Below are 484,046 nucleotides of genomic sequence, written 5' to 3' on the forward strand. Positions count from 1 at the left end.
GTGTTTCTCAAACTTTAACGGGTAAGAATTCTGTCAAAATGCAGAATCTGATACAGTAAGTCTGGGATGGGGCCTCTCCAACAGTCATGATCTCCTAAGTGATGCTGCATTTTGAGTGTCAAGGTTCTTGAATGCTGTTAAAAATGCAGATTCCTAGGCCGGGTGTGGTGGCTCATGCCTGTAATCCCAGTACTTTGGGAGGCTGAGGCGGCCGGATCACCTGAGGTCAGGAGTTTGAGACCAGCCTGGCCAACATGGCGAAACACTGTCTCTACGAAAAATACAAAAAATTACCCGGATGTGGTGGCTGGTGCCTGTAGTCCAAGCTACTTGGGAGGCTGAGGCAGGAGAATTGCTTGAACCCAGGAGGCAAAGGTTGCAGTGAGCCGAGATCATGCCATTGCACTCCAGCCTGGGCGACAGAGTGAGACTCCATCTCAAAAAAAAAAACAAAAACAAAAACAAAAAACAAAAAAACCCCCGCAGATTCCTGGATCACACATTCACAGATTTTTATTCTGAAGATCTACCTACATTAGGGTCCTGAATTCCATAATTTCTACAAGGTCCTCAGTGCTTCCCAAGTTGGTGATCCATGGACCATCCTTTGAGAAAAACTCTTTCAGACTAGTCTTGAAGTCTGATGTCAGGAGTTTGTGATTTGTCATTGTTTTTCATGGATTAAGCATGAAGTCTGGGACATAAAATGCATTTAAAAAACTGCTTTTGGCCTGGCACAGTGGCTTACGCCTGAAATTCCAGCACTTTGGGAGGCCAAGGCAGGCGGATCCCTTGAGGACAGGAGTTCAAGACCAGCCTGGCCAACATGACAAAACTCTGTCTCTACTAAAAAATACAAAAATTAGCCGGGTGTCATGGCACACATCTGTAATCCCAGCTACTCGGAGGCTGAGGCAGAGAATCACTTGAACCTGGGAGGCGGAGGCTGCAGTGAGCTGAGATCATGCCACTGCACTCCAGCCTGGGAGATAGAGCAAGACTCCATCTCAAAAAAAAAAAAAAAACAAAAAAAGCTGTGTTTGCAAAATGACTGATTTTATTCACTCTCACTAATACAGATCCTCAGCACCAGAATTAAGGGGATGATCCCAGAAAAAGGCTGAAAGATTTAGGGCTGAGAATAATCTCAGCTAGGCAGCCACTGGCTCATGGACCTCTGTATGTCAGCTAGGAGCTCTATATGTCAGCTAGGCCTCTGTATGTCAGCTAGGAACATTTTGCCTCTCTAAATGTAAAATATTTAAGTTCATATCTCCATTCAAAAGGTTGTCTGCTAAAAGCAGCTCCATCATCTTCTTTTGCCTTTTTTTTCTTTTTTTGAGATGGAGTCTGGCTCTGTTGCCCAGGCTGGAGTACAGTGGCGCAATCTCGGCTCACTGCAACCTCCGCCTCCTGGGTTCAAGTGATTCTCCTGCCTCAGCCTCCTGAGTAGCTGGGACTACAAGCATTTGCCACCACACCCAGCTAATTTTTGTATTTTTAGTAGAGACGGGGTTTCACTATGTTGGCCAGGATGGTCTCCATCTCTTGACCTTGTGATCTGCCCGCCTTGGTCTCCCATAGTGCTGGAATTACAGGCGTGAGCCACCGCACCCGGCCTTCTTTTGTCTTTTAGAGCAATTTTGGATTCACAGGAAAATTGAGCAGAAAGTACAGACTTCCCATATATCCCCTGCTCCTCAAACCCACAACCTCTCCCACTATCAATCCTGCACCACAGTGGTACACTTATTACAATCAATGAAACTGCACTGACAGACACATCATTACCACCCATGTAATGTAAAGTTCATAGTTTACATTAGGGGAACCATTTTTTTGACTTCTTTATACCCTAACATTCAGGAAGGCCTCTCTTTCCATTATCGGAATGATTTTTAACACAGAATGGAGCGTCATGCTGTAGCTCAGTAATTAAGGTTTGCTGGGGGCAGTGGCTCACACCTGTAATCCCAACACTTTGGGAGACCAAGGCAGGAGGATCACTTGAGCCCAGGAATTAGAGACCAGCCTGAGCAACATAGCGAGACTCCATCTCTACAAAAAATAACAAATTAAAAAATTAGCCAGGTGTGGTGGCACAAGATTCCAGCTACTCAGGAGGCTGATGCAGGAGGATCACTTGAGCCCAGGAGTTGGACACTGCAGTGAGCTATGATCATACCACTGCACTCCAGCCTGAGCAACAGATTGAGATCTTGTCAAACAAACAAAACAAACAAACAAAAAACCCTAAAACTAGAATGAAACAAAACCTAGAAGACGATCTAGTCCAATTGTTAATCCCCAGCTGCTTTCTTACTCCAGCCTGAGCAACAGAGTGAGATCCTGTCTTAAAAAACAAAAACAAAAAAACACCCAAAACTAGAATGAAATGAAACCTAGAAGATTATCTAGTCCAATTATTAATCCACAGCCACTTTCTTACTCCAATACTTTTTTGTTTGTTTGTTTTTTTAGACGGAGTCTAGCCCTGTTGCCCAGGCTAGAGTGCATTCAGTGGCGTGATCTCAGCTCACTGCAACCTCTGCCTCCTGGGTTCAAGCTATTCTCCTGCTTCAGCTTCCCGAGTAGCTGGGATTACAGGCGCCTGCCACCATGCCCAGCTAATTTTTTGTATTTTTAGTAGAGACAGGGTTTCACCGTGTTGGCCAGGCTGGTCTCGAACTCCTGACCTCATGATCTGCCCCCCACTCTGCTTCCCAAAGTGCTGGGATTACAAGCGTGAGCCACCACGCCCGGCCTCCAATACTTTTAACGGCCTCCTATTGCCAGAAGGAGTTCAGACTTCATGGCTTGACCTTGAGGCTCTCTACATTATTGGCTCCCTCCTACATGTGGGGACATCTCTGTTTTTCTGCACTCAGCATTCCTACTTCCTTTGGGAACTTCCCCTACCTGTAAGACACAGGGTAAGTATGTGATCAATGCTAAGCCAGTTCTACTATTCACAGTACCCTAGTCTCTTGGCTATAGCAGTTGAGCCAGGGTGGGCATGTGACCCACCCAATCAGAGTCCTTCCCTGGAATTTTTATCTCTGAAGCTGTGGAAGGAGCCTTGCCTATTGGGATACAGGACTGGAAGGATGTGAATTGGAGGCCCCTGATGGCCATCTTTCCCACCATGTGAGAATGCCTGTCTGCAGAACAAGGGAAGGAGGGTGACAGGAGAGAGGAGAGTAACACCAAGGGAGGGATGAAGATTTTGTGTGAGGGGAGTTGGAAGGTGTGGTGGGAGAGTAAGAGCAAATGACCTTGCTTGAGTCCCAGGATCTCCTCAGGCTTGGAGCTTAACCTCACCTCCTAGACCCTATAGTTCTATTATCAATTAATCCCATGTTATCTCAAGGGAGTTTGTGTTGGTTTCTGACATTTACAACTGCAAGTGTCTTGACTGACACTTCACCTTTCCAGACTTATCTCCCACATACCCCTTTCTTCCCATTTTATAGTTCAGACACCTATTTTTTCCCAAAATCAAAGGTCTTTTATTGCATCATTTAAATATCACAAATAGGTCTTAGGAGTCTTCCAGCATCTTGTTTCTGTAGCTGGACAACTCTTAGATCTTCAGCCTGCTGAACTGTTCCTTTTTCAGAGACATAGGTACCATCCAAAATTTTTCTGATATCCTTGTTTTTAACTGTTGTGGCTTGCTGAATCGAAGCAGCTGAATTTGAAACAAGCTGAATGTTGTTTCCTTCAAGGATTAATTCATCTTTCTGGGCTTGAGATACCAAACAAGCAACACCTGACCTCCTCCAAACCCTGGGGATGTATTTTTCACCGAAGAAATTTCAGATTTCAATAAGAGACCCATTCTCCTGGATAACAACGTTGACGGGGAAGTGAGCAGACACAGACCTCATCTTGTAACAGAAGCCCAGTGTAACATCCTTGATCATGTTCTGTGTGTGACTATAAATAGTCTGAACGGTAGCCAGTTCCTTTTTGTTACCTCACTATTTGTCAACCCGGAGCCTCTTTCTTCCTAAGAAGGCTGAGTTCTACATTGATGTGACTGAAGTCCCTCCACAGGCCTCCTCTGGGGCCCTTCACGATAACTGTGCGTCCCTTCAGAGTGATGTCGACATTTTCTGGAATGTCAACAGTCTGGTTGCTGAGAATGGTCTTCATTCTTGCAGTAGATGTGGCAACAACAACAAGAAAGCCTGTTTTTTTTTTTTTAACCCACTCCTGGAAACTCTTCTTTTCCAACTTTAGGTTCCCCATTTTTAATTAATTAATTGATTTTTTTCCCAGCTTTATTGAGGTTAATTGACAAATACAAAATTTCCCCCATCATATCCCCTTCAGCATCCCTGGCAGGGCAGGCACCCTATCTTGTTCATCTTTGCATTTTCCTCCACAAGTATTATGGTACTTAGAAAATGATCTCAAAAAATGTTAAACATCATATGAGGAAGTGCCATTACTATATACTTTCATTAAGTATTTTCCTTTTAGCCTTCATTTACTAAAGTAATGCTCAAACCAGGATTCAAAAAAACAATGCTGTCTTCCAAGAAACAAAACAAAAACCTCATCAAAAGTGTTTTAAACTTAATCAGAACATTTTTAGTGCTATTTATAGCTTAAAATTTGCAAGCCAAGTATACCTCACCCATCTCCCAAAATAAGCCCAAGTAAAAATGATTAGGATATTTATTAAGACCAACATAGTGTAATTACTGTTCTTTGTCTCTTTAGGTAAATTAAAAGCATAGGGGATGTCAAATATTGAAGTCACAAATAGAGTTATTCCTTGAAAGTATAAATGAACCTGCTGTTCAGCTGGAAGGCACCCACAAGGACATACCTGCTGTTAAAATATTGAAACAGTTCCATATGGGTTGGTAACTAGCTTCAGTCTCTAAGCACTCTAAGTATCTTAAGGTCTCTTTACAAGAAACCTCCCACATCCTAAGATCCAGCACACAAAAGATTAATATCTGACCCTATTTTGCTGAAATGGTGGGTATTTCAGCCCATCTTTCATTAATGTAAGAGCAAAATGGCCCTGCTCTTACATTAGGGCCAAGATTCTTTTTTTTGGGTGGGGGGGAACGGAGTCTCACTCCGTTGCCCAGGCTGGATGCAGTGGCGCAATCTCGGCTCACTGCAACCTCCACCTCCTGGGTTCAAGCGATTCTCCTGCCTCAGCCTCCCAAATAGCTGGGATTAAAGGTGCATACCACCACACCCAGCTCATTTTTGTATTTTTAGTAGAGACGGGGTTTCACTGTGTTGGCCAGGCTGGTCTTGAACTCCTGACCTCAGGGGATCCACCTGCCTCAGCCTCCCAAAGTGCTGGGATTACAGGCGTGAACCACTGTGCGTGGCCTAGGATTCTTTTTGATTAGTTGATGGCCAGGCCATATATGTCTTTAACTCTTTTGACTATCACTTCTACAAATAAGTTAACAGAAAAAAAGCGAAAAGCCATTAGCAAAGCTAACTATTCAATGATTTCCCACCCCACCACCAACTACCAAGGCTTTTTAAACTAGAAAGATCAAGAATAAGTGATAGAATTTACAGAAGACGTTAATAGAGCAATTTGAATGTGGTCATTCAACAAGCATTTACTGGCTGGGTGCAGTGGCTCATGCCTGTAATCCCAGCACTTTGGGAGACTGAGGTGGGCAGATCACGAGGTCAAGAGATCGAGATCATCCTGGCCAACATAGTGGAACCCCATCTCTACTAAAAATACAAAAATTAGCTGGGCGTGGTGGCGCGCACCTGTAGTCCCAGCTGCTCAGGAGGCTGAGGCAGAAGAATCACTTAAACCTGGGAGGCAGGGGTTGCAGTGAGCTGAGATCATGCCACTGCACTCCAGCCTGGCAACAGAGTGAGACTCCATCTGGAAAACAAAACAAAACAAAACAGAAAAAACAAGCATTTACTAAGGAATTCACTGTCCTCTAGGTATGAGGTTCATTGACTCTTGGTGGCTTGTATAATGGTCAGTACTATCCAGAGGCCTCCATTAACAGCTTAAAGATGAGTGAAACTGCCTTTGTGGTTTCAATTATGACAGTAAAAGAAATCTGACATAGTTGACTCCATCCTGCTTCTGACCTTCAAACTATCTTTGGTCATTTCTGGCCATAGGCCAAGATAACCTTGGGAGGGATTTTGTTTATAGTTTAACTTGAAAGCAAGCATGATAATAGTCCCTCCCTAAAACTAGCCCCCTCCTTGCTCAGGGACAGAAACCCGCCTTTGTAAGACTAATGAAAGACCACAGAATAGGATTATGGAAGGGGCTTGAACTCTGGTAAAATGTAGATGTAGTTTCTATAATCCTTTACTGCCAGGAGTAATGTGGCCAGGAGGCCACAAGATCTGTGACTTCCCCACTTGCTCCTATAGATAACACCACTGTTGTAGAAACGAATACTGGGTTTGTAGTTGTTTCAGACTGACCTCACCTGGATTTGTGACTCATAACTCAACTGGTCATATGGCCCCACCTAGAGGCGCACTGAGTGCACCAGGAGCTTTTTCCACACGTTGATGATTTCATCCCCAACCAATCAGCAGCATCCATTCCCTAGCCTCCTGTCCACTAAATTGTCCATAAAAACCTTAGTCTTCCAGCCTTTGGGGAGATTGATTGGAGTGATAACTCCAGTTCCTCTGCATGAGTCAGCCTCATGTCAATTAAACTCTTTCCCTACTGCAATGCCACAGTCTTAGTATATTGATTTTATCTGTGCAGTGGGCAGGAAGAAGCCATTGGGTGATTACAAGAGAATCGTCCAGAAAGTTAAAATATTATAAAAGAAAAACTGTCTCAGTCTTGATGTGGCTTCAGCATAGTTTTTATGTAGAACCAAGAACAGTGGTGTGCTGGTAAACTGACTCTGAAAAAGTAAAAGTTCTGATTTGTTAGAGTTTGCCGATTTTCACAATATAAAAATCCCTACCATGCCTAATTTCAAGCTCTGGATGTATCATCACAGAACACAGAATTGGAAATGCACATATTAAAGCCTTAAGAATCAGTAGAAGCTGGCTCCAGCACACCACTGACCCAGATGGCCAGGATTTTATATTCCCACATCCCTTAGTCATTGGATATGGGCCACTCTAGGGCAAGGTGGCTCTATGAACTTGAGACAGTCCCTAAGAAGAATGGCCACTGATGGTAATCTGCTGACAGCACTCCCGGAAGCTGGAGCAACAAGTCCTTTTTTGATGGGGGATCTGGGCAGTACATCACAGAGTCCACCGTACTTGTTATGGGAAACCAGTCATCTGCCTACTCAACTGTCAATCTAGTCACTTTTCACCTAAAAATGTTTTTCAACCTGGAACATATACTCTGAGACCTTTCACTTTTAGATGGTAGAGCTAATAGATACAAATTTGGAAAGATTTCCAGCAGTCCCAAACAGTAAACATCCAGGGAGGGATGAAGGCAAAGGAACGTCCAGAAGTCCAGAAAATCAGATGGAGCTGCTCAGATAGGCTTCTATAAAGAGGGAGGGTTTGAGCTTGACCTAAAGGATAAGTAGAGGTAGAAAAGCAGAGGAGATTGAATAGAAGCAGCATTGCACTGTGGTTAGAATCTTGTCTCTACCGCTTTTTAATTTTCAGGGATTGCACAAACTACTTTACTTCTCTGTGCCTCAGTTTATCCATAGGTAAAATGGGGATGATGATGACATAATAATAGTAATAATATTATCTACCTCAAAGTGTTGTTGAAATGAGTTAATTCACATTGAGATTTTTTTTTTTTTTTTTTTTTTTTGAGACCGGGTCTCGTTCTGTAACCCAGGTTGGAGTGCAGTGGCGTGATCTCGGCTTACTGCAACCTCCGCCTCCCAGGTTTAAGTGATTCTCCTGCCTCAGCCTCCTGAGTAGCTGGGATTACAGGCACCCACCACCATGCCCGGCTAATTTTTTGTATTTTTAGTAGAGATGGAGTTTCACCATGTTGGCCAGGCTGGTCTCGAATTTGTGACCTCAAGTGATCCGCCCACCTCAGCCTCCCAAAGTGTTGGGACTACAGGTGAGAGCCACCGCAACCAGCCCATATTGAGAGTTAATAACAGTGCTTAGTAATATTTGGCCTCTGACAAACAATCTGTTATTTCATGCAGCAAAATGGAGATATCATATTGCAGAGTAGTGCAAAAAATAAAAATAACAAAAAAGAATATACTGAACTTTAATCAGAAATGATGACCTATTTTCCCTTCTTACAAAATGTCCTACCAAGAGTGAATCTTTGGGTTGAACTTCCCTGGTAGCAGGGCATGGTGGCTCACACCTGTAATCCCAGCACTTAGGATGGCAGAGGCAGGAGGATAGCTTGAGTCTCAGAGTTTGAGATCTACCTGGGAAACATAGTGAGACCCCATTCTCCACAAAAAAATAAAAAAGGAAAAACAAAACAAACAAAAAAACCAAGTTGAACTGCCCTGGCAGCCAGAGTATAACAAAACTTTGACGTGTGCTCAAAACTAAACTGCCAGGAAAAATTCAAAGAGCGAAGTTTCACCTTGCCAGAACAGGTCCTTAATGGCAGGCACACCCCTGATAGTTACAAGGATTGGGGGAAGAAAACAAATGGGTGCCCTCAGATTCCCAGCCTAGGCCCTGTCCTGCACCACAAGGACCCACATGTGTATGCATACACCTCAGCGGCCATGTCCTAACTTCACCGACTGCTTCCCCAGATGAAGTCACTCCTCAGGCCTATGACGACATACTGACAGCTGGGTCAGCTCCCAGGATGACAAACCCTGGGAAAAAGGCCCATGCAGCCCGGAGGCAGGCTCTCAACTTTCAGGGCAGGGAATTCTGAAGCCCCATGTACCTGATCTAGAAGGAGGGGCCTCCAGGTTGCTACCTTCTAGGCCAAAGAGGCCAGAGGGGAGCCAGAGAACAGCTGATTGCCCAGGACTGATGGCAGTGCATGGAGGGTCTACTGGGGATCAACCCTTTTAATGCAATATTTTATCTTTTATATATGTGGGATTTTGATAAGGTACTTATGTCATAAGAGAGGCTTTGTTATACTAGAAAAAGCACTGGATTGAGAATCAGGACATTTGTGACTGGGTACGGTGGCTCATGCCTATAATCTCAACACTTTGGGAGGCCAAGCTAGGAGGATTGCTGAGGCCAGGAGTTCAAGACTGGCCTAGGCAATATAGCAAGACCCCATCTCTTTTTTTTTTTTTTTTTTTTTTTTGAGACCAAGTCTCACTCTGTTGTCCAGGCTGGAGTGCAGTGGTGTGATCTCTGCTCATTGCAACTTCCGCCTCCCGAATTCAAGTGATTCTCCTGCCTCAGCCTCTGGAGTAGATGGGATTACAGGCATATGCCACCAAGCCCAACTAATTTTTTGTATTTTTAGGAGAGACAGGGTTTCACCATGTTGGCCAGGTTGGTCTCGAGCTCCTGACCTCAAGTGATCCACCTGCCTCGGCCTCCCAAAGTGCTGGGATTACAGGCATGAACCACCCCGCCTGGCCCAGCAAGACCCCCATCTCTAAATAAAACATAAATAAATAAAAGAATCAGGACATCTGAATTAGAATCCTAGCCACAAAGTGTAGGATTAGGAATTATATTTACTACTCTTCACAATACCAAGCACAATGATGGTCTATAGGAAGATCTAATGAGCAATTTATATTTGTAATGTTGAAGACAATCAGGATTCAGAATTATACTTGGGTTTCAACAGTGATTTTTAAGGATTTGTTGTTATTTTGTTTTTTTGTTTTTCAGATAAAGGAATACTAGACATCAAAATGTTTATTAGGTGATGGACATATAGTCATCCTTCCAGTTTAAGATCTAAGAGCAATACTCAAACAGAAATCAAATAAATGTCTATGACAATTAAGGCAAACATACTCATTTGTCTACAAGCAAAGAGCATTTTGGAAAGAACACTCCCTTGTTCAAATTTTGGTGAACTGGTTGTGGAGACAAAAGTGACTCCATCTTGGATGCTAATCTGCCATGTTGACTTCTGATTAACCCCAGTCTGGGGAATGCCTCTAAGATTTCTATTTTTATCTATGTATACTGTCTGTAAATCCTGTTCTTAGGCCAAGACACCCTTGATGTTATCAAATCCTGCCCTTAGGCTATGACACACATAGCATTCTTCCCTTTTCCTGAGAGGTGGACTTCAATTGTCCTTATACATTCCTTCTAAAGCACATATACCCTTTCTCTGTGGTATATATCTGGGAGAAAACTGTGGAAATCTACCTGTCTGGCAGCTGCCCAAGACCATCCTTTTGTCCATAAGTTCCCCAGTAAATAACCCTCTACTGACAAACTGGATTTGTCTGCCTTGTTCTTTGGTTTCTTGGTTCCTTCTGCATTTGGGGGTTGGTTTGCGTATATGGCCCTTTCATGAAGCACACATCATGTCTTTTGTTTTTTTATTTTTAAGATACCAGGTCTTGCTCTGTTGCCCAGACTTGAGTGCAGTGGCGCAATCATAGCTCACTGCAGCCTTGAACTCCCACCTCAGCCTCCTGAATAGCTGGGACTACAGGATCAGGCCACTACACCTGGCTAATTTAAATTTGTCTTTCTCTTTTTTTACAAAGATAGGACGTTGCCCAGGCTAGTCTAAAACTCCTGGCCTTAAGTGACCCTCTTGCGTTAGCCTCCCAAAATGTTGGTACTATAGGCACGAGACACTGCACCTGGCCTGTTTTTTTGTTTTTTGTTTTTTTTTTATATCTTACCTAAGGTCCACTCCTATCTCTAACAGCCCCATCTCTTTTCTTTTCTTATGTGATCTAAAAATCTTCCCCCAACACTACACTGAGACCCAAATGAGCTTTTTTTTTTTTTTTGAGATGGAGTTTCACTCTTGTTGCTCAGGCCAAGATCATGCCACTGCACTCCAGCCTGGGTGACAGAGTGAGACCCTGTCTCAACAACAACAACAACAACTGCAGATCAAAGTTAAAGAAAGTAAGAACTAAATGGAGCATCTTTTTAGTTTTACCAAGTAGACTATTTCTTTGTCTAGGATGTCTTTCTAGAACCCAGAAACAGAAAATGGCTCTTTTATCCTGTTGGCTTCAATATAATCATTCTTCCTAGGAGGCATATGATGTGGGTGATGGGTGGGTATGTGGTGGGGAGAGGCCCTGTGATACTTAATGAGCTGCAAATAACTCACTCCCATGTATTTGTGTGAGTGGAGTCACCCTACCTACTTATGCTAGCCTGTTTTCACACTCAGTTGATTCAAAAACTGTTGAATCAGACCACTCTGGAGCTTCTGAAAAAGTCCTCCAGACAACGGTGGGCAAGAGCAGGTTGCAACCAGGTTCCATTTACGGCAGTGTTTCTGAATGTTGTTTTGTACATTTTTATTACAAAACAGTTCACGATCGAACTTATTCACACTTTCATGTTGGAGCACTCGATCCTTCCTAAATAAATTAATGTTGCCCCGTTTCCACATTCTGTGTCTGGGATATAACTTGTCTTCAAATATAAGTAAGCATTCTCATTATCAGAAAAAAGAGTTGCAAGGCATCAGGAGAGAGAGCCACAGAGGAAAATATTCCAAAGATCTTGGCATTCTTCCTATAACTTTTGTACCCTCAATCTTTTTCTTCCACATTTATGAAGCTTTTAAAACATTTTCCACCCTGAATGGCACACATTTACTGGGGTGACTTTACATTGTTTGCATTATTGTGGTTCTGGGACGTGAAGTTCTTAGAGGACAGGGGCATGTTTAGAATCACATCCTACAGAGAAGTGTTTAGTAAGTAGGAATGAGAAACATCGTCCGCAAGCATTTAAGGGAGTCTGTTTCCATTTTCAGTAAGGGCAGGTTGTCACTCAACAGGCAGATGACCCAATAGACACAGTGGTATGTTTGGTTCCTGGGAGGGATGGATGTGTAGAGAAAGGGAGGAAAAGAGGAAGAAAGCAACATTAAGCCTGATCCCTGCCATAAGCTGAGCTCCTCACCACACGCACATGCACGCACAGACACATACACACACACACACTCGCTCCTTGGCACGCAGACACACACAGAGCTTTGCTATTCTTCGGCTAATGGGATTGGCACCGCTTAAAGCAGACTGCTAGGTCATTGTCTGTGACCACAGCAAGAGAAACATTATTTAAAGACCATTCAGACCCTAAAAGAAGCGGCTGAGCAGAGTAATTATCGGAGACTCTCCATTAACTAGGGCATCTTTGCTCTTTGTCTGGGTTGGTTTAACAAGGCCCGCTAATGGGACTGTACAGGAGGGGTACACTAATGGTTCTAAAAAAGCCTCTTTTGGCCCCTTTATTACTGGGGACTGTCTTTAGAGATGCTGACAGTAAAGCAAGAAGTTACCATATTACAAAATGACCTTCCCAAAAATTTGATTTGGACCCTTGCAGCTTAGGACTCAGGTTTCCAAAATTAGAAAACATCTTTGTCTTCTCCACTTTTTAAAACTCTAAGTTGGTTCCCCGCTGCCCCCTGCCAACCCCCCGCTCCCCCGCCACTGTTCCTCTTACCTTACTTGGCCCTTTGGTTTCTTGGGAACTTGTCATTGGAAACAGCAGCACTCAGTGGTGATAAAGCAGAATGGCACTCCTGAGGAATTTCTCCTTGAGCTGGCTTCTCTACTCACTCTCCAGGACTCCACTTCTCTAGAAAAACTGCCTGTCCCATTATCACTTTTAAAATATGAAGCTAGAAGTCAATCACATGCTTACAAACCTAATACGGCCACCTAAATTAAAACTACTGTTCCATAATCAGTTAGCTTTATAACAAAGGCTTCAAATGCTTAGCTCTCCTAGAAGCTTGCATCACATACAGGGAACTCTTCTGTGCAGAGCTGTCTACCTCTCTTCATTTCCCCTCTCCCAACCCTAGACCAAGCTTCCATCTTCTCTCCTCTGGGTGACTGCAATTGTCCTGCAATCACCTCCTAGCAGCACTATTGGCCCTTTCAATCCATTAACTCTGCAACAGCCAACAGCCAGAGTAGCTCTTTCAAAACAGAAACCTGCTTAAGCATTTCAGTAGCTTCCTATTGCTCATAAGAATTCTTACTGTGATTTAAGAGACCCAGACATGGTCTGGTCCTTTTTTCCTCCCTAGCAACATCTTGTACCATGCTCCCCCTAGCGTCTGCTTCAGCCACTGCAGCCTTCTTCAATGCCATGAGCAATTCATGCTCATTCCTGCCACAGGGCCTTTGCATATCATTCTGTCTAGAACACTCTTTACCCGAGTAGTTTCCACTCATCCTTCAGCTCTCAGCTCAGTAGTCAGCCCTTCAGGAAAGTTGTCCCTTAGTGCCCCTTCTAGGTTGACGACGTCTATATCATGCAATTATAGCACCATATGCTCCTCTTCACAGCATTTACAGTAAACGTTTATACTTATCAGAATGCTTTTATGTTAATAATTACCTTGCTGTGAAACTGTAAGCTTCATGAGAATAACCACATGTTCCATAAGCAATAATTCTGCCTATTTTTGTTGTACCATCCTGTCCTCAGTGCCCAGTACAATGTTTGTGACCTGAGTGCTTAATAAATCTTTGTTGCATTGTGTATAGTGATTCAAAATACTGTACCCCGGCTCCTCCATGCCTGTTCGCAATTTTTTTTTTTTTTTAGATGGAGTCTTGCTCTGTCGCTCAAGTGATTCTCCTGCCTCAGCCTCCTGGGTAGCTGGGACTACAGGCACGTGCCACCACGCCTGGCTATTTTTTTTTCATTTTTTTTTTTTTTAGTAGAAATGGGGTTTCACCGTGTTAGCCAGGATGGCCTCAATCTCCTGACCTCATGATCTGCCCGCCTCAGTCTCCCAAAGTGTTGGGATTACAGGCGTGAGCCACTGCGCCTGGCCGCCTGTTTGCAATTTATCAACCAAAGTTTATTCCCTGAGAGGTTCCTATGTCCGGTATATTTGGGAACTACCTATATTCCATATTTTCTCAGATCAGCGTAAGGGGCCAGGTCTCTTTTCCTATGGGATTAAAGACTAATTTTCTAGTTTTAGGGGCAGAACTAGAAGCACATTCTCATTCCCCCTCTGAGAGCATCTTTACACAATAACAGACTCACAAGGCACAAGTAGACATACACAAGCTTTAGCGATGCCTCCTGTCTTCTCAAGACCCTGTGGGAAAGAGAACAGAGGGTCTATCCAAAGAAGAAGTTGAAGAATTAGAGTGTCTCAGCACTCCAGATATGCCAGCACAGAAATAGGTGGGTGGAATTGTTCCAATTATTTATGATCCCCAAGAAAACTGGGGACTTTCTCTACTGTTTAGAGAAGGAAGCATGGGCTTCAGTAGATGCAGAGTAACAGCATGGATTGGGTGTGTATTCTGTTGCCTTTAGCTGCCCTGGAGAGAAGGCCATCAGGCCATATACAGCCAGCTGAATGTACCATGACTCATACTGAATGGGATCAGGCATTCAGTGGGCTGACTGAAGCCGTGTATCCTATCACTCCTTTTAAAAATATAAAGCTATAAGCCCACAAGTTTGAGACCAGCCTGGGCAACATAGTGAGACCTCATCTCTACCAAAAACTTAAAAATTAGCGAGACGTGGTAGTGCACACCTGTATTCTCAGCTACTTGGGAGGCTGAGGTGGGAGGATTGTTTGAGCCCAGAAGGTCGAGGCTGCAAAGAACTGTGATTGCACCACTGCACTCCAGCCTGGGCAACAGGGTGAGACCCTGTCAAAAAAAAAAAAAAAAAGCTAGAAATTGATTGCATACGTGTATTTTATACTTAGTATGGCCACCTAGACCCAGACTGCTGTCTTATAATCAAGTTGCATCACTCAGCCTCAGGATTGCACCAATTTAGGGACAGTCTGGAGACCAAAGAAAAAGTCTTATTATAAAATTGTGTTTTCAGAAAATCTGAGGCCCATAGAGAATTGTCCTCCCAAGACAGGTGAACATAAAGCCACATGGTCACACCTCATGGGTTCCAGATGCATTCAAGTTCAGAGCCAGTGCCAGGAAATTTTCTAGAGCTGGTACTACTGGAAGAGACTGCTGCAAACACATAATCTTTACTGCATCTAAATTATGGAGAAAATGTGCAAACCTCCAAGCCTCAATTAACACGTATCCTATGGGCATCTCTTGGCACTCTTGTACTGCACAGGATAGAGGAGTGTGAAACAAGATTCCTGCCCTAATGAAAGAGATATGTGTTTCATAGAAACACATATCTAATGAACACAGTCTAATGTGTTCTAACACAGTCTAATGAAAGAGATATGTGTTTCATAGAATGAACAAAGCAACAGAATATACGTTCTAAATTATTGAGTTCTGGACCAGTGTCTCTAGAAGTGTGATCCACAACCTGCATGCGGCATCAACATCATTTGGGAATATTGTTTGAAATGCAAATGATTGTTTGAAATGCAAATGTTGGGTCACCCTATTGAATCAGAAGTTCTGGGGGTGGGGAAACAGGAGCATTAACAATCTCTCCAGGGGATTCCTATACACACTAAAGTTTGAAAGGCATTATAAAAATTGAGAAAAGAAGTGGTCGGAGTGGAATGAGAGCTGAAGGAAAAGTTTTTATACATATTTTCCATTTTAAAAAATAGAGATAAGGTCTCGCTATGTTGTCCAGGCTGGCCTTGAACTCCTGGTCTCAAGCAGTCGTCCCACCTCAGCCTCCCAAAGTGCTGAGATTACAGATGTGAGCCACCGTGTCTGGCCTCCCAGAATTATTAAAGCCAGTGGTAGACCAAGGGTAGGGCAGTGGGAACAATAATAAAATCAACTGAAAGTTGGGCCGTGCTGATCACCATGTGCCAGCAAACGTAAACAAGGTCAATGACAAAATATTCCTCCCTGAAAAAAATATTTGGCGTAAATCTGAACAATTGCTGAGGTTACTGAGTTTTAATAATGTGCATGTAAACTTCAACTTAGCACATTTTATTACTCATCCTTCAGCAAACCCAGTGTTCTACATGGAAGTAAATTACAAGAATTTCCAGTTATACATTCAGTTTCCAACACACGGGACTCAGCGATGCTGGCTCCTTATTTATTTATTTATTTATTTATTTATTTATTTATTTATTTATTTATTTATTTATTTTGAGACAGAGTCTTGCTGTCGCCCAGGCTGGAGTGCAGTGGTACAATCTCCGCTCACTGCAAGCTCCGCCTCCCAGGTTCACGCCATTCTCCTGCCTCAGCCTTCCGAGTTGCTGGGACTACAGGCGCCCGCCACTACGCCCGGCTAATTTTTTGTATTTTTAGTAGAGACGGGGTTTCACGGTGTTAGCCAGGATGGTCTCCTGACCTCGTGATCCGCCCGCCTTGGCCTCTCAAAGTGCAGGGATTACAGGCGTGAGCCACTGCGCCCGGCCTGCAGGCTCCTTTAAAAGTACCTTTATAATGGACCAGATGGTTCCAGCTCACTTTGGGGGCCTAGTTGTGATTTCAATCCTAGTGAAATGCCTGTGTTTAAACAGTAGATTTGAAATAATAGTGATTACAAAGAGAAAAAATAAGAATATGAGTTAACTTTAGTTCTGTCCTTTGTGACCTTTTGGGCTATTGATATTTGTAATATGAAACAGTGAAACAATGCAGACTACAAAGTGAATGTATTTGATTGGCAAAAATTTGATTACAAATTTTCATTTTTACGTGAAATATTGTACTGAATTTGAATAAAATCTTTACAATTGGAATTTATTCTTGTTTTTAACATGTTGGTCTTTCATAATTATTATCAAACTGTAATGCTATTATTCATTGCTGCAACCAACCAGTATGTAGGCACAAAGTTACAAGATTTTCCTTTTATGAGAAACAAAAACAAAATACGTCATTGTTATTAAAAAGCATTAATCCATATTTTCCTTTTTTGTAATGTAATAATTTTTACTAGAACAAAGTTTAATAAAATATTTTCACTTTCTGCTTTTCTTTTCTGAAAGATAAACTATTATTATTGTTGTTTTACTTAATGATTTTGTTTCTGAAATTGAGTTTGTTGTATAGAGAATAGGAATCTGCTGTGCCACTGGTTAAAACTATCTCCTTTTTTTTTTCCCTTTTTTTTGAGACAGAGTCTAGCTCTGTCATCTGAGCTGGAGTGCAGTGGCATGTTCTTGGCTCACCTCCCCAGCTCAAGTGATCCTCCCACCTCAGCCTCCCGAGTAGCTGGAGCTACAGATGCACGTCACCATGCTTAGTTAATTTTTGTATTAAAACTATCTCAATTTTAGTTGATAAGTACTGATCACCATGACTTACCAGTTTATTAGTTTGTTAGAGTCCATCTCATGTAATTTTTAATGAAGAGTACAGAGGTGGCTTCTTTCCAAGTGCTTTTGAATTGGAGGAGTCTTTATATTGCCTTTTCCTGAATAAAAATGTGGCTGAGTATTATTTCAACCTCATTTCTCAGCACTCTGTAAACATTGTTTCATTGCGTTCAGGTATTTCATGTGACACAAAAAGAGAAACTTGTGACAATATTAATTTTTTTCTTTGTTTTGGGATTTAATTTTTATAATGAGAAAATATGGTAGCTTTTTTTTTCTTAATTCTGTGGTTCAAAAATTTTGTTCAAATATGTCTAGGTGTACGTTTTTCTTGATTTTTTTTTTTTTTTTTGAGACAGGGTCTCACTCTATCACCTAGGGTGGAGTGCAATGGCATGTTCGTAGCTCACTGCAGCCTCGAATTCCAGGGCTTAAGCAATCCTCCCACCTCAGCCTCTGGAGTAGGATCTATAAGCATATGCCACCACACCTGGCTAATTTCCTTTATTTTTATTTTTATTTTTTTTTTTTGAGACGGAGTCTCGCTCTGTCGCCCAGGCTGGAGTGCAGTGGCAGGATCTCGGCTCACTGCAAGCTCCGCCTCCCGGGTTCACGCCATTCTCCTGCCTCAGCCTCCCAAGTAGCTGGGACTACAGGCGCCCGCCACTACGCCCGGCTAATTTTTTGTATTTTTAGTAGAGACGGGGTTTCACCGTTTTAGCCGGGATGGTCTCGATCTCCTGACCTCGTGATCCGCCCGCCTCGGCCTCCCAAAGTGCTGGGATTACAGGCGTGAGCCACCGCGCCCGGCCATTTCCTTTATTTTTTTGTAGAGATGAGGTCTCACTGTGTTGCCCAGTCTGGTTTTGAAGTCCTGAGATTTATTTCATCTGGAACATGTATTAGCACTTTTGATCTAGTTAAACAACTTCACTCATTCATTCATACGCATTCATTTTCTTATATCAGACTTCTATTTTACAGTGGTTCTGACTTATTTTTTTCCTAACTCAACTGAAGCACACAATACAGCCCAATTAGCAGACACTAATTACTGCAATTTAAAAGTACGCCAGCCCATTGGGGCCATTCTCATCATGTGCCCACCCAGGCTGTTATCACACTCTCTCATCTCCACCCTCCAGTGGAGAATCACTCTCCTCTCATATCCCTGGTGAGTGTGTCTTTCCACTGATTCTGAGTTCTTAAGAAATGTCAGTTGACTCTGTTTTTCGCTCTTTAGCCTTCATTTCTACCATCTTATCTTTATCATTCATTGTCCTTTTTTTCCCTGTATTTTGGGAAAGTTATTTAACTTGTCCTTGTCACTACAGCATCAGTTTTGCTACGCTTCCAACATTGTGGTGTTTTGTTTTGTTTTTGAGTCGGAGTCCCACTGTGTTGCCCAGGCTGGAGTGCAATGGCATGATCTTCGGCTCACTGCAACCTCCACCTCCCGGGTTCAAGCAATTCTCCTGCCTCAGCCTCCTGAATAGCTGGGATTACAGGTGTCCACCACTATGTCCGGCTAATTTTTGTATTTTTAGTAGAGACGGGGTTTCACCATATTGGCCAGGCTGGTCTCTTGGCCAGGCTGGTCTCGAACTCCTGACCTCATGATCCGCCAGCCTCAGCCTCCCAAAGTACTAGGATTATAGGAGTGAGCCACTGTGCCTGGCCTGTTTTTTTTTTTTTTTTTAATTCCAGCACACAAGAATTTCCTTGCAATCTTTCTTCATTACATCATTCTTCCTTTAATAAAAATCTTGTTGTGGCCAGGCATGATGGCTCATGCCTGTACCCAGCATTTTGGAAGGCCGAAGTGGGAAGATCGTTTGAGCTCAGGAGTTCCAGACCAGCCTGAGCAACAGAGTGAGACCCTATTTCTAAATAAAATAAAATAAAATAAGATAAAATATTAGCTGGGTGTGGTGGCTCATGCCTATAGTCCCAGCTACTTGAGAGGCTGAGAAGGGAGTAACGCTTGAGCCCAGGAGTTTGAGGCTGCAGTGAGCCATGATCGTGACGCTGCACTCTGTCTCAAAAAAAAAAAAAAAAAAAAAAAAGATTGTCTATGGTATGGTCTGAATGCTTGCATTCCCCAAAAATTTATATGTTGAAATCCTAACCCTCAAGGTGAAGGTATTAGGAGGTAAAAGGCCTTTGGGAGGTGATTAGGTCATGGGATGGAGTCTTCATGCATTGGATTAGTGTCTTAATAAAAGAGGCCTGAGAGAGGCCCTTCCCTCTGGCTTCTTCAGCCACGTGAGATTACAGTGAGAAGACGGCTGTCTAAAGGGAAGCAAGCAGGCCTTCACCAGACACCGAATCTGCCAGTGCCTTGATCTTGGACTTCCAAGCCTAGAGAACAATCAGAAATAAATTTCTGTTCTTTAAAAGCCACCCAGTCCATGGTGCTTTGTTAGAGTAGCCTCAACAGATGAATACATTGCATTTTTCATTTCATCCTTATGTCTTGATTTTATTCCTTTCTTTTAATAACTCCTGGCCCTTCCCTTAAAAAAAAAATAATCCTTCTTATACCTTTGGAGACTTCCAGTTCCCTGAAGTTTCCTTCTGTATTCTACAGTAGATCAATTCCTGGGGCAAGCTCTACCCTGGAACCTTCTGGAAGTTGTTTCCTTTTTCCTATTCTGCAAGTGTCTCCAAGGCTGCAGTGTTTTGCCCTCTTTACTCATCCTTGAATAAGGTAAGCTACGTCTAGACTGAAGGTTTATTATCAAACAAGCTCTTGAATCCATTCTCTGTCAAGTGGAATAATGCTGGAGCCCTCTTCTCAGACACATCCGGAGAAGAGGTCACCTCTGTAGCTGTCAGGTCAGTTTCCAGGTTTCAGTCAGCTTTCCCCTACCTGCTCTCTGGCAGCAGATTTCACTGGTGCTCACTCCTCGATTATGCCTTGACCTAGCCCCTCCCTTTCTTCCCCTCAGAGCTAACACTATGCCAGTGTTTGTCATAATCCTCTCTTTGCTTTTATTTCCTTTCTTTCTCCCTTCCCTCCCCTCCCCTCCCCTCCCATCCCGTTCCCTTCCCTGCCCTGCCCTGCCCTGCCCTGCCCTGCCCTGCCCTTCTTTCTTCTTTTTTTTTCTTTTTGAAACAGAGTTTCATTCTTGTTGCCCAGGCTGGAGTGCAGTGGTACATCTTGGCTCACTGCAACCTCCGCCTCCCCGGTTCAAGCGATTCTCTTGCCTCAGCCTCCCGAGTAGCTGGAACTACACGTGTGCACCACCACGCCCGGCTAATTTTGTATTTTTAGTAGAGACAGGGTTTTACCATGTTGGCCAGGCTGGTCTCCTGACCTCAGGTGATCCGCCTGCCTCGGCCTCCCAAAGTGCTGGGAATACAGGCTTGAGCCACGGCGCCTGGCCTCTTTGCTTTTATTTCTATAGTTGTATCATTTATACAGCTATAGTTGTATAGTTGTATCACATCACTTAGGATGTGATAAGCATCCCTAAATAATGTAATTAGTATTTCAAGAAATTTGAATGCAAGTTTATATTTTGCTTTTTTTCTTCTTATTATTATTGTTATTTTTCTCATCATTCCTATTCAAGGAAGTTTTTATCTTGGGAGGACTTGCTTCTTTCAATTTAATGTGCCAATGCCCTGCAGTCCAACAGGAAAACTCCTGCAGTTGAAGAAATTGAGTTCGTTACTCATTATAGTGAGGGGGAAGCACAGCATGGGGAAGGAGGGGGCATCTCAGTAAGAGAGTGTCAGGATATCTCAGTAAGAGGGTGTCAGGACATCCTAGTAAGAGGGTGTCAGGACTCATTGTAGGATTTGGGCTTCTGTTAGGTAATTTTGGGGAGAGTTTAAGGAACAAGGACTTTGCTCTGGATTAGATACTGTCAGGAGCACTGAGTATCGCACTAAATCTTATCTAGAAGGAGGGAAGGCTAGACCAAGGCTAATGCTGTAATTGGGAAAAAAGCAGCAGTCCCTCATATTAGCTAGAATAAGAGGGTACTTAGTCATTTTTGTGGTCTGGGCAATATCCATGTTTTGTCTGTGGTCAGATGTGATTACAGAGTAATCTTGTTTTTGTCTTTATCATGGTCACAGTGTGGCCTTATCTGGTGTTATGTTACATGAAATTACTTACTTTCAACAGGTGAACACCAATGTTTAGTTGTGAGCGGCCATCTGATAGCACGAGCACAGCTGCTGGATATTAGGGGTTGCTTTTCCTTTTTTTTTCTCAAATGTTGATGGGATTCATCCATGTCGTTACATGTAGCTATGGTTTATTCATTTTCACCACTCAGTAGTATTCTCTTGTATAGAATACTATTAAGCATTCCATATACAGTATAATACATTTGTGTGTATTACAATACAACCATTTTTATTTATTTGCTCTACTCTTGATGGACATTTGAATTGTTTGCAGTTTTGGACTATGACAAGTATGCTGCTATGAATATTCTTGTACATGTCTCGTGGTGCACATGCTCAAGGAATTCTATAGAGTATATATTTAGGAATGGAATTGCTTGGTCATAAGGATGTTACAACAGTCCCCCCAACATGTGGTTTTGCTTTCTGTGGTTTCAGTTACCCATAGTCAACGTCTGAAAATAGGTGAGTACAGTACAATCAGATATTTTGAAAGAGACCAAATTCATATAACTTTTATTACAGTATATTGGTATTATTGTTCTATTTTGTTAATTGTTGTTAATCTCTTACTGTGGCTAATTTATTATTCATAGGTATGTATGTATAAGGAAAAACATAGTATACATAGGGTTCAGTACTATCCGCAGTTTCAAGCATCCACTGGGGATCTTGGAACATATCGCCTGCAGGTAAGGCCCCAGGGAACACTTTAATCTTCAACTCTTTACTGTCAAACTGTTTTTCCAAAATACTTGTTACAGTTTACCTCCCTCTCCCCATCTGCCCACTGCTTAATTGTCTGATACTTGGAGCTTAACGCAGTGCACGGAAAATTGCGAGCCCCGGAATTCACTGCTGCAGTATTCTGGGGCTTGCAATTCAGTATTCTCAGCGCTTTACTTAGGGGGACCAGAACTTTCCCTGCCACATACTTTCTGCTTCATTTAAAATTGGAGACTCTTGAAAAGTTTTAAATGGAGATGGGAAGGAGCCAGTAAAGAAAGAGAGATTGAGGATACAGGGGAGAGAGACAGTAATCTGCAGAGAGAGGATCTTGGTCAGGTGAGAGAGGACAAAATGGAGGCACTGGCATTTCTTCCATTGCAAAGTAAACCATAAATAATGCCTGGATGAGCTTACAAGGAAGTCGCCATAACTGTGATTACTCTTACTAGACTTGGGATGGTCAGGGAAGGCTCTAGATAAAATGTTGTATTGAAGTTGGACTTCGAAGTCAGGCTATAATGGATATGGGCAGAAAGAAAGGGACGGGCTGATTTAGGGATAAAGCAAAAATCTCATAAAGCAAATGCTGGTGTGGAGGGTAAAGTTGTGGGAAATAATACTGGAAAGATACTTTTTTTTTTTTTTTTTTTTTTTTTTAAATAGAGATGGAGTCTTGCCATCTTGCCCAGGCTGATCTTGAACTCCTGGACTTGAGCGATCTTCCCACCTTGGCCTCCCAAAGTGCTGAGATTACAGGTGTGACCAACCATGCCCTGCCTGGAAAGAAAGATTTGAACAGACCAAGGAAGGTGTGAAACCTGGGCTGAGGATGAAACCATTACCTGAGGGGAATGATATGGTTTGGCTCTGTGTCCCCACCCAAATCTACCTTGAGTTGTAATAATCTCCATGTGTCAAGGGTGGGACCAGGTGGAGGTAACTGGATCATGGGATTGGTTCCCCCATGCTGTTCTCGTAATAATGAGTAAGTCTCAGGAGATCTGATGGTTTTATAAGCATCTGGCATTTCCTCTGCTTGCACTTGCTCCATTCTACCACGCTGTAAAGAAGGTGCCTGCTCATCCTTTGCCTTCTGCCATGATTATAAGTTTCCTGAGGCCTCCCTAGCAATGTGGAACTGTGAGTCAATTAAACCTCTTTCCTTTATAAATTACCCAGTCTCGGGTATTTCTTTATAGCAGAGTGAGAACAGACTAATACTGGGAGTTTGAAGGCTTTTGTGCAAGAAAGTAATGGGATAAAACCAATGTTGAATGCTAGATTGGAGTAGTCTAGACATAATGTAGTTATACTGAAAAAGAAGGGTCAGGTCTTAGACACCCTAAGAAGGGAGAATTAACATCTTAAGAAGGGAAAATTAGGTCTGTAAACTGGTTGTTTCATTTAAGTAAAAGATCAGAAGGACAATTAGTCATTCAGTTTTAGATATGTTAGGTTGACCTTTGATTTTCATATCTAAAAATGTCAGGCAAATCAAATTATGGGTTCAGCAATCTGCTTCCAGTCAGTAACAGAGACATTAGACCATGAAACATACAAAGTAAACACTAACAACTCCCTCCACTCCCATCCCTCCATTAAAAAACAAACAAACAAACAAAAAAACCCACCTCATTTTGTAGCTTTTGTTGATTTGCCTCCTAGTAACCAATCAGGAGGCAGTTCAGTACCTCTCTCTTCAAACAGTTACTTACGTATGCTCCTAGAAAGAAAAAAATAACTATGAAGCCATATTTATATAGATGTATACTTTTTAAATTTATTCAAGTGGTTTTGAATTCTGTGTCTACCACTAAGTTACCATGCAATCTCTGGCAGGTCGCTTAAACCTATTTGTGCCTCTCAGTGTCACCATCTAGAAAATGAGGGTGATGATATAAAAATATAGGGTTCCAAAGAAGATTAAGTGAGTTATTGAATGTAAAGGACTTAGAAGAGTGCCTGTCACATAGCAAAAGCTCAGTAAATATTTGTTATTTTTATTGTTTTCTTGGAGATCCTTTCATATCAGCCCATATAACTATAATATTTTTAAAAGGCTGTATAAAGCCGGGCATGTGGCTCATGCCTGTAATCCCAGCACTCTGGCAGGCTGAGGCGGGTGTATCATTTGAGGTCAGGAGTTTGAGACCAGTCTAGCCAACGTGGTGAAACCTCGTCTCTACTAAAAATATAAAAATTAGCTGGGTGTGGTGGCATGTGCCTATAATCCCAGCTACTCAGGAGGCTGAGAGAGGAGAATCGCTTGAACTCAGGAGGCGAAGTTTGCAGTGAGCCAGGATTGCGCCATTGCACTCCAGCCTGGGTGACAGAGTGAGACTCTGTCTCAAAAAAAAAAAAAAGAGAAAAGAAATAAAATAAAAAATAAAAGGCTGCATAATAGTCCCCAGAATGGCTAGCTCCAGATTTTCAGATTTTTCTATTATAAACGATATACTTGTACATCTATATTGGCAAGTTTTTGCAAGTATATCCATATGGTAATTTTTTGAATTGCAGAATTAAAGGATGTGGTGTATTTAAATTTTGAAGGATATTGCTAAATTGTCCTCAAAAAAGTGTACCAATTTGCACTCCTACCAATACAGCATGAGAATGACTGTGTCTGTATTCTTAACAACATTTATTATTATCTAGCTTTGTAATATGATAAACAAATTCAAATCGCTCATTGGTTTTTTTTTTACATAAGCTTTTAAAAAATAACAGCTTTATTAAGATATAATTCATATGCCAGGCAGTTTACCCATTTGAAGTGCACAATTCAATGGTTTTAGTATTTCACAGAGTTGTGCAAGCATCACCACAATCAATTTTCATGACCTCCCCCCAAAACTGTATCTATTAGCAGTCACTCACCATTTTCCCTCTAGTCCCACCCCCTCACGCCTTAGGCGACCATGAACCCACTTTCTGTCTCTCTGGATTTACGTATTCTGAGCATTTTATGTCATTGGAATCATAAAACATATGCTCTCGTGTGTGGCATTTTTCACTTAGCATAACGTCTTCAAGGCTCATCCATGTTGTAGCACGTGTCAGTTTTTCATTCCTTTTTATGGCTGAATAACAGTCTTTTGTATAGATACAGCACATTTTGTTTATCCATTCATCAGTTGATGAGAATTTGGGTTATTTATACTTTTTGGCAGTTATTTAATAATTCTGCTTTTTATTGCCAGATAATATTTCATTATATGGATATACTCATTATTTTTATATGCAGTTATTTAATTGTGAATGAGACAAAGATTTTAATAGATTTGACCATTTTCTTTTTGATTTGTTTTTACTTACTGAGTTGTACAAGAAGTTGTATATTAATGATTTTCTTTGCTTGCCAAATGTTGCAATATTTTTTCCACTTTGTATATATTCACATTTTTCTCTTCCTTTAAGACTTTAGAATTGTGTGTCTTGCCTAGAAAGTCTTTTTATATTACATCTGTGTAGTGTGGGTATAAAAAATAAAACAAAAAAAATGAAGAAAAAATCTTATTATTTTATTTTACGTTTTCTTTTCTTTTTTTCTTTTTTGAGACAGGGTCTCACTCTGTTGCCCAGGCTGGAGTGCAGTGGCACAATTATAGCTCATTACAGCCTCAACTTCCTGTGTTTAAGCCATCCTCCCACCTCAGCCTCCCAAGTAGCTTGGACTATAGGTGTGCACCACCATGCCTGGCTGGTCTGCAACTCCTGAGCTCTAGCAGTCCTCCCACCTTGACCTCCCAAAGTGCTGGGATTACAGGTGTGGGCCACAGCACCCAGCCTAGAAATTATTTTTAAACTCCTGGATTATATATAAATAAACTCACCAATAAATGAATAAATTTATTTATTTATATATTTATTATATATAAATAAATTCACTCAAAACTCCTAATTATATATAAATTCACCAGTTTTTTAAAAACTCCTAGATTATATACAACTCCTAGATTAACATATATTTCATACTCCAGATTATATATAAATTCACCAACTATATAATCTAATATATATAATAGTAGTTCAAAACCAGTATATGTAACAAGTATAATATATACATATAAGTATATGTGTGTGTATATATATACTTATGCATGTGTATGTGTGTGTGTGTATATATACATATATATACACATATATACACTTACTTGTTTATATTACATTTCTCTCATCCAAGTATTAAGCAGGCCCCCAGACCTAACCCTGCTTAGCTTCTGAGATCAGATAAGATTGGGGGCATTCAGAGTGGTATGGCCATAGAGTATGTATTATATTGCTATCTTTGAATCCTCTGGAAATTTGGGAATATAAAGAGCATGGTAAAGAATCCATTTTATTTTATTTTCCATTCCTAGCCAGTTTTCTCATCACTGTCTATTGATTAATACATCTTCCCTTCTCCCATCCCTCCCCTATAAATTCGACTCATCTACCTTTTTCACACATTAAATCTGTATACGTATTTGGGTTTATTTCTGTTGATTCTCTTCTATTCCATTCTATTCTATTTAGCTATTCTATTTCTTCTCTAGAATAAGATATTTTAATTATTATAACTCCATGATACATTTTAATGTATAGTTGTATTAATTACCCTCTCACTACTCTTGTTTTTCAGAGTTTTTCTAATTGCCCATTTATATGTCTTGAAGAACTTTAGTGTTATTTTTGTCAGGTTGAAAAAAATCACCTTGGTGTTTTATTTGGCATATACATTGAATTTACAGATCATTTAAGGAAATCAATGTCTTTATAATGTGAATAGTCTCTCTTAATGTTGTAGGCAAAGAGGGAAAATCTGAAGAGGAAAAGGAAGAGGAGGAGGAGAAGGAGGTAGAGGAGGGGGAAGAGGGGAATAAGGAAGAAAAAGAGACAATTTCCTTCATAATTCACATTCTAAAATATGACGTAAATTGCATTTCCCTCTGAATAGCACAAAACACTTTTAAAACACCATCTCAGTCTCTAAAACATCTCAGCAGTATGCAATTACTATTGCTAATTGATAGACTAAAAGTTCAAGGCACAAACTTGGCCATGTTCTTTAACTTATATAATCATTCTAAAGTGATTTCTTTTCTTTTGGGTACTTATGAAGAACTGAGTGTAAATCTTTCCTGCCTACAGGTTTTTGGCAGCCCCTGCTGGAGTAAGATTATGTAATGGATAGGGGTAACAGCTCGCATATCTATATGCAAGCAATCTAATTGACAGCGACTTTATTCTGATGTAAGCTACTTTGCGAAAATTTGGACTCTTACCCCAACTTCAACTTTTATCCCACTGTCAAAATTATTTCCAGATTATCCAAAGTGATAGGTAATAAACAGAAAAATAGATTAACACTCATTCTTAGCTTCTTAGACCTCTTAATTTTGAACAGTTTCCTTTGGAGAATTGTAAAATTAAAGGTTATTTTCCCACAATTTTTCTCCTTCTAAATATTTGGATAACACACTAGGGTGACTAAATGGATACTTCGAGCCTACCACGAAGACGGCCAATCTGCAAAGCAAAGCTAAGAGAACAGGGAGTCCAAATGCACTTGGAGTACCTGGAAATTATACCTGGCAGCCAGCAACCTTTTGTGCTTCTTTGTTGTACTGTATTTTCTGGCAGCAGGCTTTCAAGGGTATCTTTATTTCACTGATTACTAAATTGTGTTGGATTTAATGAGAGAGATCTGTCCTTTTATTTGTGCCTTTTTCCCTTCTTCTTCTTACTTAAAAAAAAAAAAGGATCAGCATCACAAAAGCTTTGTACATTTCTAGTTTGCTTTTGATGATGTGACCGTTTGCTCCCATCTATCTCCATGGTAATAAGCTGTCTCTACCCCCACTTTTCGAAGCCTCAGATACTTAGGAAGCTTCAGGACTGGAGAAGAGTTGCATGTTAAAATAATGCAGAGAAATAAATTGGTCTCTGTAAATAGGCCCCATCTTCAAAGCCTTCGAATTTTCTTCAAAATGTGATCCATTTTTCTTAGCTTGAAAACAGGTGCATTTTAGATAAAATATTTGAAAGTAAATTTGCATCTCAGCAAATGCATCTCAGTAAGTGCCCCTATTCTAAAATAAGACTTGGGTAGGATTTTAAAACTGGAAGAGGCCTCAGGCTTCATTTAGTCCAAGATGCTTATTATATACTTGAGGAAACTCAGGCTCAAAGTATTTCACGGCTTTGTATCTAATCGTAACTTTGAACTGGGACTTATGCCTCCCAGCAAGGTATTCTTTCTTCTGTTACTAATATGTCAATAATAATTATTATTATGTTAATAACAATAGCTATTTTTAGTAATAAAAGAGAGAATTCACATAAGATGCTATAAAATGCCAGTAATTGTTATTATATCTGGCTAGGCAACTTTCCCAATAACAAAGGTTTTCAAAAGTTGATCTTTTAGTTTTCAAATTATGTTCTCTTAAAGAATACACTCATAGAAGTCGATATTTCTAAAAGATGATTATATATAAATATACATACACATACACATATATATTTGTAGTATATAAATAAAATATTAATAGTGATTATCTCAGTAGTGGTTAAAATTAATTTAAATGTCATTTAAAAAATAATATTCTGGTTGGGCATGGTGGCTCATGCCTGTAATCCCAGCAGTTTGGGAGGCTGAGGCGGGCGGATCACTTGAGGCCAGGAGTTGGAGACCAGTCTGGCCTACATGGTGAAACCCCATCTCTACTAAAAATACAAAAATTAGCCAGGCATGGTGGTGGGCACTTGTAATCCCAGCTACCCGTGAGGCTGAAGCAGGAGAATCGCTTGAACCTGGGAGGAAGAGGTTGCAGTGAGCCGAAATCGCGCCACTACGCTCCAGCCTGGACGACAAAGTAAGACTGTCTCAAAAAAAAAAAAAAATAGTCTGTATTTTTAAATTTTCTATGTAAAACTTGTATTACTTTTCTTATAATAAAAGAAGACTATATTTTTGGAAAAAAATATTCACACATTTGATGCTTAAAATGTAAATCATTCCTTCCTGGCCCAATCCCACTGTTCTTTTCCCACAAAATTCAAAATAATTTCATTCACAGTAGCTACAGATATTCTGCCCTGCTCTATGTACTATGACTTAGTGCTGGGGACTGGAATGACTGTGTCCCATCATTCACAAAATATCAGGGATTTTCACTTAGGCAGGGAGAATTGACTGCAGAACGCAAGGTGGTGTTTTTTTTTTTCCAGTTGTCAAATGATCCTTTATTGAAATATTTTCCTTTGTGCTTCTTAACTAGTTGGGCATTCCACAACAACACTGTTGATGTCATCTATGATGTCATGAGGTTGGTGGCCATCAACATTATGGCTCACAGACTGGGCAGTCTCCAGGATCTCCTTAATGGTTCCAGAGAGTTCTCTGGGTAAAGATGGGTGCTGCATCTGTCAAGCAATGTTGATGATCTCATCAAAAGTGATATTCCCACTGTGTTTAATGTTTTTCTGTTTCTTTCTGTCTCTTGGTGGTTCCTTGAGGGCTTTGATGATCAGGGCAGAGGCAGAAGGCACTACCTCAATCTGGGCCTGTCTGTTCTGAATGGTCAGTTTCACTGTAATTCTCAGGCCCTTCCAGTCACCCATTGCCTTGGCAATGTCATCACCAATCTTTTTTGGAGACAGACCCAGTGGGCCGATCTTGGGGTCCAGCGCAGACGTGGCACTGACTTCACCCCCAGTGCACCTCAGGTATACGACTTTGATCCCGTTGGGGTCGAACTTCTGCAGCATGGTGGAGGTGGCTGGTGATGGATGAACCCGGATTCAGGATGACGGAAGAAAGTTGCACCTTGGCCTCCTCCAAGCCAAGAGCCGAAAGAACCCAAGGTCTTTATAAGGTATATCCCTCTCACAGCTTTTTGTGGACTCATGTTTTACTTATTGTTTTGTTAAAAGCAATGGCAACAAAAGCCAAAATAGACAAATGGGATCTAATTAAACTAAAGAGCTTCTGTACAGCAAAAGAAACTACCATCAGAGTAAACAGGCAACCTACAGAATGGGAGAAAATTTCTGCAATCTACCCATCTGACAAAGGACTAATATCCAGAATCTTCAAAGAACTTAAACAAATTTACAGGAAAAAATCAAACAACCCCATCAAAAAGTGGGCAAAGGATATGAACAGACAGTTTTCAAAAGAAGACATTTATGCAGCCAACAGACACATGAAAAAATGCTCATCATCACTGGTCATCAGAGAAATGCAAATCAAAACCACAATGATTAGAATGGTGATCATTAAAGTCAGGAAACAACAGATGCTGGAGAGGATGTGGAGAAATAAGAATGCTTTTACACTGTTGGTGGGAGTATAAACTAGTTCAACCACTGTGGAAGACAGTATGGCGATTTCTCAAGGATCTAGAACTAGAAATACCATTTGACCCAGTGATTCCATTACTGGGTATAAACCCAAAGGATTTTAAATCATGCTGCTATAAAGACACATGCACAAGTATGTTTATTGTGGCACTATTCACAATAGCAAAGACTTGGAACCAACACACATGTCCATCAGTGATAGACTGGATTAAGAAAATGTGGCACATTACTATGCAGCCATAAAAAATGATGAGTTCACGTCCTTTGTAGGGACATGGATGAAGCTGGAAACCATCATTCTCAGCAAACTATCCCAAGGACAAAAAACCAAACACCGCATGTTCTCACTCACAGGTGGGAATTGAACAATGAGAACACTTGGACACAGGAAGGGGAACATCACACACCCCGGACTGTTTTGGGGTGTGGGGAGGGGGGAGGGGGGAGGGATAGCATTAGGAGATATACCTAATGTAAATGACGAGTTAATGGGTGCAGCACACCAACATGGCACATATATACATATGTAACAAACCTGCATGTTGTGCACATGTACCCTAGAACTTAAAATATAATAAAAAATATATATATATTAAAAAAAAGAAAATGTGGCACATATACACCATGGAATACTATGCAGCCATAAAAATGGATGAGTTCATGTCCTTTGTAGCGACATGGATGAAGCTGGAAAGCATCATTCTGAGCAAGCTATCGCAAGGACAGAAAATCAAACACCACATGTTCTCACTCATAGGTGGGAATTGAACAATGAGAACACTTGGACACAGGGCAGGGAACATCACATACCCCGGCCTGTCGTGGGGTGGGGGGATAGGGGAGAGATAGCATTAGGAGAAATACCTAATGTAAATGACAAGTTAATGGGTGCAGCAATCAAACACGGCACATGTATACATATGTAACAAACCTGCACGTTGTGCACGTGTACCCTAGAACTTAAAGTATATATATAAAAAAAGAGCTACTTTTAACTAAAAGAATAATAATTAATACTACTGAGAGCTTTTCACCTGAACACCTCAAAGCACTGCACATGCCTTAACCCCTTTATGGTCTCATTGAGGTATGTGTTTGCTCTTAAAGACTTTTCACAATTTCACAAGCAAAACTCAAATGATCCATTATATCTAAGAAGTCAAGGCAAACCCTCTGGGAATAAAGAGCTGCCTAGGAATAATAGTAGGGCTACCTTATGAGACATGGTGAAAGTCCTGGGCACAGTGTCTTGTGGATGGCAGATGCTGAAAAAAGGTCCCATGTTTCCAATGCAGAGATCACAATAGGGCCTGGTTATGCCTTTGAGGCCTCAGCCCATGAGGCCCACCAGGTAACCAAAGCACTGTGATCGTGCACCATCAGCCTGAATAGAGCCACTTGCAAGTTATAACTTTATCTCTGCTCCTGATTATGTGAAAAACGGCAAACAACTTTGTTTAACCTCCACTTACTTTTTTCCCCTCCTTGACTATAGTTGAAATCAGCTGTATTAGGCCATTCTTGCATTGCTATAAAGAAATACCTGAGACTGGGTAATTTATAAAGGAAAGAGATTTAATTGGCTCATATTCCTGCAGGCTATACAGGAGGCATGGTGCTGGCATCTGCTTGGCTTCTGGTGAATCCTCAGGGAGCTTTTATTCATGGTGGAAGGTGAAGTGGGAGCTGGCACTTCACACGGCAAAAGCAAGAGCAAGAGAGAGAGAGTGAAGGTGGGGGTACCACACACTTTTAAATTACCAGATCTCATGAGAACTCACTCACTATCTCCAGGACAGGTCCAAGCCATGAGAAATCTGCCCCCATGACCTTAACACCTCCCATCAGGACCCATCTCCAACACTGGGGATTACATTTCAACATGAGGTTTGGGCAAGGACATGTATCTAGATTATATCATCAACTAGATCCAAACAGCTTTTGCTATCAATGACAATATTTATTTAATCCCTCCCCCCTTTTTCTTTTGAGACAGGGTCTCGCTCTGTCATCCAGGCTGGAGTGCAGTGGCGTGATCACAGCTCACTGCAACCTTTGCTTCCCAGACTCAAGCAATTCTCTAGCCTCAGCCTCCCAAGTAGCTGGGACTACAGGTGTGAGCCACCATGCTTGGCTGATTTGTGTGTTTGTCTGTGTGTGTGTAAATGGGGTTTCACTATGTTGACCAGGCTCGAACTCCTGAACTCAAAGCAATCTGCCTACTTTGGCCTCCCAAAGTGCTGGGATTACAGGCGTGAGCCACTCCACCCAGACTATTTAATCCTTTTTGTTTGTTTGTTTGAGACAGAGTTTCGCTCTTGTTGCCCAGGCTGGAGTGCAATGGCATGGTCTCGACTCACTGCAACCTCCGCCTCCCGGGTTCAAGCGATTCTCCTGCCTCGGCCTCCCGAGTAGCTTACAGGCGTGCATCACCATGCCTGGCTAATTTTGTATTTTTAGTAGAGTCGGGGTTTCTCCATGTTGGTCAAGCTGGTCTCAAACTCCCAACCTCAGGTGATCTGCCCGCCTTGGCCTCCCAAAGTGCTGGGATTACAGGCGTGAGACACCTCACCCGGCCTTATTTAATCCTTTTTATAGAAGGATAATGCTTGAGACCTTCAGAAATGATCAAATGATGATTTGCCATATCTTCTTTCACATTTAGGTTAAACACTGTCCTGGGAACAACTCTAATTGGGGATGAAAGAAGAATAGAAAAGGACAATATAACTTATGCTAGGTTATTAAAACTTAGTGGGAAGTAACCAAGTATCTTGAATAATGTGTCTAAAATAGATCTCTATGGTTTTGCCCCAAACCTGCTCCTTCTCCAATAGTCACCTCTTTTTAATACATGGTACTGGTATTCGCCCAGTTACTCAAACCAAAAACTAGAGAGCCACCCTGGGCTCTTCCTCTCCCTCCACTCCCAAATTCAGTCCATCTGTAAGTCCTGTTAGTTTGTCTTCCAAAAAAATTCCCACATTCTTCCACTTTGCTTCTTTTTTTGTCCTCTGTGGTCCCCTGGTCCAAGCCCCTGTCATCTGTCACATGATCAGCACAGTGACTTCTGACCAGCCTCCCCCTTTCCCCCTCACTACAGTCCATTTTCTCCATGGCAGCCAAATTTAAAGATCACACGTGTCATACCCCTGCAAAAAAGCATCCTTTCTCGCAGAACAAAATCCAAACTCCTTTTGGGGAACCTGGAGTACCTACTTGCTCTAGGCACTGTGCACCTGAAGCCCTTTTTCTCCCTGTCTCTCCCTTGCTTTCTCTTCTGGCTGTGTGGCCCCCGGGCTCTGCAGATGCTCCTTGTGCATGGCAGGGTCTTCTCCAAGGACCTTCATGTGATTCCCCCATTCACATCATTCAAGTCTGCCCGAATTCTTTCTCCCCAGCAAGGCTTTCCCTCACTGTCCTATCCAAAAGGGCACCTTGCCCTTCATCTCCTTTCCCTGCCTTCTTCTTCCATACAGACCTCCTCACCCTGCAATTATGTTGTATCGTTCAACTTGTTTGTTTCTGCCTGAACTGTCTCTGTCTCTAGAATGGAATCTCCTCAAGCAGGGATGTGGTCTTTCTTGTAATCCACTAAGAGTTCAGCTCCAAGAGCAATTCTTCACATACGGAAGGTACTCAAGGAATATTTATAGAATAAATGAATGGTCTCATCTTAATCTTTTCTTCTCCTATGAGAGAGAACATTTTGGGAGTGAGGATCAATGTTAGACGTGATTAAGAGCCCTAGAGAATAAGAAGTTATAATAACATGCAGCAGATGCAAGAAAAAGCAAATTGCATTTTTGCCATGGATTGCTGTGGATATATCCAAGTGCTGCACATAGATATTTGGGCTGTAGATTTATGTGGCGTAGAGAGATGCTCACCCCAAAAGACACTGCACTAAATGCTGTGCAGGCTCACTATAATCAGTAAGTGCTTATCGCCCCCTTCAGGTGCTTATCTTCTTGAGAACAGAGACAGTGACTCATGTTATATTTTATTATAGTAATTTGCAAATAGCAGGTAATACATAAATATTTGCTAAATTGAATGACATTGATCCTTTCCACATCTGGAATGAATTTTTAGGTTCTGGTGTGCGTGTGTGTGTGTGTGCGTGTGTGTGTGTGTGTTTACATTCAAAATATCTATTTTGAAGTGATCAGATCTGGGGGCCTTGTTACTTCTTCCTAAGTCGATTTATCACAATTCCAATGAAAATACCACCAAACTTTCCTATGGAGCCAAACAAATTAATACTAAAGTTTATATTTTAAAAATAAGCAAGAATAGTCGAGAAACCAATAAAAAAGAAAAACTTTTAGCAGGGAGTAGCCTGCCACATATTAAAATATTCTATAAAGCCCCTAATAATTAAAACATTTCCTGTTCTTGGATAGGATGACTAAGCAGCACAAAGATGTCAGTTGTCCAAGTCAATTTATTAACGATCATAATCCCAATAAAAATAGCAGCTAGCTTTTTAAATGAAGCCATACAAGTTGATACTAAAGTTTATATGGAGAAACATGTAAAAATAGCCAGGGAAACATTTAAAAACACACAAAACTTTGAAGTAGACTAACAGATATTAAAACACACTATAAAGCCTTTTATAATTAACACACAGTGGTACTGTCCCATGACTAGACAAGTAGACTAATGCAGCAGAATAAAAAGTCCAGAAATAGAAAGAAACACATATGGTAATTGACTATATGAAGAACTGGCATCTCAAACCATTGGGTCAAAGATAAACTTTTGTTATTATTTTTTAAAATCTACCAGTTATCCTCAAGTTCTACAAAGATAAGCTTTTAAATAAACGGTTCTGGGACAGATGGTACATTTGGAAAAAGATAAAATTAAATTCATACGTCACACCATATTGAAGAATAAATTCAAAGTAGGAATCTAAATGTAAAATACAAAATCACACAAGTGCTAGAAGAAAACATGGGTGAATTCTTCTTTAACCTTGATATAGAGAAAGCCTCAAAATCTAGAGGCAATAAAAGAAAATGTTAATAAATTTGACTACATTAAAAATAAAAATAATTTTTTGGGGGCATGGCTAAATACCCCACTGTAAACAAAGTCAAAAAACAATGAGCACAAGCCAGGCATGGTGGCTCATGCCTGTAACCCCAGCACTTTGGGAGGCCAAGGCAGGCAGATCACTTGAGGTCAGGAGTTCGAGACCAGCCTGGCCAACATGGTGAAACCTCATCTCTACTAAAAATACAAAACATTAGCTGGGCGTTGTGGCAGGTGCCTGTAATCCCAGCTACTGTAATCCCAGCTGAGGCAGGAGAATTGCTTGAATCCGGGAGGCGGAGGTTGCAGTGAACCGAGATCTCACCACTGCACTCCAGCCTGGGTGACAGAGTAAGACTCTATCTCAAAATTTAAAAATGAAAAAAAATCAGCTGGGCATGGCAGTGCGTGCCTTTAGTCCCAGCTACTGGGGTGGCTGAGGTGGGAGGATTGCTTGAGCCCAGGAGGTTGAGTTTGCAGTGAACTGTGATTGTGCCACTGCACTCCAGTCTGGACAACAGAATGAGACCCTGTTTCCCACAAAAAGAAAAATAAAACACAATAAGCAGTGAGCTGTATTACAGATAAAAGTATAATATTCTTAATATGTAAAGAACTCTAAATAAATGGAAGGACAAAGGATCAAAAGCCTGATTTAAAAAATGGGAAAACTACATTAATACACAATTCTGATAAGAAAAAGGCTGATTATGCCTGTAATCTCAGCACTTTGGGAGGCCGAGGTGGGTGGATCACTTGAGCTCAGGAGTCTGAGACCAACCTAGGCAATATGGCGATAACCCCATCTCTACAAAAAATACAAAAATTAGCCTGATGTGGTGGCACACACCTGTGGTCCCAGCTACTCAGGAGGCTGTGGTGGGAGAATCGCTTGAACCAGGGAGGCAGAAGCTGCAGTGAGCTGAGATTGCACCATTGCACTCCAGCCTGGGCAACACAACCAGACCCTGACTTAAAAAAAAAAAAAAAAAAAAAAAAAGTAGGGAGAGTTTTAAAGTGTTAGTTATATCAGAAGTAGACCGTCTGTATCCGTCTCTGTCGGTGAACAGAAGACCCAAATAGAATAATTTAGAGGAATTTAATAAAGAATCAGGTTTAAGGGAACCTCACAAAGAATGGTGCAGTATCCTGAAGTTAGCAAGAACCAGGAAGATATTATTGGTCTAGGCCTGAACTAATTGACAGAGAATATGGTGTAGCTAAATGGAGAATGCTGCCTGGAGAGCCAGAAAGCCAAACCACAATGACTCAGCTGGGATGAAGCTGGGGAATAAAACCAGCACTCTCACGCTCCCTTACCTCCTCCATGGAACTTCTGTTGTCATCCAGTGGCTGAAATCAACTGGAAGCCTACAGGGAAAGACCTGCCTCCTGGGACACAGAGCAGGTGAGGAAGGGACAAAGCATTACCCTAGAGAGATGAATGAAAACTATTCTGCACACCAACTCTTTCAAACGGTGTGCTTCATATGCGGAACTGAGAGTCTCAGAATGATCACAAGACACCACCGTGTAGAAGATAGGAACTTGAGGATGCCCCCTTTTAAGAGTGGGTTTGGGCAGGAGTTAAATAATATCTGAATTGGCCAGGCACAGTGGCTCATGCCTGTAATCCCAGCACTTAGGGAACCCAAGGCTGGAGGATCGCTTGAGGCCAGGAGTTCAAGATCAGCCTGGGCAACATAGCAAGACCCTCTCTCAATAATAATAATAATAATAATAATAATAATAATAATAATGTTTTGGCTAGGCATGGTGGCTCACCTCTGTAATCCCAGCACTTTGGGAGGCTGAGGCGGGTGGATCACAAGGTCAGAAATTCAAAACCAGCCTGGCCAAGATGGTGAAACCCCGTCTCTACTAAAACTACAATAATTAGTCAGGCACAGTGGCAGGTGCCTGTAATCCCAGCTACTTGGGAGGCTGAGGCAGGAGAATCGCTTGAACCTGGGTAGCAGAGGTTGCAGTGAGCTGAGATCGTGCCACTGCACTCCACCCTGGGCAACAAAGTGAGACTCCCTCTCAGTAATAATAATAATAATAATAATAATAATAATAATAATAATAAAGTTTTATAATCTTTGTTATCACAAAGCTTTACCATATTATTTTACCATATTATTATAACCATAGTAAAATAGGTGAATAATAATAGGTGAAAGACAACTATACCTTCTTTGACACTGCTCCCATTGAGAAATGGGACCTATGTCTCCTCCCCTCGAGTCTGACTGCTTTGACCAGTAGAATATCCGGGGAGTGGCACTGTACTGGTTTCCAAGCTTGGCTTTAAGAGACTGGCAGCTTCCATTTCCTGTCTCTTAGGACATTGATTGGAGCCCCGAGCTTCCCTGTGAGAGTCTGACTACCCAGAGGCTGCCATCGAATAAGGAAGCCTAAGGTGGCTGCAGGAAGAAACTGTGGAAAGGCGGGTGGGGAGGGACAGACAGACAGAGGGAGAAAGAGAAACAGATGCCCAGCCAACCCCTGGTTGTTCTGGTCCCCCCGCTATTCCAGTCTTGCAGCTGAGGCCTCAGGCATTCTGGAGCAGAAATGAGCTGTCCCTTGCTGTGCCCTGTTTGAAGATAGTCATGATAAATGGTTGTTTCAAGCCACTACAGTATTGTGCAGTAATAATAGATACTTGGGCAGAATTTGGTACTTGGAAGTGGGGTGCTATCATAACGAATACCCAAACCATATGGCACTGGCTTTGGGACAGAGTGTCAGGGAGAAGCAGAAAAAGCCAGGAGGAGACTATGGGTGAGGGTGTGAAAGACTGAGCAAAGTATTTATAGGGGCTGGAAAACAGAGGACTCTTTATGTAGCGACAGAAAGTGTGAGGACACTGTCGCCTATGGGAACGTGGAAAACAGAAAGAGTGCTTAACAGCTTGTGGGGTTGGCTAGAGAGATGTCCAAGCAGAATGTAGAAGGTGCCAACTGGCTTTTTTCAGTTGCCTATGACAAAATATGAGACAGGAGAGATGATCTAAAGAAAAATTGTGGGCTCGGTGCAGTGGCTCATGCCTCTAATCCCAGCACTTTGGGAGGCCGAGGCAGGAGGATCACGAGATCAGGAGTTCAAGACCAGCCTGGCCAATGTGGTGAAACCCTGTCTCTACTAAAAATATAAAAAATTAGCAGGGTGTGGTGGTGCACGCCTGTAAATCCAGCTACTTGGGAGGCTGAGGCAGTAGAATCACTTGAACCCGGGAGGCGGAGGTTGCAGTGAACTGAGATCACGCCACTGCACTCCAGCCTGGGCGACAGGGTGAGACTCTGTCTCAAAAAAAAAAAAAAAAAAGAAAAAAAGAAAGAAAAAAGAAAAATTGTTCAAGTTCTTAGCAAAAATGGAAAAGTACAAATATTGGGTTATAAAATAAAACTGTTGCTTATCCCTGGTCTTTTCCATTAAAAGATTCCCAAATAATAAATATCTCTAGGGCCTAAGATCAAATCCAGAATAAGATGCTTTGTCAGAAAAATTTAAGGGCAGGCCTAGTAGTATGTCTAAGAATCTCAAGGATGTGCCTCATAGACCATCTCAGTAAACAATAGAACTTTTAAGACTCCTAAAGGTGTTGTCTCACAGGAACCTCAAAGGAGATCCAGGTATTTCTAATGAGTAAAATGGGCACATTTGCATCTTCTTGACAGGATTGCTGTGACTATTAAACAAAATAATACCCATTCATTCTAAATATATGCTGATGTCTACTCTATCCCAGGCACTGTACTAGTGTTTGATAATTTCTAAGAGTTATTAATCTGCAGGATTCTGGAACAAAAAACTAGAATTCTTGAGAATTCTTGGTGATCCTCAAAATCATAAGTTATCTACATTTCCCCATAACATCTTCTTGGTATGTTTTTAAAAACAATGACTGACTACACTAGTAAATAGCGGACCATTTTTCTGTGATGGGATTATACAAAAAGTTTCTAAAGCTTTCTGCAACCAAAACAAACAAGAAATCCCCCCAGACAGTGATAATAAATGCATGGGTTATATGGTTTATTATTATTATGGACATATATATTGAGACAAGATTACACTACATTTCAATGACCCATAAAAATAATTTCTACCTGAGTTAGACAATAGAATATATTAAAAGAAGGGAACATTAACACACAATAATGCCAAATAAAATGATTCAAACAATTGAAAGATAATACTGCAAACATTTACATTTTAAAAGTTATTCTTTTTTGGAGACGGAGTCTTGCTCTGTCACCCAGGTTGGAGTGCAGTGGTGCAATCTCGGCTTACTGCAACCTCCGCCTCCCAGGTTCAAGCAATTCTCCTACCTCAGCCTCCCGAATAGCTGAGATTACAGGCTCATGCCACTGCGCCCGGCTAATTTTTGTATTTTTAGTAGAGACAGGGTTTCACCATGCTGCCCAGGCTGGTCTCAAACTCCTGAACTCATGATCTGCCCGCCTTGGCTTCTCAAAGAGCTGGGATTACAGGCGTGGGCCATTGCGCCCGGCCAAAAGTTATTCTTAAAATGAAATTGAAAAACACATAAAGCATGAATTGCCCTGAATGTCTTGGTCCTTGTTTCCTGACAAATATTCCAGGTGTAGAATGTTTTTTCATCCTCTGTTAATGTTAATTTATTATTACTAAGAATGTGTCTACAAGCTTCTTCGAATTGAGCATTAGGGTACGTGTTGGTTATTATAAACTCATTCACTTTTCTTAATGATGAAAATAATTGTCTTCTTTCACTGGTTTTGATTTTTTTCCTTGAAGTCTATGTTATTTTCGCTAATTCAGATTTTAGATGTTTCTGACTTCGTGATGGAATAGTTCCCAACAATATTCACTCTTCTTTGCATTGCTTCTGATAAAGCATATTTTCCTCCACAAAAGTCTTTCCTTAATGATTTTGCTAATTGAGCCATTTCATTTTTGTTTGCTGAAGCAAAAAGAGTTGTCAACCTCATATAAACTAACTGCTGAAATATTTTAATGAGAAATATGAGATCTTTTTTCTGCATTAAATAATTCAATTCTAACTTCTTTTAAAAGCATACTACTCAAAGCACAAGTCTGTTTTCGATTAGAAGATTTGCATCATGATTACTTAATGCTTCAACTACTAATCAAACAAGTTTTAAGCAAGTTATTGTCTCTCTCACAATTTGACAATATTCCATTTTCTCTCTCCTTTCTTCCTGCCCCCCCTACTTCCTCCCTTCCTTTTTTTTTTTTTTTAGACAGAGTCTCACTCTTGTCGCCCAGGCTGGAGTGCAATGGCGTGATCTCAGCTCATTGCAAACTCCGCCTCCTGGGCTCAAGCAATTCTCCTGCCTCAGCCTCCCAAGTAGCTGGGATTACAGGCATCCACCACCATGCCCAGCTAATTTTTGTATTTTTAGTAAAGACAGGGTTTCACCATGTTGGTCAGGCTGATCTCGAACTCCTGACCTCAGGTAATCTGCCCGCCTTGGCCTCCCAAAGTGCTGGGATTACAGGCATGAGCCACCGTGCCTGGCCCCCTTTCTTCTTTTTTTAAGACAAGGTCTTACTGTGTTACCCAGGCTGGAGTGCAGTGGCACGATCATAGCTCACTGCAAGCCTTAACACCTGGGCTCAAGTGATCCTTCTGGCTCAGCCTCTTGAGTAGCTGGGACTACAGGTGTGCACCACTACACTCAGCTATTTTTTTATTTTTAGCAGAGACAGGGGCTCGCTATGCTGCCCAGGCTGGTCTCAAATTTCTGAGCTCAAGTTATCCTTCCATCTTGGCCTCCCAAAGTGCTGGGATTACAGGTGTGAGCTGCTGTGCCCGGCCTGTGTTTTTTTTCTTTCTTTATGCAAGAGAGAATTTCTTATTGGAGAAAATGTAAACAGTTTTACAACTTTCCTTTTTCTAAAAATTGCCAGAAAGACACGACCTTGTGGATTATACTGACTGGCTCCAGCCACATCATCTGAATCAGAGTAATTGCTTTCATCTGTGTCATAGACAGACTACACTGTGTTCACCTCCTCTGCCAGTTGTTTCTGATGCTGTAACCTCCAGTTTTTGAGTAAAACACTTTTGTTACAGCAAGAAGGAACACATTTGCTGAAAACTTTCCAAATTTTTTCGTTACTGCTGCACCATCACTAGCTGTTGATATCGATGGAATTCCTGACCAGTAACATTTCCATGAAGATCATTACAATTTATTTCTTGAAATTCTGGGAAGGCATGGAAACATCACATTGCAGCAGATGCTGGGGATGCAGCAATGAACAAGACAGGCCAGATCCCTACTCTCAGATAAACACAATGATCCAGGTATTTCCAATAATGAAATGACACTGAAGAAATAAGGTGATGTGTCTGGGGATGGCTGTGATATTTTTAGTTAGTATTGAGGTTTAGCGGCATGTAACAGTCAAGCTGCAAATAACAGTGTATTAAATTAGATAGAAACTTTTTTTTTTTTCACGTCAAAGTTATCTAGAGGCTGGTATTGCACACTCCACCCCTATCCCACAGTGCCATTAGCCAGGCCCCTACCTGCTCTTCCTCCCATCCTCACTGCCATCTCAGCATCCAAGGTGTTTTCAGGAGCTCCAGTGATCACATCTGCATTCCAGATAGCAGGAGAGGGGAAAATAGGAAGAAGAGCTGTTTGCTTCCCCCTTTTTTCTCTCCACTTTTTTTTTTTTTGAGATGAGTTCTCACTCTGTTGCCCAGGCTGGAGTGCAGTGAGGCAATCATAGCTCACTCACTGTATCCTTGAACTCCTGGGCTCAAGCCATCCTCCAACCTCGGCCTCCCGAGTAGCTGGGACTACAGGCATGAACCACTACACTTGGCTAATAAGAAAAAAAAAACAAAAAACGAAAACAGGCTGGGCGCGGTGGCTCACGCTTATAATCCCAGCACTTTGAGAGACCAAGGCGGGTGGATCACGAGGTCAGGAGATTGAGACCATCCTGGCTAACACGGTGAAACCCCGTCTCTACTAAAAATACAAAAAAAATTAGCTGGGCATGGTGGTGCACACCTATAATCCCAGCAACTCAGGAGGCTCAGGCAGGGGAATGGCGTGAACCCGGGAGGTGGGGCTTGCAGTGAGCTGAGATCGTGCCACTGCACTCCAGCCTGGGCGACAGAACGAGACTTCATCTCAAAAAAAAAAAAAGAAAAAATTTATATTTTGTAAAGATGGTGTCTTACTATGTTGCCCAGGCTGGTCTCAAACTCCTGGCCTCAAGTGATCCTCCCAGCTCAGCCTCCCAAAGTGCTGGGATTCTAGTCATGAGGCACCTCCTCTGGCCTGTCTGCTTCCCTTTAAGGAAGCTTCTAGGAAGTCCCACTGAACATATCCGTTTACATCCCATTAGCCAGAAACATGGCCACATCCTGCTGCTAGTGAGGCTGAGAAATATGACTGATATACTGGGCAGGAAAGTTTCCAGCTAGGCCGCGCGCAGTGGCTCACACCTGTAATCCCAGCACTTTAGAAGGCCAAGGCAGGTGGATCACCTGAGACCACGAGTTCGAGATCACCCTGGCCAACATGGTGAAGCCCCGTTTCTACAAAAAATACAAAAATTAGCTGGGTATGGTGGCGCATGCCTGTAATCCCAGCTACTCGGGAGGTTGAGGCATGAAAATTGCTTGAACCCGGAAGGCGTAGGTTGCAGTGAGCTGAGATCATGCCACTGCACTCCAGCCTGGGCGACAGAGAGAGACTCTGTCTCCATCAAACAAACAAACAAACAAACAAACAAACAAAACCCAAAACATTTCCAGCCAAAGATCAGGGTTCTGTTTTGCATGTTGGGAAGGGCAGACAGGAATGAGTGGTCAAAGAGGTCTTTTCCTAGGAAGCAACAATTTGGAACTTGAATGATAAGAAGCCTCCAGTTAGATGATGGAAGCAGAATGTTTCAGGCAAGGGAAACAGCAAATGGAAAATGGCAATTTCATGGAAACAAGAAAGTCTGAAACATAATGAGAAGGAAAGGAGATTAGTCTGGGATAATAGATAATGGCTAGACCACACAGGCCTTTACCTGTCAGAGAATTGCTTTCATTTTTTAAAAAACTGAAAATTTTTAATTGCATTGGGATTTTTTTCTTTTTTTTGACTGAGTCTCACTCTATCACCCAGGGTGGAGTGCAGTGGCATGATCTCAGCTCACTGCAACTTCTGCCTCTTGGGTTCAAGTGATTCTCATGCCTCAGCCTCCTGCATAGTTGGGATTACAGGCGTGTGCCACCATGCCTGGCTAATTTTTGTAGTTGTAGTATAGATGAGGTTTCATCATAATGGCCAGGCTGGTCTCAAACTCCTGACCTCAGGTGATCTACCCACCTTGGCCTCCCAAAGTGCTGGGATTACAGGTATGAGCCACTGTACCCAGCCTGCAGTGGGAATTAATTTTAAAGGAAGGAAGTGACATGACTTAGAGTCTCGCTAGTGCTGATATATAGTAGATGTTAAAGAAATCTATCCTTAAGTACGCTGGAAATATCTTGGTTTTTAATCCTGATTACATCCCTAATCATTTAATGGGATGTGGGAAATTATTGATTGTTTTGCCTTATGTCTATAGGCAACATATAAAATTATATTTGTTCATCAGCTGCCTGAATAAAACCAATAATCCATGAGGTAGATCCACAGTAGCATGCTTTCCGTAGAGGATGTGGGGTACAGCAGATATGAGGCACTTGTGTGTTTGTGTGGAGGGGAGTACTAATAAATAAGAAAACGTCACATGTGTATGTATCTGTGCTTGAGGCAGCTCTTTGAGGATGTGTGCAAATCAAGAAAAGGGCTTTTATTTTGATTCCTTTAATTGTGCCTTATTAACTTTTTTTCTTTTTTCTTTATTAAGGTCAGTAGGCATTTGGTAGGAATCTGCATCAAACTGTTGGGCAATGGTAGACAGCAACATTGACGTCTGTAAATTTACACTTGGATTCTTAGTTTCTGGTGAGTAGTTTGTGCTCCTTCAACACTCAGTGAGAGATGATGATAAGCAAACCTTCAGCCTTCAGCTTTCCTGATGCAGTAGGAATTGCCACAAATGCCTGGCTGTGGTCGCCCTCTACTGGACGAATTAAGCCTAACGTTTAAAAGCCACCAGACCACTGTTCCCTTTATAATATCCTCTTCTGCCAAAGCCTACTCACCCTTTAGGTCTGAGAGAGGCCTCTCAGCATCCCCCCTTTCTCTCACCATCTCTGATATGTGTGTTCGTATGACTATTTGATTGACGTCTGTCTCCTCCCTTTCTGCATAGGCTGTAGTCTGCATGAGGGCAGGGACTCTGTTTGCCTCCGAGTGCCTGACACCATTCTTCAATAAATATGTGTTAAATGGATGAATAAAGGAGGAATGAAGGGCCCAAATGTCAAGAGTGAGCCTTTCACACTTCACTCTAGCTGACTGCAGCACGTAGGAGAAAATATAAATTCAAGGCATCTATCCTGCAAATTTTTTTCAAGCAACTTACGCTACTCTTAAAAACCCTGTTTATTAAAGTATTACATATATACAGAAAAGTGCACACATTGTAAGTGTCTAGTTCAATGAATTTTCAAAAACTGGTCACACCCCTGTAACCAGTACACAGATCAAGAAACAGAATGTCACCAGAAACCCAGAAACCCACCCGTGCCCTTGTGATTTTAACAGTATAGAGTTCTTTTGCATGTTTTTATATTTTATAAAAATGAAATCATACAATATGTACTTTTTTGCATCTGGCTTCTTTTCTTCTTTTTTTATTTTTTGTTTTTTTGTTTGTTTGTTTTGTTGTTTTTTTTTTTTTGAGACAGAGTCTCATTCTTGTCGCTGGAGTACAGTGGCATGATCTTGCTCACTGCACCCCCTGGGTTCAAGTGATTCTCATGCCTCAGCCTTCTGAATAGCTGGGACCACAGGCATGCATCACCACACCTGGCTAATTTTTGCATTTTTCTGTAGAGATGGGATTTCGCCATGTTTCCCAGGCTGGTCTTGAACTCATGAGCTCAAGTAATCGGCCTGCCTCAGCCTCCCAAAGTGCTGGGATTACAGGTGGGAGACACCACACCCAGCCTTGAAAACACATTTCAATATTTTGTTAAAGATGAGCAGAAAAGGGCCAGGAGCGGTGGCTCACACCTATAATCCCAGCACTTTGGGAGGCCAAGGTGGGCAGATCACGAGGTCAAGAGTTCAAGACCAGCCTGGTCAACATGGTGAAACCCCGTCTCTACTAAGAATACAAACATTAGCCAGGCATGGTAGCGTGTGCCTGTAATCCCAGCTGCTAGGGAGGCTGAGGCAGGAGAATCACTCGAACCCAGGAGGCGGAGGTTGCAGTGAGCTGAGATCGCGCCACTGCACTCAAGCCTGGGCAACAGAGCAAGACTCCGTCTCGAAAAAAAAAAGAAAAAAAGGTGAGCAGAAAAAGTTAATAGTGATTTTCCTTGGTAAAGCCTTAAGGTTTATACCAAAATCATAATCATAGAGCAGATGGCTGGAATAATACAAGATAAAGTTCACTCAACTTTAACAGTGCCTTCCCAGTATGGAAGGAATACAGAAGCTTCTTTCTCATGGGGAGGTGGTTGTGTTGAGGTGGCAAGGGCACTAAACTTATGATCAGAAGAACTAGGACTGAGTTTTGTTGTTGTTGTTGTTCAGGTTGGATGGGTAATGTGCCAGCGCTGTAACAAGGTTCAGAGGGAGGCACATATCACACTTAGGCACAAACACCAAATCATGCTCCTGAACTACAAAAGGAGTGAGTTTTACTTGGCCAGTTACCATTTCTGAGCTTCGGGTAGGTCATTCACTCTCTGAGTTTCATCTGTTAAAATGGACATGCCAATATCTGTCCCATAGAATTGTGTAGGGGAGGAAAAAAATATTTTTTCCTCTACTCTTTCTGATTCTTAGCACAAAAGATAGATTAACAAACTTATTTAAGTTTTACATGACATGGGAAGCTTCATAAGGAAATGAAGACCCAAAGAAGCAGTTAAATGTGAGCGTTGTTTATTGTAGGTTTAGTGAAGAGTGGACCACTGTGGAGAAATGTGGTAGGGCAAAAAGGGTATGATCTAATGGTAAGAAACGGGGAAACGCAGCAAGGCCTGTTTGTTCACTTTAAAATTTTTTTTTTTTTAAATAGAGAGAGGGTCTTGCTATGTTGTTCAGGCTGGTCTCAAGCTCCTGGGCTCAAGCCATCCCTCTGCCTCAACCTCCCAAATTGCTGGGATTACAGGCATGGGCAACTGCACCTGGCCCTCTGTTTTCTTTAAGACCAAGAAGTAAGACCTAGAGTGTTGAAAAACGGATAGTACTGATAGGGTAAGTGGTTACATAAAACTACATTACATAAATTACATAAATATTTCCTGGAAGCTCTGAGCCTGTCAACTGCCCAGCGTGATTCCTCACCCTGCCCTGTTCTGCACTGTGGGAACCTTTAGTCTGCAGGCTTCCTTGCTCCGTGAGTTTTGTATATTCTGCTGGGGACAGGCATGAGTGGATGGGTATTTCTCCCGCCTCTCTGTGCTTCCTGTGATGTCTTCCACAGCAGCAGAGTCTCTTTCAAGGCTCTAACTCCCTCTGAAAGGCCCTCCCTCCATGGTCCAGACCCCTGCAAGGGAGCCTCTATAATGGTTCTATTTCCAGCCAGACAATTCTAGCTTTTAGGCTGAGAATAGCATCTCTTCCTACTGTCCCTCCAGCCCACGGATGTTAGCTGATTCTTGCTGTCGCTAATCTCCGGGTTACGTCACCACCCCGTTTGGCATCTCAGCTCTTCTATCACTTTTATAATCTATTTCCTGAATTAAATTCCCCTGGATTGAAAGAGTGGCTTCTATTGTCCTGACTTGATACACTCTGATTTCATTCCTCTTCCACAAAAATGCTCAGTTCCTCACATTTATAGGAATATTTTTCTCCTTCACAAATTTTCCTCTTCTTCTCTCTACTGTGGAGGAACTAGCGTGGATTTGGAATCAGGCTGGGTTCAGACTTGGGTTCTGTTATTTCAGAACCATATGACTTGGGGTAAATTGCTAGCTTATAATAAGTGCTGAATAATTGTTTGTTAATGAATGAATGATATTTAACCATTACAATGCCTTCTGAAGATTTAAAAATTTTTTTATTTAAAAATTTATTTTGAAAGGGCAGGGTCTTGCTATGTTGCCTAGGCTGGAGTGTAGTGGCTACTCACAGACACAATTATAGTGTGCTATAGTCTTGAACTCCTGAGCTCAAGAGATCCTCCCACCTCTGCATCCTGAGAAGCTGGGACCAGAGGTCCATGCTGCTGTGCCCAGCAAACATTTTTGAGTGGTATAAATACAAAGCATTAGTAGTATACAGTTGTTCTAGAAGGACTCATTTTTAAATATTTTCTAAAATTATGTATATAAAGAATTTGGTGTAATCCCAGCACTTTGGGAGGCCAAGGCGGGTGGATCACGAGGTCAGGAAATCGAGACCATCCTGGCTAACACGATGAAACCCCGTCTCTACTAAAAATACAAAAAATTAGCCGGGCGTGGTGGCGGGCGCCTGTCCCAGCTACTCGGGAGGCTGAGGCAGGAGAATGGCGTGAACCCGGGAGGCGGAGCTTGCAGTGAGCCGAGATCGCGCCACTGCACTCCAGCCTGGGCGACAGAGCGAGACTCCATCTTAAAAAAAAAAAAAAGGAAGAATTTGGTCTTCAGGAAGACCATACTCAGGAATATGTGGTATTTGTTCAGCATTAGCTTCATCGCATAACAAGCCATGAGGGTTTTTCTCTTTTGCCTTTATAACTCTATAGACTCACATAACTATTAAAATACTATCACCTTGCATTATAATTATCTCATTTACCGTTATTACTGTTCTGCCTCCCTCCCTCTAGACTATAAATCTCACGTAGTACTTGGCACATAGAAAGCTCTCAAGAAACACTTGTTGAGTGAAGAAATATGCTATTTGATGTCTTATGTGCCTGTGTCCTTAAGCCATAGCATGCATGGAGGCCCTGAGCCATAGTAGAATTTGAATAAATGTTTGTTGTGTTATGAATCCAATATTTAAACGAGTCCAAAGGATTTAGCACTAGTTTCAATGATGAAATCAGTCAAGTCAACTTTTATTTTTAAACTGGATGTCAATTACTAATCACTTGCTAATCACTAGTTTCTAAACTAGGAAAGAGAGATGCTTTGGTCCAGAGGTTGTTTGAGTGAAGTAAGCATTTAGGTACTTGTACACTCAGTACTTCTAGACTTCCATCAAAAATTCTTCCCCGCTAAAACATTGCACTTTAGGGGTGTTTGAGTCATCCTTGTGTGGCTGAGAAAAAAAGTCCTAAAAAGTGACAAGCTAGAATGGAGGAGGGATGTCACTCTTTCCAAGATCTAACAGAACAAAGAACAGCATGATTATGGGGGGCTCAACTGCTTTGTTTGCCCGTGGTTTGAGTTTGGCCAAGGGTGAATACCATTAAGGGATCTGAGAGTGGGAGAAGAGTGAGGCCAGGATATTTATTCACCTGTTTCCCTATTGCTGTGTCTCCACAGGTTGGCTGCATCCTTCTTCTGAAGGCCACTGCTCTTTTCAGAAGACCTCCCTAGATGGCTAAGCTCTCTGGGTTGCAACAGTTGCTCTTTTTCCTTGAGCCTTAGGTTAGGGAGTTGGGAGGAAGTAATGGCTTCCCCCACTGCTAGCTCCAGGGTGCTACACTTTCTCTTTTCTAGTTTCCCTAATCTGGCTTACACCATTATAGATAGACCCTTTATTAAAATATCCTCAATTTATCCATATTGAGTGTGCCATCTGCTTCTTTTTCGGATGCTGATGCTTCAGAGTGATATGGGAAAGTATCCCAGGCATTTTTGTCTCATTCATCACACCTAGAAAGATAATTTAGGATTTGATGATGAAATAGCATGGTAGAAAATATAGCATACAAAGTTTTTCCTTGGAAGACAATCACTGGACATTCTCAAGAATGGCAAGAGAAGGCATAATAAAAATAGCTGCCAGATGGGGGACAGGACTGACTTGCAGCTCTCATGCTGACTTGCAGCATGAGGAGACTCACATTGTGAACTTTTGCTCCAAGAACTACTGCAAGAACATACCAGGAAAACCAAAAGAATTCACAGACCCTTTGAAAGAAGAGTTTGCCGCTGCAAACTCCAAGACACAGCTGAAAAACCGTGAGTGCCCAGAGTGTGAGAGGGGGAAAGTCTCTTTCCAAACACACATCCTCACTGGGGAGCCTGAAAATCCATATCATGGGAGAAGGATTTAACCTTACCTAGAGCTGAGGCGAATTTAGAGAGCTGAGCAAAATATAAAAGTAGAAGCAGCAGCAGGAAGAGCCCTGTAGGCACTCCCGGTCCCCAGGGAAGCTCAGAGAACCCATTTCTGACTTTATCTCACAGGGGCCCTTGTGGGGAGCGGGCTGCCAGTGGAATTAGGGAAAGCCCACAGGGAGAAGGAAACTTCCAGCTGAACTTTATAATGATTTCAAGCATGAATTTTCCAGAGCAGAATCTGGGGTCGGGGGCAAACAGGAAGTCCAGATAGGAGCACAGAAGCCGCAGCGAGGAGGGGAAGGCCTGAAAGCCCTGCTTGCTTTATTAGGCGCGAGGCTTGTATGGTGGCGGTGGAGGGAGTTCCCAGTCCTGCTCACTGGCAAATAAACTCACCTAGATATAAACTCGGTGCTGTCGAGGAGCACTGGGAGAGTGAGACTGGCCTTTCAGTCTGCGTGGGAGCTGGGTGAGGCCCGTCACTGCCAGTTTTCCGCAACTTCCCTGGCGACCTGTATGACAGCAGAGGCAGCCATAGTCCTACTGGGAACCTACTCCAATGGCCTGAGAACCACACCCCCTCCCCCAAGGTGGCTGCGGCAAGCCCCGCCCAAGGAGAGTCTGAGCTCAGACCCACCTGACTCTACCCCCACCAGATAGATGGTCTTTCTCCACCTGCCCTGGTAGCCAAAAACAAAAGACGTACAACTCATGGAAGTTCTAGGGCCCCGCCCATCACCTGAGAAACCTGAAGGCTCATCCAGGAGACCCTAGGGCAAGCTTGCGTCCCCCCATACTACCGCAGCTGAAGTTGTCTGAAGTTGTCTTGAAAGCGCCACCTCCTAGCTGGAGGCCAACCAACACAAACTGTTACAGCAACTCATCAAAGAATAACCCTGCCCCAAGAAAGGAGAAAACAATGGTTAACTCCACTGCCTGTAACATCCTGGCTAACCAGAGGTCCTAAGTCTGTCCACATGATAGCTTTACTGTCAGTACAACCAGCATTTGAGAAAACCGGCACGCTAAACAAAACTACAACCAAGTACTCTTACAGAGTCCGCTTCACTCCTCTGCTACCTCCACTGGAGCAGGTGCTGGTATCCACAGCTGAGAGATCTGAAGATGGAGCACATCACAGGACTCTTTGCAGACCCTCCTCAGTACCAGCCCAGAGCCCAGTAGCTCCACTGGGTGGCTAGACCCAGAAGAGAAATAACAATCACTGCAGTCTGGTTCTCAGGAAGTCCTATCTCAAGGGGAAAGGGGAGAGCCCCACAGCAAGGGAGCACCCTATGGGACAAAAGAATCTGAACAGCAGCCCTTGAGCCCCAGATCTTCCCTCTGACATAGTCTACCCAAATGAGAAGGAACCAGAAAAACAATTCTGGTAATATGATAAAACAAGGCACTTTAACACCCCCAAAAGATCACACTAGCTCACCAGCAATGGATCCTGTGAAAGGAAAATATCTTGGGCCCCAAAATCACTAGGAAAAACTAGCTGGAAATTGCTTAGGGCAAATCTGCCTTCCATTCTATTCAAAGTTATCCCTCTGCTCATTGAGATAGATGCATATCTGATTGCCTTCTTTGGAAAGGCTAATCAGAAACTCAAAAGAATGCACTGTTTGTGTTTCACCTAACTGTGACCTGGAAGATCCCTCCCTGCTTTGAATCTTCCTGTCTTTGCTTCAAGTTGTCCCGCCTTTCCAGATAGAACCAATGTACTTCTTACATATATTGATTGTTGTCTTCTGTCTCCCTAAAATGGATAAAACCAAGCTGTGCCCCCGACCACCTTGGGCATGTCATCAGAACTCCCTGAGGCAGTGTCATGGTCCGTCCTCAACCTTGGCAAAATAAACTTTCTAAATTAACTGAGAGCTGTCTCAGGTTTTCTAGGTTCACAATCCAAACCAAGAAGAAATCTCTAAATGGCCAGCAAAAAAATTCAGAAGGTCGATTATTAAGCTACTCAGGGAGGCACCAGAGAAAGGTAAATACCAACTTAAAGACATTTTAAAAATGTTACAGGGTATGGAAGGAAAAATCTCCAGAGAAATAGATAGCATAAATAAGAAACAATCACAACTCCTGGAGATGAAGGACACACTTAGAGAATTGCAAAATACACTGGAAAGTCTCAACAATAGAATAGAACAAGTAGAAGAAAGAACTTAAGAGCTTGAAGACAAGGCTTTCGAATTAGCCCAATCTGAGAAAGACAAAGAAAAACAAATTAAAAAAATGAACGAAGTCTCCAAGAAGTTTGGGATTATGTTAAATGACCAAAACTAAGAATAACTGGCGTTCCTGAGGAAGAAGAGAAATCTAAAAGTCTGGAAAACATTTGAGAGAATAATTGAGGAAAACTTTTCCAGGCTTGCTAGAGATCTAGCCATCCAAATACAAGAAGCTCAAAGAACATCTGGGAAATTCATCGCAAAAAGATCATCCCCTAGGCACATAGTTATCACGTTATCTAAAATCAAGATGAAGGAAAGAAGCTTAAGAGCCATAAGGCAAAAGCTTCAGGTAATGTATAAAAGAATATCTATCAGATTAATAGCAGATTTCTCAGCAGACACCTTGCAACCTAGAAAGGATTGGGGTCCTATCTTTAGCCTCCTTAAACAAAACAATTATCAGCCAAGAAATTTGTATCCAGCAAAACTAAGCTTCATAAATAAAGAAAAGATACAGTCTTTTTCAGGCAAACAAATGCTGAGAGAATTTGCACTACCAAGCCAGCACTACAAGCACCGCTAAAAGGAGTGCTAAATCTTGAAGCAAAGCCTCAAAATACACCAAAATAGGCCGAGCATGGTGGCTCAAGCCTGTAATCCCAGCAGTTTGGGAGACCAAGGTGGGCAGATCACGAGTTCAGGAGATCAAGACCATCCTGGCTAACACAGTGAAACCCTGTCTCTACTAAAACCACAAAAAATTAGCCAGGTGTGGTGGCACACACCTGTAGTCCCAGATACTCTGGAGGCTGAGTCATGAGAATTGCTTGAACCTGGGAGGCAGAAGTTGCAGTGAGCCGAGAGTGCACCACTGCATTCCAGCCTGGGTGACACAGCGAGTCCCCATAACAAAATAAAAAAAGAAAAAAGAAATACACCGAAATAGAACCTTCTTAGAGCATAAATCTCACAGGACCTATAAAACAATAAAATAATTTTAAAAAAACATAAGGTATTCAGGCAACAACTTGCACGATGAAGAGAATGACACCTCACATCTCAATACTAATGCCAAATGTAAATGGCCTAAATACTCCACTTAAAAGCTACAGAATGGCAGAATGAATAAGAATTCACCAACTAAACATCTGCTGGCTTCCAGAGACTCACCTAACACGTAAGGACTCAGATAAACTTACGGTAAAGGGGTGGAAAAAGATATTCCATGGAAATGGACACCAAAAGCAAGCAGGAGTAGCTATTCTTAGACAAAACAGACTTTAAAGCAACACAGTTAAAAAAGAAAGAGGGACATTATATAATGATAAAAAGTCTAATCCAACAGGAAAATATTACACTCATATATATATATATGAGTTTATATGTGATATATGAGTTTCTATGTGATATATATATATATGAGTTTATATATATATGCACCTAACACGGGAGCTCCCAAATTTATAAAACAGTTACTACTAGACCTAAGAAATGAAACAGATAGCAACATAATAATAGTGGGAGACTTCAATACTCCACTGACAGCACTAGACATGTCGTCAAGTTAGAAAGAATCTGAACAGCAGCCCTTGAGCCCTTGTTTCCAACAAGGAAACAATGGACTTAAACTATACCCTAGAAGAAATGGACTTAATGGATATTTATAGAACATTCTACCCAACAATTGCAGAATATACATTCTATTCATCAGCACATGGAACATTCTCCAAGATAGACTATATGATAGGCCACAAAAGTCTCAATAAATTTAAGGAAATTGAAATTATATCAAGTACTCTCTCAGATCACAGTGGAATAAAATTGGAAATTCACTCCAAAAGGAATCCTCAAAACCATGCAAATACATGGAAATTAAATAACCTACTCTTGAATGATCTTTGGCTCAACAATGAAATCAAGAAGGAAATTAAAAAATTCTTTGAACTGAATGATAATAGTGACACAACCTATGAAAGCCTCTGGGGTACAGCAAAAGTGGTACTAAGAGGAAAGTTCATAGAATTAAATGCCTAAATCAAAAAGTCTGAAAGAGCACAAATAGACAATCTAAGGTCACACCTCAAAGAACTAGAGAAACAAGAACAAACCAAACCCAAACTCAGCAGAAGAAAACAAATAGCAAAGATCAGGCCAGCCATGGTGGCTCACACCTGTAATCCCAGCACTTTGGGAGGCCAAAGTGGGTGGATCACTTGAGATCAGTAGTTCAAGACCAGCCTGGCCAAAATGGTGAAACCCTGTCTCTACTAAAAATACAAAAAAAATTAGCTGGGTGTGGTGGTGCATACCTATAATCCCAGCTACTGGGGAGGCTGAGGCACAAGAATCACTTGAACTTGGGAGGTGGAGGTTGCAGTGAGCCGAGGTCATGCCATTGCACTCCAGCCTGGACAACAGAGTGAGACCCCATCTCAAGCCCCTTCCCCACACAAAAAAGAGATAACAAACATAAGAGCAGAACTAAATGAAATTAAAACAAATAAACAAACAAATACAAAAGATAAATGAAACAAAAAACTGATTATTTGAAAAGATAAACAACATTGATAGACCATTAGCAAGATTAACCAAGAAAAGATCCAAATAAGCTCAATTAGAAATAAAATGAGAGATATTACAATTGATACCACAAAAATATAAAAGCTCATTCAAGACTACTATGAACACCTTTACACTCACAAACTAGAGAACCTAGAGAAGATGGATAAATTCCTGGAAATATACAACACTCCTAGATTAAACCAGGAAGAAATAGAAACCCTGAACTGACCAATAACAAGCAGTGAGATTAAAATGGTAATTTAAAAATTGCCAACAGAAAAATGTTCAGGACCAAAAGGATTCACAGCTGACTTCTATCAGACATTCAAAGAAGAATTGGTACCAATCCTGTTGACACTATTCCAAAAGATAGAGAAAGAGGGAATCCTCCCTAAATCATTCTATGAAGCCAGTATTACCCTAATACCAAAACCAGGAAATGACATAACAAGAAAAGAAAACTACAGCCAATATCCCTGATGAATGTAGTAGCAAAAATCCTCAACAAAAATACTAGCTAACTGAATGCAATAGCATATAAAAAAGATAATCCATCCTGATCAAGTGGGTTTCATACCAGGCGTGCAGGGATGGTTTAACATATGCAAGTCAATAAATGTGATACACTACATAAACAGAATTAAAAACAAAAATCACATGATCATGTCAATAAACACACAAAATTTGACAAAATCCAGTATCCCTTTATGATTAAAACCCTCAGCAAAATCAGCAGAGAAGGGACATACCTTAAGGTAATAAAAGCCATTTGTGACAAACCCACAGCCAACATTATACTGAATGGGGAAAAGTTGAAAGCATTTCTTATTTCTGTTCAACATAGTACTGGAAGTTCTAGTCAGAGCAATCAGACAAGGGAAAGAAATAAAGGGCATCCAAATCAGCAAAGAGGAAATCAAACTGTTGCTGTTTGCAGATGATATGATTGTATACCTGGAAAACCCTAAAGACTCAACCAGAAAGCTCCTAGACTTAATAAATAAATTCAGTAAAGTTTCAGGCTACAAAATCAATGTCACAAATTAGTAGCTCTGCTATACACCAACAGCGACCAAGCTGAGAATCAAATCAATAACTCAACCCCTTTTACAATACCTGCAAATTAAATAAACAAATAAAATACCTAGGAATATACCTAGCCAAGGAAGTGAAAGACCTCTGCAAGGAAAACCACAAAACATTGCAGAAAGAAATCATGGATGACACAAAAAATGGAAACATTCCAGTCTTATGGATGGGTAGAATCAATGTTGTGAAAATGACCATACTGCCAAAAGCTATCTACAAATTCAATGCACTTCCCATTAAAATACCATCATCATTCTTCATAGAACTAGAAAAAACAATCCTAAATTCATATGGAACCAAAAAAAGTGCCCACATAGCCAAAGCAAGACTGAGCAAAAAGAACAAATCTGGAGGCATCACATTACTCAACTTATACCCAAGGTTATAGTCACCAAAACAGCATGATACTGGCATAGAAATAGGTACAAACACCAATGGAGCAGAGAACCAGAAATAAAGCCAAATACAGCCAACTGAACTTTGACAAAGCAAACAAAAACATAAAGTGGGGAAAGGAAACCCTACTCAACAAATGGTGCTGGCAAGCCACATGTAGAAGAATGAAACTAGATCCTCATCCCTCACCTTATACAAAAATCAACTCAAGATGGAAAAAGACTTAAATCTAAGACCTGAAACCATAGAAATTCTAGAAGGTAACATCAGAAAAACCCTTCTAGACATTGGCTTAGGCAAAGACTTCGTGACCAAGAACCCAAAAGCAAATGCAACAAAAACAAACAGATGGGACTTAAACTAAAAAGCTTCTGCACAGCAAAAGAAATAATCAACAGAGTAAACAGATAACCCACAGAGTGGGAGAAAATCTTTGCAAGCTATGCATCTGACAAAGGACTAATATCCAGAATCTATAAGGAACTCAAACAAATCAGAAAGAAAAAAACAAACAATCCCATCAAAAAGTGAGCTAAGGACGTGAATAGACAATTCTGAAAAGAAGATATACAAATGGCCAACAAACATATGGAAAAATGCTCATCGTCACTAATTATCAGGGAAATGCAAATCAAAACCACAATGCGACACCACCATGCTCCTGCAAGAATGACCATAGTTAAAAAAATAAAAAAATAACAGATGTTGGCATGGATGTGGTGAAGAGGGAACATTTTTACACTGCTAGTGGGAATGTAAACTAGTACAACCACTATGGAAAACAGTTTGGAGATTCCTTAAAGAACTAAAGGTAGATCTACCATTTGATTCAGCAATCCTACTGCTGGGTATCTACCCAAAGAAAAAGAAGTCATTACACGAAAAAGACACTTGCACGCACATGTTTACAGCACCACGGTTTGTAATTGCAAAAATATGGAACCAGTCCAAATGCCCATCAATCAATGAGTGGATAAAGAAAATGGGATATATATATATATATATACACACACACACACACACACACACACACACACACACACACACACACACACACTGTGGAATACTACTCAGCCATAAAAAGCAATGAAATAATGGCATTTGGAGCGACCTGGATGGAATTGGAGATCATTATTCTAAGTGAAGTAACTCAGGAATGGAAAACCAAATGTTATATATTCTCATTTATAAGTGGGAGCTAAGCTATGAGGATGTAAAGGCATAAGAATGATACAATGGACTTTGAGGACTCAGGGGCAAGTGTGGGAGGGGGATGAGCGATAAAAGACAACACATTGGGTACAGTGTGCACTGCTTGGGTGATGGGTGCACGAAAATCTTAGAAATCACCACTAAAGAACTTATCCACGTAACTAAACATCACCTGTTCCCCCAAAACCTATTGAAATAATTAATAATAATAATAAAACAAAAACCCAATTCTAAAAAAAACCTTGTAAAAAAATAAATTTTATATAAATGGAAAAAAATAGCTGCTACATTCACCTAGTGCTTGCCATGAGTCAGTGTTCCAAGCATTTACAAATATTAACTCCATTAATCGTTATGATAATCCTATGAGGTAAGTATTATTATTATCTTCATTCAACAGAAGAGGCAACTGAGGCACAATTTAAACAACTTGCTCAAGGTCACATAGTGAGTGGGAGATTCAAACCTAGGCAGGCTGAGTTTGTAACAAAATCTGTTCTCTCAAACTTTACACTATCATCATGGCCTTTGACATCCCCTCCCATGGTTCTACTCAACCTCAACCACTCCCCTCTCTCTGTGAAAATTTCAGAAGAGTATTCTCCACTTGCTGTCTTCATATCTCACTGGTACACTTGAAATCATTTTCTGCCTGCACTTTTGCAAAGAAACTGTTTTTGTTAAGGTTAATAAAGACCTCCTATCAACACAATTCATTTGGCATCTTTTAGATCCCAAATGTTGCTTCTCATATCTGTGACTTTGGACACCATTGACTACTCTCTCCTTCATGAAACTCTCTTCTCCTTTAGCTTCTGGTGATATTCTAGAAGTGTCCCAGATGTCATTCCTTTGCTTCGTCCTTTCTTTTTTCTTTTTTTCTTTTTTGCCTTGGTCTCAGCTACTGGCTCTTTCTGCTCCAAAATGTTGGTGTTCCTAAGGTTTCTTCCCCAAGCCCTTTTCTCTCTGCACACTGTAGGTTCCTTTTGAGTCATCTTATCAACCATTGGGGCTCCAGTTGCCATTAATACAAACCTGACTAAAAGGAAAGAAAAAGAATTGAGGAAGTCTAGAAACAGTTTGACTGACCGAGTTTAACATCCTGATCCTGTCTGAATCATCCTTGTGAGGAAATACTGGTGAATCTGGCCAATTTGGTGGAAAGGTGTTGGTCCAAATTGTCCATGGTATTTACCCAACAGGGTAGGAAGAAAATGGACAGCCAATAGAGAACAGAATTGTGTCTGAGGAGGATTGCCAAGGGTCAAACTGAAGAAGCCACTAGATTGAGTGGCTAGTGCAGTTGGAAATAGGAAACTATCCTGAAATGTAATCATCATCTAACTCAAGTCCCTGCCTTCAGGGCTTCCTTGCACCAACACACCTTTCACAAAGCTGCCAGACTTAGGTTTCTACAACTTACCTTCGTAATAGTATTACTCCTCTGCTATTATGTGGTAGTTCCTTATTGTCTGCAGAATAGAGACACTCATGAGGCTTTTCATGAGCTGGTCCCAGCTTGTCTGTTTAGCTTCATGTTTTCCTGATCCCTGTCTTATACCCTGTGTTCCATTGATGCCATGCTTCCTGATGATCCCTGAGCACATCCAGATGATGTACACGCGTTCCTCTGTGAGGACCTCCAAGACCTCCTCATTTCCTCATTCATTCATCAGGACATAGTTCTTGAACACCTGCTGTGGGCCCAGTTCTGAGCTCAGTGCAGATAGCTATGCTGCAAGACAAAAGCATACACAGTCTCCGCTCTATTGGAGACAGATAGTGATCAAAGAGCTTCAGGAAAGGCACCACATTTCACTTATGGTAAGTTTTATGAAGGCAAAGTACATGGTGCTGTAACAGAGTGAAATGGGGGAAATGGCCTAGTTAGAAAAAGTGGAGAGCCAAAGAAAGAGTTAGGAGTTAGCTAAGGGCACAGAGAGCATGTGCAAAGGCCCTGAATAGAAGGAAATTGGCAGGTATGCTGAGAAGGACAAAGAGGGTATGGTAGAGAGAAAGGGTGACAAGTGAGGAGGTAGGGACCTTCTAAAAAGGGAGGTTGGATGGTCCCCTGAGAACCACAGGGAGCCATAAATGCTTGTAAGCAGGGGTTGGGGTGGTATCAACATGATCAGGTTTGCTTTTAAAAAGGTTAGTCTGGCTGCATGTGGAGAATGGATTTAAGGGGAGAAGACTGGAGGTAGGAAAACCAAGAAGGAAGCTGTGGCAATTGTCCCTGTGAGTAATGACAGCCTGAATCCTGCTCTGAGCATCACCATATCTCGCCTGGGCTATTGTAACAGCCTCCTAACCACTGTTGCTCTTGGCCCCTCCTCTAGTGAGTTTAAAGTTCTGTGAAAAGTCTGGACTGGAGAGTTACAGACGAACCTGAAACCTAGGGGACTCTGGGATGTCATTGCACTTTTACTTATTTCTTTTGGAACACTTGTTATATTGCTCTAAATTGACTGATTTACATGCCTGTTTTTCCCAGGCCTCTGCCATCACTTAGACACATGTCTTATTCATCCTGGTCTTCTCAGAGCAAAGCAAAGTCTCTGACATGGTATATGCTCAACGAATGAAAGAATGAGGATCATATTAATAAAAATTATTATGGCCGGGCATAGTGGCACACTCCTGTAATCCCAGCACTTTGGGAAGCCAAGGTGGGTGAATCACCTGAGGTCAGAAGTTTGAGACCAGCCTGGCCAACATGGTGAAACCCCGTCTCTCCTAAAAATACAAAAATTAGCCAGGCGTGATGGCGCGCACCTGTATTCCCAGTTACTCAGGAGGCTGAGGCAGGAGAATTGCTAGAACCCCAGAGGCAGAGGTTGCAGTGAGCTGAGATGGCGCCACTGCATTCCAGCCTGGGTGACACAGTGAGACTCCGTCTAAAAAGAAAAAAATATTATGACTGTTGTACCACAGAATGCAACCATGAATCTGTAATAACTCTAAAATTAATATTTAACACTGTTAGAGGTTCTAGATAATTTTAAAAAGTAGGGACAAGTTCAGATATTCAAAGAACTCCATGTATTAGCAAAAATAAAATAAGCAATAAAAACAGATGGGAACATTAATTTTGTTGTTATGAAGGAATATTGGTCTTTTCTATACTAATATTTATATTAACTTCAAGAACACAAGAACATTACAAATAGAATGCAGTAGCCAAGACATAAAGAAAAAGATTAAAACTAGAAATAGAATTAGCAAAGAATATTTGCCTTGTTCACAATGGTGGATACTGCATTTAAAAAGTTTGTTAGTCTGGGTGTGGTGGCTCATGCCTGTAATCCCAGCACTTTGGGAGGCTGAGGTGGGAGGATCACCTAAAGTCAGGAGTTTGAGACCAGCCTGGCCAACATGGTGAAATCCCGTCTCTACTAAAAATACCAAAAATAAGCTGGGTGTAGTGGTGGGCACCTGTAATTGCAGCTATTCAGGAGGCTGAGACAGAAGAATCACTTGAACCCAGGAGGTGGAGGTTGCAGTGTGCGGAGATCATGCCATTGCACTCCAGCCTGGGCAACAAGAGGGAAACACTGTCTCAAAAAAAACAAAAAACAAAAAAACTTTGTTCAGAAGGTAAATTTCCCCCATGGTTTCCAGCTCTGACTGCACATTAGAATCAGCTGAGGGACTCTACAAAGACCGGGAAGCCTGTGCCCTACCTCTGACTAAGTCCTACTTCTGAGTGAGGCCAAACTTTGGGATTTTTTTGAAAAGCTGCCCACACGGTTCAGGTGTGCATGCAGACTGAGAAGCACTGCTTTGCTAGAGTGTCCTGGAGGGACGGGCTGATGAGCGATAGGATGCAACATTGATGTCCCTGCAGAGAGAGCCAACAGAGGAAATAGGGGAAGAGGAAGAATGCTCCTAATCAAGTTGTAGAGAACTTACCAGACACCAAAGTCTGACGTATATCAATTAAAGAATTTGGAAACTCAACGTGGAAAAAATGGCAGCCAGAAATAACATACAGATTTCCTCTGGGCGCGGTGGCTTACGCCTGTAATCCCAGCACTTTGGGAGGCCAAGGTGGGTGGATCACCTGAGGTCAGGAGTTCAAGACCAGCCTCTCTACTAAAAATAGCATCTCTACTAAAAATTAGCAAGTATGAAAATTAGACGGGTGTGGTGGCAGGTGCCTGTAGTCCCAGCTACTTGGGAGGCTGAGGCAGAGTGGCGTGAACCCGGGAGGCGGAGCTTGCAGTGAGCTGAGATTGCGCCACTGCACTCCAGGCTGGGTGACAGAGTGAGACTCTGTCTCAAAAAAAAAACCAAAAAAACAAAAAAATTAGCAAATGTGGTGGCACACACCTGCAATCCCAGCTACTGGGGAGGCTGGGGCACGAGAATCGCTTGAACCTGGAAGGCAGAGGTTACAGTGAGCTGAGATTGCGCTACTGCACTCCAGCCTGGGCAATAAAGTGAGACTTTGTCTCAAAAAAAAAAAAAATACAGATTTCTTTTAAAATCTCATAACACTCTTCCATAATCTGAAGACAAACAGATTTATTACAAAAAAAAAGGAGTTAAAGTCCATGAATTCATAAATATCTTTATTAAAGAAGAAAAGATAGTTTTATTTCTCTAAAAGAAAGGCAGGCTGTCTTAAATTAGCTTCCATCAGCATTTAAAAAAATATTTAAATATTAATAACTGCCCACTTGGAGGAGAGTGAAGGAAACTGGCTTGACATTGAATGACTCTGCAAGTAGTCATTTAATTATAGAGTAGCTCCATGTGTCTACCTTACAAAAAAGTAGAACACTTTCTAGTTTAAATATTGGCTTCCTGAACAATTATCGCATTTGCTTCTTAAAAAATTCTGGCAAGGTAGTAGGGTAGGAATTTCTGTTGGTGTTTGAGAGACAAGGACACTGAGGCTCAGAGCTGCATAAAATCATGCAAATAACAGGAAGCACATTTGAGACTTGGCTTCCAAGCTTGTGATTCCAAATCTAACTTCTCACTGCATCATCCTACTGCTCATTAAAAGTGGGAGCTTTACAAAGCCTTGATTTCAGAGCAGTACAGAACTTTACAGAAGTTCAAAGTCTGGTTTTCAAAATGAGATAATAGATTGAAGGACCACATTAGGTATATAGTAGTGGGTTGCTTAATTTTACGCGTCAACTTGACTGGGCTAAAGGATGCTGAAATATCTGGTAAAACATTTCTGGGTATGTCTGTGAAAGTGTTTTGGGAAGAGATTAACATTTGAATCAGTAGACTCGGTAAAGAAAATTAAGTTCATCAATACAATAATTTTATCATTTTATGGATAATTTTATCCTTTTAGGGCCCAAATAGGTCAAAAAAGTAGAGGAGGGTGAATTCACTCTGTTTGAGCTGGGACATCTGTCTTTCTCTGCCATCAGACATCAGTGCTCTTGGTTTTCAGGCCTTTGGGTCTGAACTGGAGCATACACCATTAGCTCTCCTGTTTCTCAGGCCTTCAGACTTGGACTTCAGAGTTCCAGTGGAATTGCATCACCAGTTTTCTGGTTCTCCAGTTTACAAACAGCAAATTGTGGGACTTCTCAGCCTTCATAATCACATGAGCCAATCCTCACTACAAATCTCCTCTTATATACACATATGTTGTTGGTTCTAGTTCTCTGGAGAACCCTGAAGAGACCTGGCCATTCAAAGGCATGGGATAATTTGTAGATAACTCTAAGGCTTGCCTTTAAGAGATCAGTAAGTTCATTGGCCCTATTTTCTACACAGCTCATGATAGAAAAATCTTAAAACTTTACACAATAATTCCATTCCAGGGTCTACTTACCTTTACCAACAGGAAGTGCTTATCTAACCTGAAATTTTTCAGTACACTTTTTTTTAAACAGTCTAAATTTATTTATTTATTTGTAGATTACTCTAAGGCTTGCCTTTAAGAGATCAGTAAGTTTATTGGCCCTATTTTCTACATAGCTCATGATAGAAAAATCTTAAAACTTTACATAATAATTCCATTCCAGGGTCTACTCACCTTTACCAACAGGAAGTGCTTATCTAACCTGAAATTTTTCAGTCATATTTTTTAAAACAGTCTAAATTTATTTATTTATTTATTTATTTATTTATTTGAGATGGAGTTTTGCTCTTGTCACCCAGGCTGGAGTGCAATGGCACAGTCTTGGCTCACTGCAACCTCCGCCTCCCAGATTCAAGCAACTCTCCTGCCTCAGCCTTCCCAGTAGCTGGGACTACAGGCACCCACCACCATGCCCAGCTGACTTTTGTATTTTTGGTAGAGACAGGGTTTCACTATGTTGGCCAGGCTGGTCTCGAACTCCTGACCTCAGGTGATCCACCCGCCTCGGCCTCCCAAAGTGCTGGGATTACAGGCATGAGCCACCATGCCAGGCTTAAAACAGTCTAAATTTCAAGGAAGAAGAAACATGTTCTACTTCATAAAGCTGCATGTGATAGGGTGCTAACTGGGAAATCGGAGATGCTCTCCATAGACTCCACTGTCAGTGTCTGTGTTCCTAGTGAATGAGGGAGCCAGTGACTAGTTTGCCTGTTTGTTAGCAGGAGTGTCTGCTACATGCTGTGGCATGAAGCAAGTTATCAATTTTCTTTGGACTTTGTAGTGAGCATACTCAGGTGATGAGCACTTGTTTTTTTTTTTCTTTCTTCTTCTTCTTCTTATTATACTTTAAGTTCTAGGGTACACGTGAACAACATGCAGGTTTGTTACATATGTATACATGTGCAATGTTGGTGGAGCACTTGTTTTGTTTTGATTTTTCTTCTTGGAATCCATTCTACCTTCAAGTACTCCTCTTTTCCTTAGAAAACAGACCTCATCTCAATAAAAATATAAATAAAAATTAATTAATTAATTTCAATCAATTAAATTTGTTAATTAAAGAAATTTTTCCAGCTTATATTTTCAAAAGTAATGAAGTTTTGTGAACATTTTCAATAGCCCAACCTAAATTTATAATTGAAGATAAAGTAGACTGCTTCAAGAAGTCTAAATGAACAGAAATCTCTCTTGCTAAAGATAAGTGTTCAATGCTTTGCATTTAATCCCCAAAATACTTTAGATCCAACTTTGCTTAGAGAACACCCAGTAAAAGATAAGCAACAGCTGTTATGTTTGACCTACATGTGACCTCTTCCTCATTCTCATTCCATGTGGCTTAAGTCTCATTGACTCTATCTCCCAACTCCAGGGTTTGCTTCAGCCATTTAGAGTATTCTAAGGCTGAAACAGTTGAGGACCACTGAATTAGTCAGGGTTCTTCAGAGAAACAGAGCCAATGGGATGGATGGATAGAGAGATAGATAGACAGATAGATGAAAGAGGATTTATTATGGGAATTGACTCCTGTGATTATGGAGGCTTAGGAGTCCCCTGACAGGCTACCTGCAAGGTAGAGAACCAGGGAAGCTGGTAGCATGGCTCAGTCCAAGTCCAAAGGTCTGAGAACCAAGAGAGCCATTGGTGTAACTCTGGGTCTGAGACCAAAGTCCAGAGAAACTGAGGGACTGCTGGTGCAAATCCTGGAGTCCAAAGGCCAGAGAACCTGGAGTTCTGATGTCCAAGGGCAGGAGAAGATGGTGTCGCAGTTGCAGAAGAGAGAGCAAATTCAGCTTTCCTCTGCCTTCTGGTTCTGTTTGGACCCTTAACTAATCAGATGGTGCCCACCCACATTGGGTGAGGATGGGTCTTCCTTACTCTACTGATTTAAAAGCCAATTTCTTCTGGAAATACCCTCACAGATATACCAGAAATAATGTATTCCCAGCTATTTGGGTTTCTTAACCCAGACAAGTTGACACCTAAAATTAACTACCACAGCCACCATATGGAAAGAGCCTGCCTGAGAATAAAACCAACATAGAGGAAAGCAGAGTGGAGGAAGGAGAGGGCTACAGAGACCAGCTCCTGACGATCTCACCTGAGCCCCTGCATCCAGCCATGCCTGAAGGCTTTTGATTATGTGGAGCAATACATCCTCTTTTTGTTTAAGCTTGTGTGAGTTAGTTTTAGTCACTTGCAACTGAAAGAGTCCTGCCCAGCATATTATAACAGTGATCTCAGTTCAGTTATTTCTATTCTGATCTCATATAAGCTAATCTTACTTTCCTATTTTGCTAGAAGACAGAAATGAAGGTCAAATGTATGTCAAACATAACAGCTGTTGCTCATCTGCTGGGTGCTCTCAAAGCAAGATTGGATCTAATTTATTTTGAGGATTAAATGTAAAGCTTTGAACCCTTATCTTTAGCAAGGGAGATTTCTGTTCACTTAGACTTCTTGAAACAGTCCACTTTATCTTTAATTATAAATTTAGGTTGGGCTATTGAAAATGTTAAAAAAATTCATTATTTTTGAAAATATAAGGTGGAAAAATTTAATTAACAAATTTAATTGATCGATTTAAATTAATTAATTAATTAAAAATTATTTTTTAGAAGTGAGGTCTCACTTTTTTGACCAGGTTTGTCTCAAATACCCAGGCTCAATCAATCCTCCCACCTTGACCTCCCAATGTGCTGGTATTACAGGCGTGAGCCATCTAAGTTTCTAAGCCTGAAAAATTTCTAAGTTAAAAACTTGCAAGACTTGAAAAGAAGTGAGAGAAAGAATGAGGCTCATTCGAAAATGCAATTAGCAAATATTCTTGGGAGAAGACTCACTGAATTTCCAGTCCATATTTTCTGGCTTGTTTTCCTTAGGCAGGATAAAAATAATGACAGCTAAGTCCCTCCCTCCCTCCCTCCCTTCCTTCCTTCCTTCCTTCCTTCCTTCCTTTCGCAGGGTCTCGCTCTGTCACCCAGACTGGAGTGCAGTGGTTTCATCATAGCTCACTGCAACCTCCACCCCCTGTGCTCAAGTGATCTTCCTGCCTCAGCCTCCTGAGTAGGTGGGATTACAGGCACTCAACACCATGCCCGGTTAACTTTTTTTTTTTTTTTTTTTGAGACAGAGTCTCGCTCTGTCGCCCAGGCTGGAGTGCAGTGGCGCCATCTCAGCTCACTGCAAGCTCCGCCTCCTGAATTCACGCCATTCTCCTGCCTCAGCCTCCCGAGTAGCTGGGACTACAGGTGCCCGCCACCACACCTGGCTAATTTTTTGTATTTTTAGTAGAGACTGGGTTTCCCCGTTTTAGCCAGGATGGTCTTGATCTGCTGACCTCCTGATCTGCCCACCTTGGCCTCCCAAAGTGCTGGGATTACAGGTGTGAGCCACAGGCCTGGCCGCCCAGTTAACTTTTTTTTTTTTTTTTTTTTTTTTTTTTTTTTTTTTTTTTTTTTTTTGAGGCGGAGTCTCGCTCTGTCGCCCAGGCCGGACTGCGGACTGCAGTGGCGCAATCTCGGCTCACTGCAAGCTCTGCTTCCCGGGTTCACGCCATTCTCCTGCCTCAGCCTCCCGAGTAGCTGGGACTACAGGCGCCCGCCACCGCGCCCGGCTAATTTTTTGTATTTTTAGTAGAGACGGGGTTTCACCTTGTTAGCCAGGATGGTCTCGATCTCCTGACCTCGTGATCCACCCGCCTCGGCCTCCCAAAGTGCTGGGATTACAGGCGTGAGCCACCGCGCCCGGCCCAGTTAACTTTTTAAAGATTGTAGAGATAGAGTCTCAACATGTTGCCCAGGCTGGCCTTGAGCTCCTGCCCTCAAGCAATACTCCTGCTTCGGCATTCCAAAGTTCTAGGATTACAGGTGTGAGCCGCTCTACCCAGCCGGTTTTCTCTTGCTTTTCTTACAACTATGGGTATCAAAACCAGGGATATGAATTGTTGTTTTTAAGATTGCAGTGGGTATTTGTGGTGCTTTGAATCTAAATAAAAACTCAATTCTAACTGATGAAAAGGATAATAATATATTAACTAGACAATAATAAAATATACAATGTAGAATACAATACAATAGATATAACAACAGCCACAGAAACACATAGTGAGCACTTAAAAAATGTATATATTTATTTATTTTTGTAGAGGTGAGGTCTTACTATGTTGCCCAGGTTGGTCTTGAACTCCCAGTCTCAAACAATACTCCTACCTTGCCTCCCAAAGTGCTCAGATTACAGGCATCAGCCAGTGCACCCAGTCTATTGAGTATTTATTATATGCTAGGTCCTGTTCTAAATACTTAACATGCATTTCTTATTTGTCTTTCATAGCAACAATGTCAACCATCTTGTGTAATAAGGCTCAAAGAGGCTGTCTCACTAGCCCCTGGCCTCCTGGTTGGTTAGTGAGAAAAAAAGAATTCAAACGCAGGTTGGCCTGACTCTAGGAATCAATTACCAAACCTTATTGTCTAGATTTAATTTTTTTTAATTTTTATTTATTTATTATTTTTTGAGATGGAGTCTCGCTCTGTCACCCAGGCTGGATTCCAGTGGTGTGATCTCAGCTCACTGCAAACTCTGTCTCCTGGGTTCAAGCAATTCTCCTGCCTCAGCCTCCCAAGTAGCTGGGATTACAGGTGCCTGCCACTGCGCCCGGCTAATTTTTTTGTATTTTAGTAGAGATGGGGTTTCATCATGTTGGCCAGGCTGGTTTTGAACTCCTGACCTCAAGTGATCCACCCACCTCGGCCTCCCAAAGTGCTGGGATTACAAGCATGAGCCAGCGCGTCCGGCCCTGTTTGGAATTTAAATCCCTCCTGTATTCCTAATTGTACAGAAATTTAACTGAGGATGTTTTGCTTGTCCTGTGTGGTGATTTAAAGATGTTTAAGCAACATTAAAAATCAGTGTTGGGGTAGGTAATTGCCATTGAATGCACAGTTTTAGGTTTTCGCAAAAAGTGAGAAGATCTGGCTACCCTAAGCTCTTATTTCTCCAAAATGGGAGGCACAGGCTATGTCCAGCTGACCCCTATCAAGGAGCAGATACACTTGGAGTTGGCCCTGCTCTCTGCTAACACTCTTGTGGCTTCCTGGATTTCTTGCTTCCATCCTTCCTCTCATTTGTCAGTTCTTTGTCTTTAAGGAAACAGGCCCGATTGCATCAAGCCTGCTGAAAGGCTTCAGTGGTCCTCTATTACCTGAAAGTACTTAAAACCCTGATCTACCCACTTTCTAGTCTTCGCTGCCCTTCACCTCTATCCGCCCCTTATGTCTTGTACTCTAGCCATGCTGGGCTCCACACTGTCTGCTATGTACCATGCCCCACCATGCCTCCCTATGTTCATGTCTTTTTCATGCTGTTCTGGTGCCAACAATGTCCTCCTACTTTCTCAATTGTTAAATACCTAATCAGAATTTAAAATCCATTTCAAATGTCATCTCCATGGAAGATAGAAAATCCTCTTTTACCTACACAGGGTGAATTCATGTATTTCCTCTTCCATGCTCTGCAGCCCTTCACATCCTGGGCACCTACAAAGCTAACCACATTTTACTTTATGGAGTTAATTGTGGGTCTGGCTCCTCTGGCTAGACTCTAAGCTCTCTAAGGGGAAAGGCTCTGACTTATTCCTCTTTGCATTCCCACAACCAGATACAGTGATTGGCACAGAGTAAAAGCTCAATCAATGCTATTCTTTCTCCCTTTTCCTTAGTGGCAGCGACTTTATCTTATCATCCCTGAAATGTTTCTGCTTAACTCAGCAGCGTTAAGACCTGGGACATAAAAGGCACTCAACCGTTATTAAAGGATGAGTTGAATTCATGTCGTGGCTGTCATGTATCTTTTTTTTTTTTTTTTTTTTTGAGATGGACTCTTGCTCTGTCACCCAGGCTGGAGTGCAGTGGCACGATCTCAGCTCACTGCAACCTCCGACTCCCTGGTTCAAGGGATTCTCCTGCCTCAGCCTCCCAAGTAGTTGGGATTACAGGTACCTGCCACCATGCCCAGCTATTTTTTGTATTTTTAGTATAGACGGGGTTTCACCATGTTGGCCAGGCTGGTCTCAATCTCCAGACCTCGTGATCTGCCTTCCTTGGCCTCCCAAAGTGCTGGCATTACAGGTGTGAGCCACCGCACCCGGCCCATAGCATCTCCTAACCTGTGTCTCACTCCATGTTGAGGTTGGCTGTTCTTGAACCCTTCTTAGTTCCTACCTGCTCAAGTCCACCCAGCTACCAACACCTATTACCTGCAGACTTTACCCTTCTAATCATTAAACCAATGAGAAAATCTGCTAGTCAACCTATTAGAAAACTTGACTATTCAGGTGTTGGGGCTTTTTCTGCCAACATATGTTATAGTCAGTGTTCTTTGAAGTAATAGAGGTGAGCAAAATCACAAAATACTGCCTAGACATTAAGCTACTTCTGCCCACCAGCCAGCCTTCCCTCTAATGGGAATTGCATTTTGCTTCACTGGCTTCAGCTTCTTGCCTGAGGTCCCTACTGGGATGGATGCCCAGAATCGGGCAGTAGCCTGCTAGGTGTGGGTCCCTGGTACCTGGCCAAGCTCCTGATGTCCATATTCATTGCTTTCGCTATCCCTTCTATTGAGTAAATTACTGCTAGAAATGCCACGGCCCAGGAAAAAATATACACATTTTCCTGTAACCACCCCTCACACCCTTCTTCTATGTCCAAGTGTCTCCTTATCCACAGAGAGGCAGTATCACTTAATGGTGAAATGTGGGGACTCTGGAGTCAGAAAACTCTGGCCTCCAATCCTGGTTTTGCAACTTTTATTTGTATGTGGCACTGGACTAATTCTTTAATTTCTGAACATATATCCTTGTTAAATGCAGATACTACTAGTACCTGACTCATATGTTTGTTACGAAAAGATTGAAAAATCAAATGGATGTGAAGTAAATGACACTATGCCCGACACCCTTGAAACAGTCTAGGAATGTTGTTGATTATTATTATTGGCTGCGTGGCAGGAAAAAACACTGTGAAAACAGCAGGGAAGCCTTCCAAAGCTGTGGTCCTTTCAGCAGCTGCTCAACACTTGCTCACTGCTGCATGGGTTATATTATACAGCACCGAGAAGCCAGCTTTACATATCTGGAAATAGATTCCAGATACTTAAAGAATGTGATTTTTGGCTGGGCACGGTAGCTCACACCTGCAATCCTAGCACTCTGGGAAACCAAGGCAGTCTGATTGTTTGAGCCCAGGAGTTAGAGATAAGCCTGGCCAACATGGCAAAACCCAGTCTCTACAAAAAAGTACAAAAATTATCTGGGAGTGGTGGTGTTATGAGATCTTTGGGGTGTCACTTTTCTGGCTGGAAACCTCTGTGGCCAGTGGCACTTTTGCCTGAGTTCTTGTCCTGCGTCCAGAAAGAATGGGGTATGCAGACAAGTGGAGGGTGAACAAGACAAAGAGGCACTTTACTGGGTGTTAGAACAGCTTAGAGGAGACCCATAGTGAGTAGCTCGTCTCTGTTGAGTCTTCAGCTCTCAGCAGAGAGGTGGCTCTGGAATTGGTGGCTCCTCTCTGCAGGCAGGTCAACCTGTCAAGTGTTCAGCTATAGCAGAGAGGAGGCCTAGAGTGGGTTACATGAGATATTTTGATACAGGTATGCAAAGTGTAATAGTCACATCAGGGTAGGTGGGGGTATCCATCCCCTCAAGCATTTATCTTTTGTGTTACAAACAATCCAATTATGTTCTTAGTTATCTTAAAATATACAATTACATTTTTTTTTTACTATACTCACCCTGTTGTGCTATTAATAACTAGGTCCTATTCATTCTTTCTATTTTTGTGTGTGTCCATTAATCATCTCTGTATTAGTCCATTCTCACATTGCTATAAAGAAATACCTGAGGCTGGGTTATTTATTTATTTATTTATTTATTTATTTATTTATTTATTTGGAGATGAAGTCTCACTCTGTTGCCCAGGCTGGAGTGCAATGGTGCAATCTTGGCTCACTGCAGTCTTTGCCTCCTGGATTCAAGCAATTCTCCTGCTTCAGCCTCCCAAGTAGCTGGGATTACAGGTGTGCGCCACCATGCCCAGCTAATTTTTGTACTTTTAGTAGAGGCAGGGTTTCACCATGTTGGCCAGGTTGTTCTTGAACTTCTGACCTCAATGATCTGTCCACCTTGGCCTCCCAAAGTGCTGGGATTACAGGCATGAGCCACTGTGCCCTGCCAAGACTGGGTAATTTATAAAGAAAAGAGGTTTCATTGGCTCACAGTTCCACAGGCTGTACAGGAAGCATGATGCTGATATCTGCTCAGCTTCTTGGGGGCCTCAGGGAACTTACAATCATGGTGAAAGGCAAAGGGATAGCAGCCTGTCACATGGTTGGAGCAGGAGCAAGAGAGCGAGCGAGCAGGGAGATGCTACACACTTTTAAACAACCAGATCTCGTGAGAACTCACTAATTATCACGAGAACAGCACCGAGGGGTGATGCTAAACCATTCACAAGAAATCTGCCCCTGGGATTCAATCACCTCTCACCAGCCCTCACTTCCAACACTGGGGATTACAATTTCACATGAGACTCGGGCAGGTACACAGATCCAAATTATATCAATCCCCACTTCCCTCCTCATCCCCCACTACCCTTCCCAGCCTCTAGTAACCATCCTTCTACTCTCTATCTTTATGAGTGAAATTGTTTTAATTTTTAGCTCCCACAAATACGTGAGAACGTGTGATGTTTGTCTTTCTTATTTCACTTAACATGATGACCTCCAGTTCCATCCATGTTGTTGCGAAGGACAGGATCTCATTCTTTTTTACGGCTGAATAGTATTCCATTGTGTATATGTACCAGGAAAGGGTATGCTTCAAAGCCAGAGTCTGGTGACCGCATAGGGCTTTGGGATCTGGGTTTATTTGCAGTGCTTTCCTTTCATGTGGTACATAAAGCCCCAAAGGTATGAGAACATAAACGGTATTTGTGAGCTATATCAACAGTTCTGAATTCCCATCTTCTATACCAGAGTCAGCTGGGAGTACGCGGGTTCAGACTGTCAACCTAAGTAACAGAGAGGGACTCTCTAAAAGTAAATGATATTTCTTTGGGAATGAAGCATTGCAATGGGAATATGCGTGCCACAGTAAACTATGTGCATATTCAGGGAGGTAAAAGAAGACAAAGGTTTTCAAAGGAAAAAATGAGGAGGATTGCATAATTGTTTTGAAATAATTATCCTTGGCTACAAAGATCGTTAACGAGGGTGACACCCGTCCGAGGTTGGACAGGCAGTTGCTGGGCAGATGTCTTTGCAGAAGTATTTTTTATATAAGGTTGCAATGTTCTGTGTGCAAGGTTGTGGTTTTTGCAGAGTCTTTTGTGATAGTTTTTTGTTATCAAGCATATAAGCACAAGAATGTTCTCTTCATAACCTTCCCTGTCCCTATTTGTCAGGGTTTCATTTTCTTATACTTGGTCACTCTAGTTTGATTCTGACAACTTTCTTTTTCTTTTCTTTTTTTTTTTTTTTTTTTGAGACTGAGTTTTGCTCTTGTCACCCAGGTTGGAGTGCAATAGTGTGATCTCGGCTCACTGCAACCTCTGCCTCCTGGGTTCAAGTGATTCTCCTGTCTCAGCCTCCCGAGTGGCCGGGACTACAGGCATGCACCACCAGGCCCGGCTACATTTTTTTTTGTATTTTTAGTAGAGACGGGGTTTCACCATGTTGGCCAGGCTGGTCTTAAACTCCTGACCTCCCGTGATTCACCCGCCTCAGCCTCCCAAAGTACTGAGACTACAGGTGTGAGCCACTGCATCCGGCTGATTCTGACAACTTTCACAAGGCAGAAAGACAAACATCACTTAAGGGAAATATTCGAAGCAACCTGGAGGTGCATAGCTTGGGTGTTATTTTAATTTTTTTTCTTTGCGGTTTTTTTGCGTTTTTTTTTTTTTTTTTTTTTTTTTTTTTTGGAGAGATGGGGTTTCGCCATGTTGTCCAGGTTGGTCTGGAACTCCTGGGCTCAAGTGATCTGGCTGTCTTGTCCTCCCAAAGTGCTAGGATTACAGGTGTGAGACACTGTGCCCAGCCAGGTGTTATTTTTAGAGTCAAGTTGGTGGCTTTCAAATGCAGAAATGGGCAGTAGAGGAATAACACTGCACACTCTCCATTATCTCTGAATACAATCAGATTGATTTGAGATAGCTTAAGATGAGGGGGATGAGGATAGCTTTATAGGTCTGTAGACACTTAGAGAGAGAAGGAAGAACAGTGGAAGTCAGCCAAACAATGTTTGGAATAGGTATCCATTTTTTTTTTAAATAAAAGAGATTAAGATTTCTGTAAAAGAAAAACTATTCATGAATAATGGTAAGAAAAAAATGTACAGGATATTAAACAGTTCGTTGAGAGAAACCACAGAGATTGAGCTTGAAGATGAAGTGGAGGAAATGTTTGAACACGGATGTGGGGTCTGTTTTATTCATGAACTCAATGTTTCATAAATTACATGTGGGCCTGTCAGACGTTGAGAAATGGAGGAAGAAGACATAGAGATCTTTTATTTTTTTGTTTATTTATTTTTTTGAGATGGAGTCTCACTCTGTCACCCAGGCTGGAGTGCAGTGGAACAATCTCGGCTCACTGCAGCCTCACTTCCCAGTTCAAGCAATTTTCCTGCCTCAGCCTCCAAAGTAGCTGAGACTACAGGCACGAGTCACCATGCCTGGTTAATTTTTTGTATTTTTAGTAGAGACGGGGTTTCGCTATGTTGGTCAGGCTGGTCTAGAACTCCTGACCTCAGGTGATCCTCCCGCCTTGGCGTCCCAAAATGCTGGGATTACAGGTGTGAGCCACTTCTCCCAGCCGACACAGAGCTCTTTTAAAAAGCACAGTGTAGATGCTGGATTGTCCATTCAAAAAGGCCACACCCACTGGGGCTAACTCAAGACCAATTGGCATGCCTCTCTTCACTATCTCTTAGGAAATGCTTAGGATGTGTCACAAAGATCTCAAACAATTTATATTTGCTTAATAACCACTGGCTGAATTATAAGATTAACCTGCATATATACTGCATAGCTGAGCATATTTTAAAAGTGCAGAATAATCTCTATTTGTGAGGCTTTTAAATCATACTTGCCTTCCTTCTGGCCAGCACAGGGTGGAGCTCTTATCCAGACTAAATAAAAGCATTTTCTAAATGGAAGGGATGGAAGCTACTTTAAACAGTTGGCACTTAGGAATTTTTATCCATTTAGTCTCTGTGTGGCACAGAAGGCTTCCAACTCTTTGCTTAAAAAAAGAAAAAGAAATAGTAGAGTCACAAATCAAAAATAAAGGAAGATGTGAGAAGCAGAGTACAAAGAAAAAGGAGATTCACGAATCATGAATGGAAACACTTGTTAATAATAAATTCCACTGATGGTGAATTTAAGCACAGCTGAGTTGTGTAGACCTCATAGTCTCATGATCTTGTTCCTAAGCAAGGTAAATGTCTCCCGGGTGTTTAGATGGTTCAGTGGCCTAATCAACAGAAAGTTCAGTTTGGAATGGGTCATAGCCCCCTCGTTACCATCACTGGGTCTCTGTGGCTCTCTCTGCTGGGGCCATCTGTCCACGCCACGTTCACTGCCTGACTCTGTCACCAGGCCAGGTCCTGGCCCAGGAAAGAATATTTGCAATCCATAGTTGCTCTGCCTGTGGATGGTGGTTAGTTTGATTTGGAAAGAAGCAATAAGTCCCATCTTGGTCCTGGATCCAAATCTTGTTTTCCAATAAAGCTTTATCATTATTAAATATTAGGGATATTTGGATATCCAAAATAAATAAGTAAAATAGTATACCTAAGTAAAATGTAAATCAGAGGAGAGAAATTATTTGAAAATTGTGTAATTATTTTCAGAATTAAGGTCTCGGCCAAGGTGGGCAGATAACGAGGTCAGGAGTTCGAGACCAGCAGCCTGGCCAACATAGTGAAACCTCGTCTCTACTAAAAATACAAAAAATTAGCCAGGCGTGCTGGCAGGTGCCTGTAGTCCCAGCTACTTGGGAGGCTGAGGCAGGAGAATCGCTTGAACCCAGGAGGCGGAGATTGCGGTGAGCCGAGGTCGCACCACTTTACTCCAGCCTGGGCAACAAGAGTGAAACTCCGTCTCAAAAAAAAAAAAAAAAAAGAAAAAAGAAAAAAAAGAATTAATGTCTCAGTGGGGCCCAGGCATCAGCATTTTTAGAAAGCTCCATGGGTGGCTGAGTGTGGTGGTTCATGCCCGTAATCCCAGCACTTTGGGAGGCCGCTGAGTGTGGTGGCTCATGCCCGTAATCCCAGCACTTTGGGAGGCCACGGCAGAGGGATCCCTTAGGCCAAAAGTTCAAGAACAGCCTGAGCAACATAGGGAGATGCCTATCTCCACAAAAAAAATTGTTTAAGTCAGGTGTGGTGATGCACCCCTGTAGGCCCAGCTACTCAGGAGGCTGAAGCAGAAGGCTCGCTTGAGCCCAGGAGTTCGAGGCTGCAGTGAGCTGTGATTGTACCACTGCACTCCAGCCTGGGCAACAGAGTGAAAACCTGTCATAAAATAAAATAAAATATAAAATAAAATAAAATAAAAATCCGAGGCAGCAAGTCTGGAGTGAGGCCTGAGATTCTGCTTTTCTGACAAGTTCCCAGCGCATGCCCTGTGCTACTGGTTTTTGGACCACACTTTGAGAAGAAAGGCTTGTATTCAGTGGGTCCCAAATGTTCCACATCATAACCCTTCCCAGGAGAGCTGGTTAAGCCTCACAGATGCACAGGGCGCTCCTTGAAGGTTGCTGATTCAGGAGGTCTGGGAGTCTGCGTTAAAAGCTGCCCAGCTGATTCTCATGGCTTGCATGCCTGCTGGAGAAAGGCTGCCCTGACTTCCTCTAGGGAGTTGATTGTTTGCCTGGCTTTTGTTGTTTTACTTACTAAAGCTTCAAAATCTTATTCTCTTTCTTAATAATTCTAAATATGGGTGTATAGGCAGCATGATATTTTTTAGTATTCAATTCAGTTTTCAAAAATTTTTTGATTACCTGGTAGGTAGTACTTTCTAGTACAATGGACAAAAAATAAAAAATGATCGAAAACAATACTTTGATTCCATTTAACTAATTGTGTTGGCATTGTTCTTGCTGACCTCTATGTTCTGGGTTCTAAAAAACTGGCTAAGAAGTTATCATCAAGAAAAAACATGAGTTTTTTAAAATTAATTTATTGTTTTAAATGAAAGATATATTTTCATCATGTTAAGCTGCTGAACTTTTTTTTTTTTTTTTTTGAGATGGAGTTTCGCTCTTATCGCCCAGGCTGGAGTGCAATGGCGCGATCTCAGCTCACTGCAACCTCTAAGTCGCTGAACATTTGGCATCATTTGTTGGAGGAGTTAGCCCTTCCTGATGCATACATTCTTCTTTGCTTTGTGCCTTTAAAACTGGGGTGCCCCAGGGACTTCTCCATCTACACCTACACACAGTCCTTTGGTGATCCTATCCAAACTTAGGACTTTAAATACCACCTACTGTCTAATGATTTGGAAACACAGATCTCCAGCCCACGCCTCTTTCTTGAGCAGGCTAGTATAACCAGCTGCCTGGTTAATAACTCCACTTGGATATTCATGGATATTTTCAAACTCTTCTCATCCAAAACGAGATGTCTGATTTTTTCCTAAACCTACTCCGCCTGGTAGTTCTCCCTGTATCGGTTGGAGCAACTCCATTCTTATAGCCGCTCAGCCCAAACCTCTCTCACACCCACATCTAATCCATCCAGAGTTTTTGTCGGCTCTCCCTTCCTAATATATTCAAGATCCGACTGCCTCTCACCTCTGTCAATGCTACAACCTGCCTGAAGCCACCATTCTCTCTTGCCTAAATGACTGCAGCAACTTGCTAGCTCTTGTCTTTTTTCTTCCTCTCCCCTTCCTTTTTCTTTTTATTGTAAAGTTTCTTCAAATAACCTTAGCCATTGGTAGTAACAGGAGCAACCTGTATTGCAAAACATTGTATTTTCAATATTCTAATTTTGCTTTTAGAGGAAAAAAATTGTTGTTTAAAGAAAGCTGGAAGGAACTAGGTGTGGTTAACTGACCTAAAATGTTATTGGAATAGTTCAGATGGATAGAAACAAGAGGAATGACAATAAGAATGCGAGGGTTTTAAATAGCACATGTTCTTTTTTTTTTTTTTTTTTTTGAGATGGGGTCTCACTCTGTTGCCCAGGCTGGAGTGCAGTGGCACGATCTTGGCTCACTGCAAGCTCCACCTCCCGGGTTCACGCCATTCTCCTGCCTCAGCCTCCCGAGTAGCTGGGACTACAGGCGCCTGCCACCAAGCCTGGCTAATTTTTTGTATTTTTAGTAGAGACGGGGTTTCACCATGTTAGCCAGGATGGTCTCAATCTCCTGACCTCGTGATCCGCCTGCTTCAGCCTCCCAAAGTGCTGGGATTACAGGAGTGAGCCACCACGCCTGGGCACGTGTTCTTTCTTATATAACAAGCTTTTCAAATTCACAGGTTCGAGAGTGTGGTTGCTTTGCTTGTGGAGAAAGCAGCTGTGTTCATGTTTTGTATGTACCAGTGTTTCTCCTGTATTGGTTTTTGCTGATATGGATGTGAAATGGTTTTGCTTGTTCCATCGTTTTCCTTCTGTTTGTGTGTGTGTGTGTTTTAAAAAATCGTTTTTGTTGGCCGGGCGCAGTGATTCACACCTGTAATCCCAGCACTTTGGGAGGCCGAGGCGGGCAGTTCACGAGGTCAGGAGTTTGAGACCAGCCTGGCCAACATGGCGAAACTGCGTCTCTACTAAAAATACAAATTAGCAGGGCATGGTGGCGTGCGCCTGTAATCCCAGCTACCTAGGAGGCTGAGGGAGGAGAATCTCTAGAACCCAGGGGACAGAGGCTGCAGTGAGCCAAGATTGCGCCACTGCACTCCAGCCTGCCAGACAGAGCAAGACTCCGTCTCAAAAAAAATCGTTTTTGCTTTGGAGCTCAGGTTCTAGATCCTTCTCTGAGCCTTCTAATGACATCTCTTCTGTCTCAGTTAAGATCTGATCAACAATGAATAATGTCATGTCCCTCTCAAATCTGGCTTTAACCATCTGACTACCATCTCCCTTGCTTCTCCCCTCTGGGCCCCTAAACTTCAGTTAGGGTGAATTATTCAGTGTTTCCCCTATGTGCCATGCTTTCTTCCCTGTGGGACAAGATTAGTTCACGACATTTCCACCACCTTTATACCCATTTCCTCTAAATCCATAGAACCTAATAGTAATAGTCGACACTTGGTGAGCACTTACTCTGCGCCAGGCAGTGTGTTAAGTGTTTATGGTAATTTTATCATTTTAACCCCACACTATATAAGGTAGACCATTTATGATCCCTATTATACTGCCAGGTATGCCCTGCCCAGATCCCCCTGGGTCCTCTTTTCCAGCTCTGCATGCTCAGACCCCTGTGGGCTTGGCTGCAAATGCTTTCTCTGGAAACTTCTGCACATTACCCCTCACTGGGGGGAGAGTGGAAAGGCTCTGGGAGTTTGTGTCCCTCTCCCCCCTTGCCAGTGACAGAAGGAACTGGTGTAGGAACACAAGCACCCAGATCGTTGGCCTCAAGGAGGGAGAGGTTGAAGTGTGAGCCATGCTCCAGGACTCTCCAAGGATCAGCCTGAGCTGGCTTCTTCCCCTTCCCTGGCTTGCTTCCCTACTCCTTCACTTTTCTTCTTGGAAGCACATTCCCCAGTAAATCACCTCCTTTCCAATCCTTGCTCATGACCTGTGTCTGGAGGAACTCAACCTAAGACTCTTGCCTGGCTCATGCAAGGTACAGTTGCTATTCAAACCCGAGCAGTCTAAATCCTACCACAGTTTAGGGTTCAAATCCCTCTGTTATAACGCCTGTCATGTCAGTATGATGACTCTGTTTCAATTTCTTTTTCCTAGAAAATGTTAGAAATTTTACCCGGGGAATCTTGGAGCAGTATCTTTGATGTTTGCTCACAGTTCTGAGTGTGGTACTGGGAGTATTCAAAGTCCTTTCTAGCGATGGGTGAGGTTGCATTTGGAGCATCTCACAATACTCTGATAAATGTCTTGAGCGTCTTCCTCCATGCACCCACAGCCCTGTGGACATGCATCCATCTATTATGCTACTGGGGTCATGATTTCAAAAATTATTTTGGATCTTCTGCTCACGGCCCTAGACTGTGGACTCCTGGGGGCCAGGATACTGGCCTATTCATGGTTGTTTCCCAGTGCAGAGCAAAGCGTCTAAATAGAGGTGTTCATCTTTTTGGATGCAATTCTGTACTACAAGAAAGTGGATTTAGAACTGTGGTTCTCAAGGCCGGGCGTGGTGGCTCACACCTGTAATCCTAGCACTTTGGGAGGTTGAGGCGGGCGAATTGCTTCAGTCCAGGAGTTCGAGACCAGCCTGGGCAACATGGCAAAAAACCCTGTCTCTACAAAAAATACAAAAATTAGCTGGGTGTAGTGGCATGTGCCCGTAGTCCCAGCTACTTGGGAGACTGAGGTGGGAGGATCACCTGAACCTGGGGTGGCTGAGGCTTCAGTGAGCCGTGATCACACCACTGCACTCCAACCTGGGTGACAGAGTGAAATCCTGTCGTTAAAAAAAAAAAAAAAAAAGAACTGTGGTTCTCAAATTTCATTTGCATAAAAATTACTGTGGGGGAGGCAGTGGGCTCAAGGAATCCGCATTTTAAGAAGTATCCCAGGTGATGTTTAACCCATTATAGATACTTTGAGAAACAGTAATTTATAAGGTGCAAATACTGAATAATAATAAACAGTTATGTTACAAATACTTAAACATAGTGGTTACTTCATACTTGGCACTGTTGTTAGAGAACTATAAACTCATTTAATCCACATTTAATCCTCATGAGGTGAAAAGTACTATTAACCCCCATTTTTACATATTAGGAAACTGAGGGACAGAGATGCTAAGTAACTTGCTCCACAACTATAACTAGTAAGTAGAGTTGGGCCCAGCATTCTGGCCCCAGAGGCTGTGCTCTTAACAGCTGCCTCACACCCCCTTTCCACTGATACATGCAAGAAAATCCACATGATTCCCAGCATGATTTTTGCTGAGCCCTTCCAAGGAGGCTGAAAGGAACAGAGGATACATTACTGCATAGAACACACAGGAAATATTTTATTAGTTTCCAGATGAAGCAAGGGATAGAGTACAAACATTTCAGTAGAGCTCCACAGCTCTCCTTAGGGAGCCCACTCTCGCATCCGTGGCCCCCCAGTCCTGACACCACCTGCAGTCCCCCGGCCTCAGCAGGTACTGCCGCCCCTGGTAGTTGGGCAGCTCGTAGAGGACCCAGGAGCCCTCCAGCACGTTGAAGGAGTGGATCTCACTGAGGTGGAAGCGGTCGTGAAGAGAGGAGCAGTCCTCAGTGATCTCCACCATCTGGCCCCTGTAGTCCTCTCGCTCATAGATCCTGAGCCTGTGGGAGCTGGCCTGGGGGTTCAGCAAACAGCAGATGAGGGAACGTCAGAAAACCTGACTTCCTGGGGGATGGACCTAAAAAATTTTTTTTCTAGGCCGGGAGCAGTGGCTCACACCTATAATCCCAGCACTTTGGGAGGCCGAGGCAGGTGGATCACGAGGTCAGGAGATCGAGACCATCCTGGCTAACACAGTGAAACCCTGTCTCTACTAAAAATACAAAAACAAAATTAGCCGGGGGTAGTGGTAGGCGCCTGTAGTCCCAGCTACTTGGGAGGCTGAGGCAGGAGAATGGGATGAACCCAGGAGGCAGAGCTTGCAGTGAGCCAAGATCGCGCCACTGCACTCCAGCCTGGGGGACAGAGTGAGACTCCGTCTCCAAAAAAAAAAAAAAAAAAATTTCCTATATCAAAAGTGACCAAGCTAAAACAAAGACACTGCCAACACCAGGGCTGCTGTGTATAGTTGGGTAGGTTGTACACTGTGAAACTCAAGAGGACACCACTCCCCATTCATTTGGTATGAATGGTGCTCCCTAGGGTTTTCTGTTACAATCTACATGAATAGACACACTTGTCCTGCTCAGGACCACTTTTAAATATTTTTTGTATTTGTTTTGTTTGTTTTGTTCTCTCCTTCATAAATTTGTGGTGGTTTGGGCTCTTGTTGGATGACACATAAAATAATGTTTTTATGTTTTTTTTTTTTTTGAGATGGAGTCTCGCTCTGTCGCCCAGGCTGGAGTACAGTGGTGCGATCTCGGCTCACTGCAAGCTCCGCCTCCCGGGTTCACGCCATTCTCCTGACTCAGCCTCCCGAGTAGCCGGGATTACAGGCGCCCGCCACCGCGCCCGGCTAATTTTTTGTATTTTTAGTAGAGATGGGGTTTCACCATGTTAGCCAGGATGGTCTCGATCTCCTGACCTCGTGATCCGCCTGCCTTGGCCTCCCAAAGTGCTGGAATTACAGACGTGAGCCACCGCGCCTGGCAAATATTAAGATTTTAAAACAAAAAGGCAAATATATTCCTGGCAAAATATATTATTTTGAATCTCAATAGCATTAGGAGAAGCTAGAGGGAGAGCAGGTTGAATTGCTTTTACCCAAATGAGGCTCAGATTGGTGGCAATACAGGAAGAAAGTCCAGCGCAAGCAATCCTTCATCCGTGCTTTTCTGCTTTAAGCCCTGCTACTCAAACATGCTGAAAAGCAAGAGCCGTCACAAAGAGAACTAGGTTTCAGTTCTTAGCTCCAACATGTGCTCTTACAAATCAGTTTTAGGTAATACCGAAAAATGGAAGTTCAAGATCATGAAGGAGCAGCTGGGCAGGGTGGTTCATGCCTGTAATCCCATCACTTTGGAAGGCCAGGGTGGAAGGATTGCTTGAGCCCAGGAGTTCAAGACCAGCATAGACAACACAGTGAGACCCTGTCTCTACCAAAAAAAAAAAAAAAAAGTTTAGCTGGGCATAGTGGTGTGCACCTGTGGTCCCAGCTACTCAGGAGGCTGAGGCGGGAAAATCACTTGAGCTCAGGCTTCAGTGAACTATGATCACACCACTCAAGCCAGTCTGGGTGACAGAGAGAAACCTTGTCTTAAAAAAATATCTTTTTTTTTTTTTTCCCCGAGACGGAGTCTCACTCTATCGCCCAGGCTGGAGTGCAGTGGCGCAGTCTCGGCTCACGGCAAGCTCCGCCTCCCGGGTTCACACCATTCTTCTGCCTGAGCCTCCCGAGTAGCTGGGACTACAGACCCGCCACCACGCCCGGCTATTTTTTTGTATTTTTAGTAGAGACGGGGTTTCACCGTGTTAGCTAGAATGGTCTGAATCTCCTGACCTCGTGATCCACCCGCCTCGGCCTCCCAAAGTGCTGGGATTACAGGCGTGAGCCACCACGCCTGGCCTAAAAAAAGATCGTTAAGGAGGCCTGTACAGGTTCAAGAGTGTGAAACCTTTAGAAAAATGGAAACTTAGGCTGTTTGTCCTGAGCTATTCTTGTCTCTGTCGGTTTTTGTTTGTTTGTTTTGTTTTGTTTTGTTTTGTTTTGTTTTGTTTTGTTTTGAGACGGAGTCTCACTCTGTCACCCAGGCTAGAGTGCAGTGGCACAATCTTGGCTCACTGCAACCTCCACCTCCCAGGTTCAAACAATTCTCCTGCCTCAGCCTCCCGAGTAGCTGGCACTACAGGCGCCTGCCACCACGCCTGGCTAATTATTTTTAGTAGAGACAAGGTTTCACCATGTTGGCCAGGCTGGTCTCGAACTCCTGACCTCAGGTAATCTGCCCGCCTCGGCCTTCCAAAGTGCTGGGATTACAGGTGTAAGCCACCACGCCTGGCCATGTCTCTTGTTTTGAGCACTTGTTCTTCCTTCATTTGTTTGTTCCTTCCCATTGTCTCAACGTTTTTCTTCCTCCACATTAAAATATTCTTTAGGGGCCAGGCACAATGGCTTATGTGCCATGCTGGTGTGCTGCACCCATTAACTCGTCATTTAGCATTAGGTATATCTCCTAAAGCTATCCCTCCCCCCTCCCCAGCCTGACCAATATTGTGAAACCTCGTCTCTACTAAAAATACAAAAATTAGCCAGGTGTGGTGGCGTGTGCCTGTAATCTCAGCTACTCTGGAGGCTGAGAAAGGAGAATTGCCTGAACTCGGGAGGTGGAGGTTGCAGTGAGCCGAGATCACGCCACTGTACTCCAACCTGGACGACAGAGCGAGACTCCATCTCAAAAAAAGAAAAAAAATCTTTTCTGCTTGGAGCTCAGGTTCTAGATCCCCTTCTGAGCCTTCTAATGACATTTTTTCTGTCTCGGTTAAGAGCTGATCAGTAATGTCATTTCCTTCTCAAATCTGACTTTGAGACTTTCTCTCTCTCTCTCTCTCTCTCTATATATATATATACATATATACACACACATATATACATATATATATATGTATGTATCTTCTTTAGGGAAGATTCTCATGAGCAATTCTTTTTGAGGTTTGAGTGACTGCTAGTGAAGTGGATCTTACAGTCTGTAATTAGAAGAGTTGGTACTTGAAATTAGAAATCTAAGTTTTTGGGCTCCAATGCCAGACTGGGTCCTTATCCAGCTATTAAACCCTGTGAGGGGATTTCAGACTTCACAAAAGTGGTTCATTTTCCCGGGACTCTGTCACAGTCAACTTAGGGAATCCCTAACTGTGAAATTTCAGGCTGCTGGGGCTTCATTTAGGTAACAGTGGGCCCTGCAGGAGCTATTGGAATCTCATTGTTGGTTACTGGTTTGCCCAATCAGAAGGCAGGACTTGAGAGACCCTTGATGTTCATAATAATAGTTAATACTCGGGGTTGGGGATTGGCATGTGCCAGGCACCCTCCTTTTACCCTCATTGGAACCCTATAAAGGAACTACTCTCATCAGCCCTTTTTACAGATGACGTAAAAGAAATAGCCACCTAGCCTATGGCCACCTGAGAGCAAGGAATTAATCTGTTGCTGTTTCATCACCTGTGGCATAGACGCTCTGAGCTAATGCCACGCACAACTTATTCCCAGTAGAGGTGAATTTGACTTTAGCAAAATAAAATAAAATGACCAGTTAAAAGCACTGCATCACATACTTTTTCAGTGGGAGGAAACCTTACGCATGTTAATAAAGGAAAAGAGAATATAGTTAGAGCCAGAAAAAAGAAGCCTGCCATCGCATCCCATCGCCTGTCGTGTGAATCATCCACGTGGATCACTGATGCGACTCGAGGGCACGGAAGGGCCCGGGTGGGACTGCACTCACGTGGGGGATGAGGCGGCAGGAGCGGACCGAGTCGCTGAGGCCCATCCACTGCTGGTGGTCGGCATAGTCGCCGCGGCGCAGGAACTACTGGAGGCCCGAGTAGTTGGGCTGCTCATAGAGCACCCAGCAGCCGCTGTCCACGCGCACCGAGTTGCAGCGGCTCAAGTAGGGCTGCAGGTTGGGGTGGTCGCTGCTGCATTCGTAGTGGCGGCCCTGGAAGCCCCGGTCCTCGTAGAGGGTGATCTGCAAGGCAAGGCGAGGCAAGGCGAGGTCTCACAGGCCTGCCCCTGCCCCAGTCTCCGGCCCCCGCCATGCAGGGAGCTACCGGGGGGCACGGGCTGGGCTCACCTTCCCCATGGCTGGCTGGGCGCACGGCGGGGCTGAGCGGGTGGGGCGGCAGCGCGGCGGGGCTATATAGCAGGAGGGCTGCTGTGTTGGCAAGAACCGCACAAAAGGGGCCCCCGGAGGGGAGCAAGGGCATTTTTTTTTCTCTCTCTCTCTGTTCCATATAATGACTGTAGGGGAGGGGGTGGGAGGTTTATTGTATGTTTTCTTTTAGACTCTCTAAAGCTTTCGAATTGATGATCTGGTTAAAACTGTCACTTAGTGCCATTTGGGCCTTTACATAAAGCCTATTTGGGAAATTGGAATTGAGCAAGTGCTTAAGAGTTAGTAATTGTAATTAAATGTTTTATTTACCTTTTAAAAGTTCAGTTTGAGCAACAAAGCAGAATAGCGACCAAGTCTAAGGTCGAAATAGACTACAGCATGAGGCTGTATTGTTTAGATTGGTGTGAAATGTGAAACGTGAGGATGAACTTGCCTTCTCCTCGGGCTGTTTACAGTAGGATGTGATTCTCCTTTAAGAGAACCTCTCTATGATCCTACCTGCTGATAAGCAGGGTATCAGATAACTAATGCAGGAGGTTGGACGCCAGGGGTTGGGCCTGGGGAAGCCCTATTTAGGCACCTGGCCTCAGCTCTGATCCCTGGAGCCTGGGTGGAAGCAGGGAAGTCTTCAGCTTCAGCACCGTGCCTGCCTCAGCACAGGCAATGAAACTCTCAACTGTGGGATTCATGAAGTGACACTTTGGCGGTTATTACACTGGTAACTTTCTATTTAACAACTTTGCTAACTAAAGGCTAAGCTTAGTTGGTTCTAGCTGCTGACAAATGCAAGTTAACATGCAAATATAACACATTGAAGATCCTGCAATCTTGCAAAGATTCTGCCTTCTTCACCCTGGGGCAAAACCCTCGTGGCTCTCTAGTTAAGGCTCTGACTCCAGGGACTGGGGTCTTCCTTCCTTTTGCCGGGACCCTGTCCCTCCTGGTGTTCCACTCTCTTTAGAGCAAGGTTTCTCAACCGCAGCACTCTTTTGACATTTGGGGCCCAAAAAATTATCTGCTGGGTGGGGAGGCTGTCCTGTGCATTGCAGGACATTGAGCAGCATCCTGGCCTCTACCATCTGGGTACCGGTAGCATTACTGTCCGGTCGTGACAAGCAGAACTGTCTGCAGACATTGCCAAAGGTTCCCTGGAAAGCAAATCCACTCCCCATCCGCACTAAGAACCACTGATTTAGAATAACTTTGGTGCACCCAGTCTCACTCCTTAGTTTGGATTCTTGCTACCTAAGTCTAATACTAAAAAATAGCTTTCTCTGGACAAATTTTATGTGATCCACGTAAGTTTAATAAGCCTCATTTACATATTTCTCTTTTAAAAATTATAACTTTTGTGGAAAATTTAGAAACTATAAAGCAGTAGAAAGGAGAAAAGATTTTAAGCCGTAGTTTTGTATAAAAAGTAGCACTGTTGATGTATATTTAAAAACTCCTAATTCTCACACCTGTGATCTAATATTTCCATCTCTAGGAATTTGTCCAATGGAAAAAATTAAAGATGCATACAAAGATTATGAACAGTGATATTTTATCAGAATGGTGTTTATAATATAGAAAATTAGATACAAATAAAATGTCCAGAATAGGGCATTGTTTAAATAAATCATGGAACACTTGTTTGATGAGATGCTATGCAGCTACCAAAAATCATGTTGTCAAAGAATTTATTTAAGGGTATGGAAAATGCTTACCATATGTCAAGTTAAAAAAAAAAACAAGTATATTATACTCTGAAAATTACAAAATATTGAAAGAAATTAAAGAAGACATAAATAAGTGGAAACACATCCTATGTTAATGGATTGGAAGACAATATTGTTAATACATCAGTACTACTCAAAGCAATCTGCAGATTTAGTGCAATCCCTATCAAATCTCAATGATTTCCTTATGCAGAAAGAGAAAAATCTATCCTAAAATTCATCTGGAATCTCAAGGGACCCCAAATCAACAAATTAGTCTTGCAAAAAACAAAGTTGGAAGTTCCTTATTCCTTATTCCTAATAAGGAATGCTGACACATGGCACATATGGAAGAACCTTGAAAACATGTGAAGGGAAATAAATCAGACACAGAGGAACAAATATTGTATGATTCCGTTTATTTGAGGTACCTAGAATAGTCAGTTTCGTAAAGACAGGAAGTGGAATGGCAGTTACCAGGGATTGGGGGAGGTAGGATTGGGGAGTTATGGTTTAATGAATACAGAGTTTCCCTCAAAACTAAAAGTCTTTTAGCACATGTACCACCCCTAGAATTTCTGGTAAACCAGCACCAGCCTGAAGATCACGTTCTCATCAAAGGGTGAAAAAAAAGGAAACTCGAACCAGCCTACGAAGGACCCTTGTGCTGCTAACCACCGAGACTTCTGTTCGTACAGCGAAAAAAGGATGGACTCATCACAACCGAGTCAAGAAAGTGCCACCCTCTCCAGAGTCGTGGGCCATAGTCCCAGGGGAAAACCCTACCAAACTAAGCTAAGAAAAATTTAACTTTTTCATCTATTCTATTACTCTTTCTTCTTTTCTCGCTCTATTACTGACCATCTAGTTATTACCATAACCAAGTCAATTTCACCTCAAACTATTGCATTTAATGCTTTCCTTGTTATACCCTGTGGGTATACCCTGTGGGGACTTGCCAAGTCAAAGACAGCTCTCTACTTCAGAAAAGTACCTCTGTCCCTCCTGACTCTCCTCAGACTGGGCATTAGTAAATTAGGACCATTTAATCTGGGGAAATTTTGATTAAAGACTCCAGTGTCAACCAGGAGTCTTGCCCCTCAATGTAGAGCTTTTATGCCGCAGTTTGTCCAACATTCTGTGGACCACTAAAGAGCAAGGATGGACTGCCCCGACCGGTTTTTGTAATTTCCTAAAATCATATGTTCATTTTACTAGAGGATCATAAAAGTTAAAGACTTAAAACAAACTTTGTCAATTAAGACAGGATACCAAGATGCAAATACCTGGTTGGAATGGATCAAATATTCCATCAGCACGTTAAACAAAAGCAATTGTTATGCTTGTGCGCAGGGCAGGTCAGAGGCCCAGATTGTCCCCTTTCCACTAAGGTGGTCCTCCAGTCGCCCAGGCGTGGACTGCATGGTAGCTCTTTTCCAGGATTCTACAGCCTGGAGTAATAAGTTGTGCCAAGCTCTCTCTGCTATATCCCAAAGTCCAGCACCCTGCAGGTCAGCCCCCAAGGGCCATCCAGTTTCCGTCTCCCAACACTAAGTTCACTTCATGACTCTCACAACAGGGAGGAAACTTAGAGTTCCTTGGAGACCTGAAGGGATGCAGTGAGCTTAAGAATTTTCAAGAGCTTATCAATCAGTCAGCCCTCGTTCATCCCCGAGCGGATGTGTGGTGGTATTGTGGCCGAATAACTGGAGTGGCACTTGTACTTCAGTCCAATTGGCTTGCCTTTCGCCCTGGGATTTTGTCAACCAGAGGGAGGAAAAATAAGACATTGTAAAGCGAGAAAAGCCCCTTATGGGTCTTTCGACTCTCACGTCTATTTAGAAGCAATTGAAGTCCCACGGGGAATACCAGATCAATTTAAAGCTTAAAATCAAATAGCTGCAGGATTTGAGTCAATATTTTGGTGGGTGACGGTTAATAAAAATGTAGATTGGATAAACTACATCTATTACAACCAACAGCAATGAGCTTTTCATGAGTTAAAAGAAAAAACTCATGTTGGCCCCAGCCCTGGGGCTACCTGAACTGGCAAAACCCTTTACACTCTATGTGACAGAAAGAGAAAAAATGGCAGTTGGAGTTTTAACCCAGACTGTGGGGCCCTGGCCAAGGTCAGTGGCCTATCTCTCAAAACAACTGGACAGGGTTTCCAAAGGCTGGCCCCCATGTCTAAGGGCCCTGGCAGCAACGGCCCTGTTAGCACAAGAAGCAGATAAACTAACTCTTGGGCAAAACCTGAATATAAAGGCCCCTCCATGCTGTGGTAACTTTGATGAATACCAAAGGACATCATTGGCTAGCAAATGCTAGATTAACCAAGTGCCAAAGCTTCCTATGTGAAAATCCCCACATAACCATTGAAGTTTGCAACACCCTAAACCCCACCACCTTGCTCCTGGTATCAGAGAGCCCAGCTGAACATAACTGCTACTTGGGCACAAGACAGCTCGTGGGGATACCAGACCCCCATTTACATGCTCAATTGAATCATACGGTTACAAGCTGTCTTAGAAATAATCATTAATAAGACTGACAGAGCCTTGACTATTGTGGCCTGGCAAGAAACTCGGATGAGAAATGCTGTCTATCAAAATAGATTGGCTCTCGACTACTTGCTAGCAGCTAAAGGAGGGGTCTGTGGGAAATTTACCTTACTAATTGCTGTGTACACACAGATGATCAAGGGAAGGTAGTTGAAGACATAGAGATATGACAAAACTGGCACATGTGCCTGTGCAAGTGTGGCATGGATTTGATCCTGGGGCCATGTTTGAAAAATGGTTCTCGGCACTAGGAGAATTTGAAACTCTTATAATAGGAGTTGTGATAGTAATAGGAACGTGCTTACTGCTCCCTTGTTTGTTACCTGTACTTCTTCAAATGATAAAAAGCTTCATCACTACCTTAGTTCACCAAAATGCTTCAGCACAAGTGTACTATATGAATCACTATCGATCTGTCTTGCAAGAAGACACAGGTAATGAAAATAAAAGTGACACTGCCACTAATGAGTGAGGTTCTCAAAGCGGGGAAATAAGGGACGAGACCACCCCTCATATTGTCCTATGCCCAATTTCTGCCCCCAAAGAAAGAATAAGTAAAAACTAAAAGGCAGAAATGAAATCCACAGGCAGACAGCCCGGCGCCACGCCCTGGGCCTGGTTAAAGATCGACCCCTGACCTAACCGGTTCTGTTATCTATAGATTCCAGACATTGTATGGAAAAACATTGTGAAAATCCCTGTCCTGTTCTGTTCCATTCTGATTACCAGTGCATGCAGCCCCCAGTCATGTACTGCCTGCTTGCTCAATCCATCACGACCCTCTCAAGCAGACCCCCTTAGAGTTTTAAGCCCTTAAATGGGACAGGAGTTGCTCACTCGGGGAGCTCGGTTTTTGGAGACGTGAGTCTTGCTGAAGCTCCTGGCTGAATAAAGCCTTTCCTTCTTTAACTTGGTGTCTGAGGGGTTTTGTCTGTGGCTAGTCCTGCTACAGTTTTATTATAATAAATATTGAGTGAGTAGTTTGTGCATAACACTTTTTTTCATGTTTAGGATTTGTTTCTTAGATAGATTCCTAGAAGTATGCTCAAAAGTTAGTTCATATTTCTCCCTCTGCTATTCTTGTGACATTCAACTCCTCATTATCACAAAGGACTGAAGAAGTGTAAATGTTTGCCAATATTTGGTACCATCTGAATTGCCTCCCAAGACAGGATGAATTCCATGGATTATAAACGAGTTAAAGAGTGTCTAAAACAAAGTTTACTTTAAATTTCTTATAGTCAGCCGGGCACAGTGGCTCACATCTGTAATCCCAGCACTTTGGGAGGCCGAGGCAGGTGGGTCACTTGAGGTCAGGAGTTCGAGACCAGCCTGGTCAACATGGTGAAACCTCATCTCTAACTAAAAATACAAAAATTAGCTGGGCGTGGCAGCATATGCCTGTTATTCCAGCTACTGGGGAGGCTGAGGCAGGAGAATCTTGAACCCAGGAGACGGAGGTTGCGGTGAGCTGAGATTGCACCACTGCACTCCCTACCTGTTGTCCTCTCTATCTCAAAAAAAAAAAAAAAAAAAAAAAATTCTGGCCAGGCGTGGTGGCTCACGCTTGTAATCCCAGCACTTTGGGGGGCCGAGGTGAGCGGATCACGAGGTCAAGAGATCAAGACAAACCTGGCTAACACAGTGAAACCCTGTCTCTACTAAAAATACAAAATAAAATTAGCCGGGCGTGGTGGTCGGTGCCTGTAGTCCCAGCTACTCGGGAGGCTGAGGCAGGAGAATGGCGTGAACCCAGGAGGCGGAGCTTGCAGTGAGCAGAGATTGCGCCACTGCACTCCAGCTTGGGCGGCAGAGCAAGACTCCGTCTCAAAAACAAAAACAAAAACAAAAACAAACCTTACAGTTCTCTTACTTTATAAAGAGAAATAAAAGATTATTGAATATAATTGACATCTTAAACAATTTTTTTCTCTATTTGTACCCTTTCCTCCTTGGACTTCATCCTTCTTTCTCCCTTTATTCAGTTCGTTCTGATTTCCCTATAACACCAAAGGTCACACTCAAGAATGGGATAATATTTTAAGGTTCTCTTCAATCCTGGGAATTTGTGCTCTGGACACAATTGTGTTATAGGCTAAGACTGCTATTGTGTTTCTTCATTCACCCTTTCTTGTCTATTGCCCCAGTTGCAGCTAATAGATTCTATGGTTACCAGGGATACCAGCTTTAGGATGACGCAGATGCTAAATGCCGCGGGAGTCAGAGAAAACCTGGGGTCCTGATGATGTTGTTGAGCTGCTGAATCAACCATCCCTAAACCCTATGCTCCCAAGACTTCTTGTCATGTGAGCTAGTAGATTTCCATCTTGCTTATCTATTTAATATGAAGTTGCTGCTACTTTCAGTCTAAAGCATTAAGTCAGATCCATTTCTGGCTGTGGGATTAGGATGAATTTTGATCTGGTTAAAGGCTGAGTAACTCACCAGGGAGAAGGTGCATAAGAGAAATCCTGGTGAGGAAAAGATATAAGTAAGGGCAAAGAGATGTGAAAGTGTTTGGTGTGCTTGGAGGACTCAGGTGAGATGGGAAGGAAGGACAGCTGAGGTCAGGAAATAGGAGATGAGGTAGATAGGCTGGGGGTCAGGATCCCAGGAATTTGAATGTTTTCCTATGGGAAGTGAAGGAACATCAAAGGTTTTTAATCAGAGAAACGACATGATCAGATTAGCCTCTAAGCACTTACATAGTGACTCCTCCTTTCTAAAATTCTAGCAATGAGAGTACAAATAAGACAGAATAAGAGGTAGGAAAAGAACCAATGTAAGTGAATATATTGTAGGACAGCCTTATACATAGTATATTGACACACACAAACGTACATTGGATGAGGTTATATAAATATATATAACTGTATGTGTGTGCCCATGTGTATTCAGAGAATGCAGCTTTGGATTATTCAATATTTTTAATTCAATTCCTGGTTGGTTGTTTGCAACGACCTCATGGTAAGAATCTATGATTTAGTGTTGTCATTACTTTCACAAAATTTCACAATAGATTTTATAAAATCTTCCTGATTTTTTTTTTTTTTTTGAGACGGGGTCTCGCTCTGTCGCCCAGACTGGAGTGCAGTGGTGTGATCTCAGCTCACTGCAACCTCCACCTCCTGAGCTCAAGCAGTTCTCCTGCCTCAGCCTCCTAAGTAGCTGGGATTACAGGCACCTGCCACCACGCCCAGCTAATTTTTGTATTTTTAGTAGAGACGGGGTTTTACCATGTTGCCCAGGCTGGTCTCAAACTCCTGATCTAAGGTGATCCGCCCACCTCGGCCTCCCAAAGTGCTGGGATTACAGGTGTGAGCCACCACACCTGGCCAAAATCTTCCTGATTTCATAATAGAAAACCAGCAGTTTCTGAGCTGTGATTCTGGCTTCTGATTCCACCTCTGTTATTGGTGTGACCTTGGAATTAGACCTCAGTTTACTGTACATAAAATGAGTTATCTAGGTTAGATGATCTACGGATTTAAAATATATTAACCATCTTATCTTATAACTACAATGTTCTGTAATGGCCCCTCTCTGTGCCTCTCTCTCCCCCTCCTTCCCTTTCTTTCTTTTTCTCTCCTCCCCTTTTTTTTTTTTCAACTTTTATTTTAGGCTCGGGGTACATGTGCATGTTTGCTATGTAGGTAAACTTGTGTCACGGGGGTTTGTTGTACAGGTTATTTCATCACCCAGCTACTAGGCCTAGTATCCAATAGTTATTTCTTCTGATTCTCTCCCTCCTCCCACCCTCCACCCTCCAACAGGTCCAGTGTCTGTTGTTCCCTTCTTTGTGTCCACGTGTGTGTTCTCCCGTCTTTTTTCTTTGTTTTTTTTTTTAATTTTAAAATTAAGAATGTCTCTAAATAAAATTCTATACAGTTACCTAAGGAAAATTCACATATACTCTACATCAGCTAGAAATGTGTGTTGAACTGCAGATAACAGAATACCCAGCTATAGGGGCTTAAACAAAATGTGGTTTATTTGACTGCCATTACAAGAAGTCTGAAGGTAAAAGGTTGTTAGCATGGTCCAGGGGCTCAGCCACATCTAGGCCAACATTTCTGAAATTCTCCTGGCCTTTCTCTCACAGCTGTCATTTCTTGAGTGTAAGAAATAAGAGGGAACTTTGGCATCAGGGTCATCTGCTCTCTTTCATTAGAAAGGCACAAGTTTTTCCAGAACCATCTCTTCTCCCTCCCTATCATCATTTCTCACTTCTGATTCGATGGCCAGAGGAAGGCCACATGACCACCTCTGTAGTAAGGGAGTCGGACAGAGATTTGTGAACTCAACTTTTGCATACAATTTTAGAGAATTCAAAAATGGACGCGCGTTATGGTACCCAGGTTCAGAATCCCTGATTGAAAAAGTGGGTCACACTATCTGAACCTACGTTTTCAGGTCCTCACTCCTCAAAGAAAAACTGAAATCTAAACAGATTTCTGATAATCTGGTTTGAAGCAGCAAGCTGTTTAAAGGCCAGAGAATCAAATGAGATAATGAATTATGAAACTTTTGCAAACTGTTAAGTTCTACTTAATATGAAGACGTCATTCTGTTGTGAGAACTTCCTTTGTTATCTATGTATTACACATCTTGGTTGCCATTTGCCTCGTGTGTGTAAATAAAATAAGATAGAAGTAGGGCAAAGTAAAGAAAGACACAAGCAAATCAGTGCCAGGAACACACAGAAAATATTTTATTAGTTTCCAAATTAAGAAACAACAAAAGAGGACATATTTCAGGAGAAATCTATGACTCTCCTCAGAGAGCCCACTCTGGCATTCGTGGCCCCCCAGTCCTGGTAGCGCCTATAGTCCCCTGGCATCAGCAGGTACTGCCGTCCTCGGTAGTTGGACAGCTCGTAGAGGACCCAGGAGCCCTCCAGCACGTTGAGGGAGTGGATTTCATTGAAGCGGAAGCGGTCCTGAAGACAGGAGCAGTCCTCAGTGAACTCTATCATCTGGCCTCTGTAGTCCTCTCTCTCATAGAGTCTGATCCTGTGAGAGCCAGACTGGCGGACCCAGAAATAAAAAGAGAAGAAAAGCAAGTGTGAAATGATTCCAATGCATTGTTAGGCAGTCCAGCTTGGTGAGGACCCGCTCAAGCCATTTTGAAATACATGGTAAAATTTAATTAATTCTGAATATTTATAAACTCCTCATTACCGAGCACAGAGATTCAGTACCTTTTCAAGATTATGAAGTGTGGTGAAGAAATTGAGAAGGAAATCTCACTCTTTAATATATTCAGCTATTTCTTAGGATGAGCTGCCTCCTAGGCTCAGTATCCTGTACCACATGCAAATCCAAACCTGTAACAGCTTATTACTATTTTATACCATTTTGAAGAAATGTTTTAATATTAAAATAAACATTAAATTATAAAGAAATATATTTAAATAATGTATAATTTTAATATACATATGATATCTAATACATATTTAATTATATACTATATTTAAAATATATTATAAAATGTATAAAATTATATTTTATTTAAAGTTAATCATATTTTATTTTAATAATTATATTCAAATTATATTTTATAAGTATAAATTAAAATTATATTTATTTTACAAATTATATTTTATTTTAAAATAACTTTACTAAAATATAAATAAAATATATTTAAAATACAGAAATATAAGGGGTGGGGCAGTGGCTCATGCCTGTAGTCCCAGCACCCTGGGAAGCCGAGGCAGGTGGATCACTTGAGGTCAGGAGTTCAAGACCAGCCTGACGAATATGGCGAAACCTTGTCTATACTAAAAATACAAAAATTAGCCAGGTGTGGTGGCGGGTGCCTGTAATCCCAGCTACTTGGGAAGAAAATTGCTAGGGCCCAGGAAGCAGAGGTTGCAGTGTGCCGAGATCATGCCACTGCACTCCAGCGTGGGGAACAGAGCAAGACTTCGTCAAAAAAAATAATAATAATAAATAATAAAATAAAATAAAATAAAAATAAAAATACAAAAATTAGCTGGGTGTGGTGGCGTGCTCCTGTAACTCCAGCTACTCAGGAGACTGAGAGACGAGAATCATTTGAATCCAGGAGGCGGAGGTTGCAGTGAGCCGAGATTGCACCACTGCACTCCAGCCTGGGCGTCAGAGTGAGACTCTGTTTCAAAAAACAAAAACAAAACAACAACAACAAAAATATATATATACACACATATAATGTAAATGAAATATATTAAAAATATATTAAAATATATTTAAAATATGTTAAATATATTTAAAATATAATATAATTTATGTAGTTATATAAATATATTAAATACATATTTATTAAATAAATATATTATTAAATACATTATATTCATTAAATATATTTAATGTAAATATATTTAAAATATAAAAATATGTATTTTAAATATAAGTATTTAAAATATATTAAATATATCATTTAATATATTGAATTAAATGATAATGCATCATTTAAATCAATGACATAAATAAAATATGTTAAATATATAAGCCTTCTATTCAAAATATAAGTGTTTTAAATATATTAAAATATAAATATTTAAAATATATTAAAATATAAAATGTTAAATATCTTCATATATTAAAGAACAATTAATTCTAAGTCAATAACTTGTGAATGCAATGAAGAAAAATGGAGGAAGAAACATCAGTAAGTCCAAGGACGAATTTTGCATAAACTTTAGTGTTCTAACACACATATGGGATAAAAGGGACACATGTGTAAAATATGTGTGTTGCTCTCCTTTGAAGGAAAGTCTTACTTATATAGGTTGGGAAAACCCAAAATATGCAAGAGAGGAGCAAAAACGGGAAAAAGTCTCAAAAGAAATTACCCTGTTTGCTCAGTAACTGCTGTACGCTCTAGCATTTATTCTTCTATTGGGTATTAGTGGTTTTTCTACAACTCCATTCTAAATGATTCCAGAATAGGACTTAAGTCTTATACAACCCCTAGGGCAGGAGACACATTCCTACTCAATACATATTTGTGGATTAATTGTGATTAACTGGTGTCTGGGTAATACTTTGCTTATGTGGGGAGCAAACTCTATTGACTTAATCCACTATAGTTCATCTTTTGTCCACTCTCAGTTATTGTGACTGATCACTACTTCTAATGTTTAACTTTTGCTTGAAACCATCCAGTGAGTGTCCTGAGGGCCTGGGTCCTGACTTGAGGATGTACTCACGTGGGGGATGAGGCGGCAGGAGCGGACCGAGTCGCTGAGGCCCATCCACTGCTGGTGGTCGGCATAGTCGCCGCGGCGCAGGAAGTACTGGAGGCCCGAGTAGTTGGGCTGCTCATAGAGCATCCAGCAGCCGCTGTCCACGCGCGCCGAGTTGCAGCGGCTCAAGTAGGGCTGCAGGTTGGGGTGGTCGCTGCTGCATTCATAGTGGCGGCCCTGGAAGCCCCGGTCCTCGTAGAGGGTGATCTGCAAGGCAAGGCGGGACAAGGCGAGGTCTCACAGGCCTGCTCCTGCCCCAGTCTCTGGCCCCCGCGATGGAGGAAGCTCCGGGGTCCCGGGGCGCAGGCTGGGCTCACCTTCCCCATGGCTGGCTGGGCGCACGGCGGTGCTGAGCTGGTGGGGCGGCGGCGCTGAGCGGGTGGGGCTGCGGCGCGGCGGGCTATATAGCAGGAGGGCTGCTGCGTTGGCAAGAACCGCACAAAAGGGGCCCCCGGAGGGGAGCAAGGGCATTTTCGTGTTCTCTTTTTTTCTCTTTGCTGTGCTAGACCACGGGGCTTGTTGTGGGTTTTGGTCGCATTCTCTCTGGAGTATTCGGATTGCTATCACTGGCTGATGCTATTGAGAATGTTTGTAAAACGGCAATTTGGGACATTGTCTATTTATAATGGAAGTGGAGCTTCAGCTATTTCACATATAGTTCACGCTTTTATTCGTATAGATTGGGGAAAAACAAAAAAAATTTAAGTCGGGGAGCAAAAAAAGCAACGACTCTTAATAAGGCAAATATAAATTAATCTGTCAGAACTACAGTATTACTTACGTGCCACAATATTGAATACTGATTGTTAATAGGAAGGAAATGGGCTTAACTGAATGTTGAAAATTTCAAGTTAGTCCTTTAAGAGAACGTCATCATGAAAGGGTGTAAGAAATTGGAACATTTTATTAAGAGAGTTCACAGAATTTCGAACTTTTATTATGGTAAAACACACAGCAAACGTGAATCTTCAATATTGGGTCTGATTTTGTTGCAATTATGCCTGGAAGTAGCTGAGAATTAGATGTTTTTCTCTTAGCTAAAGGTGGTGCCGTGATTCAAAAGAGAGAATAGTTCTAAGATGCTTAATCTCAGAAAGAACTAAAAAGGGAAATATCTAAGTTTGAGGAAATTAGAAAAAGTAATATGTTTGAAACACAAAAACATGATCTCTTAGCTTGTTATAAAATAAAACCAAATTCCTAAGAAACTTATTTCTGGTAGGATCTAGAATACACCTTTGCCCTCTGAACGAGCGAGAGTACACAAGGCCTTTGACTCAGACGAAATTAATTGCATGAACACAAAGGGGAGCTATGGCTGGAATGATGCAGGGAGAGGAAGGAATAAAAATCTAGAAGTTGGACTCGAGGAAGACTTCAGAAAGTACTTATTGGCCTGGAAGAGAGCAGTTTGATGGACTGGGAAGAGTACTGGAGTGGAATATGACCTATGTGTCCAGCTTCTTTCATGTTCAAAGAATTGCTTACAGCCCTGTGTCAACCCATGGAAGTACTTTGTCTTGTCTTTGAGTCATAAATCTTTGTAAGTGGTATTTATGAATTAAACACCAACTATGTGCAATACAAATTATTTTAATTCTTATTTTCTGGCTGCTTTTTTTTTTTTGTATTCTTTCTATATAGAGCTCTACGGTGGTAGGGAAATACCTTTTTCTTTTGTTTTGTTTTGATTGTTTTCTTCATCCCCATTGCTACATATAGCAGGCGTATGGTAGGTGCTCAAAAATTGGTAAGGATCCTAACTCAAGGAAGTTAAGAGTCTCTAGTGGCTAATAATTGGAGGCTATTGAAATGGAAAATAAACTTGTGGCTGGGTGTGGTGGCTCACACCTGTAATCCCAGCACTTTCGGAGGCCAAGGTGGGAGGGTCACTTGAGCCCAGGAGTTCGAGACCAGCCCTGGCAACATAGTGAGACCCCTTCTCTACAAAAAAGTGAAAAAATTAGTCAGGCATGGTGGTGCGCGCCTGTAGCCCCAGCTACTTAGGAGGCTGAGATGGGAGGATCGCTTGAGCCTGTGAGGTCGAGGCTGCAGTGAGCTGGGTTTGTGCCACTGCACTCCATCCTGGACAACAGAGTGTGACCATGTCTCAAAAAATAAATAAATAAAATAAAATAAACTTGCACTATGAGCCGGTAGTCTCACTTCTAGGTCGCTATCTTTTTAAAATTATGGCATGTCAGGATTAGCGTATATGTACAATGTTATTCTTTGCAGCATTGTTGGTAAAAGCAACATTGGAAAAGCCCAGTCACTTAAGTGGACAAATGGTGAAATGGTCTAAGGGACCTCCAAACAATGGGATGCAATTCAACCATCAAACAGAATAAGATACTGACCTAGATATATGTCCATATTATAATACATTTTAAAAGCAAGTTGCAGACTAATATGTATAGCATGATTCCATTTTTGTAAAGAAAAGAAGCATGTGTTTTATAAGAGAGCTATATAAACAAGGAGAAAATCCCAGAAGGGTGCCCACCAACTATAAACAAGAGTTAGCAATGAGGGGCGTCAGAAGGACTCCCCTCAACTTCTTTATAGAATTTGTACAGTAGTAAGATTATGGGAGGCCTTTTACTTTGAAGGGAAATTTTTAAGTTAAAATAAATAAATTCTCTGCTGATGAAAAGACTCGTAATTGCTTTCTTTTTTTTTTTTTATTTTTACTTTTTAGGGCTTTGCTTATGAGCAAGCAGATTTTAGTTTAATAAAAGGCTCCAGAAATTATGGCTTCTTTAAAGCACCTTTAAATTTGAGCCCATTTTGTAATTACAGGACTTACGTATTTGTTTATTTAAACTTTTATTTTAGATTTAGGGGCACGTATCCAGGTTTGTAATACAGGTAAATTGCATGTTGTGAAGGTTTGGTGTACAGATTATTTTATCACCCAGGTGATAAGTATAGTACCTGACAGGTAGTTTTTTGATCCTCTCCAACCGCCCACCCTGCAACCTCAAGCAGGCCCCAGTGTCTCTTGTTTTCTTCTTGTCCACATGTACTCAAAGTTTAGCTCCCACTTAGAAGCGAGAACATGAGGTATTTTGTTTTCTGTTCCTGTGTTAGTTTGCTTAGGATAATGGCCTCCAGCTCCATCTATGTTGCTGCAAAGGACAGGGTCTCATTCTTTTTTATGGCTGCATAGTATTCCATTGTATATATGTACCACTTTGTAAAATCCAGCCTACCATTGATGGGCATTTAGGTTGATTCCATGTCTTTGCTGTCATGAATAGTGCTGTGATAAACATATGCATACATGCGTCCTTATGCCAGAACGATGTTTTTTGTAGTTATTTTTTATGTTTGGGGTACACTATACCATGAAAATCTATTTAAAAGATTGATGTGTATCTCTTAATATTAATTTATTTGCAATAGCTGGTCACCATGAAACTGATGTGCAGTTTCTATAATTGACACAGCATTTGGGCCAGGGGTAGTACCGACCAAGAGCTACACTTCTGGACAGGAGTCATTTTCAAAAGAAGATGAATAGTCTTTAACTTTGTTCAAAGGTACGGCAATGGCTGCGGTGGCCCTGGCATTAGTTATATAATACTGTGTCTGAAAGTAAACAAAACTACAATCCTTTATATAGTCTAATCAGGCTGTTGGCCAAGTTAAGTTTGCCCTCTCCACTCATCTGACTTTGCCTTTTGTCTAACCCATTTTTGGTTAGAAGGAAACTTCCCAACTATTGTTCCTCAAGGTGCTTAGTTGAATGCCTCCCTTCTCACCAGTCAGCCTCTCCCAGGTCTCTGGCATTGCCCTGCGTTTTCTTTCTCGGGCAGGCTACACCCTGCCTCCACCCCAACGTCTGAGGCTTGTTCAAACTCACTCTACCTTGAAGCTCTTCTCCAATAGACCCCGTCCCCCACCCCATTCACTTCTTAACTTTTGACAAGGAGCATTTAAAGGTGAACTGATTTGCACAATGAAAGAATGACAGAAGTCAGCAATTGCCAGCAATGCAGACTAAATATTTATTAGGTTCCAAAATGGGAAATTGGTAGTGTTAAGCTATTTTAATACAAATCCACCACTCTCCGCAAAGAGCCTGCCTTAGCATCCATGGCCCCCCAGTCCTGGCACCGCCTGTACTCTTGGGGCCTCAGCAGGTATTGCCGCCCCCGGTAGTTGGGCAGCTCGTAGAGGACCCAGCAGCCCTCCAGCACGTGGAGGGAACGGATCTCGCTGAGGTGGAAGCGGTCCTGGATGCTGGGGCAGTCTTCACTCAGCTCCATCATGAGGCCTTTGTGGTCTTCCCTCTCGTACAGCCGCAGCCTGTGGGAGACTGTCTACTCGGTCCACAGAAAGAAGGATGGAAAAAAGCAAATGAGTCTCTTCCAGAATTTGTCCAACCAAAGAACAGATGAACTTGGTAGGTTGTGGCATGGAATTGTCATTGTAAAATTTAGACAGTGTAAAATGTAGATTACTGTGGTTGCTGCGCATGGATCTGTCTTCCACTAGCACCTAAATACTGGCACGCTCATTTTCTATTTGACCTGAAATTCATTCTTATTTAGGAGATGGAATTTTTAAGAGGTTCAAACTCTGAGTTAGAATCCATCAAGAACTGAGATATCTTGATTCCTAATTACCTGTGTTAATTCAAACTACATTTGGGGGGAAAAATAGAAATAATTTATTTTCACTAGTATTCTTTTAGTAAGGGTATTATCTCCCAAATTTACAAACATATAAATTTACCACTAAAGTAAGATTTAAAAAATCTTGTACTTCAGTGTAAAGTTAAATAGTCATTTGGAATGAGAATTTAACTGATTTTCCAAATTAAGAAAAATTACCTTTTCCAAAGTTGGACACAACCTTTGAATAGCCTATATTAACAATACAGCTTTGAAGGTTTACTAGTCCATGGTGGAATCTATCTAATTCATTCATTAGAAATTCTTTTACTATAGACAAAATAATTTGTTAAAAATACCGTCTTTTTATGCCCAACCAGCTTCCCATTTGCAAGTTTTGTTTTATATCCCATTATGATATTACATTTGTTACAGACCTCTTTTAATTGACTTATTGGTAGCAAAAATTTCAAGTAAAACGGATTCTTCCTCTAAGTGGGTTCTTCCTTACATTCTCTGCTGTTTTTGTGCATGTTATCTATCTGGCTTATTCAGGTCTCTGATGTCCATCTAACCCTTAGGTGTTTTTAAATGCAAACCTCCCTCCCTGTAACCCACATTGACAATACAGTGGGGACTCTGGCGGCATGATGGAAATCTAGAAAACTCACTTGGGGGATGAGACAACAGGAGCGGATGGAGTCGCTGAGGCCCATCCATTGCTGGTAGTCGGGGTACTCCCCTCGCCGCAGCAAGTATTGTTGACCTTGGTAGTTGGGACGCTCATAGAGCATCCAGCAGCCGCTCTCCACCCGGATGGAGTTGCAGCGGCTGAAATACGGCTGCAGGTTGGGGCAGTCAGTGGTGGTTTCGTAGCTGCGGCCCTGGAAGGCCCTGTCCTCATAGAAGGTGATCTGCAAAGGAAGAATCGTTCCGAATTACATTATTTGCTCCTAACAGGCATTATATAAAGGCAACTTTTTTTTCATTTTATTTAATTTGTGTTCTGCTCACCTTCCCCATGGCTGGTTGACACGGATGATGCGAGTTCAGTGTGATGGGGCCTGCGGCTGCACAGCCAGTCTATATAGCAGGATGGCTGCTGCGTTGGCAAGAACAACACAAAAGGGGCCCTCAGCGGTAAGGGGATTTTATGCATCTCTTTAACATCCTGCATTCACTGGAAATGATTGTAGATTGTGTCCTTGTTCTCTGGTATATTCTAACGCTGTCCTGTACATACTGCTCTGTGTTGCTTTTATTTGGATTGTTAGTGTTTTCTAAATTTATCTGTGCATCAGTCTGAACTTTTGACCTGAAATTCGTGGCTCTGTCTATATGATTGAATTATTCCCTGTGAATTTTCTGGGAAAGATCTATGCCATTATAGAATTGCTCCAGGATTCCAGAGAGGTTGCTGAGGTAGAATGCCACAAGCACTGACTCATTTCCCTGGATGGCAGAGACTGCTCTACCTTACATTTTTGTCTTTACACAATTTTCCAGTCCAGGGCCGGACACAAATCTAGATTCTTATCTTGGCTAGTTTTGACTTCGTTAACCCAATGCTTTAAGACAGCTTTTAACTATGCCTTTCGTGGGCACGTCGTCTAACTAGAGATCAGTCCCTGGTAGTGAACTTACGATAACAAGCAAGGGAAAGGTTTCTATGGTCACTGGGCCCAAGACTGAGAAGTACCGTATACTACTTTATAGATTGCTTTCCCTTTTTCAAGCGTGAGGGAGGCCATAAAGCTTCACGGGCAAGAGTGTGAGCTTTGGACTCAGGCCGCCTGTACTCAGAAGGCCCACTGATTAGCTCCATGGCAAATTATATAACCACTCAGAGCAGGAGTTATCTCATGGACTATAGTCTGATTAATGAGAAAAAAAGTGAGAAAAAAGAGTAGCCTCTGACATTCAGATGCTGGCGTGGCACTCGCAGTGAGGACATGTTACTCCGCTATTAGACATAAACAGTCTCACAGAATAACAACTTCAGACAAGGCTACTCCGAGACCAGGATGAAATGAGATAAAATAAATCCACTTCTTAACTTTGCCTAAGCGCAGACAAAAACAAAGTCAATGCTCCACTCTCAAAATCCCAAGCCCTCACTCTCTCAGCCAAAATGATTAACTGCCACTTCTTTATGGATTACAGGTTTATCCGTGTTCTAGTCTCCCCTCCCTACGGGTAAGATTTCTTGAGATAACTAATCACAAAATTAACCCTGCTTTCTGCTAACATCTAATCTGGAGTGAACTCCAACTTTTTTAGCTCCTTCCCCAAATCGCACAACTGAAGTGCAAATCCTATAACAATTTCTTTCTAAGCTCTCTTACTGAGACACTCCATGCTTCCCCAAGGAGCATGTCCTCCCTTGCTGCAACAAGTAATAAGCTCAACTTGTTTAAAGACAGGTGTGTCCCTGGTGGTCTTTAGCTAAAGGACATTGACATGAATAAGTGGGATTATGTGTATAAGGCATTTGGCACATACTTGGCACAAATGAACACTGAATAAATGTTGTTATTAGTAATAGAGTGACATTGTTAAGGCTGACTTCATCCTGTTTATCCCTCTCAAAGATATTTAATCCTCTCAAAGATTCCTGAAAAAATTTATCCTCTATGAAGCCATTTTGTGATTAAAGAAAAATTAGGCTTGGAAGGGACTTTCGAAACCATCGGGTGGTTTTCAAACTCCAGTGTGCCTAAGAATCACCTTGCTTATTAAAAATGCAAATTACCATCTTGATCTTTTGGCTAAATCCTGCATCATTAGATCAGGAGAAGACCTCAGAACCTACATTTTTATTTTTTATTTTATTTATTTTATTTTATTTTTTGAGATGGAGCCTTGCTCTGTTACCCAGGCTGGAGTGCAGTGGTGCGATCTCAGCTCACTGCAACCTCTGCCTCCCGGGTTCAAGTGATTCTTCTGTCTCAGCTTCCTGAGTAGCTGAGATTATAGGCGCGGGTCACCATGCCCGGCTAATTTTTGTATTTTTATTGGAGACAGGGTTTTGCTATGTTGGCCATGATGGTCTCGAATTTCTGACCTCAGGTGATCCACTCACCTCGGTCTCCCAAAGTGCTGGGATTACAGGCATGAGCCACCACGCCCAGCCCAGAACCTACATTTTTAATAAGCACCAAATAGTTCTTGGGCCAAAACACTGCTGTGGTTTATCCCTTCATGTTTTGACAAGGAAATCATGTATTTTAGCCATCCCTAGGCAATGCCTTATTAGGAATTGTACTAGCATTCTCTTAATTCTATTTATTTATTTTTTGAGATAGAGTTCTGCTCTGTTGTCCAGGCTAGAGTGCAGGGACACAATCTCAGCTCACTGCAGTTTCTGCCTCCCACGCTCAAGCTCAAGCTCCCACCTCAGTCTCTTGAGTAGCTGGGACTGCAGGTGCATGCCACCATGCCCAGCTAATGTTTTGTATTTTCTTTATGTAGAGACAGGGTCTCACTATGTCGCCCAGTCTGGTCTTGATCTCCTCAAGCAATCCATTTTCCTCTGCCTCCCAAAGTGCTGGGATGACAGGCGTGAGTCACTGTGCCCTGCCTAACATTCTCGTTAGACTTAAAGGCAGATGTGCTCTCTGTTTTGTAGCACTCTTTTTTTTTTTTTTTGAGACGGAGTCTCGCTCTGTCGCCCAGGCTGGAGTGCCATGGCGTGATCTCAGCTCACTGCAACCTCCGCCTCCTGGGTTCAAGCAGTTCTCCTGCCTCAGCCTCCTGAGTAGCTGGGACTGCAGGCGCCCACCACCACGCCTGGTTAATTTTTTTTTTTTTTTTGTATTTTTAGTAGGGACAGGGTTTCACCGTGTTAGCCAGGATGGTCTCGATCTCCTGACCTCGTGATCTGCCCACCTCGGCCTCCCAAAGTGCTAGGATTACAGGCATGAGTCACCGCGCCTGGCCAGCACTCTTTCTTGTTCTATAAAGTTTCATATGTACACAGTGAGAGAATCGGAGCAGAGATACCAGCACTTAAATTAGAGCACTGGTAAGAAGACAGGAAAAGCAATAAAGGGGCCAGAAAGTGCATATTACAGAACATCGCTCTTGTTCCATAATGGCGTAGTCTTGTATTTCTCTAACCTTTTTTCAAATCTTTCTCCTTCTCTCCTCTGCCCCAACCACCTCCCACCCCCAAACCCCTGCCATTGTAGCTGCCTTACATAGGGTCTTATCATATCTCAGCTGGACTTTCAACAGCCTCCTGACTCTGCCCAGTGTTGTCTTCCTCCAAGCTGCACTCAGACAGATGCTGGAGTGATGAGAATCAAAACACATCAAATCATGCTGTTCATTTGCTTGAAAAATTTCATGGACTCCCATTGTCTCCAGGATCCAATATTGATCCCTTAGCGCGGCATCCTAGACCTGGCCTCCGCTGTCTGTCCCCACGCTTTCTGATTGATCACGCCGAACCGCTTGTCATTTCCCAAATGCACAATGTTATTTCATGTTGTTCTTGTTTTTCAACATATTGATCCTTCTCAATGAGACACCAGTTTATTTTTCAACCAGAGAAATTTTACCCTTTCTTCAAGTCTCAGCTCAAGCGTCAGTTTGTCTGTAAAAGATTTTCCTGAACCCTTCCTAATCTTCTGGGCTGAATTAAATACTGCCTCCGTGGCTCCTCATGTTCATACCACTATAAGGGTAACTATCACTTATCTAATTATTTTGTTTAGACATCAGTCCCTCAAAATAGATGGGAGAGCCCCATAAAGGCAGAGTCTATTCCATCTTTATTTTTGTGTTCTCACTAATTGGCTTAGAGGACTGGCACATAAAGGTTACTCAATAAATGCCCGGGAGGGGGGATGTGTGAATGTTATTCCTTGTCTGAAATTTATTATTATAATGGTCTATGGAGCCTGTTTCAAATGTTCAATATACACAGGCATAACACACTCACATTGAAGTTCAGGATGTGCAACTTTCGGTGTGTAGGATGACACAGGCACCCTGCACTTGATCGATTTAATGGGGCTTTTTTTTTTTTTTTTGAGGCGGAGTCTCGCTGTGTCGCCCAGGCTGGAGTGCAGTGGCGCAATCTCAGTTCACTGCAAGCTCCGCCTCCAGGGTTCACGCCATTCTCCTGCCTCAGCCTCTCCGAGTAGCTGGGACTACAGGCGCCCGCCACCACGCCCGGCTAATTTTTTGTATTTTTAGTAGAGACGAGGTTTCACCATGGTCTCGATCTCCTGACCTTGTGATCCGCCCGCCTCGGCCTCCCAAAGTGCTGGGATTACAAGAGTGAGCCACTGTGCCAGGCCTTCTTTTTTTTTTTTTGAGATGAAATCTTGCTCTTGTCACCCAGGCTGGAGTGCAGTGGTGCGATCTTGGCTCACTGCAACCTCTGCCTCCTGGGTTCAAGAGATTCTCCTGCCTCAGCCTCCCGAGTAGCTGGGATTACAGGCGCCTGCCACCACGCCCAGCTAATTTTTGTACCTTTAGTAGAGTCAGGGTTTCACCATGTTGGCCAGGCTGGTCTTGAACTCCTGACCTCAGGGGATCTGCCCACCTCGGCCTCCCAAAGTGCTGGAATTACAGGTGTTAGCCACCACACCCAGCCATAATGGGCCTTTATAACAGTGGAGATAATAAGCAAAAGGGAAAAACCAGGAATGCTGTGTTGTGCCCTAAGTCCTCCCACTCCTTAGTAATTCTAATTTTTATTTCTTCTGAGATGAGAAATTAATGTTACAACAGCGGTAGCCAATTCTAGAGTTTTGCTGGTGTCTGAGGTCCAGCCAGCAGTTGATTTTACCACCCACCTTCCTGCTTCTTAGCAATTAATATACGGTGGTATCCTATGCAGTCATGCATCTCTTTTTTATATGATTGCAATTTTAATTTTAAAAAATGGGAAAAAATAGTACCCTTGCAAATAAAAAGGCAATTCTACAAATTAATATAAAATTCACTGGGGAATTCTAAAGCGAAGGCCAAGAGTTCCCTCGAGGACATGGGAAAGGCATCATGCTGGGGTTTTTGTGTGGTGCTTTGCCAGTCGGCACCCCCTCAGCAAGCCCTTCCTGAAGGGCTTATTGCCCTGGTTTTGAGAAGTCTATCTAAATAAAATACAGCAAACTCTGCCCTCACCCCAGGGAACTGGTCCCTTCATGCTTCTAGAAGAATTGAGATTAGCTTGTCCAATCTACTCTCTAGTCATCTTCCTACTTGCAGGCTGCTAGGGGCCACAAGTAGAAAGGGGAGGAACAAGCAAGGGCAGAGACAGGAAGCTGGTTTTCCTTGAGGCCTCATGTGGTCACCTTACAACAAACACTGCAAGGCTTTATGAGCTAAATGTCAACTCACACACAGATCAGGTGCCTGCCCTGAGCTTCTCTGAGCCTTTCTGCCCCGCTCCATCACTCGTCAGTGAGTCTGAGGTTGAATGCAAACACTCATGGAGCAGAGATCAGCTAGAAGCAACGTGAAAACCACGAGGGTTTAAAGTATGGTGTATGCTGGCACCAGCTTAAGGTGGCATTCCCCACCCACGCTTCCCCCTCCACTTCAGAAGGCTGCACCTCCTGTATTACAGGGATTAGGGCTCTTGTAACTCAATCAATAAAGCCTCTGCTCTATGGCCACTGGGGCCATTGTCTTCTGACGTAGCCTGGCCAGGAGCCCCGTTGTCGGCAGAAGGGAGTTCACTCCTCCTCTGCTTTCATACCAGTGTATCCAATTTCCTTGACAAACTCCACTTTATCAGTTATTCTGCCATTTGGAAAGTTTTACACACTTGGAAGATGTTGCCAATGACATCTTCTGGTGAGTAGCCCAGATGCCATAGGTGAGCAGGAATCTTGTAGGTTTCCTTGACATGGGCATTCACACAGTGCTGGATCATCTCCTTCATGAGCAGGGGGTGGGGCTCGTCGCAGACCCTGAACATACTTCTCGCTGTAACTGAAGCCAGATCCTGGGAAGATGGACTGCAAGTTGTTCAGGGCCTGTCTCATGTCTCCCTGACCCATGAGGATGATGGCTTCTAGGCCAAAGTCAGTGTACAGAACTGTACCCTTCTCTCTAGCATTCATTGGCCTCACACTGGTCCGGGCATCGGTCAGCTTTGTGTAGCGGAGGACTATGCACTGGGATCCAGTGGCCTCTGAACAGAGACGGGAAGGCAGTGAGGTTTCCCTCAGAGGCTGGCATCACCCTATTAGTGCTTTGATTACGAGGATGCAGCTGCATAATCCACACAGCCCAGCCATGCTGGTGGTGCGACTCCTCTTTGGCAGCAGGTGCTTAAGAGAAATGCAGTAAAAACAAGGCTAAATGTCAAAGTATTAACCAAAGTATAAAGTATTGCTTTATAAATTGCTTTTCCTTTTCCAAGCATGAGGGAGGCTATAAAGCTTCACGGGCAAGAGTGTGAGCTTTGGACTCAGGCCGCCTACACTCAGAAGGCCCACTGATTAGCTCCATGGCAAATTACATAACCACACAGAGCATGAGTTATCTCTATGGACTGTAGTCTGATTAATGAGAAAAAAAGTGAGAAAAAAGAGCAGGCTCTGACATTCAGATGCTGGCCTGGCACTCACAGTGAGGACATGTTACTCCCCTATTAGACATAAACAATCTCACAGAATAACAACTTCAGACAAGGCTACTCCGAGACCAGGATGAAATGAGATAAAATAAAGCCACTTCTTAACTTTGTCTAAGCGCAGACAAAAACAAAGTCAATGCTCCACTCTCAAAATTCCAAGCCCTCTCTCTCTCAGCCAAAATGATTAACTGCTACTTCTTTATGGATTACAGGTTTATCCGTGTTCTAGTCTCCCCTCCCCATGGGTAAGATTCCTTGAGATAACTAATCACAAAATTAACCCTGCTTTCTGCTAACATCTAATCTAGAGTGAACTCCAGCTTTTTAAGATCCTTCCCCAAATCACCCAATTGAAGTGCAAATCAGACAGAGGCCTCAGCCAGCACTGCCCCAGCAATGGCCTTGGCTGGCCAGGGCTTTCAGATGGAGAAATGATCCTCCAAGGCAGACATCCATGTGCCACAAGCCCTCAGATGAGTCAATTCAGGCCCAGGAAGACTCTGGAATCACAATGTATGCTGGGCGTTGGGCCCTTCTGGGCAGATGACAATTCGGTCTGGCTGGGGGTAGGAACAGGACACTCACAGTTTCTTTAAAGCTCCACTGGAGATGCTGACCTGCAGCTGGAGCTAAGAACCACCAGTCAGACAAATGTAGAATTCTAAAACTCTCCTTTTTCTTCTCCTTAGACTACTACAACAGCTTCTTCATGATGTCCAAACCCCAATTTGGCCTCTCTCTGATCCTTCATCTATGCTGCTGTCACATGGGCCTTCCGGTGATCTTATCTGAAGCATTAAAAGCAAGAACACAGTGAGTCGTTTTAGAGCAGATTTCAATGGTTCCCCTGAAGGCTTGCTGGACTCCATCAGTTATGCTGTCTGCTTCATCCAGGAAGATGATCTTATGTTGACCTTTGGGAAGGATGACTTTTTGTCAAGCAAACATTTTGATTTTATTCCTCGCAACGTCAATGCCCTTGCCATTTGAAGCACTGAGTTCCAGCATGGCATCCTTCAGTGCTGGGCCCAGGATGCTTATAACTTTGTCAGTTCCCAGGGGGCCAGCAAAGATGATGTGAGGCATATTCCCTTCTCTTGCAAAGATCTCCAGCCTGCCCACAGTGTATTCATTCCTGTCATTTTCATTCAGCTTTACTGGCCTATATTTTTCAACCCCACTCTCACATCCAGATGTGCCCATTCCTTATGACCTGGGCCCTCACCATGCAGCTTGCAGTTGTTGGCCCTGCCAGGGGCCTTGCTGAGGGCAGAGGCAGGGTCTTGGGCTGCAAGCTCGCCTGCACCACCGCTACTCACTTGCACCTCCATTCTCTAGCTCTTTTTATTTTTATTTTTTTGAGATAAGGTCTCGCTCTGTTGCCCAGGCTGGAGCACAGTGGCGTGATCTTGGATCACTGCAGCCTCTATCTCTCTGGCTCAGGGGATTCTCCCACTTCAGCTTCCCAAGAATTTGGGACCACAGGTGCCTGCTACCATGCCCGGCTAATTTTGTTTATTTTTTGTAGAGATGAGGTCTCACTATGTTGCCCAGGCTGGTCTCGAGCTCCTGGGCTCAAGCAATCCTCCCACCTCGGGCTCCCAAATTGCTGGGATTACAGGAGTAAGCCACTACGCCCGGCCCATGCCTACATTCTCTAGCCTCCTCTTCCCCCATGCATCTCTTATCAATGGGATACATTTTGAGAAATTTCATTGTTGTGTGAACATCATAGAGTGTACTAACACAAACCTAGATGGATCAGCCTACTACACTAGTATTTGTGTATCTAAACAAATCTAAACATAGAAAAGGTACAGTAGAAATGCGAGACCAGCTCGACTGGGGACAGCCTAACCCAGTGGCACTAGAGGAATTAAAGACACACACACAGAAATATAGAGGTGTAAAGTGGGAAATCAGGGGCCTCACAGCCTTCAGAGCTGAGAGCCCCAAACAGAGATTACCCATGTATTTATTAACAGCAAGCCAGTCATTAGCATTGTTTCTATAGATACTCGATTAACTAAAAGTATCCCTTATGGGAAAAGAAGGGATGGGCCGAAATGAAGGGGTGGGTCTGGCTAGTTATCTGCAGCAGGAACATGCCCTTAAGGCACAGATTGCTCATGCTATTGTTCATGGTTTAAGAACGCCTTTAAGCGGTTTTCCGACCTGGGTGGGCCAGGTGTTCCTTGTCCTCATTCCAGTAAACCCACAACCTTCCAGCGTGGGCGTTATGGCCCTCATGAACATGACACAGTGCTGCAGAGATTTTGTTTATGGCTAGTTTTGGGGCCAGTTTATGGCCAGATTTGGGGGGGCCTGTTCCCAACAAGAAATATGGTATAAATGATTAAAAAACTGTACACCTGGCCAGGCACAGTGGCTGACGCCTGTAATCTCAGCACTTTGGGAGGCCAAGGCAAGGCGGATCACGAGGTCAGGAGATAGAGACCATTCTGGCTAACACGGTGAAACCCCGTCTCTACTAAAAATACAAAAAAATTAGCTGGGCGTGGTGGTGGGTGCCTGTAGTCCCAGCCACTCGGGAGGCTGAGGCAGGAGAATGGCATGAACCCAGGAGGCAGAGCTTGCGGTTAGCCGCGATCACACCACTGCACTCCAGCCTGGGTGACAGAGTGATACTCTGTCTCAAAAAAAAAAAAAAAAAGATTGTACACCTGTATAGGACACTTACCATGAATGGAGCTTGCAGGACTGGAAGTTGCTCTGGGTGAGTCAGTGAGGAGGGTGAATGAATGTGAAGGCCTAGGACATTACTGTACACCACTGTAGACTTTATACACACTGTGCACTTAGGGTACACAACATTTTTTTAAAATGCTTTTCTTTCTTCAATAATAAACTAACATTAGCATACTGTAACTTTGTAACTTTATAAACTTTTTAACATTTTAAGCCTTTTTGACACCTTTGTGGTAGCTTAAAACACAAACATTGTATAGCTGTACAAAAATATTTTCTTTTTATCCTTACTATATAAACTTTTTTCTTTTTTTTTTTTTTAATAGAGATGGCGTTTTGCTATGTTGCCCAGGGTGGTCTCAAACTCCTTGTATGATTCTCCCCAGGGTCTGAAAGCTTAAGGGGATGAGTAACCCCTCCCTTCCCAGGCCCAGTCCCAAGGCGCAAGGTCACTTGTGTCAGCAGTGTGCGCCAGCAGGATAGCAGAAGCAGGAAGAGAGCCGGCTGGAAGACACGTACCCCCGAAGATCGAGAAAGAGGCCATCCGGGTACAACGTAGCAGTTACGTCAGACTAGGACACTTCCTGTTTACAGGAGACTGTAAAACCTTTGCCCCGTCCTCACTTGGTGCTGACGCCATTTTAAGCCTCGGCCTTCCTGCACTCAGGCGCACCCAGGCGCTCCTTAAAACAGCTTATTGCTCCACACCTCCTCGTGTTGTCTGTGGACGCGCTCTTGGGGTTGGAACCGATACAAGAACCTTACACTGCTGGGCTCAAGTGATCTGCCTGCCTCGGCCTCCCAACGTGTTGGGATTACAGGCGTGAGCCACCACGCCTGGCCTATTCTTTTACTTTTTAAAATTTTGTGAAAAACTAAGACACAAACACACACATTAGTTTAGGCCTACACGGGGTCAGGATCATCAATATCACTGTCTACCACTTCCACATGTTGTACCACTGGAAGATCTTCACGGGCAAAAACACACATGGAACTGTCACCTATGATGATGATGCTTCCTTCTGTAGTACCTCCTGAAGGCTCTGCCTGAAGCTGTTTACAGTTAACTTTTTTTTTTAAAAAAAAGTATAAGTAGAAGGAGAATACTCTAAAGTGATGATAAAAAGTATAGTATAGCAAGCTGGGCACGGTGGCTCACACCTATAATCCCAGCACTTTGGGAGGCCGAGGCAGGCGGACCACCTGAGTATTGACTTTCTCTTTATGTTGGATTTAGGAGGAGGACAGGACATCTTTTTCTTTGCCTGTATCCCAGGGATAGGAGCAAAAAATTTCTAAGAATAATGACTTGATCAAAGAGATTCGGGGACTCTAATCCCTTTCAGTTCAGATGTTTTAGAATAATTTTCATGCCTAAAGACGGTGATTTACTTTTATTTTTATTTTTAGAGATAGAGTCTCTCTCTGTTGCCCAGGCTGGAGTGCAGTGACGTGATCTCACCTCACTGCAACCTCCGCCTCCCAGGTTCAAGCGATTCTCGTGCTTCAGCTTCTGTAGTAGCTGGGATTACAGGCATGTGTCACCACGTGCAGCTAATTTTTGTATTTAAATTTAGTAGAGACGGGGTTTCGGCATGTTGGTCAGGCTGGTCTCAAACTCCTGGCCTCAAGTGATCCGCCTGTCTTGGCCTTCCAAAATGTTGGGATTACAGGCGTGAGCCACTGCACCCAGCCAAAATATGTGATTTTATGTCTTCTAGGAAAATAGTGTAAAATTCAGCACGTTAAGAAGCTTTTGGTTTTCTGAATTATGTTTGACATGTTATTGTTGACAAACAGAGGACTCTGATTAATAGCTCCAGGAAGCCATCACTATTGTTGCGAGTTTAAAGGTTAAAGACCCAAGATTTAGGAAGAGTTAACACTAAATAATCCTAGATTCTGACTGTTTTTCAGGAAATAAATCTTTATATGTATTTGTGTTCTCTATATATACACACATACAGTAGGCTAATATACATATACATACAGTAGGCTAAACTTAGGCTACACATTTTTTTAAAATGCTTGCTTTCTTCAATAATAAACTAACATTAGCATACTGTAACTTTGTAACATAAACTTTTTAACATTTTAAACCTTTTTGACACTTTTGTAGTAATATTTAGCACACACACACACACACACACAGTAGGGTAAACTTGCATCCAAGTTTGCCTAGAACAGTCCTGGTTCATGTCTCTTGTCCCAGTGTAATTATTAATAGTATATACTTTCACTCTCAAAAATGACCCAGTGTAGGCCAGGCGTGGTGGCTCACTCCTGTAATCCCAGCACTTTGGGAGGCCGAGGTGGGTGGATCACCTGAGGTCAGGAGTTTGAGACCAGCCTGGCCAACATGGTGAAACTCTGTCTCTACTAAAAATACAAACATTAGCCGGGCGTGGTGGCACACGCCTGTAGTTCTGGCTACTTGGGAGGCTGAAGCAGGAGAACTGCTTGAACTGGGAGGCAGAGGTTGCAGTGAGCTGAGATTGCACCACTGAACTCCCGCCTGGGTGACAGAGTGAGACTCCATCTCAAAAAAAAAAAAAAAAAAAACCCAAAATCAAAACAAATGACCGAGTTTATGACTGGGTGTGGTGGCTCACACCTGTAATTCTGGCACTTTGGGAGGCCCAGACAAGAGGATCGCTTGAGCTCAGGAGTTTGAGACCAGCCTGGGCAACATGGCAAGACCCTGTCTCTACTAGAAATAAAAAAAATTAGCTGAGCATGGTGGTGTGCGCCTGTAATCCCAGCTATTTGGGAGGCTGAGGTGGGAGGATCGCTTGAGCCCTGGAGACGCAGGTTTACAGGGCTGGGATTACAGGTGTGAGCCACCACGCCCGGCCACTTAGTATTATTATGTGTAATCATAATATTTTACTCTCTACTGAAATGACATGAGGCTGAGCTTCCCGTGCGCATGTGGTTTTTGTAAATGTCCTGAAATTATTCCACAAAGCACATATAGCGAAAACACAGTGAATTCTATTTGGACTGGAAATCTCATAGTGGAATGAGATATTGGCAGTGGAAGTGAGAGGAAAGGGATGGTGACTGTTAGGAGGACAGGAGTGCAATAGGTAAGAGTGGACCAGTTCATTTATTTGTTTGTTTATGGAGCTGAGGTAGGAGTCTAGAGGCTGAGAACAACTTTCCTCATCAGCTAAGGCCTGGACTATTAGGGAAGACAATAGGGATAACCTGGAGGGATAACTTGGAGGTGTTTCAAAAAGTACCAATTCACCACCGTAGCTGCAAATCTAGCCTGGTGAGACTAACTACAATTGGCCTGAGTCCAAGTGAACTGAGCTTTTATTTGAGCCTACATGTTTTAGTCATTACAAGAGTGCTGGAAATAATATCTCTGCATTATTCCCCTTATAAAAGATTGCTTCCCATCATGAAAACATGTTATTATGTTTGGCTGAGTGCCATTATCACTTATAAATGCTTAATAGATTGAAAGAAAGACAGGGCTCTACTAGTGCCAGAAACACAAGCTAAATATTTTATTAGATTTTAAAGGAGAAAAGTGGAAAACGTAAATACTTCAGTACAAATCCATGACTCGTCTAAGAGAGCCAACTTTGGCATTTGGAGCCCCCCAATCAAGAAACCTCCTGTACTCCCCCGGCCTCAGCAGATACTGCCTCCCCCTGTAGTTGGGCATCTCATAGAGGATCCAGCTGCCCTCCAGCACATTGAGGGAGTGAATTTCAGTGAGGTGGAAGCGGTCCTGAACAGAGATACAGTCGTCTGTGAGCTCTGACATTTGTCCCCTCAATTCATCTCTGTCGTAGATCTTCATTCTGTAAGCGCCAGAGTGCTGGAGTGGCAGACAGAAAACGCAAGAGTAAACAAACAAAAACAGATGGAAATTAAAGCTCCAGTCCCTACACCTCCCTGGCCACACCTGCCCAGAAGTTCTCCCAGGCCAAGTTTGCTTCTAGAACAACCCTGTTGCAAAGTTAAGGAGCTGTCACACTCCCCAGTCACCCACCGCTGAGTCTAATGATTCATGGGCAGAGCTAGGGCTTTGGGAATTAAGATTTGCTTACAATAAAATATCACATCACTTTAGTGCCTGTTATTTGAGAAAGCCTTTCTCAAAGGAGAAAACTGAGAGTCATTGGAAAGTTAAATGTCATATTATGTATATACAGTGAAAGGAAAATAAATCTTGGGACCTCAAAATCACTAAGCTAAAGGGAAAAGTCAAGCCAGGAACTGCTTAGGGCAAACCTGTCTCCCATTCTATTCAAAGTCATCCCTCTGAGGCTCACCTGAGACAAATGCATCTCTGATTGCTTCCTCTCCCCTATTGTTTATGTAAAGATGCAGAGTCATCGAGCCAGACTAAATTGTGTATTCAGTGGAAAGCTGATCAAGGGCTCAAAGAACCTTTTGTCTCTTATCTACTGTTTTTTTTTTTGAGACAGAGTTTCGCTGTTGTTGTCCAGGCTGTAGTACAATGGCGCAATCTCAGCTCACTGCAACCTCCACCTTCTGGGTTCAAGTGATTCTCCTGCCTGAGCCTCCCGGGTAGCGGGATTACAGGCGCCCACCACCACGATTAGCTAATATTTTGTATTTTTAGTAGAGACGGGCTTTGACTATGTTGGCCAGGCTGGTCTTAAACTCCGTCAGGAGTTCAGGCGATCCACCCACCTCAGCCTCCCAAAGTGCTGGGATCACAGGGGTGAGCCACGCGCCCAGCTCTGTTTCTTATCCATGTCTAACCAGGAAGCCCCTACTTCCTGTCTTACCAGACTGAACCAATTTACAACTTATACATATTGATTGATGTCTCATGTCTCCCTAAAATGTATAAAAGCAAACTGTACCCCTGACCACTTTGGGCACATGTCTCAGGACTTTCTGAGGCTGTGTCATGGGTGCATCCTCAACCTTGGCAAAATAAACCTTCTTTCTGGGTTTTTTTTTTTTTTTGAGATGGAGTTTCACTCTTGTTGCCCAGGCTGGAGTGCAATGGCGTGATCTCGGCTCACCACAACCTCTGCCACCCAAGTTCAAGCAATTCTCCTGCCTCAGCCTCCCAAGTAGCTGGGATTACAGGCACGCGCCACCACGCCCAGCTAATTTTGTATTTTTAGTAGAGGTTTCTCCATGTTGGTCAGGCTGGTCTCAAACTCCGGACCTCAGGTGATCTGCCTGCTTTGGCCTCCCAAAAGTGCTGGGATTACAGGCATGAGCCACTGTGCCCAGCCTTGGCAAAATAAACTTTCTAAATTGACTGAGACCTGTCTCAGATATTTGGGGTTCACTATTATATGCGCACGCACACACACACACACATATATGTATTTGTTTCTTGAGACAGGGTCTCCCTCTGTCACCTAGGCTGGAGTGCAATGGCATGATCATGGGTCACAGCCCCCTCAACCTTCTGGGCTCAAGTGACCCTCCCACCTCAGCCTCCTGAGTAGCTGGAACTACAGGCATGCACCACCACATCTGGCTAATTTTCAGTTCAAATTTCTTTTCTTTTTTTTTTTTTTTTGAGACGGAATCTTGCTCTGTCACCCAGACTGGAGTGCAGTGGCATGATCTCAGCTCATTGCAACCTACCCTTCCCGGGTTCAAGCGATTCTCCTGCCTCAGCCTCCCAAGTAGCTGAGACTACAGGCGCGTGCCACCAAGCCCAGCTAATTTTTGTATTTTTAGTAGAGAGGGGGTTTCACCATATTGGCCAGGGTGGTCTTGAACTCCTGACCTCCTGACCTCGGCCTCCCAAAGTGCTGGGATTACAGGCGTGAGCCACCGCACCCAGCCTTCAGTTCAAATTTCAACCTATCTGACTTTTAAGCTTCCTTTCTAGCCTCCTGCTCTCAACTTATTTATTTCCCTCAGCAGCAAGTATCACCTTCATTAACTTCTGTTTTTATGACACTGTATCCCATGCCTCCCACACACCACAATTCTAAGAATTCTGCAGTCACTGCCCAGAAAATATGGAATCTCAAACTTTAGTTTCAGATTTGGCCTTTTCTCTAATTTATACCTCTAAGTGAGCTAATAGGTACTGACCATTAAATTAGAATAGAAATCAGAAGACAGGATCCTATCTTCTCAGGAGGAATAATCAAATAGAAAAGTAAGACAAAGCAAGCAAAAGTTTGTTGTTGTTGTTGTTGTTGTTGTTATTGTCGTTTTGAGATGGAGTCTCACTCTGTCACCAGGCTGGAGTGCAGTGGCACGATCTCGGCTCACTGCAACCTCCATCTCCCGGCTTCAAGCAAGCAATTCTCCTGCCCCAGCCGCCCGAGTAGCTGGGATTTAAGAATAATGTGATTAAATAGGCCGGATGCCGTGGTTCACACCTGTAATCCCAGCACTTTGGGAGGCCGAGGCGGGCGGATCACTTGAGGCCAGGAGTTCGAGATCAGCCTGGGCAACATGGTGCAACCTCGTCTCTACTATGAATACAAAAATTGGCTGGGCATGGTGGTGCATGCCTGTAATCCCAACTACTCAGGAGGCTGAGGCAGGGGAATTGCTTGAACCCGGGAGGCGGAAGTTGCAGTGAGCCGAGATCATGCCACTGCACTCCACCCTGGGGGACAGAGCGAGACTCCGCCTCAAAAAAAAAAAAAAAAAAAAAAAGAATATCATGAAATAGCTTTTATTTCCAAAAAGATGGAAGGCAAAGACAGAGCCACACTCACCGGGGGGATGAGGCAGCAGGAGCGGATGGAGTCGCTGAGGCCCATCCATTGCTGGTAGTCAGGGTACTCCCCACGCCGCAGGAAGTACTGGTGGCCCTGGTAGTTGGGGCGCTCATAGATCATCCAGCAGCCGCTCTCCACCCTGATGGAGTTGCAGCGGCTGAAATAGGGTTGTAGGTTGGGGCAGTCAGTGGTGCATTCGTAGCTGCGGCCCTGGAAGGCCCTGTCCTCGTAGAAGGTGATCTGAAAAATGGAAGATGTGGGAGCATGGAGTGATTGGCCCCCACTGAGGCCACTGCATTAGGGCCAAGGCTGAGCATCCGGTACCCAGGACTTACCTTTCCCATTTTGAAGGAAGTGAGCAGATGTTTTCTGGTTGCTGTGTGGGACTGCGGGAACGTCACTGTATGTATAGCAGCCCTGACTGCTGCCTCCACAGGAAATCACACAAAAGGGCCCATTTTGGTGAGTAAGGGGATTTGCAAGCTCGCTGCTCTCCGTGCCCAGGTCACTGGGGTTGGCTGAATGGTTTACTCTCATTCTTTCTGGTAGGTTCGGGTTGTTCTAATTCACTAAAGCTGTTGTTGCCATCAAAATGAATAGAGTACACTTTTAGTTGAGCAAAAGGATGGGCGAAATTCTGTCTCTGTGCTTTTATTTTATAGTTTACTCTGCTTAATTGACTTCTCAAAAGTCATTAAACTAAGTAATGAATTCTGCTCAGGGACTGGTGGTGTTTTTGTGTGTGTGTGTGTGTGTGTTTTAGTTCTAAAAGCCAGAATTTAAATAGTAAGGAATCTTAAAGAAGAGGGAATCAAGTGAAGTAATCTGTGAAAGTGTGTTAAAACCCATAAAGCTTAGTTCAAATTCAAAATTCTGTGATCAGCCAGGCGAGGTGGTGCACACCTATAATCCCAGGACTTTGGGAGGCTGAGGCAGGTGGATTGCTTGAGCTCAGGAGTTAGAGACCAGCCTAGGTAACATGGTGAGACCCCATCTCTACAACAAATACAAAAATTAGCCCTGCATGGTGGCGCATACCTGTAGTCCCAGCTATTTGGGAGGCTGAGGTGAGAGGATTGCTTAAGCTCAGGAGGTCGAGGTTGCAGTGAGCCATGATTGCACCACTGCACTCCAGCCTGGGCAACAGAGCAAGACCCTGTCGCAAAAAAAAAAAAAAAAAAATTCTGTGATCATCATTGTTGGTGTTTGGGGGCTTGTCTTGAATAAAACTGATACTTGCCTGGAATTTTGTAGGCTTCTGGGGGCTGGGTATTATTTCTTGTTCATGTCTATCCCTGAGCCCTAGAGCAGAGGGTTGGCACATTGCAGGTCCTCAATAATTGGCTCTGACCTGAGCAAAAACAGATAGTTGTGGCTTTCTTCCCCCTTTCAGATCTTCCTAAGGGCCTAAATCCCTCCTTCTGCTGGTGGCTGTCCAGAGTCCTGCCTGCTGTTTGGTGTTCCTGCTCTGCCTCAAATGTTACCACTAAGTGGCTGATTGGTCTTCTCAAGGCATGGGACCAAAAGGGCTCAGAGTTGGTCCCTATTGCTGGCAGATTGGACATTCTACAGTGGAAATAGCTGGATTAGCCTTAATAAGTAGAAGTTAATGCATAGCCTTCATCCATACCACTATGAACGCTCTCTTAGTGAGCTCACTGCCAGCAGTAGGGTGGCTGATGGCAGACGCTGACTGGAATCAAATGACCAAATCATTTTTTCTACTTGGTTGTTTAGTGCCTCTTCAATGGTGGATGCCCTACACTGGGCCTTCACATGGGATACAACTATCTTCGCCCTTTGTGCCCAATCCCATATCTCCCTGCACATTCCTCTACCCCAGACCTTCTTGTCCCTAATCTTCCAATCTTTCTCCTTCCAGGCCCTGGACCAGCCAGCCAAGCCACACATTACTGCTCAATAATTCCATATATGCTTGACCTTGGGCTACTTTTCTTTCTGCACCGAGTGAGCAGCCAGGTGCACTACCTCAAGGTTGCCTTTTGGGAGGATTTCCCTCACTGCTGTCTTTAGGGTGACTCCTGAGTGAGCTATTCTGCAGCAGCATTCTATTTTGGGCTTGTACCCAAATGCCATGCCAATTTATTAGTGTATCAAGCTCAGCCTTCCCCCACTCTATCAGCTGGTCAGAAGGGACCCCTGCAGGCAGTTGTAAGTGTGAGCTGAGAGAGAGCTATTGCAATAATGGTGACTTCATCCCATCCCGCAGGGAAGGCTAGGGCTAGAGTTGTCAGGAACTTAGGCAAGTGGACCGGGAATCTGTGCCTCTGCATTGCCCCGTAATTTGATGTGGGCTGCTGCCATGGAGAAGTGTAACTTTGGGCAAGGCAGCTTCCTCCAGCAGAAGAAAATTCTTGGAGACAAACTCAGCTTTAAGCTGTCAGCATCTGGGAGAAGGAGTGCTTCAGTCCACAGTGGAAGTCCAGGCAGCACCAGAGCGTCCACTACAAGAAGAAAATAAAGCTGAGATAACTGCAGTTAACATTTTGGTGTTTCATCATCCCAGCTTTTTTATATGTCAAACCCATGTGTGGTTGTACAGTGTTATTTATACTGTGTAGCATTCTCTTGTTTTCTTCTAAGTCACCTTTCAAATAAAGTGATTAGTAATACTGATTAAGGTGATCACATTTAGCCTTTTAATACATATATATATATTTTTTTTGTGAAGAGAAACTGAATGAAAAATCGTTCTAGACTCTCTATTGGTTAGCTATACCCATGCTTGAGGTCTAGGCAGTATTCAGGAGAATATCATTCACCCAGTGGACTCACTAAAACAATGTAAACAGTCTTTATGTGCTGAAAGTTCTAACTCTTAAAGAGACTAAATTAACAACCCTGTTTGATGTAAGACCTAACATACTCAGTGTGATGCATAGGTGGGTGTTTGAGGATCATGATGAACTATCATGTAGTGAGCATTGATCTGATTTAAAATTACCCAGATTTTTATCTGCAGGATGATGTTTAAGTGATTGAGGACCCTAGAGTAACTTCCTTTAAGTCATACAAATTCAACCAGTCTCTGGTTCTGATACGTAGAAGAATCAGTAATCCTATGAAAGAAAGATAAACTAAGTATTAGGAACACAAAATCAAAATCTCATTGATTCTAATAGAAGAAATTGAAGGATTAAACATATTTCAGCATCAGTTGTGACTCTTCTTGAAGGGCTCACTTTGACATTTGTCTTCCCCTAGTGGTGAAATTCCTGTTTTCTTTGGAGCCTCAGTAGGAATTTTCTCCCCTACAGTTGGGCATCTCGCAGAAGATTCAGGGTCTTTTATAAGTCTAGGGATTGGGAGAAGATATCCTTGAAAGGAACTAATCATGTATGTGGGAATAGTCTTCAGGGAGCCCCAACATGAGGCCTCCTTACCTGGTACTGGGAGCTGGTCACTTTTGAAAAATAAAAGAGAAGAAAGAAGATGAAAAATAGAAGAAAGAAGAAGAAATTAGTGCATGATCTTGTTATTATGGCTTTATAAGATCTTATATAATGTATAAAAGCCTAACTGAAGATAAAATTTGTTCAGTGCTTAGATTACACAAATCGGAGAGTCTGCCTTTGACTTGGCACGTTAATGAGCATTATAATTCAGGCACATTAATGAGCATTATAATTCAAAGAGCAGAATTACCTGTAATTAACCTGGGTTTTCACCATAGTTTGTACAAGGAGATAGCTACTTTCTCCCTACTTCTCACGAGACTGGTGGCTTCCTCTTCTGGCAGGGGGCAGGGCCCCTAATATCCTATGGGCCCCAAAGATCCCATTTGTCCCAAAGTTTCTAGGTGCAGGGAAGCTGGTGTTCCCAGAGAGCTGTAAATAGCTGATACTGTCAATCCAGGCAGCTTGTGTATTTCTCCCACTGACTTATGCTACACTCCAAAAAGGGAAATCTGTAGGGGGCAGGGGTCCCTCTATTGGAACAGAACCTACACAGTATCCAGTAGATACCCAGGCCCTAGCATGACTCTCCATAGCCAGATAAACAGTATGGAGTGCTTATAGGCTGGCTCAGGCCCATTCCTTAACCTATCTCATGTGACATTGAAGAATTTGTTCCAACCTCTTGCACAACTAGTGACAGCCCTAAACAAGCCTTGAGGCAAATTGTTATATTGAGACTATTGGGGAATCAAATTAAATACTTAGAAAGAAAATATTGGTTCAAGAGGTTGGTGAAAGAGCTTCATCTGCTGTTTCCAAAGTCATGGGAATGTCTGGGCCTTGAATTCAAGTCCTCTCAGTTGCATAGTCAGCTTCTGCTATTGGAGTATCAGGCACCTAGGCTGGTTAGAGTTGTAGGAGGGGAGAGTGATAGTTTCAGGGCCTGCACCATTGCTTGGTGGAGAAACCAACACTTGAAAACAATACCACCTATGACAACCTATCCTGCTTGTCCCATGGTCTGGATTTCACACTGCTTCCTCTAAAAAAATTTTGTTTTTCATCACAATACTAACAACCACTGGGAAATTGTTGACTAGGCACTATTTGTGGAGAATACACTCAGGGGAGCAATAGCTACACACATCTACTAACTTTTACAGTTTCTGTAACTGCTTGTGAAAAGTCATTTAACTTCCCTAAGCCTCAGTTTCCCCATTTATTAAATAGGAATAACAATGAAAACCAGATGAGACAATGGATTTGAAAGCATATGACAAATTGTAAAATATTGCCAATGATTTAGAAAATAGTGTCATATATATTGTTAAAGAAAAAATTATCACACTTGTTAAAGTGGTAAGGAAGACTGTTCAGAGAGGGCCATGGTGATAGGAATAGGGATCATTGCAATGGGGTTTTGCAGTGGGGAAGAGAGATTGTACTCAACTCTGACTCCAAAAAGGATGAATGGGGATTTACAACCTAGGAGTGGGGTCAGGGGCAGTGGATGGAAAATTACTAAGAGGAAACACCAAGGATAAGAGGTTTCTGGCTAAACTGACTTGGTAGAGTTATCGCGGAAGGATGACCAAGGTGTTCAGATACCAAGGGTGGGAGATATTCACTAAAGTGACTCAGGAGGATTCTTGATCAAACTGGATTCTATAAGGACAAAAAGGGAAGCCCGAGGTTGGACCTAGTAAAACAAAAGACTCAGAGAAGACTGACTATAATTTTGGTAAAAGGGGAGAGTGTATTAGTTTGTTCTCACACTGCTATACAGAATTACCTGAGACTGGGTAATTTATGAAGAAAAGAGGTTTAATTGACTCACACTTCCACAGACTGTACAGGAAGCATGGCTAGTAGGTCTCAGGAAACTTACAACCATGGCGGAAGGCAAAGGGGAAGCAAGCACATCTTACCATTGTGGAGCAAGAGAGAGAGTGAAGGGGGAAGTGCCATACACTTTCAAATAACCAGATCTCACTCATTATCCCAAGAACAGTAAGGGGGAAGTTCAACCCCATGATTCCATCACTTCCTACCAGGCCCTTCCCCTGACACATGGGGATTACAATTTGAGATGAGATTTGGATGGGGACACAGAGCCAAACCATATCAGTCTTTGTCAATATTTTAATAAATGCTAAAGATGATAAGATTAATAGCCTTGGTACACCAATTAATAATATGTTTCTAGAATTGAAAGCAAAAATCATATGATCATCTCAATACAGGCAGAAAAAGCTTTTGACAAAATCCAACATCCCTTCATGATAAAAACTCTCAACAGACTGGGCATCAAAGGAACATATGTCAAAATAATAAAAGCTATCTATGACAAACCCATAGCCAATATCATACTGAATGGGCAAAAGCTGGAACTATTCCCCTTGAGAACTGAAACAAGACAAGGATGCTCTCTCTTGCCACTCCTATTCAACATAGTATTGGAAGTCCTAACCAAAGCAATCAGGCAAGATAAAGAAATAAAAGGCATCTGTATTAGTCTGTTCTCATGCTGCTAATAAAGACATACCTGAGCCTGAGTAATTTATAAAGGAAAGACGTTCCTTTATAAAGCCACAGTTCCATATGGCTGGGGAGGCTTCACAATGATGGCTGAAGGCAAATAAGGAGCAAAGTCACATCTTACAGGGCGGCAAGCAAGAGAGAGCTTGTGCAGGGGAACTCCCATTTATAAAACCATCAGATCTCATGAGACTTATTCACTACTATGAGAGCAGTATGGCACAAACTGGCCCCATGATTCAATTATCTCTACCTGGCCCCACCCTTGACACATGGGGATTATTACAACTCAAGGTGAGATTTGAGTGGGGATGCAGCCAAACGATATTAGCATCCAATTAGGAAAAGAAGTCAAACTATTTCTCTTCACTGATGATACAATTCTATACTTACCAAACCCTGAAGACTCCTCCAAAGGCTACTAGAATTGATGCATGATTTCAGCAGGGTTTCAGGATAGAAAATCAATATACAAAAAACAGTAGCATTTCTGTACACCAATAATGTCCAGGCTGAGAGTAAAATCAAGAACATGACCCCATTTACAATAGCCACAAAGAAAATGAAATACCTGTGAATACAGCTAACCAAGGAGGTAAAATATCTTTATAAGGGAAACTACAAAACACTACTGAAAGAAATCAGAGATGACACAAATAAATGGAAAAATATTCTATGATCATGGATTAGAAGAAACAATATTGTTAAAATGGCCATACTGCCCAAAACAATTTACAGATTCAATGCTATTCCTATCAAGCTACCAATGTCATTCTTTACAGAATTAGAAAAAAAGTATTCTAAAATTCATATGGAACCAAAAAAAAAAAAAAAGCCCAAATAGCCAAAGCAATCCTAAGCAAAAAGAACAAAGCCAGAAGCATCACACTACTCAATTTCAAACCATATATACTATTAGGCTACAGTAACCAAAATATCATGGTACAGGTAGGAAAACAGACACATAGACCAGTGGAACAGTACAAAAAACTCAGAAATAAAGTTGCACACCTACAATCATCTGATCTCCAACAAGACTGACAAAAACAAGCAATGGGAAAAGCACTCCCTAGTCAACAAATGGTTCTAGGATAACTGGCTAGCCATATGCAGAAGATTGAAACTGGACCCTTACCTTTTACCATATAAAAAAGTAACTCAAGAAGGATTAAAGATTTAAATGTAAGACCCCAAAATATAAAATTCTAGAAGAAAATCTAGGAAATACCTTTTTCAACATTGGCTTTGGCAAAGAATTTTGGCTAAGTCCCCAAAAGCAATTGCAACAAAAACAAATATTGACAAGTGGGACCTAATTAAACTAAAGAGCTTCTGCACAGCAAAAGCAACTATTAACAAAGTAAACAGAAAACCTACAGAATGGGAGAAATTATTTGCAAATTATGCATCTGACAAATGTCTAATATCCACAATCTATAAGGAACTTAAACAGTTCAACAAGCAGAAAAAAAAATAATCCCATTAAAAAATGGGCAAAGGACATGAACAGACATTTCTCAAAAGAAGACATACAAGTGTCCAACAAATGCTCATTACTACTCTTCAGAAAAATGCAAATCAAAACCACAGTGAGATACAATCTCACACTAGTCAGAATGGCTCTTATCAAAAAGCCAAGAAACAACAGATGCTGGTAAGGCTGTGGAGAAAAGGGAACACTTATATACTGTTGGTGGGATGTAAACTAGCTCAGCCACTGTGGAAAGCAGTTTAGACACTTCTCAAGGAACCTAAAACAGAGCTACCATTCAACCCAGCAATCCCATTACTGGGTATGTTCCCAAAGGAAAATAGACCATCATACCAAAAAGACACACTTGCACAGTCATATGTTCATCACCTTGCTATTCATGATAGCAAAGACATGGAATCAACCTAGGTGCCCATAAATGGTGTATTGGATAAAATATGTGGTACATATACACTATGCAATACTACACAGCCATAAAAAGAATAAAATTCTTTCCATTGCAGCAACATGGATGGGACTGGAGGCCATAATCTCAAGGGAACAGAAAACCATATCCCACATGCTCTTACTTATAAGTGGGAGCTAAACCTTGAGCACACATGGACATAAACATGGGAACAATAGACACTGTGGACTACTAGAGGGGGTAGGGAGGAAGGGGTGCGTGGACTGAAAAACCACCTGTTGGGTATTATGCTCACTACCTGGGTGCAATATACCTATGTAACAAAGCTGTACATATACCCCCTGTATCTAAAATAAAAGTTGAAATTTTAAAAAAATTTTTAAAATATATGTTTCTGTGCATTTTTTTTTTTTTTTTAAGTAGAGACAGTGTCTCTCTGTGTTGGGCTGGGATCAAACTCCTGGCCTTAAGTGACTTACCTGCCTCGGCCTCCCAAAGTGCTAGTATTATAGGCGTGAGCCACTATGGCTGGCCTGTTTCTGGGCTCTGTCATACTGCCTACACTTTTGTTTATGGTATAGAGACTAAATGTGATCAATGGATAATTTTATTTTTTTTTCTTTTGAGAGAGGGTCTCACTCTGTTGTCCATGCTGGAGTGCAGTGGCACAATCAAAGCTCAGCCTTGACCTCCTGAGCTCAAACGGTCCTTCCATCTAGCCTCCCGAGTACCTGGGAATACAGGCATGCACCACCACCACACCCAGCTAATTTTTATTTTTATTTTTTGTTGAGATGGGGTTTTACCATTTGCCTAGGCTGATCTCAAACTCCTGGGTCTCGCCCTCCTTGGCCTCCCAAAGTGTCGAGATTACAGCTGTGAGTCACAACTCCTGGCCGGATAATTTCGTATATTGGAACACTTTTGTTTAATTTAGCAAAGAACTGCTGTTTGGTAATTTTGATATCACAGTCAATGATGACTATGAGGAAGAGTAACCTAAGTGGGGACTGTGCAGTCTGAGCAGATGGAGTTGTTGATGTGCTGGTGGTTGATGTATCCGCTCCAGCAGAGCATCCAGCCCTTGCTGTCCACCTGTATACACCAGGTTGCCGCAGCTGAAGCAGGACTGCAGATCACAGTGGTCACTGTTGCACTCACAGTGGTCATTTGCAATGGAATATGCCAATAGCAGGGAAATCCTCCCCAGAATATGTTACCATGAGTTCATGACAAGCCCCTGTTCTAAACTCATCTCACTGTGGCCAGAGGACTGAGGATGCAAAAGCCAGGGTTGTTCATCAGCTGTAACAGAGACTTGGGAGAGAGAGAGAGAGAGAGACAGAGAGAGAGAGAGCTTGAGCATATTTTAACTTTTATCCTTCATTGTGTTATAGCTGTGTATCCTTTCTATAATAGCGCTTTGGAGGTCTTTGAAGCATTGGAAAAGGAAGGTCAATATATAAAGAAGAAGTTAGAAAAAAATGTCCTCATCCTCACTGTTTTATTGAATTCTTATGGTTAAGTACAGAAGCAGTGAGAGTAGACAAAATTCACTCTGGAAACTGTGGGTATATCGATTTAAATTTTGGCAGCCAAGAAGGGCAAACCAGGGAGAACGTTTTTCTTATTTTGCCTTCTAGATTCAGAGTGTCCATGAAAATTTGGGCCTACGGATGGGAGTTGTTCCCTAAGCCTAGAACACCTTCCCTTCCCCTAAAGCTTGCCAGATCCTGCCCAATATTCAAGGCCGTCCAGGGTCCTCTTCTTAGGAAATCGCTTCTCAGATCCAGCCCTTACTCCTCTCTCCCTTCTCTGAACATCAACATCACCTCATTATTGCTCAGCTTCTTTTAAATATTGTCTTCCTCATGCAGTTTCTCCTTTTCCAGGTTTATTCTCTTCAAAAGGTTTTTAAGCTCAAGGATAAGGATCATGCCACACTTCTCTATTCCCGATAATGACTTATTAATTAATTGGACAGATAAATAGAGCCCTGGTGATTCCTATTCTATTCTGGAAAACAATTACTCTCTCATATGAGGTCACCCCATGTCAAGTTCAAAGACACAGAAGCCACATGTGTTCAGATATAGGCTTTCTCCTGCTCACTCCTCTACCACATCCACTGCTTCTGATACCCTCCCTTCAGTTCTTTCCAGTCTCTGGTGACCTGGGAAGCCTGAAGGTAAATAAAAATGACACAGAAGCCTGGCTAGCTGGTGTAGATAGATCATGGGGCGACGTCCCTGGGAGGTGGAAGGAGGTACCTTGGATGGGTAAGCACACAACCAGGGCCGTCAGAGTAAGGCCTCAGAACTTACCTCGCATGGCTAATGTAGAGGGACAGGAGAGGTGGGCTGACCAAGAGTGTGAAAATGAAAAAGAAAAGGTGATAAGCAGCATTTTTGTGAAGGGAAATGATGAAAGAGATTCCCAGCCACTTCCTTGTATTTTGGAAGATGGATGGGTCCATGGAAAGAGACATTGGGTCTTGAATGCAGCAAAATGTGCTTTGTTGGCTGATAATATCTCTTTGTGTCATCAGAATGGGGAGTGAAGACAATGCCGGAGCCTTTTATCCGAGGATTTGAATACTGAGTTTAACTCTAAAGTTATACACAAGCTTTTTTCCTTTAAAAATAAGTGCAAAACTTTTCCTTAAAAAATACAGGCCTTATTTAAATCAGAAAAATTCACCCATTTAAGGTCCTCTAGAATGGTTAATACAAGCTTGTATATCAAAATATTTGAATGGATCTAACAAAACCCTGACTTTTTCCAAAAACAGTCATTCATTTAGAAGCCATTAAAGTTAACTGAGGTCTTTTAGAGGCCTCAGTGGGAAACTTCATTACCCTCTCTCCCCTCCCCACACACAAATATTATAGCTTATAATCTGATTTTTCCTGTAGCTTTTGCAGACTTCTTTTCCTGGCTCTCTGATAACCAGCTACATGTCTTCCACATGAAGCCTCCTGAGTTCATCAGTACATCATTGCATCATTGACATGACCCTGCTGAACTATGCCACGTCTGCCTTTGCTTAAGTGGGTAGGACTGAACCTGCAGCAAACTTTGGAGCACTCATTTGGGTCACAATGATAAAAATAATAATACTTAATAATAGCCTACTGTGTCATGAGTGTCTAGTATGTTCCAGACGTTGTACCAGGAATCTTATACAAGCTGCAACATGTAGCCAACTCAGTCCAATTAACACCAGGACTACCCCTAATATTTGAAAGATATTATGCCTAGAGCATAAATAGAGCCCCTCCCTACTCCATGAAGTACCCTCCTTTCTCCTCACTCTCTCACATGTCCAAGTTCTATCCATATGACCCCTCCTCAAACAGCAGCCTGTGGCTATCAGCGTGCCCGGGAGGATAGGTCTGGGGAAGACTCCCTCTTAAGTCTTGGAAGTGATCCTGGGTCTAAGTGGAGGGAATTTTGAAGATCCAGGTATAAAGAGTGTGGTCTAGAAGGAGAGGTGTGGGGATGTCCCATGGCCCCACAAATTCCTGCCCCACTGGGAAGAGTTCAGCTACAGGAAACCAGAGGGAAGTTCTCTGAAGCACCCAGTCCAGTCTGGGGGTCCTGGTCCACCAACGCTAATCACAGTACTGATCACTAGGGAGAAAAGAATCCGAAAGTTACACATAGCTAGTGAGTGAAAGAACTGGGAATAGAACTCAAGTCCATCTACCTCAAGGCCTAAGCTAATTGTCTCTTCATACACTGATGGTTTGTTTTAGATGTTATCTCTTCAGGTGTGCATATCTTATATCTTCTCTAAATTATACACTTGTCATAGTAGTTCCTTTGTCATGCTTTTTTTTTTTGAATTTCCACAAAGTCTGCACCCAAATAACCTGTTCAATCCCTATGAATTCTGTGCATCTTGGGCTTTAACAGGAATTCCAATATATTCTAGTGGATTGGCCAATTTATTAATTGGTGGAAGGCTGATTTCTTTTCTCTTCCTTTTCTTTTGTTTTTTGTTTTGTTTTATTTTGTTTTTTGAGACAGGGTCTTGCTCTGTCATTCAGGCTAGAGTATAGTGGCATGACCACAGCTCACTGCAACCTCTACTTCCTGGGCTCAAGCGGTCCTCCCACCACAGCCTCCTGTGTAGCTGGGACTACAGGTGTGTGCCACCACACTCGACTAATTTTTTGTATTTTTTGTTAGAGACAGGGTTTTGCCATGTTCCCCAGGCTGGTCTCAAATTCCTGGGCTCAAGCAATCTACCAGCCTCAGGCTCCCAAAGTGTTAGGATTACAGGCATCAGCCACTGCATCTGGCCCTGAGTTAATTTTTATGTATGGTGTGAGATTGGGGTCCAGCTTCATTTTGCATGTGGATATCCAGTAGTCCCAGCACTGTTTATTAAAAAGATTATTTATTCCCTATTGAATGGTCTTAGCATCTTTGTCAAAGATCAGTTGATAAATCTCCACCCAGGGGTATGTAAAATAAAAAAAAAATCAGTTGAACATAGACATATAGGTTTACTTCTAAATTTGCAATTCTATTCTGTCTATATGTCTGTCCTTATGCTAGCACCCCACTATTGTGATTACCATTGTTTTGTGGTAAATTTTGAAATTCGGAAGTGTGAATGTTCCTGCTTTTTGTTCTTTCTCAAGGCTGTTTTGGCTATTCTGGGTCCCTTGCAACTCCATATGGATTTTAAAATCAGCTTATCAATTTTTACAAAAAAGTCAACTGGGACAGAGCATTATTTTTGCTTATATAAATTTGGGAAAAAAACTAACATTCCGGAATTGCAGCTCAATATTTTTTATTTGAGATAAAATTTACATACCATACAAATCACCAATTAAAAGTGTACAATTTAGTGGCTATTTGTGTATTTACAGAGTTGTTCAACCAATGCCAGAATCAATTTCAGAACATTATCATCACCCCCCAAAAAAAATCCTTTACCCGTTAGCAGTCATTCCCTATTTCTCCCCAGTTACCGCTCCCTTTTTCCACCCTAGCGCTAGGCAACCACTAATCTTCATTGTCTATTTGCTTATTTTGGAAATTTCATAAAAATGGAATTTTAAAACATGCAATCTCCAATGGGTTTTTTTCAGATAGCATGTTTCAAAAGTTCACCATATTGTAACATGAGTTGATACTTAATCCCTTTTTTTTTTTTTGAAACAGAGTCTCACACTGTCTCCTAGGCTGGAGTGCAGTGGCACGATCTTGGCTCACTGCCACCTCCACCTCCCAGGTTCAAGCAACTCTCCTGCCTCAGCTTCCCGAGTAGCTGGGATTACAGGCGCCCGCCACTACGCCCGGCTAATTTTTTGTATTTTTAGTAGAGACGGGGTTTCACCATGTTGGCCATGGCTGGTCTTGAACTCCTGACCTCATGATTCCCCCTCCTCAGCCTCTCAAAGTGTTGGGATTACAGGCATGAGCCACCGCACCGACAGATACTTAATTCCCCCTTTTTTTTTTTTTTTTTTTTTTTTTTGAGATGGAGTCTCGCTCTGTCGCCCAGGCTGGAGTGCAGTGGTGCAATCTTGGCTCACTGCAAGCTCCGCCTCCCGGGTTCAAGCAACTCTCCTGCCTCAGCCTCCTGAGTAGCTGGGACTACAGGCACCCACCACCACGCTCGGCTAATTTTTTTGTATTTTTAGTAGAGACAGGGTTTCACCGTCTTACCCAGGATGGTCTCGATCTTCTGACCTTGCGATCCGCCTGCCTTGGTCTCCCAAAGTGCTGGGATTACAGGCACAAGCCACTGCGCCCAGCTATGTTTAACCTTCTGAGGAACTGCCAGACTATTTTCCAAAGCAGCACATCATTTTACTTTGTTTTTTGTTACATTTTTTCCCACCAACAATGTATGGGACTTTCAATTTTCTCACATCCTCACCAACACATTATTAGCTTTCTTTTTGATTATGGCCATCCTAGTAAATGTGAAGTAGTATCTCATCTTGCTTTTTGTTTCATAAAGAACTCCACTAACGTAAAATTCATATACAAAGAACGTGCAGCTCTATTATAGTGGAAAAAAATCACAGAGATATGTAGGATAGCAAACATTAATCACTCACTCTGCATATAGTTGAGTCCTTTATTTTTATTTTTATTATTATTATTTTTTTAAAAGAGACACGGTCTCACGTTGTCGCCCAGGCTGGTAGTGTTGATCTCCTGGGCTAAAGCAATCCATCCACTGTGGCCTCCCAAAATGCTGGGATTATAGGCGTGAGCCACTGTGCCCAGCCAGAGTCTTCAGTAATTTAGTCTTGATAAAAATTCATATTGGAGTCCAACAGAAGGTGACCACATTGTGATACTGAATTTTAGAAGACACTGTGGATATATTAAATTCTTACATTTGTATAATAATTTAAAGGTAACAAAATTTGCTCACAATCTTTTCCCATCATTTCATTGTGATTATCCTGGGATTTAGTGAAGCAAGAATTTATTATTACTTACAGTTTTCAGTAAGGTAATTTAGGCACAGAGATGGTACAAAGTGACGTGCTCAAAGAGATAAGCTAGGAAGTGGGGTAACCAACCATTTGGGTTCACCTGACACTGAGGGGCTTTCTGGGATAGAAGACTTCAAGTGCTAAAATTGGGAGAGTCCCTGGAAAATTGGGCTGGGTTGGTTACTCTACTAGTAAGTAGCAGAGGTAGGCTGTTTAACTCTTGGTTTAACACTTTTGCTACCAGATTGCCTAGTGAAGCAGGCTTGCCCTTCTCCACGTGGAAGTTCTCTTTAGAGCTCCTCTCTTCAGCTGGGCGCAGTGGCTCACGCCTGTAATCCCAGCACTTTGGGAGGCCGAGGCGGGCGGATCACCTGAGGTCGGGAGTTTGAGACCAGCCCGACCAACACGGTGAAACCCCGTCTCTACTAAAACTACAAACTTAGCCGGGTGTGGTGGTGCATGCCTGTAATCCCAGTTACTTGGGAGGCTGAGGCAGGAGGATTGATTGAACCTGGGAGGCGGAGGTTGCAGTGAGCCGAGATAGCGCCATTGCACTCTGGCCTGGTGACAGAGCAAGACTCCATAACAAAACAAATTATAAAATAAATAAATAAAGATAAACAAGAGCCACTTAGTGCAGGGAACACAACTTGTATATTTATTATGTTTCTATGGGGATCACAACAAGGCAGGCACAGCTTAGTACAAATCGGTGACCCGTCTCAAAGAGCCGACTTTGGCATCTGCACCCCCCCAGTCGTGGTACCTTCTGTAGTCCCCAGGCCTCAGCAGATACTGCCGCCCCCGGTAGTTGGGCATTTCATAGAGGACCCAGCAGCCCTCCAGTACGTGGAGGGAATAGATCTCAGGGAGACGGAACAGTTCTGGAACACAGGCGCAGTCATCAGTGAGCTCAGACATAAGGCCTCGGTAGTCATCTCTCTCGTACAGCCTTAACTTGTGCGAGCTGGTCTGTCATGGCAATAAACAAAAGAACAAAAATAAACAGCATGCATCCTTGGGTGTCAACGAAAGTGACACAATCAGTCTGCATCTTCATGAAGCATGGCTTTTATTTTATTTTTGAGATAAAGGTCTTGCTGTGTTGCCCAGGCTGGAGTACAGTGGCAGGATCACTGCTCACTGCAACTTTCACCTCCTGGGCTTAAGTAATCCTCCCACCTCAGCCCCCCAAGTAGCTGGGATCACAGGTGTGCACTGTGACACCCGGCTAATTTATTTTTAAAAATTTTTTTGTAGAGAGGGAGTCTCACTATATTGCCCAGGCTGGTCTTGAATCCCTGGGTTCAAGTGATTCTCTCACCTTGGCCTCCCAAAATGTTGGGATTACAAATGTTGGGATTGCACCTGGTTTGAAACATGGTTTTTTAAACCAGTTGATAAAGTGTTTCTCCCCTGAACCCACTTTCAATGTTGTTATTCTAACAAATTAGGGAAAATATTAAAACGAATCTGACCTGATCAATGAACTGGAGATGTTGTGGAAGAAACAAACATTAAAATACAGGGAATAAAAGTGTGTTCTTTGTAAGCAATCATCAATACAATTGTAGTCAGTGAGTCTGTAGTGAGGATTTCAACTCTCATTTCCATTTTGACTCCATATAATTGAGTCTTATCAAGCTTGTTTTTGAGTCACTTTTTGCACTTATAATTTACAGTGATTTATATTTACACTGAGTCCACATGTATTTTCAAGTGACATTTTGCCAAGTCACTTGTGCCATTTGGGTTTCTTGCCCCAGAGAAATGCCTATTTTATTTATACCTCTTTGCGCATCTGCAAATTTTTCTGGCCTAAATTTGTTTTTTTATTTTTTTATTTTTTTTTAGACGAAGTCTCGCTCTGTCACCAGGCTGGAGTGCAGTGGCATGATCTCGGCTCACTGCAACCTCCGACTCCTGGGTTCAAGCAATTCTCCTGTCTTAGCCTCCTGCTTAGCTAGGACTACAGGCATGCACCACCATGCCTGGCTAATGTTTTGTATTTTGGTAGAGACAGGGTTTCACCATGTTGGCCAAGCTGGTCTTGAACTCCTGACCTCAAGTGATCTGCCCAGCTCAGCCTCCCAAAGTGCTAGGATTACGGGCGTGAGCCACTGAGCCTGGCCGTGATTTCAATTCTTGAATCTCCTTGTCACACTACATAATTTGGTGCCAACAGAAAGTGTAAATACATGCTGCACGTGATTAAAAAAGATTAAGCAGCATTTTGATGAGGACCATGTTCTATGAAATCCTAATCAATTGTGTGTCTCTGATATTTATAAGAAACTAGTTGATAATGACTCCTGGAAATTATAAATCCACACAAGTTGAAACATATTTTCCTAGGTTCTAGTAAGTCCTAGAATGTAGTGAAAAAAATTTCCAATGCAGTCAGAATACATTATACCTATATTGTTATCTCATAGTCTGTTAACTTTTCATCATTAAAAAATAATTATCATGGCCGGGCGCAGTGGCTCATTCCTATAATCCTAGCACTTTGGGAGGCCGAGGTCGGGAGTTCGAGACCAGCCTGACCAACATGGAGAAACTCTGTCTCTACTAAAAATACAAAATTAGCTGGGCATGGTGGCACATGCCTGTAATCCCAGCTACAAGGGAGGCTGAGGCGGGAGAATCGCTTGAACCTGGGAGGCAGGGGTTGTGGTGAGCTGAGATTGTGCCATTGCACTCCAGCCTAGGCAACAAGAGCGAAAGCGAAGTTCTGTCTCAAAAAAAAAAATTATCTAGATAAACTAGATAGACTTTTCTTTTTTTTCTTTCTTTCTTTTTTTTTTTTTTTACTACTGAATAAGGTGACTTTTATGTAGAAATTAGGGATCACCTAGATGTTACCAAGTTTAATTTAAAGGCTATGTTGTGATTTCCCATGCCCTAAAATGATGTCCTTAAGTAAGAAAAATAGAGATTATTGTTACTTTTTTTTTTTATATATGTTTGAGGGTCAGGCCTTGCTATTCTTACTGTGAACACTCATCCTGTGTTGGAACAAACTGACTTTTATAAACAGGAATTGATGGCCATGGATCATTGATGCTTTCACATCAGTCAAGTTGAAGCAAGACTCACATGAGGAATTATACGGCAGGATTGGACCGAGTCGCTGAGGCCCATCCAGTGCTGATAGTCGGGGTACTTGCCTCGGCGCAGGAAGTACTGGTGGCCCTGGTAATTGGGACGCTCATAGAGCATCCAGCAGCCGCTGTCTACTCGGATGGAGTTGCAGCGGCTGAAGTAGACCCGCAGGTTGGGGCAGTCACTGATGCAATTGTAGCAGCGACCCTGAAAGTCTCGGTCCTCGTAGAAGGTGATCTGAGGTAGAAATAAGGTGACAGTAGACAGTCAGCTGGAAGGAACATCCCCACACACCACAGACCCCCAATAGACATGGCACAGCACCTCCACAGGCTCACCTTCCCCATGGTTGTTGACAGAGGGTGATTAGCATCTAGTATGATAGGGACAAAGGGGCAACTGGTATATATAGCAGGGAAGCTGCTGTGTTGGCAAAAACAACACAAAAGGGACCTGGGGGTGGTGCGTAGGGGGATTTCTGTATTCTCTTTTTTTTTTCATTTGAGATCATGGGGCAGTGGGCTCTCTCTCTTTCTGGCATTTTCGAGTTGTCCTCACTAGCTCCAGTGAAAGGTATTAAAGTCAGCAGAGCCATTATGACCTTGGAGACAAAGGGCACACTTCTCATCCTATGCAGCTCACTAGAAATGCATTACATGCCCAGCATTCTGCAATGTTTGCCTATGGAAACTGCTGAGATGGAGGTTGGTGGTTCCATCTGAGGTCACTTATGAGAACACATGCGTTCCAGAAGGACTTGAAGTGTGAAGAGGCAACAAAAAAAATCCCAGACAGAAAATCCTCTAATTGAAAGACAATTATATTTCTTAAGTGACTTCATCAGTATGATAGGGTTTTGATAAAAATATTTTGCCTATATTTATGTAGGGAAAACATAAGATTAGAAGTGTGTACTATACCAACATATCAATCATGGTAATCAATGAATGGCAAGATTATAGATCTTAGCTTTATGTTGTTATATTTTGTTTTTTGCTGCTGTTTTCTTAATTTTCTATTATATCTGCCATCTTCAGCCAGACAGAAAAAAAAATTCGATTATAAATATAACAATTTCATGAGATGAAAAAATAATAAAATCAATCTTTAAATGTATGACTTTGAGGTGCTGGTGAAAAGCAGTAAATACTGGAAGCAGGTATATTTAATCAAGAGATTAAACACTTCTTGAGCTAAAAATAAAAAGAAACCCTGAGAATCTGTGAGAGGCTCGAAGAGCAGAAAAATACACAGGAACATTTCACTCCCCTCCCCCTGCCACCCTCCTTCTAGCATTGCTTTTATTTTTTAAAATTAGCGTGATGATTTGCCTGTGTTTTTCCTTTCAATAGTATCACTGTTTCATTGAACCCAAGTGACTGCCTAACAGCCTTCTCCATTGCTGCCAACTTATTGATTTAGAAGTACTCCTCAGATGTGCAAGTGTGGAGGAAGACTCCAAACCCCAGACTGTCTTTTGTCATTCCACATGTATGTAGGAAGATGAAATCAAACACCTTTGTGCTTTAGACCCACCGAGGGATTCTAAAAGAGTATTTGACCACAGCTAGCAACACATTCACAATGTCATTTGTGAAAATCCTCAGGCAGCATGTAAGGCAAACGCGCAGGTGGTAAAAGGAGAGACAGCAGTAGCTACCGAGAAAAAAATGTTTCCTCATAACTAGCAGAGCTAGGCAAAAGAAAACTGGGTGAAGTCCTATGAAGCTAAACACCTAGCAGTGCATGCAGGGACCGCAAGTTGCTGATTCCCTCCTTTGCCTCCCCCTAATTAGCTGCAGGCTTACTGGTAAATCTTAGAACCATAATCAAACCCAGTGTGGAAAACGCTGCATTGGTCTCCCAGCCCCACATGAGAATATACCACCATTTTCAGAAAAAGTCTACAATCTCCATCTGTGTTTTTGTACATGCTGATGAAAACTGTTCTGTAGACAGATGGCACACCAAAACCTTAAGAAATGTATTATGTGTACTGACATTCATGTGATCAAGTTGTTATTACATACATTGATAGGCTAAGCCATGTGCCTAATCAGCATTTTGGAAAGGTACTAAAAGACCAGAACATCTTCCCTCCTAGTAGTCATTATAGTCTACTGAGAGAAAGCCTGTATTCATTTTTTTAATGCTTTATTGAAATGATTTAAACATTCTTTTCATATGAGAACACAGTAAAGGCAATCAATGACAGATTAATTTTATTTTGGATTAACTCTTTGGAAATCTGCCTCCCACTCCATCACTGTGCAATATTCAATGCCACACATTTGTAAAATGTGCTACAAAGCCAGCTTGCTCTAACACAGAAATACTATATACTTTCTGAATTCTCCAGCAGTCTTCCAGTCACAATGAAGTAGCATAAGGTCACAGTTTTTTTTTTTAAGAAAATGTAGCCATGCAATATGCTTCTAAAAGAAGAAAGCTCAACATCAAAAATAACACTTCAGTGCAGTTGTACCAAAAACAGTTGTAAAGAAAAATGTACTGGCAAGAGCTGTGGTTTTAAGATGATGCTTCTCGTCTGCTCCCAGAGAATCTATTATGAAGTTCCATGGTACAATTCCAATTTTCTAAGTGACCTGCAGAATAAAAGATGATTTTGGTATCAAGCACATCAATTTAACATGGACACAGACATTACTTTAAGTCTATAGGAAGTTAAGGTCAAATATCAGATACTAACTTACTGACAAAGATAGATTAGATTAATGTAATTACAAAGGAATTTTCATGGAATTATTCTGATATATTTGGAAATTGAGTTATATTTCCCAACTAAATGCAATATGTGATCCCATACTGGATCTTATACAGAAGGAAAAAAATGCTTAAAAAGAACATTATTGGGTCAATTGACAAAATTGGTGTATAGAGAGTACATTAAATAAAAGTACCAATAATAGATATTCTGAAGTTGATAACTATTCTATGGTTATTTAAGAGAATTACTTTGTTCTTAAGAAATACACACAGAGGTACATAGAGTAAAGTGGTAGAGTATATATACATAACTTCTAATGGCTCAGAAAAAAATTATATATCTTTATCTATATACAGAGAGACAAAGACAGAATATAATAAAGCTAACAGAACAAAACATTAACCATTCGTGACTGTATAAAAGGAATACGTGGGTTCTTTGTATATTATTCTTGCAAATTTTCTCTAAGTTTGAAATTATTTTTACATTAAAAAGTTATACTTCTCTTAACCAATCCTACCCAAAGCAAATCAGTTTTTGGCCTTTTAGCAGTTATGTATTATGCTTGTAGGATATTATTTTGAATTTCTGATGTATTGCTTTGGATTTAAATTTAAATTGTCCTCTCTCTATGTCTCATTTCCTTTCATGATAGCATGAATTTCTCATGAGTGGTGATGAAGAGAGCGATTATATTATTGCTTGCCACTGTCCTGACACTTTTTTTTTTTGAGACGGTGTCTCACTCTGTCACCCAGGCTGGAGTGCATGCAGTGGCGGGATCTCGGCTCACTGCAAGCTCCGCCTCCTGGGTTCATGCCATTCTCCTGCCTCAGCCTCCAAGTAGCTGGGACTACAGGCGCCACCACGCCCAACTAATTTTTTCTATTTTTTAGTAGAGATGGGGTTTCACCATGTTAGCCAGGATGGTCTTGATCTCCTGACCTCGTGATCCGCCCGCCTCGGCTTCCCAAAGTGCTGGGATTACAGGCGTGAGCCACCATGCCTGGCCTGTCCTGACACTTTTCTAAGCCTTTACACATATAACTTATTTAATGCTTATAACAACCCTATGAGGTAGGTACTATTATGACTTTTTAAAGAGATGAAAAACTAAAAGCACAGAGAGATTAGGTAACTCACTCAAGTTATTAAGTGGGTAGCCTGGATTCAAGAAGTATGCTGTATTCTAGCTCTTTAGTATGGTCGTGTTCATTCCAAATTTACTTCCTAGTAATGTGCCCACTACTGACGCTTTCCTAGGACAATGCAATTTAAAAAAAAAATCTTTAAAACTGTTTCCTAGCCGGGCGCGGTGGCTCATGCCTGTAATTCCAGCACTTTGGGAGGCTGAGGTGGGTGGATCACGAGGTCAGGAGTTCAAGACCAGGCTGACCAACATGGTGAAACCTCATCTTTACTAAAAATACAAAAATTAGCCAGGTGTGGTGGTGCACACCTGTAATCCCAGCTACTCAGGAGACTGAGACAGGAGAATCGCTTAAACCCGGGAAGCAGAGGTTGCAGTGAGCCGAGATAACACCACTGCACTCCAGCCTGGGCAACAAAGCAAGACTCTGTCTCAAAAAAAACAAAAAACAAACAAACAAAAAACTGTTTCCCAGAACACTGAGGGTTTTGTTTGTTTGTTTGTTCTGAGACAGAGTCTCGCTCTGTTGCCCAGGCTGGAGTGCGCTGGTGCAATCTCGGCTTAGTACAACCTCTGCCTCCTGGGTTCAAGCAATTCTCATGCCTCAGTCTCCCTAGTAGCTGGGATTATAGGCGTGCACCACCACACCCAGCTAATTTTTGTATTTTTAGTAGAGATGGGGTTTGCCATGTTGTTCAGGCTGGTCTTGAATGCCTGACCTCAAGTAATCTGCTCTCCTTGGCCTCCCAAAGTGCTGGAATTATAGGCATGAGCCATCGTGCCTGGCTGTGATTTTTTTTTTTTTAATAATTTCCTCTTTTCTCTTACTCTATGAAGAAATTCGGTGGCTGGAAATAAATAAAAAATTCTGAATAAGGCATTGTTTTATCTTGAGGTTAAAAAAATTGTTCTTCAGCTAAAAGACATATAATATCTGCAAGCCAAAAAGGAAAAACAGTAAGCTCAAATATTTAAAATGAAAATCTTCTTCAAATACCAAGCTGTGAAAGCATGTTTTTCATCCATTTAATAAAATACTTATTCCTTTAATATAGAAAGAATTCTAACAAACCAGTGAGACATACATATATGTATGTTTATATGTATATGTGTAGCAAATAATTAAATACCATAAGAAATATTAACAGTGGTTATTTCTGAAAAGTGGGACAGGGGTGTGAAGAAGAGGGAGTTCTTTTGCTTTTCATTTTATATTTTTTGTCTGGCTTGAAAATTTTACTTATAAGTGTGTACACTATTAAAATTTTTAAAACTAGTTTAAAAGATACATTACCCAAGAGTTGGGCCGGGCGCGGTGGCTCAAGCCTGTAATCCCAGCGCTTTGGGAGGCCAAGGCGGGCAGATCGCGAGGTCAGGAGATCGAGACCACGGTGAAACCCCGTCTCTACTAAAAATACAAAAAATTAGCCGGGCGTGGTGGCGGGCGCCTGTAGTCCCAGCTACTCGGGAGGCTGAGGCAGGAGAATGGCGTGAACCCGGGAGGCGGAGCTTGCAGTGAGCCAAGATTGCGCCACTGCACTCCAGCCTGGGCGACAGAGCAAGACTCCGTCTCAAAAAAAAAAAAAAAAAAGAGTTGGAAAAAATGCCTAAAGTGCACAAATAATAAAGTGTGAAAGAAAAAACACAAACGAGTTTTCTGTCGCTTGATTATTAAGAAAGGGCTTTTCTGGAAGGGATTCATCTCAGGACCTGGGGCCCTACTAAAACATGGGCATTTGTTCTTTCGACACTCCTGGGCTCGCAAGCATCAATCAGCCTATAGAAAGGTCTGGTCCCCAGAACTGAGCCTTTGATCACTATAGACAGGGCACAGAGATTTGAGAACCGTCACCTAAGGACTATTCGCTTACTACCTACTGCCAATTCACTAAATAAAAATTGTTACTGAATCTCTGCTGCCTGCGAAGTACTTTATATACATGTGAGAAATACTAAGGAAATAAAAGATATGCTTCCATCAAGAATCAAAAAATCTTCATTGGTTGTGGAAGAAAATATATATGGAACAAAATTATATTTAAAAATAAGATACCAATGAGTAATCTTTAGAGGTAGGTTTTCCTTACATAGGGTCCATTGATGAGGCTTGCGGGGGGTGTCTATAAACCCCTGTTTCAGAGATCTTTTTGTGTGTGTGTGTGATTAAGTTTAAAGTCTAGATTGTGTGTGTGTGTGTGTGTGTGTGTGATTTTTGGAGTTGTTACTGTTTTTTCATTGTTGTTTTGTTTTGCTCTCTAAAACTTGCTGCTTCCAAACACGTATAAAAAATGACCTCATTTTTCAAATTCTTCAAAAAATTCTTCAGAAACAAAGATATGGTTCTAGAAAGTCTAATACCTTCGGCCGGGCACAGTGGCTCACGCCTGTAATCCCAGCACTTTGGGGGGCTGAGGCAGGAGTTTGAGACCAGCCTGGACAACATGGTGAAACCCCACCTCTACTGAAAATACAAAAATTAGCCGGGTGTGGTGGTGCATACCTGTAATCCCAGCTACTCGGGAGGCTGAGGCAGGAGAATCGCTTGAACTCGGGAAGTGGAGGTTGCAGTAAGCTGAGATTGTGCCATTGCACTCGAGTGTGGGTGACAGAGTGAGACTCTGTCTCAAAAAAAAAAAAAAAAGGAAAAGAAAAAAAGAAAAGAAAATCTAATACCTTCAAATCTTATTATAGCAAATATGTTTGAAGGAAAATTGAATATGGTGATAATTTCCCCAAATAGTGCAGTTGTTCTGTTATCAGAATAACATTTATTAAAACCCTGATATGACCAAAGAATTCAATCAGTTCCTAAAGCAGTTGCTATGATAAGGTTACATTTCTAATTAATCAGATATAAGGGACAGAGAAGACAGTTTGCCTCTGAAATCTGAATAAATCCTAAGCCTCATGTAGTCCAGTCTATTCAGAGATTCAATTTAAAAATGCATGGTACAACAGCCAAACTAAATAAAAATAAAATTTAAATTGTCACTTGTTTCCTGATGCAAACCCAATCATAAGTCAGTATATCAGTTCTCAAAGTTCCCTTCCCCGTTTTCTACCTTACAGCCTTCCAGCATATCTAACATCTCTCATTCAACAAAACTCTAAAATATCCCAGAATCCCAGACACCCACCCTGTACCACTTTTCTGATTCTCTCCCCGCTCAGCTTTTATTCTGTTGATCAGAGAAGTCTCTCTGACTTCTTAAATTTTCTCTTCACTTTGCACATTACAGCTGAGAGCCCAGAGCTGGAAGAACAAAGAGCCCTCCTCCCTTTCTCCTTTCTTTCCAACCCTGTCCATCTCCGACCATTCTCTGAATTCCACCACAAATAAATCAGGAATCAGATGGACAGGGGAGGAGCAGGGGAGACTTTAAGCAGGAAAAAAGAAAATTATTATTGCTGAGAGAGGGATCAAGGATAGAAACATTTGGGATACAGAAATTAATACAAACTTTCTCCTCAACATGCTTATTTGCATCAACAGAGTAACAGCCAATTAACTTGTGGATAGTATTTTTCAAATGCTGAAAAGATAATAATAGCTAGTATTTATTTGGGGTTTACTCCATGCTAAGCACTGTTCTAACCTTTTAACATGAATAATCTCAGTTAATCACCCCAACAAGCTTAAGAGGTAGATATCATTATTCTTCCATTTTGCAGATGAGGAAACTAAGGCACAGAGAGTTTAAGTATCTTGCCTGATGTCCCATAGCTGGTAAGCAGTCGGCTCTAGATTCAAACCCAGAGCACCTGACTCCAAAGGCTAGACTTTTAACCACGGTATCAGGAAAGTACTCCCAAAATAGCTGGTATCAGTTTGGTCCAATTTACAATCTCACACCTACTTTGTGCTTTGGCTGTGTGTCTGAAAACCTTTGTGATGATTTCCATTCTGTGGCATTTGCTTCCTTTGCAGAGATGCTGGTGGCATTTTTATTTGTTGTTACCTTTCTTGACTTGACACCTACAGACAGATGCAGTAACCATATCTGTATATAAAACTTTTTTAAAAATGTGTCCATCCAAAGTTTCATTTAATTTCATTTCACTAATTAATTATTTTTGAGACAGGGTCTCACTTTGTCACTCAGGCTGGAGTGCAGTGGTTCCATCACGGCTCATTGCAGCCTCCACTTCCTGGGCTCTAACAATCCTCCCAACTCAGCCTCCTGAGTAGGTGGGACTAGAGGAGGGTGCCACCATGGCCAGCTATTTTATTTATTTATTTATTTATTTTTGAGATGGAGTTTCACTCTTGTTGCCCAGGCTGGAGTGCAGTGGCGCAATCTCAGCTCACTGCAACCTCTGCCTCCCAGATTCAAGCGATTATCTCGCCTCAGCCTCCTGAGTAGCTGGGATTACAGGCGCCTACCACCACACCCAGCTAATTTTTGTATTTTTAGTAGAGATAGGGTTTCACCGTGTTGGCCAGGCTGGTCTCAAACTCCTGAACTCAGGTGATCTGCCCGCCTCGGCCTCCCAAAGTGCTGGGATTACAGGCATGAGCCACTGTGCCCGGCTTATTTTTGTAGGGATGAAGTTTCACTAAGTTTCCCAGGCTGGTCTCAAACTTCTGGGCACACAAGAGATCCTTCCAGCCCAGCCTCCCAAAGTGCTGGGATTACCAGTGTGAGCCAGCCCACTCACAGTTTTAGATCCTTTGCTTTTGGAGTGCTTTGCTCCCATCACCAAAGCATCTGAGAAACAAGACTTCCTTGATTTCAGTAATGGAGGGAAATCAAGCCCTAAGAGCCCCTGGTTCTTTTAAATTCAACCAGACATAGAAATCTAATTCCCATTACAATTTTGACCTTACCTGGTGAGCCTACTTCCTAATTTCCTAGTTTGACTTACATTCCTCTAAGCAGGTGAAAGTAACCAGGCTTACTCTGTTTGCGGGCGTATGCTGCTGCTTTGGGTGCTGTTAACATGGCAAAGGGGTGCAAGGAGAGGCAGAGAGATGAAACTCGGGGAACCTGAAAGGAAAACAGTCCTACTTTTAAAATCTGTCCATCATCTGCGGCATGAACACCTGCTAGTCACAGCATTTGGCCTATTTAATCAACTCAGAATCCTTGAGTCCAATTGTTGAGTACTGTCCAACGGACACACTGTCCACAGTCCATTGATGGGGCACGTGAAGTATATGAACGTGAACTTGCACACATGGCCTTTTGTTCCTGTACTTGGTTCCCATTTCCTAGAATGCCCTGTCATGCACAGACACTCTTCACATAGTTCCCTTTATAGCCATTTCCTCCTTTTCTGCCTAGAGGCACCTACCTCTCTTTTATCATGTAGCTCAAATATGACCCCTTCCGAGAAATGTATCCTGATGTCCTCCCACACCCACTCTCCCTTGCTGGCACAGTTCCCCCTGCCTACCCAATGCAGAATTGTTGGTTCACTCATCTGGCCCAAAGTCTTTAACAGGCACTTTACAGAGGAAGAAATATATGAATAGTTGTCCATTGGTAATCAGGGGGAATGCAAATTTAAACCACAGTGAAATACCATAATACACTTAACAGACTGACAAAACTGAAAAAGCCAGTATAGATAACCTGCATTGCTGGTAGAAATAGAATTGGTACAACCATTTTGGAAAGCAGTTTAGCTTTATGTAGAGAGTTGAAGATGCTTATACCCATGGCTTAGCAATTTCATTCCTAGGCATATACCATACAGAAACTCTTTTGCCGTGCAATGCTTCTTGCTTTTGCAAGAGATAACTTGGCCAGGCGCAGTGGGTCATGCCTGCAATCCCAGCTCTTTGGGAGGCTGAGGCGGGTGAATCATCTGAGGTCAGGAGTTCAAGACCAGCCTGGCCAACATGGCAAAACCCCGCCTCTACTAAAAATACAAAAAAATTAAGCGAGTGTGGTAGTGGATGCCTGTAATCCCAGCTACTCGGGAGGCTGAGGCAGGGGAATTGCTTGAACCCAGGAGGCAGAGGTTGCAGTGAGCCGAGATTGCGTCACTGCACTCCAGCCTGGGCAACAAGAGTTAAAACCTCATCTCAAAAAAAAAAAAAAAAAAAAAAAACTCAAGTGCCTGAAATGGAAAAATAGATGACAACATTGTGGTATATTCCTAGAGTGGAATACTGTATGTAGTGAAAAGAAACTATAGCTATGTTAGCTATGTGCAGCAGTATTAATAAGTTTCTGAAACATAATGTTGAATGAAAAAAGAAAGACATTAAATGACACATTTGCTAATATCCTATTTATAAAAACTCAAGGCTGGGTGTGGAGGCTCAAGCGTGTAATCTCAGCACTTTGGGAGGCCAAGGCGGGCAGATCACAAGGTCAGGAGATCGAAACTATCCTGGATAACACTGTGAAAACCCGTGTCTACTAAAAATACAAAAAAATTAGCCAGGCGTGGTGGTGGGCACCTGTTGTACCAGCTACTTGGGAGGCTGAGGCAGGAGAATGGTGTGAACCCGGGAGGCGGAGCTTGCCGTGAGCCGAGATCGTGCCACTGCACTCCAGCCTGGGCGAGAGAGCGAGACTCCATCTCAAAAAAACAAAAACAAAAACAAAACACCAAAACTCAAAAAATGTGCAAAATTAAACAATATATAGATTAGAAATGCATATGTGGTAAAACTATAAAGAAGTAAAAGATAGTAATCAACACATAATTCAAACTAGTGGTAACCTAGGGCGAAAGGAAGGGTATGAGACAGGAGAGGGTATGCAGAGAGCTTTAAAGCTGTTAATACTGTTCCATTTTACACACTTGGATTTGTTTGTTTGCTTGGTCTTTGTCTTTTAAATATATATTGGTAAGTGTTCATTTGGACACAATTAATATTGAAAGTGTGTTTTTAATCCCTCATTTACTATTATTATTATTAATTTTTGAGACAGGGCCTCACCCTGTCACCCAGGCTGGAGTGCAGTGGCGAGATCTTGGCTCCCAGCAGCCTCCACCTCCCAGGCTCAAATGATCCTCCCATCTCGACCTCCCAAGAAGCAGGGACTGTAGACACACAACACCATGCCTGGCGAATTTTTGTATTTTTTGGTATAGACAGGTTTTTGCCACGTTGCCTAGGTTGGTCTCGAACTCCTGGGCTCAAGTGATTCTCCTGCCTCAGCCTCTTAAAGGGCTGGGACTACAGATACTGCGCCTGGCCAATTCCTCATGATTAAGATCTGTCAATATTGAACTTTTGTTTAAAACATAGGTCCCTCCCCTTATCATGAAAACATTTTAAAATTTCTGCACAATTCGGTCTGAGTCAGCATCCTCCAAAAAGAGAAGATGCTTGGCAAATTACTGGAGTAAGTGTGAGAGGGTGGAAGCCAGGCCTATCACGAAGGGACCAGGTTGCTATCAGGAGGAAGGAGGGTGGTCATCCCGAGTGGGGGCGAACTTGGAAATAACAGCACTAATATGGAAGGTCCCCTGGTGCCACCATCGTGTGCTCGATACGTGCAGTCTCACTGAGTCCTCAGAGTGATCAGGTGTGTTTGGGTAAGTGTAATCATGCCTGTTTAGACATGCCTATTTACATATGGGGAAATTGGGAATCAGAGAGAAATAACTTATCCGAAGACACACAGCTAGCAAGTGACAAAGCTGGGACTGGACATCAGTCTGTTTGCCTGTGACATGCCCTGGACTTGGATGTCAGTTAGGATGGACTCGAATGATAGCCAGTCAGACGCCGGGGTCCGGCTGCATGAAGAAAGAAGGAAAGCAGAGGTTCTAGTGCTGTCTGACCACCTGCCTTTGTCTCTTTCCTCTTTCTGATGTGCTCATTTCCACTCTCTCTGTCTCCCTCTTTCTCCATCAAATGGAGCTGAAGAATATTTTTATTTTTGTTCGATTTGTTGAAGGAAGATTTATGTTCTCTTTTCTTCAGGTTAAAATCGAATAAGACATGGTCGGGCGCGGTGGCTCAGCCTGTAATCCCAGCTCTTTTGGAGGCCGAGGGGGGTGGGTGGATCAGTTGAGGTCAGGAGTTCAAAACCAGCCCTGCCAACGTGGCAAAACCTCGTCTCTATTAAAAATTCAAAAAAAGTAGCCGTGCGCAGTGGCGCGCACCTGTAATTCCAGCTACTCGGGAGGCTGAGGCGAGAGAATCACTTGAACCCCGGGGGGGGGGGGGGCGGAGGTTGCAGTGAGCCAAGATCACACCACTGCACTCAAGCCTGCGTGACAGAGTGAGACTCTGTCTTAAAAAAAAAATGAGTAAGACATTTTATATTTATCCGGGGCTAGTTGTCAATAACTCTCACTTGCGTAAGGTCTTTAGTTGAATTTTTTCTATGAGTCCAGAATCCTCAGCAGAAAAAAGCTCCCAATCAGCAAAAAGCAGTTCCCTCTCAGGAGGGAGAACCCGAGGCTAACAGAGTAGGTGAGCAATCCCGCGCCTATGACTCCTTTCTACCATCAGGTGGCAGCACATAATCCCGGAGAAAGCCATCCAGCCTAGCACAGTACCCATATTGTGTCATGCGGCCAATTCCAGTTGCAGGAAATTCTTCATAATCTGATTAGTATTCAACAGAGTTTTAAGCTTTTGCTTGGGAAGGATTTTAGCTGTTGCTTAGGAGACATTTTATCGGAAGGAATCATTCAGATATATGTAGCAATTAAAGAAGAATCTCTTGCAATATCGTTTTTTTTTTTAAAAAACTCTAGTTAAAACCATTTTTTGAAATTATGTTAAATTCCAAAAGACTCTTTTAAAATAGGTTTACCGTTCAGTCTTTGAAATGCTACATTGCTATCGAGAGGTCCTGCTAATGCCTAATTCAAAATGTGGCAAAAGTCCCTGTGTGCAGCTGATGTGTAGCTCCAAGAGTAAGGCCTGAACTGGCGTTCTGGAGGCGGGGAGCTTGTGAGGCTCACGGGGCAGATCCTCAGGCTCTTAGACTCTTGTATTGGTAATTCAAATTACGCCCTCTGTGATCACTGGTTGTCCAAAAGAGGCAAAGTTTACATTGTGTTAATAATACACGTGGATGCTTGATTAGCTATTTAATTTTTGAATATTTAGAGCAGTGGTTCTCAATCTCATGTGATTTTGCCTCCCTGGGGACATTTGGCAAAGTCTAGAGACATTTTTTTTTTTGAGACGGAGTCTCCCTCTGTTGCCCAAGCTGGAGTTCAGTGGCACTATCTCCACTCACTGCCACCTCTGCCTCCTGGGTTCCAGCAATTCCCCTGCCTCAGCCTCCTGAGTAGCTGGGATTACAGGAGCCCACCACCACACCCGGCTAATTTTTGTATTTTTAGTAGAGATGGGGTTTCACCATGTTGGCCAGGCTGGCCTCGAACTCCTGACCTCAAGTGATCCGCCCGCCTCGGCCTCCCAAAGTGCTGGGATTACTGGCGTGAGCCACGGCACCTGGCCGACATTTTTGTCACAACTGGCGAGAAGCTCCTTGCATCTAATGGGCAGAGGCCAAGGATGCTGTGAAACATCCCACAATGCACAGGACAGCCCCAGAACTCCATTCCCTGAGTAGCAGAACTTTAATTAAAGCTATTATTTGGAGGTTACCATGGGCCAAACACTAAGGGCTTCACTGATTCTAACTTACTTCATTCCCACGACAACCCCATCTTTGCGTCCCTGTTTTTACAAATGAAATTGAGAATTACAGAGGTTAGAACATTTGCCCAGAATTATTCTGCTTGTAAGTGTGGAGCTGGGATTCAAACCCAGGAGGCCAGGCTTTGGAATCCTAGTGCTTAACATTACACAACCTGCCTCTCAGATAATATATCTATATATATACTATATATACATATGTATACATAGGTGTATATATATACATATCTGTGTATACATATCTGTATACATATGTATACATATCTGTATACATATCTGTATACATATGTATACATATATACAGAAATGTATATGTATACATATATACATATATACAGATACATATATACAGATATAGTACACATATATACTATATACATATGTATACATATACGTATATAGATAATGTATACATATATAGTAGTATAGTAATCAATGGCTCGATTTTATATATATACATACATATATATTATATATAGTGTGTGCATATATATGTGTATATGTAATATACATTATATTATATATTATAATATATATAATCGAGCCATCATTCACATCACATAGCAATAAACAAAATACAAGCGGCCAGACGTGGTGGCTCACGCCTGTAATCCCAGCACTTTGGGAGGCTGAGGTGGGTGGATCACCTGAGATCAGGAGTTCGAGAACAGCCTGACCAACATGGCGAAACCCCATCTCTACTAAAAATACAAAATTAGCCAGGCGTGGTAACGCATGCCTGTAATTCCAGCTACTCAGGAGGCTGAGGCAGGAGAATCACTTGAACCCGGGAGGCGTAGGTTGCAGTGAGCCGAGATTGCACCACTGCACTCCAGCCTGGGCAACAATAGGGAAATTCCATCTCAAGAAAAAAACAAACAAACAAACAAAAACTAAAACACAAAACAAATACAAGCCTTTAAAAAAAAGTCAGCCTCTGTGATAATATTATCTCTTTCTGTTTAGAGCTGGTTATTGTCACTGATTGTGAGAATGGGGACTATGTGTCACTGAACAGAGAAGGTGCTGAACAAAGGCTCTTTAATGAATAAATGAGTGATCAGATGGATAGGTAGAGATTGGTTGGTCCACTTCTACATGGCCTGTCTTCCCCTTCTAGCACCTTTATTTATTTATTTATTTATTTATTTATTTTTTATTTTTTTTGAGACAGAGTTTTGCTCTGTTGCTCAGGCTGGAGTGCAGTGGCACAATCTGGGCTCACTGCAACCTCTGCCTCCCAGGATATCCTGCCTCAGCCTCCCAAGTAGCTGAGATTACAGGCATGCACCACCACGCCCCGCTAATTTTTTGTGTTTTTAGTAGAGATAGGATTTCACCGTGTTGGCCAGGCTGGTCTCAAACTCCTGACCTCAGGTGATCCACCCACCTCTGCCTCCTAAGGTGCTGGTATTACAGGCATGAGCTACCGCGCCCAGCCTTCTAGCAACTTTAAATGAACCTGATTTATCTGAGCTACTCAGACACCCATGTTTGCAAACCTTCTTGACTGATAACCCAGCCAAACCTGGAGGGGTCCACAGTGCCATCCTCTCTAGGATGTGTTTTTCCATATTAGTCTTTTAGCCATGTGAGTTGGGACCAACTAGTCAGATGTGCTGATGCCTTTCTAGACCTCTCCCAGGTACCAGAAGGTGACAGGGAGAAAACAGTGACTGAAACAGAAGGGTTTGGGGCTCAGGCTTGTGTGTATATGTGCTGAGGGGTAGGGGAAAAGGAGAAAGGGCAGCCTAGAAGGGAGAAAGCTGCAGAAAAAGACAAGCAGGAATAAAGCAGTATGATTTGCTTGGCTATCCAAGGAACACAGAGAGCTGAGCTTTCTTTGAAAACCAAGAACAGCTTGATCTCTGAGGAGCGTCAGGCCTGGGGTGGCTTATATCTCAAACAAGGTAAGCTCCAATATAGGATATAAGATCTATAAGAAAAGTAATCTTGGCTGGGTGTGGTGATGCATGCCTGTAATCCCAGCATTAGGGGAGGCCAAGGTGGGAGGATCGCTTGAGCCCAGGAGTTCAAGACCAGCCTGTGGAACATAGGGAGACCCCCATCCCTAAAATTTTTTTTTAATTGTTTTTTGAGATGGAGTTTCTGCTCTTGTTGTCCAGGCTGGAGTGCAGTGGCATGATCTCAGCTCACTGCAACGTCCGTCTTCCGGGTTCAAGAGATTATCCTGCCTCAGCCTCCCTGGTAGTTGGGATTACAGGCGACCGCCACCACACCTGGCAAATTTTTTGTATTTTTAGTAGAGTTGGGGTTTCACCATGTTGGCCAGGCTAGTCTCAAACTCCCGACCTCAGGTGATCCACCCACCTTGGCCTCCCAAAGTTCTGGGATTACAGGCATGAACCACTGCAAACGGCCTGCAAAAAAGTTTTTAAAAAGTTATCTTGTCTGACTTGCTCACCACTGTATCCCCTGCACCTACAATTATACTGAATGAACAGATGAGTGAATGAATGAGTGAGTGAATGAATGAAGTGAGTTGAAACTAGAGGGATCAGAGAGAAAGTTCTGATTTTCACAATGATCAAGGGCATTTGAGTCTCAGGACTACAGTCAGGTTACATATGGATTAAAGTGATAGGAAAGTTGGTTTCAATGTAAACACTTGACTTCTAAGGTGGACCTGGTGGGCTCTTGAACTCTACATGACCCCACTGCTTGCACAATGACCTGCAGTAAAAGAATAAGGGAGGCAGGCATTCCTGTGGCCACAGCCTTGCCCCTGCCCTGCCCTCCCTTCTGAATCCAGGTGGGGGCAGGGAAAGCCACAGTGTGAGCAGAAGACCTGGGCGTGAGGACGTTGGTGCCCCCCTTCCCCCCTCCCACTGCATGGCCCTCGCCACCTCACCTTCCCTTTCCTCTTGCCTCTTCTGGAGGTATCCAAAGGTGAAGGGATCAGTAGTTCACCTCTAAATAGCAGTTCATATTTAAATGTTTACTTAATGTTCATACATTTACAAGTGGCAAAAATGGAAGTGGTCTTAAAAATTATTCAGAACACCCTTTTTTTTTTTTTAAGATCAGTCATATGGAGGCCCGAAAGGGGAAAGGGACGCATCTAGGGTTTCATAGTAGTGGAGTCAGAACTCAAACCCAGGTCTCTGAACTCCCAGGTCATTGCTGCTTCTACTGTTAATGATTTCAAAGTAGTTTCATGGGAGGAGCTGAGAGTGGAGCTCACACCTATAGTCCAGCTACTTAGGAGGCTGAGGCCAGGATTTCGAGGATTACTGGATTACCAGGAATTTGAGACCAGCAGTGAGACCCGTCTTTAAAAAATGTAGTAGTGTTGTGGGAAAGGAAGATGTATCAGCAGTAAACTAGGGAATTTGTCATGAGAATGAGCCTTGTGGATCTTGTCCTAGTTCTAGAAGATATAGTACATCATAGAAGGGAACTGTGTGGACCTACCAGATCTACATTACAAAAAGTGTACGTGAAAAATTACATTTATTAGAAACAGAGCAGAGGTTGGCATGGTGGCTCATACCTGTACTCCAGTATTTTAGGAGGCCAAGGCAAGCAGATCACTTGAGGCCAAGAGTTTGAGACCAGCCTGGTCAACATGGCAAAACCCCATCTCTACCAAAAAATACAAAAATTAGCCGGGTGTGGTGGTGCATGCCTGTAGTCCCAGCTACTCAGGAGGCTGACGCACGAGAATTCCTTGAACCCAGGAGGCAGAAGTGCAGTGAGCCGAGATCGCACCACTATACTCCAGCCAGGGTGACAGAGTGAGACTCTGTCTCAAAAAAAAAAAACAAAACCACAACAGAGTAAAGTTTTGCCCCCAAGCCTGGTACTCATTGCTGCCCCTTCTCAGCCGTACACAAGATACATTTGTTATTACTGCATGGTCTTTTACATATGAAAGGCATTTCACACACGTTATTCAAGTAAGAAATGGTTATGTCTGGTTTTGTACATTTTGATGTAAAACTGTTATTTCATAATTGATGTCTGAAAATACAACATTATACATTTATACACTAAATAAATTATCTCTAAAAATCCCTTCTATTGACAATCCCAGGTCACCCTTACCTTGATGGTACCAGAATCGGCAGAAGAATCAGCCCCATAAATTTTAAAGACTTCCTCAATCGGGATACTGTTCTGTTAAACAACAACAGCAATAACAAAGTATGATCATACCATGGCTTTTCTTTTATTATAAAACAAAGCTAATATAGCTCCAGTATGTCTAAAACTGTGCTTGGGTATCATAAGTATTAAATACAGTAAATAACTTCTGATCAATGGATAAATCAGTTTTCCAGATACCAATTAGTTGTGTCTCTCATTCTTTTCTTTTTTCTTTGCCTCTTAAATAAATGTTTTCACATACAGTGTAGAAGTTAGTCTTTTTATTACTTTAAAAAACGAAACATTTACTATCAATAACTCCTAAACATTTAGAAACATTGGTTGAAAAATAATGTAAATATTCATTACTGTAAAAATGCTCAGAGTAGATATGAAATATTCATATAGGCAGATAGTATTCTTTTCCTTACCATTAAGATTCCAGCATAAGATGATAAAATCATAGCTTCTCGTTCTCTACGATTTGGATATATGGGTCTGCCATGGAGTGGTATTTTCCTAATGGGGAATAGGAAATACAAGTGGAAGATTTATTCTTGTTCTTTTTGATGCCTGCTAAGGTTGTGATGATAATCGATAAGTAATCTGCAATGGCTGTGTGCTATCTGCTTATTTATATTAATAAAATTGGTATGATTGTTCCTCCATCGGTGAAATCCACACTTTGAATTTTTAATCTTCCAATAATGGTGATGAATTTGGCCTCATCTATCCATGTTTTCACAGCAATCAAAGATTGGCAGACTGGCCACTGTGGTGGATGTTGATGGTTTTGCAAACCATTATCCTTTCCCTTTCTTGTGACAATTTGCTTTGGGGGAACTACCTAACCCCACTGTAAGCCTATATGCTTCTAGGGAAGCTGACTACACCCCTAGATTCCAAAGATGAAAAACACACTGTGGACTGAGCTGTCAGCGTATTCCACCTCCCCTGCGCTGCCACTGTCCAACCCTAGACAAGCCAGGTAACAGCCACTGAGACACAATTGGGTGATTAAAAAAAAATATATCCACCCTTCCCCGATAATGAAATGGGCTGAAACTAGGAATGGTGTTCACCCTGAGGAAATGGAGTCAGGAGGTAGATCCAGATGACATTGTTTGAGTTTTGAATTAAACCATGCCTAACACAGTCCTACCCATGGACTTTTCAGATACAAGGGCAATAAAATCTACTCCCCAGCTTTTTTGCTTAAGGCTGTTCAAATTGGATTTTCAATTGGATTTTCAAATTGGTCATTACAGCTAAACCCTAACTGTTACAACTCTCTAGGATCAGGTGTGTAGTCCAGAGCCATTGAGTAGAAAAAAAATAACAGGCCTCCAGAATAAGCTATTTGATCCTGTCCTCATTAGTTCTGTGTTCTTACCAATTGAGTGAGTCTGCCTGAACACTCCCTATACATGACAGAAAATGCTGGTAATCCCAGAAAGAAAATTATTCTGCGCTTCAAACAGCTCAGCTCAGATACATGTCTGCCTAAATGCTTAAGAATTTGTTTGGTAGTCCTTAGGAAAAGGTTACAGTCTTTACCCATAGAACTGACTGTTTTAAATCATGGCATGTACATAGTAAAGCAGTCATGTTTCTAAGACAGAGCATTCTTTATTTTTGAGATGGAGTCTCACTCTGTTGCCCAGGCTGGAGTGAAGTGGCACAATCTTGGCTCACTGCAACCTCTGCCTCCTGGGTTCAAGTGATTCTCCTCTCCTGCCTCAGCCTCCTGAGTACAGGTGTGCGCCACCACGCTAGGCGAATTTTTGTATTTTTAATAGAGGCGAGGTTTTACCATATTGTCCAGGTTGGTCTTGAACTCCTGGCTTCAAGTAATGAGTCTGCCTCAGCCTCCCAGAGTGCTGGGATTACAGGCCTGAGCCACCGCGCCCGGCCCCTTAAGACACAACATTCTGTGCAAGAAAGTCTTTCATCTCACTGAAGTCAATTAGTATAGAGATGCAAAACATGGAAACATGTAACTTCTTCAAGTTGGCAACTGTTCAGGTTCCTCAGGTGTCTCGTTGAAGAGGGATATTCACCCAGTAGTGTTTTCAAATCAAAGTGCCTCATGATGGAAGATGTTAGGGCTGGAACTTCCTCTATCATTAATCATAGGCACAAATTAAAGAGGAAAGCAACAAACCTACTTCAACTTACAGTTCCTCCCACTCCAGCCAAGTTAAGTCTTCTGAGGGATCCAGCCATTGCAAAGCAACACTGATGGCCAAGTCATAGTGTGCCTGGGAGCAGGAAGCACAGAGAGCAAAGAAACAGGCTTAGACATTGGCCGAAGTACTCCCTGGACCCAATGACAATGGGACTGCTAAGCCTATTCTAGTCTGTCATGTCCAAAATGGGAAGGATCATTAGCTTTAATAACCTGATGCTCGGCCAGATTTTTTTTTTTTTTTCTGAGACCTCGCCTCACAGGGATGAATCAGCCAGAAATATTTTGGGATCTTGAGACATTAAATTTATTTCCACTAGAGCAGTTATCTGATTTCTGTGATTTGGAAAAGAAAGGAGAGATCAGTGAAGAATAATAAACTTGGAATCAGAAAATCTGGGCTCAAATCTAGGTATTGCCAACAACTCACGGAATATTCTTAGGTGAGTAACTGATGCTTTCTGGGCCTCAGTTTCCCTAAATTTTAACATAGTAAAAGGTAAGGGTGGGGGAACAGGGCTGCAGGGAACAATTTCTGATTCTGTGAGTAGAATGTCAGAAATGTGCTTCCAGGGGTACAGGGGCAGTGTGGTGGGAATTTGGAGGGATGGGCCGTTTTATGTCTACCTGGGGAGATAGCTAGAATCCCAAGAAGCTTCAGAGAGGGAAGCTGCATTGGAGCTGGGGCTTGTGGGATGAGAATGTCTACAGATGGGGAAGGAAATCACAGGTAGAGGAACTAGCATGAGGCAAGGACGGAGCGGGCGGGGAAGGGGGCAGACCTGAGTAAGTGACTTGCTGAGAGTTTCACACGCACGTATAGTAAAAAGCTGAGAACCAATGCGGAGGCTTATTTTTATCATGGTGACCACCTTTTCCTAGTAATTCCTAAGAGTTCTTGTTCAGTAAGCATATTTACCATTTGTCTATCAAAATATTCCTTCTCTCCTTTCAGTCCCCACACACAGAAAACGGAAGATTGGTTTTGTTTTTAATTTTTGTAGAGGCGTTCTGAAGTTTTAACATTTTTAAACGGTGGAATTATTTCTTCCAGGGACTGAACCAAACTGAACAGTGAACCTAAATGAATAAATAAACAGGAAGAATGGGACCATGACCAAATGTTGCAACCGGATCCAAAGTTTGATGCCTTGGCATCACTTGTTTGGTCATTTGAAATGCAAATTCCTAGGCCGCGGGGGCGCCCCCCTCACCCCCGCCCCCCTTCACCTCCTGAATCAAAACAGCCTTGTAATACGACCTCATTAAAGTTTGAGAAGCACTGCTCTAATCTACTTAATTTCTCTGTTTAATATGTGTACACAGAGAATAAGGCTTAACTATTTCCTTAGCTCCAGGGTAGTTTTGAAAGCCAGTGAGCCTGGCTCTACTTTAGTCGGAGAAGAAGAGGAGAGGGGAGTGGAGGGAGAGAGTCTTTTTTATTAGTGTAAGGATAGTAAATGGGCAGTGAAAAAACTGAGGGTTTGCTAATTTCTTTTGAGTTAGATCTTTATATGGTTTCTTCCTCAATTTCTGTGACGTGAACTTTCAGATCCTGAGTCTGGGCTTCGAAATAAATAACACCAAGGATTTTTAGGGTTACTTAATTTATTTGGTTTTCTCTCACTAATGCAAATGGTAAAGAAATTATTTTGAGAACTACATGATAGCTAATTTTGTCAAACTCTTAACTCCACAGACGTAACATTTTGCCTGGCATTAATTTTGATTTTTAATCTTCTTTCCTAATAGCAAATAACTCTCATGATTTTTATTTTCTCATTCTCTTTGCTTTCTGGTTAGTGGGTTGAAATGACCATATGAACAATCTCAGGGTGAGGGGAAGATGAGGAAGAGGACATTTGGGGGATGGGTGTCAATATTAGCCTTGTTTATTGTATAAATAAGATCCTTTTTCTGTCTCTTTAATACACATATAACACAAATATGACTCGCATCAGCGTGCCTTTCTTTACCATATCATCTAGAAAGGTGAGTTGCCGTCTTCCTTTTGGGTCAAATTCATTTTCCCGAAGTCTGATGCCAATATAATCTCCCCTTAAAAGCAAGAGAGCAGCATTGAACCATTGGAGTGACACGGGCTCAGTCTGCAGAAAAAGGCTTTTTTTTTTCCCATCCCTCCCTCCCCCACCAAAATACAAGAGAATTTGCAGATGCTCTGGTAGCTGAGTTAATATTCGGTTTTGGTTTACACGACAATTCTACAATGCTGCAGTTTAAAATGTCTAACCATAATTAACTGAAATAACATTTATCTAAAAATTAAACTCAATTGGAACAGAATTTACAGGAAAGCAAGGAATATGCTAAATACCCACACACAGAAATGGTTTTACAAGACCAAAAGGATTGAGACACACTGTTTAAAATAATCATTTGCTTCCCGTGTTAAATTCAAGCAGCATGTCCAAAGTTGATACATTCCAGATATATAAAATTCTGTAGGTAAGTATTCTTTTGCCGTAAGGCTTTTTCTCTTTAGAATGCAAATACCCTTAGGAGGAGGAATGCATAAAAACTTATTAGTGATTCCACTTTAGTTTATCCTTAGTGGATCCTTTCCTAACAGTGACTTTTAATAAAAGAAGGTAAAATAAGCACCATGAGGAGAGAAGAGAGAAAGGTGCTACCCCGGGAATGTGACAGAGAAAAAATAGGTGCAGGAAAAGAAGGACTATGGCATCTCCCAGGTTGATTTTGGCACATCTCAATTTTACATAAGGTGGAGAATAAGTTTATTTCTGGCTTCTGAAAGCTTTTCTTCTGAGTCATTAAGCTTAACTAGATTGATAAAAATTCTTAAATTTCTGCCGAAATTTCAGGATACTTTAAAGTAGCCTAAATGTATTCTTTGGATATAAACTTGTATTTATATCACTTTTGAAATTCCAATTATTTGGATGAGATATGTGGAAGAGTTGGCATTCCTGATCATGGTTTGTTCTTTACTATTCTATTGGCCTCTAACATATAACACAAATATGACTCGCATCAGCATGTCTTTCTTTACCATATCATCTAGAAAGGTAAGTTCCCTTCTTCCTTTTGGGTCAAATTCATTTTCCTGAAGTCTGATGCCAATATAATCTCTGCTTAAAAGCAAGAGATGAATATGAATTCACATATATGTGCATACACATATATGTGTACACGTGTACTATATATGAATTCACATATATGTGTATACATGTATATATGTACATATATGTATATTCATAGTTTCTTCTAGTATTTCTTAAAGGCTTGTTAAAATAAAATTATCTTAGGAGGCCGAGAAAAGATATTTGATGGGGATGGTGATAAGCTCTTTGATGAAAAGGCTATTACTGTTTTGTCTATAACACATATGACATAGAACATAATCTTTCTTTTTTCTTTTTATATGGTTTGTGATCTTTCACCAACATTTGTTAAGTACAAGTCAAAGAAACACTGCCATGGGAGGAAAACATTTCTTTCACAGGAAACTTGATGTTTTCTGTGTTCGTTTTAAAAATGTTCAGATGTAAAGAAAAAGGAGATGAATTTCTTAGTTGATAAGGCTGACAATAAAAGAGGCAGAGCAGAGGCTGCAATTTAGATTCTGGGCCCTTTCAGGAATCTCTCTTATACCTTTTACCAGCAGGGCCAGCCCCTTTCAACGGTGTATCTTGCCTACACAGGCTGACTGGGACATAGGCTCAGCTCTCAGGCTCTAGAATGTGGATGCCTCGGATGTGCAGGCTGCCAGCAGAAACATCCTCCCAAGTGTTTCAGCATCCTGCCTCGCACCACAGGTGAGGCCTCCCTGGCAGGAAACCGAGAGAGGCCAGATCATCCTCTGGTTTTCTCCTACCATGCAGAAATAGATTCTTAGATTTTTACCCACTGCCAATACCCAAGCCATCTATGACATGAAATCCACCGAATGCCAAGTGTCATAAATGAAAGTTATTCTCAGTCATACTTACAAGAGCTTTTTCATTTCCTTCTTTATGAGCCTTCTTTCCATGTTAAAGGCTTAGCCAGCTGAGCAGGTATCTGCAGCTAACACTACACTTAGACCCAGCTTCTCTGAGTCTAGAGGCTACAGCAGCAAATCAGAGAGAATATGAGTTAGGGATGCTATCACTCCAAATACCAGTCATGGAGTCCTAGGCTCTGGAAGGGATCTGAGGGAGCACCTCATTCAGGCCTCTTACTCGGCAGGTTCAGGGTCAAAAAGCCACCTGGAGGCTCATGCACTGTACTTTTGTGTTTATTTGACACCTTTTATTCCTTCCAAATTTTTCCAACACTTATTTACTTAATTTACTCTTCCTTGCAATAATCTAGCAAGTAAAACCAAAATGGTTTGTGTAATAGCTGATGAGACTATTCGGGCAGAACCATCCAAACTAGATGGATGTGATCCATCTAGATCTGAATGTGTTTGGGTTTTTCTGTGAGCATTCAACTCCCAGTGAGTTCACCCTGGCTCAGTGGCTCATAATGGAGTTTTCCATAGAATCCATCTACACTCTCCTATTGCCAGGAGATCCTTGAAAGAAAATATGGTTATGGGAAATATGTCTTCAATTCCCACCCCCACATTGAACCAGAAATTGAAGATCAGGTGATGGGGTCAAAAGGAGTCTGAAGTCACCAAAAAGGAGTCTATAGAAAATCATCACTATTGAATGGGGTACACAGGGAGAGGTATAAATAGGGTATCAACTCTATTTGTGATGTTTTATTTATTTTTAAATTTATTTTATGGTTGGGCCTCTATGATCAAATAGTTGTTCAAACTTTATCCCGGATGTTTCTGGTGTTTTTTTTTTAATGAGATTATCATTTAAATCAGTGGACTTTGAAAGCAGATTGCCCTCTATCTGAGTGAGCCTTTTCCAATCAGTCGAAAGCCTTGATAGAACAAAAGACTGACCTCCCCCATGCAAGAAGGAATCTGCCAGTAGGCAGCCTTTGGATTCAAACTGCAACTCTTCCCTGAGTCTGCTGGCAGCTGGCCTCCTCTATCAGATTTTGGACTGGCCAAGACTCCACAATCATGTGAGCCAATTCTGTAAAATCAAAATATTTGAAAGAGATGGTTAAGCCTATACTGCACCGTGTGTGTGTGTGTGTGTGTGTGTGTGTGTGTGTGTGTGTGTATCCACACACATCCTGTCAGTTCAATTTCTCTGAGGAACCCTAATACTCAAATATAACAAAATGTTAATAGTTGTTGACTCTGGAATTCTAAGTCCATGGATGTTCATTATACTACCCTTTGTACTTTTAAAATTGTACGTATATTTAAATCACTACTCTAAAGATGATTGGAAAACAAACTTTAGAAACGGTTTTTTGAAAATGGTACCATATAAACACTAAGCTTCACTTGATTCAGCTCTACCAACAGTAAGCAGAGAGCCAACAGGATGGCGCTGATCTAAATGAATGCTTCCCTAGGCCACCTTCATTATTTTGGATTTTTTTTTTTTTTTTGAGACGGAGTCTCGGTCTGTCACCAGGCTGGAGTGCAGTGGCACAATTTCGGTTCACTGCAACCTCTGCCTCCTGGGTTCAAGTGATTCTCCTGCCTCAGCCTCCCAAGTAGCTGGGACTACAGGTGCACGCCACCAAGCCCAGCTAATTGTTTTGTACTTTTAGTAGAGACCGGGTGGTGTCATCATATTGGCCAGGATGGTCTCCATCTCCTGACCTTGTAATCCACCTGCCTCAGCCTCCCAAAGTGCTGGGATTACAGGCGTGAGCCACCGTGCCCAGCCATTTTGGATCATTCTTGCTGCTGCTACATCTGCTTTAGTTTTTGGGGAGTGGACGGGATGTGGATAAGATGAAAGTGGGGAAGAAAGTAAGAGCATTTCACAGGAAATTGATTAAGTATCAAGACAATAATATTGCTCCCTACAGAGTCAATGGGGAGAGGATGCAGCAAGCCATAGAGGTGGCCCTATTGCCTAGAGAAGAGAGAGCACTGGACCCAGGAAAGCCACACTCATTGATGTGGCTGTGCGTCTTCTGCTTCCCAGCCTCAGGTGTTATCCGAAAAAGATGGGCCTGGTTAACATTGCCAAGAGCACTTCTTACCCTAACATTCTGTAACTCTATAAAGTCTGGCATGCATTAAAATTCTTCTGATTCAATAGTTTGGAAAAACATTTGTTGCTAGACTATTTGGCCTATCTCAATTCCTTGGCAGGGAGTAAGGCACAGTTAGCATGTGCTTTAATCCATTCTTGTCTTGTAATTCTGAGAAAGCCCTTTGAGTTTCAGATTTACAAGTTATAATATTTGCATTGCTTCGTTGTTATGACAGCTTCGTCTTAGATCATCCCTCATCCTCCCCATCCCCTGCCCCCACCACCACCATTCAATATGGTATAATATGCAAAGGTTTCAGTCTTTAAAATATGAGTATGTCCCACTCCCAAACCACTAAACTGTAGGTCAGAAGACCCTGTGAGGCCACCAACTAGCTGTGCACCTTGAACAAATTAATTTGCCTATGTTTTTTCATTTCTTCCTCTGTAAAACAAGCGTTGAATGATTGGAGAGGTCCCTTACAGCTGTGGAAGTCAGTGATTTATATGCATTTAGTAGCTACGCCTGGTCTAAAGAAGGCCATTTGCATGGATTCTAATTCAGCTAGATTTGAATTCTGCCAGTTATCCCTCTTCTCTGTCTATAGAGCTCTAAAGAAAACAAGACCGCTGTGTGTTTTGTGTGTGGCTGAAAGCACACACAAAAGAGGTACTGGAAAGATGTCAGCTGTCTCAGGCTTTAGCTGTTTCATAGAAACAATTCCCTAGAAGTCAGAGCCCCCAAATTCTATAGGAATATCATTTCCTGGAGAATATCTGCACATTCCATGCAGGTTCCCTGCTGCACACCTGCAATCGTGGTACAGGTCTCTCGGGCTGTTCTATTAAGTGCCTGCTCTTAACAAATTCCCCTTTGAGAATCGCTCACCAACCGGAGACCGGTTCCAGTGCTTTTGTTCTTTCTCTGCTTCTGGAGGCATGCTGAAGCATCCGCGCATCTCAGACTGGTGCTCACAGACATCAGGAACACATGCTTTTTCCTGGTTGCTAGGAAACAGTGAATGAATTAAAATCATTTGTTTTAAAAATACACTCCCCTACGCCCACCCCCATTAAGGGTTGAGGGAGGGTGGAAAGTCATATATTTGGGACAGGATTGTGATCCTGGCCTGAAGTTCACGTGTCTTTTTACCTGAGTAGGCTTATGTTTCCCATCTAAATGATTAATTGAAAAACCAAGAGGATGGGAGGAGTTTACCTTCCCCAGAGTTTTTTATAGCATTTGGCTGCAGACATAGGAATCAATTGACTAAGCAAGGATTGCTGGGGAAGCTAGTGAAACTCTGGCTCCTACATAGTTAGGGTGCCCCAAAGTACCCAATGACCCAAAGATCATTCTACTCGATGAATGTCAATACAAAACAGTGGCAATCCTGAAGAAACATCACCTGGGTTCAAGCTAGCACCATCTTTCTAATTATAGATGAGATCCCTTTCATGTGCGTCTGTGTGAAGAGACCACCAAACAGGCTTTGTGTGAGCAACATGGCTGTTTATTTCAACTGGGTGCAGGCGGGCTGAGTCCGAAAAGAGAGTCAGCAAAGGGTGGTGGATTATCATTAGTTCTTATAGGTTTTGGGATAGGCGGTGGAGTTAGGAGCAATGTTTTGTGGGCAGGGGGTGGATCTCACAAACTACATGCTCAAGGGTGGGGAGAATTACAAAGAACCTTCTTAAAGGTGGGGGAGATTACAAAGTACCTGCTTAAGCGGGGGGAGATTACAAAGCACATTGATCAGTTAGGGTGGGGAAGAAACAAATCACAATGGTGGAATGTCATCACTTAAGACTATTTTTACTTCTTTTGTGGATCTTCAGTTACTTTAGGCCATCTGGATGTATATGTGCAAGTCACAGGGGATGTGATGGCTTGGCTTGGGCTCAGAGGCCTGACAATCCCTGCCCACACGCCTGCCTCCTAGTCTTAAACACTTGCTCCCTTGCTTAAAGCTTGTTAATGGTTTCTGTCTGTGTCTCCTCTATACCACTAGACTAGGGGCAGAGTTTGTTCTTCTGGCCCATCTACGGCTGGGTGTCTGTTATTGACACCTCTTAATCTTTATTTCCACTCCTTTCCACTGGCCAAGTAAGTCACTTGATTACCTGAGGTCATATTATGAAAGACACTAACAAAACCCTAGATATAGAATTTTCTAAACTAGTTGTTCACTCCATATTGAGTTTATATTGTACCTAGACACTTCCGGGTTTGGTGAGCCTGAAGTTTATACATTATGGGGACCGTCTTTAATAAAAAGAATGCAGAATTGTAAATATGAAACTAATACAAAATTGTATGTTTATTTAGAACTATTAATTACAAGTTACAAATTTTAAAGAGCTGAAAAATACCACAAACAAAAAATCAGTATTAATATTTTCATGATTACTAACTGCCTAACATACACTAAAATTCCTTTTTTTCTTACATACTCTTTGATTATCTGTTAATAGGACCAAGGTTTCATAGTATTTTCTATAGAGAGAATTAAAAAATAATTCAGTCTCTCCTCTACTATGACTGTTTACTTTTATTTATTTATTTATTTATTCATTTTTTTGAGATGGAGTTTTGCTCTTGTTGCCCAGGCTGGAGTGCAATGGTGTGATCTTGGCTCACCACAACCTCCGCCTCCCGGATTCAAGCGATTCTCCTGCCTCAGCCTCTGGAGTAGCTGGGATTACAGGCATGCGCCACCACGCCCGGCTAACTTTGTATTTTTAGTAGAGACAGGGTTTCTCCATGTTGATGAGGCTGGTCTTGAACTCCCGACCTCAGGTGATCTGCCCGCCTCGGCCTCCCAAAGTGCTGGGATTACAGGCGTGAGCCACCGCACCCAGACAATTTTTTATTTTTTAATTAATTTTTTTTTTTGTAGCAATGAGGTCTCACTATGTTGCCCTGGCTGGTCTCAAACTCCTGGGCTCAAATGATCCATCTGCCTTGGCCTCCCAAAGTGCTGGGATGACAGGCATAAGCCACCACGCCCAGCCATTTTCAATTTATTCTAATATTTTGTTTATAATTAAAACTAAACTGTAGGCTGGGTGTGGTAGCTCATGCCTGTCATCCCAGCACTTTAGGAAGCTGAGGTGGGTAGATTGCCTGAGCCTAAGAGTTCAAGATCAGACTGAGCAACATGGCAAAATCCTGTCTCTACAAAAAATGATAAAAACTAGCTGGGCATTGTGGTGTGTCCCTACAGTCCAAGCTACTCAGCAGGCTGAGGTGGGGGGATTGCTTGAACCCAGGAGGCTGAGGCTGTAGTAAGCTGTGATTACACCCCTCCACTCCAGCCTGGGTGAAAGAGTGAGGCCCTGTCTCAAAAACAAACAAACAAACAAACAAACAAACAAACAAACCAAAAAAACAGAAAATAAACTGAGTTATTTTTCTTTTTGACTCCCTATTGTTGATACCTCATTATAAGGTGTTCCACAATTTCTTGATCAAGAGAGCTTTTCACCCAAAGGCAACCTTGGAGAACTTCAACCTTGACCTTGCTAGGCTTGTTCATCCCTGTTAACTCCCTTACCCCTGCCCCCAGCTGAGGCTGCTGCAGCTGGTCCAACTCAGCCAAGTGTTCATCGATCCCAATAGTCACCTTCCCAGCTTCAGTCCTTGAAGGCAAATAGAAGGTCCACGTGTGCAGTGGTCTATCAGGGGCTGGTCATTGCTAAGACTCACATTGATGGAGGTAGTGATGGCAGTGTGCCTATCCCGATGCCATGCCAGTGAGTCAGGAGTTGGGCAGGACTGGTTTTACAAGGTACAGATCACAAAGACCCGGCTGATAAAATGATATGTAGTAAAGAAGCCAGTCAAAACCCGCCAAAACCAGATGGCGATGAAAATGACCTCTAGTTGTCCTCACTGCTCATTATATGCTCATTATAATATATTAATATGCTAAAAGATACTCCCACCAGCACCGTGAAAGTTTACAAATGTCATGGCAACGCCTGGAAGTTACCCTATATGGTCTGAAAGCAGGAGGAATTCCCTCAGTTCCAGGAATTGCCCACCCCTTTCCCAAAAAACTAATGAATAATCCATCCCTTGTTTAGCATATGATTTTTAAAAAACATAAAAATAAACATAAAAAACCCACAAAAACATAAAACATAAAAAAACATAAAAATAGCCAACCAGCAGCTCTGCCTATGGAGTAGCCACCCTTTTATTCCTTTACTTTCACTTTACTCTGTTGGCTTGCTCTTGAATTCCTTAATGTGCGAAGGCAAATATCACAGGGCCTTTGGTGTTCAGCCTGTGACATCCTTTCTGACAACAAATGAAGGGACAATGGAGACCTCCCCCTGAAACCCAGACTAAAACCAATTGGCACCATTCAGACCTGATGGGTGGGTGAGTCTCCCTTTGTCCAATTTCAACTTGCTACTTTTTTTTCCCCTTTGATTTTGGCTCCTCTGTCCTTTCCTATGTTCGTTATTTTAGACAGGTGGGGAAGTGGCTGTGAGACCTCTGGCTTGGTAGCCTGATTGCAGTCTTCTGTTGTGTGGGTGCCCCAGACATGCAGCATGCCTGGCAAGTCATGTCCTTTGTAACCCACCTTGTCATCCCTTCTCTTGAACCCAAAAGTCAAAGAGATCAGATAATGCAATGCAAAACAGAGCAAAGCCTTAGATTTTGAGAGGAATCTATCTACTTAGAATTCCTGGGGTTCCGGCCCAGCGCCGTGCCTCACGCCTGTAATCCCAGCACTTTGGCGGGCGGATCACGAGGTCAGGAGATCGTGACCATCCTGGCGAACACGGTGAAACCCCGTCTCTACTAAAAATACAAAAAATTAGCCAGGCATGGTGGCGGGTGCCTGTAGTCCCAGCTACTCAGGAGGCTGGGGCAGGAGAATGGCGTGAACCCGGGAGGCGGAGCTTGCAGTGAGCCGAGATTCCGCCAAAATTGTGCCACTGCACTCCAGCCTGGGCGACAGAGCAAGACTCTGTCTCAAGAAAAAAAAAAAAAAAATTCCTGGGGTTCCATGAGGAAAACAGAATTTTTTCCCAAAACGGAGTCTGTGGCATGCTTTCAAATATAAACAGACTGCTTTAAGGAGTCAAAGTTGACTTATAGAGCCAATAAAAGCCCCTTGGGAAAACTGGCCTCACACCTTGTCTATGCAGTCCCTGTACAGGGTTCTTGACTTGTGGTAAGTAAAAATGTCACTTTCTGACAGGCCCAGGAGCCCCAAGTTACCTTGGGACCTCGAGAGGAGAGGAATTCACCCAACTCATAAAGGCGTTTGTTGGCACAGATAAATCTGTGGCTGGGCTCAAGACCTTAAAAAACCTAATCTGAGATTATTTATGTAACAAAGTTCCATCAAAGCCTATTTACAAAGAGCCTATATGGCAGATAATTATTCTTGCTGCCCTTTATGCAAAAATCAGGCAAAATATAATAAGACTAAAACTTATTTTGCAAACAAATTGGTCCTACCACGATTTATCTTTTATAAAAATGAGAGACTTCAGAGAGAAAAAATTATACTACAAAAAACTATAGTACACGTGTTGTTAGATTCTAGTCTTGACCATTGTTTTTTGGGTTTTTATTATTGTTCAAAATTTGGACTGACTCCTAAATTCTTTCTGGGTTACAAGTCCCCAAACTGTTTTCAAATTTTTCTTCCATTTTTCTGAGTAAATTCAAAATCACTACTACCTTCCTCCTGAGGCCCTGCAAGCTAAAGCTTATTCCTTGTGATATAGATGAGAAAAATGTGTGAGGTTGCCGCTGCCTTCCTGCTCTATAACTAAAGATGCTTTGAGTCTAACCCCTGGATAGACTGTGCCCAAAATTAACCTTTGTTTTTCTTCTGTTCTCATAAAAATGCCTCTTACTAAAAATCTGTTTGTTTTTATTTGATTTTTAGAAATAATTATTATTTGTTATATTCAACAGGGGTTCATCCTGTTAAAGTTTATGTCTTCCAAGTTATAACAGTTCCAGACAAAAATAGCTGGCCTGAGGGTTCCAGCCTGTGCCACTGCAGAAAATATTGAGTTCCTATATATCATTAGATCGGATGGTGAGAGCTTTCTATGCCTCCAGAAGGAGGGCAGGTAGGGACGATGGCCCCTGTTCAGCATGAAGCAGTTATGGAAGATGAGACCTTTATCTTCCTGCAACCCTTTAACATTAAAAAGGAGTATAAGATCTCTGAATGGGGGAGGAGATAGGAGTTTGGCAGGACTGGTTTTGCAAAGCACAGGTCACAAAGACTCCACTTATGAAATGAGATGTGGTAAAACCGTACAAAAATTATTAGCCGAGTGTGGTGGCCTGTAGTCCCACCTACTCGGGAGGCTGAGGCAGGAGAATTGCTTGAACCCGGGAGGCAGAGTTTGCAGAGAGCCGACATCATGCCACTGTACTCCAGCCTGGATAACAGAACAAGACTCCATCTCAAAAAAAAAAAAAAAAAAAACAATCAAAACTGCAAAAATGATCTCTGGTCATCCTCACTTCTCCTTATACCCTAATTATAATACATTAGCATGCTAAAAGACACTCCCACCAGTGCCATGACAGTTAACAAATGCCATGGCAACATCTGGAAGTCATCCTATATGGTCTGAACGTGGGAGGAGCCCTCAGTTCCAGAAATTGCTCACCCCATTCCTGGAAAACTCATGAATAATCCATCCCTTGTTTAGCATATGATCAAGAAATAACTATAAAAATAGCCATCAGGGCTGCTCTGCCTATGGAGTAGCCACCCCTTTATTACTTTGCTGTCTTCATAAACTTGCTTTTGTTTTACTCTTCGCTCACTCTTGAATTCCTTCCTATGCAAAACCAAGGACCTACGTGGCCTCACAGGCTGAACCAGGACCACCATCAGGACATGGAGAATGGCCCTCAGGCTGGGGCCATGCTGCTTTCTCTTCGCATTCCCCATGGAGGACACGTCAAGGGTTGGAAGAGCCCAGGAAAACGAGGGCCCTCCAGCTAGGCTGCTTTAGCTTTGGGGGAAATTCACGTCTTCTTATACCTTTTATTCTCAAGACATTAAAATCAAAACAAATAACACAACAGCAAAGAACACTTTTATGCCATAGTTAGGAAATTCTCAGTTCTCATAGCGTATCCTTGAGGCAGATATAAAAATAATATCCATGTTTTATACAGATGGGACAGAGGAGGAATACCTAGCCAGAGAAAGACCATTTCTGCAATTCTGACTTCCCAAGTACTGCATCTTCATCAGACTTCAATGTCCCTTTCAAAGTCTTTAAAATTCTTACAATATTATATCTACATATATATTACCTTGATATTGTGGAAATGTCACAGAACATTGCCACTTCCACAGAATATTGATAGGAATTTTTCTTTTTTTTTTTTTTTTTTTTTTTTTTTTGAGACGGAGTCTCGCTCTGTCGCCCAGGCTGGAGTGCAGTGGCGGGATCTCGGCTCACTGCAAGCTCCGCCTCCCGGGTTCACGCCATTCTCCTGCCTCAGCCTCCCAAGTAGCTGGGACTACAGGCGCCCGCCACTACGCCCGGCTAATTTTTTGTATTTTTAGTAGAGACGGGGTTTCACCGTTTTAGCCGGGATGGTCTCGATCTCCTGACCTCGTGATCCGCCCGCCTCGGCCTCCCAAAGTGCTGGGATTACAGGCGTGAGCCACCGCGCCCGGCCAGGAATTTTTCATCTTCACCAAAATTTATATTTAAATTACTGAAAAGTAGCAGTAGTACATGGTAAGTTAATAGAATGATAACTATGTGATTTTGGGTAAGTTACTTCTGCACTTTATTTCTCTCTTCTGTAAAGTGTTGTTAATGAAAATCTACCTTATGGGTTCTCCTAAATATTAGAAATATCATATATATAATGTTGGCTTGGAACATTATAATAAGTCTTTTGCAAATGGTAGTTATTACTATTATAAAGTAGTGTTTGCCTCTTTCTTCATTGTATTTATCCAGCCCTTTTAAAGTGTTCTACTAGTGAATTTCTTTGGAATCTCCTATTTTGATAGTAAGCTCCTGAAGTATAAACATCATATTTTCTTTTTTTTTATTATTTTAATATTTTTTTTTCTAGAGACAAGGTCCCACTATGTTGTCCAGGCTGGCCTCAAACTTCTGGGCTCAAGTGATGCAACCACCTTGGCCTTCCAAAGTACTGGGATTACAGGTGTGAGCCACTGTGCCTGGCTCAAATTTTCTATTTCTTTGTGACCCCCAAATAAGAAGTATTAAAATGTTTTATACATATCATGCATTCGCTAAACATGATCTGACATGGAAAATTTTTTTATGTCCTGAATGTAATAAGAACTCTGAACACATTGCATACTGTAAAGGAGAAAAAGAAATACTATATTTTCCTCATCCATAGCAAGGCTGATGGCCGAGACCTCTCTAACAATGACATATTAACAACAAAAAAAAGCAAACAAATTTATTTAATATAAGTTTTATGTGACATGGGAGTTTTGATAAATGAAGACCCAAAGAAATGGAAAAAATCTGTGTATTTTTATGGATAGTTGTGCAGAAGTATGATTTGAGGACAAAAGGGTATGATCTAATGGTAAAAAACTGGGGGTACTTTAGGAAAGCCTGTTTGTTCTGATTCTTCTTGGCTTCTTTGTGCCTTTATCCCTTTCCTCCAGGGAGAAGGTCATTGAGTGACCTTCCTAGGTTTCATGACCTGCTTCAGGGGAGAAGGGTAGGAGAAGGCCAGAGAGAACTTCCTGCTTCTGCTGTTTTCTCAGATTCCGTAGTTCCATATTTTGGGTGAGCATGTCATGTCCTGAGCGTCAACAGACAACATTTCTGCCTTCTCATTTGTAGAAACTTTCTAGCCCTTATTGGTTGAATAATTGGAGTCTGCAGGAGTTTATCACAATGGGGTTTAGAATTCTCTACCCCAAAACATGGTACCTTGACATATTGAATATTTTAAGACAAAGGAATTTGAGAAAATAGCGGAAGCAGGAAGGTCACTCTCATCTTCCCGCCATCTCTCCTCCCCTGAAGCAGGTCATAAAACCTAGGAAAGATTTTTCTGACTTACTTCTGAAGCAGGTCAAAAGGCCCTCGAGTGAGAGGTGCCCTCTCTATACACGGAGGAAAGGAACATCCTTTTCTCTGAAGACAATGGGTCACAGAAAAGAATCTGAACAAACAGGCCTTGCTAAATTCCCCCATTTTTTGCCATTAGGTTGTACCCCCTTTGCCCAATTATATTTCTCCATGACTGTCTATTCATCAAACATACCATAAAAATATACAAATTTAACTCTTTTTTGGGGTCTTCATTTCCTTATTAAGACTCCCATGTCACGTAAAACTTGTATTAAATACATTTGAATGCTTTTCTCTTGTTAATCTGCTTTTTGTTAGAGGGGCCTCAGCCATGAACCTATGTTGGGCAAAAGAAAAAAAAAAAGATAGCTCTTCTCTTCTGTAACTGGATGGTAGTATCTTTAGCATTTGCATTTGTTGTGGGGGGATGAAACTTTATGCACATATAGTGTACAGTAAACCGGCATATATAAATATAGCATTTTTGCATGAAAAAAAGATGTGATTTAGTAAATTTCTCTGTGAACACCAGAGACCAGACATTCTAGGGTAATGAGGTTATGGCTGTGCTCAAGCTAGGATTTAAGTATGTCTGGGCACCTTTGGGGAAGTCTGCAGGACCAGGGGTTGTGAGATTATCAGAATTCTATTTGCATCCGTGGTTGTCAACATTGGCTGTACTTTAGAATCACTGGAGAAACGTTAAAAACTCCCTGGAACAATTAACTCAGAATATCTGGAAGCAGGACCCAGGCAGCCATAGCCTTTAAATTTCTCCAGGTGCTCTAATACGCAGATAAGGTTGATAACCACGGACACATGTGAAAAGCTGAAGGCATCCCAGGTGGTGCTCCATTATTGCAGTTGCACTGACCTCTAGCTTGGGGAAAAGTTTTCTTCACTTTTTGTTTTTCTTTGAGTCAGGTCTTGCTCTGTAGCTCAGACTGGAGTGCAGTGGTGCGATCATGGCTCACTGTAGCCTTGACCTCTGGCTCAAGGGATCCTCCCACCTCAGCCTCCTAAGTAGCTGGAACTACAGGTGTGCACCACCATGCCTGGCTAATATTTATATTATTTTTTTGTAAAGACAGGGTCTTGCTATGCTGCCCAGGCTGGTCTTGAATTTCTGGTCTCAAGCAATCCTCCCACCTGGGCTTCCCAAAGTGTGAGCCACAGCACCAGCCCTTTCCTTCCTTCCTCCCTTCCTTCCTTCCCTCCCTTCCTCCTTCCTTTCTTTTGGAATGGAGTCTTGCCCTGTTGCCCAGCCTGGAGTACAATGGCGCGATCTTGGCTCACTGCAACCTCTGCCTCCTGGGTTCTCCTGCCTCAGCCTCCTGAGTAGCTGGGATTACAGGTACGTGCCACCATGCCTGGCTAATTTTTTGTATTTTTAGTAGAGATGGCTGTGGGGAAAAGAAAGAGAGATCCGATTGTTACTGTGTCTGTGTAGAAAGAAGTAGACATAGGAGACTCCATTTTGTTCTGTACTAAGAAAAATTCTTCTGCCTTGAGATGCTGTTAATCTGTAACCTTACCCCCAACTCCATGCTCTCTGAAACATGTGCTGTGTCAACTCAGGGTTAAATGGATTAAGGGCGGTGCAAGATGTGCTTTGTTAAACAGACGCTTGAAGGCAGCATGCTCATTAAGAGTCATCACCATTCCCTAATCTCAAGTACCCAGGGACACAAACACTGCGGAAGACCTCAGGGACCTCTGCCTAGGAAAGCCAGGTATTATCCAAGGTTTCTCCCCATGTGATAGTCTGAAATATGGCCTCGTGGGAAGGGAAAGACCTGACCGTCCCCCAGCCCGACACCACCCGTAAAGGGTCTGTGCTGAGGAGGATTAGTATAAGAGGAAGGAACGCCTCTTTGCAGTTGAGACAAGAGGAAGGCATCTGTCTCCTGCCCGTCCCTGGGCAATGGAATGTCTCGGTATAAAACCCGATTATATGTTCCATCTACTGAGATAGGGGAAAACCACCTTAGGGCTGGAGGTGGGACAGGTAGGCAGCAACCTGTGCCCACCTGTCCATTGGCTGGCCATTGTCACACTAAATATGATGCCCAGCACTGTGATAGCCAACTTATTATCAATCTGAAGATGAAGCTACTATATAGATGAGAGCAGAGTCCAAGGAATTCCAGATATGTGTTTTTTTTTTTTTAGATGGAGTCTCGCTCTTGTCACCCAGGCTGGAGTGCAGTGGCACGATCTCGGCTCACTGCAACCTCTGCCTCCTGGGTTCAAGCAATTCTCCTGTCTCAGCTTCCCGAGTAGCTGGGATTATAGATGCCCACCACCACACCCGGCTAATTTTTGTACTTTTAGTAGAGACGGGGTTTTGCCATGTTGGCCAGCGGTCTCCAACTCCTGACCTCAGGTGATCCTCCTGCCTCAGCCTCCCGAAGTGCTGGGATTACAGGCATGAGCCACCATGCCCAGCTCAGATATGTGTTTTTATAAATTTGATTACTTTAAAATATATATATATATATTTATTTTTAAAGCCAGTTGTAGCTGCAGATGGATGGTAACTTTAGCCAAAGACACCCTAAGTGATACACTCTTCTAAATCCAACCTCAAAACTCATCCCAGGATTCTTGGTAGAAGGAACTGCAATAGAAGAGTGAATAAAAACAAAAAGTAATCACCAAGGGACTCTGGGTGGACAATTTGTCCACAGAGTCTTGCTCTGTCACCCAGGCTGGAGTGCAGTGGAGAGATCTCGGCTCACTGCAAGCTCCACCTCCCGGGTTCATGCTATTCTCCTGCCTCAGCCTCCTGAGTAGCTGGGACTACAGGCACCCGCCACCACACCCGGCTATTTTTTTGTATTTTTAGTAGAGACGGGGTTTCACCGTGTTAGCCAGGATGGTCTCGATCTCCCGACCTCGTGATCCACCCGCCTTGGCCTCCCAAAGTGCTGGGATTACAGGCGTGAGCCACTGTGCCCGGCCTCTGGGTGGACAATTTGGCAGCAGTAGGGGTACCACAGTTTCTGCCATGATGGTAGACAATGCCACCAGCTGTGGAGGCAGAAGAGGAAGGCAGACATCAGCAGCTTGGCACCTGGCATCACCAATAGGTGTTATAACAAGCAGACCCTGAGAGGTGCCAGTAGGAGCTCTCTTTGTGATCTTCTCTTGGTGGATGTCAGTGCCGTCTTCCCTGACTCACCATTTGTGGCTCAGGCTGCAACAAAACACATTATTGTAAGACGCTTGGCAACATGTAACTAGCCATTTGCTAGCCGTGGGGTATCAAAGCAATGTGCTAAACATTTCTAAGGTAATCTACACATTGTGTGTAATATTAATAACAGGTTTGTGAAGGATGCAGATCAACTTAGACAATGGGTAGGAAAGGTAGCCCCGTGCTTGCAACAAAATCTTTATTCAATAACTTTAATTCAGGCAGTTCAGCTAATATTAATGTGTGAAAAGGTGTTTCCTGTGGGAAAGAGCTTCCAGAACAAAGAATGTGTACTGAAGATAAAGATAAAATCTTTAATTTCCTAGAGTGCTCTGATGCAAAGCTTCCAGTATTTGCACTAAGAAGACTCTGCCTCCCTCACTCACAGAGGGTCCTGGTGAGCCATTGGGAAACAGACTGCCATTGAAATATCTTAATTAGGGGTGACTTTCCCCCTCAATGCTTATCCTAAGTTCTTGAAAGCAGGATTGTCCTTTTTAAAAAATTAATTATTATTTATTTATTTATGTATTTTTAGACTGAGTCTCCCTCCGTCGCCCAGGCTGGAGTGTGGTTGTGCAATCTCAGCTTATAGCAACTTCCATCTCCTGGATTTAAGTGATTCTCATGCCTCAGCCTCTCAAGTAGCTGGGATTACAGGTGTATGCCACCACATCCAGCTAATTTTTGTATTTTTAGTAGAGACAGGGTTTTGCCATGTTGGCCAGGCTGGTCTTAAACTCCTGACCTCAAGCGATCCACTTGCCTTGGCCTCCCAAAGTGCTGGGATTATAGGCATGAGGCTCCGTGCCTGGCCTGTCCTTTTATTTTTAAAGTAAAACTTGTTCTTAGACAAAAAAAAAAATGGTAACTTTTGAAGCATGACCTTTTATTCTCTCCAATCGGGTTAGCAAATAATTTTCTTAGTTGTTTTGTTACTATTATCGTTGTTTTTAAGGAAGATATTTCCAAGGGTAGCACTTCAGGATGATTTGTCTCCTTGAGTTTGTTGAGAAATAAAAGGTCTGGGTAAGGCCAATCATGTCATGTTTCCAAAACATCTCTTGGAAAAAAATTAAGGTGGCCATATTAACTGTCTTTTCTTCACTGTGTTCTTCTTGAAGGCAGAGTCTTTGTCCTATTGGTATTTGTCCTTTATGAGGGCAGTGAATAGAAGAGATTCTCCTAGCTTCCTGCCAGCAACGCCTCTCACATTGAGGCTGAGCAGCATTTCTATCTTTATAGAATTGCAGTATAATAGGAAAAATGAAAATAAAAAGTCAAAATTTGTTTGTAAAAACTGTCATATGTTTTAAATGGTGAATTAAATATAAAAATATTTGAATTATAATGTAATATAAATGTGCTGTTTAGAAAATAATCGGAAGAAAAGGATATGAATCCATCGTGATCTAGAAATAAGATATAAGTTTAAAGTTGACCCATGAAGATTTTTGTGTTTGTTTTCTTCAACTCCAAGTGTAGATACAATTAGAGTGATGTCAAGAGTGGGGTGAATATGAGGTGGAGACATAATAGACCCCCTGGCCTGTCACTTCATCCTCATCCACACTCTAAGATAAGTCTACTTATTAGGTCCAGATGTGGTGGCTCATGCCTGTAATCCCAGCACTTTGGGAAGCCAAGTGGGTGAATTGCTTGAGCCCAGGAGTTCCAGACCAGCCTGGGCAACTTGGCCACACCCCGTCTCTACAGAATTTAAAAAAAAAAAAAAAAAAAAAAAAAGCTGGCTATAGTGTCACGTGCCTGTAGTCCAAGCTACTTGGGAAGCTGAGGCAGGAGGATCACCTAAGTCCAGGGAGGTCGAGACTGCAGTGAACCATGGTCACGCCACTGCATTCCAGTCTGGGCAACAGAGTAAGACTGCTTCAAAAAAAAAAAAAGTCTCCTTATTAGATACACAAGCTGTTAAAGATATCTTAAGATAGAAACTGTATGTTACAGAACTTGTATGTTTAAAATATTACCTATTAGGCCAGGCGTGGTGGCTCATGCCTGTAATCCCAGCACTTTAGAAGAACAAGGCAGGCAGATCACTTGAGATCAGGAGTTCGAGACCAGCCTGGCCAACATGGAGAAACCCCATCTCTACTAAGAACACAAAAATTACCCAGGCTTGGTGGTACATGCCTGTAATCCCAGCTACTCGGGTGGCTGAGGCATGAGAATCACCTGAACCTGGGGAGGCTGCAGTGAGCCCAGATTGTGCCAATGCACTCCAGCCTGGGTGAAAGAGAAAGACTCTGTCAAAAAAAAAAAAAAAAGAAAGAACAGAAAAGAAAAAAAGGAAAGTTAACTTGTAAAATTAGACTGATTTTATTACTTCTAACTTAAAACTGTGGCTTTTCTCTGTACCAGCTGGTTTGGATGCAGGCGGGATCGCTGTTTGGATAGATGGTCAAGGGATTTGAGTTGGAAACATGGAATCACAGGCTGTAAGAACTAGAAGGGTAATATTGAGTAAAATTTTCTGCCTCAGAGGACAAGAAATATCCCTAAGGCCACAGATAAGCTGAGGCCAGAAGCCAGGCCTCATAATTGAGAGCCCAAGTGACCTTGTTGTTACAAACACACTTTAGAAGGCTTCAAACATGAAACAGAAGCTTCAGGTTGTTCAAAACAGCGCTCCTTTATCCATCTCCCTCCTTGTTGAAATAAATTATAGTTAGCTTTCCCATTTGTCCTAGGATATTTGATACTGTGATAAGCCATGCCTTGTTGATCCTAAAGTGAAGAAGTGAATTGCCTGTGTTAATCACATGAAACCTTGTTTCATTCCATTCCTTAAATTCTCAAAAGCAAACTTGCCTCAAAAAACTGTGTAAACTATACTCAACTAAAGACTCGTCTCACTAACACAGTAGAATGAAAGAAGGCAGTCGCAGAACACACATGATCTGATTCATGTATATAAAGTACAAAAAATGGTAAAACGACTCTAGGCTTTTGGAAGCCAGGGGAACGGTTACTAAATCTTTGTTGCCAGGATGTGGAAGGGGCACATCTGGGGACTTCCTGTGTTCTCTAACATTCTGGGTCTTGATCTGGGGCTAACAAGGGAATGTTCAACTTGTAAAAATTCACCGAGCTGTATACTCATGATATGTGCTGTTTTCTATATATTTATTGTATTTCAATTAAAAATTCTACAAATGGACAGAAGAATTAGTAATTGTCATGGGTCCATCTTAATGTGCCTGGGATGAGCAAAATTTAGAAACAGAGTTATTTATAATCTGTTCTGTTAGATTAGATCCCATCTCTAGAGCCACATCTAGAAGCATGAAGTTGAATTTTACTGAGCTTTTCTGCAAGAATAAAATAGTTCTTTTTAAATTTGGTGCCAGCTCAGAAAAAGTTATCTTTGTATTGCTGTTAGAGAGAGGTAGTTGTTTGTTTGTTTATTTGTTTTTTTAAGATGGAGTCTCACCCTGTCGCCCAGGCTGGAGTGCAATGGTGCGATCTCAGCTCACTGCAACCTCCGCCTCCCAGGTTCAAACGATTCTCCTGCCTCAGCCTCCTAGGTAGCTGGGATTACAGGTGTGCACCGCCATGTCTGGCTAATTTTTATATTTTTAGTAGAGACAGGGTTTCACCATGTTGGCCAGGCTGGTCTCGAACTTCTGATCTTGTGATCCACCCACCTCGGCCTCCCAAAGTGCTGGGATTACAGGCGTGAGCCACTGTGCCTGGCCGAGAGGTAGTTTTAATTGCCCTTGCTGCCTCCAAAATCCTGTGTTTTGTGAGATATGAACATTCATTTCATCAGTTATTCCATGATAATCTGCAAAAAAGGGTTCATACCAGAAGAGATGAAGACAGCAAGGCTGGATTCTCAGAAACAGTGAGTAAAAATAACTTGCAGAATCTCTATGGTGAAATTCCTTTGTGTCCACTCTACTCTGGGCATAATATACCTAATTGGTATATTCTTTTTTTTTTTTTTTGAGACGGAGTTTTGCTCTTGTCACCCAGGCTGGAGTGCAATGGCGTGATCTCAGCTCACTGCAACCTCTGCCTCCCAGGTTCAAGCAATTCTCCTGCCTCAGCCTCCCAAGTAGCTGGGATGACAGGCGCATGCCACCACGCCCAGCTAATTTTTTTATTTTTAGTAGAGACGGGGTTTCACCATGTTGGTCATGCTGGTCCCAATCTCCTCATCTCAAGTGATCCACCAGCCTCGGCCTCCCAAAGTGTTGGAATTACAGGCATGAGCCACCATGCCAGTCCCCTAATTGCTATATTCTTGATGACAAGTATCAGAAAATTATTTGATTTAAGCTCTTTGATTAAAGCTCATTTAATTTAAGCTCATTTTCTTCTTTCAAAAATTGATTATCATTCAAAGTCATCTTCTTGGGAAACATTACTGTTTTTGGGTTGTAATACAAAATAATTACAATTCTTCTTGGTTGGTTGTCACTCCTATTTCATGTGTTCATCCATACGGCCATTTATTCATTTTTACAGACATCTTTCTATACATATTCATGAAGCTTGGAAGGACACATCCCCTGCTGACTTACCTGGCTCATAAATTTGGAAGTACCTTCAGTTTACTCCTCTGTGACAGGATCAGGCCCTATGGGGGAGGTAGGCCTGTGGTATATAGCAATGCAGTGACTTGAGGGGTGAGACAGCCCCAATAAGGGCATTAGCAGGTATTAATAAGGGAGCTTCGCTAGATCCAAGCCATTCCTTCAATATCAGCTTCATCAGTAATTAAATTGACATTTTCTTTGCCTGGTTTCTGTGTCTAGCTCTCAGTGGCTCCAAATTTGAGCAAAAAGAAAAAGTAGATTTTATCTCTTAGCCCCCTACAATCCCAAATTTATATGGATGGTGGAGAGTAGGGCTTATGGAATCCTGTCTTGGCTACTAATGGCTTTGCGACCCGAGTTGTTTAACCTTTTTGTGCGTCAATTTCCCATTTGCAAAAGGAGAATCTTAATAGTATCAGCCTCATGAAACTGTTACAAAAACTACGTGGGTTTATTCATGTGTACAACTTAAAACAGTACGTAGGTTTGCAGCGGCAGGGTCTGGAAAAGGGGTGGCAGGTGCCACATCCAGCCATGAAGGTGGCAAATGGAAGCCCCTGAAACAGCTCAAGAAGCAGGCCAAGGAGATGGACGAGGAAGATGGGGCTCTCTAGCAGACACACAAGGAGGGCAGCAGAAACTGGAGATGCTGAAAGCGAGGCCGTGGCGAAGGGCCTCTGGACGCAGTGGAGTTAGGAATCCTGACACAAAGCAAGCTGCTCCTTGTGCCTGAGGCAAGGGTGGCCCTTGATCCATTCCTAGTTAAACACTTGGATTCCCTGCCATAGCACATTTTGCCACCTATAGCTGGAATGAGGTGTTGTCTTGAAGCTTGTTGTACATTTAGAAATAATCTTTCATAAAAAACAAAAATAAAAAATACTGTGCCTCATTGGATCTTTGTTTTTCCTCAGCCTTAGCTGTGAATTTAAAGTCAGCCCAGCCCAGCATCCTGCCAGAGCTTGCTCTTTGGTCTTAGTCTGACTGAATTCTGTATCATCTGGAAATAAACTAGCTCATTTGAAAGACCAAAAAAAGGCCGGGCGCGGTGGCTCACGCCTGTAATCCCAGCACTTTGGGAGGCCGAGGTGGCCGGATCACAAGGTCAGGAGATGAGACCATCCTGGCTAACACGGTGAAACCCCGTCTCTACTAAAAATACAAAAAATTAGCCGGGCGTAGCGGCGGGCGCCTGTAGTCCCAGCTACTCGGGAGGCTGAGGCAGAAGAATGGCGTGAACCTGGGAGGCGGAGCTTGCAGTGAGCCGAGATGGCACCACTGCACTCCAGCCTGGGCGACAGAGCCAAACTCCGTCTCAAAACAAACAAACAAGCAAACAAAAAAATACATGGCACATCAAAAGTACTCATTAAATGACTTTTTTTTGAGACACAGCAAGACTCTGTCACCCACGTTGAAGTGCAGTGGTGCAATCTCAGCTCACTGCACCTTCGACTTCCTTGGCTCAAGCGATCCTCTCACCTCAGCCCTCCTGAGTAGCTGGGATTATAGGCAAGTCCCACCACGCCCGGCTAATTTTATTTATTTTTTGTAGAGGCAAGGTCTCACTATGTTGGCCAGGCTGGTCTTGAACTCCTGGACTCAAGCAATCCTCTTGCCTCAGCCTCCCAAAGTGCTGGGATTACAGGCATTAACCACCACACCCGGCCAATGGATGTTATTCATAATATTTTAACCAAAATAATACTATGCTGTTCTGTAGCCCCTTCTCCACCTTTTCTTCAGTCAACCACACATCATGAATATCTTTCCATGTCTGCAAATACACTCCTATCCCATTACAATTAAAGCCTGACAAGCGTTTCACTGTGTAAAGCTTCCACAACGAATCTGCCAATCCCTTATTGCCCCCTCTTTAAACAGATATCTTGGAATTCAGGGAAAGAAGGTGGAATATGTACAAGCTTGTTAACTTCTTCCAAGTATTGATAAAAAAAAAAAAAAAACTAAAAAATAAATAAAAATAGGGTAGGTTTTATGAGCCTTGAAACCAGGAAATAGTGCCAGCCCCGTTTCATAAACTCAGAACAATATTTCCCAATACAGCTTGACTCAAATGAGAGAAAGTGTCCATAATTCCCTTTAACACACTGTTCTCGGTACTTGATAAAAAATAACATAGAAGTTTTTCCATGCTACCTAAGAGGGATCTATATGGTGCTGTTCCTTATTCTCGTCATAACTTAAAGGGAAACTTTCACAATGTCCAGAGCCCTTTATGTCCTGCAAATGAAAGAGAAGGATGTCCTCAAATTTCTTGCAGCAGGAACCCACTAAGGTGGCACCAACCTTGACTTCCAAATGGAACAGTACATTACAAAAGGAAAAGTGACCATCATCAATCTGAAGAGGACCCGGGAGAAGTTTCTGCTGGCAGCTCGTGCCATTGAAAACCCCTCTGAGGTCAATGTCATGTCCTCTAGGAACACTGGCCAGGGGGCTGTGCTGAAGGTTGCTGCTGTCATGGGAGCCACTCTTATTGCTGGTAGCTTCACTCCTAGAACCTTCACTCACCAGATCCGGTCAGCCTTTTGGGAGTGTCTGCTGATGGTTACTGATTCCAGGGCTGACCACCAGCCTCTCGCAAAGGCATCTTGTGTTAACCTGCCCACCATTGCCTTGTGTCCTCTGCACTGTGTGGACATGGCCATCCCATACAACAACAAGAGAGCTTGCTAGTGGTTCCAAAGTGGTGGACGCTGGCCTGGGAATTTCTTTGCACACGTAGCACTTTCTCCCATGAACACCCATAGGAGGTCATGCCTGATCTCTCTTTCTAGAGATCCTGGAGAGATTGAAAAAGAAGAGCAGGCCACAGCTGGAAAAGCTGAGACCCAGGAGGAATTTCAGGGTGAATGGACTGCTCCAACTCCTGAGTTCGCTGCTACTGAGCCTGAGGTTGCAGACTGGCCTGAAGTTGCGCAGGTGCCCTCTGGGCCTATTCAGCAGGTCCCCACTGAAGACTGGAGCACTCAGCCTGCCGCTGAAACTGGTCTGCAGCTCCCGTGCTCAGGCCAGTGAACGGGTAGGAACAACCACTGAGTGATCTTAAACTGTTCTTCCACAGGCTCTTAAGCAACATGGAAATAAGGCTGATGGAAAATAAACATCAATTTCTTAAAAAAAAAAAGTTGAAGAAAGGCTCTAAAAGGATCTGAGCAGTGAAATAAATTAGGTTGACCTCAGTGCTCTCATAACTTTTTATAACATCTTCCATCTTGGTAAACTCAACCATCTTATTTTTAAAAAATATTTACATTATGGAAATAAGGTTTTTACAGTGCTCCCCCAAATAAAATTACAATATAACATAGAATATGTTGTTATCAAACAATACATCTCACCTCTCTTTCACTGCTGCCATGCTCTCTTTACTCTGTACTTTTAGTTGAGAATCACAATCTTTTTTTTTTTTTCGAGATAGTCTCGCTCTGTCGCCAGGCTGGAGTGCAGTCGCGCGATCTTGGCTCACTGCAACCTCCACCTCCCGGGTTCACGCCATTCTCCTGCCTCAGCCTCCCAAGTAGCTGGGACTACAGGTGCCCACCACCATGCCAGGCTAATTTTTGTATTTTTGGTAGAGACACGGTTTCACCATGTTGGCCAGGATGGTCTCTATCTCTTGACCTCGTGATCTGCCCGTCTCTGCTTCCCAAAGTGCTGGGATTACAGGCGTGAGCCACTGCGCCCAGCACAATCTTATTAATAGTTGTGTACGGAGCCCTGCAAGCAGAGCACACACCTCCTTCACCAACTCCATGGAACATTTCATGAAATTAATCTCAGAATCATGGTGTCAGAAAGAAGAGTCTTATTTTGTCACTTCAGTTAGATCATTAGTCACTAGGCACTTCCCTCTCCCCTTCCTGCTCAGGATCTAGTTTAACTGTTAGCTGTAAGTAGACTAGATAGAAGGTTTCAGAAACATACTAAGACTTCTGAGTTAGGCTTCATATTTAAGTGTTACCTCTGCCACAGAAGGCTGGGGACAGAGTTTATAATAGAGTTTCAATAATAATGATGAGCAATATTAATTTTCTGGTTCTTTTTATTAATATGAAATTCTTTATTTGGATCAACAGATAAATGATTATCAACAAAACAGTTTTCATTATGAGTGTAATTTTACTTCGACGAGCACGCTATAGACCTTTGGAACTATTCTAATGTAGAAAATGTATAGGTGTGATATAGAAAATACATTATCTATGTTGGCGTTGAAAAAGGTGGTCTGTTACTTATTCTCATTATGTTTTCCATATGTTCTTTTGCAAGCATAAACATAAAATGTATGTAATTTCAAAATCATTTAAATATGCAATTTTTATTTCTCCATGCAACCTCCAATTTCAGGTGTTGTTTTTCAATTTATTTATTTATTTATTTAGAGACAGAGTCTCACTCTGTCGCCCAGGCTGGAGAGCAATGGTGCGACCTCGGCTCACTGCAACTTCCGCCTCCTGGGTTCAAGCAATTCTCCTGCCTCAGCCTCCCAAGTAGCTGGGATTACAGGCACCCACCACCATGCCCAGCTAATTTTTTGTATTTTTAGTAGAGACAATAGAATCTCATCTTTACCACTTTCCATCTGTGGCAGATTATATTTTCTGAGATGACACAACAGTTCTCCTCAGGCTCTTCTTAAAAAGTGACATTGGCACTACTCTCATCAAGGTTGGGCAGGGGGTTCGTCCCCTCTCCTTGAATCTGGACAAGCCAGTAATTATAGTAGAAGTGAAAGTGTGTGACTTTCCAGGCTAGGTCTTAAAAGGCAATATATAAAATATTAGTCAACAATAAAAGGAACAAACTATTGATACATGTATAGTTGGATGGATCTCAATGTGCTTAGTGAAAAAAGCCAATCTCAAAAGATCGCATACTGTATGGTTTCATTATGTAACATTCTGGAAATGACAAAATGAGACAGATGGTTGCCAGGGGACAGGTGTGAGGGTGGGAAGGAGCGAATGTGACTACAAAGAGAGAGCACTGTGGGCTCCACACATGCACATACAAATGAGTGCGTGTAAAAACTGGCAAAACAGAATAAGTTCTGTAGCCTAGTTAACAGTTTTGTGCAAATGTCCATTTCCTGGTCCTGATACTGTTCTACAGTTATAGAAGATCTCACCATTGGAGGAAGCTGAATAAAACATTCATTAGACTCTCTTACTCTATTTGCAGCTTCCTGTTAGTTTGTAATTAATTCAAAATAAGAAAGTTTTTTTCTTTTTTAACAAAAGGCAATACCACTTTTACCTGAAATGCTTGCTTTTGAAGCCCAGCTTCGATGCTATAGGGAAGTCCAGGTCACATGGAGAGGCCATGTGCAGGACTCTGGATGACAGCGCTATCTGGAGTCCCAGCCAATAGACACATGTGGGAGGAAACATTCAAATGATGCCAGCCACAGCCACCATCCACCATAACTCCGTGGAAGCCCCCAAGTGAGCCTCACTAAGCGAGAATCGCCTAGGTGAGCCCAGTCAGCTTCCAGAACCGTAAGAAGTAACTTAAGCCACTAAGTTTTGAGATAATTTATTATGCTACCAAAGATGACCAGAATACCATCAATGTGACCTGGGCCAGTCTGTGCCTCAGTTTCTTTTTTTATGAAACAGAGTACCTACACCACAAGGTTATTGCAAGCATAGAACAAGTAATCAAGTAAAAAATCTAGGACAGTGCTTATATGAGGTAAACAAATGTTAGCTACAATTATCATTATTGTGCATCCAAACTATAATAAAAGGGCAAAAAAGAGGCTGGGTGCAGTGGCTCACGCCTGTAATCCCAGCACTTTGGGAGGCCTAGGCAGTCAGATCACGAGGTCAGGAGATCCAGACCATCCCGGCTAACATGGTGAAACCCCGTCTCTACTAAAAATACAAAATTTAGCCGGGTGTGGTGGCGGGCACCTGTAGTCCCAGCTACTTGGGAGGCTGAGGCAGGAGAATGGCGTGAACCCAGGAGGCAGAGCTTGCAGTGAGATCTCGCCACTGCACTCTAGCCTAGGCGACAGAGCGAGACTCCGCGTCAAAAAAAAAAAAAAAAAAAAAAAAAAAAGAGAGAAAAAAGATATGAACTAGCGCACATAGATGGGATCGATTCCAAAACGACACTGAATGACTTTTTGCCTCTTATCCCCAGAGACTGAGCCTAAGCCACTGGAACTTGGCAATAGAATGGCTTCTATCTTGGGCACGTCCTGAGATTACTTCTATTCTCTGATTTGCCTGTGGCGTAAACATACATTCTAAATAGAAGTAAGTGATGGTTCTGTTAAGTTGTCCCCCCACTGAAACTTCGACTCCAGAGAAAGTAACTTTTTTCTTCTATATGGATAAAAGCCTTCAGACCCAAAGGTATTTGTGGGTGCTAATCTGCCCCCATGGGTCAAAAAACATTCTTTCATGGAAAATATCTATTGTGTGAACAACACTTGAGCTATTTTGGAAGTACATTATTATAATACACAGCTTTATAAAAGGCCTTGCTGCTTTGTTTTTTTCCAATTTGAGCACAAAGTATGCTAAATCAAAGTATCTTTAAGGACCCCCTTTCACTACATCATTTATTGAAAAAAATTATGTGAAGCAGGTTATAAAAACAATAATTACCCTATACTCTATAATAATAATACCCTATAATTCCCAACGGCCGGGTGCGGTGGCTCACACCTGTAATCCTAGCACTTTGGGAGGCTGAGGCAGGTGGATCACCTGAGGTCGGAGTTCGAGACCAGCCTGACCAATATAGAGAAACCCCATCTCTACTAAAAATACAAAATTAGCTGGGCGTGGTGGTGCATCCCTGTAATCCCAGCTACTCGGGAGGCTGAGGCAGGAGAATCACTTGAACCTGGGAGCCAGAGGTTGTGGTTAGCTGAGATTGCGCCATTGCACTCCAGCTTGGGAAACAAGAGGGAGACTCCATCTCAAAAAAAAAAAAAAAAAAAAAAAAGAGAAAGAAAGAAAAAAGAAAGAAAGAAATTCCCACCATACTCTTGCCTCCTGAAAGCATGGTTACTGTCAATGTCCTAATGGATAAGGGCAGCAGACAATTTGGAAGAAAGATTAGGCAGAAGGGGAGGCAGAATTGATTAGGAGTGCGGGGTTGTGAGACCACCTTCAGGGAGTCTGAATTTTCCTCAAGGGTTAGTGCCTGGCCTGAAACCAAGGGGGGCGGTCAGAAACCAAGTCAGCCCAAAGATGCTGACTGCAGCTGTCTGGCAGGGCAGCAATGCATAGTTGCAACAGAAATCCTTAGGTAGCATCTAGGTACCTAGAACTTCAGACTTTGGAAAATACCAAATCATTAAACCTTAGATTCCAGTCCTTGCCCTGATCTGCTTGTTTTTTGAGGTTACCTTAGAATCTGGATTCACTATAGCTGACTCAGCCTAGTTCATCTTGTCAGTAATATTTAATCCCTGGACAGAAATAAATGAGAGAGGCCGGGCACGGTGGCTCACGCCTGTAATCTCAGCACTTTGGGAGGCCGAGGCAGGCAGATCACTTGAGGTCAGGAGTTCAAGACCAGCCTGACCAACATGGTGAAACTCCGTGTCTGCTAACAATACAAATTAATAAATAAATAAACAAAATGAATGAGAGAGAAAACTGATGTGTTGAATGGGAGGGGAATTAGAGAGGGATGCTGGGGAAAGAAGAGGTCTAGACACACACACACACACACACACACACACACACACAGAGATGATCAAACAGTTTCTTCGTTATCAATTTGAACTCTGTTTATTTATCACAAAAAAATTAAACAATAACCAGGAAGGCTCACCACAACTTCCTGCTGCAGCTGTGACAATGTTGTTGTAGTATATTTCATGATGTATCTGTGATTAATGGCCTTTTTCATTAAGGTTTTCCCATTCAAAGTGACTTGGAATGCAAATGTGCATTTCAGCCAGGAGATTGTGGGGAAAATATTGTAGAAATGCCTGAGAAGTAGGGCAAATGTTCTGGCAGCTACGGAACCAAGAACTCCTGACTTAACAAATAACTGTGTTTTACAAAGAGCCACAGGTGACCTTGCCACTCTCCTGATCCCCCTACTGAAGGTTTGTTTTCTTTCTGTCCCAGCTAAGTTAGTCTCTTTTTACTCTCTTGGTAGTCTCTTTCAGAGTTAACTACTTCCATTATAAGTGATGAAATGTATAAGGCTCCACTTCAGATGCTGGCATTGCTACGAGCATGGTCTTTCCCTTTACTGCAATTCAGAGTTAACACTTTTGATTCTTGGGGGTTTTTAAATTATATATATCTGTTTTTAGAGATGAGGTCTCACTATGTTGCCCAGGTTGGTCTCAAACTCCTAAGCTGAAGCAATCCTCCTGCCTCAGCCTGCCAAAGTGCCAGGATTACAGGCATGAGCCAGCAGGTCCAGCCTGATTCTTGCTTTTTATATTCCAGTCTCAGAAGTAGTTTCCACTGTAGAAGTTATCTGATGACAGTCTTATTCTTTCTAGTAGTGGCTTACAATCAGGCTTAGCTTCTCCAGGAACATTACAAGATGGACTTAGTTTAAATATGTTTTAAACTAAAAGGCATTCTCTCAAATGAGTTTAAATGCATTTAATTTTTAGACAACCTACCTGACATATTTTTCTTAAAGACAATGTCTCCACTCCAAATAAATTATGGTCAAAATAAATGAAGAGCTCAAGATGATATCAATCCCACTTGTGTGAAGTCCTGGTGTTAGGTGGATGACAAGCAGAAGCCAGTTATGACAACAGGTGAGAGATCCAAAGTAATTGCCAAATTTGTTAACATTTTTCCACTTCTAAACCAACCTTAAAAGCAATCACTGGGCACGGTGGCTCACACCTATAATCCCAGCAGACAGGCCAAGGCAGACAGATCGCTTAAGCTCAGGAATTCGAGACCAGTCTGGGTAACACAGCAAAACCTCATCTCCACAAAAAATACAAAAATTAGTCGGGCTTGGTGGCATGTGCCTGTAGTTCCAGCTACTTGGGAGGCTGAGGAAAGAGGATCACTTGAGCCTGGAAGGTGGAGGTTGCAGTGAGCTGAGATTGCCACTGCATTCCAGCCTGGGTGGCAGAGGGAGACCCTGTCTCAAAAAAAATACATAAGTAGACTAAACAAAATAACAATTGAGTCAAAAGGTTTTGAAAAGTATAAAAAAAAAAAAAGAAAGAAAATTATATCTGGGGTCACACTGTTACCAGTGGCAAATCCGAACGTGTTTGCAGCAACCTCAATTCTCGCCTTCTCAGAAGAAAGAATTTGATCAAGGAGGCCGAGGCAAGAGTTAGAGCAGGAGTGAAAGTCTATTAAAAAGCTTTAGAGCAGGAATGAAAGGAAGTAAAGTACACTTGGAAGAGGGCTAAGTGGGCAACTTGAGAGATCAACTGCACTGTTTGACCTTTGACTTGGGGTTTTATATGTTGGCATGCTTCTGGGGTCTTGCATCCCTTCTCCCTGGATTCTTCCCTTGGGTGGGCTGTCCGCATGCACGGTGGCCTGCTGGATCTTGGGAGGGGAGCATGTGTAGTGTGTTTACTGGACTTGTACGCATGCTCACTTGAGGCATTCTTCCCTTACCAGCTGAATCTTCCTAGGTGGTTATATACCAGTTAAATTCCGCCATTTTGCCTCTTAGTGTGCAAGCTTGAACCCACTCACTCAATTCCTGAGATCTTATTGGGAAGCTCCTTATCATCAGTTTCAGGTTTTTTTCTATCTATTGGGAGACTGCCTTTCCCTGGAGCTGGCTGCGACCAATTATTATTATTATTATTATTATTATTATTATTATTATTATTATTATTTTGAGACAGGGTCCCGCTCTGTCTCCCAGGTTGGAGTGTACTGGCGCAATCTAGGCTCACTGCAACTTCCGCCTCCTGGTTTCAAGTGATTCTCTTACCTTAGTTTAAATAACCACAGCTGGTTAATTTTTTTGTATTTTTAGTAGAGACAGGGTTTCACCTTGTAGGCTTTTCATGCGCGTCCGTGTGAAGAGACCACCAAAAAGGCTTTGTGTGAGCAACATGGCTGTTTATTTCACCTGGGTGCAGGAGGGCTGAGTCCAAAAAGAGAGTCAGCGAAGGGAAGGGAGATAAGGGTGGGGCCGTTTTATAGGATTTGGGTAGATAAAGGAAAACTACAGTCAAACGGGGTTGTTCTCTGGCGGGCAGAGTGGGGGTCACAAGGTGCTCAGTAGGAGAGCTTTTGAGCCAGGATGAGCCAGGAGAAGGAATTTCACAAGACAATGTCATCAGTTAAGGCAGGAACAGGCCATTTTCACTTCTTTTATGGTGGAATGTCATCAGTTAAGGCAGGAACTGGCCATCTGGATATGTACGTGGCGGTCACAGGGGATATGATGGCTTAGCTTGGGCTCAGAGGCCTGACATTCCTGTCTTCTTATATTAATAAGAAAAATAAAACGAAATAGTGGTAAAGTGTTGGGATGGTGAAAATTTTGGGGGGTGGTATGGAGAGATAATGGACGATGTTTCTCAGGGCTGCTTCAAGCGGGATTAGGGGCGGCGTGGGAACCTAGAGTGGGACAGATTAAGCTGAAGGAAGATTTTGTGGTAAGGGGTGATATCATGGGACTGTTAGAAGAAACATTTGTCATTTAGAATTATTGGTGATGGCCTGGATACGGTTTTGTATGAATTGAAAAACTAAATGGAATAAGAGAAGGAGAAAAACAGGTATTAAAGGTGTAAGAATTGGGAGGACCTAGGACATCTGATTAGAGTGCCTAAGGAGATTCAGCATAGTCCTGTCAGCAAAGATTATTTATTTACTTCAAGAGTTAAGAGTGGCAGTCTAGGGATAGCACCAGGAGATATCAGCTGTGATGGCTTGGAGAAACAGTGTAAACTGGCAGTGTAAACAAGAGCAGGGCATGTATGAGTAGTTGAGAACGGTGAATAGGAGTATGACTAGACAGAAGATAGTAGGGATGACAAGTTTTTTGGGGCACAGTCTAAGTTGGTCTGGTGTTTAGAATGAGACTGGGGCCTAATAAAAAGGAGCATCTATACAGGAGCTTAAATGGGCTGTACCTTGTAGCATTCCGAGGACAGGCCTGAATTCTGAGAAGCGAAAGTGGTAAAAGTATTGTCCAGTCCTTTTTAAGTTGGTGGCTGAGCTTGATGAGGTGTGTTTTTAATAGACCATTAGTCTGTCACTGAATACTAAGAGCCTGAAAAAATGCTTGGCTGATTTGACCAATAAAGGCTGGTCTGTTATCAGACTGTATAGAGGTGGGAAGGCTAAACTGAGGAATTATATCTGACAGAAGGGAAGAAATGACTGCGGTGGCCTTCTCAGACCCTGTAGGAAAGGCCTCTACTTATCTAGTGAAAGTGTCTACCTAGACTAAGAGGTATTTTAGTTATCCGACTTGGGGCATGTTGAGTAAAGCTAATTTGCCAGTCCTGGGTGGGGGCAAATCCTCGAGCTTGAAGTGTAGGGAAGGGAGGGGGCCTGAATAATCCCTGAGGAATAGTAGAATAGCAGATGGAACACTGAGAAGTTATTTCCTTGAGGATAGATTTCCACGATGGAAAGGAAATGAGAGGTTCTGAGAGGCGGGCTAGTGGCTTGTACTATAGCATAGCCTGCCTTTGCTGGTGTGTGGCGATTAGGTCTGGTGGAACCGCCACCAATAAATCAAGCGTGATCAGGGTGAGGAACAGGAAATAAGGAAATATGGGGAAATGGGGTGAATGTCAGATGGATCAGAGAAAGACAGTCATGGGGGTCAGGTGTGGTATCAGGAATAATGTGGGAGGCTGGATTGAAGTCGGGCCAGGAACGATGGTAATTGTGGGAGACTCAACGAAGAGTGAGTACAGCTGAAGGAGCCGGGGAGCAGAAAGTATATGTGTCAGGTGTGAGGAAGAAAATAAATTTTGGAAATTATAAGAGCTGTAGAGAGTGAGTTGAGCATAGTTTGTGATTTTAAGGGCCTCTAAAAGTATTACGGCGGCAGCAGCCACGGCACAGAGACATAATGGCCAGCTTAAAACAGGAAGGTCAAGTTGTTTGGACAAAAAGGCTACAGGATGCGATCCTGGTCCTTGTGTAAGAATTCTGACTGCACAGCCCTGCACTTCAGCTGTGTGTAATGAAAAGGGTTGGGATGAGTCAGGGAGAGCTAGAGTGGGGGCAGTCTCTAAAGCTGTCTTCAAGGAATGGAAAGAGGAGTGGGGAAAGGATTTAGGATCTATGGGGTCAGCTAGGTTTCCTTTTGTGAGTTTATATAATGGTCTTGTTAGGATGGCAAAACCAGGGATCCAAAGGCGAAAGTATCTAACCACGCCCAGGGAGGAAAGGAGTTATTGTTTTGTAGAAGGGGTTGGGGTTTGAGAGTTTAGTGGGACACGATCGGCAGGGAGACCATGTGTGTTTTTATGAAGAATTATGCCGAGGTAGGTAACAAATGGAGAAGAAATTTGAGCTTTGGAGGGGGAACCCGATATCCTTTGGAGGATAAATGCTGAAGGAGCAGGAGGGTGTGTTGTTGAGAAGATTCAAAGGAGGGGCTACAAAGAAGAAGGTCATTAATATATTGAATAAGGTGAGAAGCGGAGGAGTGGAAAGAAAGTAAATCATGAGAAAGAGCTTGGCTGAAGTAATGAGGGCTGTCCCTGAAACCTTGTGGCAGCACAGCCCAGGTAAGCTGCTGGGACTGATGTGTGTCAGGGTCAGTCCAGGTGAAAGCAAAGAGAGGCTGGGATGAGAGGTGCAGGGGAATAGTGAAAAAAGCATCTTTAAGATCAAGAACGGAACAGTTAGTTGTGGAGGAAGGTATTGAGGACAAAAGAGTGTACGGGTTGGGCACTACAGGGTGGATAGGCAAAACAATTTGGTTGATAAGGTGCAGATCCTGAACTAACTTGTAAGGCTTGTCTGGTTTTAGGACAGGTAAAATGGGGGAATTGTAAGGAGAGTTTATAGGTTTTAGAAGCCCATGCTATAGCAGGTGAGTGATAACAGGCTTCAAGCCTTTTAAATTGTGCTGTGGGATGGGATATTGGCGTTGAGTGGGGTAAGGGTGGTTAGGTTTTAATGGGATGGTAATGGGCATGTGACCGGTTGCCAGGGAAGGAGTAGCGATGTCCCATACTTGTGGGTTAAGGTAGGGGGGTATGAGAGGAAGACGCAAAGGAGGCATTGGGTTGGGGAGAAGGGCAGCAATGAGATGCAGCTGTACTCCAGGAATAGTCAGGGGAGCAGATAATTTGGTTAAAATATCTCGACCTAATAAGGGAACTAGGCAGGTGGGGATAACTAAAAAGGAGTGCTTAAAAGAGTATTGTCTAAGTTGGCACTAGAGTTGGGGAGTTTTAAGAGGTTTAGAAGCCTAGCCCTCAATACACACAGCAGTTATGGAAGCAAGGGAAACAGGCCCTTGAAAATAAGGCAATTGTGGAGTGAGTAGCCTCCATATTGATTAAGAAGGGGATGGACTTACCCTCCGCTGTGAGAGTTACCTAGAGCATCTGTGATGGTCCTGTAGGCTTCTGAGGCTATTGGGCAGTGTCAGTCTTCAGCTGCTAAGCTGAGAAGATCTGGGAAGGAGTCAGTCAGAGAGCCTTGGGCCAGAGTTCTAGGGGCTCTGGAAGTGGCTGCCAGATGAGTTGAACAGTCCAGTTTTCAGTGGGGTCCTGCACAGATGGGACATGGCTTAGGAGGAATCCCGGGCTGTGGGCATTCCTTGGCCCAGGGGCCAGATTTCCGGCACTTGTAGCAAGCTCCTGGGGGAGGAGGTTCTGGAGGAACCCCTGGCAGCTGCGGTTCAGGCGTCTGGAGTTCTTGTGTGCTGGAGATGTGGCTGGGGTTTGTCTCACAGTGGAGGCAAAGAATTGCAACTCAGAAACATGTTGCTACTTGGCTGACTCTAGTGTATTATTGTACACCTTGAAGTTGAGGTTAATTAAGTCCTATTGTGGGGTTTGAGGGCTGGAATTTAATTTTTGGAGATTTATTTAACGTTGGGAGCAGATTGGGTAATAAAATGTATATTGAGAATAAGACGGGCTTTTGACCTTTTAGGGTCTAGGGCTGTAAAGTGTCTCAGGGTTGCTGCCAAATGAGCCATGAACTGGGCTGGGTTTTTCATATTTGGTGAAAGAGCCTAAATGCTCACTGATTTGGGAGAGGTCTGATAAAGAAAAAGAAGCATTAACCTTGACTATGCCTTTAGCTTCAGCTACCTTTTTAAGAGGAAATTGCTGGGCAGGTGGGGGAGGGCTACTCACGGAATGAAACTGTAAACTGGACTGGGTGTGAGGAGGGGAGGTGATAAAAATATTACAGGGTGGAGGAGCAGAGGCTGAGGAAGAATTGGGACCTAGCTTGGCCTGGCGAAGAGCAGCCTGGGGAGGAGGCGGAGAGGACAGATGGGTCTGTAGAAAAGGAAGATTAGAAAGACTCAGCGACACTTGGGGTTGGTACTGAGGGGACAGGTAGGAGGGAAAGAAGGAAGATTTGGGACGAGTTGCATTGGGCACAGAGACTAGGGAGGGACCGATGTGTAAAAGAATGCCTGGACATCAGGCACCTCAGACCACTTACCTATTTTTTGACAAAAATTATTTAGGTCTTATAGGATGGAGAAATCGAAAATGCCGTTTTCTGGCCATTTACAACCACTGTCCGGTTTGTATTGGGGTCAAGCGGCATTGTAGAAGAAAATAAGGCATTTAGGTTTTAGGTCAGGTGAGAGTTGAAGAGGTTTTATGTTCTTAAGAACACAGGCTAAGGGAGAAGGAGGAGGAATGGAGGGTGGAAGTTTGCCTATAGTGAAGGAGGCAAGTTTAAAGAAAAGGGAGAGTAGAGACATGGAGGGAAGCGGTTCAGGGGTTCTTACCCTCCAGAAAAGCAGGAAAGGGGTCGGGGCATGGAAATAAGGGATCAGGGCACAGAGATGTAAGAGGTTGGGGTGTGGAAATAAGGGATTGGGGTGCAGAGATACGAGGTTGGGTACTTGCCCCTCCCCCAGAAAAGCAGGACTTGCTGCTAAGGGTGAAGGAGAAGGGGTTGGGGGTTTCTTGCCCCCCAGAAATGTGGAGAAGGGGTAGAGACACAGAGAGAAGGGGTTGGGGTACTCGCCCCTCCCCTAGAAAAGCGGGACTTGACGCTAGGGGTGAAGGACCATGGCAGGCATCCCTGCGTGGTCTGATACCTCTGAAACGTGGATGAATAATCAGAGAGGAGTCCCTGCAATGATTAAACACCAAGGGAAGGCTGCCTTCCCAGTCCGTGACCGGCGCTGGAGTTTTTGGGTCCATGGATAAAATGTGTCTCCTTTGTCTCTACCAGAAAATGAAAGGAATTGAAATTAAGAGAAGGGAGAGATTGAAGAGTGGAAAGGAGAAAGTGGTTGAGGGATAATGAGAGAGGTTGGAGAAGAGAGTAAGAAGAGGCCGCTTACCCGATTTAAAATTGGTGAGATGTTCCTTGGGCTGGTGGGTCTGAGGACCTGAGGTCGTAGGTGGATCTTTTTCACGGAGCAAAGAGCAGGAGGACAAGGGATTGATCTCTGAAGGGAGGTCCCCCGATCCGAGTCACGGCACCAAATTTCACTTGTGTTGGTGTGAAGAGACCACCAAACAGGCTTTGTGTGAGCAACATGGCTGTTTATTTCACCTGGGTGCAGGCGGGCTGAGTCCAAAAAGAGAGTCAGCGAAGGGAGATAAGGGTGGTGCCGTTTTATAGGATTTGGGTAGATAAAGGAAAATTACAGTCAAAGGGGGTTGTTCTCTGGCAGGCAGAGTGGGGGTCACAACATGCTCAGTAGGGGAGCTTTTGAGCCAGGATGAGCCAGGAGAAGGAATTTCACAAGACAATGTCATCAGTTAAGGCAGGAACAGGCCATTTTCACTTCTTTTATGGTGGAATGTCATCAGTTAAGGCAGGAACCGGCCATCTGGATGTGTACATGCAGGTCACAGGGGATATGATGGCTTAGCTTGGGCTCAGAGGCCTGACAAGGCTGGTCTCAAACTCCTGACCTCAGGTGATCTTCCTGCCTCGGCCTCCCAAAGTGCTGGAATTACAGCCATGAGCCACCACGCCTGGCCATGACCAATTATTATCTTAGAGAGACAGTTAACAACCGCCTGACCATCACCTGATGGTTGCCTGACATTCCTGGTGGGGGTGGGTGGAGCCCTCTTCTTCCCTGCTCATGCCTAACTAGCTACCTCCTGTAGTAACACCAGTCTCATGGTAGTCCAATAGAGCAACCATGCCATCTAGGTTCAGGTTTTCACTAATAAAAACTGGTATTGTTTTTGAAATTAGCAAGGGTGTGCTTGATTTGTTCTGCAGCCTCTGTCGTAACAGGTTTTAGTCTTTCCTGGTCTCTGTTCTTCAAGTTTGCCTTTGATTGATTGCATGTAATCTTGGATGTACTTCTTTATGCTTCCTTTGTAAAGCTGCTTTCTTTCAAGGGATGGTTCTTGACAATCTTAACACCAGTGATTACAGTGCTTTCTGTACATTTGCCCTTTGGGCCTTCAGTGGAGGCATTTCCACCAATGAGGGAGTCATCAATGCTACTCTCTGTCCTAGTGACCATCTTCTCCTCCACCTCCAGGCACAGCCATCTCCTGGATCTTGTAAATGTTGCAGAACATCTCATCGTGGCTGATGAGGTCCTGGTGAATAATCATAATTGCGGCTGAAGGGAGAGGCAGCGGGGCTAGCTTAGCAGGAGCCCTGAGCTTGAGCAGTGCAGTGCTGGGGGTGAGGGGAGCCAGTGGAAAAGCCCTAATAGGAGTTCTGAAAGGCATAACAATGACAGAAAACCCAGTTACTCATTTGAGAGAGTTTGTGGGTTCAGGAGTAGGAGAATGGAAATTGGGAATAACAGCTTGGAATAGTGGACCTCAGAGAAAGTTTCCTGCAAAAATTGCTGAAGCCAGCAAGGGGTAAGAATTAAATAATACACCTTATATACTATCTTAAATTGTACTCGTTAGAGATTACTCGCAATTAATTATCATCATCCTGTTTTTAAAATGGCTGACTAAACCAATGAAAACTTTTTGTAAATTTCTTACATATGGCAACTTTTCCCTAACCTCCTTTCATGGTTCTCAAACTTTGGCATTCATAGAAATCACCTGGAGAGCTTGTAAAATTGGAAATTCCTGGAGTCCTGCCTTCAGAGTCTGATTCAGTAGATGGAGCCCAAGAATCTGCATTTGAATATTCATTTGGGTGTTTCCAAATTAATTATCCATTGTGTGTTTTACCTATCACTGTTGAGTCTCATATAGGTGACCCTTGGTTCACATTTTGAGAAACATTTTGTCTAGATGCACTGAGAAAATGATAGTTTGACCTCTGTTCTGCTACTTACTGGCTGACCCTGAGCAAGTCACTTTTATTCTCTGGGCCTCAGTTTCCTCTTGTGTAAAATGCAGTGGTAGATGATGGTAAGAATGAAATGAAAATACCTATAAGGGACCATATACATAAATGTAAATTCCCTCAACTGTTATTCTAGTTAAATACTGAGGACTTACTAGATTGCTTCCCCAATAAGTTGTGTTCTAACACCAAACTGAATTATCCAAACTTTTGAAATGCAGTCTATTTGTATCCTTGCGTCTTGAACCTGGTATAAGGTTGAACTTATTTACCAAATACCATGTGTCCAGAAAGCAATTTACTTTCATTTTTTTTTGAGATGGAGTCTCGCTCTGTTGCCTAGGCTGGAGTGCAGTGGCGCCATCTCGGCTCACTGCAAGCTCCACCTCCCGGGTTCATGCCATTCTCCTGCCTCAGCCTCCTGAGTAGCTGGGACTACATGCAACCGCCACCACACCCGGCTAATTTTTTGTATTTTTAGTAGAGACAGGGTTTCACCGTGTTAGCCAGGATGGTCTCCATCTCCTGACCTTGTGATCTGCCTGCCTTGGCCTCCCAAAGTGCTGGGATTATAGGTGTGAGCCACCGCGCCAGCCGCAATTTACTTTCTAATGCTACAGACTGTCAGCGTAAATGTTAAGGTCATTAATTTTGCATAGAACTTAGTCTGTACACTGCTTTCCCATAACTCTAGTTTACATGGGATAATTCCCCTTATAAATCCTACACACTGTGACATAGGCCTAAGGTTTGTCATGCTCTTACAATCTCAGGGCTCTGCAGGAATTCATTCTTCTTTTTTCTTTTTTTTTTTTTTTTTTGAGACAGGGTCTCACTTTGTCACCCAGGCTGGAGTGTAGTGGTGCGATCTCAGCTCACTGCAACCTCCGCCTCCCAGGCTTAAGTGATTCTCCTGTCTCAGCCTCCCAAGTAGCTGGCATTACAGGTGTGAACGGCCATCACCTGGCTAATTTTTGTATTTTTAATAGAGATGGTTTCATCATGTTGGCCAAGCTGTCTTCTTTTTTTCCCTTTGTATTGCTTTCCTAGTCTACTCAATCCCCATTAATTTAATAATTTTAATAATTTTAATTTAATAATTTTCCATAAGGTTTATGCACAAAAGATTAAGAAAACAGTGTTTAAGGAATTGATGATTTCATAAGATTTATATAGATTAGATTAAGAAAACAATGTTTAAGACATTGTCCATTGCGACTAAAACTTCAAAAGTGCCTACTTTTGAGTGTTTTGTTTGCTTTTTTTTTTTTTGGAGAGGGCATCTCAGTATGTTGCCCAGGTTGGACTCAAATTCCTGGGCTCAAGTGATACTTCCACCTTAGCCTCCAGAGTAGCTGGAACTCTAGGCATGCGCCACTGCACATACCTTTGCCTACCCACTTTGTATCTGAATAAACAACAAATCTGAATCTTCCATGAGCAATTCACATAATTATTGAAATAATAAATAGATTTACATTTGTTTTCAAAAAGTTGCCTGTGTAATTTGTACACATGGTCCTCAAATACCAATGTAGAACGATGCATAGGTTCCCGTCTCTTTTTGGTAGTATATAAATGGTGTAGTATTAAGTTTCAAGTCTAACTTACCACACTGTGCCCATTGTGTGTGCCCATTGGCCAGGCCAGTCCCTGGCACACAGTGCACCCTCAAAAAAATATTTGTTGAATGAATGCATAGGTTTGGAATTTCAGTGGGAGTTGAATTTCTCTTAGAAGCTTATTCAGTTGTTTATGTGATACTCTATATTTTGTTACCTGTTGATTATTTTACTACCTTTGTTCAAAATGATTCCTGATCAGATGGCAAAGAAAATCAGTTCAGAAGACCAGGTGTGGTGGCTCATGCCTATAATCCCAGCCCTTTCAGTGGACAATGTGGGCAGATCATTTGAGGTCAGGAGCTTGAGACCAGCTTGTTCACCAACATGGTGAAACCCAATCTCTACTAAGTACAAAACGTAGCCGGGTGTATGGCCGGGCACAGTGGCTCACACCTGTAATCCTAGCACTTTGGGAGGCCAAGGTGGGGGGATCACCTGAGGTCAGGAGTTCAAGACCAGGCTGGCCAACATGGTGAAACCCCGTCTCAACTAAAAATACAAAAAAAAAAAATTAGCTGGATGTGGTGGTGGGCACCTTGAATCCCAGCTACTTAGGGAGTTTGAGGCAGGAGAATCACTTGAACCTGGGAGGCGGAGGTTGCAGTGAGCCAAGATGGTGCCACTGCACTCCAGCCTGGATGACAAGAGTGAAACTCTGTCTAAACAAGAAAAAAAAAAAAAATTAGCCGGGTGTGGTGGCACATGCTTGAAATCCCAGCTACTCGGGAGGCTGAGGCAGGAGGGTTGTTTTAACCCAGGAGGCAGAGGTTGCAGTGAGCCGAGATTGCGCCACTACACTCCAACCTGGGTGACAGAGCGAGACCTCATCTTAAAAAAAGAGAAAAAGCTGGCTGGGTGAGGTGGCTCACGCCTCTAATCCCAGCATCTTGGAAGGCCGAGGCGGGTGGATCACAAGGTCAGGAGCTCGAGACCAGCCTGACTAACATGGTGAAACCCTGTCTCTATTAAAAATACAAAAATTAGCTGGGCGTGGTGGTGAGGGTCTGTAATCCCAGCTACTCAGGAGGTGGAGGCAGGACAATCACTTGAACCTGGGAGGCGGAGGTTGCAGTGAGCCGAGATCACACCTCTGCACTCCAGCCTGGGTGACAACAGCAAAACTCCATCTCAAAAAAAAAAAAAAAAAAGAACAATAGCAACAACAAAGAAAATCAGTTCAGAAGATGGGAATGTGATAAACCTCATTTCTTTAAAAATCTTCAGATGCTTTTTAGAGTATGATTCTCCAGAGTTGCTGGTGATAATTTTTCAGTTTGCCTTCATCTTCAGCCTTCTTCTAATATTTGAGCTGGATGTTTACTCTTTCCTACATGAATTGGCTTTCCCTCTGACTTCGTTTGACACTGATCTCCTCTGGTTGTCTTTCGGGTTGTTCTTTCTGTATCCTTCACTGATTCTTTTTATTTAAGTGTAGCCAATCATTGACCATCTGTTGTTCTTGTTTTGCTATTCCTGTCAGAGAGTGTCTATTTTCAAGATTTCAATAGCTGTCTATATACCTGGTCCTGGCTTCACTCCTTCATCTTCAAATACTGCTTGAAATCCTCCAATTTGGGGGTTCTGCCTATTTCACACTCATTGGGTTCATAACTGAGCTCATTGCTTTGGAAGCAGCAATCTTCTTGGAACTTCTGTACTTTTGACAGGGGTCCCTTGATTCATTCATCCAGACTCAAAAAGAGTGATCTTTAAAATGCACTTCCTTCATTTTATTTTGGAGATTATCAGTGAAATCTCTGACCACTGAATGGATAATGTGGACACTAATATACTGTCATTCCAGAGAAGCCATGTGCCTAAAATTCTCCCCTGTGTCAGAGGGAGTTTGTGAGGCAGTCACATCAGGCCTGATACTTTTCCAGTAACTGCCAGAGGAAATGGCATATGCGAGCGATGTGGCAGTCATACTGTGTCCGGAATTGGTGGGTTCTTGGTCTCGCTGACTTCAACAATGAAGCCGCGGACCCTTGCAGTGAGTGCTACAGTTGAAGATGGTGTATCTGGAGTTTGTTCCTTCAGATGTTCAGATGTGTCTGGAGTTTCTTCCTTCTGGTGGGTTCGTGGTCTCGCTGACTTCAGGAGTGAACCTGCAGACCTTCACAGTGAGTGTTACAACTCTTAAAGGCAGCGCATCTGGAGTTGTTCGTTTCTTCCCATGGGTTCATGGTCTCGCTGGCTTCAGGAGTGAAGCTGCAGGCCTTTGCAGTGAGTGTTACAGCTCATAAACGTGGCACAGACCCAAAGAGTGAGCAGCAGAAAAATTTATTGTGAAGAGTTAGAGACAAAGCTTCCACGGCAGGGGAGGGGACCCGAGTGGATTGCTGCTGCTGGCTGGGGCAGTCTGCTTTTATTCCCTTATCTGGCCCCACCCACATCCTGCTGATTGGTCCATTTTACAGAGAGCTGATTGGTCCATTTTGACAGGGTGCTGATTGGTGTGTTTACAATCCCTGAGCTAGACACAGAGTGCTGACTGGTGTATTTACAATCCTCTAGCTAGACATAAAAGTTCTCCAAGTCCCCACTAGATTAATTAGACACAGAGCACTGATTGGTGCATTTAAAAACCTTTTGCTAGACACAGAGTGCTGATTGGTGCATTTACAATCCTCCAGCTTGACATAAAACTTCTTCAAGACCCCACCAACTCAGGAGCCCAGCTGGCTTTGCTTAGTGGATCCAGCCAGCGGGGCAGGGGCAGAGCTGCTGCAAGTCCCACGCCGCATGCCTGCACTCCTCAGCCCTTGGGCAGTCAATGGGACGGCAGGGCGCGGTGCCCCTCAGGGAGGCTCTGCCCGCACGGGAGCTCACATGGCATAGGGGGGAGCTCAGGCATGGTGGGCTGCAGGTCCCGAGCCCTGCCCCAGTGGGAGGCGGCTGAGGCCCGGCGAGAATTTGGGCATGGTGCGGGCGGGCCGGCAGTGCTGGGGCACCCAGCAGCTGCTGGCCTGGGTGCTAAGCCCCTCACTGCCCTCGGCCAGTGGCTCCGGCCGGCTGCTCCAAGTGTAGGGCCCACGGAGCCTGCGCCCACCCGGAACTCGCACTGGCCCATGAGCGCCACACGCAGCCCCGATTCCCGCCAGCGCCTCTCCCTCCACACCTCTCTGCAAGCAGAGGGAGCTGGCTCTGGCCTTGGCCAGCCCAGAGAGGGAGTCCCACAGTGCAGCGGCGGGCTGAAGGGCTCCTCAAGTGCGGCCAGTGGACGCTGAGGCCGAAGAGGCACTGAGAGCAAGCAAGGGCTGCCAGCACGCTGTCACCTTTCAATACCGCTGAACTACATGAGGTAATCACAACTGTGGAAAAGGGCAAGAATTAAAGTACTAATTGTACAGATCAAGATGTTGCTTATCTTGCCATAGCTTTAGGATATTTGAAGAATGTGTTCATAGAAAATGAGACCCAAGTTAACTCCAAATAAGTTCTGAAAAGCATTCCCATTATAATAGTAAAGAATCATACTGAAACACTGTCACAAAACCAGTGACTCAAAACCCAAGCTGTCTGACGCTCAGCAATGGTACAATTGCAGTAGCCTGACCTATAAAAGTACCCTCACCTAGAGGTTGTGGGTCCTATGGGACACTGATTTACCAAGATAGTGTCAGGATTAGCAGACATACTCCAATCTACTTGTTGGATGAATTAGGTTCAAAAATCAAAGAAAGGAAAAAAAACCCTTCTGTAAGGAAGTAGATGCAGATGGAAAGGCCAGATTAAAAACACTGGCTGAGCTCCAAGTTGTAAGTTTTCATGGAATAGAACAAGAGCATGGTAATTAATTTGCAGTAAAAAATAAGTCACCAACAAGCAGGGTATTTCAAACAATAAAAATACAAACATGATCAAAAGAAAAGTAAACTTGCTGAGTAATTCTAACAAAGGGAGTTACTGCAGCCAGGAAATATGGAACATTTTAAATAGGTAAGAATAGCTCTAGAATATTAGAATAATATTTCAGGGTCAAAGTTAAGTTGTTAGCTTTTTGTTTTTTGTTTTTTTTTTTTTTGAGATGGAGTCTCGCTATGTCACCCAGGCTGGAGTGAAGTGGCGTGATCTGGGCTCACTGCAACCTCTGCCTCCCACGTTCAAGCGATTCTTCTGCCTCAGCTTCCCAAGTAGCTGGGACTACAGGTGCCTGCCACCACGCCCAGCTAATTTTTGTATATTTAGTAGGGACGAGGTTTCACCATATTGGCCAGGCTGGTTTTGAACTCCTGACCTTGTGATTCGCCCGCCTTAGCCTCCCAGACTGCTGGGATTATAGGCATGAGCCACCGCGCCCAGCAAGTTGTTAGTTTTTAATCACGTATTTTAAACATTTTGGAGTTTACTCAAAAAATTCAGAGTTAAACCCTGTAGGAAATGACTGAAAAGCTTCTGAAGTGGAAAAAAAAAAAGGAGAAAATTTTGAAATTGGTAAAAATTTAGTGACTAGAACATAGGAAAATGTGATTCAGTTAGACTGTCTTGAACGTTAGTCTCTGAGCATATAAATAATGTGCAAAGCATTATTTTCCAAATAAAACAAAGCAAGACCAACTAGGAAAAGGATAATTCTCATGTAGAAATCAAATGAAAGCTTTAAAACCAAATACTCCTAACAAGAAAGTGTCGTGAAGTCATCCAGGTAAAGGAATGTAGGTCCAAAAAGCCCACTAAAGACCCTCAAATGTCTTTACTCATAATACTTAGTATATAGTCCAGTTAAAATTCCAGGGCAGAGCGCCTTCCTGGAGAGAGGCTTTATAAGCTTATATTTGGAAAGGTTAAAGATGATTTGAAATTGTGTCATCTATCAAAGGCAAACCAAGAGGCTTTGTCAAGAGGGTGAGCCTACACTGCAGAGAAAGTTTTTGAATTTGTTCCAGAAGAATGTTGTCCTATGCAATTAGTCCAAGGGATTAAGAACAGGTTTCCTAATACACTTTTAAAAACTTTTTATTATTAAAAAAGGATGCAGGCTGGGGGCGGTGGCTCACGCCTGTAATCCCAGCACTTTGGGAGGCCGAGGTGGGTGGATCACGAGGTCAGGAGATCGAGACCATCCTGGCTAACACGGTGAAACCCCGTCTCTAGTGAAAATACAAAAAATTAGCTGGGCGAGGTGGCGGGCGCCTGTCGTCCCAGCTACTCGGGAGGCTGAGGCAGGAGAATGGCATGAACCCCGGGGGGCGGAGCTTGCAGTGAGCCAAGATCACGCCACTGCACTCCAGCCTAGGTGAAAGAGCGAGACTCCGTCTCAAAAAAAAAAAAAAAAAAAAAAAAAAAAAGAATGCAGTAAACCACACAAAACAAGTGTATAATGTAGTAAACCATTACAAGGTACTCTTGTAATCATTACCCGTATAAAGAAATGGAACACAGCCAGCTGCCCTAGAAGTCCTCATGTGCCTATCCCAGTCATACTCTGTCCCTGTTCCCATTATTACCTGAAAGTCCATCGTGTGGACTCCATAATTTAGTCTCAATAATAGAATTTGAAAGTCGATATCCCCATCTTTCCAAAAGGTCAGTAACTGGTGACAACCCTAGCACCCTAGTACCTTCCTTTGCTTCTACCCCAGACTTGTTTTTTAAGTTAAGTAAGTCTCCAGTCTCTGGAGATCCATCTTGAAACAGGCGGTCTTTCAACAATACTTTCTGCTGAGACATTGTCTGGTTAGATCTGGAAAGGAACGCGTGGACCAATACATTCTATTGGTAGAAAAGGAGCATCGCACATGAAAGCTCTTCTCGGAGGAAGCCTCACTTAAGAAAAGTGAATCATACTACTAGGTGGCTTAATATACAAGACAGTATACCCAAATTAACTGTTTGCAAAATATGTTACAATCCTGAGACAACCCAGCTTGATAGGATTCCCACTGGCCAAATCTGAGACAATCTAAGCATCAAAATACATGAAGATGGCTGTAAATTACAGTCCATTGAATAAAATAAGAATCTGTGAGTCCAGGCTGGGCACAGTGGCTCACGCCTGTAATCCCAGCACTTTGGGAGGCTGAGGCAGGTGGATCCCTTGAGTCCAGGAGTTCGAGACCAGCATGGACAACGTGGCGAAACCCCATCTCAACAAAAAAACACAAAAATTAGCTGGGCATGGTGGTGCATGCCTGTTGTCCCAGCTACTAGGGAGGCTGAGGAGGGAAGATCACTTGAGCCTGGGAGGTTGAAGCTGTGGTGAGCTGTGAGCATGCCATTGCAGTCAAGCCTGAGTGACAGGGCAAGACCCTGTCTCAAAAAAAAAAAGGGATCTGTGAGTCTATACCAATAATACCAATATAGATGAATGGAAGGAAGAGAAAGCTGTTCTTTATGGTAATATAAATATATACTCTTTTTATGCTAATGTGTGATAATTATAGAAGGTGTGATGGAGTTATAAAATCATCAATGGACGTTGAAACAATGGGTGAAGCTTGATGATGAGCAGTGTGCATACACAGCATCTCCCTACACGTTACTTACATTTACAAAGGAGAGAACAGTAAATTCACAAGGCAGCTACCACCTTCACCAAATAAGCAAAGCTAATTTCACCAACGTGAGGACAAACCAACATTATGCATCCTTCCCCCTCTTCCCGTATTGTCATACACTGAGAAGGATGCTGTATCACTTGACAAAGATACAGTTTTGCTTGGTCGAACTTTAGTCAGGCTTCTGAATCTTCTGCTAGGTCCATCTGTGTATTTTCTCGTAAAATCCAGTTTTAGCAAAGGACCCTGCCAAGTCACTTTAGCAAGGAACCCCCACATTATTGATATCTGATCATCTTCAGTGTGTGATCATATTCCTCATCTTCCACCATCTCCTGGGTGATGTCTGATCATTCTGGTCTCTCTTCAGCAAGAATCCTATTGGTTGCTTTAGCCAGAATCCCCCTCACCCCTGATGTTTACTCTTGGTAATTTTCCATCCATTGACCCCACCCTGCTCCTTGGCTATAAATTCCCACTTGCCCATGCTGTATTCAGAGTTGAACCCAATCTGTCTCACCCACTGATTTGAGATCAGTCTCAAATCCATCTACCTGACTGACTAAAATTAAGAGTTTATAAAGTAGGGAAGGAATGTAACAACATTCAGGGAAACAGGAATTAGGGAGGAGTAAGGAAGAGGAGTTGGTCAACAGGAAGCAGGTAATTGCTTCACAATCATGATGGGTGAGGGGTCTGATGTTTCCTTGTTCAGATGCAGTCATCTGGTAAATTCCAATTCCTTGATGCTATCTGAGAGCCCTGATGGTTTATTTCTTGAGAAAGGAACTCAGATAAGACAAATGTAACTTTTTCGTTTTAAGACTAGGAGGGCCAATTTCTATGTTTATTCAGAAAAACCATAAACATTAGTTCTATGGGACAATTGGGCCAGTTTCATAAACAATGCTACAATATCTGCAAAATTCACCTCCTGCAGAGTCTGAGATATCATTCAAATTCAGAGTTCTTTGAGTTTCTTGTTCCAGAGGAATTTACAGTTTGGAAGCTACATTCTCCCTAATATTAAAAATAGGGGTTGTGAAAATCTCTAATACTAGAGAGGTGAGTGCAAAACTTTTATCAGTATTGATATAAATATTCAAAGTCTTCATTATCATTATTATCATTCTTTATATTAGTTTCTAATTTCCTTCTTAATAAGAAGAGCCAAGACCCTTAATTTGGGGGAAATATTTATTATGTAATATTGAAGTAGATGATGGGTCACTTGTTAATATTGTAGAAGGATTTTATGTATCAAGCAAGAACACAAGGGAGCTGTGATTCTGACTGCTAAGATTAAATTTTAAATATTTTCAGTTAGAAATTCTTCCTAAGAAACAGTACCTACAATTTAGAGTTTTGAAGTCTGGAACTCATATGTTCCCTGTCCCTGGATCCTGCTGCCTTCAATGTTGTGCTAAAGAGCAGTCATTTTCTAGGTCAACAATTCTGACCCTCTAGTTGTTACATAATAAACCATCAGCCTCTGAATGTATTGGTCAGCATCTGTTCATTTGCTAATTATTTTAGAACATTAACTGGTTCTTGGCCAAATGCTGATCCTGATAGACATTAGGCCAAATGTTGATCTGCACTCACCAGATCAACTCTGAGGATGCTTGTGAGTGCTGGAGGAACTATTTAAAATCACCCAGTCCAATGCCATCATTTTGTTGTATGTGATGCTTTCATCTCCTACCCAAACCTGAAATGTGAGTCCCAAGTTCTGGTCCAAAATGGCCACTGATGTATTTTGCAACTTTGGTAAAAGTAGTAGAAACAAAACACTTTTTTTTTTTTTTTTTTGGAGACGGAATCTCACTCTGTTGCCCAGGATGGAGTGCAGTGGTACAATCTCAGCTCACTGCAACCTCCGCCTCCCCGGTTCAAGGGATTCTCCTGCCTCAGCCCCCTGAGTAGCTGGGACTACAGGTGACCACCACCATGCCTGGCTAATTTTTGTATTTTTAGTAGAGACGGGGTTTCGCCATGTTGGCTAGGCTGGTCTTGACCTCAAGAGATCCGCCTGCCTCAGCCTCCCAAAGTGCTGGGATTACAGGTGTGAGCCACCATGCCCGGCCCAAAACTCTTTTAAAATTTATTAAAATCTTGTTAATGAAAGAGGAAATGGATGCTCTAACAGTTATGAAGAGTTTACCAGGCAAAAATCTGAAAAAAGAGTAATAAGTTTATTTTTTAAAATTTTTATTATTTTTTTGAGATGGAGTCTCATTCCGTTGCCCAGGCTGGACTGCGGTGGCATAATCTTGGCTCACTGCAACCTCTGCCTCCCAGGTTCAAGTGTTTCTCTTGCTTCTGCCTCCTGAGTAACTACAACCACCACGCCTGGCTAATTTTTGTATTTTTAGTAGAGATGGGGTTTCACCATGTTGGCCAGGCTGGTCTCGAACTCCTGACCTCAAGCCTCCTAAAATGCTGGGATTACAAGCATGAACCACTGTGCTCAGCTGAGTAATAAGTTTAGATGAGAGGAGGAGAGTGCAAAACACATTTTATTTGACAATTTTTTTTGGATGTAAAGTTTAAAATGTTAAAACAATTTGAATTTTATAAAAAGCCAAATATGTAATAATCTGAAGAACACTACATTTAACCAGTATATTGGACATCAAAGGGCTTTAAATATGTTTTTGGCTGGGTGCGGTGGCTCACGCCTGTAATCCCAGCACCTTGGGAGGCCAAGGTGGAAGGTTGGGAGTTCAAGACCAGCCTGGCCAACATGGTGAAACCCCATCTCTATTAAAAATACAAAAATTAGCCAGGCTTGGTGGCCGGCACCTGTAATCCCAGCTACTTGGGAGGCTGAGGCAGGTGAATTGCTTGGACCCAGGAGGCGGAGGCTGCAGTGAGGCAAGATCACACCGTTGCACTCTAGCCTGGGCAAAAGAGCAAGACTCCATCTCAGAAAAAAAAAAAAAAATCTATTTTCCAAAGAGAGAAAGACCTGTGGCCTTTTGGAAGAAAATATCAGCTCCACCTTTAAGTTAATTATTAATAACATCTCTAATTTTTTGCTTTCTCATAAAAAAATCAGTGCTATAGAGTCAACTTCTTAAGACTTTGGTGAGAATTAAATGAGATAGTATGAAGGCACATAAAAAGAATTTACATTCCTTTTCCTTATAATCCCAATCTATCCTATTAAAAAAACTTACAGGTATTAATGTTAAAATGAGTCATTGGCATGTCGTTATATTGAGGCAAAGACTAGTTGAATTTATCAGCAAAAAGCCACCAGAGAAACAACGATTATGTGTCTTGTATTCTAATTTACGTAGATCTCTATTCTTTTTACAAAACTACAGATAATATAGGTTATAAAATCTTTTACTGAAAAATCTTAAAAATCTTACATGAGATGAAAATATTTATTGCCTCTTTCTTGATGTTAACTAGAAGCAATGCTTTTTTTTTTTTCCTACCACCTGAGTGACCTGACACTGGTTGATCTCATGTGAAAATTGATTTTTATTTCCCTTGCCAGGAGAGCTCATGTGGTTTGGATTCTAACTTCAATTTGGCCAGGAATAAATTGCCCAAGCCACATGGGCCTCCCCTACTTCATGAGAATCTCCTCTCAACAGGGTGTTCTAGGACTGTGGGCTTGGATTTGGATGTATTTTGGGGGTAGCACTGAGGGAAATTGGTCAAAAGCTCATTCTGAATAAGCTCCATGCCATCGGATTCTGAAAGGCTCCATGTTTCATTGGGCCTTCAAGGGGATTTGTGTAGAGCAGTGTCTGGGGCCCAACTCCAAGCTTGCCAGGAAGGTAGACTAGAAATTACCAAGGGTCCCCACCCCAACTCACTGACTTCTGACGTGTGAGAGCGCAAAAGCTCACCAGGGCCTCCCTCCCAGAGATGCTAGGATGTGGAGCAGCCTTTCCCCAGGTGTGAAGCCAGAAAGTGGGAAGCATCTTTGACTTGCTGCTGTCCCTCCATCCCCACATATCCTTGGTCTTGCCAAGACCCATCCATTCAACTTCCTTATCCCAGGGATTATCCCGTTCTCTTCCTGGTGCCACTGTTCCAGTCAGATCTTCATCATTTCCCACTAAAGTATCGCAACAGCCTCCTAACTGGTCCTCCTTCCTCAACTGCACCCAACAGTCTCCTCCCCACCCCAAACCATCCATTCTTTTTTCGTTTTTTTGAGACGGAGTCTCACTTTGTCATCCAGGCTGGAGTGCGGTGGTACGATCTCAGCTCACTACAACCTCCACCTCTCAGGTTCAAGCGATTCTTCTGCCTCAGCCTCCCAAGTAGCTGGGACTACAGGTGTGCGCCACCACACCTGGCTAATTTTTGTATTTTCAGTAGAGATGGGGTTTCACCGTATTGGCCAGGCTGGTCTCGAACTCCTGACCTTGTGATCTGCCTGCCTTGGCCTCTCAAAGCCACTATCCATTTTTTATCAAAGTTTCCCAGAGTGCTATTTTTAAAAATAAAAATATGATCAAGTCCCTTATTTCTTAAAAGTCTTCATTGGCTCCCTAATCATTTATAAGATAATGACTAAACTCCTTAGCATGTGCATAGACATAATCTATTCTCTAATATTCCTTAATTCTTCCTGTAGTTCCCTCTTTGGTCCTCTTTCCTTTCACTGCAGGATCTACATCTTACTATTTACTTATCTATTTCCACCATGGTAAACTTTTTAAGAGCAGAGAATTTTTTCAGATTACACTCCTATGGCTAGGATGTAGCGTGGTGCTTGGCATCCAATAAACAGAAACGCAGAAGAATGGTAATTAGCACTTAATTTTAATTAAAATCAACAGTTCAGGAGAAGATAAGATAGTGTTTAATATCAATTTCTGAGAAATCACATTTATATAAAAGAAATAAAACAGGCCAGCAGAAGTCCAAAAAAGATTCAGCTTACATTATTGCACTTGGATGAAATATGCTATTTAGAGTAGTATAATATTCAGGCCAGGCCAGGAGGAGAAAGAGAAAAATGGAGAGGACAAACCTCCAGGTAGTATTTATTCCGGATTCCAAACTCTCCTGCGGCCTAAACAGTATTTAGTCTATTGGAAACATTCAGCAAGGTCTTTACAAAAATGACTGCAGTATCTTCAACACATTTGAGTTGCACTCCTACTTCGTTCCAGTCATGTGCAAGTTTAATGCACAGCTCTACCTCACAAAACGGGATATCTATGACACCAGAACTTCCCTGTGCCCAAGGTCATGGACAGGAGGGGAAGGCAGTGAATTTCTACTTTATGCATATTTTAGGGAGCAATACTGTGGCTATCATTTACCCTTTTGAGCAATCTTGATTTTGGTCATTTATAATTAGAACATGAGAAAAAGTGACAGTGAATACAAATGAGTACTAACCGAATTCCTAGGCTGGTACTAGAAAATAAAATAAAAATTGTAAAAAAGTCCCTTGCCATGTTCACAAAGGTGGCAATAACTGTATATATAAGAAAAAGGCTGTAAACTTATAGAAAAGATAAACTCTGGCTTCTAAACAAATTACAAAATTGATTTTGCCTTTATCCTTGAGTGTAACACAGAAAAATGTAAACCTGTAGACCTAGTTACCAAAAGACAATTATCCTTCTTAGCTCAGGTATGAACTTAAAGTTTGGCCTGAGCTAGTTTGATCTTCAAGTTTTCTCCAAGTTTATCCATGAACTCAAATGTATTCAAGTAGTCAGAACGTTGCACACTAACGGGAAGGAAAAAAAAAAGAAAATTTAGTTGGTCTCTGATATGGTAGCAGGTAGTGGTAAAGTCCTAGAAATGCTACTTAAAATAGTATTCTATTTGTTTCTGGAAGAAAACGCATTCATGTTAGTAAGCTACAAAATCTATAGACAATGACTATGTTCAGGGTTCCTGGGGCTGACCCAGGCTCAGTACTCAGGCTCTCTAGGCAACCGGCAGTAGAGACAGCCATACATACTCAGTTAGGTTTCTTGCTATGTAGCTTTGGGGGTGAAATTATCATTGAGTTTCGGTTCAGACTAATGCTGCTGAGACCAAAATCATCACACTTCTTCCTCATTCTTAAACATAACAAAACTTATTCAGGGCATAGCCAAACCTTTACCCACCTTCCCACAAACCGTTACATGTCCTTAAAAAAAGTTATAATGTTGTTATTTCTATCAGTGTCTTAAGAAAAACAAAAGACAGGCCGGGCCTGGTGGCTCACGCCTATAATCCCAGCACTTTGGGGGGCCAAGGCGGGTGGATCATGAGGTCAGGAGATGGAGACCATCCTGGCTAACAAAGTGAAACCCCGTCTCTACTAAAAATACAAAAAAAAAAAAAAAAAAATTAGCCGGGTGTTGTGGCACAAGTCCCAGCTACTTGGGAGGCTGAGGCAGAAGAATCACTTGAACCCAGGAGGCGGAGGTTGCAGTGAGCGAAGATCACGCCACTGCACTCCAGCCTGGGCAAAGCGAGACTCTGTCTCAATAAAAAGAAAAAAAAAGAAAAACAAAAGACAGGATAACATAATCCTGCTGACAGGTGCCTGTTAAATAGGCTACAAAGGTATTCCACTGATAAGACCATTTTGAACACTGCAATCTTTTTTTTTTTTTTGAGATGGAGTCTCGCTCTGTCACGCAGGCTGGAGTGCAGTGGCACCATCTCGGCTCACTGCAAGCTCCGCCTCCCAGGTTCACGCCATTCTCCTGCCTCAGCCTCCCGAGTAGCTGGGACTACAGGTGCCCGCCACCACGCCTGGTTAATTTTTTGTATTTTTAGTGGAGATGGGGTTTCACTGTGTTAGCCAGGATGGTCTTGATCTCCTGACCTCGTGATCCACCCACCTCGGCCTCCCAAAGTGCTAGGATTACAGGCATGAGCCACAGCACCCAGCGAACACTGCAATCTTGTTGGAAATTTAAATTAAGAAACATGCAGTGACCAAGTATATCCCCATTATGGGGTATACTGACCCTACCTGGGACCTCTGCAGATGCACTGGTTGAGATATGGAGACAATCCCCCCAGGATACTGGCTACTATGTTCTCAGAAAAATTCTCAGTAAACATATGGGCTGTCAAATATTTGCCCAAATATTGGTTACAGATACTTAAGGGACTGTAATCAATTGCACACCTTAAACTTGTGCTGCTCACTTTTCTCATCAGTAAGTTAAAGAAAATAAAGGAGTAGAATAAAATAGCCTCTGAAGTATCTTTGTTTCTATTTGTCTATAATCTGCTTCTTAAAATTAAATAGAACCTTTTCGTTCAATGATTATCAACTAGATGGGATGTCAGCAAATTACAGCCCAGCACATGAACCAAATCGAGGCTGGTTTTGAACATAAAAGTTTGATTGGTACCAGCCACACCATTTGATTCTGTATTGTCTATGACTGCTTTCCTGCTACAATGGCAGAGGCAAAGTTGAATAGTTGTGTAGTTGCAAAAAGACTATATGTTCCACAAAGCCTAAAATGTTCACTATCTGACAATTTACAGATATCTGCTGACTCCTGAACTAGATGATGAATAACAATTTATATAATTCCAGAAAGCACCGATGCTCTGAGCCCAGTGAGGATAAGTGTTAATTTGACCATAGAAACTAGGGCATCTTATACTTACTTGGGTAAACCTTTAATGCAAGCAGCCAAGTCCTTGGTCATGAAGCCAGCCTCAATTGTCTCAATAGAGACTTCTTCCAAAGCATTTGCAAAGAAGGCAAGCTCTTTATTGTTATCAAGCTTTGCTCTGTGGGCTAACCCTCTGGTCCAGGCAAAAATGGAAGCTAAAAGAGGGGAAAAAAAACACAACACTCCAATCATCCTAGTTATAGAGGTTTCCAAATGTCTCATAGTTCCCCAAAACAGAATAGTTTTTTGTTTAGGTGACAGACTTCTTTAGATACTAACCACATGGGCTAGAAGTTTTAGGAGAGTTAGAAATATTTTACCAAACAGAAACTTTAAAAAAACACATTTTCATGGCATGGTACTAGTGTTTGAAACTTAAGGCATTTTCTAATTTGAAAAAGGTCACAATCTCTTCTATCTCTTGTCTATATTGGTCTCCTTTTTCCAGGCTGTAATCTCTTTTTGAAGTGCTATCTTTGAAACTTGTTAAAAGGATCTATCCATGTGACTTTTAGATTTGTAGCCTTATGTGACATTTCACTGCACCAGAGGTAAAGGAAAATGCTTGTTGATAACATTCCTCTCTGTAACCTATGTTCTCCCACAAAACAGAAAAGCAAATATTGTATATTTTAAGAAGCATATTCAAATAGATCTTACTAGTAGAACAAATCAGCTACTTGGTGATGACTTTGCACACAAAACACTGAGCAGCCAAGGGAACACATCTGGGCTGCTTTGGAGAGCACTCTCTGGTGAGAAATCAATGTAAACACCATCTTACCAATGGGATTGGTGGACGTCTCCTGTCCTTTCTGGTACATGCGGTAGTGACGGGTTACAGTCCCGTGGGCAGCCTCTGCTTCTACTGTCTTGCCATCTGGACAAACCAGCACGCTGGTCATCATGCCGAGAGAGCCATACCCTGTAAGTAGTGGAGCATGAAGCGTTGGGTCCAACTGCATGAAGAGCACTGAGTCTCTCAGAGATGAGAGCATAAATGACTCAATCTTGATAGGTCTTGGTAAGCAAAGTAAACAAGAGCACATGGAATCACCAATAATTCTGCCTTTCAGAAGGCAGGATCCCCGCTCCAGATATCAGAGCCAATGGGTCTGGAAAGGCTGCATTTTCCCCTCACTTATTTCAGGGATACCTACTCCTTGATGGAGGGTTCAGGGTCCAACTGCCTACATTCCACTCTAGTTCTATGACTTCATAGCTACTGCGGCTCAGTTTTCTTATCTGTAAAATGGGAGTAATAACAGCACCTACTTCACTAGGTTGCTGTGGGATTAGATAAATATACATATATTCATAAATATATATGAATATATATTTATATTCCTTAGAATAGTACTGGACACAGAGCTCAATCTATTATTGTTATTCTTATGTGCAATGCTCTGCTGTTCTGGGGAAATAAAGATGGACGAGAGCTGTCTCTTAAGAACCCTCAAGCTGCTCATACACTTGCTGGGACTGGGAAGAGAAGGCAGGTAAACACAGGATCGGTTGGATCTAAGAACATCCCAGTTGCCCTTCCTCGCTCTCTTTCATACCCTCAGTACAACAGTTCTCTTCTGTGGTTTCTTATTGAAAGAACCACATTACAACTCTTATATCTATATAATTGATTTTCTTCTTTTCTCCATTTTTGCTACCTCCCAACATCACCTGTGAAGTTAATAATCAACCACGGAGTCATCACAAAGCAATAACACTCCTTCCTCTGTTGCATTCAGTACAAATGATTGTGAGGATGTAGAGAAACAGAAGGATGGTAAGGAGAGTTGTGTAACTCATTTATCTGGCAAAAAGTTATCTTTAACCAGGTTGATCTACTGATTTTCAAACTGAGAGGAGATGTTTAACACTGATAAGAGACAGAAAAAGTAGTACTTCTTGGGAAAAACAAACATAATTAAAGTTAACAAACATTCATCTGGGGAGATTCAAGTTCATACAGCTACCAAGGGCAACTGAAACTGAAGGGCAACTTGGTGCTGAGGAAACCAGGCGCTGTGTTTCTGTTGATTTGGCCCTTACCCCATGCATGAAACTTCTCCTGGAATTTCTGTAAACAGCCCCTAGGGTTCTTTGCTCAATTGATTTGTGTGTAAGCTAAGCAGTAAACAAAAACACTTTTTCTTTGTTGTTGTTGAGACAAGAGTCTTGCTCTGTTGCCCAGGCTGGAGTATAGTGGCGTGATCTCAGCTCACTGCAACCTCCGCTTCCCAGGCTCAAGAAATTCTCATGCTTTAGCCTCCTGAGTGCCAGGGACTATAGGCATGCGACCACACCTGGCTAATTTTTTTTTTTTTTTTTTTTTGAAGTAGAGATGGGGTTTTGCTATGTTGGCCAGGCTGGTCTTGAACTCCTGGCCTCAAGTGATCCACTGCCTTGGCCTCTCAAAGTGCTAGGATTACAGGCGTGAGCCACTGTGCCCAGCCAAACACATTTGTTTTATATTCTACCAGAACAGCAGCTGGCAGAGGGACATGAGTAGGTCCTGCTGCCCAATAAATGAGCTTTGCAGGCACCAAAGCTTGGTTATGACATGATCAAGCTCCTCACTTTATCCCTCCTTGCCTGAGTGCCCTGGTTTTTTACATTTTCACCAAAGGACAAGGAGGGCAGGGAAAGGGAGTGATTTTCAGATCAGGTAGGCTTTAAAACTTCAAGGAGTGACACTGGAGCCAGGAGTGTCAATCCACTAATTTACTTCCCATGTGGTCTTGAGTAAATCATTTCTCTAGTCTGAGCTTAATTTCCTTAGCTGTCAGGTAAGACGGTGGACCTGGAGGTTTAACATTCCAAGATTTTACAACAAAGGACTACAAAACTCCCCTTCCCAAATTAGAGAACTACCCTGGAATGACCCTGTTCCTACAGGCCAGGCTCCACCTCTGTACCTTGGGCCACAGAGTCCGACTGCACGTCACCATCATAGTTTTTACAGGCCCAGATGAAGCCTCCCTCTGATTTCATAGCTTGGGCCACCATGTCGTCGATGAGCCTATGCTCATACCAGATCTTTTGAGCTTCAAACTGGGACTTGTACTGCCTGGGAAACAAAAGGTAAAAGAGAATAATAATAAAGAAAATTGATTTTGTTAGGGATATCATCTGCTTGTCCCAAACAGAAGACCGGACACACAAGAAGCAGCATATTTTAGTAGAAGTAGCAGAAACTCAGGAATCTGACAGACATTGGCTCAAATCCTAGCCCAATCATTTTCTAACTGTAAAACTCAATTTGACTATCTGTAGGAACAATTTTACCCACCTTGCAGGGAAGCCGTGAGAATTAAGTGAGACAGTAGAGTATCCCAATGACTACTTCACTTTTCAGTTTTCATTATACTATAGATCAGATTCTTGAGATTCAGCTTATTTTTAAAATACATTTTTGAAAAGACTGTTCTACTTCTTGGTGTCATTCAGGAAACTAAAATATATTCCAGACAGTTTCTGGGCTTGGTATAGATGGGCAGCAGGAGGAGGAATCAAAATGCCTCAGGAACATTTTGGCCTGAACACTTGCACCTAAAGGGAGTTATGCCAATCTTAAATATTAACACATGCTCACCTCCTGTGCTGTGGAAGCCAGTGTTGTTATAAACTTAGACTTAAGTTCAAATGACTCCACTAAAACAGAATTTTAAATTCTTTTTTTTCTTTTCTTTTCTTTTTTTTTTTTTGAGACGGAGTCTCGCTCTGTCGCCCAGGCTGCAGTGCAGTGGCGTGATTTCGGCTCACTGCAACCTCCGCCTCCCGGGTTCACGCCATTCTCCTGCCTCAGCCTCCCCAGTAACTGGGACTAGAGGCGCCCGCCACCACGCCCGGCTAATTTTTGGTATTTTTAGTAGAGTCAGGGTTTCACCGTGTTAGCCAGGATGGTCTCGATCTCCTGACCTCGTGATCCGCCCGCCTCGGCCTCCCAAAGTGCTGGGATTACAGGCATGAGCCACCGTGCCTGGCCAACAGAATTTTAAATTCTAACAATGGGCTTCAGAAAGAATGGAAATGGGTCTGACTTAGAAACTCACACATGAAAAATTAGAACTTATCACTAACAGCGTACGTTTATTTAAACATTAAAGAACCTGGCTCTGAAAACAATTCATGTGGGGACCTTATTTAAGAACATGTTTATCTTATAAAAGCAAGTCAGAGTGGTTTTGTTTCACTCCTGCTAAACCTCAGTTTTGCCCTTATCTTTAAGAGACAGTGATGATTTTCACTCAATTTACCCAGAATCATAGGGATAGGGAGATACATACTCTATATGCAAATGTCAGCTTACTTGAGAATAAAGAAAAAGTTAAAAAAGAACTATAGTTACTTGTCATATATCTCCTGAAAGATGTCTTTAAAACGCCCATCATATTTCTTCAGAATAGTGTTTTTGGTGCTCAGATACAAAGGCCAACCCTTAGACAGAGCCATTTGGAAGGAACTGTGTGCAAAATCTTCAATTGACTTATCTTGATTATACATCCCCATGGCAACACCACCACCTTCTGTAGAGGAGAAGCCAGTGAGAGGAAAAAAGGGAGAAGAATAAATGTAATGTAGTTGTAATAAGGCTAAAATCACCCACCACAACCAAATGACCTACTTCTCAGCTCTCACATCTGAGACTAGATTTCAGAAGTCCCAGACAGGTTTCCAACAAATTTCTGAGGCACATAATGAGAGAAAAGCCAGTTCTAGATAAGGACATTCTAACTTGTTTTGGAAGGACAGCAGAAATGAAAAAACATACAGTCTTTAAAATCCTGAAGATGCAGAAATGCCAAAAACTGATATGAACCAGAAATACATTTAAGAAAAGGCAAATAATTTTGAAACTTCTTTTACATACTGATATGGTTTGGATATTTGTCCCTTCCAAATCTCATGTTGAAATGTGATTCCCAGTGTTGGAGGTGGGGCCCAGTGGGAGGAGATTGGAACATGGGGTTGGATCCCTTATGAATGGCTTAGGACCATCCCCTTTGGTGATTACGTGAGTTCTCGCTCAGTTAATTCACTTGAAATCTGGTTGTTTAAGAGTCTGGGACCTCCCCCTTCTCTTTCTCTTGTTCCCGCTCTTGCCATGTGATACACCTATTGTCTGTTTGCCTTCTGCCAAGATTGGAAGCTTCCTGAGGCCCTCACCAGGAACAGGTGTTGGAGCCAGGCTTGTACAGCCTGCAGAACCATGAGCCAATTAAACCTCTTTTCTTTATAACTTACGCAGCCTCAGGTATTTCTTTATAGCAACGCAAGAATGGACAAACACCCTACCTTTACAATTCCCAACATCTATTTTAAACTTTAGGGGTGTACTCAATCCTCAGTTATTGAGAAAAACTTAAATTTCAAATACTGAATGAAAATTCTTATAATCTCCTGGAGGATACTGAGCACTCCTACTGTAGTTGGTAGAAATAAGTAGAAATAATTATGCTACATGTAATCACTGTGTTTTACAACTATTATTGAACTTTGTTATTACTTAAAGATAGAACTTGAATCCATGCCAATGCTCAGGGTTAACTTGGGTTCAGGGTGAAAGGTGCTGAAGCCTGCAGAACCAGATTCCAACAGATATTATTTGGAAGAGGCAAGAAAAACAAAAGGTAGGTGAGTGTTGGGTATTTTTGTTTGTGTGAGTGCTTTCAACAACTTCAATAGTGAAGGAAAAGGGCCCACTAATTATTTCAACAACTTTTGGGTGGGATTTGCCATCAAAGGTAGCAGGGTAGCTGGGAAAGAAAAGGCAAAAAGCAAATGTTCTACTTTTTCACAGGATAAATACCCAGAAGGGCAAGAAGAAAACTTCAGCAAATATATAAGGAAACCTCTTCCAGATACAAGAGCCCTACCAGAGCAAAGGGCAGGATTATATGCTGGGTGATTTGAGAATATTAATATTTAATGTATATAATTCATGCACAGCAGATTTCTGCCAACCTTCTCTCTGTGCTTTAAGATAAATGCATAATCATCTCCTTGTCTTTGCCTAAAGGCATTTCCAATTAAGTGGGTAACCCTTTTGTGCCTTTATTCATGCCACAGGAAGGTATGGAAGCAAATTACTTCTTTATGTCAAGTTTCGGGTTTTGCAAAAACACTGTAGATTCAGATTATATTTTTAGGCAGTCACATAACTAACAAAAAAAGCAATAAAAATATTATCTAAATCATTTGTTTAAAAAAAAAAGAAGCTTATGCTACAGTCATACATACCTTCAAAGTTATGTACCAGGTATGTCACCTTTTGGGTTCCGTCACTTGGTGTGTAGGTTATCTCTACTTTTCCAGGCCCAGGAACAACAAAATCAGTTGCTCTGTACTGTGTAGAGGGGAAAAAGGTATAAAGAAAAAAAAAATACCCTAGCAGGAATTGTAAGGAGAATATTCATATAATATAGACCTAGAAGACACCTAGACAAATAGGGCAGTATGTCAAACTTCTTTTTTTTTTTTTTTTTTTAGGAGATGGGGATGAAGAGGTCCAGACATTCCCCTAAATCAGTAAATATTTATTAGGTGCCTATACGAGGTATAGGAAAGTTTTCTGAGCACTGATTTGAAGAGGACAGAGAATAACATAAGCCACTTTCCTTTAGGAAGTTTACAACCCTATAAAGACATATATAAGTGAAAAGCAATATAAGAGCTTTCAAATGCCAAAAGAGGGTATTAGACCCCCCCCCCAAAAAAAAAAAAACTATAGGATGACAGAGGAAAAGAGGTGACCATGGAAGGAAGTCAGGGAAGTCTCCCTAGAGGGTGATGATAACAATACTAATTGTAGTACTGAGGTAGCTAATGCTTTGTCCTTACTCTATGCCAGATGCTTTAAATGCTTAACTTGCATAATCTCATTTGATTCTTACATCAGTCTTACAAGGAGGGAACTATGATATAGTAGAAATAATGCATCCAGGGTCAAAGGACTTGAGGTCTCGTCCTTACTTAGGCCATCGGGGCTCGGTCTCTCATGGTATCATTGTTACTAGTGTTATAGGACTTGTTCATATGGAGCAATCAAATCATTCTGGGAGCAGCTACAATGGGATGATGATGATTTTTAGGAAAGGGCTGTTCAAGGACAGGCACCTCCCTCATGGGCCTCAGCTACTCAGTGGAATAATATGCCTGGCATATACTAGACATCCATAAGTCTTTGCTGCATTGTATCTTCTTCAATGAATTGAATCAGATACTTGCAGAGTTAGGTACCAGCAGGTGCCGGCCACATCTATAAGTGTAGAGAAATACTAATAACAACTGGTAAAAGAGCAGTAAGTAACAATAAAGATTAAACACCTACTTTACACAGAACATTTTTGACATATAAAATCCATAAAGTAAATATGGGTGGTAATTTATTACTATTTCTGAAAAGGGAGAAACTGAGGTACCAAAGCACCATAAATGCTTTGTATAGGTTTATGTATATTTAAACAGTCCATGAATCAACCTGAGGTTTGAAATTCTCTTTCTGGACTTTAATAAATAGAATGGCCATTTTTACAAATGACTGATGCCAAAATAATTAAAAAAAAAAAAAAAAAGAGGAAGGCCGGGCATGGTGGCATGCCTGTAATCCCAGCACTTTGGGAGGCGGAGGCGGAGGCGGGCGGATCACAAGGTCAGGAGTTTGAGACCAGCCTGACCAACATGGTGAAACCCCGTCTCTACTAAAAACACAAAAATTAGCCGGGCATGGTAGCATGTGCCTGTAATCCCAGCTACTCAAGAGGCTGAGGCAGGAGAATTGCTTGAACCCGGGAGGCAGAGGTTGCAGTGAGCCAAGATCACACCACTGCACTCCAGCCTGGGCGACAGAGCGAGACTCTGTCTCAAAAACAAAAAACAAAAAGGATATACGCAGAAAAAAGGCACGACTGAACTGGAAAGAATCTAGGGTGATTTTTACAAGATTAGCGAGTTTGCACCACTGCCATCTACCTTCCCTTGCTTGGGCCCCTGGGAGCTATTTCTGAAGGCTTTGGCCAGGATGAAAGGATAGTTTTAGCCACAGAGTGGAACAAAGTTAACTGACCCCTCAAGGACTAAACTGTTTACCCTCAACACACTGTTTTCAATGATGGCTACATTAAAACCTCTGGATTTCAGCATGAGAGATTCCTGTTTTTAAGGTCCTTTTAAGACATAAACTACTTTCTGTGAAAGTCTGAAACCTCAGTTTCAACACTGAACTTTGATTTTGTTTACTTGGCAGTTTTTTTGCTTAATTTGGCAACAAGTGTACTGGTACAGAAGTAAAGAAGCAATACTTTTTTTCCAGGCAGGAAGGAATGCTTTAGTAAGGCTGCTTTCAACTACCGAGTCAGTTTTTTTTTTCTTTTTCTTTTTCGAGACAGGGTCTTGCTCTGTTGCGTAGGCAGTGGTGTGATCATAGCTCATAGCTGTAACCTTGAACTCCTAGGCTTAAGGGATCCTCAGGCCTCAGCCTTCCAAGTAGCTGGGACTATAGGCACATGCCACCCCACTCAGCTTCGCCTACTCACTTTGTATATGAATAAACAAAACTGGCTCTTCCATGAACAATTGACATAATTATTGAAATACTTTTCATTTTTGTAGAGACAGGGTTCTGCTATGTTGTCCAGGCTAGTCTCAAACTCCTGGCCTCAAGCAGTGCTTCCAAATTGGCCTCCAAAGTGCTAGGATTACAGGTGTGAACCATAGTACCCAGCCAGTTTTTTCTTTTATGCATGATGGGATCATGTTTAATACAATCTTTGGTGGTTCTCAAGTTTGCACATTAGATTCACCTGGGGAGCTTTAAAATGCCTGAACCCCATGGAATTCAGATTTTAATTTGTGTAGGGTGGTACTCAAGCATTGAAACTAAAACAAAGAAACAAATCAAGCAAAGCAAAACAAAACCACCAAAAAAACTTGTAAGGGGATCCTATTGTGCAGCCAGTGTTGAAAACCACAGATCTGGTTGAACCATATGAAATTACCAACATAAAAATGGCAATATCATATGGTATAACTGAATAAAAGGATAAAGGAAAAAAAACAGCATGTTTGAAAAAAAATGTGTTGAGATGGACGCCTATTTGTAAGTTTATTTGTATTTGCCTTTAGCTAAATGTGTGTAAATATACAGTTATACATATATGCATTTCTCAATTTCATACCTTGCTTAATGGGTGTAGATACCAAAAGATAAGAATAAAACACATACAAGTTGGAAATTTCTGGGCCATGAAAAAAAAAACATGCAAAATCACATTATTGCCAACATGACTTACTTGATCCCCATAAGCATGACGACCTATGATGATAGGTTTTACCCATCCACTCACAAGCCGGGGGATATTTTTGCAGATAATGGCTTCTCTGAAGACCGTGCCACCCAGAATATTTCGTATGGTGCCATTTGGTGATTTCCACATTTGTTTCAACTTGAACTCCTCAACCCTCTTCTCATCAGGAGTGATAGTGGCACATTTGACGCCAACATTATGCTTCTTTATAGCTTCTGCAGCATCCTTGGTGACTTGGTCGTTGGTGGCATCACGATTCTCTATGCCTAAATCATAGCTTGAAAGAGAAAAATTAGAAGCAAAGTTTTTCAGACAAATGGATAGTTATAACCTACAACTGCAGTGATGGCATATAGAGCTCATTATGCAGAAAGCGAAGGCTCTGAGTACACCAAAATCTGCCAAGTTTTAGCACTGGCACACCCTAAACACAGAAGATGGGTGCCAACTACAAAGAGAACTAAGAGAGGCTAGACTGCTGGGCTGCCCCTCCTCTTGTAATGGGAAGCTGTCTATCAGGAAAATGAATGGAAACCATCAAACTCTGCCCTTTGCCTCCTGTTTTTCACCAGATAGAGGCAATAATGGCCTGGTTTCTCTCCATATAATTAGTATAATAAGTGTAAGTCTAAGGACCACCTTTTTCCCTTAGTAAATATTGCTCTTTAAAAATAAAAGGGGGTGGGAGGGGTTAAAGGATTTTTTGTATTTTGACGTTGAAGTGGTGGGAGGTAAAGATGTGACAGTTGATGCCAAAAATGCGAATGACTACTTCATTAATGCCAGTTAGTCATAAAATGAGCCTTTCCCTTTTTTTTTTTTTTTTAGATGAGTCTCGTTTTGTTGCCCAGGCTGGAGTGCAGTGGCACGATCTTGGCTCACTCAACCTCTGCCTTCCTGGGTTCAAGTGATTCCCCCGCCTCAGCCTCCCCAGTAGCGGGGACTACAGGCATGCACCACCATGCCCAGCTAATTCCTTCTGTAATTCTTGAGCAAGTGTTTGCTCTGGAAACAAGCCTACAATTTATTGGGTAAGTAAAGGAATCCATCAATGGTTTTCTACATACCAGAGAGTAATAGCTTAATATACACCAACACAAAGATTGCAGGTCATTCAGAGCTGAAAGAATGTTAGTTGTCCAGGGAGCATAGAAAATGACTGCAAAGCTTTATTTGAAGCATGCAATAGTTTGTTAAAAAGCAAGAAAACAAAATAATGTTTTGTTTATTCTGTTCTCCAAGGATTTAAAAGGTTTTTCAGCTCTTAAAACCTGCCTCTAGATTTCTTTTTGGTTCCCTTATCTTCCTTTCTTAGATCTCCTACCCAACTCATGATGCAAACAAAGAGATAGTAATCTTGACATATTTCCAAATAAAAATAACTTCCAACTGCTTCGACTTTAGATAATTCATATAAATCTAACAAAGTCATGTCCTTTGTTATCTTCTTGCATAGGAAATGTTGATCCAATCCCAACTCCAACAGGAAGTATGATCAGTAGTTTTCAAGTTCCTAGGAACCATTTCTCATAAGGAGAATCTATCAGCAAATTATTAGATTTTTTGCTTGTCTTCTTAACATTTCTAAGAAGATAAGAAAGGAAGGAACAAATTGCCCAGACCACTGTCCAGCCTACATAAAACAAACTACCTGCTCCATTCTCCTGAAAAAGAACCAGTCAGTGATAATAATAGGAATTTTGGAAAAATTTAAAACTTGTTTGAGCCTCCAAAAATTATCTAGTCTGCAGCCACCAAATTTTTTCCTCCTAGTCATAGTGACTCCCCTTTAAAACTCCTCATGATTCCACACTAAAGAGGCTCAAAGCATCTTTAGTTGCAGCCATTATAAGGAAAAGAACCCTGCCAGTTCACCTACTGTCATGTAAAGTCCTGAAACAGGAGTTCCTAAGATGCTTTTTTTTTTTAACCTAGTTGGAAGATGTTTTTATGCCTAATTTCTTATGTTTGGTTGACTTCTGCAAGTATTTATATCTTATCATGATTTCAATATAGACATCAGCAGCTTAGGTTTAGAACAATTAAAAAGTATGTTTAATGACATTATGTGAATTAAATGTCTCCACTCAAACAGGTCCTTAGGACAAATTTTGATGACTAATTCTGGGCTGAGGCAAACACACTTAGAGTTGCCAATAGTTTGGCTGAAACGTGTTGCTCAATATTTTTCTATGCCAGTCTTCAGCCACTTTACCCTTTTAAAAATTCTATCTCTACCTAAAGGTACAAAGAACAGAAGCAAGTTTATGAAAAACACAGCGAAAAAAATGAGAGAATTACATAGACTTTTGCATCTGTCCCCAGGCACTTTACACACAGGGCAAAGGGACACAGGATTTAAGGGAATTTTGCTGGAAAGGAGGGGTTCAACTAAGAAACATCATGAATTCTTTCTGCACTACAATTGTATGAAAAGGGCAAAAGGTGAGGCATGAAAAGGAAACAGGTCCATTGACTAAGTAAAGTGATAGAAAATTGAGTTTGAAATGACAAAATTGTGTTAACTGCATTTAGTTTACTGTTTCTTACATCCTCTCTTATTTCCCTTTTCTCAATACATTGTACTATTCTTAGCCACTGTTTTATTACAAATAAAACCTTCACAGGAAACAGAAGGTTAGAAGAATCTGAAAATCATTCTTTCCCTTATAATTCTTGACTTTTAGATGATAAATCCAGTTTTTCTAGCAGTATGTTAAAATTAGAAGATTCATCTGAATATATTTAGGCTTAAAACAAACTTTATTCACAAAACACAGCTATATCTATATAAAAAAAGCTAACTTCACCTCAAAATAATTCAGATTATATTCTTTTTTTTTTTCCTGTTTCTCCTTCCCTTTTTTTTCCTTTTTTTTTTAAAGTGATGGGGTCTCACTCTGTTGCCCAGGCTGGACTTGAATTCCTGGTCTTGAGGGATCCTCCTGCCTCTGCCTCCTAAGTAGCTGGGACTTCACGTGTGCACCACCATGCCCAGCCAGATTATCCTTTCTGAGTTTGCTACACGGAGGGGTAACTCATTTACCTATGTAGATCCAATTCCACGTAGGGAAAAATGAGTTTCTCTTTAATCAATTCCCAAATGATTCGTGTCATTTCATCTCCTTGCATCTCTACCACAGAACCGCCACTGATTTTTTTGGACATTTTGACTTCAATAAACCTAAAAAGAAAAAAAAAATACATGCCTTGTCATTTATTTCATTATAAAGTGAAATATATAAACAACGTAGTGTTTATATAAACAACGTAGTGACTACTAAAAGAACAATTCATGCAATTCAATTTATGTGTAGTTGAATAAAAAGCTAGTAACAGCAATTCTATTTACCATTAGAATTGAGTATCTTCTCTGAACAAAGTATTGTGTTATGTTTCACACGCGGTTTCTGAGCTAGCCCTCATAACAATCCAAAAAAATGGCCATCATTTCCCCATTTTACTTTGTTAAAAAAAAAAGAGCTTTCCCAAGGCCACCTAGCTAGAGCGTGGCAGAGCCTGACCCTATAACGTGCCCTTCATAATGCAATCATTATTCTCAACTACTGGTTTGTCTTAAGAAATGAGATTATTTCCACAATCTCATGTTTATTGAACACTTCAGTCCAACTCATCATTTTACTGGGCTCTCAAGATGTCCAGAATGGTGAGTGCTAGCATTTCTCCTCCTTTAAGAGGCTGTTTTTGTTATTTAATAAAAATAACTAGCCATGAGGAGATTCAGCTGGTTCCTGTGACCCATATTCAGGGAAACTTTAAGTCTAAAAGCGAGACGAAGAATTCCTGGTGGAACTGTTTTCCTAGAGATAACACAGACATTGGAGATGTGGGGCTAAATACAACAAAGTGATTTCTCAATTAGAAGAATCTCTATACAGTAGGGCCACTGCCCAGGACCCAAGCATGTCCCTGTCATCTTCTTCTGGCTGTTCACAGGCAAGGGTAAGCTGCTAGTGAGTGGGATAGGACAAACTGTGCATTGTCCTAGGAAGACAGCACTTTAAGGATAGGGTGTGGGGGTAGCATATACAAATCAATCTGATTCTCAGAAAGTGCAAGGTTGGACGCTTTGGAAGAAATGAAACTGTCCCAGCTTGTCCCTAGAGGCAGAAGAAGCTCTGAGCCTGCTAAAAGTTATCTATTCCTTCTAATGATGCTCTAATCGAAACTCTTTTTTAATCCAACAACACAGCTGCAAATTGCTTTTATTCTCTTAAGGACTAAAAAAGTCAAGAGAATTGACTTTAAAGAATTATTAGATAAGAAGCCTAAAATAGTCTTTCTTGAAAAATTGAGCTAAAGTAATTTGGTCTTTAAATAAAAATGTAATGATTAGTAGACAGTAAGCGTCTGTTTCTTGACAAGCCTGGATGTATTTCCAATCCCCAGGCCCATTTTCACTTCCCAAATTCGCAATTCTAGAATTCTTCTTACTAGTGTTTAGGAGATTCCTTTGGGGGAACCTTCTGGAACTGAACTAGACTAAAAGAAATGAACAGAATGGTGTGGATGAGTCAATTACTTCCCATTTGTAATGTCAAGTATAATTTGTAGTACAGCTGAAAGCATATGATTCAGTTCATGTTTGATTCCACTGTCACACCTATCCTTGTTTTAAAACAAAGCAAAAAAGGAGGCAGTGAACTTATCTGGTTCCTGATAATACACTTCCATGGCCATGTCCCTATATAGTATGATGCAACAGTCATGACATGGCAATTTATTCTTGATGGCAAATACAGTTAATAGAGGTCAAATATTGTACCTAAAATGTGAAGACTGATATCTTTTTAGTTCACTATTTCCTTCTCAGTTAAAGCAACTGTACTCTCTGCAGTAATCTTTCTTTATCTCATAATGCATACTTCAGACGCTTCAGGTTTTCCTCACATTACTTAGCCATGAAATTTTTACCATCTTTTAACTAAAACAGTGAAGCTTTATTGTTACTACCATGTGGAACATAATTGTATTTCTTCTGGATCTGATTTCCATGGGATGGGCTTGAGGCCCCACTGGACTGACTTCTCCACCTTTGTTGCCCCTCAGATTTTGTCTCCAACCCAATCCCAACTTCAGAAGGAAGGGCTGTTCCAAGACCAGCAGGCACCAGCTCATATGAAGTAGCTGAATCCTATCTCCTAACATAATTGTGCAATTCCAGAAAATAAACCTGGAATAACAATACAGAGTAGTTTAATGAAAAAAAAGAGCCATTTAATATTATTTTCATCAACCTCAAGTTTTTGGCCAGATTGTTTTTTGCCGAGTTCATGAACTACAATAATTTCTGGGCAAAAAGGATCTCTTGCAGATAAGACACTGTATTAAAAGAAACAAGGAAGCTGTTGGAATTCGTTGTTGGAAATATTCCTCACTCATTCCCTTGCAGTGCCTCGGCCTGCCCCCAAGACCAGTTAAACACTGTACTGCCACATCAAAGAAAGTACAGAAGAAGGGGGAAAATTTGCTAATTCTCACCTTGACAGTGAATAGATTTCTTATCACCCCAGTTCCTCCCAGTCTTGCAGACTCAACTGAATGTAGTTTATCGCCTAAAACAAAACAAGGAATAAAAGTGTTAACATACAGAACACTCACAGGAGAATTTAGCTGTTTTTAGTACCTGCCAGACAGCCCAGTTTATCCGGTTTAAAGTACAGTGCTGAGTGTACTCGGTGGGACAAAGGCCAATTTTAGGCCCGCAGGCACTTTCCAAATAAAGGTCATGGGAGCACAATTTATCTCTGCGTGTGCGAGGGCGTGCCCCCGCTTCGCCGCCCGTTAGCAGGTCTTGGGGTTTGCATGTCCTTGCTCTTGGCCTGCACCCGTCCTTATGGCCGTTGTGCAAGAGGGCTGCAATCAAGGCTGGATCGGTACCTCCTTCCAGGTCTCCACGCCCGCCCCTCCCCTCCCCTCCCCTCGCTGGTGCTGGGACCTTTTAAACTCCAGGCACCCGGAACTGGCGGGGGTGTTTCCCCCAGCCCCCTCTCGCCCCGTGTGGCCTAGCGACCCCTCTGAAGGCCGCTGGAGCTCCGCCCCTCCACGCCCCCTGGCGGACGCGAGGGATCGGCTTCAAGGCTATTCCTCGCCGCCTGAGTTGCCTGCAGACGCCCGTCTGCGGCTTACAGCCTTCTTTGCATCCAGCCCCCAGCTGCTGCACGTTTTCTTCCTCCTACACTCCAGGCTTAGTCTTCTACATGCATTCTTGCAACTTCCACCCCTCGATTTTCCAACCCAAGTGCAGACCTGATTTTCCCCTTGTCGTTGCATCCAACTTCCTCACCGCCCAGTTTCTCCCTCCCAGGCCCAAAAGCAGACCTTCTGCATATCCAAGCATCCAGCATCCCCTCCTTCCCTTTTCTTTTCCCATTCTCAATACCTGGATTTGTTCCCTTCTTTGCACGCAGGCCTTGACTCCCTCCACACCCAAGATCTGCGCTTTTTTCCTTTACCCCATTCCTGCCTTCTGCGGAATTAGAGCCACCCCTCCACAGCCAGGGACCGGGGCCGCCCCTTGGAGCCTGAGGTTACCTGCCGGGATGATATGCTGGCGAAGAGTTGGGGCGCCACAGCCGCTCACAAGCTCAGACTCACAACCACAGCCTGGCAATCCCAAACCGGACTCCCAGTGCCTCCGCTTCTGAAGTAGACTCTGCAGAAACCCGGGACCACAGGGTAGGTCCGAGCTTTTCCTCTTCCCGGCTTTGTCCCCTCCCAGGCCCCGCCTCCTCAGCCCACCTCCCCCAGCCCCGCCCCCGACACGCCTCCAATCGCCACACGCCAATTCCCGTGGGATGGGCGGAGTCAGCGAGAGGGGCGTGGCCACAGTCAAAGATGGAGAATCCATGGTGCCACTTTCCCGGTGATCCCGGTGGGGGAAGGGGTTGCCGCCCGGCAGAGATTCAGTCCCGAATCCCGACAGCGAAGAGACTTGTATGCCACCTGCAGGCCGGGGAGCGGGGCGCGCTGGGGCTGCACCACCCCGAACTTTGTAACAATCTAGAGCACCACAGAGTGTTTCCAGGTCGGCACAAAAGCGAACGGGACAGGGCGCCCTGGGCGGCGGCAGCTTGGCCGGCCCGCTGCCTAGCGCGCCCCCGAGGGGCGGTAATGGAACGTACCTTTGGCTGAAGAAAGAGTGCTCCCGGCCAGCGCGGGGTCGCCTAGGGGGTTCCGCGCTGCCTAATGCAAAGGATGGAAAAGTTACAGAAGCAGGTCCTGACACCACCTATGTCTAGGTCTTTAGAAACTCCATTGATTGTTTGCATTAGAAGATAATGAATGGGATTCTTATTATTTTCTTTTTTAAGACAGGGCCTTGCTCTGTTGCCCTGGCTGGAGTGCAGTGGAGCGATCACCGCTCACTGCAGCCTTGACTTCCTGGGCTCAAGAGATCCTCCCACCTCAGCCTTCCGAGTAGCTGGGATTACAGGTGCACACAATCACACTCAACTAATTTTTCTTTCTTTCTTTTCTTTTCTTTTTCCTTTGGTAGAGATGGGTTTCAGCAGCCCAGGCTGGTCTCGAACTCCTGGACTCAAGTGATTGGCCCTCCTCGGCCTCCCAAAGTCCTGGGATTACAAGCGTGAGCCACCATGCTCAGTTGGCGGGGGATTATCTGTGATCCAATGAAGTTGGACTAGAGATGTGAAGCCTTAGAAAACGGTGGATTGAAAAAAGAATTTTAGTCTCCTCCAGAGATTATATTTTGTGTGTTCATTGCTCTCAAAAACATGAAAATAAAGAGTATTTTATATTGTGATTTGTAGGACAATAGCATGCTTGTATATTGCTGCCCAGAATTTAATGCTCCAATATTTATTTATTTATTTATTTATTTATGAGACAGAGTCTTGCCCTGACAGGCTGGTGCAGTCTCGGCTCACTGCAACTTCCGCCTCCTGGGTTCAAGTGATTCTCCTCTTTCAGCTTCCCAAGTAACTGGGACTACAGGTGTGCCACCATGCTAAGCTAATTTTTGTATTTAGTAGAGACGGTGTTGCACCATGTTGGCCAGGTTGGTCTCGAACTCCTGACCTCAAGTGATCCGCCTGCCTCGGCCTCCCAAAGTGCTGGAATTACAGGCGTGAGCCACCGTGCCCAGCCTCCAAAATTTATTTTAAAAAATTATCTCTAACATTGAATTAGTACATTATTCTTTGAAGATAAACTGATCTACGTGGTACTACTCAAGGTGCACTTTGGACACCAGAGGGCACTGGTATTTTTCCCGAGAGAAAAGAAAAAAGCATACACCTTGTCAACTTGGTTTTTGAGGTGGCTTAAGGGATATTGGCAGCCACCTCCATTTATTCCTGTAGAACTGTTTAGAGAGGTATATGAGCTTTTTGAAGGGGGTCTGACCCTCCACACCTGTGGGTATTTCTCATCAGGTGGAGCCGAGAGACTGAGAAAAGAAATAAGACACAGAGACAAAGTATATAGAAAGAACAGTGGGCCCAGGAGACTGGCGCTCAATGTGCAAGGACCCGCACCAGCGCTGGTCTCTGAGTTCCCTCAGTATTTATTGATCACTATTTTTACTATCTTGGCGAGGGGAGTGTGGCAGGGCAACAGGGTGATGGTGGGGAGAAGGTCAGCAGGAAACATGTGAGCAAAGGAATCTGTATCATGAATAAGTTCAAGGAAAGGTACTACGCCTGGATGTACACATAGGCTAGATTTATGTTTCACTTTACACAAACATCTCAGTGTAGCAAAGAGTAACAGAGCAGTATTGCTGCCAGCATATCTCGCCTCCAGCCACAGGGCGGTTTTCTCCTATCTCAGAATAGAACGAATGGTCAGCTTTACACTGAGACATTCCATTCCCAGGGACGAGCAGGAGACAGAAACCTTCCTCTTAACTGCAAAGAGGCCTCCCTCTTTCACTACTCCTCCTCAGCACAGACCCTTCACGGGTGTCAGGCTGGGGGATGTAAGGCCTTTCCTTTCCCACAAGGCCATATCTCAGGCTGTCTCAGTTGCGGGAAAGCTTGGACAATACCCAGGCTTTCTTGGGCAGAGGTCCCTGCGGCTTTCCACAGTGCATTGTGTCCCTGGTTAACAGAGAATGGAGAATGGTGATGACTTTTACTAGGCATACTGCCTGCAAACATACTGTTAATAAGGCACATCCTGCACAGCCCCAAATCCATTAAACCTTGATTCAATACAGCACATGTTTCTGTGAGCACAGGGTTGGGGCTAAAGTTACAGATTAACAGCATCTCAAAGCAGAATAATTGTTCTTAGTACAGATCACAATGGACTTTCTTATGTCTTCCATTTCTACATAGACACAGTAACAATCTGATCTCCCTTTCTTTTCTCCACTCTTAATTTTCATCTTGAATCTGATGCCCTAAGACACCTGAGACTGTAATTACTTTATATTATATCAGGTTCACATTGCTTATTACCCCTTTCTCCCTACCGAAAGTAAGCATTCATATCCTTTCTTGTTCCCAAAATAATGTAGGGCAGCCATAAAAACACATCAAATATAGCACAATAAAAACATTGACTATAATTGAGAAAAATAAGGTTAAAAAATGAATAGCTATAGGATGTTATATAGAACCAAGGCAAATTCAATCATCAAACATGTTATATCAAATCCTAAACACTTGCTAGAGATGGCTGCAAATTTGGCTTTAAGCCAATGTACTAGTAAAGGTGGCAGTTATTGGAGTCTCAGCATCTAAAACAGTGTTTCCTAAGCCAGTAATGGAGGAGTTGATTTTCCACTGAAAAATCTGGCTGGGTGCAGTGGCTCAAGTCTGTGATCTCAGCACTTCGGGAGGCCAAGGCAGGAGGATTGCTTGAGGCTAGGAGTTTGCAACCAGCCTGGGCAACATAGGGAGACCCTCTTTATACAAAACAAACAAACAAACAAACAAACAAAAATTAGACAGGCAAGCTTGCGCCTATAGTTCTACCTACCTGGGAGGCTTAAGTGGGAGGATCACTTGAGCCCAAGAATTCGAGGCTGCAGGCTCCAGTGAGCTATAATTGCACCACTGCACTCTAACTGGGGCAACCAAGCGAGATCCTATCTCTTAAAAAAATTATTTTTCAGATCCCTAGGATTGACATTAAAATATTGCTATAAATATGCATAAAACTAGATATATGCTCCTTAGGCTGACAGCTCATACAACTGTAAAATAAAAAAATTTATAGATAAAATGACTAGAAAGAAAAGTAGAAAACAATACATCACCATTAATATCACTTAAATACAACAAATAACATTTAGCTGAAATTAAATTACTTCTTGAAATGGGAAGATGAAGTTCACTGGTTATGTGCAGGTTCTTTTTTTTTTTTTTTTTGAGACAGAGTCTCGCTCTGTCACCCAGGCTGGAGTGCAGTGGCGCAATCTCAGCTCACTGCAAGCTCCACCTCTCGGGTTCACGCCATTCTCCCGCCTCAGCCTCCCGAGTAGCTGGGACTACAGGCACCCACCACCACGCCTGGCTAATTTTGTTTTTGTATTTTTAGTAGAGATGGGGTTTCACCATGTGAGCCAGGATGGTCTCGATCTCCTGACCTCGTGATCCACCAGTGTTGGCCTACCAAAGTGCTGGGATTACAGGCGTGAGCCACCGCACCTGGCCATGTGCACGTTCTTTTTTACATAGCCGGCCTATTTTACTGGATGACATATGATGGTTCATTTAGCCCAGCACCCCTCTCTATTTGGTTAATATTTCATGTGTTGACATCATTTGTCTTTCATTTAGCCAGTAAAAGAATCTGAGTATTTTAATAGTCTGGCCCCAAATACTGTTATAAACACAAATGGAAACACAGGCCATGAAATTTCTGTAAGCATTTGGTTTTGACACACTCATCCAGATAATGGGATTCTCATAAATATTCTAATGTGGTTGTATTTTCATTTTGATTATCGAAAAAAAACTGAGGTAGAATGAATAGAGCTTGGTCATTGATTGTCCATGAAGATTATGAGAGAGAGAACGGCAAAAGGGAATTCTGAATTTGGAGTTTGGGAGACAAGGTGCAGTTCAACAAAGAAGGAATATACATAGAGTCACAGATCTGATGGCCAAGATCATGGGTTAAGTTTAAGGTTTCTTAACTTTGCGATGCCATGGGACAGCAAGATGATGTCCAGGAGGCAGTTGGCCTCATCTGCAGTTCAGAAAGGGTGGGCTGGAGAAAGAAATTTGGGAATCTTTAGCATGTCTTGATAACAGTTGAAGACAGAGTATATATTATCTAGGACTTCAAAGTAAGGAGAAAAGTCAATCTCAGTGAGAACTCTGAGGGACACTTACGTCTTAAAGGTCAGGTAGAGGAAAAGGAGCCCCCACAAAGAGAATGAGAAGGAGAGTCTGGGGGTTAACAAAGAATCAGCAGAGCCTGATGTCATAGAAGCCAACAGACAAGAAAGTTTTCAAAAAAGAGGGAGTACTACAGAGAGATTAAAAGAAAAAGACAGGGTCTGAAAATAATTTTGGCAAAAGGAAAACCTCTTGAATGCACTTTTAGTAAAAAGGCTCTATGAGGATGAAGAAGATAGAAGTGGAATGGTTCTACGAGGATCAGAAGATAGAAGCCATACTACAGGGGACTGAAGCATGAATGGGGGGTATGGAAAGGGAGACAAGAAAACCTTTTCAAGAAGGTTGATTGTAAAGTGAAGAAAAACACTTTTTTATTTTTGATACGGAGTCTGGCTCTGTCACCCAGGCTGGAGTGCAGTGGCACGATCTTGGCTTACTGCAACCTCCACCTCTACGGTTCAAGTGATTCTCCTGCCTCAGTCTCCTGAGCAGCTGGGATTACAGGCGCGGGCCACCACGCCTGGCTAATTTTTGTATTTTTAGCAGAGATGGGGTTTCACCATATTGGCCAGGCTGGTCTTGAACTCCTGACCTCAAGTGATCTGCCCGCCTTGGCATCCCCAAGTGTTGGGATTACTGGCGTGAGCCACCACGCCTGGCGGAAAAATGCTTTTAAAAGTCTTAGTCAACATACTATTGATGTCTACATATTTTAAAAAATTATTTGTATTACTTCCATGTTGGTTGTGTTGGTTAGAATGGATTTGATTATATTGCTTTCATGTCATTTGTGTTGGTTTGTATTGGATGTTTCCTTTTTGTTTCTTTAATGTTTAAATGGCTGTGACAAATGTCTTTATCTTCCTTTTTTAAAACACAGATCAATTCTTTGGGCTACATTGCTAGAATGGGAATTATTAGATCATGAAGTATAAATATATTTAAGGTGCTTGTTAAATCCACCAAATCATTTTCTAGGGGGGAATATACCAATTTATATTTTCACATGCAGTGTAAGAGAGTGCTAATTTTATTGCATCCTAGCTGGAACTTAGTTTCATAATTTTTACAAACATGTCTGCATCCCTACTAAAAGGAATTGGTGCTCCTTTGAGAGCTGATTGATTCTAGGCCCGGGGCAGGGAAAGTTCAAGATGAGCCTGCTGGGTCAAAAAGTAAGGAAGTGCTCTCAACAAATTAGGTATAGCAAGAATATGCCTCAACACAATAAAGGTTATATATGACAAACCAACAGTTAACATCATTTCAACAGTAAAAAAGAGCTTTTCCTCTAAGGTCAGGAACACGACCAAGACATGCACTCTTGCCACTTCTATTTAACATAGTACTAGAAGTCCTAGTCAGGGCAATTAGGCAAAAGAATGAAATAAAAGGCATCCAAATTGAAAAGGAAGAAATTAAATTGTACCTGTTTGCAGATGACATGATTTTTTTGTTTTTTTTGGAGACAGAGTGTTACTCTGTCACCCAGGCTGGAGTGCAGCAGTGAGATCTCGGCTCACTGCAACCTCTGCCTCCTGGGTTCAAGAAATTCTCCTGCCTCAGCCTCCTGAGTAGCTGGGACTACAGGCATGCGCCACCATGCCTGGCTAATTTTTCTATTTTTAGTAGAGATGGGGTTTCAGCATGTTGGCCAGGCTGGTCTCGAACTCCTGACCTCATGATCTGCCCACCTCTGCCTCCCAAAGTGCTGGGATTACAGGCGTGAGCCACCACACCTGGCAGGTTACATGATCTTATACATAAAAAACCCTAAAGACTGCACCAAAAAACTATTAGAATAAACAAATTTAGTAATGTTGTAGGATATAAAATCAGTATACAAAAATGAGTACTGTTTCCAAATATTAACAGTGAACTATCTGAAAGAGAAATCAATAAAACAATCCTATTTGCAATAGCTACAAAAATATATTAAAATACTTAGAAATAAATACGGGCCAGGTGTGGTGGCTCACACCTGTAATCCCAGCACTTTGGGAGGCCAAGGCAGGCGAAGCACGAGGTCAGGGGTTTGAGACCAGCCTGGCCAACATGGTGAAACCCCGTCTCTACTAAAAATACAAAAAAATTAGCTGGGCGTAGTGGTGGGCACCTGTAATCCCAGCTACTCAGGAGGCTGAGGCAGGAGAATTGCTTGAACCTGGGAGGCGGAGGTTGCAGTGAGCCGAGATGGCCCCACTGCACTCCAGCCCGGGTGACACAGTGAGACTCCATCTCAAAAAAAAAAAAAAAAAAAAGAAAGAAATTTAACAGAAGTAAAAGACCCGCACACTGAAACCTATAAAACATTGATGAAAGAAACTGAAGAAGACAGAAATAAATAAAAAGACATCTCATGTTTATGGGTTGAAAGAATTAATATTGTTAAAATGTCCAAAGTGATCCACAGATTCAATGCAATCCCTATAAAAATTCCAATGACTTTTTCGCACAGCTAGAAAAAAAAGTCTAAAATTCCTATGGAATGACAAAAGAGGCTGAATAGCTAAAGAATTCTTGAGCAAAAAGAACAAAGCTAGAAGCATCATACTGCTTGATCTCAAAATACACTACAAAGCTACAGTAATCAGAACAGCATGGTACTGGCAGAGAAACAGACAAACCAACTGAACAGAATAAAGAGTCTATCAGTTAATAGGATGCTCATTTTTAAAAAAAAATAAAAAGTGAAAAAAAGAATAAAGAGTCCAGAAGTAAATTTACCCATTTACAGTCAATTGTTCAATAAGGGGACAAGAATACACTATAGGGAAAGGATATTCTCTTCAATAAGTAGTAATGGGTAAATGGGATATCCATATGCAGGAGAATGAAATTAGAGGCTTATCTCATACCATATATAATAATCAACTCAAATAAATTGAAGACGTTATGTGTACCCCCTGAAACTGTAAAAAACGAGAGGGAAAAGCTCCATGACATTGGTCTGAGTAGTGATTTTTTAGATATGACCCCAAAAGCACAGGCTACAAAAGCCAAATAGACAAATGGGATTACATAAAACTGAGAAGTTTCTACAGAGCAAGGGTTACAATAGACAGACTGAAGAGACAACAGAGAACAGGAGCAAATATTTGCCAGCCATACATCTGATAAAGGGATAATATCCAAAATATATAAGGAACTCAAACAACTCAATAGTAAGAAAGCAAATAATCTGATTATAAAATGGGCAAAGGATGTGAATAGACATTTCTCAAAAGAGGACATACAAATGGCCAACAGGTATATGAAAAAAAGTTCAACGTAATTAATCATCAGACAAATGCAAATTAAAACCACAATGAGAGATATCACTTCACACCTATTACAATGGCTATATCAAAAAGACAAAAGATAACAAGATTGGAGAGAAAATAGAGAAAAGGAAACCCTTGCACACTGTTGGTAGGAATGCAAATTAGTACAGCCATTATGGAAAACAGTATGGAAGTTGCCAAAAAATTTAAAAATAAAACTATCATGTGATCCAGCCATCCCACTACAGGGTATATATCCAAAGGAAATAAAATCACTATTTTTTCTTTTATTGAAATTAAAAAAAATCTTTTTATAGAGATGGGGTCTTGCTATGTTGACCAGGCTGGTGTTGAACTCCTGGCTTCAAGCAATCCTTCCATCTTGGCCTCCCAAAGTGCTAGGATTACAGGCGCGAGCCACCGTGTCCAGCCAAAATCACTATTTTTAAGAGGTATCTGCACTCCCATCTTTATTGCAGCATTATTCACAATAGCCAAGATATGAAATCAACCTAAGTGTCCATCAATGAACAACTGAATAAAGAAAATGTGGGGCTGGGCACTGTGGCTCACGCCGGTAATCCCAGCACTTTGGGAGGCTGAGGCAGGTGGATCACGAGGTCAGGGGTTCAAGACCAGCCTGGCCAAGACAGTGAAACCCCGTCTCTACTAAAAATACAAAAATTAGCCAGGTGCAGTGACAGGCGCCTGTAATCCCAGCTACTCGGGAGGCTGAGGCAGGAGAATAGGGGTGGGGTGGAGGTCGGGGGGGTTGGGGCAGAGGGTGGAGATTGCAGTAAGCCCAGATTGCACCACTGTACTCCAGCCTTGGTGACAGACTCCATGTCAAAAAAATAAAATAAAATGTGGTATATATATACGGTGGAACATTATTCAGCCTTAAAAAATAAGGAAATTCTGTCTTTTGTGACAACATGGATGAACCTGGGGACATTATGTTAAGTGAAATAAACCAGACACAGAAATATACCACAAGATCTCATATATATGGAATTTAAAAATGTTGAACTCATAGAAGTAGTGGGTAGAATGGTGGTTGCCAGGGGTAAGGGGTGGCGGAGAGAGAAAAAGAACAAAAAGTAAGATGTGCTCAAAAGGTAATGGAGGCATGTCAAATGGACTCAGGAGTCTGCTGGAAGGGGCTCACACCAGCCAAGGCGGGGACACCTGGAGCACAGAAATGAATAGTGGCAGTAATGAACTATAACATGTTGGAAAAAAATGAGTCCAAAGTCATACTAACCAATATAAAGAAAGAAAGAAAAAGATGGAACGCTATTAGTTGCAGTAAAATTCAACTAATACATACAGAGGAATAGAAGTATAATATCATCGAACAATAATTGATTCAGCAAGAATCCTAAATCTGTGCTTGAATGAAAGTTTTTGAGGAGGATATATACACAGACAAATAATCTCTCTACAGATAAAATTCATCTGGAATTAATTTTGGATGTCTAGTGTGAAGTGAGAATCTAAAATGATTTCTTTTGCAAAAACAGTAGCCCAGTTTTCAATCTCTTTTCCACAGAAATTAAACTGTAAGCTAATATAGATATTAGACGGTAAGCTTCTTGAGGACATGGACTGTGTAATGTTCACATATATTTTTATTTTTTAGGCTAGTCAAGTGAAGCAGTGGGATACGTTCATAATTCTATCCTTAGTGTAGTGCTTCTATAACTAACACACTGCAGGTTAAATTAGGGACTCAAAAATATTTGCGGAGTGCACTTTTTTTTTTTTTTTTTAAACCATAGATGGAGTTTCTACATACACTGCAGTCGTCGTGGCTGGGCAATTTATTCTTTTCATATGATCTCTGTACCTATTTCATACTTTATTGTAGGTTTATGAAATATTAACATAGGGTGATAATTACGAGGGCCTTTTTTGCTTATCTTAAATTTTTAAAAAAAATTTTTTTAAAGGAAGGCAGAGACTTGAGCATCTTTATGGGCTGAGGAGGCAGAGTCATTGGAAAAGGGGAGGTTGCAGATACGGTGCAAGCTCCCAGACAGGAGAGGGTGAATTGGGGGCCAAAAGGATTGAGCTGGGGAAGAAGAGGCCCCTTCCTCAGAGAGATGAGGGAGAAAGGCAGACCAGGGCAGATGTGGATGTAGGTAAATGTTGTGGTGTGTGGGGAATTAGCTTGTTAAGGGTCACGCCCAGATACCTTGGGATTTTTCACGTGGGTATAAAATATGATTCTCTGATGAGAATGATGGTCAAGGTAATGTGGGGGTCGTGGTGGTGGTCTGACGCAGCAGTAATAAGGAATGGGAGAAGCTGACTACAGACTCCCAGAAAGATTGCTGAAGGGCCCAGCTGAGGATGGTGACTGGGATTTGCACTGGACTCAACCTGCAGGTTTCGATGGTGCTTTCCAACTCCAGGAAAACTGGGCTGGGATTTGACAAAACTCTTGAGGAAAAGGACTCACAGAATTTAAAACTGCATTTCCCTTTAGGTTTCGTCTGCTTTCCATCCTCCCCTACCAAGCCCCACAACTGCGGCGAGCATGTTTTCTGCAGTTAACTGCACTGCGCTCTCAGCAGGACAGAAATGACGAATAACTCTAGCCAAGCTGAACAAGATAGGGCTTGGGCTTGGTAACTTTATTTGCATCAGCATTTGCAACACAACACCTAAATGAAAAAATTAACTATAAAGCCGACATCACTTACTCTGGGTCAGGGAACTGTGCCATTCGCTTTAAGTGCATTTACTTAATCTCAAAAAAGTATTAAGAAGTGAGTCCTTTTATTAATCCGACTTTACACACCAGAGGTCTAAGGCCTAAATAAATGAGCAATTTGCTTAAGATCATATGGCTGGTTATTGGTGGAGTCATGCAAGTCTGGAAACAGAGTCATCGCTAACTCCGGTTCAGTGCTACACGAGTGAACTGTCTACAACAAAGCAATAACATATTATGAGTGCCCACAGTATCGAACACATACGGTAACCGCAGTCCAGCCAGCACCCCTGCAGTGCCCAGAGCACCAAGCACCCATCCGTTGACCCCGCATGCGTGACGCTCACGCGCGCAGTCCCCCTGGCTTCTTCCAGGAAGGCTGAAGCGGCCTAATCTCGGCCAAAAGATCAGGACGACTCGATCTGGGCTGGACTCCTTCTGCCTGAGCATCTGATCCGAGCGTCGGCCGGGCTGGGAGGAGCCGGCCCCCGGGAAAGATTTCGGACTGGGGGACAGGAAAACAGAGGGCGGAGTCTTGGGGGGGGGAAGCGAGAAGCCGCATCAACCATGTAAGCAGCTTCGCTTCCTGCCGCAACCGTCCGCGGCCTGAGGAGCCCACCGCCGCTCTCGGGGGCCGACTTCCGGGGGCTGAGCCGTTGAAGCGGAGGCTGGGGCGGGGGGCAGCCGGCGCGGCCGGGGCAGGAGGCGCAGGTAAGGGAGGGGGCCTGGAGCTTGGCCGGCTGGGGCTCAGCATGGGAAGGAGGCCGGTATGGGGAGCTCCAGGGCCAGAGCTGAGGTGAAAGTGAGAACCAGGGCTCCGCAGTCGGGGGCTAGGGCCTGGCTGCCGGCTGAGCAAGGAAGGGCAGAGAATCTGGCTTTAGAATTAGCTTGTCCTCCCTATTCCCCGGCTGCCTTGTCTGGCGAGTGGGGACGGAAGCCGGGTGGGGCCCTTGAGATTTCCTTGGAAACATTTGAAGTTCCTTTGCCTCTCTCTCGACCCTTACGCCTGAACTTAATTAGGAGGGGAAGAGTACAGTTACTTTTCCCTCTGAGTGCATGAGTTCTGAGTTTGTCAGAGGCGCATCCGTAGGCTGGAAAAGAAAGTTCATGAGCTGCAGAAACGATACCAACCGTGGGGGTTCAAATAAGTGTTTGTCTTTTTAAATGCTTGCCTCTGCTATTTGAGACGATTCCATTTCAACTTAGGTTTTGGAGTTTCTTGAGGAGGAGCATTATTTCCCAATTAGTGTTTACCCTTTGCTTAGAATGTTCCCAACAAAAGGATGAGAATGGAATGTGTTGGAAACTTTTAGGACTTAGGGGTTTTCTGCCCAATCAGAGGTTATTCCTAAGACAGTCAAGAAATATAAGAAGTGCTAGAATTCTGTATAAAGCAAGTTATTCGTGTGTATCTGATGTGTATACATGATTCATTATCTACTATTGACGCAGTGCATCCTGTGTTGTAAAATATGTCCAGTGTTGACAATAGAGGTAGTCGCTTGGTATAATGTACTTATTTCTGATTTATTTGAGCCCCTTTTTTGGCACTCCAAAACTCCCACTCTGTCAGTTTTCTTACAAAAAATGTTCTTTCTTTTGTGTTTGTGACAAAGATTGTGTAGGTTAAATCTCTTCTGTGGAGCAAGGCTAATTTCCTGTGTTCTCCCTTTTTCTGCTTTCTGGATCCTGCTCTGGTTTTCCTTTAAGCGTGTTGGTCAAAAATTGAACAAGAAATCTTTGTTGATAGAAGCTAACATTTCCAATATTCAGCTTTCCTAAATTATTACATTGCCAGTTTTTTTTTTTTTTTTTTTTGAGAGACAGAGTCTCGCTCTGTCCCCCAGGTTGGAGTGCAGTGGCGCGATCTCCTCCGACTGCAACCTCCGCCTCCCAGGGTTCAGGCGATTCTCCTGCCTCAGCCTCCTGAGTAGCTAGATTGCAGGCGCGCGACACCACACTCGGCTAATTTTTGTATTTTTAGGGGAGACGGGGTTTCACCATGTTAGCGAAGCTGGTTTTGAATTCCTGACCTCAGGCGATTCACCCGCCTCGGCCTCCCAAGGTGCTGGGATTACAGGCGTGAGCCACCGGGCGGGGGTCTCCCTCCCTCGCCCAGGCTGGAGTGAAGTGGTGTGATCTCGGCTTACTGCAGTCTCCGCCTCCCAGGCTCAAGGGATTCTCCTGCCTCGGCCTCCCAAAGTGCTGGGATCACAGGTGTGAGCAGCCACGTCCGGCCTTTACTGACTGGCTTCTGATAGTTTGTAGTAGGTCTGCATATATTAGTAGCCTTAATTAGAAATGGTGAAGTATTGGTGATATATCAGAAGGCTTTGGGTAGGTAGGTTAATAGGACTGATTACCACTCAGGAAAGAGTCCTAATTTATATTTTAAAGCGTTGTTAAGCTGCTAAAGAGTGAGAGTTATAAGATAATTTTTTCAGGGCCCTAGTGTCATTATGTAATTATTAGGGTTAACTATATGATTGGGTTTATATTTCAGAGACTACACTTGCTAAGTGTTTTCATGGGAATTTTTATCTTCTTATTTCCAAAGCCGAGTATAATTTTTGTGTAGATAACCTTTAGAAGTAATTCTAAGACTCTTTAGGCAGAATGTCATCTCTGCCTCTGACATTACTTGTGTCAAAGTAGAATGTAGGCTGTTTTCCAGGGGTGGTTGTTACGGCCATCACATTATCGTTTCTCTCCAGAGCTCTTTTTTTTTTTTTTTTTTTTTTCCCTAAATAAAATAGAGATGAAGTCTCGCTATGTTGACTAGGCTGGTCTGGAACTCCTGGCCTCAAGCGATCCTCCCGTCTCAGCCTCCTAAAGTGCTGGGATTACAGACATGAGGCCACAGTGCCTGGCCTCTTTTTTTTTTTAATATAAAAAAAACACAAACTTTTTTTTGAGTGTATACTTATTCAGTTATCAGCTTACTTCCCAACACTTTTTGCTGAATTGTCATGACACTTCAGAAGGATTGTTGATGATTATTCTCAGTGGAAGATATTAGAAACCTTCCTTCCCCTTCTTCTTCCTTTTCTCCTTCCTCTTTCCTTCCCCTTCCTCTTCCTCTTTTTCTTCCCCCCCCAATAAACATGTATTGCCAAAATTCTGTTTAAGTCAGTGGTTTCATTTCTGCCTTAATTTATTAATTAAATTATTGATCAGACAAAGCCTTAAGTAGTTAGAGAACGCGGATAGGCTAAAAGGGAAGTGTGAAGAGCTACAAAAGTAATTTTGATTTAGGTAATACTTTTGGGGTGAGACTTGGGGTATAGTGACAGTTCTACTAATGTCTGTGTGACCCCCAAGAAAGTTGTTTTAGGTTCAGAGTACCTTGGTTGCCTCAAAGGTAAAATGTCATAAAGCCAGCTGTGTGTGCCTTCCAGGATTGTAAGAGTAAAATGAGATGGTAGCTATGATTTTGAATGTGAAAAGCATTTTACCGAGACTGTAATGTCCTCTTTGTAAAGTGGAGACTAGATTATAAACTATAGTATATATATTGTTTTCTCCAAGGGAGGAACCTTGTCTTTATTTTGAAACAGTAGGTAGCCTCCTGGTGGCTGGAACATGCTTCTGCCTGCAGGGGGCCCATTGTCTGGGCCCTAGGGATCTACAGAGCTCAGTAGGCTTAGGAAGTGTTTCAGGAAGGCCTCCTAGTTGATGCTGTCCTCATGTCCTGCCAGAACAGTCTCCATCTCCTCCTCAGCCATCTTCCCTCCCAGGGTGGTGAGGACTTGTCTGAGCTCTGCTCCCGTGACTTTGCTGTTCCCCTCCTTGACTAACACATGAAGCCCCTCCAGGTAGTCCTCATATGTGCCTTGGTTCTGCTTCTTGGCTGCTGCCTGGAGCATGGGCAGGAAAGTCTTGAAGTCCACATGCCGGGACTTCAGGTCATCACTCTTGGGGTTCCCCAGGACCTTCATCACCTTGGCACTGGTGAGGTTCTGGTCCAGGGCCCCCATCATGTCCCCAAACTGGCTGTATGGGATCTTGCCATCCCCCACTCAGTTAAACAGCTTGAAGGCCACCTTGAACTCCTCCAGCTGATCCTTGTTAAACTTGATCACCACTTTGGAGAGATCAACTGGGGGCTCCTTGGTTTTCTCAGGGGCCTGGGGGATGGGATAGCTGGCTCAGCTTTGGTCTTGGCTGGAGGGGCCCATGCTGCTGCTGGCTTGGCAGCACCTTTGGAGATGGAGGGCCCTGCTGGTTCCTCCCAGAATATCCTTGGGAGGCATGATGTCTGGTGGCCAAAGGACAGTGTGCGGATGGGGGCACCCATCTCTTGCAGGGTCCGTGTCTGGGCCAGACTACAGTATTTTTTTTTTTTTTTTTTTTTTGTGGATGGAGTTTTGCTCTTATTGCCCAGGCTGGAGTGCAGTGGCGTGATCGGCTCGCTGTAACCTCCGCCTCCTGGGTTCCAGCGATTCTCCTGCCTCAGCCTCCTGAGTAGCTGGGATTACAGGTACCCGCCACCATGTCCAGCTAATTTTTGTATTTTTGGTAGAGATGGGGTTTCACCATGTTGGCCAGGCTGGTCTCGAACTCCTGACTTCAGGTGATCCGTCCACTTCGGCCTCCCAAAGTGCTGGGATTATAGGTGTGAGCCACCGTGCCTGGACCAGTCTACATTATTTTAATGATTAGAGTTATCCATGGTTCTTCTCTTTGAAATATAAATCAATATGGCAGAAAATAGTACTTTTCTGTAACTTCCATCTGGTGATGTGGTTAGCTTTATTGCTTTGGTTGAAATATGATTTTTTGGTTATTTAGAAACAAAGCCCTTTAAGAAGATCTTCATCTTAATGTCTATGAATTGAGGCTTAAAGGGAGGAAAAACCAGGTTCATGTGTTTAGGAGCAAAGATAGTGGGGAACAACTTGTTGATTTGAGTAGTTGTCATAGGTCATGAAGTGTAGCTTGAGGTAATTGTTAAAGTTTTGTAGACATGTCATTAGAGAATGACTTTCATGTCCTCGTCTTAGAAATATAATGATTTTTATATTACTTTTTAAAATATAAAAGTTGAGGCCAGGCATGGTGGCTCATGCCTGTAATCCCAGCACTTTGGGAGGCTGAGGCGGGTGGATTACCTGAAGTCAGGAGTTGGAGACCAGCCTGGCCAACATGGTGAAACCCCATCTCTACTGAAAATACAAAAAATTAACTGGGCGTGGTGACTGCGCACCTATAGTCCCAGCTACTCAGGAGGCTGAGGCAGGAGGATCACTTGAACCTGGGAGGTGGAGGTTGCAGTGAGCCAGGATCACGCCACTGCACTCCAGTCTGGGCGACAGAGCAAGACTCCATCTCCAAAAAAAAAAAAAAAAAGTTGAAATAAGGAAAATAAGACTGAAGAATTTATGTGTGTGTTGTATAACTAGCTTCCCCCCATAACTTTAAAAAGCTGTTGTGTATCCCTTCTTCCGAAACATCTTAAAATGAAAGAGCTAGAAATGATGTGAAAATGCTTATTTTTCTTCTGCCTGCTCACATTAATGCTTTACCTCCAAATTTTTATTAATTTAAATCTTTTCTATAATTTGAATAGTAATGTTTAAAATTGAGTTGGCTATCAGATCATAGTTGTAGATGATTGGGGCTCTTATGATTTAGATAGCAGTGTTTTCAGTCCTTTGGAATATATGAAGCTAGATTTATTTACTGTTTGTTTTCATAGTCTGACTTTTCACAGAATAGGATTTTCTGGATATTTCGATGCTGTTTGGAATCAACTTTTGAGCTTCCTGAGGAATTTAGATTTTTGCTTGTTTCTTTTGTTTTTCAGACTCATGAAATGGCCACAGATGATAAGACGTCCCCAACACTGGACTCTGCTAATGATTTGCCTCGATCTCCTACTAGTCCTTCTCATCTCACACACTTTAAACCTTTGACTCCTGATCAAGATGAGCCCCCTTTTAAATCAGCTTATAGTTCTTTTGTAAATCTCTTTCGTTTTAACAAAGGTAAGACTTATTAAAGATAAGAGGTTTGATTCAGGTCTGATTGTTTGAAATGCTCCTTTGTCTCCAGTGGCTCACCATGATCATATAGTGGTTAGTACTCTGTTCAGCTTTAATGCTGGGTCTGTAAGAAAGTGAAATATTAACAAGCGATAGCTTTAATCGTAGGTCTCCAGGGTTTACTGCTGAAGAGAAAGCTAGAATTTTCACTGTAATATCATTAATTATTGGTAACTAAAGGTCTGGATTAAAAGCTAAATGTTAGGCCAGGCGTGATGCCTCACACCTGTAATCCCAGCACTTTGGGAGGCTGAGGCGGGTGGATCACGAGGTCAGGAGATCAAGACCATCCTGGCTAACACGGTGAAATCCCGTCTCTACTAAAAATACAAAAAAATTAGCCGGGCATGGTGGCAGGCGCCTGTAGTCCCAGCTACTCAGGAGGCTGAGGCAGGAGAATGGCGTGAACCCAGGAGGCGGGGCTTGCAGTGAGCCGAGATTGCGCGACTGTACTCCAGCCTGGGTGACAGAGCGTGACTCCATCTCAAAAAATAAAAATAAAATAAAAAACTAAATGTTAAAAGGAGATTTCTTTTAATAGAGAAAGTAGTCGTCTTTTTTTGTTATTCTTTTTTTCTTAATATGCTTTAAGTTAGTCCATAGAATGGACTTTGTTCTTTTGGGGGTTAATAGCTAAAATATTTAAAGCAATGAAACTGAAAGGAACAGTACATGGGAGGAAAGGTTTATATTTTTCAAAAATTGGAAGCTGTCAGTAGGCTTCTTGTTGACTTAAAACTGTTAGACTAAGGTGTACATGTAATGACATCAAATGGAAAGATATTTTTAAAATGAGCTCTTTTTAAGTAATATGTCTTTTACTTGGGACAAGAATTAAAAAACATGGCCTATATCTTTTGTCTTTTGTTTGTCTGTATTACTTGAAGTATGTTAGAAAGTAATTCTTGTTGTTGTATAGAATTTGGAGAGGTTAATAGTGTTAATTAACTCAGTAGAACCTTTAATAATATTAACTGAATTTTATTTATGATCATGTTTAAAGTGCTATGAAAACCCTTTAGTACATTTTTAAGACAATGATACTTAAAAAAAAAAACTATTTTTTAGAAGAGTTTTAGATTTACAGAAAAATTGGGAAGATAGAATTTCCGTATACTCCCATACCCAGTTTTCCTCATATTAACATTTTACATTAGTCTGGTACATTTGTTACAATTAATGAACTGTTATTGATAGATTATTAACTAAATTACGTATTTTATTTAGATTTCTTGAGTTTTTACCAGTTGTTCTTTTTATATTCTAGGATCCCATTTGTCATACCACATTACACTTAGTTGTCATAAGACAATAAAATTTCTATTTAGCAAATGTTTATTGGGTACCTCCTTTGTACTGGGAACTGTTTTGATAGTGTAAGGGATCTGTCCAGTAAACAGACCCAAAAAATCCCTGCCTTCATATGAAGCTTGCATTTTGTTTCCTTTAGTATGCTCAAGAAATTTCTAATGAAAAGTGAAACAAATAGGAGATCATATATACCAAGGGTGTGATTATTGGCCTGTAATTTTGCCTCCTTCTTTGAATTTTCTTTTTTTAAAATCTAGGCTGGGCACAGTGGCCTGTGCCTGTAATTTCAGCACTTTGGAAGGCTGAGGTGGGAGGATTGCTTGAGGCCAGGAGTTCAGTACCAGCCTGGGCAACATAGGGAGAACCTGCTTGTATTTAAAATTAAATAAATGAAAAAGGAAAAAAAAAATTTTTAGTTACGCATATAATACATGCATACATTGTTGCCTGAAAATTTTCATCTACTTCCTTCTCATTGCTGAACTCTCAGTCTTTAAATAATGCCAAGCGTTCCCTTGCTACAGAGAGAGCAGAAGGAGGCCAGGGAGAACAGCAGCCTTTGAGTGGAAGTTGGACCAGCCCTCAGCTCCCTTCGAGGACACAGTCTGTTAGGTCACCCACACCTTATAAAAAGCAGCTTAATGAGGAACTCCAGCGGCGCTCTTCAGCATTAGGTAAAACAGTGTTCTTATTTCATTCCCTTCTATATGCTAGATTTTTCCACAGTCATTGTGTTTCCTAGGTTGTTTATAGCAGGACTTAACTTTCCTGCTATTTGGAATAGTAAGATACTATTTGAAATAGTCAGGTACTGTTTAGAGTAAATAAAACTCTTACCTCGGTAGTGAAAGAATTTATTGACACCTGAAAAAATTCTTAAACGTCTCATTAAACTTTAATTTAGGCAAGGCACAGATTTCTTGACTATTTTTTGATTAATTACTTGCTTGGGTTTCAGCAGACAACAGTTTGCAACATCCCCAGGAGAACACAGGTTAGTTTCCACTTTGTGAATGAATTCTGCATCTGTTCTTGGGGTGCTAGTGAAATGTGATATGCATGCCTCTGGCTGCAGAACTCTGTCAACTCCATTATTGGGCTGCCACTTGCTCTTGGCCTTCTGTCCTTGTTGGGGTGCAAACTGTCAGTGTGGCTGAATAAGCTGAGCTCCTCTCATCTGTCTGTTTTCCATTCTGGTCTACTACACAGTCATCTCCTTCATTTTCATGCTCTTCTGATGAGTATGGGCTGGGGATTGGTGTCAGAATTGAGAGATTAGAAAAAGAGAGGTGGTTTATGTTTTATTTCTGTCAGATTTTTCAACTTGGAGTGGTTTGCCTAAGTCAAGGTGACAAAGGAAGTGGGAGGTGGCATGATAGAGGGGAAGGGATGCAGCATTGGGAATTAGATGCCCCAGAACACCAGATCTCGTCTGGTGTGGCTGATCTTCCCCCAGATAGTGGTGGTTGGCAGAAGGATATTTTATTGTGAGTTCAGACTTGGTCAGCCAGAACAAAGAGAAACTGAGCAAAAGTAGAGTTTCTACCCGAGGACTGGCACAGAGCTGGCTGCATCACCTGCACAGGTTTTCTAGGGCAGTGAGCCTCAGCCAGGGTTACATCAGCCATTTGGAGGGAAGAATCAGAAGATGGGGAGTGGGAGAGGGAGAAAGAAAGGAGCTCTCCTTTTATTCCAGATAATCTCTATTTTAACTTTTAACCTCAATAAACTCTCCTTAGCTCTTGAATCTGACTCACAACAACACTCTTTTTGTTGAGGGAGCTGTTTTGACTAAATCCCATGCTGAATTGAGTGTAGGATTTTTTTATTTCTAAAATCAAGTTAGACTAAAATGTAATATTTTAGGAGTTACAAATTGGCAGCCTGCCAAACCTTGCCATTGGTATTATGATCAACTTGAACTTTAATATCTCCAGGTGGAGCCTTTACTGTCTAGTTTCCTTACTGTCCTTCTCAAGTCTGCTTGATTATTTGATTCTATCTTGAAGGCATTTGAGCTTCAGAAGCCTGGTGTTATTTGGCCAGTCAAGTTCTTTTCCCTATTAAAAGGGCTGTAATTCTATAATTTACTAGCTTTCCGACCTTAGGAAAGTTATTTAATTTTCTAATGTTCATTTTGCAAGAGAAGCAGCTAAGGCTATTTGCCTAAGGGCATAGAGCTAGACCAGATTTTCTCTCTGGGTTTCTTTCATCTTCAGCCAACATCTGTGATTCTCTTGGTTCCAAGAAGGGTCTCACTCATCCTTTTTCAGCGGATGATGCTATTACTACTTTCTTATATTCCTAATTGGCTAAATGCCAGGGACTTCACAAGTTTTTGCCTGCTGCACGGAAGCACAGCCATTATGTTTCCAGTAGCTTCATCTGTCTTCTTTTTCAATTTGTAGATCATGGGGAGTTGTTTTTTGTTTTGAGACTCAAGTTTAGTTATTCTAATACAGTAGCAACACATCTGAGGTATGTGCTAAAATTAAGATATAACTTTATAGAAAGATAAAAGTTGCCAAAGTTTTCTAAAATAGGTACAATTTTGGTAGTTACTTCAGTGATTACATTATCTTGGGAAATTCTTTGTAAACTTTAGATCCCAACCTCTCATTTCTTTGTAATTCTTTTTTTTCCCTCCCAGCCAAAACAGCACCTATCTAGCAAATGGTGAGTTTGAGGAAGATTCAGAGTGGGGTATTTTCCAGTTTACTTTGCCATAGGTTATCAGTTTGATGGGTTTAAGCTAATAGGATGTTCATCCTTTTTGTCAAAACGTCTTTGCTTCATGCTTAGGTTTTGTAACTGCCAGAAATAGGCAGAAACTTCAGTTGTAATTTTGGTCTAAATTAAGGAAATAATAAGTGACAACTTTGGTGGGCATACCCTATTTTGGCCATGAGGCTGGAATTTGGGCTTATTAGTGATAGATTTGGCTTCAGTATTGCTATGTCAGGTATAAATGATCCTTTCCTATTTGGAGCTGTGGGGTTGGGGAAGTGACAGGGAAGGATAGGATTGGAGTTTTAGCAATTTTCTGGCAGTTTTAATTTGCTTGGACATAGGTCAGGTTTTACCATGGCAAAATTTGCCATCCTGGATGTTGTGAAGTCTGTCAGAATCTTTGAAGGCTGGGCTATTAAACTTCTTTCTGATCATCTTCTGTATGAGACTTTGGATATATGGTCTACAGATATAGACAGAACTGAACTGTTTGATCCTATTGCTTACCTGTTTGACTTTAGAGACCAAGCTAAGTTAACCCTCCTTGATTGCTTTTTCTTCTGCTAAATTTCTAGCATGCATTTATTATAGGTTGGACCAAAGGGCTTAAGGAGTCATTAATGAATTTTGGACCATTTAAGTGATGTTCCCATTCCAGGCCTGAAAACCATCAATGGTCTCAGACAATGCTTGTCTTAGGCAGCCTTGACTCGCTTGTAAAACAGCATTTTACATGAGAAGAAATACTTTCAGTAGCCTCTTACCCTTATAAAGACTTGTTTTAACTCTCAATTCATATAACCGGGTGGGAGAACATAATTATATGCCAACAATAAGAGGCAGTTTCCATCACATATATACCTTGTTGTATATAGATACTAGGGACTGTTAACAAGGTTGCTTTTTTTTTAATCCAACTCAGACACAAGAAGGAAAGCAGAACCTACCTTTGGAGGTCATGACCCTCGTACAGCTGTTCAGCTTCGAAGCCTCAGCACAGTATTAAAACGCCTCAAGGAAATCATGGAGGGGAAAAGCCAGGTACTGTCTAGAGGCTTTGGAAGATTACTTATTAAGCGCTTATGGGGATCATGCCATACCTAATGAAAATGGCTTAATGCCACTGAAAGAAAGCTTAATTAGCGCTTCCTCCAGCTGTGAGCACCCTATTTTTATACATAAGTTCTTAATTTTATTGTAGTCTAATTTATCAGTTTTTTTCCCGTTATCCTTAGTGCTTTTCGCGTTCTGTTTAAGAAGTGTTTATCTAGTTCAGGGCAGTAGATATTCTCCTATGGTTTCTTCAAGAAGCTTTATTATTTCTGTCAAGTATAGGGGTCAGGCTTCCATTTTTCCTCATGGATGTCCAGTTGGATATAGTACCATTGTTTTTGAAAAGACCATCTTTCACTGATTGCATTATAAATTCCACCGTAAGTCCATATATGTGTGAGGGTGTGTCAGGGCTCTCTTTTTCTGTTCCATACCTTTATTTTTTTCTATCCTTGTACCAGTACCCTGTCTAAAATTATTGTAGCATTAAGAATAAGTCTTGATGGCTGGTAATATTAAGTCCTTCAATTTGTTCTTCTTCAAGATTGTCTTGGTTATTTTGACCTTTCGTATTCCCATATGAATTTTTGAATTAGTTTGTTTTCTGCAAAAGAAACCTTTGAGGATTTCATTTGCCATTGCATATTAATAATCAGTATTTTCAAGAAGCCTTCACACATTTTTATTGTTATAGGATAGTGACCTGAAACAATACTGGATGCCAGATAGCCAATGTAAAGAGTGCTATGACTGTAGTGAGAAATTTACAACCTTTAGGCGCAGACACCATTGCCGACTATGTGGGCAGATTTTCTGCAGTCGTTGCTGTAATCAAGAAATCCCTGGAAAATTTATGGGCTATACAGGTAAATGCATTTTATTGCCAGTTTACAATTTTTAAAGGTCATAACTATAAGACACTTATAATACAGGATAGTGTTAAGCCAATTTTCATTTTGGGTTTTATGTGTAAGACATGGGGACACAAAGGTGAGGGAGACAGCTTTGCTTTTAAGAACTTTCCTATTGAATAATACAGTAGATGGGACTTATCATAAATAACTAGAGTAAAAGTGTATTTATTGTAGATGCTAGCAAAAAACTATAGGAACATTAAAATTTATTAGACAAGATCGTTAGAGTAGATTACTAATTTAAATCACTATGAGAGTTTTCATTTTAAAAGGACAGATCTTCCTTGACGTAATTACATGACACTGTGCTTTGGCAGTGAATTGTGTCTTACTCAGATTCCTCCATAAGGAACATAGTCAAATTTCAGCAGTACAGAAAATTTAAGTTATTTCTTGAAACAGAAAAAACTGAACAATGGTATGTTGATTTATACAGTGATTTGGGAGTAGAAGATAGTCAGAAATTACCTGAAAAACAAAACTCCTAACATCTCTCTCATGTTATTTTTGTTATTGTGAAGATCTTTCTGTCTGCTCATTTTTTTTTCCACCTAAACTACTACAGAGTTCAGAATCCCATTATCTGTCACCCAGAACCCCATTAGCTTTTACAACAGCTTTTTTGTTTGAAAATTACTTGTATTTCTTTTTTTTTTTGGTAATAATTTCAACTTTTATTTTAGATTCATGTTTGTTACAGGGGTATATTTAGTGATGCTGAGATTTTGCATATGACTGATCCTGTCACCCAGGTAGTGAGTATGGTATCCAGTAGTTAGTTTTTCAAACCTTGCTCCTCTTCCTCCCTCCCTGCTCTAGTAGTCCCCTTGTCTATTGTTGCCATCTTTATGTCCTCATGTACTCAGTGTTTAGCTCCCACTTGTAAGTGAGAGCTTGCGGCATTTGGTTTTCTGTTCTGTGTTAATTTACTTAGGATAATGGCCTCCAGCTGCATCCATATTGCTGCAAAGGACATAATTTTGTTCTTTTTTTATGGCTGCATAGTATTCCATGGTGTATATGTACCACATTTTCTTTATCCATTTCACCATTGGTGGCACCCAGGTTGATTCTGTATTTGCTATTATAAAAAGTGTTACAATGAACATACGAGTACATGTGCCTTTTGATAGAATGATTTATTTTCCTTTGGATATATACCCAGTAGTGGGATTCCTGAATCAAATGGTAGCAGTTCTGTTTTAAGCTCTTTGAGAAATCTTCAAACCGTCTTCCACAGTGGCTGAACTAATTTACATTCCCATCAGCAGTGTATAAGCATTCTCTTTTCTCTGCAGCTTTACCAGCATTCGTTTTTTGGCTTTTTAATAACAGCCATTCTGATTGGTGTGAGATGGTATCTTATTGTGGTTTTGATTTGCATTTCACTAATGATCATTGATGTGGAACATTTTTTCATGTTTGTTGGCCACTTGTAGGTCTTTTTTTGAGAAGTGTCTGTTCATGTCTTTTGCCCAATTTTTAATGGGGTCATTTGTTTTTTACTTGTTGAATTACGTTTCTTATATATTGTGGATATTAGATCTTTGTCAGATGCATAGTTTGCAAGTATTTTCTCCTATTCTGTGGCTTGTTTGTTTACTCTGTTGATAGTATCTTTTGCCATGCAGAAGCACTTTAGTTTAATTAGGTCCCACATGTCAATTTTTGTTTTTGTTGCAGTTGCTTTTGAGGACTTAGTCATAAATTGTTTCCCAAGGCTGATGTCCAGAATCATGCTTCATAGGTTTTCTTCTAGGACTTTCATAGTTTGAGGTCTTATATTTAAATCTTTAATCCATCTTGAATTAATTTTCGTATATGATGAAACATAGGGGCCAGTTTTATTCTTTTGCATATGGCTAGCCAGCTATTCCAGTGCCATTTATTGAATAGAGAGTCCTTTCCCTGTTGTTCATTTTTGTTGACTTTGTTGAAGATCAAATGTCTGTAAGTGTGTGATTTTATTTCTGGTTTCTTTGTTCTGTTCCATTGGCTTATGTGCCTGTTTTTGTACCAGTACCACTGCTGTTTTTGTTACTGTAGCCTATTCCTATGAAACTACCAATGTCGTTTTTCATAGAATTAGAAAAAACTATTCAAAAATTCATATAGAACCAAAAAAGAGCCTGAATAGCCAAAACAATCCTAAGCAAAAAGAACAAGGCAGGAGGCATCACATTTCCTGACTTCAAATTGTAATCTAAGGCTACAGTGACAAGATTACAGCTTTTAAAATACATTTTTTTTACCTTTAGTTTCTCCCTACCTCTAATTCATATTTCATATCCTAGTCAGCATTCTTTGTAAAATGATAATTTGATCATGTCAGGGTATTTTCCTGCATAATACTCTTTCAGAGCTCCCATTACCCTCAGGATAAAACCTTTCTTGTTAATATGGTCGGTATGTTAGCTTCCTAGGTCTGCCATAACACAGTACCACAGGCTGTGTGTCTTGGAACAACAGAAATGTATGTCTCATAGTTCTGGAGGCCAGAAGTACCAAAATACAGATCAGGGAACAAATATAGGGATTCTGCTGGTTGTCTATTCTAACTGTATGTTCTAGAACTGGGGAAATAACCATAGAGTGAGTTTGGGGACTCACTAAACTCACAGTGAGATGGACCTGAGCTAAAGCTTCACTGATCACCTGACCTCTGTAAGTCCCTACTCTGACAGGCAGACCAGAGTGATGTTTTGGGTCTCCTGGAATTAGTGTCAGTTGAGAGTAGGTGTCTAATAACCCCTGACAAATATGATCATTTCCTTCTCCTCAGTGTCCAGTCGCCTTGGTAAAAGCATAGGTCTCTTTGGGGATGGCTGGTAGAAAGATTAACGGTGTACATTTCTGGCAGTGTAGTGGGGTTCTTCTTCAGAATGACCAATCCCCTCTTCATTCAAGGAGTTCTGGATCATCTGTAAGTGGCTCAAGTCTGGGAATTGAGTGAAGGATCGTATGACTCTGTTTTCATGATTCAAGTTGGACTTACAGCTACTTGATATGGAGTTGTTTCCCTTATACAAATCAAGTAAGAATTTTGTTGACTGCCCATCTACTTCACTTGTGGAGACATTATGATCAACTAGCCAATGCCATACATCTCTTAGGCTATTCTGATTATTGCTTTGATTCTGATGTCTATTATAGTAACCATGCCCACCTTGTCTTTGGCGACTAAAGTGCTGCCTATTGGCCCCTGCCACCCTGGGATCCAGTGATCCCCATTGCATTTAGGTTTCCTGACCCAGTAGCAGTAGTTCCTGCTGTAATTTCTGATCTACAAAGAAGAGCAACCACAAAGCTCTTTAAGGATTCGGGGCCTCCCCTCACAAATTTATTTCTCATAGTCGTGGTTGAAAGGTTATGTCCTTCTTGGGTGAGTCAGCAAGTCTTACATGGTAAAACTACTTTTAACATTTCAATCTCCCCTAACCTTTGGATGCCTTCTTCTATAATATAATAGGGCATTTCTGATATTTCAACCCCATTTAGTGTAAGCCACCTTTTGGTCTATGTTTCAGCCAGTCATCTAAACAGACTGTTGGAGACCCTTTTAACCCCTTGAGCTGCAACAATAAATATAGAATCTGCTTAGTGGGCCCATGTCAGTAAATTCAGCTTGATCCAACTTTATATTCTTTCCACTATTATCCCATACCTTCATTATCCATTCCCACATGTATTTCCTTGGTTTTTATCTGTATAAATTGGAAAAATCATGTAGTTCTTCTGGAGTGTAGTGCACCTTCTCATGGGTCACAGTTTGTATCTCACCTTTCAGGGCCTACCTGAGCTTGAGTTCCTTTATAGGTCTGGTAGCAAAGAGGAGTAGTAGGAGTAGATCCTGAGTAAAATTAGCAGTGTCTTGCAAGGCAGCTAACTCAGGGGAGGTCATTACAGCCTGTCTGATCAAAGCCAGGTTAATCTCCTCAAATGAGGTGGAAAGACTGCTGCTGCTGGCAAAGAAGACTCAGAATTTTGGTGTTTAACATCCCCAGCTCCATCAGGATCTTCTTACATATTTCCATTCCTTCCCAATCAACACCCTCACTTTAATAGCAGACAAACTTCAAGGTTGGTGATTCAGTTTGTGTTTCAGTTCAGTCACTTGCAGGATGAGAGTGTTGTTCTGATTTTTAACAATCTTAGCACTGAACCTGCAGGAGATAAGGATTTCTTTCAAGGAAGACCTAGAAACTTTCAGATAATTTATACAGTTCTTGAGCTGGGAATTTGAATCCCTAAGGTTATCCATTTCTTTTTTTACTTTTGTCTAATGCAATTAGGAGGAACCAGCCCATGTCATTATAGTTGTTAGCTTGACAAAACCATTCTAAGATATTAAATACTTGGTCACTCAGAACTTTGCCTTTTATAAGTATTAATATTTGATTAGGAGTATCTGTAGGTGATATTTTGCATGTCTTTGTTGCCACATTACACAATGGACTATCAGTGTTCTCTTTACTACTGGAAATAGAGTCATTAGTGCCTTTAAATCTAATCAGCTTAGAGAACCAATTCCAGAAATGTAAGAACCAATTCAGAAAACTTACCCTTAAGATTCTGTTGCTCTAAAGCCATTCTTGGTACCAAAATATGTATTAAGGTTCTCCAGAGAAACAGAACCAGTAGGATACACAAACACACATTTATATAGAGAGAAATTTATGTTTAACAATTGGTCAAGTTATTTTGAGGACTGGCAAGTCTGAAATTCTCAGGGCAGGCCAGTAGGCTGGAAACTCCTACAGGATTTCTGTCTTGCAGTGTTGAGACAGAATTTCTTTTTCTTCAGAAAACTTTAGTCTTTGTCCTTAAGGACTTCAACTGATTAGATGAGACCCACTCACATTCTAGAGGACAATCTGCTTTACTTAAAGTCAGCTGATTGTAAATATTAATCACATCCAAAAAAAATAACCTTCACAGCATCTCAGCTTGACCAAATAACTAATCTAGCCAAGTTGACGCATAAGGTTAATCACAAATGGGATAATATAGTGGTCTCCAACCTTTTTGGCACCAGGGACCGGTTTTGTGGCAGACAGTTTTTCCATGGACTGGTGTGGGGGACGGGGGATGGTTTTAGGACGAAACTATTCCACCTTAGGTAATCAGGCATTAGATTCTCGTAAGGAACGTGCAATCTAGATCCCTCACATGCGCAGTTCACCATAGGGTTCACGCTTCTATAAGAATCTAATGCCACCGCTGATCTGACAGGAGGTGGAGCTCAGGAGGTAATGCCCGTTTGTGTATGGCTTGTGTGCTGCTTGCTCGCCACTCACCTCCTGCTGTGCGGCTCGGTTCCTAACAGGCTACGGACGGGGAGTAGTACATGTCCCTGGGATTGGGGACCCCTGGGGTAATATATGCTAGGCACAGTTATACATTGTGACCCTGAATAAATACAAATAACTAGAAAAATGTCTAGTACATGGAAAGGGATCAATGAACAGTAAACTATTGTTATTGATGGTAATAGCAATAGTATCTGCATCTGTCATGCAGCTTTTTGGTTATATGTGTGTTGCCTCCAGTGGCCTATGAGTTTTTTGATGGCAGGGCTGTATCTCATCAATCTTTGTATTCCCATCACACCATATAGGCATGCGCTTAATAGGCTCTTGCTGATGAACTTTCTTCATGAAATGAAAACTTTTATGATTAGGCTTGGCTCTGTTTATTGATTTTACAATTTTAGTTCTAATAGCTGACTGGTTAGGCGAGATTTCCTTTATAGTGTAAGAAACAAATGAAGTCTTTGTTGTAGTAAATTGAAAGTCTTTCTGCAGGGAGTAATTTCACTTCTTTTGTTTTTTTTTTTGGAGACTGAGTCTTGCTCTGTTGCCCAGGCTGGAGTGCAGTGGCACGACCACAGCTCAGCTCACTGCAGCCTCAGCTTCCTGGGCTCAAGCAATCCTCCTACCTCTCCGCCTCCCAAGTAGCTTGGACTACAGGGTGCATGCCACCATGCCCTGGCTAGTTTTGTATTTTTTATTGATGTGGGGTCTCACCATGTAGCCTAGGCTGGTCTCAAACTCCTGTGCTCAAGCAGTCCGCCTGCCTTGGCCTCCCAAAGTGTTGGGATTACGGGTGTGCACCACCATGCCTGGCCTACATGCATAATTTAATAAAACTGAGTACTGTGTAATAGTAGTCTTAAAATGAAAAAGTAAAAGGCCATTTTGGTAGTGATTATGGTAAAAACATAATACAGTTAACTTTTAGAAGTCTTTTATTTTGTATCACTTCAGTTTTCTAATATTAGTGGGAAAATTTTAGGTGGAATTATTAAACAACATGTTATTAGTAAGGTTTAATTATTTTACCTCCTTTTTTAATACCTAAAATGTTACAGAATCACTCAAAACAATGTTATAGAAAAATAGAGTAGAAATGAAAACTTCTATTTGGACAGGACTGCACCCTCAAAAAATACATATTTAGAAATATTAACCTTGTTTGTCCTCTCAAGAATATTTCATTTCTATCCTTTTTTTTTTTTTTTTCCCAGACAGTTTCGCTTTTATTGCCCAGGCTGGAGTGCAGTGGCACAGTCTTGGCTCACTGCAACCTCTGCCTCCCAGGTTCAAGCGATTCTCCCACCGCAGCCTCCCGAGTAGCTGGGATTACAGGCACCCGCCGCCATGCCTGGCTAATTTTTGTATTTTTAGTAGAGACAGGGTTTCACCATGTTGGCCAGGCTGGTCTTGGACTACTGACCTCAGGTGATTTATCCGTCTCAGTCTCCCAAAGTGCTGGGATTACAGGCGTGAGCCACCGTGCCCGGCCTTAACTTTTTTTTATAATAATTCTTTTATAGTTTTTACTCTCATATATTATACTGCATGTAAGCCCATTTTCTGTTAGTTTGCTTTTGAAATTCTTTGGAGGGTACTCTTCAGGGCTTCACAATAAAGACCTTAATAATATTTTCCTCCTTAATTAATTTGCCTATGGAAAATATGTTGTTTCCATTTGTGTTGGTTTATTTATTCTATTAAAAAATGTTATTCCTTGAAACTCATGTCTCTGTTAGATTTCTTTTTTAAGATTTTATTTTATATATGTTTATATTTGTATAGAGACAGGGTCTCGGTATGTTGGCCAGGTTGTTCTTGAGCTCCTGCCCTCAAACAGTCCTCCCGCCCTCAAGCAGTCCTTCTGCCTTGGCCCCCCAAAGTGCTGGGATTACAGGTGTGAGCCAGTGTGCCTGTCCTAGATCCCTTATTTCACTTTTAAAACCTGGAAAAAAATACTCTTTTAAGCAAAATTTTCTGGTATCATTGGGATATACATTTTGTTTTGTTTTGTTTTGTTTTATTTTATTTATTTATTTATTTTGAGACGGAGTTTCGTTCTTGTTGCCCAGGCTGGAGTGCAATGGCACAGTCTTGGCTCACTGCAACCTCCGCCTCCCGGGTTCAAGCAATTCTCCTGCCTCACCCTCCTGAGTAGCTGGGATTACAGGTATGCGTTACCATGCCCGGCTAATTTTTGTATTTTTAGTAGAGATGGGGTTTCACCATGTTGGCCAGGCTAGTCTTGAACTCCTGACCTCAGGTGATCTGCCGCCTCGGCCTCCCAAAGTGTTGGGATTATAGGCGTGAGCCACCACGTCTGGCCTGGTATGTTACATTTTAAACTCATTATAAATGTTTATGGTAGTTTGGACACCTGGATGAATTTATCATAATGATGGCTCTTTTTTTTTCTTTTAACTTCTAACTTTTGATTTTTAGTGCCAGAATTCAAAATGGCCCTTAAATATATATAATAGAGCTAACAAAATTATTTCACTTTTTAAAATGTCTTTTTTTGAGAGTCTGTACTTGAAGACATTTCCGTTATTAGATGAACTGTTGACCCAAGGAGTTAAAAAAGTTACGTTAAGCAATATGTTACTGCTATCTTTTCCTTCAATTTCCTTGTTTTTGTTTTTGTTTTTTTCTCCTAGGAGACCTCCGAGCTTGCACATATTGTAGAAAAATAGCCTTAAGTTATGCTCATTCCACAGACAGTAATTCTATTGGGGAAGACTTGAATGCTCTTTCAGATTCTGCTTGCTCTGTGTCTGTGCTTGATCCAAGTGAACCCCGAACACCTGTTGGGAGTAGGAAAGCCAGCCGTAACATATTTTTAGAGGATGATTTGGCCTGGCAAAGGTATTGTCCCTTAAATATAATTTTATTTAGAGTTGAAAAATATCGATAGTTGTCTGACCTTTGAGTGCTTTCAGTTAACACTTACCCTCTTAGAATTATTTCCTGTCAGTTCACTGTGTTCTCCTTTTTCTTTGGCTTGCCTCCAGAATGTTTGCAGATGTTTATGGATAGTGATGATATTGGCTAATTAGAATGTAAGCTCCATGAGAGGAGACTTTACATCTTTCTTGTCACTGTTCTACCCCAGGCACCAAGAACAGCGCATGGCATGTATATAATCTTGATAATATTTGTTGAACAGGCAACAAATTGAGATTTTTAATTTAATTAATGAACAGAAGTCATTGAGATTATTAATTTCTAATGTAGCCTTCTGTGAGAAGAAGAATGCCTGTACAATATGTATTCATATTTCCAAGTGAAATTAGATTTTTTTTCCTTCTGAAGGTATATGTCATGTTTTTCTGTAAGTATACTGCACTGCTACTTCATGTTTTTTTGTAAGTATACTGCACTGCTTGGTAGTAGAGGGTGCTAACTCTTGGAAGTTACCTGGAATTGTTTGAATTAGAGTCTTAGTTTCATCAGTTTCTGATTTTTAAAAATTATTAGTTATTATTTTTGAGACGGCCTTGCTCTGTCACCCAGGCTGGAGTGTAGTGGCGTGATCATAGCTCAGGGCAGCCTCGAATCCCCTCTGCCTTAGCCTCCTGAGTAGCTGGGACAACAGGCGCACACCACTGTGCTTGGCTGATTTTTTTTTTTTTTTAAGAGATGGGGTCTTGCCATGTTGACCAGGCTGTCTTGAACTCCTGGCTTCAAGCGATCCTCCCACCTCAGCTTCCCAAAGTGCTGAGATTACAGGCATGAGCCACTCACTGCACCTGGCCTCTGATTATTTTCTTTAGCTGAATTATTTTGTTAAGCATAATACCAAATCTGGCCGTTACAAAGAGCCTATAGTTTTAAGTAACATCTCTCTGATAAGTTAATTTCTCAGTTAACCCTTAAGGAATTGAGAAATTAGTATGTAATGAATTTAAATAGAAGTAAAAAATGAATTAATTACAGCTACATTCAATATGTATGAATCTCAGGGACATAAAGTGGAGTAGAAAAGAAAATCATCTAATCATGTCACCGGGAAAATTTAATTAATATAAAATTTAAAAATTTAAAAATACACAAAACTACTACACTGTCTAGGGACTGAAATGTGGTAACACTTAAAGACGATAGATATGAAAGTTATAACAGTGGTTTCACTGAGGGAAGGGAAGGGATTAGGACTGGGTAGGGGAATTTCACAGTCAGTGGTAGTGTACTTTTTCTTTTTCTTTTTTTTTTTTTTTTGAGACAGAGTTTTTTTTGCTCTTGTTGCCCAGGTTGGAGTGCAATGGCACGATCTCGGCTCACTGCAACCTTCTTTTCCTGGGTTCAAGCGATTCTCCTGCCTCAACCTCCTGAGTAGCTGGACTTACAGGTGCCCACCACCATGCCTGGCTAATTTTTCTGTTTTTAGTAGGGACGGGGTTTCATCATGTTGGCCAGGCTGGTCTTGAACTCCTGACCTCAGGTGATCTACCCGCCTCGGCCTCCCAAAGGGCTGGGATTACAGGTGTGAGCCACCGCGCCTGGCCAGAGTTTCTTTTTCTTACATTAGTTTTTATTTATTTATTTATTTTGAGATGGAGTCTCGCTCTGTCACCCAGGCTGGAGTGCAGTGGCGTGATCTTGACTCACTGCAACCTCCGCCTCCCAGGTTCAAGTGATTCTTGTGTCTTAGCCTCCCAATTAGCTGGGATTACAGGTGTGTGCCACCATGCCCGGCTAAGTTTTGTATTTTCAGTAGAGATGGGTTTTGCCATGTTGGCCAGGCTGGTCTCGAATTCCTAGGCTCCAGTGATTTGCCCGCCTCCCAAAGTGGTGGCATTATAGGCATGAGCCACCATGCCCAGCCTTTTCTTACATTGCTTCATGAATACTTTGGTGTTTATGGCATTATGATTTTTTTATACCTTACATATATTTTATAAATTTTAAAAATTGATTCTATGTTTAATTAAACAATATGAAGTATAGAGTTTTTTTAGTTTTTGCTTACTTTAGTTAGTAATGCTTTTTAGTTGTGACAGGCCCTGTCGTAATGGGCAGATGTGATTTAACAAAACAAATCAGGTAAGAAAGCTCCCTGAGAGATGTACAATAGATGTCAAAGGTAGAATGATTGTTAAATTTTAGGTTCTGTGCTAATTGCTTAATGTTCATTCTCTTTTAGTCAGCATATCTCTGTGGTAGGCACTATTTTCTCCTTTTGACAGATGTGGATGCTGAGGTTTAGCGAGATTAAGTAATGAACCCAAGGTCATGTAGCTAGTAAGAGGTCGAGCCTGCACTTGGACCTAGGTTTGTCTGACTCTATGGTGCTATTCTAGTGGGTTATGGGGACTGAGAATAAAATATTTGAACTCAAGATTTCCCTCCAAAATCAATTTCATCTTGTATTAATAATGTTAGACGTTTCAAAGGCACCCATCCAACTAACTTTATTTACATTCCATATACTTAAAAACTTTTTAAAATTGTCATTTCGGCATTTTATATTCTTAAAAGCCATGCACTGCAAAAACTATCATTCATACCATTTACACCCTAATTAAAGGAAGAACAAAAATGACACATAATCTCATTATTGCAAGGAAAAAGATTAAATCTGCTTTTAATGTTAAAGCGCCTCATTGAAATTCCCTTTTACTGTCCTGAATTATTTCAGTATTTTCCTATTTTCTTTATAGTTTGATTCATCCAGATTCCTCAAATACTCCTCTTTCAACAAGACTTGTATCTGTGCAAGAGGATGCTGGGAAATCTCCTGCTCGAAATAGGTAAACTGACAAATGAAAACACTGTGCTCTCTGATGTTTATTTCTTTTCATGCTAATAAGAAGAACAAACGGATAAAAAGGGTGGGATTGATTGTCATATACTTCCGTAGCTCTAAAAGCTGAATTAAACTATCATTTTCTTTTTGCTATTCAGCCCTTGTTTCCATTCTCTCAGTGACTTTCCAGTATTCTCCAGTGGCTTCCGGGTTTGGAACCTACACCATCCTTTCTCTTCTGGTTAAATAAGACGTGAAGGATGTGAGGGAAGGAGCCATGTGGACATTTTGTGGAGGAGTGTCCCAAGAAAACAGGAATAACAAATTCCTGAGAGGAAATACACTTGGCAAGGAATAACAAGGAATCCTATGATAATGGAGTAGAGCAGTCTTAGAGTTAATTATAAGGACTCTGTCATTTACTCTGAGTGAGATGGGAAGCTGTTGGAGAGTTTTACATTTTTTGTCGTTAATTTTTAATTGCTTTGAAAAAATGTCAAACATGCAGAAAAGTTGCGAGAATAGAAAAATATATCTTCATGTATTTTTCATTAAGATTTACTAATTTATATTTTGTCCCTTTGCTTTCTCATTTTTTCTTTTTTTAATTTTTATTTATCTTATTATTATTTTTGAGACGGAGTCTCACTCTCTCGCCAGGCTGGAGTGCGGTGGTGTGATCTCAGCTCACTGCAAGCTCTGCCTCCTGGGTTCATGCCATTCTCCTGCCTCAGCTTCCTGAGTAGCTGGGACTACAGGCGCCCATCACCATGCCCAGCTAATTTTTTTGTATTTTTAGTAGAGACGGGGTTTCACCGTGTTAGCCAGGATGGTCTTGATCTCCTGACCTCATGATCCACCCACCTCGGCCTCCCAAAGTGTTGGGATTACAGGCATGAGCCACCGAGCCCAGCCTGTTATTTTTTAGTAAAATACAGAGATGGGGTTTCACTTTGTTGTTCAGGATGGTCTTGAACTTCTGACCTCAAGCGATCTTCCCACCTCGGACTCCTAAAGTGCTGAGATTACAGGTGTGAGCCACTGCATCTGGCCATCGTTTTTTATATTGTATATACATGTATGCATATTTTCTGAACCATCTGAGAGTAAGTTGCAGACATCATTATCCTTTATATATTTTTATTAAGTTTATTTTTTATAGCAGTTTTAAGGTTCATACAAAAAATGAGCAGAAAGTACAGAGAGTTCCCCTATAGCCCCTGTCCCCACACATGCACAATCTTCATGACTATCGGTGTCCTGCACTAGAGTGGCATATTGTATTCAGTGGACCTACTTTGACACATGATCATCGTCTAAAAGTTAATAGTTAACATTAGAATTCACTCTTGGTGTTGAATATTCTATGGATTTGGACAAATGTATAATGACGTGCGTCTGTCATTGTTGTATCCTACGGAATAGTTCCTCTGCCCAAAAAGTCTACTGGGCTTCTCCTATTTATCCCTTCCTCTCCCCAACCCATGACAATCATTAATCTTTTTTACTGTCTCCATAGTTTTACTTTTCCCAGAATGCCATATAGTTGGAATTATACAGTGTGTAGACTTTTCGGATAGGCTTCTTTCACCTACTAATACGCATTTAAGTTTTCTCTATGTCTTTCCATAGCTTGATAGCTCATTTCTAAGTGATGAATAATATCCCATTGGCTGGATACACTATAGTTTATCTACTCACCTACTGAAGGACATCTTGATTGCTTCTAAGTTTTATCAGTTACGAGCAAGGCTGTTATAACATCTGAGTATAGGTTTTTTTGTGGGTGTAATTTTCAATTCATATGGATAAATACCAAGGAGCATGATTGCTGAGTCCTATGGTAAGATTATGTTTAATTTTGTGAGGCACTGCTAGACTTTTTTCCAAAGTGGTTTTACCATTTTGCATTCCTACCAGCAATGAATGAGAGTTCCTGTTGTTTCACATCCTCATCACATTTGGTGTTGTCAGTTTTGGATTTTGGCAGTTTTAATGGGTGTGTAGTATTATCTCATGTGATTGACTTTTGTATATTAATCTTGTATCCTGCCACCTTGCTATAATCACTTACTAATTTCAGGAGTTCGTTAGTTCTTTTGGATTTTCTATATAAACAGTCTTGTCATCGAACAAAGTTTTGTTTCTTCCTTCCCAATCAGTGTACTTTTTATTTCCTTTTCCTGTCTTATTTCATTAGCTAAAACTTCTAGTCCAATGTTGAAAAGGAGTAGTGAGAGGGGACATCCTTTCCTTGTTCCTGATCTTAGTGGGAAAGCTTTGAGTTTCTCACCATTAAGTATGATGTTAGCTGTATGTTGTTTTTCGTAGATACTCTTTATCATGTTGGGGAAGTTTCCTCTATTCCTAGTTTACTGAGAGTTTTTATAATGAAGGAGTGTTGGATTTTGTCAAATGCTTTTTCTGTATCAATGACATGATTACATAATTATTCTTCTGTAACTTGATGTGATGGGTTATATTAATTGATTTTTGAATGTTGAACCAGCCTTGCATGCCTGGGATAAATTCCATTTGGTCGTGGTTTATATAGTTTTTTATACATTGTTGGATTGGATTTGTTACTGTTTTGTTGAGGATAATAGTGTATGGTTTCCTTTTCTTGTCATGTCTTTGTCTGGTTTTGGTATTAGGGAAATCCTGGCCTCACAGACTGAGTTAGAAAGTATTTCCTCTGATTCTATCTTCAGGAAAATTTTGTGGAGAATTGACATAATTTATTTCTTAAATGTTTGGTAGAATTCACCAGTGAATGCATCTGGGCCTGGTGCTTTCTGTTTTGGAAAGTTACCAGTTATTGATTCAATTTCTTTAAGAGAAATAGGTCTGTTTCGATTTTCATTTCTGATATTAGTACTTTGTGTTTTCTCCCTTTTTTTTCTCAGCCTGGCTGGATACTTACTGATTTTATTGATCTTTTCAAAGAACCAGCTTTGGCTTTGTTGATTTTCTCTATTGACTTCTTCTCTAATCTTTATTATTATTTTTCCTGTGCTCACTTTGGATTTAATATGCTTTTTGACAAACACTTTGTTCCCTAAGGTGGAAGCTTAGATGATTGATTTTAGATCTTCTTTTTAAATGTATGCGCTTCGTGCTATGAATTTCCTGCTAAGCACTGCTTTCTGTTGCATTCCACGAATTTAGTTAGGTTGTGTTTTCATTTTCATTTAGTTACAAATATTTAAAAATGTTTCTTTATATTCTTCTTTGACTCATGTATTTTTTTTTACAAGTGTGTTGTTTCATCTCCAAGGATTTTGGGATTTTGTAGCTGTCTTTCTGTTAATGATTTCTAGTTTGATTCCATGTTGGTTGTTGAAGGCAGACATTGTATGATTTCTACTCTTAAATTTTTTATGGTGTGTTTTATGGCCCAGAATGTGGTGTGTTTTGGTGAATGTTCCATGTTACTTGAGAGGAATGTGCATTCTGTTGTTGAATTAAACAGTCTATAAGATATTCATTATATCCACCTGATTAATGGTGTTGTTGAGTTCAGCTATGTTGTTATTGATTTTCTCTCTGCTGGATGTATCCATCTCTGATAGAGGGGTTAAAGTCTCCAGCTATAATAATGAATTCGTCCATTTCTCCTGTAGTTCTATCAGTTTTTGCCTCATATATTTTGGTACTCTGTTGTTAGGAGCGAGCATACATATTAAGGATTGTTCTGTCTTTTGGAATATTGATTTCTTTATCATTATGTAATTTCCCTTTTTATCTTTGATTGCTCTGAAGTCTGTTCTGCCTGAAAATTAATATAGTTACTCCTGCTCTTTTTTTTATTAGCGTTAACATGGTTTATCTTTCTCCATCTATTTCCTTTTGTTCATGTATCCTGTTTTGATTTCATTTAAAAATTTAAAAATTAATTTTTAAAATTGACACATAATAATTGTGCATATTTATGGGGTAAATAGTGACATTTTGACCCTTCACTTATTTTTTAATCTGTATGTGTCTTTGTATTTAAATTAGGTTTCTTGTAGACAATGTATTTTTGGGTCTTGGTTTTGATCCATTCTAACCATCTCTGTCTTTTAGTTGGTGTATTTAGACTATTGACATTTAAGGTGATTACTGATGTAGTTAGAGTAATCCCTGCCGTATTTGTTACTGTTTTCTACTTGTTGCCCTTGTTCTTCCTGTTTTTGTCTTCTGTACCTTTTCCACCTTTATGTATTTAATTGAGCATTTTATGTTATTCCATTTTCTCTCCTTTTTAAAGGATACGAGTTACATTCTTTTTTTTTTTTTAATGATTGCCCTAGAGTTTGCAATGTAACTTACAACTAATCCACATTTACTTTCAAATAATACTATACTACTTCACAGGTAATGCAAATACCTTATAACAAAATACTCCCAATTTTTCCCTCCCATCTGTTGTATTACTGGCATTCATTTCACTTACATATAAGCATGCGTACATACATAATTGAATATATTGTTGCTATTATTTTGAAGAAATAGTTATCTGTTACATCAACTAAGAGTAAGAAAAAGAAAAGTTTTTACTTTAACTTATTCCTTCTTTGATGCTTTTCTTTGTGTATTAATAGATGTAAGTTTCTGACCTATATCATATTCCTTCTCTCTGCCTTTTCAGCATTTTTTGCAAGGCAGGTCTACTGGCAAAAAATTCCCTCAGTTTTCATTTGTCTAAGAAAGGCTTTACTTCTCCTTCACTTTTGAAGGGTATCATCAGGGTACAGAATTGTAGGTTGATGGCTTTTTTCTCTCAACATCTTAAATATTTCATTTCATTCTTTTTGCTTGCGTGGCTTCTGAGGAGAAGTCAGATGTATTTATTATCTTTGATACTCTACAGGTAAGGTTTTTTTTTTTTTTTCTTTAAATAGAGATGGGGTCTTGCTGTGTTGCCCAGGCTGGTCTCAAACTCCTGGCCTCAAGCGATCCTCTTGCTTTGGCTTCCCAAAGTGCAGGGATTACAGGTGTGAGCCACCATGCTTGGTCTTTAAGGTGGTCTTTTTCAAGATCTTTTTCTTTATTTTTGACTTTCTGCCATTTGAATACACTTAGTTTTGCCTATGTGTAGTTTTTTTGACATTTATCCACGCTTGTGTTCTCTGAGCTTCCTGGACCTGTGGCTTGGCATCTGACATTAATTTGTGGGAAATTCTCAGTGATTATGGCTTCAAATATTGCTTGTGTTCCTTTCTCTCTTTCTTCTTTTTTCGGTATTCCCATTACATTTATATTATACCTTTTGTAGTTGTCCCACATTTCTTGGATATTGTTTGTTCAGTCTTTTTTCTATTTGCTTTTCAGTTTTGGCAGTTTCCGTTGAGATAGCCTCAAGTTCAAAGATTCTTTCCTTACCTCTGTCTAGTCTACTAAGAGTCCATCAAAGGCACTCTTCTTTAATGTTATGGTGTTTTTGATCTCTTGCATTTCCTTTTTGCTTCTTTCTTAGAATATCCATCTCTCTGCTTATATTATCTGTTCTTGCCTGTTGTTTACTTTTCGCATTAACACCCTTAGCATATTAATTATAGTTTAAAAACAATTCCTAGACTGATAATTCCCACATTCATGTTGAGCCTGTTTCGGATGCTTGTTCAGTGTCTTTGAACTGTGTTTTTTGGCTTTCATTATGCCTTGTGATTTTTTGTTGAAAGGTGGACATGCTGTACTGGGTAAAAGGAACTATGGTAAATAGGCCTTTAGTGATGTAGTGATAGGATGTAGGGGGAGGTTAAGTGGTCTCTAGTCCTGTGAATCACTGTCACAGGTGAGCCTGTGCCCCTGAACTGTAAACTTTATCAGGGCTTTTCGTTTTTTTCCCCTTAGGTGAGACAGAATGGCTGGAGGGGGCTGGAGTTGGGGATTTTTCTTCCCCCATGTGGAAGGCTAGAAGGGGCTGTGGTTGGGGATTTCCTTCTCCCTGGGTAGGTTAAGCTCTGATATAACTCCAGCAGGTTAGGCTCTGGTAAAATAGTTTCTCCTCAGGGCAGGACTTGTTATGAAGAACAGAATGCTCTGACGTATTTTTAAGTTCTTTATTCTCTCCCTCTGCTGGAAGCCAGAAGCCGGAGGGAATTTTTCTGACATTCACTGTGAGGACGTGGTAGATCTGGAAGTGAAACTCCCAAAAGCATCCCCACTACCCCCATGACTGGGTTCACCTAGAATTTGTATCTCTGGTTTGTCTACACTGAGCTTCAAGGAATTTGTCAATTTGATTTTAGGTTTTCCTACCCTATTACTGGTTCCCATGGAGGTTTCTGCTCCAGTGAGTTGTGATCCTCTGTATCTGCTTGTCTGTCTGCAGTATTTGGAGCAGGATTTGGCTTGTGACCTGACTTCTCTGATGGACCTAAGAACAGTTGATGATTTTTCTCTTTGTTCAGGTTTTAGTTGTTGAGATGGAGTGAAGATGCTCACGTGCTAGACCAGAAGTAGAAAGTTCTATTTTTTACTTTTGAATACTTAAGTGTTTTTCCTCAGAACAATCATGTTCTCTTACATAACAAATTTAGGAAATTGTAACAGTGGTACATTTCTATTATGTAATATACTGTAGGTATTCTGATTTTGCCAATTGTCCTAATAATGTTTTTTTGTACTGATTTTCCCCCCAATCTGTGATGCAGTTCAGAATCATATTGAACTTATTTGTCATATGTCTTGGTTTTCTTTACTCTGTAACAGTATCTTAGTCTTTCTTTGTGAAGAGGATAGACCAGTTGTTTAGTAAAATGCCCTTCAATTTAAGTTTATCAAAAGCTTCCTATGATTAGATTTGGGCTGTGGAGTTTTGGGGCAGTAATACTCCATGAGTGCTACATCCTTCTCAATCTGTTATGTTATAAAGGACACAATACAAGTTTATCCCATTGGTGTTGTTGAGTTGATCTCTCACATGTTAGGTTTCTCCACTGTAAAGTTACTATTTTATCCTTTGTAATTGGTAAGTAATATGTGGGGGAGATACTTTGAAACTGCATGAATACCCTATATCTTACTAATCTTTCAGTCAATAGTTTCAGCATTCATTTATGATACTTGTTGAAATGCAATGTTATTATGTTTGCAAAATGGTGATTTTTCTAAGTCTATCATTGCTTTTACACTTATTAGTTGACATTCTACTCTGAAAAGCTTTCCGTTGTTGGAGAGTTTTGGGTGGAGTGTGGAAGGATGACATGACATTTTTTTTTTTTAGACAGTCTCGCTTTGTTGCCCAGGCTGGAGTGCAGTGGCGCAATTTCACCTCATTGCAACCTCTGCCTCCTAGGTTCAAGCAATTCTTGTGCCTCAGTCTCCCGCTAGCCTGGGATTACAGGCACCTGCTAGCATGCCTGGCTAATTTTTGTATTTTTAATAGAGACAGAGTCTCACCATGTTGGCCAGGCTGGTCTCAAACTCCTGACCTCAGGTGATCCACCTGCCTCGGCCTCCCAAAGTGCTGGGATTATAGGTGTGAGCCACCACGCCTGGACGAAACAGACAAATTCTAAATATATTTTGATTGTAGAGCTAATAGGATTTGCTAATCAACTGGATGTAGGCTTCAACAGAAAGACATCAAAGGTGACTCAGGTCTTTGACCTGAGCAGTTGGAGGGGTGGAATTACCAACTGGGAGGAACAGTTTGGTTTTAGATGTGTTGAATTTGAGATATCTTCTAGACATCCAAGTGAGATGTCAAATAGTTGGATATATGAGTCCAGAATTTAGGGGAGGGCTACAGGCTAGAGATGTAAACTTGGATGTTGTCATCATGTGTATGGTATTTATGAACTTGGATGGAGATCATCAAGAGAATGAGTGTGAAAAGGGAGGAAATAAGGACTAAGGACTGAGATTGGAGAAATCAAGAGAAACCAGAAAAGGAGACGGGGAGAGGCCAGTGAGGGGACAGGGAAACCAGGAGGGTATTTATCTTATTAGTCAAGTGGAGAAAGTTTTTCAAGGAAAGGGAGTTATGCTGCTGATATGTTAAGTAAGATGAGGAGTGAAAACTGACTATTGGATTTAACAACAACATTGGTAATCTTGATAGGCAGTCTCAGTGGGTTGTTTGGGGTTTAAGAGATAATGGAAGAATTACTGGAGATGAGAGTTTTGCTGTAAAGTAGAGGGAAATGCAGCCGAGGGATGTGGAGTCAGGAGATGGCTTTTTAAAAAGATGGGGAAAATTACAGTATTCCTGTTGGCATGTGTAGAAGTGTAGGGATACCTGTGCTAATTTACAGTCTATCTCCATGTGTTTTGAATTAATGCTAAGACTGATGTAAGTCTTTAGGAAAGACGTAATTTAGTCAATGAATGCTGTCTCTAAATATAATTTTAATCAGTATTCTTGCTACTAGGCTATTTATTACAGCTTTTGACATTAAAATTGACTAATTTTCTTTTATTCTTGTTGCCACTATATTAGAATATGTGCAAGGATGGTTAAAATGATAGAGAAGTAGAATGTATGGATAATGCACCCATTGGAAAAGAGATTAAATTAAGAAATAATAGCAAGCTTTCACTGAAAGACTATGCCAAGAAATAAATAACCAATTATTTTTAAAAATTGCTTATCGGCTATTTGATATCAGTGATTTCCTGTTAACTGACACTTTGCTAAACCTGTGAATACTTTCTTAAATTATTTAAAAAATATTTTTATCTTTATACTGGGGAAATATTGGTTTTTCAATTGACACCTAATTCTAGGTGGCAGCCCTGATACATATTAGGCGAGCTACTTTAGGCAGATTACTTAATCCCTTATTCTTGATTTCTTTATCTGTAAAATAGAGCTAGTAATACATATTCCATAGGATGCTGTGAAGATTAAATGTGGGAAGATACAGATACTGCCCTAATGAATGAGTTACATATATGTAGTCTAACATATCATAGGTGCTTTTGCCTTTTATCCTTTATGTGGAGGCTAAAATTGGGTTTAATTTTTTTCTAGATAGAAGCCAACTAAATTTCTAGTTACCCTTTCTTTTAAATAAATTAAAGTTTCCTTGATGCTATTGGTATTCCACTTCTAAGTCATTTGTTTGGTAACTTTACCAAGAGTCAAAATTAAGGATATGTATGAATACTGATATTATGAGAAGAAACAAATTTCTTGTAATTTTTCTACTGACAAAATAGCATAATGTAATAATATTTGAGGACAATATTTTAAATATAGGTCTACTAGTGAGAAGAAAGGAATTCTTTTTTTGGTCATAACATTTTGCTTATTTGGGCGTCAAAATTGGTGTTCCCTTCATCAGATTGATTGCATTGCAGATATTTAACTATAAAACCTTCTTAGTTCATGGGCTATACAGAAAGAGGAAGAAGGCTAGATTTGGCCTGTGGGCCATAGTTTCCTGACTCTGATCTGCAAGATTATTTCTGCATTTAATTTCATTCTTTATATTTGTTATTAAAAAAAAAATCCACTAACTTACAGCATTTTAACAAGAAGACTTTGTATCTATTCCCTTTGAAATATTACTGATATATGAACTATGTAATTGTTTTCCTGTAATCTTTCCATAACTACTTTCTTTTAAACTTATTTCCAAGTAATTTTAGACACACATAGAATTGCAAAATATAGACTTACATAGGGTTGCAAATATCGTACAGAGAGTTTCTGGGTATCCTTTACCAAATTTCTCCCAATGATAATATCATGCATAACCATCATAAGTACTTTTAAAAGTACCCTTAACATTGGTAAATAAGCATTTATTTAAAAATGAATTTTCTCTGTAATTCTGTTTATTGAAGAAGAATTTACACCTGTGATTTCACTTCTTGTTTTTATTTCCAGATCAGCCAGCATTACTAACCTGTCACTGGATAGATCTGGTTCTCCTATGGTACCTTCATATGAGACATCTGTCAGTCCCCAGGCTAACCGAACATATGTTAGGACAGAGACCACTGAGGATGAACGCAAAATTCTTCTGGTACTGGTCCAGTATCTTTGACCCATTGCTAGTTTTGAGCATAGAGAATGTTCATGTGACTGAGTCTTTTTTTTTCTTTTTGAGACACGGTCTTGGTGTGCTGCCCAGGCTGGGGTGCAGTGGTGTGATCTTGGCTCCCTGCAACCTCTGCCTCTCAGATTCAAGCGATTCTGGTGCCTTAGTCTCCTGAGTAGCTGGGATTACAGGCGCATGCCACTACACCTAATTTTTTGTATTTTTAGTAGAGACATGGTTTCGCCCTGTTGGCTAGGCTGGTCTCAAACTCCTGACCTCAAGTGATCTGCCCGCCTTGGCTCCCAGAGTGCTGGGATTACAGGTGTGAGCCACTGCACCCAGCCTGTCACTGAGTCTTTTTAATAAGAAATATATAAGTGAAATAGCATATCAGTTAAACAGAAGTGCTTAGCTTCAGTTTTACTAGGATCACCTGAGAGATGGGTCAAGTATTCTATACTCATTGCATTAATATTTTCTTTTCTTTCTTTCTTTATTATTATTATTTTTTTTGGAGATGGAGTCTCGCTCTGTCACCAGGCTGGAGTGCAGTGGCGCAATCTCGGCTCACTGCAACCTCCGCCTCCCAGGTTCCAGCGATTCTCCTGCCTCAGCCTCCTGAGTAGCTGGGACTACAGGCATGTGCCACCACACTGAGCTAATTTTTGTATTTTTAGTAGAGACGGGGTTTCACAGTGTTGGTCAGGATGGTCTCAATCTCCTGACCTCGTGATCTCCCTGCCTTGGCCTCACAAAGTGCTGGGATTACAGGCGTGAGCCACCGCGCCTGGCCAGTATTTTCTTTACCCTTTTATCTGGTAAAATCAGAATTCAGTTACCTATGTAATAAGAGAGCTTAACTCTTAGATCCCATATTGCTATTTAAGCTTTGAAGCATGTTTGTTATACACATGTAACACTTTTCAGACATTTAATACTATATGTTTATATGAAATAATCAGTTGCTTATTGAATTTATCTGTGCATAAAATACTGTGTTCAATTCTAAGAGTGACTCAGAGAAATGGAAGGTATGGCTGTGTCCTCAAGCTTATAATTCAAAAGTAGAAATAAGAGCCAGGTGTGGTGGCATGCACGTGTAGTCCCAGCTACTTGGGAGGCTAGGGTGAGAGGACTCTTGAGGCCAGGGGTTTGAGGCTGTAGGGTGCTGTGATCATGGCTGTGAATAGCCACTGCACTCCAGCCTGGGCAACATAGCAAGACCTTGTCTCTAAGACAACAAACAAACCAGCAAACCCACAAAAGGTAGAAATAAGATCAGTGGGAAGATCCTTAATAGTGGAAGTAGTAATACTTTAATAATAAAAAAGTGTCAAATAAATAAATGACTATATGTCATGTAAGAATTCAAAAAAACAGAAAGCTCATTACTAATGAGGGAATCAGAAAAAGGCTTAAACTGAAGGACTTGAACTGGACCTTGAGAGATGGAATCATTTTGGATAGGCAGTGAGGAAGGTGAATCTTATTTAAAGGTGTGAAGAAAGATACAGAGGTAAGAATAAGCATGACATTTTCCATGGCCAGAAGTAGGATTTTTTAATTGGGAGAGAGTTTAAGTAGGAGTCTGGGGGCAATGAGAAAGGAAAGTTATTTGGGACTACCTGGTGGAAGGCAATGAATTCTGTACTTACAGGTGTAGATTTGAAACTTTAGTTGCTGAGGAACATTCAGAATTTTTTTGAGCAGGGAGTAATTTACTGAAGCTCTTCTTTTTAAAAAACTCATCTGTCAGTTGGGTACACAGTGAGAATCTGGTGGAGTGAAAGCCTCTAGGAACAGTTACCTTAGGTTAGTGTGATTAACTGTTGTCTCCCTCTGCCTTGCCCCATCTCCAAAGAAGAATACATAAATAGGAGATTGATAATATGTGCCATTGACTGAAAAAAGAAGTATTTGGAATAGTTGGTTTTCAAGAGAAAAAGTTATGTTTGGAATTAGATGAGCAGAGTTCAAGCTGTTCCCACGTATATGACATTTGTATTAAATTGTGTGAGTTAGCTACCATAAAGAAATCCAAGTTAGGTTTCCTTTTATGAGTCTAAAAATCACAGGAAAACATCTGAAAAGGTATATAGCATTTTTCTCAAGGGTAACTACTTGCTGTTAATGTGATTGCAGGACAGTGTGCAGTTAAAAGACCTGTGGAAAAAAATCTGCCATCACAGCAGTGGAATGGAGTTTCAGGATCACCGCTACTGGTTGAGAACGCATCCCAACTGCATTGTAGGAAAGGAATTAGTCAACTGGCTAATCCGAAATGGGCATATTGCCACAAGGTATTCTGATCTTAGAAGGTTTCAATATTATTTGTTTATTTTGAATGAGAAAACATATTTGAAGATAGTAAGAGTTACAGATTTCTTTGTAGAGTTAGGGTGCTCTTTGTTTTATGTAATTGATGGTTTAGGGTGCTAATTACTTAACCCTCCTCCAATCTGAGTTTTAACCAGCAGAGAACAGATGCAAGGAGTACAAGGAGCCAAATAGGATCTTAATTTACCTTATTAAAAGCAGAAGAACTCTCTAGCAAAGGAGGATTAGAGAAGGTAGCTGGAACCTAAGGCCAAAGAATTCCCCAGCTACTGTTCACTAATCTAGACAGGTTGTAACCTGTGTTGAGTATTTGATCCATAAGCTATGCCTGTCGGGTCCTAGCTTGCCTCACAAATCATTTATAAAAAAGAGTAACAGACAGGTCCTGCTTTTCAAATACATGTATCCCCTAGCTTTTACTATTTTCTCAGATTAGCTACTCCTCCTCTCATGGGAAGAAAAAGGTACGTAATGAAGTAAAGAGAGAAATAGCTTTAAGCAGTAAAGCCCTGGTTGCAATTTTGGCTGTATATATTTTTTAGCTTTGTGCTTTTAGTCACATTATTCAATCTCTGAGACTTCTTCACCATGAGGAAAATTGTGTGGTCCTGTGAATAAACTGTGGGGGATGAAATAATAGTGGCTGAAGTGCTTTATAAATTGTGAAATGCCATATAATGTATGGTGTCATTAAGTGTCTATTTCATATATATATATACACACACACACATTTTATGGCTGTATCTGTAATATTTGGTATTGTCTTATTAAAACTAAGCTCCTTGAAGGTAGGAGCTTTTCTCAACATTTTAAAATCTGTTAAGTATAGGGTTGTGCGTGCATTGAATACTCAGTCAATGCTTGCTGTTATTAAAATTAGGTTTTGTTGGGACTGCCTTACCAGTAGTTTCTTCTCCTTTACTATAGTACCTGGAAGAATCTTTTAGTTTGCTTTAACTCTCTCGTTTCGTCCTTTACTTATCCAAGGGCCATTTGAAATTCTAACTCTGATTAGAACTGAAAAAAAATATTTTAAGGTTGTGTCTTATCTGGTACTTAACTATTCTGACTGACTTTTAAAACTTTTCATTTTTGTGGGTCTTGATTCAGGGCACAAGCTATAGCAATTGGACAAGCAATGGTTGATGGACGTTGGCTGGATTGTGTTAGTCATCACGACCAGCTTTTCAGAGATGAGTATGCGCTGTATAGACCACTGCAGGTACTTTTCAGTGTTTACTGCCAATTAGAATGTAGCAAGCTTATTTTATAGTCTTTCTTCATCAGTGGGAATAAAAAGTAGTTTATTAGAAGATGATTTTTCTAACATTTTTTCCTGCTGTTTGAGGAAAGTTAAAACTTTTTTTACTTGGTAGGCAGCAGTGATGAAAAAGCTGCCATTAGAATCAAACATTTTATTGTTTACTTTAAATTTGATCAGACAATAAAAAAGGAAAAAGATAATCAAACACTTTTTTCAGTTGGTGTGGTAGTTCTTAAATTTGGGTTTATGGTCTTTATAGTTGCTTATCATTTAACTTTAATGGTTTTTGGTTTTATTAGGCCTATGCTTTTAGAACTGAGAGTATAAATAATAAAATGAAAAATTTTATGGCATCTATTGAAATCATTTTGACTCTAGAACTATTGTATAACTAGTGATGATGGCTGGGTACGGTGGCTCACGCTTGTAATCCCAGCACTTTGGGAGGCTGAGGTGGGTGCATCACCTGAGGTCAGGAGATCGAGACCATCCTGGCTAACATGGTGAAATCCCGTCTCTACTAAAAATACAAAAAAATTAGCCAGGCATGGTGGTGGACACCTGTGGTTCCAGCTACTTGGGAGGCTGAGACAGGAGAATGACGTGAACCTGGGAGGTGGAGCTTGCAGTGAGCCGAGATTGCGCCACTGCACTCCAGCCTGGGCGACAAAGCAAGGCTCCGTCTCAAAACAAACACAAACAAACGAAAAACAATGGTATACTGATGAATATATGTTTTTTTACTTTAGGGAAGTGGAAATTATTTGAAGATTTAACTTCAAAAAAAGATATACTTTCACTCTTGGTTTATGTAATTTGATACAATATATAGGTTATATATATACACACACACACATATATAAACATATATATACATATACACACACAGGCACACACACACACACATATATATATAGCTGACCGTTAAGAATTAGGGATACTGACCCCCTGTATAGTTGAAAATTCACGGATGTTTGACTTCCCCAAAACTTAACTACTAATAGCTTAGTGTTGACTGGAATCTTTATTGATAACAGACAATTAATACATATTTTGTATGTTGTGTGTATTATATACCATATTCTTACAATAAAGCTAGAGAAACATGAAGAAAATCATAAGGAAGAGAAACTATACTTACTATTCATTAAGTGGAAATGGATCATCACAAACGTCTTCATCCTCGTTTCGTGTTGAGTGGGCTGAGGAAGAGTGAGGAAAAGAAGAGATTGCTTTTGCTGTCTCAGGGGTAGCAGAGGCAGAAGAAAATCCACATATAAGTAGACCAATGCAGTTTAAACCCTTGTTCAAAGGTCAGCTGTGTAATGTTTAGTAACACCTTTGTGAACTAAAATTCGAAAGTCAATGGTTAGAAGAGACAAATGACTCCAAATATTGGTGTGGCATGATTGATTAAAAGTTATTTTGCAAGATGTGTTCTGGAGAGAATTGCCCCAGAGCTAAAATAAATTCTAAGCTATCTTCACTCTCAGGACTAAGGCATGAAATGAAACACTATAAAATCTGTATCAAAAAAATGTTTTGTTCTTAATATACTACTTAAGTCTTCTAGTTAACGAAAATCACAATTTTAAAGAGTGGAATTGTCAGTATGATTCTGGTTTATAACTTGGTTTTTGTTAATTTGTTTATTTTTATAAAATTCAATTGTTAGGTTCATAGAAATATTGGACTACAATTTATTTATAGTGTGACAGCCTCAACATTGTTGCCATTGAAGGCCAATTGCTTGGATCCTGTCTTCATCCTTTCAGAGTACAGAATTTTCTGAGACGCCTTCTCCCGACAGTGACTCAGTGAACTCCGTGGAAGGACACTCTGAGCCATCCTGGTTTAAAGACATAAAGTTTGATGACAGTGACACAGAACAGATAGCTGAAGAAGGTGACGATAATTTGGCTAGTGAGTTTAACTTTCTAACATTTTAGTTTTGATGGGTCATTGCTGTGTATGTATGATAAAATGATTATCTTGTTTGTTGAAATAATTCAGCTTTATAATTTATGGCTCCAACTAAATGGAAACATCTGATAGCAGTCTTTGTCTTAGATACAGTATTTTCTTAAACCAACTTGTTAGGTTGACATTTCTAGATTTTACCATAGTCTATAGTTTGTAGCAGCTTAAAAATAACTGAACTAATAATATGGCAGCAGACAACTTTCTCATCTCTTCACTATAATATCAGACTTTCTCTCTGCAGAACCTCCAATATATTTCTTCATTTTAAAAATTGATTTTATATTTAACTTGTTCAAATTTTATTAAGTCTACACAGAAGTACATGAAAATACTGTATCCATTTTGGTATTGCACATTGGGCTTGTATATTAAAAAAACATTTTTCTCCTTTCCTCCAATACCCTGATAAAACCCATTTTTACTCCCCTCCTCTCCCTATATTTCTTTCCCCTTCCCAACACTAAAAGATTCTGCCAGTCCTAGCAAGCGCACATCAGTCAGCAGTTTCCAGTCCACAGTGGACAGTGACTCAGCCGCTTCTATCAGCCTGAACGTGGAGCTGGACAACGTGAACTTCCATATCAAGAAGCCCTCCAAGTACCCACATGTGCCCCCTCACCCTGCTGACCAAAAAGGTAGGAGGTAGTCACCATCTGGAATCCAAACACAGGCTGGACAGCTGGGCCATAGGATCTCATGCCAGCCTGTCCTTCTGGCTTCCTCTGTCCCACGTGGCTGAGGGTATTTGGTGTGGGTTTTGTTCTACCCTTTCTCATTTCTCCCACACCTCCTCCCCATACCTTTTTTGGTTGATTCCTTTTATTTCTTGTTTTCTCCCTCAGCACCACCATGCCCAGTGTAAAGCTTGTAGTCTTTAAAAGGAACTACATCTGACTGCTCTTCCCATAATGTGCAACTTCCAAGGTGGCATTTCTTTGCATTTATAACATGGATGTTCTGCTCTATTCTTTTCTCTTTCTTCATTTAACATTTTAAAGCCTATTTGCCTTTGCCGTTACCCAGTAACATAATATTTCACTAAACCCATTAAGATGCTTGAACTAGATTGGGGGAAAATCATTCACACATTCCAAAATATCTCCATAATAATTCATAATGCTTATTATGTATATTCTATATTTATTAAAACAATTTCTTCTCTAATGTAAAATGAATTCATTATTTTTAGCTATCTTATTTGATGCTTTAGTCTACTGGCTGAAAAATAATAGTGACCATATTCAAAAGATATTTGGTGTAAAAGGAGAAAGAGGTAAACATTACTAAAATCTAACATAGCAGCACATAAGAAATGCCTGTTTTTAAAATGGATGATGAGGTTTACTTTATTGGGTATAATTAAAAGCCAATTTAAATTATAGTCCTATCATGGGATTGTGTAAAAGTGAATAAATAAAAAATACATGAGTAAATAAATAAATGTGGGATTTTGTTATGTTGTAATAACTGAAAAATCATTATTATAAAGATGAAGCACTTTATTCCATGATTTTACCTGGAGTTTGTATTTTAAACATATAACTGTCTAAAGTGGAATTGTCTCCTTACTTAGATCTGAAATGCTTGCCTAAGTTTTGCGCACTCTATTTCGAGCCTAAGAATATGATCAGAAAACAGAAGCTTTTGAACCAAACATTTATACTAAAATGATTTGATACAAGTTTATATTTCTCCAACAAATTTCTCATAGTTGTCAGTATTAGCTATTATCAAGATGTGGTAAAATGGTACTGAAGAGTTATAGTAATAAAAAGGAATATGTTATTTAAAAATAAGTAGAGAAGGTGTGTTAATGAGACTTGACTAGCATTGAACATGAGTAAGATAGACATCTTTATGGAAATCCTCAAAACAGAAATTGGAAAAATGATGGAGAATATTTGGGTGAGTATGAAAGGAGGGAAAAGCAGATATGACACTTGTGTGAGAATTAACTATAGATGGTGGTCACTTGGAGGATATTATGAAGGTTTTGAATATAAACTTACAGATGTGGGTCAGGGGCACACAGATGATGAACATCTGTTCTCTGGACACATCTGTTGGCAATCACATTTTGCTGTAAGCAGAATGTGAAGTATACTTTTGACTTGGTGATGATTTCATCTCTTGGAATGTTAAAGAAGTTTTGAAAATCTTGAAGAAAGTGACCTGTCATCATAGAATTTGTAATAGGGAAGGATAGACTGCTGAGCACAGTCAGATACTTACTTTTGAAAACCTAACTTGAGAACATTCGGAGTGGAATGGAACAGGAGGCTCCAAAAATGACATTGTTATGGTGCAACCCCAGATTGTATCTCCAAGGAAATTGACAGGAGAAGCACCTGCAGTTGACAAAAATATGACCCCTTTTGAACCTCCCTGATTTCAATCCTTTTTTTTTTTTTTTCTAAGAGACAGGGTCTGACTCTGTTGCCCAGGCTGGAGTGCAGTGGCGCGATCTTGGCTCACTGCAACCTCCGCCTCGTGGGTTCAAGTGATTCTCCCACCTCAGCCTCCTGAGTAGCTGGGATTACCAGTGCGCACCACCATGCCTGGCTAATTTTTTGTATTTTTAGTAAAGGTGGGGTTTTGCCATGTTGGCCAGGCTGGTCTTGAACTCCTGGCCCCAAGTGATTCACCTGCCTTAGCTTTCCTAAGTGCTGGGATTACAGGCATAAGCCACTGTGCCTGGCCCTCAATCCTTTAAAAAGATTATCTATCAAAGTTGTAAGTGGCAACTTTCGTAGGAGAATGAATCTGAAAGAGGGGGCAGCACTTTTAAGAAAAATGACAGTCTAATGGAAGTCCAGCTTGCCCTGAAGGTTGGAGAAAATGCCAAGGATATCTGAGAAAGATTTAAAGTTTGGTAGAAAGAAAAACTAGGCCAGTTATTTGGGAAAGTTTATGTAATATTGATTGATGACTAAAAGAAGGCTTCTTTTTCCTCCCCGCTCTTTAGACTAACTTTATCAGGAAAGAATACACATGGTTAAGAGGAAAGTGAAGTTCAGGATATTGAAGAGATAGAGAATTAATGGTTTTTTAAATAAGTCTGTTGCCAGGTTTAGGCAAACTGTATGCCAGGTTGTTGAAAGACTTTGGATCTGGGATCATGGAGCCAGAGTTTGTTATCTTTGAAGAGTTTCGAAGAGTAGGAGAGAGTCTAGATGACTATAGTGATAGATACATTTTTTTTTTTTTTTTAAAGATGGGTTCTTGATTTGACTTTGGAAGCTGGCAAAATGTAGAGAAGTGTAGTAAGCAGAATGTATTGTGGTATTTAGAAAAGGGATTGGTGGTGACTGGGCCACCAGCATTGGTTAAGCAAACTAAGTCGTTCCAAAACAACCCCATTTCCATTTTTTATGGTGATACAAGATTGATAAATCAGAAGACTATAATAGATACTATCTTTGTTGATGTTAATAAGACATTTAATGATCTCTCAATAATTTTGTAGACAAAGAGGACAATTTCGTACTTGAAATATGTTAAAAGAGGCAAAGGCAATGGTCATACTTGTTTAAAGCACAGGCTTTGGAGTCTGTATGAGCTTTATTTTTAAAATTGTAAATTGACAAATTATAATTGTATGTATTTATGGGATATAAAAAGATGTTACAAAGTATGTATAAAATATGGAATGATTAAGGAATAAGGATTTGAAATGATAGATATGTTTATTAAACCAAACTAATGAACATATTCATCATTTCAAATCCTTTTTGTTGGGGCAGGGTGCAGTGGCTCATGCCTGTAATCCCAGCAAGTTGGGTGGCTGAGGCAGGCGGATTGCTTGAGTCTAGGAGTTCAAGACCAGTTTAGGCAATGTGGCAAAACCCCGTCTCTACAAAAAATACAAAAAAATTAGCCGGGTGTGGTGGTGTGCGCCTGTGGTCCCAGCTATTTGGGAGGCTGAGGTGGGAGGATTGCTTGAGCTTGGCAGGTTGAGGCTGCAGTGAGCGATGATTTTGCCACTGCAGTCCAGCCTCGGTGACAGAGTGAGACTTTATCTAAAAAAAAAAAGAAAAAAAATTCCATATTATTCTTAGTGGTGAGAACCTTTGAAATTTACTCTTAGCAATTTTGAAATATACAATACACTATTATTAACTGTAGTCATCATGCTGTACAGTATATCTCAAAAACTTATTCCTCCTGTCTGAATGAAACTTTTTACCCTTTGACTAGCATCTCCCCATTCCCTTCACTCCCTCAACCTCTGGTAACCACCATTCTACTTAGTATGAGCTTTTAATATGAAAAACACAAAGAGTGTAGTGTATCTGGTGAATGTAAGAGCTTATGATAACACTAGTAGTTGGTTTTTTTTTTTTTTTGAGACGAAATTTTGCTCTTATTGTCCAGGCTGGAGTGCAATGGCCTGGTCTTGGCTCACTGCAACCTCCGCCTTCCGGGTTAAAGTGATTCTCCTGTCTTAGCCTCCCAAGTAGCTGGGATTACAGGCTCCTGCCACCATGCCCGGCTAATTTTTGTATTTTTAGTAGAGACAGGGTTTCACCCTGTTGGTCAGGCTGGTCTCTAACTCCTGATCTCAGGCAGTCCGCCAACCTAGGCCTCCCAAAGTGCTGGGATTACAGGCGTGAGCCACCGCACCCGGCCCACTACTAGTATTAACACGTGGATTTGTAGCTTGTTGTACAAAATATTGAAAGGATAATTAATAATTTGATGTCAACAGGAAGTGGATGCTCCTAGGTTATGTTATAGGGACTTGACTCTATATTTAGAGTTGTTCACTTTTTTTTTTGGTCAGCACTTTTAATGTTTTTTTAGGTCCACAAATAATTAAAATCTGGAAAGAATGGCTAGCGTGTTGGATAGCAGAATTGACATTTAAAGATCTTTATTTTCTCAAGCAATAGATTGAGACTAACAAGATGAAAGTTAACACAGTTAAACATAAAAGAATAAGGCTTAACATGTTTACTATTAGTACTTTGGAGAAAGTCACTCTTAATAATTTGTGTGATAAAGATCTAAGTTTTAGTTATTTGCAAACTTAATAGTGTGATGTGCCAACCCCGCACTCCCTGGCACTCCCTAGGGCAATAATAGATTTCATTAGTGGCCATATAATGTCTAGAATGAGGATCCAATTTACTGTTTTGTGTTCAGTTCTCATTTATGAATAGAACGAGGTTGCCAGGATCCTAAGACATCTGAAAACCATGCTAAGGAAAGCTGGACTATTTAAAATGGAAAAAAGACGTGGTGTTTCCTTTAGGTATCTGAAGAGTACCTGAAAGAAATTATATTTATTTTGCATATGGCTGAAGGAAGAACTAGATTCAGTAGTTGGGAGTAGTGAACTTTTGCCACTGTGCATGGTAAGTGTCCAGGTTGTGTCTGAATGTCCACCTGTCATGGTTATTGAGGACAGATGCCTGCATTGGGTGATGCGTTATATAGACTTGGGGACTTCTAAGTTTTCTTTTAATTCTAAATCTGTGAACTGAAAAATCTAGATCTAGAATTAAAAAGAAATTATAATCCTTTAGCCTACTCAGTGAGAATATTACAGAGGAGGTTCCAGCATTAGGAAGAAGATAATTATTAAATTGACCTCTTAGGTCATTTGCAGTCTTATAATTTGAAGACTTTAAAAGTCTCTTAATAAATATTACTGGCTTTCACAGTTCTCTCTTAGTTTTTAACATACTAACGAGTTATTCTTTTTACATTTTTTCTTGTGAAGTTGAAGCGTAATAGTTTGCTGAGTGTTATAGTCAAGATGAACACTGATTATCAGAAAATAAAGATTTCCAGGGAGACTGGTAGTTACGTGAAAAAATAATAGAATTCTTTTGCCTCTGGTTTTCATTCCCTTTGTATAAATACAAATGGGAATGGTTTTTATCTTTACATTGAAATTAAAGGTAGTACTTATTAAATATTTTCTTATGGATTGTCCTATATTGTTTCAGGCTGAGGAAAATTGGATTTATAAAATTGGTTGAAATATCTGTACTTTAAAAAATACTACTTATGCTTTCTGTCTGAAGTGAGAAAACCCTATTTTCAGAAGCTCGTAAAACTGGCTTAATTTTTCATTATTGGTCTTGGAGAATTGTACAGTTAAAATATATTTTATTATGTATTACAAGCAGGATTCTGAACTATTCTTGGAAAGTTAGCAAGTAAAACCTAGAGAAGAAGGTGAAAATCACGGCTTCCGTAAATCTCTAGATGTAGTTTTCCGTGTATAGGAAAACATGGGATAGAGGAGCAAGTTAAACACACCATGAGAAAACAATGGATTGTACTCCGAATGTGGGACATTGCACAGAACATTTGACCTGGGTTCTTTTAAATTCATGTTATGAAAAGAAAAAAAGACAGGAGATCTGTTCTAGATTAAAAGAGAATGAAGAGATACAGGAACCAAATGCCATGTGTGAACTTGATTGCATCGAGGCTTAAGAAGAAAAACTGTGGATTAAAAACATTTTGGAGACAGTTGGATAAACTTGAGTATGGGCTAATTCTGTGCTATTAAGACATTGTTAATTTTCTCAAATATGTAAATAATTTTGTGGCTATAGAGAAGAATACCTTTATTTTTATGAGAGTTGTGCTGATGTCCTAGTGGTAAAGTGTCATGATGTGTGTAACTTTGAATGATCGGGGGGAAGAAACATACACATATATGGCAAATCCTTAACAATTGTTGAACTCAGGTGGATGGTATACAGCATTTTCTGTAGGTTTGAATTTTTTTCATAACTAAATGGGGAAAATCCACCATTTCTGGAGTCTCATATAGATACAATTAAGCTTTAGTGTGAGAAGGCTGGTAAAGAACAATACATTAATTGAACTAATAGGATTTGGTGTTACTCATTCCTGTGAGGGAAGAGTAGAAATAAAGTGTAACATCTATCTTGCCCACATACTCGATTTTATTGTATTTGGCATAGTGCACTTGAACTTTCTAAATAAAATATTTTCTTTGTTTCCTGGTTGGAAGGATGAGCATATTGGCTTATAAACATAGTAACTTTTAAAGCCCAGTTGTTTATAAATGTACTTGGAGAAAATTTTGTGGAGATCCTTTACCGTAAAGGAGTTTACATGCATCATGTTTTAATTTGCATAGTGGAAAGAACCTCATTTGAGCTATGCTTGGTCACAGACCTAGAGAAAGTTCACGGGGAAGTAAAGAGTAAGTTTCACTTGTAAGAAAAGTATTTAATATATTAAAAGCATTCAGAGTGTGTTCAGTTAATGTCTAGCAAAAATTTGGCAGTGTTTGATATAATTTTTGAAAAACAAAAACACTTATTTGGAACTAATACAAATACTGATGAGTTTTATCTTTATTCCTGCCAATGTCACTTCTGTATTAATTTGTTTTATAGCTTATATTCTGAAATTTGAAAAAAGTTTATATTGTTTTATCAGGTGGGTTCTGTATGAACTGCTTTGTGCATAGGCAAAGTGATTATTTGTTAAATCATCAAGTTACATGTGAAAAGAACTGTAATCTTTTAGGATGGTCGTACAAGTATCTGAAGATTTAATTTTCATAAACCGGTTGGTTTTGGTAAGAGAAAAACATTTCTCTATCTGACATTTGAATTAAGGAGAATTGTTTTCACGGCTCTATTGTGTTATTAATGCAAGTCTGCTTAAGTTTAGTATGAAGTGCATAGAACAAGTATAAAGAGGCATTTTTACCCAAAGCTTTCTTGAATTTGCCGGGCAGTGATGGGTTTAGTATGAGTAATATTTTGTGTGTGGGCGTATTCTCTATATAATTATGCTGACATGTTATAGTCATATGTCTCTACTTTTGTTCCTCCTCTCTGTTGTCTCCCTGGTATGCAGAGTATTTGATTTCTGACACTGGAGGACAACAGCTCTCAATAAGTGACGCTTTCATCAAAGGTAATTTTATAAAAAGCTGTATGTGGAATGGTGTCTCTTTTTTTCATGAGGATATACTTAGGGCTTAGCACATTGATTAGCACAGAGAAGGTGCTGAAAATATATTTGATTATGGTGGTATCATGGGAACACAGTTTTTAATATATATAATGATTTAGAGAATGTTGAGAACCAAGAATGTAAACTTGGACTTGGTTTGCGAGAAGGAGGTCTCTGATGTGAAAAGTAATTGTTTAAAAACTTTTAAGTAGAATTTGAACTTAATTCTTTTAAAGACATAGTTTACACTTAACTGTATTGTGAATATAATATTAAGTATTGATATAAATATCATCAAGGATTGTCAAATTTGTCAAAAAGCCCACAGGCAGATCTCCAGTTAAGGATGCTGCTTGCCCTGTGGAGTGAGGAAGAGAAGCAGGCAGTAGAGGTTAAAGAACTAACTCTGATGATAAATTTCTTTTGGACACAAAAGGAGATTAGCCTTCTCCTATTCCTTCCCTACTTAGCTTAGCTTAGCTTCCTAGAGTAAAGACATTCTTAGTCCATAGTACTCCACTGGTTAGGCCTCAGATAATGGGAGAAAATTTCTCTTCCTTCTTGGCTCCCACGGTTTCAGATCAAAGAGAGAAGGCAAGCGGGTACAAGGAGCCACTGCAGCTTATCTGATAGCTTGGCAGTGCTTCTAAATTCATCTCCAAGCATCTGGTTCGGCTAGAAGTTTACAGAGTGGCCCTTTATGTAATTGAAATGTGCAATTCTTGTACTTCACATGTCATGGACATATACTTTACTGTGTAATCTGCTGGGCTGTTTGGTGGAAGTTTTTTTGTTTGTTTGTTTTGCTTTTAAGAGGGGACAGGTTAGAGAATTTTTGTAAGCATTTCCCACTTCTTTTCTTTCCACTTATTTGGTCAGATTATTCAACAGTTATTTAGTGAACATATTTTTTTGTTAAGCATTTATTATTTATTTTTTGTCTTATCTATTTTCATTCATCCTTTAAAAAATTTAAAGATTTTACACAAATTCTACATAAATGCTATTTATTATGTTTTAATATTTATGTTTTTGAGTCTGTCTTGCTAAAATTTTGTTAAAAAACCCCTGTGCCAATATTGAAAGAGAAACACTATTGAGGATTGTCTGAATAGACTTTCTACACTGTCATCTGTTGTTTTGTGATATCTGAGCTGAGCTTCTTTCTTGAAAATTCATCACTCTCGCTATCATGTGTTCTTTTGCCAGCATTCAGATTTCTGTTGAATGCAGTTTTCAGTTTGTGATTTTTTTTTTTTTTTTTTTGAGATGGAGTCTCGCTCTGTCACTCAGGTTGGAGTGCAGTGGTGCGATCTTGGCTCACTGCAATCTCTGCCTCCTAGGTTCAAGTGATTCTCCTGCCTCAGCCTCCCTTGTAGCTGGGATTACAGGCGTGTGCCAACACGCCCAGCTAATTTTTGTGTTTTTAGCAGAGATGGAGTTTCGCCATGTTGGCCAGGCTGGTCTCGAACTCCTGACCTCAGGTGATCTGCCCACCTCGGCCTCCCAAAGTGTTGGAATTACAGGCGTGAGCTACCACGCGCGGCCCAGTTTGTGATTTTAAAGGGGAAATTAACACCCTCGTTTTTAAAAATTAAAAGGAGAAGCAAAAGTTTCATTTTATTTGCTTTTCAGAAGCTGTGCTTATAATTATTGGCTTGAGAGTCTTAGTTACGTACATTTGATTTTCACAGTTCTGTTTCTGATTTTGGCTGTTGCCAATTACTGCTCTTCTTAATTCTTGCATTTCTGTATTTTTAGTGTATTTTATGTATTTGTAAGTATTTTCTTATGCATTTTATTTATATGTTTATTACATGTTCTTGCCTTTTTACACCAATAATTTATGTTGGCTAACTTAAAACATTTATAAAGACAAAGGGCAATTTCTAAATATATGAGTAGATGGTATAAAACAGGACAATGAAGTAATAACTTCTTATTTTATATTGTACTTAGAATCCTTATTTAATCGCCGAGTAGAGGAAAAATCCAAAGAGCTGCCTTTCACACCTTTGGGCTGGCATCATAACAACCTGGAGCTCCTGAGGGAGGAGAATGGGGAGAAACAAGCCATGGAGAGGTTGCTGTAAGGCAATGAAATTTTTAATTTTAATTTTTCACTTTTATTATCTTCAGTGACTTGATAAGCATATGCATCATTCCTCTTAAAAAGGGAGGTCTTTTTCTTTTTCCTTAGAAAGTAAAAAAATACTAAGGTTACTTAGGAAATACAGTCTATTTTGACTTGTGATTAAATTTCTTATAAAACCAAGAGCCCCGGCTGGGTGCAGTGGCTCACGCCTGTAATCCCAGCACTTTGGGAGGCTGAGGCGGGAGGATCACAAGCTCAGAAGGTTGAGACCAGCCTGGCCAACATGGTAAAACCCCGTCTCTACTAATAATACAAAAATTAGCCAGGCGTGGTGGCGCTGGCCTGTAATCCCAACTACTCAGAGGCTGAGACAGGAGGATTGCTTGAACTCAAGAGGCGGAGGTTGCAGTGAGCTGAGATCGCGCCACTGCACTCCAACCTAGGCAACAGAGCAAGACTTCGTCTCAGAGAAAAAAAACAAAAACAAAAGCCCCAAACTGTGCTTGTCTGTCCCCATTTTACGTGTTAAAATTTCATTTCAGTCAATTGCAGGGGACTTCTTAGTGGAAGATATTCAGATTTCATTTATATGCAAAATCCTTAAGGTACAGATATAATGAAAGAATGATATTGACCTAGAAAATCTTATCTGTGAGCCGTAATTGAAATGTTTATTTCTTTGTAGGCTGTTTGTTTTATCATCAGAATTATTGTCTCTGGCAGTATTAACTATGCAAACTTCTTTCTTATAATATTTTTGTAGTTCAGCTAATCATAACCACATGATGGCACTACTCCAGCAGTTGCTCCATAGTGACTCACTGTCATCATCTTGGAGGGACATCATCGTGTCATTGGTCTGCCAGGTTGTTCAGACAGTCCGACCTGATGTCAAGAACCAGGATGATGACATGGATATCCGTCAGTTTGTCCACATCAAAAAAGTGAGCTCTGCTAATGTTTTACTAATGCTAGGAACTGATGAGGCAGGACTGATTGTAATTTTTGTCTTAATGGTAATCTGAAAAGAGTCATTACCCTGAGGGGTGCTAGGTGAGGAGTAGGAGGTTTTGCTGTCTGCTTTGTTAGCAGCGCACTTAGGAGTCATGGAAGCCACGCATAGGAAGTGAAAGGTCAATGGAAAGGATGAGTTATATCGGAGATGAGTTGGGAACCCAAACAGAGATAGGTTCTTCCTTTCTTGCTTCCTCTTCTTGACAAGTCAGCTATGAGAAAGCCTGTTCTCACAGATTGTGATCACTGTTTGGAGGAAAAGCAGTGGGTAATTTGCTTTATTTAGATCAAGCTTGTCCCACTCGTGGCCTGTGGGCTGCATGCAGCCCAAGACTGCTTTGAATCTGGCCCAACACCAATTCATAAACTTCTTAAAACATTATGACATTTTTTGCGATTTTTTTTTTTAACTTTTTTATGTCTCTTTCTTTTTTTTTAATTATTATTATACTTTAAGTTTTAGGGTACATGTGCACAATGTGCGGGTTAGTTACATATGTATACATGTGCCATGCTGGTGTGCTGCACCCATTAACTCGTCATTTAGCATTAGGTATATCACCTAATGCTATCCCTCACCCCTCCCCCCACCCCACAACAGTCCCCAGAGTGTGATGTTCCCCTTCCTGTGTCCATGTGTTCTCATTGTTCAATTCCCATCTATGAGTGAGAACATGTGGTGTTTGGTTTTTTGTCCTTGCGATAGTTTACTGAGAATGATGATTTCCAATTTCATCCACGTCCCTACAAAGGACATGAACTCACCCTTTTTTATGGTTGCATAGCATTCCATGGTGTGTATGTGTCACATTTTCTTAATCCAGTCTATCATTATTGGACATTTGGGTTGGTTCCAAGTCTTTGCTATTGTGAATAGTGCCGCAATAAACATAATGTGTGCATGTGTCTTTATAGCAGCATGATTTATAGTCCTTTGGGTATATACCCAGTAATGGGATGGCTGGGTCAAATGGTATTTCTAGTTCTAGATCCCTGAGGAATCACCACACTGACTTCCACAATGGTTGAACTAGTTTACAGTCCCACCAACAGTGTAAAAGTGTTCCTATTTCTCCACATCCTCTCCAGCACCTGTTGTTTCCTGACTTTTTAATGATTGCCATTCTAACTGGTGTGAGATGGTATCTCATTGTGGTTTTGATTTGCATTTCTCTGATGAAAAAACCACTTTAAAGTTCGTATGGAACCAAAAAAGAGCCCGCATCGCCAAGTCAATCCTAAGCCAAAAGAACAAAGCTGGAGGCATCACGCTACCTGACTTCAAACTATACTACAAGGCTACAGTAACCAAAACAGCGTGGTACTGGTACCAAAATAGAGATATAGATCAATGGAACAGAACAGAACCCTCAGAAATAACACTGCATATCTACAACTATCCGATCTTTGACAAACCTGAGAAAAACAAGCAATGGGGAAAGGATTCCCTATTTAATAAATGGTGCTGGGAAAACTGCCTAACCATATGTAGAAAGCTGAAACTGGATTCCTTCCTTACATCTTATACAAAAATTAATTCAAGATGGATTAAAGACTTAAACGTTAGACCTAAAACCATAAAAACCCTAGAAGAAAACGTAGGCATTACCATTCAGGACATAGGCATGGGCAAGGACTTCATGTCTAAAACACCAAAAGCAACGGCAACAAAAGCCAAAATTGACAAATGGGATCTAATTAAACTAAAGAGCTTCTGCACAGCAAAAGAAACTACCATCAGAGTGAACAGGCAACCTACAAAATGGGAGAAAATTTTCGCAACCTACTCATCTGACAAAGGGCTAATATCCACAATCTACAATGAACTCAAACAAATTTACAAGAAAAAAACAACCCCATCAAAAAGTGGGCAAAGGATATGAACAGACACTTCTCAAAAGAAGACATTTATGCAGCCAAAAGACACATGAAAAAATGCTCATCATCACTGGCCATCAGAGAAATGCAAATCAAAACCACAATGCGATTTTTTTTTTAAGCTCATCAGCTGTTATTAGTGGATTTTATGTGTGGCCCAATACAATTCTTCTTCCAGTGAGGCCCAGGGAAGTCAAAAGATTGGACACCCCTGATTTAGATAGTAATGGAGTCCTGTGTGTGCTTTTTCCCTATGATATTTAACTTAAACAATAGTGTTAACTGCCACATGGCACTAGTTTATTCAGTCAGTGAGTACTTTAGAGTCCTAGGGTAGTACATTAGAGAACAGGGGATGGGAAAACAGAGTCATGCAGAGATGCCATTGATCGTTGGTTGAAAGGAAGTATTATTTCCTGAAATTTTTTGTTCTTATTTGATTACATAATAGTTTAAAAAAAATGGAAAGAAATAATAGCGTACATCTAACTAGATTCTAAGCATGTTATCATTGAATTTTATTGTTTTCTTAATTGTTCCATTAGATCCCAGGTGGAAAGAAGTTTGATTCTGTGGTTGTCAATGGCTTTGTTTGTACCAAGAACATTGCACATAAAAAGGTAATGTGATTCAGTTCAGCAGTGAAGTTCAGCAAACCATGGCTGTGTGCTTAGGTAACAAGTTGGGGCACCTTAGTTATGGAAGAAATGGACAATGGACAATGAAAGGCAGCTGTGTCTGCCATAGGGGTGAAATTTGGTTGGTTCAGGGAAGATTTCCCAGAGCTGAGGATGAATGGATTGGAATTTGAATAATGGGAATTCACCAGACAGAAGGAGGAAGGGGAGAGGATCAGGCTTCTAGATTAACAGAATGATAAGATACTGGCATTATTTATCTCCTGATCCTGTTACGTCTTAGGGAGACAGGGTTTCTCTAGTAGGCTGGAGTCCTTCCAGAGGCTTAGCATTCTAAAACTGATAGCTCTTCTAGTGCTCGGCTACAGAACTGTCAGTCTTCTTCTGTTATCCTTCTCACCTTATATCTTTGTAGCACTAGCACAAAGGAGTGGAGTGAGATAACCTGGGGTATTAAGGAGACTCTGAGTTCCTAAGGTGTAATATGGGCAATGTAGATGAAGCTGGAGGAAGCAGGCAAGGGCTTTGTATGTCATTAAAGGTCTTGAACTTTATTCTGAAATCTTTTGATTCTCAGTGTAGTGTACATACATTGAGATCACATGTGGACCTTTTAAAAATGTCTGTTCTTAACCTAACCCCTAGAAATTCTCATTCAGTAGGTTAAGGGCAATGGGAGTGTATGGATGTTAGGGAAATGGTGGTACTGTATTTAAAGTAGGCACTAGGCTGAGTGTGTAATACCAGCACTTTGGGAGGCCGAGGCTGGCAGATCACGATGTCAGGATTTTGAGAGCAGCCTGGCCATATGGTGAAACCACATCTGTACTAAAAATACAAAAGTTAGCCGGCGTGGTGGCGTGTGCCTGTAGTCTCAGCTACTCGGGAGGCTGAGGCAGAAGAATCTCTTGAACCTTGGAGGCGAAGGTTGCAGTGAGCTGAGATCACGCCACTGCAGTGCAGTCTGGGCAACAGAGCGAGACTCCGTCTCAAAAAAAAAAAAAAAAAAAAAGTAGGCACTTCAGGTGTTTCCAGTGTCATTTGTTGGTCCTTGCATTTTGAGATACCATTTATCTATAGTAGTGTTCTCAAACCTTGCTGTGCTTCAGAATCACCAGCGGAAACATTCAAAACAGAGATACCCTGGCCCCACTTCTGGGGATACTGATTTTGTTACAGCAAGAGCTGAGGCAGATTTCTAGCCTGAGCAACCAGATGGATGAACTCTAGTCTTGTTTTCACTTTTTTTCTAAGTTGAGCTTAATATAGTTTTTTCTAAGGCATTAAGATTCCTGAAAATTATTAGTGACCATAGATAAATAAAAATATACTTGGCTTGAGTTTTGTACTTATCGCGTATTTTATTGCAATAATTCGACATCAGTCAATATTTCTACACAGAGTCTTACTAAAACCACACATTACCCTTTAAAGGAGAACTTTAAACCAAATTAAATGATATTTGTTGAATTAAGAGGTAAATATGTTGTGCCTTCTCAGAAAGTGAGGAAAATTTGTATGTGGGTGTGGTGGAAACATATGCATGAATGACTGTCTTGCCCCACTGATTAGAGATAGTCCTTGATTTGTAGTTGCTAAAAAGAGTCCTGAATTGAGTTTCCCAGCTGGTGAGTCACTGTTTTCGGAACTGTTTGCCAGTTTGGGGTCCATAAACTTGGTCAGCCTGAAACCTCAATTGCTATTCTGCCTGTGGCTTTAAGCACACGATTAGGGTATATTATTTGGGTCTCTGCTTCTTGAGATGCTTTCAGATTTTCTTTTTGAACTTCATGTTTCCTATTTCAGCTTGCCACCTTAATGATTGTTTGGAAATTTATTCTATTAGCAATATGTTCAGGAGGCATTTTAATTCTTTTCTCCCTCTTCTCCTCTTCAATTTTAGACAGACTAAAATATGCTTTTAAAGTTGCTTATTTCTTGGAGTTTGTGAAGTAACCTGTCATTAAATACTGCTCCCTCCGTGCACACTCAGGGCATGATGTCTCTTCTTACAACATCAGAAATAAAAAAAAAAGTTAAAGAGTATAGAAGATCAAAGTAGTATTAAGAAAGAAAAGCCATTTTTTGAAGAATTTTGCATTGTTCTGAACATATTATTTGCTTTGAAAAAATTTAATACCGTAAAAGAACTAAATGAGAATATATTAATACTAATATGAGATACATTAAGTTAGTAGGAATTATGAACAATATAGATTTAAAGTTATAATTAAAGGAGGGCTGTAAAATGCAAACCTTTAAACACTTTAACAAACTGTTCATTTTTTGTAGATGAGTTCTTGTATTAAAAACCCCAAAATTCTTCTGTTGAAGTGTTCCATTGAGTATCTCTACAGAGAAGAAACTAAGTTTACTTGCATTGATCCTATTGTGCTTCAGGTAAGAATTTACTACTGAAAATAATAATTTAGAGGGATGTTTGTGTACCATGATGCTTATAAACTCTTAATGATTTTGACTTAATTCTAGCTAATTAAATTGGATAGGCAAACTTGATAGCTTACCAAAACCTCTGTCACTCATTATTTTTAAAGTTTCATAGTATTAAAGGTAACATGTGACTGTTCAAGGATATAAGGAAGAAAAAGTGAAAATCCAAATACTAATTTCCCTTTCCCACTTAATCCACTGATTTACTGTGGGAATTTCTCGAACTTACCAGATTTCTAATGGAATCTCTGGTTTGTAATACAGTCTATGCTACTAAAACATATTTCTAGAACATCAATTAGCTTATATGTAGTTGGCAAACAGAATAATGTCAGATGAAAGTTGTGTTGGTTTCTCAGTGGTTTTTCCTAAGCAAGGAGGCCCAGAATAGCTGCATTAGGTTATAACCCTCAGCTGGAAAGGAAAACAGTCTCAGCTCAGCTGCTACACAGGCAGAAACCCTTCCAGCTCTATTTTAAGAAAGTAAAAGTGAGCTTTTGCTTGCAGGGCTCTCTCCCCAGGGAGGCACACCCGCATCTCTGTGTGGTTCTTGGTAGCTTTGCTGCTCAGAGCTCCATTTCTAGTTGTAGCGTTGCAATAGTTTTTGTGCATTTAATTTTACTTGAGGCAGCCTCATGCCATATGAAGCTCTCTGCCTGGGCTCTCCATGATTCCTCTTAAGGTACCAATTATTATTTTTATTAGTGCTGAAGGTATAAAGTTGCATAGGTTTTAAGTTTTCTGCTCCAACTCCTTTTCTCCCATAAATACTGTTAATTTTACTTTGTGGTCATTCAAAGTGGAAGCTTTTAGGGAATGTGTATATTATATTATAGTGGAAACACTTATGCTGGGTTCCAGAAACATTTAGGAAAAGCATTACTTGAAAATTCCTAGGTAAATACATTTTTTTCAAGAGTGGTAGGAGCAATCACTTTTGTACTGATTTCCTAGATAACAATAAGAGAAAATGAGTTGTAGTAAAAGAAACAGTGCTTTATAAAACTCTGCTGTTATTACTTAAGAACTCTGTGACCTGGGGCTGTTTTCTCTTTGGAATTCAGCTGTGCTATCAGTAAAAATGATGGGTTTTGACTAGACATTTTAGTAGAGAACTCTAAAGAAATAAAGGGAAATACTTCTTTTTTCTTTTTCTTTTCTTTTGTTTTTTTTTTTTTTTTTTTGAGACGAAGTCTCGCTCTTGTCCCCCAGGCTGGAGCGCAATGGTGCAATCTTGGCTCACTGAAACCCCTGCCTCCCAGGTTCAAGCTATTCTCCTGCCTCAGCCTCTCGAGTAGCTGGGATTACAGGTGCCTGCCACCATGCCTGGCTAATTTTTGTATTTTTTTAGTAGAGACGGGGTTTCATCATGTTGGCCAGGCTGGTCTTGAGCTCCAGATGTCAGGTGATCCGCCCGAGGCGTCCCAAAATGCTGGGATTACAGGCGTGAGCCACAATATTCATTTCTTTTGAAATTAAGCCTTTGTGATAAAATTCTATTAGCATTATGTTTGAGATCTTTAACTGTAGCTGTTCTAGGTATTATATGATCTGTTGGGAAATTGGAATTAGGAAGTAGCTGAAATAGCATCTGTTAGAGTTATTTATTCAGAGATCCAGAAAAAGGGATAACTCATGTTGGTTTCAGAATGTAGAGGAGAGAATTCATAACCATACTAAAACAACTTAGGGATGGGCATAGTGGCTGACACTTGTGATTACACTTTTGGAGCTGAAGGCAGGAGGATTGCTTGAGGCCAGGAGTTCAAGACCAGCCTGGGTAACATAGTGAGACTCTGTTCCTACAAAAAATAGAAAAAATTAGGCAGGCATGGTGATGTGTGCCTGTAGTCCTAGAAGGGTGAAGCAGGAGGATTGCTTGAGCCCAGGACTTTGAGGTCACAGTGAGCTATGACGGCACCTCTGCACTCCAGCCTGGGTAACAGAATGAGACCCTGTCTCTTAAAAAAAAAAAAAAAAAAAAAAAACTTAGAAATTGCTTTTATTTTGGGAGTTGTGAGGTTAGGTTTTTTTGTTGTTCTTGTTTTTTTTTAACCTCTGAACTAGCTAATTGGATTCTTGGCTTTTAAATTAAGAATTGAAAATCTTTCAAGGAAAGTTAGTTGGAGAATGGAATTTCTCCTGAAACTCTTGTCAGCATAATCAAGTTTAGAATGATGAATGAGATTCTTACTGTGTTTGCATTAATTTGCTTACAGACTTATTTGTGGATGAAGAAAATTTAGTCTAAGATTGATAATAGTCAAGCTATCTTGATATATATATATATATTTTTTTTATTACACTTTAAGTTCTAGGGTACATGTGCACAATGTGCAGGTTTGTTACATATGTATACATATGCCATGTTCATGTGTTGCACCCATTAACTTGTCATTTACATTAGGTATATCTCCTAATGCTATCCCTCCCCCCTCCCCCACCCCATGACAGGCCCCCGTGTATGATGTTCCCCTTCCTGTGTCCAGGTGTTCTCAATGTTGAATTCCCACCTATGAGTGAGAACATGCGGTGTTTGGTTTTTTGTCCTTGTGATAGTTTGCTGAGAATGTTGGTTTCCAGCTTCATCCATGTCCCTACAAAGGACATGAACTCATCCTTTTTTATGGCTGCAGAGTATTCCATGGTGTGTATGTGCCACATTTTCTTTTTTATTTTTATTTTATTTTTTATTTTATTATTATTAGTAGTAGTATACTTTAAGTTTTAGGGTACATGTGCACAATGTGCAGGTTAGTTACATATGTATACATGTGCCGTGCTGGTGTGCTGTACCCATTAACTCGTCATTTAGCATTAGGTATATCTCCTAATGCTATTCCTCCCCCCTCCCCCCACCCCACAACAGTCCCCAGAGTGTGATGTTCCCCTTCCTGTGTCCATGTGTTCTCATTGTTCAATTCCCATGTATGAGTGAGAACATGTGGTGTTTGGTTTTTTGTCCTTGCGATAGTTTACTGAGAATGATGATTTACAATTTCATCCACGTCCCTACAAAGGACATGAACTCATCCTTTTCTCTGGCTGCAGAGTATTCCATGGTGTGTATGTGCCACATTTTCTTAATCCAGTCTATCATTGTTGGACATTTGGGTTGGTTCCAAGTCTTTGCTATTGTGAATAGTGCCGCAATAAACATACTTGTGCATGTGTCTTTATAGCAGCATGATTTATAATCCTTTGGGTATATACCCAGTAATGGGATGGCTGGGTCAAATGGTATTTCTAGTTCTAGATCCCTGAGGAATCACCACACTGTCTTCCACAATGTTGAACTAGTTTACAGTCCCACCAACAGTGTAAAAGTGTTCCTATTTCTCCACATCCTCTCCAGCACATGTTGTTTCCTGACTTTTTAATGATTGCCATTCTATCTGGTGTGAGATGGTATCTCATTGTGGTTTTGATTTGCATTTCTCTGATGGCCAGTGATGATGAGCATTTTTTCATGTGTCTGTTGGGTGCATAAATGTCTTCTTTTGAGAAGTGTCTGTTCATGTGCTTCGCCCACTTTTTGATGGGGTTGTTTGTTTTTTTCTTGTAAATTTGTTTGAGTTTTTTGTAGATTCTGGATATTAGCCCTTTGTCAGATGAGTAGATTGCAAAAATTTTCTCCCATTCTGTAGGTTGCCTGTTCACTCTGATGATATTTTAATATGTCCAGATACTGCATTTTACCAGGTGTAATATTTCTGATTTATCTTACTTAGGAAAGGGAATTCTTGAAGAATTATGTCCAGCGAATAGTTGATGTTCGACCCACCTTGGTTCTTGTTGAGAAAACAGTGTCTCGGATTGCCCAGGACATGTTATTGGAACATGGCATTACTTTGGTCATTAATGTAAAGTCAGTGAGTGTTTTTAATTTTCTATTGTATTTTAAAAAAATCACAGCTTTTAAATTTATATGCACGTATGGTAGGTATACAAGAATCTTTTTTTCTTTGCTGTTCTATTTGTATTGAAAGTGGGACAGAAGATATGGCACCTATTTCATTAAGATTCAGAATTTCAGACTGGAACTGGAAGAAAGTATAATTGATTATGTAATACTTATTGGTGTCTACAAGACCAAAAGTGAAATGGACATTAGTTAATCACTAGGTATTTGTTGATCCTTCATTTTTGTTGGAGAATTGCTCAAGCAGAAGACGTTCTCTCCCTTGAAAAGTTTACCCTGTGCAGAACAGGGGCCAATTCTAGGAAGTTGTTTTTCTCCCCACATTATCTTGTGGTAATCCATGATGCTTAAGTGCATTTTTATAATGTTATTAATATGAGTAAGGTTTCAGTGGGCATATATTGATTACTAAGCAACTAAGTGTAGAAGAATCCAGAATAAAAAAATTCATCATATATTTATTAAAAAGGAAATTTGTGAATGTTATTTTTTAATTTTTCCATTACTTTTCCAGATTAAATTTACAAAGATTTTTATTCTTCTCTAGTTTTGTAATACAATGTTTTTCTGTTTTGTAGCAAGTTTTGGAACGAATCAGTCGAATGACCCAAGGTGATTTAGTGATGTCAATGGACCAGCTGCTTACGAAACCACACCTGGGCACTTGTCACAAATTTTATATGCAGATATTTCAGTTGCCTAATGGTGAGTGATCTTTAGCATAGATTGACCTGAGGAAAAGAGTTAACTTATCACTACTACAATGTTTACTTACTAGGAAATACCTATTAATAGTGGGTAAGTGAGGATAGGCAACTGTGATCTTATTCATGTAAGAGTTTTTCTTTTACAGATATTAAGAGAGTGAATTAATTCTATTTGTACTTCTGGATTGCCACCTCCACCATCTTAACTTTCTGTTTGTTTTTGTTTGTAGAACAAACCAAGACACTGATGTTTTTTGAAGGTTGTCCACAGCACCTAGGCTGTACAATCAAGCTAAGAGGAGGCTCTGATTATGAGCTGGCTCGAGTTAAGGAGATCCTAATATTTATGATCTGTGTTGCTTATCATTCTCAACTAGAAATATCCTTTCTCATGGATGAATTTGCTATGCCTCCCACATTAATGCAAAACCCTTCATTCCATTCCCTGATTGAGGGACGAGGGCATGAGGGGGCTGTCCAAGAGCAGTACGGTGGAGGTTCCATCCCCTGGGATCCTGACATCCCTCCTGAGTCTCTGCCCTGTGATGATAGCAGTTTGCTGGAATTGAGGATTGTGTTTGAGAAGGGTGAGCAGGAAAATAAAAATCTTCCGCAGGCTGTTGCCTCTGTGAAGCATCAAGAACATAGCACAACAGCTTGCCCGGCGGGTCTCCCTTGTGCTTTCTTTGCACCTGTACCGGAATCATTGTTGCCACTCCCTGTGGATGACCAACAAGATGCTTTAGGCAGCGAGCAGCCAGAGACTTTGCAGCAAACAGTTGTGCTGCAGGATCCCAAAAGCCAGATAAGAGCCTTTAGAGACCCTCTACAGGATGACACTGGATTATATGTTACTGAGGAAGTCACCTCCTCTGAAGATAAACGAAAGACTTATTCTTTGGCCTTTAAGCAGGAATTAAAAGATGTGATCCTCTGTATCTCCCCAGTAATCACATTCCGAGAACCCTTTCTTTTAACTGAAAAGGGGATGAGATGCTCTACCCGAGATTATTTTGCAGAGCAGGTTTACTGGTCTCCTCTCCTCAATAAAGAATTCAAAGAAATGGAGAACAGGAGGAAGAAACAGCTGCTCAGGGATCTCTCTGGACTTCAGGGCATGAATGGAAGTATTCAGGCCAAGTCTATTCAAGTCTTACCCTCACATGAGCTAGTGAGCACTAGAATTGCTGAGCATCTGGGCGATAGCCAGAGCTTGGGTAGAATGCTGGCCGATTATCGAGCCAGAGGAGGAAGAATTCAGCCCAAAAATTCAGACCCTTTTGCTCATTCAAAGGATGCATCAAGTACTTCAAGTGGCCAATCAGGAAGCAAAAATGAGGGTGATGAAGAGAGAGGGCTTATTCTGAGTGATGCTGTGTGGTCAACAAAGGTGAGCCAGACCACTTTCTGATGCTCCTGTGCATTTAGGATGTGTTGAATGACTCCTCAAAGGCAGGCTAAAAAAATCAGTTTGGCAGACTGCATGCAGATTTGTGAAATATTTCTTCTCCTATGCTATTTTTGTTTTTGTCTTGAGTCTGCTGGCTTATGTGTTACTTTAATATGTATGAAGCAGAATTGTAATGAAACTGGGTTTCAGGGTTTTAAGGTGAGCTTATAATAAGCTAGGAAGATCCCTGAAGTAAGGGGAAATGTGGAGCTGCTTAAAATTTCTGACAACATGACTTGGATGTGGTATGATAATCCTGGATCCTTGTGTCAGGGAGTGAGAGATGGAAGCTTATTGTAGGAAATAGATGTGTTTTTTTAAAAAAGTTAGCAGCAAATATATTTGTTTTCTCAAAAAAAGTTAGCTCTTTTTTTAACATAAAACATTTTACCTTGTTATTTAACTATGACAGTGATCTTTTTCTTTTTAGGCATAAATTGAGAGCAAATTAAGGAAGGTTTATAGATCCATTATTGATAATGGTAGCAATAAAACTAATTAACAAATCCATTGCTAGATGAGGAAATGCAATTGTTTAATAAAACGAGAAGATGTCCAATTTCGCCAGTAGTCAAGGAAGTGCTAAATAATGTATGTTCAATTTCACTAGTAGTCAAGGAAGTGCTAAATAATAGTGGTGCTAAATAATTTTTTATTTGTCAGATTGACAAAAAGGAAAGTCGTAAAAGACCCATGGTTAATGATGGCATGGAAAAACACCTTTCATAAATTTTATGTAAGTTTATACAAATGTAGGTATATGTACATTTGTATAAATTTATAGAAAGTGATAGGAAAGTCTCCATTAATTTACACATACATGTATATACCTTTGACCCAGGACTCCAACTTTTTATAATCTATCCTGCAGAAATAATTAAGTATGCTTATATAAGGGTGCTTGCATTTTTTAAGAATATATGTACAAAGATGTTTATTGAAACAGTTTAAGGATGAGCAGGATCTCAAGTCATTTAATGACTTGGATAAAGCCCATGATATATTTGAAGTGTTAAAAAGCAAATTATGTTTTAATATGTGTTGCATTATTCCATATTTATAAAAACAAAACCCCCTGTTTGTACTTAGGAAGTGATGTGTGTATGTGGGACAGGTATGTAAACTAGCAAAAAGAATAGATATTTTAAAACCACAGAGTCAAACTCCGCAGCTTAGGAGGTGGAGTAGAATCAGGAGGAGCAGTTTTGTGTATTTTATGAACTTCTTCATATGCTTCTATACTGTTTCAATTTTAACAGAGAGCTGGTTTTACCTTTGTAATGATCAAAAACAGCCATAAGCATAGATAAATAAACACTTTAGAATTTAGATTTCTGGGTGTCTCAGATTGATGTTATATCCCATCAGTTCAGACTGTTAAATATGGGTATATTTAATTAATTTTTTTCCAAAATAATTTAGTGCAGTTGTGTAAAATAAAGAGTAAGTTAAGAAAACAAGCTATCTAGACATTGTTTTGTATTTTTAAGTTTAATTGAAACTTTTTGGGTTGTCTTTTCTCAAAAACCAACTGCCCTTCCTTATATTTAGTTTTCTGTAGTTTTAAATCTTGACCAGAGCCCCCACAGTGATAATTGGAGGCTTTACAAATAGAGTGGAGTGTGTTTGGTGCATTGGGGTTGAATGCGGTTGCAGTCACTTGCTCATCCATTCATTCCTTCTATTTCAGGTGGACTGTCTGAATCCCATTAATCACCAGAGACTTTGTGTGCTCTTCAGCAGCTCTTCTGCCCAGTCCAGCAATGCTCCTAGTGCCTGTGTCAGTCCTTGGTAGGATTCTTTTCCCCCTACACTATTCCACATAAGAACAGAATTCCAGCAATTAAAAAAAAACAAAAACAAAAAAACAGTCATTAGGACCTGTATTTAGGTACACAGCACACTGCTGGTCATATATGAATTGATAGAACTTTTAAACTTGTGAAGTAAATATGAAAATACATGTTTGTTCATGAGTAGAAGTAAATGAGAGTATATTAAGAGTGAAAAAAGTGTGAGGGATAGAAGAGGAATTTGTATTGGTTGACTTTCCCTTATCTGAAATGCTTGGGACCAGAAGTGTTTTGGATTTAATATTTTTTCAAATTTGGAAATACTTGCATATACTTAATGAGTTATCTTGGGGATGGGACCCAAGTCTAAACATGAAATTCATTTGTGTTTCATATACACCTTGTACACGTAGCCTGAAGTTAATTTTATATAAGATTTGTAATAATTTTATGTATAAAACAAAGTTTGTATACATTGAACCACCAGAAAGCAAAGGTTTCAGTTGTGGAATTTCCCTCTTGTGGTACCATATCAGGACTCAAAAGTTTCAGATTTTGGAGCATTTTGGATTTTGGATTTTCAGATTAGGGATGCCCAACCTGTACTTAAAAATGTGAGAAAGTTGACACACAAAAAGCTTGTTTATAAGCATTTTGATGATAGCATGTACAATTTAGGCAGGTTTTCCTTCAGGCATAATTTTTATAAAAGCAGTCAACCTTTTGCTTTATTAATGGGTTTTAGTCTAAAACTTAAGTAGATTGATAGAAACTGAAATACATTTTATGTTTTAAATTATTTTTTTCAAATTATTGTCACAAAAACCTCACACAGACATACATAGCCTTACATTACATGTTCACCTTTAGTTTTAAAAGTACTATGGAACATAACTTCTTGTTTGGGGGCACTGTCTCCATGCCAGAACATATTCTGTGTTTTAATTTTGGATAACTGAAACACTTATTTCCAGCAGTGAGCTCATGGGTTCTTCTAGTAGTATAGCTTCAGCAGGAAGACTTGGGAGTGGCAGAACCCATGGGAATTATCTCTGGGAGTTTATATATAGGTCAAGGCTTGAATAAGATGTGGATTTCAACAGTTATATAGCCAAACTGTCTTGTGAGCATTTATAGGTTAGATAAAAAGTTAGAAACTGGCACTTTAGCAAGAACTGCTGTTTTCCATGCTCAGTAAAGGCATGGACAAGAGAGTAGGAGACCAGAGTCCCACCTTGTGCTGACAGGGCTTAAGCCTTTGTAAAGGAAACCTTTACCTCTTCTTAACTCAGATCAGTTTTACTAAATTAATATTATAGTTTATGCATCCTCATTAGTTTCATAAGACACTAGTGGATTGGGAGTGAAAAAGATGCTTTAGTGTGGCAAGTCTAAACTTGTTTTATTAAAACCTGTTTCATAACAACAAAGAACATTACCTCCTTTCATACTTCATTGTAAGTACCATACATTTAATAGGTAATCATAATTTGTGGTCTCATGAAATGTCTCTGGGGCATGGTAATTCTTATGTTTCTAAGAGGTGGTCTCTTCTTTAGGATTGTAACAATGGAATTTTATGGAAAGAATGATCTTACATTAGGAATATTTTTAGAGAGATACTGTTTCAGGTAAGAACATATTTCTTCCTTCTGTTCCATTACACATTTTTGATGCTCAAAATTTCAAGCTAAAACGTAAACATGAGTCGGATGTTAAGTGACTGTTACATGATCCTCACTTTCATAGTGCATATCAGAGTATATCATTCAAAGAAGTAATAATCTATTTCATATTTAAACTGAGATCTCTTATCCAGAACATCCCTCATATCTCTGCCCATCTAATTACCCTACCATCAACATTTTTCGGATACCTGTTTTTTTACAGTGATTCAAATGAGAGGTAAAATGTTGGAATCATCTAGACCTCAGTTTAAGTCTTAGCATCATCACTCGCCACTTATATGACAAAGCACTTTACTAGTCCCCTTTATAGGGAATAACAATCCCTAGAATTATCAGAAGGTAAAAGGAAATGTTTTAAAATTGTTTGGCAAATAGAAGGTGCTTAACAAATGGAAACTATCACCGTGCTGTAGCTGAAGACGATGTTCAGCTGCAGGCTCAGAGCAGCATGAGTACCTTGTGCAGATTGTTCACTAGTCATGCTGCACTTTGACAGTGGTTCTGATTTCTGTTTCATGCTTAATGTGAGAAGGGCTCTTTTGTTTGTCAAAGGCCTTCTTATCAGTGTCCAAGCATGTTCTGTGATACCCCCATGGTACATCATATTCGGCGCTTTGTTCATGGCCAAGGCTGTGTGCAGATAATCCTGAAGGAGTTGGATTCTCCAGTACCTGGATATCAGCATACAATTCTTACATATTCCTGGTGTAGAATCTGCAAACAGGTAAATAGACCCTATTACTATATTTTGTTTGCCATTTATTTCTTTATTTGTATGTTTTTTTTTTTTCCTGAGGAGGTTTCCTATATGGTACTGGATTCGTTATTTGTTATAGAGCTCTATTTGTCATTGTTATTTTACCTTCCAGTGCTGTATGTTCAATCTAGTATTCGTTTTTTGAAGATCCCATCTTAGGAATGTATCAGTCATTAAATAAAATACAAGTGCCCTATACAGTAAAGTATCTTGAGGTTGTATCATGACATATCTCAATTTTGTTTATTCATTCAACAAACATTTAGCACCATTTATGTGCCAGATACTGTGCTAGGCCCTAGGAATGAAAAAAAGAATAAGGAATGACTTCTGTTCTCTAGGGGAGGAGACAGACTTGTAAAGCAATAACTGCAGTATATTAGGATATTTGTATAATAAATTCGAGCCTATGTGAGCATTTCTATTCACATACAGATGAGACCATGTTGAAATTGATCTCTATTGGTTTTTATGCATGTTCTTGAGAAAAGGACATGTGTTTTGTTTCTTCTTTGTGCCTTTCTTTACTTTTCTAACTCTGGGGCAAAAATTTGGTGCCAATATTGTGTTTTTTTTAAATATATGATTTTTATCCAGACTGCTTGCAATCTGGATAAAATATTCCAAATTTAACTTACTACCTTAATTAGGTTCTTTCTTTCTTTTTTGAGACAGAGTCTTGCTCTATCGCCCGGTCTGGAGTGCAGTCGTGTGATCTCTGCTCACTGCAACCTCTGTCTCCTGAGTTCAAGCTGTTCTCTGCCTCAGCCTCTGGAGTAGCTGGGACTACAGGCATGCGCCACTATGCCCAGCTAATTTTTGTATTTTTAATAGAGACAAGGTTTCACTACGTTAGCCAGGCTGGTCTCAAACTCCTGACCTCGGGTGATCGCCCACCTTGGCCTCCCAAAGTGTTGGGATTACAGGCCTGAGCCACAGCGCCTGGCCTTAATTGGGTTATTTCAAAGTGTGCTTTTGGAAGGCACATATGGGAATTATATATAAAATAATAGCACGACCTACATTAATCAGTGGTAGAGAAGGGCAAAATCAAAGTTGCACCTGCAGCAGCAAACATACAGACATAAAATTATTTCTAGCAATTCTCAGTCTTAGTTTCATAATTGTTCTTACCGACTTTAGTTCCTATTAGTTAGCTGGTAATAGTTTGTTGTAGAATATGTTAACTGGGTAGACTGACCATGGTACTAAATGAATAACTTAAATTTGATCTTTATGACTTACATGCTTTGCTATATGCACTTTATTTTGAAACAAAAACTTCTGCTTTTTTATGCTAGAAAGGAAAAGGTAAGTTTTGTTACACTAAAATGAAAAACTTCCAGTGTCAAGGAAAAATACAACATATATGACTAAACATAAATATATATAATATCAAATTTCTATGAGCCATGATAATAGAAAAATGGGCAGAGGACATGACAATGCAATTTAATGCAAATGGCTACTAAACAAATAAATAAATGTTATTCATTAGTAGTCAGGTAAGCATAAATCAGTAAAATCTCTTTAAAATTTTTTCTTTAGGAGGTTACATTTCAAAAATTTCAATTCTGATTCCTAGGATTGGGTAAGAAAGTGGGGGAAATTGATATTCTTAAATATTGTTGGAGACTGTATACACTGGTGCACTTGTTTTGGAAGATAATGTGGCAAAAATTATCAAAGATCATATAAATGTTTATGCCCTTTGACTTACCAATTCCCACCTTTATTAATTTATCCCACGGGAATAATTGTGGATATTTGTAAATATGTATATACAAGGATGTTCATCAGAACATCATCTCAGTGTGGAAAAACTTGTAATGTCTTAAAGGCACATCAGTAAGGATTGGTTCAATACATGTCCAGATACTCTGAAGCCATTTGAAAAGTTGTGCAAGAATATTTTATGTGGGAAAATATTCACGATATATTGCTAAGTAAAAGATTATGAAACTATAGGAGTTTTTATTTACAAATATACTGGCTGTGTGTGTGTCCATGTATGTATGTATATATGTATATGTGTGTGTGTGTATATATATATATAAATACATCAAAAATAAACATATACTAGTATATTGATGTTGTTGGTGGATTTATTGGTAATGCTGCTCTCCTCCACCACCCCCAAGTCCACCCACCTTTGAACTTTCTCATTCTTTTCCCAGTTTTCTGCAGTCAGTATATATTACGTTTGTATTAGAAAAGAAAATGTTGGCCGGGTGTGGTGGCTCACACCTGTAATCCCAGCACTTTGGGAGGCTGAGGCAGGTGGATCACGAGGTCAGAAGATCGAGACCACCCTGGCTAACATCGTGAAACCCTGTCTCTACTAAAAATACAAAAAATTAGCCGGGCGTGGTGGCGCGTGCCTGTAGTCCCAGCTACTCAGGAGGCTGAGGCAGGAGAATGGCCTGAACCTGAGAGGCGGAGCTTGCAGTGAGCTGAGATCGAGCCACTGCACTCCAGCCTGGGTGACAGAGCGAGACTCCATCTCAAAAAAAAAAAAGAAAATGTTATTTTTTGAAAAAGAGATTCTCAATATGTGATTAGGTAAACTATTTTTGCTGAATTCCAGGTAACACCAGTTGTTGCTCTTTCCAATGAGTCCTGGTCTATGTCATTTGCAAAATACCTTGAACTTAGGTTTTATGGGCACCAGTATACTCGCAGAGCCAACGCTGAGCCCTGTGGTCACTCCATCCATCATGATTATCACCAGTATTTCTCCTATAACCAGATGGTGGCGTCTTTCAGGTAAGAAATCCTAGGAATCTTGTGCATGATCTCAGATCTCATAATCCCTTAAGAATTTTTTTAACATTTTCACCATTACTAGATTGAATTAATTTGTGGGATTCCCCATTTATACCCTTATAAATGCAGAGGACCAGACTGTATTAAGAACTTTCAGTATTATTTTATTTACTCTTTACCCTACAAAATAGTTCTTATTATCCTCACTTACAGAGCTTACGATCATTCACTTACAGAGCTCTCAAGTGGTGGAGTAATGATTTGAACCTTGGTCGATCTACTACCAGCCTCACTCTTTTTTTAAAAAAAGTTTTAATATAGAAATTTTAGAAAAATATGAGACAGGATCTCACTGTTACCCAGGCTGGTCTTGAAGTGTGCTCAAGTGATTCTCCTGCCTCGGCCTTTCAAAGTGTGGGGATTAGAAGTGTGAGCCATCATGTCGGGCCCTGGCCTAACTCTTAACCATTGTTTTGGCATCTGATGGCATCTGAAAGTCTGTCAGAATTTTTGCCAAGATATTAACCATCAGAAGGATAATCACATAATTCTGATAGAGCTAAAAGTCTGTGTTCAAAGAATTGATAGTTGCCATTGTGGTATTAAATAATTTGAGACAGCCTTCAGGTTCTGCCTTCAAAATATATCAAGAGTCTGAGCACTTTTTACCAACTCTACCACTACCACTTTGGGCTGAGCCTCTGTTATCTTTCACCTGGATTATTGTAGTAGCCTTAGCAGTCTCCCTTTGGCCTTGTCCCTTTAGCCTCTTCTCAACACAGCAGTCAGAGTGGTTCTGTTAAGGGGCAATCAGCTAAGGCCACTCCTCTGCTCTAGACACTCCAAAGGGTGTCTGTTTCACCTGGAGTGAAAGCCAAAGTCCATTTACTGGCCTTTAATCTACCTGCACTGGCTGCCCAGGACCTCTCTGCTCTTACCTCCTACTGCTCTCTCTTCACTCATCCTGCTGCTGCCCCACTGGCCTCCTGACTGGGCCTCAGGTATGTCAGGTAGGTTGCTGCCTGGGAGCCTTGTACTTGTTCTTCCCTCTCTGAATTGCTCATTCCCCAGATATCTGCTTGTTGCTTCCTTGTGTCTTACAAGTCTTTGCTCACATTTCACCTGCCCTGACACTCCCCCATCCTAGCACTCTGCTTCTCTTGCTATATTTTTCTCCATAGTACTGAACATCTGATATGTATTTGTTTTGTTTGTTACCTGAATCTTGTTTTTCCTAAATTATGAGAACAGGAATTGTTAGTGTTATATCCTCAGCACCTAAAACAGTGTCTGGCACATAATAGACCCTCAGGGGATATTTGCTAATTAGAGCTTATTTCCTTTTTTAAGCAAGAGTTTTTAACCGTGCATGTAGGGCCTTGCGGGGGAGTTGGGTTGTAGCATTTATTAGTCGATATAAACCCTCAGGTGGAAAGGAAACCAAAGACTCATGAAGAATCTTCAGGAGGTGGAAAGTAATGAATACCTACAATTAGGTGTAGGTATTTTAGTTTCCTTATTAATAGGGATGGTTTATAACAATCGTTTTTGGTTTTACAGCAGGTAAGGATAACTTCAAGGGATAAATGATGGTACTACAGCATAATGAAAGATAAAACAAAATCCCTCCAGAATTGGGGAGGATATTTATTGTAACAGCTAAAAATTATTTTTGTGATTGTTTTAAAATACGATTTTATAGAAACTTTTCCTCTTATGCCTCATAGAATATAGTTGAACATCATGATACAGCTCTATTCAAGATATTAAGCTATTTTTCATTTTCTATTGGTCCTTGTATTTTCTTCTCAGTTATTCTCCCATTCGGCTTCTTGAAGTATGTGTTCCACTCCCCAAAATATTCATTAAGCGTCAGGCCCCATTAAAAGTGTCCCTTCTTCAGGATCTGAAGGACTTCTTTCAAAAGTAAGTTCAGTTTCTTTTATCATCTTTTTTTGTTTATTTACAGCTATTTTAAAGTATCAGATTTATTCATTTTATTTTCTTTGAAAATGTAAATTTTCTAATTGTATGCTATGCATGCTTGGTGTACAAAAAGAAAATTGTAGACGCTATGGAAAGATAATAAAAAAGAAGCCAAACTCTTTTAGACATAACAACTTAAAATTTTGAAGTACATCCTTTTAGGTCTTATTTACTCTGCAAAACTGTATGTAATTCTTAATTAGGTAAAACATAATTTCAATTACATTTTGCATGTAGCTTTTTTTTCTATTTATGTGAGATAGAAAATTTGATTCACCCTTTCTAAAGTGTTTAATGCTCTCGCTATTGTTAGAGTTTCACAGGTATATGTTGCCATTGATGAAAGACTTGCATCTTTGAAAACTGATACATTTAGTAAAACAAGAGAGGAAAAAATGGAAGATATTTTTGCACAGAAAGAGGTAATTTATTTCTTTGGTAGAAAATTCAAAAGTTAATTATTGATTAAAAATTATTGATTAAAAATCAAAAATTAATAATAGCAGTTTCTTTTGGGGTATGTCTGTATAGTGTCTGTCTCCTGAAGTTGTTTCTGTTCCTTGTAGATGGAAGAAGGTGAGTTCAAGAACTGGATTGAGAAGATGCAAGCAAGGCTCATGTCTTCCTCTGTAGATACCCCTCAGCAACTGCAGTCGGTCTTTGAGTCACTCATTGCCAAGAAACAAAGTCTCTGTGAAGTGCTGCAAGCTTGGAATAACAGGTGTGATTTTGCAGTCTGGTTTTCTTTAATATTATTGCCACATTTGTTCTAATGTGATATCTTAAAACTTAAAAATTTTTAATTATGGATGTTTCATTTTGTGCTCAAGTTAAAGAGCCTTTTGTTTCCTGTCACTCTCCTTTCCTCTTTATATTTTAAAATATATGTGGTATATTTTAGGTAGCTTGTGAAGATGTAAAAACCAAAGAGGAGAACAGCCTTTGATGCTGTTTCTAATATAATTTGAAACAATGTTGTTCAGATGTGTGTGCTGTTGAATTGTTTTTAACTGAATTAGTATGCCATAAGTCACTATTGGTTTTTGGCCAGCAATTTCAAATATATTGTATATTGATATGTTTATCTTATGCCTTTATTTAAACATTTATTTTTTAGAAGTATTTTTCTTTATAATAATTTGCTATTTTTTTTTTACAACTATAGTGAGATCAACAAATGCTCCTGGTTAATTAGATATGACAAAAACTTACTCTTATTTATATATAACTTTAAAGACTATGGTAATCCAAATAGGAAAACTTTGTGATTTCAAAGTTGTAAAGAGAAAATTTATAAACAGCACTCAAGGGGCTAGAAACAAACCATATATATATATATTTTTTGCTTTTGGCCACAGGTTGCAGGACCTTTTCCAACAGGAAAAGGGTAGAAAGAGACCTTCAGTTCCTCCAAGTCCTGGAAGACTGAGACAAGGGGAAGAAAGCAAGGTATGAAATGTAGTCTTGTCTTTGGTCCTTAATCAATAGAAATATAGTTAGTTTCATTTATAATACTTAGCAGGGATAGTTTAATATGTACTTTAGTAATGATATCCAGTAGGGTTTTCCATTTTGAATTTGTGAGGTTTCAAGGAACTATGACCTGGATTACTTTTATGTTATAACCTGAAATAAAATGATCACTTATAATTTATTTATTTGAAATGTTTATAAAAGCTACAGTTTGCTGCATCACTGAGGGTAGCATCATGGTGACAGCAAGTGCTACAGAGGAAAGTCAGTGGATGCTCTGAGTATAATAGGGTGCTCATTTATTTTATACTCCGCAGTTTTGGTTGTTTTTAAAATCTCCGTGCTTAAATAAGAGGTTTTTCTTAAGGTATTTGAACTGCGTAAGTTCTTTTTCAACTGTGTTAGTTTTCTCTTGCTCAGTGACAGATTATCCCAAACATAGTGGCCAAAACCACAAATTTATAGATAGATATATCTATATAGATATTTATAGACAGATACATCTATATAGATATATATAGATATAATACTTAGGATTATCCCTTACACCTAATAATCTTGTATAGATCTATATCTATCTATAGATCTATCTAGATATATATCAATCTATCTAGATATATCTATCTGTCTATCGATCTATCTATCTAGATAGATAGATATATCTATACCTAGATGCTTAATTCCAGGAAGCGAGCTACTATTTAGAATGCAATTCTCAAAGTGTGGTTCAAGGACTCCTGATAGTCCAAGACCTTTTCAGGGACTCTGCAAAAATTTTTTTTTTTGAGAGATGGAGTCTCACTCTGTCGTGCATGCTGGAGTGCAGTGGTGCGATCGCGGCTCACTGCAACCTCTGCCTTCCGAGTTCAAGCAATTCTCCTTCCTCAGCCTCTCGAGTAGCTGGGATTACAGGCGTGTGCCACCACACCCAGGTAATTTTTTGTATTTTTAGTAGAGATGGGGTTTCTCCATGTTGGCCAGACTGATCTTAAACTCCTGACCTCAGGTGATCCATCCACCTTGGCCTCCCGAAGTTTTGGGATTACAGGCGTAAGCCACCACACCTGGCTCATTTTTATTTTTTTTTTCGATTGCATATCTGTATGAAGCTAGATTTTCTTCATATACTTCAATCATAATGGTGTATCTCAACAGATTACATGCAGAAGCCAAATATGAATCTAGCTATTTTCTATTTAGCTAGACATTAAAGATATTTTTCAAAATGTAAAGCAGTGCTACTCTTTCACCAATTTTTTTTTTAAATTTTAGAAAATCGGTATGTTACGTGTTTAAATGTTACTTATATTAATGGGTTTATTATTTATAAATGAGTTCATGCACATTTAATAACTTTCTCTGTTTTAATTTCTAATAAGGTAAAAATTTCTAAGGTAAACAAAAGCTAATTAAAAATATTAAGGGGGTTTTTAGTAATTTTTTAACGGTATAAATGGGTCCTGAGACCAAAAAGTTTAAGATTCACTGGATTAAAAAATTTTTTGAATGTGATTTTCATGTTTTCCATAAGAACAAAGTATTTACTTCTCTACAGATAAGTGCGATGGATGCATCTCCACGGAATATTTCTCCAGGACTTCAGAATGGAGAAAAAGGTTGGTTCTTGAGTCTGGTGATCACTTGCCGTAGGATTTAAAGAAATTTCTTATTGTATAAGTTGTTTTAAACTGTTTGAGCAGTTTTTCCGATGCTGTTGTTCATAGACTTCTTTTCCTTCCTGTAGAGCACTTGTAATCCTATCAGATTAAGATTATCATATAGTGTATTGCAATAAGATAAATCAGGTTATAGAAATACATGAAATATAAAGAAGGCTGCTATTAGGGGAAGAAAAAACAGAAAAAAGTAAATTGAATTTTTTTTGCTTATTACAAAGTCAATCCCCAGGTTTCATTGCAAAAATCTTATAAAGTTTAATTTACATTTTTAATGTCACTAAAATATTGTCTAGACCTAAGATGTCTTTCACAGTATTTCATTGAATAACTTGGTGTCATCATAGAAACTTTGTGGGGAAATTTACATAGACTGTAGAACCAGGAGCTCAACTTACAATTCTTGGCATTTTTCTATTATAATTGCTTTTTCTCTCCCAGAATAAGCATGCCGTCTTTCTCAGAGTGTCCTAATTTCATTCTCTATTAAACTAAAAACTAATATTTAGGTAGGCATTGTGGTATAATGGATAGCGTGTTGGATAGGAGTCAGTCTTGGTTGACAGTTGCGGTACTGCTACCAGGATTTGATTGTAGTCAAGTCATATATAATCTTTCTGGATTTTTGTGTCCATTTCTATGACATGAGCTATATGACCTAGATGATTTTTAAAAAGTAAAAATTCTACCTTTTAGGAAGTAGGCATATGAATGAGCATTTAAAAAATATTAGGTAGACATGGACTTAATGTATGTAAATGACTCATTTAAGATTGTGTTTTTCTTTAGAGGATCGCTTCTTAACAACTTTGTCCAGCCAGAGCTCCACCAGTTCTACTCATCTCCAATTGCCTACGCCACCTGAAGTCATGTCTGAACAGTCAGTGGGAGGGCCCCCTGAGCTAGATACAGCCAGCAGTTCCGAAGGTAGAGGTTAAGTCACTTTTACCATATTTCATTGTATCTAAGACTGAAAGATATATCATTGATTTACATGAATTACAGCCATTTCTCTAAGGACAGATATTTGCTTCATAATAACAGATTCATGCCTTGCTTTCTGTTTAGGTGGTAACTACTTAAATTATAGTATAAACTTTGAAATTAACTTTAAAATTGCTATTTAACTCGGGTGTAATAGCCACAGTGCTTCAGAGATGTTTAAAAAAAACAAGTGTCCCTTGGAGTCCATGCTGTGTATGCTTCACTGTTGTTTCCTGTTTTATCCCATAGTGGTCTTTTCCCTTGATCAGAAATTTTAAACTGTTATTGGTATAGTATACATATGTCCATATTCCGAAAGGAAAAGAACCAAAGTCAGCAGTTTATACTTCTTATTCTCTGTGAATATTAATATATAAGTAGACTATTTTTCATTTTAGATGTGTTTGATGGGCATTTGCTGGGATCCACAGACAGCCAAGTGAAGGAAAAGTCAACCATGAAAGCCATCTTTGCAAATTTGCTTCCAGGAAATAGCTATAATCCTATTCCATTTCCTTTGTAAGTATTATTAAAACCAGTGGCTCTTAGCAGGGGGGTTATTTTTCCTTAGTTGCTCGCTTCATATTTAAATATATTTATCTGATGCATGATTTTTCAATCCTAAATTTTATTTCATTTTAGTAAAAGAGATGTCTTTTGATACAATGTAATTTGTAGAATATATAATCATTATGATATAGTAGATGAGTGGATAAAGCACTAGCCAGTGTTACTTATAAATGTTTGAATTACTTGTTCTGGAAACACTTGTTTGTTTATCTTTTTTCAAAGATATGTGGCTATATCCACTGATTTAATAATTATAAAAACATATTGCTGGTTATATATGAGGTTGGTAGTTGATTTGCTGGGACATGGCATTGTCCTAGCACTGATGATGAACTACAGTGACTTGTACAAGTTTTCATGTGATCTTTTTTTTATGGGGTGCACTCAAATTTGGAAAGAATATAGGCTGGCTGTGAAAGTTTATTTTTCTTCCACTGGTTGACCCATGTGGCTATCAAATGCTGCCCTTGTTATGGAACAAGTATATCCAAAAAGTGGACATTTTTGTTAATAAGGCCTTTTATTTTATTAACTGACTTACATATTTATTCAATCAGTATTTAAACTTTTATTTAGTGCCTGTTTAAGTGTCCTGTGATGTAGAATAAGATTTGTAAGGAACTGTCATCACTCTTAGGAGCTCATAATCTTTGGGAAGATACAGTTAGGGCTCACAGTACAGTATGTGATATGTTACATGACAGTAAAATATAAAAGGTCCCTTTTTTCTCTACTTTAGACCTGATTATATCAGTTTCTTGATTGGGCTTGGATCCCTCTTATGTTATGGTCTTTGTTCATGCTCTCACATTTATTTTTATTTTTTTAATTTTTATTATTTTTGAGACAGAGTCTCCCTCTGTCACCCAGGCTGGAATGTAGTGGTGTGATCTTGGCTCATTGCAACCTCTGCCTCCTAGATTCAAGTGATTCTCCTGCCTCAGCTTCCCAAGTAACTGGGACTGCAGGTGTGCGCCACCACACCTGGCTAATTTTCGTATTTTTAGTAGAGACGAGGTTTCACCATATTGGCCAGGCTGCTCTCGAACTCCTGACCTCAGGTGATCTGCCCACCTCTGTCTCCCAAAGTACTGAGCTACTGGACCCGGCCCTTTAAACTTTTTTTTTTAATATAGTTTTTTTCTTTTTGTTTGTTTCTCTTCTCTCTAAACCACTTTTTGTGAAACACAGTCTTTTTTAATCATTCAGTCCTGTTCTTTCTAAGAAGAATTTACTAGACCTTCCCCCTTACCTCCTGCTCCAGTCAGAGTAGGTTTCTATTATATGCTCTTATGATTCCTGTCTTGGTCCGTTCATGCTGCTCTGATGAATTACCATAGACTGAGTTGCTTGTAGACAGCAGAAATTTAATTCTTACAGTCCTGGAGGCTAGAAGTCTGAGATGAGGGTGCCAGCATGGTTGGGTTCTGGCAAGGGTCCTCTTTTGGGTTGTAGATTGCTGTTGTCTCTTTGTATTCTCATGTGGTGGAAGGAGGCTGAGAGAGCTGTGTCCAGTCTTTTTTATGAGGACACTAATCCCATTCAAGAGTATTCCACTCTCATGACCTAAATTACCCCCTAAAGGCCCTACCTCCTTATACCATAACATTGGGGGTTAGGATTTTAACATATGAATTTTGTGGGAGCTGGGAGGGTAAACATTCATTCTGTAGCAATTCCCTCATAGCACTTACCACAGAGATTATATTTATTTATTTATTGGATTATCTGTTTCTTTACCCCCACTACACTATAAACCCTATGGTGCCAATTTTTTTTTTCGCCATTGTATTGTTAACATCTTACACATGTAAGATCCTTAAAAATAGTTTTTCTTCATATTGTATCCTTGGCATGTTTGGTGTTCAGTAAGTAGCACCTAAATTAAAAATGACTGTGCCTAACAGTGCCTAGGTGAGTTAGGGTCGGAGTCAGGGGAGCAAAATTTAAGTTGAAATGGAGCTACACTGGGTTTTTTTGTGTGATAATAGTAAAGTGGTTGTGTTGCATTGTTTATTATTGAACTAGTAGTATGTCTTCTCCACAATTTCTAGAAGACTTTTTCTCTCTAGCTTGTAATGGAACAAAATATTTTAGACTTCTGCTGTTCATTTTAAATTCTTTTTGAGATTAGTGTGGCCAGAGTCTTGGCAGTATGGAAAGGTTTGTTTGGAGTGACTATTGCAGAACTCTCTGATTTGAAACCTAATTAATTCTGATAATTTTCTAATTGCCTTCAAAAACTTTCTCTTGAAATCTTTTTCTTTCCTAATGATTCAGGTTATCATATCTGCATACATTTTGGCTTTCTTAATTATATTCTTAACTCTAGAGTACTTAGTTAACTTATGTATTTTAAAAATTTGCATAGTGATCCAGATAAACACTACTTAATGTATGAACATGAACGAGTGCCCATTGCAGTCTGCGAGAAGGAACCCAGCTCCATCATTGCTTTTGCTCTCAGGTATTATTCATGGGACTTTGACTTATGATGATATCTATGTATTTTATGTATGTCTATTAATCCCTTATTTTTGGAATCTTTCACATAAAGCAAAATGATTAAATATAAGCAAAAATATATGTTCTTTAGTCGTGATAGCTTGTTCTTTTTTTTTTTTTTTTTTGAGACAGAATGTCACTCTGTTGCCCAGGCTGGAGTGCAGTGGTGCAATCTCGGCTCACTGCAACCTCTGCCTCCTGGGTTCAAGCAGTTCTCCTGCCTCAGCCTCCCGAGTAGCTGGGACTACAGACACACACCACCATGCCCAGCTAATTTTTGTATTTTTAGTAGAGATGGGGTTTCACCATAATGGTTGGGCTGGTCTTGAACTCCTGACCTCAGGTGATCCACCCACCTCGGCCTCCCAAAGTGCTGGAATTACAGGCGTGAGCCACCATGCCTGGCAGCTTGTTCTTTTTGTGCATAAAAATCTTCTCTGAACCCAAATAATGAAGTATAGGATGATTCCTAAGTAAGCTCCTAATAACTAAATTGACTTGGCAAGTTATTTACTGAGCCTTGAATCCTCTATCCATTCTGTTAAAATATGTTTTCCCTTGTATCCCTTCTCTCAGTTTACTTGTTGACATAGTACTTGGAGCATCCTGCCTTGTACAATCTGAATATCTTTTTTGTACCATTCACTCATTTTCTACTACCCTACATACGAGGTAAAATTTTTCTACTTAGAAAACAGCAGTCACCTCTTACCCATTGAGGATATGTTCTAAGAACCCCTGTGGATGTCCGAACCTACAGATAGTACTGAACCCTATAAATGCTATGTTTTTTCCTGTACATACATACCTATGATAAAGTTAAATTTATAAATTAGCCTAGCCACAGTAAGAGATGAACAACAACAATAAGATAGGACAGTTTTATAATAATATACTACAACAAAAGTTATGTGAATGTGCTGTCTCTCTTTCTAAATATGTTAATGTTTTTGGACTGCAGTTGACTGTGGGTAATTGAAACCATGGAAAGTGAAACTATGGATGAGGAGGGACTACTGCAATGCTGTTCTTATGCCTTATTCCGTAGACATTTCTGACTTTTTAGTTTATACAGTTATCATATATCTTAAAGCTATATCCACTGTAAAAATATATAGTATGTCTAAAAGGGCAAAGCTTTTAAACTTTTTTTTTTTTTTTTGAGACAGAGTCTTTCTCAGTTGCCCAGGCTGGAGTGCAGTGGTGTGATCTCGGCTCACTGCAAGCTCCGCCTCCGGGTTTCACGCCGTTCTCCTGCCTCAGCCTCCCAAGTAGCCCGCCACCATGCCCGGCTAATTTTTTTTGTATTTTAAGTAGAGACAGGATTTCACCATGTTGGCCGGGATGGTCTCCATCTCCTGACCTCGTGATCCACCCGCCTCGGCCTCCCAAAGTGCCGGGCTTACAGGCGTGAGCCACCGCACCCAGCCTTAAATCTTAAGAACATCTTGGTGGTAGCTGAACTTAGTTTAAATAGAATCTAAGATGTTTAAAGCAATTTTTTCCCACTGGAAGGCATTACAGTTTTTAATTTTTCTTGTTAGATGGTGGTTCCAGGGAGTCCATTTATTCAACAAATATTTGAATGTTTACAAAATGTGATATACTAGATATTGGATGTACAGGAGTAAATAAGATAGATTTACATGCCTCTGCCTTTATGCAGTTTAGAGTTTACTGTGTAGATAATGAGGAATTTTTTTCCTTTATAAGATTCCATATGATAACATTTTTAGCCTTTGCCTTTGGCCTTTGTGAACATAATATAAGCTTCTCACTTTATTTAATAGTCATAATATATTAATAGGTAAGAAAGGTAAGAGAGTCAACCAAATCAAAAGTATTTTTTGTACTATTAGGAAGTAAGGATTCTAGCTGAGATCATCTTTTTTCAATGTCTTAGAAAAACAATACATCCTAACATGCCTCTCTTGTTGCATGACATTTATCTAAAGCAGGGTTCCTAAACTGCTAACCTAAGAGTCAGGTTTTTTTTTTTTCTTTTTGGTTAATAGAACATTAAACATTTTTTTCCCCTTAAAGTTTAGTATGTTAAGTAGAAAAGCACTCTCAAGTTCTTTTTTTCTCTATTGTACTCAACACTGAGGCTTCAAACTTTTACCTGTTCAATCCCTGAAGTCATTTGATCTAAATATTAGTAAGTAGGCTTTTAAAATCTTTGTTGAGGGTATTGATACTGGTTGATGAGTCAGTGGGTCATATTTTGTATTACCTTCTATGAAGACATTGACCTTCCTCATGAAGCTTCTACTTGATTGCTTTTGTCAGTTAACCAAAATTATTTAATTATGGAAACGTATAATGATTGTGCTTCTATAATGCAAAACTTACTCTAAAGCTTATGATTTACTTTTAAAGAAGAAGTTAATGTTTAACGTTTTTCAACCTATTTCTGCCCTAAGTTGTAAAGAATACCGAAATGCCTTAGAGGAATTGTCTAAAGCGACTCAGTGGAACAGTGCCGAAGAAGGGCTTCCAACAAATAGGTGATTCATGATTGAGTAGAAACTATTTTAATTTAGTTATGTTATCATTTTCTATATGCTTGTACTTCAGTTTTATTACAGCATTTATCATCATAAAAATTTCTAGGATTCAGATAGTGGCACTCATATTTCAGCCAATAATTGAGACAACAAAGCTCAAATATAGCAAAAGAACTTAAACAGTCCCTCAGGATGCAGTTTTATGATAATTGCAATAGCAGTTAAATGTATATTGCAGATTTAAGGACATTTTTGAAAAAAATGAAAAGGTGTTTTTATTTAAAAAATAATAACTTGTAAAATTGGTAAGCTCCTGCTTGACTTGGCAATTCAAAGTATCTGTGAATTGTTTATAATAAATAAAGGTCCTAATACTTCAAAAACCAAACCCAAACCAGTTATTTTGGCAAGTTCAGTATTTTAGACTTTTAGACAGAAATTGTCACATGCTCATTATTGTGATTCTTACTGAAATAGAGTTTCCATCTCTACTAACATTATAGTTTTATCTGAATTGTCATTGTGATAACTAGTGTGAGAGAAAGGAATTGATATTTTCTGTAGTTGTTTGATTTATGGGTGCTGATATAGTGTTAATGGACTTGGGAAACATAATGTATTCCTCCATACATTTTTATAGTTACAGCATTTCACTTTAAGTCCAGTAGATATTTCAGACTTTTTTTTCTGTGTTCTAGCCTGTGTTTATGTAAATTATGAATCAGACTTTTGATATTGTAGGTGGGCTTAGGTAGGAAGTAAATCAGTGTACAGCGTAATTAGTGTAGAGTACTTACTATTTTCTGTTTGACTTGTATAAAACTAAATTTTTCTTTTTTTTTCTTTTCATTTTAGTACTTCAGATAGCAGACCAAAGAGTAGCAGCCCTATCAGATTACCTGAAATGAGTGGAGGACAGACAAATCGTACAACAGAAACAGAACCACAACCAAGTAAGATTACACATGGAGGAATATTTATAATTAGATTTACCTATAATTATGGTTTGAAAAAGAAAATACATAAAAACAAATAAGTACTATCTGGCAATGATTTACTACTTATGATCTCTGAAATACAAATTTAGATATTTTTGTATGCCCTCTTTATACGTGTTTTGCTTTTCTTCGTTGATTCTTGTCTCAAGTGTAAGTTCAAGGTATTGAATTAGAAACTTTTAGAAGCTCTTTGGTCTATGCAAAAAGGAGAATCTGCTTCCTAGAAGAGCTTTCAGTTTAAAATATACAACCTAAGATGCAAGATACGTTTTTTTCCTTTCTAGTTTTACAGTATTACTGGCACTATGAAAATAAATTTTCATACATTCCCTCCTTTAATCCCCCTAGTAACCACATAAGAATTATTTGACATATCCTTATTTTTCAAGAAGGAACTTAAAATTTAGATTTAGTAACTTGTTCAAGATTTGACAGTGCTGGAGCTGGGATTTGAATTTGTGTTTCTCTGACTTTGTCAGGAACACATTCAGCTACAAGTAACACAAAATTCAACTGTAAGGATTTAAACAAATGACAGCTTATTTTTCTAAAATAACCAAACCTGGAGGTTGGCAGTTGCTGGCATTTGTTTAGCTGCTCAGCATTGTTATAACATTAGGGGAATAGTTTCTCTATGATTCCTTTACGTTTTCCTCATGGTTAAAAGTGTTTCATTTTTGTTTGCATTTGAGGTAGAAACAAGGGTGTTGCAAGCTGCCGCTGTTCTCTTTCATTAGGAAAGCAGAGGCTCCTCCTTTAGTCAGTCTCATTGGTCAGAACTGAGGCTCATGGCCACTCCTGACTGAAAGAGACAGAGAAAGTAGGGAGCAGCATTGTCCCGGTTGGGTTATACAAATCATGATCCTTTCCTGGTGCTGTACACATAGTTACACACCCCACCCCGCTCCCCTCTTCCCCTAAGTTGGCATTCTGTTGGTGGGGAACCAGGTAGGAGTGGATATTAAAGAGGCAATACTAGTGTCTGTTACCCAAGTAAGCACATTTATGATTGACATTTTCTGTGAGTTTTGTAAATGGTAAATTTGCAAGAATTAGAATCATATTAATAGTATGATGAATGAAGCTCAAAACTAGGAGTAAAAGTATAGAGCAAGCTTTAGTAAATTCTTGGCTGTTTGATGGCCTTTTTTATTTTTTGAAAGATGCTAAAAAGGAAATCTTATATTTTCCTGTGTTAAACTGTAGGAACACAAATGACACAAAGATGTTACCTTTAACTGAATTCTTGTAGCTTGTGAAATTGTTTTGTGTTCATTTAGTTAACTATATTGCAATACTGTAAGAACTCAGCCCTAATATAATCTTGTTGCTTAAGCTGTGACTGCCTTTGAAAGATATTTTTGAAAGGCTTTCTAGATAATTCCCTATATTTTTATATTAATCTAGCTGAGTGTTAACCTTCTATCTTTTTTTATGTTTTTATTAATAGGGGTTTTTGTTAAAAAGGGTGCTTGATTACGCAAAAACAACATGTGAAACAATAAGTAACAACATGAAGGACAATGTGCAAACAAAAGTATTTGCATTACTCAGATTGATTAGCTTCATATAGTGGTTACAACTAACAAAGAAATGAGCTGAAAATTTTTATTTTTCATCTGTAGTGACCTGTACTTAAAATTAATATGTTACTTCTTATTTTTAGCCAAAAAGGCTTCTGGAATGTTGTCCTTCTTCAGAGGGACAGCAGGGAAAAGCCCCGATCTCTCTTCCCAGAAGAGAGAGACCTTACGTGGAGCAGATAGTGCTTACTACCAGGTTGGGCAGACGGGCAAGGAGGGGACCGAGAATCAAGGCGTTGAGCCTCAAGGTGTGTTAAAGAAGAGTAAATGTGCTTATTCTATGCTTTGATTTATTTATTTTAGTTGCATATATTTCTTATAGCCTTAAATAGATAATTCTTAGTGCTGAAACTGGGGCATTCCCTCTGTTCTCACTTGTCAGTGTGGTAGAGTGGAAAAAGCATGGCACTGGGAGAGTCCAACTACTTTCAGATTTCACTGCCATCGTGTACTGTGTGGTAGAATCAGAAATCTTTAGTTTCCATAACGTGTAAAGTGGCAAAAACAATGTCTTCCAAGGTTGATGTGACATTCCACATGTAAAAACATTTGTCTTAATATGTAACTCATATTATATACTCAAATGTTTTCATTCCACTACTCCCTCAAATGTTTTCTTTCTTTTCAAGTCCCTGTAAAGTTGCAGCTATTTATGTCCCCTTTCATTTTGACATTTAAAAATTATGTCTAATGCTGGGTGAGATGGCCCATGTCTATAATCCCATCACTTTGGGAGGCTGAGACGGCAGGATCACTTGAAGCCAGCAGTTTGAGACCAGCCTGGGCAATAAAATGAGACCTCTGTCTCTACCAAAAAAAAAAAAGTGTGTGTGTGTGTGTGTGTGTGTGTGTGTGTGTGTGTATCTACCTCATTGTGTTTGGGTATGGGTTTAGATCAGGAATAGGCAGACTCTGATGACCTGTTTTTGTAAATTAACGTTTATTGGGAAACAGACCCATTCATTTACTTATCATCTGGTTGCTTTCACTTTATATTGGCAAGTTGAGTAGTTGGAACTTTTTCAGAGTGAAATATTTGCTCTGTCTCTATATAGAAATAGTTTGGTGACCTCTGGGTTAGTCCGTGAATTAGTAGTTTTAAAAAATAGCAACTGCTGGGCCCAGTATGGTAATCCCAGCACTTTGGGAGGCTGAGGCGGGCGGATCACTTGAGACTAGGAGTTGGAGATGAGCCTGGCCGACATAGAGAAACCCCATCTCTACTGAAAATAAAAAAATTAGCCGGGCCTGGTGGCGCATGCCTGTAATCTCAACTACTTGGGAGGCTGAGGCACGAGAACTGCATGAACCCAGGAGGTATAGGTTGCAGTGAGCCGAGATTGCGCCATTGCACTCCTGCCTGGGTGACAGCAAGACTCTATCTCAAACAAACAAAAAAACCAACTGCTGTAATAAATTTTGACTAGTAATTAAGATATCTGTTTAGTATTCTATAGGCTGCTTGCTATTGGGCTGTAGCTGTTTATAATGGGATCCTTGGAAGGCATAGATGCTTCAAAAATTATTTTGAAATGTGAAACTTAGGGGACTATTTGTTCTTCTAGATATTAAGATGTATTTTAAATCTCTAATAATTAAACAGAAAGTAGTAGGCTTGCAAAGCAAGTCAGTCACATATAAAAAAATAGCTCTGACATAGATTCTAGTATATTTTATGTATAAAAATATGTTTTAAGTATATTAATATATAATTGTATTATATGTTAATTATGTATGTTATATAATTATATATGTTATAGGCTAATAAAGTTATATATTATGTAACTAGTATATAATTTTATGTTTTAAAATTATGTTTTATAAAATAATATTTTATGCATATTTTATATAGCTTAGTACATGATAAAGCATTGCAAACTATTGGGGAAACATTATTCTACACACATGGGGAAAATAGTCATAATAAAGAAGCCATGGAAGTTCTTGGTATAAGAACTGAGTTACTATATTGCCACTGTAGGAATCATTCAGTTGTAAGAAAAAGTATTCAACCTAAATTCTCTATTTTTCTAATTTAAAAACTGAAATTCCAAAAAACATACATTTTTATTGTGATCATTTAGACAGTTTAATTGTATATCTTATGCTTGCTTGATAGTGACTTGAGTAGGATATTTTTACTTTTAATTTGCTAAGTTTTTTTGTTACATCAAGGAAAAAGGAAAGGACAAAATGAACTGATAATTACTCAAAACCTTGGCTTTACTAATGATATTAAACCTTTTAGATGAAGTAGATGGAGGAGATACACAAAAGAAGCAACTCATAAATCCTCATGTGGAACTTCGTAAGTATGAGATATTATATCATTGGTTTGGGGAGAGGGACTACAGTTGAGCCATCTCTATTATTTGAGAATTCTAGCTTCATACTAAATAAATGTCCCAGTTCTTGAAATGAATATTAAGTCTTTATGCTGACATGAGGTATATTTAATCAACAGTTTATAAAATATAAATTTAATTTATAAAGAAATTTAATCAAAAGTATAATTTATTTGTAAATTATGCTCTTATTTCTAATAGTTAAACATTTACTTATTATGTAATCTAGAGCCACAGAATTTTGACAGTTGCATTTAGAATTGTGTATATGTGTGCCAGAAACGTATTATCCAGAATAATATGTACAGTACATTTTAAGATATTTATTAAGAATTACTATAAAAGTACAATGATGTTAATATGGTAGGTAACAAGTGTAAAATTAGAACTGAGTCTTTTTTTTATGTGATTTTTATTTTTTTCTCTTTTTTTGGAAAGTATGTAAGGATGGTCATACGATGTTCTTTAATTCCCCCTGAAGATCAGTTTAACAAAATTGTGATAAATAGGGATTTGGATCTAACATGCAAAATGCCATCATGAAGAAACTTAAGTGGTTGCATTTGGCCAGGGTAGGGAGTGAGGGAGCGGAGGAGGAAAGATATTTTCTGAGTCATAAAGCTTTTTAAAAAAACTTCTGTTGTTTATAGAATTTTCAGATGCTAATGCCAAGTTTTACTGTCGGCTCTACTATGCGGGAGAGTTTCATAAGATGCGTGAAGTGATTCTGGACAGCAGTGAAGAAGATTTCATTCGTTCCCTCTCCCACTCATCACCCTGGCAGGCCCGGGGAGGCAAATCAGGAGCTGCCTTCTATGCAACTGAGGGTGAGCCTTTCTCATCGTTTATTGATTGGTTCAGTAGTCTTCATCTCTTTACCTCAGAAAATGCAGCAGGAAGGATATTGCTTAATAAGAACTTTCATAACTATGACTTACTAGTTTTAACAGAGGTGTTTATAAAGTTTTATTTAGTAGTTTTAAAAAGTAGATCTTCTAGAACTGAACTTAGATGTGTTATTGACAAAAGTAGAGGGTTTTTGACTATATAAATCCACAGGATCCCTTCAGTTAATTGAGAATTGTGTTCTGATCAAAATTTTCACTGTGACATTAGAAAATTCCCCTTAAAATCATAAAACAACCTAATCATTTAGGATCTTTGGAATGATGTGTTATAGATTACAGTATATATTGTGATTGAGTAAACACATAAAATTTCTGCCTTTTAGATGATAGATTTATTTTGAAGCAAATGCCTCGTCTGGAAGTCCAGTCCTTCCTCGACTTTGCACCACATTACTTCAATTATATTACAAATGCTGTTCAACAAAAGGTAGAAATCTAAAACCATGGTCTGTAATCAAAGTTTGGTGGCTTTTTTCACATCCTGAATCTTTCTGTTAGTCTATTCTTGTGTTGCTATAAAGAAATACCTGAGGCTGGGTAATTTGTAAAGAAAAGAGGTTTATTTGGCTCATAGTTCTGCAGGCTGTGTATACAAAGCATAGTGCTGGCGGCGTCTGTTTCTGGTGAGGGCCTCAGGAAGCTTACAGTCATGGTGGAAGGCAAGGGGAGCCAGCATGTCACATGGTGAGAGACGGAGCAAGAGAGCGGGGTTGGGGGTGGGGGAAAGTGCTGCATTCTTTTAACTAACCAGATCTTGCGTGAACTCAGAGCAAGAACTTATTACTGCAAGGACGGCACCAAGCCATGTATGAGGGTTCTGCTCCCATGACCCAAATACCTCTCACCAGGCCGCACCTCCAACATTGCAGATAACATTTCAACATGAGATTTGCAGGGGCAAACATCCAAACTGTAACAGTCCTAATGGCAGTTTTCTCTGTGGTAAGATATATGCAGGACACAAATTGATCTCTGTTATGCTATTGAGGTATTATAGGATTCAGAGATCTTAAACTATATATTTCCTGCGTTTGTTAGTGAGGAACCAAGTGATCTTGAGCAAGTTGCCTTTAATTAGTTTATATAAAAAATCACTTAAGACATTAAGACTGGATGAAATTAGGTGCACATTCAGTAGTTGGTAATTTTGCTGAGACTGAAATTTGAAACGTGTATTGAGAAACAAGGGGATGCTTCCTTTAGCTAGAAAGAGAGGCAGCCAATGGCCCAGGTTTGCCCACTTGTCATTGAGCAGCCACCAGTGCCCCCCACCCCATCCCAACTGCCATCTTAGAATCATGAAAGAGTTACATAGTTTTGGGTTTTTTTTTTGAAGTTATCATGGTTTATTACGTAGTATTGGGGGAAATTACATGTCATAATGAAGTTTTTGAATTTAATCAACTGAAGGATTATTCCTTGGGAGAATGTTAAGGATCTAATATTTTTATTGGCATTGCTGCTGTACTCACTTCTGAGATTCAAGAGTTTGAGTTTTTTTCAAAGTCCTTTGGTCATATTAATAGAAAATTATGTTCAGTTATTACATGGATAATCCTTATATTGGTATTAAATTATAAATAACCCTTTTTGATAAGAATTTATTTTGACCTTCTCTTGATTAGAGGCCCACGGCGTTGGCCAAAATTCTTGGAGTTTACAGAATTGGTTATAAGAACTCTCAGAACAACACTGAGAAGAAGTTAGATCTCCTTGTCATGGAAAATCTTTTCTACGGGAGAAAGATGGCACAGGTAAGGGTATTGGACTATGTGAAGCATTTAGCTACTGGAACCTTTTGTACCTTTGGTTCTTAAATATAGTGAATCAGAGAGTAACATCTTATTTTATAGTAAATATTTAACTTTGGTTACTAGGCCATATTTAACTTTTGACTTGCTCAGCCTTGGAGAAAGAATGAAGAGGAATTATTCTTGTGGAGTGGTCTTAAAATACAGCATATCCAATATTCTAGAATCACAGAATTGGTAGAATAAGAAGGCAGATCTACTTCCCGCATCTTTTTTGAAGATTAAGAAGCTGAGGCATACAGAAATTAAGTACTTCATTAAAATCACTCAGTTATTCCTAGACTCAGGTTAGTCTAGATTCTAAAACAGTACTGTTCAAAGAGCTAGTCCTTGAACTGTTTCCAGTCTATGATAAGATAAGGAACGTGTGCTAGAATGTAATTCAGTTCACTGCTTTCTTCATTGAGAACACCTTCTATGAGAAAAATGTCAGCTGAACTAAACAATATACTTAATAATGTAATTGATTTATATTCTGGCACTAGTTCCCTAATGTTGTAGTGAGCCAGGAGCAACTGACCAGCATTGGTCTGTAGAATATACTACAGGTTGTACTGGTCCTGGTACTCAAGTCCCCTGTCCTTTGAGTGCATTGCTTTTCCTACCACCCAAATATTCCTGTGTTATGCTCTTCTACATTGCTGTAAGTAATTGTCCAGAGTTTGGTATCAAAACTATGTTTCTTAAGACTATTTGCATCTCTCTCTTTTTTTTTTTAACACTGTTTTGTGATCCAATGATGTATTTCTGGAGTTACTTGTTAATGTATCTTGAAGTTGATTAAATTGGCCAGTGTATTTCGGAAACGTTTCAGTAATTGAGTACCTAGGTGTTAATTTTAAATGATAGAATTATGTTACTGTGTATTTTATGTACTGTACAATGATATCACCATGCGTTTAAAAACTTAAAAATTATGATTCAATTTTCAGTTAAACTTTGGAGTGTGTGTAATGGTAGTGACTATAAGGAGTCTTTCTGCCTTTTTTATTTACTTACATTAACTAATCATTTGTGGCAACCTGTACATAAATGACAAAGCATTTTCTTTTTACTAGGTTTTTGATTTGAAGGGCTCTCTTAGGAATCGGAATGTAAAAACTGACACTGGAAAAGAGAGTTGTGATGTGGTCCTGCTAGATGAAAATCTCCTAAAGATGGTTCGAGACAACCCTCTATATATTCGTTCTCATTCCAAAGCTGTGCTGAGAACCTCGATCCATAGTGACTCCCATTTCCTTTCTAGCCACCTCATTATAGATTATTCTTTGCTGGTTGGGCGAGATGATACTAGCAATGAGCTAGTAGTTGGAATTATAGGTAAGTCAATGAGTACCCTGCTTATATTTCATGATTGAAGTCAGAGTCAAATTTTAAAGATTCTATTGAACCTGGTCTAATAATAGCTTATTGAATATTTTCACAAACTTTCATTTGAAATTTCAAAAATAAGTTTTTTATTCTAGTCTCTTCTACTCAGTTTCCTCATTTTCATTATCTCTACCAAAAATATGTGAATTAAAAAAGTCACTTATAAATGAGGACTTTTGTGATTGTTGTGAGGATTAAACAAATTAGTGTGGAGAAACCCTGAGAACAGCACTTGGCACATTGTTAGCACTCAATAAAAGTTAACTGTCATAGAAGTAGTAGTAATAGTCATTGCTGTTGTCATTTGATTATATTTATTAACATAGCTTTATTGCTAATTTCACTCCTTCTACCCCCCAGATTATATTCGAACATTTACATGGGACAAAAAGCTTGAGATGGTTGTGAAATCAACAGGAATTTTAGGTGGACAAGGTGAGAATTTTTGTTTTGTTTAAATTGTTCACATGTATTTCTTATCAGTTAAAATTTTAAAAGTGGATACTGATTCTTTTTTTTAGTTGTAAAAAATAAGTGGTTATCATTGATTTCATTGTCATTTCTAAAGTGACCAAACAATAATGAGAATTATATAGGTGGGGAAATATTGGGTGTAAATATGTGTTAAAATGTCAGAGGTTCTCAAAAAGATTTTTTAAAAAGCCAGATGTTCTGAATAAGAGATTGTCTTTAATTAACACTTGAGACTTCCAAGTTCTCTAAGCACTGTTAGCCTCATTTGTGCTCTTAGACATCGCTCATCTCTAGGCAGGAGCTAGTCTTTTTAAACAGAAACTCGTACCAGGTAGGACTTTGTCCCATGGCATGTGGCACAACAGATAACCTTTCCTGCCCACTCAGACTGCTTCTGCATGTGTATCTTTATGGCAGTTTATATGAAAGAACATGGTCAGTTGACTTCAGTTGCCCAATCAATTATATAACAGCTTTTTCCCCCTTTTCTCTTTCATAATCTCAGGTAAAATGCCAACAGTGGTGTCTCCGGAGTTGTACAGGACTAGGTTTTGTGAGGCAATGGACAAGTATTTCCTAATGGTACCAGACCACTGGACAGGCTTGGGTCTGAATTGCTGAAATCAAGCACATATTTTGAAATGGACTGTGAAGGAAAAGGGGACAGGAACAAAGGACCAAAAATAAGCTACATGTTTTATTTCTTCATCGTGTTCACCACTGTATGCCAAGGCTTTTCAGTTCTGTGGCTGTTTAGACTGTCCGTAATGGAATGGTAAAACTCCATGAATTTGCACTTTGGTTTTTGATACCTGTGGAGCTGTCTGTAGGTTGGGAAGTGGCATGAAAATTTTCTTAAGCTAAAATACAGACATGTTTCAAAGGGCTAAAGTTGGAGATGAGTAGATAGGGTGAAAAATGGGTTAAATTTGCTAGCTTAATTGTTTTAAGAAGAAAACAGTGTCTCATAAATTGACTATCCTGGCATCACATTTAACATGTTATCTACTTAGAAAGCATTTGTAGAGCTGCTGAATTTGTTTTGTGTTTTTCTGTAATAATTTAATGTTACTTATTATCAGAATTTCTGAAACCTTTACAAAAATTCTGATTTATTCCATTAATGGCCGGTTAAACACGTGGGCATTTATTGTTTTATTGAGGAATTTGACTTAAACTGGGAATCCTGTCATGTTGTTTATCTTTCCAGCTTGCCTGTTTTTGAGTATGTTTGATGTTTTTAAAATTTTGTCTTCTCTGTGGAAGACAGGAGGCTACAGCAATTAACTTTAAGCCTCCTTTTAGAGATATTTTTAAAACTTGTTTAAAATTTTTGTGCAATTCATATATTAAATTGCACTTACTTGCATACGCTCATATTCTAGGGTTTTTTCTCTATTTTTAGGGTATCATAGTAAATCATTAGTAAATGAGTCTGTAGTTACTAAACCCTAATGGAATAATTATTAATGAAAGATTTTTGAAATATAAAAAATAAATTAGGCCCAATCCAAGAAATTGAGTGAGAAGGAAACACTTGTTTTATTCACAGAGGTAAAGTGTCTTTTCAATATAACCAGCAATTTAGGTGGCATCTATAAAATAAAAAATTTCTACTGTGGACATCCCCTTTTCCAACTTTCTACATAATGGCTAGTTCTGACTACTAAGAAATGTTAAGAAATAGGCCAAGTGCGGTGGCTCACGCCTATAATCCTATCACTTTGGGAGGCCTAGGCAGGCAGATCACCTGAGGTCAGGAGTTCAAGACCAGCCTGGCCAACATGACGAAACCCCATCTCTACTAAAAAGACAAAAAATTAGCTGGGCATGGTGGCATATACCTGTAACCCCAACTACTTGGGTGGCTGAGGCAGGAGAATTGTTTGAACCTGGGAGGCGGAGGCTGCAGTGAGCTGGGATTACACCATTGCATTCCAGCCTGGGCAACAGAGCAAGACTGTCTCAAAAAACAAAACGAAACAAAAAAAGAAAGTTATTCTTAGTAAGGAACTTCTTGTTTAATAGCATTTTTGTTTATTTTAAAAAGTGATCAGAAGTAGTAAACTATCTTTGAGGAAATACTGTAACCCCAGAATATTTCCTCTTGACTTCTTTTTGTAACAAGGATAATTTAGGGATTTATAAAGTTGTAAGGATTTCACTGTTTTTGGACTGCCTATAATAATAGCACATTAACCTTCACATAATAAGAAATCTGGACAAGTTCAGTTACACAGTATGATGAATACTTGAATTAGGAACATTGTGGAAAATTTGCTTTAGAGAATCAAGGCAGTAGTTTGGTATTTGGTGCTTATTAAAAATGTGGTTTGTTTTGAACTGGAAGCAAGTTGACCAAGGACTTATGACTAATGTGATGCTAAGTTCCACTTGGCCCCTTTTAAAAACGTGTATGTGCCTTTTGAAGATACACAAAACACTGAGGATTTTAGTTTTGAAATCAAAGACTATTAAAGGAGCTGTACAGAGGTAAAAAAATAAATGTGGAACATTATTAACTTACTTTGTGTCTAGGAACAATGGATTTTGTATCTGATTTAAAATGCCAACACTGTTTTGTCTCTGTTCATTTTTTCTGTGAGGATACTTAAGGTTATTATTCCTGTCTGTTTCCTGTACTCCCCTAGTCATGAGCACTTGAAGTACAAGGTGTCTCCCCCTAGGTGCAATTAGGTTGTTTCTTTGTTTTTAGTTTCAATTCTATGTGCATAGCAGGAATGCTCCACAGGAATGGCTTCTGACAATAATCTGTCCTGTTGATTTTGTTTTCCTTGCCCATGACTTGAACAACTGTGTTTTAAAGTACTGTAGTCTAGTAGGTAACTTTGTGGCAAAAATTTTCAATATAATACATTCTGAAACAATAGTTGCTGCCTTGCAAAGGTAATCTCTCATTTTAAAATTGGACAGTATTAATGAAGGGGAAATATACAATTTATTTCTATTGAGTGGTAGAACTATATGTCTGGTCCCTTGCTGCTCTTGTTTAGGCCACTATCATAGATATATTTCAAATATTGTACTACTCAGTGTTAAGTATTGAATGACTGTTTCCCTTTCCTTCAAGGCCTAGAGTATATTCTGAAAATTTAGGAATGAGGAAGAAATCTTAATACTTCCTTCCTTAACATACAACATGAGTCCCGAGAATAATTGATAGTAGCAAGAGAAAACTATGTCAGTAACATGTTGCTTTGTATAAAAATCTTATTTATAAATGTGAAGCTTTTTGATGCCATCAAAACTTATTAAAAAATAGGATTTACTTTTTTCTAATTCTGACCTAAGAAAAATAATGAGAACAAGCTGTTGCAAGCTCTTTTGTAGTCTATTGAATATTTTATAGATATTCAAAATTTCCTACAAACTATAATTTTTTCCATGATTTAGCAGTGAGTGATTTTCTAGCTTTGGCTCTTATTAGGTATTGTAAATAGTAGGGTTATATCGATATCAGCTTTTGTGATGGCATTGTGGTCATCAGCTTCATGACATTTTACCCATTTGCAGTGATCCTGTGTAAAACTGCCAAGGAAAGTAATTACCTGTAGGAGTTTGCTGAGCTTGAAGAGTGAAAACTGTTGTGAATGAGCCTGATCATAAAACGGACCAGGCCATTCATTATTCCTCAAGTGTTAATATACTGACTTATGCAGTATTCAAACCATCTAGTGCAATGTTTTTGTTTTTGTTTTTTTTTTGGTAACACAGGTGCAGTGTATTATAGAAAAAATAAAAACTACAATCATTAGCAGTTTTAATACTGCTGTGTCAGTTTTGTAAAAAATGTACATTATGTCTTTTGACATGTTGAATTTTAAACTAGGGAAATGACATTGTAAATCATAGTAGCCTCTTTTAATTTAATATGAAAAATGCCACTATATTGAAAGTACTTAATGTATTGTATATATTTCTCTACTTTGGTTCTAGCTATTTTATATGATTGACATGTTATTTAAAAGATAACTGCCTTGAACTTTTGGAGACTTGTACTGTAAATAAAGAAATCTTAACAATAAACTCAGAATCTACTTACTCCACTTAGTTTTGAATCTGCTTGAAGAAATTGACAACAAAAGGAAATGGAGTTTGTCCTGCAAGCCTAGTCTTTGTGTTACTGGTGGAGGGTGTCCAGGTTCTTGGCGTTTTGAACAAAGAATTGGACAAAACACAAAAAGCAAGGAAAGAATGAAGCAACAAAAGCAGAGATTTATTGAAAACGAAAGTACATTCCACAGAGTAGGAGCCCAGGAGCACTGGGGCACAACAGCTCCCGTTACAGAACTTTCTGGGGTTTAAATACCCTCTAGGGATTTACCATTGGTTAGTTGGTGTACACCCTGTGTAAATTAATTAGTGGCCTGCAATCAGTGTGATTGGTTGCAGAAAGCAACCCATCAGGCTGAAGTGAAGTTACAAAGGTTAAACCCTATGCAAGTGTCGTTGTGGAAAACAACCAGTCAGAGGCCGAAGTTACAAAGGTTACACCCTATGCAAGCATCTCATTGGTTGTGGAAAGCAACCAATCAGAGGCTGAAGTGAAGTTACAAAGTTACACTCCTATGCCAATGTCTGGTTGCAGAAAGCAGCCAATCAGAGATGCTTTCAATTTTCCGTCTGCCATGCAGAAAAGGGAAGAGGGTGCTTGCAAACGGAGTATTCCAGTCCTTTTGTTACTTAGATGTAGAAAGTTGGGGTTTTCCTTTTGATTTAGTTCTAGAAAGTCAGTGTGAATCGGCCTTAGGTTCCCTGCCTCCAGACTATTCTGCCTCACCTGGCCTAGCAGTGTCGCTTTCTGTTCATTCTGTTCATTCTCTTCCTGGTTGTTTAACCACTGGAGAATCCGTAACTTAAGGTAAACCCACAGTTCATTTCAGCCAATACTGGGCAAGCAGCATTCCCCTTCTTTCTTCTGATAGGGCACTAAAGGAAGTCCTGCCCTCTTCCATTTGCGATTGGCTGAATTTGTGGGTGGGCAGGGCTCTCCGCTGCCAGTGCCTCCGTGCTCCGAGGGACCACAGGTCCACTACGTGAGGGGAGGCTTCCCTCCCACAGGAACTCACACCTGTGGGCAGGAAGCCGGGAGGCCCGCCCCCTGCCTGGGTTCCTGCAGGGGAAGGCGAGGGTGGCTGGATAGAGCGTACCCTGAGAGGTGGTTGGGCAGGAGGCTGGGCTGGTGGCCAGCTGCGCAGGGAGACCGGGAGGTGGCAGATCTGCGGGGCGCCCAGTCACTTCCTCCACGTTCTCGTGCTGGGCGGGAGGAGCGGATGGGGCTTGGGAGGCAGCCTGCTCTCCAGTCCCTATCCACCCACAGGTTTTTTGGGTCGGAGAGGAATTATCTGATAAAATTCCTGGGTTAATATTTTTAAAAACGGAGAGTTTTTAAAAATGATTTTTTTCCCTCGAAAATGACCTTTTTATGCTTCGAAGCAGTTTGTCACCAGCATAGTGCTTTTTCTTTTCTCTTCTTTTTCTACGATAAATGAAAGCATTTCTTCAAGAAAAAGGCACAGGTTCCTTGAACAGGTAAGAAGAGCGCCCCACTTGTTCTCCCGCCTTCTGCGTGAGCAGCCCCTACGGGGTCTCCTACTGGTCCCTAGGAACTTTCGCCACACCCGGAGCGGCGGCCTCCCCGAGCCCCTCGGGGCCCCTTCCCTGGCAGCTGGGATGAGGGCAGCGTGCTCCTCGCAGGTTACTTGGTCCTGAGGTCCTCCCTCAGGCGCTGGGCATGCCTGGGGCGCAGAACCGCAGCTCTGGGCCAGACCCGGCTGAGACTGTGCTTGTGCGGCGAGTGGAGGCCGCTCCCGGGGCCCTGCCGCCCTCTCGCTCGCTCGGGGCTCTGGAGTCTGGCGGGCCGCAAGCCGCGCTGCCGGCTCTACCTGGCTTTGTCCATCCAGCCACCCACCAAGCGCCAGGGTAAAACAGCACCCGGAAGCAGTCGTCGCCTGCTGCCACCAGGCTGCCTTCTGTGGTGAAGGTGGGGGCCAGGGTTGCAAGGCCCTCCTCTTGTTGGCATCAGCCAGGCACGCAGTGCTGTCGTGGCTGACCCAGGCCGTGAGGCACCCGCTGACTGAGAAGCCAACCTGAGCACCCAGCCGCACCTACCGCTGGCCTCAGACATCAGCACCCCAAAGGGTATGTTGGAGTCCCATGGTGGAGGTGCCGGCCGCTCCTCCACGCACTTGATGTATACCGAGGATCCCATGCTTGACGTCGCAGGGGGCATTAGCCAGGAGCACGTTGCTGGGATGCCAGTCCAGGCTGAGGATGGTGGAGCCAATGGGCTTCTTGATGTACTTGCACACCCACCAGTTATTCTCCCGCTGGAAATAACAGATGGCGATGACACACAGCTGCCGCCCACAGCAAACTTGTCCTGTGGGCCCAGCACACACAGCAGGCAGTGGGTGCGGGCTTACCCTCCTGGCCCGTCAGCGTCCACACAGAGGCCTTGTGGCCTGTGCCATAGGTCACGATGAGGTTACTCTTGGAGGCCCAGTTGATGCCTTTTACCTGCCCGTTGTGCTCCTTGAGCTCGGGCACCTTGGCCCACTTGGCCCCACTCTTACAGCTTCGTGGTTGTTGAGGCAGATGGTGGCCATCTGGGTGCGGCCCTTGCTCCAGGTTTGGCAGCAATGGGTTCCTGCAGTCAGCTGTGGGAGGCTGTAGTTGCTCTCCTTTTCAGAGTACCCCAGCTGCAGACTCTGGGCAGGACGCACCCAACCAGTGCTCTGGTTTTTTGAAGTAAAAAATGCATAATGCAATTTTACCATCTTAACCATTTTTTAATTATGAAATCCGGTAGTGTTAAGTATAATTGTGTTGTTGTGAAACAGATCTCCACAACTTTTTCATTTTGCAAAACTAAATAACTCCTCTTTCCCCCTACTCCCAAGCTCCAGGCAGCTACCATTTCTGTTTCTATGAATTTGACTACTTATATTACCTCATATAAAGGGGTTCATAAGTATTTGTCTTTTCTTGCTTGGTTACATCACTTAGCATGATTTCTTAAGTTTCATTCATGTTGTAGCACATGTCAAGATTTCCTTTTTTTTTTTTAAAAAAAAGGATGAAGACTATTCGTTTGTATGTATATGCCACATTTTGTTTATCCATCCATTTTTCTTCAAATGTTTGAGTTGTGTGATGTTTAATTATGTGTCACCTTGACGGGGCAAAGGGTTGCCCAGACAGCTGGTAAAACATTATTTCTGGGTATGTTAGTGAGGCTGTTTCCAGAAGAGATTAGCATTTGAATTGGCAGGCTGAATAATGAAGATCTGCCCTCATCAATGTGGATGGGCCAGAACAAACCAAAAAGGTGGAGAAAGGACCAGTTATCTCCCCACCACCCCTGTGCCCTTTAGCTGGGACATCCATCTTCTGCCATCAGACATCAGAGCTTCTGGTTCTCAGGCCTTCAGACTCCAGAAGTTATACCAGTGGCTTCCCTGGCTTTTGGACTCAGACTGGGGTTTCACTGTATGTTTCCCTGATTCTCAGGCCTTTGGACTTGAATTGAATTACAGCATGAACTTTCCTAGTTCTCTAGCTTGCATATGGCATATTGTGGGACTTCTTGACCTCCATAATCATGTGAGCTAATTCCCATAATAAATCTCCTCTTATGTATCTATAATTCATATAGATATGATATCTATATATCAATCCCATAGATAAATAGATGTCTCATATATATATCAATGTCTCTATATGTAGATGTCTCATATATGGTATCTATGTATCTGTATCATCTCTATATATCTAATCATCTAATATAGATGTCTCATGATATCTATATAGATATATCTATATCATAGATGCAGAGATATCATATATATGTCTGTTTCTTTGGAGAATTCTGACTGATACAGGTTGCTTCCGCCTTTTGGCTATCATGAGTAATGCCGCTGTAACCATGGGTATGCAAATACTTCTTTGAGACCCTGCTCTGAGTTCTTTTGGGTAAATACCCAGAAGTGGATTGCTGGATGATTTGGTGGTTCTACTTTTAATTTTTTGAGGAAATGCCATACTGTTTTCCATAATGGTTGCACCATTTTATAATCTCACCAAGAGTGCACAGGGTTTCAATTTCTCTACATCCATACCAACACTTATTAGTGTGTGTGTGTGTGTGTGTGTGTGTTTAATGGCTGTCCTAATGGGTGTGAGGTGACATTTCACTGTGGTTCTGATTTGCACATCTCTGATAATTGCTGGTGTTGAGCATCCTTCCATATGCTTGTTGGTCATTTATATATCATCTTTGGAAAAAATGTCTATTCAAGTCTTTTGTCTATTTTTTTTCCTTCCAACTTTTATTTTAGGTCTGGGGGTACATGTGCAGGTTTGTTACATGGATAAATTGTGTGTCATGGGGGTTTGGTGTACAGATTATTTGGTCGCCTAGGTAAATGAGCATAGTACCTGATAGGTAGTTTTTTGACCCTCCCCCTTCTCCCACCCTCCACCCTGAAGTAGGCCCCAGTGTTTATTGTTCCCTTCTTAGCATCTGTGTGTAGTCAATGTTTAGCTCCCACTTATAAGTGAGAAAATGTGGTATTTGGTTTTCTGTTCTTACATTAACTTGCTTAGAATGATGGCCTCCAGCAGCATCCATGTTGCTGCAAAGGACATGATTTCGTTCTTCTTATAGCTGTGGTGTATATGTACCACATTTTCTTTACCCAGTCCACTGCTGATGGGCATCTAGGTTGATTCCATGTCTTTGATATTGTGAATAGTGCTATGATGAACATATGTGTGCATGTGTCTTTGTGGCAGAACAATTTACATTTCTTTGGGTATATATCCAGTAATGGGGTTGCTAGGTGGAATGATTAATTCACTTTTAAGTTCTTTAAGAAATCTCTAAACCTCTTTCCCCAGTGGCTGAACTAACTTACATTCCCACCAGCAGTGTCCAAGTGTTTCCTTTTCTGCACAACCTTACTAACATCTGTTATTTTTTGACTTTTTAATGATAGCCATTCTGACTCATATGAGATCGTATCTCTCTGTGGTTTTGACTTGCATTTCTCTGATGATTAGTGATGTAGAGCATTTTTTCAAATGCTTGTTGGCCGCATGTGTCTTCTTTTGAGAAGTGTCTGCTCCTGTCATTTGCCCACTTTTTAATGGGCTTGTTTGTTTTTTGCTTGTTAATTTAAGTTTCATGTAGATTCTGGATATTAGACCTTTGTCAAATGCATAGTTTGTGAATATTTTCTCCCATTCCATAGGTTGTTTACTCTGTTGATAGTTTCTTTTGCTATGCAGAAGCTCTTTAGTTTAGTTAGGTACTACTTGTCAATTTTTGTTTTTGTTGCTTTGTCCATTTTAAAAAATAGAGTAATTTGATTATTTTGTTGTTGAATTGTAGGAATTCTTTATATATTATGGATGCTAACATCTTATCAAATATGATTTGCAAAACATTTTCCCTCATTCTGTAGGTTGCCTTTTCACTATTGTGTCCTTCAATGAACAAAAGTTTTTATGTTTGATGCAGTCCCATTTGTCCATTTTTTTTGGTTGCCTGTGATTTTGGTGTCATATCCAAGAATGTGGAATGTGTCATATCCACATTCAATGTCCTGACGATTTTTTTCTATGTTTTCTTCCAGAAGTTTTATTGCTTTGGGTCTTTGGTTTAAGTCTTTAGTCCATTTTGAGTTAATTTTTGTATGTGGTGTAAGAAACAGGTCCAACTGCATTGTTTTGCATGTAAATATCCAGTTTTCCCAGCATCATTTGTTGACCAGACTGTCCTTTTCCCATTTAGTGCTGTTGGAGCTCTTCTTGGAGGTCAGTTGGCCATGTGTACACAAGTTTATTTCTGGGCTCTTTATTCTGTTCTATTGATTTGTATATCTGTCTTTATTCCAGTACCACACTGTTTTATTCTTCTTTTTCAAAATTGTTTGACTCTTAGGGCCCTTTGAGATTCCATATCAATTTTAGGATGAATTCTTCTATTTCTGCAACAAATGCTATTGGAATTTTGATAAGGATTGAATTGAATCTGTAGACTGTTTTGAGTGATATTAACATCTTAATAATATTAAGTCTAATCCATGAATGTGAGATGTTTCTATTTATTTATCTCTTCTTTGATTTCTTTCAGTAATGTTTTATAGTTTTCATTATATAAGTTTTTACTTCCTTAGTCAATTTCTAAGAATTGTTTTCTTTTTGATGCCATTGCAACGGGAATCATTTTCTTAATTTTTTCAGATGCTTTCACTATTTGTGTATAGAAATGTAACTGATTTTTTGTATGTGTGTTGATTTTGTATCTGGTAACTTTACTGAATTTTTAAATTTGTTCTAACCTGTTTTTTTTTTTTGGTGGAATCTTTAGGATTTTCTGCATATAAGATCATGCCATCTACAAACAGAAATTTTTACTTCTTTCTTCCCAATTTGGATGCCTTTTATTGCTTTTTCTTGTCTAATTGCTTTGGACTGGAGTTCCAATACTCTGTTGAATAGAAGTGTCCAGAACAGACATTTTTGCCTTGTTCTTAATCTTAGAGGAAAAGCTTCCAGTTTTTCACTGAGTATGCCGTTAGCTGTGGACTTTTCCTAAACAACCTTTATTATGTGCAGGTAATTTCCTTCTCTTTCCACTTTTGAGTGTTTTTTTTCTTTTCTTTTCTTTTTTTGTGTGTGAAAGGATATTGAATTTTGCCAAATGCTTTTCCTGCATCAGTGGAGATGGTCATGTGGGTTTTGTCCTTTATTCTGTAAATGTGGTGTACTACATTGATTTTCATATGTTGAACCATCCTTGCATCCCAGGGATAAATCCCACTTGATCATGGTGAATGATCTTTTGAGTGTGCTGTTGAATTTATTTTGCTAGTATTTTTTTGACTACGTTCATCAGACATATTGGGTAATTATTTATTTTTTCTTGTAGTATTTTTGCCTAGCTTTGATATCACACTAATGCTGCCCCTCAAAGAATGACCTTGGAAGTATTCCTTTCTCTTCAGTTTTTGGGGGATTGATGTAAATTCTTTTTTTTTTTTTTTTGGAGACAGGGTCTCACTGTCACCCAGGCTGGAGTGCAGCGGCACAATCATAGCTCACTGCAGCCTCTAACTCCTGGGCTCAAGCAATTCTGCTTCAGCCTCCTGAGTAGCTGGGACTATAAGCATGTGCCACCATGCACAGCTAATTTATATATATATAATATAATAGATAAATATATATATATATATATATATATATATATATTTTTTTTTTTTTTTTTTTTTTTTTTTTTTTTTTTTGCAGAGACAAGGTAGGTCTTGCTATGTTGCCCAGGCTGGTCTCAGACTCCTAGGCTCAAGTGAACCTCTCACCTCAGTCTCCCAAAGTTCTGGGATTACAGGCATGAGCCACCACGTCTGGCCAGTGTTAATTCTTCAATATTTGGTAGAATTCTTCAGTGAAGTCTTCTAGTCCTGGGCTTTTCTTTGTTGGGAGGTTTTTAATTACCAACTCAATTTCCTTACTAGTTATTGGTCTATTTATATCTTCTATTTCTTCATGATTCAGTCTTGGCAGGTTTGGTGTTTCTAGAAATTTATCCATTTCTTATAGGTCATCCAGTTTGTTGGTATAGTTCATAGTCTTCTCTTATAATCCTTTCTTATCTGTAGCTCAGTACCTCCTATCTGGAGATGCAGAATTAGGAATTGAAACTATAATAGGCCCCCCTTTTATAATGGGGTGTCCTTATTTTTACCTTCTCACCTTGCAATACCCTTGTCTTGCTAGTAAAGAAAGAAGGGAAATTTGATTCAGGAGGTAATCATACTTTTCAATTTGTACAAGATCTAATAGCCATGAACTCCTATGTCATTCCTCACCATCCCATAATTCTTAGCCCAGCCATCATCCTTACCTCAATCCCTGCTGGTGCAGCCTGGTTTATTCTGTTAATGTGCTGTACTGCATTGAGGTAAGGACTTCTGCTCAGCTTTCTTCTTGATACCATTGTACCTTGATTCACACTTCCTCTTGTGAAATAAAGTTTAGCATGAAGCTGCTTTCTTACATATTTTAAGTTCGGCTTAAAGGTTTTTCTGTACATCGTGAACTGTAACAAGTGGAATATAACCAGACCGTAGCTTACACTTGTGCCATTTACCAAGTTTTGGCCAATCAAATGTAGCCAACTGTTTGAACTGTATTCAAATAAGGGAAATGCTCAGCTGTAACCAAGCCAACTGTTTCTGTACCTCACTTCTGTTTTCTGTATGTCACTTTCCTTTTTCTGTCCATAAATCATCTTCCATGGCGTAGGTGTGCTGGAGTCTCAGAGTCTATTCTGGCTCAGGAGGCTGCCTGATTTTGAATCATTCATGGCTCAATTAAACTTCTTTAATTTTTTTTTTTTTTGAGATTGAGTTTCACCCTTGTTGCCCAAGTTGGAGTGCAATGGTGCAGTCTCTGCTCACTGCAGCCTCTGCCTCCTGGGTTCAAGCGATTCTCCTGCCTCAGCCTCCTGAGTAGCTGAGATTACAGGCACATGCCACCATGCCCAGCTAATTTTTCTATTTTTAGTAGAGACAGGGTTTCGCCATGTTGGCCAGGCTGGTCTCGAACTCCTGACCTCAGCCTCCCAAAGTGCTGAGATTACAGATGTGAGCCACTGCACCTGGCTTCACTCCTTCAAATTTAATTCAGCTAAAGTTTTTATTTTTTTCTCTTTCTTTTTTTTTTTTTTTTTTGAGACAGAGTCACTGTCACCCAGGCTGAAGTGCAGTGGCACAATCTCGGCTCACTGCAACCTCCGCCTCCCAGACTCAAGCGATTTCTGGCTAATTTTTGTGTTTTTAGTAGAGATGGGTTTTCACCATATTGGCCAGGCTGATCTTGAACTCCTGACCTCAGGTGATCTGCCTGCCTTGGCCTCCCAAAGTGCTAGGATTACAGGCATGAGCCACTGTGCCCAGCCTCAAATTTAAGAAGAAACAGTTAACATGGACTTGCATACCTCCAGGATATTGTGAATACCTCTCAATATTTTTCTAAGTTCTCAAAGTCAAATTAGACTCTATGACAATCACTCAAGGTTCCCTTTGTTTCCAATATGTTGATGACCTGCTACTTTGCAACCAAAGCAAACAGGGTGCTCTTCTGGACTCCCTTACTCACCTTAAGGCACTGACTGACTAAGGTTATAAATCTTCCAGGTCCAAATGCCAACAGGTACAAAAAATTCTTACCTACTTAGGCCATAAAATATTTTAGGGTACTCAAAAACTCGTCCCAAAATGCCTTGAATCAATTTTATTCATTATCTCTCAAAGACAAACAATTACGTGAATTTTTAGGAGCAACTGGATATTGCCAATGGATTCCCAATTTTGCTGCCCATGTCTAACCTTTATATGCTGTCCTCTTAGATACAACCACAGAGCACTTTACCTGGTACTCTGAGGCACCAGCCTCCTTGGAAGCATTGTCCACACCCCAGCCCTTCGACTACCCAACTTTGACAATCTTTTTTACCTATATTACTGTGAAAATGATGGGATTGTTGTGGGTATCTTAGGACAATCTTTTTGTCCCATAACATATTTCTCATGTCAACCTAGATATGTCCCACAGTACCTTTCTCATGTTAAGTAGCATCAGGCATTCCTCCATGCTTATATGCAATAGACTTAGCTGCCATCCTAATTGACAAAGCAAGTATTCTTATACTGCCCCACCATTCACCTCTCTGTTCTCCATGCTGTTCCTCTACATTGGTATCCCTTTCAAAGTGGATCTTGCCTCAACTAACCCTTAACTGTTTTTTTTTTGTTTTTGTTTTTTGTTTTTTGACAATTCTGGCACTACCCCAACACCTGCTTGTTCCAATCTTTCAAAGCCTGGCCACCTTAAATAGTTAATCTGGTTACTGGTTAGGTTAACATCTACATAATGCAGAAGAGTTTTTGTTCCTACCAATGTAAATATACCTGGTGAACCCATTCTGGACAATGGATATATAAAAGCATATGGTATCCATAAGCAGGAAGACAAAGTCACTCTGTCTCCTCCTCTGGTAGATTAATTTGGCACTGGGAAGCCTCCATGGAAGCTCAAGGTCAGTGCTTTACCCAAGTAAGACTATTGGAAGGAAATCTCTCTACATTGAAAATAAATACAGTACTGGACCTTTTCTGGGTAACATTTCAAAAATGTATTGCAATCAAATTCTGTGATTTGGCTTCACAGATGGCACTAAACAACCCTCCACTGTCATTGTTACTTGGATTATAACTAAGTATTTCAATGTGAGTGAATGTCAGATTACAGGATAATATTCCTGGTTTGTAGGAAAAAGTAGTGGGATATGGAATAGCTCAAGTGTTCCCCTAGTTGGCTTGACCAGCACCCATGACTATAGTTGGATGGATGGACCTTAACTTGGTCAATAAATAAAATACATTTCTATAGTAACCAAGGCTAAATTAAAGGGTTTCTCTGCCAGGTGTTTCACAACCTGTTTTACCCTCATAGCCTAACAGAAGCACATTGGAAGTGAAGATGTGCAGATGCCAACATGATTGATGATAAGGGTTGTGAAAGACACAGAATTCCAACTTGGTTGTTCACAGGTTCCACCACTATGACCTTGTCTGTAAACAACACTGGTCTCTCTCTCTTTTTTTTTTTTTTTAGAAGGAATCTCACTCTGTTACCCAGGCTGGAGGGCAGTGGCACAATCTCAGCTCACTGCACCCTCCACCTTCCGGTTCAAGCGATTCTCCTGCCTCAGTCTCCCGAGTAGCTGGGAGTACAGGTGCCCACCACCATGCCCGGCTTATTTTTGTAGTTTTAGTAGAGACAGGATTTCTCCATGTTGGCCAGGCTGGTCTTCACCTCAAGTGATCCGCCAGCCTCGGCCTCCCAAAGTGCTGGGATTACAAGCGTGAGCCACTGTGCCTGGCCTGGTCTCATTTTTATGTAGCAATAAGATATATAAAAGGTTCCCACCTAAGTGGTCAGAGAAATGTGAAGTTGGATATCTGGTGCCTTCCCTTACCAGATATCCCACTTTGAATGCTAGCCACATTACAACTGGGGTTCTTTTATATATAAATTAATGCCATGTAGATGCACCTGATGAGACATCATAGACAACGCACTTATGTATTGCAACCCTAAGTTCTCAGTAATGAGAATGCTTTTCCAAAGCCTGGCAATGTACGATGTAGAAAGAACAATCCTAAGCATTCCAAAGTAATGAACAAGCATCTGGTGCCACTATACAGACTGGGAAGCCTGCCATTTACAAGTTAGCAGTGTAGCCTCTGTTGCACTCCAAAATTGTGTCCTAGATATGCTGACTGCCCAACAGAGAGGAGCTTGTACAATCACTGGCAACAATGCTACTTCTATATAAATTAGAAAGGAAAAATTGTGTCTAATCTATATCATTTAAAAAGAAAGGTTGGCCGGGCACGGTGGCTCACGCCTGTAATCACAGCACTTCGGGAGGCCGAAGCGGGCGGATCATGAGGTCAGGGGATCGAGACCATCCTAGCTAACATGGTGAAACCCTGTCTCTACTAAAAATACAAAAAATTAGCCAGGCATGGTGGCGGGCACCTGTAGTCCCAGCTACTTGGGAGGCTGAGGCAGGAGAATGGCGTGAACATGGGAGGCGGAGCTTGCAGTGAGCAGAGATCACACCACTGCACCCCAGCCTGGGCGACAGAACGAGACTCCGTCTCAAAAAAAAAAAAAAAAAAAAAAAAAAAAAAAAAGAAAGGTCAACATTCTACGTTAGGTAAATAAGGCATAGTCCAATTAACTGAACTGAACTGACCTATTCCCACGACTGGGAGACTGGTTCAACAGAATATGGACCAGTGTGTTCAGATTTTTCTCTGTTGTAATCTATGTTCTTCTTTCATTTTGCAGATCTCTTACCTCCCAGCACCTAATATGAGTCTTTTCTACATAGGAAATAATCCAAATATTTGTGAAACTTCATGTGAAGTTTCAAATGGGGGAAGTGAAGGAACGAACAACCCACCTCCTAACCCCAATTTATACCCACCTGTGTTAGTTCATTTGTATTGCTATGAAGAGATACCTGGAGGCTGGGAAATTTATAAAGAAAAGAGGCTTAATTGGCTCACAGTTCTGCAGGGTGTATAGGCATGGCATCAGTATGTGCTCAGCTCCTGGTGAGGGCTTCAGGGAGCTTACAATCATAGCTGAAGGTGAAGGGGGAGCATGCATCTTACATGGTGATAGAGGGAGCAAGAGAGAGGGTCGGGGGGTGCCAGGCTCTTTAAACAACCAGCTCTCATGTGAAATACCAGAGCCAGAACTCACTCATCACCATGGGGATGGCACTAAGCCATTCATGAGGGATCTGCCTCATCACCCAAACACTTCCCAGTAGGCCCCACCTCCAACTTGGGGATTGTATTTCAACATGACATTTTGAGGGGACAGATATCCAATATTCAAACCATATCACCACCAGAAAGGCATAAAGATTACTTTAAACTGAAAATATTGGAACAAACAATCGCTGCGGAAAGCAGCCTTATCTGACCGAAAGCAGACCTGTCCAAGAGTTCTGCTATCATCAACTCCTTCTGAGGGACTTTCCAGACAGCGAGGTGACAGATGTTTACAAACGTGACGTTAAAAAATAAAGTTGTGTAAATGAGTCTTATCAGAACCTTTTATACTTTCTCACTGAAGCCTCAGTTGGTATATAAACCCTTACCACTGGCTGTTTGGGAAGTGACTCCTTACAGAGTGCTCCCTCAGGCATGGAGAATAAACTTTTCTCCTGTTAATGTATTTTCAACTAATTCGCAGGCCCTAGACCACTCAGATCTAAGTTGACAGATGAAATGTTTTCCTCCCAACATGACCAAGCTTATAGTGCTTTTATGGTATATCTGTAGAGATTGCGGTCAGGCATAACATTGTTTGTTAGGGTTGCAGTACCTTTCAGGAAATGCTCAAAGTTTAATTGATTTAGGGGACTTTCACTGGATGAGATGCCTCTCTGAGTCATCATAGGTTGCAAAGTATTAGTTTTTTGCCACTCACTGTGTGTTGTGATATGACATACTCATAATGGGGTAGGACAAGATGTCAGTTTTGCTTCCAAACTTTCCTTACTTGTTTCCTTTTTGGTTCACCACTAATGTTGAAGAAATGCAAGATGGAAAATCTCAATAGTTGACACTGATTGATTGATTGAGATGGAGTCTCACTCTGTCACCTGGGCTGGAGTGCAGTGGCGTGATATCGGCTCACTGCAACCTCCACCTCCCAGGTTCAAGCAGTTCTCCTGCCTCAGCCTCCCGAACAGCTGGGATTACAGGTGCCCGCCACTACTCTCAGCTAATTTTTTGTATTTTTAGTAGAGATGGGGTTTCACCATGTTGGCCAGACTAGTCTCGAATTCCTAACCTTGTGATTCGCCCGCCTCGGCCTCCCAAGGTGCTGGGATTACAGGCATGAGTAGTTGACATTTATTAAGTGTTTATATGTGATAAGCACTGTTAGATTATCCCATGTAATACATCACTTGATTGATTTAAGAGATTGTCATTTGAAAGATTAAAGAATATTTCCCAGAAAGGATGCTTGGTCAAGCCTCATCATCCTGGGATGGATGGGACCTTGGTTTTGGGCAAGTTTATTACAATTTAAGACTATTCTAGGTCATGGAAGTGTGTGTTAGGACATATAAGTAGTTTTCTTGTCCAGAATACTTTGTAATAATATACCCTAAGTTTGATCAGCTTTTTGGCATTCACTTAATTAAAATGTTCACAAGTAGGTACATTTTTAGAATTGTTAAGTAATATACTATTTGTAGTAGCAAAACACTACAAACAAATACCTAATATAATAAGAGGGAGTGGTTGAATAAACTAGGGCATGTCAACTAAAAAACATATTTGAAATGCAGGGAAAATGCTTACTCTAGGCAATAGTTACAACTTTTGTCCATTATAGGTACATAAAGGAAAAGAGTACACAAAGAATTCTATTAATGATGAAATTAGGAACAATGTTCCCATCCCCAATTTATACCCAAAAGAAAATATGTTCTGGCTGGGCGCGGTGGCTCATGCCTGTAATCCTAGCAGTTTGGGAGGCTGAGACAGGTGGATCGCCTGAGCTCAGGAGTTCAAAACCAGTCTGGGCAACATGGCAAAACCCCGTCTCCACCAAAAATACAAAAAATTAGCCAGGCGTGATGGCACATGCCTGTAGGTCCAGCTACTTGGGAGGCCGAGGTGGGAGGATCGCTTGAGCTCGGGATGTGGAGGCTGCAGTGAGCAAAGCTCACACCACTGCACTCTAGCATGGGTGACAGAGTGAGACCCCGTCTCAAATAAATAAATAAATAAATGAAAACTTATATTCTATAACATGTATTCTTATGTCTTTGGCTAAAACAAAAGAGAAGAAAAATAAGTAGAGAGCTAAGTGAAGTGAAGTGTCTTGAAACAGATAAGCCATAAAGTGAGATATATGAGTAAATGAGTAGTTGCTGGCCTAGGAATTGTTTCTGATGTTTTCACCTATTGAAAGAATTTTTTTCTTTTTGTAAATCTTTTTTTTGGTTTGTTAAACTGAAAAATAAAAGCAATGAAGAGATAATATTGCTGTAGTAATGTCCCTTAGTGCATCCTTGGAGTTAGTTGTCTTGAATTTGGCCTGCTCTGATTGTCATTTGCTGTTTGCTGCATTGAAAAAATTTCAGATTTACAAAAATATGTGTGCCAGGGTGGAGGAAATTTTTAACTTGATGAATTCTCACCTTTAGGACACTGTCTGCTCTTATATGGCACTTAGCAAGATGCTGCAACAATTGTCCCTGCTCATACTGTTGGAGGAAGAGGGTATTTGCAGGGAGATTGCTGGAGTCAAGATGATCCAAATTTAAATTGCAGTGGTGAGCAGTGGCCACTAGAGGGCTGTGAAGTACTTAATTCTAAAATTTCCACATTTTAATCTGGAGCAGAGGAAACTCTGGAAGGACCACTGGGACTAAGGGAGCTCAATCCCAAACATCTTTATCTGAGCCCTAAATGTCTTCTACGTTATTCTTTGACAATACTTTGTTACATCTCAGAATTTGTAGTTTTGAGGTGGAGGTTTAAGTTAGAAATAGTTTAATATATTCTATTCCAGAATATAATTCGCTTTTTTCCAAATGAAACTGGCACTAAAAGCTTTTTACTTGAAAGCAAATACACTTCATATGCTTTATGTATTTTTGTCCCTATATCATTGAAATAGTAGATTCAAGGCTGTTTGTAAAAATAAGTGACTATACTGCATATAGGAATAGCCCCACCTTAAAGACTTTGATTTTAAGGACATTAAGTGGGAGGGTCTTTTTTGCCTTTTTTTTTTTGACTATCAAAATACTTTCACATTTCTTCAATTCAAAGAACAACTGTTCTAAATTTAGAAGACAGACAAGTGAAAGAGAATATGCTGCCATTTCCGATGGTTCTTTTTTACTCTTGATCCATCACTCTCCTGTCTTTGGCTGACTCTTTCTCCAAAAAGTACCCCTTATTTTTCCTATGCCTTTAACTTCTGTTTTACTTACTCTATTGTAGAACTTTGAGAAGTTGTACACCACATTCACTGCTACCTCACATTAACTCTGCTTACTCATTGCAGTCTGCCTTCTGCTCCTCAATGATTGCTCCTGTGAAGGTCATCTTTGGTTTAGCACTTGTTTGAAATCTAATAGCCTAAATGCACATCGATTACTGTTTAGAATTCAAACGACATTTATTTATTTACTTTGAGATGGAGTTTCATTCTTGTCGCCCAGCTGGAGTACAATGGCATGATCTTGGCTCACTGCAACCTCCACCTCCCAGGTTCAAGCGATTCTCCTGCCTCAGCCTCCTGAGTAGCTGGGATTACAGGCACCCTCAACCACGCCTGGCTAAGTTTTGTATTTTTTTTAGTAGAGATGGGGTTTCGCCATCTTGGCCAGGCTGGTCTCGAACTCCTGACCTCAGGTGATCTGCCTGCCTCAGCCCCACAAAGTGCTGGGATTACAAGCGTGAGCCACCACGCCCGGCCCAAATGACATTTATTTTTAAAAGCAACTAAACCAGGAAAGACCTTCACTCATTCAATCAAAAAACATGCATTGAACACGTATTCTTGGCTAGATCCGGTGCTGCAAAGATGAAAGACGCCACTCCTAGCCTCAAGGAGCTTGCAGTTTAGTGGTGGCACTGGATGTAAAATAATCATAAGATGTGAGGTGAAGACTGATGAGGTCTATTTTGTTGACACAGGTAAACATTCTCAGAGAATATTTAATTAGCAACATGACAAAAATTAGTTGATTTATTTGAAGGATATTTAAGTGAATTTAGAGATGAGATTTGTTTTTACTTTTTTAATTTCAGAGAGTTATGTTGGTTGCAAAAATCTTTGTTTTCTAGTATCTATTTTATAAGCCATCTGAGACCAGGATGTTTTCTTTTTAACATGTAAACTTGATGCAGTCTCTTTGTAAAGTAATGAATCCCCCCGTGAACCTCAAGGAGAAGAAAGTTTAGCTTGAACACTTAATTTCAAGTACCTTGAGAAGGGAACAGGCTGTATTGCTCAGAGAAGAAGGCTCTATTAGCTAAGGTAGAAGGACAATGTAAAACTCTTGTGAAGACACCTAAATGTCATTCCACTCAAAGCCCATTATTAATAATTTGAAACTGTCTGCTCTGTGAAGGCAACGACCTATCTTTACTCATTTTTGACTCTGCTAACATTTCTTTTTATAGTTGAACTAGAGGCAAGGCAAGGAACTTGACATGCTTGTTTTCCCTTTAGAATAAAGTGGCCAGAAGCAGTTTCTTCTGTGTGATCCAACACTTTCTTATCCCCAGAGCAACTCTGCATAGTCTAGATGTACCAGAGCCCAGCAGCCTGTGAGGTGATGTGATGTGATGTGATGTGAACAGAAAGGCTCCATGTTGGATGATGCCTATGAATCTAATCAGATTCTCTTTCTTGGTCATTTTGATTTCCAGAGAAGGCAGTAGAAGCAGGTTCTGTGTGTATAACCAGAGACTAGAGGGAGGAACTGACAGGGAAGCTGGGTCATGAGAGTGGTGTGCTCAGCAGAGTAGGGAGTAAGAGAGAGCTGGCTCCAGAGAGGATGACAAAATGCCCATGTCTCCAGCACTTCTTTAGCATTCTGAGTTCCCATCCTATCATGAATAGGAAGAGTTTTCTAGCTCTCCATGAAGCCGAAATAGGTTTCAGACTTTCCTTTCTTTCCCACACACATAATAAATACCCATCAGGTAACCTGGGCATGGCCTTTTATTTAGGCACTAACAATTCTAAAAGGAATTAATAAATGCTTCACTGCCATTTCACAGTGTAACAGCATGCCAGTTTACCATACCATTAACATTTAGCCTCGTGGTATTTCTGTGTTTTTTCAGTCAGTAATGATGGCATTTTTGCCAAGATAATATAGTGTTAAACTGTATTGGTTGAAATCCTAGGCTTTTTAAATGTAAACTAGCACTTTACAAAGTATTACAAAGGAAACGAACCAGGGAAACTTGAGAAGGAACTTTCTTATCCACATTGTTATAGGTTATAAAATAGTTCCTATTTAAATTAAAATACCTACTGTTGCACTTTTATGTGTGTTTTTATATATAAATAACATCTGGGTTGGCAAATATGTGATTTTCGTCAAATAGGCTTTGATTGAAGATGAAATATTTTTGTAAAACTAGTCCTTTTTTAAAGTTAAAATTTTATGTTACCACATGAATTGATCAGCAGAAATTTATTTACATTATGTAAATTGATTTTTAAGAGTATCCACAAGGTTTTAGCTATTATTTTTGAACTTGCTTCCTAGCCCACACAATTAAGTAATAAGAGTAAGAAAAAAGAAAGCACACATCCAAATCATCTATCAAAACCCAGCTTCTACCCAATGACACATCATTTTATTTCTTGATCTTGTAATGTTGAGCACATGCCTTGGACATATTCCTATATGTGGGCTCTATTCTCTGCAGCACGTCACTCCCTCTTTTATCCGCCCCTCTTATGTGCTCCCACTCCTATCCTCTTCAATTAAAAATGCCTCTTTCTTTTTTTTTTAAGTTAATTAATTAATTAATTTTTTTTTATTGATCATTCTTGGGTGTTTCTCGCAGAGGGGGATTTGGCAGGGTCATAGGATAATAGTGGAGGGAAGGTCAGCAGATAAACAAGTGAACAAAGGTCTCTGGTTTTCCTAGGCAGAGGACCCTGCGGGCTTCCACAGTATTTGTGTCCCTGGGTACTTGAGATTAGGGAGTGGTGATGACTCTTAACGAGTCTGCTGCCTTCAAGCATCTGTTTAACAAAGCACATCTTGCATGGCCCTTAATCCATTTAACCCTGAGTGGACACAGCACATGTTTCAGAGAGCACAGGGTTGGGGGTAAGGTCATAGATCAACAGCATCCCAAGGCACAGGAATTTTTCTTAGTACAGAACAAAATGAAGTCTCCCATGTCTACTTCTTTCTACACAGACACAGCAACAATCTGATTTCTCTATCCTTTCCCCACCTTTCCCCCTTTCCTATTCCACAAAAACCGCCATCGTCATCATGGCCCGTTCTCAATGAGCTGTTGGGTACACCTCCCAGACGGGGTGGTGGCCGGGCAGAGGGGCTCCTCACTTCCCAGAAGGGGCGGCCGGGCAGAGGTGCCCCCCACCTCCCGGATGGGGCGGCGGCTGGGTGGAGGCGGGCCCCCACCTCCCTCCCAGACGGGGCGGCTGGCCGGGCGGGGGCTGACCCCCCACCTGCCTCTGGGACGGGGCGGCTGGCCGGGCGGGGGCTGACCCCCCACCTGCCTCCGGGACAGGGTGGCTGCTGGGCAGAGGGGCTCCTCACTTCTCAGACGGGGCAGCTGCCGGGCGGAGGGGCTCCTCACTTCTCAGACGGGGTGGCCGGGCAGAGACGCTCCTCACCTCCCAGACGGGGTCGCGGCTGGGCAGAGGCGCTCCTCACATCCCAGACGGGGCGGCGGGGCAGAGGCGCTTCCCGCATCTCAGACGATGGGCGGCCGGGCAGAGACGCTCCTCACTTCCTAGACGTGATGGTGGCCGGGAAGAGGCGCTCCTCACTTCCCAGACTGGGCAGCCAGGCAGAGGGGCTCCTCACATCCCAGACGATGGGCGGCCAGGCAGAGACGCTCCTCACTTCCCAGACGGGGTGGCGGCCAGGCAGAGGCTGCAATCTCGGCACTTTGGGAGGCCAAGGCAGGCTGCTGGGAGGTGGAGGTTGTAGCTAGCCGAGATCACGCCACTGCACTCCAGCCTGGGCAACATTGAGCACTGAGTGAACCAGACTCCGTCTGCAATCCCGGCACCTCGGGAGGCCGAGGCTGGCGGATCACTCGCGGTTAGGAGCTGGAGACCAGCCCGGCCAACACAGCGAAACCCTGTCTCCACCAAAAAAATACGAAAACCAGTCAGGCGTGGCGGCGCGCACCTGCAATCCCAGGCACTCGGCAGGCTGAGGCAGGAGAATCAGGCAGGGAGGTTGCAGTGAGCCGCGATGGCAGCAGTACAGTCCAGCTTTGGCTCGGCATCAGAGGGATACCGTGGAAAGAGAGGGAGAGGGAGACTGTGGGGAGAGGGAGAGGGAGAGAAAAATGCCTCTTTCAATATGTAAGGTAAGATTGATAGATGATTGCCTTCCGTAGTTCCTCCCAAAATTCATAGGTTGAAATCTTAGCCCTCAGAGTGGTGGTATTAGGAAGTATGGAGCCTTTGGGAGATAATTAGCTCAGGAGGGTGGAGCCCTCCCGAATAAATTTAATGCCTTTATAAGCAAGACCCCAGAGAGCCCTTTCACCCTTTTCTACCCTATGAGGACACAGCGAGAAGACAGCTGTCTGTGAACCAGGAAGCAGGCCCTCACTACATACCGAATCTACAAGCAACTTGATCTCAGACTTCCCAGTCTCCTGAACTGCGAGATATAAATGTTTGCTGTTTAAGTCACCCAGTCTAAGGTATTTTTGTTATAGCAGCCTGAATGGACTCAGGCGGTAGGCAAGAGGAGGACAGTGCACCTGAGTTATACATTGGGCAAGTCATTTACCTTCATTGGAGCCTCGGTTTACTTGTGTTAGATATGGGAATAATGATAGTTACACTGCAGGGTGGTTGTGAAGATTAGAGAAAGTGCATATACTCTGATCAGCACAGTGCATGGTACTTCAGTACACAGTGTTAACTGAAGACACAGTGTTAACTGAAGACACAGTTGAAAACTAAAGATAGCTAGTGAAACACATGTTCTCTGCACATCATACAGTTTCTTGGGCAGTTTTCAAAGTGTGACTCTGCAGTTCATACCACCATTATCACTTAGTCTCTAACAAATAATCATATTTGACACATTTGGCTGGGACTTAATAATTTTATTTGGGCAGCAGCTGGTTTCTGGAAGTGTTCATGGGAAGAAAATGTATATTAATAAAGTTAGCAGGTAATGTTCTTTGTTGAAATGTTGGATATTGTGGGACACAAAAGAGTCAGGGTAAATGTACATTTACAGAATTGAGCGTCAGAGTGTCATAGTTCTCTAATGATTTACAAAGAAAGAATTCCTGGAACAAGTGAAATACTTAATAATTAATTCAGCCTGTATTTCTGCAGGTAATCAACTGCAGTGATAAAAAAATAAAAATGGAACTGTCTTTTGCTCATTGGAAAGATATTTGCTGCATTCAAAGTCATCAAAAAGGCGAAGCAATGAAACTTAAGACTTTTGGGTTTTAATAATTAAAAATCCATCTTAAAGAGAACCTTGGGCTCTGGCACGGTGGCTCATTCTTGTAATCCTAGCACTTTCGGAGGCCCAGGTGGGCGGATCACTTGAGGTCAGGAGTTTGAGACCAGCCTGGTTAACATGGTGAAACCCCATCTCTACTAAAAATACAAAAATTAGCTGGGTGTGGTGGTGTGCGCCTGTAATCCCAGCTACTTGGGAGGCTGAGGCACGAGAATCACTTGAACCTGGGAGATGGAGGTTGCAGTGAGCCAAGATTGTGCCACTGCATTCCAGCCTGGGTGACACAGTGAGACTCTGTCTTGAAAAAAAAAAAAAGAGAGAGAGACCGTTTGTGAAGGTGTGTTACACAGAGAATTCCTGATTCCTAATCTCCAGAATAGAAAAATTCAAAGGCTCAGAATCATCCCAAATCAATTATCCAGTGGCATCTGCATTTTCCGATTTCATTCTCACTAGCCGTGTGAACATGGGCATGACCCCAGGAGCCAAGGAATTCTCTAATGCCTAAGGACAGCCATGAGGTCAATGAATAACATGTGTCAGGTTTCCCTGGCACAGAGGAGCTTCCCAGTAAATGTTATTTTCCTTAGCTATTTCCCATTTAACATGTCAATTATTCTTAGTGAGTTTCCATTCAATATGAGAGTTTATATAATTTGTCATATTGAATAGGAACTTGCTAAGGAAAGCTGTGTAGCAGAGGAAGCAGCCCCAAGTGACAGGACATAAACTTTAAATTCACAAGATGCTTGTATGTGAATTATGATGGTATCTGAATTAACAGTGATATTTACAGTTTAGTAATACATTTTTCTTCCCTTGTCTTGGGCTTTATAAAAACCCTGTAAGTCATGTATGTCAGGAATTTTATCCTCATAATTGAGAGAAAAATACTCCATATTTTATTGGAAATAAGATCAGTAGATTCTCTGTATATCATACAATGTCTTGCCTACTTAAATTATCACCCCCCTTCCTATTTCAACAAAGACTTTCTCTAAGTACCCCTGGCCTCTTGCCCTGATCCATACTGTTCTCCTTGGTAATGGAGTGAGTTTCCTGCCTGGTGGGTGCAGCCATTGGCCACATTTCTCTAGTGTATGGAACTCACCGGATAAAAGGCCTCAGATGTAGGTCTCTTTCTGCTGTCTTCACCCAGGTGTTGTGGAGTGTGTCTGTCCTTGAGCACTAGCTTTCCCCTGTGTGGGCTGCCTCAAGGCCTGCATTCATCAGGTAGGGACTGTTAGCTGGTAGACCTAAGCCACCACTCCAGTACTGACTGTCAGTAAGGAAGGTGACATGCTGACCTCCATCTGCTACATCATTGTGTATATGTCTTCATTAGTTCTGCATATTGGTGAGAAAATGGATGCTCTGATTCCTCTTGAACCCCAAGAGAATGAAGGTAAAAAAATTGAGGTCCTAATGCAAATTTTCTTAGTACACCCAAATCTTTGGATAGAGTCCTGCACTCTTTGAGATATATCACACAATCTGTCTCACTTTCTTTTCGCATATGTTATATATTTTAAAACTTTTGTTTTTGGGGCCACCACTTACTGGCTCTGTGATTTTAGGAAAGCTTTTCAGACCCTCAGAACCCCAGTCTCTTCATCTCTAAAGTAATAAAATATATGTAAAGAACCTATTTCAGCATGTGAATTCTGTTTTCCTTTTTCCTCTAGATGTATCATATCCAGTTAAAAAAAAATCTACTTGAACTTTGCAGGTATCTTCAGTGTTTATTACTTCTCATTTTTAACATTTATTGGAAATTAGCATATTGTCAGAATTGATATAATACAATATGTAACCTCTTTCATTAAGCTTATCATTTTTAAAATACAAATAACTATTCTTTACTTAAATTTTTATTTCTAGACACAGGGTCCTGCTCTCTCGAACCCAGGCTGGAGTGCAGTGGCACAATCATAGCTCACTGCAGCCTCAAACTCTTGGGCTTAAGTGATCCTCCTGCCTCACACTCTGGAGTAGCTGGGATTATAGACCTGAGCCATGGTGTCCAGCATGACTTAAATTTTGAATAAGTTGCACTTACTAATTACACTTACACTGCTGCATCTGAAAGAGTAATACAACAATAGAAGCCTTTTATAGTAATTATTTGTGGCAGGTAGACTCCTAAAATGACTCCCAAATGACCCACACCCTTGTACAATCAATACCCTGTCCCTTGAGTGACAGTGACTTGCTCTAATCAGTTGGCTTTCAGTTAATCAAAAGAGAGATTATCTTGGGCTGAACTAAACTAATCCCAGCAAGATAACAGGGACTTCAGTCTTGCAAACAGATATCATATAAAGGGAATCATATCTGCACATTTGATTCTTGGACCCTGGGTAGGAATTTGTTAGAGAGCAAGGATGTGAATAAAGGTGGGAAATAAAGGTGTATCTGGTGTCTCTGCTCAAAAGCTCACATGTAGCTACAAGGCAGAGATTTAGGGGAGTGGTATCCACAGTCAAGAAGAATTAATACATAGTGTTTGAGTCTGGCTTCTTCCAATTAGCATAATGCTTTTGAGGTTCATCCATATTGTTGCATTACCAGTAGTTTTTATTTATTTATTTTATCAGTAGTTTCTAAATTGTTGAGTAGTATATTACATTGTGTAGATATATCCTGTGTGTTTATCCATACACATTTATGGATATTTGGGAGTTGCTAGTTTTTAGCTATTCTATGAGCATTCACATACATGTCTTTGTGTGGAAATAGGTTTTCATATCTCTTGGGTAAATATACGGGAGTGGAATTGCTAGATCATATGGTAAATACTCTGTATACTTAAAATGAAGAGAAACTGTCAAACTATTTTCCATAATGGCTCTACCATACTTGATGTTTTAGAAAAGAGGAAAAACACTAGCAATTTTGATGCTGTATGTCTACAACCTAAGAGAATCTAATAATAGCGTCCTGGTCTGTCAGTGTAGGAATTGCCTAGGTAATACATGGAAGGTGTGGAGGGAGCAGGTACACAGAAAATGTGCGTCAGAAAGTTTTGCTTTTCCTATCCCACGTCATTTCTGAGTCTGATCCTCCCTACTCCTCACAAATAAATTGGTAGATTCATCTGTTTTTGGACCCTTTTCTGCTCTAGTTACTGAACTATCAGAGACTTCAGGAAGAGCTTAAGCTAAGCTATTCCAGGGAAGTTTTGGTGTTACTCTGTACTTACGGACTCCTGCGTGTCTGTCTCTGTCACCCCAGCTGCCAACTCAACTTAGAGTTTATTAGCCTGGCATTGACCAGCACACTGTGATATTCTCTGAGGCACACTGCATGCTGCTAGTGTGCCCTGGTTCATAAAGCTGGGCCTTCAGCATTGATCCCACTCCAAGTTCCTTGCTCTGTCTTCCCACAGCTGTCCCCTTGGGGGATGTGGGGGGTCTGACATCATTTGCATTATTAGTCTATTCCAAGAAATGCACCTGTGCACTAATCAGTTCACTTTTTCTGTCTTAGTCGGCAGATCTAGCCATAGCCCAATCCCTCAATTTCTATACTAAGCCTTTTATATTAGTAAAACTGTTATGTTATCTAGAAATTCATCAGTGGGAAAACTACTTCAAGGGAGGTAGTTAGAGGCTGCAAGGTGCTAAATATTTTTCTTTCTTTCTTTTTAAATGTAACTTGGATCTAAAGTAAGGACGAATTTCCTTTTATTATTTGTTCAGAATATACCAGCTGGTCCTGTGGGCAGAAGTTTGTTAAGGGGCCTGGATGTGAAATAACAGTGTATCTCGTGTCTCTGCTCAAGAGCTCACATGTAGCTACAAGGCAGAGATTTAGGGGAGTGGCATATACGGCCAACTGAGAAATAACAATATTGTCAGGGACTCCAAGGCACTTTGGAAGATATAAAGAATTTCTTAAATTTTCTTGTAGAATTGTTGCAAAAGGCAGACATGCTTAAATGTTTAAATAAGCTTCTTGAAAACTCATGGAACATTCAATCACAACTCCAACAGTTCTCCAAAATTTGATTTATTCTGGCCATATTATGCAGCAAAGAAACACTTGGCTATTTATCTAAATCTCTTCTGTCTTGTAAATGATCCTAGAAAATAATCTAGAAATACATTTTATTAAAGTAATGCATGAGGTACATATCGATTACCAGCCAATAGTTGAACTTAAACATAATGCATGGGTGTGAGGGCTGGCATTGATGATTCACAATGAACACAGTTGAATATCACTTCCCTGCTGAGACTCGGGTATCATCGCAAAACCACAGTGAGCATCAGTGGGGATCTGCATGCTCTGGTCAAGACAGATCTCCATGCTGAGTGTCTGTTTGCCATGATGAAGAGAACAGTCAACAGGAGTGTTTGCCATGATGTAGAGAACAGTCCGGGAGGAGTGAATGGAGGATGGGGGCATGAGGAAAGATGAGGCTTTCTCTAGTTATGACCCTTTGTGTAGAAGTTAGGAGTAGGGGATAAATGTTTCTGCCTAATATTTAACTTGGAAGAGAAGATGTCCATGTGAAAAACTGCTAAATACTGAAACAAGAGAGCATGTGACTAAGCAATACCATGTGTGGCACAGAAAACAAGTGCAATAGCAGTTTAGCAAAGTGAGTTCAGTGTAGGCTGAACTGGTTAGAGCAGGTTTCCGGGTGAAGGTGAGGATTGGTGAGGGTTTGGATTGGTAGAAAGAGACGGGGAGGACATCTCACATCAAGAAGTTATGCCAGTGGATTTCAGGAGAATTGAGTGTTTGTGTCTGAAAAGCCTGTAAGAATAGGGCATGACAGTGTGGAGAAATGCATGAAAGTATGAAGGATCGTGATATCCAGTTTGAGGAGTGCTAACTAGAGGCTCTGAAGATTTGAGAAGAAACATAATGAAAGGTGTTCTCAGCCTGATCTTGGTATGCAGGACTGGTAAACCCCAAACACCTTACCATTCTATTACCTCTCCCTCAAGGAATGGGTCCCTTGATAAGAATTTAGTGTAAAAAAGATTGTCAATTCAGTGCTGCTGCTGAGTGCTAGTTTCTTTAAACACACACAGTTTTCTTTTGAGAATTTTTTTTCTATTAGATAGACGAACTGTTATTTAAATGAAAAAGGCACATAGTCCCATAAAACAATTACACATTCGGGTGATAACTTCAAAAGGAGAAATTAAAATGTTCTTATGTTTTGAGCAAGCATTTCCACTTCCAGACTTTGCTGCATAAACATCTGTGGTCATCTAGGGAATGCCTGACCTGGTTCAGAGGTGTCAGAGCAATGTAAAGTCACGGAAGTGCTGCAGTTCTATTCTGGGCTCTCATCTTTTTGCAGCGGTCCATTCTCTAATTTTCAACCACATATTACCAGACAATCTCTTAAGTCATACACAACAAACTGATTCTGTTTCAATGCTTAGAATTAGAATAAAAAAGCCTAAGCAAAAATAGCACAAACATTTGAAAAACACTCCTTTTTTCTACCACTCCCTTCTTAGAACAGAAATAAAAGCCCTGTACTTTAAGAAAATGGATGGAAGAATTTTCTTTGTACTTCTTATTCTCCAAGTTACATTTACTACCTGATAGTGTTAATACCTTTTTGTAGTACCTTTCTTTAAAATATACAGGGAAATGATCTGTTCCAAGAAACTGTGTTTTTAAATTTAATTATAGTGTGCTATGATGATTTAAAAAATGGCCTTTTGAGTAAAGGACACGAACAAGTTATTTAAAAAGTGAGCAGTAAGTGTGGTCAGTAAACACATCAAAAAGTTCCCTTCACTAATATTCAAAGAAATGCAAATTAGAATAATAATACCCTTGTTGCTTGTCAAATTAATACTTTAACAATTATTATGTAAATTTTATGGATAGGATTGCAAATCAACACACCTTTCCTGGCCACTGGTGTACATAATAGAAATTCTAAAAATGTTCTTAGGCTTGACCAAGCATTTCCACTTCTAGACTTTGCTGCACAAAGATCTGTGGTCATCTAGGAGAAGGCTTGACCTGGTTCAGAGGTATCAGAGCAATGCAAAGTCATGAAAATGCTGCAATTCTATCCTGGACTGTCATCTTTTTTGTAGTGGTCCATTCTCTAATTTTTCAATGACGTAGTACCAGACAGTCTCTTAAGTCAAATGTATTTGTAGGGCTCTGGATTTGAAATTCAATCTGGCTTTCAGCCTTGATGTGGCCACTCCCAACTTGTAAAGGACCTGTGAAGACTTAGACACAGAATAAAACACAGAAGATAAGAAAACCAACTTTGAAAGAAAATTTATTGTCAAAATTGTACTGGGTCAATTGAGCAAAAACTTCAAAGAGCGTTTTCATATTAACCAAAGCATCCCTCCTCAATTGAAACATATAAAGATATTGTTCACCCCTATCCTGACTCAGAGATCCACAAATCTGGGCATTCATCATCACCATATTCTGCTGGCAATAGTTTTAAGCAGCTAAATTACTGTTCTCTACTCTTGAGTTTCCTCCATCTCTTCAGATACAGAAAGTTCTAGAATATATTCAAATAATCAAATCTTTAATTCATTCCATATATCTGGCTCAAGACAGTGTCCCAATAACCTTATTCTAGAGAAAGTCAGATTTAGACTTGTGCTCATCATCATACTCATGTTCTTGACATCATTTTAAGCTCTGAGGAGACATCTCACATAACTCTCATTGATACGTGTATACATCTGTCACTCTGTGTTTGTGCTGTGATGGATGGACTTGGATGTAGATATGCATAGATGATGAAGCAGATAGCTATATATATGGTATTGATGTAGATTCAGTACAGCTGTATAATTGCATCTGTGTTTCACATATCTTGTGTACTGTATCTTGACTGTATCTGTGTCAATACCTAATTGAGTTATAAGGCATAAATATGTGGAGCTCTTAGCACAATACCTGGCACACTGCAATCAGTCGATGTATGTGTTTGTGTGTGTGCGTGTGTGTGTGTGTGATACAGACAGAACCTGCTAATATGCATAATAGTCAGGTTGGGTTGTTATAACAAAATACTATAGACTGTGTGGCTTAAACGGCAGACATTTGTTTCTCACAGTTCTGGAGTCTGGGAAATCCAAGGTCAAGATTAGTTTCTGGTGAGAGCAGTCTTCCTCTTTTGCAGCTCCCCATGGTTTGCAAATCACAGATTTCTCGCTGTATTCTCACATAGTGTAGGAGGAACAGAGGGAGGGAAGGGAGGAAGTGCCTAAGGACACTAATCCCATGATGAGAGTTCTATCCACCATGACCTAATTACCTCCTAATGCCACCATCTCCAAATACTATCACACTGGGAATTAGGTCTTTAACATGTGAATCATTTGGGGTGGAGAAGACAAACATTCAGCTCATAACAGGTAAGGTAGAAAATCTCAAGAATTTATATTTTGTATATGAAAGATCATTAATGAGCAGAATTTTAAGTTTAATGCCAATTTTAATCTATTTTTATCTTTTCTACGATTCTTTTTTACTTTTTAATTTTTAAACTTTCATATACAAAGGGATAATATTTGGCTAAATGTTCTCTTCTTTTTGAGCTCTGGATCATTGTTACGATCACCCCATAATTGTATGTGTGCAGAGATAGTGCTTTATACATTTTTAAAACAATTTTATATACAGTATTAAATTTTATTTTTCAATAAACAATCCATGAGATAGAAAGAACATATATTTTGTTTTACAGATAAGCTCCAGGGAGAGTCTAGGGTACCTTAGATTGTATGGGTAAAACATGGTTTATTTAAATCATAAATAAACAGTCTTATTTCCCTAAATGCACATACAGGCATCCACATCAAATGAAATCACATCACATGAATTGAACAGGCAGTTACTGACTTAGAACTTTGCACTCACAAAAGACACACTCTCCTAAATGTCTCCATCATACTATACTTTTTGTCCCCAAATGCCTAATCACTGAAGCTTCAGACTTTGTTGCTTTGATTCCCTTAGGAAAAATTCCTGGTGTTTCAGAAAAAAAGAGCCATTTAACTACATTAGAAGTTAACCCTCCTTTAAAAATGTGACTCTGTTTTTTCCAATTAGATGATCATTTTCCATTATGAAAATAATTGAGGCAAAATAACATTCAGGTGATTTTGCTTCTCTATTATACCATCATACTAGTATAGCTAGAGGATGTCACAATGTTGTAATCTTTAGGTGATTATTCTTTGAAGTGCAGAGACCTGTATGTCTCACTCACTGATCACATCATTACAACAACCCCTTTTTATACAAAGATCAGGAAACGGATGCTCTCATGTTAAATATCTTATTCCAGGATCACAGATGATGCTGCCAGTGGCAGAACCTAGATTTGGGTGCAGGGCCCCCTCTCAGTGCTAGTCTGTAAACATTGGACCATTCTTCCTTGAGGAGGTAGGCTAAACAGTTGTGGATGGAATAATAAATTAACTAGCATGGCTTAAAACTTCACACTTCAGCCGGGCGCGGTGGCTCACACCTGTAATCCCAGCACTTTGGGAGGCCGAGGTGGGCGGATCACGAGGTCAGGAGATCAAGACCATTCTGGCTAACATGGTGAAACCCCCCCCCCCGTCTCTACTAAAAATACAAAAAATTAGCCGGGCGTGGTGGCGGTCACCTGTAGCCCCCAGCTACTCGGGAGGCTGAGGCAGGAGAATGGAATGAATCCGGGAGGTGGAGCTTGCAGTGAGTTGAGATCGCGCCACTGCACTCCAGCCTGGGTGACAGAGCGAGACTCCTTCTCAAAAACAAAAACAAACAAAAAAAAACTTCACGCTTCAATGGCATCGATCCCAACACCAACAAAGCTATAATTACACAGATACTTCCAAAAAGGTCTAACCTTCGGTGACGTTCCACACTATCCTTCAACACTACAATGACATCTTTTTCTTCTGTCATGTTCATACCTGTGTCCCATTCCATCATACCTGTGTGAGAATAACCTATTAGGTAATATTTATCTCCCTATCCTTATACTCTGTGTTGGTAAAGAGATATTGTAACCCCTGAAGCCTTCTATCTTTGCATAAAATATGTCTTTATGAGTTGTGTGGTTTGAAACACAGTGTAATAGTGATTACTCTAGAATAGACATGTTGAGATAAGAATCACTGTAAGGTTGAGTGGAACTGGGGAAATAAATACAACTTTAGAAAGAAAACTGTCAAAGACTATGGCCAAACTACTAGGATATGAGACATGCAAATTCACTGCCCATATCCTTGAACTTCTGCTTCTCCTGATGTTTGATTATAATTCTATCCCTAGGAAGTTTAAAGGCTATTTTTAGCTAGCGCTTACAGCAGGGGAGAGAATACTAATCCAGGGTCTGGCACTCAGTAAGCACTTATGGATGTAAGCAGCAAATATCCTGTAGCAGGACTCATCGAAGCATAGCACATACGTAGAAAACAATGTAACCTTAGCATCAGCATCAGTGCCCCTTCTTATTATCAAGAGATTCTAATTAGAAATAAGAGGGTGTTCATATTGTGAAGATGTTTTCATTATATCTGAATTTAAGCATCAGAGAGTATTACACAGTCAAGCTACAGGAAAAAACTAAGTTTCTAACAACATATTTTCCATTACTCTGAACATTAGGAATATGCCATATTTTACAGAATGATGATACATTAAAAGGAAATGCATACACACACACACACACACACACACACACACACACACACACAATCTATTGAGGAAAACTTTCCAGATTGTCTATACTCCTTGGTGCAGCTCTATGGCTTTATATATCATTTCATTAAAATTTTTCCTTCTTATTAGTCTTAGCTCGTCACAATTGTTATGCTTAATTAACTCGATCAATTGTGGATTACTGCCAGTTATATTTGCAGACACCATAGCAGCTTATTAACTCATAAACACCAAAAGATAACAGAAGCACTGGAGGACAAATCATTAAATGAATCTTTTAATTTCTAGCCTATAAATGGAAGTTAGCGCACGTTAGTTTGCCAGTTGTTTTCAATGGGTAGACACTGGAATAGTACCTTCCCTATGTCTAGGCTATGTATGACCCATGAGGGGAAGTAATGAATCATGATCAAGCTGATACTTTCATTACCTTTAACATAGTGTGCCAAACATTGATGTTTTATCACACATTTGTGATGTTTTCTCACAAATGTTTAATTTTTATCACAAATTAATGAGCAAAAACTAAAGATCTTTGAAGATAGATTTCTTTTCCGCTTTTTCTTTTTTTGCGGGGGTGGGGGGGTTGTTTGTTTTCTAAACTACTGTTTTACTACAACCTAGACAAACATCTGGCACATAGTAGGTGTTTAATGGATGTTTGTTGGAAAGTAAGCTGCTACTATTAGCAAACGTTATAGAAGGGTCTCGAGTTCCATGAGGGAGCATGTTTGGAGAGGCCCATGTGTGATTTTTTACATTATAGTCAAGATGGTTATTTAGAGCATGCCACTCCCATTGGGACTTCCAACCAGGAGAGGCGATTCTGAAAGCCCCCCACTAGAGCTTCTGATCCTTTTAGATGACCCTTGTTGCACCCTTCTCCTCAAATTTTTGAACTGTCAGCAATTACAAGTGTGATGTTACAATATCTGAGATCTCCCAAGTGTGGTCCTTTCCCGCTACTTTTAAAGCAGAGGGAGACATTTGCTATTACTTGGTCAATTTTTCCCAGCCTGAGGGTGTGAAGCTTATGTTTGGAGAGAGTGTTCTTTGCCACTGGGGGTGGAATGTTCTCCTGAGAGGAGTTAGTCACCCAGTTGAAAGTGCTCCCATACCATGTCCCATTTATGCCTGATATGTCTTGAAAGGTTAAAGGTAAAGCCAATAAAGGGAACCCCAAGACGATGAGTTCCGGGTCACTGTAAGATTCCTCAGTGTCGTTGAATTGAGTGAACTACTTAGGACAGACCCAACAATTAGTCTTGTACAAATGGGCCATGGTGGATATTGTAGGAGCTAAAGGGTGTGATGTATTACTAAGTCCGATAAAAAGTCCTAATAGACTTAGTGATAGTAAAACACTCATGTTTATTTTCTGTTAGTAACCATTATTCCTGCTATCAGGATAATAATTAAGCAAAATGCTACAGTAATTGAGATTCTCTGTCTGATTTTCCACCCTGAGGGTGCTACAGTATATAGTTCTATTGCAAATAGTAGAGTGAGTATAACAATTTCTGCAAGGGTGGCATAGTAAATAATTTCCATCAAAAAGAAGTTTTAATATTTGGCTCAAAGGGAGAGGTAGAAATGACAAAAAGTATTTGATGAGGTAGGGGTGAGACTGAGTACGATGAGTAGTTCTTACTCAGTTACTTATCTTTTGTGATTTTCAGCTTAAGATCTATTTTTTCACAGATATTCAGGTCATTCCTTTGGGCTTTGGTCCCTTAGCTCTCCAAGGCTTTGACTCGAGTGTGATGTATCCAGAATTTGATTCCTATGACTTTTATTCCTGAGGGAGTTGAAAGAAGAACGGTGTAAGGCCCTTCCCAGCTTGGGCTTAGGGAGGGAGGCAGGGAAAGCAGAGCCTTCACCTGTACCAAATCTCCTGGGTTAAATAGAGTGGTCCAATTTCCTGGGGTTGGGCTTTCATGAATTGTGCTAATTGGAAGTGAGCCAGAGAAGTTACATGCTTAACTAGCTTAGACGTTTCTCGATTTAATAGAAAATCATTGGTAAGGAAAGGCCATCCATACAGCATCTTAAAAGGGCTAAGACCTAATTTTGAAGGTGTATTTTTTATTTCTAGTAAGGCCATAGGAAGAAAAGTGACCCAAGGAAGGTGAGTTTCTTGGGATAATTTTCTGAGGTGTCTCTTGATAGATAACCCACTGGCTGTTGAGCTGGTCCTTGGGCCTGTGTTAAAACTTCCAGGGCCATCCCCTTTCTTTCTGATACATACAGATTGAAGGACTCCCCTACAGGAAGGCTGAGAGCTGCTGCTTTGAGCAAAGCTTGCTTTAGCTTGTCAAAGGCCTTTTGAACTTCAGGTTTCCAGGTTAAAAGATGAGTTTTAGCTCCCTGAGTTTTTTTATGACGTTATGTAATGGATGGGCTATTTCACCATATCCAGGTATCCACAGTTTACAAAATCCTGTAATGCCCCCAAATACTCTTAGTTGCTTGAGAGTTTTGGGGAGGGAGAAGGTGGAGATAGGCTTAATCCGCTCTTTCCCTAATGCTCTGGTCCCCTCAGACAACACTAAGCCTAGGTACTTCACTAAGGTTCTGCAGAGCTGGGCCTTGGGTTTTGAAACCTTATATCCTCTGCTAGATAAGAAGTTGAGAAGAGCTTCAGTACCTTCCTGAGAAGCTTCCTCAGTTGGGGCACAGAGCAGTATATAATCCACATACTGCAAGACCCTAACTTGAGTATGAGAGAACTCAGAGAGGTCTGGTGACAGTGCCTGTCCAAACAGACGAAGACTATCTCAAAATCCCTAAGGGAAAACCATCCATGTTAACTGGGTGGTCTGGCCGGAGGGATCTTCAAATGCAAACAGGTATTGAGAGTCGGGATGTAACAGTATGCAGAAAAAGACATCTTTCAAATCTAGGACTGCAAACCATTTAGTTCCCTCAGGTATTTGAGTTAACAGGATATAGGGATTAGGGACCACTGGATGGATTGGAACTACAGCTTTATTAATGAGGTGAAGGTCCTGAACTATTCTTCATTCCCCATTGGGTTTCTGCACTCCTAATATTGGGGTGTTGCAGGGGCTATTACAGGGTTTGAGGAGGCCTCTAATCTTTAGGTTATTAATAATGGCTTCTAGCCCTTTCCTAGCCTCTGGCCTTAAGGGATACTCTCTCTGGTTAGGAAAAGAAGTGGGATCCTTAAGATAGATTTGGATGGGCCTAGCAGTTATAGCTCAACCTATTCTTCCTTGAGTTGCTCACACTTCTGGATTAATGTTAACTTCCATCAGGGGGAGACAAAGAGTTTGTCCTGGGGCTATAAGGATACTGGCTCCCATGCGAGCTAGAATATCTCTACCTAATAAAGGAGTGGGACTTTTAGGCCTGATTAGAAAGGCATATGTAAATAGTAAGCCCCCAACCTGCAGCTACGGGTTAAAGGTAAATATCAGGTTAGAGTTTTTCCTGAGACGCCTCTTACAGTCATACTAAAGGAAGAGGGAAGGCCTGGATTACAGAGGAGAAGAGAGACTGGCTCCAGTACCCAGAAGATCTACCTTCCTTCCTTCAATTTTCAGAATCACCCGGGGCTCTTGTGCTGTAATGGCAGACTGAGCCGCTGGAATGGGGGTTTGAGCCCCGGGACCTGTCAATCCTGCTGGACCATCTCTGAGACTGGTTCTGAACCCAGTGACCTCTGCCTCCAGGGAAAGACCTGTCTTCAGCAGTTTCCACCACAGGCTGGACAGGGTCAAGGAAGGTTCGTATTGCTGTCTGGGCATTCCTTCTTAAAATGCCCTGGCTGGCCACATTGATAACACCTAGTGGATGCACCTTGGGGATTCTGGACTTTACAAGCTTGCAACGCTGCTACTAGAGCCTCTGTTCTCTTGTATTTCCTCTCCTTTTCTCAGGCCTCCTCCTGATCCCTATTGTAAAAGACTAAAGTGGCTATTCTCAGGAGGTTTTCTAGGGTGCTCTCTGGTCCTACAACTTGCTTCTGTAGCTTCCTTCTAATGTGGGGAGATGCCTGTGTGATAAACTTGTCCTTCAGGATGAGCTGTCCCTCAACTGAATCAGGGGATAAAGAGGTGTGTTTTATTAGTGCCTTTTTCAGCCTTTCCATAAAGGCTGTGGAATTCTCATCTCATCTTTGGTCTAGCATGGACAGTTTAGAGTAATTGAAAGGGTTGGCCCTGGTCTTCCATAGGCCTTCTATATTAGAAAAAGGGCTTCCTTTTCCATTCATCTCCTGAGTTATTGGGATTCCAATCAGGGTTGTCTACTGGAACTGCTTCCCTTCCTAGTGGAATGGAGTTTCCACCTCTTCCTCACCTTCCCTCTCTCCTCTTTTTCTCCTGGGTCTGCTATAGGAGACATGTTGCTCATCTCCGTATTTTTCTGCTGCCTGCAGAACTGTCTGCTTTTCAGCTGCAGTGAGGGTCTGACTTAGCAGCAACATAACATCCCTCCGTGTGAGATCAAACACCTGAGTTAAATTTTGGAAAATTTCTATATACCTACAGGGGTCATCAGAAAATTGGCCTAAGTCTCCCTTTATTTGCTTAAGATCCTGTAATGAGAAGGGAACTTGAACCCTTATGGCACCACTCCCATCAGGCATTTCCTGCAGAGGTAAGAGTGAAGGGGGGAGAGTAGGATATACTGGAGCTGGTAGAGCTGGAGGAGTGGATGGTATGATTGGAAGGGGACTGGAAGGGTTGGGACATTCAATAGCTGTCTCGGATTACTCCTCTGGAACCTGCTTTAGCTCTGGGGAACTATTCCCTGTGGGCTTGCCTGTTGTGGCTGCTAAAAGAACTGGGTTGATTGTACAGAACTTGTAAAGGTCTGAGTTGTCTTGAGGGGCAAAGAAAGCCTGTACATAGGCAGCCTCAGTCCATTTGCCCTTCTGTTTGCAGAAAAGTTTTAACTTTTGGATAATACTAAAATCAAGGCTCCCCACTAGCAGGCCAGGTTTGCCTGTCCCGAAGATAGTAAGAAGGGCATGCCCTTGTGCAATAGAATATGAAGTGCTTTTTCTTCAAAGTCTCAGGGCCGAAGGAGTCCCAGTGCTTTAAAATATACCCCAGGGGGGTGCATGTTGAAGACAATCTGTTACTCATCTAGAAAGAGAAGTGAGAATAAAAGTGTTCTTTTAGTCTGCTTCCTTTCAGTATGTGATCCAGGATAGAGAAGAAAACAGTAGGGGGTGTCCCCCCCACCAATTATTTTCTCTCCCTGGTTCCTGGATCCTGGCACCCATTTGAATGGGACACCCATGACTGCAGGCATGACCCTCTAAGCCATGGCACCAGAGAAACTAGACTTTTGGCCCTAGTCACGCTTCCCTAAGCAGCCTTAGTCCTCTGCCTTTTATTTCCTTTTGACCTCCTAGACTTGTGTGACCTGTGTGCCTCCCTAAAAAAATGGATCTCAAGAAAAACTACGTAATTGAGCAAGGCCCCTTTAAGGGAGGGGGCGTGCTAGATTGAACTCTATATCCTGTTATTATGGCCCATGCTAAAGCATTTACCCTTAGAAAAATGGTTCCCGTTAACTTCTGGACTTAAAATTATTAATTTTATTTAAGGAATTAAATTATTTAAGTAATTAAAATTAATACTATTATTAAGTACTTATTAAGTACTGTCTTAATCAGAGACAGAATAGGTGGCTTAAAGGAACGCAGGAACTGAATGGCCATTTTGCTGCTGATGGGACAATAACGAGACTAAAATCTGGCTGCGGAAGACATCTTACTCCTAACTGCTAAAGGCAGAACTTCCCTGTTCCCAGAAGAGGCCTAGAGTCTGATTTCTTTTCTTTTTTATTTTTTTTTTTGAGATGGAGTCTTGCTCTGTTGCCCAGGCTGGAGTGCAGTGGCGCGATCTCAGCTCACTGCAAGCTCCACCTCCCAGGTTCAAGCCATTCTCCTGCCTCAGCCTCCGCAGTAGCTGGGACTACATGCGCCCGCCACCATGCCTGGCTAATTTTTTGTATTTTTAGTAGAGACGGGGTTTCACCATGTTAACCAGGATGGTCTCGATCTCCTGACCTCATGATCCACCCGCCTCAGCCTCCCAAAGTGCTGGATTACAGGCATGAACCACCACGCCCGGCCGAGTCTGATTTCTAATGGTGCAAAAGGAAGCTGCGGTATTGCTGTGAAAAAAAAATGTGCCTCATGTAGAGGATGTCTATTTCCACTAGGTGGTGGTGTTGGCTTAGAAATATTGTGTGCTCACCAGCGGTGTGGTAGCAAGAAACCTCACCACAGAGGAAAGGGAAGAACTCTGTTCCTAGAAGATTGCAACGACATTTTCCTGATCTTGCCTAACAGGATTACTTTTCTAGGCTCTACAAATCCCTGCACATTTCACACAGAGAAAGAGTATGAGACCGAGGATAGAAAAGGAAGGAGAGTTTTGCAACAGGATAGCTGAGGATTCTCTGCCAACACCCAGAATGGACTGTCGGAGGCTGGGTCCCTCATGAAAATGGCCATACTGCCCAAGGTAATTTATAGATTCAATGCCATCCCCATCAAGCTACCAATGACTTTCTTCACAGAACTGGAAAAAACTACTTTAAAGTTCATATGGAACCAAAAAAGAGCCCATATAGGCAAGACAATCCTAAGCAAAAAGAACAACGCTGGAGGCATCATGCTACCTGACTTCAAACTATACTACAAGGCTACTGTAACCAAAACAGCATGGTACTGGTACCAAAACAGAGATATAGACCAGTGGAACAGAACAGAGGCCTCAGAAATAACACCACACATCTACAACCATCTGATCTTTGACAAACCTGACAAAAACAAGAAATAGGGAAAGGATTCCCTGTTTAATAAATGGTGCTGGGAAAACTGGCTGGCCATAAGTAGAAAGCTGAAACTGGATCCCTTCCTTACACCTTATATAAAAATTAATTCAAGATGGATTGAAGACTTAAATGTTAGACCTAAAACCATAAAAACCCTAGAAGAAAACCTAGGCAATACCATTCAGGACATAGGCACAGGCAAGGACTTCATGACTAAAACACCAAAAGTAATGGCAACAAAAGCCAAAATTGACAAATGGGATCTAATTAAACTAAAGAGCTTCTGCACAGTAAAAGAAACTACCATCAGAGTGAACAGGCAACCTACAGAATGGGAGAAAATTTTTGCAATCTGCCCATCTGACAAAGGGCTAATATCCAGAATCTACAAAGAACTTAAACAAATTTACAAGAAAAAAACAACCCCATCAAAAAGTGGGAAGTATATGAACAGACACTTCTCAAAATAAGACATTTATGCACCCAACAGACACATGAAAAAATGCTCATCATCACTGGCCATCAGAGAAATGCAAATCAAAACCACAATGAGATACCATCTCATGCCAGTTAGAATGGCGATCATTAAAAAGTCAGGAAACAACAGATGCTGGAGAGGATGTGGAGAAATAGGAACGCTTTTACGCTGTTGGTGGGAGTGTAAATGAGTTCAACCATTGTGGAAGACAGTGCGGTGATTCCTCAGGGATCTAGAACTAGAAATACCATTTGACCCAGCGATCCCATTACAGGGTATATACCCAAAGGATTATAAATCATGCTACTATAATGACACATGCATATGTATGTTTATTGCGGCACTATTCACAACAGCAAAGACTCGGAACCAACCCAAATGTCCATCAATGATAGACTGGATTAAGAAAATGTGGCACATATATACCATGGAATACTATGCAGCCATAAAAAAGGATGAGTTTATGTCCTTTGCCGGGACATGGATGAAGCTGGAAACCATCATTCTCAGCAGACTGACCCAAGGACAGAAAACCAAACCTGCATGTTCTCACTCATAGGTGGGAATTGAACAATGAGAACACTTGGACACAGGGAAGGGAATATCACATGCTGGCGCCTGTTGTGGGGTGGGAGGCTGGGGGAGGGATAGCATTAGGAGAAATACCTAATGTAAATCATGAGTTGATGGGTGCAGCAAACCAACATGGCACATGTATAAATATGTAACAAACCTGCATGTTGTGCACATGTACCCTAGAATTTAAAGTATAATTAAAAAAAAAAAGAGGCCAAGAGCACCTTGGAATGACAGAACAGATTTTAAGCTTACTCCCATACTTACCACTCTGATGAATGCTGTACCTTGGATTCCTGGCCAATGCACCAAAATCATATGGCTTTGATGACTGGAGGAACACCAGGGTCCTTGGTCTTGCACCGGTTTGAATAAAACGACACAGACACATGTGGAGTGGCTTTAGGGAGTGGAGAATTGTAATAGGCAAGAAAGAAGGAAGAGGCTCCCTCTGTACAGAGATAGAGGTGGGGGGGCTCTAAGCTGAAAGAGGGAACCCTGAGTGCGGTGAAAAACAGCCATTTATATGAGGAGGCTGGAGGAGGCGGTGTCTTACTGGCATAGTGCCCAGAGGATTGGTTTGACCAGGTATGTCATTCAAGTAGCCGGTGAAAAAACTGGCCCTCCCACCCTAGCCTTTTAATATGCAAATGAAGGGCACCATGATGTTCTACACATGTGGGGATATGTGGGGTGGCCATGTTGCCAGGCACATGTGGGCACAAGAAGATGGCAGGAATCGCCATGTTTGGTGGACCTAGTTTCTAATGGCCTGCATTTGCATATCAAAGCTTGCCTGCCAGGGTTTTTCTGCTAGGCAAGAAACATTTCTGGAGCTGATTTAAAAGAAAAATAAACTTCCCAAGGACCCCTTTTCTTCTTTATCTGCCTAAAATAATTTTTTAATAACTCCTGTAACAATGATTACTAGAAAGCAATTTATTCATGAAACTTAAAACTAAAATCAAATAATTGAAAATTAATTCATTGGGTCTTTGATATTAATATTCTTTAAGCCACAGAAGTCATAGAAAAGACTGAATTTGTCACCCTAGGCATTTCATTAAAAAAAGTTAGTTTCTTTTGTCTCAGAATGAAGTAGTCTTAAGTTCCAGAGCAGATATATCCTCATTATAATTAGTGAAATGGTGGTTTACTTAATTTTTAACATATAAATAGAGTCACATTTATCACTCCTTGGCATTTTCTTTAAGGATCTGATGCCAGAATGGCCGTGGAAGTCAAACATGTCTCATGCAAGAAATGGAATAAAAAGTTTCTATGAGTTTATGGTAATGGTTGGTTGGAAGTGTTACTTTTTGTAGCAGCTACTGTCAATGTTCCAATCATTTCTGATGATCTTGGTGATTTGGTGGATAATTAGACATGTGTCCTCAGACCAAGAAACTGCAAAGGCATAGAAGAAAGACAATCACGCTCTTGTGTTCAAAATGAAAAGCTTCTTTAGGGGCATTGTATTCTACTTAGATAATCATTTTAGAGCTTTATATGAGGTGTCTGGATGTGGTTTGGGGAATGTAATTAGATCAATTCCCTTAAAACTGTTTAAAGTGATTTCTCTCTTTCCATAAGTTATTGTATTACTAATTAATTTATTTACTATCTCGATTTTGTGCTGTTTGAATCTTAAGGCAGAAAAGAGTTGTCTGTATCTCTTGTGATAACACATATACTGGAATTATAAAATTAGACTCTCTTGAATTCTAGCTCTTAACCAGTCCCAAACTTGACTCAGAATTCAAAGGACCAGGCAAACACCAGGCACAAATAAAACAGTCTTTTCTTGGAGAAGTCTGAGACCATTTGGCACAGATTTCCAAAATAACCCTATTCTCATGCAGTAGGATAAGTTTTAGATTTAATAGACAAGCTTCTTTATAAGCAATATGTGCAGAGACATCGTTCAAACAAAGGGAATAATTCCAGTTATGCAATGTCTCTTCTTCATACCTTATTGTTTACATAATCATCTCTTAGTTTCCCCTATCACCCAGAAACCTGTGAATTCTAAGTTTATTTATACACACAATCAAGATGTGTGCTCCTAAAAACATTTTATACTCTCCATTATCTTTCCATTCCTAGTAAATACTTAGTGAGTTTACTGGAAAATTTGGTTATTCACATGTGTTCAGGGAAGGGTTAACTCAGTAGGTCTGGGTTGCTCAAACCCTGCACATTCCCAAGAAAGGCCAGTCCTCAGGACTGGCCCTTGGCTGGTTTCTGGGAGATGAGCTCTAAGTCCTCGGCATAATCTGCTGGATAAGAGTGGTTTGTATATCTGCAGCCTTGGGCTATGCTGTACCAGTTTGACCAGGTAGTTTATGCTAACAATGTCATCTGTGAATGCCTATTTTTGCTTGTGGCAGGGTTATGGTGGGGCTGGGTTCCAAGTAGGTGATTAAAAACCCTAGACACCAGGACTCAGATAAGCTTCCCTAGTTGGCAACACTTTGCACAAGGTGTCATACATCATTGCTGGGAGAATTAAGTGCATCTGTGTGACTCCACTGGGAGAAGACCCCTGGAAGCTTGTTCCTGGTTCTGCCTGAACATCATCTTATGTGACTTTTCCCTATGTTGAATTTAATCTGTATCCTTTCACTCTGAGGAATCATAACCATGAGACAACATCTTCTGAGTCCTATGAGTCCTTCTAGCAAATCATTAAGCATGATGGTGGTGGTTTTGAGGACTCCCAACATAGCATGTTTACCAAGAGATTTATTTGAGGTTTTTCTTTCCTTTCTGATAGAGAAAAGTTCATACCTGCTGTTCACCTTTTCCTTCCCAGCATGTAGTGTGGAGCTATGAACCTCTATGCTGATGTCCTTTCAGCCCTTTTTACTGATACTCACCCTGTCTCTGGGGCCTTACCCCTTCATTAATAACCCTATGGAAAGTAAAACTGTATTTCAATAGGTCTCCAGTTATAGCACCTGGAAAATTAAACTCTTCTTAAAACCCAAGTTAGTTCTTTCAGCGATTTGACCTATTTTGTTTTTCAGAAAACACTTCTGTTTATACCTTACTAAAATATTATATTGTAGTGGTTATATGTCCAGAGGCTAGTAGAGTACTTGTTTATTGAAAACAAAATAAAATATGAATTCTAAATAGTAATGTCTAAATTCTTCAAAATGTAAGTGGTAGAATTGACTTTGATAGACCTTTTCTCCTGTAATATATTGTTATAATATCCTGAGACATACTCAGCATAAATATCTTCCCAGTCATTAAGTTAGTCACCAGCACCTCTCTTTGGGGACTGCCTAAAATGAAAGGATATGTCCTTCGGTGGAGTATTCTTATATTTCCAGGGGTAGCAAGAGCTATTTGAATTTCTCATTAGAATGTCTTTTTCAGATGTCTAGTTTAACCTGGTATCCTAGTAAAAATAGCAACATCCGGATCACTAAGGGATGGTTCAGAGTAGATTATATTAGTGGTTATTTTGGTATTAGGTTTGTGGTACTATCTATAACCTTTTATAAAGATCTCATTGATTTATTTTAATGTGGGTAAAATCATTTTAGACATGGATGAATCAGACAATAACTTAATTTTATCTAAATATTTTGCAAGTTAGGTCAGCAAGAGTTCACTATATAATTGCTAAAATAGTCTCTTTAATTTCCAAAGCATATGTATATTTTATTGGAAATGTGATTTATGTGCATTATATTCAACTAATAAACATTATATTTGATGTCTCAGTAAGTATTTAACCAGATGTATATGTATCTCTTGAACTTTTATTGCACAAACATAAAAGCTCTGTTTGTGGAGAGAATAAAAGCAAATTTCATAGTAGACCTCAATATACATTTCACAAGTACTGACCTCATAGTTCTAGAATAGAAACCAACTGGGTATGATACATGAGAGTTAGTAGACATAGCTTATGATCATTATGTGAATACATTGGTTGTATTCCAGATATCAGAAGGAGGTATACAATAGGATTATGCCATGCTCAGAAATATTGGATGTCTGTGTATGAATCCTATGAAGAAATCATTCATATTCCCATAAACATTGAGTTTCTTCGCAGTCTCTTCTTCCATCTGTATGGGAACTATTCCCAAATCTGTTTTCAGCACTTACCTGAGCCCCACTCTCCAATTTCACATTCTTTTCAAAAGTCTCCAAATTCTCCCCTACCTGCCACCTGTATGTTCCAATGTTACCTGAAATGGAACATGAGGAGAGTTAGGATTAGCATCTGTCCCCTGTAAAAACAGTGGCCTTTCCTTCTGCCTTCCCACTACTATCAACACTAGTCTTGTTCTTTTGTCCTCCAAGACTTGCAAAAAGGTTTTTTTTTTTTGCCCCGTCATTCCTTTTACCTTCCAAACCGCTCAGTGATCAGGTCCTGTTAATATTTTCTTTATGGTATCTCTCCTTCTTATTCCTTCCTGTGTATTTTTTTTAAACTTAATCCTTTTCCTCCTCAGGGTTTGCAGCCACCCTTCTTCCTCTGCAGCACACCTGCTGTTTTAGAATCCCTCCTGTTCTGCCCGTCTCCTGCTTTGCACATGTTCTTCTCTGCTTCGAATGCCCTCTTCAGCATCCTCCATTGGGTCACACACAGCCCTTCTTCACGCTCAGTTCTGATGACTCCTCTGGAAATCCTCTCTCACCACACAGGGCTTAGAGGACTTCTGCTGTCTTCAAGGCTCTGGGAGTGCACTGGGAACAGGACAGGATCATTATCCTTGAAGCTCTGGTGCCTAAGAGACGCTAGCCACAGTGTGTTGTTGTTATTAGAGGTTGTCCCCTTACACAGCTCCCTGGTTCCTCTCCACTGCACCTGTTCTACAAGAGCCAACAGAACACTTTTTCCTACAAAAACATTTTTGTATCACAGCCATTTGGTGGCACATGACTGGCTACCATACCATTCATTGCAATGCCATGTCTTAGCCAGGCTTTGAGGGACCCCAGTTCCTGCTACTCCTCACTTTCCTATTTTTACCAACAAGGCAGTTTTCTTCCTGTTTTTGCACATTATATAAGTCACCCAGTTTCTTGGTGTGCTTTTGCCATTCAAAACACTTAAAAATGCCCTTTCCCTTTGTCATAGCTTCTGAGAAGCTTTGCAGATTTTCTCACTATCCTGGAAGACTTCTTCAAGTAACCTTAGCCTCAAAGTAATCAGTCCCTCCCTCTGCAGCCTGTAGCTATTTTTATATTATGTTATTTTGTCCATGTTGATATTTTGCTTTGTCATATAAATTCTTTAGGAGAAAACCAGTATGTTCCATTTTTTGTTGTTTTTATCAATATTTACTTTTTACAGTGGTCTTTCTTGTCTAGAAAGTACCTAGTATAAATTGCTAACAAAATGTCATAGCTCCCTACATCTTAAAAAGTCCTCAATCAAATTTTATTTTTCAAGGTTTCTTGTACTTATTTTAAGTGATAAAGAAACAACTAGATTGACATTTTCAATGTTCCTTCCTAATCCATCTCCAAATTAAAGGGTTGTTACTTATCTAGGTGAAATTTCTCTTTCTTGTGGTATTTGGTACATTCTTGGGAGCATATGCCTTCGTGTGCTGAAAGACTCAACATAAATTGCTCATAGATATGTCATACTGCCTGTAATGTTGAGTGATCCTTTGGTTTAACAAGGATTAAAAATGTAATTCTATTGGGAACTTATCTCTGTGGGGAAATGAGAAAATGAATGAGAAGGTGCTTAGTACATCTGTGAAGTTCTATGGAAATGCTAAAGCGCATTCTATAGGGGCACGGTAGAATAGTAGAAAAAGTGATAAATGTGGAAACAGAAGACCTAAGCTGAAGTCTTCACTGGCTGCCGTGTGTCCTTCTGCACATCATTTAGCTTCTTTCTGAGTTATAGTTTCCTCATCTAAATAGGTACTACCCCTAAAATGGATATTTTAGTTTATGTATCTCTAAGGCTTGTTTGGGGAATCAGGATATTTTGCTGGATGCAAATATTTTGCAGAATGTAGATTTATGAAAGAAATTGGTTAAAATATGTTAAAAATATGAGCTATTGTTATAGCCAGCAAATTATAGCCATTTAATCCATGATATTGGCTAGTTCAGTCAGACGTTTTCCATGGAGGCAGTAAGATTTTCATGATTAGAATTTTTTTATTGAGGAAATATGCTATACATATGTAGGGATGATTTAAGTATTGGGAAGAAGTTAAATGATTTTTTCACATACTAAAATCCTATGGGATTTCTAGAGAAGACTTGCAGCTCTCCTAAATTCTTGACAGAAGAGTGTGTCAACTCTGAGAAAGCCATTTAATTTTAGAAAGACAAAATGGAGGTACAAAAAGCAGAAGGGGCTATTTGTCCAGTTAGCATTTGGACAGGATTAAATCCTGGTGCTAACTGATCTAACAATTAATGAAATCACATTGCTCTCACATCAGATGCTAGCAGCTAGATTTCACACTGCAAGCACGGGAGTTCAATGACAGGATGGTGTTCAGTTATTATTGGTGTGTAGCAAGCTACCCCCAATCTTAATGACTTAAAGTAAGTACAACCACTTACATAGCTCAGAAATCTGTAATTTGGACAGGCTCTTCTCTGCTTAAGTTGGTATCAACTGAGGCAGCTGAGCTTGGGTTAGAGGATTCAGTTCCAACATGGCTCATTCATAGGGCTGATGAGTTGCCACTGGTTGTTGCCTGGAACAGTGGTTAGGATTGAGACCTGAGATCTTCAGTTGCCTGCACTGGGCTTCTCTATGGGCGTCTCAGACTTCCTCACAGCATGGTGGCTAAATTCCAAGACTGAAAGGAAGTCCTAGAGCCTAGAAGTAGAAGCTGCCAGTTTCTTAAGGCCAGAGTTTATTTCCACTATATTCTATAGGTCAAGCAGTCATAGAGCCCATAATCATGGGAAGGAGACATAGGCCCTCACCTCTCAATGAAAAGTGTGTGTCCAAGAGTTTTGGGGGCATATTTTAAAACCTCTACAGTCAGAGAGTGTAAGGGGAGAACAGAGAGAAGAAGAACATTAAGTCTTAGGAGGACAAGCTTGAGTTGGGGCTGTTAGTTGGCTACTGAGAAGAAAGTTCTCATCTAATTATTTGAGAAACAAAGACAGAACATTGGTAATTTAACAAGTAGGGCAGTGTAGATTTAAGAGAGAGGAAATGGCATGGTACCAAGCACATAAGTCCAACTTCTTAATTTTCTTCAGGCTTTATCTTGACTGAGGTGGGCCTTGAATTTAACAATTTTCTTTAATCCTCAGTAGGGAAACTTTAAGATTGGCGATTGCTTCCTTTTCATTATTTTCCCTTAAGCTACAAATTAATTACTGAGTATTTCCATAATAGGCTTTGCATATTAATAATTATAAATGGAATGTAATAGTGTATATGAAAGTATTTTGCAAATACCAAGCTTACTGTCATTTGTATAACTGTACAGCTGATAAAAGTTTCCTCGACATTGTCATTATCTCATTTAATTGTTACACGGGCCTTATGAGGCAACTTGTTATTAGTAATAACAACCTTTCCTAATTAAACAGAGAGAAAGACACTTGCACACGAGCCACTGCACATCAGTTTGGAGTCAAGACAAAAACCCTCGCCTTGGGGAGTACCTTTTCTCTTCAGATGTACCCCGAGAAGTACCCGTGTTTGAATGGCCAGACTTCCCTGTTGTTATCTGCCTACTTCCTGAGTTCCAGTGAGAAAGCCCTCAGGACTGAGCTTCAGAGGGCTAAGTTCTTTCCAAATTTAACAGTCAGGCACTCAGAGAAAAGACTGCCAACCATTTGATGGAGGTGTTTCACATCTGAGTTTGATGAATGGTATTCCACCCTGGATAAACTGGAGAGATGCTCTATTTAATTGATTGCAAACCCTACTTTGATTTCTAAGCCTCTTCTATCAGAGCAGCCTTACATGGAGCTAAAGTTGTGATTTCAGAGGCATTAGCAAACTTTTGTCCTCCACCTCCCTTCAAAATATCTTTCCCATTAAAAAGATGGATTCTTTAATAAGTGATGTTGCATTAACTGGTTAGGTACTTGGAGAAATTGTTACATTACCTAAAAAATTGATACTTTAAAACATTAAATTATTTATTTAATGTTTGAAACAGTAAAATTATGAAACGGTAGAAAAGAACTAGAAAAAAGATCTGATGAAAAGATTTTCTAATTTTTAGTATGCAATTCCTTTCTCGCATAAAAGCTAAGGAAGAAATTATAAAAGAAAAGACTGCTAGATTTAGATACATAAATTTAAAAAACCCTCCGCACTGATCAAGATATTATAAATTAGGCCAAAAACAAAGTTGAAAAACATTTTGGTATTTATGTCAGAAAAATATTTTATATTGTAAACATAGACAGTGCTTTTCTACATAAATAGGGAATACTCAAACTTACCACAGCCCTTTGCCCATTCACAGACTATGATCACAATAATAATAATAATATTCATCATCACCAAACAATGCTAACGATACTAGCTAATACTTATTGAGCATTTCCTTGGACTTTATGTTTGTTTACTCACTTAACTTTTCCAACAAAATTTTGAGGGACAGCAGTGGGCTGAATGTTTATGTTCCCCCAAAATACATATGTTGAAGTTCTAGTCCTTAAGGTGATGGCTTATTAGGCATGGACTTTGAGAGGTGATTTGGTCATGAGGGCTCTGAGATCAGTGCCCTTATAAAAGAGACCTCAGAAAAATCCCTCATCCCTTCTGCCATGTGAGGTTGCAATGAGAAGACAGCAGTGGTCAATGAGGAAGCGGGCTTTTATCAGACACTGAATCTGCCAGCACTTTGATCTTGGACTTCCCAGCCTCCAGACTGTGAGAAATAAATCTCTGATGTTTATAAGCCACCCAGTTTATGGTATTTTGTTATAGCATCCAGAGCTGATTAAAGGAGGTTCTCGCATTTCTCCCATCTTACAATTGAGGAGATTAAGACAAAGAGAGGCCAGTATGTAATTTGCTCAGGGTTATGCAGCTAGCACATGGCAGAGCCAGAATTCAAAGGCTTTCTTCCTTCAAGAGGCAAGAACAAGAGATTTTAAAAGGTTGTAATACAATTGGCCAATGAATGTCTAAAATAGTCAAACTTAAAAATAAACTAAAAAAAAAGAATATTAGTTGTCTTTTTTTAATGCCAGGATTCAAAGCACAATACCACACAAAGAACTTTTGACCCACAAGAAATATATACATTATTTCTACTTAACACACACCGAGTATTATTATAATGGTTAGGAGAAAATGAATCAGAGCATTTTAGAGAGCTTTAGGACTGTCCAGCGAACAGCCCAGACGCAGGGCCTACCTGGCCTCGGGAGCCTTTAGCCATCTTATCGCTGTCCTCGGGGCCGATGGTCAGCGCACGCAGGACAGGAAGAAACTTCTGGATCACTCCTGGAAGACCCAGGGCGCCCCTAGAGACAGGGCCCTGGAACCCGGGACAGAGTGGAGGGAAGCAGAAACATTGCGAATCGGGGGTGGCGGCAGCAGCGACATGAGATCCTTTGCCCTCCGCCCCCTGGGCTGCGGGACCCAGTGACTTCGAGGAGGAGCGCGAGCGCAGCCGCGCGGGGCGCACCCGGATCCGCCTGGGGCGGGAGCCGCCCCCTTCCCGCCGCAGGCGGCGCGGGGCTGCGAGTCAAGTCCAGGACTCGGGCCAGTCTCTCCGGAAGACAAGACCAACCTCGCGCCGCGGCGCAGCAGCACGCGGGTTCTGAGAAGCGCGTGGCTCCGGCGACAAGACCCCAAGCACCCTCGGCCGGTGGCCCGGGCCCGACCACCCCAGCTGCGCGTCGTTACTGGCCACAAGTTTGCTCTGGGCCAGCCAAGTTGGCAACTTGGAAGCTTCTCCCGGGCTCTGGAGGAGGGTCCCTGCTTCTTCCTACAGCCGTTCCGGGCATGGCCGGGCTGGGGGCGTCGCTCCACGTCTGGGGTTGGCTAATGCTCGGCAGCTGCCTCCTGGCCAGAGCCCAGGTAAGAGCCAGTGCTCCGCGACACCTGTTTTCGCGGAGCCTCCGGCGGGGACTCAGCTTTAGCGACACGGAGGCCAGGTGCGCGCGAGAGCTCATTCATGTTCACACGTCCACAAACGCCCCGGCACGCACCGAGGCGTACCCGGCAGGTGCTGGCAGGCAATTAGTGGAGGGAGCTTCAAAGATCTGCTTTAGTGGAGTGATGTCCTGGGGCCGGCACTGTTTAGACCAGCATCCTGGCATCCGCAAAGTAAGGGGATATTTCCGAACAGCGGAGTCGTGGATCAAGAGTGTGAGGCTGGGAAGGTGAAGGAACTTTTCTTACTCTTAAACTCCGTGGTCCCCATTTAATTAATCGAAATGACTTTTGTCTGCTGGTAATTTACCATCGCTTTTGAGAATTTAAATTTACAGGATCGATTGTGACCACTATCTGAAAGAATAATTGGCTGTCTGTGATACAGAATCACATACATTCAAGTTAGGAGACAGAATAAAAATACCAAAATACAGCTCATTTGTTAATGTTAAGCGGTGGCTGTCACTTTTGTACTGCTAATATCATTTAGAGATTTTCTGGGCGATCTTTCACAATGAAGCCTCTTTAATGTGCAAGGCACAATTCATACGCACTTTTTTTTTTGAGTCAAATCAAATGTAGGGTTTACAGTCAGCTTTTCAGATGAGCTAGAGAGATGCGTGTAGTGGTGGATGTTATGCAGTTCAAGAGCCCTGTGAATTTAAACCGAATCAAGGTATTTCTCTCCGGTTCGGTAGGGGGTGCACCTAGACCGTCAAATGAAGGCCCAATAAAAAATTATTTCACCGTGAGAATTCAAAGCAGTGATTTATGTGTTGATACTGTCTAAACTTAATACTATGTTCTCGGCTTTCAGATGACTAGTTTAAATTTCAATTATTCTAAAAGTGCAGTTTAAAAAACCTATCTGTTAAAGTCATAACCAGAGACATTAAAACTTAAAGGGGATTTCTAGGCTAGGTGCCACGCTAAAAGTGGGCTTTACTTAACATGACCAAGATGTTTCATGTAGATTTATTTTGTTAATAAATAAATTTTGTTAATAAACTAAACAATTTGTGTGTCATACATTGACTAATAATATTAGCAATGGATAGCTGAAAGTAAGATACACTTAAACCTGAAAAAATTCATCAAGTTACCAGAAGGAATATGAATGCATGGAAAAAAATTTGGTGATAAATTTCCATGATCGTTATAGAACTCTGGTAATCTCTACTATACTTCCTACATTTTTATCTCATAAGATATTTGGATAATATGCTTAAAAATGGCATCTTATATACAAGAGGCAACTGAACTCTAACCGTTTATTTTATTTAGTGTTCTAGATTACTTTTTGTAAGGAAATGGGGAGGTATTATTTAGTACAATAAGAAAAAAAAAAGGCTTGGTGTGGTGGCTCACGCCTGTAATCCCAGAACTTTGGGAGACGGGAGGATCTCTTGAGCCCAGGAGTTCGGGGCTGCTCTGAGCTATGATCATGCCACTGCACTCCAGCCTGGCAACAAAGTGAGACCCTGTCTTGAAGGAAGGAAAGAAAGAAAAGAAAGAGAAGAAAGGAAAGAGAGAGAGAGAGAGAAAGAGAGAGAGAGAGAGAGAGAGAGAAATAAATAATAAATAAATCACCATGGGATTGTGGGCAGAATATTTTCTTTTGCTTTCAATAAAACAATCAGGACATTGAATACTTCTATAACTTTAAACCAGGATTTCCCAACCTTGGCATTGTTGACATTTTGGGACATATATAATAATTCTTTGTTTTGTTGGGGGTGGGTGTGTTGTCCTGTATATTGCAGAGTATTTAGCGCCACCCTGTCTCCTCTATCCACTAGATGCCAGTAGCCCCCCTCCCCCTAACTGAGACAACCAAAAATGTCTCTAGATGTTGCTGTACATAGTTTGGAAGGCAAAATCACTCCTGGTTGAAAATCATTGCTTTACACGGATTTCCATTTATATCTATAGATTATGAATTGCATAAAATGACAGTTTGTGGTATTATATTACATTTGCCGAATTTTTGACATTTTAAAGTCTGGAGGTTAAATTCAAGTGATTTACATTGACAAACTGATACATTTTATGACCTTCAGTTTCTTCATCTTCAAAAGAGTCATATTGGGCTAAGATTCTTTTAATTCTATAAGTCTTGGTTTATTACTTTTAGGTTACAGTCATTCTCTACTCTGAAATTCCATTAGTTAACCTGGAGTATAATAGAGACTAAATACATTCTGGGTATTATTTACTTCAAATATCAATTGCTGATATTATTAGCTTAAGTATGAGAGACAAGGTATTTATGAAAAATGAGGCTGGCTTTATTAATTTTTTTAGCATACCCAGTTAATGATGAATATATTGCTAGCTAACACAGATATTTCAAAAAAATTATAACATATTGATAGAAAACCAAAGGGAACTCACCCAGGCAGAATGAGCTTGTGTAGAGTAAATATTTAGTATTCAGTAAACACTGGATCACACCATAAAATAGATGATATAGACCAGTGCTCATCAATTGTTTTAAGGGTCTCTGTGGTTTCTGGTTGGTAAAGATATACTTTTGTCTCAAAGCACAGTTCAAAACCCGTGCATTCATACATCATTACAGAGCCCAGCAATGCATTTTCTATAGTCAGATTATCACATGGTAATGAGGACCACTATATAAACATGTTCAGTATTTTCTTTACTGTGTTAGTGGATCCTCCTGGTAACAGACTGTAGGATGGAATTGGGGTGCTAGAGGTTTATTAGGGGAGGAGGTAATGCTTGTGAAAGTTGAAAGGGAGAGGGAGAAGGATTGGACAGGGGTAACCTCAGACCGGCAAGCAAATCTGACAAAATTTTTTCCAACTCAAAGGAGAACCTTGGGGGAAAGGTGCCCATCAGAGGAGTCCCATGCTGCGAAAAAATGGCCAGGTCTTAGAATTCCTACTGTTGACCTTCCAGCATGAAGATTCAGAGCCTACTAGAAAATCAGAAATCTCTTTCTAGGTGTGGAAAAATGGTAATCAGTAATGCTACTTGCCAAGTACCAAATACTGTGCTAAGTACTTGATTCTCTCATTTAATTATCACAGTAACTTTATGAGATGGGCACTGTAATTGTTCACATTTTTATAAATGAGAAAATGGGGCTATGAGATGTTAGATAATATACTCAACTCACACAAGCAGCCATGATTTATACTCTGACTTTTACCTCTGGGGCCCACCCCTCCTACTGGTACCCTCATTGTGGAGATCAGCTGGGCACTGCTTAGTGACATTATGTATACACATGTCCTCTGTCCCAGCAATCTCCGCCCCGAGTCTCTATCCCAGGGAATTTCTCACCCAGGTCTATAATGATTCTTGCAGTAATTCTGTGGTGTTAGAGAATTAGGGGCAATCTGGGTGTTTATAATGGGGTATTGTGTAGCAATAAAAAGCAATGGCTTAAATGTGCACAAATCAGCATGGACAAGATCGTAAAAACAGGATAACATGTGACAGAAACAATAGGATATATGGTATGATATCATTTACATACATTAAAATACATGCACATAAAACAGTAATATATGTTTTATGAACATATTCAGATAAAAGATTGTGTGTGTGTGTGTGTGTCTTACATAAATGCTTGTATATGGGAGGTAGAGAAGTAGGAGTGGGGTATAGACATAAAATGGGATAAATCAATAAATCAAGTAGGCCTGCACTCTGCATCTCAACGCATGTGTTAATTACAAATTGTGGTGATAATAAACAGAACTGTCAAAACTATTACTGATGGAGTTAAGAATGAGGACAGCCGGGCACAATGGCTCATGCCTGTAATCCCAGCACTTTGGGAGGCCAAGGCGGGCAGATCACTTGAGGTCAGGAGTTCGAGACCAGCCTGGCCGACATGGTGAAACACCGTCTCTACTAAAAATACAAAAATTAGCTGGGCATGGTGGCACACGTCTGTAGTTCCAGCTACTTGGGAGGCTCAGGTGGGAGGATCGCTTGAACCCTGGAGGCAGAGGTTGCAGTGAGCTGAGATCATACCAAGTCCTAGAATATAGGCAGCTTCTCCAAAGTGGAAACTAGGGACTGTCTTTGGCAGAATGAAATGGAAACTCAACATTTGATTATCTCTATACTGTGTTTATTGCCACAAACACTATTGTAGTTAAAGATAAGAGAGTTGGTTTGTTCTCATTCTTTTCTCTTGACAACGAGGACTATTTCCATTTGTCTTCTAGTTATAAGGAAGCCTTAAATCCCTGAGGAATGGGCTTCCTGGTGGCTGCATTAATTGTGAGTAGTCTCTTCAGCCCTGGTAGACCAGAGGCAGTGAGATGGAAGGGTCCCAGGTGTGGCTCTTCCTTGCCAATGCACAGAGAGTAGGTTTCATATTCCCAGAACTTCCTCAATTCTTTGTGACAAAATAAAATATTTTCAGCAGGCATTCATGCATCTCACTTATTTTCCTGTCTTGAACTTCAATTGGTTTTGTCATCTACTGGAACCCATCTTGTCCTTTCTTTCCCCTCTGTTTTGTTTTTTTCTTTTCTCTGGGTTATTCATTAAATTTTTAAACAGCCGTGTGACTTTAGTCGTTAATTTCATCTCTTGGTTGTCTCCACTGGCTCCACTGTAAAATAGGACTTACTCATAGAATAAGCATTATAGTGACATCTACTCATAGAATGTGAGTCTTGAATTAAACATATACAAACAAAAAGCTTAAAGGTGCCTGATAACAAAAGATGTCAGCTCTTTCCTCTTCTTTTATTAGCAGATGAGTTAAGTTATTTTTAATGGAATGATTACTAGATTAAGATTATTTCTAAGCATTAGTGAGAACTCCTGAAGGCTTTTAAATGGGGTGTGTATGTATGTGAGAATTTTGCGAGGCCATTTTCTCTTCCTTTTATTTCTTACGGCTTCTTCTTCAGAACCCACATTTTTTCTGATAGCAATTGGACATTTTCTTCATAACACTGATAGCTGTTATAATATTACATTTATTAATATAAGTACTTGATCAATATCTAACTTCCTCATTGCTTTTGCTCAAAATTTGTTTCCTTCTTGCTGATGGATATTACCACTTTACTTTTCCCAGTTGTTATTGTCTCCCAGGATCGCACAGCTGTGCTGCATGACAGATGTGTTGCCTAGAGGGAGTGACACTAGTTAGAAATGAATAGAACATTGGCCACTGCTGCTATTATGTGTAGATCTATAATTTGGCCTTCAGCCTGATTTTCTGTAATCTCAGATTCTCATTGCCAATTGCTGGCAGGAAACAGTCTTCTTGATGACTTGTCATGTCCAAAAACAGGTCAACACTATTTCTAGAGTGATAATCATTGGCTGATTTCATTTCCCCATGAAATGAACTCCATCACTGAGTAGAGCTGCCATAGAATAGCCTTGAAAGGCAGAGGTAGTGCTGTGTGAGGACACTGTACTGGGAGATAGGACACCTGGCTGTAGTCCACGTTTTACTATAAATTAGCTGGGTGGCCACAGATAAGTGGCAAAATTATGGGTCTCATTTTATCATGTCAAGAGTATAAGGTTTAGAGTTCCAGCATACCAGAGATTCATATTTTTTCAGGTTATCAACAGAGCTAGCTTTAAAGAGTGTTTTTACTATATACATATAACAGGGATCAAAAGCAGAAACTACCCACATTTCTATTTAGTCTTTGTCTATGTGCCTATTCAATTAATATATACTTTCAATTATGTCATAAATGAAATTTTATATATATTTTCACTTGACATTATACAATCCACTTTTTTCCATTTTCCTATGACTATTTTCCTGTCTTATGTACTCATTCTCTTTCTCTCTCACTACTGTCCCATCTCCTCTCAATCCCACTCAGATAATACTGTGTATCTTCCACCTCTTTCTCCATAATTTATTTGCTCATATAAAATATAAACACAGATGTAGTTATTTCATCTTTATTTGTTTAAAAAGTGACCACACACACACACACACACACACACACACAGAATGTTTATAAACAATGTAGAAGACTGGCAATTTGAACTCATTAAATTATATTACAAATGACAGAGAGCCACCACTTGAATCTTGAGAAAGTGATCCTCCTTTCATCTTGGAGTGTTATTATCATGGTATGTGCTCCCCATGTGATGCCACTCTAGCAATTTCAGACACAGCTACATAGAAGTCATGATTACAGAAACTCCAAGAGCCAACCTTACCAGAGACAGCATTTGACACTATCAAGTGTCACTGATGTACAGAAAGAAAAATTGGGCTTTAAGGAATGAAAGTGTAAAAATGATTCAGTGCTCAGGAACTATAAAGTGAGTTACTTCAAAATGGAATTTGAGCTCTGTTATGATTTCAATAGTGCAAGAACTACACTTAATTATTCCTGCATTAACCATTATTTTTATATTTTTGAACATTTTTAACATATGGAATGTAAAATATTGACTAAATGGAACATGTATTATTTTTACATTCTTGAAGTTTTCTATGTGTTGCTGAAAACCATTTATTTATTTGTATTACCTAATTAGCCACCTTGAATAATGTTACAACTAAAAGTGTAAGGGTTGAAGAAGGAAGAAAGAAACACAAAAAGTGGCTCAACAGTCAAAGACAGAATAAACCTGAGACGGGCTTCTGGCCAGTTTTGGTCAGGAGCATGCTCTCTTGCAGACTAAGAGTATTTAAGGGTTCAGGGTGGGAGAGCTTATCACAGGCTTGGACTGCTTCTGTGCCTCTTTGTCTTGCTTATCTGGGAGGGAGAGTTTTTGTGTTTGTTCCCGTACATCTTCCTGTAGCTGCAGGCATATCCCCCACGTCTGCTTTTAGCTTCCCTATCTTAGTGCACCTAATGGGAAAGGAATATGCTTACTAGGGCCCACTGTTTTACTGGGGCTCATTGTATGAGTGTGAAGTTTGGTGGTTACTCAAGAGACTTTCCCCCTCCTTCTGTGCCCAAGCTGTCTTATCTTTGTTTTACTGTCTGCTCTTTCTGGTTGCTTGTTTAGAAGAGAAGTGATTTCCTTGAAATGCTTGAGGTTAGAAAGGGAGCTAGAACTTAAAATGGTGGTGTTTGTCCAAGATGACAGTGCTCCTGCTCTGTCAAAAGCAACTAAAAGTGGAGTTTAATATAATAAAAGTTTAATATAAAAATATAATTTAATAAAAGTGGAGCCCATTTAATATATCTGGTGACAATAGTAGTTAATGATATTTTTGTATTCAGTCTTGTGCATGTGTAGATATAATATATCCTGCATGGTTACATTCCTCATAGTATTCCCCCAAGTTCAATAAAAGCAATAACCATTGTACTATTTCTTTTTCTGTTTATCTTTTGAGTCCTTTGTCAGCTAATGAGGATAGTGAATTTTTTTTCAGTTTTTTTTTTCTATTAGAATATCTATTAGAATAAGTAATTTTGGGTTGATACATCCTCAGTTCTCAAACTTTATTCCAAAATTTTTATCCACTAGAACAAAAATGGACAAACTATGGTCTGCTAACCAAATTCATTCCATCATCTGTTTTTCTATGCCTCATAAGCTAAGAATGATTTTCACATTTTTAAGTCATTGAATAAAAATCAGAAGAAGGATCGAGGTTAACATTAAGAGTGAAGTCATGTTGATAGCTTGCACTCTTGATAGGTGAGTGGCACTTTACCTCTGTGGTCTTCCCTTTCAAAACATATTGGCCCAGTTCCATAATGAGAAAACCATAAAAAAAAACCCAGCTGTGGAACAAAATGTCTGACTAGTGTTTCTCAAAACTATTAAGATAAATAAAAATGAGGAAAGCCTGAGAAACTATCACAACCTAGAAGAACCTAAGGAGACATGACAACTAAACATGATATGGTGTCTTGATGAGACCCCAGAACAGACAAAGGACGTTAGGTAAAAACTAAGAAAATCTGAATAAAGTATCAGCTTAGTGAATAACAATAGATCAATATTGATTCATTAATTATGACAAATATACCTACTAATCTAAGATTTTAATAAGGGGAAACTGAGTGTTTATGGGAACTCTGTACTATCTTATATAAATAAATTTTTTTTCTGTAAATCTAAAACTATTCTAAGATTTAAAACATTTAAAAGGGGATTTTATTGTATTTTAAAAGGACAATATTTTGTAAGTGTGAAGATTAAATAAAATTAAAATTTCAGTGTTCATAAAATTTTATTTGAACACAGCCACATTCATTCACCTACTACCGCTTCGCATGGCTGTTTGGTGCGTTCTGAATTGCAGTGACTCAGTCATAACTTGACATATTTCAAGTGCTACATGTATTGCTCTACATTTTCACTTTACTTTTTTCGCTACCAGGGAGAACCCATCATGTCAAAATAAGAAGAGAAAAATGGACTAAATATTCTGCTTCTAAAGGCATAGTGTATGTGGATTTTTTTGCTATCAAATAAAATGGAAAAGCATTGTGTTTATTATTCAGTGATACTACAGCTGTGCTAATATAATACAATATATGTTGTCATTCCCAGATTAAGCAATCATTACAGTATTCCCAGCTGATAGCACAGCATTCAGTCAGAAAAAATTAGAAAATTTAAGATGAGATATCACATAACTTCTTTTAAAAAATGAGGCTGCAATAAAAGTAAAGTTCAAAGTAAGGTTCTCATTTGTTAGCTAAGCGAGGAAAGCCATTTACCAATGGTGAATTAATAAATGGGTTAAATCATGTTTGATTGTAGCAGGCATGAAATGTGTCTAGAGAAAATAGCTAGTTTAAAACTACTTACCTTTTGAAAAGAATAGAGTTGAGGATGTTGTAGCAACATCAATAATCAATTAAAAAACAAAGCAAATGATTTTAAGGGGTTTTCCTTGGCCCTTGATGAGTAATATCAGTAACATTTGTTACTGATATTAATCAGTTGTTTATCTGAGGAGTCAATGCTGAGTTTGGTTTACTGAAGCGTTTGCCTTGAAAAATAGTCTGTGTGGGAGAACATTTTCAAAGAATTTGAGAAAATGACTAATTTAGTTCAACCTGAAGTGGAGTGTGCTAAGACGTGTTAAAAATGATGGTGTTAAACCTTTGTGTGGAAGACCAATCAAAAGCTCATGAAAATATAAAGCATTTAAAATCAATGGTTATTTATTGTATTATTTATCTGCAAGCACTTTGTAGGAAATATTTGAATATATCATGTGTTATTGAACCAATAATGTCAATGGCCAACTTTGTTCACCCTTACGAACTTAATTATCATCAGTTCTTTAAATTTTTGTCAGAAATAGAAGCCGCATACTTTGACTTGCCCTACTATGGCTTAGCCATGATAAAGCTTACTATGATTTTTCTGAGCTCAGGGTTAAAATGTTGAAATTAGGTGAACTACTTTTTCAAGCTATCTGCCGTTCTGTATGTGATGGTTAATACTGAGGGTCAACTTGATTGGATTGAAGTATACAAAGTATTGATCCTGTGTGTGTCTGTGAGGGTGTTTCCCAAGGAGATTAACATTTGAGTCAGTGGGCTGGGAAAGGCAGACCCACCCTTAAGCTGGGTGGTCACAATCAGCTGCCAGCATGGCTAGAATATAAACAGGTAGAAAAATGTGAAAAGAGAGACTGGCCTAGCCTCCCAGCCTACATCTTTCTCCCGTGCTGGTTGCTTCCTGCCCTTGAACACTGGACTCCAAGTTCTTCAGTTTTGGAACTCAGACTGGCTCTCCTTGCTCTTCAGCCTGCAGATGGCTATTGTGGAACCTTGTGATTGGTGAGTTAATACTTAATAAACTCCCCTTTATATATATATCTATTCCATTAGTTCTGTCCCTCTAGAGATCCTTGACTAATGCAATGTACCTCTCAATGAAGATTGGAAAAGAAAGAAGGGATGAAGAAAAAAAGAGTTTAGTTTTAGGTAACAAGAGTCTCTTGATCTTTGGTACTTTTGTTTTTCTTTTTTAGAAGGGGTTTATAATTCAGTAGTGATGGATGAATCTCATATTAGTTTCAGGAAATTTGTTAAAGCTGCCAAAATGTCCTTCCGAGATTTCATTATTTATCTCTCGAAATGCATTAAGGATCCATTTTACATACATTGTAAAATTAGTCTTTTTTGCTATAATCCTGGAAGCCGAGTAACTAGGCATGTGTATAAAGAAAGAAGAGAGAGAAAATTCCTATGCCAAAAATTGTAACTGGGGTGTAGCTAGATGTTTTTTCTCTTGGAGGCAATCTAGTTCATTTGCAAGAAATGGTGTTGAAAATACATGGATTTATTTATTTGAAAAATTCCAGGTCTGTTTGTTACAATAAAGCTGGTCATAAAAACACAAGTACTTGTTAAGAGAGAAGTACTGTTCAAAGGTGGGAATCTTTTTTTTTTTTTTTTTTTTTTTTTTTTTGTGATGGTGTCTCACCCTCTCGCCCAGGCTGGAGTGCAATGGCACAATATCAGCTCACTGCAACCTCCTCCCGGATTAAAGCGATTCTCCTGCCTCAGCCTCCCGAGTAGCTGGGATTATGGGCACATGCCACCATGCCCGGCTACAAACGTGGGAATCTATGGTCTAACAGGAGGAGAACATCATTAGAATAAGCTGGATAAAATAAGAAAAGCTACATAGAAAATCCAGGAGTAACTGTGCAAGTCAGCCATATCTTGAGGGGAGAAAGAAAGGCAAAATATCACAGAAGTAGATCAGTCTTGCTTATCATTGCAAAACATGAAAAATCAATTTTAACTATGTTAAAATACAAATACCTTATGAGCAATTTTGGCTTTATTCTGTTGATTCTGCTATTTGCAGATGTTAGCAATACTTTTATAAGAAAGCCATGAGAATTTACTAGAAACTATTAAAACTAAAAAGAGTTCAGTAATGTCACCAAGAATGACATTAAAAATAGGAAGTAAAATAGCTTCCTTATGTGTAAAAAAACTACCACTTAGCATAATAAAAATATCCTATTAGTAATAGCTATCAAAAATAAAATAACTAGAAATGAATAGAAGAATTATGCTGAACCTATATGACAAAAAAGAAAGCTTTACTAAGGCTTAAAAATATAAACATTAAATAAATGAAGAAATATACCATATACTTATCAAAGGACGATAAAGGGAATGTCTCATATTTTCAGGAGCCTATATAAGTTGTGAGGGACTACCTAATGCATGATTTCTTTTGCACTCAATTTTTTTTTTTAAGGAGGAAGAATTTTAGCAAATTTTATTAGTGAGTATAAATGAAAAAATCAAAAGCAAAATAATAGCAAACCAACTCCAACAATGTATGAGAATGATAATACACCACAAATATCATTCCAGCAAATACAGAAAAAAAGTGATAAAGTTTAACACCCATCCATGAAAGAAATTCTTAATAAAATAAGCATAAAAGGGAACATTTACTTTGAAAAAAGGTACTTAGAAAATATTATCATAAAAATTATACTAAATGAGGTAGTTAGAAATATTCCACTTAAAGGGAGAAATAAGATAAAAAATTTCATAGTTTTCTGGTTTATCTTTGAGTTTTGTTTTACAAAAATGTATCTGTATATTTTCCCTCTTTTTTTGCACAAAAGGTAGCATTCAATTTATACTCTCTGCATTTTGTTTTTCTTACTTCACAATACATCCTGGAAATCATGTTAGGTCATAGAGTTTTCTCACTCTTTTTTATAGCTTCATAATAGCCTATTTTGTAGAAGTACCAAATGTGTGGGCATTTAGTTTTTTCTATCTAATATTTTACATGTATAAATAATACTACACTGTATAGTCTTTATGTATTTTCATATTGTTGAAGCTATAACTTAAATGTAAATCCCTAAAAGTGAAGTCAATCCTTTGGGTATATACCCAGTAATGGGATGGCTGGGTCAAATGGTATTTCTAGTTCTAGATTCCTGAGCAATCGCCATACCAACTTCCACAATGGTTGAACTAGTTTACAGTCCCACCAACAGTGTAAAGGTGTTCCTATTTCTCCACATCCTCTCCAGCACCTGTTGTTTCCTGACTTTTTAATGATTGCCATTCTAACTGGTGTGAGATGGTATCTCATTGTGGTTTTGATTTGCATTTCTCTGATGGCCAGTGATGCTGAGCATTTTTTCATGTGTTTTTATTTGCTGTGTAAATGTCTTCTTTTGAGAAGTGTCTGTTCATGTGCTTCGCCCACTTTTTGATGGGGTTGTTTGTTTTTTTCTTGTAAATTTGTTTGAGTTCATTGTAGATTCTGGATATTAGCCCTTTGTCAGATGAGTAGGTTGCAAAAATTTTCTCCCATTCTGTAGGTTGCCTGTTTACTCTGGTGGTGGTTTCTTTTGCTGTGCAGAAGCTGTTTAGTTTAATTAGATCCCATTTGTCAATTTTGGCTTTTGTTGCCATTGCTTTTGGTGTTTTAGACATGAAGTCCTTGCCCGTGCCTATGTCCTGAATGGTATTCCCTAGGTTTTCTTCTAGGGTTTTTATGGTTTTAGGTCTAACATTTAAGTCTTTAATCCATCTTGAATTAATTTTTGTATAAGGTGTAAGGAAGGGATCCAGTTCAGCTTTCTACATATGGCTAGCCAGTTTTCCCAGCACCATTTATTAAACAGGGAATCCTTTCTCCATTGCTTGTTTTTTAAATCATGCTGCTATAAAGACACATGCTCACGTATGTTTATTGCGGCACTATTCACAATAGCAAAGACTTGGAACCAACCCAAATGTCCAACAATGATAGACTGGATTAAGAAAATGTGGCACATATACACTGTGGAATACTATGCAGCCATAAAAAATGATGAGTTCCTGTCCTTTGTAGGGACATGGATGAAGCTGGAAACCATCATTCTCAGCAAACTATTGCAAGGACAAAAAACCAAACACCGCATGTTCTCACTTATAGGTGGGAATTGAACAATGAGAACACATGGACACAGGAAGGGGAACATCACACACCGGGGACTGTTGTGGGGTGGGGGGAGTGGGGAGGGATAGCATTAGGAGATATACTTAATGCTAAATGACGAGTTAATGGGTGCAGCACAGCAACATGGCACATGTATACATATGTAACAAACCTGCACATTGTGCACATGTACCCTAAAACTTAAAGTATAATAATTAAAAAAAAAAGAAAAAAAAAGTGAAGTCAAAAGATAAATGTACATTTAGGACTTTTTCAATTTTGCCTATTTCTTCTCCATAGCAGTGGAAACATTTTACATTCCCATGAGCATTGTATGAGGCTATTTTTTCCACACATATTTGCCAGCAGAATGTTGCTCTCAATTTTTTTTTGCTAATGAAGTAGTCTTAATATATTTGACCTTACTTTAGCTCAAAATACTATATTGCACTTAATTTATAATTAACTTAAAATTTAATTGGTGTTTTTCATGGTTATAGTCATTAAACTAAACAATTCCTTAAAAACTTTAGCAGATGAATTTTTAAAAATCTGTATTTTGAGAGAATTATAGATTCACATGCAGTGTAAGAAGTAATACAGACACTAAATACCTTTCACGTAGTTTCTTTCAATGGTAACATCTTTCATTACTGTAGTACAATATTACAATCAGGAAATTGACATTGATATAATCCCTCTGTCTTATGCAGATTCCATTGGTTTTATACATACTTGTGTGTGTGCACATGTATTTAGTTTATGCAGTTTTATCACATGTAAAGTTGCATGTGATCACCACCACAGTGAAGATATACAATAGTTCCAGCACAGGAATCCTTTCATAGCCACAACCACTTACTTCTCCCTTCCCTGCAACACCTGGCAACTACTAATTGGTTTTTTGTCTCTGTAATCATTATATGACTCTTAAAAATTTAACCGTGCTTTGTTTCTAAGTATAATTGGAGCTCTATAAATATCTATAATAAATTCACATGTAGTTAATTAAAATATAAGAGAAAAGGATGAGTAATAGCTTTGAAGGATGACAGCTCAATGTGATCGCATTCTTAATGTTTTCATTTAACTGTGTATGAGCCATACCACAGATAGATACAAGTTTTTCTTAAATCATTTTCAGTTTGCTTCTTGCATGAATAGGGTCGTGGGGATTTTTAGAATTTGTAGCCAAATGTGCAAAATCAACTGATCTTCAGATTTAGTTTGAATTAGAGTTCATTATATGAAAGGATTAAAAACTTAAGAAGCCAAGACATTTTCATATTGGGGGTGTGTGTGTGTGTGTGTGTGTAGTGTCTGTGTGAGTATGCATGCTTCCTTGTGTGTGTTTGTATATATATTTATGATGTATATCTTACCTGTTTTTCTTTTTTTATGTTGAATTAAAAAAGGACTAAACAAAAATAGTTTCATGGTTCATAAAGGTAGATGATTCAATAATATTTTTCTCAAAACTATAATGTTTATTATAAGATTCCTTTATTTTAAAGCAGTATTACAGACAATACATTCTAAATAATTAAAAACATGTTTTCATTGTTAAACCTCCTTTAGAACATAAAAGCTTCAGCTACTCTCAAGGGAATCACACTCGTGAGAGTGACATTGGCATTTAAGAAAAGGAAAATAAAATAATTATAAGTTCATGTGAACTTTTTTGAGGCCTGTGGGAAAACATGGAGTAGAAAGTTCATAAAACTGATTTGTTACTTGGCCCATTCACACTGGAGTATATGAGAAACCCTGAATTCCAAGCAAAATTCCTTCTTATAGACCAGCTCAGTTTTCTCTCAGACTACGGAAAATAGAATGGCTAGCTGTATTAGAGTTCTTCAGGAAACAGAACCAGTGGGATATACATACAAACAGATTTATTGTGAGGAAGTGATTTACACAATATGGAGGCTGAGAAGTACTAGGATTTGCTATAAGCAAACTGAAGATCCAAGAAAGCTAGTGGTATAATTCAGTCCAAGTCTGAAGGTCGGAGAACCAGGGGAGCTGATGGCATAAATCTCATTTTGAGGGCTAGAGAAGATGAGATGAAATGTTGCCAGGAAGGGAAAAAAAGGGTGCAAATTCCTTCTTCCTCTGCCTTTTATTCAATTGAAACCTTCAACAAATTAGATGAGGCCCAGTTACATTGCGGGAGGGCAATCGGCTTTGCTGAGTCTACTGATTCAAAGGTTAATCTTGGATGAAGACAGACACATAGACACACCGGAAACAAATGTAATCTGGGCACCCATGGCCCATCGAAGTTGCTACATGAAATTAACCACCACACTTGCCTAGAGGGGAATTCATTTTTAAAAAACATATCCTTGTGATCCTTTTGAAATTCAAGTAAAACTTAATATATAAATGTTATAATATCTTTCCAAGAGAATATTATATTCGTTAAGTAGACTTCACTTTAGGAAAGATATATTTTTGTAAAGCTATAAAATAATCATATCTAAAACATTTTTATATACCTTTTTTATGATCACCTGTGGTAGATTCTCATTTACTAGAATGAGGTAATATTTTGTGGTTTTTTTAAGTGAGAGAAGAATGCTTCTTTTTTTAAAAAATGATTTTTTTGGTGATAATTGTAAATTCACATGCAGTTGGAAGAACTAACGAGAGTGAACATGTGTATCGTTTACCCAGTTCCCCCCTTATCACTTGTAAGATAACATCTTATAAAACTACAGTAAAATATCACAACCAAGATAATAATATTGATAACTGTCAAGATACAGAACACTTTCTTCCCAGAAGGATCCCTTCTGATGTTCTTTGTAGCCAAACCCCCTTCCTTTGCACTTCCCACTCCTCAACTCCTGGCAACCACTATCTCCTTTTCATTTCTATAGTTTAATTTGTGTATTCTTCCTTTTTTTTCTTGGTTGGCTTTCTAGAAGCTTGTCAATATTATTGGTAATTTTAAATCACCAGCTCTTTGTTTCACTGACAGTCTGCATTGTTTTTCTGTGTCAATTTCATTGATTTATCCTCTTAACTTTATGATGTCCTTCTTTCTACTTGCTTTGGTTTTATTTTACTCTTCTTTTTGTAGGTTCTCGGGGTGGGAGATTATATTACTGATGCAAAACTTTTCTTCTTTTCTAATGGATGTATTTAGTGCTATGCATTTCTCTTAGCACTGCTTTAGGTCTGTCCCACAAATTTTGATATGTTGTTTTGTATTTTCATTCAGTTCAATGTACTTTTGATTTCCCTTGAGACTTTCTTTTTGACCCATGGATTGTTTAGAAGTGTGTTTAGTTTCTAAGTGTTTGGAGAGTTTTGTTATCTTTTTGTTATTGATTTCCAGTTTGATTCCATTGTGGTCTGAGAACATTGCAGTCTGAGAACTCTGTATGCTTGCAATTCTTTTAAAATTGTTGAGATTTGTTTTATGATTCAGGATATGGTCTACCTTGGTATTTGTTCTGTATGTATTTGGAAAGAAAGTGTATTCTCCATTGCTGGGTGAAGCGTTCAGTAAATGTCTATTAGATCCTGTTGGTTGATGGCATTGTTGAGTTCTATATCCTTGCTGATTTTCTGTCTAGTTGTTCTATCAATTGCTGAGAAAGGGGGTTGAAGTTTCCAGTTGTAGTAGTGGATTTGTTTATCTCTTCTTTCATTCTATCAGTTTTTGCTTCACATATTTTGCAGCTCTGTTTTTTTGATGCATACGCATTTTTGAGGGCCATGTTTTCTTGATGGAGTGACCCTTGTATTATGATATAATGTCCCTCTTTTAGTCTCTGGTAATTTTGTTTGCTCTACTTGGTCTGGTACTAATATAACTGGGGAAGTGGGATTATCACCTTATTACTGCTCATAGAAGTAGAAGTTTTGGTTCCTCCGTCAGCTATCACTGACACCTATGGTGGGCTGCTCCGTGGTCCTGATGTGTGGGGGTATGAGTGCTGCTCCTCATGTGGCCTCCACTGTCACCACAATGGGAGTAGCCTTGTTACTGCTAGGCTGACTCTCCACTAGGTCTTCTCTGACCCCCGCTCCAGCAGAGGAGTAGAGGGACACTGTGTTACTGTCAGGAGGGGTGGAAGTCCAGGCTTCTTATATGCAGGTTGTGAAGAAAAGGTGGGGGTGTCCAGAAGCCTTGTTTCAGGCCAGTGAGAGGGAATGTTTTAGTTCTTTACTTTGCTCTTAAACCATTCTGGGAGTTTGCAGGGGTCCCTTGTCATTTTGGGTTGGGTTTGTGAGACAGCATGTCAGGCAAGTGTTCTTGTATAAGTGGTTAGCTGTCCTTGTGTTGCTAGCTGTCCTTGTGTAAGCTGTCCATGTAGTAAACTGTGGTTTGGAAAAATTTCTTGCGATAGTTCCCATTATCCAGCAAATCATGTGTGAGAGCCCTGCCTTCATGGGTCTGCCCTGCTCCACTTGCCAAGGCTTGACATAAGTTACTCTAGTTTGGATCTTACAACTTCCACATTTCTCTGAAAGCATCACTGATCGACTCTCCTGTGGGTTGGTTTTAATTGTCCCTTGGTGCTGAGATGCACCTGTCCTGGATTGTTGGTATGGTCTCACATTGGGAAGAAGTGATTGGCGACTGGGAGTCAGTATCAAATCACTTTCAGCCACATTTGAGCAACAAGCCTGACCTGGAGAAAGTGGCTCTCAGGCTAAATCTTCCTGGGGTCCACAGTTAAGTTCAATTTTGTTGGTTCCATAAGTATTGGTTATCATTTGAAACACTGGCCCAGCATTATTCTATCAGGAGTGTTGTTTCTATAGAATTGGGGCAGGACACAGTTAGGTCCAAAGTTTAAAGGAAATAATACAAAGTAAAACCAACAGGAGCATAACGAATTTATTTTGTACAATGATTTTGAACCAAGAGGCCAAGCCTGAGGCCAAGAAACTAAGCAAATCAAAAGACCACTGGGAAACCGGGTGAGACCTGTTGTAGCCATTGAGATCAATGGACTAAATAAAAATTTCTAAAACTCTAATGAAAAAACTAATGGGTTCATGAAGCTGCAAATCAAAATCAAGCAGAACAAAATAATTACATAAGATTGAATACTTCTTAAAAATTATAATTTTTATGACCTTAAGGAGGTCATAATCATTGTGAAGGCAATGATTTATGACTTGCAAATCACATGTAATGAGATGGAGTAAAAAGCTGAACCCTTGAGATATTGAGGTAGGAGGTGGGGCTCAGAGACTGGACCAAATTGAGGACTAGCTAAAAGAGGGACATGGTGGAAGCAGCTTTCCATAAGACACATCCTCCAGTGTTCCATGCCAGTTTACCATTGCCATGGCAACACTGAAAGTTACCACCCCTTTCCACAGCAATGACCCAATGACCCAGAAGTTACCACCCTTTTAAAAGAAATTGCTATATAATCTACCTCTTAATTTGCATATAAGTGGGTATAAATATGACTGCAGAACTGCCTTTGAGCTGCTACTCTGGGCAGACTGCCTGGCCCTGCTCTGCAAGGAATAGTACCTCTGCTGCTGCTGTATACTGTCACTTCTATAAAAGTTGCTGTCAAACACCACCAGCTTGTCTTTGAATTCTTCCCTGGGCAGAGCCAGAAACCCTCCCAGGCTAAGCCCCAGTTGTGGGCTGCAGCTTGTTCTGTGGTGTTTTTCCAGGCTGTCTTTTTTCTTCCTTGGCTAGAGAGCAGGCTTCTCTTGAGACTTTTAAATTTTTCTGCCTGTGCCTATTGATATTCCAGAGTTTCCAGCTTCTTTTACTCCAAGTTGGGGATGTATGAGGGAGAAAGAAAACCCAGGGAATTTACCACCATGTTGTCTTCCAGGATCTGTAGCCTGCTCTGCTATCTTCTCTCTGCCTTTTAGAATATTGTTATATTCATTTTATATGTAATGTGTAGGGCTTTTGTTTATATTTACTGAGAGGAATTGGGGAAAGCACATCAACTCCATCATGCTGGAAGTTCCAGAATACCTCTTAAATTAAGCTAACTTATGGATTTATGGTTACTTAAAAATTGAATAAATGTGAATATTGGGTTAATTATGAAGATTTTCATGTCTTGACATTAAAATTGGTATCTATATTTATAACTTTAGGGGCTTTTAATAAAGTACAAATTACCAAAGTAGGGCTTCTCTTAGCTATCAAATATGTGACAGATTGGAATTTAACATTTTATTTCAAATCATAAATGATCACTTGTCCAGGAAAAATTACTAACATCTATTTTTCTAAATGTAACATTTTGTTTTGGGTGCAATTGTTGCTTTTGGAGAACTAGACATTGAAAATGTAAACTGCTCTTCTGTTTGAAGTACACTATCATTTTAATGTCATTCTATGTTAAACAGTGCTTGTATCTACAACAAAGGAATAAAAAGAAAGCAATATAAAAAACAAGTACTTATTTGCTTTTACTGGAAATGACTGATTTGGTTTGGCTGTGTCCCCACCCAAAATCTCATCCTGAATTGTAATCCCCATAATCCCCACATGTCAAGGGTGGAAGCAGGGGAGGTAATGAGATCATGGGGGCGGTTTCCCCCATGCTGTTCTGATAGTGAGTTAGTCTCATGAGATCTTGTGGTTTTGTAAATGTCTGGCATTTCATCTGCTTGCACTCGCTTCGTCCTGCTGCCCAGTGAAGAAGGTGCCTCCTTCTCCTTTGCCCTCTGCCATGATTGTAAGTTTCTTGAGTCTTCCCCAGCAATGTGGAACTGTGAGTCAATCAAGTCTCTTTCCTTACCCAGTCTTGGGTATTTCTTCATAGCAGTGTGAGAATGGACTAATACAATGACTAAAGATCAATTTAACAGATTGTGATTTAGCACATTCTGATCATACTTGCTCCCGGCTAAACTGACCAGATGTTTTAGAACAAAATATCTTTAGAAGCTGTAGTTTATAAGATGCATGGTTTCCTGAAAAGGTTATCCCTATAAAAAGGCTGCGTGTACACAGGAAGAAATAAAAAAGAATATTTTCGAGTAAAAATGGCACAAGGGGTGATTTGAAATATTCACGTTTGATAATTGAAGTCAAATTTCTCTGAATCAAATGTATAGTTCTGAAATTTGGTCACAATTTATACAATGTTTTCTAGGATTGAAGTAAAAGGAAGTAACGGTTTAACTGAAAAAAACAGCCAGGAAAAAACCAAAACAAAACAAAACAAAAAACTTCAGGTGTGCCTGACTGTTTCTAGAGAACGAATGGGAAGGAGTCAATTTTTCCTGCCATGCCCACTCAGAGACTCATGTATATCCAGTTCATTTGCTCTTTTTGATATGTGAGATTTTAGGCTCACTTTCAGTGTATCTACTTATAACTCAGAATCCATGTTGTATTATATTGATAGATAAATTCTGGTATGTATTTCAACCCCCAAAATTAGTTTTTGCTTATTCTCTCATTTTCTAAAAAAAAAATCGTTAAAGTAAATATGGGCATTGAGCTATGAATATAATCCAGAAATCTCCAAAACTATATATCTGACTATTCACTGAGATTCTCTTTGTGCTGTAAATATCTTAGAAAATAATACCCAGCTACGCATCTCCCAAACTGTGAAACAAATTAATGTTTGTTATTTTAAATCACAACAATATTTTGGGATGTTTTGTTACACAGCTATAGGTGATAAATACAGATGGTTTCTTCTTTAAGGTTCTGTTCCTCTGGAACCAACCACTCTTGGTACTAAATAAATTGTATCATGTTAGATGGAATTATAATATTGCAGGAAATTATATATATTTTTGTATATTATTTTTATTTTTTGTAGTATATTATCTCTAATATAATTATTTTATTTTAAATATTTTTTCTTAGTATAATATCTCTTTTTTTTGTAGTCTATTATCTCTAATATAATTACCTAACTATATTAAAATTTTCTCACTTTTTCTGGTATGAGATTTTTTAAAAGGCTAATCAGGTAAAAGTAAAATTGTTCTAAAACCTTACACATTGATGGATTTTGAATTTTGATTCAGATAAAGGACTATTTCAAATAGCTTGATATCAAACTCATTTTCAATTAGATTAGAAGGTGAAATAATGAAAGCTTGTATCCTGGCTTGAAAAAACATGATGAAAATGTTTGTATTTTGTTCACTTCTACAGCTGGATTCTGATGGCACCATTACTATAGAGGAGCAGATTGTCCTTGTGCTGAAAGCGAAAGTACAATGTGAACTCAACATCACAGCTCAACTCCAGGAGGGAGGTAAAGATGCCAAGAAAATTGGCTCTCCTTGTGCCTCCTATCTGTTCTTATAAAGATTGCACATTTCCCTCCTTCTTTAGTGTTAGGGAGATCCTTATCAGTCAATCCACATTTCCATGTGGAGGGGTGTGCAGCAGAACAACAACACTCTTTTCATCTCTACCCTACATGCTTTTCCTTCCCTGTGGAAAAAGTGACTTGCCTGATAGTGAGTTTGAGAATAGCAACTGGGCATGTGCACATCAGCCTATCCCTTAGTCCTTTCTTCAGGGTTTGTCTGCCTGTAGAGAGCATGCATACTGATTTGCCCTCGACCATGCAGTAAGCTTGGAGGAGTAGGCTCTGTCCCTGTGGACATTGCCTCTATTATAAAATATGCAGTTCAAAATCTACTTCATACTTCTCTAAATGCCAGCAAATAATTGTGATTGATTTCTCAATTGTTTATGATCAGAGAATGTGGTCTGCATGATACTGAGTTTTAAAAATGTGTTGGGACAGCCGGGCACGGTGGCTCACGCCTGTAATCCCAGCACTTTGGGAGGCCGAGGTGGGCGGATCACCTGAGGTCGGGAGCTCCAGACCAGCGTGGCCAACATGGTGAAACCCTATCTCTACTAAAAATGCAAAAATTAGCTGGGCGTGGTGGCGCATGCCTGTAATCCCAGCTACTCAGGAGGCTGAGGCAGGAGAATCGCTTGAACCCGGGAGGTGGAGGTTGCGGTGAGCTGAGATCGCACCATTGAACTCCAGCCTGGGTGACAGAGCGACTCTCTGTCTCAAAAAAAAAAAAAAAAAAGTGTTGAGACTTAATGTCTTATAGTTTTGTCAATTTTGATAATTTTCCATGTGGTCTTCAAAGGTATGTATGCCCTCTAGTTTCTGAGTACAATGTTTTATAGTGTCCACTAGATTAAGCTTGTTAGTTGTGTGGTTCATATATTCTGCATCCATAATGATTTTTAAAATGTGCTTGACCTATTATTTTCTGAGATATATATATCTTAAAATATGCTACTATGATGATGAATATTTCAACTTTTCATTGAAAAATTCACTGGATATTTTTACTTCATATATTTTGAAAATATGTTAGGAGGTTATTTAAGTTTAGAAATATTAGATTTCCTGGTGAATTAAACCTTTTGTAGATATACAGTAGCCCTCTTTATCTCTAGGATACTTGTCCTTCATATTTAAAAAATATGTACAATTTAAAATTACTATATTTAAAAAAATTTAAAACACTAGTTTCCTTCTTTCTTGGTTAGTATCTGCCTTGTATATCTTTTCCAATCCTTTAAAAATGTTTTAATTGTGATAAAATATACATAGCATTAAATTTACCATTAAAATTTTTTTCATTGTACTGCTCAATAGTGTTAAGTATATTCGCATTGTTGTGCAATCAGTCTCCAGAAATTTTCCATCTAAATTGACACTCTGTACCCATTAAATAACAACTCATATTTCCTCATTCTTTTATTAAACTTTTCTGTATATTTACATTTCAGGAGTATCTTTTACAAACAGGACACACATAGAGTTTTTCTCATTATCCATTCTGATAATCTTTGTCTATTAACTGAAGAATTTAGCTCAACTACATTAATTGTAGTTACTAATATACAGTATTTGAGTTTAATTCTAAAATCTCATGTGGGCTGTCTGTTTCACCAGCTCTTCCTCTGCCCTTCCACTTCCCCAGTTCCAACTCTCTTTTGGATTGATTGAGACATTTTTCTCATTTTATTCCATCCCCTGCCACCGCCAACTAGTATGGAAGATATGTATTATATTTAATTCCTTTAGTGGTTATCCTAGAAATTTTTCACATATATTTAATTTCAGAAAGTTTAAAGTTTATCATTCTCTTCCTTTTTCCAAATAATAAACACAATTTGAGATACTTTAATTGCTTCCAAATTATATGCTCTTTAGTTCTACCTTAATTTTATGTTATTATAATTTTTCTTCTTTGAATAAAATGTCCTTTATTTATATATTTTTGAATCTTTATGTTAGAATATGTTTATAGTGATCTCAGTTTTTGTCTGTTGGAAAATGTCTTTATTTTGGTGTCAACCTTGAAAGATACTTTTTCTGGACATATGATCCTTGGCTAAAAATTATTTACTTCTATCACCTAAAGATACCATTTTTTTTTTTTCTAGCTTCCATTGTTATTACTGACAAATCAATTCTCAGCCTTTGTTGGTGATTAGCTTTTTCTGTCTGGCTTCTTTTTTTTTTTTTTTTTTGAGACGGAGTCTCGCTCTGTCACCCAGGCTGGAGTGCAGTGGCATGATCTTGGCTCACTGCAAGCTCCGCCTCCCGGGTTCACACCATTCTCCTGCCTCAGCCTTCCGAGTAGCTGGGACTACAGGTGCCTGCCACCACATCCGGCTAATTTTTTTGTATTTTTTGTTTTTTGTATTTTTTTAGTAGAGACGGGGTTTCACCATGTTAGCCAGGATGGTCTCAATCTCCCGACCTCGTGATCTGCCTGCCTCTGCCTCCCAAAGTGCTGGGATTGCAGGTGTGAGCCAGCATGCCCGGCCTCTGTCTGGCTCTCTTTAAGAACTCTTTAACATTGATATTCTGCAGTTTCACTCTGTATCTAGGTATAGATTCATTGGATTTCCTGAATCTGTACATCTGTATCTTTATTCGGTGATTGGAATGTTTTAGTTATTTTGCCTCTGAAATTTTGCTCCCCTTTATTCTCTCATCTCCTTCTGGAACTTTAAGAAGACAAATATGGGACCTACTCATACTACTCTTTGTGTGTCGATGTCTTATGTATTTTCCTTTTCTTTGTTTCTTTACTGCTATTTTGGTAATTTCTTCATATATATTTTCCAGTTTGCCAGCTCTTTGTTCAGCTTTGTCTAACAACTGTTCAATCCATCCATTAGTAAATTTTGATTATATTTTTATTTTCTGAAGTCTTCGTATTCAATTTTGATAGTCTCTTGCTCCTTCAATATTCTTTCAAATCTCTTCTTTTTTTCCTAGACATGCTTTATATGCTGCATATGATAATTGTAATATCTATAGACTGCTGGTCAATGCTGACCACCACACATGGTGGCTTATTTCCTTGTGTGTCTAATGATTTGTGATGAGCAACTCATGAGGTTCTTGTTTAAAGAACATTTCTTTAGAGAAAATTTGTGTTTGCAACTGCAAGGTGCCTAGATGAATTATTGACCTAAGTCCAATTTAAACTAAATTTAGATCACACATAAATATAGGCTTGTGGTTAGAAATGTTTAGAGAAGAATTTCCCCTCCACTGTTTTCTATTCCAACTCCAAATGTAGCCAAGAATGACACAAACCAATCTCTTTCTGAAGGATGGTTTTATTTCTTGCCCACCCACTTAGTGGGAGAAGTATCATCTTTTGGGGATACTGACTTTCTAGAGGGGTTTCCTGTTCAATTTCTCCACCCCATCAGGCCTCAGGCTCTTCTTTTGTTACCTGAACACCACCAAAACTCTAAGTAAACAGGTCAATAGAAGCCTCTAAGGTAAACCCCAAATGTAGAGCTTGCTGCTCCTATATTTCTGGCCTACAATTTATTCCTTTACTTTACAGCCAGCTAAGCCATATTTAAAGAAAGAAGGCTTTTACATTAATATAGCCTTTGTAGGTATCTTGTACTAAGAGGAAGCTTTCTGAATGGCTAGTCTAATAGTGTCTGAAAAGGGAATCACTCGTGCAACTTCTAAAGAATGCTGATCCTAATATCTTAGATATGGAAATCTACTAACAAAGAGATACATCATCATGAAAAAATTTGAAAGCATTATTATCTGTGATGGCTGATAAGCTGTTTTCTGTGAAATCTTATAAACTGTTGAGCTAGAAGGTATTTCAGAGATCACCTAGGCCAACATTATCATCGTCAGTGTCCCTTTAACAGTTCAACAAATATTATTATGTGCCCAGAGTAAGCTCTAAAAAGTATGAATAAGTTTCTGCCTTTTCCCTGTGGGGTTAATGGCTTAATAGGGACGGCAGGCATCTTTCAGGATGGTGTATAATTTTAACAACAGAGGTGTTTTAACAACTATAGAACCACTGAAGATGAATCTTAATTAATCAGGGAAGGCTTCCTGGAAGAATAATTATCTCATCTTAAAAGTAAAGAAGTAGGAATTAGATGTGATGAGAGGAAAGTAAGACTGTATTAGTCAAAGTTCTCCAGAGGAACAGAACTAATAGGATATAAGTATATGTGAAAGGGAGTTTATTAGAAAGAATTGGCTCACATGATCACAGGGTGAAGTCCCATGATAGGCCATCTGCAAGCTGGGGAAGAAAGAAGACAATAGTGGCTCAGTTAAGTCCAAGAGCCTCAAAAACAGGGAAGCCTTCAGTCCATGGCCAAATACCTGAGAGCCCCCAGCAAACCACTGGTGTAAGTCCAAGAGTCCAAAGGCCGAAGAACCTGGAGTCTGATGTCCAAGGATAGGATAAATGGATGGAAGCATCCAGCACAGGGGAAAGATGAAAACTCAGCAAGCCAGCTTATCCCACCTTCTTCCCCCTGCTTTGTTCTAGCCAACTGGAGGGTGCCCACCCTCAATGAGGGTCCACTAACTTTCTCTCCCAGTCCACTAACTCAAATGTCAGTCTCCTCTGGCACCACCCTCACAGAGACACCCAGAAACAGTACTTTGCCAACTATCTAGGCATCTTTCAATCCAATCAAGTTGACCCTAATATTAATCATCACAAAGACATTTCAAAAGAGGAAATAGGATGGGTCAAGATAAGCAAGTGTGCACCAGTCACACACCATATGAATTATACATAAAAGAATAAATTAACTGGTAGTAAACTTAGGTCACATCTAAAATTTGTGAAGATGTGGATGATGTGAAGCATGTAGATAAATAAATACTGAAAGAGAAAAAACACTTCCTTCGAGATCGTTATTTGCATGGAGATCTTTTTCTATGCAAATAAGACAGAATTAAATGTGGTCAAACTTTGGTTTACCTTTCAATTAAAATGTCTAATTATATATAAATTGACTCAAGTGCTCTTTACTTTAAAATTGTAAAACACTGGAATGACATTTTGAATTCACTAGCTAATTTAAGGAATTTCCATTTTTACATTCTTCTAAAATCAAGAGATGCATATCAAAATATTTAGGAGTGAGCTGTCAGACTGTCTATACTTTAGAAATCTGTAGCAAAAAATAAATTAGATTAACTATTGCAAAATATTAGCAGCTGTCAATTCTAGTTTGTGAGTATATGATTTTCTGTTTTATTTAAGAAAGATTTTTTAAATAAAAGAACATAAGAACATAAAAGTTTTCCTAATGTTTATGAAAGAGAGAAAAGGATATATAAATGCAAATATTCAGCTCTAAAACTATTCAAGTACTTAAAAAACACAGACCAAAATATTATTGATCCAAAATATTATTATTTCAAGTGTGGTCACATTTCGTTTGAAAAGAGAAAAACGTTCTCCAAATTTTAGATTGTTCTGTGTAAATGTCATGGTTTGACAAGCTTCACTCATAATTAGTTTGTCCTGGCACACAAAAATAATTACAGAGTTATAATTAATGGTGCTAATTTATAAAGAGAGATGGGGAGCCATTAGTCAATTAATTAGGTCCTTGCCAAATAATGAAAGTATTTACTCACATTGGATGGCAATCTGATCAAGGAGAGAATGCTAGTTAAGACCTCTATTTTTGGCCAGGCGCAGTGGCTCGTGCCTGTAATCCCAACACTTTGGGAGGCTGAGGCGGGTGGATCACCTGAGGTCAGGAGTTCAAGACCAGCCTGACCAATATGGTGAAACCCTATCTCTACTAAAAATACAAAAATTAGCTGGGTGTGGTGGCGGGTGCCTGTAGTCCCAGCTACTTGGGAGGATGAACAGGAAAACTGCTTGAACTCGGGAGGCGGAGGTTGCAGTGAGCTGAGATGGTGCCACTAACTCCAGAGTGAGACTCTGTCTCAAAAAAAAAAAAATCTCTATTTTCTATGTGAGATTCATGGCTTCTTCAATTTTTTCAACCTTTTGTGAACATTTACTATTCTCTTTGTCAAAGAGCAACCAAAAAAATAAGCATGATCTACAGAAATATTTTGGGAGAGTGTCAGTTTTCTAAAAATTGGGCAGCATGTGTGAAGCAGTATCTTGCAGGGAACGAGAAAGCTGTCCCTTTTAGAGCATGAGGAAAAAAAATTTCCATAGCAGTTTTAAAACTATATAATTATAGAATAAACTGGCCATTGGCTTTTGCTAGAAAATAGCATATGACATTGCAGCATACATTTTGGAGGGATATCTAATTACCGAGAAATAAGAATGTGTGTCCAGGTCCAATTTATGTAATTACACAATAGATACTGGGCACATATCGACTGGACAGTTCAGATATATAAAGACATGTGGCTTGTTAATGAAAAGGTGAATTGAAAGATATCAAGATATACTGTTGAGGGCAAAGTTGTTGGGAGAGGTGGAGTCATTACATTCTGTATAAATGAAAAGGAAAACATACAAACAACAAAGCAGATAATGGTGGAAAGAGAGGCAGGTGGAGCTGTGCACCAGAAGCAGGAGCCAGTGGGATGGGCTCCTGCCTTGCCTGTGATATGTAAAGCTCGGGCTTTTATTATGTGAGCAAAGCAAGGCTTTTTCTAAGAAAAATGTTTTTGGAAAGACATTTTCTTTTCTTATTGCTTCGGCAATGCACAAAGCAAATCAAGTATTTGTTTCTGTGTGATATGGTGGATGCTAAGAAGTTAATTTCAGGTTCATAACTGAATTTATTTTTCTGTAGAGATCAGTGTCTCTGTAAGGTTCTGTTATGCTGACTGTTCAAAACTAAGCAAACAACTTGACAAAATGAACATTAGCCAGAACAAAAATCCTCAGCACAGTTAGTGTAACTGGTAACTAAAAAATTGAGAGAGCTATAATGGGTAGTACTTGTGGTGGCAGAATGATGGCCCTCCAAGGATGTCCATGCCCTAATACCTGCTGTTGTGCCTGTGTATGCTGTGTCACATGGCAGAAGGGACTTTGCAGATGGAATTAAGGTTATGGACCTTAAAATGAGGGAGCTTATTCTGGATTGTCTGAGTGGGTTCCATGTGATCATACGGGCCCTTTAAAGTGGAAGAGGAAGGCAAAAGAATCAGAGTTGAAGCAGAAAATGAGAGAGGAGGAGAGATTAAACATGTGAGAAGGACTCAACCTGCCTTGCTGACTTCGAAGATGGAAGAAGGGGGCCAAGCAGCTTCTGGAAGTTGGGAACAGCTCTCAGCTGACAGCTGTCAGCAAAGAAATGGGGACCTTGGTTCTATGTCTGCAAGGAGCTGAATTCTCCCAACCACCCAAGTGAACAAGGAGACAGATCCTCCCTCAGAGCCTCCAGAGAGGAATGCAGCCCTGCCCAGCCCTTGATTTTGGCCTCACGGGTCTACAAGGAGAGAAACAGCTGAGTCCAGCAGACTGTTGACCTACAGAAATAGAGAAAAAACAAATTTCTGTTATTTTAAGCTGTGAAGTTTGTGGTAATCTGTTACAGTAGCAATGGAAAACTAATACAGCAGTCACTGAAGGTATCTATTTTTGAGAAGTTGGGGTATAATTTGGCTGACAGGCTGTCTTCTTGGAAGTTCAGTTCATCACTAATCGAAAGGAGTCCTGCAAGAGCACAGAGAGTTGACACTGAATATTTGTTAATCCTCCACCAAGTGCCAGGTGCATTCCCGGAATGTGGCTAAAGCTTGAGACAAAACAGGCAAAAATCTCAAGTTTCTTAAATCCTGTGACTTAGGAATATAATAATAAAATAACACCCAATATTGGAAGGTGATGAGAACTCAGGTGAAAAATACAGCAGGAAAAGGTATAAGGAAGATTTTGGGATGCAATTTTAGATAAGCGTGTTTACTCAGAAGTTGACATTTGAGTGAAAATATGAAGGAGGTAAGGGAATAAGTCTGTCTGAGTGAGAGGGCAGACCCTATGGGCACTTCAGGCATTATAAAAACTTATGTTTTGATAATGCCTGTTGGAGCTGTTGGAGGATTTGGGGCTATTGTGTCAAAAATAAAGGAAAGAAAGTGTGAAGCAGGTTTACTGTGCACTAGTTACCAACTTGTCTGAGTCCAGTGAGGCAGAATACCCAGCACATGAGTTACATGAAACGGGTTTATTACTCACAGGTAGGCAGCAAGGAACAACAGAAGCCTAGGAGTCATTGGGAACTGGTGCCCCACGGTTCGGGAAAGCTGCCTGGGCTGGATAGAATCTCAACTGCTCATGACCTGCGTGCACCACAGCAGAGGGACCCCATAAAACAGCCCAACCCTGATTACATACCTCAGGGAACACAGAGTGCACTGGGCTAATGTCTGGAGACATCCTGTTTCTGGGAGGGCTTGGAACTGAGTCTGGACTGTTCCAGGCAGTTCCTCACCCCTTATCTCAGTATGTTGCATTCCCAGCACATTCTATAGTTATTCTTGAGAACTACAAAAAAAAGGGACAGAGAGAATTGGGTTCATCCAATGCCACCCAGAGAACTGTCCTGCAGAAAGAAATGTTGGAATCAGGAGCGCCAGTCATAGACTGTTGCACTCATTCAGGTTGGAGATGAAGTGACTTGGACTATCGTGGTGACAGTAGATGTTGTGAGAAGTGATGAAGTTCTGGATTCATCTTGAGAAGAGTAGAGTTCATGAGAATGTTGTTTGAGATGAATGTTAGACTCAAGGAGAAGTACTGGTAAAAAGATAAACCTGAGTCTTGCGGCTTGCCAGTGAAGTGCGCTGCTTCAGGTGTTATGATCTTTAAAAACAGTTTTCAAGAATCTAGTGTAAAAATGTAGTTACAACTTTGGTGGTCAGAAAAACTTTGTCACAGAAGTGGTTCACAATGATTTCCAATGTTTCTTATAAATTAATTGCTATAGCTACCATAACTAGTATGCTGGAATAATTTGAATATTTTTGATGTATGCAAAGCAAATGTTCCTATGAATGAGCCTTTGATGAAGCACACAGATGAATTTTGGGACATTTGCATCATATCTATTCTATCTAGTTTCAAAAACTACCAATTTGTTTTAATTTTGCTACAGACAATGACCTAAAATTTTGTTTTTTGAATGCATTTGTTCTCTGGTTCTAACTACATTTTTCTTTGTTTATTTGCTTTAATTTTTTTTTCTCATTAGAAGGTAATTGTTTCCCTGAATGGGATGGACTCATTTGTTGGCCCAGAGGAACAGTGGGGAAAATATCGGCTGTTCCATGCCCTCCTTATATTTATGACTTCAACCATAAAGGTATTGAATTTTTCTAAAATGATTAATTTAAAACAAACATTTACTTGTCCATTTTCTTGATAATAGATTCTAAGGGAACTGAGCGATCTCAGCATCTTTCATGTCTTTACAGGAGTTGCTTTCCGACACTGTAACCCCAATGGAACATGGGATTTTATGCACAGCTTAAATAAAACATGGGCCAATTATTCAGACTGCCTTCGCTTTCTGCAGCCAGATATCAGCATAGGAAAGGTAATGGAATTTCTCTATTTGTGAATTCCTAAGGGAAAGCAGAATAATATTTTAATGCAATTCTCAATTGCCAGCCATTATGTATAAAAACCCTCTTATTCCACGACACAAGGATCATAAAAGATAAAAGCAATGTTGCAATCTTTTCAGATGCATATCAATCATTCTGGTATTTTCTATAGCCTAGAGCTACCTGGCTGAGATACATACATCCATACTTATACCTGTGTGTGTGTTATGTTTATTATGTTAGATTACATTGTTTACTTGCATTATATTATGCTATATTATGAATAAAAATCCCAATAGGTGGTTAGTAACATGATTCATGATTTCTTCTTAGTTACCTATGAATGGCTACATCTCATCTGTATATTCCAGAAGGACCTTTGCATTTTAGAGGTGTATTTTCCACCTCATAAGATTTACCAATAGATGATCTCATTAGCGTATAAAAGATTAGAGTTTTAGGATTAAAGGGGAGCAAGGGGCATCATATAAATCTTCCAGCACAATATATTAATTTCAGAGATGTGAGTCAACTGAGAACCCGAGATTAGGTGTTGGTCAAAGTGACATAGCTCAGTGGCAAGAGGGTTTAATGTAGAGCCCTTATGTCCCAATTTCACATCAGTGCTGTTTCCAATATAGAAATCATATATAAACTTTGGGATATTCTAGAGAGTTGCTTTTAAGTTATAAAAGTTGGTTTAAAAGTCATGTTTAAATTTATATCACTTAGACCTCGTGAGTAAAAATGCATGATGATATATGCATATGATGCTAAGAGTTAATGTGATAAATTAGCTTTATGAAAACCCTGAGAATAGTCCATCACACATAAACTCTTCGAATTTTTGACATATTTCTTTATGTCTGGTGATGTTTTGGGGAGGTGGGGGGAGAACAGCAGCAAGAGAAGTAGTGAGTTGAAGGTTTCTTTGATTTTGCATTAATAGAACTTCCTGTCTTAACTTTCTTCCTTAATGAGTTCTTTAGGAATTGGCAGAAAGACTTTCAGTTATCTGTTTAATTGTTGAAAAGCTTCTTAGATAAAATAAGTCAATATGAGGAGATTGTTAGGTACTCTACAATGGAACTAACATAAGTAACATCAACATTCAGTTAAGCTAAAATGCTTCAAAAGAATTTCAGTCTCATTGATAGAAACAAACATTCACTGATACTTAGTGTACTCTGTGATTATCTTCATTTTTGCATTACATGATGAAAAATGCAAACCTTTCAGAGCTGTTAATGGCCATTAAATTAAATCATGGTTTTATTTATATTGAACTCTAATCTTATAACCATTTTCTGTGATTACTGTGTATTTTAAGAATAAAAATAACTAAAGATGGTTGATGTACTCAATATATATACTAGTTTATGTAAAATGATTTAAAAGTTAATAGAAAATTTGAAGAATTGTGTTAGTATAATTTAATCTCCTTAATTAAAAACACAAAAAATGTTTTCTATTGTTTGCAACCTTTAAGTAATAATTTGGAAAAACCCAAGAAAACAAAATATGTCTAATAAGAAAACTAGATATCTCCTGAAGGTTTGACACACAGTAGGGCAAAATGATATTACTTATTTGTGAGATATAAATTATTAATAGTTAATAAAATTTTTTTATAAGGAAGGAAAGGCAAAAAACTAAAAAAGTGTAAATTTAGAATAAATGCCACATTTTTATCAGGAAAATAAGATATTTTTGAGCACTATTTTTTTCTCTAAATTTTTATATAATTGGCTTGGCAAAATGAGGTAATTATTTTAGTTAAAAAAAGGGAAGGAATTCTAATGATGTCACAAGATTATTAAATTTTTTAGAGTGTGATATTTAAAACAGTAGCATACTGTAGAAACTACCATATAATACATCTCCTATCCAAAGGCTAGATGTACTTTTGGAAAGCCATTTAGCAGTATATATTTAAAAACTTCAAAGGAATAATATTTTTTGATCTTATAAATTTACTTCTAAAATCAAGCATAAGGATTTAGAATGGGGGAACTGAATGGAAAAAATGTTCATTGAACAAATAATTATAATGAATGTTTCAACGAGTTTAAATTTCTAATGAAGAACTGGTTAAATAAGCGCAAATATATGCATATAAATTTTATAAAGAGTTTGCAGCCTTGGGCAATTATTTTGTCACACAAAAAATTCAGGAATAAACTTGTATATAAATTGAGAATGCAGATGCTTAAAATAATAGGCAATGCTTCACAGAAATAGAATGAAATGAAATAGATGAAGTACTAGCTGGGCATAGTGGCCTGTGTCTGTAGTTGCAGCTACTTGGGAGGCTGGGGTGGGAGTTCAAGATCAGCCTGGGCAACATAGGGAGATGCCATCTCTTAAAGTCATAACAATAACAACTTCAAGAAATATGTGAAGTACATGAAGTACTAACAGTGTTTCTTTCTGATTGGTTAGAATTTGTAAGATTTTTTTTCTCCTCTCTTTTATGTTTTACACATTATTCAAATATTTTCTATGAAAAGTTTTACTATTTTATTAAGAGAAAATAATAAGTAATTAATATTTTTTTTAAAAGAAACAAGAGGCAAAGTCTTCCTGCTTCCAGTCAGATTGTAGGCAGTCGCAACAATAAGTTGGCTTAGATGCAAAATTAATAATTTGTAAACATGAGTTGAGGATGCCAAGAAATCTAAATGAACTAAATTCCAGAAATGGGCAAGCCCTTCCTATGAGAGAAGAGACCCATGGCTGCGTGTATCCCTAGGACCACAGTAGAAGGGGAGAAAACAGGCTATTGAAGGGGACAAAGAGAAAAGAGACAAGCTTTTATACCAATAGCAGACAAGGGCTAGCATAAAGAGTTAGAATCCCAAGGAGTAAGCCCTAGTCTTAGTAAGCTATAATCCACCAGGCAATTCTTTGCCGTGAGGTCTTCACCGAGTGCATGGGGGAAGTATGCCAAAGGCTGGGGCAGGCAGAGGGCTCAGAGAAATTCCTTGAGATGTGCACAGGGCTCTCACAGAGTGAAAGGCAGCAGTTGGCTGAAGGCATGGATCAGGACAGAGGAGCTGAGAGGCATCCCTTGAGGCACAGGGGGCCCTCACTAACTGCATGACTGATGCAGCCCACAGGCCAGGAGAAGGGCAGGGAAGCTGAGACAAATCCCCTAGAGATGCATAGTTCCCAGTGAGCACAAGGCAGCAGCCAATTGCAAGACCAGGCCCCTGAACTTCTGAGTAACCACCTTCAAGTTGGGGTTCCCACGAACCCCTCTTTAGGCTTGATTAATTGCTAGAACAGCTCACATAACTCAGAGAAACACTTACGTTTCCTATATATTATTATAAAGGATATTTTAAAGGATACAAATAAACAGCCAGGTGAAGAGACATATAGGGCGAAGTCTGGAAGAGTCTGAAGTGCAGGAGCTTCTGTTCCGGTGGAGTTGGGGTGCACCACCCTTCTGGTAAATGGATGAGTTCTGGTTCACCTTCCTGCAAGCCTCCGTAAATTCAGCTGTCTAGCAGCTCTTTATATCCCATTTTCTTGGCCCTTTTATGGAGGCTTCATTGGATTAGCCTGATTGAAACATGGAAAACGCTTGTTGAGTTTCCCCATTTAGTCTATTAGTATTAGATTACATCCTTTTTGTCCAATCACATTTCTACACCATTGTCCAATCTTAAAAGATCCCATACTGTATAATTCTACTTATATGACATTTATGAAATGACAAAATTATAGAGACAGAAAACAGATTAATGGTTGCCAGGTGTTTGGCATGGTGGAGAGGAGGAGGTGTCACCGTAAGGGACAGAACAAGGAGAACTTTGTGTTGGTGAAATAGTTCTGTACTTGATTACAGTAATGGTTACAAAAATGTACATATGATCAAATGACATAGAACTATAAATATGCGTGTCGCATCAATATTAAATTTCTGGTTTTGATATTTTAGTAAAATTACATAAGATGTAAGCTTTGGAGAATACTGGGTGAAGGGAACCTGGGGCTTTTCTTACACTATTTTCTACTTCTTTTGAATCTATAATTATTTTAAAACAAAATAATTGAAAAGGAATGAACTATTTATACATGTAACGATATCGATGAATATAAAAAACAGTATGTTGATAAAAAAGTATATACTGTAACATGTAATCCTAAGAAGTCTAAGAATAGTCAAGAGGTATATGAAGTATGTGAACAGAGAAAGCTAATTTGTGGTGACAGATATTGGAACAGTGATTTCCTGGGGGTGGATAGTGGGTGTTTTTTTGACTAGCAAGGGGCACAAATGAACTTGGTTTGTCAAAACCTATCAAAATGCTCACTCCAGATCTCTACATTTTATTGCATGCAAATTACAGCTTAAAAAAGTTAAAGAGAATTAGAAATAAGATTCCAAAAATGACATACTATTTCTTTGCCAGTTTATTGGTAAAATAGTCCCATATCATACATGAGCATCTCTTCCCTTGCAGCAAGAATTCTTTGAACGCCTCTATGTAATGTATACCGTTGGCTACTCCATCTCTTTTGGTTCCTTGGCTGTGGCTATTCTCATCATTGGTTACTTCAGGTGAGTGATGCCCATCACTTTTTCCATGAAGGGGCACATTGTCTTTCCTATCCAGAGAAGACATAGCGGTCTCACAATATTTTCCAAATGTTTTCCTCAAATGCAAGTTTTTGAATTCAGCCTAATGTTATTATGTTATTTGACAATTAATTTTTCATGACAAATTCAGGGTTCTTTGTTTAAAAACTTAAAGTATCAAAGTAGTATGAAACCTTTAACCCAATAAGTATGTACTGAAGTATATTTGTTGCAAAGTAAGACAGCATCGAATTGAATGAGTTCCCGAGAGATTTTGGTGCTATTGGACAAAAATTCATCTTAAATAATCTCCCAAATTATTGGATACCAGCACATAAAGAAATAGTATTTATTGCTTTTGTTATGGTTTATTTTTTATCCACTTTAACATGTGTCCAATTCCATTCAACTTAATCGAAATCATTACAAAATTTTGAGCACCAATTCAGTCACCCTTCATATACTGGGATTTCACATCCCCAGATTCAACAGACTGTGGATGGAAAATACTCAGAAAAAAAAGTTTGGTTGTGTTCATACTGAACATTTACATACTTATTTTTTGGGTCATTTTTCTCTAAACAATACAGTATAACATCTATTTACATAGCATTCACATTGTATTTGGTATTATAAGTAATCTAGGGATGATTTAAAGTAACAAGATGATGTACATAGGTTATGTGCAAATACTGCACTATATCATATAAAGGACTTGAGTATCTGCAGATTTTGGAATTTGTGTGGAGTCTCGAACCAGTCCCTGCTGGAGGGGAGCAGGCTGGTTGGTGGTGGCAGCAGTCGCACTGGGTGTTTCCCCCATTTTTAATTTTATCCAAATTTAAATACTGAATATTTCTCTCCGTAGACGATTGCATTGCACTAGGAACTATATCCACATGCACTTATTTGTGTCTTTCATGCTGAGAGCTACAAGCATCTTTGTCAAAGACAGAGTAGTCCATGCTCACATAGGAGTAAAGGAGCTGGAGTCCCTAATAATGCAGGATGACCCACAAAATTCCATTGAGGCAACTTCTGTGGACAAATCACAATATGTAAGTGTTTTCACCATTTTCTCTCATTACTAATTTGTATAACACTACAAATAAGTACAATTTTACAGTCCACTAAACATGTTAACTTGCTTTTACTTATCTCTGAACTAACTAAAATGGATTATCAATTTGTATAGTGATGTTTTCTCCCTCAATTCTGTCCTTTCATGTCTAATCAATCATTTTATTAAAAGTTCTTGGGTTTTTTCCTCAAGAATATTCTGGAATGGAAACTGCAAAATGCACAAGATTGGAATGGTATTTGGCATAGGCACCACAGCAACTGTCATGGGGCTCACCACTTTCGAAAGTAAAAATCCCATCAGCAAAACCAGAAGCTTGCAATTTAAAAGCCCATGATATTTAGTCCCTTTATTGAGTACTCGAAGACTTGTTCCAATATAAAATTTTATGTTACTTGATTCTGCTCTTGAATGTCCTGGTGGTAGTAAATAGATTGATCCAATAATTCACTCAATTAGATCATTGAAGCAATATATCTGAAATTAGGTATAGTAGATTGATTGTCTTGATGGTGTGAATTAATACCCTGTCTGGATCTGTGCCTTTGCCCTGTAACTTTATAGTCCCTGCTGATTCTGATTCTGGGCTGGCACTGAGACTTGCTTTCCCCAACAGAAGGAAGTGGACGCAATAGTGTAGCAGTTGAGAGTAGACCTCTACTCAGTGAGCCTAGCCGAGACAAGCCTAGCCCAGATCAGCCGAACTACCCAGCCCATCCACAGATTTCTAAGATATGTTAAATGTTTATTGTTATAAGTCACTAACTTTGGGGGCAGCTTGTTTTGCAGCAATAGCTGCATAAAAGACCAAAATAAAATAAATTCAAGCTAAAAATATGGGTAACATTTTCTTCTTTATACTTTTCTATATGTTCCTAATTTTCTGTGATGGTCGTGTATTATTTTTATAAAGTGAAAAAATTGAGAAAAGGTGATTTTTTTGGTAACTTCTTAAAGAAAAAACTTATTTTAAAAATAGAATCAAGTTCATAGTCTTGAAAAATGATGCATTAAAATAACTGTTTTGGCCTCTCAACAGTTTTGACTTTACTGTGTAAAGGAGACATATTAGCCTGAAAAAGAAACTGAAGACTTGTTTTTTAGTGGTCTAATGTTGGCATCCAGTACAACAAAGTGTTCTAATATGATGAAATTCTGGTTTATTTGTAATAGATCGGGTGCAAGATTGCTGTTGTGATGTTTATTTACTTCCTGGCTACAAATTATTATTGGATCCTGGTGGAAGGTCTCTACCTGCATAATCTCATCTTTGTGGCTTTCTTTTCGGACACCAAATACCTGTGGGGCTTCATCTTGATAGGCTGGGGTAAGACATTTATATCTCTGTTCCTTTCAAACTGGATGATGCATTTGATGACATTCTGTCATGCCCATCATTAGCATCCCTACAGCCATTTTCCTGAAACAATCCCTCCCATTCTTATTTTTTATCTCCCTTTTATTGTTCTATTCTTAGACAAAAATAATTAAGATCAAGTCTATAATTCTCCCAGTGGTGACAAACTTTTAAAGTTATTTGTGGATAGTGTTCTTAGGCCAGATTCTTGAGAGGATTCTTTGGAGGAAATATAAGAGAACTCATTGTAAGCCATACACATGTACAACTAAATGTCAGTGTTCTGCTTTATCAATAATTTCATCTTAAAATTTTTTATTTTTGAATTTCTAAGCTATAATGATATATTTTTGGTTTGTATTTCTAGGTCATATGATGAGAATGCCAGAAATGAATTTGTAGGACCATCCTGACTGTATTTAACAAATACAAATTACAAACTAATTATGTGGACTTACCATGTGTTTTAGAAGGAAATTATTCAAATTACTTCTGGCATAAGTAATTAAAAAAGTATTCAGTTCTCATTTCAAAAATGATTTAGCAGTACAAGGGGGATTACTGGATTAGACACTGACTCAACATGACATGGAGAAAAGAAATTGTTTGCTTGTTAAAAATTAAGGGAAATTAAAACTCATATGTGGTGAAAATTGAGAAGAGGTTGGAGATTAACAGTTGCAGATCTCAATTGCTATTTTAATATTTAAATTAGGAGGTGCTCAGCATAGGAAAAAAATTCACTAAGTAGCTCACGACTAAATTTGAAGGTTTTTTTCCTCTCCAAAATAAGAATATGCCTTTGCCTATTTTGCCTTAACTTTTTTTCTTAACAACTGAAATGTGAAGTAAAGAATGCTGAACTTTCTGCTAGCTAATTAATAACCTTTAAGAAGACAAAGAAAATCAATTTACTGTTAAACTTATTTATTATGAAATAATCATCACAATTAAAGTTGTATTTTTGTAGACAGCTCGTCTGTTTTAAGGCTCTTTCTTATCTTTGACTAGCAGTTACTGAAAATAAAAAAGATAATATTTTGCTTTTTTAGGATCCTTTGGAAATTTTCTTGACAATTTGTGGTAGTTTGCCTTCCTTCAAATCAAAATTATATCTGTGAACCCACATAATTATTAGGAGTTGGAAAAGGTGTTGATAGAAAATTCAATAATGAATGTAGACATTTGTTTATTTGGGTTATATTTTATTTTTCAAATTTCTTCATCATTGCTTACATTTTTAATAAATTCTTTTTTTCTCTTTATTTATGCCTTGATAGCTACCTGGTGCAAGCCTCCTTATTAACTCTTTATTTGGGCTTTATCACTCAGTCTGTCTCTCCTTACAGTTAGGAGTTTGTCCCACCGAATCTCAGAAAACACAAATCTTTCTATGAAAAAGAGAATGTGAAGAAAAGCTAAGGTGCTAGTGAGCTTCTATGCAAGTATGGTTTCTTACCTTCCTTTACAGCTTTTATTAATTTGCCCACAAAAGTTTAGGCATAGAAATGACAACTACAATAGAAATCTTCATTTCGTGAAATAGTTTGAGAACACACATGAAAACCGGTTGACTTTTCATGGAAACTGTCTGTGAACGCATTTTACATGCCACATTTTGCTCACTTAATTAGCCACAAGTCAAAAGAGTAATAACTATTCTTCATGGAATTATGGTTCTACAGCTAGTCTGTCTTCTGACTTTCTCTTTGCATTTCCATTCTTTAAAAATATACTCTAGTCTAGGGCATATATAATGAAAATAATAGTAGTATTCTTTTAAGATTCTCTGCTCCTAAAACACAGCTATCACTGAATGAAGTACATATCAAAATCTGTTTGATTTATGGATTGTCTTTCTCTTATCTCAACACTGAGAGACTGATTTAAAAACATTATTTATATATCTGACTCATTTTTCTAAATTCATTTTCTAAATGATCAAAAACATTATATATGCCTTGCAGGATACTTTGCTAGAATAACTGAGAGCGAGTCCAATTTTATACTTACTTCCAATGATGCCATTTACTGGCTTCATTAGAGCAGAGAACTTGCTTAAATTCCTTTGTTACTCATTTGGACCCAAATGTTTATAACTTTAAGCTCTTTTCAGCTAGATAAATACTCAGAACTCTGTTAGTCACATTGTAGTAATGTGTGGAGTTACACTTATATTGATTGTGATGATCCTTTTCTTTTTAAATGTTTTATTATTTTATTTCTTATTATTTGTTAGAGATGTGGTCTTATTATGTTGCCCAGGCTGGTCTTGAACCCCTGGCCTCAAGCAATCCTCCTGCCTCGGCCTCTCAAAGTGCTGGGATTACAGATGTGAGCGACCATGTGCAATCTGATTATGATGATTCTTAAAAATAAATTGGAAGGAGGCTGGGCGCAGTGGCTCACGCCTGTAATCCCAGGACTTTGGGAGGCCGAGGCGGGCGGATCATGAGGTCAGGAGATTGAGACCATCCTGGCTAACACGGTGAATCCCTGCCTCTACTAAAAATACAAAAAATTAGCCAGACGTGCTGGCAGGCGCCTGTAGTCCCAGCTACTCAGGAGGCTGAAGCAGGAGAATGGCGTGAACCCAGGAGGTGGAGCTTGCAGTGAGCTGAGATCGCGCCACTGCATTCTAGCCTGGGTGACAGAGCGAGACTCCATCTCAAAAAAAAAACAAAAAGAAAAATAAATAAATAAATAAATAAATAAATAAATAAATAATAGGAAGGAAAGGAAATGACAATCTGAAGAAGAATAGGTGTCATATCTGACCTTTACTAAATTAAGGACAAATATTTAAAATAACTGTTTTTACATTTTATTATTATAAAACAAGATGCATAGAGAATAAAGGTGAATACTAATGATAACTGTTTCTTTTCATTCAACCAAGCACATTATTATTTTCCCCATCCTTGTCTCAGTTTTCCCATAAATAAGGTGCTTTATTCTTAGTTCCATTTTATTTCAACTACACATTTTCCTCTATTTTAATTCTGTATGTAAAAGGTATCTCTTTTTTTTATTGTTACTAAATATGGTAATTTGCTTCTATATTAGTAGCCATCCTTAATTTTCAACTGTCAGATGAAACACCAGTATGTACATATCATCATATAAAACCACCTATCCTAGTAATACCATCTTACATAGAATATTTTCACATAATATGTTCCCTGAAAATAATCAGGAAACAGTCCCACACTCCCATTTTATTCCCTTTGTAAAATATCTTAATCCAGCAAACATTTTTTGATCATCCACTTGGCAGTAAGTGTTTAAACACAGAGACAGGTGTTAAAGTCTCCCACACAAGATGCATGCACTCTGACCCTTTAGGTTATTTTGTTTGTTTTCTTGTTGTGATCATATGTATCATATTCAACATTTTTAATTTGTAGTTATTTTAAAGTTAATTTAAAGTTTTGTCTTCACAAAACTTATTTATTTTGTATTGACGTGTCTTATGAAAATAACTCCACTTTGGGAGGCTGAGGTGGGCGGATCATGAGGTCAGGAGATCGAGACAATCCTGGCTAACATGGTGAAACCCCGTCTCTACTAGCCGGGCGTGGCAGCGTGCGCCTGCAGTCCCAGCTGCTGGGGAGGCTGAGGCAAGAGTATGGTGTGAACCCGGGAGGCGGAGCTTGCAGTGAGCCGGGATCATGCCACTGCACTCCAGCCTGGGTGACAGAGCAAGAATCCGTCTCAAAAAAAAAAAGAAAATAACTCAACTTTCAGTAAATGCACATACTAGATAACATTTAAATTTATATTAAATTTACTTAATTTAACATTTAAATTTAAAACAACATTTACATGTCAAGTATTTTTGCCTTTATTTCTGTGTTCTAAATTATGTAACAATTCATATTAAGACTCGTGATAAAAAATCCTTAAAGGATCCCAAAGTAGTTTTCTGTTCTTCATTCTTCCATGGTAGTCTCTATGCTAGTCTTATGCATAAGATTCTCTAAGAAGGTGAGAAAAGCAATTCTATGAAGACATAATGCCTGTGTACGATATTTGACATAATTATCATCTAAAACATAATGCCAACTCAACCACCATTAATAAATACTGTATAGAACAGCATTCAGGAAGTACCTGATCAGAAGAATGTAAAGGAAGCAGAAGATGCAGATATAAGAATGATAAGATGTGAAAATTGATGAAAGACAGGCAGACACTTTTTGAAGACAACCAAGATAGAACAGCTGAGGGATCTATGTCAGGCCATGTGGTAGAATCTATGCCAGACTGTATGGTGGATTTATATCTAATCATCCTACCAGAAGCAGCTGTCCCCTCCCCATTACATAGTATCACTTTTATTTATTCTTCATAGCACCAATTCATAACCAAAAGCAACTGAAGTTGCTTTGTTAATTTTGACTGCTTCACCAGAATATAAGTTTTAGAAAACAGGGATATTGTTTATTTGTTCATTATTTATATCATTTAGAACAATCTTTGACACATAAATAGACAATAAATGATTAATGGAGAAATGTGATAGATAGATAGATAAATAGATAGATAGATAGATAGATAGAATATGCAAACTGAACCTAAGAAATAACCAGAATTAGGTAGGTCTATTTTGACAAAAAATTCCTAGAACACAGAATTTGAGCAGATTAAAGAAAGAATACTATAGAAACAAGAAATAAAATTGGAATATAGAATCATAAAATTCAGTAGTGATATAGGCAGGCTGAACTTAAGTTAGATGGTCACTAAGGAGACCAAAGACATTATTGTGCATATCATCATTTTCATCTTTTTCTGAAAATTTTCTTTTTCTAAGCCTATTTCTTTGTTCACTTTGTTGCTAAGAAAGAATATAAAAAAATTACAATTTTTTTAAAGGTTAAGAATTTAAAGTTATGCTTGATAAAAAATGTTCTTGGCTAGACCAAAATTTTGTTTTCCCCTTTTGTAAGGTGCTTCCTAGATTCTAAAATGTTTTCCTTATGGTTTCTGTATATCCTTTATTTAAACCACTTTCATAAAGGCCACATAATGAAAAGTCATCTCTTAAGTCTTTCAGTCCCCTACTGCAGTATTCCATATAAGTTATGGTTCATGATTTTTTTGTGTGTGATGTCAGAGTTTAATCAAATACAACATGAGCTGGACAGTGAACTTTTACTGGGGGGCAAACGAAAGTCGGTATAATGGATTTGATGTTACAAGCCCAGAAGGTGTTTAGCACTTATGAAGGACAAATATCTCGCGCTCAAATCATCAGACAAATATAGTGGTCACCCTTTTCTATTAATGCATGAAAATGCTTCTGTCTTGTGCCAACGTGAACTAAAAGAAGAGACTAAACTGGTTAAAACTTCCTGATTTTTATAACTTGCCTCAGTATGCCTTCCATTTTTAGGATGAAAAAATTCTAAGTTTTTAAAACAACAGCATCCCTCAGCTTTTCAGGAGTCCCTGTGTTGCTTCACTCCTTGAGAGCATATGATGGTCAGCGTGACAAGAGTCAAAGTCAAATGCCAACCATTGCTTACTTCCAACCCTAGGAACTTCACTCTTCTCCAAATATGGCTTTTCCCTACACCCCTCAGATGAAAATTAGGCCAGTTTTTATCTTCAGACTAGAGGAACAAATAACATCAATATTCTTGCTAATTTCTCAAACTGACATGATTAAAAATTAAGTGGACTTTTCTTGTTCACATATCAGAAATTTTCATGTCTATTTTTATCTCTGAACAGCTAATAGTATATTCTTATATATGGTGAATTTGAGGAAAAAACCTCCTTAATCTTAAAATAAATCTAGTCTCTGAATCATTTTCTGATTTCAGGGTTTCCAGCAGCATTTGTTGCAGCATGGGCTGTGGCACGAGCAACTCTGGCTGATGCGAGGTGAGTGAAAAGGCAGGGGAAACGAGAGAACCTCAGATGTTCTCAAGACTCAGGCTTCCTGCTCAGAATTCACACTCGCTTCTGTTCTTGATGCCATTGCTTTTTAGGGATGCCACAAGGAAAATTACCTTGATGCGATGGTAGCTTCCAACACATTACCAGCAAGCTGTCTATTCCAGAGGTCATAGAGCAGAAACACTCGCAGACTAGATGAAGGTGCCTGACCTCCATAGATTAAGAAACAAATGTAAAATATAATGTGAGAAGCAAGTGGAAAGAGATGGGTAAGAGAATCCACTTAGGATTTAGTGAAAGCAGGTTGAAGAACTACACTACCTGATTCCTAGGATAGGCAGTGTTCATACTCTCTCTCTCTCTCTCTGCCACATCAACTTTTCCTGAGGATGGTGTGGTTATGAGGACCTGCGATAAGGTAGCACGAAGGGGAACTACAGACAGAATCTGGTGCCCTGGGCCAGTGACACATACTTCCTCATAGAGATGGAGAGGCAAGTACACTGGCTACATTTGTAGCTTCTGAATTAGCCTGCAGAGAAGTTCTGGGTTTTATTTGTGGCCCTTGGGAAAAGGACATGTGGGAAGGAGTTCCATCAATCCATGAATCCTCAAAATCAAAATATTTTTGAGGCTGATAATGCCCTCAAAAATATTAAGAACTTCCTTTGTATCAGGGATTGTTCATGGCTCTTGTATATTTAGTATATTATGAATGTTTAGAGCTCAGTTGCCTCATGTGTCTTTAGTACCTGGGTTTAACACACGTGTGGTCTACTAACTCATCCTTATCTATATTTAATGCAAACTGTGGGTTTCATGCATCCCATTTGTTACCATATCTTCTATAGCAGAATTAAATATTTTAAAATAATAAACACATATTAGAAGTGGAATTTATCTCTAACTGTGAGTCATTAAGTTCTTCCAGGTAGCATGGAGCTAATTTAATGTGTCATTTTAAAGTACAAGAAAACAATGCTATAAATCATTTAAAATGTATCATTTTTAAGGATACATTTTAATGTATCATGGTACACCTAATACATTTAAATAACCATTTAAGTGTAAAGGGTACATTTGCATTAAATAGTAAAGAATCCTTTCTTTATATTTTGACAGACCTGAGTTCAAATCTTGATTTAACTGCTTTGTTAGGTTAGGGACCAACGGACCCAAAACACATGATCTCTTTGTGTATCAGTTTCTCATGTATAAAGCAGAGATAATAATGTATAGATGACATTAATACATTATTATGAACACTTAGCATAGTACCTGGCACTAAATGGGAGTGTGCTGAGAAGGAGCTCAGGTACAGGTGTCTTATAGGCTTGTTCTGCTACTTCTTGGTTCTGGAACAGCAGATGTACAACCTAACCTCTCTGAGCCTCAGTTTTCTCAGCTGTCAAATGCAGTTAAAATGAATACTACTCTTTACAGAGTTGTTGTTGTAAGAATAAATGAGATAATGTATGTAAAATAACTAATGCAAAGTTTGGAATGTACTGATAGTAAGTGCTAAATACTTGTTAGCAAGTATTATTCTTTGGCTTCATTAATTTGTATTCACAAGTAATGTCTAAAGAATTAAAAAATAGCATTTTTGTATATTGTTATTTCATTAGAAAGCCAAACTCATCCTTCCATTAATCCTAGCTTATAATATTTTGATTTTTATCCCGTCAAGTTGATGGAACCCTGGTTCTGCTGAAGCTAGAGCTTATAAATTAGGCTGTAGAAAAGATGAGGGGTGGAGGCCTTATAGACCCTCATAGGCCAGATTAGGATGTTTGGTCTTCGTTCAGTGATAACGACAGCAAATTTGCATTTTGTGAAGATAATTACCAGAACATTGGGTAATAATACGTGATGTTGGAGGAAAGTAATAATGAAAACATTTTCTGGCATTTCTGAGTGCTGATCACATTCCAGGTACTTCATAATTTTGCAAATATTAAGTAAGTTAAAACTCATTATTAACTCTATGAAACTGAGGTCAGAGAAGTTGTGCTCAAGGTTGCACAGCCACGAATGGTAGAAAAGTACTTTGATCTCAGATATTCAGGCTCTAGAGGCATTCAGAAAACACTTACAGGCGGATGAGGTGTTTCTATTGAGATAAGTGGAATTTTTATTATATGTGAAGGAGTAGAGTTGAAGAGGGATTCTTTCTACAGTATCACTGATAGCTTCTCACTCTTCAGTTGATTTAACACATCTGGTAATCAAGAGTACACAGTGGAAAATGTCCAGCATACACTAGACAGTTTTTCTCTTATCTTCACTATGTCTAGCCTTTTGTCTTTTTACCTCAGAGAGGTAAAACTTCTAGTTCTTTCTGTTCTCTAAATCAGAAATAGGTTATCACCTACCATTAACTTTTCAACAATTCCCATTTTTTGTTGACATATAAGCTCATGCCTGTGTATTTGTATTGCATGTATACATGCAGTGTTGTCTCCTGGCATATGTTTTTCTCATTCACATGATAAAATTAAATATATCTGCATTTCATGGTGAAAACCATAACTACAAATGCTCTACCTTGTTAGTGCGTTTGAAATCTACTATTCTACCATATAAATCTTCCTTATCAAATTCCTGCAGCATTTAGTATGCATATTATATAATTATTCCTTTCTTATCTATCATCTTATTTCTCTAAATGTGCAAGTGTAACTGTCTCATTTTTCCAACAAACCATGAATTCCAAATGGGCATAAATGAAATTCCCTGTTTTACAGTAGATAACTCTTCAGTGCATGCTGATCAATTCTTCTGGATTCGGCTGACCATTTTTTCTCTCTTTGCTCCATATCTATTAAGCAATGATAAAGTTTGAGTTAATGCAAGTTGTGAGTTATAAGGAGGTGTGGTTTTTCTTCCATTCATGACTTGCAGCAGTCATTCTCAGCCTCAGTCTTCCATCTGTGAGATGAGAATAATATTCTTGGCCATGACTAATGCTGTGAGTTTGCAGGGGACAGATCTGAGAATTAGATGAGAGGCCATTATGAAAGGGCTTTGTAAACTCCAAATTTTAGACAAACAATAAATGTTACCTTCATTGTGCGTAAAGAAACAGTAACTTTTAAGGCCCGATCATTATATATAAACAGAAAAAAATCTTGACCGCCCATCTCCTATCATTCCTTATAAGTGTCTGATAGCTTGTAAGTCGCCCTTTACTTCTGTCTGACCCAAGTGCCTCCGGGGCTGACTGCAGGGAGGCTGCCTGGTAAAGGCTTTCAGTTGGCTCAAATGGACTTTGGCCAGAGCCCCCCAGTTGTCTGTGTTTCTCTTGAGGGGCTACATGATGAATGAACATGAAAAAATTCTTTTTTTTTTGGTATTATTTCTATTTAAATAATGATGAGAAAGAATAGGAAAAAGTAGAAAAGCATTCAGGTAACTGCGCTTTGCTCTCATGGTCAAGCTTATTGCTATGGACTGAATTATGTCTCCCAAAATTCACATGTTAAAGCCCTAACCCCCAATGTGACTCTATTTGGAGATAGGGTCTATAAGGACCTAATTAGGGTTAAGGAGGTCATGAGAGTGGGGCCCTGTTATGAAAGGATTAGTGTCCTTATAAGAAGAGATGCCAGAGAGGCTGGCTCTCCCTCTCTCTCTGTGCACACAAAGAAGAGGTCATGTGAGCACACAGTGAGATGGAGGCTACTTACAAGCCAAGAAGAGAGGTCTCACCAGAACAGGACCATGCTGGCACCCTGATCTTGAACTTCTAGTCTCCAGACTGAGAAAATAAATGTCTATTGTTTAAGCCACCCAGCCTGTGGTATTTTGCTATCACACGTCAAGCAGATTAACACACTTATGATAAAGAAAAGGTAATTTAAAGAGAGGCAGCTTTAACCTATATATGCAGTAATGCCAAGCATTCTTTTATGTTAATAGAGAACAATTTAATATCCACAGATTGTGTACGCTTTGTGACAGCAGTTCCCTTTTTGTTATCTCCTGGGAACTTTATTTAAGCCAATATATTGTTTTGAGTTACTAGATATTTCCTTCAGGAATTATTTTGTCTGCTATGCACTGAAAAAAAAATCACATACTGTGAATACCTAAACTCTATAAAGAACCTGTCACTCACTGTTCCTGAAAATTAGAACTGTACAGAGTCATTGTCTTTAGGTGCAGCCTTCCTCCTACTTGCTTCAAAGCTCCCCATTCATCAGCTTCCCTCAGTTCTAAAACTTGCTGGCTTTGCATTTTTCCTTACTTTGATCCCTTTATGCTATTTGAATTTGTTAACAATTGAGGGTTGATGTTATCTAATTGACATCATTATTGCTATATACACACAGTGAGATTGCAAATCTCAAAGAAAACTTGCAATACCTGTTACTTGATTTACATGGGAGGGAAGTTGCATCAGTAAAGAGGTACTAATTAATGCTATCATGATCATATTCTGAGATGTGTAACTGTATGACCTAGATTCAGAATTTTAGAGATGATAGGACTTAAGGCATTTTCTGGTTCAATCATCCCATATTAGAGATAAGTAAAATGTGATCCAGAGACATCAGGACACATTCTCAAAGCTTACCGCTAGACTGAAGCAGAATTTTGACTCATTCATTCAATTAGTTATATCATGTGACCACCTTGCAAAATATTCCACTTTCTTCCTAACTTATCAGAATAAAATCTTGAATTCTACAGTGCCCAGATCTGGGATAATTGGATGAAGGGTCATTTTATATTTAATTTTGCCTGTAAACATAAACTGTGTTGCCACTTCTCTGAGATGATTTCAAAATTGCCTGATTCAACTTCACATAAAATTCAGCTTTTCTATAGATAAAGTTTTTGTGGGTTTTCTTGGGTGTTATCTGACCTATATAGCGCCATATGACAACACTCTGGGGAGAGAACAGATTTTAAATATCTTCAAAGGATGAATGGGGTTCATATTCATGTCTTATATTTGAGACTCAATGTTTTCTAATCTGGCCTTTCAAAGTGAAACCTCTGATTTTCTCTGCATCTTGGCTATTTGGAGATAAGCATGTCAGACCCAGTTTTAAAAGATACCTTAAACTCTATTGATATACAAAAGAAGTCTCTTTCAGATTTAAAATTCTATTAGGTGTTATTTGGGCTGGGCAAGGTGGCTCATGCCTGTAATCCCAGTGCTTTGGGAGGCCAAAGCAGGCTGATCCCTTGAGGCCAGGGGTTCAAGACCAGCATGGCCAACATGGTGAAACTCCGTCTCTACTAAAAATGCAAAAAAAATTAGCTGGGCGTGGTGGTGCGTGCCTGTAATTCCAAATACTTGGGAGATTGAGGCAGGAGAATCGCCTGAACTGGGGAAGCAGAGGCTACAGTGAGCCGAGATCACGCCACTGCACTCCAGCCTGGGCAACAGAGGGAGACTCTGTCTCAAAAAAAAAAAGAGTGTTATTTTACTAAGGTCAGCTAAGATAATCAAGTAGGTTGGGCAAATTAAATTAAAAAGTGAGCAATTTTGTTCTCTTTCTTTTTACTTACAAAAGCAAAAACACCTTACACGGTAATCTGATTATCTTCTCTTTGCCTCATTCGAAGGAGATAAGAGATGCCAATGAGAGAAGAAACCCATAACTTCTTTGCTGTATTTTTGTTTCACCATCCAGCAGCAAAGGTGGGGGCTGCAAAGGACCAAGAAGCCATCTGACATTTCTAGAACATCTGCACAGGCTTTTGGGGTCAGCTTCTTTCGCTTCTTCTACTCTTACTGATTGTAAGTTGTGGAGAGAAGGTAGTGCTCAGCCAATTCAATTCTCTGGATCCCTTGGGCAGAACAACACACCTGTTTTCAACCCTGGCTGTAGGAAGTTCCACTTTCTAGTCAGACCTTTGTATCTCATGCTTCACCATCCAGAACTGCATTTCCTAGAAGGTTAAAGTTTATTAAAAAAATTTGAACAGAGAGTAATTTCTGGGACATGTTAACAAAGACAGTGTGAGTGGGAACATTGAAGAATTAACTAAAAACAAGCATTAATAACATTTTCTTTAAAAAGTTTGAAATCTCAATTTTCTTTCCTATATCACAGGGGAAATTTGAAACTTTGACACTGAAAACCATCAAAGACAAGTTTTTCATGTTTTTAGAGGTAGCTGGTTTTGACCTACTTCCAAATGCAAGCATTTTATAGAGCCTGAATTGTATAATTGAATCCCAATGTGTTAGGAGACACCATGATGAAATGCCATTAAAGCAAAGAAAGAAGACTGTGAAGATATTACCAAATGTCAAAAACTGAAAAGAAAATTTAGGGAATCCGAAAGCCTTGTAGCTTAGATCTTGGCTAAGTGAATCAATGTTCAATTTACAGTCACATGATATATGCCACCTTCCTTATGGTAGAAAGCTTTTTTAGGGTAATGTGATTCTGCATAACTCAGTAACATTGTCTTTTATCTTTCTTGTCTGGTTAAATAATGTGAAAAACAGATACATGTAAACAATGCCAGAAAATGTTCAATAATATGCAAGTGTAAGATTTTTGTGTCTTAAATTTCCATGTTATTCAAACTTCAAGACAATTGAATATGTGCATTTCATTTTGGCTGGACCAGAATTACACTTTAGTGTAGGTTCTGGTTGATTTGGCTGTGGTATATTCTCCCACTGGAATGTGGAGCTGCTGAGCTCTATTGGTACAGATATGCAAAGAAATAAAACATACACTTTTAAAAGGAAAAAGCAAATTGCAGAATAGTGCATACATGACATTTTTGTATGATAGAGGAAAGTAAGAATATAACCTTTGTATTTGTTTGCATATGCATAAACATGGGAAGCATACACAATATGGTAATAAAAGGTGTTATCTGTAAGGAGAGGGATGGGGGCAGAGGCAGACAGGAACATGGGGAGGACTGAGACATCTCAATGGCTGTCTTTTTATATAGTTTGATTTTAAAAATGAGAACATATTGCCTCTATGTAAAAGTTAAACTTAAAAATATGTAGTTCTTAGTGTGTACTGAAAATGTTTTACCCTTAAGGAAAAGTCAAAATGGTATTTTATTATCTATAGCTTGCTCATTAATAAAAAGTAAGTTCGTGATAAGTTCATTATCTAGAATTAAAAAACTATCATTATATCCCACAAATTTCTTTATATTATTTGCCATTGCCACAATCAATACTGGGTTTTGTGAAAAGAGAAAGAAACTTAAGACTTTTATTTGTGCGTCTTTTGTTTCAAGTGTTATATTAAAGTGCCAAGTCGTACTAGTTTCTTATCATTTCTGTGCTATTTATTCCAGTGTAAGATCTTTACTAGTACAAACCAGATTGGGTGAGCATGAGTAAAACTTAATTTGAATTCAATTGATGTCAGTTCAATCCAATAGATATTTATTGACTACCTACATACTGTTCTAGGACTTGCAATACATCAGAACACAAAAACAACAGTGATCTCTGCCCATGTAGAACTTAAACTCAAGTTAGGGTGGAAGGGAAGCACCAAATATAAAAAATAGGCAAATTATATAATTTTTAAATTAAGTACTGTTAAAAACAAACTTTTTAAAATTAGGATAAGGTCGTGGATCTTATACAAATAGAAAATGGACAGCTGTCAAAGATTTTTAAAAAAATTTTTATTTTAGGTTTGGGGGTACATGTGAAAGTTTGTTCCGTAGATAAACATGTGTCACAGAGGTTTGTTGTACATAATATTACATCACCCAAGTATTAAGCCCAGTACCCAATAGTTATCTTTTCTGCTCCTCTCCCTCCTCCTACCTTCCCCCCTCAAGTACACCCCAGTGTCTGTTGTTTCCTTCTTTGTCTTCACAAATTCTTATCATTTAGCTTCCACTTATAAGTGAGAACACGTGGTATTTGGTTTTCTGTTCCTGTGTTAGTTTGCTAAGGATGATAGCCTCCAGCTCCATCCATGTTCCTGCAAAAGACATGATCTTGTGTTTTTTTTGTGGTTGCATAATATTCCATGGTATACATGTACCACGTTTTCTTTATTCTGTCTGTCATTGATGGGGATTGAGATTGATTCCATGTCTTTCTTTGCTATTGTGAACAGTGCTGCGATGAATATTTGCATACGTGTGTCTTTACGGTAGAATGCTTTATATTCCTCTGGGAATATGCCCAGTAATGGGATTGCTGGGTTGAATGGTAGTTCTTCTTTTAGCTCTTTGAGGAATCGCCATACTGCTTTCCACAGTGGTTGAACTAATTTACACTCCCACCAACAGCATATAAGGGTTCCCTTTTCTCTCTAACCTCACCAGCATCTGTTATTTCTTGACTTTTTAGTAGTAGCCATTCTAACTGGTGTGAGATGATATCTCATTGTGGTTTTGATTTGCATTTCTCTAGATATTTTAACCTCATTAGTTAATGAGGGAACTACTAAGGTGTTATGATTGGTTCCAAGGAGAAATCTAAAGAACCACATTTACATTCAGTACAATAAATACCAAAAATTTACAAATAAATGCAAAAACTACTCAATATTTACAGGATACTAATCAATTACATTCCACTGAACATCATAGCTAATTTTCATTTCTATGGACAGGAATAGTTTGCGTTCATTTTCTATTGCATTTCTATGAATAAGAATAACTTGCATTATTGTAAGGATTCTACAATTTTTGAAGTAAAATAGAATTGCTGTAATGTCTGTGAGAGAGAACTTTCTTTATCAGTGAATTTAAATTATCATGGCTCATTCCAATAATAGTAAAAGTGAAGTATCAGTTGTATGACATTTAGAAGACTATTACCTTTTGTGGCTCTGGAAACATGGTTGACTCTCGTCACAATAAAAGTAATTCACTAATATTTATAATTCTCTACTCATCTTCAAGGGGTAGCTAATAATATGAAAATCAATACCCGTTACACTTTTTCCCCCCACTGGCTTGGGTGTTTTAAGATAAGATTTCTTTGTCTATTTGTTTCTTAATTGGAAGTGTGGGGTTGGAGTTTTTGGTAAAACTTAAAATTCTACTTAATACTACCCATTTGCTTTGCCAATTTATTCATGACAGCTTTTTTTCAATGTCTCAGGTGCTGGGAACTTAGTGCTGGAGACATCAAGTGGATTTATCAAGCACCGATCTTAGCAGCTATTGGGGTAAGTTTAAAAGTTTGTATAGTTAAAAAAGGGATGAAAAATTAACCTGCTGCTAAAACCCAGAGAAAGTGTGTCTGTCACTGCATTCTACAACAGATCTGAGAAACTGACAAGTACAGCAACATCTATTGGGAGAGTCTGGGACAGAGATCAGACCCTTATTGTGACTGACACTGAGATCCATGCAGAAAGCCTTCCTTTAATCAGCTAGCACTTGGGGTCAATTCCGAGACTTCAAAATATCTATGAGCATTTATATGTTTAGGGAGTTGGAAGGCCCTATGTCTCCTTTTCATCCACGATATTATTTTACCACTTTAACATTCTGATCACCTGGTAGTAGGTCAGTGTGACAGGGAGGAAAAGGTGGAATAGCAGGAAAACAGAGAAATTACTGAGAGAGAAGAATGGTAATATGATGTATAAAGTATTCCCTAAATCTTTTATTTGGCATACTTTCCCCAAGGAGTTAAGTACATCTTATACCAAGAAGTATCCCACATAATTCTATCTAATAGGTATTAGATAGAATTGAAAGTAATGGCAAAAAACACAATTACTTTTTCACTAACCTAATAATAGGGAGAAAGACCACAATGCATGTTGCACTGGACCTTATCTGCCTATAATATTTCCAATGCACATTGCATCTGTGTTGCAAAGGAAAACAAAACCACACACTTCTTTGTATCTAATAAAACTTATCAAAATGTTTACTCTTGATCTTCTTTGAAGACTTTAAGGCATCAGCTTCTTTTGGGTTGTTGAAGAAATTACACCACCTTGTGTTTTCCTGGTGTTCATGTATGTAATACATATTACAAGCATTTTAAAAAAATAATTACTATCTTGATAATAAATGTTAAATTAGAAAACAATGTAGCAACTTGATTATTAACTAATTTTGATGTTTTTCTTTGTTTCCCAGTTTCATATTCTTCTTGTTTTCTTTTGGACAATGTGTCACCTACTTTGTCAGAAGGGCAGCTATTAATGTAGTTGAGGTATTGTAACCTCATCCAAAGAATCAGATAAAAGCTTATTTACCTCATAGGAAAAATGCATAAAGAAAATAGGAGAGATCAAAAGGAATCTTCAGTTTAGAAGCCCATTGAAATAAATGTTTAGAGACGGAAATAAAATACAGAACACGTTTAGAGAAGCTATTTTGTATCCTTGCTAAACCATCCTATTAACAAATTGGTCCCAATTCCATATATCCTAGGAGAAGCTCAAAAATCGATTATGGATGAATGCATGGCTTAAATGTATAAACACCTGTAATTTTAATTTTTAATGTAAATCAAATGCTGCTACATTAATTTAGTGAAAAAAATCCTAGATCTGTAACTATATCCCTGAGAGACATCAGTGAACTTAAAGATAAAAATTAACTGCTCAGATTTCCCTTTCACTCATTGGTATTTAATCCTTATTTATACTTTTAAGCCTTTTATTTTCCTCCTTTCTAGTTCCTCCTCTGTGTGTTTGCTTCTCCATATCTTACTATTATCTTTTTAAGGGAACAATCTTTATCTTGTTACTTTTTCTTTGCCTTCAGTGTCTTGTACTGAAACTGACCAATAAGAGTTAATTAATGCTCTTAATTTTACCCACATTTTAATATAATGATTATATAATGATTAAATATGATTTTACATTTGATGAAAAGGAAGGACCTATTGAAATGCAAGAGATCCTTGTAAAATTATCAGGAATTGAAGCAAAGGACAGTGGAGAAAAGGAAATCCTAGGGCATTTTCCATGGAAATGACTGATTTTTATCCAAAGCTTTATAGTTTGTTTACAGATCTAAGTCACTCACATCATCACCATGGATGAAAAATTTATTTTCTGAGATTTGTAACTTGTAATGTGAAACAGTAAAGCTAGGTGATTAAAGGGCTTTTGAAGATTCGCTGTTGGCGAAGGAGAAATAGAAGTGATGGCACACTCAATAAACTTTGAAGAAAATTAATGTAGAAGGCCATTTTCATCTTCTTGAGCTAAAATTATGACAGTTCTAAGCTAAGAATTCTGAAGTACTTTTCCTATATTATGAAGTTGATTTAATCTCAAAAATCACAGCTGAGACTCAAGAATATCTTTCTGTTCACTAAGAGTTACCTTTTTGTTTCATTATTATAATTTAGTGTTATCACAATTCCCTTGAAGGCTCTTAACTTACTCACAATCTACTAGTGTATCTGAAAGTTTTCATAAAATGTCAAGAATTGGATTTGAAATAAATAATTTACTTATTTTAATCAATAATTTAGAGAAGGCTGAGTTAAGAAGGAGAAAAACTAAAAAAGCAAGTGGAAAACTAAAGGAAAGAAAAAATAGAATTATAATGAAAAGCTCCAAGGTATAGTTTTCAATTCAGAAGAGGGGAATATCTCAAGAGACAAGAAGATACACCTCAAGAATATAGAGCTCCTAGGAGAGAGATTTGGCCCTCCTGGGAATAAGAATGTGGAAGGCCTGTGTGGATAATTGTGTGATGTGTAACACCAGGTAGTTAGATTGCCAGTGGCACCGGTTCAGAGGATCAACTTGAAGCACACACAGAAATCCTGGAAATCCAGGAGCTTGGATTATACACAGTGAACCCAAGTTGATATGTTTTAAAACCTGGATTCCAAGGACAGTGATTATTTCACTTAGAATGCCAAAGACCAGAGCTCTGTAAGCATGATTAACATTCAGGAAAAAAACTAATTTAATATCTGCATTGGAAGTAAATAATAAACACAAAATCATGAGCAAAGGTGGTAGTGATTAATGGGGGAAATTTATTCATCACAGGTTGGCAAGTGGTACGAGAGCATTCCAATGGTCTGTGCCAAGGTTGAGCGTGGGTGTGGAATAATGTCAAGAGCTGAGGCTGCAAAGGAGGCCGGGCCAGACCCTGAAGGGGCTTCTAAGCCTCACTAAAGAATTGACACCTAATCTTGCAAGGGATGACAACCAAAGGTTTAGACATTGGAAAGTGAAGGAATCAGGTTTTTCATTTGGAAAGATCTCAGGGCTTCGTTGAAGCTGGCAGTGGGTAACCACTGTGGGTGTCTGCTGGGTGGGGGTTTAAGCCACAGTGATATGAAGTGGAAAGGACATGGGGCTGAGAGAGTTAGGGCTTGGAATTCTGAGCACTGTCCCTTCACACTTGGCATACACATTTTCCTCATTTCCATGACCTGGTCCCTTCTTCCTCCCCCATCTCATGTCATCTCATCTTCTCCCTCCTGCTGCCTCAGCTCCACACAATGGCTTTCTTTAGTTTCCTGAACATGCTACACTGTTCCCACCTCAGGGCCTTTGCCTGTGCTGTTCTGTATGCCTGCCATACTGTTCCCCCTGCTTGTCCATTCTTCCTTCAGGTCCCAGCTTACGGACAACCTCTTCAGACATCCCTTTTCTGACCACTTGACAGTGTCACAGTGGTTACAGCATAGGCTCTGGGCGAGACTGCCTTCGTTAGCATCCCAGGTCTGCCCTGTTGTTGAGCGTGCAGGCTGAAATTTTATGGTACAGGCTGGCCTTGGGCAAGTTATTTAAACTCACAATCCCCTTTTGCCATCTAAAAGATGGGAATAATAGTGTAGATTACGAGAGTTAATCACTGGGCTGCATTAGGAACAGTGGCTGCCACACAGCGCTGTAAGCATTAGCTATTATCATTTTTACTTTTCACGTGTTAATAACTTGCCCACACTCCAGGTAGATTTCTCCTACTCCCTGCAACACATTAACTTAAAAAATGTCTCCATAAAGTCATAAAAATAATGTTGGTTTCTGGACAGCAATAAAGCTAACACATTCTACCTTGTATATCAGGAAGTGGCTGTTCAGACCTGAGGGGACTCCCAGGGATGATCTGGCTTCCCAGACTCCACGATCCCCTAGGATGACACCATGATTGCTTCTCTGTTTGTGCATAGGCACTTCTGATTACAGAATGTCCACTCTCCTTGTATCCCATAAAACCTGGCATACCATTGGTGTGACTATTTTTTAAAAGGCTATAACGTTATCTACCCAAAATGGTATAATTATTAACTCTTGTTGGTAGGAGTAGAGCTTATTTTTACCCTTTTGTTAAACATTTTAGTATTCTCCATTTTAGGTGTATCAGAAGGCTTTACTTCATAATCGAGAAATCGATATTTACATTTTGAAAAAGTTATTAAGCTCTCACTTTTGTAATTTTCCAGGTAAACCATTCCATGATTCACCTTCTATTCAAACACAATAAAACACGAGGTGAGAAAAGTATAACATAATGTTATTTTCACTTTTTCTTCCTATGTGAGGTCCTGTTATTAAATGCAATAAATATTTGATTAAAAAGAAACGTCTTCCTAAGTACATTCTATGATCTTCCCCGTGACTTGCTGGCAAACCAGGCAGACAGTAAGTTAGCACCCCTGTGGTGAACCTGACGGGCGCCCGAGGTCTCTTCTCTCCAGGTCTGCGTGAAGATGTAAAGACAGGGAAAGCTCTGCCACACCAGTACATGATTTGTCTGTCCAGCCCATTTGAGATGCACATGGACACAGTATGAAGGACCAAGGAGGTCTGCCCTTTCTTGGGAATGATGCCAAATGTGTCGCAGTAGTTACAGCATAGATTTTGGGCCAGGCTGTCTTTGTTAGCATCCCAGGCCTGCCCTTCTGTTGAATGTGCAGGCTGAAATTTTACTGGGCAGGCTAGGCTTGGGCAAGTTTTAAAAAGTCAGGGTCCACTTTTGCCATCTATAAAATGGGAATAGACTGGGCATGGTGGCTCATGCCTGTAATCCCAGTGCTTTGGTAGACATAGGCAGGAGGCTCGCTTGAGGCCAGGGGTTCAAGACCAGCCTGGGCAACAAAACAAAACCCCTTATTCTTTTTCCCATAATGACTGTGCCTACTCACACTCATACTAACAGGGTACACATTTTTTTTTCTCTCCACATCCTAGCTAACATTTATCTTTTGTCTTTTTGAACTACCAACGGCCATTAAGCCATTCTTTGTTTGTTTGTTTTTTTGAGACAGGATCTCACTCTGTCACCCAGGCTGGAGTGCAGTGGTGCAATCATGGCTCACTGTAGCCTTGATCTCCTGGGCTCAAGTGATCCTCCTGCCTCAGCCTCCTGAGTAACTAGGACTATAGGCATGTGCCACCATGCCCGGCTAATTTTTGTATTTTTTGTAGAGATGTGATTTTGCCATGTTGTCCAGGCTGGTCTCAAACTCCTGGGCTCAAGCAATCCACTCGCCTCTGCCTCCCATAGTGCTGGTATTACAGGTGGGAGCCACCATGCCCAGCCATATGAAGCCATTCTAACAGGTATGAGGTGTTAGCTTGTGGTTTTGATTTGGATTTCCCTGATAATTAGTGATGATGATCACTTTTCACATACTTGTTGGCTATTTGTAAGTCTTTTTTTTTTTTTTTTTTTTTTTTTTTTTTTTGTGATGGAGTCTCACTCTGTCACCCAGGCTGGAGTGCAGTGGTGCGATCTCAGCTCACTGCAACCTCTGCCTCCTGGGTTCAAGCGATTCTCCTGTCTCAGACTCCCGAGTAGCTGATATTACAGGCACGTGCCACCATGCCCAGCTAATTTTTTTTATTTTTAGTAGAGATGGGATTTCGCCACGTTGGCCAGGCTGGACTCAAACTCCCGACCTCAGTGATCCGCCCGCCTCGGCCTCCCAAAGTGCTGGAATTATAGGCATGAGCCACCGCAGGGCCAACTCCTTTTTTTTTAAAAAAATATTTTAATGCATTTTGGTAGCAAACTGACAGGAACAGTGCAAAAACAACATTAAAAACATGTACTTGCATGTAGGATTTCTGAGAAAAGTATAGTGAGTGGATGGAATTTACTGTATGATAAAAGTGCTACAAACACCAGTTAGTTGCTGTCAAGAAATTTTTTTTTTTTAAAAATCCAAATGCTGGCATTGTTCAGAAAAATTTAACAGGTCTATTTATAACTGCTATAAAGGTGAACTGCTGAAACTTGTTCAGCTGAAACATTTGGTGTGCATTAATACTTTGTTTCCATGCATTTATATTACAAATTCACACAAAAACAAAAATGGAAAAACTGCCAATACGTGATTTCTATTCCCTATTTTTTCACTCACAGTCATTTACTTAGGTGCCTTTTGACTCCATGGGGGCAGCGGCAGGGGGAATCTAACGCTCAGAAATACCAATAAAAGGAAGAAGAGCTTTTCATTTTTTTTTCTTTGAGAATGAAATGTTTCCCATCATAGTGGATTGTCAAGCAAGTTCTCCATGAATGCAGCATGGATGTCTTTTGGCATAATTGTTACACATTTGGCCTGGATTGCACACAGCTCGGTGTCTCCAGAGAGGCCAACCTGATAGACGTCACTTTTCTCCTGCAAAGCACCAGCAGCTGTGCTCTGGATGTGTTGATCTGTTTTGAAGTCCTTAGCAGTTTCTTGCACCAGATGCTAGGAGAAAAGTTTATGGATTAGGCATTCAGTGGACTTCTGATAACATCTAATTTCACCAAGCGCCTTGGTATCCAGCCTGTTAACGGTGAAGTTTCTTCACCCCTCCAGTAGATGGCACACTGGCCTTTGTAGTTTTTTTGCAGGTTGCTTTGAGGGCAATCTGCATGGCATAGAGACCTCCTAACTCATTCCACTTGGGCTTGGTGAGCTAGAGCTGTATGTCTTCTTTTGAGAAACGTCTATTCAGCTCCTTTGCCCATTTTTAAATTGGGTTGTTTCTTGGTATTCAGTTGTCTGAGTTCCTTATATAATTTGGATATTAGCCCCTCATTGAATACATTAATTTTTATTGAATACATTAAATACATAAATATTGCAAATATTTTCTACCATTTCACAGGTTGCCTTTTCACTCTATTGATTGTTTCCTTTGCTGTGCAGAGGCATTTTAGTTTAATGCAATCCTGCTTGTTAATTTTTGTTTTTCTTGCCTGTGCTTTTGGTACCTATTTCTAAGTATTTTATTCTTTTTGTTGTTATTGTAAATTGATTTTGTTCTTATTTTTTTTGGATAGTTCATTGTTTGTACAATTTGTTCAACATTTCAGCCAAATTCTTCTTATCAGCTAGCTTTTGGCATCTGTCCCAGGGAAGAAAGTGCTTACATTCCATCCTCCTTGGAGATGTCAGACTTTCCTTAAATTTCGGGTTAATTGGTCATCCTGTAACTTTGTTCTCTGATGCATTTTAAAAAGTTAAAAAAATTTTTGTCAGATTATCCAGCATTTGTTTGTTATAATAGCAAACAAATGGTGGGAGCAAGTTTTCTTTTCTTTTCTTTTTTTTCCCCCTAGCTTTCTACTATTGGGGAAATATAATTTAATACAAAAATCTTCTCCTAACCTAAAAATCTTCTCCACAAAGGTAATACAGAAGAAAAACACTTTTAGTATTAAGTTACTCAACCAGAATGTGGTGTGCACTACACGCAATCTGCTAAGAGATTGCAAAGAGAAAGAAATCTCACTCCTTTTTATAGCCAAGCAGTTACAACTCATTATATACACGTTTTCAAGAGACACAATAACTAGTTCTCAAGTAAAAGGGACTTGACAATACTATATGCTACACATGATTCATCCTAACTTTACCTGGTAATTGGGGTGACCACCTGTTGTGGCTAAGTAGCTTTATTGGAGGAAAAACAAGCTTGTCATTTCTTTATGTCAGGAGGAAGTTTTGCAACTTCAAGATAGGTGCCTACAGAAGTTAAGCTTCTATCCTACAAAAACTGAGAGACAGGGATGCTATCTCTCTTGATGTTAGCATTTCAAAAAGATGGTTCCTAGGTCCTTGCGAAAGACATTCCTGGGCCATAAAGCTGACCAAAGGCCTATCTAATCTTCAAAAGGATTTATAAACATTTCAAAGAGATGAGAAAGTACATACAAGTTTTCTAAGGTAAATGCTCTAAGAAAAAGGAGGAAAGTGAAATCTCTTCCCCCATTTTCAACAGGGAGAATGAAGACTCTTATTTTTAAATTTGTATTTGGCCTCACACCGTCTCCTATGCAGCAGCTGACATCTCTAGGCTAATCTGATAATGAAATGGTCTTGCAGTGATTTCCAGCAAAACTCTCCTATATATTTTCCTCCTGGGATTTCAGGCCACATTATTAGGGACCATGAAGCCTACATACCTCATATTACTTTAGAACCTGTCTGTAAAGGGAGAAATAAGCCCAGAACTTAACCACCATGTGTGCAGAGGGTGGTGCTCCTTCTTCTGAGTTGTTCTGTGTGGTGAAGCCAGGAAGGATGAAGATAATAATAACAACAACAAACACGACATAGTTCTTACAATATACTGAGCAGTGTTTTAAGTGTTTTATGTACATCAATGTATCTAATCCGACCAATAACTCTAAATAAGGAAACTGCCCAAGAATACCCAATATTAAGTGATGGAGCCGGGTTCTGACTTCAGCATCAATGTCCCTACCCAATGAACTCCATGCACTTATAATAAAATCTAACATCTCTGATAATCCAGCAAAGATGGCTCACTGATGCTTGTGCCTCTTTACATGCCACACCCTGGCTATGTTGCTTTCCAGTCAGTTGCTTGACCTTGTCTGCCTGTGTTTTTCTCAGGGCTGTTCTACATGCCCCACTGTACTTTTAGAAGGTTGGAATGTGCTTCCTTCTGTGCCTCATTTGAAATACTACTTTTTCTTTGTGACCTTGATGCCGTCCAATCTAAATTAGATTACCAATTGTAATCTACAGGGCACAGAAAGGCTTTTTCTTTTCAACATCACAGTATATCATGTCTTTCATTGTTGAATGTCCATCTTTTTCACCGAACTGCAAGGTTTATGTAAACAAGAACCATTTTTTTTCTAAACTTATGATACCTAGAGCTTAGCTAGTTTCCTGGCACAGAATGACCACTCAATAAATACTTGTTGGAAAAACAAAACATGCATATAAAATAGATATCATGGGGAACTGGGAAGAGGAAAGAGGCAAAGTAAGAGCACAAAGCAAGTAAAATTAAAGAACTTGTGAGTTCATTTTATGCAATCTTTTCAATTTCTAGAGGAGAAAACTACAGCTCACGCAGATATAGGTCACACGACTAGTATGATGAAACAGACTTTAACATGTGTTTTGTGGCCATGTTCTTTTCACTTGCTTTCTAAAACCTGTCAAACTGTGTCTTGAATTTATGGGAAAAATCTTTCCATTTATATAGCTATGTGCATAGTTTTAAAAATAGGTTAATTTTAGGATATAAAGTTGTTTTTTAGTCATGCATTACATGTGGCATGGTTTTAAGTAAATATATGCATCATATATGCTAACAAAGAAACTATTTGCCCAGAATTTGAAATCCAAATTAGATCCCTTACTTAATTCTGTCTTTGGCTATTATAATACTGTAGATTCTATTAATTTGATGTTTGTATATCTAGGAGTAAAATTAGATAAATTATGGTCAGAATTTCTAAGCAATATATGAGGTAAACTAAATTTAAGAGAGTAAAGGAATTTGTTAAGTATGAGCAGTCAGGAGAAGTCATGTCAAGATAACTGATTTTTAGAGATAACCATAGACTGCAGTATAAGTTTGGAAGGAATCACTTAATTTTGGAATTGTAGGGTCTATAATTATAGCATTGTTGTTTTCTGTTTTGTTAAAGTGTGTTAAAATTATGTTTAAGAGAACTAGAGTCATTGGAAAATACTAAATTTTGTTCTGAAAATAAATGTCCCCAAATGTAATCATTTATCAGACACCTGTGTCATCTTGATGTTGATTTGAGGATGATTTTTTAATTCTTCCCTGTAAGATCAAAATATAAGAGAAATATTTCCTAATTAACAAAAGAACGTGATGCTTTGTTTTGGTTCTGGGCCTCCTGGAGCATCATGAGAAGGCATAGGGATGCTCAGCCTGAAGAGCAGGAGATGCTGCAGGCAGGACAGCTGGCCTGAAAGAAGTGGGAAAGGTGAGATTGGTTGAGTCAATACATTTTGACCAAGCTGGGGCACTGACTGAGACATAAGCACCTGCATTTGCACTGATGTCAACCAAGAGGCACTATAACAGCTGAAACAAAATAAAACCAGAGACACAAAAATACAGATTGGGAAATTGAGCAGACTTACTCTTGGGTACTTATGAAAGGGCCTTGAGAATGCCAGTATTATGGTGTGGAGAGTTATATGGTACTAGCAGAAACCTGAGATCTTGAATTTACCGGTTAGGGAAAAGAAAAGGAGGAACTGTGGTATTTGTCTTTATGTAAATATTTCCTTCATGCTGTGTTACTCTCCCCATTCACCCATCCTTTCATCCAGCATCCAGTGATAGGTGATCAAACTGTCTTTCTAGGCCCTGCTCAAATTTTATCTTTACCAAAATGTTTTGATATGGTTTGGCTGTGTCCCCATCCAGATCTCATCTTGAATTTCCACATGTTGTGGGAGAGATCTGTGGGAGGTAATTGAATCATAGGGGCAGGTCTTTCTTGTGCTGTTCTCGTGATAGTGAATTTGTTATGAGATCTGATGATTATATAAGGGGGAGTTTCCCTGCACAAGCTCTCTTCTCTTATCTGCCGCCATGTGAGAAGTGCCCTTTCATCTTCTGTCATGATTTGAGGCATCCCCAGCCGCATGGAACTGTAAGTCCATTAAACCTTTTTTTTCTTCCTATTCTCAGGTATGCCTTTATCAGCAGCATGAAAACAGACTAATAAAGTAAATTGGTATCAGTAGAGTGGGGCACTGCTGAGAAGATACCTGAAAATGTTTAAGTGACTTTGGAACTGGGTAACAGGCAGAGGTTGGAACAGTTCAAAGGGTTCACAGACAGGAAAATGTGGGCAAGTTTGGAACTCCCTAGAAACTTGTTGAATGGCTTTGACCAAAATGCTGATAATGGTGTGGACAATGAAATCCAGGCTAAGGTGGTCTCGGATAGAGGTGAGGAACTTTTTGGGAACTGGAGCAAAGGTGACTCTTGTTATCTTTTATCAAAGAGACTGGTGGCATTTTGTTCCTGCCCTAGAGATTTTTGGAACTTTGAATTGGAGGGAAATGATTTAGGTATCTGGCAGAAGAAATTTCTAAGCAGCAAAGCATTCAAGAGGTGACTTGGGTGCTGTTAAAGGCATTTAGTTTTAAAAGGGAAACAGAGCATAAAAGTTTGGAAAATTTGCAGCCTGACAATGCAATAAAAAAGAGAATCCCATTTTCTGAGGAGAAATTGAAGCTGGTTGCAGAAATTTGTATTAGTAACAAGGAGTCAAATGTTAATCCCCAAGACAATGGAGAAAATGTCTCCAGGGCATATCAGAGGTCTTCACAGCAACCCCTTCCATCACAGGCCTGGAGGTTTAGGAGGAAAAAGTGGTTTTGTGGGCTAGGCCCAAGGTCCCTGTGCTGTGTGCAGCCTAGGGACTTGGTGCCTTGTGTCCCAGCTGCTCCAGCCATGGCTGAAAGGGGCCAATGTAGAGCTTGGGCCATGGCTTCAGAGGGTGCAAGCCCCAAGCCTTGGCAGCTTCCATGTGGTGTTGAGCCTGTAAGTATACAGAAGTCAAAAATTGAGGTTTGGAAACCTCTGCCTAAATTTCAGAAAATGTATGGAAATGCTTGGATGTCCAGGCAGAAGTTTGCTGCAAGGGCAAGGCCCTCATGGAGAACCTCTGCCAGGGCAGTGCAGAAGGGAAATGGGGGTTGGAGCTGCCACACAGAGTCCCTAATGGGGCACTGCCTAGTGGAGCTGTGAGAAGAGGGCCACTGTCCTCCAGACCCCAGAATGGTAGCTCCACCAACAACTTGCACCATGTGCCTGGAAAAGCTGCAGACACTCAATGCCAGCTTGTGAAAGAAGCAGGAGGGGGGCTATACCCTGCAAAGCCAAAAGGGCAGAGCTGCCCAAGGCCATTGGAGCTTTCCTCTTTCATCAGCATGACCTGGATGTGAGACATGGAGTCAAAGGATGTCATTTTGGAGCTTTAAAATTTGATTACTTCAGTAGATTTCAGACTTGCATGGGCCCTGTAGCCCCTTTGTTTTGGCCAATTTATCCCATTTGGAATGGCTGTATTTACCCAATGCCTGTACCCCCATTTTATCTAGGAAGTAACTAACTTGATTTTGATTTTACAGACTCATAGGCAGAAGGGACTTGCCTTGTCTTGGATAAGGCTTTGGAATGTGGACTTTGAGCTGTTGCTGAAATGAGTTAAGGCTTTGGGGGCCTGTTGGGAAGGTGTGATTGCTTTTGAAATGTGAGGACATGAGATTTGGGAGAGTCCAGGGGTGGAATGATACCTAAATCATTTCCCTCCAGTTCAAAGTTCCAAAAGTCTCTAGGGCAGGGACAAAATGCCACCAGTCTCTTTGATAATAGATAACAAGTCACCTTTGCTCCAGTTCGCAACAAGTTCCTCACCTCCAAATCTCATCTTGAATTCCCACATGTTGTGGGAGGGACCCAGTGGGAGGTAACTGAATCATGGGGTCACTTTCCTGTGCCATTCTCATGATAGTGAATAAGTCTCATGAGATCTGATGATTATATAAGGGGAAGTTTCCCTGCACAAGCTCTCTTCTCTTGTCTTCCACCACGTGAGATGTGCCTTTTACCTTCTGTTATGATTGTGAGGCATCCCTAGCCACATGGAACTGTAAGTCCATTAAACCTTTTTTTTGTTTTCAGTCTCAGGTATGTCTTTATCAGCAGCATGTAAATGGACTAATACAGTCTTCCTTTGTCTCTTAACAAAGTTAATCTCCTATATTTTATTAATCATCTGATGAATAAATGTTTGAGTCTGTTTTTGTTTCAAGCATATTTCAGAGTCTTTTTTTGCATTAATCCTCAAATAACTTTTAAGTAGGTATTTTTATTATTCCCAGTTTGGGTTCAAGAAAGGTTATGTAACTTGCCTGAGGTTATACATTTAGAAAATGCTGAAGCCAAGGTCAAACCCAGGTAATGCCATGCCAGAGCCCACAGTTTTTGCTCTTTCTTGCCATAGGATTTAAGCTAGAGCAGTGTTTCCTTATGTAGGGGCACATACCCTGGTGCATGAGAGGACTTAGGTGGTATATGCAAGGTCATTAAGCATTATTGAATCATATATGAATATTGGTCCATTTCCAACCCTTCTGAACACATCAAGGAGAAAGTTTTATTTTGGTCCTGGTCTTGAACAACACTCACATGTGTGGTGTCTTTCTTTGGGGGTAGGGGGAGGTAAGACAGGCAACCCAATCTAGATAACATTTCATAAGGCTTTTTGTTTCCATCATATGTATTTCACAGTTGTCTTTTATTTATAAAAGCTTCTACTGGTTCTTTATTTATGTTTAATGGTATGAAATATGAATTTTAATAATTTAATGAAAGTTGATTGAAGAAAGATATGAAGTAGGCAATAGTAGGTAAATAATATCAATATGGCAAAATCATGATGATGGCACCCTAAATGACTTATTTGGAGAACACTGGACTGGACAAATTCCTTTAACAATGAAACCTGAAATTACACAAAAGTCCTGGCCAGTGTAAGCAGTGGGTGTTCACATGGTTGTGGGAGGCTAGTTGTGTTTCATGTGATCAGACACTTTAGAAGTGTACCGTATTGCATTTTACTTACTAGCTCTGTCTTCCCTGTGTGCTCCTCATGGGGAGGGATGATCTATTCTTTTATTTTCCTAGAATGCCTGACCTTTATTGGTGCCTAGGAAATATTGGCTGAATGAAAATATAAATATATATTTAATGATATTACTTATAGTGGATCATAAGATTATATGATAAGCATGCCACATGTAGGTACCTTACAATCATTTAAAATATAGTTTTCTTCATAGTTAACTGGCATAAATATATCCATATTATTGTTTCAATTTTATAACTGACAATACCGGCACACAGAGAAGTATGTGACTTAGAATTATAGGGTTTTGGAGCTGGGGGTATCTTAGATTTTGTTGAGTCTTACTAACTTTACTAGTCTACAAGCAGTCAAACTCATATCCAAGGTCATACAGGTCATTAGCAGAGGAGGTGCAACTCATAATAGTTTTTATTATAGGGTTGGTAGTTGTGTGAACAAGTGTATGAATCCTGTGTGAACTCTTAACCAGTTGCTGACTGTACTATGATTTAGCCCCTTTTAAAATGAAGTTTTCTAAAAAGGAAATTGGATATTGTAATATCTACTTCATAGGGTTATTAGGAGGACTATGTAAGATTATTAAAGGGCTTAATATAACCTATGAAAAGCATTCAGTAAATAGTAGCCTATAATACGGCAGTAATACTACTACTAGTGGTAGCGTGGTAATAGTAGAGGTGTAGTAACAGAAATGGTGGTTCATGTAGTAGTGATATAAGCTTATCCAAGTCTTTCTGACGCCATCATGAAGTTCAGAATAGGGAAGAGACAACACCAAACTCTGTCTGGAGGGCTTAATAAAGGAAACACCAAGAAGGTGAGATTTGAACTAAAATTATAAAGGAAGACTAGAAATCACTTACCTAAATCACTTAATAGGTAAAGCGCAGAGAAGGGTTTTCCCGGCATAGAGATTAGCCCATGCCAAGTGGGCATGTTATGTTTTCTATGGCTGGAAGGAACAATGCATCTGCAGAATATGCAGGAGATCAGACTGTGGAGTTTGATGGGAGTGGACTCACATGTCATGCTAAAGCACATTGGAATTTTCCTTAAAATTGTGATGAGACATCAAAATATTTTAAGCAGGTTAGTAAGTGGGTCAGATTTGGGTTTTAAAAAGAAAACTCTAGAGGTGTTATGATGGATGGAGAAGATGAACTAGCTTGGAGACGCAAATGTCTAAGAGAGGTACTATTCACCTTTAAGTGCATAGTCCTGTTTGATTGATTCTGACATCTGTATGAGAGACTGTACTCTTGATGCAACCTTCTAAGAAAGAGACAGGAATTAAAGAGTTTTATTAAAATGGTAACAACTGTAAATAACTGTCAGCTGCTGATGTGAGTAATGGAAGGAGATCAGTGCTGCAGCAGCTGGTGAGCTTGGGCAGCAAGCGTGATGGCAATCCATGGTTTTTGCTATTTGATGAGAGTTAGTCCCACATATTCCATTCATTTAAATCCATTTCTTTGGAGATGCTGTAAAGTCTCAAAATATTTTCCTTTATAATGAGTTGATTCATCTTAGCTGAATTAAAATGTGAAAATGCAACAAGGAGAACTTTTTTTTAAAGAACCAAGAAAAGGTAAATATTGTCATAAAATGTAAATGTATAACTAATTTAATGACATATCTTTTATATTTGAATAATAGAAATTTCTTCCAGGGTCACCTTTCTTATAGTACATACATCTAAGCTATGCTTACAGAATAGGAGTAATAAAAGAGAAAATCCTAAACTCAGTGTTTAAAGCAACCCTTAACTGGCATTAAAAAAACAAACACACCATAAAACCTATTAGGGAATTAGGGTCTGGCACTCATTGAGACTTTAGAATTCATATGCTTATTTTTTGCAGTAGTTCAGGCAGTAGTTCCTTTTCTGGCAACTCCATAAAAATAATTCATAGAATCAAAGAATGTTCAAGTTGGGAAGCATTTTGGGGATATCTTGTCCAATGTTTATCTGACAACATTATTGCAGAGATTTTGACCTTTAAATAACCCTCCAGAGAACTAACGTAACTGACACCTTGTGGTTTGCATTAGAGATGTTGATGGGTATTAGGAATATATGGGGCAGTGGAGATTCTTTCTTTTTCAGGTCACTTTTTATTGGCATATATTTACTTACTTTTAGATGTTTGTTTCATCATGCCTCACATCATCATTGTGTATCCAAGCTAAGAACTAATCTTTCTGGTCAATAAACAGTTTGTGGTGTTTATCATGGGTTTGCTCATTGTATCAGTAATGATCAAATTTGAATATTGAATGACATTGAATGACTAAGCAAGTAGGTGACTCCTGAGGAAGCTGCATACTACATAGAGTGCATTAAATACTGAGCTAAATTTTTTTTAAATAAATGTTTTGTTTTGCATACCTGTCCCAAGGTATCTTAGGGAGCTCTGGCAGAAGGAATAAGATGGTATTTCTAGTAAAGGCCTTTAGGAAATATTTTAGGTGATAAGTTTAAAAAATATTATATCTAGTGCACTTTTCAAAATATGAAAAGAAAGGGACAAACAAGGTACATGCTTCTCAGCTGCTCTTGGGTGAGTGATTCATTTTCTCCCAGTTGCAGGGAGAGGTGCAGTCACCAAAAACAAGGGTTGACTAGGAAGGAAGGAATTTTAAGAAAAATGGATAAAATTTAATCTCTGATCATTGACACAATTATAAATACCAAATTGATTTTTCCCCCAGAGAAAAATCTCCCCTTCAGAACTCCTTTTCTTTTCTAAGTCAGTTAGAAATATAACTTTAAATGAAATTAAAGCTCTAACATTTGCCATAGAAACTGTCTCCAAGTTATAAATTGAATTCCAACTGATTAGAAATGAACTATATATTTTGTCTTTATATTTGTGATACAGATAATCAAATTATAGTATTTGATAGAGATCAGGGAGTTTATTACCTGTTATGTAAAAGTTCAGCATTTAGTACCAATATGCAAATAAACAAAGCAAAAAAGTTCTTATGTTTGTGATATTGAAAAATAAGCCAATACATGGGGTGAGCAGATATGATGTATTTAGAGTGTCTCTGAGGGAAACTAACACATAGCATCTCTCTTGGCTGCCCTGATTCTAAACATGTTAAGATATAAAGTAAGGGAGTGAGGGAGAACCTTATTGCTGCGGGAGGCTGGGGTGGATGATGTGACCCTAGCTCAGTTAGACAAGTGGATCCACTGAAGAACCCCATAATTAGTCAGGATCTTCCCACCTGGGCACAGGATGCTGAAGGGTAGGCTCCTATCCCTGGAGACGCTGCAGAGAAAGTCTGCTCACTGCAAGTTACCTTTTCTATGCCTAAATTTTGACTTCTTTAAATGATTACATCTTTTGCGAGTTATGCCTAGAAGTGAAAATTCTACATTGAAGGGGGATGTGCTGATTTACCTCAGTATAAGTAGTGTTTAGAGCACGCATATCTCATTTGCCTATTTATTCACTCTCATTGGACAAATCTTGATTAAACACCAAGAACATTGCAGGCCCTGTGTGAGGCAATGGAGAGGAGAGAGTAGAGGAGAAGATAGACATGAATTTCTTCTCCCACAGCTAAAGTTTAGTGAGTGAGACTAACATTTAAACATGAAAAATGCTTCTGAGAATAAGTGACATTCAGCCTGAACCCTGAGAACTTGGCTAGGAAGGGCGAATGAGTGGAGAGAGTAAACGATCCAGGCAAAGAAAACTCCAGGAACCAAGTCTCAGAGACAGGACAGCCTGAGCAGCCGGCACTTCCATGGCTGAAATGTTTTCTTTGTTTTAGTTCATCTGTGGTTCACTCTGAACAAATCTTTACTTTTATTTAAATCATTAATTGCAGACTACATATTGGGTACAGTGTACACTGCTCAGGTGATGTGTACACTAAAATCTCAGGAATCACCACTAAAGAACTTAGCATGTAACAAAAAAAAACCCCTCTACCCCAAAACTATTGGAATTAAAAAAATGAATCTTTAATTGCAAAATAATTTGATTTCTATATTTGCATTATTTTAAAACCATATTTACAAAAAATTCATTCTATGTGTTATTGGCTTTAATGTTTATTAAAGGTCATGTTATTCTAAGCCATCTCTCTTTTTTTAAATTTCTTTGCTTTGTTTTGTCTGTAGTTTGCTTCAAGCAAAATTTTTCCTACATGAAGTTTACATGAAATACACAAGAACCTTTTAATGATTTTTTTCTTAGAATTATGTCTTAATTTAAAAAAATTACTACTAGTACTAGCACTACTACTAGTACTAGCACTACTACTAGTACTAGCACTACTACTAGTAGTACTAGCACTACTACTAGTACTAGTACTACTAGCACTACTACTAGTACTAGTACTACTACTACTAAAATCTCACCAGAAACTTCCTCTTTGTCTTATTCTCTTTTATTTCTTTTGCCTGGTATAAAATGTCACCTTCCCATTTGCAGACTCAAGTCTTCCTTTAGTGCAAGATTTTTCTTCTGTTATGTTTTTATTGATTTATTCTATTGTTATCTTTTCTTCAGAAAAAGAAGTAATCTGCCACATCCTCCAGATAGGCATCTTATACCTCATATACCTCCTCACAGCTGTCTTTGTTCTTCTTCTTTTCTTTTTTTAGTGGCTTAAAAGAACATGCGTTTGTTCTCTTACAGTTCTGGAAGTCAGAAGTCCTAAAATCAATGTGTCAGCAGGGCTGCCTTCCTTCTGGAGGTGCTGGGGGGAGTCCTTATCCTTTTCAGCTTCTAGAGGCCACTGGCATTGCATGACTCTTGGTCCCTTCCTCCATCATCAAAGCCAAAAGTGTAGCGATTTCCACTCTTATATCCCTGGCCACATCCTCACTCGAACACCCTTTCTCAAACTCTCAAGTCTTTGTTCTTTTTCCCTCCCTTTCGGAGGATTCTTCAGGTGTCTCCTAAATTGCTGAATTCATTTTCTTGCTTTGTCAGATCTACTGTTTTTTGTTCTAATAGTGATTTTAAAATTTGGTTATATTTTAGATTCCTTATAATCTTTTGTTAATCAATCCTGCTCTTAAATTTCTGTCTCCATCTCAGTCTACTATTAACTCAACTCTATTTTATGGACACCATAGTGCAGTGGTTAAGGGTGTACAGTGTGGATCCAGGCCGCATGGGCTGCATTAAGGCCCTGCCGCTTGCTAGCTGTGTGGCTGGGCAAAATATGTGGAATCTGTGCCTCAGGTTCCTCATCTGTGAAATGGGGACAAGAAAATGCCTGTCTCATAGAGCTGCTGTGAGACTAAGAGTCAATTCATTTACCATAGTTAGTAGTCAATAACTTAGTTTCTGATTAACCCATAGTCTATATTTTTCTAAATTATTCAGAATAATTATTTAGAATTTCATCCAGCTGTTCTCGCATGTATCAATATGTGTGTATATATGTCATGTGTGTATTTTGTTACTTATCTTTTAAGGCATCAAGTTTTACTTGGTCTTAATATTTTAAAATTCTTAATTCTTTCCATAGTCAATTTGGTTGGCCTTGAACGTATCTTCTCAGTTATTAAATGGGTGGACTCATCGGCATGTATTTCCTTTAACCAATTTTTCTGGGGGTGGGGGGTGCAGATTTATTTAGTGTAGTCTACTAAAGGACAGAGTGCTTGGTCCTGGGTCTTTTAATAAGGTGAAGCTTAAGGTTGGCCCATCAGAAGCCATCTATACTTCTTCCTTTTCCGGGATAAGGTGTGACAAATGGCAATCCAGCTGGTATTGCCCCACAGCTCTTCCAGCTTCAGCTCCTAGCACTTAGTCCTTCACCCAGCAGTTCCATGCATCACTCCCCAATATCTTCACCTCAGCTACATCGTATTGCCGGTGACTGTTGTCTTAGAGAGACAGGAATTAATGGGGCATGAAATAAATCTTGTCATTCAGAAAGTAGCACTCACGTGCTTCTTTCTCAGTGACCTGAGCAGTACTCAAGTAGCTTTTCACCTTCTTATTAAAACAAAATCTATCTGTGAGCTGCGAGTTGTAGTGGGTGAAGATGGAAATCCTCAACTCTCATGTTTTGCATCTTTTTGTCCTCCTGAACAGAAGGTATCAGATGGTGGTTAAGGATTCACAATACAGACTCACATAGACCTGGTTCAAATTCTAGCCGATTGGTGGATATTCCAGGTTAAAGCAGTTAATCTCTTTGAGCTAAAGTTTCTTCATCCATAACAAATGGATGTAAAAAAATAAAAGTGTCTCCTCCATGTTCATGTAAGGTTTTAAATTAGAAAATGTTTAATAAATGGCAGCTATTATCGGCCTGGAAACATCCCTTTCCTTTCATCAGCTCACAGCACAACTTTGATTTTCCCCCATGTGTGGGGCTCAAGACCTAGCCCTCAGTTCTTGTAGAAAGTTGTGATTGTTGAGAGGTGCTCACAGGGTTGTCAGTGGTCGGATAGCAGTGAGTTTGGTGGGGTGTTCAGGGCTGATACAGTCAGTCAGCTGAATTTGGGACTGAGGTGCACAAATCCTCTGATAACCAAAATTCTCTAACTTCTAGAAATGATTGAGGATTCTGCCAGACAAGTTATCCCCAGGACTGCAGGACTTGATGGCTTTCTCTTCTGCCCCTGCTCTGGCAGGGACAAGTGCCTACTGTTGGCAATCTACATTTCCATTATTCCTAAGCACTAGCACTTTCTGGAAAGCAGACATCTCCCTGAATGGAGGGACCCAGAGTTTCAGGCCTCCATCCCCTTATGACCCCAGACCTGGAGACATGTTCTTCATCTTCATCTGGAATGTCTTCACTGATCCTTGAGGTCCTCAGACAGAAAGGGGCTTATTCCTTCAACACTCCCCTCCCTCCCCTTTTAAAAGCCAGAACTTGATTATCTCTAATGGTATTCACACTTATAACATTCAAAAAATCAATCTCATTGACTACACTGGGAGCCTTTTCTTATGTAACATCTTACTTCCCTTTAAAAAAAAACACACACTTCATATCACCTTCACCCAATACTTTTCATACATCATAGACAGAGTGAATCCCCAAAATAGCTCTATTATTCCTCTCTCTAAAGTAGAGAAGTAGCTGAGAATTCATTTTAAAGAGGACAGTTGATTACATTTATATAATAACTATTACCCTTTGTCCTGCCACTTTGCCAAAGGGCTTCATCTAAACTTCAGTTTAGAAAGCTCCTGTGGATCCCAGCAGATCATCCTCTGGTATTTTCAGTGTTGTTGAAACTTTGTATTTCTTTGTGTTTTCATGAGGGTGAATCAAGAATCACTAGCCTTCCAATATCTGATCTCAGGTTCCCCTGTTCACATTTATGAAATGGGCAATTTTTCTTATTTGAATGGAAAAAATTTCAATTTATGTAAATGTTTATAAAAATCTTGAAGACTAACAATAATTCTTTGTAATCTTACCTTCTTTTTCAGCTGAATTTTATTCTGTTTCTGAATACGGTTAGAGTTCTAGCTACCAAAATCTGGGAGACCAATGCAGTTGGGCATGACACAAGGAAGCAATACAGGTAATTTCAGGAGAGGCATCCATCAGAGGAAATATTTTGGTTACTATTTCTTTCCTTTTTTTTTTTTTTTTTGAGACAGGGTCTCGCTCTGTTGCCCAGGCTGGAGTGCAATGGCACAATCTCGGCTCACTCGCCTCCCGGGTTCAAGCAATTCTCATGCCTCAGCCTCCCGAGTAGCTGGGATTACAGGTGTGCGCCATCATATCCAGTTAATTTTTGTATTTTTAGTAGAGATGAGGTTTTGCCCTGTTGGCCAGGCTGGTCTCAAACTCCTGACCTCAGGTGATCTGCCTGCCTTGGCCTCCCAAAGTCCTGGGGTTACAGGTATGAGCCACCATACCCGGCCTTTGGTTACTATTTAAGTAAAGAACAGATATAAATTGATTTGAAATATCTTTAAGAGATTAAATTTATGAATGTATATTTATTGTGTGATTTATCAGAAAAGCATATATATATTAAGAAAACATAAGTAACCCCAAAAGCTACCCCTTGTGCTTAAATTCTAAATATATTTTAAGATCTGTTTTTAGCAGATTGGGATGTTCTCATCAACTATATATGAACTCCCAGAAAATATCTTGATGATCTTGGCAGACAATTTTATTTGCATTCTACAAATATGTCATAACTGAAAAGATCAAGTGGATTTGCTGTATTGTTTTTAATCTTTACATCAAATTGTCTCTCACTAAATATGCAAATATATTGACTGAGAGAGGTCCATTCTTCAGCCTTTCATGAAGAAAAGGACAAATCGAATGTTTGTGATTATTATCAAACTATCTTAAGGTTGTGTGCATTTTGCATAATTATCATTTTGGAAATTCTGAATATTAGTGGCATCTATCCAACTGGACACATACATCTAGTAATCAGGTAGATGTGGATTTGGCTTTATAATCTCCAGTTAACTATTTATTTCTGTCTCAGATTGTTATGAAATGCTATCTCAGACACAGAGAGGAAAAACATCATAGTCAGCATTTTGATCTTCTCTCACAAATCTTCCATAAGTCCTCGTTGATTTAGTCCTCTCCACCATTTAGGTAGTTATTGTGGGATCTGGCCAGCAGCCCACAATGCAACGGGGCTCTCTCTTTGTTCCCAGGCGGATCGGCAGGTTGAGAAATAATAGACACACACAAGATAGTGAAAGCTGGGTCCAGGGGGTCACCGCCTTCTGGTCCCACAGTGCCAACAATGCACTGGATATACCAGCATTTATTATTAAGTTTAGTGAGGGTGGGGTAGGTTAGTGAGAGATTTAGGGTCGTTTGATTATGAGGTGAGATGGTCACATGGGGATGAAGTAATTCTTTAACATAACATTTGTATGCAGAAGTACAGTATACAGAGATAAGAATTTACAATATAGTGTGTGCATTAGTAATTTCTAACAGAGCCTTAAAACAGAAACACATTCTTTCCATAACCTATTATTAGCAAGATATTAATCAGCAGTAACAGTTGCAGCAAAAGCTGATTACAAACAATCCACAGAAAGAGGAAGTGAAGCTAGACAACCGGTTAGACCAGAAATTCTCAGAAGGGAGTATGCCTTAACCCTAAAGAGGCCTTGAAGAGCTGTCCAAGATGAGGGCGTTTATAGCCCTATCTTATCCATATGGACAGGCACCCCCCATGCGTCCGTTTATAGGCTCTCCACAAGGGTCGCTTTCCATTCCCAGAGCCACGAACATCTGCTTTTCTGGGATAGGAATCTTGGTGATGTGAAGCCTCCCTGACTGCACGTCCATTCATAGGCTCTCTGCAGGGGGAAGCACATCACGTGCTGTTGGCTCATTCTGGCAGTCCAACCTGGCATTGTCTTTACATAATCCTGCATGCAACTTTGTATTTACAATAATCAGGAGCATTTCAACTTTTATTCCTTAGCAATAGTTTCAGGGGGGGTCCCTGCAGGTAGTATTTACTGTTGAGCTGCAAAGACTACAGGTATGACCTGCAGGATTCACAGTATCCTATGCCCATAGAATGCACAGTATTAATAAATCAGCAGCTGCTAGTGCCAGTTATTTTTAATATGCTGTCAGTGGTAGTATTATACATTGTGCATGAGTTTATGGTGAAAGGTCTATGCTATACTAATATAGCTTGTCTCTCATGTCACATCCCATCTGAGAAGACATAGGCCAAAGGATAGAATAATAAAAAATGTAAATAACTTTTCACTCTTCTTCATAAAGTGGAAGAGTGTAGTGGTGTTTAGAAGCTACTTATTTCTTTAGTTCTGAACAAAGCTGCTTATTTCTTTAATTCTGAATGACGTGAACTAATACTTTTAGTAAAGTGTTGCTCAAAAGACATGAGAAATTTTGGAGGGAACAAAGGGTGGCCTATCTTTAAAAATGGATAGAATAGACAATATTTTGAATTAATTCATGGAGGATTATTTCCAAGAACAATTGAAGAGAATAATTTATCAAGGATTGAAATAATCAACTACTCAGAATTCAGAATAACTTTGAAATAATCTGGTGCCCCAAAGATTTCAAGTATGAAATTGTTAATGAGAACAGTTTAGACTAATAGAAGTCAGAAAAAGTATTTTTCAGCTAAATACATTTTTTAATGGCTGAAACATATTTAATATCCTTAATTATGTCCAAAGTTAAGTCACAGATAAAAATGTAGTGAAGAGTGATTCTTTTTTCAGAGAAAAATGTGGGAACCTACTTGACACCAATTTGAGAATTCAATTCCATATTCTGTTTCTGAGGCCTTAGATTTCCAAGTTTAAATAGCATCTCACTTTTTAAATAGGCTTAGGAAAATTAAATCTGTGTCCCTGTCTCAGTGACGTTCCTACGATAAGGGTTAATTAAGTATTTAAATTTATATCAGCTAATTTTGTACCTTTAAACTTATCTTCCATTCTGTTATTACCTTTGTCTAACAAATGTTCAAATATTCTTGCTAAAATAAAACAATACAAAATTTCCAAATGGTGGCATCTAAAACAGTTACAGAGCATGTTTCCATGCATACTACTATGAAAAACAGAAAACACCTTTCGGAGCTGAGATAATCTCTCCAGGTGAATGTGTGCTCACACACAAATAAGAAAGACTTCTGAAAAGTACATAAAATCCCTTAGTTGGCATGGTGGTTTAAAATGGAAATGAGTGAATCAATCAGTTCTTAAAACAACTTTTTATCTTGAGATAATTGTAGATTCACATACAGTTGCAAAAATAATACAGAGAGATCCCATATATCCTTTAACCAGTTTCCCTCAATGGTGGCATAGTGTATAACTACAGTTTACAATCATTTACCCTAAAACAAAATTGTGTGAATAAAATTCAGTCATCTATTAGATTTAATAAGATGGATAATACATTTTTTTCCTTTTAAATTACAACTCAAACTCAATTACTTCATAAAGTAGGAAGAGGTTGCCAGGTCTGGAAAAACAGATATGAAAAAATGCAAGATTCAGTGAAAAAGAATACTTGAATGTTTTGACTAATTTCACTTCCCATTTAATGTTAGACAAAACTCATATTTAATGTTTATTTTTTTAAAATAAATCCAACCGGTATTTATTACGTAGCATGAGAGTAAAGAGGAGAGGTTTTAAGGCCGCATCCATCACTTACTGCATCACACTGAATGGATACTTTCTCTCTGTGAGCCTCTATCCTCTCTTGGCAATGGGATAATAATAGCTCTCTCCCATGGTTGTTAGAATAAAATGAAGCAAACAGCATGGGATGTAACAGGAGCATGGTGCTTAATGGCCAGTAGTGTCATGCTGAGTGCCCTCCTTGAACCCCCAATTTAGGTGGGGATGGGTAGAGACAGAGAGAGTGGGAGAGATAGATACTATGATTGATTTAATTAAATAAAATGGGGAAAGTACCAACAGAGATGCCCATACAAAGTGCTATGTATACAGAAAAGAGTGAAGGATTAATTCAAGGCCACGGGAATTGATCAAGAAAGGCTTAAGAGCAATAGTAATTTTTTAAAGCTAAATTGATTCTTAAAAGAAAATCAGAGATTTTCTAGAGCTGCTCACCTGGAGAGACATCACCTAGGGAGAGAGAGCACAGAATTAGGAATCTATTTTCTAAACAGGACACTGAGTCCCAAAACCACCTGACTTCTTTGCATTCCTCTCGTGGCTTTGCCCTTGGACACAGACCACACCATGTTTCCAGCAAACCAGAAGACTGCTATCAGTTGGTACATCCCTGAATCATCTTATTGGACAGCTGTGCATTTTCAGAGAGCCAGGGTATAAAAACGTACAATGTGCATGGGTGGCCATATGGACGCTGAAAAAAATCAGTGCCCAGGATTGCTACATGATTTGAATAGAGAGTAAAAGTCCATTTTAAGTGAACAGCCAGACCCATGACCCATGTACACATTTGCCTGGCATATGCAAACTAGCAAAGCTCATCAGTATTCACAGGGCTATAATTAGTTACATTCCACTGGACAGAATTTGTATTTCTATGGGCAGGAATTATTTGCATTACTGTGGTAGGCATATTTCTATATTGGCCCCCAAGATTCCTGCCCATGGGTGTATAAGCCTTGTAAAATCCTGCTCCCCCAATACCCTTCGCCTTGAGTGTGGTTAAGACCTATGATGGGGTAGCCTTTCCATTGGTTAGTTTACTTTATATGACAAAGATGTTAGGATAGTCATTCCTGTGATTATGATGTGTTATATAAGATTCCATCCTGTGAGCTTGGAGCGAGATTCTCCTGCTGGCTTTGAGGAAGCAATCTGACATGTTGTGAGGGCCTATAGCTAGAACCTGAGAAAAGCCTGCAGGTATTGTGTGACCACTGGTTGACAGCCAAAAAACAGCCCCGCAACTGCAAGAATCTGAGATTTTTCAAGCAACCTGAATGAACTTAGAAGTGAACCCTGAGGCCCAGATAAGAATGCAGCCAACACTTTAATTTCAGCCTTGAGAGACTGTGGGCCAGGGGCCCAGGGTATGTGCCTGGACTCCTAGCCTATAGAAACTGAGAGAGAACAAATGAGTATTGTTTTAAACCACTAAATTCATACTAGTTTGTTATACAATAGAAAATGAATATAATTACTACCTGTTTTTAATAAACAAACTTCTATCTCCATGGAGTTATAGAAGAGCTTAGTCCTAGAAAAAAAGGGAGAAAAACCCAGATGGCTGAGCCTGGAGGATACCCACTACATTTTGGTTGCCTAAAGCAAATTTTCCTTATTCTGCATTGAACCAAACTGTCCCCAATGTTTACATTTGTGATAATTTCACAATGTGCTACACTGGTGTATTTTTTGTTTTAACTTAATTTTGGGCTCCTAGTCATACACAGTAGGAAAAATCAGTAGCTTGATTTTGAGAACGGTCTCTGGGAGGATTTACCCTTTCATCTTAAAGGAGGAAATATAATTTTTGTTTAAGAGTGATGTTAGACAAGACTTTCAAGGTTTTGCAAGTGAGTTAATTCTGTCCCCTTTTATCTGATTAGGCTGAACTAAAATGCCATGAAGGCACTCAGTGTCCTGCCCACATAGGCAGTGGTGGGAAGGGGGCACTCACCATCAGGATTCAGGAGAACAAGCACATCCCAGGGAGCCCTGACGGTTGAAAGGACCAGTTAGGTCAGAGGAACCCACTGTTTATCAAGGATCTTGCCTTGGATGGAATAGATTTAAGGTAGAATCTTCATATTGAATAGGCTGTAGGTAACTCAAAGTAGGAGGTGTGAGTACCAGGAGCAGCATAGGAGAAAGCCCGTAGGCTGCAGGGAAGCTCTGAATGTGAGGATGAGTGGGTGGAGCAGATGGTTCAGGTACTAGTGAGAGATAAGACAGGCAGAGGACAATGAGGTGTAGGAAATGTACAACTCTACCTACTTCTACATTAGGCATTTCAATATGATTTCAACATGATTTTATGGGACATTCTAGCTCCTATTGTCAAGAGGGTTATGATAGGAAAGTGTATGTACATGGAAGATGATTCCCAGTAAAGCCTGAGAATATTATAGCTCATATGGACTTCTAGGCCCTATTTCCTCATTTTGGAGATAAAACTAAATCACACTCACACAGGTAGTTAATATCAAGTATGGAACCTGAATCAAGATCTCTGTAGCCTTAGTCTAGTGTGATCTGTACTCACTCATACAGCTTATTTCCAAGAAGAAAAACAGATAAATAAAGCAGCAGGAGGAAAGACTAGTGAGAAAGGAAGAGGGTCAATTGTTTGAGATTATTAGAGTGTAAATAATTCACAGAGAAAGGGAGATATTTGCAATAATTATGAAAGAAGAAGCCAGATTTGGCAATTTCTTGGATAAAAAGTATAACCTCACCCACTCCAGGAAAACCTCCCAGAAAATAGTATGCTTGAGGGTGCTAGCTATCTATTGCTGCAAAAGGAATGACCACAAACCTAGCGGCTTAAAACAACTCCCTTGCTATTTCCCAGTTTCTGTAGGTCAGGAATCTGGGTATGGATCCCCTGCTTCAGGATCTCTTACCAGGCTGCAATTGATTTGTCAGCTGGGGCTGTGGTCTTATCCTAAGGTTGGACTGGGGAAGAATCTACTTCTAAGTTCATGTGATTGTTGGTAGGATTCAGTTACTTGCTGGCTGTTGTCCAGATGCCACCTTTCCTTGCTACATGGGCCTCTCAGTATAGCAGCTCACAACATGGTGGCTTGCTTCATCGAACCAAGCAAGAGAGCCAGTCTGCTAGTGAGATGAAAGTTACAGCCTTATGCAATGTAATCTCAGAAGTGGGATGCTGTCATCTTTGCCATAATCTACTGGTTAGACACAAGTCCCAGGTCTTGCCTACACTTAGAGGGAAAGGATAAAACAGGGGCAAAAATAGCAGGAGGGGGGATCATGGAAGCCCACTTAGAATAACCATCATATTGGAAAGCCTGGAATTCTTCCAAATACTTAAGAAAACTTGTAGAAAGAGGCAGTTAAGGAGAATGATGAAACTATATCAAACTACTTAGTTTGCCAAAAAGACAGACAAAATAGACCTAAAGGCACCTTGAGACAGAGTATTTGGCAGAGAATATTCAGAGAAGTCAAGATGAACTGACCACATATGGCTCATAGAAAAATATAAAATGTCTCCCAAAATAAGCATCATCAGTGAAAAATGGAGATACAAATGTAAGAAGAAACAAGGGAGTAATTGATTTTAAAATGAACAAAATAAGCTAAACTACTTCTATGAAAGTAAAGGCAGTTAATCTGGATAGAAGTAACACTTCTTTAAGTCTCAAATATAGAAGTTAAAGGAAACTTAGGACAGAAAAAAGGCATTTTACAACTTTATGTAAATAGACTCCTTTAAGCAAGAGGAGTGGAAATAAGACTGGAGAGATTTAGGGGCTAGCAATTACAGGGAGTGAGAATAAACTACCTGGTTTAGTATGTAAGTGACAGAAAGAGGAGGGAAGGGAAAAAACTAGCAGAAGCAGTGGGATCCAAAGAGATAGAGAAAGGTCAGCCCAAGCCTGGGCAACATGGCGAGACCCCGTCTCTACAAAAAAATTAAAAAAATATTCAGGCATGGTGGCAAGCACCTGTAGTCACAGCTACTTGGGATGCTGAGACAGGAGGATTGCTTGAGCTCAGGAGGTCGACACTGCAGTAAGCTGTGATCACGCCACTGTACGCCAGCCTGGGAGACAGATAGAGTGAAACCCTGTCTCAAGAAAAGATAAAAAGAAAGTGTCAGCCCCACCCCCATTAGCTCTGCTAAGTTTTTTTTTTCCTCCAGCACGCTGTCTTTACTGAAAGGCACTCTAGTTAATGAATGAAAAGACTTGCTGTTCTCCTTTAGGAAACTGGCCAAATCGACACTGGTCCTGGTCCTAGTCTTTGGAGTGCATTACATCGTGTTCGTATGCCTGCCTCACTCCTTCACTGGGCTCGGGTGGGAGATCCGCATGCACTGTGAGCTCTTCTTCAACTCCTTTCAGGTAAAGGGTGCTGCCTAGTCATCTGATTCTTGTAATTTGCAGTTTTTTTTCCTTTTGGTCACTTACAACCTTTTTCTCTGCACTCTCTCTGGCTTTGATGCACCTGTCTGGGGAGTTGGGGGGTGCAGAAAGGTCAATATTTCTATAGTGCCTGTGCTTTTCTGTCCTATAGAGGTCAGGTTAATCCTCTGCTCACAGCAGGAGCAGTTCTGGAGCTGTTCGTCACACAAAAAAAGCCTGGACAGAGAGATAAGGAACATCTTGTTGTAAAATATGTAACACCTATAAGAATGAGGACCTCTGCTTGTGTGTATGGAAGATAAACAAAAGTAAAAGAAGGTGAAGGCAGGAAAGAGCAAAAAGGAGTGGGGAGGGGAGACAAAACTGAGGAAGAGGTTGCTGGCACACATTTTATCTCATTTGAAGCTGTAATTACCATCATCTCGCACATGGATTACTCTTTGTCCTGCTTACTCATTTGCTAGTCCACATATGATAGTCTGGAGAATCTTAAGAATATACATTTGATCATGTCATATACTTGCCAGAAATACTCAAAGATTTCCAGTTGCAGTCAAACTAAAACTCACATACCATTGTTTGGCATACACAGCCCTGCATGTCGTGGAGCCTGTCTGCCTCTCACCCTGTATCACACCAGCCTCCATGTAGCTCATTAAGTTAGGGCACAATATTGCTTCCATACGTTCTGTTGCTTAAGTTCACCTCTGCCTCTAGGGCTCACACTTGTATTCCTTTTGCCTGGACTGCTTTTTCCCCAAATATTTACACAGCTGGCTACTTGTTCTTGTCACTCAAACACACTTGAGTATCACTCTCAGAGATACTTTGTTGAGTTCCTCATCTAATACATCCACTACATTACTCTTTTTAAAATCACTCATTTCTTTTCTTGCATAACCCTTCTCATTTTGCATTTTTCTCATGTGCTATTTGTTTATATTTTATCCATGTCTCTTCCTTTCTAGAACAGGGAACTTGTCTGTTTTGTTTACATTGTTTATCCCTGCCCCTGTCATGCTGAACAGCTACCACACTGCATAAGCTCAGTAAATATTTTTGAATGAACGAAATAAAAGGTTTCTTTGTATTCTTACCATACAATACTTTATGTTTGTAGTTTTCAGCATTTACAGCTTATAACTTCCTCTTACCAAGCAGAGGATAGGTATTATGTGATCCATGGGTCACAACATAAATGAAACTAATAGGATAGAAACCTATTCCTTGTGTATCTTGGAATGCTTTATTTAGTGACTTATTTGGTTCAGCTGACACCAAGGAAAGACGTCAAACAAATTTAATGTAAACATAAGGATTTGGAAACACTAGGAGAGAATAATTTGTATATAATTCTCTGAAGGAATCATAAAAAACAATTTTTGGACGTACACATTTTGGCACAAGATGCTTAAGTGCTGTGAGTTTCTGAGTTGGCAGTGGGCTGACTTTCTCTTTTGTCTGCAGGGTTTCTTTGTGTCTATCATCTACTGCTACTGCAATGGAGAGGTAGGTTTGTAGGAACCTTGGACAGGTCTCGCTTCAGCTTGTAAATGGCCATCACAATGTATCCTGAATCTCTTTAGAATTTCCAGGATTTCCAGGATGGAATGGGTGAGGAGAAGGAAGCTATTTTAATCATAAATTATTTTGGAAAAGAAAGAATTAGTGCAAATAACCTAAAGTCTTCCTCTTCTAGCACTTTTAAATGTGAACTCATCTGTACACTCTGACATTAAAAAGCAACTTGTTGGAATACAAACAGACACTTGGATGGACAGTGAACATCATATTCTGGTTAATACTTAAACTTCTATTCCATTTTAAGTTCTGTACAAAACTTATTAGTTTCCCTGGGACAAATTCATTCAAATATTTTGATGTTTTTTGAACTATAAGATGATGATGGGACAATTTTAGTTCATTTAGGAGTTGGCTGGAGAGAAGTAACTACACTAGATAATAATACATTTTACCTTGTAACTTTTAATATGCCCTGCTGTTGGATGAGCTGCCATGTTTCTTCTCTCAAATTTTAAGCTTGCTGCAGGCCCCAGAAGTGCACAGATACTTTTATTGCGGTACACCAGCTGATGCTTCTGACCATGTTTAGGGTTTGGACATTGTGGCATGCTAGTCCAGTGCTTGCAGAAAGAGCTTAAATTAATTTCCTGACTTACTTGTGTATTGTTCTTACCTTATTTTGCAGGAGGGGTAAGTAGGTCAGTTTAAGAGTTAAAGAAAGAGGAAAGAAACCCAAAAAGCACTCAACAGTCAAAGATGGGTTTATTTAGGAGAATAAACCTGGGAGGGGCTTCTGGCCAAGTTAGGTCAGAGAGCCTTCTCTCTTACAGACTAAGAGTTTTTAAGGGTTCAGGGTGGGAGAGCTTATCACAGGCTTGGACTGCTTCTGTATCTCTTTGTCTTGCTTATCTGGGAGGGAGAATTTTTGTGTTTTATCCATACATCTTCCTGCAGCTGCAGGCACAGCCCCTCCTACCCCCCGCCCCCCAAGTCTGCTTTTAGCTTCCATATCTTGGTGCACCTAAAGGGAAAGGAATGTATTTATTAGGACCCACTGTTTTACTGGGGTCCATTGTAGACTGTGAAGTTTTGTGGTTACCCAAGAGACTTTCTCCACTTCCTCTGTGCCCGAGCTGTCTTATCAGTGTTTTATACTGTCTGCTCTTTCTGGCTGCTTGTTGTTAGAAGGGAAGTGATTTCCTCAAAATGCATGAGGTTAGAAAGGGAGCTGGACTTAAAGTGGTGGTGTTTATCCAAGATGATGGTGCTTCTGCTCTGTCAGTCAGGTGTTGATTTGTTTTTGCCAAGATGAACAGATAGAAGTTTGTTGTTTCAGGTGACATCAGCATACTGGATTTCCACTGCTTCCCATGGAACTTCCAAATAAACTCTCTTCTGAAAAGTGGCAATTGAAGTAGAAATGAATCTTCAGTAGTAGGAATGGAAATAAGAGCCCCACCCTATTAAGAATGCATTTGCAGTGCCTGCTTTTCTATCCACGAGCCTTCTTTTCTCACTCTGACTCCTTTAGGCTGCCGATGCAGATTGATAGCATGACAGTTACATTTCAAATTGAGTACCTTCTACGCCATTCCTCAGCCTCAGCTGGTGCCAAAGACATCAGCAATTTAAGTGGTGAAAACAGATTTTATTCAGTAACTACTGACAGCAGGGGAAAGAGCTGAGCCCAATTCCACTTCACACAGAAGTGATTTGGGCATTTTAAAGGGAGAATGAGGGAGGTGGAGTGTAAGGGCTCAGTAGAGTCAAAGAAGTGAAAAAATATTTGGTCAGTATAAACACGTTTAGGCCAGCTGTGCTAGCAATCAGGCAGTTATTTAAGATAGAATTCTATCTTCCCACAGAGACTGGGAGACAAGAGGCCTTATCCCTCTTGATTTTTATATTTTGAAGGGATGGCTCTCAGGTCCTTGAGAGAGATGCTTCTGAGTTAGAAGAGCTACATATTTACAATTGTGAACCTTTTTAGTAAATGCCCTAAGAAAGGGGAGTCATGGGCCTATCATCAGGTGTGTGCTGGCTAGAGCAAATAGTAAATTCTCCTGGCAGCACTGAGCTTTCTCAGGCAGGCACTATCAATGGCTGAGATCATCCTAGGGATGCCACCTTGTGCTGCTAGAACCATGCTTGAGTTTGGGCAGGTCTCAGTGCAGGGGTTCCAGTGGGCTTGTCATGTGCCACGCGAGAGTTCTGAAGTTCTCACTGGCAATGTTTATCTTGAGTTTCTCTTCCAACCCAGAATCTCCTTTTTTTCCTCTCCCATATGTCAGGTATTTCTATGGGCTGCATTTAAACTTCTGTTTAAAGTCTGATCTTGGACAAGTCCCTTCACCTCTCTCTAAGCTTCAATTTGCTCACCTCCAAAACTAACACCTGTCTTGAAGGTTTTTTGAGGTTGAGAGAAAGTCATAGATAAAGTCCCTGGCACGTAGAGGAACCTCAATCAATGATTATTGCTGTCATTGAAATCAAGGCAAACATCTTTGTAACAAGGCTGCAGGGTCTCCTTTAGGATTTCTCATGCACAGCATGTTTCTCGTGGCTTAGGTTCAGGCAGAGGTGAAGAAGATGTGGAGTCGGTGGAACCTCTCCGTGGACTGGAAAAGGACACCGCCATGTGGCAGCCGCAGATGCGGCTCAGTGCTCACCACCGTGACGCACAGCACCAGCAGCCAGTCACAGGTGGCGGCCAGCACACGCATGGTGCTTATCTCTGGCAAAGCTGCCAAGATCGCCAGCAGACAGCCTGACAGCCACATCACTTTACCTGGCTATGTCTGGAGTAACTCAGAGCAGGACTGCCTGCCACACTCTTTCCACGAGGAGACCAAGGAAGATAGTGGGAGGCAGGGAGATGATATTCTAATGGAGAAGCCTTCCAGGCCTATGGAATCTAACCCAGACACTGAAGGATGCCAAGGAGAAACTGAGGATGTTCTCTGAATGGACATTTGTGGCTGACTTTCATGGGCTGGTCCAATGGCTGGTTGTGTGAGAGGGCTTGGCTGATACTCCTATGCTTGAGTTCAAAGGCTGAAAATTCAGTTAAGGTGTTACTTAATAATAGTTTTTAGGCTCCATGAATTGGCTCCTGTAAATACTAACGACATGAAAATGCAAGTGTCAATGGAGTAGTTTATTACCTTCTATTGGCATCAAGTTTTCCTCTAAATTAATGTATGGTATTTGCTCTGTGATTGTTCATTTTTTTCTGCTACTTTTGGGTAGAAAAAAGATTCAATTGCTTGGCTGTAGCTTTCTCTCATATATATCACCCTAAATATAATGAAGATCTTTTAGTGTGTATCATTTTCCTTTTAGAAACTAGTATTCTCTTATTTCTTACTTTAATGTACTTCTATCACTGCATTTATTTTGCCTGTGCATAGGAGCAATTAGGATCTAAAAAAATATATGGGAAGATAAAAGATCTAAGAACAAGTACTTGCTGGAAAATTAGTTGGCTGGACATTGATAAAATAATGCATTTATAACAATTACATGTGTTTCTGGGAACAAGGAAAATTTCTCAAAAAAGAATATTTCACACATCCCTTCTTTTGAATGGCCTCTTTGTGACCAGCCAGACCTCAGGTCTTCACTCTTTCTTCTTTGTAAACTATGTCATGTGGAAAGATTTCCTCAGTTAGTGAGCTTGTGTCTGCAAATTGATTTTGTTTGTAATGTATTTTGATAGCAAATCATGCTGCATCTATATCTTTTTCTTGTTTGAGCTGTTACTACATTGTACATGGCATGTGGGATCAATTAAAAATTTGTTTTAAAAATACATTTTGGATCACTTTTTAAAATTTTTCTTTCAACGTCTCACTTTATGTTTGAGAAACACCAAACTTCCCTTCTCCAAATGTATACATATCAACATTTAGCTTATGTACTTTACTTAACTTGAAATTTCAGTATGTTGCAGTTTTGAAAACATGTATTGAGGGCATATTATGTATCAGCAGGCATGCTGCTAGGTTCTTACAAGCATTCATTTATTTAATTCTCACTATAGTTTATGGATTAAGTCTTATTACTGTCACCCCTTTTACAGATGACAATGTGACTCGTGGAGGTGGAGTTAACTTGCCCAAAGTCACACAGCTGGTCATCGACAGCTCTATTGACTTTAAGTCCCATGTTCTTAATCATTATGTTGTATTGTCACCAGTATATATGTAGCCTATTAACCCATCAAAAATTCAATAAGGCTGGGCGCGGTGGCTCATGCCTGTAATCCCAGCACTTCGGGAGGCCGAGGTGGGTGGATCACCAGGTCAGGAGATCAAGATCATCCTGGCTAACACGGTGAAACCCTGTCTCTACTAAAAATACAAAAAATTAGCCAGGTGTGGTGGCACACGCCTATAGTCCCAGCTCCTTGGGAGGCTGAGGCAGGAGAATCACTTGAACCCGGGAGGCAGAGGTTGCAGTAAGCTGAGATTGTGCCACTGCACTCCAGCCTGGGCAACAGAGCGAGACTCTGTCTCAAAAAAAAAAATTCAATGAATTCTGAATAGAGAGTGCTTTGGAGTCTTGCACTGTAGTATGTTTTAGCCTCTGATCCTTATAACATTTCCACTCAAGTGGAGAAGACATACACCTAGGAAATAAAAAAAATCACAGAACAATATGTTTCCAGATAAAATGATATGGATCAGGCTGATCTATGTCATTTTGCTGAATGACTTAACCAATAGGCAAGTAGTTTCATGATGAATAAGGTGCTCCAATATCGATAAACCCTCTTGAAAAACATTACACTTTCCTTCCATGCTTTTTCTTTCCTTCCTCTTCTGTGCCATAGCAGAGGCCATTTCCACCCTTCCTGTTTACGAAGGTGCCATTGTGCATATGTAATTCACCTGATTCAATTCTATATTGTTAATTCCCCAGGGTACCTCCCTGTTAGGAGAGAACCATCATGAGCTGAGTCAGAGATTAAGTTCTATTGCTAATTTTATGCAAGGCTTTATAAAATCACTTACCTTCCCGTATAGTTCAATTTTTCCATCTTTAAAATGAATACAATATATGTCTAGCTCAGAGCGATGTTCTGTGTTAAGGCAAAATAACATGTTGAAAGCACTTTGTAATATAAAATTTCCATACAAATACTTGGTTTAGGTTCTTGTTTTAAGTTAAATCTCATTTTACCCCTTTATATTACAAAAGCTCTCATTAGTCACTGCAGTATTACAGAATTACTAGAATAGATATATTCTGATAATATAGAAAATACAGAGTTCTTACTTTTCAAGCCAACTCCAAATTCTAACGCTACACCACTATTCCTTTTCTTCTATTTTCTTGCTGCCTTTGAAGACAGAATATTTCTTTACATTAACAAGTATAACAAAGCCCTCAGAGTTACCAAGATTTTTCTTAAAGCTTATTTATTTGTTAATTCAACAAACATTTACTTAGAGCCTATTATGGAACAGATACTATGTTAAGTGCTGGCCCACAAAAAAGAACAAGGCATAATCTATTTTCTCAAGGAACAATCTGTTTTCTCAAGGAACAAGGAACTTAGTTGCTAGGGCTCTTAATCTCTCTCTCAAAGATGAGGTTTTGTTATGCTGCCCAGGCTGGTTTCAAACTCCTGAGCTCAAGGGATTTCCGCCTCAGCCTCCTGTGTAGCTGGGACTACAGGCACACTACACTGTGCCTGGCTTAATCTTAGTTTGTGCACACGTATTTTTCCTTCTAGGTTTTGATAATGTCTGCATCCAATTAGACCACAGACAATAAGTTATGCCAGTCTGTTGATTTTTCTTGTAAAATATTGGGCAGTTATTGAGGATTGGCTGATCTAGATCCAAAGGTGCAAACTACTGGCTCATGAGCTAAATTTGGTTCATACTTATATTTTATTTGCTCTGCCAAGGGGTTTGAAAATATATTATTTACTTGCCAACATTTAAAATTTCAGCTATTTCTCATAAATTACACTTCCTGACTTATAAAAATACCCGAGGATTTAATGAGACAACCATGAGCTGGTATTGACTGATGCCTAGCTATTCAGACAGGTCAAGAGCTCCACTGTGGCCAGGTGGGCACTGGGCAGTATTTTGTGACTGTCAGAATAAAATGTAACTCCAGCTGCCTGGGCTCTGGAAACATTTGTTCTGTGTCTTCTGGCTAGATAATGCACTTATATACAACAAAGCAATCATTTTCTAAAATATTGTTGAGGAATGATATCTATACAGTTTCTCATTTTTACTAATGAAATCAAGCAACCAAATATCCTTAGGTATAATGGAATTTAATTGTAGCTTGACATATCAACAGTTACTCTGTTTAAATGAGCCTATTAAGAGGGAAACCCATTATAATTTCTGTATTCATAATGTAGATACCAACCACACTATTCAAAGATTCTTTTGTTTATCCCTAGATTCAATACTTTAGCTTTTTATTTTCTTGTCAATTGTATTTTTTTTTATATGGATGAAGCTGGAAACCATCATTCTCAGCAAACTATCACAAGGATAAAAAACCAAACACCGCATGTTCTCACTCATAGGTGGGAAATGAACAATGAGAACACTTGGACACAGAAAGGGGAACATCACGCACCGGGGCCTGTTGTGGGGTGGGGGAAGGGGGGAGGGATAGCTTTAGGAGATATACCTAATGTAAATGACAAGTTAATGGGTGCAGCACACCAACATGGCACATGTATACATATGTAACAAACCTGCACGTTGTGCACATGTACCCTAAAACTTAAAGTATAATAATAAAAAAAAAGATTCACTTTCTAAATCATCACTCTGAGGTACTTATCTGTGGAAGACATTGTCATCTTTTCTAAAGAGTTTAAAGCATCTTATTTTATGGGTTGGATAGCAGTTTTCTTCTCTCTTTAGACTTGCTCTGCCTATTCAAGTCTCAGGCCCTCTCCCTAAGACACACAGGGAATCAATTGTTCAGTAAATCTCTTACCTGTGCATCCAGAGAAGTGCTAGGCTAAAAAATTGGCTTCCCTATGGTTGTTTAGGAATAAAATAGAAAAGCAATTAATGTAACTTGCTTTATTTTAGAAACTGAGCATAGTACTTTGGGTATATTTTATCATATAATGATTGTAACACACAATGGTGTCATTATCCCCATTTCAAAAATGTAGAAACAATTAGAGAGGCTAGATGACTTGTTGCAGATTAAAGTGTCTGAGTCGGGATTTGAACTCAGTTCTGATTGACTCCAAGGCCCCTGATCATTCTCCCACCTATGTGGTCTTTACTTTCTTTATGACAAGTGTAATAATAAGCCAAATCATTAAGAAAATAAGTAAGTATTCATTTAAACTATTTTGATGATATACTAATAATTATGGGAATGTGAAAATCAATAATTACAAAATTATAGTTTTAGATATAAACATTCTTATCTCCCAGTATTTTGTGACTACAAGAATAAAAAGTAACCATTAAATCTAAATTCTCCTTTCAACCCCATCCAAAATGTATAACTAGATATAAAAATCTAAATTCTGTTCTTAAACTGCGTCATAAGACCATGGAAATTTGCCCACGTATTGTTGTAAAAATAACTTTGAACAACTTTATCTTTAAATTACTCATCTGTATCACATTTAAAGACAGCTTTTATGTAGGTTTCCATTTATTCACTATTATAATAACTACCCAAGGCAATGGAATATCTATAAATGGTGCAGAAGCCAGGGAAAATGGGCTAACATTCTTATCCCTTACTGACTCTTATTTTAATACCATTAACATTTAAATTCCATTCCTGTTTAGACACCTAATCTCTATTAAAACTACATTTTATTTTGGGAGCTTATATGGTTTATTTGATTAATGATTTAAATGATGAAATACAAAAACAAGATTAGTACATAAAGATGTCATTTGCACACATTTTTTCTCATCTCTAGGACATACAGTAGATTCTTGTTGACCGAAGATATTTCCAGCATGTACCCTGCTTGACCTCCCCAGAGCATGGCAACAGAAATCTGTGTGTCAGAAAAACGCCAACCTGAGCAGGCAAAAGCCAGGCATCCCCAGTTCAGCTTAATTTCAGGGGCACTGGAGGCACTCTTTTCCAGCTCCATTCCAATTGGCTGGCAGGGCATCTAACATTTTCAAAGGCAGAGTAACTTGGAAAGAATGCCTTACTAAATCGCAAGAAGTCCTTAAAATCTGCACGTACCTCAAAAACTGCAATGCCTGATTTAACCTTGTTGGATCTAGTTTTGGGGTCTGATTACGAGCAGAATAAAGCAAGAAGGTTTTCACAGCTTTTTTTTTTTGCCCACGTAAAATGACTTCTTAACATAGGACTATTTAAACAAGTGATATTTCCCTTAAAAAAAAGTCTTATTTTATTCTGGTTTAATAATGAAAAACACACACACACAAAACAAAAAACTCAGACAAACTTAGATTGAGGGACAGCTGGTCATACTTATATTGAGGATGCTTGATTAGTACTCCCGAAGACTGTCAGGGTCAGGAAAAAAGGGGATAGATGGCCAGGCATGGTGGCTCACAGCTGTAATCCCAGCACTTTGGGACGCCAAGGTGGGCAGATCATGAGGTTAGGAGTTCAAGACCAGCCTGACCAACATAGTGAAACTCCATCTCTACTGAAAATACAAAAATTAGCTGGGCATGGTAGTGGGCGCCTGTAATCCCAGCTACTCAGGAGGCTGAGGCAGGAGAATCGCTTGAACCCGGGAGGTGGAGGTTGCAGTGAGCCGAGATCTCACCACTGCACTCCAGCCTGGGCGACAGAGCGAGACTCCGTCTCAAAAAAAAAAAAAAAAGAAAAGGATGGATTCAGAAGCTGTCATAGGTCAGAGGAGACTGGCGACACATGACAACTAAATGTTAGATTTAGTACATTTGTTACTTTAGGTGGGTGATGGGACAGAAAGCAGAGATTAATATTAAAACTGGTATATCCAAATAAAGCCTGGAGTTTAATTGTTAGCAATGTGCCAAATGTATAATGGTAATGTAAAATGTTAACCATGAAGGAAACTAGAGGTCAGGTATATAAAACATCTGTACTATTTTTGCAACTTTTCTATGAATCTAAAACTATTCCAAAATAAGTTTATTTTTAAAAATCTCACTTTAGCAGTTTAGGAATAAATTTGGTAAATAATCATGAATACTATAGTCCAACTCCACTTGAGTTTTTCCATATCAAATATTTGATATGATTGGGCTGACATATCACAAAAATCACTCACCAAGATTCTTTAGTTTATAAATATATACAATATCTATTCTACATTTGAGAATAACTAAAAATTACTGAATGTTTTTGTCTGAAAGGGTTAAATACTTATTTTTAGCTGTTCCCATATCAAGCCTTCTGCCTCTTTCAAATTCAGTAACTACACTATAAATTTTCCAGTTTTAATTTGTCTGCATGATGTTATATCTTAGATGAATTTAGCAATGTTTTATTTAAATGTAAGCGTTTTGAGGCCCTTGAGGAAAAATGATAAACTCTGAAAGTGTAGTCGGTGGCCTTAGCTTTAGGAATCTTCCCTTCATCACAGTTATTTTTGGTAAAGCTTCGTTGCCACCTCCCACCTTCCAGATCTTTGAATGCCATTTTTATTTTAGCTGAATTTCTATTACACTGAAAAGTAGTTGGTAAAATGTCATATTTAGAGTTCAACTCCTGTAATTTTATTGTATTGGTTGTAATATTTGTAATATCATCAAGCATATCACAAGCACCTCTCTGCAGATTTCCTGTTTGACAATTGCTCTTTTGTGAAGTTATCAGTTTCTATCATGCAATCTATTTTACATGATTTTCTTTGTAAATAAAAGTTACAATAATCCCATTGTCCTCTCATTATAATTTTCATACACATACACATTTATTGATTAGAGCTGGAGATAAGTAAGGAGGAGAATTTATTCTTTGTAGAGTGTTAGGCTGTATGTTTATAATTTTTGAAACTGCCAACTGAGCAACAGGGGTATGTCAATTTATTCTTTCATTTAATCAACACCTATTGAACTCTGACTAAAAATTGTAAGTTTAAGACACAGAAATAACAGACTGCTCTCTGATTTATAAATTCAGCTGCTCTCAAGAAGCTCACAGTTGAATTTATTTATTTATTTAAATTAAAAAAAATTCAGTAGCTTTAGGGATACAAGTGGTTTTTGGTTACATGGATGCATTGTGTAATGGTGAAATCTGGGCTTTTAGTGTACCCATTATCCATATAGTGTACATCAGTGGTCCCCAACATTTTTGGCACCAGGGAACGGTTTTGTGGAAGACATTTTTTTCCACTGACTGGAGTCAGGGGTGGGGGGATGGCCTCAGGATGATTCAAGCACATTACATTTATTCACTTCAGTCTATTATTATTACATCATAATATAGAGTGAAATAATTATACAACTCACCATAATGTAGAATCAGGGAAGCCCTGAGCTTTTTTCCCTGCAACTAGACAGTCCCATCTGGGGTTGATGGGAAACAGTGACAGATTATCAGGCATTCAATTTTCATAACGAGCATACAACCTAGATCCCTCAAATGCACAGTTCACAGTAGGGTTTGCACTCCCATGAACTCTAATGCTGCCGCTGCTCTGACAGGAGGTGGAGCTCAGGCAGTAACGTGAGCCATGGGGAGTGGCTGTAAATACGGATGAAACTTTGCTCGCTTGCCAGCTGCTCATCTCCTGCTGTGAGGCCCAGTTCCTAACAGGCCATGAACCGGTACTAGTCCGCTTGGGGGTTGGGGACCCCCAGTGTACATTGTACCCAATAGGTAGTTTATCCTCTCCCAAGCCCCTCCTTCCCTCCCCCTTTCTGAGTCTCTAGTGTTCATTATATCACTCTGTATGCCTTTGCATACACATAGCTTAGCTCCCACTTATAAGTGAGAACATTATTTGGTTTTCCATTCCTGAGTTATTTCATTCAGGACAATAGCCTCCAGTTCATTCAAGTTGCTGCAAAAGACATTATTTCGTTCTTTTTTATGGCTGAGTGTATTCCATGGTGGGTATATATACCACACTTTTTAACCATTCATAGGTCGATGGTCTTTTAGGTTGATTCCATACCTTTGCAATGCTCACAGTTGAATTTAAAAATTGTTATGAGAGAAGACAGTTATGAGGGTGCAAAGGAGGGGAACTTCGTTTAGATATGGAGGTAAAGTGGAATCCCTAAAAGAGATAAGAAATGAGCAGGCAGAGAAGTGAGGAAGACGTTCCAGGCAGTTGAAATTTAGACGGGAAGCTACAAAAGTGTGGGAGAATTTAGTACATTTGGGGAACTGCAAAGTTTCATGACGAAGTGTGATCTGGGAAGGAGGAGACATAAGCAACAAGGCTGGAGAGGCAGGGGAGAAGAAGATCGGGAAGGGCTTTTATCCCCTACTATGCCAGTAAAGGTGGTGAGGAATCCCTGACAGGTCTAAGTAACAGTTTTTTAAAAAAAATTTTAAAGACTTCATTTGTTTAGAACAGTTTCAGGTTTGCAGCAGCTTTGAGAGGAAGGTATAGAGATAGCCCATATATCCCTGTCCGCACAGATGCATGGTCTCTCATTATCAATATCCTCCACCAGATGGTACATTTTTAAAAATAGATGTTCTTACATTAAGCCATCATTATCACCCAAAGTCCACAGTTTACATTAGGGTTCAGTCTTGTTATTGTACATTCTATGGGGTTGGACAAATGTGTAATGATATATTCCACCACTGCAGTATCATGCAGAGCATGGTTTATTGGTATCTCACTGTTATTTTAATTTGCATTTCCCTAGCAACATATGATGTGGAGCATCTTTTCACATGCTTATTTGCCATTTGTATACTTTTTGGTGAGGTTTCTGTTAAGGTCTTTGGCCCATTATTTAATTGGGGTGTTTACTTTCTTATTGTTGTGTTTTAAGAGTTCTTGGTATATGTTGGATAAAAGCCCTTTATCAGATGCGTCTTTTGCAAATATTTTCTCTCAGTCTATGATTTAGCTTTTCATTCTGTGGATAATGTCTTTCATAGAGTAAAAATTTTCAATTTTAATGAAGTCCAGCTTATCAGTTATTTATTTTATTGACCATGTGTTTGGTTCCATATCTAAAAAGTCATCACCATACCCAAGGTTGTCAAGGTTTTCTTTTATGTTATGTTCTGGGAGCTTTACAGTTCTGCATTTTACATTTAGGCCTGTGATTTATTTTGAGTCAATTTATATGAAGGGTTAACATCTATGTCTGATTCTTTTTGTTTTTTCTTGCATGTGAATGTCCAGTTTTTCCAGCACCATTTGTTGAAAAGGCTCTATTTTCTCCACTGTATTGCCTTTGCTTATTTGTCAAAAATCAGTTGACTTTATTTATGTCAGTCTATTTCTGGGTTCTGCTTCCTGTTCTATTGATCTATTTATTTTTTCACAAATACCACACTGTCCTGATTACTATAGTTTTATAGTAAGTCTTGAAGTAGGATACTGCGGGTTTCCAGCTTTGTTCTTCTCCCTCAATGTCATGTTGACTATTATGGGTCTTTTGCTTCTTTTTATACCCTTTGGAATGAATTTGTCAATATCTATAAAAAACTTGCTTGAATTTTAATAGGGAATTCATTGAATCTATAGATCAATTTTGGAAGAACTGACATGTTGACAATATTGAGCTTTCCTATCCTGACAAAGGAGTATCTCTCTACTTATTTAGTGTTTCTTTGAATTCCTTCATCAGATTTTGTAGTTTTTCTCATAGAGATTTTGCACATATTTTGTTAGATTTATGCCTAAGTATTTTATTTTTGGGGGGATGCTTATGTAAATGTTATTGTGTTTTAAATTTCAAATTCCACTGATTTATTGTAGGCATATAGAAATGCAATTGACTTTTACCTTGTACCCCACAACCTTACTATAACCACTTATTAGTTGCAGGGTTTTTTGGTCAATTCTTTAAGATTTTCTACATAGACAATCATGTTATCTGTGGACAAAGATAGTTTTATTAATTCTTTCCAATTGGTATACATTTTATTTCTTTTTAATGTCTTAATTCATTACTTAGGACTTCCAATAAGCTGTTGAAAAGCAGCAGTGAGAGGGTCATCATTCCTTAGCTTGACCAATCTTAGTGGGAAAACTTCAAGTTTCTGACCACTAAGTACAATATTACTATAGGTTTTTTTGGTATATTTTTAAAAAATCAAGTTAAGGAAGTTCTTCTCTATTTCTACTTTACTGAGAGTTCCTTATTTTGAAATTGGTATTGAATTTTGTGTTTGGATTTTCTGCATCTATTGATATAATCATATGCTTTTTCTTTTTTAGCCTGTCGATGTGATGGATTACATTAACTGATTTTTGAATATTAAACCAGCCTTAAATACCTGGGATAAATCTCATTCAGTTGTGACTTACAATTCTTTTTATATATTGTTGGATTTGATTTGCCACTATTTTGTTGGGAATTTTTGCATAAATGTTCATGAGACATACTGATCTGTAGTTTTCTTTTCTTATAATGTCTTTGTCTGGTTTTGGTATTTGGGTTATGACAGCCTCATAAAATGAGTTGGGAAGTATTTCCTCTGCTTTTATCTACTGAAAGAGATTGTATAGAACTGGCATAATTTCTTCCTTAACTGTTTGGTATAATTCACCAGTGAACCCGTCTGGGCTGTGTCCTTTCTGTTTTGGAAAGTTATTCATTATTGATTCAATTTTTTAAATAGATTATAGGCCTATTCAAATAGTCTATTTCTTCTTGTGTGAGTTTGGGCAGGTTGTGTCTGTCAAGGAATTGGTGTATTTTATCTAGGTTATCAAATTTGTGGGCATAGAGTTGTTACTTTATTATCTTTTTAATGTGCACGAGACCTATACTGATGTTCCCTCTTTCATTTCTGATATTGGTAATTTGTTTTCTTAGCCTGGCTAGAGGCTCATAGACTTTATTGATCTTTTTAAAGAATTAGCTTTTGGTTTCACTGATTTTCTCTATTGAGTTCCTATTTTCTTTTTTAAAACTTTTATTTATTTATTTATTTTAAGTTTCGGCGTACATGTGCAGGATGTTCAGGTTTGTTACATAGGTAAACGTGTGCCATAGTCATTTGCTGCACAGATCAGCCCATTACCTAGGTAGTAAGCCCCGCATGCATTAGCTATTTTTCCTGATGCTCTCCCTCTCCCTCACACCCCTGACAGACCCCAGTGTGTGTTGTTCCCTCCCTGTGTCTATGTGTTCACATTGTTCAGCTCCCACTTATAAGTAAGAACATGAGGTATTTGGTTTTCTGTTGCTGCATTAGTTTGCTGAGGATAATGGCTTCCAGCTCCATCCAGGTCTCTGCAAAGGATGTGATCTCATTCATTTTTATGGCTGCATAGTATTCCATGAGGTATATGTACCACATTTTATTTATCCAGTCTGTCACTGATGGGCATTTGAGTTGATTCCACATCTTTGCTATTGTGAATAGTGCTGCAATGAACATACGCGTGCATGTATCTTTATCTCAGGTTGATTTATATTCCTTTCAACATATACCCAGTAATGGAATTGCTGGGTCAAATGGTATTTCTGGTTCTAGGCCTTTGAGGAATTGCCACAATATCCTCCACAATGTTTGAACTAATTTACGTTCCCACCAATAGTGTAAAAGCATTCCTATTTCTCTACAGCCTCACCAGCAATTGTTGTTTCTTGACTTTTTAATAATCGCCATTCTGACTGGGATGAAATGGTACCTCATTGTGGTTTGGATTTGCATTTCTCTAATGACCAGTGATGTTGAGCTTTTTTTTTTTTTTCATGTTTGTTAGCCACATAAATGTCTTCTTTTGAGAAGTGCCTATTCATGTCCTTTGCCCATTTTTTAATGGGGTTGTTTTTTTCTTGTAAATTTGTTTAAGTTCCTTGTATATTTTGGATATTAGACTTTTTTTTTTTTTTTTTTTTTTTTTTGAGCTGGGGTCTTGCTCTGTCACCCAGTCTGGAGTGCAGTGGTGCGATCTCAGCTCACTGCAACCTCTGCTTCCCGGGTTCAAGCAATTCTCCTGCCACAGCCTCCCGAGTGGCTGGGATTACAGGCACCCGTCACCATACCCGGCTAATTTTTGTAGTTTTAGTAGAGACAGGATTTCACCATGTTGGCCAGGCTGGTCTTGAACTCCTGACCTCAGGAGATCCACCTGCCTTGGCCTCCCAAAGTGTTGGGATTATAGGCATGAGCCACCACCAGATGGATAGATTGCAAAAATTTTCTCCAATTCTATAGGTTGCCTGTTTGCTCTGATGATAGTTTCTTTGCTGTGCAGAAGCTCTTTAGTTTAATTAGATTCCATTTGTCAATTTTTGCTTTTGTTGCACTTGCTTTTGATGTTTTTTTTTTTAAATAATATCTTTGTCCTTGACTGTGTCCTCAATGATATTGCTTAGATTTTCTTTTAGTTTTTATAGCTTTGGGTTTTGCATTTAAGTCTTTAATCCACCTCAAATTAATTTTTGTATAAGGTGTAAGGAAGGGGTCCAGTTTCAATTTTCTGCATATGGCTAGCCAGTTCTCCCAGCACCATTTATTAAACAGGGAATATTTTCCCCATTGCTTGTTTTCATCAGATTGATTTCCTATTTTCAATTGCTTTGATTTCTGCTCTAATTTTTATTATTTATTTTCTTTTTTTACATTAAATAGATGTTAAAATTTATTTTTTCTTTTACCTTTTATTTTAGACTCAGGGGTGGGTACATGTGCAAGTTTGTTACATATGTAAATTGTTTTTGCTGAGGTTTGCTGTGCAAATGATCCAGTCACCCAGGTAGTGAGCATGGTACCTGATAGGTAGTTTTTCAGCCCGTTTTCCACTCCCTCTCTCCCTCATCAAGGAGTCCCAGTGTGTATTATTCCCATCTTTGTGTCCACGTGTATTCAGTGCTTAGCTCTTTCTCTCTCACTTGTAAGTGAGAACGTGTGGTATTTGGTTTTCTGTTTCTGCATTAATTCCCTTATGATAATGGCCTGTAGCTGCATCCATGTTGCTGCAAAGGACATTATTTCATTCCTTTTTATGCCTACATAGTATTCCATGGCACATATTTACCACATTTTAAAAATCCAGTCCAACATTGATGGACATCTAGGTTGAGTCCATATCTTTGCTATTATGAATACTGTTGTGATGAACATATGAGTGCATGTGTCTTTTTGGTAGAACAATTTATTTTTCTTTGGATATATATCCAGTAGTGGGATTGCAGGTTTGAATGGTAGTTCTGTTTTAAGTTATTTGGGAAATCTCTACACTGTTTTCCACAGAAGCTGAAGTAATTTACATTCCCACCAACAGTGTAAAATTGTTTCCTTTTTCCACAATCTTGCCAACATCCGTTGTTTTTTGACTTTTTCATAGTAGCCATTCTGATTGGCATGAAATGGTATATAACTGTGGGTTTGATTTGCATTTCTTTAATAATTAGTGGTGGTGAGTGTTTTTTTCTTATGTTTGTTGGGTGCGTGTATGTCTTCTTTTGAAAAATGTCTGTTCATGTCCTTTGCTCATTTTAAAATAGGGTTATTTGTTTTTGCTTGTTGAATTGTTTAAGTTCCTTGTAGATTCTGGATATTAGACCTTTGTTGGATGCATCGTTTGAATATTTTCTCCCATTCTGTAGGTTGTCTGTTTACTCTGTTGATAGCTTCTTTTGCTGTGCAGAAGGTCTTTAGTTTAATTAGACTCCACTTGTCAGTTTTTTTGTTGTTGTTGCAATTTTTTTTGGGGAGTTAGTAATAAAATCTTTGCTAAAGCCAACATCCAGACTGGTATCTCCTAGGTATTCTTCTGGGGTTTTTATAGTTTGAGGTCTTACATTTAATCCATCTCGAGTTTTTTTTTAATATGGTGAAAAGTAGGGGTTCAGTTTTAATTTTCTGCATATGGCTAGATAGTTATCCCAGAACCATTTATTGAATAGGGACACCTTTCCTCATTGCTTGTTTTTGTCAACTTTGTTGAAGATCAGGTCGTTTTAGGTATGCAGCTTTATTTCTGGGTTCTCCATCTTGTTCCCTTGGTCTATGTGTCTGTTTTTGTTCCAGTACCATGCTGTTTTGATTACTGCAGCCTTGTAGCATATTTTGAAATCAGGTAGTATGATGCTTCTCACTTTGTTCTTTTTGCTTAGGATTGCTTTGGTGATAATCCACAATCAATGCACAAAGATAAGTAGCATTTTTATGCACCAATGACATCTAAGCTGAGAGCCAAATCAAGATCACAATCCAATTTATGATAGCCACATAAAGGATAAAACACCTAGGAATACAGCTAAGCAAGAAGGTGAAAGGTCTCTACAACAGGAATTATAAAACACTGCTGAAAGAAATCAGAGACTACACAAACAAATGTAAAAACATTCCATGCTCATGGATAGGAGGAATCAATATTGTTAAAATGGCCATAATTGCCCAAAGCAATTTATATATTCAATGCTATTCTTATCAAACTACCAATCTTATTTCTTTTCTTCTGGTTGTTTTGGATTTAATTCACTCTTCTTTTTGTAGTTTCCTGAAATGGAAGCTTAGACGGTAGATTATAGATCTTTATTCTTTCCTAATATATGCACTTGATGCTATAAGTCTCCTTCTATGTGCTGCTCTTGCTGCATTTCACAAATTTTGATAAATTGTGCTTTCGTTCTTATTTAGTTCAAAATACTTTTTAATTTCTTTTGAGATTTCTTCTTAACCCATGTGTTATTTAGAAGTGTATTGCTTTTAATCTTCACGTATCTGGGGATTTTCTAGTTATACTTCTGCCATTTATTTTTAGTTTAATTTTATTATGGTCTGAGAGCAGACATTGCATGATTTCTGTTATTTTACATTCGTGAAGGTGTATTTTATGACCCAAAATGTTGGTCTCTCTTGTGGAATATTCCATGTGAGGTTGAGAAGAATGTATATTCTGCTATGGTTGGATGAAGTAATCTACACTTGTCAATTATATCTAGTTGATTGATGGTGTTGTGGAATTCAACCACATCTTTACTGATTTTCTGCCTGCTGGATCTGTTCATTTGTAATGGAGGGGTGTTGGTGTTGTCAGCCATAATAGTGAATTAGTCTATTTCTTCTTGCAAGTTTATTAGTTTTTGCTTCACATATTTTAGTGCTCAGTCGTTAGGCACATACACGTTAAGGATTGTTTTGTGTTCTTGGAGAATTGACCTCTTTATTATTATGTAATGGTCCCTTTTTATCCCTGATCACTTTTTTGCTTAGAAGTTTGCTTTGTTTGAAATTAATATAGCCACTCCCACTTTCTTTTGATTAATGCAGAATTCTAGGTTGGTGGGTTTTTTCTTCTTAACACTAAATATTTTACTGCATTCTCCTCTTGCTTTCATGGCTTCTGAGGAAATGTTGGACCTAATTCTTATCTTTGCTCCACTACAGGTAAAATGGTTTCTCCCCACCAGCTTCTTTCAGGACTTTTCTTTTATCTTTGATTTTCTATAGTTTGAAAATGTCATGCCTAGGTGTAGAGGTTTCTTTTTTTCTTAGAATTTATCTTGCTTTGTGTTTTATGAACTTCCTGGATCTGTGGTTTGGTGTCTGATTTTAATATTGGAAAAATTCCCAGTAATTATTGTTTCAAATATTTCTTCTCTTTCTGTTTTTCTCCTCCTTCTGGTATCCCCATTATGTGTATTTTACAGATTTTGTAGTTATCCCACAGTTCTTGAACATTGTGTTCTCTTTTTCCCCCACATTTTGTTCTCTTTCCTTTTCAGTTTTAAAGTTTCCTATCACTATATCCTCAAGCTCAGAGATTCCTTCTTTATCCAGTGTACACATGAGCCCATCAAAGACATTCTTTATTTCTATTACAGTGTTTTTGATCTCTAGCATTTCTTTTGGTTCTTTCTTAGGATATCCATCTCTGTGCTTACATGGTCCACCTGTTCTTCCATGCTGTTTACTTTTTCCATTAGAGCCCAAAGCATATTAATCATTTTTGTTTTACATTCCCTGTCTAATAATTCCAACATTCCTGTCACACACATAATGCATGTGAATTGTGGCCAAACTGCACCTGTGCTGCTTCTTGCCAGTAGACCACTCAAGTAAAGAGAACAGCTGCAACACTAACAAGAACTGTGCCTTTACTAGGCTCTGCTCACCTTCTCCAGATGGTTTTTTAGAATTTAATCATACATTTGTATGATGCCATTTATGACTAAATTCCTAGCCTAGCCTGATTATCTATTATCAGACAAATTTGCCAGTTGAGGTTCTGCTATCTGGTCTTATCAGATAGTAGGCCTATTTAGTACAAAAACTGTGATTCAGAAAGTCAATTGATTTATTAATTTTAGAAGAAATAGCTCTACTAAAACAACATTTGGAATTACTAGCACTCACCGTGTGTGATCTATTTGGAAATATTGCTTACTTTTGAAACAACACAATTCTTCCTTTTCCACAAAATATCTGTGACTGCAACTGTCTGGGTAAATCAGTTTGTAATACTAGTTAACACATACAGAGAATATTCTAATTATATGTATTTCTTGAGTATATATAAGTATACATACATATACATACATACACAATTCTTATGACAGCTTTATGAGATAAATACTATTATCCCTGTTTGACAGATGAGGTAATTGAGGCAGAGAGCAATAAAGTAGCTTTTGCAGAAAATACTTTCTTAATCAATAAAGAAAAACTCCACTTTTTAATGAAAACTGGGCTATTAGAGCTCTTTAAGTTAAAGTAGCCGAGGATGAGAGCTGAAGGAAAGGCAAGGACATTACCTCTGAAGGGAGATTCTATATCATGGCTCCAGCAAATCCCTAGCCCCAGCAGTGAACCACCCTGTCTGCTGAGCAGCCTATTTCTCTAGAGCTCTGCTGGCTACACCACTGAGACTTTCCTAAGCATTATCTAACAGGCTCAAAGAAAAGAGTCACAGTTTACTAATTTAAGGCTGTTAAAGGGAGGAATAAGCCTTGATAGAGGTGCTGCTCTCCTGTGTTTGGAGGCATTCAGGCAGAGCAGTAACCAGCCATTAGGAGCTGTAGGAACATCCATAACAGTAAAAGGATATTAAATAACAGACCCTCTGCACTCCTTTCTGTTTTTTTTTAACTCTGATAAAAATATAACAACTGTGTAAGGCTAAATAACATTTAAATAAAACATAGGTCTTATTCAAATTGTGACTGATGGCAATTAAAGGATTAGAAGACATACTGTAGAGGATGTTTTTGTTTGCTTCCCAGCATCAGTTCCTTCTCCTAGTATTAATGCAACTAATTTATTTTGGGAAACCACTTTTCCCTTATGTTCAGGCAGATGAATTAGGTGAGATCGGCTCCACGTTTAAGTCCCAGGTGGGACCTGTTAGGCTTTAGTCAAGCAGCTTATCCCTTCCCTCTGGCCAATTATTGGGTTGGCAATGAGGCCATAATCAAGAGGAGATTGATTGGGCTCCTGGGGAAGAGATCTGTTCCCTAGAGGACTGAGTGTTAAGACATGTGGCTGAATCTGTCATCATACAGAGCTTGGCAGTAGAGCCAGCCCTAGCTAGGAAAAGCTGATGTGTGCATCCTGGTGACATTGTGTGAGGTACGAATTCCTCCTTCTCACATACAAACTTTTCAATGATGAAACCAATAAAGTTTTTTTTTTTTTTTGCCAAAGTTTTTCTGTCATTTTCAACTGAAAGGATTTTGATATATAAATATGTCACATTTTATTTAGAAGTTTATTTTATTCAACAAGTATGTAGCATGTGCCAGGCTGTGTTCAAGAAGCTGGGATTAAAGCAGTGAACAAGATAGATAGGATCTTTATTCTCAAGATGGTTGTATTCTTTGGGAAAAGACGGTACTAACAGTAAAGAAATAAAATGTTGGCAATGAGGCCATAATCAAGGGGAAATAGATTGGGCTTCTGGGGAAGAGACATTTTCCCTGCTGGGCTGAGTGTTAAGACATGTGCCTGAATCTGTTATCATATAGAACTAATAATTTCAGATTGCATTGACTGCTGTGAAGAGAATTAATAGGGTGACATGATTGAGGGTAATGCTGGAAGAA

General features: G+C 40.1%; 8 protein-coding genes, 4 long non-coding RNA genes, 1 other non-coding gene and 10 pseudogenes across 71 annotated transcripts, besides 17 other annotated features; 6 read left to right on the forward strand and 17 right to left on the reverse strand.

Moving 5' to 3' along the window:
* Positions 3,496 to 4,178, reverse strand: RPL9P14 (ribosomal protein L9 pseudogene 14; annotated as a pseudogene).
* Positions 6,396 to 6,455: an enhancer, noted in NCBI's record as "active region_17049". NCBI's record gives its function as "activates an Ori minimal core promoter by ATAC-STARR-seq in GM12878 lymphoblastoid cells {active_cell/tissue: GM12878}" and the evidence as "EXISTENCE:reporter gene assay evidence [ECO:0000049][PMID:35858748]".
* RNA5SP116 (RNA, 5S ribosomal pseudogene 116) lies at positions 26,366 to 26,463 on the reverse strand (annotated as a pseudogene).
* Positions 29,407 to 30,038, reverse strand: RPL12P17 (ribosomal protein L12 pseudogene 17; annotated as a pseudogene).
* On the forward strand, positions 36,908 to 49,403 carry LOC105373854 (uncharacterized). The gene is made up of 4 exons (XR_923815.3): positions 36,908 to 36,995; positions 41,736 to 41,906; positions 44,468 to 44,565; positions 49,161 to 49,403. It is a non-coding gene; the product is annotated as an uncharacterized LOC105373854 (long non-coding RNA).
* Positions 36,935 to 36,984: an enhancer, noted in NCBI's record as "active region_17050". NCBI's record gives its function as "activates an Ori minimal core promoter by ATAC-STARR-seq in GM12878 lymphoblastoid cells {active_cell/tissue: GM12878}" and the evidence as "EXISTENCE:reporter gene assay evidence [ECO:0000049][PMID:35858748]".
* On the reverse strand, positions 46,266 to 46,367 carry LOC124905439 (small nucleolar RNA U13). Its single transcript, XR_007088765.1, has one exon. It is a non-coding gene; the product is annotated as a small nucleolar RNA U13 (small nucleolar RNA).
* On the reverse strand, positions 80,369 to 84,873 carry CRYGEP (crystallin gamma E, pseudogene; annotated as a pseudogene).
* Positions 83,695 to 84,435: an enhancer, noted in NCBI's record as "OCT4-NANOG-H3K27ac-H3K4me1 hESC enhancer chr2:208976214-208976954 (GRCh37/hg19 assembly coordinates)". NCBI's record gives its function as "activates a minimal SCP1, AML or CMV promoter by ChIP-STARR-seq in primed H9 embryonic stem cells {active_cell/tissue: H9 hESC(primed)}" and the evidence as "EXISTENCE:reporter gene assay evidence [ECO:0000049][PMID:30033119]".
* On the forward strand, positions 91,334 to 128,967 carry LOC100507443 (uncharacterized). The gene is made up of 3 exons (NR_038437.1): positions 91,334 to 91,430; positions 109,261 to 109,384; positions 128,752 to 128,967. It is a non-coding gene; the product is annotated as an uncharacterized LOC100507443 (long non-coding RNA).
* On the reverse strand, positions 93,812 to 96,729 carry CRYGD (crystallin gamma D). Its single transcript, NM_006891.4, has 3 exons — positions 96,670 to 96,729; positions 96,317 to 96,559; positions 93,812 to 94,150 (listed from the first exon to the last, which is right to left on the reverse strand). The coding sequence occupies exons 1-3, from the start codon at positions 96,676 to 96,678 to the stop codon at positions 93,878 to 93,880; spliced, it is 525 nt and encodes a 174-aa protein (NP_008822.2). The 5' UTR covers positions 96,679 to 96,729; the 3' UTR covers positions 93,812 to 93,877.
* Positions 100,342 to 102,033, reverse strand: CRYGC (crystallin gamma C). The gene is made up of 3 exons (NM_020989.4): positions 101,989 to 102,033; positions 101,646 to 101,888; positions 100,342 to 100,680 (listed from the first exon to the last, which is right to left on the reverse strand). Exons 1-3 carry the CDS (start codon positions 101,995 to 101,997, stop codon positions 100,408 to 100,410), a joined length of 525 nt encoding a protein of 174 aa, NP_066269.1. The 5' UTR covers positions 101,998 to 102,033; the 3' UTR covers positions 100,342 to 100,407.
* Positions 103,989 to 104,489: an enhancer, noted in NCBI's record as "H3K4me1 hESC enhancer chr2:208996508-208997008 (GRCh37/hg19 assembly coordinates)". NCBI's record gives its function as "activates a minimal SCP1, AML or CMV promoter by ChIP-STARR-seq in naive H9 embryonic stem cells {active_cell/tissue: H9 hESC(naive)}" and the evidence as "EXISTENCE:reporter gene assay evidence [ECO:0000049][PMID:30033119]".
* Positions 107,451 to 109,752, reverse strand: LOC100533727 (replication factor C subunit 2 pseudogene; annotated as a pseudogene).
* Positions 114,778 to 118,363, reverse strand: CRYGB (crystallin gamma B). 2 transcript variants are annotated; one of them, NM_005210.4, is made up of 3 exons: positions 118,317 to 118,363; positions 117,979 to 118,221; positions 114,778 to 115,118 (listed from the first exon to the last, which is right to left on the reverse strand). In NM_005210.4, the coding sequence occupies exons 1-3, from the start codon at positions 118,323 to 118,325 to the stop codon at positions 114,843 to 114,845; spliced, it is 528 nt and encodes a 175-aa protein (NP_005201.2). In that variant the 5' UTR covers positions 118,326 to 118,363; the 3' UTR covers positions 114,778 to 114,842. The 2 variants fall into 2 exon arrangements, with proteins under 2 accessions (NP_005201.2, XP_016858891.1); XM_017003402.2 differs by having other exon boundaries at positions 114,803 to 115,118; positions 117,973 to 118,221.
* Positions 115,165 to 115,947: an enhancer, noted in NCBI's record as "OCT4-NANOG-H3K27ac hESC enhancer chr2:209007684-209008466 (GRCh37/hg19 assembly coordinates)". NCBI's record gives its function as "activates a minimal SCP1, AML or CMV promoter by ChIP-STARR-seq in primed H9 embryonic stem cells {active_cell/tissue: H9 hESC(primed)}" and the evidence as "EXISTENCE:reporter gene assay evidence [ECO:0000049][PMID:30033119]".
* Positions 117,555 to 118,178: an enhancer, noted in NCBI's record as "H3K27ac-H3K4me1 hESC enhancer chr2:209010074-209010697 (GRCh37/hg19 assembly coordinates)". NCBI's record gives its function as "activates a minimal SCP1, AML or CMV promoter by ChIP-STARR-seq in naive H9 embryonic stem cells {active_cell/tissue: H9 hESC(naive)}" and the evidence as "EXISTENCE:reporter gene assay evidence [ECO:0000049][PMID:30033119]".
* CRYGA (crystallin gamma A) lies at positions 132,945 to 135,794 on the reverse strand. The gene is made up of 3 exons (NM_014617.4): positions 135,753 to 135,794; positions 135,409 to 135,651; positions 132,945 to 133,281 (listed from the first exon to the last, which is right to left on the reverse strand). Exons 1-3 carry the CDS (start codon positions 135,759 to 135,761, stop codon positions 133,009 to 133,011), a joined length of 525 nt encoding a protein of 174 aa, NP_055432.2. The 5' UTR covers positions 135,762 to 135,794; the 3' UTR covers positions 132,945 to 133,008.
* C2orf80 (chromosome 2 open reading frame 80) lies at positions 137,552 to 162,235 on the reverse strand. Of its 8 annotated transcripts, none has more exons than XM_017004074.2 (9): positions 162,162 to 162,235; positions 159,151 to 159,266; positions 157,156 to 157,237; positions 155,170 to 155,252; positions 153,423 to 153,510; positions 152,950 to 153,021; positions 144,193 to 144,280; positions 140,587 to 140,700; positions 137,552 to 138,020 (listed from the first exon to the last, which is right to left on the reverse strand). In XM_017004074.2, exons 2-9 carry the CDS (start codon positions 159,189 to 159,191, stop codon positions 137,944 to 137,946), a joined length of 645 nt encoding a protein of 214 aa, XP_016859563.1. In that variant the 5' UTR covers positions 159,192 to 159,266; positions 162,162 to 162,235; the 3' UTR covers positions 137,552 to 137,943. The 8 variants fall into 8 exon arrangements, with proteins under 8 accessions (XP_016859563.1, XP_016859565.1, NP_001092804.2 ...); XM_017004076.2 differs by lacking the exon at positions 140,587 to 140,700 and adding an exon at positions 143,150 to 143,268; NM_001099334.3 differs by lacking the exon at positions 140,587 to 140,700 and adding an exon at positions 143,150 to 143,268 and having other exon boundaries at positions 162,158 to 162,235.
* Positions 171,013 to 171,689: an enhancer, noted in NCBI's record as "H3K4me1 hESC enhancer chr2:209063532-209064208 (GRCh37/hg19 assembly coordinates)". NCBI's record gives its function as "activates a minimal SCP1, AML or CMV promoter by ChIP-STARR-seq in naive H9 embryonic stem cells {active_cell/tissue: H9 hESC(naive)}" and the evidence as "EXISTENCE:reporter gene assay evidence [ECO:0000049][PMID:30033119]".
* Positions 180,264 to 181,271, forward strand: RPSAP27 (ribosomal protein SA pseudogene 27; annotated as a pseudogene).
* On the reverse strand, positions 186,929 to 194,830 carry TPT1P2 (TPT1 pseudogene 2; annotated as a pseudogene).
* Positions 188,149 to 188,711: an enhancer, noted in NCBI's record as "OCT4-NANOG hESC enhancer chr2:209080668-209081230 (GRCh37/hg19 assembly coordinates)". NCBI's record gives its function as "activates a minimal SCP1, AML or CMV promoter by ChIP-STARR-seq in naive and primed H9 embryonic stem cells {active_cell/tissue: H9 hESC(naive and primed)}" and the evidence as "EXISTENCE:reporter gene assay evidence [ECO:0000049][PMID:30033119]".
* On the reverse strand, positions 208,432 to 227,276 carry IDH1 (isocitrate dehydrogenase (NADP(+)) 1). Of its 3 annotated transcripts, none has more exon segments than NM_001282386.1 (10): positions 208,432 to 209,374; positions 211,276 to 211,438; positions 212,068 to 212,208; positions 214,199 to 214,350; positions 215,632 to 215,809; positions 217,524 to 217,629; positions 220,574 to 220,865; positions 223,635 to 223,772; positions 226,091 to 226,164; positions 226,548 to 226,663. In NM_001282386.1, coding segments are annotated over 8 exon segments (1,245 nt in total). In that variant the 5' UTR covers positions 223,757 to 223,772; positions 226,091 to 226,164; positions 226,548 to 226,663; the 3' UTR covers positions 208,432 to 209,283.
* Positions 226,421 to 226,530: a silencer, noted in NCBI's record as "silent region_12288". NCBI's record gives its function as "represses an Ori minimal core promoter by ATAC-STARR-seq in GM12878 lymphoblastoid cells {active_cell/tissue: GM12878}" and the evidence as "EXISTENCE:reporter gene assay evidence [ECO:0000049][PMID:35858748]".
* Positions 226,984 to 227,510: an enhancer, noted in NCBI's record as "H3K27ac hESC enhancer chr2:209119503-209120029 (GRCh37/hg19 assembly coordinates)". NCBI's record gives its function as "activates a minimal SCP1, AML or CMV promoter by ChIP-STARR-seq in naive H9 embryonic stem cells {active_cell/tissue: H9 hESC(naive)}" and the evidence as "EXISTENCE:reporter gene assay evidence [ECO:0000049][PMID:30033119]".
* IDH1-AS1 (IDH1 antisense RNA 1) lies at positions 227,438 to 228,399 on the forward strand. Its single transcript, NR_046452.1, is given in 2 exon segments — positions 227,438 to 227,636; positions 228,108 to 228,399. It is a non-coding gene; the product is annotated as an IDH1 antisense RNA 1 (long non-coding RNA).
* On the forward strand, positions 238,261 to 330,951 carry PIKFYVE (phosphoinositide kinase, FYVE-type zinc finger containing). Of its 41 annotated transcripts, none has more exons than XM_011510779.3 (43): positions 238,261 to 238,478; positions 243,716 to 243,896; positions 245,789 to 245,938; positions 246,223 to 246,258; positions 248,917 to 249,035; positions 249,742 to 249,913; positions 257,931 to 258,138; positions 260,934 to 261,023; positions 270,846 to 270,984; positions 273,142 to 273,299; positions 274,447 to 274,558; positions 276,376 to 276,523; positions 277,051 to 277,218; positions 284,441 to 284,500; positions 286,499 to 286,628; positions 287,398 to 287,578; positions 290,072 to 290,146; positions 292,457 to 292,564; positions 296,347 to 296,487; positions 297,116 to 297,242; positions 297,475 to 298,634; positions 300,385 to 300,485; positions 302,047 to 302,118; positions 302,728 to 302,899; positions 305,520 to 305,698; positions 307,511 to 307,624; positions 307,998 to 308,106; positions 308,251 to 308,405; positions 309,043 to 309,133; positions 310,713 to 310,773; positions 311,623 to 311,760; positions 312,216 to 312,336; positions 314,759 to 314,854; positions 317,316 to 317,399; positions 318,255 to 318,352; positions 320,064 to 320,228; positions 322,229 to 322,288; positions 322,976 to 323,152; positions 323,557 to 323,660; positions 324,859 to 324,987; positions 326,103 to 326,364; positions 326,776 to 326,850; positions 327,395 to 330,951. In XM_011510779.3, exons 2-43 carry the CDS (start codon positions 243,725 to 243,727, stop codon positions 327,508 to 327,510), a joined length of 6,333 nt encoding a protein of 2,110 aa, XP_011509081.1. In that variant the 5' UTR covers positions 238,261 to 238,478; positions 243,716 to 243,724; the 3' UTR covers positions 327,511 to 330,951. The 41 variants fall into 41 exon arrangements, 40 of the variants coding, with proteins under 40 accessions (XP_011509081.1, XP_047299623.1, XP_047299628.1 ...); XM_011510778.4 differs by having other exon boundaries at positions 238,460 to 238,620; XM_011510781.4 differs by having other exon boundaries at positions 238,460 to 238,620; positions 276,376 to 276,505.
* Positions 238,297 to 238,346: an enhancer, noted in NCBI's record as "active region_17051". NCBI's record gives its function as "activates an Ori minimal core promoter by ATAC-STARR-seq in GM12878 lymphoblastoid cells {active_cell/tissue: GM12878}" and the evidence as "EXISTENCE:reporter gene assay evidence [ECO:0000049][PMID:35858748]".
* Positions 238,477 to 238,746: a silencer, noted in NCBI's record as "silent region_12289". NCBI's record gives its function as "represses an Ori minimal core promoter by ATAC-STARR-seq in GM12878 lymphoblastoid cells {active_cell/tissue: GM12878}" and the evidence as "EXISTENCE:reporter gene assay evidence [ECO:0000049][PMID:35858748]".
* MYL6BP1 (MYL6B pseudogene 1) lies at positions 241,433 to 242,229 on the reverse strand (annotated as a pseudogene).
* Positions 241,680 to 242,181: an enhancer, noted in NCBI's record as "H3K4me1 hESC enhancer chr2:209134199-209134700 (GRCh37/hg19 assembly coordinates)". NCBI's record gives its function as "activates a minimal SCP1, AML or CMV promoter by ChIP-STARR-seq in naive H9 embryonic stem cells {active_cell/tissue: H9 hESC(naive)}" and the evidence as "EXISTENCE:reporter gene assay evidence [ECO:0000049][PMID:30033119]".
* Positions 293,131 to 293,250: an enhancer, noted in NCBI's record as "active region_17052". NCBI's record gives its function as "activates an Ori minimal core promoter by ATAC-STARR-seq in GM12878 lymphoblastoid cells {active_cell/tissue: GM12878}" and the evidence as "EXISTENCE:reporter gene assay evidence [ECO:0000049][PMID:35858748]".
* On the forward strand, positions 331,897 to 466,711 carry PTH2R (parathyroid hormone 2 receptor). 9 transcript variants are annotated; one of them, NR_163994.1, is made up of 15 exons: positions 331,897 to 332,442; positions 400,406 to 400,508; positions 409,742 to 409,852; positions 409,965 to 410,086; positions 414,569 to 414,666; positions 415,553 to 415,742; positions 416,939 to 417,092; positions 422,954 to 423,014; positions 432,100 to 432,166; positions 436,381 to 436,429; positions 442,074 to 442,157; positions 453,275 to 453,369; positions 461,217 to 461,355; positions 462,844 to 462,885; positions 465,469 to 466,711. NR_163994.1 is itself a non-coding variant. In NM_001371905.1 (14 exons), the coding sequence occupies exons 5-14, from the start codon at positions 410,009 to 410,011 to the stop codon at positions 465,862 to 465,864; spliced, it is 1,320 nt and encodes a 439-aa protein (NP_001358834.1). In that variant the 5' UTR covers positions 331,897 to 332,442; positions 387,725 to 387,791; positions 400,406 to 400,508; positions 409,742 to 409,852; positions 409,965 to 410,008; the 3' UTR covers positions 465,865 to 466,711. The 9 variants fall into 9 exon arrangements, 5 of the variants coding, with proteins under 5 accessions (NP_001358834.1, NP_001358835.1, NP_001296445.1 ...); NR_163992.1 differs by having other exon boundaries at positions 415,615 to 415,742; NM_001371905.1 differs by lacking the exons at positions 436,381 to 436,429; positions 442,074 to 442,157 and adding an exon at positions 387,725 to 387,791.
* ARPC1BP1 (ARPC1B pseudogene 1) lies at positions 332,914 to 333,574 on the reverse strand (annotated as a pseudogene).
* Positions 335,816 to 335,915: a silencer, noted in NCBI's record as "silent region_12290". NCBI's record gives its function as "represses an Ori minimal core promoter by ATAC-STARR-seq in GM12878 lymphoblastoid cells {active_cell/tissue: GM12878}" and the evidence as "EXISTENCE:reporter gene assay evidence [ECO:0000049][PMID:35858748]".
* Positions 349,016 to 349,816: an enhancer, noted in NCBI's record as "OCT4-NANOG-H3K27ac hESC enhancer chr2:209241536-209242336 (GRCh37/hg19 assembly coordinates)". NCBI's record gives its function as "activates a minimal SCP1, AML or CMV promoter by ChIP-STARR-seq in naive H9 embryonic stem cells {active_cell/tissue: H9 hESC(naive)}" and the evidence as "EXISTENCE:reporter gene assay evidence [ECO:0000049][PMID:30033119]".
* Positions 373,017 to 378,851, reverse strand: LOC105373855 (uncharacterized). The gene is made up of 3 exons (XR_001739862.1): positions 378,656 to 378,851; positions 373,682 to 374,024; positions 373,017 to 373,522 (listed from the first exon to the last, which is right to left on the reverse strand). It is a non-coding gene; the product is annotated as an uncharacterized LOC105373855 (long non-coding RNA).
* H3P9 (H3 histone pseudogene 9) lies at positions 438,443 to 438,831 on the reverse strand (annotated as a pseudogene).
* Positions 468,396 to 468,596: a silencer, noted in NCBI's record as "peak4030 fragment used in MPRA reporter construct". NCBI's record gives its function as "represses an SCP1 promoter by STARR-seq MPRAs in K562 erythroleukemia cells {active_cell/tissue: K562}" and the evidence as "EXISTENCE:reporter gene assay evidence [ECO:0000049][PMID:32103011]".

This window comes from Homo sapiens, chromosome 2 (assembly GCF_000001405.40).
Source record: "Homo sapiens chromosome 2, GRCh38.p14 Primary Assembly".
Classification (NCBI taxonomy): domain Eukaryota; kingdom Metazoa; phylum Chordata; class Mammalia; order Primates; family Hominidae; genus Homo; species Homo sapiens.

Bases quoted from the DNA above. Each gene is read 5' to 3' on its own strand.
- CRYGD (NM_006891.4), bottom strand. The intron at 94,151-96,316 runs GTGAGTACATCC...TGGGTCCGCCAG, and splicing joins CCTGCCGCCTCATCCCCCAC to TCTGGCTCTCACAGGATCAG.
- CRYGC (NM_020989.4), bottom strand. The intron at 100,681-101,645 runs GTGAGTTTTCTA...TGGACCGAGTAG, and splicing joins CCTGTTGTCTCATCCCCCAA to ACAGTCTCCCACAGGCTGCG.
- CRYGB (XM_017003402.2), bottom strand. The intron at 115,119-117,972 runs GTGGCTCTGTCT...CTGCCACTCCAG, and splicing joins GCCTCATCCCCCCGGTGAGT to CACTCTGGCGCTTACAGAAT.
- CRYGA (NM_014617.4), bottom strand. The intron at 133,282-135,408 runs GTGAGTCTTGCT...TTGCCATGACAG, and splicing joins CCTGCCGTATAATTCCTCAT to ACCAGCTCGCACAAGTTAAG.
- C2orf80 (XM_047444267.1), bottom strand. From the start codon at position 162,219: ATGCTTCAGCATGCCTCCAGAAGCAGAGAAAGAACAAAAGCACTGGAA. The intron at 155,253-157,155 runs GTAAAGAAAGGC...TCCTGCTCCCAG, and splicing joins TCACCTTTCTAGATGATATG to GCACACTATGACTTGGCCAT. The intron at 144,281-152,949 runs GTAAGGGTGACC...TTTTCCTTTCAG, and splicing joins CCGATTCTGGTACCATCAAG to GTTCCCCGAGTTTCATCTCT.
- IDH1 (NM_005896.4), bottom strand. From the start codon at position 223,756: ATGTCCAAAAAAATCAGTGGCGGTTCTGTGGTAGAGATGCAAGGAGAT. The intron at 214,351-215,631 runs GTAACTATAGTT...TTTGTTTCCCAG, and splicing joins TTTCAGGAGATATATGACAA to GCAGTACAAGTCCCAGTTTG. The intron at 211,439-212,067 runs GTAAGATGGTGT...CCCCTCTTTTAG, and splicing joins GACGTCCACCAATCCCATTG to CTTCCATTTTTGCCTGGACC.
- PIKFYVE (XM_011510779.3), top strand. From the start codon at position 243,725: ATGGCCACAGATGATAAGACGTCCCCAACACTGGACTCTGCTAATGAT. The intron at 292,565-296,346 runs GTAAGAATTTAC...TATCTTACTTAG, and splicing joins TTGATCCTATTGTGCTTCAG to GAAAGGGAATTCTTGAAGAA. The intron at 305,699-307,510 runs GTAAGAAATCCT...TTTTCTTCTCAG, and splicing joins CAGATGGTGGCGTCTTTCAG to TTATTCTCCCATTCGGCTTC.
- PTH2R (NM_005048.4), top strand. From the start codon at position 379,249: ATGGCCGGGCTGGGGGCGTCGCTCCACGTCTGGGGTTGGCTAATGCTC. The intron at 414,667-415,552 runs GTGAGTGATGCC...TTCTCTCCGTAG, and splicing joins CTCATCATTGGTTACTTCAG to ACGATTGCATTGCACTAGGA. The intron at 417,093-422,953 runs GTAAGACATTTA...TTCTGATTTCAG, and splicing joins CTTCATCTTGATAGGCTGGG to GGTTTCCAGCAGCATTTGTT.